This window comes from Amblyraja radiata, chromosome 5, assembly GCF_010909765.2.
Source record: "Amblyraja radiata isolate CabotCenter1 chromosome 5, sAmbRad1.1.pri, whole genome shotgun sequence".
Taxonomy (NCBI): domain Eukaryota; kingdom Metazoa; phylum Chordata; class Chondrichthyes; order Rajiformes; family Rajidae; genus Amblyraja; species Amblyraja radiata.
In genome coordinates, this window is record NC_045960.1 from 59,701,298 (window position 1) to 60,278,013 (window position 576,716).

The following is a 576,716-nucleotide window of genomic DNA, read 5'->3' on the forward strand; positions in this document are numbered from 1 at the left end:
AGAAGGATGAGAGGATGTCTTATTGAAACATATAAGATTATTAAGGGTTTGGACACGCTAGAGGCAGGAAACATGTTCCCGATGTTGGGGGGAGTCCAGAACCAGGGGCCATAGTTTAAGAATAAGGGATAAACTATTTAGAACGGAGATGAAAGAATACTTTTTCACACAGAGAGTTGTGAGTCTGTGGAATTCTCTGCCACCGAGCGCGGTGGAGGCCGGTTCTCTGGATGCTTTCAAGAGAGAGTTAGATAGAGCTCTTAAAGATAGCGGAGTCAAGGGATATTGGGAGAAGGCAGGACGGGGTACTGATTAGAGATGATCAGCCATGCTCACATTGAATGGCAGTGCCAGCTCGAAGGGCCAAATGGCCTCCTCCTGCACCTATTGTCTATTGTCTAACCCCCAATGATTCCCTCTCACTTCCTCTCTTCTTGACAATTGATTCTGACACTGACATTTCCCAACCCCCTACCCAGCCATGAGTCCCACATTAAAACCTCTTCCCTTTGCTGACATCCCCAAATGAATACCCCTCTGTTGGGTAAGGATGGGGCGATGGTAACACAATATTGCAGTTAAATTAGGTGGGAGCTCTGCATCTCTACCTTTGCTAGGTTCCTTGGCCTCCGTGAATCTACCTCCCCCACTCTCACTCTGTGCATCCATCCAACCCCTATTTTCTAGATTGGAAAAGTAATTTATTTTCTCCATCTTTTGGTAGGAATTGCATGATCTTTTCCTTGCAGTGTCTCTGAAGTTTGATCAGTTCCTTGTGCCTCGGTGACTAAAGGTGGACATTTATACACGGATGTGTCTCATCGAAACACTGCACAGTTTGATTATGACTCCCTTCAACTTAGAAAGTTTTATCTTGTTAATAAGATTCTCTACTCTGTAGTTTTCTTGATAATTGTTCTGCATTTGGTTGGCCTTGATCTTTATTTTAAAGAGGGTTGTCATGTTCTGTTTCTTATCAATTGTAGCCTCTGTTGTTCTACAAAGAGAATACTGTCCCTTTACAAAAAGACAAATGAAGAATGAGTCTAAATATTTTGACATGGCGAAAAAATTCTAGACACATGGACAGCTTGGCGCCTCACCCAACCAAAGCCCTCCGAGGGTTAAGGTTTCAGACCACAATTCCATATCTGCCAACATGCGGAAAGTGTTAGTGACTGGCAACTGCTTCTGAGCTCTCCTCAGCAATTCACACTTCATTCATTCAAATCCCAGAGTACAGCAGCAAGCAATTAATCAGATCAGCTGCTATACTCTTGCAACAAAGAATAATCTGATTGTGCCGTGGTAGTTGATTATACTTCAGAATGTTTGGATTGTGTTCAGACCAGATGAATTGTCTGTGGAGACTCTGTATTTGTCTGACCCTTTGAAAACTGCAGTCAATTCATAACTTCTTTCCACCATGTTAAAGAGGAAGAGTGGCATTTTTATCGCCTTGCTCAGATGTGATGTGGTTGGAGAAAAAAAGATTGACATTCTCTATGAATCCAGCTTGTAATATTTGAAGGCAACAGACAATGTATAAAATCTTTGAAGGTTTATGAAGAAACCTTCAAAAGGGTTAGCAGTTTATTTTATGTCTCTGCTCTTTTCATGACAGTAAGAACTCACTGACGCAGAGAGAATTTCACAAAAGTTATTTTTTAATTGTGAAAGTTATACCATGCTGTTGTAATGGCATCAATTTGGAGGAAAATCATATATAACAAAATCTTTGCAAAATGCAGCAGTGTAATACTAGATTTATCTCGGCTGCCTCCACGAAGTAACTACTGAATCCAGGATGTAAATACTACATATATTGTGCCCTAAAAATCATTTATGGGAATTAACTTGTTCTTTTACCCTGAATTTATCTTTATTTATTTATTTATTTATTTAAAAAATTTTATTTATTAGAAGTACAGTACATTACAATAGTACAAGCCAAATATATTTTATTACATTTATTGTACCACTTCATTTTTTAAACTTTAAAAAGAGAGAGAAATAAAGAAAGTAAAGAGAGTGAGAGAAAGTCGTGATATTGTGAAAGTGATCAAAAAGAAAGACCCATTGAGCAAAGAGTTAGGGAAAAAAGTTAAGAAATAGACCATGGAAAAGAAGAAAAAGAAAAAGAAACAAAAGCTCCATTATGAAGACCACGCAAAAAAGGATATACCAACTTCGTATTTTTCATCCCCCGTTACCAGATCCTGACACCATTTCTTTTTAATTTACCCTGAATTTGGAACATAGAATGGGACAGCAGAAGAACAGGTCCTTCGGCCCACAATGTCTGTGCCGAAGTTGATGCCAGGACCAACTCATATCTGCCTGTACATAATCCAAATCATTTAGTACCCTGAATATCCATGTGACTACCCGTCTCTTAAGTGCCACTATCTTATCTGCCTCCATCGCTCAGTTCAGTTTAGTTTATCGTCACGTGTACCAAGGTACAGTGAAAAGCTTTTGTTGCGGCTAACCAGCCAGCGGAAAGACAATACATGATCACAATCGAGCCATCCATGAGCCATCGTACAGATACATGATAAGGGAATAACGCTTAGTGCAAGATAAAGCCAGTAAAGTCCAATCAAAGATAGTCCGAGGGTCATTAAAGAGGTAGATAGTAGTTCAGCACTCTGTTGTGGTACGATGGTTCATTTGCCTGATAACAGCTGGGAAGAAACTGTTCCTGGAGGTATGTGATTTCACACTTCAATACCTTTAGCCCAATGGGAGAGGGGAGAAGAGGGAGTGGCCAGGGTGCGACTCATCGTTGATTATGCTGCTGGCCTCGCCGAGGCAGTGTGAGGTATAAATGGAGTCAATGGAAGAGAGGTTGATTTGTGTGATGGTCTGGGCTGTGTCCACAATTAGCTGCAATTTCTTGCGGTCTTGGATGGAGCTGTTCCCAAACCAATCGGTGATGCATCCGGATAAAATGCTTTCTATGGTGCACCTGTAGAAGTTGGTGAGGGTTGTTAGGGACATGCCAAACTTCCTAAGCCATTCTCAGGAGGTAGAGGCTTGGTGTGCTTTCTTAGTGATAGCTTGGTCCAGGAGAAGTCGTTGGTGTTATTTTCTCCTAGGAATTTGAAGTTTTCATCCATCTCAATATTTGGCGACATCAATGCAAACTGGGAGTCGATCACTATCTCCTTTGTCTTGCTGACATTGAGAGGAAGGTTGTTGGCTCGACACCAGGACACAAGGTTCTCAATTTCCTTCCTGTACTCTGACTCATCATTATTTGATATCCGGCCCACAATGGTGGTGTCATCTGCGAATTTGTAAATTGAATTCGATTTGCACAAGGCAGTCATGGATGCACAAGTAAAGAAGGGGTCGGAGTCTCAGAACAGAGTAGGGAGAATATACTTGCCAGCTTGTCCACATGGGTCCTGAGGATATCGCTGAGAACTTCATCCGGGTTAATTGCTTTCCACGGGTTCACTGTCAGGAAGGCAGACCTGACATCTGCTGTACTGATGAACTCCCCCTAGTCGCAACAGGGCCAGAGTCCCCCTAGTCCTTAACTTTCACCCCATCAGCCATCCCATGCAACACATAATCCTCCAACATTTTTGCCACCTCGAACGGGATCCCACCACATCTTCCCATCTCCACCCCTTTCCACCTTCTGCAGAGCCTGTTCCCCTCACAACTCCCTGGTTAACTCGTCCCTTCCCACCCAAACCACCCCCTCCCCAGGTACCTTCCCCTGCAACCGCAGGAGATGGAACACCTGTCCCTATACCTTCTCCCTCAACTCTGTCCAGGGACCCCGACAGTCCTTTCAGGTTAGGCTGAAGTTCATTTGTACCTCCTCCAGCTTCATCTACTATGTTCAAGATGTTGACTCTTATACATTGGCGAGACCAAACATAGACTGGGCGATCATTTCGCTGAACACCTTCGCTCAGTCTACCTGGACCTACCTGATCTCCCGGTTGCCAAACAATTTAATTCCCCTTCCAATTCCCACACTGACAGTATGAAGAAGCGTCTCGACCAGAAATGTCACCCATTCCTTCTTTCCAGAGATGCTGCCTGTCCCACTAACTTACTCCAGCTTTTTGGGTCTACCCACACTGACCCTTCTGTCCTAGGCCTCCTCCTGTCAGAGTGAAGCTAATGGCAAATTGGAGGAACAGCATCTCATATTTATCTTGGGTACCTTACAACCCAATGGTATGAATATCGATTTCTCTATCAAATAACTCCTGCAGTCCCTCTCTCTCTCCATCCCTCCCCCACATAAGTTGTACCAGGTTCCTGTTCTCACCTAGCAAGCCGCTAACAATGGCTTGTTTCCTTTATCATCGGTACTTTTTTGCATATCTTTCATTCATTTGTTCTCTTTCTCTCTACACCACTGTCTATATCTCTCGTTTCCCTTTCCCGTGACTTGTCTGAAGAGGGTCTTGACTAGGTTTGCCAACTGTCCCGTATTAGCCAGGACATCCCGTATATTGTGCTAAATTGGTTTGTCCCATACGGAATCGGCCTAGTCCTATATTTGACTGCTACTACTCGGGTCGAGGGGGCTGTCAGGTCGGAGCATCCGGCCCCTCCTCACCCATTCCGACCTAGTGCAGCCCATGGAGTGCAGCAGCAGCACCTCGCCCGTGGCCCCGTCGGTCAGCAGCCCGGCCAGCTGCCTGACCTTCGGACCTTCGCATACCGCAACGTCGCGCGCAAAGTCCAGCGCCCATGCCGAAACTCCTCAGCTGGCCCGCCGGCTGGGCTTTGTGTGCAGTCCAGCACCCGGGCCAACTCATCATTCACCCAGCCATGGCTGAGTCGGTCAACGAAATGCTGTCGGGAATTTGTCCCTTATTTTGACCGTTTGTTCCTTATTTGGGAGTGAGAAAGTTGGCAACCTTAGTCTCAACCCAAAATGTCACCCATTCCCTCTATCCAGAGATGCTACCTGTCACTCCAGCATTTTGTGTCTATCTTTGGTTTAAACCAGCATCTGCAGTTACCTTCCTACACATTTAGTCTGATATACTGATCATGGGTTCTGGCACATCCAAAGCTGCTCAGGGTGCTGGCATCATTTCACAGACCTTCTAACCAAAGCGAGCATAGAATGCATGAAACTCATCGTGAAGAGCCATGTTGCTGTCAGTTATACTGCCTGAAATCACTATGTAGCCCATTATGACACGCAAGCTTTGCCACAATGATGGGTGTCCATCTGGTTATCCTACCTTGGTCTGATTACCCAAATGGCAATTGGATGCAACAGGGTAGATGCTGAGATGTTGTCATTACTGTGAGAGTCTTGAACGAAGAGATATAGTCACAAGCTAGAAGGATGGTGATATATGTGGAACCAGCACAGAAGAAGCTTGAGATTAATCATGATTATATTGAATGGTGGGGTCGGCTAGATGGGCCAAGTGGCCTTCTCCTGATCCTATTTGCTTCAGTTCTTTTGTTCCCCAAATGTTGCCTGATCACATCGATTTTCCAGAATTCTCAGCTTCATTATAGATTTCGAGCACCTCTTGTGTTTTGTCTTATATTGTTTTCTCTATTTTCATGATTCGCTTCTTAATTATAATTCCGACAGACAGGATAACAAGCCTTTACCACCCTCTGATAAACACAAAAAGCTGAAGTAACTCAGTGGGTCAGACAGCATTTCTGGAGAAAAGGAATAGGTGACGTTTCGGGGCGAGACTCTTCCTATTCCTTTTCTCCAGAGATGCTGCCTGACCCACTGAGTTACTCCAGCCTTTTGTGTCTATCTTCAGTTTAAACCAGCATCTACACTTCCTTCCTACACTTTACCACCATCTCACAGCCAACAATATCATCAAATGTCATTCTCTCACTCCTGGTTATCATCCTATCACAAACCTTCATCCATTCCTCTCACTCTCTGCAACTTAAAATATGTTTGATTTCTAACTTCTCCCAAACCTGATGAAAGATCATTGACCAGAAACAACAATGATCCTTTTTCCCTTTCTGTGGATCCAGACTGACTTGCTGAGTCTTTCCAGCATTTTTTTATATTTCAGGCATTGAGAGCTATTGACAGAATAAATGCTGAATGCTTTTGATGGAGAATCCAATATTTAGCGAGTAGATGGCTCTTCAGGATTGAAGCGGAAGAACTTGATTAACACATGGAGTTGTAAAACCTCTGAATTTTCCAATTCACTGGACTGCCGCTGCTCAGAGACAAGGTTGGATTTAAGGGGAAATAGTGCATTGGCCAAAAGGTTAGACATTTATGGGCAGTCATGGTGGGGCAGCGGTAGAGTTGCTGCCTTACAGCAAATGCAGCGCCGGAGACCCGGGTTCGATCCCGATTACGGGTGCTGTCCATACGTTCTCCCTGTGTTTTCTCCGAGATCTTCGGTTTCCTCCCACAGGTTTGTAGGTTAATTGGCTTGGTAAATGTAAAACTTGTCCCTAGTGGGTGTAGGATAGTGTTAATGTGCGGGGATCGCTGGTCGGCGCGGACACGGTGGGCCAAAGGGCCTGTTTCCGTGCTTTATCTCTAAAGTATAGGATCAGCCACAATCTCATTGGATGGTGGACATGGTTCAAGTGGGTTACGTGGCAAACTTGCGTAACTTTTAAAAAGTTTATAATCTTACTAGAATGTTAACTAGAGCATTTAAGATTCACTGTGAAGCCATCACACATGGAATCCAGGCATATTGCTGTAACTTTTTGGAATGTTAATTAGTAAACAAGAGGGATGATTATTTATAATGCAAATATTTATGACATTGCAGTGGAACGATTTCTTCAGAATATCTAAACCACCATTTGATGTGTGTAAGGGTTGCTAATTATTTGACCTAGGAAGAAATTTGGTCTGAATTAAAATAAATGTCAAGTTCAAATTCAGAATTGTTAGCATTAAACATCCTGCAAACATTTATCATCTTAACTCTGAAGGACAATAATGGAGCTATTGCAACAGTGGGGAAAGGAACAGAAAAGAATGCACACATTTTATAGTTCCTTTAGTGATTTCAGGTTGTGCTCCAAACACTTTATAGTTATTCTCTCATGTTGATCCAATGAAGACAATTGTTAGATAAATATTTATCATGCATAGCGAGAAATTAGATAGCCAAATTCACAAATAGGGGGCTGCCAGAAACTATTTGAAAAAACTGCTAACAGATATTAGATAATGTTAGCAAAGACACGAGGCACCTCTCTTCTGCAAAATAATATCACGGGATTTTTTAGATCCACCCTAGACAGTGACTTGACCTTGGCTTGACATTCCATCTATGGAAATGATGCACTACAATGCTGAGAACTCTGATCCACGCTCTATATCTCGCACTTTGCTCTATCTATTGTACATGAGTTTTACTTGATTGTATTTATGTATAGTATTATCTGATCTGATTGGATTGCATGCATTCTTGATTAGAGCAGGTGTCAAGGGTCATGGGGAGAAGGCAGGAAAATGGGATTAGGAGGCAGAGATCAGCCATGATTGAATGGCGGTGTGGACTCGATGGGCTGAATGGCCTAATTCTCCTCCTACAACTTGTGAATGTGAAAACAAAGCTTTGCATTGTACCTAAACCATTGTAAACCTAAACCTAAACCATCTGAAAGCAACATCTCTGTCAGTGCTGCACTCCCTCAATATTGCACTGGAGTATCAGGCGAGTGTAATACTCAAGTTTCCGCACCAGCATCTTATTCGGGGGCAAGAGAGCTGGCAGCCGAGCCATGGGATCACTAAGTTAATTTCATGTCTTTGGAGAGGTTAAACAAACTTGGATTGTTTCCTTTGGAGTGTCAGAGATTTAAGGATGATAGAAGTATATAACATTATGAGTAACATAGATAGAGGACACAGTGAGAACATTTTTCCCCAGGGTCGAAATATCAAATACCTGGGAGTCTTGGCTTACAGTGAGAGGGGCAAAGTTTAAAGGAGATGTGCGGACCAGTTTTTTACACAGAGAAAGGTGGGTGTCCTGAACGTGCTGCCAGGGATAGGGGTGGAGGCAGATACAATAGCTTCATTTGAGAGGCTTTTAGAAAGGCACATGGATATGTTGGAAATGGAGCGATGTGGATCACGTGCAGGCAAACAATATTAATTTATCTTGGCATCATGTTTGGCATGGACTTTGTGCACCAAAGGCTCCAGTATTTTACTGTTCCGTGTTGCAGTTTTGGTACAATAGCTGAATGATTAATTCCAGAGAAACCATTGAGATGGTGGGAGGGAGTGTCTTTGTGAACACACAGCAAGATGTTGTTTGCTTGGGCACCTTCCTCTGGAAGATCCATAGAGCTCTATGGTGTATTCCAAGATGGCATGGAATTCAAGGCTTGCAAATCCCTGCATGGAATGTATGTAAACTATGTGGAATCATGGTCATAAGTGATAGGAGCAGAATTAGGCCATTCGGTCCATCGTCTACTCCGCCATTCAATCATGGCTGATCTATCTCTCCTTCGTAACCCCATTCTCCTGCTTTCTCCCCATAACCCCTGACACCCGTAATAATCAAGAATCTATCTATCTGCTTTAAAAATATCCAGTGAGTTGGCATCCACAGTGTTCTGTGTCAAAACATTCCGCAGAATCACCACTCTCTGACTAAAGAAATTCCTCCTCATCTCCTTAAAAGAACATCCTTTAATTCTGAGGCTATGACCTATAGTCTTAGACTCTTCCACTATGTGGAAACATCCTCTCCACATCCACTCTATTCAAGCCTTTCACTATTTGGTACGTTTCAAGAGGGTTCCCCTGATCCTTCTGAACTCCAGCGAGTACAAGCCCAATGCCGTCAAACGCTCGTCATATGTTAACCCACTCATTCCTGGGATCATTCTTGTAAACCTCCTCTGGACCCTCTTCAGAGACAACACATCCTTCCTCAGATATGATGCCCAAAATTTCTCACTATACTCCAAATGCGGCCTGACCAACGCCTTATAGAACCTCAGCATTACATCCCTGTTTTTGTATTCTAGCGCACTTGAAATAAATGCTAGCATTGCATTTGACTTCCTTACTATCGATTCAATTTGCAAATTAACTTTTTGGGATTCTTGCACCAGCACCTTTGCACCTCTGATTTCTGGATTCTCTCCCCATTTAGAAAATAGTCTACATCTTTATTCCTACTACCAAATTGCATGACCCCACACTTTGCTGCACTATATTCCATCTGCTACTTTTTTTGCCCACTCTCCCAACCTGTCAAAGTCCTTCTGCAGAGTCCCTGCTTTCTCTACACTACCTGTCTCTCCACCTATGTTCGTATCATCTTCAAACTTCCTTCCTCAAATTCGACCAAAACTGTACACCGAACTCCAGATGTGGTCTCACCAGGGCCCTGTACAACTGCAGAAGGACCTCTTTTCTCCTATACTCAAATGGCGTGTTATGAAGGCCAACATGCCATTAGCTTTCTTCACGGCCTGCTGTACCTACAAGGACACCCAGGTCTCATTGCCCTATTTCCTAATCTGACACCATTGAGATAATAATCTGCCTCCTTGTTCTTGCCGCCAAAGTGGTTAACCACACATTTATCTACATTATACTGCATCTGCCATGCATCTGCCCACTCACTCAACCTGTTCGTCACCCTGCAACCTCCTATTATCCTCTTCGCAGTTCACACTGCCACCCAGCTTTGTATCATCTACAAATTTGCTGGTGTTACTTTTAATTCCATCATCTAAATCATTAATATATATTGTAAATAGTTGCGGCCCCAGCACCGAGCCTTGCGGCACTCCACTCGCCACAGCCTGCCATTCTGACAGGGACCAATTTATTCCTACTCTTTGTTTCCTGTCTGCCAACCAATTCTCAATCCATGTCAATACCCTACTCCCAATACGATGTGCTCTAATTTTGTCCACTAATCTCCTGTGTAGGACCTTATTAAAGGCTTTCTGAAAGTCCAGATACACTTCATCCACTGGCTCTCCTTCATCCATTTTACTTGTCACATCCTCAAAAAATTCCAGGTTAGTCAAGTATGACTTGGACCAATCCTTTTACTGCTATACAAATGCACCGTTATTACTTCTTTAATAATTGACTCCATCATCTTCCCCACCACCAATGTCAGGCCCCAGCACCAACCCCTGCAAAACTCCACTAGTCACTGGTAGCCAACCAGAAAAAGCCCCCTTTATTACCACTCGTTGCCTTCTGCTATCCAGCCAACCTGCTATCCGTGCTAGTATCGGCCCATGGGCTCTCATCTTCCTTAGCAGTCTCACACGTGGCACCTTATCACAGGCTTTCTGAAAATCTAGGCAAACAACATCCTGGTTTCTGGATCATCCGATAAGTTCTACAGAGAGATATCAGCTCACCTAAAAAGAGTTAGCCAAATTTGGAACGAACCATGAATAATGAAGTTACTTTCTGTTAGTTACTTTCACACATTCTTCTGAATTGTAGCTCTTCTGACTTCTGCTTTTTCTGAAAATAGCTGATTCTGCACTCTGCGATGACCAGGCTACTGTCCAGAATTCTAACTTTTCCTATTCTTAGCCAGTCCTAATGCGATGTCACTTGAAGTTACCACAGGCCATGAATGGGTAGGCAATGTTCTTCATTGTTGATGTCCACCTCCAATATAATAAATGGTGCTGAAATTCAGTACTACAATTGCACCCATAGACAAATTTGTTCTTATGTAGGCAAAGCTAAAACCAAAGAGAACAAATTGTACTTTGTGAAACAATCCCTGGCATAGCTTCATCAGGCGAAAGCGTAAAATCAGGCCGAGAGCCATTATTTCGCCTGCCCACAGGCCTTGTCTCATCTGGGACTTGTCCACCTCTGGGGCAATAAAATACACAGGCATATATAATGTGGAAGCAAATGCCATCACATGTGTTTCTTATTAGGTGTGCCCTAGCCATGCTGGAAATTTGACATGGCAAGAAAGAGAGGGAACTTGAAAATGCTTGGTGCAATTGATTGCGGGGTATTCTACTGCTTCTGCTTACTGAAATATATTCCATAAAATATGGTCCACTTGGTTAATCCATAAAGTTGCCAGTCTGAAGAAGGGTCTCGACCAGAAACGGCACCCATTCCTTCTCTCCAGAGATGCTGCCTGTCCCGCTGAGTTACTCCAACATTATGTGTCTACCTTCGATTTAAACCAGCATCTGCAGTTCTCTCCTACACAAGTTACCAGTCACACTATGCTGTAGTAGGTGCGGTGAAGTTAATTAAAATCATGAACCTTCCAGTGGCGCTCCCTAGTCTCTGTGAATCGAAGAGTTGTGCTCTGGATCAACTATAGGGAGATTGTAAAAATGTGTTTTTTTAATTTACTTTGATGGCCGTTTGCCTGTAATGCAGTAAAGTGGTTATATATTGAAACCCCAAGAATAAGGTTCGAGGACAACTAGCAACCCAAGACCTGATGCCACCATGTTCCTTCTCCACGATGTGAGAACTTAACAATCAACCTCAAAACTTGAGGGCTGAATTGGTGGAGCGCCTCTCACACCTCTTATGAGAACACAGCAAATCCCCATTTATGTCAGCAGAAGTGTCAATGGGGCTGTTCAGCCAATCGGAAGAGGTGAAAATTATCCCTGCGATTGCCAATGGATGCCTGTGTGGAGCATTGCAAATTTGCTTTACCCTAGAGTATCAAACCGGGTCAAGAGAACAATGTTAAATTTATGCTACATTTCGTTGCAGCAGAAAATCCCATCTGAAATGTTTCTTGCAGCAGTGTACATAGGTGATAATTGGCAAACCCACTTACAATGCACAATAACATAGGGCTGGATTGAGCTATGATGCCGGATACATTTCTGCAGGGAACTGCTGCCTGTACACCTTCCAATATTAAATGCATTAATATTTTTGCATCTGTAAAGAGGACATTGGAGATACATTCGATGTATGTCAGAGTATCCAGTGTAAGTTCAGAATTATGGTGATCTGCAGGGGCAGATTCTTTAAGCTGATGCCAAGTCTGAAATAATAACCCAGAACTTCAAATATTCATTAGAAAGTTTTTAGGTTGGCATTTTGTTTCCTTCTCTTTTATGTGGGTTTAACTGACTTTTAAAGTTTTTCATTATTCGTAATTTCCATTTTGTTAATGAGTTGAATCCGTATAAACCTTTTTTTTAAATTGTCAGAATGACAAACAAATAAAAAAGCTTTTGACAGCAGCCACTCATTGGAGAGAAGGAATGGGTGACGTTTCGGGTCAAGACCCTTCTTCAGACCATGGAGCCATGGTGTTGAACTAGTTTGAAAGAGCTGTGACATTAACAAAGAGTGGGGCAGGGAACAAATGCAGGTGGCAGGTAAAGTTGCCTGGCGCAATTAAATGCAAAGCATCCATCTTCGCCAGCTTTATGAAAAGTATTCCTTAAAATAGAGACCTCTTGGTCAGTGCCCAAGCCTTCCAATAACACTATGTTGCAGCAAGTGCAGGAAAGTTGATTAGAGATTAAATGTTCTGGTTTTGTTTGAGCCTCTCCATAAATTTAAGTAATGTTCCTTGGACACTGCTATGCATGAGTATAAGGGCATTATGAAAAGCTGTATTTTTGATTTTCTTTGAAAACTTATTTTATTAAAGTACAGGAAATGGAAAATAATTTGCTGTTTATAATGTTAGGGACTGAGTTTTACTGCTCCTAAAACGTAGCACAATTCTACACATAAATTTGACACGAATTCCATATATCTATGACTAAAATAACCCGCAAATCATGCAAAGTGCAGATCAGAATGAATAATTGAAACAAGTTCAGTGATCTCCCAGTCTCATTGAATAAAGTTGTATTAAAAATGTACAAATGTGAGAGCTTTCTCCCTATTTTCCCATAGAATTGTAATGATCCAAGTCAGTTTTTAAGGAATTTGTTTCACAATTTATACCAAATATCTAGGAGTCAAAGAAAAAGTTTTGCCAATTAGAAAGTTAAGCGGCCTTTTCACGGGGCGACTTGACGCAAGAGTTAACCAGAGTTTAACATCGTGGGAACCTCGTGCGATAACAGTACGGCATTCGTGGACCACCGTGGACCACCGTAGCGCTAACGGCAGGTAATCGTGTATCTCGGTCAGCTCGGGAGAAAATTCAAGAAAGTTTGAATTTCTCCAAGATTGACTTGTACACTTGTGGTTGAGTATTGCAACATTATATGAACGTAGTGGCCAGTGCGATATCCGTAATAACTCTTGCGGGTACCGTGAGAACTCCTGCGAACGGTGAACCCGGAAGCTGGACAGAGGGGTCAGAAGGTGAGTAAAAATTGTCTTCTGTGGGATTGAATTTAAAAAATAAATAAAAATAAAGATTTGCATCCGCATATGGACATCAACTTATTCATGAGTTATGTTAATGAGATTCAAGAAAATAACTATAATCTTTAAAAGGGACTTTAAAAGGGACTTTACTGAAAGGTTACGCATTTTTATGGTCCGTGAGAAATTTCTCACATGTACTTCTTTGAGAGATACAGGTCGGAGTCCTCGGGTCCAGGGGTCCGGAACGGTACCAATCAATGTTGTACAGAGACCCGTGTAAGGAATGAACTGCACATGCTGGTTTAAACCGAAGACAGACACAAAAAGCTGGAGTAACTCAGCGAGTCAAGCAGCATCTCTGGAGAAAAAAAGCTGATGTTTCGGGACGAGACACATCTTCAGACTCAATTCCGATTAGGCTGTCTGAAGAAGGGCTCCGATTCGAATCGTCACCTATTCTTTTTCTCCAGAGATGCTGCCTGACCCGCTGACTTACTCCAGCGTTTTATGTTTTTCTTCCCAGATCTGACTTACCTGCTGAGTTACACCAACATTTTGTGTCCTTCTGTGCGTATTAACCAGCATTAACCAGCGTCTGCAGTTCCTTTAGACATTACCTAACTTCAGATTTTAGAGATATAGCGCGTGGGAACTCCTGCGAACGGTAAACCCGGAAGCTGGACAGAGGGGACAGAAGGTGAGTAAAACAGGTGGTCTCAATATCGACAAGGGAACATGTGTCCTTCGAGGACGTCCCACCTATTTGTCATTGTTGGATAATCTTTTTAACAGGAACACTTGCAGAGATGGCTCCCAGAAAATCTCAAAGAAAGGGGGTAAAGCGTGTCAGAGATGTTTTTGCCATGTTGCGCTATTCAGTTTCTATATTGTTTCAGTTTCTATATCTATATTGTTGCTCTATTCAGGTTCTCAGGGGGTCGGGACGGGACTGGAGTTGGGAGGGAAAGGTGGGGGAGTCGAGGGAGAGGAGGGGGAGACAGATGGGGGTGTCTTCCTTTAATGGCGGCGGGTGTCTGTCACTGAAACAGGCAGGTGAGATTTCACATCCACCTTGTGTGTGCCTCTCTCTCTCTCTCCCTCCCTCTTACACAGGCTGAGAGACTCTGCCTCTGTGAGTGTACGTCTCTTTCTCCCCCTCTCCCGCACACAGTAAGACCGAGGTACTGTGCTCAGTCCATCTGTGTCTCCCACATACACAGTAAAATATGTCTCCAAATGAGCCAATTCAACCAAGGGAGGATATATATAGAGTGTGAAAAAAAAAGTTACATCATTTGTGTCACGTGTAGTTCACGATGTTCATTCAAGATTTAACGCGAAAGCTCGGGAAACGGACAAGTCACTCGCACAAATAACAGAAATGCCGAGTACAGTGGGAACTCTTTATCTACACCCGTTATATCGTGCGAGACTCGTGCTGGACCACGACCTCTTCACTCTGGTGACATCTTGCGTCAACTAGCCCCGTGAAAAGGCCCCATTAGAAAGGAAACGTGTTACCTGAGGTGGTGCAATGCTATGGTTCATCAGAGTTTACTTTCAAATGTTTAGTTCTAAGATAAACAGTGTTATCTGGGGTGTTAATGGCTATTAAAATGCTGGCTTTAAGAGTTATTTCATATGAAATTGAATATTAAACCAAAAGGATTAATTTGGTTGAGTAACTGAGATAAAATTTGTTACCAAATTTTTAAAAAGGGTTTGAAAGCAGAATACCAAGACCCTGAATTTCCAAGGGAATGTGACACAATTATGGGCAAGTTAGGTAAGAACCTCAAATACCATCTGATTTTTACAGTCTGTCGTCACTGTAGCTTTAAGGCATAAGCTCCTCCCATTAAGCAAGACCCTCTTTGTCAAAGGAGCCATTGTTGAAGGAGGGAAGCTCGGTCCCTCATTGCAAGGTTGTATTTACTGAGTGGTAGTTATAGCAGGTATGTGGAAATTTATTTTTGTAAGTGGCATCAATATCCTCTGAAATAGCGTTTCAGTGCTGCCCCTTCAGTAAGGACCCACGATACACGTAGTAGAATTACCAAGTAGATCAATTTACTGAATCTCATCCTTGCCTTGGATCCACTTGGAGTCAGCAATGCAGCCTTTAGAGGGACACACATTGAAACCCAGAATGAGGGCCCATTTACTGTATGATTCCATTACTCTAAGAGTTACCAACATGTCTATGACATGTCAGTAACTCATAGAGTCATGGAATCGTACAGCAAACGGGCCCTCATTTTGGGTTGCAGCATTGGGCATCTTTTCAGTCTTACTCCAAACATAGAATACAAGAGCTAATTTGCATATGCGTGGTGAGAGTTACTGCCTTGGACATCAAAGCAACATTTAACTGAGTGGGGCCTCTAGGAGCCCTAATGAAGTGGTGAAGCAAATGTTGGAAATCTGAAATAAAACAAGTGCTGGAAATACTCAGCAGGTCAGGCAGCAATAAATATGACACCTAAAGTGCCCAAAGGTAACCTGCCATAGTGAAGAATTCTACAGCTAAATACTCCAAAAAAGATTATAAGGGAATGTACAAGGGAAATCTGGAAGGAACATTGTAAGTTTGAAGTCCTTGACTCGAACCCACAGTCACATATCATTCTGCTGCATCTTCAAATGGTCAAGAATGTTAATACAGAATTAATACAAAATGCCATTTTATTGATAATGAAATTCAAACTTAAATCAATGTTACAATCATGACAAAATGCCAGACAAGGAATTTTGTGGTTTGGTGATACATAAACCACTACCTTAGCTTTCTTCCCTTTTAAGACATAGCAAAGTGATTCATAATCAATGATGGCAATGGCTTGGAAACACAATGCATTTGTACAGTACACTCAGTACAAAGCAATTATTGAATAACAGCAATAAAAAAGCTTGTATTTTTATAAAAAGTTAAAAAAATTAAAACGCCGAAGTGCAAGTATACCATTGAAATCAAAACTGCAGAATGATGTCTGATTTACTTAAACAAAAATAATGAACAGATTAAAATGTGTGCTTTTTTCTCAACTATCTATGTAGCAATTGCGTTAGAAAGCTCAGATTTCCATTGTGTGTCTCACATCACAAACTATAGAATACCAAATATGAACTGCATGATAAACTGCTTAAGACAAAAAAAAGAGTATCATTGTTACAATCCCTGCCGTCAGTGGCACCCCAGATCTGCCGACTCGAGATACTGTGGGGGGGAGGAGTAAATTGCAGGTTTTTCTTTGTTGTCAGGGAGGGATTTCCTCATACAACAAGCTTATGATGTAGAGGAAATCCCGTTCTGTCATCCATTCGCGCTTTTTTTCCAGCACGTTGCTGATCTATTGAATCGCTGGATTTGAAAGTCAGGGCTCAAATTCAAGACCTTCAAAATCACGGATCGCAAGTTCATGCTAAAACAAAAGGTATGTAGGTCGTGTACTTAATATCTTATCTAGTTTTAGGTGTAATTTAATTTTAATCTGATGATGCGAAATAGGTTAATTAGGCCCCGATATCGGCAACATGATCATTATCTGTATTGTGTAATTGTCTATCCATGATCACTATTTTCATGCTAAATATCTGACTAAAAACTTCCACAGTACATACAGATAGGATTGTAAAACGGCCCTTGTCCTCAATCACAGCTTTTGAGTTAAGTCAATACAAAGCAATAGGGAACAAGATGTTAATTTCCTTGTATGAAAATGACCATAACTTTTTTAATACTGAAGAGATGAAAGTGAACTGGGTAAATATTAAAGGGTTTTTTTAATGCTTTATCTGATGGGATAAATTATAGGCTTGATTTTTTTAAATCTCAAAATGTTATAACATTCCTAAAAATAGTTTTGTGTGATTAAGAGTATCGAGAGTTGAAGATAACATGACTAAATCTGAGATGGATGAGGCTCACCTTGGACTTGTTTCAGTCATTTTAGTTTAAGCTCTACTGTGCCTTTCATTATTAAGAGTATTGTTTTCATAATGTTAGGTTAACAAATTGTAACATGGCTTTCACTGGAAACAAATCAGCATGAAACCTATAACCCAAGCTTATTTTTACCATCAGTTACATTAGTGGTATGATTGCCAAATACTAGAAACATTCAAAGCATACAGCTGTGCTCATCAATTATTGACATGAACTGCTCTACACAGCAAATATCTCAATCAGTGCTTCTGCCTCTATAACAGCAACCCCTGTTTCTATTCCTAGTTTCTGGAGGAAAGCAGATTAGCCTTTTCCGAAGACAAAACCAGATACACTTTAATCTGGGGTTTTGATTTTCCCATGCTAGGTTTTCATTTTGTATCTGATAATATTTCATTCCTACTCAATATTTTGTCAATAGAACAGTAGGATATTGCATTAAATGACAACATTATTTACCATCATCAAAGAAAAAGGAAAATGGAGAGATGAATATTCAGTGCCAATCCAAAATATTGGCATAGTAAGGAACTATGTAATATTCCAAGATATAGAATATTCATTGTAATTGCATGATCCTATTAGAGTTTATTGAAGCTTCCATCAATTATTTTTTGCTATTTTATTAAACTTGGACTTATCTGCTGCCACCATGTAAATCAATCAAGTATTTGGCAATCCTATGAAGTCTACTGTATATTTGAATCGCCTAAGGTGTCACATAACCCCATGATAAACCAGGGCCATAGATTATGGGTGAATAGCAGAAAGTTTAGAAGAAATTTGAAACATGTTCTTTTAATTGTTATTATGAAGGTCTGTGGTACAGTGCCTGAAAGGGTAGTGGAGGCAGAAACTCTCATCTTATGTTCATCATCCTGATGAACATTTGATAAGTAGCAGCCTACAGGACCACTGACGGAGACTGGAAAACAGGATACATCTAAATAGCTCTTATCACGGCTGCATAGTCCCCTTCTGCACATTAAATTACTCTGTAATTCTCTGCTAGTTCATGTTAACAGTTAGTACCAGAGAAAACTAACAGATCAGAAATCCTACCAAAATGTTCACACCTGGAGTGAAAATCCGCACTGAATGAAAAAAATCCATGTATACAATTTGCATGATATCACAAATGTCTAGTAATTGTTGCATCAACCTGGTGGATAGTGGATCTAGTTGGATGTGCTTTTGACTGTATAAAATCTTAAGCGTTGTTCCAAAATTGCTGCCTGCAGCCCTACAAATATCGCATCCTAACAAAGAATGTTTAAAAAAAATCATTTTATATAAAAACACATGTTTAAAAATCCACCTTAGCAATAAAAATTACATTAAACAAATAAAGTACCTCTTATTAAATAGGTAACAGCTTGCACTGGCAGTAAGATTTGATTAATTCAACCTTGAGTTGTGTAACCTGACACCTGCTTTTTTAAATGCTGCTGAAAACTATCGAACTCATTACCTGTACAGATATATAAATGTAGACTGGTGGTTTGCTTCAAGCTACCACTTGCAATAAATAATATCAATAAAGTTGTCCAGCTTTAATGTAAATAGAACCTTGGGTCCACAAAAGCATGCTTCACACAAGAAAATGTTACAGTTTAAAAAAAAAGCTTGCTATATCTAAATATTGAAAAATATTTGACATTTATTTATTACATAAAATAGTCTCAGAATAGAACGAAGCATTTGAAACTAAGGAAGCATTAGGATAAGATATTGCATTCATGTACCTCATGTATTTTGTGCTTTTTTAAAGTTACAAAGACTGAATACACATTTTTTTTGTGTAATCTTTCTAAGATTTATAGGCATGGCAATTTTAACATATCAAGTACCTGGGTTACTTTAATGTATGGCAGGTTCTGCACAAGCATATCAGTTGAATCAATACAGGTTCTACATTGGTATGATAATAAAAGGAAAGAACTTTCAAGCCTCAGGACATCCCTTAGTGCTTTATGGTCAATTAAGTACTTCTGAAGTGAAGTCATTATTTGGCTGTGTTATTCATTTCTACTTGAACACAAACTAATTTTGCTTAAAGATGTAACGCCAATAAATTCTAAGGTGGTTTTAGCTATATAAGTTAAAACTTTAAGTGTTAACCACATTTCAATAATAACAATTAATGGCCTAAAATTAGTTTCTGCTCATCGAGAATCTAGACATTGCCTGAGTGTAAAGTAGATTAATTACCTTAATGGTAGCCACTTTTCTGTCAAAATAATCATGCCACAAACCACAAGGTATTCCTGCTTAAAATATGATTCATTATTCATGATATCTACGGTCTGCTGTATGTTTTCAACTGCATTCACTTCAAATTTTCACTACGTGCAAGTGTTTCCTTCTCGTTATTACCAGAGCCGTTCATATTCAAATGGAAAAAGTCACAAACTTATGCCTATACAGATGTAGTTGTGTATGAAGTAGAGTGAGTGTACGAAACATCTTTCCATCTAATTATTGTTTCTTAAAAGAAACTTGAAATGGGCATCAAATCACCTTCACGATTATGCACCGTGAAGGAAAATAAGTAGAACATAAACAGTACTTTCTGCCTTTTGTTTTGTTTACATTGTGGACCTGATTGTTTAAAGGAAACATTAATTCTGAAATCGTGCCTTTTTGGCTGCTGGCATTGAATAGTAAGGTACGTTTTAAATTCACTGATTAAAGGGCTTTTGAAAATATTTAAGAGGCAATAATTTCATGATTTCAAGGTATTCCCCTAACTGCACCGATTCTGTTATAAAACACCAACGATCCTAATTAGATTAGCATATTGGATTATAAGCAAAATTCTGGAAAACATGAGTTAAATTTATAACAAAAGCCAAAAGAAAGCTCTCATCCTTAGATTGATAAACAGAGCTTTGGATATGTAAAGGTGTATAGCGCTGTTACACAGCAACATGTTTGGATATCCCTTTGACAATATTCTTCAAGTATCAATTGTGTGAGGATATTTCGACCAATATATACCTTTAAATAAAATATTGCTGTTTGATCCTCAAAGAAATGTTCTTTCAATAATAATACATAAATATACACTATATCAGTTTTAAGGGAACCTAACTAATGTGGAATGAGTGATTAACAAATAGTATTCCCAATGCTCCTTGCATGAACTGCAAAGAATATTCCTATATTCAATATTTAGTAACTAAATAATTTGAGGATTCTAATTTTAGGGGGGAATTGCCATTTAATTAAAGTAACCCATGAGTTTGAATATTAAAATAATATAAATTATTGCCATTGTTTCTCAAGTATGCAGACAACTACAGATACTATAGTATATTGACGGCAATGTTGACGTTACCATTTTAATGTCTGTAGGCCAGGATCAAGGAGCCATTCAATTAATAAGTAAACGATATTCAAATTAAAGAACATAGTGGATTAAAATAGCTCCAAGCCAGATGGGATACATCTCATTTGAAATTGAAAGACAATTTTGTTGTAAGTATATACAAAACCATTTCAAGAGAACAGAAACTCCTCTTGAAATCTGCAGTAAACTTTCAATTAACAGAAATGCTTACATAAATGGTTACTAAAAAAACTTCAGTCTATTTACATTTAAAGGGCATTCCTCAAGAAATGTATTAGAAAAAAGAACATTTCTGCCCTTTATGCACAGTTGCAACCAAATGCATACAACTCAAATTGTGAGCCAGTTTTGCTCCTAGACAACTTATAAAAAGACGCTAAAGTGGGTAGCTACATCTTCTAGGACTATTCATCTTCAAGCTTAGAGTCCTTTTTTCCCTTATTTTTAGCCACTTCTTTGCCACACACAACATTGCTTTAATGATTACTGCAATTTGCACTCTGCCACTTCTTAGATATTATGTGCAAGGCCCACCTTTGTGAAACAAAGTTTCCTTTGCTGTGCATTTAGGACTTTGCTTCATGTATTTGGACAAGGTGCTAAGTTCTCTCAGTGGAGGAGGTGGTTGGGGTTACTTAAAAATAGCCCAAGTCATGTGCATATGTTGAACTGTACAGAAATGTCCTGAAATACTGTACGAGTTCACTGAGCAGTCATACCATTAGATTTTCTTCCAGTTAAAAACTGTACAATAGGCACTGTTTAAATGATAATGTTCTTTTCCAAGCTGCTGTTATGTATTCTTATAGAATTAAAAGATCAGTATGGCCTCCAGACAGACTCATCGATCCTTCCAGTGGAAGACAACACAGTGGGAGAATTGCTATGGCTACCATCGGCATCAACACCATCATTTTGGTTGGGCAGATTCGGATTAAGCAGTGTACTGCCAGTTGATGCACTGGTACAAGGTGGCAGCATCCTGGAGGGCGAGCGTTCTCCCCCTGCCACCATGGAGAATTGATAGGATCCAGAAGAGGTGCCATAGTAGAGATAGGGTGCACTGCTGGTTTGGAAGTGTCCACTTTGGTTAGGGGATGAGCCAGGATAAGGCGGTGGCAAGTAGGTGTGATAGTGTGCAGCTGCGGACATACCTAGAGACATGCCAGTTGTAACTGGAGTTGGTGTGTAGGTGAAGGCGGCTGGGTAGTGCATTCGGGGGTTGGAGAAGCGGCTTTCTGTGAGCGAAGAAAGCCCAAACTGCCGAGGATCTGAGAAGGGACCAAGATCTGTTGCACCTGTAAGAGTAAAAAAGAGAAAATAAATATAGTATACTTGACAAAACATACGAACAGGTAGCAGTATTGTTCAGAAACATTTGCAAACCATCTTAGTATTGTTGTAATGCATTGTATCATTTACGCTGCTGACATTATGAGAAAAGAATCTGTGACCATTCCCTGTAATGACAACCAGATTTAACATTGTTGCTTTGGTATTGCTTACATTCCTGTAGTCCTGGAGTTTATTTCTGAACATTCTGCTTTCTCTTATCACCCTGGGGATAATATACAATTTATTGTACTGGTGTTAATGTGTTGGTTATGGGATTTATTGTGTTAATGATTTTTTTTCCGAACTTAAGAATTTTTAAAATACATTTATGATTATGTTACAACCTGTAAATCTGAGGATTACCACTTTATAAGTTTGCAATGATTAAATCAAATTTCCTAATCCTTCAGTGCAAGACTCACAATGGCATGCTTCTGCTGTCAGCAAAACATTCACCACAACATAGCCTATGACAAAAAAAGAACAACTGAGATTGGGACAAAATAATAAATGATTTGATGGCACTAATGTTTATGTGGCTCAGATCAAGATAATGCACAGTTCAAACATCAGACTCACTATTTATGATGCCACCTGATATGAATTTACTGCATTGGATTTGTTAATACCTCTACTAGCAATGTTACAAAATTTTGAGATTTTAAAAATCAAGTCTGTAATTTATCCCATCAGATAAAGCATAAAAATAAGTTTAATTTGACACCTAATTCACTTTCATATCTCAAGTATTTAAAAAGTTATGGCCATTTTCATACTGGGAAATGAGCATCTTGTTCCCTATTGATTTTCTATGGACATAACAAAAAAGTTGTGATCGTGAACAGTCAAAAGCCCATAACTTTCTTAAAAATTAAGAGAACTGAATGAAATTTTCAGTTATCATAGATTGAAGCATTCTGAAACAAATATAAAATAATCTTACTTGGATGACCTGAAATTAAAGCATATAATTAGTTAGTTACCTAATTGTAGCTAATTTCAGACTTCAATTACTAGATCTAAACATCTATCCATTTCTTAATAAATGATTAACATTTTTAAATAGCCTAAATGTCCAAATAATATTCACAAATAATTCACAATAAAACATGATTTTTAAATCTCATTTACATTAATTTATAGGCCAAATGGAAGGAATTCAGTGTTCAATTGCTGTAAATAAATGCCCATTTAAATCAGCTTTCCAGTGGGTCCCTGTGGAACGCGCTGGTTTAGAACGTTCACATTGCGGTAGATTTGTGCCCCAAATGCCCAGAAAAATACTGCGCGATATAGTGGGCCCAAATTGAGCTACTCGCAATATTAAACTTTGTATAAAGGGATCTTTAGAAGCCCTTTTTAATGTAAAAATATACAGCCCACCTTCTGCTATCTGCTTTATGAGACCCTGCGGTTGCTGGCGGTGCGGGTTTAGAGATTGATTTTTAAACTACTATAACTATTATTCAAGGCCTTTAAACCTAATAATAGCTTTTGCGACGGGGTCTTCCAGCGATTTTTCGTTAATAATTAACTAGGCTGAACATCTTCGATTTGAACAGCCTAGAGAAAATCGCGTTTTAAACCCGCCCCCTCTAAACGGCGCCAAAATCGCGCACACCCTCAGCGGCAGATTTTCAAAGACGCTTCAGGTAGGCTTTGTAACATACCTACCTCTACTGATGTTTGCTGTGCTTTATATCTGCATATTGATTCAATTTCAATACAAATACAGTATGTATGTTATTAATGACGTGAATCCATAAGTGACACAGCAGAGAAAAAGCAGATTGCTTTTGTTAAGTTTTATAATTGTCATCAATTTTAGTTGTTCTTATGCAAAGATATTATTGCTTCCACCACCATTTCTCGACTCAACGTTGACTTTTATCTGCACTAGAGGGTGCACAGTCGTGGAACCAAAGTGATAGGTGGAATATATAGCTTACTGTATCTAAAGCAGCACACAACTAAGACCTAACTAAAATTATCACACATAGAAGCTGGCAGATTTTGAGCACTGGGCATTAATAAGGCTCAAATTCTTGAGCAGCAACACAAAACTCAAAGGGAATATGTTTGATTAGATTCCAAGAGCATTCATGAATGTTCTTTGTGTACTGCTAAGGTCCCTTGTAAAAACAAAAAAACTTATTTTTTCCATTATTGTATCCTGCTAAAAATGAATCCAATGTTCCCATTTAAATCTATCCCCTGTGTCTTTATGTTACATACAAAATAAATCCATAGATTCCCAGGCTTATTGGATTATATGGATATTGATTCTGTATCAGTGAAATAGGATCAGTTAGAATTTCCAAGGTAAATTCTGTTGTCCTACTTATGAATATTTCTCTAATCAACCAAGGTGGGGGGGGGTTAGTGAGATACAACAAGGAACATGTGTCTGTATACTCTATTCAAGTGGGAGCTATAAATAACATCTATTAGGTAACAATATTTCAAAAGATTTTTTAATGAGAGTCTACTATCCTGTAGCTTTGAGACAAACAAAGTAAATACACAGTGTATGTGACCCCCCACTGTTCTAGTTAAAACATAAGTTGGGTAAACATCTTGGAACTATTTTCAACTATATTTTTTCTGGACGGGGTACAGTTACTTTTATACTGTCATTAATGTATGTGATTTGTTGAAACACATTCCTGAAGTGGCTTTAAAGGAAGTTTGCACATAAAACTGAATGGAATGCATTACTACTTATTAGCTTGTGCCTAAACAACAGCAGACATCTTAGGTATGAAATGCAATTCTTCGCTCAGTATGTCTGGTATGCCCATTCTCAGCATTCTTTCACTTAGGGGGTAGGGGTGTGGCCAGCCATGCTTACTGACTCTCCTCCTACATCCTGCTCTGTAACCAAATCTTCACTGAGATTAGGTGCCAGCAGCTTTAATTTATAAGCAATGAAAGAAGCCATTGAAACTACTGAAGTGAACATTAATATCATATGTGCTTTAACAGGAGCAGGGAAGGTGTGAGGGAGAAGAAACATATTGACAGCTCAAGTCAGACCTCTTGTCCTCCACACTACAATTTACCCTATTCTTTTTTACACTCAGTATGAGCTTTCCCCCCATGTTCTCTGCAACAAGAACCATATTTAATACTCAGTAAGGTTGCACGATTGCCAATGTCTTTCCAAACAGGATTAACTCAAGATGTAGAATTTACCGGTAAGTGTTTAGCAGCCCATCAACCAATTACCTCATTTTAACTTTCACACCCTATAAATTTAAACATGCCAAAACTACCAACACCACAAATCAATTTTAGCCACTTCTTTGCCCAAGACAGGTAATCGGACAGTCTGTTCTCTTTTCAAAGAAAAGAGGACTATTGAGAGAAATTGCCATGTCTCTTTAAATGCATTACAGCTTCGAACCTTTGTCAAAGTTTTCAATCAAAGGATGATTTGACTTGGACTGCTCAATTATCCTGCATGCAGTTTTATTGTGCAGTTGTACTTTGAATGTACTCCATTTTGCTAGTAATCTCCATATTATTTTCAAGGAAGCTTCTATGATTAACCCATTCAAGTTTAACCTAACTTGTTGTAAATGGATTGCCCAGTGCAGTTTTAAGGCTGGAGACAGTGGCTGGCTTTACCCGAGGAATGCGGCAGCAACAAATAAATAAAATCAAGGAGACAGCAAATGCCCAACTGTAGTCTTGCCATTCGTGTACCTTCGATCTTCCAGCATCTGCAGTTCCTTCTTGAACACTGTAGTCTTGCCATTGATTGTTTTCCCTTGAACGTTGAACTTCTGATTTAGCCAGGGGAGGTGTCCTGGAATTCTTAGTTCCCATTCCCTATTCAGTGCCCTCCATAATGTTTGGGACAAAGACCCATCATTTATTTATTTGCCTCTGTATTCCACAATTTGAGATTTGGAATAGAAAAAAATCACATGTGGTTAAAGTGCACATTGTCAGATTTTAATAAAGGCTATTTTTATACATTTTGGTTTCACCATGTAGAAATTACAGCAGTGTTTATACATAGTCCCCCCATTTCAGGGCACCATAATGTTTGGGACACAGCAATGTAATGTCAATGAAAGTAGTCATGTTTAGTATGTTGTTGCATATCCTTTGCATGCAATGACTGCTTGAAGTCTGCGATTCATGGACATCACCAGTTGTTGGGTGTCTTCTCTGGTGATGCTCTGCCAGGCTTGTATTGCAGCCATCTTTAGCTAATGCTTATTTGGGGGGCTAGTCCCCTTCAGTTTTCTCTTCAGCATATAAAAGGCATGCTCAATTGGGTTTAGATTGGGCGATTGACTTGGCCACTCATGCATCGACCATTAACACCTATCTCTTTGGAAAAACTCCTTTGTTGCATTAGCAGTATGTTTGGGATCATTGTCTTCCTGTAGAATGAACCGCCGGCCAATGAGTTTTGAGGCATTTGTTTGAACTTGAGCAGATAGGATGTGTCTATATACTTCAGAATTCATTATGCTACTACCATCAGCAGTTGTATTATCAATGAAGTGAGCCAGTACCTTCAGCAGCCAGACATGGTCAGGTCATAACACCCCCACCACCGTGTTTCACAGATGAGGTGGTATGCTTTGGATCTTGGGCAGTTCCTTCTCTCCTCCATACTTTGTTCTTGCCATCACTCTGATATGTTAATCTTCGTCTCATTTGTCCACAAGACCTTTTTCCAGAACTGTGGTTGCTCTTTTCAGTACTTCTTGGCAAACTGTAACCTGGCCATCCTATTTTTGCAGCTAACCAGTGGTTTGCATCTTGCAGTGTAGCCTCTGTATTTCTGTTCATGAAGTCTTCTGCGTACAGTGGTCATTGACAAATCCACACCTGACTCATGAAGAGTGTTTCTGATCTGTCCGACAGGTGTTTGGGGATTTTTCTTTATTATAGAGAGAATTCTTCTGCCATCAGCTGTGGAGGTCTTCCTTGGCCTGCCAATCCCTTTGCGATTAGTAAACTCACCAGTGCTCTCTTTCTTCTTAATTATGTTCCAAACAGTTGATTTTGGTAAGCCTGAGGTTTGGCTGATGTGTCTAACAGTTTTATTCTTGTTTCTCAGTCTCATAATGGCTTCTTTGATTTTAATTGGCACAACTTTGGTCCTCATGTTGATAAACAGCAATAAAAGTTTCCAAAGGTGATGGAAAGATTGGAGGAAAGACTAGGTGCTATGAGCTCTCTTATACCTGCATGAAGGAGGCAATTAAACACACCTGAGCAATTACAAACCTGTGAAGCCATGTGCCGCAAACATTATCGTGCCCTGAAATGGGGGGGGGGGGGGGGGGAAATATGTATAAACACTGTTGTCATTTCTACATGGGGAAACCAAAATATATTAAAATGGCCTTTATTAAAATCTGACAAAGGGCACTTTAACAGCATGTAATTTTTTTCAATTACAAATCTCAAATTGTGGAGTACAGAGGCAAATAAATAAATGATGGGTCTTTGTCCCAAACATTATGGAGGGCATTGTGTATTATTATAAGTGGCAAACTATCTGCCATGCAATAATTCCCCACATGATTGTTGCACCCCACACATATGGCCTCACACCAAAATTTGCTGGGTCTCGCTTGCATCTTTCTGGGGCCAGTACAGGTGATGATGTGTAGGAAGGAACTGTAGATGCTGGGTAATACCGAAGTTGGACACAAAGTGCTGGAGTAACTCAGCAGGTCAGGCAGCATCTCTGGAGAAAAAGGATGGGTGATGTTTTGGGTCAGAATCCTTCTTGAGACTCACAGAGTCCGAAGGGTTCTGGCCCAACACGTCACCCATCCTTTTTCTCCAGAGATGCGACTTGACCCGTTGAGTTACTCCAGCACTTTGTGTCCATCTTTTAGTTTTTTTGTTTTAGAAATACAGCGTGGAAACAGGTCATTCAGTCCACCGAGTCCACACCGACCAGCGATCCCCACTCATTAACACTACCCGGCACACACTAGGGACAATTTATACATTTGCACTGTCAATTAACCTACAAACCTATACGCTTTTGGAGTGTGGGAGGAAAACGAAGATCTCGAAGAAAACCCATGCTGGTCATGGGAAGAACTCCGTACAAACTTTGGCGCTGTAAGGCAGTGATCCTACCCTAAAGTAAATTGGTTCTTGGTCTGGCATGGCTTCTTGGTTTCACCTCTCCCATTTACCTGCAACATCCTACACCCCTCAACCCTCTGCGAATTCTGCAACTCTCTGAATTTGGCCTAGTCTGCATTCTCAATATTAATATGCATCTTTGAGATGTTTGTCTTTAGATGCCTTGGTTCAAAATCCTGGGATTTCCTCTTTAAACCTCTGAGCATTTGTCCCACTCTTATTTAAGATGGTCCTCAACACCTATCTCTTTGACCAATCTTTTGGTTACTTGTTCCAAAGACCATTACAAGAGCAGCATGTAATGGAGCCGACCAGAGAAAAGGCAATTCTGGATTTAGTGTTGTTTAATGAACCAAATCTGATAAGAGAACTCGAGGTAAAGGAACCGCATGGAGGTAGTGATCATAATATGATTAGTTTTAATCTAAAATTTGAGAAGGAGAAGGTTAAATCGGAAGTGTCAGTGATGCAGTTGAACAAAGGGGACTATGAAGGCATGAGAGGGGAGCTGGCCAAGGTAGACTGGAAAGGGATCCTAGCAGGAATGACGGTGGAACAGCAATGGCAGGAATTTCTGGGCATAATCCAGTAGACGCAGGATCATTTCATTCCAAAAAGAAAAAAAGATTCTAAGGGGAGTAGGAGGCAACCATGGCTGACAAGAGAAGGCAGGGATAGAATAAAACTAAAAGATAATATGTATAACACAGCAAAGAGAAGCCGGAAGCCATAGGATTGGAAACTTTCATAGGACAACAGAAGGAAACAAAACGGGCAATACGGGCTGAAAAGATGAAGTACGAGGGGAAGCTGGCCGGGAATATAAAGAAGGACAGTAAAAGCTTATTTAGATATGTTAAGGGAAAAAGAGTAGCAAAGTCAAATGTGGGTCCTTTGAAGGCAGACACGGGTGAAATTATTATGGGTAACAAGGAAATGGCAGAAGAGTTGAACAGGTACTTCAGATCTGTCTTCACTAAGGAAGACACAAACAATCTCCCAGATGTACTGGAGGACCGAGGATCTAAAGGGGTAGAGGAACTGAAAGAAATTTTCATTAGGCGAGAAATAGTATTGGGTAGGCAAATGGGACTGAAGGATGATAAATCCCCTGGGCCGTATGGTCTGCATCCCAGGGTCCTCAGGGAGGTGGCCCTACAAATAGTGGATGCATTGGTGTTCATTTTCCAATGTTCAATAGATTCAGGATCAGTTCCTGTGGATTGGAGGATAGCTAATGTTATCCCACTTTTCAAGAAAGGAGCGAGAGAGAGAAAACGGGGAATTACAGACCAGTTAGCCTGACTTCGGTGGTGGGAAAGATGCTGGCGTCAATTATTAAAGAGGTAATAACGGGGCATTTGGATAGCAGTAAAAGGATTAGTCCAAGTCAACATGGATTATGAAAGGGAAATCACGCTTGACTAATCTTCTGGAATTTTTTGAGGTGACATGTAAAATGGATGAAGGGGTGCCAGTGGATGTAGTGTATCTAGACTTTCAGAAAGCCTTTGATATGGTCCTGCACGGGAGACTGGTGACTAAAATTAGAGCACTTGGTATTGGGGGTAGGGTGTTGACATGGATAGAAAATTGGTTGGCGGACAGGAAGCAAAGAGTAGGAGTGAACGGGTCCTTTTCAGAATGGCAGGCAGTGGCGAGTGGAGTGCCGCAAGGCTCGGTGTTGGGGCCGCAACTGTTTACCATATATATTAATGATTTGGAAGAGGGAATTAGGAGCAACACTAGCAAGTTTGCAGATGACACAAAGCTGGGTGGCAGTGTGAACTGTGAAGAGGATGTTAGGAGGTTGCAGGGTGACCTGGACAGGTTGAGTGAGTGGGCAGATGCGTGGCAGATGCAGTATAATATAGATAAATGTGAGGTTATCCACTTTGGCGGCAAAAACAAGGGGGCAGATTATTATCTCAATGGGGTTAGGTTAGGTAAGGGGGAGGTGCAGCAAGACCTGGGTGTCCTTGTACACCGGTCACTGAAAGTTGGCGTGCAGGTACATCAGGCAGTGCAGAAAGCTAATGGAATGTTGGCCTTCATAACAAGAGGATTTCAGTATAGGAGTAAAGAGGTTCTTCTGCAGTTGTATAGGGTTCTGGTAAGACCACATCTGGAGTATTATGTACAGTTTTGGTCTCCTAATTTGAGGAAGGACATCCTTGTGATTGAGGCAATGCAGCGTAGGTTCACGAGATTGATCCCTGGGATGGCGGGACTGTCATATGAGGAAAGATTGAAAAGACTAAGCTTGTAATCACTGGAGTTAAGAAGGATGAGGGGATATCTTATAGAAACATTAAAAATTATAAAAGGACTGGACAAACTAGATGCAGGAAAAATGTTCCCAATGTTGGGCGAGTCCAGAACCAGGGGCCACAGTCTTAGAATAAAGTGGAGGCCATTTAAGACTGAGGTGAGAAAAAACTTTTTCACCCAGAGAGTTGTGAATTTGTGGAATTCTCTGCCACAGAGGGCAGTGGAGGCCAAATCACTGGATGGATTTAAGAGAGAGTTAGATAGAACTCTAGGGGCTAGTGGAATCAAGAGATATGGGGAGAAGGCAGGCACGGGTTATTGATTGGGGACGATCAGTCATGATCACAATGAATGGTGGTGCTGGCTCGAAGGGCCGAATGGCCTCCTCCTGCACCTATTTTCTATGTTTCTATGTTTCTATGTTCCAATATGTGCTTTTTTTAAATCAAATTGTCTTTGATATTTTTTCCATGAAGTATCTGGGAACATTTCATTTCATTGAACTAATATCACATTTATAAATGGAACCTGTTGTTGTTAAGTGCTTACTGAAAGATAGCAAACTTCACATGCAGCATGAGTAGAACTTGAGACACTCTTGGACTGGACAGTTCAATTAAAATTCACAGGGTGTACTACTACTGAGCTGCTGTGAAATTGGTCAAGTATGGAATACTTTAATCAGGATTATTTTGTTACGCTATAAAATGATTAGCGGTTACAGCAATATTAAAAAAATCGTTTGCAGTCATTTTAAAATTCACTCTTCAAAGTCCAAAGGGGAAAATAGGCTATGTGTTTAAGAAGCCCACACAAGTTGTACCACAGACTCACATGGCCAGTATATCATTGCCCAGGACCTATTTCTCAGATATGTTCTCTGAAATGATTCCAGTCAGTGCGTGAGTTGGGAACCCTTCAGAGGGAATAGAATGAATCGGAAAGGCATATGGAAACGTTTTCATTGAACTGTTTCCATGAAATTTTTAATGAGCCAAAGCCCTTAGATGTGGTTCAATTCCTTAAATTAGCAAAATAATAATGACAAATCCTCTTTCCCTTTCAATCTATATTCTGCTTTAAAAAAAAATAAAAGCTCTAATTGGTTGTGGCTCCAACACAGAAATACATTAAAACAAGACCTTTCTCCCAAAAATAGCAACAGTGCTTTATTCCTATTTCATTCCAAATCAATAGTCCGTTTTTTTTCCAGCCAGATTGTCTCGAGGCACAAAATGTAATTGGTCATCTGAAAGCAGGTGGGAGAGTTCAAAACTTAATCAGAAGGCTGGTCAATTAAAATTGCTGCTATAAATTATTTATTTTGCCATAATCTGAAGTTAAATGCCTCCATTAAACAACCATATATCATAGTGTGCCTTATAATAATAGAATTATAAACTATCAGAATCAAACAACAATGCAATTACCGATCTTTCTAACTGGTTAACTAATTTTATCTGCATTAATATTTTGGAGACTCTGAAGACAATTTTAACAGACAAAAGATGACAGATGGCTGTTTTCCTGGTAAATGGTGCAAACGCAGCTCTAACGTGCAACTTCACATACTTGTTTTTAGGCATTAGTCGAGACAACATTCCAACTTTCCAAGGAATGGAAGAGTTTTTCCAAAGTTAATTCCCTTTCTGTTGGTCATTATGCAGAGTAATACTGGCACAATAAGGAATAAAATAAAAGTCCACTCCACACTAGTCTGATCTGGTGGTTATGTGGCCAGGCCAGGTGGAGAAAAGCAACTGAAGGGAGAAATAAATACTTATTTTTCTTCGCTAAGGCAGAGAAAAATTACATTGGAAAAGTCTCAAGTTTTGTTTGCTGAAAAAGCAATTGTAGCTAAATTTCTATGAGTTCCTTTAAAAAGACGGGCTAATTTTAAAATGTTGTCGTTCTTGATTACTACAATTATTTTGAAGTCTTAAAGTCAGAATAATGTTACCATATGTGAAAATAATTTAATTACATTATTACTTTATAGTAAGTTAAAGGCACAAACTTCCGAGTTCAAAGTATACCCTTCATCTTTCCTTACCCTGTGCAGTGGGGGCAATCAGTTCTACAGTGTGTGAGAGAAAGTTGAGCTACACTTAGAGGTAGATGGTACTAGGCCACATTCTAAAGCATTAATAAATCATTAATCCATGAAATGGGAGGTGGGGGGGGAGGGAACCTTTTTGAGAAATGCCAGGTTAAACATTCATTTTATCTATTAGATGTATAAACATTTGGTTTTTGGCAAAAAAAACTTAATCTTCCCTGCTAAAATAGTTTTGGTCAATACGTATTCAGAAGTCTGTGCTTTGCCTATTGACTGGATTTTGATTTCTCAGCTGCAGCTGACTGCTGGTGGCTACCACTCCTACCTTTAAGAAATATTTAAACCTGTCTGTGTGTGGCCTTCTGATCGACCCAAACAAGAGATAAGCAGAGCAGCAGAAGTACAGATTAAAGAATTTCTGTCAAGATCCTCAATAGAAGCCAGCAGATGTAAAATTAAGCCTTAAAGCTTTTTTTGTGGGATTTGTAGGACCCGAAATGATGCTGAGCATTGGATCATTACCATTCTGTAATTTTTAATGGAGTGTTTGCTTTTCCAGCTTCCAAAGTTTCTGACTGGAGTCAGACTGGGCCAGAAGGCATGGGAGAGCATTGGCTATAGATCCCCGATCGGCCATTACCTCGACCTGGAGGCCAGCCAAATGGGGCACTGTCAGAGGACTGGGAGCCAGACTTGTTCCTGTTGTGGAGGCCTGTGATTAGTGGTGTGTCTCAGGGGTCATTGTTGTCTGCCATCCATGTCAAGGATTTGGATCAGAATATGCAAAGCATGATTAGCAATTTTGCAAATGACACTAAACGGTGAAGAAGGTTATCAAGAATTACAGGATCTTGATCAGCTGGGTAAGAGGAAGGAGCACTGGCAAATTGAGTTTAATTTGGTTATATACATGGTGTTACCTTTTGGGTACTCAAACCCAGGTGCTACTTTCACAGTGAATGGTGAGACCCCGGGGAGTGTTGTGGAACAAAGAGACCTTGGAGTACAAGTACACCGTTCTCCGAAAGTGACGTCACAAGCGGATGGGGTGTTGAGGTGGTTTAGGGCGTGCTGGTTTTTATCAGTAAGGACACTGAGTATACATTTGGGATATTATGTTGCGGTTATTATTAATAGTAATATTTAGTATATTACTAGACTAAGTGCAGACCTGTTGGGTCTGCTTCCCCCAATGCAATATTCCACCAGGCACCCGTTCCCCCAATGCAACCCATTCCCCCAATGCAATATTCCACCACTAATGCATAGCTCCAAACTGTGCAGGCGCAACGCATTTCCCCCCATCCCCCAGTACTCCCTCCCCCTCCTCTTCACCCTCCCTCTTCTTTCCCCGCACATCGTCCCCTCCCCAATCCCTCCCTCACCTCTCCCTCCCTATCCTTTCCACTACCCTCAGTCACTCCCTCCCTTCATAACTCCTCTCCCCTCCCTACCCACTTCTATCCCTCTATCCCCCACTCCTCACATCCCCCTATCCCCCCCCACTATCCCTCCTGACCTCCCCCACTGCCCTCCTCTCCCTCTATTCCCCACTCCCTACCTCCCTCACCCACTCCCTCTATTCCCCCTCCTCCCCCACTCTCCCTCCTCCCCTCCCTCACTTTCCCCCCTCCTTTCCTACCCCCTCCTCTCCCTCAAACCCCCCACTCTCCCTCCTCACCTACCCAGGATCTTTCCCCTACCCTCCCCCAATCCCTCCTTCACCTCTCCCTCCCTCTCCTTTCCCCTACCATCAGTCACTCCCTCCCTCCCTCCATATAAAGCAGCATCTGCCGTTCCTTCCTGCTGGTCATTCATTGTTAGCTGTGGTTTGGATCCCATTGACTTGACGATTGGACCAGTTTGCATCGTGCGTGCGTGCGTGTGTGTGTGTGTGTGTGTGTGTGTGTGTGTGTGTGTGTGTGTGTGTGTGTGTGTGTGTGTGTGTGTGTGTGTGTGTGTGCGCGTGCGCGTGCGTGCGCGCGTGTCTCAAACTCCGCGCAAACTGCTCGGCCACTCTGTAACCGACTCCCCCTCCCTCCCCCTGCCTACTCCGGCTCAGCCGCTGTTCGGCCCATCCCGGTACTGCCTGACTGCCCTCTGCTGCCACTCGGCTCGTCCCCGCCCTGCCCGCCTGCTGCTGCCCCTCGGCCCATCCCCGCCCCCGCCCCACTCACCCGCCCTGCCCACCCGCCTGCCTGCTCGCTGCTGCTGCTGCCAGGCCAGGCTGCGGGGGGGGGGGAGGAATGGAGTCGGTGTTCGTCACAGTGGGCACTATGAGTCTCGATGAGCTGGTGGAGAAGATCTCCTCCGAAAGGGCCGTGAGGGTGAGTTACCGCAGCGGCGGCGGCGGAGGAGACGGACGGTCGCAGCCATTCACCCGTGGGGATGGGTAGACGGGACCGCCATTGCCACAGAGGGCGGGCGGGGGAGAGGGGTGAGTGAGGGAGAGAGAGACGGGACCAGGGCTTCCACTGAACCCCCCCCCCCCGCGGCCACCGCCGCCGGTGGTGGGGGAGACGGTAGACAAGTTACTGTGAGGAGGGGAGGGAGGAGTTTGTGAATGAGGCGGGAGAGGTCGCGGTGCAGGAAGGGGCGTCGCCGTCCCGGCCACGGCATTGACTGACAGGAGACCAATCTCCAGGATGCTGACTGACAGGAGAAGAGACCAATCTGCGCATGTGCAGTTTTAAAGATTTTTAAACCTTAATAACTTTTAAAATATTCCATCAATTGGAACAAAACTTGTTGCATTTGCAGCACAGGGGAATGGTGAGTAAGGTGACAAAAATTCATAGCGTACTGTTTTTGCGCAAATAGAAAAACCACACAAACTGGAAGAGCACAAGATCAAAGTTTAAGTTATGTATAGATGTACAGTTTGGTCACTGTTAAAGGAAATATGCAATTAAACTGGAAAGAATACAGAAAGGATTTACGAAAATGTTGCCAGGGCTCAAGGCTTGAGTTATAGGGAGAAGCTGGGCATTCTAGGACTTTATTCCTTGGAATGTTGGAGACCAAATGATGGTCTTTTCGAGGTGTATAAAGTCGTGTGGAGCATAGACAGGATGAATGCACATAGATTTTTTTCCCAGGGGAATCAAGAACAAGAGGACTTAGGTTTAAGGTAGAGGAGAAAGATTTAACAAAAACCTGAGGGGCAGCTTTCTCACACTGAGCGTGGTATGGATGTGGAATGGGCTGCTAGAGGAAGTTATTGAGGCAGGTATAATAACAACATTTTAAATTCATTTGGACAGGTTTACATATAGAGGGATATGGGTCGAACATGGGCAAATCGGACTAGCTTAGAACGGCATCTTGGTCGACATAGATGAGTTAGGCCAAAGGGTCGGTTTCATGGCTGTATGACTGACTATTTTCATCAGGAAAATCAAGAATCATTTTTGTATGCAAGACAAACTTTAATTGTGTTTAGCTGCACAGTTTCAGGGTAGATTTGGAAAACCCCTTTGAAAATTCAACTCCAACATAACCATTTTTTTTACAATTGTAAGTTTTCAAATTATAATGCTGCATTTAGAGTTTACGATGTGATTTCCTCAACACTGTGATGCAGATTGGCACTAAACAAATGCCTAGTTGCATGCAATGAGACATAGACAACATTCAGGCAAGGGCCAATAACTGGCAGTAATATTTGTGTAATAATTTCTAGCAGAGATTCAAACTACCTATCCTTGGTATTTAAGAGCATTGCATTTACTAAGAAACCCATGATCAATATCCTAACAACCTAACTGGTCTGAAGAAGGGTCTCAACCCGAAACTTCACCTATTCCTTTTTTCCAGAGATTCTGTCTGACCTGCTGAGTTACTCCAGCTTTAAGTGTCTGTCGTCGTTTTAAACCAGCATCTGCAGTTCCTCAACACCCTAACTGGACCAGCTGGACAAAGGCTACCAGAGACTGGATATCGTGCCGTAGGTGGTTCAACTCCTGAGACCCAAGCCTTTCTGCCAAACACAAGCTGATGGAATGCTTGATGGGCATGATGGAATACTGTCACTTGCTGGGTCAAGCATTGCATTAATAACACACAAGAAGCTTGACACTGCCCATGGAAAAGTGGTTCACTTGAATGACATCTATCCACCACACTAAATATTTCTCTTCTCCACCACCAATGCATCGTAGCTCCAGTGTTGAGTCTTTGAAACCGACTGACGATACTTGCATAGGCTATTCAGTCTGCATCTTCCAAATCTAAGTCTAAAGAAGGGTCTCGACCCGAAACATCGCCCATTCCTTCTCTCCAGAGATGCTCCCTCACCCGCTGAGTTACTCCAGCATTTTGTGTCTCCCAAATCTGAGACGTCCACTACAAAGCAAAAGGGCAGCAGGCACACAGGAACATAAACATGCAGTCACCTCCAAGTCACACGCCATCCGACTTGGAAATACAATGCTGTTCCTTTAGCGATATTGAGTCTAAACCCTGAGGTCCTACCTAGTAGTTCTCTGGGAGTAACTTCAAAAGAATGACTTCAGTGATTCTGGAGGTTGTCTCATTACTACCTTCTCAAGGGCAATTCGGAATGCTAATCTTGTCAATGATACCCACACCCTTAAAATTAAAGAAATAAAATGTATTATAAATTTCATGCCACTTTTTTTTCTTACAATGTGTGAAGGGCAGAACACATGGTAATGTCTACAGAAATGAAAGGCCTGTAAGTATCTCAATTGAGTGTGTTGCAATTCGAAAGCAAAGCATCAGCATTGAAATATAATTGGCATTCAGTATTCTCTGTCTTGAACCATGACTGTTTTGTTGTTCAGTTAAAGCAAAATAAAACTTCCTGCTTTGTAGCACATTAAAAACTTTATTGTGGTTGCCCTTTGCCCAGGTATACTCGTTACAAAGAAAAATGGATTGCAGCAATAAAACTGGGTCTGACATACATTATACCCGAGGATGTAGTTTTCAATGGAAGCTACATTCAAGGATTATGAAAAGGAACATTCAACCTGCCTGAAGGCAAGTCAAATGTTGATGCAATAAATGCCATAACAATGTATGCCTCCTGTATACTGTTACCTATTAACATAACATGTCAAATTACACAGGCTGTTATTAACTGCTGATTATGTCTCAATGAAGCTGCCTCACTTCCACATATTTTCTCACACTTAAACAGCACCACATAAAAACAAAGATTTTAGTAGGGGCTTGGGGAATAAAGCCATCATAAAAACTAATGTTAAATCCAATTATATTATAAACCACTAATTTTATGTAATGAATTTAAAGAGATGCACAAGATAATTATAAATAACTGAAGTAAGGATCTCTTGGTTTATTTATCATTGAAGCTTAGGTTGCTGCCTTCAATCTATTGTTTTTATATACACACAACTGCGAGACAAACAGAGAGAGGGAGGGATCGCGATTTACTTTTGCACCGGTTTATTTCACTTGTGTTTGCTTAATTCAGTTTTGTTCTTTGCTTTTCTGCCTTAGGTCATAGTTACTCCAGAGTGAATGATCTGTGTATGTGGGATTTCTGTGGTTGCATTACCACTATTTTCCCACTTATCTGTAAATACGTGTCATATAAACTGAAAGGGTATCTGTAATAGTATTGAGTTACTCCCAATTTACATATGTTGGATTAGTAATTAATCGAATAAATTTGCTTATGTCACTATTTCTCAAATGGATCTAATTTATTCTGTGTAGAACAGAAGAGATTTGTGGCACTCAACAGGAGGCATATTAAAGATTCAAATCAAAATGCTGCATGCAATTTTATTCAAATATTTTAAAGATAGTACTGAGCCAAACAAATTAAATGTGTTCTAAATATAACATGCATTTCAAATACAACAGCTGTTGTGGATTAATTTTCTCATCTGCTTTTATTTCAATATAAAAAATGTAAAAATGCTTTTCATCTCATTCTCAAAACCAATTTTTAAAAAAAGCGAATCCTAAGAACAAATTGAAAGTTCTGATTCTTTCAACTCGTCTCATAAGTTGCAATAAACCTAATTACTCTCAAAAGACTTCTGAATAATCCTTTTATAAAAGCAGAAAGAAAGATAATTGTTTTGCCCCATTGAAAAATATTCTCCTGTTAAAAGAATGTTTATTTGGTTATGTCATAGAAAACATGATGAAAGAAAACATGAAAAATAATGTTTATTTTGTTATTTCATAGAAATGAAAAAAAAAAATAGAAACCATGATAAAATCTGTTGAATATTTTCACTGGAAGTGAGACTCACTTGCAGGTTTAACCTGGAAATTCTCGCACTCTGTCAAAGGTCTGTTATAGAATGAGTGCAATGGATTTAACTCCTACCACCATCATACCTAACTAAGAGAACAGAAGAACCACTTTCAGATCCTTCTGATGCCCTGCGCCTGAGAACTGAACCTTTGGTTGCTTGCATTTGTTACTCATCTGGATTTCTACACTTCTGCATGTGGACTGTGCAACCCATATCTGGCAAAGGCAGTGGACAATCTGATTTCGTGGATTTCCTTTTGCCACCCCAGAGCGGCTGATGATCCCTTGTCAATTACAGTCCTTCTCTGTGGGCAGTCTCTGGGTGTAGGCAAACTCTCTTCACACTCAGTATCTCTGGACTGGATAGCTCAAGAATCCCACTGTGCCTTGAATTATGACTTCAAGTCAACTTTCAGTGGGTTCACTCCTTAGCAGAGGATTATGGGCTTCTGAGATGACAGTAATCACGCACTTGAGATCTTAGAGGGCGCGATGGTGGCGCAGCGATAGAGTTGCTGCCTTTCAGCGCCAGAGACCCGGGTTCGATCCTGACTATGGATGCCGTCTTGTACCTTATCCCCTTGACAGCATCGGTTTTCCCCAGGTGGTCTGGTTTCCTCCCACATTCCAAAGACGTACATGTTTGTAGGTAAATTAGCTTCAGTAAAAATTGTAAATTGTTCCTATTGTGTAAGATAGTGCTGGTGTACAGGGATCGCTGGTCAGCGCGGACTCGGTGGGCCGAAGGGCCTGTTTACGTGCTGTATCTCTAAACTAAAACTAAAATCCTTCATTCTCAAATGTGCTTGCATTAAAAATGTTATTTAAATGTTGTAATTCAACAGTTGATGTCTATAATTGTGTCTATGTCTATGTCTATGTCTCCTCAGATTCTGGTGAACTTCTACCGCTGCACCATCGAGAGCATCCTTACCAACTGTATCACAGTATGGTATGGCAACTGCTCTGTCTCCGACCGGAAAGCACTGCAGAGGGTGGTGAAAATTGCCCAACGCATCACCGGTTCCTCGCTCCCCTCCATTGAGTCTGTCCAAAGCAAGCGTTGTCTGCAAAGGGCGCTCAGCATCGCCAAGGACTGCTCTCACCCCAACCATGGACTGTTTACCCTCCTAACATCCGGGAGGCACTACAGGTCTCTCCGTTGCCGGACCAGCAGGTCCAGGAACAGCTTCTTCCCTGCGGCTGTCACTCTACTCAACAACGTACCTCGGTGACTGCCAATCACCCTCCCCACCCCCCCGGACACCCCTCCCACAGGAAAAACACTATGACTGTATGCATGTAAATAGATTCATTTATTGAAATCATATTCTATGTAGCTCTTCCAGGGAGATGCTAACTGCATTTCTTTGTCTCTGTACTGTACACTGACAATGACAATTAAAGTTGAATCTGAATCTGAATAATATATCAAAAAATGTAACATTTTTGTTTAGATAGAAAGAGCAACCAATTATGAGATATGTCAAGAAATGTGGAATAAGAGCATTTAAATATTTTCTCATCCCACTCAGGACCTTCTCTTGGTCTTCAGAATCTGTAGTAAGCTGAATAGTGCTGTTAAATTTGCAAATAGTCCCCAAACATCTTAGTCCAGTTATAGGAGCACAATGCAGTATCACACATCACAATTGGTTAGGAATTAGAATGAAAAAGAGAAATTTAAAGTTTGATCTATTAAGAAACAGACATATTTATTAGGGAAGTTTGCCACTTGTTAGGGGTTTCCTGAATCATTAATTTCAAAGAAATACCAGTTTGATTATTCTGCACGTCCCTACATGCTGTTGATTATTTTAAAAGTCTGCTGAAAAAATATGTTATTAGTTTAGACATTTTATAAAATTACTATATTCTTGAAACAGTTGAATTCCTGCAATATGTTAAACAGCGGGTGATTTGTGCAATATGTGACCAAGGGGAAAAGTAATTGCTTTGCAGGAACTAACATCTACTTCATAAACAGGGAAAATACAGTTGCAAACGGAAAATGGTTTAGATTTTCGATTTCTGTTCCCTTGGAGCAAATTAACTCCTGCATGGTAATATCTTAACCATTACACTGTTAACAGCTCAGGGAACTCTCATCTCAATGAACTGATTATTTTCTAAATTTCTGGATAAACTAAGGAAGGTAGCTAAGGATGGTGTGGAGAAGTGAAAACAGAAGAGGTCTACAGGAATGTTTGGGGGTAATTGAAAAAGTAATTAGGAAGTATTTTATAAATATATTAAAGGTGAGAGGGGTAGCCAGTCCTATTAGCGCCCAAAGAGGCAATCTCTCTGTGGAACCAAAGAATGCATGTGAGGTGTTAAATTAATGATTCTCATTTGTTTTCACGAAGATGAATGAAATTTTAATGAGGAAATTCAGTGAGGGCATGGGAGAATCTGGAATAAATTACCAATAAGAACAAGGAGTTATGTGATGTTCTTATGGACATAAAACTCTCCTGGACCAAATGAGATGGATCTCAGGCTGCTGCGGGAAGCAAGAGGCGAGATTGCAAGAGCCCTGACAGAAAGTTTCAAATCTTCTTCAGTCACAAAAGAGGTGCCAGATGACTGAAGGACAACATATGTAGTACCTTTATTCAAGAAGGACAGTAGGAATAAACCAGATAATTATCAGCTGGTGAGCCTAATATTACCAGTAAATAAACCGTTGGAAAAAGTTCTAAGGTACAGGATTAATCTGCACTTGGAGGGATAGAGATTAACACAAGGCCATCAACAGAGCTTTATTAAGGGGAGATTCTATTCTCTCTGACTATTTTTATTTTATTTTGGAGAATATAAGTGTTGATGTAAATAGTTTAATTCATATATATGGATTTCGGTTAACCCCCTTGACAAAGTCCTATGTTAGATATTGATTGAAAAGTTAAGTTCCCATGAGATTCAGGGCAATTTGACCAATCAAATCCAAAGTTGGTCTGGTGATGGAAGTCAAAGAATGTTGTCCAAGAGCTGTTTTTCAAATTAAAAGCCTGTGACAGGGGCTCTGTGCTGAGACCCTTGCTGTATTCTTGTCTATATTAATGATCCGATGTAAATGTGATTAGTAAAGGATGTAAATTCGTTGCTGGCCATTGGTTCCAGAATGATATTGATAAGTTGGTAAGATAGGCAGAGAAATGCAGATGGAATTTAACTCTCAAAAATGTGAGGTGATGCAATTTGTGAGGATACATAAGGCTAAGGTATGCAGAAGAAATGTTAGAACTGTAGGAAGTACAGAAGGACATAGACACTTCGGTAATCAGAGAGACCTGAAGCATTTCTGAAAGCAGCAATATGGTTGAAAATAGAATATAAGAATACGTAGGTTATGGTCAACTTCATAAAATATTAACTGTGTAGGAAGGAACTGCAGATGCTTGTTTAAACCAAAGATAGACACAAAAAGCTGGAGTAACTCCGCGGGTCAGGCAGCATCTCTGGAGAAAAGTACATTTGTGACATCTCGGGACTGAGAGTCAGGGGAAAGGGAAATATATAAATGGTTATATAGAGAGATATAGAACAAATGAATGAATGATATGCAAAAAAGTAACAATGATAAAAATGTGGAGCCCACAATGGTCCATTGTTGGCTGTGGGTGAGGTGATAACGAGTTATACAGACAATGAAACTCAATAGGATGACAGTGAAACTAGTACGATGACTAGGTGGGGGAGGGACGGAGAGAGAGAGGGCATGCAAGGGTTACTTAGTCCACAGCTGGAGTATTGTGTGTAGCTCCGGTCACCATGCTTATAATGGATGGTGCCGTACTGCTGTACGGTAGAGCAGAGGAGGCTCTAACTGAGGTTTACAACATTTTCAGTGGGGTAGATGGGGTAGATACAAGGCAAGCTTGCCCTATTGTAGAGGTGGCCATAACCAGAGGGCATAAGATTAAGGTGTGCAATGGGAGATTTAGAGGAGATTTGAGAAGGATTTTTTTTTTACCCAGACAGTGGTTGAAATCTAGAACATTTTACCTGAAGGGGTGTTAGAGACAAGGCCTCTTACAAAGGCAGATGAGCACCCCAGCAAAGTTTACAGGCCGAGCGATGAAGATTAGTTAGGTGTAGATAAATACCAGGTGGCCGGCACTGACTGGGTGAGCTGAATGACTTGTTTCTGTGCGGTTGGTTTCTATGACTCTAAAAAAGCACTTAAGGTATAATCTGAAATAGTAACCACTGCTTTATTATGATTCTCAACAATTTTTGCATCTACTTAATCCTAATTTAGCAATTTTCTTTCACCTTCTTCCTCACACCCACCCACACCCCACCGCTCCTGCCACCAACTCCATCCAAAAAGGCCTTTGTTCCTTTGCTAAGATTAAATTCTTGGCGGTACTATTTTGCTTCACCCAAGCAGTCATTGTTCCTATTTTACATTGAGTTGGGTCTGACTATTCAATTACAGGTAACCCAATCCTGTCCTCATTCACTCTCCCCATGTGCGCTGTAAACAGGAAGTATGATCGGCAAGAAGAATGAGAAGTGACTTTTTTCTTCTCAACACAGGATGTCTTTAAATATTATTTGAATCATGACCAAAGAATTACTATACTAGAAGGCAGAGTTTCATGGAAACTGTTGCTTTTTGCACCGCTGGCTTTTCTTATATTTGCACAAAAAAATATATCATACATTTTCTTTAGTAATTTAACATTGAGCAAATACCTTTGTAATTGTAATAGTGTCCTGCAATAGAAATCATGTAGCTCATCATCTTAGAAACTTTGTAAATGTACCAGTTCCTTCAAGGAATTCTGCAAAACAGATACTTTTCTAAAAAGACCAGACTGAACTAGTCCCAAAAGATAGCAAAGACTAAATGTTAGTGCCTGAAAATGGGTGCAAGGATCAATTTGTCTTATTAACGTTCTGAGCCAGTGAAGGCAACATATGTGCTGCCTGTGCATTTGTGTAGCTGAAACAAAGGAGGACAAAGTTGGTTACCAAGATGTTACTGTGTGAGTTCCTCCAAGGTTATTTTCAACCACTTCATCAATGACCTTCCCTCCATCATAAAATTAGAAATGGAATGAGTCCATTGTATGTCCATTATAATCAGTTTAATTTATTACTCCCCCAAACAATGAAGGGATATGTGGCTGCATGCAGCAAAACTTGACATATTTAGGCATGTATTATTTAATCTACCCAAGTAGCAGACAATGCACAGCATTAACAAAAGTCCATCTCACCAACTTCCTTTAGCAGTCAATGACCTTATCATTACTGAGTACAAATCATACCACTGCTGACTGAACCAGCCTCATAAATAATAGGTGGGTTAGAGACCAGAATATTCTATTGAGAGTGCATTATCTTGACTCTCCAAAACCTTTCGATAAAGGTTTCTTCCTATAGACTGTAGTGAATCTCTGGAATTCTCTATCCCAGAGATTCATGGAAGCTAGATCATTAGAAGTATTTACAATGGAGGTAGACACATTTTTGGAAGATTGGGATATTAGAAGGCAATAGGGAGCTGGCACAGAAGGCTAATAAATGGCGGGGCAGGTTTGATGCATCAAGTGTCCAACTCATTCCTATTTTCATGTGTCCCACAATTGAATGGGCGTAACTTAAGAGAATTATGGAATACTGTCCACTTGTCCAAATTAATGCACTCAACAACATTCAAGGTCATCTAAGATAAAACAGCTCACTCACTTCACTGCCAAGCTAAATATTCACATCCTCCACAGAATGTTTTGGCTACAGTGCGTACCACTTGTCATCTACAAATGTACTGCAGCAGCTCATCAAAACTTCTTTAAGAAGTCCCTCCAAATCTGTATTCTCTCTACTTAGAGAAATAGCTCCTTAAATGCTCCTGTCATATCTGCTTCCATCACCATTCCTAGTATCGCTTTCCAGGTACCCACCACTGTCTGTGTTTAAAAAAACACATGTCCCGCACACCTCCTTTAAACGTTGCTCCTCTCTCCTTAAAGCGGTGTCCTCTAGTCTTTTATATTTCAATCTTGAGAAAAACAGTTCTGTCTACCCTATCTATACCTTTCATAAATTCAAATAATTCTATCGTCTTCTCATCCTCTGATGTTCCAGAGAAAACAATCCAAGTTTGTCAAACCTCTCCTTATAACCAATATTCTTTCATCCGTGCGGAATATACATAAACTCAGAATTTTCAGAGGGTTAAAGGGCTGTAGAATATTTTATTTATATGAAGAGGTAAGACCATAGAATGTTTTCAGAAATGAAACGAGATAATTTTGAAAACTGAAACAGAATCTCCCGGTTGCTAAACACTTTAGTTCTCCTTCCCATTCCCACACTGACGTTTCTGTTCTAGGCCTCCTCCATTGTCAGAGTGAGGCCAAACGCAAATTCGTGGAACAGCATCTCATATTTCGCTTGGGCAGCTTACAACCCAGGGGTATGAAGATTGATTTCTCTAACTTCAAATAACCTCTGTATTCCCTCTCTCTCCATCCCACTCCCACCCAAGTCACACCAGTTTTTCGTTCTCACCTAGCAAACAGCTAACAATGGCCTGTTTCCTTTATCATTGTTACTTTTCTACATATCTTTCATTCATTTGTTCTATAGCTCTCTACGCCATCTCTTGTTTCCCATCCCATGACTTTTAGTCTGAAGAAGGGTCTACCTGAAACGTCGCCCAGTCCTTCTCTCCAGAGATGCTGCCTGTTCCGCTGAGTTAAGGGCCTGTCCCACTGCGGGGACCTAATCTGCGAGTTTAGAAGAGTTTGCCCTCGACTCAAACTCACAGCATGGTCGACACGTGGTCCTAGGAGGTCCTATGAGGTCACTGGAACTCTCCTTCATGCTCGAGAGAAGTTCCCGAATACTTGCGGCCTGTTTGGTCGAGGAAGACTTTTCAGCATGTCGAAACATTTTCCGCGAGTATAAATTGGTCGGCTTGGTTCTTTTGAACTCGTAGTGCAGTGGTGTGGGGTTGCTATTTAGTTATAGGCAGTCGAGGGTAGCCGTAGGCAATCTCCTTCACTGACCGGGCATTTAAACCAGCATCTGCAGTTCCTTCCATGAATCATCAATGATGGTTATGCAAGATCTTTTTCGGGTAAGGATATGGTGAGTGCAGTTTTGCATTAGCTCAAGGGTTCCCAACCTGGGGTAAATTTCACCTACCCAGGGGATAAATTTGTTGAATCTGGATTTGTACATATTTTTTCTCATTAACTGACTGTGTTTGGTTATGGTATACCGGTATCTGTTCATCATTAGTGGTTCATAATAAGTGAAATAACATTGTTATGTGCTATTAATGTTGCCTGGGGTAAATGGGACGAAAAAGGTTGGGAACCCCTGCATTTTCTCATTCTTATGGAGGTCAGAAGATGGAAGAGTAGCCAGGAAATCATTGGAACAATTGAGTGGAGAAAAAAAGTGCACAGATCAACAGAATATAAAACACAGCAACAACGATGGTTTTATCGTGCAACTTAAAAGGTACGATTCAACAGAACATGAACACTTCATCAATGGTTTGCACATAATCAGCTCCATTTGATATGTGTTGGCACTGGCTGTGCTTGGGTACTCCAGAAATTGTCCTAGGTGTAATTTATCTCTTTAAGCTAAGGTTTCTATGTCTTCAATACAGACGCTCCCCATCTAATGTGAGGTTTGCATCCTGCAAACCCTTGCGTAAGTCAGATGTTACCTCAGTTGGAAACGGAAGTGCTACTGTGCACGTGTAAATTTATTATTCAATGTGGTGACCAGGGGGGGACTCTGTATCGGAGACCACGTGGGAGCATCCACGAGAACAGCTGAGTGGCTTGCGGAAATAGCCGCATGCAACGGCAGAAACGTACCAGGACTACTGAAACACAACTCAGAAATAAAGCAGTGGGTTTAATGAATTGCTTACGTAGGAGCTAATTTACGCAAGTCACCTATTACGTAAGTCGGGCAGTGCCAGTATATTATACTGGAGCAGTGGGAGACTCCTTGTTGCAAGTTATCCCCAGATTCACAAGATAGCTTTGTGGAAAATATGTTATCAACTAATCCTCTCAAGTTTCAAATAGTTTGGACGTAGATGCAGTGGAAAATAGGACTCAATAGGACTTTCATTGCTTTTCTCAGAATAAAATTAGGTATCATTCGAAGGAACTTCTAGGTTCCAAAAAACTCTAGTTCAATCTTAATCTTTGGTGCTGTCTGTGTGAAGTGTGCTTGTCCACCTTGTGACTGCATGAGTGTCCCCAGGTGCTCTGGTTTCCTTCCACTTCTTAAAACTTTGCAGGATGGTTGTTTCATTGGCACACAGTGTGGTGTAGGTAATAGGATCCATGGGAAATTAAGGGAATGTGGGAAGAACAAAATGACATTAATGTGTGATGGCTCACATGGACCCAGGAGGCCAAATGTTCTGGTTCTGTGCTGTATGATTTCATGATTTTAGAACTGTTTCAAATATTATCTTGATATTCAACTACAATCATCCGGAAAAGTGGTACCAAAACTGTAGTATAAAAAATAATGCACAAGATTCAGGAGCAAACACACTCAACAGTAAGAAGAGAATATAGAAACAAGTTATGTTAGATACGTTATCAAATACAATTTCAAACAAAAATACCAATGCTTTCTTCCTGCATAAATGCCAGCAATCACATCAAAGATCTTAATTCTCATTAACTCTTATCCTCTCCCCCTCCCACCTCCTTCAAATTTTTAAATAGAAAGGAGGTTTACTCCTGAGATTGTGTCTACCTGAAAGTCGTCTTGGCACATCAGGAGTGATTGCAGGAAGCCCTGTGGCACGGGCAGAGGAGAGAGGAGTTGTAGAATGAATGGAAGGTGAAGTTATTTGACTCAGATAAGGTGGATAGGACTGATCATATGACCATGGTGGTGACGACTGGGCCTGCCTGGGGTCTGCAAAAAGAGCAATCAGTCAGTCATAAAGTCATACAGACAGAAACAGGCCCTTCAGTTCAACTTGCCCATGCTGACTAAGATGCCCCATCGAAACTGGACCTACTTGCCTGCGATTGGCCCATATCCCTGTATGCCTTTCCTATCCATGTATCTGTCCAATCATTGCTTTTCTCTCCTTTAAGTAAATATAAAGCCTTTCGACCACATTCAAAGCAGTCAAACATCACTTCCCATCCTTACGAAATAGAACATCAGTATAAAAAGAATGCAAAGCAAGACATTAAACAATAACCTATATCTCTAACTCTCAAAATGCCATTGCTCAGGTGTACCTCTTTTGAAGATTCTCTTATTATTTATCAGTGTTAATTAAAATGTATTTTCCTGAATACATTCTGCAATAACAGAATTTTTTTTAATGCTTGTTTTCAACCTCAGGCTGCAATTGTCAGACATTCATTATAACCTTACGTTATAAAAACACCATGCACCCTTGGGTAATAAAATACCCAAAAGAAGAATTATCTACCACAATTTGACATGTAGTTAATAGATTCTACAAAGCAAAAACAAACATCTTTAGCTTTATCTTTAAAGTTCAAGTTGAAATAATTAATTTGATATTTGTTTAATGAAGAAATAAGTGAATAAACAAATCGAGATTTTTTTTCAGTGTTTCAGAAAAACAAGTTCAAGGAAGTCAAGCATTATTTTATTTATGTCAAATCTTTTATGTCAGTGGCTGAATCCTCATGCTGTAATGTACCATAGTTTGCTATAAAAGAATGACAGAAGTAGTGACAAAGGCCTTTCAACATTGAAACAGATAGGAACTCAATGTTCAAAGAGGACCCAAAAATATGATAGGAATAACCTTTGAATATTGGGGTCAGATAACAATGTGTATTATTGACTGTATAATGATATCCTCAGCAGTAATCAGTATCAAGTCATCCAGTCACCAAATAAATCATATACATTTCAATTAAACATTACATTCCCATCAGCTGATTTTTTTTTGCACCTGGTATTTTATACCAATGGAATAAAGAATTATAATTTCCATTGCAAGAAATTAATGGTTAATTTTCAGAATGGGGCTGTAACACAGGGAAAAAAAAACAGTGGAGCATTGTAAAAATACTTCTCAGTTTTGTTTATTGGTTATGAAAATATTGGAGAAAGACTTGGAAAAAGAGGCAGTCGAGCAGGTTTGGGTGGTTTCAAGTGGGAGGTCTTGAGATGAAACTTTCAGGAAAACATCCAGCTAGAACTGGCAACACTAAGGAAACAAACTAAAATGTGATAATTCTGTGCATTGCCAATTTCTTCCTCTTTCCCTTGTATTTTAATAGCTATTAATAGGTAGATTTAAAGTTACACAATGTGTGGTCCCAACTTCCAATTACTACAAGCCAATTTATTTGCAAAAACCTTTCCTTGCTCAATCAGTACCTTATACAATTCAAACATTTAAAAAGAGAGCTACTGAAAAGTCTGCAGTGATCCAAAGAATACCAAAGACAGCTGACTGTGGCCAGGTTTTCCAATGTATATTTTGGTTAGAGCATCTTTGTAAAGAAACTTTTTGGCTACAAAAGCAGCTCTGAATAGAATGCTCCTGGAATTCAACTATTCATTAGAGGCCCAGATCCATTGTCAGAGTGAGGCCACACGCAACTGGGAGAACAGCACTTCTTTTTTCATTCGAGTAGTTTACAATCCAACAATATAAACACTGAATTGTCCAATTTCAAGCAATATTCCCCCCTCCCCATCCCCCCTTTCTCTCTCATGCCCCTTCACTCTCACACCAGTGTAATCCCACCATCTCCCACCCCACTCCCCCATCACCCTTTTCCTGTCCCCTCCTTCGTACATTCCCAAGCCCCTCATTTTCATGTTCCTGCCCTTTCCTCTTCTCCCTACCCCTTTCCACCCACATCCCTCCCTCTGACTTTACATTTTACGTCTCCTCTGCTCTCCTTATCTGACATCCTCTTGTCTCGTTTTCACCTCTAATCTTTGTCACTTCCTCCATCCATATGCAAATCAACCTCCCCCTGCCCTATATCTACTCATCACTCGCCAGACTTTGTCTCTTTTCCTGCTTTCTTCCCCCCAGCTCCAATGAGTCTGAAGAAGGGTCCCAACCCAAAACGATGTCTGCAAATTCCTCCACTGAGATGCTGTCTGACCCACAGAGTTTACCCATTCCAGCACTTTGTGTTTTGTTCAAGATTGCAGCATCCGCAGTCTCTTATGTCTCTTTTCAATAGAAGGCATGGCTTGTTGGAGTACTATAACATTTTACTGTTAAGAAATAACACTTTAGATGTTAATGCCACCACAGTCAGCAGTCTGATATCACTGGTAGGTAGAAGTGTTTCACTCATTGGTTCGTTTAAATGAAAGCTATGCACAGACATTGGTTTCAAAAGCTCCTCTCAAACAAAGGAGTGGAAATATTTATTTTTTTAATTACTGTACCTCTGTTATTCTCTGAACCATAGGGCAGATCTTGATCTGCAGTTACACTGACAAGAATGTCATCGTTCCGTTTCAGTACATTTGACAATTAAATACTCGTGACCACTAAGTCCACCTGGTGTGGGAGGTAAATTGGGAGGAGAACTGTTTTGCTGGCTGTTTGCCATCTGATGTAAGTGATGGTGGCTGGACACTGGAATGGAATGCAAATGCTGAAAAGCATCAAGCAATACATTTTCCAGAACAAATTTTAATTTGTGAAAGAGCAACTTCTGAGAAAGGAAAGAAGCAAAGGACTTGTAAACTTTAAGTGGGTATTTTGGCTGGCACTATCAATTCAAGGGTGAATCAAATATACTGAATAATAGAAATGGAAAATGCTGGAAAAACCCAGCCGGTCAGGCAGCAGCTGACGAATCTCTGGAATTCTCTACCCTGGAGGATTTTGGGGACTAGATCATTGCAGGTATTTAAAGAGAAATTGCTTGAGTTTTTGAAAGATCAAGGAATTAAGAGTTACAGGGAACTGGCACAGAAGAGGAGATGCACAAGGGCAGTGTGGTTTTGTAACGTGGGAGGTCGTGTCTCACGAATCTTATTGACTTTTTAGAAAATGTGACCAAAAAAAGTTAATTTGGGCAGAGCTGTTGTATATATAGATTTCAGCAAGGCATTTGACAAGGTTCCGCCTGGTAGGCTGTTCTGGAAGGTTAGAACACATGGGGTCCAAAAGAGATGGCTGAATGGCTAGAAAATTGACTTGATGGAAGGAAGCAGAGGATGATCGCCAAAGGTTGTTTGTCTGCTGGAGGCCTGTAACTAGTGGTGTACCTCGGGGCTTGGTGCTGGCCCCTTTGCAGTTTGTCTTCCATATCAATGATTTGTCAATACTGAAGATGGTTGTCAAAAGCTACAGCAGGATCTTGATCAGATGGGCAAGTGGGCTGAGTAGTGGTTGATGGAATTTAATACAGAGAAACATGAGGTGTATTTTGGGAAGTCTAACCAGGGCAAGACCTACACAGTGAATGGTAGGGCTCTGGGAATGTTGTAGAGCAGGAGGATCGAGGAGTGCAAGTAAATAGTTCCTTGGAAGTCGTGTCACAGGTAGATAGGGTGGTATAAAAGGCTTTTGGCACATTGACCTTCATCAGTCAGAATATTGAGTTTGGAAATTGAGAGGTCAGTTGGAACAAGCTGCCAGCGGAAGTAGTTGAGGGTGGGACTATCCCATCGTTTAAGAAACAGTTGACTCTCTGACTAAAGAAACAGGTACATGGATAGGACAGGTTTGGAGGGTTATGGACCAAGCGCAGGCAAGTGGGACTAGGGTAGCTGGGACATTGTTGGCTGGTGTGGGCGAGTTGGGCTGAAGGGCCTGTTTCCACACTGTTTCACTATGACTCTATGACATGTTGAGCAAGCTCGCACTTTAATCCTTGAAGCACAAGAGGATGAGGGGTGATCTTATAGACGAGTACAAAATCATGAGAGAAATAGGTTGGGTAAATGCTCAGTCATAAGGCCATGTGCTAGGAACAGAATTAGGCCATTCGGCCCATCATTTATTCCCCATTCAATCATGCTTGATCATTTTCTCTCTCCCAACCCCATTCTCCTGCTTTCTCCCCATAACCCCTGACACCTGTACTAATCAAAAATCTCTATATCTCTGCCTTAAAAATATCCATTGCCACCACAGCCTTCTCCGGCAAAGAATTCCAGATTCACCACTCTCTGATTATAGGCTGTGGGCCGAGGAGCTTTATTCTGCAGTTTCGTGACCCAAGTCACCAAACTACATGAAATTTTCACATATTGTGTAAAACATTTATATAAATCACCCCTGAAACTCGATATGAAGAAGACTTGCACATTTTTATTAAATTAGAGAAAAACCTGAAAATTTTCGGGTAATTTTTAGTCCAATCAAAGCACGTTTAACATTGAGTTGTCTGCCAGTTGGCCAATCATGCGCTTTGCTTCAGGCTAGCACACAAAATGGCTGAGGGGGCTTCACAGATTCCTGTTTTACTGGAGATTCCGATTTGTTATTCTGTGGAATAAATGTCCTGGAAACTTGCAGCAGGTAATAGTATTTAGTGGGAAAAACATTAAAAAGGCTGAAGAAAGTGCTGCGAAGTGGATTAAAGTGCAAGAAAGCCTTGAAAGCAAAGTCCCTGCTGAGGTCCTGGAACACAAAGATTTAGACAGCCAGGGACCAACTCTAACTAAACGGTAAGATCTAAAGTCTGAATTTATGAAAATCTATCTGTTTGGAGTTTAATTAATTTAATTGCACCATTTTATAATGTGAATAAATTCATTCATTCATTCACTTACTTCATTCATTCATTTACTTCATTCATTCATGAAATTGAGGGCCTAAACTATATGTATCCATTACACAGTCAATTAAACATTGTCACTAATGCCAGCCTGTTGTAGAGTAATAAGTCTTTAACAGCTAATCTCGGAGCTGCCTGCGAAAACTTACCGGGAAAAAGTGCTCCAACCGCGGGACATAGGTACTCGCGGTAAAGTGAAGCCGCGGTCTCCATTAATAAGCGGCCGCTTCGCGAACGCGGAGCCGCTGATCATCTCCGCGGGCGGGCGGGGGGGGGAGGCTGTACATAGTGCCGTCCAAAGATAAGATCTTTGGTGCCGTCTGTGGCGGTCGTTTTCAGACCCCGACAACGGGAAAAACGGAGGGATATCGATCGCTATTTATAGGCTTCCATTGCAGTGAGAAATGGTCAGATATCCCTCCGTTTTTACCCCGTTGTCGGGGTTTGAAAATGACCGCCACAGATGGCACTATGTACAGCCTCCCCCCCCCTGCCCGCCCGCGGAGATGATCCGCGGCTCCGCGTTCGCGAAGCGGCCGCTTATTAATGGAGACCGCGGCTTCACTTTACTGCGAGTACCTATGTCCCGTGGTCGGAGCACTTTTTCCCGGTAAGTTTTCGCAGGCAGCTCCGAGATTAGCTGTTAAAGACTTATTACTCTACAACAGGCTGGCATTAGTGACAATGTTTAATTGACTGTCTTATGGATACATATAGTTTAGACAACTCAATGTTAAACGTGCTTTGATTGGACTAAAAATTACCCGAAAATTTTCAGGTTTTTCTCTAATTTAATAAAAATGTGCAAGTCTTCTTCATATCGAGTTTCAGGGGTGATTTATATAATTTTTTTTGCACAATATGTGAAAATTTCATGTAGTTTGGTGACTTGGGTCACGAAATCCCATTTCTAGACACATTTTTGACGCTCGGCCCACAGCCTACTAGAGAAATTCCTGCTCATCTCCTTCTCAAAGGAACATCCTTTAATTCTGCGGCTATGACCTTTAGTCCTAGACTCTCCCACTAGTGGAAACATTCTCTCCACATCCACTCTATCCAAGCATTTCACTATTTGGTAAGTTTCAATGAGGTCCTCCTTCATCCTTCTAAAGTCCTTTACACAAAGGGTGGTGGGTGTATGGAATGAGCTGCTGGAGGAGGTGGTTGAGGCAGGTAATATCGTAACGTTTCAGAAACATTTAGACAGGTACATGGGTAGGTTTAGAGGGATACGAGCCAAATTCAGGTGGGACTAGTGTAGATGGGGCATCTTGGTTGGCATGGGCAAGTTTGGACAAAGGGCCTGTTTCCATGCTGTATGAATCTATGTTTATGAGTGTGTAGGATATTGTGAATGTGCGGGAATTGCTGGTCGGTGTGGACTCGGTGGGCCGAAGGGCCTGTTTCTGCGCTGTATCTCTGAACTAAACTAAATAAATAAACAATGCCAGAACCAACTCTTATCTGCTTGCATTTAAATCATATCCCTTCATTCCCAGCATAACCATGTGCCTATCCATTAGTTATTAAATGCCACTATCATATCTGCCTCCACCGCTACCTCCCGCCATGTGCTCCTGGCATTTAACTCCCTTACCGTGTAAAACAAAACTTGACCCGCACTTGATCATGTTGAATGCCAAGAAGGTTTATGGGGTCAGGTAACCTATTCCTGATTGTATTTTGTTTGGTTATTGTAGTCACCCGTGAAAATCATTTTAATATTTTGGGTTAATGACCTTTCATCATGGCAAGGAAGAGTCTGAAATCCAAGATATTTTTAAATTGTAGAGAAGGGGGAGAGTGGAAGAAATGCCTGTGACAGGGTGGAAACCAAGAGAAGGCTATACAAGTGGTGGCAGTGCCAACTGGAACAAGGTGTTGAAGGCTTTTTAAATATAGCTTATCTGCTTGGAGCAAATTTAAACAAAAGATAAATTAGAGAAGAGAAAAAAAGTGTTGGATCTGTGTAGTACAATACCCCATAGATATTGAAAATCTGAAATAGTGTGACAAAGAAATATTAGGTGAGGCAGCATCTGTGAAAAAAGCAAACCTGAATAAATATTGCAGGTTGATTTAGAACAGACCAATTCTGAATGCCTGGTTGTTTGAAATTGTTGAATTCAGTATTGTATTGCAAGTTCAAATGTTTAGTTTAGTTTATTTTTGTCACGTGTACCAACGCACAGTGAAAATAGGTGAAATGCTGTTCTCTGAGTTTACATTGGGCTTCATTGGAACCCTGCAAGGACCAAAGGCTAAAAATCAGTGAGGGAGTGGGATGGAAAATTAAAATGCAGGCAACTGGAACTTAAAGGGTAAATGCTATCTGAATATACTTGCAGGTTGGAAATTTTAGCACTTTTTTATTAGTTGTTTTCATTCTAGTATACTAGCCATGCTGTGCTACATGAGACCGTGCAGCCATTATTCTTTTCACCTTTTGAAGTTGGTAGTCCAGTAGTGCACCTTGACAATGACCTTTGTTTATTACTCAATATTAGGCTAGAGCCTTGGAGAAGACAAAAGCCCAGCAAGCACTGGAATTGTTTTGTTGGAAGGAACATTAGATTATTTTGCCCAATATCTCAAAAAGCAGGTAACGTAATTTTAAAACAAAGTATTTTGGCATTAAGTTTGTTGTCCTGCAGCAAAACAACAAGCAGAGTTCTATTGGGTAACATGTGGGTGTGAGACAATTCAGTCCAAACAAGCAGGATCTTTATAATTACTATGCACAATATATGATAGGTAGAACAATGAGTTATCATAGCAGTTGTGGGGTTGGCAGGATAGTGCCTAGCCCGAGCATATAAATCACATTCTGCATCAATGCATATACTGTAACTCACATACTTCTTGCACCTGCTAAAGACACAGACATAAATATCTGGGCACTGGGGTTCATTGGATACCTATACTGTGGACCACCCCCCCTCCAAACTCTTCTCCTACCTGGTTCCCTCTGCCCAGCACAACCATTCTCCTCATCTGATTCCACTTGTCTTCTACTGGTCTCTGTCTCATCCCTCCTTCTCATTTCTATGTACAAGCTATCTTCCCTCTGCATTCCCAGTCCTGAGGTAGGGTCTTGACCTGAAACGTCGACCATCTTTTTGCTTCCACAGATGTTGATTGGGCTAATGCGTTTTTCCAGCAGTTTTTATGCTTCATATTCCAGCATCTGTAGTCCCTTGTGTTCCTGTCTCATTTGATGTAGGCTTTTCTGACATGGCAGATTCTATTTTCCGCTCCTGCTGGTTCCTGAACAGAATGGAATGCTAGGCCATTTCTTGGAGTTAAGGGTCAACCGCAATGTTTTGGCCAAATGGAAATTTGATTCTCCAAAGGACGTTGGTGGTTTTCGGGTCACCTTGACTGACATTATTATTTTATTGCAGATTTACTTAATTATTTCCATTTAAGTCCATGACCTGCTGTGTGGGATTCTGATCAATAGTTTCTACTTCTGGATACTCATCTGATATCTTAACCACAATGCTGCCACACTTGAATGTTGATGAGGGCATTCATGCACTTGAATCTAACATCTGTTTGATATATGCAGAGTGGCATAACATGACGTTAATCAATGAGTAGCACCAATTTGACATTTTAGAGCCTCGACTCTGGGTCCTTTCTTAACCATGCTCAGCTGTATGCAGTCATTAAGAGGAAAGCACATCACATCAGTGCTATTTTAAAGTGATTATTAACTACTTGCAGGCTAGTTCCTGTTTGTTTGCTACTGAGTATTGCCATTTTACCACCATTTTAAAAGCTTTCTGTAGTTATATAGGATGAATAAAGTCTTTTGGGAGTGGTGTAGCATGTGTCGATGAACTTGCATATATATTAGGTACAGGAAATGTGAAACAAAACATGATATAATCTGGAGGTAGAAATCAAAAAGAACCCTTAAATGTTCCATTTAAATCCTAAGATTGCTATCTTCTTTCCAATGATAATTATTATCTAATTGTAAGTAAAAATATGTTCTCATTAATGTTCCACTGTACTGTGGAAAAGATTTTCTGAAGTGAATGTTTTACCAGTTGTGCAATTTGATATTAACCCTTGTTTTGAACTAAACTGTGAAGTTATGTGATAAAGGAAACACATTGTAATTTACATCTTGGCACGTCAAATCCTAACAGACCTCAGACAGACTAGCTAGTGGCGTCTCTGTATTTTGCAAGAAAGAAATGGCTGCCAGCCCTGACTTAATTGTCAATTATCTCAATAAGCAGTGACATGTACTGAGTTTAATATCATTGTATTTATATCCACCTCTGAAATAGCAGTGGAATGCTGCCATGCATCACAAGATGCCTGTAAAGGAATGCATCCAGAATAATCCATCATTTGGGTTTGTTGCGTATGTGATGTCTGTTTCCCTTCTATGTTCTCATCCTAGTGTAGCACCTCCTACAATGTGGCATTCTCTCAGTTCTGCCATGGCCTGTTTTTTGTGCTACGTCTCTGGCTTGAGCCTTGATCTCACTATCTTATGACTCAGGCACTGGAATGCTATTGACTGAGCTCTGACTGACGTATGCACCACATGCAAAGTATGCTGCAAGACAGGGCATGCCATGTCAGACCTATAATGAGGAGGCAATTTATAGTTTGAATACAAACCTTATGGTAACACTCCTTGCATGTGTTTGGTCAAGCACATCGAGGGCAGATTGGTCATTGAATCGTTTTGGGAGTAGTGGAAGCTAAGGCCATCACTAATGAGGGGGTGAATGGGAACGATCACAATCAAACATTTATCTGAAAAGTGGCCCAAGTCTTTTAAACCAACACAAAGTAGGCCTTGCCTTCCAGAGATTTTGTGAATCTCTACACAGCACAATTTTGGACATGTCACGTTGAAACATGGGAATATGTGTTGTGTGAACACATAACATGGATAGTCCATAACAAAATTAAAATGCCTTCTCATTTGTATGTATCCCAAGTGTATTTAATGATCAGGATTTTGGTAAAATTCCGTGGCACAACACACAAATATATACACTCTATGATAAGATTTTCCAATCTAATGCTAGTTAAATATATGATCATATATTTTTTCACAAAAGATTAAATACACAAAAATAATGTATTTTCTTGAGCACTGGCCCTGGATATCTAATGGATTAGTGTACATATGGTTATGAGAAGTTATATAGATAGTGTTTTTGTCATTATCATTCAAGGAGCATCCACATACCTGCAATCTGAGATGCAGTCTGAGGGCTGAAAGGACCTGGTGTAGGATTAAGAGAAGGTCGTGGACTTTGTGTTGAAGCACCCACTCTCACTGCAGTTTGACGAAGGCGTTCCAATTCACTCAAACGTTCTGAGAATAATCCAACTTTGGGCTGGTCATCAGGTTTCTGTCTATGTCCTGTTCAGAATAGAAGAAAATTACAGTGTACACGTTTCCAATTATGCAATAAAATTAAAATGTACATTCTTTTCTATTAAAGTATTAATGTTGAGTCACAAAAGGGGTGTTCTCATCACATTCATGAGGCTGAATAGTGAAAGTAATTTATGATGGTGGAGAATCATCACAATATTTTTGTTGGTTTTCATGGTGCAACACCAACTTAATTGCCTGTTTATTAATAGAAACCATTCAACTCATTAAAAAGAGGGTAGTTCCAATAATATACAGTACATCCCTATATGCTTTGCAGAAATATTTTTAGATAAGCATGGATACTCTAGTCAAGTATAAAAATATTGGGGGGAGGTGGGGTGATCAAAGTTATGTTAAAGCTTGACTTTTAAGGAGGGCTCCAAGGGAGGAGTGGGAGCTGGACTATTTGATAATGGAAGTTTCAGAGAAGAGAACAGACACAGTTGAAGGCACAGAGGAACACAAAAAAATAAGAGCAGGAGTTTGCAACTAAACCCCTCCAGCCTGGCCTGCCATTCCTTATGTTCTAGGCAGGTCTGTCCAGTTTTATTGTACCAGTTTCACGTGCCTCTCAATTCCCAAATAAGGGGGTAAAGGGTGACAGTAAAAGGAGATGATGACTGAGACCAGCTATGTAATAAAGTGGAAGATGAATGTAACAAGTTCTAAGTAGCCTAAGTAGTCTAAGTTCTAAGTAGCCTAAGTTCTAAGTAGCCTAAGTTAAGTGATTCCCAAGTAATGGGATAAGTAATAAGTTTCACTAATTTCTGATTGTGTCTAAATTAACAACCAAATACATAAATAAATGAAATTACTATATTTTCTTTGTATAATAATTTGCAAACTTTCTTTTTATTTTCATGCCATGATTTTTTAGATAATGTGCAGAGAGCAATTTTTTGTCAGAGAGTAAAATTTGCATTATAATGGCAAGTTTGTTCTTGATTACTGCAATGACTAAAGCAATCCATTATGTAATCCGTTACACAGCAAATACATAAAAAGCTCAGAGTCCTGATTTCAATAAAACGTTGACATTTTAGTGAGGGAAACATAAACTTGAATCTTTTCAAAACATGCAAAGATTTCTTGGCAGATCTCAATCGAATCAATGTAATTCAACTTTGTTTCAGTGCTCTGGGGCATTTAAAATAAACTTATCTATCTTTGCCATGTTTGTAAAGTTGCATTTTGAATTGAAAACGTCAAATGGTTGTAAGATAAAATAAATTGGAAGCATTCGCAGGCATCTTTAATGACAGGGCTAGCTATTGCTATCGTTATTAACATTTGAAATGGTTTTGCATGCAAACAGTGCTGGTCACGCAAATCCTGTTCTTAAGCATGCCATACCATTCAGAAAAAACACAAACACAAGCAATAAAAACAGCAGTCTACAGGTGTATAAACTGTTTGATTTTACTATAAATACAATGGAAAGACTGAGAACAAAATAAAGCCAGTCACCTTGTGTAGTTTGGGCCTGCTTATCAAGACTGAACTGGCCACTTTTAATAAAAGAAAAGTAAATAGCTAACTGCAGAAAAAAAAACTTGCTTAAGATGTCTGATTTCCAATCGACAGATGACTGTGATTACCTATGAGAATGTGGGTAGAATTAAACAAAATTGTGATTTAATGTAGGATTGTTGTAAATGGTTGATTGATGGTTGATATGGACCTGCTGGGCCTGTTTCTATGCAGAATCTTTCTCTGATTCTATGTATCTATTTATACTAATCACCCAGTAATCCCATTTTACTCTATCCATATTCCCATCAACTACCCTCAAATTGCTAGTGGCAATATACATTAGCAAACTAACTGACAATCCTGCACAATTTTGGGATGTGGGAGGAAACTGAGCACAAGGGAAAACATATGTGGTCACATGGAGAACATGTAAATTCCATACATATAGTGCTCGAGGTCAGGATTGAACCTGTGGAGTATTCCTAAAAATTACAGTTTACTCGTACTGGAGCTATGGGGAAGCAGCTTTACTAGCTGGGCCACTATGCCACCAATATTCTTGAAGTTCCTTTAGATTAATAACTACATAAATTCCCGCTGCCCGGGTGAGGGACAAGATGGTTAATGTGCCGAAGACCCGCAGGACGTACTGCAAGAAATGCCGCAAGCACCAGCCGCATAAAGTGACCCAGTATAGGAAAGGAAAGGATTCATTATACGCCCAGGGTAAGCGGCGTTACGACAGGAAGCAGAGTGGTTATGGTGGACAGAATAAACCTATTTTCCGTAAAAAGGCCAAGACGACCAAGAAGATCGTGCTGAGGCTGGAGTGTGTGGAGCCCAACTGCCGCTCCAAGAGGATGCTGGCCATCAAACGGTGCAAGCACTTTGAGCTGGGAGGAGACAAGAAGAGAAAGGGCCAAGTCATCCAGTTCTAAATTGCATCTTCTGTTTTGTTGAGTTCACCGTCACAATAAAATTCCTGCCCGTTGAAAAAAAAAAAAAAAAGTAACCAGTTACCAGGGATCCAGTTTACAGAACCAGGGGTCACAGTTTACGAATAAGTGGTAGGCCATTTAGGACAGAGATGAGGATAAACGTTTTCACCCAGAGAGTTGTGAATCTGTGGAATTCTCTGCCACAGAAGGCAATGGAGGCCAATTCATTGGATGTTTTCAAGAGAGTTAGATTTAGCTCTTTGGGCTAAAGGAATCAAGGAATATGGGGGAAAAGCAGGAACGGGGTACTGATTTTAGATGATCGGGAATTATCATATTGAATGGCGGTGCTGGCTCAATGGGCCGAATGGCCTACTTCTGCACCTATTTTACTATGTTTCTATGTTTTCTATGTTATTTCCAGGAATCGTATCAAGGAATGATGGATACTATGATAGCTATTCACAAAGTGTGTTTTCTTTTAACTATGCATAAGAACCTGAACTCAATGATTGCATTGATTGTATTGCTTTCATAAAAAACTGAAATGGGTTTGAAAGGATTCGTGGACCAACCCTATCTACTCATTATATCACTGCATTATCGTATGTATTATTATGACTGTATGATTATATTAAAAACACAATTGCACTCTATAAATCATTAACAAATCAAAAAGATTTGATATGTTTCTTAATGTGGGGTTGATGCAGGTTTTGCATTTAGTTTATAACAGGTTAGTCATTCTAACCTGTTATTTATAACAAATAAATGTTACATTAAAAATTAGCTTCACAGGTGTAAAATATTATTCTAACGGTAATGGGAAGAGGTAAAACTTCTGTTTCAACATTGACTAAGCTAAGCAGCATATGACTAGATTTATTGACCAGTCAATAATTTATTTATTACATAAAAGTTACCAATAGAATTACTCTACAAAATTGAGAAAATCAGATTTGCATCAATAGAAATATAATTGTTTTAGTTCTGCTCTTCTTATTAATGAAAGGATGAAATAGCATTGAACAAATTACAAAGACGATTTACAAGGATGATAGCAGAAATATGAAGGGTGGGCATGCTGATGTGTACCTGTAGGAGAACCTAATAGTTATATAGAAGGTAGTCAGCAATAGGCTATTCAGATTTCATTATTCAAAGTGTATGAAGAATGCAGAAATTTCCATTTCTAGAGAAGTACTGGAGGGAGAATTGAATAGAACGTTGTTAGGTTATGATGGAGCAGCTTTACAACTACAAGGATTTGGATTCGATCCTGACCTGCCCTATCCCGATAATAAGGTTAAAAAGACATTTGAGATGCATTCACTTATTAGCCAAAACGTATAATATGTGATCAGTAAGTTTGTCTCAAATCATATACAACACAGGTTAGACTACTGCATACTTATTGCATAGAGGCCGGCCACAACATTACAATAAATATATGATTGCATTGAAGCGGGTTTGGAGCAGTAGTTGCTTAAATATCTTAAAGGATTATGAGCATGGTGTCTGAACTGGAACAATTGAAGCTGAGGAAGGTTAGTATTTAAGAAGGAACTGCAGATGCTGGAAAATCGAAGGTACACAAAAATGCTGGAGAAACTCAGCGGATGCAGCAACATCTATGGAGCGAAGGAAATAGGCAACGTTTTGGGCCGAAACGTTGCCTATTTCCTTCGCTCCATAGATGCTGCTGCACCCGCTGAGTTTCTCCAGCATTTATGTGTACCATCGAAGGTTAATATTTAATTTGATAAATGATTATTGAGCACAGCACTAACTTAGGCTTTAACCTGAAGTTCAGAACTCATTCTTGTTTATTTGACTCTTACCAATCCTGAAGAAGTGAATATTTAAATTGTTTTCATTCATACATTATTGAACGGGTGTGGGACTCAGAATAATTGTAGAAATTGGGGGTGGGGGGGCGGAGGGGTTCTGACTGTCACACTTATTGCATTGCCTGTCTCTATTTTTCTGTTCAACAAATTTAGAGCAAGATATCCAAAAAGATGTTATATTGTCTTCTTGAACCTCATCCTAAATATAACTTTTAAATAATTTAAACTTTGATTTTCACCAAGAAAACTCTGCCCGAAGCTGACTCGAAGGGCCGAATGGCCTACTCTTGCACCTATTGTCTATTGTCTAAACCTGCAATTTTTTTGTGTATGCGTAACTGAACAGTACAGAACAACCATTATTAATTCAATGTGACTTGCAGTCAAATTCAAATGTTTGATAGGTTATCATTTTTTATCAATTCAGCTGTACGTTTAACATGTGTAGCATACAAAGTGCTGTAGTAATTCAGCGGGTCAGCAGCATCTCTGCAGGACATGGATAATTACTTTTCTTCAGACTGACTTTGTATTCTAAGCAAAATTTGTGGTTCCTTATGTCTCCTGTGCACACTTAACATGAATTTATGACAATGTAGTACGTGATTGGCAATGCTAAGACTGCAGCACCTGCAATAGCCAGTAACCTCCTCCAGACTCTTCCCCTTGATAATATAAGTATCTCCAGAAAACAAATCGGACTAACTATGAATGGCATACTCCCATCAATTTAAATGTGTATGATTAATTATTTTCTGTCTGACTAAATAATTCTCCCAATGAATTCTCATAAGCACACGTTTGCAAACAAAAAAAAGTAAAATCAAATTCTACTAAAATTGGCATTAAAACACCTTTTAAAACTTTGCCTTTCCAGTTGCTTGAGGAGCCTGCAGCAATTGAGCACGAGTGAATGCTCATGGGAATGGATGAAGATTTTCATGATGTTGAAATGTGTGCAAAAGGCCAAAACAAGCAGCCTGATGACAACTATAGTGTAGACAAGCTACATAAATAAAGCTACTGCTTGAGCAGAGATGAGCTGAATAACCAGAGGCTATGGCCACTGTATTTGCATATAATATGCAATTTTGATTAAAACCAATCTGAAGGCAAAACAGCATTTAGAGCAAAACATTACTTCTCCCAAAAGTAGGCCTAATATTTGTATTTACTATTTAAATTCTGTTATTCCCATTAAAAAATTTCCATTGCATTTTGAGCTTTTGTGATTGCTTTTCCTTAGATTTGCAATCTACTGTATAACAAGCTAGATGTAAGAAGGGACGTATTCCTTGTCTCCGTTATCCAGGTCAACATTGCAGAGATGAGAAATTCAGCACCTTGAGAGATCAAGCCAATATGCTACTAATCCAAAGCACCCAAGCCTGTGTTCCAGCATACCTCTCAACAATTGATTTGTCATTTGTTACTTGCCACATGATAATGGAATATGAACATTTCTCTCAATCGACTCAGAGACTACATGCATCTTTGTGATTTCAAAGACAGTCATCTGGTCCTGATACAGGGTTTGACCCAAAGTGGTGACCATTCCTTTCCACCCCATTAAGTTCCTCCAGCAAAGTATTTGTAGCATGCTATCAATTCTAGCTAAGCCACACTTGTCACCAAGCAACTTAACCAGAAGCTCCAGTTAGTGTCTCTTTCAGTTGGGTATTAATTCTAAAAAGTTGGTCACTAAGTTTATTTGTACATAAAAGCCCCATTGTTGTATAGGTCGAAGGTTTATATTTTATGCAAATATTTTAGACATGAAGCGTAAGAATGGTTAGGATGGAATTAAGTAAATCTTCAGTCTCTACTACTATTATGTAGTTTCCAATCCTTACCTTACACTGCCCATAACACGATTGCTAAGAGCACACAAAAAAAACAAGTATCAATATTTTACCAACCATCAATGCGCTGGTATATAAATATAGGAGAATGTTTTAAAGAGCATCTCAGCGTGTCAGGAAGCATCTCTGGAGAAAAGAAATAGGTGACTTTTCGGGTCAAGACCCAAAACTTCACCAATTGGTCCAAAAACGGGTCTCGACCTGAAACATCACCTGTTCCTTTTCTCCAGGGATGCTGCCTGTCTCGGTGAGTTACTCCAGCATTTTGTGTCTATCTTTTGGTGTAAACCAGCATCTGCGGTTCCTTCCTACACATGTTTTAAAGAGCTTCTGAAAAAGATTTACCATCAATCACTTTGTGTTAGTGGTGTCCTAAACACAGCTACTTCATTTCTCAACAGTAAGTGTTATTTTAAGTACATGATTAAGCTACTTCCAGGGATGAGAAGAATGTCCGATCACAACTGGTTAAAAGATTAGATGAATATTCTTTGGAATTTAGAAGAATAAGGGTTGATTTAACTGAAACATGTAAGGTACTTAGAAGGAATGAGGTGCATGATACTTCTCATGGGCATGGAGATTCTCTGGAATTCTTTCTCCAACAGTGTTATGGAAGCTAGATTATTTAGGGTGTTTAATGTAAGGTACATTTTAGAGAAATCAGGGAACTGAAGACTATGGGGAACTGGCAGAGAAGAGATGAGGCTTAGAGCAGAACTGAGATGTTTTGCCTAAAACATGGCAGTTGCTTTGCCGGGTGTTAGAGAAGTCATATCAAGTAGTGAAGTATAGGACTTTTTATTCTTTTTTTTTTTTTTTAATATTTTATTTTATTAGAAGTAAGTACAGTCATATGGCACCAAAGTGCCTAATATATATTTTCATAATACATTTTATGTACAACTTCTTTTTTTTTTTTTTTGTTACACTGAAAAAAGATTAGAATAAGAAAAAGAAGTTAGATAGTAAAGGATAGAAAGATGTGAAATATATAGTGTGTGAAAAAAGAAAACGAGTAAATGAAGAGAGTTGAGAGAGAGAATAGAGAAAAGAAAAGAAAAAAAGAGGAGATCATTATTTATAGTCTTGACCAACCCTCGTCCAGTCCTGAAACAGTTATTTTTTATAATTGTGTTGCACCATATGATTCCAAAAAAACGACGAATGGAGACCAACTCGTTATGAATTGGTCTGATTTATCCATTAGGAGGAATCGCATTTCCTCAAGATGAGCGGTGTCCAACATACTTGCAATCCACATTTTAAGCGTTGGTATTGATGTACCCTTCCAAAATTTAAGAATTAATTTTTTTGCTATTATTAAACCATAGTTAAGGAATAGATTTTGAGATGTGTTCAATTTATTCCCATCTTCCATTACGCCAAATATAATCATTTCAGTATTAGGTTCCATTCTTGTCTTGAATAATTTTGTAAATATTTCAAAAATATCATTCCAAAATCTATAAAGTTTTATGCAGGAGACTAAGGAGTGTGTTATAGTTGCCTTTTGGGCTAGACATTTATCACAAGTGACTTTTTATTCTTAAATAGCTTAAATTGTTTAAATGTTGAGGGCAAGATTTAAATGTTTGGGACAAAAACAAAACATTCTGGCACTCATAATAAACCAGTTGGCATTGATGGGAAAACACAAAAGCCAAATAAGCATGAGTTATTTGAGTCTACATGCAAGGCACTGGGTTTTTTTTAATTGCTGAATGACATGCTGTATGTGTTCAATGCTTTAATTAGCTGTTTTACGTTTTAAGCCTCTGCAAAAGTTTGAGTTTTTAAAGTTACTTCATTGTGCAGTTGTATTTTCTGCACATAATCACTTTATTCGTTTTTTTGTTGGAAATACTTTAATTTTAACATGTTCCTATCACTTGTTACTAACTATTAATATTCTCCCATTAATATATAATTATTGTGTTGGATTTGCTGTTAACGTTGTACAAAGTCAACACCATTTAAGAAGTAGATAGCAACCACCCCTGCATAATTCTTAAGCACTTTCTACAGCTGACCTTCATAGAAACATAGAAAATAGGTGTAGGAGTAGGCCATTCGGCCCTTCAAGCCTGCACCGCCATTCAATATGATCATGGCTGATCATCGAACTCAGCATCCTGTACCTGCCTTCTCTCCATACCCCCTGATCCCTTTAGCCACAAGGGCCACATCTAACTCCCTCTTAAATATAGCCAATGAACTGGCCTCAACTACTTTCTGTGGCAGATAATTCCACAGATTCACCACTCTCTGTGTGAAATTTTTTTTTCTCATCTCGGTCTTAAAAGACTTCCCCCTTATCCTTAAACTGTGACCCCTTGTTCTGGACTTCCCCAACATCGGGAACAATCTTCTTGCATCTAGCCTGTCCAACCCCTTAAGAATTTTGTAAGTTTCTATAAGATCCCCCCTCAATCTTCTAAATTCCAGCGAGTACAAGCCGAGTCTATCCAGTCTTTCTTCATATGAAAGTCCTGACATCCCATTCAGTAATGTACAATTTAATTAAACATGTATTAGTGTTATTTCTATTTAACCCATTACAAATTTAAAGATAATTGCAGCTCATCAGTGGAGATGATGCATGTGTGCAAATGGAAAGGATATTTGTTGAATATGACTGCAAATTTTATGTGTCATGTAGAATTATGTTAAATTTATATTGCAGCATTCTAAATGGTACTACAATAGATGGTTAGTCTTGTTGTCACAGAGCAGACTGAATTAATCTGTCAGTAACACACAAACAATAGGGTTTTTTTAGGAAAAGTCAATAAGGAGTAAACGGCATGGCTGTAAGAACAATTATACACTGGAGAAATGACAGGCAGTGCCAAAAGCTCCTGTTTAATACATTGTTGCTCAGCCTTTGTGGTGTCTGGTGACAACAAAGAATACATGAAGTGGAGCTCTTCTTCGTCAATTATATTAATACGATTCATCCAAATTAACAATAGTTGATAAGTCATATTACCAAAGAAGCACAGTAAAATGAGAGTAATACAACCTACATCAGGGATATCCAACCATTTGGGCTTGGATGGCCACTTTTAGGTTGGAGCTGAATATTATGTGTCAATATTTTGTTGGCATTTCCATGCACATGATGTGTTAGCTCATAATATTGTATCTAGCTCTGATCAGAATTCTAGGTTCTTATTTTATTTGTGAAGGGTCAGAATTCACTAATATGAGCTCTTATATATGTTCAGCACTGTGCAGACATGCCCAGAAAGGTTGGAGTTTAGTCTCAGCGTGGCTCTTGTTTGTAGGCCCTTTTGAAGTAATTACCAGATTTGTTTTTTGATTAGCATGTTAACAGAAGTTATTTGAGATGGGATTTTAAGGTTAAACCTTCATTGGTGCCTGATAAATTTCTTCACGAAAAACAATTTTTATTTTTTTTAATGTAATGCAATTCCTATGAGAAATAAACAGTTGTTAAAAACAATCAGGGTCCAACTACTACAATGTCAACTTCATAAAGAGTGGTATGGGCCAAACACAGACAAATGGAATATGTCACATAAAACTAGGTCAGCATAGACGTTGTCTGAAGGGTCTGTTTCTGTCCTGTATGAATCTAATTTCCATTCCAAACCAGCTGATTCAATAACGCTGTTGGTACTCAGGCACGTGAAGTAACACCAAATTGTTTGCATGTCTCAGGGGTGTTTCATTCCCCTATTTGATGCAGAGGATCAGCTTCACGTCAGAGGTAGGTTCCCCCACCCCTACCGTTAAACACTCCTCCCATTTCTCAATAAACTGATTGTTACCTTGACCATCAATCTCCTGGCAGTTGCTCACAACCTCCACAACCATTCCACCCCCCTCCCCCCAGACCTGGATGACCTTACTCAACTCAAGGTCCTAATTACCCCCCCTGTACTCATCTGAAACCCTGGCTACCATTTCCAATCTCCATTTAGCTCAGACCCATTCATCCGCCTGAAAGCCCAGTGTGCATTGTCTCTCATGACATAAGAGGCCTTTCGGCCCATTAAATCTATGTTAGCTCTCAGAGCACACCCATAGATCTCATGACCTCATTTATTTTCTTACAACCTATTCTCTTTCAAATGCCCATCAATTGCATCGTGAGACCCAATCTGCCTTGCGTAATCCTGTGGGCTCATTTGCAATGATATTTTGAAGTGGTGGACCCTCTAAATATGTATTCATACGACCATTGTGCCAGGACTGTTTAACGTGCCTTACCAGGCTCCTAAAAATTTCCAGGCCAATTGCTCTTATTAGCAATTAAATGCTGTTTGGTGTGAAATATAATGTGGGGATCAGGCATCTGAAAAAGAAAACAGCTGTCCTTGATTATTAGTTCCAGACCTTTCCTGTTGCATCCTGTCATCACCTGCACCACGGTTACGAACTAGAGCACTGCTTTCACTCCACAATCTAAAAGGCATTGATTTGTTGTAATGTAACTTACTCATTACTACAATAAACCTTTGTGCATTACACTCTACTTAAATATGTGTTACAATTTGATCATGGCCTGTGAGTTTTGGGACTGAGGCATTTTTCACAAGGGCAGAAAAGTGTCGTAATACTGTGGTGAGCATGCAACCATTCTAAAATTCAAAATTGCTCTTGGGCAATGAAATGTATGACACTGAAATGGAGATTAGCATGGACCTTCATTGTGGTAGCATTAAAATACAACAGAAGAGAATGTTTCAGATGAAAATTCATTTAGTTCCTTCCTTGTTACAACTTGGGGCAAAATGGAACAATGAGAATGGGCTTGTGGTAAACTCGCATGACTGCACCGTATAATGCTTATGCCCTGTCGTTTCAGGTGGAGAGCAATATTATCACCAAACCAAGCAGGAATGAAGTGTAAGTTGGGGTAGGACTGGATTCCTGGTGATAGGAGCTTGCCATGGGGACTTGTAAGTTGTTGGATGGATAGTAAAACAATAGCCGTTGCGGGCAAAAGAAGCACAATGTCTTCTCACCCGTGGGGCTCGGAGAAACATTCCAGCCACAGGGAAAACTGTTCACTGTTCACTACAAATTACTGTCTCTTGTCTAGTTTCAAAACTAATTTCTGTCAGATTTCCCTGTGTTCAACATGATAGTTGCTCTGTGTGGCTCAGGGTTAAAATGCAATAACTTCATGAATATTTACATGAATATTCTTGGAGCCCAAAGACGCCTTCCAAAATTTGGAACTAAATAAACAGTGCATGTGATTGTGGAACAAATGAGGATGTAGATACTTTGCTTTTAGTTTAACTCATCACGTGCACATTTTTCCATTATTCTGTTATGGGAGAAGAGATTTAAGGACAGAGTTTGTAGGTTTATTTCCCTCTTGCTCACAACAGGATGATGATCATTTATTTTAACACCAGATTGGCAGAGTTCCCCAATAGCACCAGGACAAGCCTACTGGGAAAAACCATTGAAAAGTATATGGATTAGGATCTGAAGATAGACACAAAAAGCTGGAGTAACTCAGCAGGACAGGCAACATCTCTGGAGAGAAGGAATGGGTGATGTTTCGGGTCGAGTCCTTACTTGAGACTGGATTAGGATCTGCACAGCTGAAGTGAATCGGATTCCAACATGGTTCTTCAACCTCAGCCCCAGCCCTTGAAGTGTCCTCAAGCTTTATGTATCCATCATTATGAAATCACCAGATTGACAGCGTTTCATTCATAATTGATAGTAGCTTCTTCCTGCTTCCACTAAAGCACTACTTTATTTTCCTAGCATTTCCTCTGCAACATTATTCACCATTGCTAGAATTTTCACAACACTTTTCTGCCTGTAGTTCATTTTTAAACAAAACGCAGTATGTCTAATAGATAACATATACATACAGTGAAATCTTCATGGAGAAGAAAGTTGTTTTAGGTTGTTAGCATAAAACACAGGATTGAGTCCTATTTGTACTTGCCATCCACAACCTTCACACTGCATTGAATTGAACTGAGCCCTGTAAATCTGCTCCCAGTTCATCAAATATTGCCTCCGCTGATCAATTACAGAACATTAAATCACTCGGATGAGATCATAGCATATTTAAGATTGGATCAATTACTCAGGTACCGTAGATACAAACAGTGAATTTTTTTTGCCAACAATTGGCTACAGAAAATCAGAAGCTGGACAAGGAAAGTCTGTGGCAATTGAAATCAAGTCTTAGAAGTAGAATTCTAAAAGGTTATGCTCACATTCAAGTTCAAATTCAGTTCTGTTGTTATGCCTGGCATTTATGATAAAAGTGTGAAATCAATTCACGCAACTTCATCAGTGGCAGGCCTTGGTTCTTTTTACTGGGCCTAATCCAATCCCAGTACACGCTGCTCATTACATTATCTGTATGTCACTTCATACCAGCTTTTTAATTTCTCAAAAGACAACAAAAAGCAACTTCATACTAAGCATTTAATAACACATTGCAATACTGCTGCAATACCATCAATTATTCAGTCCTTATTCTGCCATGTGGTCTTCAGAGAATTCAACAGTCAGCCTCTCTGACTCTATGCAAAGCATTAGAATGTAATAGATCCCACAAACGGGATTATCTCCCTTTCTGTAGTGCTCCAGCACTATTAATAGTAAAATGGAAGCAGTTCCCTCTGAATGTCTTGCGTTGACTGGTCATTTTGTAAAGGCATTTACATTAACTATAATGAAACACTTCTATTATCTTGAATGCACTGCCAAAATAATGTGACCAGTTTTGAATTCATTACCATTCTGTGCACTTCATAATTGACCATATTGCTGCCAGTTTAGAATTAAACTGGCAACAATTTAGAATTACCAGGTCAGGTCGGGGGGGAGTTCCCCCTGCCACAGGTACCATGTAATCCCGTGTTACCTGCTCCATGGTCGGATAGTCGGCGACTAAACCGTCTCCCCCACCTGGTTTGTCAGGTGAGGAGGGGTCTGTGGACCCCCAGCAGGACCAAAAACAAGACCTGTCAAAGGGCGGATGAGCACCTAGCGACCCAACGGCCATCCACACTTCAGTAGAAGTTGCGATCACTGTCGTACATAGCATTGTAAGGCACCGTGCCCGTTGATGTTTTCAACGATGATGATGATGATTATAATTATAGGTAATCTACTATAATCGCAGCAGTTAGGTGAAATAACTATTTACCCAATTAAGCTGCTGTATGTGATACCTGCTCTGTTTCTTTATAACCCTGTCCTTTAATGTATTTATTGATTTCTCTAAGAAGTAATTTACAATTTTATTTTACATTTTTACAAAGATAAAAGCAACAATATTGCAATAATGCATTTCATAATGCCAGGATGTGCTGAACTAATTGACAGCCAGTTAACATTTTGAAATGTGGTTACAGGCACTTCCTGTGTTACATAAGCATTCCATAGCTGAGAACTGTCCTTACCCCGATTTCTCCTAAAGTCAGAAATATTCAATTTATTTTTACAATGATCCACATCATAACGCTCTGCACACCCTTTCCATAATTCTTTAATTTCATTGAATAATCACCCCTACAATATCCATAATTAAACTAATGGAGTAAGAGTGTTGAATAAGGATAAGAGTGTTGGGCAATCTGAACGCTCATAATCTTTTTCCCAGGGTGGCACATTGGCACAGCTTGCCTCACTGCCAGAGATCCGGATTCAATCCTGATCTTGGGTTGCTGTCTGTGTGTGGGTTTGTGCGTTCAACCTGTGATCATGTGGCTTTCCTCCGGGTGCTCTGGTTTCCTCTCACATCTCAAAGACTTGTGGGTTGGTAGTTTAATTGGTAGCTGTAAATTGCCCCTTGTGTGTAGGTGAGTGGTAGAATCTGGGGAGAGTTGATAATAATATGGAGAGAATAAAGTTGTGTTAGATTTGTGCAGGATTAGTCTAGATCAGTGTGGACTTGGTTTTCATGTAGTATCTCTCTCTCTAACTTTAATTATATATGGGCACATGATCTGCATTCAGTCATGATATGTATAACCATGTATTGGGAAATGAGTCTTGCCAGGTGACTGGTGTTTCAATGGAAGACCATTTTGTGAAAAGTGATCACAACTATAAATATTAAGATAGTTATGAATAAGGATAAATTTGGACGCTGTGGGAAGGTACGAACTTGGGATAATGCAGATTACAGCCTTATTAGCTAGGTAGAATAAAATGGGAGCCATTGTCATTGGAGTATGTCACATCTGACATGTGGGAGTTGTTTAAAGCCCAGTTGACTAGAGTTCAAGACCAGCATGTTCCAGTAAGGAGGAAAGATAAGGATGGCAAGGTAAGGAAATCTTGGACGACCAAAGAAGCTGTAAATTTGGCTAAAAAGATAAAGAAAGTATATATAAGGTTTCGAAAATTGAAATCATACAGAGCCTTTCAGGAATATAAAGGGGGTTGAATATAAAGGGAAAAATATTTAATTAATAGCAAGACCTTTAACAGCATTGATTTATAATTGGATGCTGCAGTTGAAGTCCACAGCTCCCTGAAAGTGACAACACAAATAGATTGCTTTCATCAGTTAGGGCATCGATATAAGAGTCAGGAATGTGTGACTTTTTCTAGAACGGAACAGAACCAGAAGCAACAATTGGCCCATTTCTGCAAAAGCTTTATGAATTTATTGATCATTATGGGCCAAAGAGCCTATCTATGCTGAATCTATGAAACATTTCATCATTATTGTTACTATCTTGAAAAATGCTTCAAATGTGTGGGGGAGAATTTCCATAAAGTAAGATACAGTATCTGTAGGTCAGGTCATTTGTAACCCAGGGAGCTCCTGTGTTGTTATAATGTTGGAAACATTGCAGCTAATTTGTGCAATGTTAGTTTTCCACAAATAACAACATAATAATAGCCAGACAAATTGTGTTTAGGAATATGGTTTAAGGAACTTCTTTGGTCTCTACAAAAGTATTTGCACAACAGAAACTGTTCTATGCCTATAATTAGGTTTTATTAAGCCACACTCCTCTTTATTACATGATTTTTTCTCATATATCCAGTTTCCCCTTAAATATATAAATAATAATTACCCCAAATGCAATGTGAGAATCATTACAATAAAATAGTTTATCCTGACATGTCATTTTCTGGAAATGACATAAAGAAGGATGGAGTATCTGTCACTATTACTGATACTAGTATTGTTTTGTTGGCCCATTAGTGGTTAAAATACTTTGGTGTTGGAGAGAAAATCCATTACTACAAAAATGGCATGCACACTAGAACAGCTTTCTAAAGCCATTAATCATTTTAACAAATATTGGGCAATAAATTCATAAAGCTTTTGCAGAAATGGGCCAATGGAAGATTGTTGCTTCTGGTTCTGTTCCGTTCTAGAAAAAGTCACACATTTTTTGTAAAACAAAGAGCCATGTGAACCAAAACAATTAGACAATAGACAATAGATGTTAGGTGCAGGAGTAGGCCATTTGGCCCTTCGAGCCAGCACCGCCATTCAATGTGATCATGGCTGATCATCCCCAATCAGTACCCCGTTGATGCCTTCTCCCCATATCCCCTGACTCCGCTATTTTTAAGAGCCCTATCTAGCTCTCTCTTGAAAGCATCCAGAGAACCTGCCTCCACCGCCCTCTGAGGCAGAGAATTCCAAGAGAATTGAAGGAAAACTACACACTGCTTAAGAATACTGCATGTTAACAATTTGCACAAAATCATTTAAGTACTCTGAAATAGATTGTTGAATGCAATGGATTCTGGGAAACATGAAATCATTTTGGTCAGCTTTTTTGGCTATGATCAACACATGCTGAAGTTTTTTAATCATATTTAAAAATATTTCTTATAAACTGTTATTCCTTGGAAAAATCTCAGGAAACTATTTTACAGCCCACAGCTGGTGGGCACAACAATGTCACTCTTGCTAAATGTACTATATTTCTTTACAACAAAGGAGCATGTCGTTCATAGGCCTTGGCAGAACACTTTGTGAGTAAACCATTGTTTCTTTTAATTTGGATTATTGCCCCTGTAGAAAAGCAAACGATCCAAATTCAGACTGCAGTGGAACAGAAAGATTGCCTGATATTGTTTTCAGTTTTTGATTGATTGATTCACTAATGCATCTGGGTGATCTGGACTTTTGAAAGTTGAGCTGTCACCATCATTCCTTCAGTTTGATGATGTGGCTGAAAGCAGGAAGCTTCTGTTGCAAGCACTTCCTCGTTAACAGAAAGCTGTTGCAGTCATTTCACTTGGTTGTTTTCCTTTAAAAAAATTTGCCATAATTTTGAAGGTTCAAGAAGGCTGTAGTTCAGTTGGGTTATTTCCAGTAACAGGAAACATTTGCAACAGAGAGCGACTGTACACTATTAAACCATTAACCAAACGTGTCATAATTTTTCATCGATATGTTACTTGCTAATATTTCAAACAAGATTTGGAACTACGTACTTTTTTCAAGATGTCTCTGCTCAAAGCAAAAATGATTCACAAAGAACATTTGTTTTTGGAATTAGAGAAGTACAAATACTTCTGAATAATTTCCACTAAAATGACTACACTGGGAACTGACAAAATGCAGTATTCCAATAAATTTTGGAATGCCTCATTTCACAAAACTTACCAATTCAAAATATCAAGAGTTAGTATGATTAAGCCTTGAAAGGTCAGGCATCTTCATGAGATACACTGCCAAATCAACCTCAATGTGGTTTCAGATCAGTCTGATGTACACATCTTTTAGAAAATCAGAAAACTTATGTCAGAGATAGTCTATTTGTTATATGTCCAGATATTTTAACCATGATAGAAACTAGTTTTGAGGCATTATATGCACAACATTCCCCTGAACCTAGTTGTTTGTGGGGAAAGACAAAAATGACCGAAGTGATCACTGCCACTTCCAAGTGAGATCCCACAGAATTGGAGTAAGGATGAAGGCTACTATTTGCCAACACATTCAGTTACCAAAATTAATCGTCTTTTGCAAGGAAAATTCAGATTACTATTCCATTGCCTTATGTAAAAGAGAACTACTCATCAGTATCAGATACAAATACTAAAATTCTACAGAGAATCTACTAGTCTCTATGAGGGGGAATCCTCAGTAAAACTTACTGAATAGTGAAAGGCCTGGATAGAGTGGGTGTAGAGAGGACGTTTGTGAGAGAGTCTAGGACCAGAGGCCATTGTCTCAAAATAAAAGAAGATGTGGAGGAATTCAGAGGGCGATGAATCTGTGGAATTCATTGCCACAGAAGGCTGTAGAGGCCAAGTCAATGGATATTTTTAAGGTGGAGATTGACAGATTCTTGATTAGGATGGGTGTCAGGGATTATGGGAAGAAGGCAGGGCAATGGGGTTGAGAGGAAAAGATAGACTAGCCATGATTGAATAGCAGAATAGAGCTGAATGGCCTAATTCTGCTCCTGTAGTTTATGAGACTATTCCTTCGTTTAACCGACAAAATCCCAAAGGAAACAATGTTAGCTTGTAACTGGTAGAAAACCTGTCAAATTAGTTTCCTCTCTTCAGTGGTAAAGACAACCTTTGCAAGACACCATTTATAGAAAACTTTTCATTCAGACTGTTCTATAAATACAATTTTATATATGAACTATGTGACTAAGGCTTTGGACATTATATTGGCAAGGAATATCTTTCTAAAGATTCAGCTATTAAATGTAGGATCACAGTCACATATGTATTCATGGCAAAGATAGTCTGATTCAAATATTATGTTACCAGGCCAATGATACACACATATCATAAATATTTATTTTCCAATTCTCCTCTCCTGGAGACATAGAAACATAGAAAATAGGTGCAGGAGTAGGCCATTCGGCCCTTCGAGCCTGCACCGCCATTCAATATGATCATGGCTGATCATCCAACTCAGTATCCTGTACCTGCCTTCTCTCCATACCCCCTGATCCCTTTAGCCACAAGGGCCACATCTAACTCTCTCTTAAATATACTGGCCTCAACTACCTTTTGTGGCAGAGAATTCCACAGATTCACCATTCTCTGTGTGGAAAATGTTTTTCTCATCTCGGTCCTAAAAGACTTACATAGATACATAGAAAATAGGTGCAGGAGTAGGCCATTCGGCCCTTCGAGCCTGCACCGCCATTCAATATGATCATGGCTGATCATCCAACTCAGTATCCCGTACCTGCCTTCTCTCCATACCCCCTGTTCCCTTTAGCCACAAGGGCCACATCTAACTCCCTCTTAAATATAGCCATTGAACTGGCCTCAACTACCCTCTGTGGCAGAGAGTTCCAGAGATTCACCACTCTCTGTGTGAAAAAGTTTCTTCTCATCTCGGTCCTAAAGGATTTCCCCCTTATCCTTAAGCTGTGACCCCTTGTCCTGGACTTCCCCAACATCGGGAACAATCTTCCTGCATCTAGCCTGTCCAACCCCATAAGACTTTTGTACGTTTCTATAAGATCCCCTCTCAATCTCCTAAATTCAAGCGAGTATAAGCCAAGTCTATCCAGTCTTTCTTCATATGAAAGTCCTGACATCCCAGGAATCAGTCTGGTGAACCTTCTCTGCACTCCCTCTATGGCTATAATGTCCTTCCTCAGATTTGGAGACCAAAACTGTACGCAATACTCCAGGTGTGGTCTCACCAAGACCCTGTACAACTGCAGTAGAACCTCCCTGCTCCTATACTCAAATCCTTTTGCTATGAAAGCTAACATACCATTCGCTTTCTTCACTGCCTGCTGCACCTGCATGCCTACTTTCAATGACTGGTGTACCATGACACCCAGGTCTCGCTGCATCTCCCCTTTTCCTAATCGGTCACCATTTAGATAATAGTCTGCTTTCCTGTTTTTGCCACCAAAGTGGATAACCTCACATTTATCCACATTATACTGCATCTGCCAAACATTTGCCCACTCACCCAGCCTATCCAAGTCACCTTGCAGTCTCCTAGCATCCTCCTCACAGCTAACACTGCCCCCCAGCTTAGTGTCATCCGCAAACTTGCAGATGTTGCCTTCAATTCCCTCATCCAGATCATTAATATAAATTGTAAATAGCTGGGGTCCCAGCACTGAGCCTTGCGGTACCCCACTAGTCACTGCCTGCCATTGTGAAAAGGACCCGTTTACTCCTACTCTTTGCTTCTTGTTTGCCAGCCAGTTCTCTATCCACATCAATACTGAACCCCCAATACCGTGTGCTTTAAGTTTGTATACTAATCTCTTATGTGGGACCTTGTCGAAAGCCTTCTGAAAGTCCAGATACAACACATCCACTGGTTCTCCCCTATCCACTCTACTAGTTACATCATCGAAAAATTCTATAAGATTCGTCAGACATGATTTACCTTTCGTAAATCCATGCTGACTTTGTCCAATGATTTCACCACTTTCCAAATGTGCTGCTATCCCATCTTTAATAACTGACTCTAGCAGTTTCCCCACTACCGATGTTAGACTAACTGGTCTGTAATTCCCCGTTTTCTCTCTCCCTCCCTTCTTAAAAAGTGGGGTTACGTTTGCTACCCTCCAATCCTCAGGAACTACTCCAGAATCTAAAGAGTTTTGAAAAATTATCACTAATGCATCCACTATTTCTGGAGCTACTTCCTTAAGTACTCTGGGATGCAGCTTATCTGGCCCTGGTGATTTATCGGCCTTTAATCCATTTAATTTACCCAACACCACTTCCCGACTAACCTGGATTTCACTCAGTTCCTCTATCTCCTTTGACCCGCGGTCCCCTGCTATTTCCGGCAGATTATATATGTCTTCCTTAGTGAAGACGGAACCAAAGTAGTTATTCAATTGGTCCGCCATATCCTTGTTCCCCATGATCAACTCACCTGTTTCTGACTGCAAGGGACCTACATTTGTTTTAACTAATCTCTTTCTCTTCACATATCTATAAAAACTTTTGCAGTCAGTTTTTATGTTCCCTGCCAGTTTTCTTTCATAATCTATTTTCCCTTTCCTAATTAAGGCCTTTGTCCTCTTCTGCTGGTCTCTGAATTTCTCCCAGTCCTCTGGTATGCTGCTTTTTCTGGCTAATTTGTACGCATCATCTTTTGCTTTGATACCATCCCTGATTTCCCTTGTTATCCACGGATGCACTACCTTCCCTGATTTATTCTTTTGCCAAACTGGGATGAACAATTTTTGTAGTTCATCCATGCAGTCTTTAAATACCTTCCATTGCATATCCACCGTCAACCCTTTTAGAACTAATTGCCAGTCAATCTTGGCCAATTCACGTCTCATACCCTCAAAGTTACCTTTCTTTAAGTTCAGAACCGTTGTTTCTAAATTAACAATGTCACTCTCCATCCTAATGAAGAACTCAACCATATTATGGTCACTCTTGCCCAAGGTGGCACGCACAACAAGACTGCTAACTAACCCTTCCTCATTACTCAATACCCAGTCTAGAATAGCCTGCTCTCTCGTTGGTTCCTCTACATGTTGGTTTAGATAACTATCCCGCATACATTCCAAGAAATCCTCTTCCTCAGCACCCCTGCCAATTTGATTCACCCAATCTATATGTAGATTGAAGTCACCCATTATAACTGTTTTGCCTTTGTTGCACGCATTTCTAATTTCCTGTTTGATGCCATCCCCAACTTCACTACTACTGCTAGGTGGCCTGTACACAACACCCACCAGCGTTTTCTGCCCCTTAGTGTTTCGCAGTTCTACCTATACCGATTCCACATCCTCCAAGCTAATGTCCTTCCTTTCCACTGCGTTAGTCTCCTCGCTAACCAGCAACGCTACTCCACCACCTTTTCCTTTCTCTCTATCCCTCCTGAATATTGAATATCCCTGGATGTTCAGCTCCCAGCCTTGGTCACCCTGGAGCCATGTCTCCGTGATCCCGACTATATCATAATCATTAATAGCTATCTGCACGTTCAACTCATCCACCTTATTACGAATGCTCCTCGCACTGAGACACAAAGCCTTCAGGCTTGTTTTTACAACGCTCTTACCCCTTATACAATTATGTTGAAAAGTGGCCCTTTTTGATTTTTGCCCTGGATTTGTCTGCCTGCCACTTTTACTTTTCACCTTGCTACCTATTGCTTCCGCCCGCATTTTACACCCCTCTGTTTCTCTGCTCACCCATTTAAGAACCCCACCACCTCTTATTCTCGGTTTATTCTTGTTTTCTTCTTTCCCCCCTACATGTTGGGTCTGAATGCTTTCCTTCTCTGCCTCCTGCCTCACACACTGTCTAATAGCTTTCTCTATTTGAGTCCCTCCCCCCAACCATTCTAGTTTAAAGTCTCCCCAGTAGCCTTTGCAGATCTCCCCGCCAGGATATCGGTCCCCCTCAGGTTCAAGTGCAACCCATCCTTTTTGTACAGGTCGCACCTTCCACAAAAGAGGTCCCAATGATCCAGACTTCCCCCTTATCCTTCCAGACATCAACTGATGCTTAATAGCAGTCACATTTACCAGGCCCATGTGTTGTTCATGTGTGGTTATAGTCAATGAACATTGCCAGGGTACTTATCATGAGGCTTTTATAATTAACTAGTCCAAGTGGGGCCCGTTGGGTCAGGTCCCCTCAACGCGCGGTTGCGGGGATGGGGGGGAGCGGCCTGCAGCGTCACACACACACTAACCACCCCACACACACACTAACCACCCCCCCCCCTCCACAAACACACACACTAACCACCCCCCTTGATATTATAATAATATTATTTATTAATTTGCTCCTTTTACCCGCTGAGTTTCTCCAGCATTTTTGTCGACCTTTGATTTTCCAGCATCTGCAGTTCCTTCTTAAACAAAAGTATAATTGGTAATAATTTGGGTGATGTGATCACCATAAAAATGAATATGTGGAGAAAAGCCCAAAACATTTGTTGGAAAATATGTATGAAAATGAGGCATCTTGGACGGTAGAGATAAGTTGGGCCGAGAGGGGGGGGGGGGGGGGGTTACTCTATGACTCTGACTCTGACTCTGTGATGACTATATAGCCTTAGGCAGAATAACATTCCACAGTTTAGTTTTGAGACAATTGTATGACCTTCTGATTTATTCACCAGGTGTACACCATGCAAATTGTAACCAAGGGCCTGATATTTCCCAAGTCTCGCAGCTAAATTTGTAAATTGCACAGATCCAGATTGATGTATCCTATACCAGGTGATGTTTCAAGAGTCTGCTCATTATCAGAGCTGGGAAAGCACCAGATTTGATTGCTGCTTTCTATTCATTAACAGCTCGGGATCAAAGCACAGCTGCCTTTTCAAATGCCTGCAGCCATTTACAAGGGCAATTGTTCTCTCTTGAGGTAGATCCCAAAATAATGTGAGAAACTGAGGATTTTAAACAAAATATAGTGGCACAGCTGACAGAGCTGCTGTCTCACAGCGCTGGAGACCCGGGTTCGATCCTGATCTCGGCCACTGACTTTGTGGAGTTTGCACGTTCTCCCTGTGACTACATGGGCTTCCTGCGGGTGCTCCAGTTTCTTTCCACATTCCAAAGGCATGCAGGTCAGTAGCTGAATTGACCCCTGTAATTTGTTCCCAGTTGGTTACGAGTAGAATCAAAGGGGAGTAAATGAGAATGTGGGAGAATAAAATGAAGGATCAGTGTAGATGGGTGGTTGTTGGATTGGCACGGACTTGATGGGCTGAATCACCTGTTGCTGTGCTGTATGACTCCAACTCTAAAAACACTGTATATGGAAGAAAAATAGTTACAGAAGCCTTGCTGCAAGTGTGCTTCCCCTGGTGCTTGCTGGATTGCAAAATGAATGGGAAACAGACAAGATAATAGTGAAAGTCCTATGTAAAATACCCATATTATTTGAAGGAAGGAAACCATTAGCCCAGTTATGTGGTGCAGCAACTGCTCTAATCTTTCCTGGCCATAAAAATTCGCAGTTACTCTCCAGCAAACATTTTAGTCAAATGGATAGAAAAGCAACATGGAAATCAATCTGTTCATGACAGGGCCATTGGGAAGAACAAATAAGCTTTGGAAATACCTAACAAATTGTAGGATAGAGAAAGATGTTGAGAAAGGTGTTGAGGACAAGAAGACTTTGGGCACAAGCTTATATATCCTTAGGGTTAACAGAAGATGTAGCTAAAATAATTGATGGAATGATAGAAGCAGCTAAGGCAAAGCTCACTGAGCTGGAGTAGCCCCCCCCCGCCCCCCACCCCTGTACCTGGGGATCTAAAACTGAATTTATAGTTACTGTTTAGTTTATTGTCACGTGTACCGAGGTACAGTGAAGAGCATTTGTTGTGTGCCAACCAGTCAGCGGAAAGATGATACATGATTATAATCGAGCATACCTGATTACAGCATAATTACGGCATTAAGCCCCTTGCCTCCAAACATCTGGACCTTGGCAGTTACTCTGCATTGAGTGCATTTGTGCTCATGCATCCTGTTCCTTGTATAGTGTACTTAGGGTGGATGTTTAACCACATGCTATAGAACGCAAAGAAGTGACAAACATATGCATCATCACTGTACTGACCTCTGTATTTGGTGCCACAGACCTGATTGTTGCTGCTCTCCTGTGAACAGGTTATCCCCACTAAGACTATTGAAGAAGGCTTACTATTTTTGTGGGGAATGGCCTGCACTCTCTGCCTACTCCCTTTCCTGGTGGTCACCTATCTACTATTGGTCTGTGCTTTAGGTTTTAATTTATCGTTTTAGTTTTAGAGATATAGCGTGGAAACAGGCCCTTCAGCCCACCAAATCCGCACCAACCAACGATCCCTGAACATTAACACTGCCCTATACACATTAGGGCCAATTTGACTTTGATACCAAGCCAATTAACCTACAAACCTGTACGTTTTTAGAGTGTGGGAAGAAACAGAAGATCTCGGAGAAAACCCACGCAGGTCACAGGGAGAACATGCAAACTCCGTACAGACAAGCCCCCGTAGTCAGGATCAAACCCGGGTCTCTGGCGCTGTAAGGCAGTAACTCTAGCGCTGCACCACCATGCCGCTTTATTCTAACTCCTGTCTGTGACGCTCTCATTCTTCCAGAGATCCTGAGATTATCCAGTTACAGCACCAGATTCCTCACATGGTCAGTCAAGAACTGTAGCTGGACATTCTTCCACAGGTGTAGTTCTCAAAGACACTAGATGTTTCCCTGATTTTCTGTATAATTCAGGAGCATACCAGTGCCCTAATTGTCATCCCTACTGCACTAAGACCAAGGAAACGTTTAAAGAAAAACAGACCTTACCTTGTTTTGCCTTCACCCACCACGTTGAAGACTTGTCCGCCGAAGCCTCAGTACTTGCCCTTGAACAACGCACTTGCACCTCAATACAGAGCCTCTTCCAAAATAGTCACTCCCAATGGACCACACTGCCAGTACCTGCCTTCATTCTATATACCACCTGGAGCAGTCACTCCGGGACACTAAATGCTGCTTTTTAAATCACTCACGCTCCTCCTCCTCTGCTGTTCATTTGGAAGCGATGCTAACAGCTGCTTTTTAAACCTCCCGTGTTGTTCCTTCTCTCAACTGCTAATTCACAAGTTGTTATAAAAAATATGAATTTCACATGCCATTTTGCTGGAAGAAACATCGAAACATAGAAAATAGGTGCAGGAGTAGGCCATTCGGCCCTTCGATATGATCATGGCTGATCATCCAACTCAGTATCCTGTACCTGCCTTCTCTCCATACCCCCTGATCCCTTTAGCCACAAGGGCCACATCTAACTCCCTCTTAAATATAGCCAATGAGCTGGCCTCAACTACCTTCTGTGGCAGAGAATTCCAGAGATTCACCACTCTCTGTGTGAAAAATGTTTTTCTCATCTCGGTCCTAAAAGACTTCCCCCTTATCCTTAAACTGTGACCCCTTGTTCTGGACTTCCCCAACATCGGGAACAATCTTCCTGCATCCAGCCTGTCCAACCCCTTAAGAATTTTGTACGTTTCTATAAGGTCCCCCCTCAATCTTCTAAATTCCAGCGAGTACAAGCCGAGTCTATCCAATCTTTCTTCATATGAAAGTCCTGCCATCCCAGGAATCAGTCTGGTGAACCTTCTCTGTACTCCCTCTATGGCAAGAATGTCTTTCCTCAGATAAGGAGACCAAAATTGTACACAATACTCCAGGTGTGGTCTCACCAAGGCCCTGTACAGCTGCAGTAGAATCTCCCTGCTCCTATACTCAAATCTTTTTGCTATGAATGCTAATCTACCATTCGTTTTCTTCACTGCCTGCTGCACCTGCATGCCTACTTTCAATGACTGGCGTACCATGGCACCCAGGTCTCGTTGCATCTCCCCTTTTCCTAATCGGCCACCATTCAGATAATAGTCTACTTTCCTGTTCTTGCCTCCAAAGTAGATAGGTAGGAGGAGCCATCTTGGGGAACGGCTGCTAGCCAGCAGCCGTCCATTTTAATTCGCTTTTTAAAAAAGTTTTTAGTGAGTCCTGTTTAGTGATGTTTGGAGATATGGACTTTTTAATGTGGGGGGTAGGGGTCAATTTTACTTCTAGGTCCCTACCTGGTCGGTGAGGCAGCTTTTTCTCCGGGCTGCCCGTCGACCCGTCCTCGTGGCCTACCAGCGGGCTTGGAGCGCCGTTTCCTGGCGGGGACCGCCCAGCACCTCGGCCTCGGTGGCGGCACAGCGCTGGAGCGCTATCGTGGAGCGGAGCGGGCGATGCCTTGCCTGGGTCGCCACGCTGGATCGACGCGCTGGAGCTCCGGTGAGCTGTGACCGCCGTGTTCAACACCTCCGGGCTGCGGAGCAGAGCGGGCGGCGCCGATTTCAACATCAGGAGCCTGGGAGCTCCAAACCGGCGCGGCCTTGTCGGCTTCGGAAGCCGCAGTCTCCAGCTAGGAAGCGGCTTCCTAGCTGGAGACTAGGAGCTGGCCCAGCCGCTGAGATGACTCTCCCGACGCCGGGGCAACACCACCCGGTGAGAACGGCCAGGAACATCGGGCCTCCGTAGAGGCAATTGCGGTGGCCTCAATAGGCCTGACTTTGGGGTGAACTTGGGGTTGGGGACTGGACATTGTGCCTTCCCCCACAGTGGTATCCATTGTTGGGGGGATGGTTTTTTGTCTGTATGGTAATCCTGTTAGTCTTTGTCCAAGATGGCTGCCGTGAAGGGAGAGTGGACGCTGGCGCGCTTTAGCTGCCGCTGCTCTCTCTTCACATTGTGTTTTTGATTTTTTGTTTTTGGACTGAATTCTGTTTTTAATTTGTGTTTCTGTGATGTCTTTATTATTTATTTTATTCTGATTATATGTTTATATTCCTGTTAATCTATGTAAGGTGTCCTTGAGATGTCTGAAAGGCGCCCAATAAATAAAATTTATTATTATTATTAAAGTAGATAACCTCACATTTATCCACATTATACTGCATCTGCCATGCCAGTTAAGAAGAAATTCTAAAATTCCTTTACTTTTAGCATCATGTCATTTTGGAGCAGGGAAGGGGAAATTTTGAAGCTTGTTGATTATCTATGCGATTTACATTAAAAATTATGGATGTGCTCTTTGTTTCAGAAATACTGTCAATGCGTGAAGCGTTCTTACCCAATGCACAGGTAAGTCAAAGGTTGCATAAACAAATATCTCATTTCCTGTCTGTCTATCTATTAAAGTAAAAAACATTTAACAGACAGAAAGAGAGAATTGAGCAATCCAGAGATTAATCTGCTGGGTTCTTTTGAACAAACTATCACAGGCCTTTAAACAAGGATGAATCAAAGCTCAAGGGAAAAAAGGTTCAAAGGTAAATACAGCAATTATAAGATTGAGAGGGTTTTTAATCTTTTAGCGTACAGTAGTCACTCGCTGTTAAGAAGTATTTCCAAGAGGGAGTGCCAGGGACTTTCACTTTAAAAATAGCACCTGTGCAGTACTAGTACTTACCTGGAAGCAGATAGTGGGGGGGGGGGGGGGGATAAAAGATCTGTTGTTGATGTGTGAAGTTAAAAAGATCACATGTCAACAGATGGAAAACTGATCTGGGGATTGTTACATTTTGAGTATAGCTCATTGGTATAGTAATTCAGGGAAAAGCACCGAGCAAGTTCATGACACTGACTGAAATGCCCAACACCTGCTGCTTTTTCTTAGAAAGACAATAACATTGAAAAACTACAGATATCACGCGGTACATGAAATAAGTTGAAAATAAAACTGAAAACACTCCACTAAAGAGGAAAATGAGACTCAACTGCTGTGGTGACACTCTACATTAATATCAGCCCACACAAGCAACAGCCATCAGCCAGAACATTTTTTTGGTGCACGATTTGAAATAATTACTAAGTGGAATATATGGGTAAACATTTCTCTCAATGAAAAAGCCAGAGAATACAAGTATCCAAGCTACCCGTTTTACCAGATATTGCCAATCTACAGACATAAATACAATCGTATCACAATTCTCAACAATCTAAATGGTGTCAAGTTGGGAAAAGGTGAAGTACAATGGGATCTGGGGGTACTTATTCATCAGTCAATGAAAGTAAGCATGCAGGAACAGCAGGCAGTGAAGAAAGCGAATGGCACATTGGCCTTCATAACAAGAGGAGTTGAGTACAGGAGCAAAGAGGTCCTTCTGCAGTTGTACAGGGCCCTAGTGAGACCACATCTGGAGTATTGTGTGTAGTTTTGGTCTCCAAATTTGAGGAAGGACATTCGTGCTGTTGAGGGAGTGCAGTGTAGGTTCACAAGGTTCATTCCCGGGATGGCGGGACTGTCATATGCTGAGAATGGTGCGGCTGGGCTTGTATACTCTGGAATTTAGAAGGATGAGGGGGAATCTTATTGAAACATATAAGATTATTAAAGGTATGGACACGCTAGAGGCAGGAAACATGTTCCCGATGTTGGGGGAGTCCAGAACCAGGGGCCACAGTTTAAGAATAAGGGGTAAGCCATTTAGAATGGAGACGAGAAAACACTTTTTCGCACAGAGAGTTGTGAGTCTGTGGAATTCTCTGACTCAGAGGGCGGTGGAGGCTGGCTCTCTGGATGCTTTCAAGAGAGAGCTAGATAGGGCTCTTAAAGATAGCGGAGTCATGGGATATGGGGAGAAGGCAGGAACGGGGTACTGATTGTGGATGATCAGCCATGATCACATTGAATGGCGGTGCTGGCCCGTAGGGCCGAATGGCCTACTACTGCACCTATTGTCTATTGTCTAATAAGATACGATGGTTTCTGCTCCTCTCTGCTAAAGATAAAGAAGTTAGTTATGTCTGGAACAAAGCTGGAATTCAGGACCGAAGGTCTGTTCTTCAAAAATGTCAGCACTGATTCTAACCCTAAATTCAGCCTCACACAGAAAGAATAGAATATCTGGTGAAGTGTGAGTTAGAGTCATAACAGCTTTCTAATCATCTTCCTCATATTAAAGTAGACCTGGCTTCATTTTTAAGCATGCAGATTGAAGCATGTGAAATGCCTTTACTCCAGGCAAGGCATAATACACTGAATTTGTTAGAAACCTATTTTCCCCATATTGAATGTAAATAATGCACCCCGCATATTTTCTGCCACTGTTCTCACTTGTGATGTTCACACCTCGTATCCTGAAGTGGCATATTTTGTCTCATTAGTATCGGTTCCCACTTCAAAGCAGATTGTCTAATGGAACATTTGCAAGTAATCAGTTTCTAAACTTCATTTAAATGGATCTAGAGCCAATTGCACTCTGCATCCTTGCCTATTACACAGGGGAGCTGCAAGGATTGTGAGCAATCATTCTTGTCTACTTATGGAAGTTGGCATTTAAAGTACAGGAAGATAGTGCTCTTTTGGTCTGAATTGCACTCTTCACAGAAAACACAGACACAACAAGTCAGGGAAACGGTTGCAGGCAAGATGAATGCTGCCAAGAGAATGCAAATGTAGAAGGTGGCAGACATGCTGACAAGGTATATCTATTTATGGCAAATAGCTGCTGTATATTTTCACTCCTCCATAGCTCATCCACAACTGCAGTAAATATTCTTCTGACTGTTCTAACATTCTCTGGCTTACTTTTTATCTTCCACCCCTCATTATCTTAGGATATGCCATGAGTTATCTTGCATTGTCCTGTTCTCCCATGTTAGTTCTACTGATTGGCCTGTAGCAAAGTCTTAGTTTTAAAATTCTTATTATGATTTTCAAATCCCATTATTGCTTAGGTTCTCACTATCTCTATTATATTTTGAGCCTCCAAGATTTCTGTGGTCGTCCAGTGTTGGCCGTGAACTTGATATGAGTGTTCCTAATTTTAACCCTTCTACTATTGGTGTTCAAGCTTTCACCTATCCAGGTGTAAGACCTCTGAGCCCTTCGATAAACCTCCCCACCTCCAGATAGACAGGGGAGGTTTAACGAAGGGGCTGATTAGAGAGAATCAGCATGGTTTTGTACATGGGCAATAATGTCCTACGAATCCAATTGAGATTTTTAGGAAGTAACTAAAAAGGCTGATGAGGGCAAAGCGATAGACGATGTCTATATGAACTTTAGTAAGGCATTTGATAAGGTTCCGCTTGGTAGGTAGGGGCAGGGGCAGAGGGGCTAGATTGCATGGGGTTCAGGGAGATCTAGCTGACTGGATAGAGAATTGGCTTCATGGAAGGAAGTAGAAGGTGACAGTAGAAGGTTGTGTTTCAGACTGGAGGCCTGTGACTCGTGGTGTGCCTCAGGGATCAATGCTGGGCCCTTTGCTGTTTGTATCAACAATTTGGATGACAATATATAAATCGTGATTAGCTAGTCTGAAGATGACATGAAAGTGGGTGGCATCGTAGATAATGACAGAAGGTAATCAAAAATTGCAGCAGATCTTGATTAGTTGGGCAGATGAGCTGAAAAATGGTTAATGGAGTTTAATACAAATAAGTGCGAGGTGTTGAACTTTGGGAAGTCAAACCAGGGCAGGACCTACGCAGTGAATGGCAGGGTGCAGGGGGGGGGGGGGGTCTAGGAATGCAGGACATAGTTCCTTGATGTCACAAGTCACTTGGCGTCATAATGTAGGTGGTGATCAAGAAGGCTTTTAGCGCATTGGCCTCCATCAGTCAAAATATTGAGTATAGAAGTTGGGAGGTTATGTTACACTTATACAAGACACTGTTGAGGCAATATTTGGAGTATTATGTACAGTTTTGATCATCCTTTTAAAGGAAAGATGTTGTTAAGACATAAAGGGTGTAAAGGAGATTTAAGAGGATATTGCCAGGATTCCAGGGTCTGAGCTATAGGGAGAGGGTTAGCAGGCTGGGACTTTATTCCCTGGAGTGCAGGAGGATGAGGAGTGATCTTATAGAGATGTATAATATCATGATGGGATTAGATAGTGTAAATGCACAGAGCCTTTTACCCAGAGTAGGAGAATCAAGAACCAGGGGCCATAGGTTTAAGGGGAGAAGGGAGAGATTTAATAGGAACCTGAGGGGCAATGTTTTTCCCCAAAAGGAGGTGGGTATAAAGAACAAGATGTGAAAGGAAGTAGTTGAGGCAGGTACTATCACAACATTTAAAAGCCAATTGGGCTGGTACATGGATAGGATAGTTTAGGATATGGGCCAAACACAGGGCGGTGGGACATTTTGGTTGGCATGGGCAAGTTGGACTGAAGGGTCTGTTTCCACACTATATGACTCTATGATCTGATTAACTCATCCCTCCATCCCTATCATTTGTCTTAATAACCTCGTACTGTCTTGTCAGCAAATGAAGCTATGAAATATCCAACACTATTTTACAGAGTTAAATGCAGCATTGGTGTACATAATACAAAACATTTCTTCATTATCTCTTACTCTTTGTTTATTACTAACTCAAGGCCTCTTTAAATGCTTTAAATTACTGTGGCTACTCTAACATGCATAAATGCAAGCTGCAACTCATTTCTTAAAATGTACTCAGACCTTACAATGCAAAGGACACTTGCAAAACACAGAGAATAGATTATAATTGGGTCAATGCATGTAATCCCTGAGTTTATAGCATACTTCCAGAATAGTACACATATAAATAGGGAACAGGCCCTTGGGATTGCAGGTGCGAGTGCTTGCTTGTCTGTAAGTAGGCATGAGGACAGCACACAGCAGGAAATGCTGAAGCTGAAGACCTCTCTCAAGCTTGAAGTTAATTCTGCTCTTATAGTCTCTTGTTCACCTGCTGGATCACACACAGGTATACATAACTCTTTGAAACCTTATACGCAGTATTTTGCAATACATTTGAGCACCTATGAAACCAGCATTGCATGTTTTTATCTGCTTTTGTCAGTTGGAAAGATAAATAGCAATGCCCTGGAGCACTCTGAAATCTCATTGTACCTTGTATATAGGACCACCCTAAAACCATAATACATTTCACAGCTGATATACCTTAAAAAAATATTGTCAATGGCCTTCACTTCATATTACTCAAGAGTATTTTGCATTTCTGTCTGGAAGTGTCCAATGTTCACACCTGTCTAATGCAGAAAGATTTTTCTTCATCACAGTTTACAGAGAAGCATGTGACATCCCCACTGAAATATACAGGTCCTAAACCCTAATCTCTTATGAGCGGTCTCGACCCAAAGCGTCGCCCATTCCTTCTCCCCAGAGATGCTGCCTGTCCCGCTGAGTTACTCCAGCTTTTTGTGTCTATTTCTGATAAGTGCTCTGTTTTCAGCATAGGGCCTGATCTTGCCCTCAGTGCCAGGTTATGATGAGAAGCTTGACATTGTTAATTTGCAATTTTGGATATTTCCTTTTTGTTTTTTATTTTAAGGGAGTGATGTCTTTTTTTTCCATTTCATCACTTTAGACATAATTCTTTTTATTTAATGCTTCCTCTTCAACTGAAAATCACTTTGCTATATACTCTTAAACCATTTTATCCAGGCTCTTTTCAATACTGGCTTTCATGCTGACATATAGGTGTACTCTACAGGGATTCACAAATATTAGCTTATACTCAGCCACAGCCTTTCCTTGGCAGTTAACCTGCATTCAGAAATGTATCATTGGTGGGATATTGTACCCATTACTAAGTTACTGAGTTAGTATCTAGTCCAGGAATAGAGTACAAATCACAATATAGCACCTGAGAAGATTAAATTCAAATAAAAAATTCAAATCTGGAATCTGGAATAAAACCTAAAATCTGGTGCATTAATCATGAAATCATGGGATTGTTATTAAAAACTCATCTTCAGACTTCTTTTGTATAATGGCTTATGAAACAATAGGCAGATTTTTCAAACACCACTAACCAGTAAAATTACCCTTGCAGTTTATTAATGATACTGTATTGCTCAATGTTTACAAATACAGAGGACTAGATGTTAAAAGTCCAAAGTGCCAAATATCAATTTACTCCCGATGGTGATGGGAGCATTCTGCACTCACCTATGCTCCTCCGATGTTGAGAAAGGCTAGGCAGACACGTCATTGGGGTTATCAAGTGGGCACCTACTTTCATTGACGTTTCGCTGATTCAGTTACATTATCAGTATAGGGCAAAAATCTAATTTGTAGAACAGTTAATATTAAAATAATTTTAAATATGTAAAGGTATTAAGGAGGAAGTGGATACTTCATTGTTTCCATCTTATCATCCCCTACAAGACAGGCCAATTTATAATTGCCTCATATGTTCAGATTTATAAGAATGACCTACGGTATCATAAATACTGTTAAATTAAACTTTGATAACTTGCAATGATGGTTTAGGATTTAGTAAAATTGTTAGAGCAAGTTATGTTCCTCTCTCCGATATTAGTTTACAAAATGTTTAAAACCATGATCATAAATTGGGCATAACAGGTGCGTTTGTTACCTTGTTCTACTTACTCCACCAACTGTCCGTGCTTTTCTTGCAAACCTTGATAATGAGTGCCAGCAATTGATTGCAAGAAAAAAAGTGTCACATGTACTTCAAGCACATTTCACAATTTGGGTTTTACTCAAGACACTCCAGAAATTGCCAAAATCAGCTAACTGAGCCTGTATGAATGGCTCAGAGATCGATATATCATAGCTCAACCTTTGAAACTATTACTGTAATACATTTTTTTTAAATTGCCATAAATATTAATTCTTGAAAAATTTGCCATAAAATATGAAACTCACCATTGAAGAAGTATTTGACCTCTAGTGACAATTATCTCAGAACAGACTGGAGTTAGTAATATTTGATCTATTCAATTATTGTCCACCTTTAGTATAAATTGAATTGAACTTGAAAAGATACCCTGATTTACTGAGGTATAAGGCACCTATTGTTTTGAAAATTATGTAAGGTGAGCTAATCTCTGATGTCCCATCTGAACACCAAGATGAAATATGGTGGAAAGGAACAGGATTTAACAATTCAATGCAAGATTTCACTTAATCTGAAGAATTTAAGAATTAAATCAAGGTTTAATTTAACAGTGTTTTTGATTTAGAAGAAAGATACAGCATTTTAATGGTAAATCCAGAAATATCTTGAGCCATTGATCTGACGTGATAAAATATTTTTATAATTTTGACTTTTGGTCAAGCGAAATTACTGTAATTGTTCGCATAAATCAGAAGAGTAATGAACATGAGCAAATTGCACTTACTTCTAGGTTCTCTGGGTCCATCCACTGTAACCTTGATAGCTCTGTGATAGGTAGCCACTTGGGGTGGGTTTGTGAATACTGTGATTGTCATTGTAAAACTTTTACCTGGAAAATATAGTAAATTGATTTTTACTTATGTGGTTATTATCCCCTATCCTCTCATCAATAATAATTCCACAAACTATTTTGTAGCATTATAATGAAGTAATGTTAAATAAACGATTACACTGGTTATTGCAATCCCAGTCAGTTTGTTTGAAAGATCTTTACTTGAAATATGAGATTTCTATATTAATGTCAATGAGCATCTGCTTTGCATGCAATTTAGTACAATACAATACAATACCGTTTATTGTCATTTGAACCTCAAATGAAGTTCAAACAAAATTTGGTTTCTGCAGTCATACAACAAGAAAAAAAACACCAAGACACACAATTAACACAATTTACACAAACATCCATCACAGTAAATCTACTCCTCACTGTGATGGAAGGCAAAGTCATTGTCTCTCCCCTGTTTTCCATTCTTCTCCCGATGTTAAAGCCCCCGGCGGGCGATGGCAAGTCCAGCGGCCGTTAAGGCCACGCCGGGCGATGTAAAGCCCTGCTCCGGGTCTTGATGTTGGAGCCCCCGGCGGGCGATGGCAAGTCCCGTGGCCGTTAAAGCCGCGCCGGGCGATGTAAGGCCCCGCTCCGGGTCGTTTTCAACCCCGCAATTCGGGCGGGAGAAGTTGCCGATGCGGGAGCTCCAAAAAGTGGTCTCCCACGAGGGATACGCGAGCTCCCGATGTCACAGGCCTACAGCTGGAGCCTCCGAAGCTCCGAAGTCTGGTTCTAGCCGCGCGCCACCACAGCTCATCACGCTCCGAATCCGATGGTGAGTCCGCAGGTTCCACGACTGGAGCCCCCAGGTCGTTCCGGTTGGATGCTGCTCCATGGTGCAAGGCCCCAACGACAACGGAGACCCGACAGGGAAAAGGTCGGGTCCCCCGTACAGGGAAGAGATTTTAAAGTTTCCCACACCCCCCACATATACACAGCTAAAAACAATATATAAACTATAACCAAACTATAGACTCAACATGACAAAACATTTTAAAAAGACAGATGGACTGCAGAGGCCGCTACTGCAAGGCGCCGCCATCTTGTTTTTGACGTTTAAGTTTAAGTAAATAAATTGTACTTGTATTGCAGCATTATCTTGTGCCATCATTTGTAAATTAACATCTGTTTTTGTTTGTTAACATAGCGACAATATAGATCTAATGTCGTGGTGGTATAACACTCCATTAATTCCATTGGACTTGGAAATATGACAAATTGTCTTTAAGATGAAGACATCTAAAGAGAAAAGCCATGATAAAATGTACTGCCATTTTTTAAACCTTGTGGTGAAATGCAAGAGCAAAATATAACAGCAAAAATATTAATTCACATGAATCCGAGGAAGTGTATCCATTTTCAGCATTTGCCAAATGCTATAAATTGCCAAAGTGCATTTAAAAAAAAAATCTAATTGTTGCCAGGATATGTATTCCGCTCAAAATGACAGCATTTATTGTCATCTCAAAATTTTTGGTTAATGGTACTGCATGGAACAGGCCCTTCGGCCCACTGAGTCCATTCCAACCATTAATTCACACTTAGTTCTATGTTATCCTACTTTTGCATCAAGTGGGCAAATCTTAGAGGCAATCTTACAGAGGCCAATTGACCTACAAACCCTGACATAATGAGATATGTGAGGAAACCATAGCACATGGAGAAAACCACGCGGTTACGGGGAGCATGTGAAAACTCCATACAGACAGCACCCAACGTCAGGATCGAACCCAGGTCTCTGGCTCTGTGAGGCAACTGCTCTACTAGCTGCGCAACAGTGAGTCAACCATTTTGGTGGGTCTGGAGTCCCTTGTAAGTGTGACAGATTTCACTCCCTGAAGAACGTCAGATTTTTACGATAATCTGGTAGTTTCATGGTTCCCATGACGCAGTTTAGACTGTTTATATAATTTTTTTTGGAAAAAATAGTGCTTTTCTTTAAATTCCATTACATAAATAACATGTATACTATGTACTCTTGTGTTGTTCATGCAAACAAAGAATTTCATTGCACCCTGGCGTACATGACAAAAAACTAATTTGAAACTGATGTCAGTACATATGGTGACCAGAAAATTTCTACTTCTAATTTTAGTCACTGTGCTTTTCTCAGTCAACAGCACTGAAGATGATGATCTTGTTATTAAAACATTTTGATTTGTTGGAGCTTGCAGGGGACAAATTGGCTGCTATGTTTTCTACTTTATGATAAGTCTATTTTACAAGTACGTCGTTAGCTGTAAAAGTGCTTTTTGGCATCTTGAAGCTATGCAAAGTACAATATCAGTACCACTTTATTTTATTTTCAAGTTGAGGAAACAAATAACTTAATACCAGAATTTGAAGACATGGCACAAAAAAAGTCATCTTTATTTTGTGTTGCTCAATATTGCACCAGATGTGAATTGAGTTCCACTTCCAATATTCAGTTTCAGTGACTTCAGCTGAGCTACGTTTTTGAAGCTGAGTACAAGACACAGCTACCATTATATTGCACATTTCATGCATGCAGCAAGAAGAATTTTCCAAATCATTGTATTTATATAGTAAAAGCAAAATACTTTGCAAACCGGAAATATGAATTAAGTACCAGTATATGCTGAAAATGTTCAACAGCAAGCAGAAAGATTTGACAGAGAGAATTAGTATTTCAATTCAGTGATCTCTCATCACAATAGCATAATTCAGGTCCTTTTTAAAAAAGCACATTATCACACACTCAAGAACCGTATCTGCACAGAATGCTCTAGCCATTCACAGCTAATGTAAAGAATAATGTGTCCTTTTTTAATGACATTCATCTTCAAAATGAATAATGTGCTGAAAATGCTATAAGAAGAGGAGGGCCAAAATGATCCTGATTTAAAATGCAAACATTGGAGGGATAACTTATCTAACAGTTTTTAATGTAAAATAAGTACAAATTAGGAAAAAATGAGTGTAAACCTCTTTTGAATTTAACAAGTGCTGTATAATGATCTACATTATGCAGTCAATGTTGAAAAATATTGTATTTGCTGCTGAACACATGGAAACTGCCCACAAAGATGCAGTGATTTATGTGGCATTGAGTTCATGTTTCCAAGACTGGGTGCTGTCAGGCATTAGCTTAAGGGGCATCCCTGGCAGCTAGTGATATAATCAGACAGGATTAAAAGTTAATCACCTTTAGTTATCACAGCAACAAACCAGAGAAGAAAACTGCAGAAGCAGGAAATTCAAGAATTAGTGACCAGAGGTGTAAGTTTTTTAAATGTCAAGGAAGCAGTCACTTTTAAGAGGCATTTCTAGAGTGTGGACGTTATTGGTTCCAAAGATGTCTACGTGAGGGACGTTTCATCATTTTGGTTAGGAAGTAGAAATTGCAGCAGAAGTGTGGAGTTGTTTAAAACGCTAAATGTCAATGTTTGAGAAAGTCAATCAAGCCATCCGCTTTGAATTGGAGGTGAATATATCCCACCACATTTAAAACATCAGCAAATAATGATGCCAGGGAAAGTCAGTAGTTTAATGGAAACGCAGCAAAACATGGACAAAATGAGCTGGGAAGGGAATTTTGGGGATAAACACGAGAAATTAGGCCAACAATGAAAACCTGTTTAAAATGGCATGGTTATGTATATGGTTCTGAAAGGACAGCTTTTATAGAGAGAAATACATCCATGAGGGGAGGTGTAAATAAAGTATTCACTGTTAAATGTAGATACTGTAAAGTCTAAGGGGACAATAGTCACCTTGATAATTAATGAGATATGACAGAATCTATCAAATATAACACTGAAGCTGTTATTAAATGGTTGCCTTACATCATAATAAACAAGGCCTAGTAATTCAATACTGTCTTAAATTAAATCCACTTTTTTTAGAAAGAAAACAGTAAATGCTGACAATGAATGCCTCAAGACAATTAAACTTTACTGAAATTTTCACTACAGGAGGTATGCAAAATCTGCCATTCATTTACAAAATGCATTAGAATGATTTCCACCTGCTCATGTAGTGGCATTGCGCCAATGTTATGTACAGTAGTGGATATTTTCCATATGTGCAGTATTTTATTTTTAAACGTGGTGAAAATCAGTACAAGTAAGCAAAGTTAAAAGTGTGGGAAGGAACTGTAGATAGACACAAAAAGCTGAAGTAACTCAGCGGGTACAGGCAGCATCTCTGGAGAGCAGGAATGGGTGACGTTTCAGGTCGAGACCCTTCTTCAGTCTGGGTTACTCCAGCATTTTGTGTCTATCTAAGCTACGTTAAGACAACGGGTGCTGGGTGAAGTCATCAAATGTGGATATTCAAACAGGCCCTAACAATCTTTCAGTTATCATGCAAAAAAACCCTACACAATGCACAGAGCAGGTGTCAAGTTAAATACATACAATCTCATAATTAACTATTTTAAAACACTATTCAATTAGCAGCATGCTGTCGACATTTCTCACTCAGATCAACGCAACCAACACAAAATTGTTTATCTGTGCTCACTTGTTGAGATCTTGGTCCGTGCAACTGTAATTGTGGTTCAGAAGTAATTCACTGGTTTCAAATCAGGTTGAGACAGGGTTAAACTTTGCATTTTTGAAACAATTTAAAAAAAAAATTTGGAATCCAAAGCACTGGACCAAGAATATATATATTGATCATTACTTTTCCACATAAGTGATACAATTGATCTTTTACATTCCACATCAAGGATAGGCAATAACTGATTATATTACTGTCTACAAATTTAGTACCTACTGTTAGCGTTCCCCCAAATAAGACTACTTCCAATAATTATTTTTCTAAATATTAATGTTTTATTCATTGTAGATAAATGGATGTGTGTAACTATAAATATAATTATTAAAATATATTTTATAATTCTACACAGTAGCTCCACAATTTGTAAAATGCTGCAGGGATATTAGAAAAAAGAGTGGTTTGTATCAGCAAAATCCTGCACCTTTTGAGCAGACATTCCCACATATGTAATAAGTTAGATATGGAATTGTTACTCATTTCCATAGCAGTTTGTGCAGTAATGCTTCAGGACAGGAAAAGGTGGGCGTTGTAAAGTGAGTCAATAAAACAGTCATCACTTTGCATCAGTACAGGGTTTTGTACAAACTAGTGAATGAATCAGAACAGACTGTTTCAAGCTGAATTACTGACTGTGCACTTGGCAGGTCCTAATGTCTATATCTTACTTAAAGGATTAGCATGCTGTAATAGGAAGCTTTCAAATTGTCTGTATTTTAAAGTTTAAATATTCTGCCTTCATGAATCTGTTACTTGAATATCCTTAATGGTTTCAGTTTTCAGATCACTTCATGATCATCCAAGGTAATCTCATTGTCTATTTTTGGGGGCTACTAGGTATGTGTTTAAAGGTTTTATCTTCTATTTGTGTCAGCTAATATCTGTCTACTGATTAGGACCAGTTAATATGTAACTCTGTTCTAAGTGAATAAGTGGTTTGAACACTCACTTCCTTATGTTCACACTGGTTGCAATCTGTTGGTGATTGCTCTCTGAATGTTCAGTTGAAATAGGATTCAATTAATGATCTTATCTCCTCATCTCCCTCTTCTTAAACTGAATCTCGCAAGACAAGTCTTGACTTAAAAATCTTTTGCAGCTCTTCCTGCCTTTGGCACACTCTGAGCTGGAAACAAACCTTCTGCTTCAAAGCAAAGCAGGGGTTTGTTCTGCAAAGAACATAAGAAAAAAGGGTCAAGTCTGTTTGGACATAATTACACTTCATCAAAAGAAGCTTTCTTCATCTCCCATGCGTGAAAAGCCTGCAAGCAGTTAGTCTTTTTTTTAAAGGAAAAAAAAAATACTTTTTGGGAAACTAGCCAAGAGAAAAGCAAAACAGTAAAACTGGGTACACCACTCCTTCATGATTTCTTTGAACTTTTTGAACATTTTTTCAGGTACATTCAGCTAATGTGTTTGGATTCTGTATTGACTTCGAGTCTTTAACGTATTACTTTTTTATTGAAGACATAAATTTAGCATAATTGGAGTTTTTCTCTTTTCCTCCCTCTTTTCAAGATTACTTTTAGAAATGTTTTAACTGCTTATTGTTTGTCTGTTGCAAACAAAAAGAAAAATAAATCACTGTAAAGAATTAAAGTGAAATGAAATCTGCGTGTACGTGTTTCAGGATGGGGTAATGCCCATAACGATTGTTGACACGTTCGCGCGTTAAGCAGGAGACGAGCATCTATAAAGATGTCTTATTTTATTACTTGCAGCTCTTCTCGCCGTATTTGCAACAAAAAAAAGAGATTACAGACCTAATTCAACTACAGACCTAAAGTGTGAACACAACAAAGGAACTGGTGAGCAAAGCAAAGCAAAATGGAATGGCCATAATACTGAGAAAGTGACAGGACAAACACATTACCTACCAGAAAGTGAATGAATCGGATGACAGGGAAGGCAGATGCATAAATGGGGCTGTTATTGTTTAAAATCGAATGCTGCTAACAATAATTTCTATTCCGGCATCAAGTCTAGATGTTATCACGTCCCCTTGCCTTAGCAATATCTCTCACACCGGCGCATATTGTTAAAAGTGATGGCAAGTTTAAATTAAGGTAAATTACTGTACCCCTTCCACTCCGGCCCACGAAGCGTAAATCGTTGAAACGAGCCACTTGGTTCTTCATGACCGCCGAGGCGTTGCGGAGCTCGGCCGAATAATTCTCATCATTGCCGGCCATGACCGTGACCACAGTGCCGTCAGCAACATCCCCCAGGGCGACAACCTGTCAGAGAGCAAGGCACACCTTCATTACCGTGGATTACCAGCTACTGGTCCCAGGCAGGCAGCTCGGGAGGCCAGGGCGGACGGGATGGGGTAACCTCAGCCATCAGTAGGGCAGCTCTGGTTTACATTACAGTTCTTAATGATGGATATTGTCCCTTTCTGATCGCTTCTTAAATGGAGGATTTGTTCCCTATTCTCTTAATGTTTTTTTAAAACTAAGAATAATTATTAACCTACACTGTGATGTACTTTGTTGCACAAAGAGCACGATTGTTGTTTGTTTGCAGGAATGTGCGAATGTGGTCTCAACTATTTATTTCACAATTTCTGTGACTCTTCATCATCATAGCAACGGGCAATTAGAGGCTTCGGATACATAATTAATTCGCAACTTTACAATCAGCTCTTTCGGAAGAAATGAACTGATCCCATGCTACCATCAATCTCCTGACACTGAAGTTTTCACAATTATGCTCATTGTTCAAAAATCGATAAATTTATGCAACAATTAATAAAGGCTTATATTTCACCACAAAGATTTACACACTGCCCTGTGCTCAGAAGTAGATTATTTAAAAAAAAAACATGAGCCGCATGCAACAGATAAAATGCTGCGCACTCACCAGTTTTATAGTCTTCATCGGTGTTAAAATATAATATGGAAGTTCAAAAAGTTGGCACTGTGTACTCAGCAAACTAAAACATTATAAATTTAAAATACAATGCTTTGATTAGTCAATTGCACATTAAAATCTGTCAGTATATACTTAAGTGCACTTCTATCTGCAGTAAATGTTAGCCTTCATTTATATTAAACAGCATTTTTATGGATCGGTATAAGTTTACAATGTTTTCTTCCGACCCTAGTGCTTAGTATAAAAATTCTTACCTTAAATGCCACAGGCAAGGTTTTGTTGCACCTCCAGTGTGACGGCAGGATAGAGCAGAGGAAATTGGGGCTGTCAGTTCGGACTAACTCTGCAGGGTGATCGGCAATGATATCCACCATGGTTCGGTTCTCATGAGGCCGGATCAGAGACCTGCTCAACGCCGCCGCCGTCGCGGCTGCTCCGACTCCGGGCCCTGGTTCCTGGTGAGGGACCATCCCGCTCACATCGCTCATTTTCCCCGTTGCTTGTAATGTGGTGGACGGTGGAGTAAAACGCCGGCTCGTAGTGGGATCTACGGGAATACGCATCACAACACTTTGATTAGGGGCTTACAGTAGCCACAAATTGTCAATGTGTCCAGTTAATATCCGTTATTGACACTCAGTTCAATTCTGTCCAGTTTCTTTATTTTTTTGGCTCCCCCTCTAAAATACAAAACAGCCTTTTTTTTCAGAAAAGTCGATTTTTCCTCCTCTGACTATATTCCGAATTTCAGTCTTTAGGGAGAAAATGTCAAATCCACGCTGTGGTCAAAGCGATCAAGAGGAGGGAAAAGCCACAGTTTCCAACTGGTGGTTTCACGGAGGTTGGGATTATAAAGCAAGTTTGTGGTCATGAAAAAAGTGAGCGGTGATGAGACATCAAAGAGCACGTGGTGACTGTAGGAGTCATCAACGAGTTTAAATATTCTGTATTCCCTTGCAAAATGCGAATTCGAGACGATCACATAGTACTTTTCCAGCAGCGCTACTTGCCCCAGATGTCTACAGAAATGTGTACAGTATTCTCCTTCAAACTGATGAGGCGGGTTTGGGGTAAAGTTTTCAGAGAGCGGCTGGAGATTACGCACTAAAACATTTCCGTGAATGAATGAAAGTTATAAAGCTTGCCCCAGAGTAAGGCTTCGCGAAAAAAACTCTATTAAAATAATTTACATATCCAATCGTAAAAAGTGCAAACGCCTACTTGTGATCCGAGCCTATCAAAGCCCGCTGATGCTTTATTCACTATTTATTTCCTCAAAGAGTGTTAGGAGGCAGACGACTTCTAGTTTCTGCCGCGGTTTAAAATAAATACAGCTGTCTTGCGAAGTTCACATCGACAATGCGTATTTAAATGTTTTCAGAATGTGTTAAACTCTCTGCTAAATTCCTAAATTGAGAGGAGCGCAGAGTAACCATGGGTTAACTTTACGAGAATAAGTTAAAAAACATGAATGGGTTGGAGGACTGGCCGGATTGACACAACTAACCGAGCCCCAGCCTGTTGCTGCATATTAGTGGTGAGCCTGACGATAACTTTCAAACGTACAAAAGCTTGAATTAGAGTGAGGAAGCAATTATTTATCAAGTCAGTAATCTGGCACTGGCAAACTCTTGTTAAATCAACTTCAAACGACATGCTTTTTCAGAAGTATTCATCAAAGGGACATGATCTATAGCATATAACGTAATGGCAAAACGTTGTATTGGATACATTTATTTGCCTTGTATTAGCTAATTAAATTGAATATTACTCTTTTATTCAGATAATTATACCAATACCGTTTATTTGAACCGTTCCTCAGTTTAACAAAGAGAACATATCCAAGCTACCTTCCATGTTTATTACATGATAACGAGCACCATAATTGACACAACTCCCGATAGGATAAAGCATCCTGTAGTTTCGATTGTAACTACTGATGATGAATAAGTAACATTTTACTAGGTACTCTCCCCAGAGCTTTTCCTTTCAAAATGAGCCTTCTAGTGACGTGCGGGCGGATTGCATGACTGTATAAATCAAACAAATTTCATGCATGTTCATCGGAAATTCAAGAATGCTGTTGCAGGTATGGTGTGAGAAACTCGTGGTCACTTTGGCAACATTGAGCAGCTCGTCACCACCTCCCCGCTCGCTCGGGAGCGCTCGAACGATGAAAGCGGAGACCGAGCCCAGCCAGCGCGTTCTTTGATTGACAGCCCAACTGTCCATTCACCGGACGAGACACTACAGCGCGGCGTCCACCAATCAGCGTCGAGGTGGGCGGGACGGACCCGCCCAAATGGAGCAGATTTACGTCAGCGCCATTGCGTCGTGACGCTACGCGCCGGTTGTTGTAGTCCCTTGCGTCGTGACGTTACGCGCCGGGTGTTGTCGTCAAGCTCACGCACAGCGACGTTGCTCCATCAATTGAACTACAGTTCCCAGGGTGCGCTGCGCTGCGCTGCGGGCCGCAGCTGCGCACAAGTGTGGGAAAGGTTATTTATTGGCGAGCGGGCGAGGATCTGTCAACTGTGGAGCAGGGATTCAAAAAGCGTGCGCGCACTGCCGTTAGATTACATGCCCGGCCGCCCCAGCGTTACCGGATAGTGTGCGCTTGCGGGGGGGGGTTCCTCATTAAAACGAAAGTGAGTAAAACATTGGTCATTCGTGGGTTTTGTGCCGCAGGCCTAAATTCCGAATTGTTACTCCAGGAGTGTCCTTGTGTCCACACAAACACACACACGTCTTGCCGTTCCCTTCACAGTCAACATGTAAGCTGGTTTCATATAGCGGAAAGAGTTGCTTGTTGTGCATGAGTTGGAAACTTTCAGCGAATGGACTTGCACCGTCCACACCTCCGCTCCTGTGACCCCACATGTGGACAGTCATGTCCAGAGCCCTATCACCCCGCTGCATCCCCAGCTCCCCGTCCCTTATCCCACCCCTCCCCGTGTTCCTCCACATGCACGGCCCACCCCTTGGTGCTATTCGTTTCAACTCCGTGTTGCTGCATCACGCACACATCGCCACTTCCCTGACTCCACTGTATTATTTGTCCTTACACACGAACAGACCACCCCTTCACAGGTTTCACAATATCCCGTGTTCCTTCGCATGCACCTTGTGGAGGATATGTGGTATTCCTGCTCCACAAGGTACAAGGTCCTTCCGCTACTCCTTGTGCTTCTGCACATGCACAGACTGTCCCGTCGCCTATATTATTGAGTCGCACGTTCCCACATTCCACTGCAGTGTGGGCTTCTTTACATTCACAGTTTTCCTGATGCTCCCGCTGTCGGGATTGCCTGCATCGCACGTTGCTCATGCAAAGCCCTTCCCTGATTGAGCTGCAGCTGCACCTTGTATTAATGAACCCCCTTTCCCCGAATGCAAGGTTCTTGTATTTCTGCAGAAGATATCCTTTCCTCTCATTTCCAGCGCATGTGTCAGGAAGCCTTGCCATCCCCATCCAGTGTTGCCTGTGTTTCTCTGCAAGTGCTCAGTGCATTGTGTTCAAGAGTGCTTCCCCATCTTTCCAAAAACTATTATCGTTCGTATGGTCAGTATACTTATGTGCAATGAAAGTTCTCCATTCTACTGCGGTCACTGATATCGAAGGTGCATGTACATGATGCACAATATAGTCCCATAGCATTTTGATTATTTCATTATTGTATATCTTACCTTTTCTGCAACTCTACATAAAAGTAATCAAGTAGCCGGCTCATAGTTAGTGATATCATTTAAACAGCCTGCAAAAACATTTTTTTTGCAGCCATATACTTAGTCAGTTGATTCAACGATACCAATGTGGATTAATCCTACAGCGGGAGCTCACTTTTTTATGCTGTACACACATATACAGTTGCAAGTCTATTACCTTTGTCCTTTGGTGCTATTAATTTCTTTCATTTTCTTTTAAGCCTGTTTTCCTCCACCACACTGCTAAATGCTACAGGAGGATTGAGCATTGAACCAGTATGCTATCATAGGAATTTGTTATTGGTGCTCTTTGCATTAACATCAATAACATTTTTATTATATTGTATCAATTTACAATGCTGCAACCATCAGTAAAGCATTTCAGGAGGGTGTAGACCGATGAAATGAGCCAGCATGGGGATTATAGTGTATGATGTTTATGTTACTGGGCCAGTGGAAAATGTTCTGGATTATTAATTTGATGACGAGTTCAAATTGAACCACGCCTGCTGTGGAATTTCAATTCCAGTAATTAACATAAAAACTGGAATTGAAAAGAAAACGAGCATAATTAACAGCAAACTGTTATACTGCTGTAAATGCTCGTCTGGTTCACCAAGACCCTCCAGGAAGAAAATCTGCTATCCTTCCTTTATCTGGCCTGCAAATGACTCTTGACCAACCAAATAGTTGATACAGGTACCTAATTGTTTCTTCAGTTCCTGGGCAGTTTGATATAGTCCGTAATTTTAAAAAAAGCAAAATGAAAAGTAGATATTTAGAACCTTGGAAGTAGAAATAGACATTTTCCCACAGGGACAAAGCGAGATATAGATACCTGAAAGGAACCTCCATAACTGGTGGAATCGATGTCCTTAATAAATTATAGAACCAATTTGATTTGAAATGAAATTGCTTTTGGACAGGAAAGCATTGTCAGCTACAGCTCAGTTGGTGTAACTGAGAGTTAGAAAGTTGCAATTAAAAGTTTTCAAAGATTTTGACATAACAAACAGTTCCTTATAGTACCAAAGATAGGCACAAAAAGCTGGAGTAACTCAGTGGGACAGGCAGCATCTCTGGAGAGAAGAAATGGGTGACATTTCGGGTCGCAACCCTTCTTTATAGTACCAATTGTGTGCTATGTTGTGCAGATAAGAGACTGCAGATGCTGCAATTCTGAGCAAAAAAACAAAAAGCTGGATCAACTCAACCGGCCAGGCAGCATCTGTGGAGGGAAATAGATGGTGTTTACGTTTGGGACCCTTAAGATTGGTGGAGTTGGGTAGAGAAAGCTGTGATGTTGCAGGTGGTCTTTTTGGCTGAAATGTAAAACTAGACTTTCATGTAAAACCATGCATCTTGTGGCACTATTTTGAAGAAGAGCAAAGGAGTTATCCCAATAGCCTAGTTGATATTTATCCCTCAATCAGTCTCTTAAACAGATTATCCTGTCCTATCCGGTTGCTGCGTGTAAATTGTGTGCTATATTTCCCCATGGCACAGTACACAGCAATTAATGGGCTTGTCCCACTTAGGCGATTTTTTTGGGCGACTACAGGCGACTGCAGCAAAATTTTCAACATGTTGAAAATTTTTCTGCGACAGTGGCTACAATTTTTGCTGTCGTAGGTTGACGTAGGTGTCGTAGGTTGCCGGCAAGTGTCGTAGGTGAATTCCATTAAAACTAGTCCCTGGCAGTCATCTAAAGAGTCGCCTAAGTGGGACAGGCCCATTACTTACTTACATTTTATTACAGACTCATGAAATTACATGGATGAAATTGTTATAAAAGATCTTCATCCATACTTAAATAATAATGCCACTAAGATATGCAGAATAAAAAGGATCTGATTTTAAAATGGCATAAAAATCAAATTATCATAGGATGGGAATATTTGGGACAAAGATGTTGTTTGAGTGAAGGACTGGTGTGATAGTTAATTATTTTTAGAAATATTTTCAAAGGAAAATATATGTTTTACTCTAGGACCATTCACAGAAAAGGTGAAGTGTGACAAATAAATATTCAATAATGAATCATATTCAAAAAGTTAAGGCGGTCAGAAGCTGATATGTACCTTGGAAGAATAAAAAAAAACCATCATCTGTAATATCTCGCCAAACAATTTAGAGCTAATTGAACATGGTTTGTTACCAAATATGATTTCCATGAATAAATCCTAGTGATTCACCTAATCCCAATTTCCGCTACACATTTCTGATTTATAATGGACAGTGCAGGAAATGGGTAAAGAGCTGCATTGGCGTGAATGTCTTGATTGATAGGGCATCTTTTGCGTTTATAAACTACTTGACAGTTTTATCATGTTTTAATCACAATTGCTTTTTGTCTATTTATTAGTAATGATGAAATGACTTTGCAATAACCCCAGGTTTTTTTTATGATAACCAAGCACTTTCAGCATGCAATTGGTTGCCACGATGGTCCATAATATCAATTCAATCAAACGGAGTAGATCTGCAAGTTCACCTCGGCATTTTCCCTACATAAATGCGATTGGAAATGCGAATTAAGTAGAGAAAGGGAAGAGAGTAGTACCAGAAATCCTCCATTGTATTCCTCTGCCCTATTTGTTTTTCTAATTTCTATTTCCTTATCTTAAACAATTATTAATTTAAAACCAATTTTGTCAAGCTATAGTGCTTTAACCACTATTTAACATTTAGACAGAGAGATTAATCTGTAAATTAATATGCTTTGCCTGCAGTTTTCCGTATTAAAAGGTGTTAATTCTACTTGATTCATCTTGTGTTATTTAATTCCGTGGGAACTCTCAATTTCCTTTACATTATACCCATTTTAAGAATCTCTAATAATTACATGTTTTCCTGCCAACTGTCGTTTGGGAAAATGTAATTTTAAGACCACTACAGCGTAGGAAGCAATAAAGTTTTTGCATTAAATACCAAATATGTGGATACATAAAATTGCTTGTATTTCATAAAATGAAAAAAAATCACAAGTTTATAACTACATTGAGAGTAGTTGACTTCATAGGTCGGGGCATTGAGTACAAAAGTCTGGATGTCATATTGCAGCTTTATATGTCATTGGTAAGGCCACATTTGGAATATTCTGGCCACCCCATTACAGGAAGCATGTAGAGGCTTTGGAAAGGGTGCACAAGAATTTATCAGAATGTTGCCTGGATTAGGGGGTATTAGCTACAGGGAGTGGTTGAACAGACTTGGATTGTTTTCTCTAGAATGCTGGAGGTTGCGGGGAGACCAGATAGAAGTATTTACATTCATGAAATGTATAGATAGGGTAGATAGTCAGAACCATTTTTCCAGTATGGCAAAATCAAATACTAGAGGGTGTAACTTTAAGATGTGAAGGAAAATGTTTCAAGATGTGCGGGACAATTTTCTTTATACAGAAGGTAGTAAGTGCCTGGAACGTGTGGTCAGGGTTGGTGGTTGAGGTATTTGGCATTAAATAATGGCATTTAAGAGTCCTTTGGACAGGCATATGGATATGCAGGGAATGGAGGGATGTGGATTATGCTCAAGTAGATAAGCGATGGTCTTGACATCATGTTTGGTACAGATATTGTAGGCCAAAGGGCCTGTTCTTGCGCTATACTGTTCTATGTTGATTCCAACTGTTCAGTGCAACAGAATCCAAATTACCCAAATTAGTTTTTATGATTAATAACAGTTTATTAAGAGTCAAGAGAGTTTAATTGTCATGTGCAATTGGGATTAGAACAATTCATTTCTTACTTTCTGCAGCTTTACAGGTACATTAAATGCAACAATACAATAAATAATCAGTTATACTAGTCAGTATACTATATCAGTCCACAATAGTACGTAGTGCAACCTTAGTATAAAGTCCATAGTAGTTTGATACTGTGCTAGGATTGTGGTTAGGGTTGCAGGGTGATAAACACAATTTGTGATCGACTGAAACTGAAAAAAAATGACCTGATAGATCAGTGATCATCTTCCAGTTAAACATGCAGGAAGCTTTGTGTGTCAGCTTTTTTGAGAGGAGACTGGGTGTTTTGTGTCTGAAAGGGGTGAAAATTACATTAAAATGTGATTTTGAAGGTCTATTTAATTGTTTTGAGATTACAAAGAGATAGGCAAGCTCTGTGTAAGAAAGAACTGCAGATGCTGGTTTAAATCGAAGGTAGACACAAAATGCTGGAGTAGCTTAGCGGGGTGAGGCAGCATTTCTGGAGAGAAAGAATGGGTGACATTTAGGGTCAAGACTCTTCTTCAGACTGATGTCAGGGGAGGGGGCGGGACAAAGATAGAATGTAGGCGTAGACAGTAAGACTAGTGGGAGAACTGGGAAGGGGAAGGGGATGGAGAGGGAAAGCAAGCGCTATCTGAAGTTAGAGAAGTCAATGTTCATACCACTGGGGTGTCAACTACCTAAGCAAAATATGAGGTGCTGTTCTTCTAATTTAAGCTGGGTCTCACTCTGACAATGGAGGAGTCCCAGGACAGAAAGGTCAGATTGGGAATGGGAAGGGGAGTTGAAGTGCTGAGCCACCGGGAGATCAGGTAGGTTCAGACGGACTGAGCGGTGGTGTTCAGCGAAACGATCGCCGAGCCTGCGCTTGGTCTCGCCGATGTAGAGAAGTTGACACCTGGGACAGCGGATACAGTAGATGAGGTTGGAGGAGGTGCAAGTGAACCTCTGCCTCACCTGGTCCTTGGATAGAATCGAGGGAGGAGGTAAAGGGACAGGTGTTGCATCTCCTGCGGTTGCAGGGGAAAGTACCCAGGGAGGGGATGGTTTTGGGTGGGAAGGGACGAGTTCACCAGGGAGTTTCGGAGGGAACGGTCTCTGCGGAAAGCAGAAAGGGGTGGAGATGGGAAGATGTGGCCAGTAGTGGGATCCCATAGGAGGTGGAGAAAATGTTGGAGGATTATATGCTGTATGCGACGGCTGATGGGGTGGAAGGTGAGGACAAGGGGGACTCTGTCCTTGTTACGAATGGGGGGGGGGGGGGGTAGTGGGAGTAAGAGCGAAGCTGCGGGATGTCGAGGAGACCCTAGTGAGAGCCTCATCCATAATGGAAGAGGTGGAACCCCCGTTTCCTAAAGAATGAGGACATTTCCAATGCCCTGGTATGGAACACCTCATCCTGGGTGCAGATGCCGCGTGGATGGAGGAATTGTGAGTAGGTGATAGAGTCTTTACAGGAAGCAGGGTGGGAAGAAGAGTAATCAAGATAGGCAAGCTCTGTTGAGAGTAGCAGTATGAAAAATCTAATATATAATTCCCAATTTAAGTTTTTTGGTTGAATGTTTTAAACTCATGAACATTCTTTTTCAGATTTGTTATTTTAGTTTACGCTTCATGCCAATGATTTTTATTAATGGAATCCTGGTGCCTTAATTGTTTTGTCCAACCCTCACAAACAGTTCTAGAATATTAAGATACTGTGGTACATCATAAAAACTTTGTGTTAATCAAGATCATGATATTGGATCAAACCACAGGAAGCTGCAGAAATTTCTATCACATGGTTTGCACTGTTGTTTGGAATGCAGCATTATAAAAAATAAGAATTAATTGATATATACTGCTGCATTTTGTTTTCTAACTTTTGTAGATTAAATTATACTTCCCTGGTCTGTTGCAACTTTCTTAAGTAGTTTTTATTGATATTTACTGCTAAATCAAAAGTTTCATCACATTTATCAAGAAAGTGATAGTGCACCGAAAACGCCACCATGTTTTGCAACAATTAAAGCTATGTATTGAGCATTTTTAGAACAAAGGTTTGTATGACTTGTGAATGTTCATGCAATCAGGCACGGCTTGTAGCTAAATGGATTTATTATATATGTAAAGGTTATGTCCATAGTTAAGCAGACTAGTTCTTTCTAATAAGTGTATATTCTTTAGATTTTAAAAAGTCAAATACTTTAGTTTGAGGATTCACACCAAAATGGTCTATCAAATCTACTGTTTGACTAAATTTTTGACTGCTTTCATGCGTAATGGGGAAGCAGGAAATCTTGTTCTGTTACATGGAAACGTGTCTGCAGCTGATGTGCATTAAAAAAAAATCTAAACTTGTTTGTTGAGAATTAGAACTGTAGCTGTGACTTTGATGACAATATAGGATTCTGATGTTGCCATGAATTTACAGCCTGATCAAGTAAATTTGATTGATTCATTAATTGGGAGATACAACATGAAAACAGGCCCATCGGCCTACCGAGTCCATGCTGACCACTGATCATCCATTCACACTATGCTATCGCACTTTTGCATCCACACACTAGAGTTAATTTACAGAGATACAATTCTGTATGTCTTTGGACCATGAGAGGAAACTTGAGCAGCCGGAGGAAATCCGTGCGGACACAGGGCGAACGTGCAAGCTCCAACGTTCAGGGTTGAACCAGGGTCTCTGGCACTGCGAGGCAATGGCTCCACCAGCTGTGCCGCCAAATTAGATGTGTCTTGCTTCTATTGCACAGAGAGATAGTCTGAGTCGTGTACAATACATTTAGGCATAGTTTTGAACAAGTTACTTTGTTTGTTCTTAGCATTCCCTAACAATGTCTTCTTGAGTATGGACAAAGGAGTGTGGTGGAGTACATGCCTCAATCAGCATCAATGGGGCATGTGATAATGGTTGAGAATTTCAGGTTCTTTCATGTTAATATTATGAACGATCTGATTTGGACAAACCACGAGGATGCGACATCCAATGCCTTTGCATCCTTAGGAGACTGAGAAAATTGAGCATGTCTCCAATAACTCTACAAATATCTACTGATGCACCATGAGAAAACATACTGCCGTGTTGCATCACAGCTTGGTTTGTGAACACCTCTCAAGATTACAAGAAATTGCATAGAATGTGTGTGAAATGTGTGTGAGTGATTGGTGGTGGTCGGAGGGGCCGTAGGCGCAGATTGGCAGCCACGCTTCCGTCAGTCTGCCCCAGGGCAGCTGTGGCTACAGAAGTAGCTTACCACCACCGAATGTGACTGAGGAGTGAATGAATAATGCGATGTAAAGCGCCTTGAGTATTAGAAAGGCGCTATATAAATCCCATCCATTATAGAGTTTTAGACAGCCCTATCCATCACACAGACTAGACTCCTCACCATGATGCCTCAGAAGAGTAGCCAACATAATCAAAAACCTGTCTCACCCTGATCATTCTTCCTCTTCCCTGCTCCCATCAAACAGAAGGTATAGAAGCTTAAAAGCACACCCCCCCCCCCCCCCCCCCCTCCCCCCAGACTCAGGAATAGCTTTTTCCTCTCTGTCATCAGGCTTCTGAACTGTCTTTCCATAAGCTCGGTGCTGTTTGATTCACCTCTACCCCATTATGGACATTGGACTTTGTCTATGAAACTTATGTGCTACAATGCTGAGAATTATATTCTATACCTGGTATCTTCCCCTTTACTATATCCATTTTACTTGAATTTGACGATTGTATTTTTGTATAGTATAATCTGATTGTATAGCTTACAAAACAAAGCAATTTGCTGGGTACCTTGGTGCATGTGACAACAATAAACATAAACCTAAACATAAACATAATATTAGGAAGGGGAATTCGTGATGAGCAGTTTTTGGCATAAATAGTGTTGGTAAACAAACTTCAAAAAAAAGTTATCGCTTTTACAGCCTAATTTGTATTTTGTTTACTGGCCTGAGAAATGTAACATACTTTTACATAAAACATTCATCCAAAAACCTTTAAAAGGACTAGCTGAAGTTGAGTGCTACAGGTTTGCTGTGCAGCTGCCTTGAGAACCCAAATTAAAAGGGCATTTTCTGTTTGAGATGCAGAGCTAAATGCGGTAGAAGGTCATTAATTAAGTAAATCAAATTAGTTTGGATGAATAAGTGAAAGATCTTGTTTGCAGGATGGGGGGGTAATTCATGATTTGATTTTTGTTTTGATGTTTCTTCCCTGCAGTGTTTGGTAAGTCTCCAGCTTTGGCTGGGTGATTTTCAGTTTTCTAGTACTGACTCGTGTTCCTTTCTCTTGAACGGAACCTTGCCAGTCAATGGAAAATATTTTCTGTTCATGCACTCAGCATGATTGCAAAAGTTGGAAAGAGGAGTATATCACATGGTCTAAGAGTAAGGATGTGGGTTTAAAGAGAACCTGCATTGATTTGTGTTTGGTACCTTCAGGGATTAAGCAGTGACATGAGAAAATAAACGTAAGAATTTTTTTAAAGTAATGTAAGCAAATCTGTGCTTTAATAAAGAAAGAATATAATTATTTTGAGGAAATTGTACATTTTGTTTTTAGAGTCACCATTTTTTCTTTCTAACTTGCTATTTTTCTTTGCTGATTAATCTTCTGTCCCTTTGTGGAATCATGGTTACAGTATTGTTTATTTCCATCTCTAAGCTAATTTTCATACAAGTCTGTGCTCTCTCACTCTCTCGGATAGGCTCGTGAAGGCGGCGTTTGCTAACCTGGCCTTCATCAGTCAGGGATTTGTGTATAGCCGTTGAGACATTATGTTACAGTTGTACAAGACATAGGTGAGGCAGTAATTTGAGTTTTGTGTTCAGTTTTGGTCAAATTGATACCAATATGCTGGAAAGAGTGCAGAGAAGATTTAAGAGGATGTTGCCAGGGCCAGTGGGCTTGAACTCTAAGGAGAGGTCAGGCAGGCAAGGACTTCATTCCTTGGAGTGCAGGAAGCCGAGGAGTGATCTTATGAATGTGTATAAAATTATGAGAGGAATAGATAGGGTTAATGCACAGAGTCTATTCTCAGTTGGGGGAATCAAGCACTAGAGGACATAGGTTTAAGGTGAGAGAGGAAAGATTAAAAAGTACATGAGGTGCAACGTTTTCATTCAGAGAGTGCTGGGCATATGGAATGTGTTGCCATAGCAGGTAGTTGAGGCAGGTACTATATAACAGCATTTAAAAGACACTTGGATAACGTACATGGAAAGGAAAGATTTAGAGGGATATGGTCTAGGTGCGGACATCTTGCTCAGATGCGGCTTCCTGGTTGGTAATGGGCATGTGGGCTGAAGGCCTGTTTCTGTGTGTGACTCACTAAATCTGATTTGCACTCTTTCACACTCATCCTCATTTTTTATGTCTTAATCTTTTACATTAAAAAGAGAATCTACCAATTGTATTTTCATACCTTTACTGGTAATATGATTTTAAATTTCAATTTTTAGAGATTCCCGCCAAACAAAGATAAGCTTCAAAACTTCAAAATCTTACATTTGTTAATCGGAAATATAGGTTTAAATTGAAATAGCGAGATTGATACTGCAAGGTAGATCAAATGAATTTCATTCTGGTGTTTAAATGAAAATATTTTGCCTAACATTTTAAATGTGACAAGGCAGACTGGGATGATAGTTTTGTGTCCATTAATGGAAAGTTATAAATTATACATGTGCCTGTAGTCTGGAAATTGTAGTTGCAATGATAAAACTGTCGATGTTCACTTTCATGACACAAGCTGAGATATCTGGAGTATTGACTTGCTGTTAAAACATGGAAATCCAAACGCAGCAAGTACTAATTAGGTTCCTTTTTTTAGATTACCTTCTGAAATCAGTAATCTGATGAAAACTTTGGGCTTTTATAATAATTCCTTTTTTTTTCAAATATACCTTTGAAATAAATGAGCGTTCACCTTTGAAGTGTGAGAGACATTTTTATAAACTGAAATTCTGTTTTCATCACTCCTGTATTGGATCCCACCCCCCTGCCAATCTAGTTGAAAGCCTGGATGACCTCGGGCTCATCCGGTAGTTTGGGCAAGATATAGATAGGAGCTCTTGAGTGGTGGTCACACCTAAGATGCAGACAGAGAATGGATGGATGAGAGTAGGAAAGAGAGAGTAGGAAAAGAGTTCAGGAATCCCCTGTGGCCATTCCCCTGCAAAACAGGTATCCCACTTTGGATATTGTTGAGGGGGATGACCGTTCAGGGGAGAGCAGCAGCAGCCAGGTCTGTGGCACCAGGCATGGGCTTGGAGGCACAGTGGGGTAGGGTGAAGTCAGGCAGAGCGATAGTGAAAGGAGACTTGATAATTAGGGGGAAAGACAGGAGATTCTGTGGCAACAAAATCGGGCTCTTTGTGGACATCTGCACAAATGACATAGTAGGACAAGGATGTGGTCCTGTGAAGCAAATATACGGAGTCTGGTGAAAGGTTAAAGTGCAGGACCTTCGGTGTAGTCATCTCTGGAATGCTACTGGTGCATGTGCTAGTGAGAGCAGCAATAGGATAGGATAGATGAATGCATGGTTGAGGAGTTGGTACAGGGGACATTAATTCATATTTTTGGACCAGTTGGGATCTTTTCTGGGGCAGAGGTGACCTGTACTAGAGGGACAGATTGCACCTGAACTGGAGGGGCACCAGCATCCATGCAGGGAGCTTGCCTGTGCTACTTGGGAGGGCTTAAACTTAAATGGTAGAGGAGTGGGAACCAGAACATCAGGTCAACAAAGAGAAGGGCTGATGAGAAAGTGAAGGTTACAATAAGTAGATCTCAAAGGAAGGACAGGCAGGGAGAGCTTCATGAATTTGGGAATATTGAAGGACTGGTGTGTTTACTTCAACCCAAGGAGCATTGTGGGTAAATCTGCTGAAGTTAGAGACTTAGACCTGGATCTTCTGCTGCTACAGTATAGATGCCCCCATATGTGGCAAAAGAAACCCCAAGGGGAAGCACCTTCCACCAATATACTTGTTTGCCTGGGTAATCCTGTTCCCCAACCAATGATTTCTCCTTCAACTCCACACACTTTCTCGTGATGTAGGTATGGAAACTAGCATAGGTATGCTGTCTATTTTTTGGATACATGGAAGAGTCTTTTCAACTCTTTTCTGGTCCATTGGTGACTGCACTGGTGCTCTTTTCTATTCTGATATAGAATTAAAGTGTCAATATTTTTATTGCAAACTTCCACTCTTTTGTATTCACAAGGTCCATTGAATTGAATCGAATTGAATTGAATTGAATCCTTTATTTGTCATTCAGACCTTTCGTTGCTGATTTATTTCCCCTGTTCGGGGATCTCTCTGTATCCATCTTAGTGGATACACTTGTGAAAAACATCCATTACACCCTAGAGTCCCACAGCTATCTTGACTATATCACCTCCCACCCTGCTGTCCGTCCCAGGCTGGCCTTCCCCTATCAAGAGATATTACCCCTGTCCTATCCATCTCTCCCACACCCTCTCTGCAACTTAAACATATTTTTCTTTTTGTCATAACTAGTAAAGGGTCGTTGACCTGAAATGTTAGTTTTTCTAATGGTTCAGATTCAGATTCAGATTCAACTTTAATTGTCATTGTCAGTGTGCAGTACAGAGACAACGAAATGCAGTTAGCATCTCCCTGGAAGAGCTACATAGAATATGATTTCAATAAATAAATCTATTTACATGCATACAGTCATAGTGTTTTTCCTGTGGGAGGAGTGTCCGGGGGGGGTGTGATTGGCAGTCACCGAGGTATATTGTTGAGTAGTGTGACAGCCGCGGGGAAGAAGCTGTTCCTGGACCTGCTGGTCTGGCAACGGAGAGACCTGTAGTGCCTCCCGGGTGGTAGGAGGGTAAACAGTCCATGGTTGGGGTGAGAGCAGTCCTTGGCGATGCTGAGCGCCCTTCGCAGACAACGCTTGCTTTGGACAGACTCAATGGAGGGGAGCGAGGAACCGGTGATGTGTTGGGCAGTTTTCACCACCCTCTGCAGTGCTTTCCGGTCGGAGACAGAGCAGTTGCCATACCATACTGTGATACAGTTGGTAAGGATGCTGCTTAACCTCCTGAATGTTTCCAGCCACATATGTTTACATTGAAAAGGGGAAGCTGGTGAGCATGGGAGGAAGACTAAGATGCAGTGCTACAGGGGAATTGGTTGAAGGGGAATGGGATTGATGAGATTGCTTTGCTGGGAGCTGGCATGGATTCAATGAACCAAATAGCTTCCTTCGGCATTGTAATAAGTATGGGGTAGAAGTTTCATTCTTAGAGTGAGTTATATTGCCAGTCATAGATTCATAGTCTTACAGTATGGAACCAGCCCCTTCAGGCCAACTCATCCATGACGACTAAAATGTCCCATCTTAGCTGGTTCTATTTGGTTGCATTTGTTCCATATCACTTTCAACTTTTCCTATCCACATATCTGTCCAAATGTCTTGTAAATGGTGCAATTGTACCATTTTTGATTCCCCTATACTGGGAAAAAGACTGTGCATTCACCCTGTCTATGCCCCTCAGATTTTATACACCTCTACATGATCATCCCGGTGTCGCTTGTGCGCCAAGGAATAAAGTCATAGTTTGCTCAACCTCTCCCTTTATATCAGTACCTCGAGAACTGGCAACATCCTCATACAGCATTTTTCACTCTTTCCACCTTAAAGTCATAATGGCTTACTGCCTGTTTCTTCACTATTTTTGTTCTTTAACTCCTATCGTTATTCGGAAAATGGGTGAAATATTTATCCTTGTGACATGATACCACTAATTGTCAGGAGACCTCTTTTCCTCTTTTCTGGATTGCATAAGTTGCTTAATTTGCAGTACGTTATGGAATTTTTTAATATGAATGATTCGGATGTTAGGTTATCTTAGCGATGAAAATACTGTTTATTGATTCTACCATTTGCCTCTGATCTTGGTCTGCAATGTAGATACTTAGAAGTTCAGCTGGCATCAACTAACTGGACACTCGGTGTACCTTAGAGTTTTAAAGTTTATTTTCGCTCTGCTTTGTTGTAGATAAAATGCCTGGTTCAATAAGAACCTGTTTTTAGATTTTTTGAACTGGGCAATGGTTCCTGGAATGTGAAGAAGTGTTTGAGTAACTTACAATTTCAAAGGAACTGAGGCACTATCAAAAATATTATTCACTGCCCAAATAGATCAATTATTAGAGAAAATATGCAAAATTGGTGCAGTAAATTATGATTTAATTGTGATTAATTTCAGGTGCTTCATTGTACAAATTCTGTACTTGTCTTCTGATGTAGACTTGCATTGGAAAATAATCAACGTTTCATGCTGGAAATATCTAATCCTCAAAAGGTTTTGTATTTTTAACAAATGTCTCTGGGAAAAAAAATGAAAATTTATAGTAACTGAGCCAACTTCCAAGGCCTGATCAATTTTGTTTTATGCAGAAGCTTCAGAATTGGTGATTTGTCTGTGATATAGTTGGTTATAATGCAGAATTGGTTGTTAAAATGGCCTTCACAGACTTCGTACATCTGAATTCATTTTACTTAGTATGGCAAACAGCTGTATTTCACTTCAGAGCAGCTAATACATTACCATATGGGTAAAGATTACAGTGTGATTCCAATTTCATGTTCAGCCTACTGCTTAGAATAAGTTGTCCAATGTGTTTCTGCTTTTAGGTTATATTTTAATGTCCGGAAGAAAGGAAATCAGGCAATTTCACATGGGAAGACTTTGATGTGCAAAGAAGTCAATTATCTAACTGCCAAATCTATTGTGGAATGGGGAAGTAATTTATTAAGAGCCTTCAAGAGTATCTGCTGGACCAAATGATGCACCTGTGTCATTTAAAGATGAAAAGTGCAACTTTCTAAATTAAAAAAAAAGTGGCTAACATCAAGTTAAAAATCATGAGAAAATAATTACTATGAATATAGCTTCATTGTCATGGGGTTGGGGTTCATTTCTGCTCATCCCTTGTTGTGGTGATACAAATACCAAGTATTCGTTCTATTTTGCATGTTATATCTCTGCAGTGTGATTTTAATATATAATATGATACATAAATAGCACTGCTGTATGGAACAATGTACAGCAAAAGCTATTATATATAAATGTAGGAAAGAACTGCAGACACTGGTTTAAATCGAAGGTAGACACAAAATGCTGGAGTAACTCAGCGGGACATGCAGCATCTCTGGAGAGAAGGAATGGGTGACGTTTCGGGTCAAGACCCTTCTTCAGTCTGACCCCAAATAAATTCAGTTTAGAATTCACAAGATACTTTATTCAGCAGTTCTAGGAATGTGGGTCATGTCTCTGCATGAACTCGCCTGAGTCAATTCTTGATTTCTTGATTAGTAAGGGTGTCAGGGGTTATGGAGTGAAGGCAGGAGAATGCGGTTGAGAGGGAAAGATACATCAGCCATGATTGAATGGCGGAGTAGACTTGATGGGCCGAATAACCTGATTCTGCTCCTAGAACTTATGAACGTATGAATAAGTATAGTCTCCTGATAGTAGAATGAGCCCATATCTTTAATTGGGTTGGATGATTCATTGAGTTCTTCAGTGGGTTTTCAAGAATATGAGAGTGAAAATAGCATTGTCTAGCTCACTGCATTGAACTGCTTATCAAAGGGGGTATTGGCTGTCCATTGAAAGAATATAAATTAAAATTGATTACTAAACCAGAGACCTGCATTAGATGCTTGTCCTTGAAACTTGGATGGTTCCTCTCAATCTGAATGTTTCAGTTCTAATGAAAAATAAAATTGGAACAGATCTTAAACTGTGCTGAACAGCTCTCCAACTATAACTGAATGGGATACAAATTATGGAAAATTTGGTGTCTGCTTGGGTAGTCCTTGTGTCAGAAGGAACTAATTGTTGAATAGTTTGTACATGATGCTTAGCGTATGGTTATAAAAATATTCTTCAGTTAAAAAAGTTGGCTCTCATTTGAGCTTGTTTAGAAAATAACTGGAGACTGACATGAGAAAAAATCTTCTACATAAGGTAGTTATCATTTGTACAATACGTTTTACCACTGTGCTGTACGAGTTAAAGCATTTCAATGCCTTTTTTGTGATGGTCGATAAAGCTAGATCCTGTTCCTTTAATTAATTTCTCATTTATGTTAAAGATGGAAGGATGTTGAGAATTATCTACAAATTTGCATAATGAAAAAATCTCAAAAGCAAAATGCTTTCCATTGCCATGTTTCAATTTTGAATTGAAAATGTTTGGTGGAGAGTTTTCCAGAACTCAATAAATAAACAACAGATGAGGGGATTTAATGTTAAAGACGCTGTCTGTGTACTTGGAGACACATTTATAGACTGTATTTTTCCAATTGCTGGAATAAATAAAGGAACCTTATGAAGATTTGCCAATGAATCTTTGATGGTTTGAAATTCTTATGCTGCCTTGCTAATGGGTCTAAAATGTGTTTGTCACTGTGACATTCCATGCTGATCATAGGCAGACTTTTATAATTTAAAAAAAATCAGATTTCCTTTTATGTTGAGAGACAGTATCTCTTTTGTGCATGTACATGTGTTAGATTTTAAACTGTAGAAATATTTTCTCTTTTAATTGAAGGAGTGACAGCCACATAGTTTTAATATTTTTAGTTCATTATTCTGTTAATAATGGTTTGTAGTAAATTTTATTTTGCTTGCTTATCAGAGATGTTATTTCCTCATAGCATGTTTAAGCACATTACTGGATTGTATTGAAGGGAAGTAAGGAATTCTGATTCTCACTTAGGATGGTAGGAATGAATTGATCTAAACAATGGACAAAAGATTATCTTTAGATCAAGAATCCATTGAAATTATTTAGGAATGACTGTTGATGGATTATACACCGTGTCCTGCTTTTGGTTCTTAATGTGCAGGAAAGAACTGCAGATGTTGGTTTAAGTCGAAGGTAGACACGAGAAGCTGGAGTAATCCAGAGGGACAGGCAGCATCTCTGGAGAGAAGAAATAGGTCACGTTTCGGGTCGAGATGTTTCTTCAGACTTCAGAATGAAGAAGGTTCTCGACCTGAAACGTCACCCATTCCTTTTCTCCAGAGATGCTGCCTGGCCTGCTGAGTTACTCCAGCTTTTAGTGTCTACCTTTTGGACCTTAATCTTGATTTGTTAAGTGCAAACTTTATATTTTTCAGGTGCTATAATTTTGAAGTTTTGGTTTAGTTGTACCCATGTTATTTTGCTGAAGAGGATATCCTGGCAATATGCTAACTAGCTTTATTTAGTTCATGAAATAATTAAGGCGGAAACTAGCATTTAAAAGGAGAAATGCATATTAAGAAAATATTAACGCTGAGAATTTCATCCTCCAATAACAGAACTAAACTAACAATAAGGTGACGTTGAGTATAATACAATGAATTTCGGAAGTGGCAGCATATTGTGTTGAAGCTACTAGTTGTTGCTTAACAGAAATTCATTTTTATGTTTTGGTTTTGAAAACGTGTGCAATTAAAACGTGTCCTGCTGAAGTGAGAATATGAATACATACTTTGCTTTTCTAAAAAAAAAGTTGCGTGGACAGTAGCTACTCATTATCTAGTACTGCCTATTCTACTATTCCCCAATGTTTCATGAAAACTGTGTATCTTGGGACACAATTGTTGCTGAAACTGGATGTTACCCAGGTAAATTTAGGTGATTGCAAGGTAATTTACTGGTAATTAAAAAAAACGTAATGTGTAGGTGATTGAGGTGTGGATTATGTGATTTTATTGTTCATCTTATATTAGTTTATAATTTGTGTTCACATTAAATCTGCCATAATTTCAGGCGCTAGATGTGCTAACTGTTTTTTTATTAATTACTGTTCGTAACCTTCAACAGTTTGAATTGTAACATCTAAATGAGAACTTGCGTGTTTACTGAATCACAGAAGACTTATACCACACTAAGGGGCCATTTGCACCTTGATTCCTTTCTGGCACTATGCAGCTTCTGTCTTCTCTGCCCTCGTCCCATATTCCTACACTTCTCTCCATTTTGGCCCTTTGTAAAGACACAATTTGCCTCCAAGCCCCCTTTGGCAGTCAAAGATCAAACCATTCACTGATTATTGCCATTTATGGTTCTGTTGACAGTCACGTTAAGGACATTAAAACAGGTCCTAGAACCTGCTCCTCTACTCAAGGTCATGGCTGAATGGATCTTTGTCCCAGTTCACAGTTCTGTCTGCCCATTTCCAGGCCAGAAGTCTAACTCAGCCATGAATATATCATGGTGCATAAGGGCGCATAGAGCAGGAAAAATATCACAGCCTTCTGAGAAAGCAAATTCTTCCTCATTATTGGGCTACCCTTAAGTTGAAAATACCTCCTCTGGTATTGGATTCTTCCACAATGGAAACATTGTCTCGCCTCATTACAGTGAAGATACTAGAATGGTAGAAGATTGACTGAATGGCATAAGGCAAAGAGGATGAGATGCTACAGAAGACGAGAGCCCATGGTGTCAGAGGAAAGATACTAGCATGGACGACAGGATGGCAGAAGGCAGAGAGTGGCAATAAAGGGGGCTTTTTCTGGTTGACTGCTATTCACTAGTGGTGTTCTGCACGGGTCCATGCTGGGACCGCTACTCTTCACGTTGTCTATCAATGAATTTGGATGAGGGAATTGAAGGCTTTGGGACCAAGTTAGCAGATGATACGAAGATGGGTGGAGGGGCAGGTAGTGTAGAGGGACTCTGCAGAAGGACTTGGACAGGTTGGAAGAGTGGGCTGAGAAGTGGCAGATGGAATACAGCGTAGCAAAATGTGAAGCCATGCATTTTGGTAGTGGAATAAAGGTATAGGCTAATTTCTAAATGGGGAGAGAATTCAGAAATCGGAGGTGCAAAGAGACCTGGGAGTGCTGTTGCTGGTTAATTAACCCAAAAGGACAATTTGCAAGTCGAATTGGTAGCAAGGAAGACAAATGCAGTGCTAGCATTTATTTCGAGAGGACTAGAATATAAAAACAGGGATTAATGCTGATGTGTTTAAGAAGGAACTGCAGATGCTGGAAAATCGAAGGTAGACAAAAATGCTGGAGAAACTCAGCGGGTGAGGCAGCATCTATGGAGCGAAGGAAATAGGCAACGTTTCGGGTCGAAACCCTTCTTCAGTGATGTGAGGGTGGGGGGTGGGGGGGGGGGGGAAGAAAGGAAGAGGTGGAGCCAGAGGGCCGAGGGAGAGCTGAGAAGGGGAGGAGAAAGTAAGGACTACCTCAAATTAGAGAAGTCAATGTTCAAACCACTGGGGTGCAAACTGCCCAAGCGAAATATGAGGTGCTACTCCTCCAATTTACGGTGGTCCTCACTCTGGCCATGGAGGAGACCCAGGACAGAAAGGTCAGATTCGGAATGGGAGGGGGAGTTGAAGTGCTGAGCCACCGGGAGATCAGGTTGGTTATTGCGAACTGAGCGGAGGAGTTCGGCGAAGCGATCACCAAGCCTATGCTTGGTCTCACTGATGTAGAGCAACTGACATCTAGAGCAGCGATGCAATTGATGAGATTGGAGGAGGTGCAGGTGAACCTCTGCTGCACCTGGAAAGACTGCTTGGGTCCTTGAATGGAGTCAAGGGGGTGGTTCGGGTGGGAAGGGACGAATTGACCAGGGAGTTACGGAGGGAGCGGTCTCTGCGGAAAGCAGACAGCGGAGGAGATGGGAAGATGTGGCAAGTGGTGGGATCACGTTGAAGGTGGCGAAAATGTCGGAGGATTATTTCTTGTATGTGATGGCTGGTAGGGTGGAAGGTGAGGACAAGGGGGACTCTGCCCTTGTTATGAGTGGGGGTATGGGGAGTGAGAGCAGAGTCACGGGGTATAGAAGAGACCCTGGTGAGAGCCTCATCTATGGCAGAAGAGGGGAACCCCCGTTCCCTGAAGAATGAGGACATCTCCGATGCCCTGGTGTGGAACACCTCATCCTGGGTGCAGATGCAGCATAGACGGAGGAATTGGGAGTAGGGGATGGAGTCCTTACAGGAAGCAGGGTGGGAAGAAGTGTAGTCCAGATAGCCATGGGAGTCAGTGGGTTTATAGTGGATGTCGGTCACTGGTCAGACCGCATTTGGAGTATTGTGAGCAGATTTGGGCCCCATATCCGAGGAAGAATGTGCTGGCGTTGGAGAGGGCCCAGAGGTGGTTTACGAGAATGATGCCAGGAGTGAATGGGTTAACATATGATGAGCATTTGATTCCAGTGGGGCTGTACTTGCTGGTGTTTAGAAGGATGAAGGGAAACCTCTTTGAAACTTACTGAATAGTGAATGGCCTGGATGGAGTGGATGTGGAGAGAATAGTGGGTAAATCTAGAACCTGAGGCCATAGCCTCAGAATAAAAGGACATACATTTAGAAAGGAGATGAGGAGGAATTTCTTTTGTCAGAGGGTGGTGAATCTGAGGAATTCATTGCCACAGAAGGCTGTGGATGCCGTCAATGGATATTATTAAGGAGGAATTGAGAGATTCTTGATTTATTAGTGATTGTTATATTTAATAAAGAATAATTTCATATATCAATCAAAATGATTATTGTCAGTTTTCAAAGCAACTCCCTTAAATGCCTTAAGAGACATTGATGTCTCAAAATATGTTTAGTTACAGTTACATGTAAATAGCTTTTTCAAAACTGGATTTTATTTGAAGTTAGTAATATTGATGGGAGCTTGTCTGTTTGTATAGGGTGTCCATAAGTTGGCCATTCATAACTTGGAGGGCCTGTGCTGAGTCTTTGATTCTAAATATCTGACTATTTTAATCATGGATTCCAGCATTTTTCCAATAATTTCTTACAAAATTATTTCCAGAAAATTTCGTAAGATCACAGTCAATGCATTAATTATTTTTGCAGATATTCTAAAGACCCTAATGTGCGGGCCATCTGGCCAGTGGACCGGCCAGTCTTTCATCCCATTGGTTTGCATCAAATCTCTTAAATACTGATTATTATTCTTTTATGTTACAGATTCACTTTAACATTCAGACTTTAGTTTAGTTTAGTTTATTGTCATGTGTACTGAGGTACAGTGAAAAACCTTTGTTGCGTGCTAACCAGTTAGCGGATAGACGTTCTAATGTTGCTTTGTGTTTTCTAATCTGAAGAAAGACACAATATATTCAAATTGTTGTTGTTCCTTGCTTCCCATTATCAATTCCTCTGTCTCATCCTCAAAAGGTCTAACTGCCATTTTATCTACTTCCTATGATGCAGAGTGCTGGAATAACTCAGCAGGCGAGGTAGCATCTCTGGAGAAAAGGCTAGGTGATGTTTTGGGTCAGGACCCTTCAGGCCTGAAACGTCACCTATCCATGTTCTCCAGAGATGCTGCCTCACCTGCTGAGTTACTCCAGCACTTTGTGTCTTTTTTGTAAACCCGCATCTGCGGTTCCTTGTTTCTACTTCAACCTGTGGTCTTATGCCTTTCAACAGTGGCAATAACCACACCCTCTCCTCTATTTTGAGACACTTCATGATTTTTAAATATATAATAAATATATAATAAATAAATCCCTCTGGATTCTTTTATTCTAAGGAAAATAACCTTACTCTCTCCAATCCATCCATGTTCCTCGTTTTGTTAAATCTCTACACAGTCTCTGCAGCTTTTCTTTATGATTGTTACCTGGAACTGGACACAACACTCCACCTGTGCCTGAACTAATATTTTATAATGGTATTTCATGACTACCTTGCTCTTATACTCAGTACCTCTATATATGAGACTCGGGATCCTGCAAGCTTTTTTAAAACTGTTTAGTCAATTTGCCCTACCCGTTTCAACAGTATATAGATGCAGCCACTTTAGGAAGCATACCTTCTAGTTTCTATTGATTTTGTGTTTTTTTAGATGAGCAGTAATGCAGCCAGTCCCATGTCAGCTGGAGGGAACACTGCGTCGAGCAGTGGGAAGGGATCGGCAAAGTCAAACAGCTTTGTTGCAGAACTTCAGACCATGATGTAAGTAAACAAACGTGTAAAGCATTTTCATGGTATTCAGCCCAAGTTCAGCCACACAAAGGAACATCAGTATACAACAAATAACATTAATTTTGATTTTGTCTGTCATTTTGTTGCATTGTTAGTCTGTCTCACAGATTAACATGCAAATACAGTATCTGCATTTTGCATATTTAATTATCAGTGTAAAACATTGATATTTATCCAAATAGAGCAAATTGGCATGTGATGTCTGGATCCTCAGAGTTTGTCTGCATGCAAACTTCATAGTTACCTTAAGCCAAATGTGATTAATTCATCAAGGTAAATTTGAGCAAAATCAGTAATTTCATTTTTGAAGAAACAGACCTGCAGATGCTGGTTAATAAATTGATGATCTTTGCTTTTGGAAGGTAATTGACAGAATATGTTCCAATGAAGCAGGTTATCATTAAATATGCCTCCAATAGAGCATATAAGGTTGAGCTATACTGATGAGTGAGCATTCTTCTGTATGAAGGTATAAGCTTCAATACAAGATGGGTGTTGAAAATTTAGATTTCCATTTCAATGTTTAATAGAGGTTAAATGTAATGTGAAAATATTTGAATCGAAGAAGGAAATGGAATGTAAAAATTGCAACAAATGAATCACTTGAAGATTGCGCACCTTACCCTTTATACATGATTGTAGTTTTAGTTGTTTAATGAAGGGGTTAATTTTAAAACAGCCACAATATTCGTTGAAAAGTACCAGTGTAAGAAATGATAAAATGAAACAAACAGAGACAGAATCACAGCATTTTGATGTTCTTTTTCTCAGTTTTGTTTCTATGCCAGCGGAAACTATCTTTTGGATTGTCTCTTTCTTTCCGAAGTCCCCTTTGCTTGAAAAACCCACCAAAATGCTGAAGTAATTCAGTGGGTCAGGCAGCATCTATGGAGGACATGGATAGATGACGTTTTGGGTCGGGACACTTCTTCAGACTGATTGCAGTAGCGAGAAATCTGGAAAAGAGATGGGGGGTGGGACAACGCCTGGCAAGTGATAGGTGGGCAGAGATGACAGGGATTTTGATAGGCAGATGTGTGGACAAAGGATAGAGATGAAAATAAGGTAAAAGGGTGTAAGATTGGAGAGAAGAAGAGTGAAATGTGAAGCCAGAGGAAGGCATAAGAGGTGGTATGGGATGGCTAGAAAGGGAAAGGACGCTAGATAGTGACAAAATGGGTGTGCACCTGGATCGAGCACACGCAAGAAGGGGAAAAGAGGGAAATTGTTACCTAAAATTAGAGAATTCAGCGTTCTTACCATTTGGTTGTAAACAACACAACCGGGATACGAGATCTGTTACTCCAGTTTACATGTGGCCACAGTCGAGCAATCAAGGAGGCCCAGGACAAAGGTTATAATGGGAAAGGGAAGGATAGTTAAAATGGTCAGCAATTGGGTGATCCAACAGGCGTATTGAGAATGCAAGTGTTCGGCACAATTGTTGCCTAGCATAGTCTTCATCTCGCTGATGTAAAGGAGGTCACATCAGGAGCCCTAAATGCAGTAGATGAAATTGGAGGAGTTGTACCGTCTCACCCGGAAGGGCTGCTGGGGTCCCTGGTAGGATCAAATGAATGTGGATGAAATGTAGGCGAATGATGTGTTTGATACAGAGACTGGTGGGGTGAAAGGTAAGGACCAGTAGAACACGATTCTTGTTCTGTCTGGGTGAAAGAGCAGAACAAGGACATTCCCCTGTCCTTGGATTTCTCCCCACAAGCCGCTCTATCCAACGCATAATTTTTTACACATTTCCCCCACCCTCAACATGATCTCACCACCAGTCACATCTTCCTATCCTCACCTCTTCTGCATTTTGGTAAGATCACCCCATCTACAATTCCTTGGTTCACTTATCCATTCTCATCTAAACCACCCTCTCTCCAGCTACTTTCCTCTGCAGCCACAGGTGATGTAACACATGTCACTACACCTCTTCCCTCACATCCAACCAGGGATGCCAGCAGGTCTTCCGGGTGAGGCAGAGGTTCACATGCACCTCCTCTCACCTTGTCTACAGCATCCGGTGTTCCCGATGTGGCCTTATTTACATCAAGCGAAGACTAGGCAATTGTTTCGCCAAATAATTGTGTTTGATCTTCCTAGGCCTGCTGACTGGTAACCATTTTACCTCCTATTCCCAATCTCATACTGACCTTCCTGCACTGGGCCGCCTCCATTGCCAGAGTGATGCAACAGGCAGATTGAGGAAACTGGAGGAAAACAGCACCCTATATTCTGCTTGTGAATCATTCAACCCATCAGTATGAACATTAAATTCTCCAATTTTAGTTAACTATTCCTACCTGACAATTCCACCCCCCCCCACCCAAGATGCGCATCCATCTCTTCCTCTATCTTGCTCCCCTGCCCCTTATCCCTGTCCTCTTCCACCTATATTTCTTCCTCTGGCTTCACTATTCACACCTCTTCTGTTAAACCCTTTTGTCTCCTCTTCATCTCTTGCCTTTGTCTACCTATATGCCTATCAAAATCCTCCTCACCTGTTTCCAACTATCAAATGTTGGCTTTGTCCTGTCCCCACCCCTCTTCCGGCTTTCTCTCATCTATTACAGTCTGAAGTAGGGTCCTGAACCAAATCCTGAACCAAACCATGAAGTAGGGTCCTGGACCAAATCATCACCTATCTATTTCCACCAGAGATGCTACTTGACTTGCTGATTTTGTTTTTTTGGTAAACCAGCATCTGCAGTTTCTTGTGTTTCCCCTTTACTTGTGACAGAATACTCTCGGTCTGAATATCAGGATTTTTCCTTTGATTATTCCATTGTAATTTTACACGTGCAGATGCCAAAGGTAATATTGGCTCACCATTTTTATTGAATCAGTTATAGTTTGCTCTGAATTACTAACATTTTGGCTCATAATGTTGTGACCTAAACTGAAGATTTATTTTCTGAAAGGTACATAAGTATCTAATTGACTGTTTTTTAAAGTTTGTCTTCACTTTTGATTTTATTTGACCATGACAACAGAGAGCATAGCAATGGCTCTATTATTTCACTGTACCGATGTAATCAACACCGGTGGCTCGAACTGGCACAGATGGACCTCATTGATTGTACATCCGATAATGGTGAAGCCGATATTGTACTGCACACAAAAAGAGGCTCATAACAGGCACGGAGGGATAAACCACCAAAATAAATCTCTGTTAAAATGAAAGATCAAAGTTAGTTTTGGCAGCTCAGTACTGTATTTGGGCTGACAGGTTTGTCAGTGCATTAACAAAAATAATGGTTTCCTGTTCTATTTGGTTACAACGTCTGCCTGATTTCTCATGCCTTCTTGGAGGTCTTTAATTGAGATCACTTGTACGCATGCATGACAGGAAAGAAAAAGGCTTATGGTAAGTTGAAATAGAGCAAGAGTGTTTGTAATGGATTAAAAACGTTTAACTATTGCAGATTTGATTTAAAAAAAACCTGCAAATACTGGTATTTAATTTTAAATACTGTTATTTTAATTTAAAATCAGAATTTTCTAAGAATTCAGTTGCTAGCAACAGATAAGCAATATATTGACTATCATAGCCTATACTTTAAATCATTAACTACATATGGAAATATACTTACATTATGTGGCATTAAGAATATTCTGTAAGAATTTGAAGGTTAATCTGCAGAATAAGCATCGGTGCACTTCAAAAATTAAATCTCTGCTTTGGCTGAAAGCATGTGAATATAGAAATGTATAATAGCATTGCTATGTGTAAATTATTGCAGTTTTCGACATGCAGTGCTTTAAAAAAATCAATATGGTACTTGCTTAAACCACATAAGAGTAACTCTTTTAATTATGGGATTTTCATAATGCTGGACTGACAGATGTCCAGACTAATGGAAGTTATGAGGTGTTGTTCCTCACAACCGACTTGGGTAGTCTATGGCATGAATGTTGAATTCTCCAATTTCAAGTAACTTGCACCCCCTCTAACCCTTTCTTTCTCCTCGTATCTACCATTGTCCTCTCCCACTCAGTTTTTACCATCTTATTCACATCCCCTTATCACCCTGGTTGTTTCTCTCCCCCTCCCCCCTCCTGCCCCGCCATACACTCCTCCCAGTGGATCCCACGTTCTCAACCCCCTCCCCCCCTTCTGTTTTCCCATTAACCATGTTCCTCCTCATTCAATTCAAATTTTCATGTTGCGATCAAATCCCGCAACCTGCTTCTTTTGTTCTCCACTTATCTCCAACCTGCTATTACCTTTCCCTTCCCCACGTGACATTTACTTGGCAATCAGCCATCCTCATCTGTACCCATCTATCACTTGTTAGCTCTGTCCTCCTTTCCCCTCCTCACCTCTTCATTCTGGCTACTTCCTCTCCACGCTTTTGGTCCATTTAAAGGGCCTCGACCCAAAATGCCGACTATCTATTTCACTCCACAAATGCAGTCTGACCCAATGTGTTCCTCGAGCTGCTCTCATTTTTTGCTACAAATCCCATCATCTGCAGTCTCTTGTGCCTCTGAATAATTTTAGTACAGGGTATTGTAAAGTATAATTATAGTATAATTGTAATGAACAGTTTCATGTTTTCATATTTATGCATTGCTATGGAGTTCACTGGAATTTTTTTGCCAAGTTATCCAGCACAGAGAAAAGTCCTCTTACCCAACTCGTTAATGTCAACCAAAGTTCCTTTCCTGGGATAATCCTACTTGACTGGATTTGGCCCATACCCCTCAATATTCTTCCTATCGATGAACATGGCCAAATATCATTTAAATGCTGTAATTGTACTGCCTATACCATTCCCTCTGGCTGTTTGTTCCTTATACCCACCAACATGTGGAAACATGCCCTTCGGCTCCCCTTTAAATCTTTCCCCTTTTACCTTAAACCTATGCCCTCCAGTTAGTAGTCTCCACTACTCTGAGAAATAAGACTGATCATCCACCTTTTCTATGCCCCATCTCTATCTCCCTTGCTCAAGGTAATCCCAGCCAGTTCTTATAACTATTAAGTCCTCGCAACATTCTTGTGAATCTTTCCTGCACCCTCTTTAGCTTAATCACATATTTCCTATTGAATGGCAACTAGAACTGCACACAGTATTCCAGGTGCTGTACATCTATACATCTTGTATAGCTGTAACATGACTGTTCAGACTGTTGCACTCAGAGTCTGGTCTGATTAAGGCAAGCATGCCATTTGCTACTTTGTCTCCACTTGTGGGGAACTATGCACTTTCAGCCCTTTGTCTCTCTCGTCCCAGGGTTCTGTCATTCATTGTATATCCTGTTCTGGTTCAACTGCCCAAAATGCAATACTTCATACTTGGCTTGAATTCCATCTGCTATTCTGTTGCCCACTTTCCCAGTTGATTGAGATCCTGGAAACACGAGGAACTGCAGATGCTGGATTCTTGAGGAAAATGATGCCCAGTAACTTAGTCAGTCATACAGCATCTGTGGAGAGGTGTGCTGTGATCTATCTGTGGAGATTACGTGGCTATATATATTTCCCTCTTCTGGCCATTAATATTGTTGAGGTATCAAGACCTGCTATAGATTTTCAAGTTCTTTTTGAGGATGATGAACATGTGGAGAACCTTAGTTATGTTGTATGTCTTATCCTGAGCAGTTTAAAAATTGGTGTCAGTTATTCACTGCTTCTGATTTGTTGCTTTACTCTTACCTTAAACTGTTCCGACATCCGGAATTATGGGTGTGCCGAGATTAATTAGCTGAAACATTACAGGTTAAAATTCATCACCGGAATACAAAACCTACACCAGAAACTGGTATTACAGATTTGAAGTGGAGACAATGTCTTCCTTATGGGCATAAACACTCTCATTATCTTATTCTAATAATATTAGTCAATATTTTTGTCAACTAACCGGATCAAAAGAACTAGTTATTTATTTGCATATCTTGGTCCTGGCTACCTCATAACAAATAATCCAAATTGTCTAATTTGCTAATAAATTAATTAAATTTGTTTCAACTGCATGTGTTGGTTGCAGCTCATTTTAACACAGCACACCTTGCAAAAATTTCTTACATGGAAATAAATTTGTTTTGAATTTACAACTTGGGTTCTAAAATAAAATAACTTTTACGACTAATTTACAAGCCATGTGCATATGAATCACCATTAAAATAATAACAATAATTAAACTAGAAAACAGTTGGTTAATCATGTAACTCCTTGTACCATACATTCTGTACTTCATATGCAACCATATGGAGGCATTGTAATTTTCAAATGTAGCAGATTGTTTTGAGAATGATTTAAAATGCGTTGAGTCAGTTATACAGCATGAAACAACGATCAAATGTTTTTGTCACAATGACATTTAGAAATTTAATCAGGTTATGGAGTCAAATAATAAATAAACCCTGTAGGATAGACACAATTTATTGGAATAACTCAGCGAGGCAGGCAGCATCTTTGGAGAGAAGGAATGGGTGACGTTTTGGGTTGAGACCCTTCTTCAGACTTCTCCAGCATTTTGTGTCTATCTTCGAATTAAACCAGCATCTGCAGTTCTTTCCTATACAAATCAACACTGTATTTGGATAGTGGGAGGGTGTGATCATTGCCCAGGTTAAATGTTAAATTTGAAAAATCTGTTGTCAGAAAAAAAGAGAAAGTGTTCTGAGAGGTTTGTGAAGGAGACCATGGGTTTTTTTCCACACTGTCCTGTTGTGATCTTTACACATGTCCTATATTTTTTTTTTAGCATCACGATTCTCTCCTCCAAGCAAATCCTTTCCTCCCTTTACTCAGTTTAGATTTATTGTTTGGTATCCTCTCAAATAATAACTTGATCTGAAGGTTGATTAAGAAATCATTTGTATGAATGTAATTGTTTCCATTCTTTAGTATGTGCAGATGTCTGCTTGCATTTTTAAACATAATATATAGCTAGGGGAATTTTCTTTGCATATTTTGATGTTTTATAACATAACATAAAATAACAATGAAACCACACTATCAAATATAAAGGATTAAATTCCTTTCAAATCACTCTGCGTAGCAATTAGTGCTAACCTTAGTAAGATGGTGCTCTCCCATTGTTCAAGATCTCTTCTAGTCTGCATGCGACAGGAAAGAAAAGACATGGGAAGTTGAAATGATTCTTCCCAGTTTCATGGATTATCAGCTATGACTCGTTTGGCACATTCTTGTGTCTGAGTTGCTCGATCTTGTGTCAAGTTCACTCCAGAAACTGAGTACAACAATATAGGCAGACATTCAAATGCACTGAGGGGTGACTATTGCTATACATATTAAAGCATGTACTCGCTTAGGCCAAGTCATTCAAAGGCACGGCATTTCCTTCCACTGTTATGCAGACGATACACAACTCTATCTCCCCCTGAAGCCCAACAACTGATCTAATCTATTCAGCCTTATCCATATAAAGTGTTGGATGGCCCAGAACTTCCTCCAACAAAATTAGAGTAAGTCTGAGGTCATCCTACTCGACCCCTCGGACGCAATCAAAACGATAGCAGACTTGGAAGCCTTACTCCATTACTCAATTGCCGTTGCCGTGATATTGGACTCCGCAATGAAATTTGACAAACAAGTCGATGCCGTGGTAAAAGCTAGCTTCTTCCAGCTTCGGACGATAGCTAAAATAAAACAATTCCTCCAATTTGACGACCTCGAAAAGATCATCCACTCATTTATCTCCCCCCGCCTTGATTACTACAACTCCCTTTACACTGGTATCAGCCAATCATCCCTGTTCCACCTGCAATTGGTCCAAAACGCTGCAGCAAGACTCCTGACGGGCACCCAAAAAGGGACCACATCATCCCGATTCTGGCCTCTCTCCACTGGCTCCCTGTGCGGTTCAAGCTCCTTCTTTATGTATACAGAGCCCTTAACGGGCTTGCCCCCACCTACATCAAAAATCTGCTTACCCACCATACCACCTCCAGGTCCCTCAGATCGGCCGACTTGGGGTTAGTGACCATCCCGCGGTCTAGGCATAAGCTCAGGGGCGACCGCGCTTTTGCGGTTGCAGCTCCTAGACTATGGAGCAGCATCCCTCTTCCCATCAGAACTGTCCCCTCCATCGACTCATTTAAGTCTAGACTTAAAACTTATTTCTACTCTCAAGCCTTTTTTGAGGTCCTCTGAGGGAGTGCTGTATGTATGTATCTATGTATGTATTGTTGATCTATGTACCACTGTTTGTAGCATGTTACTATCTGCACCAATGTAAAGCACTTTGGTCAACGAGAATTGTTTTTAAATGTGCTATAGAAATGAACTTGACTTGACTTGACTCTCAGTTGGGTACATAACATGGCATACCATTGTTTGGAAGAAAGGCAGGGAAATTGTCTTTGGTTCCCTGACCAGTTTTAATCCCTCTGTGAGCATCACTAAAACTGAAAGAAGACTGCTGTTGTAGGAACTTACTATACATAAGGTGGTATCAGTTTTTTCTATATTATTATAGCCACCAGAAGTTCAAAAGAAAGTAATGAACTTAAAGATGCCTTGAAAGAGTCTTTTAAAATGAATATTTCCCTTCCTTCCCATGAATGGAAAAGATAGCAGAGTGGCTAGGGTTAATGTGAGGGTGAATTTCAGAGGAACTAAGTAATCACCAAAGGTGCATCAAAATAGCAGGGAATGCCTCCAATGTCAGATAATTAATTCACACAGGAAAAATGAACAAAAGGAGTAATGGAAGAACAACATTTAGTTGAGAAACATTCTTGAGAAAATAATTATGCTTAAGGAAGTGGAATTTGATGGTTACTATCATATGATTGTTAAGATGAATGATATTGTTTAGAAACAGAACTTTGGAAATGTTGCCCCTTATATTCTTGTACAGTTGGCAAAATGATACATTTATTTTTAGAAATAATAAATTCAGTATTATTCCAAGTCTTGCAGTGAATCTCCAAAGCTGATATTTTTGGAATCTATGCTTGAAGAACACAATGTAATGCACAAGTTGTCATATTTTAAGATAGGAGCATTTGAGAACTAAAATTAATGTAATTGCTAATCAAAAGATAACCACAGCAAAATAGTGCATGAAGATATGCTGGGCTATTTTTGTTTTAGTATGGAGTTAGTATGTAAGAATTTGACACTTGAAGATAGATCATTTAGGAACCTGAAATTAATTGCTTAACATTAAGTTCCCCAAAAATATGTACAATAAAATGCAAAGGGAATGTTGTTAAACGTTCATTGCCAATCTAAAGACATTGTTTAAAATGTAATGGATGTTCTTGTGTTTAAAATATTTAAATGCAAGCTACTGTTCTTGCTATCCACTGTAAATTATAAAATCGAGAATCAATTTTAAATGTTCATGATCTTTGTAATTTTTATTAGTACTTTTTAAATGCATGATTTTAAGCTCTGTACCTGCTGTAAATCAGTCTTACAAATAGCAATAAGCAACTATTTTTTAATAATGCTACTGTGGCTGAATGGTTTCATTGAAATGAAGGTATTTGACACTCAAGTGCAATTGGGATGTCTTATCTTTGTTTAAAACCTTGCTTTCAGTCATTTGGAAGGGAACATGTTCCATATGAACTTGATTAAAAAATATGACCCACTAAATTTCTGATGTAGCATAGCTACAACATTTAGTCATAGCATGTCCACTTCATCCTATGGAAATGTGACAGTTTAACATTTAATTAACCATGCTGTTCTTTACATAATATCATTTTACATTCCAGCTTTGAAAAGTATACTGCAAAGAAACATTTAATTTAAAAACAAACAACTGTGAGTTGAATAGTTGACCTGTTGGCTAACCATTTTGAAATTTGGATTTGAGAAGTATTTCTAAGTGTTTTGTGTGTGTTTCAGAGTCTATTCAGAATAAGAGTATTGTGTGATAGTAACATCATCTCAAGACATTAACAATTATTGTGGCATAAAAGTTATTGTTAAAATGAAGGTATAGTGAAAATCTGAAGTCTGGTTTGATTGCAAATTTATGGTGTTTCTCTTTTGATCCTTTAATACATTTATGTTTATATAACTTGATCTCAGTTTAAATAGATTTATTGCCTGTCCTTTGTGAATGTTGATGGCTTGATCTGAGATAGTTATCTGCAGGAGGAAATCCATAGTAATGATTTGACCATGTACGTGTAAAATTAGAGTGAGAAACTTAATGAAATATAGAACCAAACATCCAATGTCATTTTGGGCCTCTCAATTTTATTTCATTGCAAGGAAATAACCTGCATGCTGGTTTATTTTTTAGTTCTTCCTCTTGTATTTAATTATTTTGTGAAAGAGTGATGTGCAGTAAAGTGAGCAAATAGAGAAAAAGCGAATTATTTCAAGTGAAAGCAATCATAATCATACTTTATTAGCCAAGTATGTTTTGCAACATACAAGGAATTTGATTTGCCATAGTCATACCTAATGAGTCCTGTTCTAGCCACATTAGGTAAATTAGGTGCGTGATTTGGTTCGTGAGACATATCAATCTGAAAGTTCCCTTTTTACATTTTCTGTCATCAGTTTATTTTCTTCTGATTACTTTTGTCATTTTTGTATTGTGAACATGTGTTGAATGAGGACACAACTAAATTTGGGTATGATCATGATTGCAACTCCTACTCCACTTCAGAGACTACATTCGCGCAGAAGAGTTACTCGGCTGAAGGCTATCTGGTTGATGAGGAAACCTCACCACAGCATGAGTCATTTCCTTAAGTATGGGATGGAGGGGGAAGAAGGACATTATTAGAGAACGGAGTAGGAGGTGAAGGACATTAACGTTCAAGTGATGCAAGAACATGCTGTCTGAGATGTTTTTAAACAGACATCCCCAAAAAGTGGACACTTTGAAGAATTCTAAAACATCAGGCAATGTATTAAAGCACCAGAAAATGTTTGTCTGGCCTTATCTGGTGTTCTCATTCTTCAGAAGTATAAAGAGAAAATGTGGTGAACAAAGAGTGCTCACTGACAGAACAGTACTAAATGTCAGTAGAAGAAATATTTTCACAATACAATTTCTCAAAATTAGACAGCAAATCCTTTTTGATATACTCTAAAAAAAGGCATAGCTGTGTAGAGACAACAGTTTCAGATTCTTGGTCGTAGGTTGTATACATGGAAGACTTTGAAGTTTACTAATCTTTGCTCCCTCACTTCTGTTAACTATGTCACCAGACTGGTTGCCTGTCACACAATCATGTATATGCAACAGTTTCCTTATATTAACTAGTGGGACGTCTGAAGTCTTTGAAGCTTGAATATTGTTTAAACTGTCCAAATAAGGTGGCGTGATTCAGGAAAGCACAAATGATATTTTCCAAAGTGAAATTTACATTTGATTGGTTTATTGGTAGTTTTTTTAAATTCGTTTGTATTTATAAGATATGGGTTCTGACAATGCTTCAGTATCTTGAGGAAGCGATGAGCTGCTGCTTTGACCTGCTACAGCAATTTTGGTGAAGGTACTTCCACAATGATATTAAATGGGGAGCACCATGATTATGGGTTACAAATGAACAGGATATTGTGTGCCTTGGAGGGGAACTTGGATGTGTGGAGTTTCCATGCCCTTGTTGTCCATTTGCCTTCAGGGTGACAGAAGTTAAGGAATGTGAGGTGCTGTCAAAGCTGCCTTGACAATTTACGGTAATTGAATATTCCACATTGTTGTTGGAGGGAGTGACCATTTAAAGTGATGGACGGACTGCCTATCAAGCAGGCCGTTATAACCAGGACAATGTTTAGTTTCTTGAGGGTATAAAGCTACTTTTAATCTGGCAAATGGAATGTTTACTATTACACTCCTGTCGTGCATTTTCTGGAAGTCAAAGGAGGTCAATTGAGAAGCTTGGCATGGAATACCAAGCTTATGACAGGTACTTGTTGCCACTGTATATAATTTGGCTGATAGTTAAATTTCTGATCATGGTAACGCCGAACCCTCCTGTACGTTGAATACACCAGGGCATGAGGTTAGTGATTTTGTGGAATACAAATTTGCTGCTACCTCATAGATATTCAGTTTTTGCACAGCTTCATCGGTAAGGATTTATTCCATTTGACATGCTGGGATCAGCACCAGTTACAAGCAGATACAAACAGTAGCAGGTACAAGTGTAACTCGTCTAATCCTGCCTCATTTATTAAGGAAACACAGTATTAGTCCAATGGGCCTTCTCTGAATTACTTGCAAGGCATTCATTGCCTTTTTTATACAGGGAGATTCATACCATATACAGTATTCCAAATGTAGTCTGGTGAGTGCTCAAACAACTGAAGCATTACCTCCTTACTTTTGTAGTTAATTTCCCAGAAATAAGTGATAACATTCTATTAGCTTTCCCAAATAAATGCTGTGATTGTGTGCTAGTTATTTGCAAATCAAACAAAGGATATATTTTACCAAATTCTGTTGCTAGGTACATTGTAACATCTTGGAATTGCAGTCATGAAATATACAAGAAAAACTGTAGTTTGTCATGATATATCTACACAACAATTAATGGGCTGTTGTTGAAAATAGCATTAGTTTTTATTTTCCCTTTTCAACAGTGAGTTACTATTACATGAAGATTTTTAAGGGTTTATTGTTAAACATTAGGTCCCATTGCATTGTGCGAATTCCAAAATAACACTATTATTGTTTAATGTATTTTATGTCCAGTGCATATTTTAGTTTCATTCATTTTTCACTCGTGCAAGTAAAAAGATATCGGCAATTTGCTAAAGCTGGAGTTTCTGTGATTAGTGAATCATCTTTTAATTCTTCAAACAAAAGTTTAGTTTTTTTTAAAGGATCTGACCAAAATAAGAACCAAAACCGTCAATAAAGTTTCTAAAACAATGAAGAGCTGTAATGGTCTGCAATGTCCCTGGAGAAAGCAGCATGGGTGAAATGCATAAGCTTGGTCTTTTTCCCTGTGTACCAAACAGCTGCACTATTGTCTCACCATGATGATTCAGAATCAGTTGAGGGTAACAGTTTGTAACTTAACAAATCTCCCTATCAAGTTCAGTTTGAAGGCCAAGTACTGAGTGTAGATTACTGAAGATAACTCGAGAGCTTTCACTGAAGATGAGTCAATTTGAGGTTGTGAAACTGTTCTTTATTAAAATGAAGAGGCATGAAATTTCAGATGCTAAAAGCATTGAATGTAATGAATCATTAATTGAGAGATTTTTTTTATACAACAGACTGTAAATATACAGCAAACCCTGTACATTAACTGGAATTTGTCTGTGTCGACAGTGACTGTTGTATTAAATTTGCTCAGACAGAAGAAAGTTAGAGCTGTTGGCTATGGATTAATTTGAGTTTTACTGTGAAATTTGAATGTAAAATGTAAAATTGATATTACTATTATGGCATTTTATCTCAATTTCATTAATCACCCATATATGCAATGTTAGATACTTTTCTCAATGTCCGATAATATTGTCCAGATGGACTGCAAATTATATAAATTTGCGTGTGTTAAAAAAATATGAAATGAAACTAGAAATGCACAACAGATCAATTGACTGCTGAGGGAAATGATTTGTCGTCTGGTGATGGGTTGAGATGAGTTTTAGGATCTTTCTCTTCAAAATGCTGACCACTATGTTATGCATTTCTAACATTATATTGTTAATTAAAATTGTGATTATATTTCATTGCCAATTTTGAATAGTTTAAAATATCAGATAAAGATATTTGATTTGATCATCTAATGTTAGTACCAATAGGATTTTTTTTACCAGCAGGTGAAGAATAAATGTAAAATAACTTCAATATTTGTAGAAAAAGTGAGTGGTATTGAGTGATTCTACTGAGTGCACTGCTTTTGTGACATTCAGTGGATAGGGTGGCTTATTTATGTCTTAGTCAATGAATATCCTTCTGTGAATATTACTGACACATTGTCTGATCATTTAACTTGCTGATATTTGTAGGCCCCTACTAAACACAATTTTGTTGCTGTGTTTTCTTAAAGCAATGGCTTACTTCAAAAGTATTTCATGGCCTTTGATTTGGAGAGATCCTAAGATTGAAAGGTGCAAACAAAATACAATTATGTGTCATTAAATTAGTTTAGATATACATAAATTTAATTGAAACAATTTTGTAACTAATATTTCAGAAGCAGCGCAGGATATTAGCCATTTGTCTTACTTTTATGCCTCTTGATATAATTAGTGGGACATACAGCCTTTAAGATTTTGCTGTCAACTCTCTTCTCTTAAAGTAGAAAGCCTCGTCTGGATAGCAGCTGTGGCATAGACTGAGAAATTGAGAGAAGGGGATAGTGTCTTTGCATGAGGCAGGGTGGGAGGAAGTGCAGTCTCGATAACTCAGTGTAGGTGGGTTTATAGTAATTCTCAGTCAATGTCATGTCAAAACAGTCATGTCAATTAATGTCTACTAGACATCCACCGACTCCCACAGCTATCTGGACTGCACCTCCTCTCACCCTGCCTCATGCAAAGATGCCGTCCCCTACTCTCATTTTCTCAGTCTTTGCCGCACTTGCGCTCACATTGAGGCTTTCCTAGATGTCCTCCATAGTAAACAATGTTTTGCCCTTGCTGTTTCAATCAAATCCCTCACCCGTGTTTCCTCTGTCCTGTAGTTCTGCTCTCGATCCCCCTCCGCCAGACAGAATAAGGATACAGTTCCCCTGGCCTTTTCACCCCACCACCATTGGCATAAATGTAAGGACTCGGCCAATACTATCCTTATTCCGTCTAGGAGGGGGGGGGGGGGGGACGTAGCAAGGATACATTCCCTGTCCTTGTTTTTTTCCCCACCAGCCTTCACATGCAACACATTATTTTCCAATATTTCTGCTGCCTTCAACATGATTCCACCACCAGCCACATCTTCCCAACCCGACCCCTTATTGCTTTCTGTAGAGATCACTCCCTCAACTCATTGGTTCACTCATTCCTTCCAACCCAAACGACCCCACCACAGGTATTTTCCTCTGCAATTGCAGCAATGTACCTTTTGTCCCTACGTCACGTCCCTCATATCCATGAGTGATCCCTGCAGCCGTTCCAAGTGAGGCATATATTCACAGTGCACTTCATCTACTGCATTCGATGCTCCTGATGTGTCCTCCTATACATCAGTGAATGCAAGTGTAGACGAGATGACCATTCACCGTGCTCAATCTGCCAACACCTGCTGGATCTTCTAGTTGCTAACTTTTTTAGGTCCCCTTCCCATTCCATCCTAAACTTTCTGTCCTGGGCATCCTCCATTGGCAGAAATAGGCCTCACGCATACTGGAGGACCAGCGCTTCATTCTGCTTGGGTAGCTTTCAATCCAGTGGTATGAACATTGAATTCTCCCATCTCAGGTAACAAACATGTCCTTTTTTTTTTACTCCTCCTTGTGCCACACCCATGTGCACACCCATTTCTCCCATTATTTTGATCCTTTTTCATTCCCCCTCATCCCTGGTTCCCTTCTACCTATATCCCTTCCTCCAGCTTCACATTTTACTCCTTACATTACACTTGATGTCTTCCTTCTTTCCTCTAGCCTTTGTCCACCCATCTGTTAATGAAAATCCCTCTCACCTATATCCATCCACCACTTGCCAGGCCTTGTCCCATCCTCAGCTCTTCGACTCACTCCCCCTTCTACAATCAGTCTGAAGAAGGGTCCCAATGAGAAATGTTGCCTCCCCACATCCTCCAGAAAGGCTGCCTGACTCTTGAGTTACTCCAGCACTTTGTTTTAACTTTATATCGCTTTTTTTAAACTCCACTATAGGAAATATACCTTTTCCTGTAGGTTCCAACCACCCCGTTATTAGATCATGTTAAATTAGTTAGATTGACACTTTTTACTATCAAACATTACATGGAAATACGTGATATCACCATAATTAGTCTGAAATTAGGAGCACTAACAAACTATTCCTGACTATTTTATACATTGTGATTGAAATGTTTTCTTATGGTTGATTATATGTAGAATTTCTTTGAAAATAAGTGTTGGGCATTGCCAATAGATACAGTGATTAAATACCTTTTTATAATCCAAAATTACAAATTCTGCCCGAGTGGCTTTTTCATCAAAAATGCAAGCTGGTGGCTTTGACAACAGCTGTGCTAGAAGTTTACTTTCTGGTTAATATGCCAATGTTCAGTTTGACTTCTTGTCTTAAAAGAAACATAATGAAAGTACAAATGTGTGTAGATCAAAGAGATTTTATCTCAAATATTTGTGAAAAAATTGCTCCTTTATTTTCACTTAAATATTAACGCATGTAGGTTAGGTCACATTGAGGGCAGTTACCTTTCAGCAGCTTTTGACTCGGTCATTGATGATTATAGCTTTGAATTCCAGCGCAGCCCTGTTGCTCTCACTGGCTGAGAACTTAAAATCTAACATTCAAAACAACCACAATATGCTTTCCCTTATCAGGGGGTCAATTATTTGGTTCGGATGTACATTTTCTTGACTCTTTCTCCTCCCGTCTAGGTGTTGCAGTTCTATCCCCTAACTTTTACTATGCCTATATAAAAAAACGTAACCATCTACACATCATGTCTGCACTTACGTATTTATTTCAGTTCTTAATGTTAGGTATTACTTTTAAGGGATTTAATTTAATTGGCATGAAGAAAATAACAGATTCCCTATGCTTGGATTGTTGATGTACCATTGCACCCTTAGAAAGTTGACCATATTTAAAGTTGCATCCAGGAGCAGTACTGAAGAAACTGTTTCCATTTACAAAGTTAATAAAATTGACTGCATGGTCCATTTCAAAGCAGATACAATGAGTCTCTTATACACTGTCAAACTTAAACAACAATAAGAGTTGATATAGCGTATACTATAAAATTCAGAAATGCAATAACAAAGTTACTATTTGTTTGCCTTAGGGACTGAAGCACACTCTTGCCGTCCCTTTAATGGTACACTAGTAAGGGATGAAATACGCTAACACTTCAAAGCTTAGACAGGCTGCAATGCTGCTCTGCAATTCTGTTTGAAACTTATGGGTGTTCTTTTGTACTCTGAAAGATAAAGTTACAATATTTGTTTAAGTTTTTTTACAGGTGCTACCACTGATTCAGCAGGAAGAAATTACTGAGCAACCTTTGCTATTCTAGTTTGTTGTAGGAGCTGAAAGCATTGCCGCTCTACCCCCACACACTAGATTATGTGCTCTGCAGCATTTACCTCTGATCAAATATCCTCTTCCCTAGAACATCGTAAACTAATAATTATGTTGGTACACCTTAACCTATAGTAATTTGAACTTTGGACTTTGAACAATCAGTTAAGGCCTGTCCCACTTTCACGACCTAATTCACGACCTCTGCCGAGTTTGCCCTTGACTCATACGCGCAGCATGGTCGTCTCGAGGTAGTAGGAGGTCGTAGGTAGGTCGTAGGTAGGTCGTGATGCCGGTCGTATGTAATCGTGGCATCAAGTAAGTCGGGGCGTTTTTCTAGACTGCTGAAAAATATCCACGAGTAAAAAAGGTGAATTAGGTCGTGAAAGTGGGACAGGCCCTTTACGATTTCAGCAGCAGATCGTCGTATCTATAAAGTAGTACAGAGAGCGAAGTGTTCACGTAAGTTGTACATTTACAACACGTGCATGAAGTAAATATTGTTTTCCGTGGAATGTCACGGATTACCACTGGAATTAGTCAGCAGTATGATGAACTTTAATGATGATTTGTGCTGTTGCCTCTTCCTGTGACAGATGACATTCCCACAATAATTATTATGATAAAGTATATTAAGCTAATAATTGTGGTGTAACATAAAGCATAGTTGCACCCATAACACTGGTTATCATAATGCATTATACCATCTGGCAATCCGTGCAGTTATAAATTACATGGACACAGCTATGTAAGGCACTCACTAAATATAAACTTTCAACTTTTGGAATGTGCCAACAACTGTAAAAGGAAAACATGCACAATCTCTACGGAATGACACAATTAACGTAACTGCTACATTTGGTTTATTCCAGTAAATGTTCCAGCTTTACATTACTTGATGTGTGCATATTGGAACTATAATGGGTAACTGAGGCTGTTCAGAAAAGAGAATAGAATTGCAGTATCAGTTTAAATAAACTAGGTTGTAGGTGCCTGGGTGTTTGCTGCAATTTCCCTCCCTAAATGCTCTTGGAAACTCTACCTGAAACGTCACACATTCCTTCTTCCCAGAGATGCTGCCTGTCCTGTACTCCAGCATTTTGTGTCTATCTTTTGCTCTTGGAATGGTCTTGTTGATCTACTTTTTTGCAGACCTTATGACTATTTTGCAGTGCTTTTGGGAGGGTGAACTCCAGAATTTAGACAGTGAGTTGAAAGAACGGTAATAGATAATAGACAATAGATAATAGGTGCAGGAGTAGGCCAATGTGATCATGGCTGATCATCCTCAATCAGTATCCCCTTCCTGCCTTCTCCCCATATCCCCTGACTCTGCTATCTTTAAGAGCCCTATCTCGCTCTCTCTCTTGAAAGTATCCAGAGAACCGGCCTCCACCGCCCTCTGAGTCAGAGAATTTGCACAGACTCACAACTCTCTGTGAGAAAAAGTGTTTCCTCGTCTCCGTTCTAAATAGCTTACCCCTTATTCTTAAACTGTGGCCTCTGGTTCTGGACTCCCCCAACATCGGGAACATGTTTCCTGCCTCTATCATGTCCAAACCCTTAATAATCTTATATGTTTCAATAAGATTCCCTCGCATCCTTCTAAACTCCAGAGTATACAAGCCCAGCCGCTCCATTCTCTCAGCATATGACAATCCCGCCATCCCGGGAATTAACCTTGTAAACCACCCAGCTTTGTGTCATCTGCAAATTTCCAAATGTTGCTTTGAATCCCTTCATCTAAATCATTAATGTATATTGTAAATATCTGCGGTCCCAGCACCGAGCCTTGCGGTACTCCACTAGTCACTGCCTGCCATTCTGAAAGGGACCCATTAATCCCTACTCTTTGTTTCCTGTCAGCCAACCAATTTTCTATCCATGTCAGCACTCTACCCCCAATACCATGTGCCCTAATTTTGCCCACTAATCTCCTATGTGGGACCTTATCAAATGCTTTCTGAAAGTCCAGGTACACTACATCCACTGGCTCTCCCTTGTCCATTTTCCTGGTTACATCCTCAAAAAATTCAAAAAGATTAGTCAAGCATGATTTCCCCATCGTAAATCCACGCTGACTCGGACCGATCCTGTTACTGCTTTCCAAATGTGCCGCTATTTCATCATTTAGTATTGACTCCAGCATCTTGCCCACCACCGTTAATTCCCTGTTTTCTCTCTCCCGCCTTTCTTAAAAAGTGGGCTAACATTAGCTACCCTCCAATCCACAGGAACTGATCATGAATTTATAAAACATTGGAAAATTATCACCAATGCATCCACAATTTCCAGAGCCACTTCCCTAAGTACCCTAGGATGCAGACCATCAGCCCCATGGGATTTATCAGCCTTCAATCCCATCAGTCTACCCAACACCATTTCCTGCCTAATGTGGATTTCCTTCAGTTCCTCTGTCACCCCAGATCTTCTGGCCACTAGTATATCAGGAAGATTGTTTGTGTCCTCCGTAGTGAAGACGGATCCAAAGTACCTGTTCAACTCATCTGCCATTTCCTTGTTCCCCATAATAAATTCACCCTTTTCAGTCTTTAAGGGTCCAACTTTGGTCTTAACTAATTTTTTCCTCTTCACATACCTAAAGAAGCTTTTACTATCCTCCTTTATATTCTTGGCTAGCTTACCTTCGTGCCTCATTTTTCCTCCTGTATTGCCTTTTTAATTATCTTCTGTTGCTCTTTAAACATTACCCAATCCTCTTGTTTCCCGCTCATCTTTGCTACATTGTACTTCTCTTTTATTTTTATACCGCCCCTTACGCCCCTTGGAATTGTTCTTCCTCTTTGGAATGAACTAAACCCGCACCTTCTGTATTATTCCTAGAAATACCTGCCATTGTTGTTCCCCTGTCATCCCTGCTCGCTTGGATATAGGGTGCAAGAAATCCAGTCAACTTTGGCCAGCTCCTCCCTCATGGCTCCATAGTCCCCTTTATTCAACTGTAACACTGACACCTCTGATTTACCCTTCTCCCTCTCCAATTGTAGATTAAACTTGACCATATTATGGTCACTACGTCCTATTGGCTCCTTAACCTCAAGTTCCTTTATCAAATCCGGTTCATTACATAACACTAAATCTCCAATACAAGCTGCTCTAAGAATCCATCACGGAGGCACTCCAGAAACTCCCTTTCTTGGGGTCCAATTCCAACCTGATTTTCCCAGTCTACCTGCATGTTGAAATCTCCCATAACAACCGTAGCATTACCTTTAATACATGCCAATTTTAACTCCTGATTCAACTTGCACCCTGTATCCAGGCTACTGTTTGGGGGCCTGTAGATAAGTCCCATTAGGGTCTTTTTACCCGTACAATTCCTTAGTTCTATCCATACTGACTCCATATCTCCTGTTTCAATGTCACCTCTTGCAAGGGACTGAATTTCATTCCTCACCAACAGAGCTACCTCACCCCCTCTGCCCACCAGTCTGTATTTTCGATAGGACGTATACCCTTGAATATTTAGTCCCCAGCCCTGGTCCTCTTGCAGCCAAGTCTCTGTAATTCCCACAACATCATACTTGCCAATTTCTAACTGAGCCTCAAGCTTGCCCACTTTATTTCTTATATATATATTTGCATGTCAGGATTACATACAGCATGGAGATTAACCTACAAGTGATGATACACCTTTGTCCTGGTCCAATTTATAGGTGGTACACTATGCCTTTTGGGGGGGGAGTAGAATATTGCTTGTCAGTTAGTTTTTTGTTGTTGATTTCTTGTGTTATTGGATTTGAATTCAGATAAGTTGGGAGTATTATTGAATTGAATTGAATTGAATTATGTTACATTCTTGACCTGTACCATGTTAATGGTGGAAGGATATTGTGGGCAGTGGGTGGGTAAAGTTAGTGGATGAGTCATTTGCCACAAAATGCCCAGTGTCTGTCTCGCTCTTGGAACCACAGTATTTATGTGGTTGTTCCAGTTAAGTTATTGGCCTAGGGTAACAGTCAGGATGTTGACTGGCAAGAGCAGATGACGCTGGATGTATTGAATATTAATGGCAGATAGTTGTACTTGTTCTGTTAGTTATGATAATTGCCTGGGAATTTTTGTGGCATGAGTTGCTTGCCAATTTTATGCCCGTGCCTGAATATTTCCAGGTCTTGTTGCATTCTCATTTCCGAACAAATGTTGGAAGGAAGACCTTGCTGAAAAACTGAGTGCCATGAGTAACCTTTGAAATTGAGTTTGATGAAGATGAAAGACTTTACTACTTCTTTGCTTTGTACCAGTTGCAGCAAAAATTGTTGCTCAAGGAAAGTCTGTTTTCTAATTTTGTATTGAAAAACGTTTTTTGACTTCCTAACATTTGATTACTCATTCCATCAATTTCTCTGTTCGATGATCTGCAGGGTCTCGGATTTATTGTCTATTTTGAATGTTGGCATTGTGTTAAATGTTGCTGTTTTTCTACGCTTCTTTTCTTTTTGCTCTCTAATGGATTCTAGATTTGTTTCCAGAACAGAAGATGAAAGTCAGCAAGTCAGATCAATTTTATTTAGATACTAGACCAAGTGCAGACCCGTTGGGTCTGTTCCCCCAAAGTGTGGTTGCGGGGGAGGGGGGGGGTGGCATGCGGCATCACTATCTATCCCCCCGCACACACGCTAACTATCCCCCTTGATATTATATTAATATTATTAATTTGCTCCTTTTACCCCATAACCGCCCTATCCATTGACGCATAGCCCCCAACTCGCAGGTGCGTCTAGAGAGGGGGGGGGGGAGGGGTAGAGAGTGAGGGCAGAGAGAGAATGCGGAGAGACAGAGAGAAATGGGGCAGAGACAGAAGGGCAAGAGAGAGGGAGAGGGGGTGGGGGGGGAGGAGGAGAGGGAGGGTGGGGTAGGAGGGGTGAGAGATGGGGAGAGGGGAGGAGAGAAGGAGAGAGGGGGGCTGAGAGGGGAGGAGAGGGAGAGAGGGGGGCTGAGAGGAGAGGAGAGGGAGAGAGGGGCACTCAGCTTTTCCCCCCCTCCCCCCTTTTTATCTGTAATATTTATTATGGTGTCACGTCAATAAAGATGAACACATGATTCTGATTTCATGGGATTAGCACCAATTGTAAATTCCCCTTTAAATTGTGTATTATACTCTTGGAAATGTGTCACTTTACTGTTGCAGGATCCAAATCCTAAAACTTCCTACTCAACTGAATTGCGGAAAAACCTTCAAAGACTGTAGCATATCAAGAATCTGGCTCAACATTTCAAGATGTACAATAATTGGTGGTCTTTCATGTGATATCCATATTCCATACATAAATCATAAAGGTTTAGAAGGATATGGACCAAACATGGATAAATGGGACTAGCATAGATGAGGCACTTTAGTCAGCATTGCCAAGTTGTGCCAATGAGCCTGTTTCCTTGTTGTATGATCATCTATCTGTACACTGTAGATGGCTCAATTGTAATCATGTATTGCCTTTCCGCTGATAGCATGCAACATAAGCTTTTCCAGTACACATGACAATAAACCAACCTCAAACTCTGTGACTAAGTATAAAATAGTTGTGATTGCTTTTGTCAGATTTTTAACAAATAAGGTTTGATTTTTTTAAATTACCTGTCTCTGCTCTTAATCATAATATCTAGGATGCATTTAATTTGCCTAATATAAATTACTAATTTGAAACCCATTTGATATCATGTCGTCTATGCAATCCTCTTATATGATTGTATCCATATGCTGCATGGGTGTGAAGAAAGTCCTGACAAAACGCAGTGATTAAATTAAATTACATGGATCTGATTGATATCTTTTTAAATAGGTTCACCGATAAATAACCTGTCTTTATTATGCTGATAAAATTACTTGCTGGTGTACTTAGTAGAATATATGCACTTGTATGCAGCACAAGTAAAGCCTCGTCTTATGTGAAGTCTGGAGCTATCTCAAATTATTAGTAAACAAATCGATCTAACTTGTAAATTGAAGGCTAAGCTTCAATCCTTAAAATAAAGGTGAACCGCCAAAAATAACTTGATAGCTTTCCTAGCCACATTCAGGAGTAGATGTTTAAGTATCTCCAAATTTCTGAAGCATTTCATTATGGAGCTAAAACAAGGCTTCAGGTTTCCCTCTGTATTGAGTCACAAACAACATTTTTTTTCTCAGCCGCTTTACCCATATTAGAATTCATGGACACTCAGTTTAAATTTTGTAAAACATTTACTGAGAGAATGTAATCCATTGAAGAATTTACTCTTTTAACTTTGAATATATTATAATCAAGTGTGCAGTCTTTAATTCTAGTAGGAGAAAAGTCAACAGATTAATTGACCACTTGAATGATTCTTTCAATCCATTTTGTTTCAATGAAGTAATCAGTCATGCTGACCTTTTGAGAAAAGATTAGCTCGTTTAGAGTTCAGCTGATATGGATAGAAGACAACAGAATCATAATTGTGGCCCAGAATGTATCACCTTTCTTAGGTTCCTTAGATTTGCTGCTTCTAATAATTCCCATCACTATACTGCTTGCAGATTGAGCAATTGTACTTTATAGTAAAAATTACAAAAGTAACAAAAGGATTTGGTATTTTAATACTGAATACCCTTTAAAAAATTTAAATATGTGTGCACACTACTTTCTGGGAATAGAAAGAGGAACTAATGAACCAAGAAAATGCAAACATTAATGTAAAATGTCAACGTAGAACTAAAGTATTGTTTATGTTAATGTCAATGATTGAAATTAAAGCTAATACAATGAAAAAATTGATGTATAATTGCAGCAATTCAGATTCTGATCCAGAGGTTAGACCTTAAAAATAAGCTACAAATCTGGAGATGCTTTCATTCAAATAGAAGAAGTTCAAATTGGATGTATTATTGTGAGAATTGCTTCATTTTTAACAAAGCATGCTTTTTGAGAAGCTAGTTAGTTTTCTACTGATATGAAAGTATATTAACAAACTGCCAGGATTTTGCTGGCAATTTAATCAAACTGTTGGCATTTCCTTCCTACCAACAAATATGCACACAAATGCTGAAGTTCTGAATTAGCTAGCTGCTCACAAGCAGACTGACCCCTCATGGATTGATGGCCATAAATCCGTGGCACTTCCTCATTGTTCACATTGGTGCATCAAGCTGAAATTTCTATGCCAGATTAGACCATCTCCAGGAAATGTCTGTCCATTCATTTGAATGAAGATGATTAGTTTGATGGACCAAAGTGTGCATGTTAGTGATTAGCTTGACCATCTGAATTCTTCATGCAGATTGTTGTCAATATAGTTGGTTCACATTTTCAATTGAATTTGCATTTATAAGTATTCAAATGTGTTTTTGGTGTTTTAATCTGTATTTGTCATACTTGATCATTTTTTGATGTTAATCAAAGTTCGGACAGCATGGTATTTGGCTGGGCTGGCTGTGAACGGCCAAGTGGGACAGGCCCTTAAGTTGTCTGTGCATGATGTGTGTGTGTGGGAGGGAAGGGGAGAAGGGAGGGAGGGAGGGAGAGAAAGGGGGAAGGAGAGAAGGAAGTGAGGGAAGTAAAGAAAGAAGGGAGGGAGGGAAGGAGAGAAAGAAGTGAGGAAGGGAAGAAGAGAAGGGAAAAGAGAGAGAAGAAGGAGGGAGGGAGGGAAGAAGGAAAGGGAGGGAGAGAAGAAGGAGAGAAGGGAGGGAGAGGGCCGGCGGCGGGAGCGGATGCCGGGGTCCGGGCGATCGCGTGTGAGCTGAGGCCGAGGTTTGTAAACGTTGCTCCAACCCCTGGCCCGGCCCTCCCTGTATTGTTCACCACGACTCCCCAGGGAGAGAGAGGGGTGGAGCCGGGGCTGTGTGCGTGAAGCACGGCGACTGGAGGGGCGGGAGCGCTGACCTGGGACCGTGAGGGAACGACCCACCTCCCCTTCTCCCCCTTCTCCATTCCCCCTCACACCCCCCTCCCCGTTTACCCCTTTCTTCCCCCTCCACCCCTTTACTCTCTCTCCACCCCTCTCTCCTCCTCCACCCGGGGTAGATCTTCCGACCCGAGAATAGATAACTCTGGCGCGGGACCCCCTTAGGCGGGGGGCCCAATTGGGAGCAATTGGTCCAATTGGCTTGAGGCCGGCCCTGGTGATCATGAACTGCAGTACACCCTAGTTACTGTAGTGGGTGGATAGTGTCTGCTATTGCTAATTGTCCACTATAACGGAGTAAGGTATTATCATTGTAATCGAAACAAAGAACTGCAGATGATGGTTAATGAACAAAAGGACACAAAGTACCGGAGTAACTTAGCGGGTCAGGCAGCACCTCTGGAGAACATGGATAGGTGACATCGGGACCCTCCTTCAGACTGATCCAGTCTGCTGAGTTACTCCAGCATTTTGTGTCAAATCACCTTAAAACTAGGCCCTTCGACGCTGGTCTGCACTGGTGAACCCTTCTTCACTGGCAACTACATGGTCTGGTGACATAGCTGTTGCTGCAGCTCATGTTGTAGCTCCCTGCCAACAGTGCTTTCTTCAGGCTGCCACTACCGACAAGACACACTAAGTCACTGTTAGGCTCCCTTCCCTCTCACCAGTTGCCTATTCTTCCTGTCGGCTGTCACTTTGTCTGCTCCACCACCTCCTCCTCCTGCTGCTGCTGTCCCTTTGTCCACTCTGACACTCCCACTTCTACCACCGACTCCTTCTCCTGTCACTTTATCCACTCTGCCACTCCCCCCTCCTCTACCGCTGTTGCCTCCTTCTGCCACGTAGTTACAACGGGAGATGGAGAATGAGGCGGTGGCGAATGGGGAGTGGACAAAGCAAGGGCCAATAGGAAGAAGCGACAGCTGGTGAGAGGGGAGGGATCCCCACAGTGACCGAGCTCATCTTGTTGGAGGCGGCGGCCTGACAAAGTGCTGTCACTCCTTCCCCTGGGGCTACAACGTGAGCCGCAACAACAGCTAAGTCAACCGGACCCAACGGTGGGTGAAGAAGGGCTCGCTGGTGCACCTTGTGAGCCGGTGTTGTAAGTTGCCGGGAGGAGGTATAAGCCGGGGGTGGCATGAGCAGGTCTGTCCGCTATAACCAAAATCTGTTATAAAGGGGTCCATTAAAACAAAGGTTTACTGTACTTTAGTAATTTACTAAGTTTCTTTAGTAATTTAGTACGTTTTAGTAATTACTTTAGTAATTTAGTAAGTTTCAACTAAAACTTCAAGAACAACTGCCTCAACAAATCCCACCATCTGTCGAAGAACACTGGAATCTATTGAAGAACGCTATCATCGCCTCCTGCAAGGAAACAATTGGGTTCAAGTCAAAAAAACATCAGGATTGGTTCGACAATAATGACAAACAACTCCAACAACTCATTGATGAAAAGAGAAAAGCTTTCATCACCGTACAAAATGACCAACAGTCGACTACCAAAAGGAAGTACTATCAGGAATGCAAGGCTGCTGTCCAGAAGAGCACCCTAAACCTGAAAAACCAATGGTGGAGGGAGAAAGCTCAGGAAATCCAACAACTAGCAGTCACCAATGACACTCGAGGCTTTTCAATGCCACCAAAACCATATTTGGTCCATCCACTCACGTTCAAGGTCCTCTCAAAAGCAAAGATGGGTCAGCCATCCTGAAGAGCAATGCTGACATCAATTCTAGATGGAGGGAACACTTTGAAGATCTTCTAAATCAAACTGCCTCATTTGACAGGAATGTGATTAACAACATTCCAAAGCAGCCTGTTGACGACTCCCTAAGCTGATTACCACCACTTGAAGAAGTCAAGGAAGCCATCAAAACCTTGAAAACAAGGCAGCTGGACTCGATAGAATACCAGCTGAGGTCTACAAAATTGGAGGTAACCTGCTCCATTACCAACTGCATCAACTTCTCATTAAGATATGGATAAATTAAGACGTACCAGGAGTCTTTAGAGATTCAGCAATCGTTACCATCTACAAAAGGAAAGGTGATCGATCTGACTGCGGAAACTATCGTGGAATTTCCCTATTAGCAACAGCAGGCAAGGTCCTCGCCCGCATCATGAACAACTGACTCAAGCTTTTAGCCGAGAAGATCCTTCCAGAGACACAAGCCGGTTTTAGACCATCACATGGAACAGCCGACATGATCTTCACCATGCATCAACTACAAGAAAATTGTCATGAACAACTTCAACCTTTGTACATGGCATTCATCGACCTCATTAAGGCCTTCGACTTGGTATCAACGGAACTCTTATGGGACGTCCTATCCACCTTTGGATGTCCTGCAAAGTACTCCACGATGACACGCTTGCCACATTCATGGCCAGGGACAGCAACTGTGAGCCGTTTTAAGTCAGATCAGGAGTGAACAAGGATGCGTGATTGCCCCAACACTGTTCACTCTTCACTGAGACAACCATCCACATCATCCAGGACGAACTACCCCAGGAATCGAAATAGTCTACAGAACAGATGGCAGACTTTTCAATCTTGCCTGTCTCAAGTCCAAAACTAAGACATTTATGAGCTCCCTTATCGGGTTCCAATACGCAGACATATGTGTTGCAGCTCTCTCAGAAAATCATCTGTAACAGATCCTGACTGTCTTCAACTTACCATCAACTCCAAGAAGACTCAGGTTATCTACCAATCGTCACCAACTGAGACAAATCAGAAAGAACCGTCAATTCAACTTGGTGAAACAACCCTGGAAAATGTGGATCACTTTCCGTACCTTGGAAGTCACCTCTCCTCCAATGTCGATCTTGATGACGAGATCCAACATTGTCTTAAGTGTGCTGGAACAGCTTTTGGACGTCATCGAACGAGAGTCTTTCAAAATCGTGACATCCGAACAGACACCAAAATGTTAGTGTACAAGGCAGTGGTGATTCCAACGCTCCTGTATGCATCAGAAACCTGGACAACATACCGACGCCATCTGAAAACACTTGGAAAGTTCCATCAACGATGTCTTCGAAACAGCTTAAATATCAGTTGGGAAGACAGAAGAACCAACGTCAGCGTGCTGAATGAAGCAAAAACATCTAGCATCGAAGCCTTCCTCATCAAGAACCAACTAAGATGGGTCGGTCATGTTGTTTGGATGGAAGACGAGCGTCTACCAAAGCAAACCTTCTACTCCCAGCTTAAAGAAGGCAAACGTAAAAGAGGCGGACAAAAGAAGAGATTCAAAGAAGCCTTAAAAGCCAGCATGAAGAAATGTGACATCGACAATGGGAAACCAATGCCTAGGACAGGAAACTCTGGCGAACCATCATCCAAGAAGGAATAGTGACCTTCAAAACCAAGAGATGCGCTGTTAGAAGAAAAGAGAAGAAAACGGAAAGAGAGGCAGCAACAACCAAAGCCCGATCTGCCATCTGGAATTACCTGTCCTGAATGCTGAAGAACTTTCAAAGCCAGGATTGGACTCATAAGCCACCTGAGAGTCCATAAAAACAACAGAATGTAGGCCATCATCCTCGACCTCATGGGATAGTCACGACGAGTAATTTACTTGTATCTTATGCAAGAACTAATAAAATACATATTTACATTTAATAATACAGGTATTGCAGCTAATTCCCTTTAATGTTTACAAATTGTATCTATTTTAGCATGCCACATTTGTTGTGATCAATATAAGTTAAATTATTTGAATATTTAGTTTAGTTTAGAGATACAGCGCGGAAATAAGCCCTTTGGCCCACCGGGTCTGCGTCGACCAGCGAGCCCCGCATATTAACACCATCCTACACCTACTAGGGACAATTTTTACATTTATCAAGCCAATCAACCTACAAACCTGTACTTTTTTGGAGTGTGGGAGGAAACCGAAGATCTCGGAGAAAACCCATGCAGGTCACGGGGAGAATGTACAAACTCTGTACAGGCAGAACCCGTAGTCGGGATCGAACCCCGGTCTCTGGCACTGCATTCGCTGTAAGGCAACAACTGTACCGCCCAAATGTTCTTGCTGAACTTTGAAATTAATGTCATGCATTAATTGAAATGTTTCTTGGCTATCATTGTTACAATTTACAAATGAAAGTAAGTTTAATAGAGGTATGGTTCAGAGAGTTGAAACAGAAGGAAATTGAAAATGCCTAGCATTGAGTCAGTGGACCAAAAGACCCCTTCCTTCACAAAACCTTTGATTTCCATGCGGAATCTGCCAGATTATTCTTTCTTTGAAATGCTTTGTCCTGCAAGTGCTGATTTACATTGAGTTATCAGTTGAATAACTATATTTTATAATTTTACCCGTGTATATTAGGCTTGCAAATGATTATTAGTTGGCATCTGGTCTAGAATATGAGATGGGCAACATATTCTAACTTAATCCATACTTGACATTCAGACAATTTCATCTGACCAAAGTTAACTGACTCGGCATGCATCGAGGATTGAGTTTGTCTTTGCCTGCACCATCTCTTCTGATGCAAATTTATTTGATTCTGTCAAATTAATTCCATTTTTTATAGATTCAAGTTTTAACATTGAGTACATGGAGGTGATCATATTTTAAAAAACAGTAACAATATATGATATATTATCTCATTTAAACATACAATTTTAAAATCAAATAAATATTCTACCTATCGACAGCAAGAACGTTACTAAAATGGAAGTCACTAAGATATTTAAGGAACTGATGATGAAAGTGAATCAGTCATCGTGTTGCCCTTGGACCAAATGACTGCTTTAATCTTAATTTTAGGAAAATACCTTAAACCTAACCCTTTTTATTAAATCATTGGCCAGCTGGATGAGGGTGAAAAAAGAAGCAAGTGGTTGTTTAAATCTTGTAAATGAACACTAGGATGAGTTCTTTAGGGAACGGGGATTCCCCTCTTCGACTATAGATGAGGCTCTCACCAGGGTCTCCTCTATATCCCGCAGCTCCATTCTCACTCCTTATCCTCCCACTCGTAACAAGGACAGAGTCCCCCTTGTCCTCACCTTCCACCCTACCAGCCGTCACATACAACAGATAATCCTCCGACATTTTCGCCACCTCCAATGGGATCCCACCACTGGCCACATCTTCCCATCTCCTTCCGTTTCGGCTTTCCGCTGAGACCGTTCCCTCCGTAACTTTCTGGTCAATTCGTTCCTTCCCACCCAATCCACCCCCTCCCCCGGTACTTTCCCTTGCAACCACAGGTAATGCTACACTTATCTCTTTACCTCCCCCCTCGACTCTATCCAAGGACCCAAGCAGCCTTTCCAGGTGAGGCAGAGGTTCACCTGTATCTCCTCCAACCTCATCTATTGCATCTGCTGCTCTAGGTGTCAGCTGCTCTACATCGGTGAGACCAAGCGTATGCTTGGCGATCGCTTTGCCCAACACCTCCGCTCGATTCGCAATAACCAACCCGATCTCCCGGTGGTTCAGCACTTCAACTCCCCCTCCCATTCTGAATCCGACCTTTCTGTCCTGGGCATCCTCCATGGCCAGAGTGAGTCCCACTGCAAATTGGAGGAGCGGCACCTCATATTTCGCTTGGGTAGTTTACACCCCAGCGGTATGAACATTGACTTCTCCAATTTCAGGTAATCCTTGCTTTCTCCCTCCTTCCCCTCCCCTTCCCAGCTCTCCCATAGCCTACTGTCTCCGCCTCTTCCTTTCTTCTCCTCCCCCCCACATCAGTCTGAAGAAGGGTCTCGACCCGAAACGTCGCCTATTCCTTCACACCATAGATGCTGCCTCACCCGCTGAGTTTCTCCAGCATTTTTGTCTACCTAGGATGTTATTCTTTTAAGGTCTGGAATTCAGGTCATTTTTACTAGTTTGAATGTGCAATCAATGATCAATTGTGAAAATATTGTAGAGAAACTTAGTGTCCACTGATATTAAAGTAATCTCAGTATCCTAATTCCATTGAACCTTAATGTGGAGTAGTGCAATCTCATTTAATATTTTCAGTGTACGTAAATATCAGTTAAGTGTGTAGCCATTTGATTACTGTTTGTGTTAACTACTTTTATCGTTTTAATATATTCAGCACTGTTGGAGGAAATTTAAAAAAATATGTTTGTTACTGATCATAATGCAACTTTAGTCATTAAAAAATAGAAAAGGAGTTTTGTTTTAATTCAGACATACAAAAGACCATCAAGTGATGTAATGTCTCTAAAAGATGTTACACACATTCCACTTTTAGCAAATTAGTCTCCTACTCTATGCCGTTGGCCCACAAGAATAGCTTAGATACTGCTGGCACTGTTTGTGTGGTCACTTTTGGTTGTATACATCATTTTACTAAGAGTATTTAATGCAAGACATAGAGGGGCTGCATGCCAAAAGTAAAAAAAATTGAGCTGTTAGTTACTAAATTTAGAGTCTTGTGGAATTATCAAAATTGTTAAATCATCTGTAATGAAGATGTTTATTGAGTCATGTCAAGACATGAAATTATAAGCTTGATTTTTGATATTATTTAGGATAATAGGCTCTATTCATGTTGTGGAGTCATATTTGGGCTTATTATGTTTTTCTCACCAGTATACTGAACCATTTGTAGTCGAGGATTTAAGATCAATAATATCAGATGGAATGAAAAACTCGTGCTTTATTATACGAAGCTGTTGCATTTACTCATGTTAAGGCAATGAATGATGATCCACACAAACATAGAAGTTGTTCGATTAATTCACCTGTGTCGAGTTGGAACATCCCAGCAAGAGTGGTGGCATAGGTGGGAATTAGAATGTGTAACCTTGCAACCATAGTGACAATTATCTAACATATCTGAAACTTGGCCAGATTCAGCATGTCTGGCTGAAATTGTGCGTACCTTGCATGTACACGAATGTTGTGTCAGCATTTGTTTGTGCATGAGCGTGACTTTCTACACTCGTGAGGTTTTAGTCAGCTATGTGGCACTTTGTGAATAAATAGTTTGACATTACTTCATTTCTTTGGACAAGTGTAAAATATCCAATTGATTAAGATGCATACCACCTGTGTAATATAACAAATAGATGTTTGCGGTTCCGATGGCTCTGCAAGTCATCCGCCTCGCCTGCAGCGGGTTCGTTGTTTCGACTTTTTTTGTTTTTTTTAGTATGTCCAAAAGTATGTTTTAGTGTTTCTCTGTATGTCTTGTGTGGGGGGTGGTGGTGGGGGAATAGGGGGAAACTGTTTTCAGGCACTTACCTCGACGGAGATGTGACTTTCTTCCTTGTCGCTTCTTCGCCTCACTCTTCGCGGCCTTACAGCTGGTTTGGTGCAGCCTTTCCTGAAGATGGGCCCAGAGCTTCAGCAGCGGCGCAAAGGGGACTTTAACATCGTGAAGCGGGGCAACCCCTTGCCGAGATTCGCCGGAGAAACGCTCAGGCCGCTGGCCTGCGGCCTACAACATCTTGAAGCCGCGGTCTCCGGTAAGGAGGTGGCCGATTTGGGAGCTCCGGGCCGTGGGGTGTGCTCGACCTGTCCCGACGTCGGTGTCCGACCATCCCGACCAGAGGGCTTGAACATCGGGCTGTCCATAGTAGCAACTATGGAGGGTCAGGGTCCCGACCATGGGTGAACAAGGGAGGAGGAGGAGGACTGTCTGAACTGTATTGCCTTCCACCACAGAAAAGAATGCTGTGGTGGATGCCTGTGTTGAAATGATATGTTGGCAGGCAGCATCTCTGGAGAGAACGAATGGGTGACGTTTCGGGTCGAGACCATTCTTCAGACTGGTTAGGGATAAGGGAAACGAGTGATATAGACGATGATGTGGAGAGATAAAGAACAATGAATGAAAGGGATGAGTTAACCAGGGAGTTGCAGGGGGAATGGTTTCAGCGGTAGGTGGAAAGGGGTGAAGATGGGAAAATGTGGCTAGTGGTGGGATCCCGTTGGAGGAGGCGGAAATTTCGGAGAATTATGTATTGTATGCGACGGCTGATGGGGTGGAAACTAAGGACTAGGGGGACTCTGTCTCTGTTGCAACTAGAGTGTAGTAGAGAGAAATTGAATGGTTCTGCGGTCGAGGAAGAAACGGAGGGCTTTGAGGCCTTCCTTGTGCGGGATGGAGGTGTAGAGTGAGTGAACGCCCTTAGTGAAGGTGATGAAGTGGGAGTTCGGAAAGCGGAAGTCATTAAAGAGACAAAGGGCATGTGAGATATCTCGGACATAGGTCGGGAGAGATTGGACCAGGGGGGATAGGGTGCAGTTGAGGTACGTGGAAATCATTTCCATGGGACAAGGCCAGGCTGAAACAATGGGTCTGCCAGGGCAGTTGTGTTTGTGGATTTTGGGGAGAAGGTAAAAACGGGCTGGGATATGATAAGGTTGGAGGCTGTGGAAGGCATACTGCTGGAAGTGATGAAATCAGTAATGGTGTTTGAGATTAAGGCCTGGTGCTCATCTGTGGGATCATGCAAGCGAAGTATGCCGAGATCCTTCCCGATCCACAACCATATGGCTGACTCTTAAATGTCCTCTGAAATGTTCAGTAAGCCTGTCAATACGCAACCTATTGGTTTGATCAGAAGCCTCCAGAAAATTATAGAATTTAGCAGGATCTGGGATATCCTTGAACTCCAGGGCATAAAAACCTGGGTGTGTGCTCACTTGCCAGGAGGTAGCATTGCACCAAGACACTTGAACATGCATGTGATCTCAGTGGTTTTGCAAATACATTCCTTTTAGGAGCTGAGGTTTTTTTTAGTTTAGTTTAGTAAGAGTTACAGCGAGGAAACAGACCCTTAGCCCACTGAGTCCGCACCAATCAACGATCAACGATCACTTGTACACTACAAGTGACATCATACACACTAGGAACGATTTACAGGAGCCAGAGAAAACACACATGGTCATAGGGAGAACTCACAATGCCCTCCATAATGTTTGGGACAAAGACCCATCATTTAATTATTTGCCTCTACTCCACAATTTGAGATTTGTAATAGAAAAAAAATCACATGTGGTTAAAGTGCACATTGTCTGATTTTAATAAAGGGTATTTTTATACATTTTGGTTTCACCATGTAGAAATTACAGCAGTGTTTATACATAGTCCCCCCATTTCAGGGCATCATAATGTTTGGGACACAACAATGTAATGTAAATGAAAGTAGTCATGTTTAGTATTTTGTGGCATATCATTTGCATGAAGTCTGCGATTCATGGACATTACCAGTTGCTGGGTGTCTTCTCTGGTGATGCTATGCCAGGCCTGTATTGCTGCCATCTTTAGCTTATGCTTGTTTCGGTGACTGGTCCCCTTCAGTTTTCTCTTCAGCATATAAAAGGTATGCTCAATTGCATTCAGATCGGGTGATTGATTTGGCCACTCAAGAGTTGACTATTTTTTAGCTTTGAAAAACTCCTTTGTTGCTTTAGCTGCATGTTTGGGATCTTTGTCTTGCTGTAGAATGAACCACCGGCCAATGAGTTTTGAGGCATTTGTTTGAACTTGAGCAGATAGAATGTGTCTATAGACTTCAGAATTCATTATGCTACTACCATCAGCAGCTGTATCATCAATGAAGATAAATGAGCCCGTACATTCAGCAGCCATACATGCCCAGGCCATAACACCCCCACCACCGTATTTCCCAGATGAGGTGGTATGTTTTGGAACTTGTCAGTTTCTTCTCTCCTCCATTCTTTGCTCTTGCCATCACTCGGATATAAGTTCATCTTTGTCTCATCTGTCCACAAGACCTTTTCCCAGAACTGTGGTTGCTCTTTTAAGTACTTCTTGGCAAACTGTAACCTGGCCATCCTATTTTTGTGGCTAACCAGTGGTTTGCATCTTGCAGTGTAGCCTCTGTATTTCTGTTCATGACGTCTTCTGCAAACAGTGGTCATTGACAAATCCCCACCTGACTCCTGAAGAGTGTTTCTGATCTGTCGGACAGCTATTTGGGGATTTTTCTTTATAAAAGAGAGAAATCTTCTGTGATCAGCTGTGGAGGTCTTCCTTGGCCTGCCAGTCCCTTTGTGATTAGTAAGCTCACCAGTGCTCTCTTTCTTCTTAATGATGTTCCAAACAGTTGCTTTTGGTAATCCTAAGGTTTGGCTGATGCCTCTACCCGTGTTACTCTTGTTTCCCAGTCTCATAATAGCTTCTTTGACTTTTATTGGCACAACTTTGGTCCTCATGTCGATAAACAGCAATAAACGTTTCCAAAGGTGATAGAAAGACTGGAGGAAATACAAGGTGCTGAGAGCCCTCTGATACCTGTATTAAGGAGGCATTTAAACACACCTGAGCAATTACAAACACCTGTGAAGCCATGTGTCCCAATCATTATGGTGCCCTGAAATGGGGGGGACTATGTATAAACACTGCTGTAATTTCTACATGGTGAAACCAAAATGTATAAAAATGTCCTTTATTAAAATCTGACAATGCGCACTTTAACCACATGTGATTTTTTTCTATTGTGGAGTACAGAGACAAATAAATAAATGATGGGTCTTTGTCCCAAACATTATGGAGGGCATTGTACGAACTTCATGCAGATACCGGTAGTCAGGATTGAACCCAAGTCTCTGACACTGTCAGGGAACAACTCTACCACTGCGTCACGGTGCAGTTGAGCTTGTGCCAGTTGGTCTGTAGCCTGTGGAAATGTTTCTTGGCCATGTCCTTCGATAATGTTTGCAGCTTTGCTGCCATGTCAAAACATATTGGGTCAGCAGTTCCACACCATGCATTTGAACCCGTTTCTCATGAAATTCACTGGTGAAGCACGTGCTTTGTGCAGCTTCTTAGTTATGGTAGAAAATCTGCCCAGTAAACTTAATAGAGGAGAAATAAGTCCATTCCTTTGACTGGAGAAGAAATTCTGGATGGGGGAAGTGTCAGAGTTAGGTTATTTACATCCTTTTGATTTCTGTTTTTAATGCTTTCATTTGCTTGAACACTTGTAAGTTTTGAATTTAAATAATAAATATTTAAAAAATAATAAATATTTGTTTTATTTTGCCTCACATTGGAAATACTTAGAAGCAGTGAAAGTCCTTGACTGTTTAGATGGCATATGTTCAGAGATGTGTGGCTTTGCTGGTCAGTTATTTTTCAGATGTTTTGTGAATGAAGCTTGTTTTGCACCCACCACTTGAAGGTATTACATCATGCAAGATCCTGCTGGTGCACAGGATCAGGAACATTCTTAGTTGGTTGATATGCTGGCAGCAAAAATGCAGGCAGACGGCGTGGGATTAATTCAGCATTAATCCCACACAACTACATCTAGTTGTTTCTAAAAAGTTGTCTTTATGGATTTCTGGGGACTTGCGTCACAACTGGGAAAACTGTCTTACATACTGGCTGAGTTGTAAAATATATTATTAACATGTTTAAATGTAGCAGCTGGTAAGCTGAGAGATAAACTAACTAGTTTACAATCAAATTTCCACCAAAATTACAGTCTATTATCTTAAAATCTTGGAATGCATTCTTGTATAGATGCACACACCAGGAGAAGCACAGAGTATTCCTAAAATTCAGTTGCCAATCTGATATACCAATCCCAACACCAATATGTCAGACACAAACTCTGCAGTCCATCACATCCAGGCATGAATTTGAAGAACCGACCATGACAGTAAGACAGTTTGACTAGTGTATAAAGGAATCTGAGTAAAGTTGAACTTGATGGATACTTGGGAGTTGAGAATAAACTGTTCGGTACCCGGACGTGGCGTCGAAGGACGAGAAGCCGAAGCAAAGAAGTGGAAGCCAAATAACCGAATAGAAACTAAGCCGAAACGCCAACTAACCGAAAGGGTGGGACACCTAAAAGCAAACTAATCGAAAGGGCGGGACGCCTAAAAGCCAACTAACCGAAATGCTGCGTCACCTAAAAGCAAACTCACCGAATGGCCGCTCTGTCGAAACGCCACCTACCCGAAAGGCTGCGTGGCCTACAAGCCAACAAACCAAATGCCGCTCAACAGAAAAGTCAAATAACGGACATGACGTTGCCGGGGGGGCGGGACTTGTCAGCGATTGGTCCAGACCCCCCGTGTCCATCACATCACTGGCCGGTGGAAACGGGAGGGTGGGGGTGGAGACGGGAGGGTGCCCACAAGCCATAGGTGACTGGGCAATCTGAACCCAAGCACCAAGCGGCCGAAGGTGCGCATCCCTCGGGACAGCCCCCACTCTCCCAGGTCCGCCCTCTGCCTCGTCTCCCCCGTGCAGCTGCACTGTGACGGGCTGTGGGTCGGGTGGAGCGGAGGTGTGGGACAGGCTGGTCCCTCCGCCCACCCAGAGTCACTGACCGCGATGCAACCCCCCCCCCCCCCCCGACCCCCGGACCTGACACCCACCCACCTCGGCCGCGGGGACAGACGGCTCGGGGCATAGTAAATCGCTTTTAAAACATGGGGACACACACATTCCCTGGCGGGCCGATGACAAGTGTGCATGACAACGAACAATTTTATCAGCACCTACCACCAATGAAATCATTATGAAACCAGCTGCCGCAAGCCCTTCCCACAGGACGGGGTTTTAACTCGGCATTAAAAATCAAAAAAGAGTTGCATTGATTTAAAAACAAAAACACCTCCGCTCCACCCGACCCACAGCCCGTCACAGTGCGGCCGCACGGGGGCGACGAGGCGGTGGACGGCCGTGGCCGTGGGAGAGTGGAGGCTGTCCCGAGGGATGCGCACCTTCGGCCGCTTGGTGCTTGGGTTCAGATTGTCCAGTCACCTATGGCTTGTGTGGGAAAATGACCCCCACCCTCCCGTCTCCACCGGCCAGTGATGTGATGGACGCGGGGGTCTGGACCAATCGCTGACAAGCCCCGCCCCCCGGCAACGTCATATCCGAAACGACAGAGCGGCCATTTGGTGAGTTTGCTTTTAGGTGACACAGCCTTTCGGTTTGTTGTCTTTTACGCGTCCCGCCCTTTTGGTTAGTTGGCGTTTCGGCTTCGTACGCTTTCGGTTATTTGCCGTTTCCATTCGGTTATTTGGCTTCCACATCTTTGCTTCAACTGCTCGTCCTTCGACGCCACGTCCGCACACGGACTGTTCAACCCACCACATTCATGCCCACAAGCTTACACTCATCCACACTATTTCCACCTTCCACCCCCTTGTCCGTGCATAAATAATTCGTAGTCATCAAATTGTCGTCTTAAATGATGTTGTGATCCAGCTTCAACCTCTTTCTCAGACGATGTTTTGCAGGGACACACCAAACTCTGGGTTTTTAAAAAAAGGACCTCTTTATATTCCCTCTGAATTAATTCAAAATCAATATTCTCTAGTTTTGTCTACCTCTGAAGTTAGAAAAAGTTTCCCGCACTCTATCCTTTCTAAGCTTCTCATCATTTTATACACTTCAATCATGTCCCCTCTTAATCTCCTCTGCTCCAGGGTTATCGAAACAAACTTCTCCAGGTTCTTCTCATGAAGACAATACTCCATCCCAGTCATTGTCCTAGTGAATCTCTTCACTTCTCAAGTGCGATCACATTATTCCTCTAATATGCCTGCTGCCTGACCTGCTGAGTTACTTCAGCACTTTGTGCCCTTTGGTACATTAACCAGTATCTGCAATTTTTGTTTTCTACTACTACTTTATGCAATGTTTTAAAGTAATTATTTTTCCCTTAATAAAATCAATGGAAATATTTATGCTAGAATTTAAAGGTGTACTGTATGTAAAACGTTTATCGCTAAAATAGAGGCTATACTTGGAATTATTATTATGATGCAATTGTTAAAATTGCAATTAATATACCTTAACTCTACTGAACAATCCTAGTCATCAACATCCTCCAAGGAATAATGGTTACTGCCATTAATTATTACCAATACGTTCTTCAAAATGCCATGGCCTGTTTCTAAAGACTAGACTTTTAAAAAAGAATGCTGATTTCAAGTACATTATGATATAAATTTAAAATAACATTATACCTGGTGTTCCACAAAGTTGTTATTTGCAGCTTGTGCAACAATTACAATGAACAAGTTTTGTATAATAGTGCATGTCGTTGTTTCACAGTTTAAACCAATTATTCCCAGGCTGTTGCAATCCTAAGTTTCTTTTGGACAAGTAATTTACCAGGATTGCGTAGTTTCTGTAGCTACCTAAAAAAATAATAACCTTGATTATGACAAAGAAAACTATACAGGGTTTGGTTATAAAGTTGCTCATGGGGTAATTGTTTAGTTTTCTTTTGAGTATAATATTTTGAGTTCAGTCTGAGTTCCTTTCAATGTACTTCATTTCAAATTTCAACCATTGTGATGGATAAAAGATATGTGATAAAGGATGCAAATGAAGCATTTGTTCTTGCTCCCATTGTATGGTCAGTGACTCATAATTTGTAATAGTTGTCATAAAAGGAAGTTTGAACTTCACAGTTTTCTAATTAAAGATGGCTCACGTACATGTTTGGCATGGTTTTTATTGTATGAGAAAACAGAACCTATTGACTGGTGTGTGACAAGGTTTTGAGAATTTAACATTTGAAATATGATTGCATCATCTACTAAATTTAGCAAAAAAAAGTAATGATATATCGCCTAAAACAAAGTACGATACTGTAGCAATATGTAGATCAGCGGTTGTGCCTCAGACTTTTTGAACCGCTGACAGGAAATAATTTAATAGACAGTTATGAATATATTGCTTTTATGTCATAAATTCTATATAATAATGGTCAATGTTTCTTCATCAATTAATATCAGCAAAATAATTGATTGCAAAGAAAATACTGCAAATCCTTACAATCTGAAGAAAAAAAACTGAAATTGCTGGATTACTCAGCAGTTGGGGAAAGGAGCAGTGGCAAGAGGTTCAAATTGATCTTTCATTTTATCAGAATAATAATTGCCTATTCATTTTGTTTCTGGGGGTTTTATAGAAATACTTTGTCTACAGTCATTCAGAGTCCCAAAGAAGGGAAGAGATTGAACTATTTTTTGCCTTCCATCACAGTGAGGAATGTGGAGGAGTCGCTGTGGTGGATGTTTATGTTAAAATGTATTTTGTGTGTCTTGTTGTTTTTTATTGGTATGATTATGTCAAATCAAATTCCTCATATGCTGCATAACATACTTGGCTAATAAAGTATGATTATGATTTTTGTGTATGAAGTGCTTTGAGATGACAGGGTACTTTGCAAAACACAATATAAATGGAAGGTACACAAAAATGCTGGAGAAACTCAGTGGGTGCAGCAGCATCTATGAAGCGAAGGAAATAGGCAACGTTTCGGGCCGAAACCCCCCCCCCCCCCCCCCCATCAGTCTGAAGAAGGGTTTCGGCCCGAAATGTTGCCTATTTCCTTCGCTCCATAGATGCTGCTGCACCCGCTGAGTTTCTCCAGCATTTTTGTGTACCTTCGATTTTCCAGCATCTGCAGTTCCTTCTTAAACACAATATAAATGGATAAGCTTTGTTATTCCTGACTGATGATACAAGAATACCGAGTAGCTTCAAGATTTCCGTCCAAGTGGAAATGTCTGGAAGTTGCTGTCAGCTATTCCTAGCATTGATCTGAAAAGTGCTCTGAAGTTTGATATCATGTGGGATTCAGGGAGAGAGCACAAATTTTAGCAATTCCCCTGCGGACGCGAATGGAATTGGCTGGAAAATCCTATGTGTAAGAAGGAACTGCAGATGCTGGTTTAAACCAAAGATAGACACAAAAAGCTGGAGTAACTCAGCGGGACAGGCAGCATCTCTGGAGAGAAGGAATGGGTGACCCTTCTTCAGACTATCCTATATCAGGTTGGATCCAGCAAAGCAATTGACTCCTTTCATTCAATGCAGAGGAATGATTGTGATGGATATTTGGGACATTGGTACATTTTTAGTAATTTGCCTATATTTGAATTGTTTAGGCTGTGTTTTTTGATTGATTTGGTTTAATTGCTTTTTTAATAGTCTGAATGCAGTTTGATACTTTTCACATGTCTTTGGAACTTTGTGGATTCTTGGTTTAGTCTGCTGTCAACACTTTCAAATTGTCTTGGTTATTGAAATTGAAATAATTGAAATAATTTAATTGCCACACAACCATATTACTTGTTCTCCTACTCTTAGCCTATCTTGTTGATATGATATCATTTACGTGAGGGTGTGTCCCTGCTCTGCCTGATGCATGCTTTTGAAGATGGATCTCCATTGAGAAGACAAGCTGATTCCAGGGGTGCATATTGAAGTATTTGCACATTTCTGTTCGAGGTCATTGGTGAGCATGTCACTGATGCTAATTCTGAGCCATTAGAGTGAGTCTTTTACAATATTAAAATCATGCACTGCACGTTGCAGCAGAGCTTGACTGGTCGATATATTTGCTTAAAGATAGGAAAGTAAATTTGAAACATTTAAATTCATAATCATAATTCAGTTACCTTCTAACTCCAAAAGTGCAAATTATTACTCAAAACGCTTGCAATTCTTAAAATTATTTAGAAAATTAAATTATTTTTTAAGGAGAAATGGGAATGCTTTATTTGTCATGTCATGGCTTATGTTATGGCTAAAATATTAGGTCCCAGCACCATGGTGCACATCCACATCATTTGATAATTTACTGTAGAAGTCTGCGCTTTTTAACATTATGTTACTCTTCAGTTTTAGTTTTTAATGTAAAATGTCTTTAAATGGCTTAATTACCAATTGAATGGAAGAATGTGGTAATCTGTACGTACTTGTGACACCATTTATATCACTAACTGTTAATTATCTTCAATGGATTCTTTTTAATATCTATTTCCTGTATGTTTATGCAATAAACTTATCAAACTTGAATCTTCAACTGTCATAAGACTTCCAGTTTTGGGGGAAAAAAGATTGAAAATTGTGCCAATGTTATTAGCACTTAAGTCAAATGATAGCAATGGTTATATTCAATTTTTTTCACTGATTGATCTTTTGAAGAAAGTTTGCAGTATGTCTTATATTCAAATATACTAACTATTACTAATATAACTGAATGCCATTCATATAAAAACTGATCAAATTACCCGAAACAACATTAGTCCATGCATTCTTATTTGGCCCAACTATACCTAGTGTATTTCTTGATTTATTGTTGCATAACTTTGTTTTTTTTGTTAATGCCAAATAGCATTGAGTGCCTTATGATGAAACTGAATAGAAGTGTTTGAAATTTGAAGAAGAGGGCTCTGAAAGCAACCCTACAATTTCTGAGAGTAGGGGGTGGAAAATAAAGAATATGACTTTGCTTAGCATGTGGTTGATGTAAAGTGAAGTATGTAATTTTCTGTAACAGTTTGGCTCTTTTGAAAGATACAGCTGCTTTAAATTGTATTGCAAAGAATGCAAGCCTTTAAAGCTGCTTGCTAAATGTTAACACCTATCAGCCTACACCAACCTTCATATTCATGTTTAAAAACTTTATTACCATTCGAGATTTAGAATACTCCTTAAGGGCTATGATTTATCTCTGGTTGTCATATAGTAGCAGACAGGAGATGTTTTACGAATAAAATTAAATGGAATGAGCTTGTAGAGAAACATTGCTGCTGTGTTTTAGCAGAAAGGAAACTAAAACTACATACATTTTGCATTGTTATAAGATGCCATTTGTTCTATTTTAAAACATTTAAAGCTTTGTTCTTGAAGTTCTCCAATGATTATCTTTCAATAGAAATGGTAAGAGCTTCGATGAATGACTATAGTCAATTATGTTTTCCCTGCACTCTGAATTATTAAATGGTGCAAGCCTCAGAAATAACGTATTATATATTCAATTTTATTTGTTGTAATACCAAGGATTAATTTTCCCAATAATTTGTTGAAAATGTTCATGCTCAAATTAGGGCATAACGTAAAATAAAATTTAAAGTTCAGATTAAAAACATAAGTTAGAAACTTAAGCAATCAAATGGAAATCGCTGAAACCTCAAGCTTTTCTGTTCATAAATCAGGTAGTAAAATAGCCATGACAATGTTGTAATAAATATGAAATATTTTCAAAGCTTTGAGAAAAATGTAACGTGGATGGTGATAAAAAGTAATTGGGTTAAAGTGTCTGAGCACAATCATATAGCATTAAATAATGCAACATGAAATGCCTGACCATGAACAGAAAATCTGTAAACCTACCTTGTAACCTACAAACACATGGTCCATATTTCAGGTCCATAGGTGTAAAATTTATTGAGTGTAGCAAATGCATTCAATTGTATTCTTGACCATAAAATATAGACATGAGATTTTTTAAAGAATAGTTCACTTGTGTCTGATCAAAAATGTTATCTGGTTGTTTTCTGCCAATGTTTTCTGTGGGGTGAAATGTTTTTCTATTTTTGATCAATGACATTGAAATGTCTCTTTAAATAAATTAACAGTTTATAAAAAAAGATGAATGATTAGGAAATCTTTTGTCGCCATCTGGCTTCTACCTTCCCACTCTCTTGCCTTTGCCTGATCCCCACCCCACAACACCCCAGTCGTTATAGTAGTTTATTGTTGGGGTTGTGTGGTAACGAGAGGATGTCTGGCTGGTTTTGTGGATGTCTACGGACGTAAACCTGTGGTCAAGTTTCAGTCATGATCTCCTATTTAAAAAAAGGAAGAATTTTTTTTTCCCCCGTTATTTTAAAAGTTTGAAAATAATCCTGAGAAAAAATCTGTTGCCATTGTACATTTAACACCAATTCCCTTACAAAAATAAAATTATTTGCTGATAATAAATCTTTTATTGAAAGAGGACAATTTATGTTTAAGCTCAAACATGTATAGTTAAGACAGTGACAAACTATATCATTCAAATTAGTATCAATGCAGTTTGTATTATGATGATTCCTAAACACTGTGCTCCTTGTTATATCTTTAATGATCGGATGGTTAGTTTAAGTTACATGACACTGCTTTTTTTAATTCTTGGCTTAGCAACTTTTAAATGTTGCAAGCTAAGTTCAGTCAGCCTAATTTACTTGGGTGTTTGATCTGAAAATGTTTGATTTGAAAATATTAGTTTTTTAAATTGGTTATATTCGCACTTTTATTTGATATGAATTTTACTAAATACATTTGTTATATTACTCAAATGGATGCCATAGAGCATATATTAGAATATTTGCTTTGGTACAATAAATAACATTCCCAGTCTGCAACAGGTCAATCAAAATGTTATTAGTGTTATATTAATCATCAAAAATCTGGTTAGGTCAAAGTTGGCTCCTAAATAATTATCATAACTAATCTGACAAATAGTGACAGCTAACATGTTCTCATTTTGTCAAATGAGTGTGGTTAGATATACAACTGAAATCTTATGCCTTTTCAAAAATGAAATATTAGTATTTGGAAGTTTTCTTGAGGCCTGCTTCCCACACTAATTGCTTAATTTCTGTAGATCCTTTAATTTCCCTGCATCCAGAAGGCATGTCACACTGGCCCAGTAGCCAAGTCCAGAATCGTTGCAGACCCCCGAGTGATATCATTGGGAGACATTGGTGAGCTTGTAAAAACATAGGCATCAAAATATCTCTGGCTGTCATTGACTGTCATCATTACCCCAACACTAACTTTGCTCTCTGTCAACAGTTTCAGACATTCAATATATTCAAAATCAAGAAAAATATTTTCTGAAATTAAATTGCTCAAAAGCACTTTGAATTAAAACAAATGTAGAATACCATATTCCTTTCTTCCCATTGCTTGTAATTCCTGTTTAAATTAATGGCATGCAGACGTTACAAGGAATTCCATGACGGAGACCCAGTAACAGTGAAGGGACATCAATATATTTTCAAATCAGCTTGGTGTGTGACTTGGAGCAGAACACACTGGTGGTGGTGTTTCCATATGCTTCATTGCCTCAACATTTTTGGTAGTTGAGGTCATGGGTTTGAGTGGAACTGTTGGAGTTGCCTTGGCAAAAAAAACTGCAATGAATTTTGTCAGTCGTACCCACTTTAGTCACGAAGCTCTACTGGGGGAGGAGAATGAATGTTTGAGGGTGGATGTTAGTCATGTGGGTTGCTTCTCCTGCATGACATTCAGCTTCTTGAGTGTTGGAACAGCAATCTTCTAGGCAAGTGTGAAGTATTTGATCATACTTCTGTCCTGTGCCTTTTAAATGGTGGCTAGATTTTGAGTTGTCAGGAAGTGAGTCACGCTGCAGAATGCCTAGTCTCTGTAGCCATAGTATTTATGGGGCTGATCTAGATGAATACTGTTCAATGACAATCCATAGAATTTTGATGGTTTGGGATGATGTGGTGATCTCTAAAATAATTTGCTTGACATGGTTTTGTTCAGCGATTGTCATTGTTTTGTGGCATGAATGGTACTTGCCAAGTCCATGCCAGAATGTTGTCTATGCTTTTTTGCTAGCATGTATGGGTTTGCTTTATCTGTTAAGGAGTTAAGTGGATTTGAATATTGTGCCACCATCTCCACTTTTAACTTCATGATGTGTAAAGGTCATTCCAAAAGCAAATGAAGGTAGCTGGACGCAGGACTCCTCTGGGGGGAATTCCTGCTATTGTCTTGGATTTGGGATGATTACATTTCATGAATTAAAACCATAGGTGAAAATAAACTGGAACAGACAACTGCTGTACAATGGGAAATAAAAATGTTGTAGTTTATGATACGACTAAGTGAGCTGGAATCGCTGAGACCGCGTAACAGTAAATAAAAATCCTGAGTTTGCGAAAAGATCATACCAGTAAGAAATTCACATGATTTTAAATGGAAAGAAATGTAAGTTAAAGCCCTGTCTCACTGTACGAGTTCATTCAAGAGCTCTCCCGAGTTTAAAAAAAAATCAAACTCGTGGAAGCACGTAGAATGTACGGAGCTCGGGGACGTCTCTTAACGGCTCGTAACGCTAACGGCAGGTACTCGGGAAACGCGGTAAGCTCGGAAAGACTCGTGAAGATTTTTCAACATGTAGAAAAATGTCCACGAGAGCCCCGAGTACCTACGAGCGGCCATTACCGTAAATCTCCGAGTTTGAATGAGGGCAAACTCGGCAGAACTCTTGAATGACATGGGACAGGGCTTTTACATTCACCCGCACTACAGTGATGTTCATTTGTACAAAGTATGACTTCTACTATTGGAGCGTGTTCCCCTTCATGCCAGTAGGGAGTTTAATGGTGAATTCACTCAGGAAATCACTTGTGAAGTTAGTTCAGGAATTCCATGCTCGTATTGGAATCCTGAAACACAGACACTTCTACAGGGAAATCCTGGCAGTTCAGTGTAGGTTAGGCTGTTTTGTCTTAAGTAAAACAATTAATTATGCAGCATAGTCATGTGTTTAATCTACAGTTTTCTCCTTACTCCTTAAGGAGAAAGAAGATTATCCAAAAGTAAGATCTATGCTTCATTAAATAATTGTTTGGGATATATAATGTGCCTAATACTGTTGCTGTCTTTCTTTTGTAAAGGTGCTGTAGTTGGTTTTATATAATTATTGTGAATCCAGACTCTCTTAAAAATATCCAGTTGAAACCTATTGCCCAGAGCCTGACTAGTTCAGTAAAATTGGCAATTAATGGTACTGTTAAGGGATTATTTGAGAGTAACTAATCTCAAAAGGCCTCAAGTGACTGTATCAGATGTAGCCAGTTCTTATGTACTTAGTCATTTCATTGCTCTGCAACCCAGAAAATATGTCCCAAATTGGAGATTACTAAGCTAGACCTATGCAGAAATTTAACATTATAGTAGTACAGTATCAATAAGTTTGTAAAAACAGAATATACTGCATTTACAGGAGTACTGGAGACATGAGCAACATTTGTACATCTGTACCTAGAGCAACATCGCTAGAACCACGAATGGATAAAATACCTGCTGTATTTCTGAAGTTTAACAATGATATTACAAGAATAACTGGTAGTTAAGAACTTTTGATTGTGAGTTTGTGAAAGATGCAAATTTATTGCAACTCTTTTTTCCTTTCAATTCACAAGTTTGGTGCAAATTGATTGAAAAACCTAGTTGATTACCATTTGTTAGTCTTCACTTAGTATTTTTATGGGTAATTGATGTTATAACTGTAAGGCTCATTTATTTGTCTGGAATTTGCAGTCACATGAACAATCTTTAACAGTATCTTCACTTTTTCAGAATTGTTCTGGTCTAAATAGGAAAAGTGGGTAAATGCCTGTTTTAGAATATATCAGATGGAGGGAAATACTATGTGATTGTCAACTATGGCCCTGAATAGACATATTTCCAAAATCATCCCCCATAACAAATTTAAGAGGCAATTTTACCTTGTAATTTATTAAGCTGTTTTACATGACTGCGAAAGTAAAGGTTTGAAAAGGTATCATAATGTTATATTTTTGTAAACTAACTTTGAAAATGAATGAAAGTCTTGAGAAATATTTTAAGTATGCAACTTCCTAAAATTAAATGAGAAATTAAAAATGTACTTATGGTTTTGTGATTTAAAAACTGAAAAGCCATTGGGTTTAAGTGCAGTAATTTAGGTATAGTATAATTGCAGTTTGAGGACTGGGATGAATTTGTGTTGATTAATACCTACATTGCATTTGAACAATTAAGATGGTGACATTCCTATAACAAAATATCGTATTGCATGCATATCTGTTAATTTTGTCAGCAGTTTGTTAATAAACATGCTTCTGTTTTTGATTAAAATGCAATTTCCATTCCCAAGTATTTCATAACCGTTGCCCAACTGATCGAATACGATAATTTGTTTCAAATTCAGTTGCATTTTTTTTTACTACATACGTTAGAGATATTGCAGATTGTTTCAAAGATTGGTGCCCTGAAAGTTTAAATACTGTAGGAGTTTTTGAGGTATCGTGCAAAGATTGATGGTTTTAGCTTGGTGTAGAGATTATATATAAAAACATTTTTTAATTGTTTAATGCAATGATCATATCATATTTTGGCATTATATTGAATACATGTGTACTATACAGCAATTCATTTCAAATTTATAATTTAAATGCATGATTTATAAATTGCGAATTTCAATCAAGTTTGACGGTGTATGACTGTCCAAGCGCTCTTCGGTGGTTCTAACTAAATAGTATTCACAGCTGTAAATCTGAATTATCTGTTATAAATATTTTAATAATGTGGTCCAGCTACTCTGCCGATGTTATGCCTCATGGTTTACAAAAACAATTTATTTTCTATTGATTTGGCACCTGTTTTCTCAGGGAACTATTTCCTAAATGTTCCTGTAATCTTCAATTTAGTGCAGTAATTTTAGTGACACTGTATGTATGCAGTTCTGTGATCTATTTACATTATGTTGAAGAAATAATTAGGATTCATATTTTAACTGCAAACATGAAATGCAGAAGTTTATAGATAGCATTTTATCTTGTTGGGATGTATGAGTGTGAAGTCGGAGAGCCAAAGAGGAAAAAGGCAAAACTTTGGTATCGTTTGCCACCACCGATTAGATGATTCAGTAAACTGTCTGTATCACTTCCTAAGATGTTTCTTAGTAATAGTAAACAATTTGTGTGCAGCATTTTACCACCTGTCTTTGTTTTATTGCAATCTTGTTTTGGGGATTAGATTTTCTTAATTAAAGATTTCCATTCCATGCAAAGCCACACATGAGGAATCAGTTTTAGCTGAGAACCCTGTTTTCCTTTTGGTTGTCTGTAGTGTTTATTGATGACAAATAACCAGATGAACTCATTAGCTTTTATTTGAAAAAATAAATTTACTGCTTGAAGCTTTACTAAAACTTACATCCTGCAACCTTTCCTGACCCACCCATCATCCCTGCACTAATCTCTGAAGCAGCAATAGCAAGAGGATCTCCCTGAAAATTGTACTCAACACTATAGATGACTTGGCTATGATTACACCTTTTATCTCTTTTCCCGTCAGTATTTTTAGTAAAATATTGTTCAGTTTCTATTCATAAGCTAATGTAGGAACCTTATCATTTTACTAGTCTTGCTACTTTACTGCAGCCCATTTTTTTGCTAGTAAGCTTTTGAGGTAGCCAAATTAGGATTTTCTCCTTTTTATATTAAAGTGACTTGTTAATACTACTATAAATACTATTCTGTCATGAAGCGGTGCAATGTATTTAAATGCAGACATTGTTTCTTAATTTAATCATATCAGTTTCACTGAAAACAAAGTTCAATTAAATTCGAAATACAGTTACATGTGTGAAAAACATGCCACATGTTCTAAAATTAAGTACACTTCCTTACAAATATTAGCAACCATGTTAGTGGTCAGAAAGTACAGTGACCCAGCTGATTGAGGTTGGCGGGGATATAGTTTTTAAGCAGTAAGAATGGGTTTGCCGCTACCCACAAATCCACAATGAAAATATCAAGAGACTTTGTATGCTTCCTGTACAAAACAATAATCAATATAATATGTTGCTGTATTTGAATTTGAATGAGGGTTAAAAGTAGGATGCTTTTCCTTTTTGTAATTAATTAGACTTAAAACAATAAAAATATAATTTACATATTTTACAGACCATCTCCATTTTGTTTGCTATATGCTGTATTCCATGAAAAGTCAAGCACCACAGGAATGTTGGGTTGAATAAGATAGGTTATTGAAAAATAGGCACAAATTTATTTCCATAATACACAGCTCACACCATGACTTTTGAAAGCACATTTCAATTTAATGAAAAGCAAAAAACACGTTCTTTGCATTTATAGACAACGTTTTGTAAGTTTGCATTCTGTATTACTTAAGGTTTATAAAACAAACTTTTGTATTCAAAGATAGCAAAGCAACAGGTTGTATAAACTTATACCGAACAGGAATATTTAGTAAAATTTAATATCTGGTCTAAGAAACTGTATAAGATGTGAACTCACCCCAGAAGAAGTTTTGCTGACATGATGCAACTGAGCTGAATAGGCTGTTAGATGCCATAGTCCTCCTTTTACATATACTTTACGCCTGTGGTTTTGGTGTCTCTCGAAGTCTTAAACTGAAAATATAACCATTGCAGAGGAAATCTAAGAGCTTGTGCTTAGGTGAGCTGCTTGATGTCATTTGCTGCTTTGGCCACAAAATAACATACAGCATGCAAAAAAAGACAAATAAACATTTGATGGACAATTATTTACTGTAAAGACTGTGGTTAGTAAACACTTACTGACAAAGTTGGTCTTGGTGTCTGGTAGTGACCTGCGGAGATTAACCATTTAGAACCAGAGGTTCGCTCGTCGTCCTGGAGAGAAAGTTGCACCGCACTTGTGGTTCTGTGGTTGTTTATGAGGCGAATGAAGCATTCACACAATCCAAAAAGCATAAGCTTTAAACTCTTCATGTGCTCTTACTGGAGAAACTGGATCACATGGCTTGTGACATCATGACATACAAGTAAAATGGGACAGCCTATCCTTGTGGGTTTTTGACAAAGGACTCGTGGTAGACTCTTCCTGGCATAAAGAAGGACCAGCTTTAATTTATATGACTCATGGGGATTTGGACAGCATTGCATACGCAGTGAAGAGAGGAAAAAAAGAACAAATTCATGCACAGATGAAGCATATGGGCAACAGGAATGACTCGTACTGTTCAGTTTAATCTTACTTGTACAATGTCATATCAGTAGAAAAATGAACTTGCTGACAAAGGGGTAGTGTAAAATTCTGAACATTGGTGATAACTTAGAGTAAAAATGTACTTAACCACTATTGAAATTTTCTGCTTTATATTTGTATCTCTGGATGTGATTTCCTTGAGTTCCTATTGCTGGCATCGTGATACTTTTCTGAAAGTAAATATCATTTAAATTGGGTCAAGTCAGCGGGAGAGTTGCCTGTTTGGCATTTTGCAACATAACTGGCTGCTATGGAATTGCAAACCTCTGGATTTTAATGCAAGACTTAGTGTAAATACTGTCATCAGTGTGATTTTAATACTGTATGTGAGCTATGATTTGATTAGATTAATGAAAGTTAAGTGTGGTGAATCGTGCTAATTTCATGTCTATGTAATTATGTTTTATTTTGTTTGACAAATGATCAGAAATTGAACTACGAATAAAAAGAGACCACATGTACAGATGCATGGGAGGAGTGGAGGCCTTGTGCAAAATGTATTAGCTTGCATCTCATTAGCAGTTTCTCAATACTTTGATACAGAATATATTTTGAATAAAAGGTAGGGTTCCTTTACTTAAAATAATACTATTTTGCATGAATAATTATTAAGTACTCCAGATAACATTAATTATTAATGTTGGTAATTGGCTTATTTTTGCATTATATTCTTTAGATTTGTTTATTTGAACAACAAGCTCTCACCATTGAGGCACATTAAAAGGTTAATAAAAGTACTCATTTTTACTTTTATTTAACCAATATGTTCTTCAAACTTGTAAAATTAAAGTTAACGAAGTGTCTGATGTAAAACAGCTAGGACTTATTCACAGTAGGGAGTTTTAAACCAATTCATAAAGAGGAAAAACAGTTTGAACTTTTCAACTAGAAAGACATTGAAAACAATATTTTCAGAAAACCTCTACTAGGGGTGGTAGGGCTGTTTGTGGTGTGTTTGGGGACAATATTATTGAACTAAGCAAGAATTAACACAATTATTCAAATTAGAAAGCACAAATTGAATGCCTCTAATGTAAGCATGCAGGTACAGCAGCCAGTGACGAAAGCGAATGGCATGTTGGCTTTCACAACAAGAAGAGTTCAGTATAGGAGCAAAGATGTCCTTCTGCAGTTGTGTTGGGCCCTAGTGAGACCACACCTGGAGTATTGTGTGCAGCTTTGGTCCCCTAATTTGAGGAAGGACATTCTTGCTATTGAGGAAGTGCAGCGTAGGTTTGGGACTGTCATATGCTGAGGGAATGGAGCGGCTGGGCTTGTATACTCTGGAGTTTAGAAGGATGAGAGGGATACTTTTTTAAACATATAAGATTATTAAGGGTTTGGACACGCTAGAGGCAGGAAACATGTTCCCAATGTTGGGGGAGTCCAGAACCAGGGGCCACATTTTAAGAATAAGGGGTAAGCCATTTAGAACGGAGACGAGGAAACACTTTTTCACACAGAGAGTTGTGAGTCTGTGGAATTCTCAGCCTCAGGGCGGTGGAGGCCGGTTCTCTGGATACTTTCAAGAGAGAGCCAGATAGGGCTCTTAAAGATTGCAGAGTCAGGGGATATGGGGAGAAGGCAGGAATGGGGTACTGATTGGGGATGATCAGCCATGATCACATGGAATGGCAGTGCTGGCTTGAAGGGCCTACTCCTGCACTTATAGCCTATTGTCTATAATGTATCAGGAAGCATTAAAATTTAATTCAGATTCTCTTTTCTTGAAGAGAGTTACATGATGGAAACTAGTGGAGTGCTAGAAGCAAGTTGGGTCATGGTTGTTGTGAATTATGTTAGTTGTGTCACACTGTTTCCAAATTCACGTTGTTTTGAGGTTTTTAAAAAAAAACAGCCATGTTGATTTGGTTTGGAGTGGAATTACCTCTGCAGATCTCTTTGGAAGAGTTTAAGGATACCTGATTGAGAAATTATAAAGAAGATTAAGCATTTATTTACTGGATGTAAATAAAGTACATTTTAATTTGTTCATATTTTAGAGGGGAAATCTTGCATTTATGTCATGTGCAATCTTGTGCAATTATACCTTGTGCAATCCAGCCAGTGAGTACCTTTGAAAATTGGTCAATTTTTGTTGTAGGAAACATGGATGACAATTTGTGCCTCCATTACGTTTTACAAGTGGGCACAATTAATTAGTAAAAAATTAATTAAGAACTCAAGATTGTAACATCAGGACTAGGAAAATCAATTTAAAAGAACGCACTTCATATAATCGCCCAGCATTAGCACAGTGATTATTCTATTAACTTGCAGGATCCCATGTTTAGACACAAAATGCTGGAGTAACTCAGTAGGCAGTATCTCTGGAGAGAAGGAATGGGTGACATTTTGGGTCGAGATCCTTCATCAGACCATCCTATTGTTAGATGCGTCAAGTTGTGTGTAGATTGTATGAGTTGAGTGGTATTTCTCATAGTTAAATGTGTTTTCTGTTAATAGTTTGTCAATATGGCTGGTTCCTATGATTCAATTCAGATTTGCTTTGAGTTGCAGAATACACCCTGCCTTCAAAGGGGAATATTTGTAGTGATAGTTTTAAATACACAAAGCATGTTTTGTATTGATTTGATGTGAAGTTCATTTCTTTTGGATTTTATCTTTAGATTTTTCTCAATTTGCAGAATAATTCTATGCAGCTACAAGAGTGCAATTAAAGTGGACTTAATTTCCCCCACTTCAGCAACAGGAAAGTATAGCTGGGTAAATAATTCTTGTGTTTGCAGATGGAGCAACAAAATGAGATCCTACAGGTTATTCTTTCAATGGTTTGACACACAAATCTTTTAGTGCTTAACATGAAAAATATCCACAAAATAAATGTTACAAACATAAGATTTTGCTTCATGGTTTCAAGATAATTTAAATTACATCATCCCTTTATTGCAACTGACAGAATTTCTGGTGCCATTGCTGCAACCAAGTACAAACGTGCTTTATAAGAGAAAAAAATACCCACATGATAATTTACTCATGTCGAAGTGATACAAATATTGGTTATTGTGGCACTATAAGTATATAGTGAGATTCCTATTACACACATAAACCAGACCGGCAGAGTGAACTTGTAAGGAGGTTTTATTAAGAGGCTGAATGTAAGCTGTGTGAATGTAAGCAAGGAGATGTATTTACTAAAATGATATTAATATAGAATTTGGAAGACATTTTGGCGAATATTTTGCTGGTTTGGACCATACAACGAAAGACGTTGGCAAGGTGCACAAGAGAAATGTTGTGGAATCTGGGGAATGTGTGGGCTGAGGTAGATAGTGAGGGGCGAGGCCATGAAGGGATTTAACCTTAGGATGTAAATTTGAGATTGGGGGCATTATGGATAGTGTGCATTGTCAGCCAGAGAGAACATGGGAGCATGGTGAGCAGGTATTGATGTCTATGGGATGAGAGCAGCAGAGTTTAGTATGTGATCCACAGTAAGCTGATGCAGGAAACTTGGTCGAGAGAGAGCATGGGAATAGTTATAAAGAATGTTATAAAGAATTTATAAAGAAAGTTATAAAGAATTTCGCCAGCAGGTGGGGTTTCCCTGGGCTAGAGATCAATGATTTTGTAAAAATTGGATAAAGATTTATGGTGAAGAAGACTTGGTAATAGAAGAGTAAGTTCCATTGCGTACGGTCTGGTTGGCCTTGGCAATGGAAGGCAAATCCGTGTTAAACTTGTAACTGAGTCTGAAGAAAACTGCTTAAGTCTTCCCAACTGGAGGTACTTGATGCACAGCCATGACGGGTTGGTGCATTGATTAGAGTTGCTGAGTGAGATGATGCACAGGGAGAAGTGATCACCATAAATGTTTGTATAAATTTAGTTCTTGGAGGAATTAATGTAACATAATTAAATGTCGGTAGATAAAAAGTGGGGAAAAATGTGATAGTTCAGTTAACAATCATTTGTTCTACTTTGTCCCTGTACCTAAATCATATATCTTTTCATTTGCCAGGCACAATGATATTATAGTTCTTTGTATCATGACACGTGGATTAGTGGTCAGTGGTCACAACCAGAACCATGAGCTGGATGCTCCAGATTGATAATATTATTAGTCATCTTCCCCTACATTCCTTAATGTGGATTGGTGATAATTCAATTTGGTAATATTACTGTGAAGTGCTTTACGGTGCTTTTCCATATGTCATTAATCAAGTTGCAAAAAAATGTTGATCTTTGTTGCTTACCTCCCTGCAAGTTAAAATCAAGTGATTCAACATGAGGATATGTTGTGCACCATTTTAACTGTAGCGTATTAAACATCTCAAAATGGTCATGTATATTTCAAAATCTATTCTATATACACATTCTCCACAATTCTAGAAAATGCATCCAATTTTCAAATGCTCAAATTTTATATCGTGGAGGGATGGCTGGTTCCAGAAACCTCCACATTCTCCATCCCAGCAAAAATGTATTTAGTACATCCACTCCTACAACCAGCATAGGTTCCTATATTTTTAAGTTATTGCAGCACAAAGGAAGGGCAAAATCTGAGGTGAGTGGGTATCTTTTCCTCTAAGCCCAACAAAACTGATTGCAGTTACCTTGTGTGGATCCCCTGACATCAGCAATGTAGAAAATGCCAGCTCCAACTTAAGAAACAAGGCCTTAAACTGTGGCAGGTCCTTCTGCCTATATGTTGTTTCATATTGAGCTTGAGGAAAGAGGGTGGTGGTGAGGAGAGAAACAGATAGGAGTAGAACAATCGTGCCCTCAAGTATTCAGTATATTTGCCTTTATCAGTCAGGGCATCGAGTATAAACATAGAAACATAGAAAATAGGTATGCAATGTTGCAGCTATATAAAAAAAACTTTGGTTTGGTGACGTTTGGACTATTGTGAGCAGATCTGGTCACCACATTAGTCAGAGTCATATAGAATGATATGAGCCCACTCATCCATGTTGACCAGGATGCACCAATTTTAATAGTCCCATTTACCCATGTAAGGTCCATATCTCTCTTAACCTTTCTTATCCATGTTCCAGTCCAAATGATTTGGCAGCTGTGGAGATGGTACAGAAAAGGTTCACCAGGATGTTGCCTGTATTTAATGTGTTAATATACATGACCGTCGCGGCTCAACGCGACCACGAGGTCAAACTTGTTTAAGAATGAACTGCAGATGCTGGAAAATCGAAGGTAGATAAAAATGCTGGAGAAACTCAGTGGGTGCGGCAGCATCTATGGAGCAAAGGAAATAGACAACGTTTCGGGCTGAAACGCTTCTTCAGACAAGGTTAGATGTATTTGTATTGTTTCATCTGGAGCTAATAACCAGCATGTGTGTTTCTTGGGTAGAGAATTGTAAAGAACTGCAACTCATGGAGGGAAGAACCAACCAGTGATTGAGTCCTTTTCCTGAGACTATATACCTATTGTTCTCACCTCTCAACAGATTATTCTCAACAATTTTAACCACCTTCAAGATTCCATCACTAAACGCATCATCTCCCTTCTCAGTATTTCACAGGCACCTTAGTGACTTGCTGTTCCACTTTCCATACCTGTAATGTATTCATACATATTCATGTATATGTTAATTAGATGGTGTTCAATATAAGTAGGGAATGTTGGGGAATAAATCTCTCTCTCGTGATCCAGGCAACCTGCGTGTAAGTTGTTATTCATTCTGCCGTCCTGAATATAACAAAATTGACGACGAGGATGGGATAGAGTTTGTGAACTCATCCCTTAAATACAGTGCAGGACTGTTTTGCAACATGCAGTATTGTTTAACATTTTAAACAGTAAATATGGAGTTGTGTCGCAGTTGTTTGCGAGCTGGACATGATAGGCCACAGATCCTTCTATGCAGGGGACTGTAGTTTAAATCAGCAGCTGGACAAATCGTCGAGAGTTTGTTAGGCTATCTCTATGTTGCGTCTACGTGGGAAGGTGCCGTCCTTGGGATTGTATAAGATTTTTTTTTGATTACTACACTATAAGGTGGTTAACAGTAAAATGCAGTGATCTGCCCTGGTGACTGATTTACTTGTAAAATAATTTGAACGAAGTTATAGAACTGATTATTTATGGATTGGAGTCTTATGAATGAGGCACAATTGCACTGTATATGGTATGTTAACGCACTCACAGTTTAGCTAAACAACAGTCACAAAGTGAACTCGATGATATATATGTATCAATGATTTATGTTTGCATGTGTTTATGAAAGTAAAGGAAGAGAATAAGAAACGCTTTCCATGATACAGGTTGTTCACCACATAAATAGAATTTGCTCTGTGCTGAAAAATTTAGGGCTACGTTGAAAATAACTGTACAATTTATGGACGTCCTTGGTTTTCTTTGTTCCTTTTTGCTTAATTGGGAAAAGATAAAGAAAAATCGTGTAAGAAGGTCTGGAAAAGTTGTGTTGAAATATTACAAAGGATGTGGCCAAGGAGAGACAGGAAACTGTTACCACTAATGTCACATTGGTATAATGCCTTATTTCATTTAGTTTAAGGACTTATGGTTGGCAATGTTTTTTTTTAATGTGGATGGTCTGATTAGCAAATTTGCAGATGACACAACATTTGGAGTTGTGGATAGTGAAGAAGGTTGTCAAAGGATACAGCAGGATAGAATTTAATTGAAAATTTGGGCAGAGAAATGACAGATTGTGTTAAATGCAAATAAGTGTGGGGTGTTGTCAAATGTTGGGATGTCCAATAGAGAAGCATTGATGTACTGAAGATCTTGGGGTGCAGGACCTTGCTCTCTGAAAGTGACAACTGGAAGTGAATAGAGTGGAAGTGAATAGATGGCATGCAGCATGCTTCCTTCATCGATCAGGTCATTTGAATATAAAAGTCATGAAGTCATTTTGCAGCTTTATAAAAAGGGGTTGGAGAGGGTGCAGAAGGGTGTTGCCCAGATTAGATTTGGATTATTTTTTGGTTGAGCATCAGAAGCTGAGGGATCACCTGATAGACATTTATAAAATTATAAGAGGTGCAGATAGGGTAGACAGTCAGAACCTTTTTCTCCAGGGTGGGGAAAGATTGAAGGGGGTGAACAATGCAATTTTATTTTAGTGGTAGGGGCCTGGAAAACACTGCCAGGGGCAGTGGTCAAAGCAGATATGATAGCAACATTTTAAAGGCATTTAGACAGGCATATGAACAAATAAGGAATCAAGAAATGTATCCCATGTGAAGGCAGATGAGATTAGTTTAGGAAGGCGCAGACGTGTTGGGCCAAACAGCCAGTTCCTCTATTGTGCGTGTCTATGTTCTAACAAGGTTTGGGATAATTTATTATTGAATATTCTGAAAGTGGCATATTTAACACTTCCATGGAAATTGCATTGAAATTGCTATCTTAGATAATGTTCTGGTTGGAAATTTGAGCACCATCGGATTCAAATAGAGGACAACAAACTAACCTAAAAGTTGTTTAATTTCTAAAAGATTGTAACTTCCGTTGCCTAGATTTTACATAAAACTTTATTTGTCCCTGTAATGCTTACACTCTGTGATGGAGATGGAGTGGGTTTGGGCAGAGATTTTATTAAGCAATTGTACGGGCTGCATCACTTGTGTGCTGACATGTGAGGCTAGAAATGTGTAATAGGTGGTATTGCTGAAATTGAATATTGGACAAGACGTGTACAATATATCTAATGCAACACCCTTTATTTTGAACTTGAGTCAACTGAGATAAAAATTAGCCACCTAGGGATAAAATTTAGCCACAAATTAACCACTGTTTGCACACATACTGACCAAAGAACTGGAAGTCTGTAACTTAATGGTTGGATCCTGTTTCTAGAATGCACTTCAGTGCATTACTGAGAGGACTGTTTGACATATCGTTCTTTAAATGTGATGTTAAACTCCATCTGCTTCATGAGTGGAACATAGAACCCATGCCACCCTCTGTAAAATAGCTTCACTGAGTATTGGCCAACAGTTATATTTTGATCAATGATTACCAGGTCATCTACTTTATTACAGCTTGGGGAACTTTGCCATAAATATTGGTGTTTTTTTTCTGTTGTGACAATGATAACACTTTAAAGGTATTTCATTATTTGTAAAGCACTTTTGGATGCTCTGAGGCAGTTAATGGCATGACACAAAGCCACGCACTGGGAGTATCCCGGCGAGCCATGTGCCGGTGTATCCCGGTGAGCAGGGGCCAAGCCCACCAGCAGGTCTTGCTCCCCCTCCGTAGATACTGAACTCAGCCCTGAGTCACCAGCGTCGACGGGAGCGAGGAGAGACCCATGGGCAACCGCCAAGGGCGAGGTAGCACAGCCGAGAGCGTAGGAGAGCCGTCAAGAGCGTACAGGGACTGTCTTGAGCATGGAGGGTCGTCGAGAGCCACCTGGCGGGGGGCCGCCAAGAACAATGGAGGGCCCCGGCAGGCGGCTGCCGAGAACAGAGCGGGGGACCCAGCATGGGGCTGCCTTGAACAAGGGGGGGACTCAGCAGGGGGGACTCAGCGGGGGGGGGACAGCCGAGAACGAAGACGGGACCCGCCGATAACAAAGGGGGGGACCCGGGAGAAGGGCGCCGAGAACAAAGGGGGGACCCGGTGGGGGACACCTGCTGTCACGGCGGCTGTAGGCAGCAAATAGGACTGTTCGGTGAACTATTGTAACTTTGTCAGCGCCAGAAACATGGCGACATTTGTGTACTGCCAAGGTATTGTCTGCTACATGATTTCACCGGATTGTATGCAAAACAAAGCATTTCACTGTACATGTTACAATAAAGTATCATTGAAATGAATCATTGGAGTTTTTCATTATATATTGGTTGTCCATTCCTGTTGTGTCTGGAATGAAAGCATTGCCTTTATTTAATTTCAAGAACCCATCATAGTATTTTAGTAGAATTGACTAGATAGGAGTCGGTCAGATCGCATACAATGGAGAAATTGCAAATATGAGCAGCTTTATACGGTACTTGCAAGATAATATGTTGAAGAATCTATTTTCCTTGGTATTATTTTAAAAGTTGGGCTTTATTTGTCTCTGCAATCTGACTAAAATCATCCAACTATCTTGTTTTAAAAAAAATTCATTGAGGACAGTCTTTGTGACGCTGCTTCGACATTTTATTAAGAACACAGGCATACACTAAAAAATATTTTGAGCAAATTGGGGGAATCCAACCAGAATTCTAGGTCATTAACACGATCTGCTTTCCCATCATCTAGACACCTGTTCTTGGTTCTTGGTTTCTTGGTCCTCCAAAATATTCCAAATGGAATTTAAACTAGAGGTGGTGGAGGGAGAAATTAAGCCAGAAAGGGTTATTGGGAAGAAATAACCTTTAGCTCCACTTATCTCTGTGTGCCAAGACTGATAGATCTTGCCAGCCGTTACATTAAATGTGTAGGAAGGAACTGCAGATGCTGGTTTAAAGCCTGTTTAAGACACAAATAGCTGGAGTAACTCAGCGGGTCAGACAGCATCTCTGGAGAAAATGAATAGGTTGCTTTTCGTTTCGGGTCGAGACCCATCTTCAGACATTAAATGTGCTTGTCTGCTTTTGTCATTGAAGACCAGCCGTCGAATTTATTAACCATGGAAGAGTATGTAGCTCATTATTCTACCTGTCATTATTCTAGATTACACTTCTAAATATTTAATTTCAAGGAAAGAACAAAGGTATTTGTTGTTCCATTTGTCAATATAACTTTAATCTGAGTGACTTTATCAATCGGCGCAAAACCAAATGTAACACAGGAGCCTGGGAATCTATTAGTATCACTAATTGTTTTCACATTAAAAAAAACCTAAGTTTGTAATTAGTCTTAATGCAAGGATAATATTGATCATATCCAGGCTGGATTTGATAAAGGCAGAATTAGAGTCACCATTAGATATTGATATAAAATTTATCCTGTACTTTGATGCAATGTCCTTGAGTAGCAGTTTATCATTGTATCTGAGGAACCAAGGATATAACTTTAAATCTAGAGATGATCATAAAAAAGCAAAAAAGCATTACAGAAATAACCAAAATAATGAAAATAATTAGACAATACTTATGGAGGGAGAAATATAATTAATTTTATTGGCATTGATCTGAAAAATTAAGTCTGCCTGATGTTGAATATTTCTAGGATCTTTTTGCTTCTATTTTAGTTAGAGATACCGCACGGAAACAGGCCACGTGGCCCCAACTTCACGTCGACCATTGATTACCTGTTCGCACTAGTTCTGTTATCCTATTTTCACAGCTACTCCCTACACACTCATAGCAATTTATAGAGGCCAATTAACCCATTCCCACATGTCTTTGGGATGTGAGAGGAACCAAAGCACCCAGAGGAAACCTATGAGGCCCCTGGGCGAAAACTCCACACAGACAGCACCCAAGGTAAGGATCAAACCCGGGTCTCTGCCGCTGTGAGATGTTTCATACTTAAGCAAGCAAGTTTATTTATATAGCACATTTCAGCAACAAGGCAATTCAAAGTGCTTTACACAAAGTATTAAAATGGAATCAAAAGCAATTAAAAACAGTCATTAAAAAGAATAGAAAATAAAAACAAGCTAAAATAGAATAAGCCAAATATAAAATACAAGAATAAAAGTTACAGTGCAGTGTAAGAAATGAATAATTATTTTATTTAATTAAAATTAAAAGCAGCTTCAAACAGAAAAGTCTTTAGCCCCAATTTAAAAGAACTGAGAGTTGGAGCGAACCTGCATTTTTCTGGAAGTTTGTTCCATATATATTGCGCATAAAAACTAAATGCTGCTTCTCCATGTTTAGTACTGACTCTGAGACAGAAAGCAGACCTGTCCAGGATGAACTTAGTGGTCTGGATGGTTCATAGTGTAGCAGAAGATCAGAAATGTATTTTGGCCCTAGACCATTCAGTGCTTTATAAACCAACAGTAATATTTTGAAATCAATTCTTTGACAGACTGGAAACCAGTGTAAAAACCTCAAAACTGGAGTGATGTGATCCACTTTCTTGGTCTTAGAGAGGACTTGAGCACCAGCGTTCTGAATCAGCTGCAGCTGTCTAATCAATTTTTTAGGGAGACCTGAAGACAGCATTACAGTAGTCCAGTCTACTGAAGATTAATGCATGGACAAGTTTTTCCAAATCCTGCTGAACCATAAGACCTTTAACCCTTGATATATTCTTAAGGTGATAGTAGGCTGACTTATTAATTGTCTTAAAGTGGCTGTTGAAATTCAGGTCTGAGTCCATGATTACACCAAGAGTTCTGGCTTTGTCCGTGGTTTTTAACATTGCCGATTGAAGCTGAGTACTGACTTAATCGTTCCTCTTTGGCTCCAAAAACAACTACCTCAGTTTTGTCTTTGTTTAATTGAAGAAAGTTTTGGCACATCCAATCGTTGATTTGTTCGATGCACTTACTCAGTATTCGGATTGGACCATAGTCCCCTGGTGATATGATTATGTAAATTTGTGTGTCGTCTGTATAATTATGGTAACTTATTTTGTTGTTTTCCATAATCTGAGCCAGTGGGAGCATGTAGATGTTAAGTAAGTAAGTAAGTTTATTGGCCCAGTATTCACATACAATGAATTTGCCTTAGTGCTCCGCCCACAAGTAACACCATGACATACAGTGACGGTTACGAATGTCTCAGAAAACACTAAACAATAATAATAAAACATTAATGATAAAACACCATTGATCAAGCATGTGAACCAACAAAATACCTGATCGAAGGAAGGCTACAGATTTTTGGCTGTTGAGTAGAGCAACTACTCGTGGATAAAAACTGTTTTTATGTCTGGCTGTGGCAGCTTTGACAGCCCGAAGTTGCCTTCCAGAGAGAAGTGATTCAAAGAGTTTGTGGCCAGGGTGAGAGGGGTCAGAGATGATCTTGCCCGCTCGCTTCCTGGCCCTTGCCCTTGTACAGTTCATCAATGGAGGAAAGGTTGAAGCCAATAATCTTCTCTGCTGATCGGACGATGCGCTGCAGCCTCCGGGTGTCGTGCTTGGTGGCTGAGCCAAACCAGACCATGATGGAGAAGGTGAGAACAGACTCTACGATGGCCGTGTAGAATTGGACCATCATTGCCTGTGGCAGATTGTGCTTCCTCAGCTGCCGTCGGAAGTACATCCTCTGTTGTGCCTTTTTGACTGTGGAGTCGATGGTAGACCCCCACTTAAAGTCCTTGGAGATGATGGTTCCCAGGAACTTAAAAGACTCCACAGATGTGACTGTGGTGTTATTGATGATGAGTGGGGTGAGGGGAGGGGGAGCTCTCCTAAAGACTACAATCAATTCCACTGTTTTAGGAGCATTGAGCTCCAGGTAGTTGCGATGGCACCAGGACGCCAGCTATGACAGCTTAAACAGAAGAGACCCCAGAATGGAGCCCTGGGGAACTCCACGTCATATTTGTCTGCTCTGATGTGTAATTACCTATAGACACAAAGTAGTCCCTGTTCTTTAAGTAGGATTCATCCAGTTTAGTGCTGTGCCAGAAAGTCCAACCCAGTTTTCCAATTGGTCTAGTAATATGGTGTGGTCGACCGTGCAAATGCAGCACTGATATCCAGTAATACGAAGACTGAAATTTTGCCACTGTCTGTTTTTAAGTGGATGTCATTGAAGACAACACGAGCAGTCTCAGTGCTGTGGTGACTGGAAGACATCAAAACATTTAAGAAGGAACTGCAGATGCTGGAAAATTGAAGGTAGACAAAAATGCTGGAGAAGCTACTCCATCGATGCTGCCTCACCCGCTGAGTTTCTCCAGCATTTTTGTCTGACATCAAAACAGTTGTTTAGTGACAAAAAGTTGTTAAGCTGGTGAAAAACAGCTTTTTCAATCTTTTTACTTAAAAATGGAAGGTTTGATATGGGCCTGTAATTGCACATTAGTGACGTATCTAGATTGTTCTTTTTTAAGAGTGGCTTGTTGACTGCAGTTTTCAGGGCCTTTGGGAAGACACCTGAGAGAAGAGACATGTTTACAATTTGTAGTAGATCTGAGGCCAAATAATTTGAAGCATTTTTGAAAAATCCTGTTGGCAGAATATCTAGGCATCAGGAGGAGGATTTCAGATGTTGTATAATGTCTTCCTGGTTTTTATGGTTGATTGCACTAAATTATATCATGGCATTTAAATTGGCTTTACGTGGACACACGAACGACACACATCTTGTACCTGATATGGAGGCATGTCTAATTTTCTGAATTTTGTCAGTGAAGAAGGCGGCAGATTCATTGCAGGCCCTGGTGGAAAGAAGTTCAGAGGCTACTGACAGGATGGTTTGTTAGCCTGTTGACAGTAGCAAACAAGGCACGTGCATTATTATTGCTTTTGGCGATGATGTCAGAGAAGAAGGACCGCCTTGCATTTCTCAGCTCCAAGCCATAAATGCGTGGCATTTCTCCATGGAGATCTTTTCTTACTGGAGACAGCCTTCACCTTAGTGGGTGCAATGGCATCAATAACATTTGTAATTTTGTAATTGAAATGATCTACAAGCTCATTGACTGAGACCCAAGAAGGGGCGGGTGTGGAAGGGAAAAGCTGAATAAATGTTTCACTGGTGTTTTCAGTGATATACCATTTAGTGGCTATCTCTTTTTGAACATTTGTGTGCATGAAGATAGTGCTGTCAAAGAAAACACAGGAATGAACAGAGAGAGCAACATCAGTCACCACAATCATGGAAATGTTCAGACCTTTGGAGATAATTAAGTCCAGAGTGTGCCCCTTGTGTGTGGGCTCCGTCACATGCTGAGTCAATCCGTAGTTATCAAGAACACAACACCGTTCTTTAGTTCCTATGTCCTGGGAGTTGTCAACATGAATGTTAAAATCACCAACAATAACTACACAATCAAAGTCAACACAGATTGTAGACTTAAGGGGCTGTCCCACTGCAGCGACCTAATCTGCAAGTTAAGAAGAGTGTCTTCGACCTTCAAACTCGAGGGCACTCGCCTGGAAAGCCTCGAGCTGGATCAACCGTCCGCGTTGAAAGCACGAGCTGAATCGACCACACACACACACACACACACACACACACACACACACACACACACACACACACACACACACACACACACACACACACTGGCACACACACACTGGCACACACACACTGGCACACACACACACACACTGGCACACACACACACACTGGCACAGACACACACACACACACACAGACACAGACACACACACACAGACACATACACAGAGTGGGGGCCAGGGAAAGCGGGGGAGCCCTGTCTGAAATTCATACCCGCAATGAAGAGGAAGGTAAAATGGCTGCACAGTGTACGGTAAGTCCTTTACAGAGCTCGGAGGGAGGAGAAGGGGGGAGAAGCAGTGGAGACAATTAGCCAATCAAAATGCCCGGTCAACAAAGGAGATTGCCTACGGCTGCTCTCGACTGCCTGTAACTAAATAGCGACCCCACTCCACTGCACTATGAGTTAAAAAGAACCATGCCGCCCAAATTTTACTCGCAGAAAAATTTTCAACATGCTGAAAATTTTTCCGCGACCTAGCGAGTATTCAGGAACTTCCCTCGAGCATGAAGGAGAGTTCCAGTGACCTCATAGGACTTCCTAGGACCACGTGTCGACCATGTTGCGTGCTTGAAGGTCGAAGACGCTCTTCTAAATTCGCATATCAGGTTGCCGCAGTGGAACAGCCCCTTTAGTCACCAAATGCTTTCAATTTGCTCTTCCCCATTTCTTGCACCCACTTTCAATTTGCTGAGTCCACAGTTTCTGCATTCCTTCTAACTCACTGGGTCCCAAGCTTTTTTATTTCTTTATTTCTATTGTACTTGCCATGTTCCTGGCTCCTGCACCCATTTTAACTTCACAGGTTCCCTGGAAAATGTATTCTATTGTGTAACATTGTGTAACATCTAAAATGAAGCACTTTAAAGCATTTTGGTGTATCAATAGGATTAATATTTAGTATTATATAAAATCTGTTAGTCCAGCACCACTAAATTCTTAAGTATGCCATACTAAAGCAGTTGTATTGTATTTACAAGCACCAATGCCCAGCTCCATCTTGCCAACTGATTATCACAAGTAACGATTTATATGTTGCCAACTGTAATTTCCCTGTTCAATGTTTATCGTATGGCATGTGAAACAATGGGCTTGATTAGGATGTCATTCGTTATCAAGGAGTATAATGTGCAAGAAACAGAACTTGAATCTTTGTTGACCTTTATCATCTCTCTCCAATGGCTCAAAACCTTTCATAAGTGATAAAACTTGTGAAATGCACTAACAGTCAATTCAACAGTCGTTTTATCCTTGTCACTCAATATTACATCACATTAAGTTTTTAAGTAAGAAAAATACCACTGAACATACTTATGTACGTAACATCCCAAGGCACTTCACAGCTAATTAGATAGGCAATAACATTATTATATGTCTTTCTGAATCAGTGTAACTGTCTGAAACTGCTCAAATATGTATTGCTACTGCAATTAAAGAAACATTAAAAGACATCAAATATCACAGAGAAAGAGGCCACTTGAATCTGTACAGGCTTTTTCAGCTGGTCCCATTGCCCTACACTTCACAGTATCCATACAAATTCCTGATTTTCCAAATATGTACCCAGCTTACTTTTGAATGCCATATTTGAATCTTCCTCCATTGCCCCAGCCGTGCATAGCAGACCTTAAACAATCGGTTTAGTTTAGAAAGAGATTTCCTCATATGGCTTTTGGTTTTGTCATCAGTTTCATTTAATTTGCCCTAATTCTTGATCTTTTTGGCAGTGGGAACAGTTGGTCTGTATCAACTTATCCTATAACTTTTCTGATTTCGATTGTCTTTTCAACTTTCTCTGTTCCATCTGCAACTTCTGCAGTCTGTGCAAATTAAATAATTAATCGAAAGAGTCATTTTAAATGGTTAAACTCCTGAAAAAGTTAATAGGGATAAAATTGAGTTGAAATGGAGCTCTTCTATTCAGATGAATTTAATTCGTCCCAGTTATTAGCTTATTTTTGTCATATCTGAAATAATTAACAAGAAATAAGAATTTTTTAAATGTCTCCTCTGAAAACAATGTTAATTTTTTAACCTTCCGCATATGTTACATATGCACTTCCAGTGATAATAAATGAATGGGAATGTAATCCTGTCAGACTAGAAAGGAGATTGGAGAGGGCCATTGAAGTTTATCACAATGTATCTACCTTTTCATAGATTTGAGAGTCTTGATTAAGCCTGATGCAGCAATGGAGCATGAGTAGGAGTTTTATGGCATACTTTATATTTTAACCTGGGGAAACAGGCTCTTGGAGCCTGGGTCAGGTTGAAAGTGGCACAGGATCCACAAACTCCTGCAGGACAATCATGATTTTAAGGCTGTCAAGAAGAAAAGCAGAAGTAAGATCACTTTCTTAAATTATTGCATTTGCAGAAATATTTTGATTCACAATTTAGTTATAAATTTATTTGTTGGAAGTATTTTCAAGTGTTTTAATAATTTAACATTCTTAATTATTTCCATCTCAATAATTGTTGATTGTGAGAATGTCAGGAATATTCAGAAATAGTGAAAAGCATGTAATAGCTTTGGGGGCCAGGCGATGTTAACAGTTAAAAATGTATTTATCTACTTTGTGGGCAGGCTTGGTCCAGCCACCCACAGAACTTAGTTATGATGCACGAAGCCCAAGTGCTGCTCAGGTCCTCACCAATCAGGTCGAGTACATTCTCGGCCAGCACGATATCCCTCAGGGATGCACATATGGTAAATTGAGGAGAATTGGTTGTAATATTATCTAATACTGCCTGAAGCTTATGAACTGTCAGCACTCGGCAGAGAGCAGGAGCAGTTCATTATCTACTGACAGTATTAGATAATAGTCCTGTAATTCAGCAGTGGTATTAATTTAGCACTTAAATACTAATTCACAGTACAACAATAACTCTTTCAGTTGTAGGCTTGCTATAGCGAGATTCAGCAGAGCCCAAGGCGCTACTGATCACCTACTGCACACTCTTTCTGATACTGCAGAATGTCCAAAGGAAAATGCCTTGAACCAAGGATTAGAGGTGGATCTGGAAAGATTTTGGAGTGAGGGTGTGTGGTCTGGCATTCGGATTCAAAACAAAGGTTGTGGTTGGGAGCTGGATAAGGGGGTGCCTGGAGATTGGTCTAGTTTCAGAGATTAAGTCAAGGAATTGGCTTGAGATAGTAAGACGTTGGCTTTAGTAGGGTTGAGAATGGGGAGTAGGTATATTTTTTTTTAAGTGACTTAACTGCCAGGTTTTCCTTGTTATTTGGGAGGGTAATTAAAATAGCAGTGCTCCAATGAGGAAGTGTTATGAAAGCTTGTTCTTTCCACTCTAACGAGGTGGTAACTCTTTGGAGGGATGGGGAATGACATACTAATTGATGTGGTAATAGTTTGCAATCAAAATACCTAGTCACATTCCCAGATTGATGTCAAACTGAAATTGATTACAATCATGTTTCTCTCTAGACGTGAACAATTTATGGCAAATCTGTCAAGAACGCAATTGTGATCTGGAGTACTGTCCACAATCTCTTTAAGGGAAGATGTTAATCCATTGAAAGCATTATGTGACTGGATTGTTTTTAAGAATACATGTTGGAGAGACTTGTATTCATTGAAGTTTAGGAGTGGGTGAGATTTGACTGATGCATTCAAGATCTGGTAGGTTTTGGCAGTATGGAAATACTGTCTTTAAAAGGCATTTGGACAGGTACACAGATAGGAATGGTTTAGAGGCATATGGACCAAACTCGGGCAGATGGGAGTAGTGTAGAAGGGCATCTTGGTTAGCATAGCAAAGTTGGGCCAAAGAGCCTGTTTCCATGCTGTGTAACAGTATGGATATGGGGAGGAGATTTCCTCGTGACTGAATATAAATTTGCTTTTTTTAAATAAGAGGTTACTCATTTATATATCTTGATTTCCTTAATTCTGAATAGTCCATCAATTTCTGTTTTCAGTGCAGATATGTCAGTAAAATAGGTTGTTATGAGAGATGATTTCTGAATGATAGTGTGAGGGATTTTAATTTGCATTAATAAAGTCCGTAAATGCCAGTAACAAAGGGTGCTGAAGGAATCCGTATAGCAGTAAGGATGCTGGATTAACCTCTGTAAATTTAGGCAGATATCCAATGTGCTGCACTTAGCAGGGCTGGCCTTAAGCCGATTCGACCGATTCCTCCCAATTGGGCCCCGCAAGTAAGGGGGCCCCACGCCAGAGTAATCTACTCTCGGCTCGGGTAGATCGACCCCGGGTGGAGGGGGGAGAGAGGGGCAGAGAGAGAGTAGAGGGGTGGAGGGGGAAGAAAGGGGTAGACGGGGAGTGGGGTGTGAGGGGGAGGTGGGTTGTTTGCTCACGGCAGCGCTCCCACCCTTCCAGTCGCCGTGCTTCACGCACGCAGCCACCGCTCCACCCCTCTCTCTCCCCGGGGAGACGCGGTGAACAATACATGGAGGGCCGGGCCGGGGGTTGGAGCAACGTTTACTAACCTCGGCCTCAGCTCACACCCATCCGCCTGGATCCCGGCATCCGCTCCCGCCGCCGGCCGTCCCCCTCCCTTCTCTCCTTCCCTTCTTCCCTCCCTCCCTTCTCTCCTTCCCTCCCTCCTTCCTCTCTTTTCCCTTCTCTCATTTGCTCCATCCGTTCTTTCTCTCCTTCCCTCCCTCCTTTCTCTACTTCCCTCCCTCCCTTCTGTCCTTCCTCCCTTCTCTCTCTCCCTCCCTCCCTTCTCTCTCTCCCTCCCTCCCTCCCTTCTCTCCTTCCCTCCCACACACACATCACGCACAGCCAACTAACACACACAACTAAATTAGGATAGGGTAGAAGCCCAAAGGGTAGGATGGGGCTGAAGCCCAACATTTAATGCCTGGACTGGTTTTTCACCAATCGTTATTGGTTTTCCAGGATCTATTTAATTAAATTACTTTTTATTTTCATTTCACAATCACTAAAACAAGTGATATTGTAATTATGTACTTTTCAGAGGTGATCTACACATTTTGTTTGTTACTTGCAGGCTTACATGCATGCAATTTTATATTAAAATGTAGCTTTAATCTGTTTGGTCCATTAAGTCGCAGGCACTTTTTAAGCGCACATTTCCATTACTTTCCATTCTACCATAGAGATATAAAGTCTATAATAGACATTAATTATATTTCTATGAATCTACAGATCTTGGCTGGGAACCTGGGGCTCACCAAACTTGTTCCCAATTGGGCCCCGCAACTCCTAAGGCCGGCCCTGGCACTTAGGACATGAATCTGCGGGAGCTCAATTCATCTCAGTCAAGAAGGTAGACAAAACCTTCAGCAAGATTTTGGTAATTGTAATTGTAAATAAAATGTTAGTGGTTTCTACGTGACATTACACTTGGAAATTTACAACTATCTTGTAAATTGTTCTTAAATCAGTCATCCAAAGTAGCTGGGAGCCTGTGGCATTAACGGGATGAGTATTTTGATTACAAGAATAAGACCTTTCTAATCTACATTCTTAAATGTGCTGTAACATCCAACTAGCATTCACTAACCAATATTTAATTTTCCTTTTAAATGCTATTGAATTTTCTGCACTGGTTATCTCACTTAGTTAGTATTGTTAGAATTCTCAAAAGAAAAAGATTTATATTTCACAAATGACTTAAACTGCAGTAGATCTTGATAAAATCCATGATGTTTACCATTGCAACTGCTTCAGCAGTTTACCATCATGCAGGGCTGCCAACTCTCACGCTTTGAGCGTGAGACTCACGCCCTCAAGCAAACTCTCACGCCCTCACACTCATCAGAAATTTCTCATGCTCAGTGGTGAGAAATTTTGTGATCAACGAAAATGTCAAAACACGGATAAATTGCATGGACCTCGGGTGCTGGAGAGCAGGGGCTGCGGGAGGGATGGGAGCAGAACCAGCAGCGGGAACAGATGCGGGGAGCCGGGCTGCGAGTGTTTGCGGCGCTGTCGAGTGTTTGCGGCGCTGCGAGTCGCTCGCTGCAGCTCTGGCCATGGGGCACTCCGGACAGTGCGAGTGTCCCGGGCCGCGGAGCCGTCGGAAGCGTTGCGCTGCTGCCACTGCCGCGAGAGTCTCTGCGCCGAAGACACAGACTCTCAAAGGGAGGTGGAGAGAGAGAGAGGGGGAGAAGACAGGGAGACCGTGGGGGGAGAGAGAGGGGAGAGAGGGGGCGTGAATGGAGAGAGAGAAGAGGGAGGTGGGGAGAGAGAGGTAGGGGAGAGAGAGGGGGAGAGTGAGGTGGGGGAAGAGAGAGGGGGTGGAGGGGGTGGAGAGGGAGGAAAGGGTAGGAGAGAATGGGAGAGAGGGGTGGTAAAAGAGAGAGGGGGAAAGAGGGAGAGATGGGGGCAAAGAGAAAGAGGAGAAAGAGATAGCCAGGGGGAGAGTGAAGTGGGGGAGAGAGATGAGAGAGAGAGAGAGAGAGAGAGAGAGGGGGGGGGGGAAGAGAGAGAGGTGAGAGACAGAGAGAGAGGGGAGAGTGTGTGGAGAGAGAGAGAGAGGGAGAGATAGAGAGGGAGGGAGAGAGAGAGGGGGAGAGAGGGGGGAAGAGAGGGAGAGAGAGAGAAGAGGGGGAGAGAGAGAAGAAAGGGGGGAGATGGGAGGGAGAGAGGGGGAAAAGGGAGAGGGGAGAGAGGGGAAGGGAGGGAGAGGGGGGAGAGAGAGGGGGGAGCGAGAAGAGAGGGAAGTGGAGAGAGTGAGAGGGGTGAGACGGGAGAGAGGGGAGAGGAGAGGGGGAGGGGAGAGAGGTGGGGGGAGAGAGAGGGGGAGAGAAAGAGGGGGAGCGAGAAGAGAGGGAAGTGGAGAGAGAGAGGGGTGAGACGGGAGAGAGGGGAGGGGAGAGAGGAGAGAGGGAGGGGAGAGAGAGGGAGAGTGAGGTGGGGGAAGAGAGAGGGAATAGAGAGGGGGTGGAGAGGGAGGAAAGGGTAGGAGAGAATGGGAGAGAGGGGTGGTAAAAGAGAGGGGGAAAGAGAGAGAGATGGGGGCAAAGAGAAAGAGGAGAAAGAGATAGCCAGGGGGAGAGTGAAGTGGGGGAGAGAGATGAGAGAGAGAGAGAGGGGGAAGAGAGAGAGGTGAGAGTAGAGACGGAGAGAGAGGGAGAGATAGAGAGGGAGGGAGAGAGAGAGAGAGGGGGGAAGAGAGGGAGGTGAGAGTAGAGACAGAGAGAGAGGGGAGAGTGTGTGGAGAGGGAGAGAGAGGGAGATAGAGAGGGAGGGAGAGAGAGAGAGGGGGAGAGAGGGGAGAAGAGAGGGAGAGAGAGAAGAGGGGGAGAGAGAGAAGAAAGAGGGGGTGAGATGGGAGGGAGAGAGGGGGAAGAGAGAGAGGGGAGAGAGAAGAGAGGGAAGTGGAGAGAGTGAGAGGGGTGAGACGGGAGAGAGGGGGAGGGGAGAGAGAGAGGGGTAGGGGAGAGAGGGGGGTTGAGAGGAGAGAGAGAGGGGGAGAGAGGGGGAGAGAGAGAGAGGGATGAGAGTGAGGTGGGAGGGAGAGAGAGAGAGGGGGGAGAGGGAAAGAGGCAGGACTGCCAACTCCCATGCATTGAACGTGAGAATCACGCATTTCACCAAATTCTCACGCTGATCACAAATTTCTCTCGCTCTGTGAGAAATTCTGTGATCAACGAAAATTTAAAAACTCATATCAACTGCATGGGCCGCGGGTGTTGGAAGCGGAAGCAGCGGCGGGGACAGATGCGGACGGGGAGCGGGGCTGGAGAGTGTTTTCCGGGCTGGCGAGTCGCTCCACTGCAGCTCCGGCCATGGAGCAGCCTCGGTGCAAGAGTCCTGGGCCATCGGAGACGTCGAAGCGTTGCGCCGCTGCCGTGAGAGTCTCTGTGCCGAATTCGCCCAGGTGACCGGCATGGATCAGGCTGCGGCTCGGTGCATCCTGGAGGACAACCAGTGGCTGCTGGAAGTAAGTACCAAGCACTGGGTAGATACGGTGGAAGATAGTGGACTTCAAATGGGGGTGGTTGGTGAACATCCTGCTTGCCTGCTAGATTTTCACTTACTGTAACTGCAGGAAAAATGTTCCCGATGTTGGGGGCGCTCAGAACCATGGGTCACAGTTTAAGAATAAAGGGGGGGGCCAGTTAGGACTGAGATGAGAAACTTTCTTCACGCAGAGAGTTGTGAATCTGTGGAATTCTCTGCCACAGAAGGCAGTGCAGGCCAATTCACTGGATTCACTGCACCTATTTTCTATGTTTCTATGCTTTAGTATATGGCACTAAAACTCGATCACTTGATTTTGAAGCATTCATGCATAGTGGAAGTATAATGTAGTCATAAAGTGATACAGTGTGAAAACAGGCCCTTCGGCGCAACTTGCCCACACCCGCCAACATGTCCCAGCTACGCCACCTGCTTTTGGTCCATACCTCCAAACCTGTCCTATCCATGTATCAGTCTAACTTTTTCTTAAATGTTGGGATGGTCCCTGCCTCAACTACCTCCTCTGGCAGCTTGTTCCATACACCCATCACCCTTTGTGTGGATAAAGTTACCCCTTAAAAAGTTACCTCTTAAAAATACTTCATACAAAAAACATTGAAATCATACTTCTACACTGTACTAAAACATGATTTTAATACATCAAATTTCAAAAGGTTCCTACCCTGGGAGGGGGGACACCCTTCTTCCACACTCTCCCCACTCGGTTGCTCCATTCCCTCACCGGGTACCCCCAAGGCCAGTGATCATTGATCGCACAGCCTCCCCCCTTTCAAAAACGCTCCAATCCAATTTAAAGCATATATATTGCATTCAAGTGTAAGTTAAAAGACTCGCTACAGTATGCACCATATTGCACAATTTCAAGCTGAAAAATGCAAATGTTCCGTACCAATGGGAGGGGGACACTCTCCCCCCCCTCTCCCCCAGGTCGCTATACTCCCTCGGGCTTGGTCTCTCGCAATTTCTCACTCCCAACTCTCACCCAATGTTGGCAGCCCTGCATCATGTGTTATCATTTCCATGAGCTATTGTACTGTTAAATTTCAACGTTTTTATCTCATGCCTTTGTATTTATTGCAATTTGCGATGTGCACCCCTTATTGCCTATTCGTTATTGCTGCTTTACTCTTTACAATCATTTTCATCTATAATGATGTTCTTATTCTCTTTAAACTAATCTTTTATCATACTCTGAAGGTGATCAACAGAGCTTGAGTATTTATGAAGATCCTAAAAATAACTTGGCTCTCCTGTTCCTTTGCAAAGTCTCAGAAAAAAACCATCAAAGAGGCCTGTTTATTTAGTGTAGACAAAAATGCTGGAGCAAATCAGCGGGTGAGGCAGCATCTATGGAGAGAAGGAATAGGTGACGTTTCGGGTCGAGACCCTTCTTCAAACTGATGTCGGGGGGGGGGGTGGGGGGGCGGGAAAAAGAAAGGAAGAGGTGGAGACTGTAGGCTTGTGGGAGAGCTGGGAAGGGGAGGGGAAGGAGGGAGAAAGCAAGGACTACCTGAAATTGGAGGTCAATGTTCATACCGCTGGGGTGTAAGCTGCCCAAGCTAAATATGAGGTGCTGTTCCTCCAATTCGCGCTGGGCCTCACTCTGGCCCTGGAGGACGCTCAGGACAGAAAGGTCGGATTCGGAATGGGAGGGGGAGTTGAAGTGCTGAGCCACCGGGAGATCAGGTTGGCTATCGCGAACTGAGCGGAGGTGTTGAGCGAAGCGATCGTCAAGCCTGTGCTTAGTCTCACCGATGTAGAGAAGTTTATTTAGTGTTCTTTGTTTTAATTTCCCATCTCTACTAGAAGTGTATGTTTCTACTATTTCATTTAATTAGATTGAAGCAAACACATTTCCTTGAATTTCACAGTAACTTACATTTTTCTAACAATTAGCCTTGATCATATTGAATGGCGGTGCAGGCTCGAAGGGCCGAATGGCCTACTCCTGCACCTAATTTCTATGTTTCTAATATATTCTAAAGTAATTTCACAATATCTGAAAAGTATGGATTTTGTTTGTTACTGGCATGGTTTGACAGTCATGATAGTTGTCATTGATACATTTTAATATGATGTAATTTCCAGACATGCTAATATTTTGACATTTCATTGCACCTGGATATGAAAAGTTGCTGTTGGTTTTGCACAGTAATAATGGAAAGGATCCACAGTTATTTCAAACTGAAATTTCTTTTATCCATGTTACTTTATCCATGTTAAAATGAAATATTCTGACTTGATAATCTCCTCAGGCTTTCAATATAATAAATAAAGGTTTAAAATAGTAGAGATTTACCATGGTGCTGGACTGAATACAGTTTATTCTCAAAGAATACAAGACTGTGTTGAATACTTGCATATTGAAGAAAACAAGTTTTTTAGACAGATCAACATTTGTTATCAACAGCAGTATGATTATCATGAGTCTATAAGCCCTATTTTGTGGTGTAGTTTGATTTGTCACCCTCTTGGCTCAGTCTTTTCATATACCAGAGTTGTAAAAGGTCATATTAAACATTCATTCTTTGTTTTGGAGAAGCAAAAGGAGAAATGCTTCTAAGAAACAATTTTCAAATTAAGCTTTACCGATTGAGACATTTTGCTCAGTAAAAATAACCTTTTGTTTAAGTATTCTAATTTTAGATTATTTATGTACAAGATATTTAAAACTATACAGAATAGAAACCTGTCCTTATACAAGCCTGTTTCATGATTTTGCCTAGTAAGTACTTTATTATGTTGTACGCTCTGAACGATGGCTATTGTGAGAAGTAATATTAATGCTTGTGACATCATTTCTCAAGTCACTTGAAACCATAGCAAGATATTTAAAACGCCATGTGATGAATAATTGACAATTTTCAGTAGCATTACTTGCAGATTAAGGCAGGAAGGTTGGAAAATGCTGCTCAGAACAATCAGACCTGCATGATGTTTTAATGGTACGTGCCCTGCAGAACTATGGAGCAAATTGAATTACTGAAACAACAAATAAGTTGTTTTCCATTGCACACAATGATCTCCATATCCTCCACTTTGCCTATTGACACTTTGCCTATATGTTCATTTTATCTTCCTTACCCCTTTACTTGGGTTTTGGCAATCTCAATTATGTGCTATAAAGTGATTGTTTATGCCCCACTTTGAAGACTTGAGCATACATTTTCAAGGGTCCCAAGCATATACACTGCCAAACGAGCACAAAGGTGCACAAGATAGTGTCTTCTAGATGAGATGCCTATGAAGCAAGTTTTGATCTACTCAGGTGAACATGACTATGGTGCTCTTTGGAAGGAAAACGTAGTGTTCATGAATCCTGAGCAATATTTAAAGGACAAAATATATCTCCTCACTTTTCCTGGGACCAGTTATTACTAAATTACTAAATCTGCTTTTACCAAACTCTTTTACACAATGCTTATGAAATCATAACTCTTGCCATAGAATATCTTCTCCATGTTGTCTCTAATTCTTGTAAACAGTTATCAATCTGTGATGTCTAACCATTGATTTACATTTTATTGGAAAGTTTCCATCATGACTGGTGAGTTGGTTGTCCTGCAAATATTGAGTTTAAAATAAATAATAAATCAAAGGGTGTAAACATGAAGCAAAATTCAGCAGGCTGAGCAACATGTGTAAACATGAAAAAGTTATATTTAAGGATGGAGACGCAAAGGGGCTGTCCCACTTGGGCGACCTAATCCGCGAGTTCTGGCGAGGTTGCCCTCGACTCATACTCGCAGCATGGTCGACATGAAGTCGTAGGATGTCTTTGTAACTCTCCTTCATGCTCGAGAGTAGTCCCCGTGTACTCGAGGCCTCTGCTAGTTGAAAAATGCCCACGAGTAAAAAAAGGTCACCATGGAAAAAATTTATACTTTTTTTACTCATAGATTTGGTCGTAGTAGGTCGGCATGTTGGTCGCAAGTAATCGAGAGTAGTCGAAGGTAGTCGTAGATAGTCTTCATCATAGTCGAAGGGAGGTCGAAGGAGATCGAAGGAGGTCATCCTCACTCCCCACTATTTGATGTCCAATTTTCCCGAAGTTAGTCGTAGCTAGTCGAAGCTAGTCTTCAACATGGTCGAAGAAGGTCTTCTACATAGTCGAAGGAGGTCTTCAACATGACATTTTTTAAAACTCTCCTAAACTCGCGAATTAGGTTGCCCAAGTGGGACAGCCCCTTAAGAATCGGCAGATGCCAGAATCTTGAGTGAAAATCAAAGTACTGGAGGAACTAAGCAGATTAGGCAACATCTGTGGAGGGAATTGTCAAGTGATGTTTTGTGTTGAGATGCTATATTCTGAAGAAGAATCTCAATCCCAAACATTGTCTGTGATTCCCTCCATAGATGCTGCATGACTTGCTGAGTTCCTCTAGCACTTTGTGTTTTGCTTTATAAGTAAGGGTGATCTGAACTATTAATCCCATTTCTCTTTCCACATATACAGCCTGACTGGGATTTTCTAGCATTTGATTAAAATCAAAAGCTTTCCCATTTTTGAACAAGGGTTTCACATTTGCATTCCACCTCCACACCTGCTCACAACCTCAAATGTTTTCTTCTTCCTTACTTTCTTTATGGTATGAACATAACATTCTCCAATTACTATCTCCCTCCCTACTCTTATACCCATACCTCCCAACCCATTTCTCCCACTATCCTGCCCTCTTTTCCCAGTCCCCTTCCACCTGCATTCCTTCCTCAGGTTTACATTTTGCAACTCCTGACCTGACACCCTTTTGCCTCTTTTTCATCTGTAGCTTTGCATTACTCCACTCGTCTTCACCTGTATCCACCTATTACTTGCTAGGCTTTGACTCGCCCCACCTCATTTCCACCTTTCTCCTCTTTCCTCACGTCACCTATTCATTCCCACCATTGATGCTGCCTCACTCTCCAGTACTGCTTTGCTCAAGATTCCAGGATCTGCATTTCCTTGTTTGGTAAATTTCCTTATCTGGGCTTAATGTTTTAACATATAGGTTATGGGTGCAGCTCTCAAATCCAGCATTTAATACCTGTCACAAAGTGCTTTCTTCAACAGCTGCAGTCATTGTGATGATGGTACTGCCCAAAGCTAAAGATGGGAAGTACTGGGATTTTGACCTATCTGATATATATTAAATCTAGATGGTGCATGAAACTCCACATCAGTACAATCTTGAATGTCAGAATGTGAATGGGGCAGAGAAATTTGGCTCCACCTAAGTCAATTGAACAAATATCAGAACCAGGTTCCAATGAGCTATTAATCAGCTTCAGATTAATTTTTGTCCCAATATATTTTGCCTGAGGGAAGGCAAAAGCTTGAATGTTGTGCTTGCAGAGAGACACTTCAAAATAAGTTCATTTATACAAAGTTGATGGAATACACAATGGTTTTAACATGAGGACGACAAGGGAGTCATTTGCATAGAAGGGTGATTAAATGAGTACTTGGAGATGAGAGGGTATGATATTAGTAATATTAAAAGTTTGGATTGTTTCAGCATAGAGCCATCATTCATTCAGCAGGCAAAGTAGCATTCACCTATGCTGTAAACTCCTGTCACTTTTTTTTTGTCATAGTGTTACTTTGTTACTTGCTGTGTATAAATATCTTAAAATATTTAACCTCTGTTTATGATATTTATGTATTCCTTCCTACTTTGACATCCCAACACCATTTTGAAAGGCATAATTCTGACACAGCGAGTAAGTTCTGATTTTAGTTAACCTCAAGTTTGTTTACTTGCTGTTTTGCACTGATTTTGGATTGGTCTCCTTAGTTTTCATGAAATGTTGTTTAGTTTAGAGATATAGCATGGAATCAGGCCCTTCGGCCCACTGAGTCCACGCCAACCAACAATCCCTGTACAATACTATCCTACACACTAGGGTGAATTTACAATTTTTACTGAAGTCAATTAACCTACAAACCTGCATGTCTTTGGAGTGTGGGAGGAAACTGGGGCACCTGGGGGAAAACCACGCAGTCGCAGGGAGACATACAAACTCCTTACAGACAGCACCCGTAGTCAGGATTGAACATGGGTCTCTGATGCTGTAAGAGAGCAACTCTACCTGTGCCTGTTGTAATCACTATTGTTAAGATGTAGTGGGTTTTTTTAATGCAGAAGTACGTGAAGGATTTTACCAATACCTGTTTCTTTTGATCTTAAGTTTTATTAAGGGCTTATTGATTGGAGTTATTTACAGGCAGCTATAATTACCCAAATTTCAATGGGTAGGTTTTAAGTTTTTGGATGGACGTGGGTGCCAGCATCTGTTGCCCATGCCTGCTTGTCCTGAACACTGGCATCATGTTCCAGGCTTGACTGAGAAAGGATGCAGATTTCCTTCTAAGAAGGGCATTTATGAACCAGTTGATTTTTTATTACAATCTAGAAGTTTCATAATCATCATAAATAATACATTCTTTCAATTCCACTTTTATTTGTTACTTGAATCTAAATTCTCCAGCTGTTCTGGAGGGACTTAAACTAGTGTTTTGCATCAATGACCCAGAACTCTGGATGCTATTCCAGTAACCTAACCACTAATCACTACTTTACCATTTGTATTGCTATATATATTGTTCAGTAATTACTATGGTAAAGATTGCTTGTATGAGCAATTTTCTTAAAGGTGAAGAGCAGACACAAGGTAAACATCCCAAACGCCAGCCTGTTTATGACTCGAGCTAAAAGATTCTCTAATGTAGTATAATATAATGGTGGCGGTCGAGTGCATGAGCTGGGTGTACAGTGAGGCCAAGAGTGGGGAGGTGGTGACTAAGTGACAAACAAAGAGGGAAGCAATGGACAAGGGTCCATGTATGTGTGTCTGACTTTGCTTCTCCTGGTTATGTGTCTCTGACCAGTCCATACACAGACAACTAGCACTTCAAAATTTTAAGTTTGGGACTTGGACACTGGACATTCCCAAGAAGTACCTTAAAGTGTTTCACTGCCATACAGTGCCCTCCATAATGTTTGCGACAAAGACCTATCATTTATTTATTTGCCTCTGTACTCCACAATTTGAGATTTGTAATAGAAAAAATCACATGTGGTTAAAGTGCACATTGTCAGAATTTAATAAAGGTAATTTGTATACATTTTGGTTTCACCATGTAGAAATTACTGCAGTGTTTATACATAGTCCCCCCATTTCAGGGCACCATGATGTTTGGGACAGCAATGTCATGTAAATGAAAGTAGTCATGTTTAGTATTTTGTTGCATATCCTTTGCATGCAGTGACTGCTTGAAATCTGCGATTCATGGACATCACCAGTTGCTGGGTGTCTTCTCTGGTGATGCTCTGCCAGGTCTGTATTATGCTTGTTTTGGGGGCTAGTCCCCTTCAGTTTTCTCTTCAGCATTTAAAAGATATGCTCAATTGAGTTCAGATCAGGTGATTCACTTGGCCACTCAAGAATTGACAATTTTTTAGCTTTGAAAGAACTCCTTTGTTGCTTTAGCAGTGTGTGTCATAATCGTCTTGCTGTAGAATGAATCGCCGGCCAATGTTTTGAGGCATTTGTTTGAATTTGAGCAGATAGGATTTGTCTATACATTTCAGAATTCATTATGAAGATAAGTGAGCCAGTACCTTCAGCAGCCATACATGCCCAGGCCATAACACACTCCACCACCATGTTTCACAGATGAGGTGATATGTATGAATGAATGAATTAATAAATAAGTTTATTGGCCAAGTATGTACACATACAAGGAATTCGCCTTGGTGCTCCGCTCGCAAGTAACAACACGACATCCAGTAACAATTAAGAATGACACATAAATCATTAAACATTAATAATAAAACATTACAGTTTAAACATGTGAATGAAATAAAATACCAGAGCAAAATGAGGCTACAGACTTTTGGTTATTGAGTAGAGCTACTACTCATGGGAAAAAAAGCTGTTTTTATGTCTGGCTGTGGCGCCATTGACAGTCTGGAGTCGCCTTCCAAAGGGAAGTGCTTCAAAAGAGTTTGTGGCCAGGGTGAGAGGGGTCAGAGATGATCTTGCCAGCTCGCTTCCTGGCCCTTGCAGTGTACAGTTCGTCAATGGGGGGAAGGTTGCAGCCAACAACCTTCTCAGCTGATCGGATGATTCGCTGCAGCCTCCGGATGTTGTGCTTGGTGGCTGAGCCAAACCAGACCATGAGGGAGAAGGTGAGAACATAGCTTTGGATCTTGGGCAGTTCCTTCTCTCCTCCATACTTTGCTCTTGCCATCACTCTATAAGTTCATCTCCGTCTCATCTGTCCACAAGACCTTTTTCTAAAACTGTGGTTGCTCTTTTAAGTACTTCTTGGCAAACTAACCTGACCATCCTATTTTTGCAACTAACCTGTGGTTTGCATCTTGCAGTGTAGCCTCTGTATTTCTGTTCATGAAGTCTTCTGCGGACAGTGGTCATTGATAAATCCACACCTGACTCCTGAAGAAGACTGTTTCTGATCTGTCGGACAGGTGTTTGGGGATTTTTCTTTATTATAAAGAGAATTCTTCTGTCATCAGCTGTGGAGATCTTCCTTGGCCTGGCAGTCCCTTTGCGATTAGTAAGCTCACCAGTGCTCTCTTTCTTCTTAATGATGTTCCAAACAGTTGATTTTGGTAAGCCTAACGTTTGGCTGATGTCTTTAACAGTTTTATTCTTGTTTCTCAGTCTCATAATGGCTTCTTTGACTTTCATTGGGACAACTTTGGTCCTCACGTTGATAAACAGCAATAAAAGTTTCCAAAGATGATGGCAAGACTGGAGGAAAGACAAGGTGCTAAGAGCTCTCTGATACCTGCATTAAGGAGGCATTTAAAACACACCTGAGCAATTACAAACTCCTGTGAAGTCATGTGTCCCAAACATTATGGTGCCCTGAAATGGGGGGGACTATGTATAAACACAGCTGTAATTTCAACACTAACGGACTGTTCCAGCTGCTACGGTCAGGCAAGCACCTCCGCCGTCATGCTGTGAAAGCAGAGAGGATGAGACTGAGTTTCTTCCCACAGGTAAACTCTTATCTCACCAGGGACTAATTTATTGTTGTTTAATTTTTTAATTTTTGTTTTCTAAAATGTAAATACTGGTTCTCATCTATTCATTTCTGTTCTGTTGTTTTTGCACAATCCGCAGGCATTGCCACTTTCATTTCACTGCACATCTTGTATGTGTATGTGACAAATAAAGTTGACTTGACTTGGTGAAACCAAAATGTATAAAAATACCCTTTAATAAAATCTGACAGTGCACTTTAACCACATGTGATTTTTTTTTCTATTACAAATCTCAAATTATGGAGTACAGAGGCAAATAAATAAATGATGTTTTTTTGTCCCAAACATTATAGAGGGCACTGTATCTTGGAGCTCACAAGCCTTGTTGTAATTGCTGAAGTAGTAGTTATGGGTGAATCAAGTGATAGCAATCCCACTCAGCTGGCGGTCGGAGGGGAGGTGATTAAAAAGGCGATGACATGGGCATGGAGGAATCATAACACAGTGGCAAGTAATGTTGTTTATTTTGATCAGGTTTATTGCAGAGCTGTGGGGAAAAAAATGATTCATTTGAGTTTCGAGCATGAAACTGGGAGATGGATGGGCACAAATTTGTGAATCAAGTAATATAGGTGTTGGTCAGTTTATTGGAGTTGAGATTGCAATCTATTTTTGAGATTGTGTGCTTACTGAAATGTGTAATTGGCTTATGTGCCCTTCTGGTGCTCTCTCTCAAATTATTTAGTTCTTTAACATTTGAACAGAATTGCTATTTGTTACATTTGGCATTTTGTTAGCAGCATCTGACCGTTAGATTATTTTAACTTTATTTTATCTCTCCCCGACTGATCATATTTTGTGTGTCTAATGAAATAGAAATGCATGAATTCTACATTACGCAAAAAATAATTTTGTTGTATCCCTTGTATATATTGCCCACATAGGTATATTTGTCAATACTTTAAGCTCAATAAAATATGACATTTATGAGCTGCCAGTTTTATTATAGCCATTTAAATTGATTCATTGTTATAACTATAAGGAAATAATCTTCAATTGTGAGGATTTAAGTGTAAAGTTTTTCCTGTGAACTGTTATTGGAGAAGGCTCAGCTTACATGTGATGTCAGCTATGATAGATGTACAGCCATTAGGTGCTTTAGGACAGAAATTGCACAAACTATTGATTTATGTTCAGACACAATTAAATGAGCTAGTTTTGTAGACATTCGTGGAACTACCTTTAGTGTAGTTTTCATCTGGTTCAGCCAGTGCATGAGGGAAGTAATGTGAAAATGAGTTTTGGGTGATTTAAACCTGCTGCCATAACTCTGTTTTAGGCCCCATTGAGCCTTTATTCAAGTTTAGAACAACTAAGTTCCAAAATGTTTTTGTTTTTTTTACAGTAACTGCTATTGCTATTAATTAATATTGGTTTCAGTTGATAAACCAACTGTTTTGTTACAATGACAGTGAGGGAGTGATTTTTCATTTCCGAGGTCTAACGAAGAGGCAAGGGATGAATATTGAGAATGTAGAGATTTTCTGACGCATCACTTTTTCCAGAGTTTAAGCTGCAGTTGCAGAAATTATTAATTTTATAAATCTTTGTTCTTTCCAGACTGCTCATTGAACCAGTCTGGATAGTTGGGGCGACACGTGACCTAAAATAAGAGTTCAAATAAATATTTGCTGTGTGAGTTAATTATTTAGCGATTATATTTGTTACGAGGTGACGGGAGACCAGCGATTCTCGCTGCATGCCAAAGGTTTCTTTCAAAACTTCAAAACCAAACTAACAAAATTGTAATTAAGCTCCAAAAATGTGTGGAAGATTTAAATTTTTAGCGTCCAAATTTATCCCGATAATTCTGAATCGTTTGTTATCACTTCTTCCTTGAAAGTGGGTTTTAGAGCAAGTCTGGATGCATTTTCACAGAACATCAGCACACTTGTTTCTGGATGTTGGGAGGTTATTAAGGCTAGGTTTTTAGCCAAACAATTGGCACGATTATTTATAGGCACTGGGTTTAGAGCTCGACAGGTGTTCTTAAAAAGTATCGCCATTTATTTACGGGCAAATTTATTTTCAGTTTTTAGTTATCACGCTTTTAAATAATCTTGCAAAAAAAATCTAGTTTTATTAAAATTTGAGATATTTTAGTGTGCGGTTAAATACAAACTGGTCAACCATTTTTGACCAATTGTAACCTATTCCTTTTCTCCAGTGATGCTGCTTGACCCGCTTAGTTACTCCAGCATTTTGTGCTTCACTTATTGTTATTCGCTTATTGTTATTCACTTATTTCTATCGAATAATGCAAGAATTTGCATTGGGAAATTGCATTTTGAAGCCACGTTTCACGATAGTTTTCTCTAGTTGTTATTTAAATTGGTTGTGAAATCCGGAATAATCGACCTGCATCACGATGTTGTTTTCGTCCCGAGTCTTTAGGGCCAAGTGCTGTTTGGTCGCTCCTTCGCGCACTCCGAAACACTGCCCTGTATTCCCAAAAGTCGGAATCGCGGAGATCGGCGGCGAGGAGCAGAGCGGTCGGCTCTCGTTTTCGAGCTTCACCGCGGGCTGGCTGGGATCGAGCTAGGTGTCGGAACCAACGCTCCGTGCCCAGTCCTTGCCGCTGAGTCTCTGCTCTCCGCGGGAAAGTGTCGGCTCAAGATGTTAGTTCTCTAACGGGTGCAGCTAGTTCTCTAACGAATCCAAAAGGCAACCACATTATTATCTGTGTAAATGTTTAAAGTATAAAGTATGTGTTGTGTAGGTTAACACCCCCTCCCTTAAAATAAATCTGCATTTTACTAATTAGTGCGATGAATTAAAAGCAGTCTGTTACTTTTGCGCAAATTTGGCCGTATTGACCCGAATTGGGCTGCAATTTTTTGAATAGTCTGAAGAAGGGTTCCGACCCAAAACGTCGTATGTCAATTTCCCCCCACAGATGTTGCCTGACCCGCTGAGTTGCTCCAGTACTTTTTTTGCCGCATCTGCTGTCTCATATGTGCACATTTTTCAAACCCATCGTGGTGTGTACTTCGTTGCACTGTAAATAAAGTATAATCTGCAGATTCTAAATGCATAATAATCGTTTATAATCGTTTCTATCAACGTAAGATTGAAACATAGAGTGAATAGCAAGGCTACTAATATCACGGTGATAATCTCTAACTGGATATAATGAATCTAGTGAGTGGGCTGTTGAGAATGGACAAATAGTTTTAAAGTACACATTTGCAGCTTTCTCCTTTGGTGTTTGTACGCGCATTTACATTCTAAAATCGGCATAAAATAAAGTAACCAAGGGAATCTGTTATCTGAAGCTTAAGGGGATTTTATCTTTCAGGCCAGAGTTCTTGGCTCGGCAGGCCATGAAGGTTAAAACTTATTCACGAAAGATGATGGGCAGGAAGTCTGAAGAAGGGTTTCGGCCCGAAAACGTTGCCTATTTCCTTCGCTCCATAGATGCTGCTGCTCCAGCATTTTTGTGTACCTCACGAAAGATGATGTTCACTGCATTTTAAAATGCAATGCTTAGCCTTGAACATATTTCCTTAACTTTTCTCTGTTTTTTTTTGTCATGGGTGCCACGTTTTTCGAATGGTCCCTGAATATCTTGCAATGATCATTGCTGCGTGGATCTCTGATCGTGATTTCTATTTTTGTATACCAAACCTGCAGAGAGAGTTAGATAGAGCTCTAGGGGCTAATGGAATCAAGGGATAAGGGGAGAAGGCAGGCACGGGTTATTGATTGGGGACGATCAGCCATAATCACAATGAATGGCGGTGCTGGCTCGAAGAGCCGAATGGCCTCCTCCTGCACCTATTTTCTATGTTTCTATGTTATCTGAATCCACTTACAATAAAATATTTTTCAGGCTAAAAATTAAAAAAACAGCCACTAATAGTTTTTTTTTTAAAGAAAGTAACAAAATTCACTTATTGTTCTTTAGTTCGGTTGTAATTCAGTTCCAGGATAAACAAATTGATCAGGAAATCTTATACAACACTTAGCTACTTTATAGTATGTGACAGCACAGACTATGTATATTGCAAAACTTAACCCAGTACAAAGCCTCCATCACAAGATGCCCTGTCATCAGAGGCAGAAAATCTCTGTGGATAATGGTGTGAAATCTGTAATTGCTTGATGAAGGTACAAAATATAATTCCAGAAATTAAATGAGCAAAAATGCACTGCAGTTTCAAAAATAGGACACTGGCTTCAAACAAAGCAAATGAGCATATCAAGTAAATTCTAATATTTAAGATTGAAACTATTTTCATGCACCACCTTGCATGTCAGATTATGATATTGGCAGAGACATGGAATTTGAAATGGTAATCCACATATCTAAAATTAATTTTTTTTTTTTAAAGCAAGAGTGGTTGTTAGCTGTAATTGTGGCTTACTACGCCTTTAAAAAGTCAATTACACTTCATACAACAAATTGTATCATTGTCAATGTTTGCCTGTGTTTGATTTTGATCTTTCCTGCTGCTAGTGATGTACTTTCTCTTTGCAAGACTACATATAAGTGGCTGAATTCTAACCCTCATATCAATCTTACGAATATAGCATGGCATTTAAGTGTTGTATTGCTTCTGCTGGTGTCAATCCATAACATTTATTTGTGGATTTAGTGGGCTCTTTTAAAATGCGCGCGTTGATTCCAAACACTAAAGCAGAGATCTGAACTTCTCACACTGTGAAATGTGGGCACAAGATAGCCATCAGAGACGAACAAGGTAATGTTACGATTTTCTATGTGTTATTGCAACACCGTATCAAAATTATGGCACTGAAAAATAGGAGTATTGAGTGCTGTCTTGCAATGTGTAGCATTTTGATAATTTTTTCTACTTGAATTATTTGTCCGTTTGATAACTGCTTTCTGGACTCTGCAGTTTTTTGGCTGACTTGAAAAATATTGATTATTTGGTGAGCATAGTTTTATCTGTTGCCTCTAGTTGAAAATTGCAAACCTTGTTGATGTATCTTGTTTCTGAAACCTGGCCCATAAGTTGCATAATAATCTTTTGTATTGGTTGTTGAATAGGAAGAGGATATTAAATTTTGTTTGTAGGTGACTAGGTTCTCAATTTTCGTTTGCAAAAGATAATTATAATTTAAGATCTTAAGAATTGAAGTGCCATACAGTGGCGCTACTTAGAGTTATACACTAAAAAGAATACTTGTGGAATCATTGTTTTGAATTTCATTTAATTAAGATGTGACATGAAAACCCATTTGCTACCTCAGTCAAAAGTCAAGGGTGTTTATTTGTCATATGCATCGAAAAGAACCCGAACGATCATCAAGAATGGTGCGGGGTTTCGACCTGAAACGTTAATAAATCAATTTCTACCTCACTGACTCTCTCCTCCCTGCACAAAATGTTACTTTATCTGATGAGTTCCTCTCGTAGATTCTTACTCCATAAATTTGCCAGAATCTACTCAGATCAGCAGGCTAAAACTACTTCCTAGAGAGGATGGAAAATATATTTCGACAGACCCTCAATGAGTCGGAAGATTTTGGGTTCAAGTCTATCTCCATAGACTTAACTGTATAATATTGATTCAACTTGTAGAGTCAAGATAGGTGGGTGGAGATTAGCTTTGAGTTAAATTAATGTTGAAGGCCTCCTGAATGGCTATCTCCTGATTATGCTGAATTAATGCACTGAGAATGTGCTGTACTTTCAAATGGGCAATCTTATAGATAAGATATTAATCAAGGACTCTTCTGCACTCTCATGTTGATGTAAAGGATTCATCCCATGACACTATTTTAAAGAAGGGCTTGGCAGTTCTCATAACCAATGTCCATCCTACAATCTAAGCCCCAAAATACCAAAATAAGACATTATTTTGCTGCTTATTAAACCTCATTATTTGCAAATTGCAATCTGGCATTGCAGCAGTAACTCTATTTTAAAGTTGTTGGTTGTAAAATGCAATGAGATACTCTAAAGTCATGAAAGGCAATATATGAAACTAGGTTTATTTTGCTCTTCCTTTTCTCCTGTCAGCTGCCTTAGAAAATCCGAGGAGATTTATAGTAGGCTGGCAGCTTGAATGCATCAGATGCGCATATTGGTAATTTAGTGGAACAAGTACAGGACTTGATTAAAAATAAAAATAATCTTCCTGTGTTCTTACAGTCATTGAGCACAATTCTTCTTGTTCGTGGTTCAGCCAACCAATTTAAAAGAAAACCATTTCATTAATTTATGTAATTTTGGCATTGGTGGTATTTGTTACCCATTTGTGATCATCTTTGAGGGTGGCAGTGATTTATTTTTAAAATGCTACAGCCTGTACAGTGAAGGGTTTCACTCGTATGACAATTTGGTGGGGACATGAATCCAGTAATAATAATATTGATAAAATGAGATTTAAGAATTATGGTAATTGAGGCAGGTACAATAACAGCATTTAAAAGACGTTTGGACAGGTACTTGGATAGAAAAAGTTTAAAGGGTGTGGATCAAATGTGGGCAAACTGGCTAGCTTAGAGGATTGGGTTGGCATGGAGGATTGGGTCAAAGGGCCTGTTTCCGTGTTATACGCTCTGATTCTGTGACCCCATGCATACATTTGACTTTACTCTTGCAGTAGATACCAGCCAATTATATACTTGTGAAGGAGTTTGGAGCCATTTTCGTCCTGTCATATTCACCTGTAAGTGTCTTAGCACAGTGTGTAGATTGCAGTTTTAGTTATGCCACTAATTATCAGTCTGGAAAGCAAAAAGCATGCCCAAGATTTTACACAATGGTAAATGGTAATGTCAACATCCTTCTGAGGGAGCTTGAACTGTTATTAAGCAATTTAAATGTAGTAATAGGTGTAGGCCATTCAGAATCTGAAGCTTGTTCTACCATTAGAAGTAAATTCTGGCTGATCTGTTTCTCATTTCTATTTATTTAAGTTAATATTTGGATTATTATACTGGAATTGTACCGCTGCTGGCAACCCAAATACCACCGACCTTGGTTGTGTGGCAAATAAATTATATCAATCAATCAATATCCCCCAAAAACTTTCCATCCTACACACCCGACAGGTCCGAGGTAGTATTTGCCAGTCTGCATTTGCATGGATCAAAATGGGCAGTGAATCGTTCCACAAATTTATCACATGTAAAACCTATAAGCTAGTTTGAACAGATATCTTCTCAAGTTAGAGTTTGATCTCTAGAAAACAACATATATTGTTTTTCCAATGGACTGAGCTATTCTGCATGTTATTTTATTATTGAAGTATATTAATGTGGATGTCTTTTCTTAGGAAATCTATATTGCTGATGTTACCTCTGAGTTACACATCAGAAGCAGCATTTTTCCTCAAATTTCAGTTTGAGGAAAATTTAGCAAGTTAACCAGAGAAATTTGATAAAACCACCGGGCGAGATTACTCAATTCACTTGATGAAAGTGACTTTAGTTTAACGTATGTTTAAGAAGGAAATGCAGATGCTGGATAATCGAAGGTAGACAAAAATGCTGGAGAAACTCAGCGGGTGAGGTAGCATCTATGGAGCAAAGAAAATAGGCAATGTTTCGGGTCGAGACCCTTCAGACTGATTGAGGGCGGGGGGGAGGGAAGAAGAAAGGAAGAGGAGGAGACAGTGGGCTGAGGGAGAGCTGCGAAAGGGAGGAGAAAGCAGGGACTACCTGAAATTGGAGAAGTCAATGTTCATACTGTTGGGGTGTAGACTGCCCAAGCGAAATATGAGATGCTGCTCCTCCAATTTATGGTGGGCCTCACTCTGGCCATGGAGGAGGCCCAGGACAGAAAGGTCGGATTCGGAATGGGAGGGGGGGTTGAAGTGCTGAGCCACCGGGAGATCAGGTTGGTTATTGCGTACCGAGCAGAGGTGTTGGGCAAAGCGATCGCCAAGCCTACACTTGGTCTCACCGATGTAGAGCAGCTGACACCTAGAGCAACGGATGTAATAGATGAGGTTGGAGGAGGTACAGGTGAACCTCTGCCGCACCTGGAAAGACTGCTTGGGTCCTTGAATGGAGTCAAGGGGTGAGGTAAAGCGACAAGTGTAGCATTTCCTGCGTTGCAAGGGAAAGTGCCAGGAGAGGGGGTGGTTTGGGTGGGAAGGGATGAATTGACCAGGGAGTTACGGAGGGAGTGGTCTCTGCGGAAAGCAGACAGGGGAGGAGATGGGAAGATGTGGCCAGTGGTGGGATCCCGTTGGAGGTGGCAAAAATGTCGGAGGATTATTTGTTGTAAGTGACTGCTGGGAGGGTGGAAGGTGAGGACAAGGGGGACTCTGCCCTTGTAACGAGTGGGTGGATGGGGAGTGAGAGCAGAGTGACAGGGTCTAGAAGAGACCCTGGTGAGAGCCTCATCTATAGTAGAAGAGGGGAACCCCCGTTCCCTGAAGAATGAGGACATCTCTGATGCCCAGGTGTGGAACACCTCATCCTGGGTGCAGATGCGACGTAGCTGGAGGAATTGGGAGTTGGGCTTAAGATATGCTTTGTTGACTTCGATTTGTCTATTATTTCCATGCTTTGCAACCCAAGTAATGTTTATAGTAAATTTATATACTTCTACCCTTGCAGCATCATAACTTAAGGGTATTATGAGATGCTGTTATGGATTGTTACTGGAATTTAAGGCATTAGTTATTCTATATTATGCTGTTAAAGGGCCTGTCCGACGCGCATGCGACTCCATGCGGCAAGCACGACCTAAAGGGCCTGACCCACGAGCATGCGACTCCATGCGGCAAGCCCGACCTAGCGCGGTCGCTTGAGCCGTATGGCTCGTGGGGCCGGTCCCACTTCGGTCGCCGGAGCCGTATGGAGTTGTGCGGTCCCGACATCGCGCGGGGCTCCGAAAAACTGACCTTGTTCAAAAATTCCGCGCGGCAACGGCCTGCCAGCCCGCAGCAGCCTCGACGCCGTAAGCACCTCCTCGACGCCGTACGTAACGAGCGAACTTCCCGCGCACTTCGCTCGAACTTCATGTCACTCACTCAACCTCCGCGCGAACCCCGCTTCTGGTTTGGTCGCGCTTGCCGCATGCAGTCGCATGCTCATGGGACAGGCCCTTTAGCTTGTAGCCTATAAGGACAGTTTGATTGTAATCACGTATAGTATTTTGGCTGATTGGATAGCACGCAACAAATAGCTTTTCACTGTACCCCGCTACACGTGACAATAATAAACTAAACTAAACTAATTGTTACTTTAATAATAATAATAATAATAATAATACATTTTATTTATGGGCGCCTTTCAAGAGTCTCAAGGACACCTTACAAAAATTGAGCATGTAGAGGAAAAACATGTAAGGGGAATGAAATAAATAATAGAGACATGACTCGTACACAAAGTAAAGACAGAATTCAATACAAAACACAGTATGAGGCAATTAATGCACAGATGAAAAGGGACGGGGACGTGGGGCTAAGGATAGGCAGAGGTGAAGAGATGGGTCTTGAGGCGGGACTGGAAGATGGTGAGGGACACGGAATTGCGGATCAGTTGGGGGAGGGAGTTCCAGAGCCTGGGAGCTGCCCTGGAGAAGGCTCTGTCCCCAAAACTGCGGAGGTTGGACTTGTGGATGGAGAGGAGACCGGCTGATGTGGATCTGAGGGACCGTGAGGGTTGGTAGGGGGAGAGGAGGTCAATGGGGGGGCCAGATGGTGGAGGGCTTTGTAGGTGAGGATCAGGATTTTGTAGGTGATCCGGTGGGAGATGGGAAGCCAGTGAAGTTGTTTGAGGACTGGAGTGGTGTGATGCCAGGATTTGGTATGGGTGATGAGTCGGGCGGCTGCGTTCTGGACCAGTTGGAGTCGGTTGATGTAGGTGGAGCTGATGCCAAGGAGAAGTGAGTTGCAATAGTCCAGTCGGGAGGAGATGAAGGCATGGATGAGTCTTTCAGCAGCGGGCGGTGTGAGAGAGGGTCTGAGTTTGGCGATGTTGCGGAGATGAAAGAAGGAGGTTTTAATGACATGGCGGATGTGAGGCTCAAGGGAGAGGGTGGAATTAAAGATCACGCCAAGGTTGCGGGCCTGGGGAGATGGGGAGACAGTGGTGCCGTCGATGGTGAGACAGTGGTGCCGTCGATGGTGAGAGTGGGGTTATTGATTTTGCTGAGTGTGGCTTTGGAGCCTATGAGGAGGAATTCTGTCTTATCGCTGTTGAGTTTGAGGAAATTATGTTGCATCCAGGTTTTTATAGCTGACAAACAGGAGTTGATATGGGAGAGGGGGGGGGTTGTGGGGGGATTTGGTGCCAAGGTAAATCTGGGTGTCATCAGCGTAACAGTGGAAGTCCAGATTGAAGTGGCGGAGTATCTGACCAAGGGGGAGGATGTAGATGATGAAGAGGAGGGGGCCGAGAACGGAGCCTTGGGAAACGCCTTGAGTGACTGCGGCTGTAGCAGAGGTGTGGTTGTGGAGAGAGATGAAGTGGGATCTGTTGGAAAGGTAGGAACGGAGCCAGCTGAGTGTAGAGCCTTCAATGCCGAGGTCTTTGAGTCTGGTGAGCAGGATGTTATGGTTCACTGTATCGAAGGCTGCGCTCAGGTCGAGGAGGATGAGGATGTTGAGGGAACCAGTGTCAGCAGAGGTGAGGAGGTCGTTGAGGACTTTGAGGAGAGCAGTTTCTGTGCTATGGAGGGGGCGAAAGCCAGATTGGGTTCAAGTAGGTTATACGCAAGGAGGTGGGAATGAAGTTGCGACGCAACGATACGCTCTAGGGTTTTTGAAAGAAAGGGGAGGTTTGAGATTGGGCGGTAGTTAATGAGAGAGGAGGGATCAAGACCAGGTTTCTTTAAGATTGGTGTAACGGCAGCAGTTTTGAAAGCGGAGGGGACAATTCCTTGGGACAATGAGGAGTTGAAGAGATTAGTGAGGTAGGGGCAGAGAACGGGGAGGCAGGACTTCAGCAGGGGAGTGGGGAGAGGGTCGAGGGAGCAGGTAGTGGGTTTGGAAGAGCTGATGAGTTTGGAGATTTCAATAGGGGTGACCAGGTCAAACTGGGAGAGGAAGCAGTGTGGAGGAGGGGTAAGGAGGTCAGTGGAGATGTTGAAAGGAGGGGCCTTGGTAGGTGGTGGAGTAGATGCTGGGGAGTCGGGTACAGGGGATAAAGATTGATAGATGGTGCTGATTTTATCAGCGAAAAAGTGGAGGAATGAGTTGCAGAGAACCGGAGTAGAGGTAAAGAGAGTGTTGGCTCGAGGCTTGAGGAGGTTGCCCACTGTGGAGAAGAGGGTTCTGTGGTTTAGGCAGGGATCGGTGAATATGGAGGAGAGGTAGGCAGATTTTGCAGCAATGAGAGCATCTTTGTAGTCAGTGAGGTGGAGTTTGTAAGCTTCAAGGTGGACTGTGAGAGATGATTTCTTTATGTCGTTCGAGTTGGCGACCAGTCTGTTTCAGTTTACGAAGTGCAGGTGTGTACTTTAAGTATGTAAACTAAGTGTTTGGGCCATTCATTAAAACCTCCTTCTTTCACCTCCGCAACATCGCCAAACTCAGACCCTCTCTCACACCTCCCGCTGCTGAAAGACTCATCAATGCCTTCATCTCCTCCCGACTGGACTATTGCAACTCACTTCTCCTTGGCATCAGCTCCACCTACATCAACCGACTCCAACTGGTCCAGAACGCAGCCGCCCGACTCATCACCCACACCAAATCCTGGCATCACATCACTCCAGTCCTCAAACAACTCCACTGGCTTCCCATCTCCCACCGGATCACCTACAAAATCCTGATCCTCACCTACAAAGCCCTCCACCATCTGGCCCCCCCATATCTCACTGACCTCCTCTCCCCCTACCAACCCTCACGGTCCCTCAGATCCACATCAGCCGGTCTCCTCTCCATCCACAAGTCCAACCTCCGCAGTTTTGGGGACAGAGCCTTCTCCAGGGCAGCTCCCAGGCTCTGGAACTCCCTCCCCCAACTGATCCGCAATTCCGTGTCCCTCATCATCTTCCAGTCCCGCCTCAAGACCCATCTCTTCACCTCTGCCTATCCTTAGCCCCACGTCCCCCTCCCTATTCATCTGTGCATTAATTGCCTCATATTGTGTTTTGAATTGTATTCTGTCTTTACTTTGTGTACTAGTCATGTCTCTACTATTTATTTCATTCCCCTTACATGTTTTTCCTCTACCTGCTAAATTTTTGTAAGGTGTCCTTGAGACTCTTGGAAGGCGCCCATAAATAAAATTTATTATTATTATTATTATTATTCAAGAGCCAAATGTACATTTTCATATCTGCCAAGCGTAATTGGAAGTCACATAGTCCGTTCCTTGCTTTTTGTTTCTTGTTTTCTCTCCAGGTGTTTGCACCTTCCTCTTCCTTTTTAATAATTTACCTACTCTTCATGGGAACACACTTTACACTGTTGAATTAATTATAATAAGTTTTAAATGTCTCTTAAAATTTGAATATATAATCAATCTTTCGATTCTTCTCTCCTCCCTTCTGGAAATGAAGAATTATTGTGTTGCAAGATTTCGTATGGACCAAGGAAAATTCTTATTTTTCATTGAGAGAATATGATGATGGCAGGTTTTTCAATCATGGGGCCATCGTGAATGAGGTCAAGTTAAATTATGTTCCTACGTTAAGTTGAAAAGTGCAAAACCATTTTCATTCTTCTTGTACCAAAATTTGTTTAATTGACTTTTGCATTCCCTATTTCATAATGTAAATGAGTCTATGAACTGAACTTGACTCTTTCCTGTTCAGCTCATTACCAAGCAGCGTATTTGGGAATAAAATTATGAACCTGGCTTTGAATAACCATTTTCATATTCTCAGAATGTCCCAAATTCTTGTTTATTTGTGCTCAACATATTAATTAGCAATTTATTCCTTTTCAATAGTGTTTGATGGATTAATATTGACTGTACTCGCAAAGCTACCCAGTTTTCTATGCAAAACGTCTGCAAATTTGCTAGTGCTACTTTTAATAGTAAGATTAAATGAGAACTTACCAGTTTGAAGTTTGATCTTTATTTTATGAGGGGTTACGATGAGGGATTACGTGAAGAGCCCGCCAGCACGCATGCGCGTCAATCTTCAAAGCAGCGGTGTGAAGTCACAGACAGGAAACATTGACCTGAGAATAGAAAGATTCGAGAAACTAGAACTACCAGCTGAGTTTTATGAGGAGGGGTTGGGAGCGGAGGGCATGTTATCCCTCATCGTAACTCCTCATAAAATAAAGATCAAACTTCAAACTGGTAAATTCTCGTTTAATCTTACTATTTTACTTCAGAGTCACGTGAGTGACTACGTGAAGATTTTAAAGCTCTGTGACTTCATGCCGTGGAACGAGTCCATGAGTCACACATCAATTGACCAAGGATGAGTAAACATAATCATGCATTCAGACATGTCATAGATGTAGACGTGCTGATGCTCTTCTATGAACCAATAATCTCAATAGTAACCCCTGTCATCCAGGAGGAACTTAGACAGAACTAAATGAGTTGGCAAATACCCCCGGACTGGCAATGGGTTTGTACAATATATAGAAAGATCGTTCGTTTGGCCACCCTGGAGACTCTGGGATGTGGTACCGCAGAACGTCCATACCCCTACCGCTGAACTGTTACAGCCGTGGTGGAGTAAGATTCTAAAGTCAGTCACTCCTGCATAAGCCAGAACCCGTTTAACCTGTAATGGCCTATACTGATACCTTCTGTGAGGTTTATGTAACTGACAACATCCGTGCCCCTAAGGCTCTAAGTGAACTAACGTATAGTAGTAGATGACCACACATAACCAAAGGTCCATGGGGTATGGCCAAACTGTAGTTACAGACCTGATGCGCCTGGTCTACTCTGTTTGACCAAGCCACAACATAAATAGTTATTTGTCTGCAGCTGTAACCATGCTGACCAGTCACGCTATGCAATGACTGGACCCTATGCGCTGAACCAGTGCCATGAGCATAACCACTTTAAGTGAGTTTGACCAAGGACAGGGATGAACCCGGGGCCCACTGGTAAGCGGCGTCAGCACAATGTTAACATCCCATATCTCTGTGTGCTTAACCTGGGAGGTTTGAGTTGAAGATACCCTTCATGAATCTGGATATCAGAGGGTGAGACCAAACAGGGTGTGTCCTGCTTATAGCAGAATATGATGAGAAGGCACATTTGGCACAGATAATGGTACTATAACTAATTATGTCAAAACCCCATTCGAAAATGAACTCCCAGTCGTCAGTATCCGTGCCGTATATATGTCTCCGAATAAAATTATCATGCATAAGACGGTTTCCCCAGTCACGGCTGAGCCAGCAACTCTATGTTAGTATTAACCATATAAGGTTTTTATATGATTCCCAACATTAGCGGGAACCATGCCTGCATATATCTATAAAATATATATCTACTGGTGATAGAGCCTGGATGCAACATCTCGATCTAGTGTTCCATAAATCATCAAGTCATTAAAATACTAGTGATTCTTCATCTATTCTGATTTTGACATAAATTTAACATGATGCTACACTCGTGCCAAAAGAGGTTAGATAAAACATTCCTGGCTACCTAGACTTGATTGCACCCAAGTGATTAACCTATGACACCACCAAAGCGTACGAGTTTGGACTTGAACATGCTGATTATGCATATACGCACAACCCTTAACCCATAGCATGCACCTAGTGTCTAAAGGTACCCAATACCATAGAACTGAAGAATAGGTAATTCATGCAAGTCCCATCACCTCCGTGAGTAGAGATGGTATTAGTAATTTCTCATCTTAAGCCCTCGCATCTGTTTGTAATATAACTGATGATTTGCTGATGAAATTATGTGGAGCAATGATGAATACTGTTCGTCCACCATAGTGACTTTCATGGAGGTAAATAACGAGACCTACTTACCAGCGTCTCTAACTCCAGGTCCCTTACCTTACTGGAGTTCTAGCGAAATTTCATTCGCAGACTCTGTCCATGTTGTCATTCCCATAAGGTCGCTGATGCTGCTGGCCAACTTCTCTTCTAGTGGCTAGTCCGTCACCGACAGAGCAGCAATTGTACAGGCAAAGTACCATTTTCTCTCATGCTACCATCGTGCATTATGCATTAAGCATGGGACACCGGCAGTCATATTCCGTTCCTGTTTGGAGTCAATCCATACTAACCTTTTAGAGTGGAAGTAATTTACCTGAATCCGTTGTCACCATCCGCCTCCTTAACTTGTCTGTGCATGCCTCTGTATCCACCATGTTTTGCGACTCCATCTCCCATGGTCTTATAATATATATGGCTCCATCTTCATCCTTTATACATCCGATTAGGAGGACTTATGCGGTGAACCAGATGTGTCTCAGGCATGTGTGCATGTATTTTTGCACCATCTCCATCACTGCGCTCAACCCAGTGGGAGGAATGGCAACCCTGAACCAGGCGTTGCTTCAGGCACATGTGCATACTCCTGTAGCACTCTCTCTACCACTCCGTCCTTTGAGTGGGAGGAACTTGCAACCCTGAACCAGTAGCTGCTGTCTGACATGCCTTTAGATGGAGCGTTCTTTGACTGCAATGAATCGCAATCTCACCTAACAATCTCACCTGCCTTGGCACTCACTCTGAGTTGGGTTTGTCTGGTTGCTTCCTTCAGCAGCCATCAGGACTAGCTGTGCAAATCGATGCTCTGTTGGTATCTTCATTCCGCAAACAGGCTGCATGTGCTAGTGACTCCGAATCCTGCTCCTTTCCGATGCTGTCTACAGAGAAGGACTGGAGCGCCTCTGGCCCCCGTATGTCAGACATAGTGGGAGAAATGTTCAAGAAGGAACTGCAGATGCTGGAAGATCGAAGGTACACAAAAATGCTGGAGAAACTCAGCGGGTGCAGCAGCATCTATGGAGCGAAGGAAATAGGCGACGTTTCGGGCCGAAACCCTTCTTCAGACTGATGGGGGGTGGGGGGGGAGAAGGAAGGAAAAAGGGAGGAGGAGGAATCCGAGGGCGGGGGGATGGGAGGAGACAGCTCGAGGGTTAAGGAAGGGGAGGAGACAGCAAGGGCTAGCAAAATTGGGAGAATTCAATGTTCATGCCATCCGGACGCAAGCAACCCAGGCGGAATATGAGGTGCTGATCCTCCAATTTCCGGTGTTGCTCACTCTGGCAATGGAGGAGACCCAGGACAGAGAGGTCGGATTGGGAGGGGGAGGGGGAGTTGAAGTGCTGAGCCACCGGGAGTGGGAGAAATGCTGGACACAAACCTGCCAGTTATTTGTCATGGCCGAAGCCGTTTACCTGAATGAAGATGCCCATCCCAGTTAACAAGAGATTTGATTACTTAATTGATATTGGTAATTTGGGGAAGAATCTACCACAGTCCCCTAATGAGCGTAATTACCATGACGCCACCCTGTATAGCTCGCACAGGTGACGATCGTTAAGCTCAACAAGGCTTTCCAAGCCAGTGATTAAGACTGTCATGGCAGGTCCAATTCTACTACACAATTTGTTGGTGTAAGTGAAAATGAATCCTCTCTTGGTATAATAATGACTTAGTGCAATTTCCCAAATTCCGTTCTAGATTAGGAGGGCAGAACTGTCGAGTTGCGAATAGTATATTTTACCTGAAGGCCAGCTTGGCCCGGAGCTTTCTCCGACCACAGAATCAGTCCCTGGCAAACAACTGCCATAGGAGACGTAAGGGTGATGAAGTCATAAGTAACATGACCCCCCCCCCCCAGGTATACTGGAATCCTAAAGTAGAATGTGCTCTAGACACACTTCCAGGATTGCACTTCTCTCCACTGAGGGGAGATTAGAAAAGCAGCCCTGAAAACAGGTGCTGCCGCAGGTCCCCCGAGGACATGCAGCTGATATGGCCCTGTCCGTGGACCATATCAGGTGGTGTAGAAGTCCAGCAATAACGGAGGTAAACCTCGTGGCCGCCTCGTCCAGCCCAAGCCTCTCTGTCTCTGCAACGTTGCCTCCTATGAGCTGCCAAGGCCGTGGTCGGTGACCGTACCGCCAGCGAGTCGGGTAGTACCCCGACGGCCCTCTACCGCGAACCGTGCCGGCATAACCTGCGGTCAACAACCCTGCCGGCCAAATGAAACCTCAAGAATCGCTGACCGCTCTGTTAGCTAGTCGGGATGCGGATCCGAAGGCCACCGCTACACACTCTCCTGTAGCCAGCATGACCCTCGGTCTAAGCACCGCGCGGCCCGAACTGAATTCCTCGGGAGTCGCTGACCGCAATGTCAGCGACTCGAGCAGCACCCCCGACGGCCATCGGCTGCCCGCATATCGCGGTCCGCAGCCGGCATCCCCGCGGTCTAATAACCCCGCGGCCCGAATTAAAAAAACCCTCGGGAGTCGCTGACCCTACTGTCAGCAAGTCAGGAACGTGGTCCCGACGGCCACCAGCTACCCGCATACCGCGGTCCGGAGCCAGCACCACCCGCGGTGAAAAAGAACCCCGTGGCCCGAAATTAAAATAGCTCGGGAGTCGCTGACCGCACTGTCAGCGACTCGAACAGCAAACCCGACAGACCCGCTACCCGCATACCGCGGTCCGTAGCCGGCATCCCCACAGTGTAATTAGTTACCCCGCGTTCCGACCGGGTTACTGAATGCAATATCCCACAGGAAACTCTGCGAGAAGAGTTTCCTGGAACAAAGGACAACCTAAGAAGTAAGTTTAAAACTTACCTGTAGGCTTTCGCGCCTGTCGAACCGGTCGCTGCGCCATGCGTTAGACGTAATGACGCGCATGCGTGCTGGCGGGCTCTTCACGTAGTCACTCACGTGACCGAAGTAAAATCCCATCATCTAAGTCATTGATATATATTGTAAATAGTTGCGGCACCAACACCGAGCCTTGCGACACTCCACTCATCAGAATGGCAGGCAGTGGCGAGCGGAGTGCTGCAAGGCTTGGTGCTGGGGCCGCAACTATTTATAATATATATTAATGATTTAGATGATGGGATTAAAAGTAACACTAGCAGATTTGCAGATGACACAAAGCTGGGTGGCAGGGGGAACTGCGAAGAGGATGCTATGAGGTTGCAGGGTGACTTGGACAGGTTGAGTGAGTGGGCAGATGCATGGCAGATGCAGTATGTAGATAAATGTGAGGTTATCCACTTTGGCGGCAAGAACAAGGAGGCAGATTATTATCTCAATGGTGTCAGATTAGGAAAAAGGGAAGTGCATCGAGACCTGGGTGTCCTTGTACACCAGTCACTGAAAGTAAACATGCAGGTACAGCAGGCAGTGAAGAAAGCTAATGGCATGTTGGCCTTCATAACAAGAGGATTTGAGTATAGGAGTAAAGAGGTCCTTCTGCAGTTGTACAGGGCCCTGGTGAGACCACATCTGAAGTATTGTGTGCAGTTTGATCTCCTAATTTGAGGAAGGACATCCTTGCTATTGAGGTAGTGCAGCGTAGGTTCACGAGGTTAATCCCCGGGATGGTGGGACTGTCATATGAAGAAAGATTGGGAAGACCGGGCTTGTATTGGTTCAGTAGGCGGCGCGACTCTCGTCAGCAGCGGCCTCTGCAGTCCGTCTGCGTTTTTATTATTTTATGTCTATGTTTTTATGTAGTTTTTGTTATTTTTGTTGGGGTATGTGTGTGGGGGGGTGGGGGTGGTGTGGGGGGGTTGGGGGTAACTTTTAAATCTCTCCCTGCACGGGAGACCCGACCTTTTCTTTGTCGGGTCTCCGTTGTCGTTGGGGCTGCAACGAGGAGCGGCCTCCAACAGGAAGACCGGGGGCTGTGGTGCCGACTACTCACCTCACCGTCGCGGAGCTGGCCGAGTCCAGAGGGGGTGGAGCTGTGGTGGACGCTGCTGCGACCCGACCCCCGGAGATTCGGTGGCTGCAACTGCGGGTTTGGCGGACGGTAACACCGGGAGCCCGCGGGTCCCTGGAGTGAGACCGCTTTTCGGGGCTTCCGCAACGGCGACTTCTCCCGCCCGAGTTGCGGGGTTGAAGAGCACCTGGAGCGGGGCCTTACAGCACCGCCCCGCGCGGCTTGGAATGGCGGCGGGTCTCTGCGAGCGCACGCCGGGGGCTCTAACACCAAGACCCGGTGTGCGACCCTGCATCACCCGGCGTGGCTTTAATGGCCACGGGACAATCGCCATCGCCCGCCGGGGGCTTTGACTTTGACTTTGACTCTGACATCGGGGGGGAGAGTGCAGTGGAGAGAGAAGTTTTTTTGGCCTTCCATCACAGCAATGTGATGGATGTTTATGTAAATTATGTGGTGTCTTGGGTCTATTTGTTTGTAATGTATGGCTGCAGAAACGGCATTTTGTTTGGACCTCAAGGGGTCCAAATGACAATAAATTGAATTGTATTGTATTGTATTGTATTCACTGGAATTTATGTGGGTGAGAGTGGATCTAATGGGCCACTTAGGTGACTTTTTAGGCTACTGCAGGAGACTATGCAGTCACCACATGGTCGCCACATGTTCGTGGGTGGTTGCCGGGAGTCGCCTTCATGGTCGTGAGGAGTTCCCGCATTCTGAGAACTAGTCGCGGCCTCATTATGGTCGCCGTGAATTTTTCAACATGTTGAAAAATTAGCGGTGACTAGAATGAAGCCTCCATGGAGAGTAGCGAGAATTCTCGAGCCTTAGGTGGGTCGCCAGGAGGTCCTAATGGGTTGCCAGGAGGTTGAAGGTTCTCGGACGTTCTCGTAGGTTGTAGCCGGTGCTGACCGGTGAATTTCATTGGCTCATTGGGAACAAAAAGGTAAGCGGTAGTTTTCAAAACCGAGGATAACCAACCGGTAATGTTAAATGTCCGCCGAGCTTCACAGCCGTGTATCTCGGGCTTCTTAAAAGTTGTCTCCACTCCTTCTCCCCCCACTTCCCCTCCCCTCTCCCCCCCTCTTTTAAAGGACTTACCGTACATTGTACTTTAGCCGTCATTTTACTGCGCCAACCTTCCTGTTCATCGCGGTGTGTGTCTGATTCACCTTGGCTTTGCACCGTGTGAATTTTTTAGACAGGGCTCCCCTGGCTTTCCCTGGTCCCTTTCTGCATAACGGGCTGGTGATGGAAACGATGAGTTTGTGTGTGTGTGTTCCACTCTGACAGTCGCTGTTCCAGTTGCCGGTTTTTCAGGCGACTGCCGGCAGTCTGCTAAAAAATCGCCTAAGTGGGACAGGCCCATTAGAGAAACGTATAAAATTATAAAAGGACTGGACAAGCTAGATGCAGGAAAAATGTTCCCAATGTTGGGGGAGTCCAGAACCAGGGGCAACAGTCTAAGAATAAAGGGGAGGCCATTTAATACAGAGATGAGAAAAAACTTTTGGACCCAGAGAGTTGTGAATTTGTGGAATTCTCTGCCACAGAAGGCCATAGAGGCCAATTCACTTGATGAATTTAAAAGAGAGTTAGAGCTCCAGGGGCTAGCGGAATCAAGGGATATGGGGAGAAGGCAGGCATGGGTTATTGATTGTGGATGATCAGCCATGATCACAATGAATGGCGGTGCAGGCTCGATGGGACAAATGGCCTCCTGCACCTATTTTCTATGTTTCTATGTATGAGGAAACATTTGTATCAGCAAGAACAGGCATTTGGGACCAGAATTTAATGCCCTTTCTAAAGATGATTTCTGATATTGCATCACTTCCCCCAGTTAGCATCGGAGTGTCTGCCGAATTATATTTTCAAATCATGATCAAAAACTTTTGAAGCTACACTGCATAAGAATTTTACATGCAGAACAGGATTTTGTACAGCTACATAAATGTAACTGTTCTTTCTACATAGATATGTTTAACATATCTATGGTATATTTCTGTAACAATATTTAATTTATCCTTAATTTGTTTTCTGTTTTTTTTAAATGTTTGTATATTAACTCTCATAATAGGATCTATTTCCAAAATCTGTTTGAAGATTATTGAAACTTTTGTTGATTGCCTGTCATTTCCCAGAGCCTGGGGATATCCTGTTTGTGTGAGTGGTGGTGTAGATTTAAAATATGTAGACGTGATTATTACTAGTAGTATGAATAATTGTACTAGCCGGCTGGTCTGTGGTCAGGCCCTGTCTAGAGACGTGGAACCGTTCACACAGAAGTTACAGAATTCCAGAAGTTGTGCTTTATTCCAAAAGCAACACTATGATGATTTTTAGACTGCAATATGAATGTCATTGTTAAAAAATAATATTTATTATTTAATACATGGGTAAAATCACATGGTTTTTGTACAACTAATGTTTCTTTTTGTCAGAAAAGCAATGTTTTGTCCAGAGGAAATAATGGTGATTAACTGATGGAGTAGAGAGAATGTTGCACACAACAAATCAGCTAGGTAACTGGACAAATGATTTTTTGTTGATAGATGTCCTTATCATTAGACAGAATGAAGGCATGGCAATGTTAGAGGTACTTTGTTATACATTAGAGGACAGTTATTACATTGTCATCAATCAAAAAATATTGTTTTCATTTGTTTTAATCATCAGTAATTTAATGCAGTTTCCTGCAATTGAGTTGGCAGGCTGCATAACATTGCATATTTTCAGTTATTATAATTGAAATTTTCTTTGGCCAGATATATTCATGGATTCCGACGAAGATTGCAGATGCTTCAAATTTGAAATAGAAACAGAAAATGCTGGAAAACTCAGCAGGTCGGGTAGCATCTGAGGAAAAAACTGTTTTTTGAGTCGAAGACCCATTGTCCCATTGACCCATATGGGAAAATTCTGGTGAAGATATTTCCTTTGTGCTATTTGATAAGGAGTTCCTAAATTTTGTCAGTGAAAGAATGGTGATGTATTTGCAAGTCCATATAGTGTGTAACCTAAGGATATACCTTGAAGGAGAAGGTATCCATCTGATGGGAACCAAGTCAAACATTCTACTGAACTCTTCTTCCTCAAAAGATATCCTTCTTGCCCACCCTTCGGACATTTAATTTAATTATTTGTGAAGCTTTCAAATGAGTGCCAAATCCTGGTATAAAAATATATCACATGCTTTTGGCTGTTAAGGTTCTTGGAGAATCAGCAGTTCATTTGAACTGTCATATCCTTAAAGTTAAGGAAGTTGATTTGCCTTCACTTTTCTCATTGTTCTTGTCATGATCTTGCATTTGTTAAACAAACTTAAGTTGCCACGGGCCCCACGTAATGGGCGATTAAAGACAGTATTCAAGTACAGGTATTTTTAGGAACTTTGAAATGAAAACTTTTCTTGTGTTTAGGTATTCTTCCTAGTACAGGTGCACAACCTTTTATCCGAAAGCCTTGGGACCAGACACTTCTCGGATTTCGGAATTTTTCGGATTTCGGAATGGAAGATTTTTAGCGTAGATTAGGTAGGTAGCGCGGGCGGCTTGAAAAGTCTGGAGCGGCTGCCTCCGGAGACCGGGGAATCATTGTAAATCATTGCTTAAATGTTAGTCAGTTAGTTTGGAGGGATTTTATGTGGTGGGGGGGGTGAAGGGGGAAACTTTAATTCTTAGTCCCTTACCTGGTCGGAGAGGCGGGGAGCGGGCAATGCCTTACCGGGTCGCCGTGCAGTAAGCTCCGGAGCGCTGTGGCCGCCGACTCCCAACATCGCGGAGCTGGGGCTGCGGGCGTCCGGCCGCGGGCGGCGCCGGTTGTAGCTCCGACCCCGGCAACTCTACCCCTGGCTGCGCAGGCGCTCCAAATCCAGCGCGGCCCGCGGCCGGACGCCCGCAGCCCCAGCTCCGCGATGTTGGGAGTCGGCGGCCACAGCGCTGGGATACCAGCGGGGAGCGGGCAATGCCTTACCGGTTCGCCGTGCGGTAAGCTCCGGAGCGCTGTGGCCGCCGACTCCCAACATCGCGGAGCTGGGGCTGCGGGCGTCCGGCCGCGGGCCGCGCTGGATTTGGAGCGCCGCGCAGCCAGGGGTAGAGTTGCCGGGGTCGGGGCTACAACCGGCGCCGCCCGCGGCCGGACGCCCGCAGCCTTTGCTCCGCGATGTTGGGAGTCGGCGGCCACAGCGCTCCGGAGCTTACTGCACGGCGACCCGGTAAGGCATTGCCCGCTCCCCGCCTCTCCGACCAGGTAGGGGACTAAGAATTAAAGTTTCCCCCTTCACATAAAAGCCCTCCAAACTAACTGACTAACATTTAAGTCTGAAGAAGGGTTTCGGCCCGAAACGTCGCCTATTTCCTTCGCTCCATAGATGCTGCTGCACCCGCTGAGTTTCTCCAGCAATTTTGTGTACCTTCGATCTTCCAGCATCTGCAGTTCCTTTTTGAACATTTAAGCAATGATTTACAGATGTTTAAGTGTCTCCCCAGTCTCCGGGGAGGAGGCAGCCGCTACAGTAGTACAGACCTGGGTTGACCGTGGGTCATTTCGGGTCAAGTTTGGCGCCAAACGCGAGCTTTGGTGTGCAGACGACATCCTGGAAAAAATGTCCGGTTTTCGGAGCTTTTCGGTTTCCGGAACTCCGGATAAAAAGTTGTGCACCTGTAACACCACTTCCATTATCTCTTCAAGTGAAGTTAATTCCTATATTAGTTCTATGATAGTAAATAGGATAGGCTCTGGTTATCTTGGATAAGATGTTTAGAGTGCAATATTGGTATATTGTACTTTGGAATTCATACAATACAGAATTGGAACAATGGTTTTAACTGAGAGCAATTAAAACCAATAACCAATTATACATTTACAGGAATTCATGTTATAAAGGCCAGATCAGTGAAATATTCACTGAATTTCAATTAATTTCTAATTTATATGCATTGTTGTGTCTAAATATTGAACCCAATATAAATGCAATTAATTCAGATAATGGTGTAGAAGGATTTTGGCCACAAAAAAAGCATAATCTGATATTACCAGAAAAAACCCAAAGTATTGATCTGTGCTCGATGTGCTTGGTATATTATAATATTCAGTCCCTGTGAATTTTAGTGATGATGGTTTTAAATGTACAATATGATATTTGTATGTCTTGTACCCAAGTTTTAGGGCCGGAAAAAAAACTACGTATCATTTTGTTAAACAAGAAAAGTCTGCACTTAAACCAGAATCAAAGAGAAAACATTCAATTTGAAAATAGTTTTAAAAATCATTCACAAATTATCTAACTCTGTGGTATTCTGAAACCACATAAGAAATCCCTCGCCTGAAGGGTTAGAAAGGTTCAGATTTACAAACCAAACCAATGTGGTCTTATCATTGGCTGGCTTAGAGATCTTTGGCTGGAGCAAGTCTCACAAGTGTCAGTCTTGGGGTTACCCACTTCTGGAACTATTGGTGGTATTTGGTAGAGGGGTCAAAATTACACTATTTATATGTCAATTTCTGAAAAATAAAACTTAACCTCAAGCTTCAAAGAACCTGAAAGAAAAATAGTTGATGGGGGAGGTGGACTTTTTTTGGTGGGGGAGTGCAGTGGAAGTGGGATGAGAAACCTTGAGCACATCTAGATTTTAGATGGTATTTATTGGCGACTTCAATAATGCATCTAAAACGGAGTCAATTTTATCTTTGTACAAATGTTTACCTTTCTACAAATTTGAAAACTCGTTTCTGTACAGTCAGCTAAGTGCATTAAACTCTATGGGCTTGCACACTGCCGTCAAAGATTGTAATTTCAGTAGGCAAGTGTACTTTGCCATAGATTAATCTGGCAGTAGAAATGTGACACTCTATTCTCCTTTTTTGAACATCACCCATTGTTCAGTCGGGGACACTGAGCTAGTTATGTCTTCATAAAAGCTGCAATACAATGAGCTGAAATGATTCACTTCAAATTTTCTGTTTGGTTCAACCCAAAGCAAGCCAAGCCTATTGACTTTCACTGCAGCCATTAGTAGCATTATTAAAATATAGAACTCTGAATCAAAATTACAGCCCTCAATTCAACTTGGTTGTCTTTACCAGTATCAACAAAGCTTGAACACCTCTTCAGCCAATTTCAAATTATGAATTGAATTGTGCTGAATTAATAATCCACAATAATAATATCAGTAATATCCTAACCCTGGAAGAATACATTTTCTGTGAGTTGAAGATGTCTGTTACATTATAAACTGGTTTGTATGGTTTGCTAGTTTATAACTTTATAAGTCAAGTGAAGTAAACAGTACCTGAGCCTATAATAAGTTTGCAGTGATTATTATTATTATTATTATTATTATTATTATTATTTGAGGGAGGGACTAAGTACTTTTTGGTATTATTTATTCATCTCTATTTCTTCAACTTAATATTAGCCCTTCATGCACATAGTGAAAATTATGTTTGCAAAGTTGTCAAATTGTAAAATAAACGTTTCTTCTAAGCTATGTCGTTATGGTAGGTGTGTTGCAAAACCTACCTTCAACAGCGCTGCAGATCTGTCGCTGCCCGTGTGCGCGATTTTGGCGCCTTTGAGAGGGGGGCGGGTTTAAAACGCGATTTTCTCTCGGCTGTTCAAATCGAGGTTGTTCAGCCTACTTAGTTGCTGACGAAAAATCGCTGCGAGGTTCGTTCGCTGCAGGTATTTTTAAACTTAATTGGTTAATTTAATTGTTATAGTAAGTTAAAAATCATCCTCTAAACCCACGACCGCTGACAACGGGACGGATCTCATGCAGGGGACGACGGAAGGTAGGTTGTTTATTTTTACATTAAAAAGCGCTTCTTAAGATCCCTTTATACAAAATATTATGTTGCGAGTAGCTAATTTGGGGGCCCATTAAATCCCGCAGTATTTTTCTGGGCATATGGGGTACAAATTCACCGCAATGGGAACGTTCCAAACCAGCGCGTTCCACAAAGTTCCACAGGATCCCACTCGAAAGCTGATTTAAATGGCCATTAATTTACAGCAATTGAAAACTAAATCCCTTCCATTTGGCCTATAAATTAATGTAAATGAGATTTAAAAATCATGTTTTATTGGGAATTCTTTGTGAATGTTATCTAGACTCTTAGGCTATTTAAAAAGGTTAATCTTTTCTTAAGAAATGGATAGATGTTTAGATCTAGTAATTGAAGTTTTAAATTAGCTACAATTGGGTAACTAACTAATTATATGCTTTAATTTCAGATCCAAGTAAGATTGTTTAATATTTGTTTCAGAATGCTTCAATCTATAATAACTGAAAATTTCTTTCAGTTCTCTTTATTTTTAATAAAGTTATGGCCATTTCACTGTCCTCGCTCACAGCTTTTGTGTTAAGTCAATTGAAAATCAATAGGGAACAAGATGCAAATTTCCAAGTATGAAAATGGCCATAACGTTTTTAATACTGAAGATATGAAAGTGAATTAGGTGTCAAATTAAACTTATTTTTGTGCTTTATCTGATGGGATAAATTGCAGACTTGATTTTTTAAATCTCAAAATTTTGTGACATTGCTAATTATGGTACCAATTTTTTCAATATATTTTATTGAATGCAATAAAATATATTGAATTCCAAAGCTTCGGCACCACCCTCGATAGCATTTAGCCGCTGTGTATAGGGTAATGCAAATTCTGAACTAGGATGTAAAAATATTAATTGATCTATGTGGTGATACAATAAAGAAACTAACCTATGGTGCCCTGTACAGAAACTTAAGGATCTGAATATTTGTTGGAGCGGCAACTTTTTTTGTAATGTTGTTTATATGATTCCACTTGGCGCTAATGGTTTTCTTCTAAGTATTGACAAATAGGGATCCCTGTACCATATGCACATGCCCAATTTAAAGGGAAATGACACCCCCATGTTTGTATTGTACATATATTGTACATAAACAGCATGATTTTAGCCTTGGGTCAACAGCAGAGCTCCATTCTCAATTATGAGTTTTTTGTGCCAGAAGTCATAAAATATTATCCAATACAGATTGTAATTCACAGTAACATTGACATGATTAATTTTGTAGACACAGCTCTGTGATTTTGCATTTTGCCCGCTGGCATAAGAAAGAGAGAGTGCTATGAAGTTGTATCTGTTCTCCATGTGGTTTGGGGCTTTAACTGTGGCATTTATGTGTCAGATACAGAGATAAATGCGTAGTTCATCTCTCACAAGGTTAATTGGAGCTCAGAACTTTGCACTCCTCATTTCAGTATTGTCACAAGCAATATTTAATTAGTGTGAGGAGTAATATTTTTTCAAATCCGTTCATTTGAATTACATAGCAACTGAAAAAATGTTGATCAGTGCAATATACAGCTCTTCATGAGGAAAAAATGCATGGGAAAATGGGAAAGGGAAGTTTAGGTGTATACTCAAAAGGTATAGTTGCGAATACCATCTGAGGCATAAAATGTATTCCTTTTTAAAAGGGTAAGTCCTTGCTCCCAGTAGGGGGAGGAGATTAACAATAGGATATCAGTCTTTTCAACATCATAGAATTTCCTCCTTGGTGCCCTTTGTAAGCATCCACTGGAAAGCAATGCTCTTTGCCTATTTCAAACTCCAAATACATACTTGAATGTTCATTTATTTTTATGTTGATTGGTGCCCCTTTTAAATGTAAGAACGTTTGTAAAGTTGTGACATGGAATTAGAGAATCCTAAATTACTTAAATATGTTCAAGCGCTGCCTTGTATTTGTCAAGAGTCAAGAAAGTTTTATTGTCCCATATAGGACAATGAAATTCTTGCTTGCTGAAGCACTACAGAATATGTAAACATAATACAAAATGGGAGATAAAAGTTCAGTGTGTCTATAGACCATGACCGTATATATGCAATAAATAAACAGATAAAGTGCAATAGTAATAATATACTGTTATTGTTCAGAGCTTATTTGATGTCGTGTTTAATAGCCTGATGGCTGTGGGGAAGAAGCTGTTCCTGAACCTGGATGTTACAGATTTCAGGCTCCTGTACTTTCTTCCCGATGGCAACGGAGAGATGAGTGTGTGACCAGGATGGTGTGGGTCTTTGATGATATTGGCAGTCTTTTTGAGGAAGCAACTGCGATACTTCCCTTTGATGGCGGGGAGGTCAGAGCCGATGATGGACTGAGCAGTGGTTACAACTGCAATCTTTTCCGCTCCTGGTCGTTCAAGTTGCCGAACCAAGCCAAGCCACGATGCAGCCAGTCAGTTTGCTCTCTACTGTGCACCTGTAGAGGTTCGAGAGAGTCCTCCTTGACATACCGACTCTCCGTAATCTTCTCAGGAAGTAGCGGTGCTGTTGTGCCTTCTTTATAATTGCATAAGTGTGCTGGGACCAGGAAAGATCTTGGGAAATATGCACGCCCAGGAATTTGAAGTTTTTGACCCTTTCCACGATATAAACGGGTATGTGGGTCCCTATCCTGCCCCTTCCAAAGTCCACAATCAGTTCCTTGGTTTTGCTGGTGTTGAGAGCCAGGTTGTTGTGCTGGCAAACAAAGACGTCCTCTTTGTTTGGGAAAATGCTCCAAATATATCTTCTAAGTGAAATAAAATGTGTGTAGATAAAAGTATAATAGCTGGCTGGAAAGAGTATATTCTAAGAATTGTTTATGTTCAGTCAATAGTTATAATTTGTGGCTAGTATGGATTGTAAATTTCAAATTCTTTGCCTTTTGCAATATAAATTATGGTTATCAACTGTGCAGGATGGCCTGTGTGGTGGACTGAAATCTAATTGTGTATAGCAAGTGCACAGTATTGCAAGTAAAGCATATTCCATGATTTATAGCATATAAAAGAATTGTAAGGATTTAAGAAAGATGCCTCCAGCCGACTTTTTGAATTTGCAATGTTCTTGATATAGAAGGGTCAGGAATAAGCAGCAAGTTTCCAGAACTATGCTGCTTTGTTCTAATTGGCTTTTCTTATGTTACTGCACACTTAACTGCAGAAAATAACCCACAACTTATTTTAAATGTTAAACAATGACAAAACATAATCACTTAATAGAACAAATTGGGTGGCACAGAGGTGCAGCAGTTGAACTGCTGCCATACAATGCCAGAGACCTGGGTTTGATCCAGACTACGGGTGCTGTCTGTATGGAGTTTGTACTTTCTCCCTGTGACCGTGTGGGTTTTCTCCGGGTGCTCCAGTTTCCTTTTACATATCAAAAAATTGCACGTTTGTAGGTTAATTGGCTTCGGAAAATTGGAAGATAGAACTAGTGTACAGATGATTGCTGGTTGATGGGGACTCTGTGGGCCTAAAGGATACTCTAAACTGAACTAAACTAAAAGCAAATCTTCTAACTATAATAACTTGAACATTTGCTGACCTGAGTAGTACATGAGGAAAAAAAAACATGAATGATGTACTCTAGCTCTTCAGTCAGGGGTTGAAGAATAAAACCAGTATTTAAAAGTGAATTCCAGTGAAAACCATAACAATGATTTAAACTTATTAATATCCAAAAGAGTTGCGCATTTACAATATTCTTTTCCAATGGTTGTAGATACAATTGCCTTAGTATAAAATTATAAAGAATGTGTTTGAATATGTGGTTAGTTACCAATAACAATATGTTACCCATAAAATATTGTTTGCTCCCTTGCCTGGGAAATTGTTCAACATGTTTTGTGAAGAATGATTTAAAAGCAGTTATGAATAATTTTCTCATGCAAGTTTTTCATTTTGTTCAATGAAACGATGAAAGACAATGCTGAACAGTGGATCATCTTAATATAATTTTAGAAGCGTAGGGAAGATTCATTCTTTAGAAACTTTGCTGGAAGGAACTAGAAACAGACCATGCCTGAGGTAAAGTTTGTTTTCAATTTTGTCTGTGGGTAATTTTACAGCAAGAAACTTATTTATTGTTCACATTTCAAATGCTGCTGTTTCCACAACATTGTAAAAGTAGCATGATCATGATGAAAGATTGCTAAATTAATATTTCTGAACTCAAATTGGTATGATATGAAAAAGGTGCTACAGAATGTCAAGGTGAATTTTATGGTTTCAAGGTCTCAATAAGAATGGTTTGATTCCTATCATAAGAATTCGTGTATTTTGGAAATCACCTTTGGTAAAATGTGTGCGCGTTAGGGAGACATTGCATATTGAGGACAATATATTTCAAGTGCACTGGTCTTTGTAGCCCAACCGTATTGTACTCCCAACAGTGTTGTACCCCGTCTTTGTTCCCAAACAGTTTCCTTTAATTCCAATGGTGTAATTTTGTTTTGTTCCCAGCAATGCTCCCCTCCATTCACCAATACATGTTCAGGGATGTGTCGGAATGAACTGCAGATGCTGGTTTACACTGAAGATAGGCACAAAATGCTGGAATAACTCAGTGGGACAGGTAGCATGGATGACTTTTCGGTTCGAGTCTTCTTCGGACTGAGAGTCAAGGGAGAGGGAGACATAGAAATATGGAAGGGTAAAACACAAATCAAAGGGGACGATGATCAAGGGAATGTAGAATGGTACATTGTTAGCTGAGGGGAAGTTGACAACGAGGCATACAATCATTAATATTCAATCAAGAGGACAATGAAAAGAGTCGGAGAACTAGGATGGGGAAGGGACAGAGAGAGAGGGAAAGCAAGGGTTACTTGTAGTTAGAGAAATAAATATTCATACCGAAGATAAGCACAAAATGCTGGACTAACACAGAGGAACGGGCAGCATCTCTGGAGAGAGGAATGGGTGACATTTAGGTTCGAGACCCTTCTTCAGACTGAGAGTCAGCGGAGAGGGAGTCTAGAGATATGGAATGGTAAGGTGTGAAAAGGACAGATCAAAGCAGATGGTGATAAGAAAATGTACAATGGTTCATTCACACCGTTGGGTTGTAAGCTGCCCAAGTGAAATAAGATACAATACGATGCGATAGAACTTTATTTATCCCAGAAGGGAAATTGATCTGCCAACAGTCATGAAATACAAAATACATGAAACATGAAATTAAAGCGACGAGTGGAAAGGATTGGGGATGTACAAAGATTGGTGGGGGGGTGGGGGGGGGGGGGGGGGGGGGCAGCCGACCCCACGATAGAATGGGGAGGAGTTGTACAGTTTGATAGCCACAGGGAAAAAGGATCTCCTGTGACGTTCTGTCCTGCATCTTGGTGGAACCAGTCTGTTGCTGAAGGTACTCCTCAGGTTGACCAGTGTGTCATAGCGGGGGTGAGCTGTATTGACCAAGATGCTCTGCAGTTTGAGGAACACCCTCCCCTCCAAGACCAGCTCCCGTGAATCCAACTCTCCCCCAGGACAGAGCCAGCATTCCTGATGAGCTTGTTAATCCTGTTGCCGTCCATGGCCTTCGCCCTGCTGGCAGAGGTACTCGCAGATATCTTTAACCTCTCACTACTCTGAGGTCCTCACCTGATTCAAGAAGTCCACTTCACCCCAATGCCAAAGAAAAATAACATAGCGTGCCTTAATGAACACCGTCCAGTGGCTTTGACATCACCATCATGAAGTGCTTTGATACATTGGTGAAGGCATGCTCCCTAGCTGGCCACGATCCACTGCAGTTTGCTTACCGTCACAACAGGTCCACAGCAGACACCTTCTCCCTAGCCCTAAACCTATCTTTGAAACACCTAAACAACAAGGATTCCAGCGTTAAACCCCAATTTATTGATTGTTACTCCACCTTCAACATTATCCCAATCAAACTTGTCTCTAAACTCTTGGACCTAAGAATCAGCAGCCTCCTCTGCCATTGGATCCTCGATTTTCTCACCACAGACCATAATCAGTGTGGATAGGTGTCAATACCCCCTCCACAATAATTCTGAACACTGGTTCCCCTCAAGGATGTATTCAGTCCTTGACTATACTCCTTATAGAAACATAGAAAGTAGGTGCGAGAGTAGACCACCAGGTCCGTCGAGCCCGCACCGCCATTCGCTCATGGCTGAACACTAAACAGACACACTTACCCACAAACAGTAGACACAAGACACAGAACACAAGACACTACCCTCCCCTTTATACCGCTATCACCCCTCTCCACCCCAAGAACCTCGTGATCTCCTGGGGGAGGCAAAAAACCGGATAAAAACCCAGGTCCAATTCGGGAAAAAAATCCGGGAAATTCCTCTCCGACCCCAATCCAGGCGATCGACACTTGTCCAGGAGATCACTCAGGTCTTACTATACTAACCATACCTAGGTCCATATCCCTGCCCTCTCCCCGTAGCCCCTTATCCCCTTGGCAGCTAAAAAAACATCTATTTTAGTCTTAAATATATTTAAAGTTTCTGCTTCCACTGCTCCCTGGGGCAGTGAATTCCATAAATTAACCACCCTCTGGGTGAAGAAGTTCTTCCTCATCTCAGTTTTAAAAGAGCCCCCCCTTATTCTGCAACTATGTCCCCTAGTTCTAGTTTCCCCGATCATTGGGAACATCCTCGGTGCATCCACCCGATCAAGGCCCCTCACGATCTTATATGTTTCAATGAGATCGCCTCTCATTCTTCTAAACTCCAAAGAGTAGAGTTCCAGCCTACTTAACCTTTCCTCATATGTCAATCCCCTCATTGCAGGAATTAATCTTGTAAACCTTCGCTGCACTGCCTCCAGGGCTAGTACATCCTTTCTTAAGTATGGACCCCAGAACTGTACACAGTATTCCAAATGTGGTCTCACTAATACTGTGTACAGCTGCAGCAAGACCTCCGTGTTTTTATACTCAATCCCCCTAGCAATAAAGGCCAAAACTCCATTGGCCTTCCTGATTGCTTGCTGCACCTGCATACTAACTTTTAGTGATTCATGTACTAATACCCCTAGATCCCTTTGCGTTGCATTACAATGCAGCTCCTCCTCATTTAGAAAATAACTTGCCCTATCATTTATTTTCCCAAAGTGAATGACTTCACATTTATTAGTATTAAATTTCATCTGCCAAGTTGTTGCCCACTCACCTAGCTTATCTATATCCTTTTGCAGACTCTTCCTATCCTCCTCATCCCCTACTTTTCCTCCCATTTTTGTATCGTCCGCAAATTTTGATATATTACACTTGGTTCCCTCCTCCAAATCATTTATATAAATTGTGAACAACTGAGGTCCCAGCACCGACCCTTGTGGAACCCCGCTAGTTACCGGTTGCCATCCCGAGTATGAACCATTTATCCCCACTCTCTGCTTCCTATTTGTTAGCCAATCCTCTACCCATGCTAATATATTACCCCCAATCCCATAATTTTTTATTTTTAGCAATAGTCTCTTATGTGGCACCTTGTCAAAAGCCTTTTGGAAGTCCAAGTATACCACATCCACCGGTTCCCCTTTATCCACCCGGGTTGTTACTTCCTCAAAGAATTCGAGCAGATTCGTTAAACAGGACTTCCCCTTCACAAAACCATGCTGGTTCTGTCCGATGAAGTCATGTTTATCCAAGTGCCCCGTTAGTGTTTCTTTAATAATTGTCTCTAACATTTTACCCACCACCGATGTTAGACTAACCGGTCTATAGTTACCCGCCTTCTGTTTACTTCCTTTTTTAAATATAGGTGTTACATTGGCCATTTTCCAATCCACTGGGACCGTTCCTGCCTCCAGGGAGTTTTGGAAAATTATCACCAATGCATCCACAATCCCCACCGCTATCTCCCTCAAGACCCTTGGATGTAATCCATCAGGCCCAGGGGATTTATCCTCCTTCAGTCTCATTAATTTCCCTAATACCACCTCCTTGGTGATCTTAATAGTATTTAGCTCCTCCATTCCTACCGCCCCCTTGTTTATCCAGCGTTGGAATATTTTTTGTGTCTTCTATGGTGAAGACTGATACAAAATACTCGTTTAATGCCTTTGCCATTTCCATGTTCCCCACCAACAACTCTCCAGTCTCACCCTCCAATGGACCAACGTTCACCTTAGCCACCCTTTTTCTTTTTATATAGCTATAAAAACTCTTACTATTAGTTTTTATGTTGTTCGCTAAATTCCTTTCATAGTCTATTTTCCCCGTCTTAATTAATCTCTTAGTTATTTTTTGCTGACCTTTAAATGCTTCCCAATCCTCTACCCTCCCACTATCTCTGGCTACCTTATATGCCCTTGCCTTCAGCCGAATACTATCCTTTATAGTTTTATCAGTATGCTTTCAATTGTGCATTTATAGATGTTTGTAAAAGTAATTGGAGACATGCTGTTTTTCCTCGGCCTCCTAAGGAAGTAGAGATGTTGCTATGTCTTCTTCACTGCTGCATTTACTTTGTTGGCCCACAACTGATCATTGGTTCTATTAATACCAAGGAACTTGGTTCATTTCAACATTGGCACCATTGATGCTGAGTGAGACATATACTCCACCAGGCTTCCTTAAGTCGGTAGCTAGCTCTTTTGCCCAGTCATGAGTGTACAGTCATGTACAGCCAAATTTGGTTCATACTCCATTTACAGTTTTGCTGGTGACATCAATGTGTATCATGAACAATGATGAGACGGAGTACAGGAAGGTGATAGGATCGTCGTAACATGTTGTCAAGACAATCACTTTTCCCTCAATATCAGCAAGGCAAAAGAGCTAGCTACCGACTTAAGGAAGCCTGGTGGAGTATATGTCTCACTCAGCATCAATGGTGCCAATGTTGAAATGAACCAAGTTCCTTGGTATTAATAGAACCAATGATCAGTTGTGGGCCAACAAAGTAAATGCAGCAGTGAAGAAGACATAGCAACATCTCTACTTCCTTAGGAGGCCGAGGAAAAACAGCATGTCTCCAATTACTTTTACAAACATCTATAAATGCACAATTGAAAGCATACTGATAGTGCAAAAACCAAGTACATTGAGCAACCACAGTGGTGTAAAGTCTGTAATGATTTGGTATTGTTCAGATGGTTGGGTAGGTTTGAGGTGAGAGTTGTACAGGGTAGTTCAAGATCCTGATGGTTGATGGAAATAAGCTGTTCTTAAACCTAAAAGTTACAGTTCTCACCATTTTGTACCATCTTCCTGATGGTAGTTGTGAGATGAAAGCATGGCCAGGGTGGTGTGGGTCCCTGATATTAGCTGCTGTCTTAAGTTTTTGTTGCTCAGGATTCCAGCATCTGTAGTGCTCCTTAAATTCCTTTGCTCCAACCAAGCTTTTGCTAATCATTCCTCAACTCCTTTGAATTGGCATCCATTTTGACTAATTATACCTCAGTGAAGAAGCTTTCATGTTTCTCTATTAAATTTTCTATCTCAGTGTAGGTTATTGATGCCTGCTCCTGAACTATCCATTGGTGATTTATGACCATCTGGTCAAATGTTAGGGTATTTTACTAAAATTCTAGTATCTGTATAGAAGTTCCAACATATTTGATAGGAAGCATGTTTTACGTAGATTACCGATAGATTTATTTTTAAGAACAGTGTTTCATAATCTCGCATGACTTCATTTGATCCTCTATCAAGCTGTGGTTGAAAATAAATGTGGCAATATTTTTTATTTTATAGACATATAATGATGTGACAACATCATTTTAATGTATTATATCCACCTTATATCAATTGCAATATGATTGAAAACTTGGGGGGGAGAGGGAGGAAGTATTATTTAGCTAATCTTAAAATTGTTACTTCTGAGTTTTTTTTGATCTTTGGGTATTTTACTTTCCTGCATTTATAAACTATTATGGACACCAGAAAAAAAAGTTTTTTCATACATAATTATGAAGTTATTGCCAACATTTCTTCTGTGGGTCATACTCATGGTGAATCATATAGTTTCCCTCATGTCTAGAAGTGTGAGCTGCATTTGAACATTCCTGCTTGACTCACCCTGCATTTAAGCTTTTATGTACTTTTCCAAAATGTTTTTCCGTAGATGTGCAATTATATATAATGGAATCAGTATGTACATACCTTACAATAACCCATTTTTGAGCACTCTGCATTAGTAGACCCAGACAGACAGCGATATTTAAAATTCAGACTAATAAGAGAAGCAAAGTATCAAAAATAGAAAAAAAACTTCCAAGATGGATTTAAAGGGTGTATGTCCTTTAATGTGTGCAGATAAGGAAGTGGTTGATGAAGGGTTGTGTTGGATGTGCAGCATGTACTTATGATTTTGTTTATTCATTTTGAAGAACTGAATTTTGCGTTCTCAGAGCATCCTGTTCTGAACTGTCCAAATCAGTACTTTATTTTTCATAAAGAATGCCTGTGGCACCTATGCGACAACATCAGCCCTGTTCATCGTGACTCATCTAAAATCCTTGTACAGTTGTCACATTCAAACTTGATTTGACCAATTTTGTCCTCGGCACTTTTAAACTCTGCCACCGGTTGATAGTTGTTGAGGCGTGTCACCTTAAGGGCCTGTCCCATTTGGGCGACAGGCCGGTAGTGACGGACGCGCGACTGTCGCGTGAAAATCGTCCAGCAGTACGACAGTCGCGAACCAAGTGCTCTTGAGTGCCCTGCTTCTTTTGGGAGCCATTTGCGATGTCGTTCGTACTTAGTCCGATCTTCGTGGCAAGGATTTTCCCAATGAAAAAATTTCAAAACTACGCACGCTATATAACTGGGTGGTCATGTGGTGCGGCTCTCAAATGACGCGCACATGGTGCGCCGGGCGGGCGGTGCATGGTTACGGACGTTGACACACGGTGACGCATAATAAATTAGCATAGGCAATGTTCGTGCGTCACCACGCACTACACGTACGTTGTCAGTACGTCAGCGTACACCATCAGTACGTCAGCGTGCGCAAGGGATACGTCACGCAGGTGGCGCGTGAGGATTTTGAGCATTCCAAAATCCTGGGGCGCTGCACGTTACCGTGCGTCACTGCATACGCCACCACGCCTCACGACGCGCCAACCAATTTTTAGGATGTCGCGTAAATGACGTGCAAATGACGCCCAAGTGAGACAGGCCCTTTACTCTTCCTGGGCACTGATATTAATGATGCCCTTTTAAAGCCAGAGGGAAACTCAGACCTTAGTAATTCTGAAGAAGTGTCTTGACCCAAAAAGTCACCCATTACTTCTATCCAGAGATGCTGCCTGTCCCGCTGAGTTACTCCAGCATTTTGTGTCTATCTTCGGTTTAAACCAGTATCTGCAGTTACTTCCTACAAATTCCTTCTGTCCTTAGTAATTAGAGTTTGAAGATGTCCACAAAATCTCCAACCAGTTGGTTTATGCAGGTTTTAAGAACGCGACCAGGTACACCATCAGGTCCAGCCGCTTTCTGAGGATTTACCCTCATGATGGATCTTCTGATGCCCTGCCACAATGGAGCCATAACTTGATATTCATTTAAAATATTGCAATGTCTGCTTGAAGAATTTAACACTGGCATGATGTTTAACAAAATTAAATTGACAAGAGATTCTTTTAAACAAATGAGAATGAACAAGTGCATTTTCTGCTTGATCGTGGCAAATAATCTAAGCCCATTTGTACAGCTACTTTTTTTAAGTATGGGTTCATTTAATATATCATAGATTTTTAAATAAATTACAAGATTCTTTGCCAATGTTTAGCAAGTACAGAAAAAAAGCTTGGCGCACAATGGTTTAAAAGCAACATTTCATTAAGATTTTTTTTCCAAGCACAGCATCTCTGATTCTTGATGCTTTTTGTTAGGTTCCCAAAAGATTTGATGCTTCTCAGCACATTAAGAGATTTTGTGATTGAAACTCTGGACAACTGACAGCCACGTGAAATAGATATGTTACACTGTGATCTCTAAACTGCAATTAATTCAAACATATCAAAGAGCAGCCAAAGCTTTACACTATTCAAACAGTACTGAAATATAATTGATACAAACTGTTACACATAGGAAGAAATCCATTTTTGTTTGTTAAAGTTTAGGTCAAGCTATTGGTCATTGACCACCCAAGCATTTTGTAGCTACTGTCCAACTATAGATCCCACAACAATGGCAAGATTTTTTTCTGACCGCACACAGAGATCACACAATTTAGAAGAAAAATATACCAATTTACTTGGCCTTGTACATGCTGTATTGTTTTCAAAACGTGCTGTTTCCTGACCTCCCGTGCAGAGCCTTCTCACGCAGACCAAGTTGAGCGGGATTCAACTATCTTTTGGGTACCTGCAGAATCATGCTGGCTCTGTACTTTAACATGCTCAAAGATAGACACAAAGTGCTGGAGTAACTCAGCGGGCCAGGCAGCATCTCTGGTAAGAAGGAATGGGTGACATTTCTTCAGACACCCTTCTTCAGACTGACAGATATGGGAGAGGGAGCAATGGAAGGGTAGGTGTGAAAACGACAGTTCAAAGCAGACGATGATCAAGGAAATGTACAATAGTTCATTGTTAGCTATGGGGAAGGTGACAACAAGGCATACAATCAGTAAAATTAATTAGGAGGCCACCTTCCCGTCCGCTAACAATGAACCATTCTACATTCTACAGCCCCCGCCGGGGGCTTTGACTTTGACATCGGGAGAAGAATGGAGAGCAGGGGAGAGACAAGACTTTGCCTTCCATCACAGTGAGGAGGAGATTCACTGTGATGGATGTTTGTGTAAATTGTGTTGGTGTGTGTCTTGGTTCTTTTCTTGTATGGCTGCAGAAACCAAATTTCGTTTGAACCTCATGTGAGGTTCAAATGACAAATAAATGGTATTGTATTGTATTTCCTTGATAATCGTCTGCTTTGATCTGTTGTTTTCATAACTTACCCAGACATATCTCCAGTCTCCCTCCCCCCTGACTGTCAGTCTGAAGAAGGGTGTCGAACCTAAACATCACCCATTCCTTCTCGCACGGTTCACGTATTGTATACATTTATTACCTGAATAAAGTCTAATTTTAAATTTAAAAAAAATATATTTCTCTCCAGAGATGTTCCTCTAGAATTGTGTGTCTGTCTTTGATGTAAGCCAGCATCTGCAGTTCCTTTAACGTGGTCAGTTTTTAACGTGGTCAGGTGACCATGTTAGCTGGATATTCCAGAAGTGAACATAAAGTGGGTTTCACCCAGTGAAGGAGTAATTAAGTTTCTGATTTCCCATTTGACATTGGGTCAATGGTAGAGTCTGATGGAAACAAGAGGCTGCAGATGCTGGAATCTTGAGTGATGGAGGAAAGTGGTAGAGGAAATCAGTGGATCAAGCAGCATCTTGGGAGGGAATGGACAGGTGACCTCTGCACCTTGATATGGTATGACATTTGGAAAAGGGAGTGAAAAGGAAAAATTGAATTGACCGGTGAATATGTTCAAAGGCTTGGCTTGGTTGGCAATGGCAATGGGTGATATTAGACATGCGGAATGGGTGAGAAACATCAACAAGGCTCAGATTGTTTTTTTGGATGCGGATGTTAGATTTGATTCAGCTTTGGGCCAAGGTGCAATAGTCACAATATGCCTTCAGATCAGGCAGGCAAGGAAAAAAAGTGGGTCTGAAGAAAGGTTTCGGCCCGAAAGGTTGCCATTTCCTTCGCTCCATAGATGCTGCCTCACCCACTGAGTTTCTCCAGCATTTTTGTCTTCCTTTGATTTTCCAGCATCTGCAGTTCCTTCTTAAACAAGGAAAAAAAGTATTCAGGTTTAGTTACTTTTAAACTCTGCATCCTCCTTAATCATCCTTGGTCAGGTTTGGATTGGTCATGCTTGGGTTTTAACTTTATCGATACCAATACCAATAACCAAATAGGCCATTATTCCAGTATACTTTCAGACATTTAGAGGTTTTAATGTAATTGTTCTTAAATGCTCTCAATTAAAGTTTTAACGATGAATGAAACAATTCAAGACATTCAATAATCGTGTCACAGTTTGATTTTCCCATTTAAAAACCTTGAAACAAAAGTTTAAATCTTTTTTATTTTGAACAGTAAATCACAAAGATTTAAAATATATTTCAAGACAGAATTCATTTGATAAGCATGTTGGGTACTTTGTTTTAAAAAAAATGCTGATTAAGTGGATCAGGTGACAGTTTCATTTTAAATTTACAAACTTTTGATAACAAGGTACATAAGATTTCTAGTTAAAAGTAAAATATTTGTTCCTAGGAACTTGAAGATTTTGACCATCTCGATCCACATCTCGACACACCCCAATCTACATTGTTGAAATAGGGAATGTCAAAATTTATTCCTAGGAATAAATATCACTGGCAATTTGTCCTGGACTAGCCACACTGAAGCAATTGCCAAACAAGCACACCGATGCCTCTGCTTCCTTAGAAGGCTTAGGAAGTTCGACATGTCCCCAAACCTCACTAACTTCTACAGATGTGCTGTAGAAAGCATTTTATCAAGATGTATCCCAGCCTGGTTTGGGAACAGCTCTATCGAGGACTGCAAGAAATTGCAGAGAGTTGTGGACGTAGCCTAGACCATTACACAAACCAGCCATCCTTCCATCATCTTCATATTCATTGCAGAAGTTTAAAAGAACACATCTCCATATTCAGGGACAGTTTCTACCAAGCTATTATCAAGCAATTATCATTATCAATGCAGCCCTGAGCTCTCATCTACCTCTTGGAGGCCTTTGAACTATCTTCCAACGGACATTATCGGACTTCAATGTTATTTCCTTACACTAAATGTCGTACCCTTTATCCTTTATCTGTGCACTGTGGACACTTTGATTGTTTTCATACTGTCTTCTTTGACTGTATAGCATGCAAACAAAAGCTTTTTCACTGTCCCTCAGTACATGTGACAATAATAAACTGAAACAATGCTAAGATGGAATTGTAACGCAGAAATCCCATTGTAGGTGTCAATGAAGTTGAAATTGTCTGATCTAGTGTCAGTTTGTTGTCAATGAAACTTGTTGCTCATATTTGCATAATATTCAAGTGGTTTTAATTATGTTTTAAGACACAGTAACTGTTTATCAAAAATCTTTTGCCTCAAGTATGTTCTTGCACAAATATTTGAAAACACAAAGGATTTTAAAACCAAATATTTTAAACTGTTCTGAATGATTATTTCAGTTTCTACTGAAATAAAAGGTACAGTAAACCCTTGTTTTAGCAGACCCATTTATAATGCATTTTGGTTATAGTGGACGGACCTACTGACGCTATCCTTGGCTCGCAAGGTGGAACAGCTAGGCTTTCTTCACCAGCTGCCACAATTCTGGTTGGAGCGGCTCTTGTTGCGGCTCACGTTGTAGCCACTGGCCGGCCGCTGCCAACGACGACTCATTCGGTCACCATGGTGCTCCCTCCACCCTCACCACCTGGCGCTTCTTCCTGTCGGCCGTCGCTTTGTCCGCTTGGCCTCTTTTCCCCCCCCCCGCCCCTCCATCGCTGCCTCCTTCTCCTTCCCTCCAGAGTTGCCGACATACTCCACCTTGCGGGGGAGGAGGAGGTAGCGGTGGAGAGAGAGCAGTGGAATGGACAAAGCAATGCGAGAAGGAGGCGGCTGTAGAGGGGGGAGTGGCGGAGTGGACAAAGCAGGAGGAGGTGGCAATGGAGCAGGGAGCAGGCAAAGCGATGACCGACAGGATGAAGCGGCGGCAGATGAGAGAAGAGGGAGGCCTATGATAACCGAGGACATTCCGTCTGACAGTGGCCTAAAAAAGACTCTGCCGGCCAGGGGTTACAGCGTGCGCTGCAACAACAGCCGCATTAACCAAATGGTGTGGCAGTTGATGAAGAATGGCTTACTGGTGCAGACCAGCAGCATTGGAGCCTAGTTTTAAGGTGAAATTACACAAAGTGCTGGAGTTGCTCAGCAGAATCAGTCTGAAGAAGAGTCCCGACCCGAAATATCACCTATCCATGTTTCCCAGTATGTTGCCTGACCTGCTGAGCTACTCCAGCACTTTGTATCGTTTTGTGTATTAACCAAGCTCCGAGACCTGAGCCTCGACATCCCTTTGCATTTGGGGTCTTAACTTCCTAATTGGCAGACCTCAATTAGTGCAGATCGGTAACAACGCTTCCTCCTCACTGACCATCAACACAGCTGCACCTCAAGGCTGCGTGCTTTGTCCCCTGCTCTACTCTCTTTACACCCGTGACAGTGTGGCTAAGCACAGCTCCAATACCATCTATACATTTGCATTCAGCACCATTGATGTTGGCTGAATCAAGGGTGGTGATAAGTCAGCGTACAGGTGAGAGATGGTTGTGCAATGCCTCAAAAACACTCGCTCAATATAGACAAAACCTAGGAAGTAATCATTGACATCTGAATGGAGAAGTCGAGAGACTATGTGCCAATTATCATTGGTGGGTCGGTAGTGGAGATAGTTAGCAGCATCAAAATCCTGGGCGAACACTGTTACTTTTCATAATTTTGTAAAGTTTACCTGTAGTTTATGTAGAATTTATGTGTAATATATGGTTCGGAGCTATATCGATGTGCCTACACAGCTGCAAGCAAGATTTATGTTGTATCTTTCCCTCATCGTACTGTGACAATAAATTTTACTTGACAACTGGTTGGAACCTTTCTCCTGATAGTGCGAAGTCCTGCAAGACTAAAAGTTAAGTGGAATGGATGTCTGTGGTGGATCAATGGATGATTAGGTTTTCACCAGGAGCTGGGTGTGTATAACCGTTAAAAGGTGCCATTCAGAAACCAGTGCTTTGTAAAAAGGAAAAGACCGCCCTCTTCCTCAAAGTTCATATAGTTTGTTACATCTGAAAATACAACCCTTGTGAATATGTATCATGTACCACAATACACTGATTATTTGTAACTTCATCTTTGCTTGTATACTTGGGGATGTAGTCTCAATGGAAAGATAGTTAATTGGTCATGAGGCTTGATTTGTATCTGGCCAGACCTGGTCATGAAATGCAGACGAAAGTGCAGGGGAAGTACAATTAAATATGTACATTGAATTCCCCTTAATTCCCCATGTTTTTTGTTATCCCTCCCCTCAGAAATATATTCACACTTTCATCCTGGGTAATGTGAACTCATAAGTGATAGGAGCAGAATTAGGCCATTCAGCCCATCAAGTCTACTCTGCCAATCAATCATGGCTGATCTAACTCTCCCTCTTAACCCCATCCTCCTGCCTTCTCCCCCTAACCTCTGACAACCTGAATTGTATCTCTTCAAGACATGTCTTCTCCCTGTTCAAGATCTCCCCTAAAGTTAAAGAAAACTGCCGGTGAAACTTTTTTTTACTCAAGATTCCAGCATCTGAAGTTTTGTGTGTCCTGTAAAGTTAACTTCTGTAGATCTCCATAAACATTAATTTTACCTGGCAGCATTTATTACTTTTATTTGCAGCCCTCTAGTATCAGTGTTCTTTTGCTTTTGAAATGTTTCCTTTTGAGATTAATGTTTTATACAACTGGAGCATCACTTCCTGCCATTTGAATTCCAAATCTTCGTGTCTCCAGTACTGCTGACGGAGCCTTTTCTTGCCATGGTTTTTTGATGACATGACAGAGATTATAGCAAAGACTGCTTATTCCATATGCCAGCACTTGAAACTTTGTGTAAATTTACTGCACAGAAGGCTGATTGAAATAGTACTTCAGCGAAACAGTGAACAACTTTGTATTGTCAGTTGGTTTATTTTACATGAAGTTCATCAATAAACATTGTGTACTCTTGGAGAAACAATCAATTTTTAGATGTTCTTCAGTTTTGAAAAGTAATACACACCACTTATTGGTTACCTAAATACATGAGCCCTTCCCTAGCTAAGCATTCCAAAACTAAATTCCAGCAAATCTACAAAATACAAATGTTCTTGTTTTTATGGGTACACTTCTAAACATGATTTTATGAGGGACCCACCTCCCCCATTCCTCAGCCCACAGAGCTGTGAGTCAAGGTTACATTTACTTGGAATGGGGTAATATCTTTCCTTTTGATGTGGGAATGGGAAGCTCCCATAGGTCTATCATTATTAAGTTTACCCCTGTTGTGCAAATGTGAATAACCTCCAGATTTAAAAGTAACTGTCAGCCATTCAAAGGAAAATAGTGTTATTGTTGATGATATGTGTTCATATACCAAAATGTAATCATCAATCATAAGTTTAAAAAAGGATGTAGATTGAAATTCCTAGGATATTGACCCTGAGGTTCGTGGGAAATTGCTCTGTCGGGCACTTGGTAGAATGGAACCTACAACCTCTAGCCTGAAACCAAAGATCCTGTGCCAAACGTTGCATTGTGTTGATGACTTGACTGGATGGTGTATCTCTCCTGCAGTCATTTTCTGATGGCATCTGCTTTCATGAACAAATGGCAACCCAGCTCCTCCCCAACAGAGATCTGAATAACCATCTTGGATCCAGAGATAAAAATATTATTTCCACCTAAGGGATTGTTGTAGCATTTTTAAAAGTGGTATAGGATCCCATAGAAAGTATTGCTTTTGGGATCAGGGAGCATCTATTTAGCACCTTATGTGGTGTAAGTTCCACTGGGGCTTTTTGAGCATAAAATGGATGGAATTTTGTAGATTGGTTGTGAACACTCCCTGACGTGGTGGGTGTCAAAGATATGGTCTCTTAAAGTGTCATTGAACCTAATGGAATTGTGATATATTTGTATAATAATTTGGTTCACTGACAAACCATTCTTTGTTGCTCTTATTCAATTAGTACAGAGTCATCATGGTGCATTATGTTGGCCAATAGGCATAAATCTAACGACTATCATGACATCAGCAAGAAATATATGAAGTTCCAGCTTTAACCAATTTTGCAACAACGCCTAAGTGGCAATACTGTATATTAGATGCTAATCATACAAATTTTCAACAATTTATTCTACAGATTATTCATTAGTTTTTACAATGGTATCTAGTGGTGGCACAGTATCAAACTGTAAGTATGAAATGAACAATACAATGGGGATATGTGATGCAGTAACAATGTTGCAAAGTGTAGATATTTTGTCTGGGCCCAATCTTGAAGACCAATGTTGAATAATTTATGTTAACTACATAAGTGAAGTCATTGAGTTTAGACTTAAGCAAAACTCCTATGCATAACGTTCTCATGAAGACTTCATGCAAAATTTAGATATTTCTTGTGAAGAATTGTCTTTGCTGTCTTACTCTCCATTTGCTATATCCGGAGAGTTTATTTATGATAGATTTGATTCCCATGCAAATGTTGATTTTTCAACACCAAATTGGCCTCAAATCTACTATATACAGAGACTAGAGAAACTTGCTTAAGTCTCAATTTGTTCTCAACAGTATTTTCATTTTGTGAGGATGTTTTTAAAAGTTACACTATTTGCTGCCAAGATAGCTCAAGGCTGAATGCCCCTCCTTTATGCTAAAGCCAAACTCTTTGACTCATTCTACCATCAGGTTTCCAGGCATCCAGCTGGATGATAATTTTGCAAATGGGTGAGGTCTTGTGTTTATAAATAGTCATTGACTTTAATGCCTTTTACCAAAAACATCCAAATTGTGAAGATCAAAGATGTAGCTGCTTCTTTTGCTGGTACCCAAACATTATTTTCTCAGCTGAGTGTCTGATCTGCCCACAAACCCACCATCATCTGTGAATCTGCAGCAAACTTTTGGTTTGCCTAATACTGAACTCAATTTCACACTTATACATCAAGAGCTTTAAACATACACAGGATATAAAAGAAAAGGCATATGGCCTCTTAAGGGCCTGTCCCACTGCGGCGACCTAAGGTCGGCATGTTATTTGTAGGTAATCGAGGGTAGTCGAATGTAATCGAAGGTAGTCGTAGATAGTCTTCAACATGGTCGAAGGAGATCGAAGGAGGTCGTCTTCACTCTCCACTATTCGGTGTCCAATTTTCCCGTAGCTAGTCGAAGCTAGTCTTCAACATAGTCGAAGGAGGTCTTCTACATAGTCGAAGGAGGCCTTCAACATGACATTTTTTCAAACTCTTCTAAACTCTTCTAAACTCGCCAATTAGGTTGCCCCAGTGGGACAGGCCCTTAAAGGGCCTGTCCTATTGCAGCGACCTAATTGGCAAGTTTAGAAGAGTTAGCCCTCGATTCATACTCGCAGCACGGTCGACACGAGGTCCTAGGAGGTCTTTGTAACTCTCCTTCATGCTCGAGAGTGGTCCCCGCGTACTCGAGGCCTCAGCTAGGTCGTGGCGTATTTTTCAACATGCTGAAAAATGCCCGCGAGTAAAAAAAGGTCGCCATGGAAATATTTTTTACTCGTAGGTTTAGTCGAAGTAGGTCGTAGGTTGGCATGTTATTCATAGGTAATCGAGGGTAGTTGAAGGTAATCAAGGGTAGTCGAAGGTAGTCATAGATAGTCTTCAACATAGTCGAAGGGAGGTTGAAGGAGGTCTTCTACATGACACTTTTTCAAACTCTCCTTAACTCGCCAATTAGGTCGCCGCAGTGGGACAGCCCCTTAAGTCTGCTCAGGAGTCAAGAGTGTTTTATTGTCATATGTCCCGGATGGGACAATGAAATTCTTACTTGCTGCAGCACAACAGAATATGTGAATATGTAAACATAGTACATAATGGGGGAAGAGAAAAAAAGTTCAATAAATAACAAATATAATGCAGTAATAATATAGTCTTTTGCAGTTCAGAGCTCAGAGCTTATTTGTTGTTGTGTTTAATAGCCTGATGGCTGTAGGGAAGAAATTGTTCCTGAACCTGGAAGTTACAGTTTTCAGGCTCCTGTACCTTCTTCCCAATGGCAATGGTGAAAGGAGTGTGTGGCCAGGATTATGTGGGTCTTTGATGATTTTGGCTGCCTTTTTGAGGCAGCGACTACGATAGATCCCTTCGATGGTGGGGATGTCAAAGCCGGTGATGGACTGGGCAATGGTCTCAACTTTTTGAAGCCTTTTCCGCTCCTGGACGTTCAAGTTGCCGAACCAGGCCACGATGCAACCAGTCAGAATGCTCTCTACCGTGCACCTATAGAGGTTTAGAAGAATCCTTTTTGACATGCCGAATCTCCCTTCAATAAGATAAAAAATGATGGGTGTGCAGACCCAAGGCTTGAAAAGCTTGAAGTGTGCGCTGATAATGGTAAACTAGTAAGTATCAGTAAGATACTATCTTGGATCGGTGGGAACTTTCCTCTCTTTTGGACTTTGAGTTACATTGAACTTAACTGTAGTACATATAGTAAAATAAATTCTGTTTTACACTGGGATGAAGGATTCCTCATATATCATGCGCTTTCTGAGGCCATAGGACTTAAAGTCCAGGTTTCTTTATGTAGGCCATTGCATATTGTCCCTGTATGAAACAATGGTAATATTTATTTTTTCTTTCTTTGGGGGCATTCACGTTGTTTATGTTCAACACCTTAAACACCATGTAGGATATGATCAAAATCATTACTGTTTGTGGGGAAGTTGAATTGAATGTTAAGCTTCAGAATATTTAGAAAATACTCTTTCTCAGCCACTTTTCCCTGTTCCTATGCTCAATCAGTGGCAGTGGTGCTTATCTTATGACCCAATGGCCATTTGCAGTCCTATCATCCCTTCGCTTTTGGCCAATTTTGTTGCTTCATGCCAATTATTGTTTTGTGGTTGCACTGAGATTGTGCATTTTTCTTTCATATAGCAAATAAAATGCACGGTCGAAATTTGAAATATTCAACTTAACTATTAGGGTTAAACTTTCCTTTTCCTTCTACTATTGAGAAGCACTTGGTTTCACGTTAATATACTACAACAGAAATAGGAACATTTTATTTGGAGAATCGAACCCATGCTCTAGCGTTCAATGGAGTGGCTGGGATTACATGCATTGACCAATCAAATAAGATTTGCTTAAGGCGATGCATTTTACAAGAATATAATAAAATTAAACAAGTGTGATGTCAGCATTTTCAATTTTATATGCAGTGTTAGCAAAACAAAATGTTTCCTTGGTGTCTGAAGAAGTTGTCTCAGTCTGAATGCTATTGAATAAACTAATGTTACAATATTTACATTTAAGATGCTGATGTATTTAAAAAAAGATTGATTTGCAAGACTGGCTGCCATTGTTTTATAATAAGTTGGTAAAAGTGTGTCGTACGTAGATCTTATAAATCTGATTCCTGATGTGAAGATTGGTTGGGAGCATTTTGTGTAAGAGCTTCTAAAGAAGTCGAAATAGAAGAAGCCAGTTGTGGTTTTCAGAGTCACTATGATGCTGATTTCCCCAGATGCTATGTCTGCTTTGTGAATAATAGAAAAATGCAGAATCTAGCTCCAAATGATCTGTTTTGGTATCACCTGATTCAATCTTAATTCACTTAAATATTTGGTGCAGCATTTTTGTTCCCAATTTCCATATCCTCTTAAAACTGCTGAAGCATGCATTTGCTATTTGTGTTTGCAATATACACTTTTTACAATTTGCGGTTTTAGAAATTGGATAGAACTAAACATCATTCTTGAAAGCTTAATTTCAAACAGCTGTGCAGTGGTGTACTTACTGACATGAAAATATTTATAGTTCTGAAAATACACACAGGTCAGTCAGCATTTGCACAAAGGGAAAACATCTTGAGTATAACTCCTTCTTAAAATTATGCAGTGAGAAACTCAAATATATTTCAAATTTTTTCTATTTAAATGGGTTTCTTCAATATTTAAAATGTGAATTCTGACATTTTTCTGTGTTTATTTTGGATGTTGGCCAGTTCATTATTATTGAGTATTGAATACATTAATGGATTAATAGAGGTAAGTTTCAAATATCTTAATCTATAATGACTTAACCAACTTTTTGCTACTGATCTGGTGATTGTCTTAATATGTTTAATCAAGGGACTTATAAGCAGTCTTCCATAAAGCACATTGCATTACATCAGAGATTACATCAGAGAGAGAGAGAGAGAGTCGCAGTCTATAATGCTAGATTATCAATGTTCAGAGCTAATAATGGGACGACGGATGGCACAATGGGCTAAGTGTTCGGCTGGCAACCGGAAGGTAGCCGGTTCGAATCCCGCTTGGAGTGCATACTGTCGTTGTGTCCTTGGGCAAGACACTTCACCCACCTTTGCCTGTGTGTGAATGTGTGTGAATGTGTGTGAGTGACTGGTGGTGGTCGGAGGGGCCGTAGGCGCAGATTCGCAGCCACGCTTCCGTCAGTCTGCCCCAGGGCAGCTGTGGCTACAGAAGTAGCTTACCACCCCCGAGTGTGACTGAGGAGTGAATGAATAATGCGATGTAAAGCGCCTTGAGTATTAGAAAGGCGCTATATAAATCCCATCCATTATTATTATTATTAATAATAGAATGCAACCTTCCCCTGTTATTATTAGTAACTATATAGGAACTCTTTAAAATGGATCTATCCAAATGAAATTTCCATCTACAATGTTTTGACCATTGTCTCTATTTGGCTTTTACTTTTCAAAGTGACTTTGTCAAAGATGCCTCTGAAAATTTAATAATGTCAGAAATAAAATAACTAGCTTTATTTAGAATGTTAATACCACAACATTTAAGATATTTTATTTGATGTAGAAAGTTATGGAAGAGCAAACCAAAAACACTGTCATGTCAAGAATCCATTTTTCTGGCCTGAGTTTTCTACACCATAAGTAACGTGATATGCAGAAACAACTAATTATTCTAAATTATCATTGCAATTAGCATTGTTTCGGTTGATTTGCAGCTAATTAATACGACTGCAAAGGGCTGTACAATAGCTGGTGGTTGTTTCACTTGGCAGATTATTGCTATGCCAGTGTTATAAATCACAACTTAATTTGTTTATTGTATTTTGAGTTATTTGGATTATATGTTTTATTGAATACCTGAATAAATTCAGGTTGCAAAATTTTGGTTTGTGTGGGTTTTGCATCAAAGAAAGTAAGCTTGGAATTGGCACTTATTGATGCTCTTAAGCCTATGTTGATATAATTTATCCCTCCCAAGCAGTTAAATGAAATATATATTTTCCACTTTATAGATTCATGCTGTACATTGATATTCAATTATTTTCATGCAACTACTTTAAAGGTTGAAAATGATAAAATCATTTAAAGGATTGTTTCTGGGCACTTTTATTTCTTGTGGTCATATCAGAACAAGAAAACCACATCTTCAAATTTGAGCTGTGTTGTTAAGAAGTGAAATTGTGTAGTATTTTTCTTGCATCCAGGGCATATTCCTGCAAATTTCAATTGGGCCAACTTCCAAAGGTGGTGGATATATGGCCAATTGAAATTGTCGGTTCCAAGTGTGGTATCTTTCTGTAAGCGTGGCTTCATGGAGTTGAAGTTCAGATCAACCTTGATGTAATGAAATGATCTGCCTGGTTTAATTATTTTACTGTTTTGGCTTAACACAGCCAAGTAGCAGTCAAATGTCGATCACACAAACAAGGTTTAGACTGGAACACGTATAGACTGGCACAGGTATGGCAGGTTTTCTTCCCTATAGAATGTTGGTGAATCCCACTTCTATAAAATATTGACTGCTTCACTGTCATTTTTACCAATATCACCATCATTTCCAGATATCTTCTCAAATTGTCATAAGTTTACATTCCTTACTACCTCCCACCACCCCTATGGAATAAACAAAATCCATCCTTGAACTGCATCAGATTGCTTGTTAATCTCTTCTACTTGAACAATATTTTAATGAGCACATTTAGAGTCAGTTGGGATAGGGCAATTGTCATTCGGTGGAACAAAAAGAAAACCCCTCTTTTTCAGGATATACAAGGTTTTGAATTATACTTGTGTCTTTTTTAACTTCTTTGGCTAAATTAACGATAACCCATCCCAGCAAGATATTTCCATTTTGCAAAGGTTTGTATTTGTAACAATAATTTATACATTGACATCAAGGTGAACATTTGTTCCTCTTTTAGTAAAATCCATAATGTTGCAAACATGTAACAGTTTAAAAAAATAAATTTATGCCATATGTTTTTGCAAAATTTATTGTGTTGTTGCTTATTCGCTAAACAGTATTCAGTTTGTTACAACAGTTTGTGAACAGTCTTCACTTGATCTGCATTTATGCATAATTCTTTAATAACAATTATTAATCTTGCTGGATTTGATTATGGTGAGCCATGATAAATTTTTACAAATAAAATGTTTCCAATAGATTACTTCAGTAATACTGAAGAGAATGTAGTATATTGATAGTGAATGCTTAACAAATATTCAGGATCCCCTCATGGCATGTATAAGATAAAAGTAATTTAGTTTCATCTTTTGCTGTGAGTATCCCAGGTGCCTGAGATCTGTGGCTTAGGATGTGGTTTTCATAAGCTTCAATAGTTATAGGCACGGGAAGCAAACACAGCGTTCAAAATGAAAGAGATTTTTTGTGTCCTTAGCACCTCTCCTCTGAGTTCATGTCTCTGCTGGTCACAAGGTTGTTTTGGCTTGCCTCTTCGTGACAAGGCAGCTAGTGCTGTTCCGGAGTTGTGGTCTCGCATGTTGGACACTTTTACAAAATTTGTAGACCTAGTCGTGAGAAAAGCAGAAATTCATTTTCTTGTTTTGTTTCGTGTGAAGTTTGGCTTCAATGGAATGTCTGATGCCATGTCTCAAACACAAAATAATTGTGAAATAATAAAATTATCAAAACATGCAGCGTCCTTTAATTCTGATGAAAAATTACTTTTACAATTAATTAAGCGTGTTGAATTCCATGTAGTTTGTTCTCCCTGCCCCTAAATTTCTTTAAACTTTGCACTCTTCGCACTCTTCACACTTTAAACTTCGCAAGCTCCTAATCTTTCCAGCTTGGGGACCATCAAGATGCACATTTGGACTAGATCTGACAAGGAGGAATGAGCCAGAGTAGAAAAGTTAAACAGAAGCAAGGTAATTTCTAGGGAAGTACCAAGCAGAAAATAAGTTTAGGATAAAATTTAAGGATTCATTACGATAAAGAAATTGGAAAATTGTCTTTTCGGTAGACAGAAGTGCAAGATGTAGTTAGTATGGTATCAGTAGAGTCCAGGAGAAATATATCAACCAAAATAATACAAACTAGTCATAGATGAGCAAAGAAATAAAGGTAAAATTCCAAGTCAGAAAAAATGATCCGTAAAGTTTAGGGGGAGGATGTAAAAAGAAAACAAAAACATTTAATAAGGCTTGAAAGAAATTGAAATGCAATTTTCAAGAGATAAAAAAAACAATGAAAAGTCAGATTATGGAAAGTAGCACCAAGCAATGCCTATAATAAATTCAAAGGTAATGATGGCAAAATGGAACAAATATTAAATAATTCTTTTCTCAGAAAAGATTTTTAAAAAAGAGAGGTCGACGAAAAATGCCGGAGAAACTCAGTGGGTGAGGCAGCGTCTATGGAGAGGAATAGGTGACTTTTCAGGTCAAGACCCTTCTTCAGACTAATGTCGGGGGGGTGGGGGGGGGGGGGGGGTGCGCGGAAATGAAGTGGCGGAGGCAGTAGGGTGTGGGAGAGCTGGGAAGGGGAGGGGAGGAAGGAAGGAGAAAGCAAGGACTACCTGAAATTGGAGAAGTCAATGGAAAAGTATTTGGGTGGTGATTTTCTTTTTTCCTTGAATGAAAAGTATTTCTTGCTATATTTAAGTTTGATAACCTGTTGTGTAACTGAAAATAGCTTTTTATTTCACATCCCTGCTAATCTTGAAATCTAGCCATGTTGGTCATGACCTGTCTTTGGCATGCATTTCCAATGTTTTGTATTTATTGAATGGGATGTTGGATGTTGCAAGAGTTAATCACGTGGAAGAATTCTTGTACAGCAATTGCAGTGGATTTATTCCTCGTGTTCGAAGGTTAATTAGATAGAAACTTGCGAGAGAAAATTGGTGTTATTTGGGAAAAGCTGGGTAAAACAGATAGACAGGATGGCACTTGCAGAGAACCAAATCAGGGGGTTGAATTGCTTCTTAACCAATTCTAATCAAACATAAGAGAATAATCCTCCTTGTCCAGAAGGACTGCATCTGCTCATTGTAAAGGAAGTTTGGGATGTGGTAACAGAGGGAATAGTGCCAGGGATTCAATGGAAAACTTGTGGGATTCCGGTTTATAAAAATAGAGAACAAATCTTAAACTATATACTTATTTGCTTAATGTCAGTGGGAAGGAAGATAGTAGATTTTTTGATCTTCGATGTAATATAAAAAACATTTGCACCAATTACTATAGGTTCTTAATTCTCTTTCCAAATCGAGTGTTTTCAATGTAAGGAAGTGGAATATTATAATATTTTGAATGCAACAATGGGCATGAGGAATTTCCTCCTATTGAATGCACCAGTTATTATGCCATCTTTTTACTGAAACTGCTGATTTAATACAGGTTAGTGTCAAGAGCCTGTGTACTCATTTGCAACTAAATTCAAATAGCCAAAGTTGATCTTGTAAACTAAATAATCCTGAGAGAATTTTGTTTCTTGAAGTCACAAAAATGGTGCTGGAAATGGCCAGCAGATCAGGCCGCAGTTGTTGAAGGAGAAACAAAGTAAACACTTGTTTGATGAAGGATTACCTGAAAGATTAACTATTTTTCTCCTCCGCTGCCACTTCCAGCATTTTCTTTTTATTTCATACAGTATTTCCAGCATGTGCAATATTTATTTCTAATTAGATTCTTCATAGTTGATCTGCCCTCAGACACAGATCCAGAGAGAAAATGTGGTGTTTATAGTTTGAGTAAAGTTTGTTGATTTTACAGGACACAAAACTAATCTTATTCTCTGAATAATAGTTGATAAATGGTTTCCTTGTTCATGAAGTGCAGGATGTTTGTGCATGCACCAGTGTTTATGATGCTACATTGAGAATATCAGCCCTCTTTCCAATAATGTATTCTGCAGAGCATGATGCTCTCTGCGCTGCACCCTTTTTAAACTATTGGGCTAAATTGAGCTCTGATATATGCAGCAGTTCAGCAGGGAACTGCTTTACCCAGCCCAGATTACCCCTCCCCTGATGAACTGCAACCAGCAAGTCAGAAACACAGTTACAACTCAGATCTGCCATTTTATTACCAGTGAGTTCATATCCTATTGAACTGAAGGATCAAATGCATTTCTCATATGGTGCCTCAGCCTCACAACATGCAATGGGCTGTTAGTTTTAAATACCAAGTTGCATTCATTTGTTTTTCTTTATTTCACTTTAGATTAACAGAACATAGAACAGTTCATCATACAAAAAGGCCCTTTTGCCCACAATGTCTGTGCCAAACATGCCGTTAAAGTAATCTCTGCTTGAACATGATCCATATCCCTGCATTCTGCACTCTAGCATTTTCCTTTTTGTTCTACTTTTTGTACTTGTGTCTGACTTGATTATATTCTTGTATACTTTATATACACGACAATAATAAACTCATGTACCTATCTAAAAGCCTCTTAAATCCCACTATTGTATATGCCTCTACTACCATCCCTGGCAGCACGATCCAGGCACCTATCATTCCGTCTTTAAAATAAACTTGACAGTTCACCCTGGGGAGAAATGGTTTAGACTGTCTACCCTAACTATACCTTTCATAATTTTATATACATTTATCAGGTCTCCACTCAGCCTCCATTCCAGAGAGTAATCCAAGTTTGTCCAACCTTGCCTTTGTAGGTAATACCCATTATAGATGATGCGTTTCATTATTTAAAAGTGTTAAATTGGTTTAACTAAATGTGCTATTTATTTGCATTATTTAAAATAATTTGAGACTCTAAACTGTTTGTATTGTTATCAGAGATATTCAAAAAACAATTCAAAATGCTTTGATGATTATTTATTGTTAAAGGTCATCAGAGCTGCAGTGTGGCCTGAGGTTCTGCTACCTGAGAACTGATTGCAACTTGTTCCTTGTGTGAATTGCGTGTGGTGGGGACCTCCAGTACAATGGAAACATGTGACTGCAGGGTTGAAAACAAGGATTGAAAGGGGTCAAACAAGGGGACCATCATGGGGTTGGATTTCAGCCTGCTCTGCACCATGGGAATGAACTCGCATCCACAAAGATAAGGGGCTGTGTTTATATCTGTATCGAGACATATGTATATACATATCTGTATCATCTATTTCTGAATTACAGGATGCAAAATTAATGCTTTGAATCTTTAGTGGCAGAGATGATAAATTTTCTTTCAGGTACTAACTATTTCTAGTGTTAAAATAATAGAAATACATTTTGGTAATAACTTAACATTTTAAAAGTTTGATTGAAATGCTGTTGTGAAATATACTGTAAGTAGAGTTTGTAACCAATGCCTTTGTTGCAATAATTGTACAATTCTATAAATTCCTACATTGTTTAAATTCTTGCCACCTAACCCAATAAAAAATAACGCAGTTAATTTAATTTGTTAAAAAAATTCCAGTTCTTGATGCTCGTGGAAAGAAACTCGTAGGGGTTAAGCTTTAAAGTTTGATAGAGATTTTGAGAAGAACCAGGAAATTATTATGTCTGTATTTATTGTGTTATTAGCATAAAATAAATAAGTTGATTCTCTTGATTCTGGGAATCAGTTTTCTCAAAAAGGAAGTAGCTGGATGTGCGTGAGAATAACTTTGGGTAAATAAGGTAATGGACCATTTTTGACCAAAGTACAGACAAATGACTTAGCAAATGGAGAGGAAGAAGCTTCAGACAGTTCTGTAATTGACAAAAAAATCCCTGTTTCTGTGTTGTCATGTTTGACTTACCCAAATTGTCTGGTTTATGCTCAGTTTTTCCCCCCTCACTTCCTCATTATGTTTCACATTTTTATGAATCAGTGGTGGTGACCAGCTGCAATTAGAAGAGTTGAAAATGGGACCGTGGCAATGGTTTATTATGTTTTATTTTTGAGACAGAGATGGATAAGAGATTGTGGTTATTGCTGTGCAGGACTAACCCTTTGCTGGCGAGTTTCCATCTCCCTCTGATGGTCAGATGATTTTAGACAGGACATTTTTCCACCAGTATGCTTAATTTGGAAAACAAGATGAATATTAGACTGTTCTGAATGTATACACTTTGCCCCTGTTCTTTCTAAATAGAAGTTTAAATTGAATTTTGTCCGCTGTACAGTATATTTTAACCTGTACTTTATTATATACAATTAAAATGCAAATTTCTAATGCCTGTCCTAATCAGTGCTTTTCTGCTTTCCCATCACAACCACAAAATAGACATAAAATGCTGAAGTAATTCAGCAAGACAGGCAGCATCTCTCGATAAAAGGAATGGGCAACGTTTTGGGTCGAGACCCTTCTTCAGTCTGAAAGGGTCTAAAATGGTTGTCTAAAAAGGTGAAATGATCCAGTCATTAAACGGACAGTTGAGTTCCTTCCTCTGTAATCTGTTGCTAATCTTCACCATAGTCTATAGACACCCAAGTTATAGAACTAAAGTAAAGACCTAACTTTGTCTTGGTGTTTCTATGTTACATTCTAACTGTAAGAAGTAGACTCTTTTGAAAGTGAGATCTTCACTGAACTTTGTTGATTGGCACAGATATTGGGAAGAAAGGAGGTTTGCAATTCCCACAACTAGTAGTTAATTTATTTTGGTTATTCTACTGTTGCTTCAAGTGCAATAGGTTATTTGTCTGTTGGAGAGTAAGTGTACCTAAGTTCACATTTTCTTTATGGAATATTTAAATTAAATAAAAGGTTTCAGCATTATTTAATTTTTCGTGGTAGTTGTACTCCTACTACTAAAGTGTAGTATTTATCATAATCTTTAAAAAGTTATGGGAGTGTCGTGTGAAAAGACAGTGCCATAAAAATGAATTTTAGTGATTCTTGTCATGACAATCCACTTGTTTACTGAGACTTTCTTGAACTTTGGAACAATATCAAAAGGAATTCTACACAGTAGTTACAGGGTTCAGAACATGATTGCTTCTTGTAGGTAGGTATGATGTTGACAACTTTTTGCTGGAGCATTACTGGTTTGATGGTAATAATTAAAGTAGAGCATCTGGCAGTGTTTAGTTCTTCAGTTTGTGCTTTGAATCAAAGTCATTTGATATGGTACAGCTTGAGAAACCATTTCAAGCTTGCTTTCTTTTAGAAATATTAAATTAAATGATGGAAAAAAAGTAGATTCCCGTTCTCATTAGAACAGTAGTCCAGTTTATAATATGAGTGGCTTTATCAAATGTGATTAATGCTGATCGGTTTGCAAGGAACCTCAGTAATCCTCACAGAATTGCCAGCATTCCACATGGAACAATCAAAAAGTCTGAGGTTCTTGCGTAGTGTGGAAACCATGGATATTTTGTCAGGTCTTCACCTCTGTTAGTCCTGCTACACTCTAATTTTGGACTTGTCATGGAACGTAGTGGTGGAATGCCAATTTCCGGCAGTTTCCAAGCAACTGCTTTGGGTAATCTACCCAAACTGATGCAAGTTCAGCATCTCTTTTTTCAATGAGGATGAATGGCTGCCAGGGAGGGAAGTCTGTTACAAGTAATTTACATATATATTTGAAATCATTCGATTAACAAATATATTTTATAATATTTAAGATTTTAGATTTTAATTTGTAATAGTTTTCTTTCTGAATGTCAGAGTTTTAACAGCAAGTAAATCAGTCTGATTTAGTCAGAGTCATGGAAACTGGCCCTTCAACTCAACTCATCCCTGCTGACCAAGTTGTCCAACTGAACCAGTCATATTTGCCAGTTGTTGCCTCAATTAATGCAAACCTTTCGTATTAAAGTATATTTTAAATGTTGTCATGATAATCACCTCTACTATTTCCTCTGGCAGCGCACTCTATACACATACCACCCTCGGTGTAAAAATGTTCTCCTTCGAGTCCTTATAAATCATTCCCCTTTCACCTTAAACCTATGCCCGCTAGGTTTAGACTCCTCTACCTGGGGACAAGACTGCAGCTATTTGCCATATCAATGGCCTACATGAATTTATAAACCTCTAAGCTTACCTTTTAGACTCCTGCACTCTGGGGGAAACAGCCCTTTATGTAGCCTTTCCTTATAACTTAAACCCTTCAGATTCAGTAACATCTTTGTAAATCTTTTTTTGCATCCTTTCCAGTTTAATTACATCCTTCCAATGCCAGGTTGACCAGAATTTGTACTCAAATGTGGCCTTGCCAGCATCTTCTATTGCTGTAATATAACAGCACAACTCTTATACACAATACCCTGACTGGTAAGCACTGGCAAGCATGCTAAACACCTTTTTCACAGCCCTGTCTACCCGTGCTGTCATTTTCATGGAACTATGTAGCTGCACCCAAGGTCCCTTTGCTCCACAACACTCCCTGGGCCCTACCATTTAATCAGGGTATAAAGTGTAGAGTTGGGACGTTATGTTACAATTATACAAGATGTTGGTGAGACTGCATATGAAGCATTGTGTTGAGTTTTGGTTACCCTGATCTCGCAAGGATGTCATTAAGCTGGAAAGGGTGCGGATAAGATTTATAAGGATGTTGCCAGGACTCGAGGGCCTGAGCTACAGCAGGAAGTTGGGCAGTCTAGGACTTTATTCCTTGGAGTGCAGGATGCTGAGGGGTGATCTTGTAGAGATGTATAATATCTGAGGGTTATAAGGTGAATGCACAAAGTCTTTTATCCAGGGTAGGAAATTAAGAACCAGAGGACAGGTTTAAGGTGAGAGGAGAAAGATTTAATAGAAACCTGAGGGGAAATTATTTCACTATATATTTAAAAGACACTTGAACAGGTACATGGATAGAAAAGGTGGATATGCGCCAAACACGACTAAATGGGACTAGCTTAGATGGGGTATCTTGGTCGGCATGGACAAGTTTAGCTGAAGGGTCTGTTTCTGTGCTGTACGACTTTGACTCTCTAATAGTCTATTTACTGTGTAAGCCCTATCCTGGTTTGTCTTACAAAACACATTAATCAAAATCCTGTTATAACCACCTTCACTGTCCATTTTCCTCTATCAATTTTAGTGTTATCCACAAACTCAGCACTGATTACTGTGGAACACCACTTGTAACAGATCACCAGTGAAAAAAACCCTCTGCTAATGCAACCTGTTTCCTACCTTTAAGACAAGGTCTCGACCCAAGGCGTCGCCCGTTCCTTCTCTCCAGGGATGCTGCCTGTCCTGCAGAGTTGCTCCAGCTTTTTGTGTCTATCTTCGGTTTGAACCAGCATCTGCAGTTCCTTCCTACACTTTAATTCTTAATCCACTCCCACTCGGACCTCTGTCGGAGGCCTTCTGCAACTGTTGGAATGAGCCCCAATATAAATGATTAAAAGGTCCTGGATGATGCGGACAGTAGCTCTTCTGAAACATCGGAGGTTGAGAGGAAAATGGTAGAAGTATATAAAATCATGGGAGGCACAAAAAAGAGTCGACAGTAACAATGGTTTCCGTGGGTGGAAATGTCAAAGACGAGGGCTAGCTATAAGGCGAGAAGGGTAAACTATCAAGGAGATATGCGGGGCCAGGTGTCCACACAGAGTGGTGAGTGCCTGGAGGGCAGTGGTGGAGGCAGATAAAATAATGCCATTTAACGTGACATGGTGACTTGTGGTAGAGTTACTGCCTTGCAGCGCCAGAGACCTGGGTTCGATCCCGACTATGGGTGCTTGTCTGTACTGAGTTTGTACGTTCTCCCCGTGACCTGCGTGGGGTTTCTCCGAGATGTTCGGTTTCCTCCCGCACTCCAAAGACATACAGGTTGGTAGGCTAATTGGCTTGGTAAATGTAAAATTGTCCATAGTGTGTGTAGGGTAATGTTAATGTGCTGGGATCGCTGGTTGGCATGGACTTTGTGGTCCGAAGGGCCTGTTTCCGCTCTGTATCACTAAACTAAACTAAACAATGTTGTATCCAATTAGCTAGCTCGATCTGGATCCCATGTGATTCCAGATCACTCCACTATCTTGTCATAGGCCGTGCTAAATAGCATGTACAACATTTTACCACATTACCCCTGCAATGTTCTTGGTTACCATTTCAATAAAATCAAATTCATTTGTCACGATTTTCCACGCATAAAGCCATGTTGACTATCCCTATCCAGGCCTTACTTGGCCAAATGCATATAGATCCTCTCTCTCAGAATTTTCCCCAATAACGCTTATTGGAGAAAATTCTAATATGTGCCTCTATTTGAGAAAGTTAGACCCTGGGGACCACAGGAAGGTGAGCCTCAGTGGTGGGAAGGTTATTATAACGCGCACATTAGCCACCCTCATTAGTCTTCCAACACTTCACCTCTGGCTGTCGATGAAACAAATATCTCAGCCAGATGCCCTGCAATTTCTTCCCTTGCATCTTTCAATACCCAAGAATACACGTGATCAGGGATCAGAGATTTATCTATCTTTATGCATTGTAAGACTTCCGGCACTTCTTTTGTATGTGGCCTCTCCAAGACATCACTATTATTTTCCCTGAGTTTCCTCACATCGATGTCTTTCTCCATGGTAAATAAAGATGAAAAATATTAAATTAACCCTTCGACCATCAACTGTGACTCCACATTTAGACACCTTTAGTGATGTTTTAAGGAGCACTTTTCTCTCCCTAGTTACTCATTTGCCTTTAATATACGTATAATTTCTAGATTCTCCTATAGCTGACCTAAAAAAGATACCTTGTATCACCTTTTTGCTCTCATGATTTCTCTCTTAAGTATACTCCTACATGCCCCACTGAGCATACCCTCTTGAGTATACTCAAACACTCCGTATCAAGGATTTACTTGATCCCAGCTGCCTGAGCGGATCTCGACCCGAAACGTTAGCTATTCCTTTTTACCAGAGATACGGCCTGACCCCGCTGAGTTACTCCAGCCTTTTATGTCTGTATTGTCTGTCTCTCGTTTAAACCAGCTTCTGTAGTGCCTCCCTTCATATTTTGCCTATCCCTACATATGCCGTAAGAGTCAAGAATATTTAATTGTTATATGTACTGACAACGGAACAATGAAATTCTTTCTTGTTGTTGCTAAATGCAATAACACAGAAAATGTAATTATTTCAAAACTACATTAAATTAATAACCATAATAGTAGGTAACCATAAATAGTGCAGAAAAAAAGTCCATAGTGCAATCCAGGATGCTATCCATTACAGGTAATAGTTGCTGAGTTGTCATGTTCAACAGCCTGATGGCTTCTAGGAAGAAGCTGTTCTTGAACCTGGAGTTCATGCTTTTCATATTCCTGTACCACCTTCCTGATGGTAGGAGCTAACTGAGAACATGACCAGGGTGGTCTGGAGTCTTTGACATTGGTTGCCTTTTAAAGACAGTGCGCTTTGTTGTGGAAAGGTTGGTACCCAATTGGGACTGGGCAGTGGCTAACACACTCTGCAGTCTCTTTCGTTCCTGGGTGTTCAAGCTTCTGAACTAGGCTGTGCTGCAACCAGTGATATACTCCTTTTTCTTGGCTAGGGCCTCAACATCTCTTGTCATCTAAAGTTCTCTACAACTGGCATCCTTGCCCTTTATTCTAACAGGAACGGGGTTTGTGCTTGCAGTTGGAAGACCCAGTGCTCGCAGGGATACACAAATCAGGTCAGAGCTAATTTTGTTATGGAGCTTTCTACTGGTTCATTCATTTCAGTTTATTTAAGACAGTAATTAGAGGACCTATGAGCACGTGTTTTCTAGAAAATTCAAGAGCAATTAATATACCTTCCCATGGTAGGGCACATGTTTCCTTCTCTTCAATAGGATTTGTATATGTTATTCATTTATATGAACCTTTATCTTTCACTCGACAACATGTTTGAAGCTACCAACATAGGTTTATATTCCTATGCATGCAATGAAACAATCCTATCCAATGTCAGCATAAATATATCCAGTGGCTGTGTTTGTATTGCGGGTGTATTATCTTTCTTCAATTTCAACTTTAAATGACACAAATGACGCATTTAGTCACACTACACCATTTGAACATATGTCATCCATTGTCTGGCCGAGTGGGACTTCCCAAACATGGTTTCACTTTTGCTTCATACTTCATCTCAGCAAATGACCAGCTGTGTTTTTAGTCTTGATCTCCCATCTTCGGTTTGCTCTATGGTAGCATCATGCAAAGAGAGAAGCAGATTCCACGTGTGGTGATATTGCCCATCTCTCTCACCCTCTGTCTCCACTACTGCTCTCTCGCCACCTCCTGTGTTCTATAAATATATGTATGACATCGGGAAGAAGAATAACAAAAAGAGAAATACTTGTAAGATGAATAAATTACAATGTGAGCAGGAGAATAGTTTAATTGGAAAGTTTTACCAAATCATTGATAGACCAAATTTTGTTCTGCTCTACTGTGTCATTCATTGATTCACATTTGAATGAGCTGACAATGCCAGTGAAACATTGACAAGCTCAAAGCTACAATTTTTCTGCTCATGCCAAAAATTCACTACTTATTGTATCCCCGTCACCCACTGCTGACTGATTTAAGATGTGTGCTGTTAGTAATCTTAATATTCCAAGACTGTTTTCGTCCATCTCCCGTCCACCACAGGATTTGCCCATTTGTAGCCCTGCAATGTTGTCTGTCTTTACGTCTTTGGAGCTGGAACATTTATTCATGCATGTTACCTCCAAGTGAATCTGCTTCATAAATCTCAGCTTGCATTAAACCCTCCTTGCCTGTCTCTGCTATGCTACCAAATTCCATATTATCCTTATTACTCCATTTAAAGTCCCATTTGATCTAGAAATAATTTTGGAAATACAAAAGTGGATTCACAGAGATTGAATTGCTTAGTTCAGAGTTGATTTAATTGGATTACAGGAACTGATCTTTGTCAGTCAGTAATGATGATGCTGCAGGAAATGCTGCCTCACAGCTCCAGCAACCTGGTTTGTTCTTACCTCAGATGCTGTCGGGAATTTGCAAGTTCTCCATGTGAGTGCGGATTTTCCTTCCATTCACTAACGACATGCTGCTTGGTGGGTTAATTTGCAACTAGTTTAGTTTTAGTTTAGGAAGGAACTGTAGATGCTGGTTTAAACTAAAGATAGACACAAAATGCTGGAGTAACTCAGTGGGACAGGCAGCATCTCTGGAAAAAGTCTGAAGAAGGGTCTCGACTCGAAACGTCACCCATTGCTTCTATCCAGAGATGCTGCCTGTCCCATTGAGTTACTCCAGGATTTTGTGTCTATCGTGGTTTTTGTTTAGTTTATTGTCACGTGTATCGAGGGACAGTGAAAAGCTTTGTTCTGTGCTAACCAGTCAGTGGAAATTACCCTTACGTTATACATTTCCCATGGTGTATGTGGTGGTAGGAGAATCAGGATGGAGTTTAAAGGCATGGGGAGCGAATAGTTACAGGAAAATAACTTGAAATGGATTGATGGAATTGTACACCCAGCATACACACAATGAGCCAACTAGCCTTCTATGTTGAGACAAGGTATGAGAAATATTGGAAATTATGTAAATAAGCCTACCTTATAAAACATTAAAGAACAGTGTTGTAGTTACCCAAATATTTTTTAATCTGACATTGCATGGAAACTCATCGGTTTCAGTGAGAATCTTAAATGCGCAAGCAATCAGGTTTAGGATCTTTTTGAAGTGTAGATATTTGTACTGGAGATGTTCTTTACAGTACAAAACTATTGCATTGGGGTTGGAATCCTTGATAATGTCATAAAAACACATAATTCAGCCATTTTGGGAGAAGTGGTTAAATTCAGAATATAATTAAGCTAGGTACGGCTGCTCAATTGAAAATTTGTGTAATATTAATCATTTATTTCAACAACTGAGCTGCAACTTTACATCCTACATTGTACTTAACAATCATACTTTCGATACTGAGCATTAATGCATTCAATGCACTTTGAGGGTTATCTCACAGGAAAAAAATATATAATTATTTCAATGAAGACATTTGGAAATATAGCAGTAAAAATAACCAAATTTAACTAAAGGATGAAAATAGCTTTATGGAAGGAATCTTTGGTGTTAGGGTGGACAGATGTTACATGGGTTTGGTGGAGGTATTAATGGGGTAAGTACTGGAAACAATAGGGGTGGTGGTATCACTGGTGAGTGCTTAATACACATTTAAAACAAGGTTTTACTTTAAATTTTGAAGCTTGGCCAAAAGCATTTGATTCTATTGCAGTTTCTCAATTCATGGCTTCATCATGCAATAGAGACTGATGGAAGAAAATTTGAACATTATCTTAAGTTCTCCTAGTGTATGTTTAAAAATACTTAGTTTGGAAATGCTAAGCAATTTGAAAAGATTGGAACAAACATGTTGAGGTTTTGTCTGATAATATGCGAGCCGATGGGTGTGGAAAATTTGAGCTGCTCGTGATAAAAACTGCAGGAATGGTAAATTCAGTCACTACACCCCCACCAATGAGGCCTTAAAGCCGACCTCAACTGGAGAACCAGCTAATATCCCCCTACCAGTACTCTCCTCCACCTAACGGAGCTGGTCCTTACTCTCACCAACTTATCCTTCGACTACTCCCACTTACTCCAAATCCAAGGCGTAGCCATGAGCACTCGTTTGGGCTCCAGCTATACCTGCTTCTTTGTAGGGTATGTTGAATAATCTCTGTTCCAGGCGTACACTAGCCCTATCCCCAATCTCCGTTACATTGACAACTGCTTTGGGACTACCTCCTGCACCTGTGCAGCACTCATGGACTTCATTAAATTCATTACCAATTTCCATCCTGCACTTAAATTCATTTGGACCATCTCCAAAATTTCCCTTCCGTTTCTTGATATCACTGTCTCTATCATAGGAGATAGACTATCAATTATAAACCTATTGTAAACCTACTGACGCCCACAGCTATCTAGACCACACTTCTTCCCACCCTGCCTCCTGCAAATTTTCTGTCCCCTACTCCCAATTCCTCTGTCTGTGCTGTCGCTGCACCCAAGATGAGATGTTCCATATCAGAACATCTGAGATGTCCTCATTCTTTCCCCTCTTCCATCATAGATGAGGCCCTCATACGGGTCTCCTTGGTATCCCGCAGCTCCGCTCTTGTTCCCCCCCCCCATCTAGTTGCAACAAGAACAGAGGCCCCCAGTCCTCGCCTTGCAACCACAGGCGATGCAACACCTGCCCCTATACATCCTCCCTCGACTCCGTCCAAGGACCCCGGCAGTACTTCCAGGTGAGGCAGAGGTTGACTTGCACCTCCTCCAACCTCATCTACTCTATCCGCTGTTCAAGGTGTGGATATATCAGCGAGACCAAGTGCAGGCTCAGTGATCGATTCGCTGAATACCTCCTCTCAGTCCACAAGGCCTACGCAATCTCCCGGTTGTTAAACACTTTAACTCCCCTTCGCATTCCCATACTGACCTTTCTGCCTGGGCCTCCTCCACTGTCAGAGTGAGGCCCAAAGCAAATTGAAGGAACAGCACCTCATATTTCACTTGGCCAGCTTACAACCCAGCGGAATGAATATTGATTGCTCTAACATCAAGTAACCCTTGCTTTCCCTCTCTGTCCCTCCCCCACCATAGTTCTCCAACTAGTTTCACTGTCTCCTGATTAGTTTGACTGTTTGTGTGCCTCGTTGTCAACTTCCCCTCAACCAACAGTCTGAAGAAGGGTCTTGACCAGCAATGTCACCCATTCCTTCTCTCCAGAGATGCTGCCTGTCCCGCTGAGTTACTCCAGCATTTTATGTCTATCTTCGGAATATTACCCAAGATTTATTCTATCAGTCATTTCCGTTGATGTCAATTGAGCTGATCGTATGAATGTGGTATAACTGGCAGCTGATATTGTATAGAGTTTAGCCATAAGGCCCAAGTTTGAATTTCTCCCATGGGATCGTTATTAGAGATTGTCTACAATAAAGCTGACTGTCCATGAATTACCACATATTTTCGAAGCAGATATCAGAAAGGGTAATTTGTGAAAACAGATGTTTAGTAGTGTGGTTGGGAATCGTGCCTTTTCAGAAAAATTGCTTATTGCCTTAAAGCCAACACTCAGTTCAGCAAAAAGAAACAGAAGCACAAAAAGAAAAAGAAGCCTAAAGCTGAAAAGACCAAAATTTACTAAAATGGGACATGACTGTAAACAAATTAGTTTGGACTCTCATCAAAAACAAAAACATATTGTGAAAAGATATTGTGACAATATATTTTTGAAATTAGATTTGTAAAACCAGGTGCACCCCATGATGAATGGGGTACACTTCTCTGCATTTGCTATATTGAACATTAAATACCCTGCACAGGATAGAAGCAAGCCTTTTGGCTCCAGGTGAGCTTCCAGCTATCTTTTGATCTAATTCTTTTAGCAATATCCTCCTTTGTCCTTGCTCCTTCATTTATCTAGTTTTTTCTTGAATCATCTCCAAAATCTGGCTTATTTGCACTGTTTGATATCTTGGTGACTGTTTTATATTGAAGGCTTCAAGTTTGCTTTTTCCTACATTTTGTGTCTTCAGTAATTTTAATTCTTCATTTCATTATCCCATAGCCTTTTCTTCCAGCTTTTTCATTCTTCCATGATGTTGCATTTCTGGAATGCACTCCAATGTCTCATGATGTCAAGTTAATATCCCAATCATGTTCTATCTCGCTGAGTTGTGATCGAAGTTTAGCCTAATTTATCTGCTTTCCATTTTTCCAGGAATAAAGACATGCTTAGTTATAATTATGACACTGCATGATAGGTATATTTACTCTCCAAGATCCTTTTGTCCTCTACCCAATTAGATACTTATTTTCCAATGATATGTGACCTTACTTTGCTTCCAATTGTTCTGAGAATATGATTATTATTTTCTGGGCTGAAATTCATTTCAGGCGATGCCTATTCCACAAGCTTATGAATGTGAAGTGCTGTGATATTGACTGTGTCATCCAGCTCTTCCTCACCCAATTTGGAGTCATGCACAAAGTTAGAAATTGATTTTTTAATTTGATTTTTTGGGTTTTTTTGAGGGCGGCACGGTGGCGCAACGGTAGTGTTGCTGCCTTACACCGCTTACAGCACCAGAGACCTAGGTTTGATCCTGGAGACGGGTGCTGTCTGTACGATGTTTGTATGTTCTCCCCCACATCTGCGTGGGTTTTCTCAGAGAACTTCAGTTTCCTCTCACACTCCAAAGACGTACAGGTTTGCAGGTTAATTGGCTTGGTATAAATGTAAAAATTGTCCCTAGTGTAGGATAGTGCTATTGTGCAGGGATCGCTGGTTGGTGTGCGAACTTGGCGGGCCGAAAGGCCTGTTTCTGCACTGTATCTCTAAACTGAACTAAACCAACCCAAATTAATATAGGCTGTGATTTCCCACAGTACCCCACTCTGATTGTTCTCTGCACTATTCCCTGGATATACTTTATCTGCTTATCATCTGACACTACACATCTTTCAAACAAGTTATTAAACACATAGTTATGCCTCTGCTAGCTCCTACCAAGATTCTTTTAAAATATACACATCTGGAGCGAGGGATTTTATCCTGAGCTTTTTCTATTTTTTCCACTCTTAATTTCAAATGGAGTTTTTGATGACGTATCTACTTGTAATTGCTGAAGCAAAATAAATATTGAATATTTCTGCCTGTTATTTTTTTGCTACCTGTGATCTTATCCTGAGAACTCCTTATTGGCCTTTTTCCATCTCTACATCAATTTTTTATTTGTGTTTGAAAAATGTTTTACAATTTTGTTTTCTGTTTCTTCATTATTCAATTTCTGGGTTCTTTTTTGCCTTACAAATGGATTCATTAACTTCTGCCTTCATCTTCAGGACTTCTCTATTTTATGCTCTATCCTGCTATCTGTCTAGCTTTTCCTACCTTTAATTTTACCCTTATGTTTTGCTGTATCCATTGCATTTAATTTAAATATTCAGTTTTTCCTTGATTTTTTCAGTTATGACTTCAGCACTTACATTATGACTGCTATCATCCTATATCCACTTTTATTTGCAAAGCCTAGCCTAAAATTGTTACCATAGTCATCCAACTTTCCTGATATTTTTGAATTTCTCTCAAAGGTAGTTACACAAGTTGCAACGTATATATCATTATAGTATTGCCAACTACTATCAGTAAATGGATATTTCACATGGATGCAAGGTGCTTCGAAGGATAGATCAGTACAGAGATTTAATATTCCCATGGGATTTTTTAAGGGTGGATTGAGGGAATGGTGGGGTGGGAAGCTGCCAGAAAGTTCAAGGATAAAATTAGTTGCTACATTCCTAAGTACTAAACAGAGGAGCTTTTATTCTACTCTGACAATTTTTTTGCAAAATTCCTTGGAACTAGAACTGTTCACTGTTCTGCAATAAGCTTTGGCCAAAAGCAGTAAAAAGAGGACCACACAACACAAACCACACTTACATACTGCACAGCTTAAAGTGATTAGGATTTTTTTAAACAACGTTTCAGTAAACAGTCAATAATATCTTGTTTGTAACCTTTATATGTCTGTTGCCTCTCATGCAGTGTACATAGATTTAGCTAGTCAGAATGAAATATTTTGTGTGCCATTTTTACCTTGACATCTGTGTAATTTGTCAAATAAATAATTTCTTCTGGTGGGATTTCAGATGCTTTGGAAGGCAAATGGCTGATTTTTTTGCCAACGTCTAATTATTCTTTTTTTTAAAACAAACTTTCTTCCATGACCTCTGCATACCTTACAACTAATAAAGTCGTTTTGAACTGTGAGCACTGTTGTGAGTAAAATGTGGCAACCAGTTTGCGCACAGAAAGTTCCCGCATTTAATAACATGATAATGGTCACATAGTTTGTTGCGATGCTGGTTGAGGAAAAAATATCGGCTGGGACATGAGGCCTCATACGCCTCCTCTTCTTGAATGATGCCATAGGTTCTCTTAAATGCACATCAGAAATTATGTGGGAACCATTTGAAGATTGTGCCTCTGACATGCAGTGAATGTCAGTCTACATTTTTATGGTCAAGTCTCATGGAGTGTTGAGTTTAGTTGATTGTCACGTGTACCGAGGTACAGTGAAAAGGTGTGAACCCACAAGTTGCGCCTTAAAGCACTGGGTATACATGGGTAAACTGGGTATACATTGACACACTTAAATGAACCAATTAATTGTGTTTGAATAATCATCAGACAAGATAAATGTTATGTCAACAGCTTCAAATAATAATTCAGTGATGCAATTAAATCAAAAAAGAAACATGGTATGAAATAAACAATTCCATGCGTGGAATTGGAAAAACGTGTGAGTTATAATAGTCCCATCATTAGATTATTTTCCTCTATAATGCCAATCATTGTTTCTTCTCTCAACCATATGAATAATTTTTTCTGAACCAAGAATATGCAATGAAGAGAAAAGCATAATGTTTTTTTTTTATCATCTGACCTTTTTTTCCTGTGTATATTATTCCCACAAGATAAACTAGAGATTTAAAATCACCAATAAAACCATCTAGGACAATGAGTGCTCGTTTAGTCCCTTGTTAAGCAATTTGTAGGGGAAATTTGAAGTTGTGGGAGGTATCAAAACAAATATAGATAGTTTTGCCCCTCAAAATAAGGGCTTAGAATTGCTAGGAAGTTAATATGTTAGAAACCTTAAATTCTGACACAACCTGTCAAAACTGCTCATCTCTACTTGGAATGGGGACTTGACAAGTGTCAGACAATCAAATTCAATCAAAAACAGGAGGCATGTTAGTTGTTGAAATCTTTTAAGGTGGCCAAATGCCATTATTTCCATTTTAATCCAAGTTGGCTGGATTTTTTTGGCTTTGGGAAATGGGTAAAATGAAATGTGAAAGTCTGGAACTCTTGGGTAAATTCAGCTTTTCAGCAGTATTTTTTGCCAGTTCCCTCAGGACGCCAGTTCCCTCAAGAAGCTAACCTGAAAATACTCCACCTCTTTCTAGGATCTCTCACTAATTCTCCCATCAGGTATCCCCACCTCCTAAATTTCCAACAATCACTGGTCTAATTTCCAACAATCACTGGTCTACATCCATTACCCTCCCCACCAATTCTGGTTCTCTCTCATGGTTGGATTTCTCTTAAACCCTGTGCAATCTTGAGCTTTTGGATTTTTGTATGTATTATTACTGTCCCAATCTCTCTTGCTAAATGTGTCTGATATTGAACTGTGGCAAGCCTGTCATTCAGCTGCTCTCTTGATGTAATATATTTTTCAAAGCACATGGTTGCCATTGAATATTACCACAGTTTTGTTCTGCTTATATTTGTTCAAAATATAGTTTCAAGTATAAAGGCCAATTATTAGTAGGTCTTAAGCACCAAACTTTAGACTTAGCAAGAAAAGGGATGTTTAAAAAAAAAATTGTTCAATGAACAGAGGCTTAAAACATGAGTCCTTTAAATTTACATTAAGATTGTCTGCTCTCCTAGTGACATGAGACATGTGACTCAGTGGAAGTGGATTTGCATCTCTTGCTTCAGTGCTAACCTCCTTTAGCTTTCGAAGGTAGACAAAATTGCTGGAAAAACTCAGCAGATGAGGCAGCATCTATGGAACTAAGGAAATAGGCAACGTTTTGGGTCGAGACCCTTCTTCAGACTGATGTGAGGGTGGGGGGGAAGAAGAAAGGAAGAGGTGGAGCCAGTGGGCTGAGGGAGAGCTGAGAAGGGGAGGAGAAAGTAGGGACTACCTGAAATTAGAGAAGTCAATGTTCACACCGCTGGGGTGCAAACTGCCCAAGCGAAATATGAGATGCTGCTCCTCCAATTTCCAGTGGTCCTCACTCTGGTCATGGAGGAGGCCCAGGACAGAAAGGTCAGATTAAGATGGGAGGGGGAGTTGAAGTGCTGAGCCACTGGGAGAACAGGTTGGTTATTGCGAACCGAGCTGAGGTGTTCGGCGAAGCGATCACCAAGCCTACGCTTGGTCTCACCGATGTTGAGCAGCTGACATCTAGGGCAGCGGATGCAATAGATGAGGTTGGAGGAGGTGCAGGTGAACCTCTTTCAACTCAACTTTGTTCATCGTCCACACCACTTTGCATTAATGCAAAGGTAATGCACCTGTATCCTTATCTGTTTGACAAAAGCCCAGTGCCGAAATTAGCTAAATTAGTTTTTCTGAAATTTACTTTGCAGACTTAACATAGTTTGGTTTGTTGAAACTCATAGCAAGTTGGCCAACAAGTATTTTGATAGCATTGTTCTTATTCACATGATATTAACAGCATATAAACAGGGCCATGTGGTGCTCCAAAAGAGGCTTCCTCCACCCTTATTTGTCAAACCTATCGACAAAACTTTCCAATACTTCCTCCTTTATGTCCATTGAGCTTTTCCTTAACTACTAAATGTGATAGCATGTACCATTTGCCAATCTTTCTGGATAAAGAGGTTTCTTCTAAATTCTTTACTGAATATAACAGCCTTGTGTTTATGATCCTTAGTTTAAGATTTCTCAGTGGAAATTGTTGTGATGATTTTATGTATTGTAAGCCCAAATTATGCACAGGCAAGTCATAATTGAACTATTTTTCAATTATTAAATGTGCTAATGCCATCTCTACATCCAGAACACCAGATTTCACGATCTATTTTCACTTTTAGTTGGAAATTTATCCTTTATTAATGTGTTGCATGTGGGCAAAACATGGAAAATTTTCAATTAATCCTGTGCAATTTTCTGAATGATAAATCAAGATAGATTTAAGGGTCTTACATTAATTTAGCTTCCGTGCTTCATAAGACTTTGCCATGGTTTCAGCAAGTCCCATAGCGTTATCAGCCATCTGTACTTCACCATATTAACTTTCAAAACTAGCTCTGTCTGAACTTGTGAAACAAGCGAGTATAAGAATTATTTGGGAGAATTTTTTTAATTTTGTTTTCTCGGGTAAAACTTATTACTAGGACTTATAAAATTGTTATTCTTTCCAAAAACTTGAAATGCCAAGCACCCAAGTTTAATTTGCTTTGGATGATTGATTTTAGTCAATTGCTGCAGTGATATTCCGGACTAAATTCAGACCCGAAAATCAAAAGCAACTATTAGCAGTATTGATACTAGTAAAGAATGTAAAGTCTGGTCATCAGTTGGTAGATTAGAGAATAATTGTAGCTATTTACCTTGCATAATTTTTCTGGTAATCATTATTCACATAAATATGAATACATTTGTTAAAATTGTTAACATCATATTTGTTAATTTAAAAACAGCTTTAGCAAAATAAGCCTCTAAAAAAATAATGATTTACAGTTGGGTTTTACAACTTTAAATTTAACCCATTAAAAACACCTTAAAATAGACCTCCACAAAAATGCTGTTTACTACTTGACTATGTTCACTGCCCTGTGTTTGATTTATGAACCAATATTAAAAATACTTTCCATTTTTGAGGTTTCTGTATTTTGAACAATTTTGTTTTGATTTTTCTCTCCACTGAAATAATTCTGGGGAATAGATTTGTTCAGGATCATTGGGCAATTTAAAGAGAAAAGATGAAACTTTCAAGGCATGCTTTAATCTGTAAATGAATATCTTGCCTATTACATATGTTTTATTAAGTTTTGAATGGAATATTCAGGGATAAAAAAAAAACTGAAGTCACCAACTCATTTGATCTACTGTTCAAATGGAATCAGTGATACGTCACACTTAAGTATATGGAGGTCATACTATTTTGTTTCATATTAAACTAAATTATGTATATCACAAAAATAGTCCTACTTGTTATGACTTGGTGATAAAAAAGAATCATCCAATTACAAAAATTCTTTTAAAATCATTCATTCTTCGTGTATCTGTTATCATGGGTGACTTTAATCTATATATAAATTGGGCCAACCAAATTGGTAGCAATGCTGAGGAGGAGAATTTCCTGGAATGTATACGGGATGGTTTTTAAAACCAATATGTAGAAGAACCAACTAGAGGACAGGACATCCTAGACTGGGTAGTGTGTAATTACTAATGAGGAAGGATTAGTTAGTGATCTTGTTGTGCAAAGCCCCTTGGGCAACAGTGACCATAATATGGTGGAATTCTGCATTAGGATGGAAAGCGACATGGTTAATTCAGAGACTTTGAAGGTATGAGATGGGAATTGGCTAGGATAGATACTTAAATGGTTGATGGTGGAGATGCAATGGCAAAGATTTAAAGACCGCATGGATGTATTCCAAAAATTGTTCATCCCTGTCTGGCGAAAAAATAAAACAGGGAAGGTGTCTCAACCGTGGCTAACGACGGAAATTAAGGATAGTGTTAAATCCAAGGAAAAGGCATATAAATTGGCCAGAGGAAGCAGCAAACTGGAGGACTGGGAGAAATTTAGAACAACAGAGGAGGACAAAGGGGTTAGACAATAGGTGCAGGAGTAGGCCAATCGGCCCTTCGACCCAGCACCGCAATTCAATGTGATCATGGCTGATCATCCACAATCAGTACCCCGTTTCTGCCTTCTCCCCGTGTACCCTGACTCCGCTATCCTTAAGAGCTCTATCTAACTCTCACTTGAAAGCATACAGAGAATTTTCCTCCACTGCCTTTTGAGAGAGAATTCCACAGATTCACAACACTCTGTGTGAAAAAGTTTTTCCTCATCTCTGTTCTAAATGGCTTACCCCTTATTCTTAAACTGTGGCCCCTGGTTCCGGACTTCCCCAACATCGGAACATGTTTCCTGCCTCTAGCATGTCCAAACCCTTCATAATCTTATATGTTTCAATAAGATTCCCTCTCATCCTTCTAAATTCCAGAGTATACAAGGCCAGCCGCTCCATTCTATCAACATATGACAGTCCCGCCATCCCGGGAATTAACCTTTTGAACCTACGCTGCACTCCCTCAATAGTAAGAATGTCCTTCCTCAAATTTGGAGACCAAAACTGCACACAATACTCCAGGTGTAGTCTCACTAGGGCCCTGTACAACTACAGAAGTTCAAGTTCAAGTGAGTTTATTGTCATGTGTCCCAGATAGGACAATGAAATATAGAAGGCATTTACTACAAAACAGATAAATGTGTCCATATACCGTAATATAAATATTTCCACACATGAATAAATAAACTGATAAAGTGCAAATAACAGATAATTGGTTATTAATAATCAGAGTTTTGTCCGAGCCAGGTTTAATAGCCTGATTTCTGTGGGGAAGCAGCTATTCCTGAACCTGGTTGTTGCAGTCTTCAGGCTCCTGTACCTTCTACCTGAAGGTAGCAGGGAGATGAGTGTGTGGCCAGGATGGTGTGGGTCTTTGATGATACTGCCAGCCTTTTTGAGGCAGCGACTGCGATAAATCCCCTCGATAGAAAGAAGGTCAGAGCCGATGATGGACTGGGCAGCGTTTACTACTTTTTGTAGTCTTTTCCTCTCCAGGTTGCTCAAGTTGCCGAACCAAGCCACGATGCAACCGGTCAGCAAGCTCTCTACTGTGCACCTGTAGAAGTTAGAGAGAGTCCTCCTTGACAAACCGACTCTCCGTAATCTTCTCAGGATGTAGAGGCGCTGATGAGCTTTCTTGATAATTGCATTAGTGTTTTCAAACCAGGAAAGATCTTCAGAGATGTGCACGCCCAGGAATTTGAAGCTCTTGACCTTTTCAACCATCGACCCGTTGATATAAACGGGGCTGTGGGTCCCCATCCTACTCCTTCCAAAGTCCACAATCAGTTCCTTGGTTTTGCTGGTGTTGAGGGCCAGGTTATTGTGTTGGCACCATATGGACAGTTGCTCGATCTCTCTTCTATACTCTGACTCATCCCCATCAGTGATATGTCCCACAACAGTGGTGTCGTCAGCGAACAAAGAAGGACCTCTTTGCTCCTATACTCAACTCCTCTTGTTATGAAGGCCAACATGTCTTTTGTTTTCTTCACTGCCTGCTGTGCCTGCATGCTTACTTTCAGTGAGTGATGAACAAGGACCCCTAGATCTCGTTGTACTCCCCCTTTTCCCAACTTGACACCATTCAGATAATAATCTCCCTTCCTGTTTTTGCCCCCAAAGTGGATAACCTCACATTTATCCACATTAAACTGCATCTGCCCTGCATCTGCCCACTCACCCAACCTGTCCAAGTCACCCTGCATCCTAATAGCATCCTCCTCACAGTTCACACAGCCACCCAGCTTTGTGTTATCTGCAAATTTGCTAATGTTACTTTTAATCCCGTTATCTAAATCATTAATGTATAATGGAAATAGCTGCGGTCCCAGCACCGAGCCTTGCGATACCCCACTAATCACTGCCTGCCATTCTGAAAGGGACCTGTTAATCCCTACTCTTTGTTTTGTGTCTGAATTGGGCCATTCTGCCCATCAAGTCTATTTCACCATTCAATCATGGCTGGTCTCTCTCTTCCTCCTAACCCAGCGTTTCTGAACCTTTTTACCCTTGCGGAACCCTTGAAATAATTTTCATGTCTCAGGGAACCCCTGAGTTGGGGGTTGCCGGGCACGCCACCATTTTGAGATCGCCATTGTGACTCGCGTCACAACAGCGATCTCTGGCGTCACAACAGGGACACGTCAGCCACGCCTGCGCAGTTGGGGGAGGATTGCCGAGCCGGGATCGCCATTTTAACATCCAGCATTGTGTATAGGTGAGTGCTACTGGGGGAATATTTTGTTGGGGGAGGGGGACCCAATGGGTCCACGCTTGGTCTAGTTCAGGGGTGTCAAACTCATTTTAGGTTACGGGCCTGATTGGGCAAAATGCAACTTCATGCGGGCCGGATCAGTTGTGCATGCGTGAACGCACGCGCACGTGCTCTCACAGTTTTCGTTGCCTTTGTTTTTACAACCTGCTCTCATGTGTCTCAGTCTCTGCTGTAACTACAAAGTGTCGCACGAGCAGCGACTCAGGGGGAGCCCGGACGCCCCGGCACCGGGGACATCTGCTGCCCGATCCGGCACCGGGGACAGCTACAACCCGCTCTGGCTTTGGGGAAATCATCCCGTGGGCCGGATTGGACCCCGCAACCGGCCCGCGGACTGGTAGTTTGACCACCCTGGTATAGTTTATCACTATTTCTCTCAGAACCCCGAGCAGCCTCTCGCTGGACCCTAGCGTTCCGGGGAACCCCGGTTGAGAAACGCTGTCCTAACCCTTTCCTACTGCCTTCTCCCATAATCCTTGACACCCGTACTAATCAAGAATCTATCTATGCCTTAAAAACATCTATTGACTTGGCCTCCACAGCCTTCTGTGGCAAGGAATTCCACAGATTCACCACCCTCTGACTGAAGAAATTCCTCCTCATCTCTTTCCTAAAGAACGTCCTTGAATTCTGAGGCTATAACCTCTAGTCCTAGACTCTCCCACGAGTGGAAACATCATATGCAATATATGCAATGAGATTCGATGCAATAGAAAGGGGAATGATAAACTAATTTGCAGCAGAGAGCGACTAATTGGTGAGAGATAGCTGGGTAATGAGAAAAATTAAGAAATGGTAAACATGTTAAAATAAAACACTAGGATGCTTGAAAATGTAAGTAAAAAGAAAATAATGGAAATGCTTAGCAAGTTAGGCAGAGAAACAAAGACAATATTTCACATTAATGCCGTTGCATCATAACTGGGACGTCATAAATCTGGGGGGGAAAACCCCCCAGATCTCTGTCTACCTGACAGTTGCTGCATGACCTGTTAATTTGCAACCTTTCTGTTTTTGTTTCAATTAGATTGATTTCAAATTGAGCCTTCACGAATAAAGATTGTGTAAGTTCTGATGGACAGGAGACATGCTGATAGTTATTTGGTGGCATACTCTTTAGGTCTCAACCCGAAAAGTCACCTGTTCCTTCTCTCCAGAGATGCTGCCTATCTCGCTGAGTTCCTCCAGCTTTTTGTGTCTATTTTTGGTTTATACCAGCATTTGCAGTTCCTTCCTACACTCTAGGTTAGTCTGATTGAACGCCCCAGCTATTATGTGCAAGGCCTTGGGATACTGTTTCAAGACGATTGATAACAGTGTACAGTTCTTTTTCCAAGCTTAGCATTAGCACAGATGGGATATAGACTGTTTTTGTGATAGCTGAAGTGAATTTGTGTGGCAGTTCGTAGGGACAACACTTCACAGCAAGATATTTCAGACATATTGTTTTCACTATCTTACCACGCCCTCGTAAGCATTGTGTTCTGTTGATTTGGATGATGATAGATGATTTATTTTGCAAGAAGATGATCTGTGGAAAAATACTTGCTTTACTCCAGTAAATTTTGCTTGCGTCTTCATTTTGTACTGTCCAGCTCCATCTTTATATCAGTTTTGTGAAAAGTCAAACTTTTGAAGCGCTAAAATTATGTTTAAACTGAAATCCTTAAAAGTAGAACAAAAATTAATTTAGGCTTTTCCCCTAAATTTATGGCTTTATCATATTGCTAAATGCATTTTTAAAAACATTTTGGCCCACATTGCTTTGAGAGACTGATCAGTAATATACAAGCCAGTACAGTATTTCAAACCTTCTTCCAAACCAGTAGTATCACTTACTGAAAGCCTATTGCCTTTATTAAACAGACAACATGGCTCCACATTTGATAAATAAAGCTCTGCAGACTGAAATGTTCCAGAACGATATACAGTAAATCATTTGTCTGCCTTGTACCCACCCAGAAATAATACAATTTTCCTTTTCAACCAGCAGCCAATGCAATTCAATAGCTCAGTATTTATGGTAACAAAGCACAATTCAAACAAATAGAAAAAAGGCATCAAAAAAATAAGGATGTTGTATTTAGTTGTGTTCATTTACCCATCTTTTTGTATTATCTACTCTTTTCCTATGGAAATGGTCATGCAATAAGCCTTCCCTGCAATGCCTGTTGTGACACAAGTGTACATCTTTATATCTTCTCTTTTAACAGTGGCCCAAAATGGTTTGGACACATACTGCCCAGTTTTAAATATGAAATTTTCTTAAGAGGAATTGAAAGCTCAAGATCATATCTGAGTGTGGAATGAGTTTTATCCAATTTGCTCCATCCCTTGCATTCATTTCGGAAAGATCAGATGACTCGGCTGTGCTTCTTCCTGCATACAGAGAGAAACCAAATAGTACAGCACCGGTTAAGTGGATGGCGAAGAGCTTCCGTACCTCCCTTTGCAACTGGATCTTTGATATCCTCATCGGTTGACCTTGATCAATGTGAAATGGTAACAATCCTCACTGACTACTAACACGGATGCACCTCAAGGCTGCATGTTTAGTCCCCTGCTCTACACTCTTTACATCCATGAATGTGTAGCTCCAGTGCCATCTACAATTTTGCCGATGATACCACTGCTGTTGGCTGAATTACGAGTGGTGGTGAGTCAGCATGCAGGAGAGAGGAAACTCAGCAAACTCACTAATCGTCCACTAAATATTATGCTTCGGCATTCTTGCTGATAAATCAATATCCCTGTTAATACTACTTGGCATAACTCCTTGTTCTTATAAAACATCCAGTTCATCATGAGCAGTAGCATGGGAAATCTGTTAGCATATTTGTTTAATAAAAATACATTTTCCAGTTCTTTGGAATAATTGCACCATATTACATGTTGAGTAATATAAAATAGTTTCTCAACCTATATGTTTAACTTATATAAAGTTATGGCTTTATGGTATACGTAGCTACAAAATGTAGCTTTTGTTCACTATTCCAACCACAAGTTATAAGGAGAAGACCAAATTTCCTTCATTAATTTTTCCATATATGCACTTATCGTTAACAAAGTTCAGATGTAATTTGGAATTGAATGTTGTTTACCTTATTGAGCAACTGTAAATTTGAATAATGCTGATTTCCTGTTTCAGTATATTGTGTTACATTCGAAAAATGTTTTTTCATTCAGATTGAATTATGCACATTCCAGTATGAATCAAATAAATAAAAAAGCTATTTGATTTTTCAATGAGAACATGTGCTGAAGCTTCTTAAAGTAGAAAGGAAGGAAAGAAGCATAGTTTGGACATGATGTGCATCCCAGCCCTTATCCCAGAATTGCTGATGTAGACTAACTTAGGAATTGGTGCCAGGATAATGCATTTGTGGAATTTCCATAATTCCTTCATGTTTTTGGCAAGGATCTCCTCACTCAAGAATGAGTGGATGGAAGATGAGACAACACGTTGCATATGACTCGAGCTACGATTTGATCTGATCAGGATACTGATCGGTTCAAGGAAAGACACAAAATGCTGTAGTAACTCAGTGAGTCAGGAAACATCTCTGGAGAAAAGGAAATGGATGACATTTCGAGTCAAGACCCTTCTACTGACTGAGAGTCAGGGGAAAGGGAAACTAGAGGTATGAAAAGGCACAGAACAAATCAGAGATGGCACCGGTGGCCCAGGAAAGGTGGAGCATGTATCCGATAGTACGACTGATCATAAAATGCATATTTTGTGTCTCACAGAGTGGAGTTACCAATTCAATATCAATATTTAAACTTTATTTCAGACTCAAGGTCCAGACAAGGGACAACATTACATAAAAATACATTGCATTTAAAAACATCATAAAATACATATAAAATCTTAGTATATCACTTATAAAAGCATCATAAATTACATATTAAAAAAAAACTGCAATACATGATTTAAAATCCAGAATAAAAAAGAAAAATCAGTCCTACACCGAGACAGCGATACCAGTGTCTCCACAACTGGGATTCGTAGCGTGTAGTGCTAAACCTTATGTTTGACAAGGCAACGATAATTACATTTTTAGAGTCATTTATCCTGCAAATGAATTTATACATATGATTTTTTAGGATAGCTTCTAAAGTACTGACTCCTGCAGCTACAAACATGTTACTAGTACTACACCATCTAGGTTTCTCATGGCATCATTATAGGCCATCTGTAGTCTCTGCAAACTTGTCTTTCTGTAGTTCAACCACAGGTGCGCAGTATAGAGTGGTGTGCAATATGCTCTAAACAGCGACATCTTCACCACATCTGTACACGCACCAAACTTACGCAAGAGAATATTCGCCTGTACATACAGCATACGTCGTTGCTTATAAATATCCTCATCATCTGTCATTTGTTCTGTAATAAAATGCCCAAGATATTTTACCTTATTACAGACACTAAGATTATTGTCAGACAATTAAAAATCAGGAAATTTTAGACATTTATCCTCTTTGGTTCTACAGATCATGACAGCACTCTTACAAGCATTATATTTAATATCATGTTCCACACCATACACAGAACATATAGTAAGGAGCTGCTGGAGACCAGCGCTAGATGGACTAAAGGCCACAATATCATCTGCATACATAATATGGTTCACTAAAATATTACCAATCATGCGCCAAGTATGACAGGCTTTCAATTGTTTGGACAGATCATCAATATAAAGATTAAAAGGGACTGGGGACAACATTCCCTCTTATCTAACACCTGAGACCCTATTGCCCCATTTTAATTGCATAGTCTAGTGGGCATACCAGTAAGCCAGAATTCTCACAATGTATTTAGGCACCCCTCTTTGACTCATTTTAACAAACAGCTTTCTGTGATTAACACGATCAAAGGCTTTGGAAGCACCAATAAAGCACATAAGAATTGAAGAGTTTTTATTTCGATATTTGTTTACAATCTCCTTTAGGGCATATATGCACGTCAGTGCCATGTTTAGCTTTAAAACCAAACTGGTTATCTGTGGAGATAACTAACTCATTTACTCTATCCAGCAGAACTCTTTCTAAGACTTTTGACAATATGCTGGCTAAAGCTATGGGCCTGTCATTATTTAGGCTGCCTACTTTACCAGCTTTGTCCTTAATGGCCGGCACTAACAGAACAGACACCATTGAGCCTGGTAACAAGCCATGAATCATAAAGCTAGTGAAACAAATAGCAAGGAGAGATGCTATCCACATACACACATACTTAAGATGTTCAGCAGAAATATGATCCAAGCCACTTGCTTTGTTGTTGGACAGCTTGTTTATTTATTTAGCGAATGCAAAGTCCTTTAGCCAAGCAGTTGCCTCTTGATCTGCTGTATGAAGGGTGACAAGTCCTCCTTTGAGTCTTTGCTGAGGACATGCTTCAATGATGTGTTGCATTGTTTGCTGCTCTCCACAAGCACACCGTGGGGTTGGACTGCTGCCCCATTTGTGAAGGCTGGCCAAGCAGGGGCCATGTCCAGTCCTGAATCTATTCAGCGTCGTCCACTGCTTCCTTGGGAGATTGGTGCCAGGGTGTAGGGTGGGGTCTGACACCAGATGTTTATTTGGGACGTCCTTGGACTCCCATTCCTTTTTCCAAGCTGATTGGATGGTGAAATCAGCTGGTGGTGGGTTCTTCCAAATTGGTCGTCTAGATGGAAGTCGAGCAGTGGGTGGGTTGAAGATGTCCATGTGAATTGGCAGGTGAGGGGAGTTTTTGGTCTTTTGGAGCATCCTTTGAGTGAGGACTACTCGCCGGATGTGTGGAGGGGCTATGTTGGATAGGACAGGGAGCCAGGGGAGTGATGTTGAGCGGATTGTTCCTGTGATGATCCTCATTGTTGAGTTCAATTGGGTGTCCACATGGTGTGTGTGGGATGACCTGGACCAAACAGGGGCACAATATTCGGCTGAAGAAAATGCAAGGGCTAGTGCTGAAATGCACAGTGTGGGGGCTGCTGCCCACCACTTTGAGCCTGCAAGCTTACTGAGGAGATTGTTTCTTAACTTCACCTTAGCTGCTGTTCTTTTGAGATGTTCCTTGAAGGATAGGGTCCTGTCAAGGGTCACTCCGAGGTAGGTTGGAGTGGGGGCATACTTCAGTTTGGTCCTGCTCAGATAGATGTTTAGTTCTCTTGTGGCTTCTGCATTATGGAGGTGGAACACACTGGAGACCGTTTTTGCTGGGCTTGGTTTTAGGCGCCAGGTTTTGCAGTACTCGTCCAGTTTAGCAAGGTCTTCATTGAGCACCTGTTCCAATGTACCAAAATCTGGTGCTTGGAAGGCCAAACAGATGTCATCTGCATAGATGAATTTGCGGGATTTGGTGGTGGGTAGGTCATTTGTGTAAAGGTTGAACAAGGTTGGGGCTAAAACTGACCCTTGCGGGAGCCCATTCTTCTGCGTTCTCCATGCACTCTTGTTCTGACCAAGGTGAACTCTGAACCTGCGGTTGGAGAGCAGAGATTTGATGGTTTCTGATGCCCAGGCAGGGAGTGCTTTGGTGAGTTTTAGGAGGAGGCCTTTATGCCACACAGTGTCATAGGCTGCGGTGAGATCAAGGAACACTGCCCCGGTCTTCAGTTTGTTCTCGAAGCCGTTTTCAATGCTGTGGTTAGGGCCAGAACTTGTTCTCCTATGCTGCGGTCCTTGCGGAAACCTGCCTGATCCACACTAAGAATTTCTTCTACTCCTGGAGATATACGTTGTAGTATAAGGCGTTCTAAGATTTTGAGTGGGACGCAGAGTAGAGAGATTGGGCGGTAGCTTGCTGGTAGTTTTTCGTCTTTGCCAGGTTTTGGTATAGCAATGACTTTTGCTGTCCGCCATATCTTTGGGATGGAGTTAGTCTGTATGGCCCTAGTGTAGAGTTGGGTCAGCCAGGTTAGAGCTCGGGGGCCCAGGTGTTTCATGAACTCTGGAGAGATGTTATCATAACCTGCTGCCTTTCCACATTTCAGGCCCTGCAGGACCTTCTCCAGTTCAGCCACCTCGAAGGGCTCAGGGTTTCTTTCCTTTCCAGGTGTTCGTCGAAGTGTCCTTAGCTCTGTTACGACAGCTCTTCTGGTGGACTTGTCTTGGGATGCTTTTGCAATATTCAGTAGGTGGGATGCAACCTGGTTGGGTGTGACAGAAGGTCGGCTTTGGGTAGGGGGTTTCTGTGCAGCTCCTAGGCGGCGGATGAGGCTCCAGCATTTTCTGCTAGAGTGGGTGAAGTTTAGCTCTGTTACTGTCTCCTCCCATTTCCTTTGCCGAGCTGAAGATAGTGATTCAATTAGATGTTCTGCTATCTCAGGGTCCCCTGATGTTTTGTAGGTTTGTAGGAGGGCAGCGCTTTCTCCATCCAGGCATGGGACGTAGAGGGGACGGTAGCCTCTTGGAATTGTTTTGTGGGCGGCTTTATAGATGGCGCTGCAGAAACGGTTGTATGCTTCATCTACAGTGATGGTGTGGAGTGGGATGGTAACAACACTCTGGTCTAGAGTTTCACTGTATTTCTTCCAGTTGGCTTTGCGGAAATTCCAGCGCATCTTTCTTGGACTGTTTATGACTGGGAGGTGTAGTCCGATGTGTATGAGTGAGGGGCGGTGTTGACCGTGTGGGAAATCTTCCAGGATGAGGGTCTGTGCAGGGTAATGGGTTCCATTCAAAGAGCTGACCCAGCACAGGTCAGGACAGCTTGTTCATGGCATGATACACCTCATGTGACATAATCACCATTGAGTCATTACTCTCAATATTGTCTACCCTATACAAATCACCTTGGACACAGTTGAATAAAGTACTATTATGTTGTCGCCATAACTCCGTGATATTAGCTGTTCCGGAGATTCAATCTACAGTGCATGGTAGAGATGTTTTGCAATATCAAAGGTATTAATATCAATCAAAGGTATTAATCTCTGAATGTCTTTCATGCCAGATGAAAGTTAGCGCGGAGGTGCAGGGGAAAAGGGATATTGTTGCAACTCCAGGCAAATGAAAGTCACACATGAGGAATGTTTGTTATCTGAATCCTAGGGTAGTATCCTTTCTAGCGCTGTCAATGAATCGCCATTAATACGAACGCATGATTTATCTGGTCGCAAATTAATGGGTTAATTAGACATAATGCATATGTCATCTTTATCGGTGGAACAATTACACTTATTTGTTGCAGCTTGACAAGCCCAATAGTGCAATAACACAATTAAATGATAATCAATAATACAACAAATTGATAACACTATTACTAGGTAACTATAATAATTCAAAATCGAAGTCCGCAGTACACCAAAAACTCAGTGCAGTGAAAATCATGGTTGCTGAGGTTATGCTTAGTGTTGCGCATGTTATGGTTCCTGGAAAATAAGCTGTTTTTGAATCTGATCATCAGATGACTCCTGTACCATCTTTCTGATAGCAGTAGCAAAATGAGAGCATGGCCAAGGTGGTGTGGGTCTTTGAAGTTGGCTGCATTTCTGGCAGCAACTCTGAAAGATCCCTTTGACGGTGAGCAGGTCAGTAATGTTTACCACTCTCTGTATCCTCCTTTATTCCTGGGCATTGTTATCAAACCAGGTAATTATGCAATCAATGTGCTCTCAACTACACTTCTGTGGAAGTTTGATAGAGTATTCAGTAGCATACTGTATATCCTCACTGTTCTCAGAAAGTAGAGACGTTGATTAGCTTTCTATGTGACTGCGTCAATGTGCTGGGTGCAGGACATATGAGATATGCATGACCAGGAACTTGCTGCTGTTGACGCTCTCCACTGTCGTCCCGTCGATGAAGACGGGTCCGCTAGACGGTATTTAGCCTTGGCCCATTTCCAAATCTCAGATATCCAATCTCCAATCTTGTATATTCAGCCCCACCCTTACGTTACTTGGCCTCACCACTTCCCCACTCTCTCCGGGCTCCTTGATAATCATCGCTGGCAAAATGTACTGAAAGCATTATTGTGCAAAGTTAACACTGAGCATTACCTAACTATTTGATAGTGGAATTCCTGGGCACTAATGGTGAAGCAAAAGATATTGAAGATGCAAGGGAGGGCAGGATCAAAGAAATGTGGAGTTCTGAGTTAAAAAACTTGAGGAATTTGCAGGGACAGACAATTCCCCAGAAGGGTTTCAACACAATGTAGACTTTAAATGATAACTTTTTTCTAGGTAAAATGGTTTCAATTGAGCTATTCATAAATGCTGGTATTCTATTACAGCAAACTGGCTCAGGGTGGTGGTGGAGAGAAACAAACTGCTGCACTTAGGGGGAAGGGGAAGAAACAAACTGCTGTACCTCGATGCAAGTGAGGGTAGGTTTGATTTCAGTAAGGAGGTGAGGAACAGCATTTATAAAGCTATTGGTGAAGAAAAGTTGATTGAAAATAATGGAATTGACAACAAGGGAAAATGGAAAGAAAGAAGTATTCAGATCGAGATAAATTATATCGCACTGTCACACAAAGGTTAATTTGAGGGGGAAAAGGGAAAATGATTCCAAAAAATTCTGGAGGTAGTGTTGTGTTATATATGTATTCAGGATTCAAAATTAACTTGAGAAGGAATGAATGTCCGTTATGGAGAGTTATAATATAGAAGTTATACTTGAGATGAAACTGGAATGTTACTCTTCGTAATTTTGTTGTACCTGTGACCAAATATAAGATCCATCGCTATTGCAGCAAAGCATTGAATGTTCCTAAAAAAGATACAATGTGCTGGAGTAACTCAATGGTTCAGGCAACATCTCTGGAAACATGGGAGGGGGGGAGACATTTTGGATTCGGGACCCCTCTTCGGATTTATTGTCGGTTGGGGGAGAAAGCTGGAAGAGCGGTGGGGGCAGGAGAAAGCCTGGCAAGGGATAGATCTATACAGGTGAAGGTGTTTGATTGCCCTCATCATGTGGTCAGAGGAGGTGCCTGGTTCACTTGGAAGGGCTGCTGCGGTCCCATGATGGATGGTAAGAGGGGAGGTGTAGGGGCAAGTGTTATATCTCCTGCTGTGGCAGGGGAAAGTACCTGGAGAGGTGGTTTTTTGGGTAGGAAGGGATGAGTGACCCAAAGAGTTGAGGAGGGAGAGCTCTCTCTGGAAAGCAGAAAAGGGTGGAGATGGGATTATGTGCCTGGTGGTGCAGGAATAGGCCATTCGGCCCTTCGAGCCAGCACCGCCATTCAATGTGATCTTGGCTGATCATCCCCAATCACGTTTGAGGCTGCAGAAATGTTGGAGAATGATGTGTTGAATGCGGAGGTGGATTTGGTGAATTGTAAGGACCATATGATCTTCATCCTTGTGACATCTAACTCATCTCAACCAAACTATTTATGACTTCCAGGGATACTGCTGAGTTACTCCAGTACTTTGTGCATTTTTTTTGTAAACTGGCAAGTGCAATCCCATGTGTCTATAGATGTTCTTGCACGGGAAGATATTCTGCTCATCCCATTTTCCCTGTACACCTGCAACTTATTCTTGCTCAACTTCCACATTGATTCTTTTGACGCACTACATCAAGGGGTAACCTGCCAGCACCTGGTTTCTTTGTGGGTACCCAGAGGAAACCTACACTGTCATATGGTAACCATGCTTATTCCACACTGGTGGCAATGTGTTAGGATCAAAACCAGGTCCCTGGAAGGCCAAATGGCTTCCTTTTCAATCAATCAATGTTTATCAATATGCATGCAAAGTTTATTGTTAATAAATTGTTGATGTCCTGTACATGAACATACAAAATTCAGGCAGATAATTAAGGGTGAAAATTGGCATATTTTCCATTGGACTTTATAATATCCAGTTTGATGATGTCTTCCTGATCAGCAAAGGCTTTTGAAAACAGTATGTTAGTCCTCAAGCTGAATTAAAGAAACTTCTTAGAAATCTGCTGTTCTTTAATAATTTTCTATGAAATATATATGGTATTGGATCAAATATTATATTCTAGTGAAAGCCTGTACTTTGTATTTCATTTTTCAGCTTCACTCAAGAATGTTATCACAAGATTCTGATAGATTATTATTTAGTTCATTCATATTAAAATGCTTCATTTTGAAAAATGCCAGAAATAAAATATTAATTTAAACAATTTAATGTTTATTTACTGTAAATGAAGAGATTTTTAGTTTTGAGATGAGTATGACTGTGAGCATGGGAACTCAAGGAACTGCAAATGGTGGAAACATGAGTAAAATGCAAAGTGCTGGAGTAAATCAGCAAGTTAGATAGCACCAGTAGAGGAAATGGTGGACAATGTTGGGACCCTTGTTCAGTGATTGTAATGGGGGGAGAAAGCTAGAAAGGAGATGGGGACAGGTCAAAGCAGGAGATATAACACTTGTCCCTACACCTCCTCTCTTACCATCCATCCCCTTTCATATCACACTTTTCTTTTCACCTCTAGTCTTTGTTACTATCTCCACCCTTCTGCTAATCACCCTCCTCATCTGTATCTTCCTATCATCTGCCTTTTTTTGTCCACCCCTACCTCTTTACCAGCTTCCTGTTGTAGGATAACCAACTGTTGTAGGGTAACCAATAGTGAGGGCTAACAATTAATGAATAGGGATGTGGATTGTGCTGATGTGGTGGCAGGAAACCGCAGACAAAACCCAAACAGGACTCGTTGATTATGGGTGTACCTATCATTGTAACAGAAATTTTGATCTATTGTTAACGAATTTAGACTTGTGGATAATCATCTCATTCTGTTTGCGACCTAATTAAATCTTTCTGAGTTCCATTCTGTAAGTAAGACTTGTTGTATTGTTAATCAAGTCACTGCAAAATCTCGTTACTGTTAAGTTTCCGAGTAATATTTGTAGGGTACGTAGAACAATCCATGTTCTAGGTGTGCACTGGCCCTATCCCCAAACTATATCTCCATTACATTGATAACTGCATCGGTGCTACCTCCTGCACCCATGCAGAACTCATGGACTTCATCAACCACCACCAATTTCCATCCTGCACTCAAATTCAGACTGCTCAATCCCCTTTCTTGATCTCACAGTCTCCATCACAGGAAGTAGACTATTGACTGACGTCTATTACAAACCCACTGACTCACACAACAATCTCAACCTTACTTCTTCCCACCCTGCTTCCTACAAAGACTCTATACCCGACTCCCAATTCCTCCGTCTGCGCCGCATCTGCGCCCAAGATGCGGTGTTCCATACCAGGACATCCGAGATGTCCTAATTCTTTAGGAAACGGGGGTTCTACTCTCCCATCATAGATGAGGCCCTCACTCATGCCTCCTCGGTACCCCACAGTTCTGCCCTTGCTCCCCCTCCCCCAGTCGCAAAGAGACAGAGTCCTCCTAGTCCTTACCTTTTACCCCATCAGCGATCGCATACAACGCATAATCCTCGAAAGTTTTTGCCACCTCCAAAGGCATCCCAACACTTGTCACGTCTTTCGATCTCCTCCCCTTTCCACCTTCCGCAGAGTCTGTTCCCTCCGCAACTCCCTGGTCAACTCATCCCTTCCCACCCAAACCACCTCCTCACCACGTACCTTCCCCTGCAACCGCAGAAGTTGCAGCACCTGTCCTTATACCTCCTCCCTCAATTCTGTCTAAGGACCCCGACAGTCCTTTCAGGTTAGGCAGAGGTTCACTTGCACCTCCTCCAACCTCATTTACTGTATTCTCTGTTCAAGATGTGGACTCGTACATCGGCTAGACCAAACGTAGACTGGGCGATCATTTCGCTGAATACCTTCGCTCAGTCCACCTGAACCTACCTGATCTCCTGGTTGCTAAACACTTTAATTCCCCGTCCCATTCCCACACAGACCTTTCAGTCCTGGGTCTCCACCATTGTCAGAGTGAGGCTAAACGCAAATGGAGGAACAACATCTCATGTTTTGCTTGGGCAGCTTACAGCCCAGTGGTATGAGTGTTGATATCTCTAACTTCAGGTAGCTCCAGCATTCCCTCTCTATCCCTCCCCCACCCAAGTCACACTAACTTCTCGTTTTCGCCCAACAAACAGCTAACTATGGCCCGTTTCCTTTATCATCATTACTTTTTTGTATATCTTTAATTAATTGTTCTTTATTTCTCTACATCATCGTCTATATCTTTCGTTTCCCTTATCCCTAACTAGTCTGAAGAAGGGTCTCAACCCGAAACGTCACCCATTCCTTCTCTCTAGAGATGCTTCCTGTCCCGCTGGGTTACCAGCTTTTTGTGTCTATCTTCTGAGTAATCTTGTCATCTGAGAATTTAAAAATGTACCAGTCACACTTGACATGTCAGCTTTGACAGGCCTCCTGGTGCGCAAGAGTACCGGTTTAATAAATTGCCCGTTACTTCGAACACCAACTCCGCGTGTCTTTTCCATTTTACTCCTACACTCCCCTGTAATCCATCGGTCTGAAGAAAGTTAAAGGGGACCAAGACCTTGTTCCTCTGTTCCTGCATGGATGCTGCCTCACTGCTGAGTTCCTCCAATACTTTGTCCTTTTTGCTAAAGGTTCCAGCAACTGTAGTCCAGGAACAAAGTACTGGAGGAACTCAGCAATCAGGCAGCATGTGTAGGTAGAAACTGCAGATGCTGGTTTAAACTGAAGATAGACACAAAATGCTGGAGTAACTTAGCGGGACAGGCAGCATCTCAGGCAGCATCCATGGAGGAAAATAAACAGACACTAGTAAGGTTGCAATAAAAGTATCCAACTTTTATAGAGACACCTTGCTCAGCAACCTTACAAAACACTGGTTAGATTGCATTTGCACTATTGTGTATTAGTTACCACGCTATAAGAAGGATGTGATTGCATTGCACTAGTGCAGAGGAGATTCACTGGGACATTGCCCGAATTGGAGATCTTTAGTTATGGAGAGAGATTGGATAGGCTTGTTTTTTCCCTTAGGTTGGAGCCTGAAGGTGACCTAATAGAAGCTTATAGGAAGCATAGGTAGGGTAGATATTCAAATGGTAGGGGAATTTGTTTAAGTTGAAAGAAAGCAGATTTAAGTGGAAAGTATTTTATGCAGAGAATGGTAGATATCTGGAACTCTCTACCAGATTTGGTGGAATCAGACACGATCACTATGTATTAGAGACATTAAGACAGGAATTAGGCTCTAAAAGATACAGACCTAATGCAGGAAAATGGCATTAGTATAGAATGGCAAATAGGTTAGTGCGTTCTTAGTGGGCCGAAGACCTGGTTCTGTGCTGGTTCTCTGATTCCATTAAGATACTTTCTGGGATTTGTCAGTGACCTCCGTGGGGTGACATCTCGACTTTGATATACTGCTTTAATCAGTGTTTCTAATATCTAGTACTGAGCAGGATAAGTAATCATACGAGAAATTGAAATAAAAGAGACTAGTCTAAATATTAGCAATTAATATTGCAAAGGTGGAAACAGAATCTACAATAGGTTTTAAGAAGTTGCACAATGCAGGAATTTAATTTCAGAACGGAACCAAGTAAACACTTCCTTTGGTGTAACTTCAGACCTAGTGGGTTATCTGTTTACAGTTCGATGATTCTATCGATTTTATCAGACTTGCATATCGAAGTAAAAATTGCCTTCTAAAGATTGTAGTTGTTGAAGAGTTCATTAACTGGTAAATGAGATAGTCATGGGTAAAGTGATAAGTAAAGTTTTTTTCAATGGGCCACATAAAATAAGGGAGTACTTGCAACTGCCAGTAAAAAATCTGTCCTGACTAGCACACACCTTCAGTTTAGGCCTGTGTTTCCAATGGCCGAAAATAATCATTTGATGTAAAGGAAGTGGCTGTGGCTGGTGAGCAAGTTTGGTTTCTTCCTCTTTCTCAGCATCTGCTGTGATGACATGGTCATTGCTTTGCGTGGGAAATAATTTAGCAGACAGCCTAAGGGAAAGCTGTGAGGAGGAAATGTTAATATAGAAACCTGTCACAATTTAAGTGGGTTTCACAAAAAAGCCACAGTAGAAGTGCGCCATCAACTGTTACATCACCATGTGGTCATTTGGATGGAATGGTGTTCTAACTGATATTAATTTGCTAAGGCAAGTGAATATTAATGGCACAACGTGGTGAATCCACTGCTGAAAATATTTTACAAAATATTGGTTTCCCGACTGATGTGTAAGCTACTTAAAGACTTGTGAAAATAACTTTGGGCTGCTTTGAATATTAGCAATGATTATTGACCAATGCAGATTTTTACATCCTGTTCGTCGTTTAGCCAAATTCGTGTTATTGGCTTATGAAGTCAATAAATTTCCAACTTGCTTTATTAAGGTTTCAAATTGGTCACAATCAGCAGTATTTAAATTCAAACCCAGTGCTTAATTGTCAGCTAATAGGCACTGCTGCCAAGTCAGTGTGTGAAGGTATAATATTAGGCAGTAGTGGAGCATTCTATTTCACAAAGTTGCCATCACCAGGTAAAACCAGAGGTAAAAGAGGCCTTAACCTTGACTGCTATTCATTTGAGTAATAGGAGTTTGGAGGTTTTATGAAAGCAAAATATGAATTCTGAAGGTTTTATTCTAAAATGTATGATTTGAACTCCTTTCCCATTCATACAAACATATTTGAGCTTGATTCTGCAATATTAATTAATCGTTACATAAAAGCAGATTTTAGCCATGTGGAATAAGAAGTATTAATGGAGTGTGTTTTTCCAGAAGCAATATGTTAAGTTATTTCTTCTTCTTTGCTTTGTAGGTATGCTCTTGGGGATGCCCGACGACCTCTCCAGGAGACTGCAGTTTTGATTGAAGATATTGTGCATTCTCAATTGATTAACTTGGTAAGGATTACCAGAATTTACAATATTGGGACGTGCACATTAGATTTTGCATACCTTAAACATAGCAAAGCAAGCTTTTCAGCACACTCATGATTTGTGTTGCAGGTTTTTGTTCACAAATCTTACAAAACTATTTGAAAGAAATCCAAATAGCGAGATATAGGCTAATGCAGTGAGTGTTCCATGAGTTGAAATTTGGCTAAACATTAGAGAAAGAACCAGTTTAAGAGTTAAATTGGCAGCAAGTCATTTGGTATATATATATGAGCTAGGACCATTTTTCCATTTTAACCATACATGCATCTCAACAGCTGGAAATGCAGTGTTTAAAAGTACCAGCGTTATCAAATTAGGATATAGTGTGGTCATCTTTTTTTAAAGATTATTCAAATAATGAAGTAATGTTAAGTTATATTTTAGGATGGTTTTCCAATATAATTTGTTTCTAGTTAAATGGATCTTAAAAAACCCCAAAAACTATCATTCGTAAAGAGTAACCACATATTGTCGTCTTAAACAAAGTTCACCAATTGTTTACAAATTCAGATACACATTGTTATTTCCCTTTCATGCACTCATTTTAGATCTTAGCTTGATGAACTATTGATATTCACTTCGTTCTTTTGATCATAATTTAACTTTTGATTTAGAAAAAATGAGTTCAAGCCCTGTGCTAGAAATGAAGGTGAGCTACATGTGCCCTGGCAATATTTATAATTCAGGCAAACAACTTAAAAAACATATTTGTGATTTATGTCATTGCTATTGCTAGAACCTTGCTATTTGCAAACTAATAGGGACATTGGTCTGTACAAACACAAGATTGCTCTGTAGACAGAAATTTGCTGACAATGAAGATTCACTTTATAAATGCAATTTCTTTGCTTTGTTAAAATGAATAAATAAATATGGTTTATTGAAGAATAAACATTTTCTTCAAAGTTTTATGACTGAGCTACTGGAAACAAAACTGGCAACCGACGACATCTATCTGAAGCCCTTTTTTTGCAGGATGTAGTGCCCAAACGTGCAAGTTGTATTTTGAACATAGAACAGTCCTGTACAGGATGGGCACTTTGTCCCATGATGTCTGTGCTGACCAAATAAATGGAAGTATTAAGTGCACAACTAAGTTGTGACAAACCTATAAAATATTGGTTCAGCTGTGACTGCAGCATTTAACCCAGTTCTGATTACTGCACTTCGGGTCTCAGAAAGATTGTAGTAAAGTGTCTAAAGAAGGGTCCTAACTGGAAATGTCAACTGTCCATTTCCCTCCACAAAAGCTGCCCGACCCACTAATTTCCTCCAACAGTTTGTTTTTTTTTGCACAAGATTCCAGCATTTGCAGTCTCTTGTGTCTTCATTTGCTGGAAAGATAAACAAATTTTTCCAGGGTAGGTTTTTGGGGGAAGACTGGAGAAGCTGAGAATATTCATACTGTGGAGAGAAGGTTGAGAATGCACATGATGGAGGTATCCAAAGTCATGACGCATTCACACACTGTCGAAGAAATGTTCTCATTTGTTTAAGGGTCTAGAGCCACAGGCAATGGATTTGGAATTATTAGCAAACAATTGAAAATATGTGTAAAATCTTCTTTACCCAGTAAGTGGTTTACTTTTGTTCCACAACTTTTGCCCACTCTCACATACTCTCAGTTCCCTTTTTGCTCTGTGTTGTTCCCTCTTAATGTGCTGTAATTTTTTCTATTATCCTTTCTTTCCCCTCTTTCTCTCCATCCCTTGCACACACACATTCACTCCCTCTCACTGCCGTTCTCTCTACGCGTCCAGTCTCTCATGCATGCCCACGCAAAACATCTCTCTCAACACCATGCCCCAATCTCTAAAGAGCCTGCTGCCTTTGTAGTTATTGATATTACAGAAAATTGTCATAACTGAATAATTGGTTATGAAATGGTTGATTGAATTTGTTTATTCTTGTGTTATTGACCAGTATTAACAATATCAGACTTTGACTTGAAATGTTGTCACTTGCTTCAGTTTAACGTGTATTTGCTGCCATGTTAGAATGAATTATTGATCAAAGATTCTGACTGTTGTTTACCTGCAATCTATTCGTAGGTACAAGTACTGAATCCTGGTCAAATTTTGTCTTGTTTCAGTTATTTTTGTGTTTTTATCTTTATGCAAACTTGTTTTCTTTTGCTTTTATTCCTCTTTTTACCTTTTTTTTACTTTCCACCTCCAGCTGTACTTTCACTGCTTGATGTATTTATTGGCATTTTGTCTTGGCTTTGGATCACAGAAAGTAAAACTTTTCTGCCTGACCACTGGTGCCAGGTACATTTTTTCTCTTCAGCCACAAACAGTCAGCAATAAAAATTATTTCACAAGTGAGTCAGGTGAGAATTACTTGGGCATGGCAGGTGACTGGGTTCACTTTGCCCTTCAAATGTTCCTTGTGCATATCAGTTGCCTCACCTGATCAGCTTCATAAAGTCATAGTTTCACAGCATGGAAATAGACACTTTGGCCAACTGTGTTTTTGACCATCACCGACTTTAGCTATATGAATCATTCTTGCTTATGTTAATTTTGTATCCCTCTATGCCTCCACCACCTCCTCTAGCAGTTCATTTGATTGCCTCTCGCTGTCCAATTCCTCCTCATAACTAAAGCCCTCCAAATCAAGCAACATGCTTATACATCTTTTCTTCATCCTCTCTAGCTTAATCACATCTTTCCTGCAGTATGGCATCCAGAGCTGCACACAATCCACCAAGTATGGTGTATCAAACATATTATACAAAAACAGGATTTTATTATTTTAATCAAGTGGATGTTTTGATCCACTTTCATATTTTGGGGATAATTTGAGCTCAACATGTGCACATCTTTCAGTCCTCAGAGCTTCAACTTGCTTGAAGGAAGCAGGTAATGAAATTCAGCATCAGGTTTTGCAAGGCCTTTGCAAAAGAGGTGGTGATTTTACAGACATTTATTGGTGCTCAGTGAGATCTAAACAAGTTAAATTAATAGATAAAGTCATGAATGTTAAGTATAAGATGAATCACGTTGAACCAACAACAGTTATATGGTGATGATCGATCAGCAGAGTGATTGACTTTTTATTGCCTGTTCTTGCCCTGTGACAGATTCTGGTCTTACGCCCGCCGCATCTTATTGATTCGTATATATTTGGAATATTTATATATTCAGAATCGAGGTATCGAGGAATTAATTAAAGTTGTTTTACTTTATTGAATTGCATCCAGGATTACTTTGTGACTTATTTGTGTCAGTGGAGAATTGACAGAACTGCTATTTTGCCCATGGGTTTGATTATTGAGATAGGATATAAATCCAGGTATTGAAAACAGAAAACCAACTATTTTGGTTAAATTATGATCACCAAAAGAGGCAAAGGGGGAGGAAATCATCAAGAATGATCAAATAAAAAATTAGTTAGTTACCACGAGAGCAAATACGCACAAAACCCTTCATAATCAGTGTATGTTTTGGTTTAATAGGGTGCCAAATGAACAGCAGAAAATTGGATCAATCAGATAAAATAGATAATCAGTTTAATCATTTTTATGTTATCCAATGATTACAGGAAAGCTTGATTCTAAGATGATCTTTTCCCAAATGTACTTTATTTTTGGATACAAGTTAAGGATATCAATAGTAGATTAATAAGGATGTCTTTGCTTGCTCTGCAGATTATCTGATTATCTGTTCAATGTTTTTTTTGGCACATATGTTGATGTTCATCTGATGGTTTTAGAATTCAAATTTTGGTTGGAAATCAGCTGGAATCAAATATCCAATTTATTATCACCATTATTGACCCTCCAACCAACTTAAAAATATGTCTAAACTTGTTGCTCAACATGCTGGTTTAGATTTCATTCTCATATGTTACTGCAGAACATTTATCAAATGTTCTAAATCTCTAAAGGAACATTGCAACAATGAAAATACTTTATGGTAAAATATAAGCCTGTTTGGTAAGGAAAACATATTTGCATAAAATAGGAAGGGAAATGTTTAATTAAATAAACCGTTTTCATTATCCATCAAGAATTTTAGTAAATACATGTGGAAAATACATCAACAGCTTAATCTAAAACAAATAATTGATTCTATCGTTTTTAATAATAGGAGAGGGCTCGGTTGGATGAAAAAATCCGTCAGATGAATACGTCAAATGCAATCAAATGAATTGTTTCAGTGCTGAACTCGTTGCTCGCATCAACTTTTCCACTGTCACGGACTATCTCTGACACCTCTTTACCTTCCTCTACCTCTCCGTCTTCATCATAGGGTACAGACTATCAACTAATGTCTATTATAAACCCACTGATTCCCACAATACCCCTCACAATACCTCCAACCACCCTGCATTTTGCAAAGATGCCAACGTCTGCTCTAAATTTCTCTGTCTTCGCTGCAGCTGCTCCCAAGATGAAGCTTTTCTCTCCAGAACAAGTGGACAGAAATGGAAAGGATATTGATATCCTCTATCGACAGTAAACATGTTTTCCTCCCTGCTTATGTAGATGGACCCCTCACCCGTACATTCTCTAGTTTTCGCTCTCCCCCAGATTGAATAAGAAAGAGTTTCCCTGATCCTTACCTTCCACCCCACTGACCTCCACATCCAACACATCATTCTCCAACATTTCCGCCACCTCCACCATGATCCCACCAGATTGCCGTGCACTCTCTACAATTCATTGGATCACTCTTCCATTCCCACCCAAACCACCCCCTGCCCAGATACTTTCCCCTGCAACCTTAGCAGATGTAACTGCACCTCCCTCTTTGCATCCATCCAGGCATTCCAGTAGCCCTTCCAAGTGAAACAGAGTTTCACATGTACCTCCTCTAACCTCGTCTGCTTCATTCGATGCTCCCGATATGGCCTCCTTTACATCGGTGAGACCAAGCACAGTCTAGGTGACCATTTCACCAAATACCTGCGCTCGGCCCACCTAGATCTGCTGGATCTCTCCCTGGTTGCTAACTATTTTAACTCCCCTTCCCATTTTCATACTGATCTTTCTCTCCTGGCAGCCACCATTGTCAGAGTGAGGCCACACATGAACTGAAGGAACAGCACCTCTTATTCCACCTGGGTAACTTCAACCCAATGGTATAAACATTGAATTCTCCAATTGTCAGTAACTCCCCAACCAACCCACCCACTTTTCCCCCCTTCCCCCTCTTTATGTGCCCCACCCGTATGTGCAGCCATTTTTCCCACTATCCTAACCCCCCCCCCCCCCCCTTTCCCTTTCTCCACCAACCCTGGCCCTTTCCACCCATATCCCTTCTTCTGGCTTCATTTTTCATTCCTCTTCTCTTATCTTTCAGCCTATTGTCTTATTTTCATCCCTGGTTTTTTTCCCCACCCATCTGTCCACCCATCACTTGCCATGCTTTGTCCTACCCCCATCCATTTTGCGGCTTTCTCCCACCTACATATAGTCTGAAAGACAGTCCCTTTTTGAAACGCCACCCACCCATGTCTTCCTGGGATGCTGCCTGACCTGCTGAGTCATTCCATCACTTTGTATGCTTTTAAAAATGTTTAATATAATGTGAAGGTAACAAGAATTATTAAACTGCGTTGTCAAAGTGAAGAGCACACATAAATCGAGATCACAATCTTAAATTTATCAGTTAATAACGTGACTTTTTTTTATCACACTGTAAATTGTGGATTCTTTCTGTATGAGGTTCCCTACGTGAATTAACTTTGTGTTACCAAAGGCATACCAGACTAAATGTCCATATTCAGGAAGAGCAAAATCCTCAGAGAAGAATTTGAGAAAGATCCATTTGGGAAACTCAAAAATAGAACAAAATTGGAGGCTATGTTGAAGCATTATGGGCACCAAGGGTCAATGTTATGAAGCAGAAAATCTGTCAATCTCTTGATTCATGCTGAAAGTGGCATAGGATTGATAAGGACTGAAAACTGGAATCGCGATTCAAAGATTGACACAGTAGAAATTGGTTCAATTCATGGGGAACTGGGGCAAATATTGGATGAGTGGGAATGGTATCACCATGGTGATGGCAGTGTCCCAGTGATATTAAAGAATGCAAATAACCTGGTGGGAGAAAAGATGTCAGCTCAGATATTTGTTAAGTAGAATCGGTTATGGTAGAGCTAAGGAACAGCAAGGGACAGAAAACATTGGTGGGAGTTATATATACTGTAGGTCCTCAAATAATAGTGATACAGGGTAGTACGTCAAAAATTAGAACTGCATGGAACAAGGATAATACAATAATAATGGAATGTAATCTTCATAAAGATTGAGGGTACCAATTGAGCAGTAATACTGTGGAGGATGAATTCCTATGTTGTCGAAGAGATGTTTTTCTAGATCTATACGTGCAGGAGCCAATGAGGGAAAAGACGACCTTAGAACTAATATTATGTATTGATAAAGCTTCAATTGATCTAGCAGTTAAGAGGCTTTTCGGGAACAGTGACCATAAATATAAAAGCATTTTATACGACTTTTCAAAGTACTTTAATTCAGTCTGAAATGTGGGTCTTAAATTCATAGAGAGCAAACTACAGAAGATTGGACACCAATTGACTGTGATAGATTGCAAAATGACATCAAAGTGTTGACTAGTAAACAAGCAACATCTAACATTTAAAAAAAAGCTTACATATAAATGTAAATTACATCCTTGGGTTTTGAAGGACCTGGCAATGGAAATGGTGGATTCAATATGTTCATCTTTTAAAATACTAAAGACTCCAGTTCAGTTACCACAGATTTTAGCCCCTCTGCTTAAAAAGAAAGGAAAGAAAATAAGGATCAATAGGCCTGTTGTCCAATTTCAATTTATGGAAAATGCCAGAATCTATTGGGGAAGTGGTAACGAGCCACTTTGAAAATAATAACGGAATTTATGAAAGAGAAATCATGTTTGATAAATTTTGAGATTGTAGCTAGATTAATAGAAAAGAGGGAATTAGGTACCCTGTAGAAACAAAGAACTGCAGATGCTGGTTAACAAAGGGAAGACATAAAATGCTGGAGGCAAGGCAGCATCCCTGCAGTACATGTACACATGATTTTCTTAAGAATGAAGAAGGATCCCGACCCGAAATGTCACCTATCCATGTTCTCCAGGGATGCTCGCTGACCTGCTGAGTTTTGTGTCTTTTTGGTAGTACCTCCGGCATTTTGTGTCTTTTTGGTAGTACCCTATATTTGGAGTAGCAGGAGGCTTTTATTAAAGATCTGTTGACTCTCTCCACCACCTTCTCCTCAATGAAGACAGGTCCTTGGATCCTTGGGTTACCTCTCCTTGTCAACAATTGGTTCCTTGGTCTTGCTGCATTTAGAGCTAGGTTGGTGTTAAGAACCATTCGTCAGATTTTAAATTTCCCTCCTGTATTCTGACATTATTATTTGCCCAATAATGGTGGGATTGTCGGCAAATTTAAAGATTGAGTTTGAACTGTGTCCTGCTACACAGCCATGGGTATATAGTGAATAGAGTAGGTGACTGAGCACCTAGTCTTAAGGTGCTTCTCTATTGATGCATATTGTGGAGGAAGTTGCCAATTCATACTGTTTGTTGTGTGCCGAAGAGGATGTCGATGATCTAGTTACCCAGTTCTTTGAATTTGATGTGAAGTTTGAAGGGGATGCTGGTGTTGAAAGCTAACCTGTAGTGAATAAATAGCAACCTGATGAATGTGTTCTTACTGTCTAAGTGGTCCGGTGGAGGAAGTTGTCAGAAGTGGGGCATTGCAGTGATCAGTTCTGGGGACCAAGTTGCACAAAAGGATCAAGTCTAATATATTCAAGTTTATTGTTGATACAAAACTTGGCAACAATCTATATTACTAAAAGTCTGATCTTGACCACTTCCTGTTGTTCTGTATATTGATTTTAGAAAAAACGCTGCCACTTATGGCTGTGATTTTTGGCCATCTTACTCAGAGTCCCCCTCCGCTGCGCAGGACAAGAGGATTTTTCCCATCGATGAAAAATAAAAGAGTTATTAGTGTTTTAAAAATGTTGAGATTCTCTCTCCTGTCAGTCACACCATGAAGGCCATGCCCATTCTGGTGGGAGGACCATAAAACCCAGAAGTGTGGGCGTGGCTCAGTCTCTGCAAGATGGAGGAGGGAGAGGCCACGACTCGCTGTCTTTAGTGGCCTTGCACCCTGCTTGAAGTGGTATGAAACTGCACTTGTATTTGGTGGTCTTGCACCCTGCTTGAAGTGGCAAGAAACTGCACTTGAATTTGGTGGCCTTGCACCCTGCTTGAAATGGAATTTCAAAGAATAGCCGTGAGCCAACTGCCAGCCCACCAGCCGTAGACTTTCAGAAAGCATTTGATAAGGTCCCACATAGGAGATTATTGAGCAAAATTAGGGCACATGGTATTGGGGGTAGAGTGCTGACATGGCTAGAGAAGTGGTTGGCAGACAGGAAACAAAGAGTAGGGATTAACGGGTCCCTTTCAGAATGGTAGGCAGTGACTAGTGGGGTACCGCAAGGCTCGGTGCTGGGACCACAGCTATTTACAATATACATCAATGATTTGGTTGAAGGGATTCAAAGTAACATTAGCAAATTTGCAGATGACACAAAGCTGGGTGGCAGTGTGAACTGTGAGGAGGATGCTATGAGAATGCAGGGTGACTTGGACAGGTTGGGGGAGTGTGCGGATGCATGGCAGTTGAAGTTTAATGCGGATAAATGTGAGGTTATCCACTTTGGTAGCAAAAACAGGAAGGCTGATTACTATCTAAATGGCGTCAAGTTGGGAAAAGGGGAAGTACAATGGGATCTGGGGGTCCTTGTACATCAGTCTATGAAAATAAGCATGCAGATATAGCAGGCAGTGAAGAAAGCGAATGGCATGTTGGCCTTTATAACACGAGGAATCGAATATAGGAGCAAAGAGGTCCTTCTGCAGTTGTACAGAGCCCTAGTGAGACTACACCTGGAGTATTGTGTGCAGTTTTGGTCCCCTAATTTGAGGAAGGACATTCTTGCTATTGAGGGAGTGCAGCGTAGGTTTACAAGGTTAATTCCTGGGATGGCGGGACTGTCATATGCTGAGAGAATGGAGCAGCTGGGCTTGTACACTCTGGAGTTTAGAAGGATGAGAGGCAATCTCATTGAAACATATAAGATTGTTAAGGGCTTGGACACACTAGAGGCAGGAATATTGTTCCCGTCTGTGGAATTCTCTGCCTCGGAGGGCGGTGGAGGCAGTTTCTCTGGATGCTTTCAAGAGATTGGGGATGATCAGCCATGATCACATTGAATGGCGGTGCTGGCTCGAAGGGCCGAATGGCCTACTCCTGCACCTATTGTCTATTGTCTATTGAGTGAGCTGCCAGCACAACAGGCTTGAGTGACTGAGCTGCCAGCCCAAGAATCCATTCGGCCCACAATGTCCATACGAACCCTCTGGAAACTAGTCTCTTCAGCCCACAACACCCATACTAGCACTCCAGAACCCCCCCCCCCCCCCCCCCCTCTCCCCCACTGGCCACCAATATTGGAATTGGTGGAGAGGTGGAATATTGCGTTGGGGGACCAGCCCTCCCGTGATGCTGGGACCCAACGGGTACCATTTAGTCTAGTATAGACTATAAGGCAGTTGCTTGATGAAGTACATGCAGAGATGATGTTTCTCCTTAACGTCGGGGGAGGGGGGGTGGGGGGGGGTTAGATTCGGGAGTTACAGTCTCAAAATAAAGTGTAAGATATTCAGGACATGTTTTTTCCACCACAGAGTGCAATGTATCTTTAGAATTCTGTGCCTAAGAAAGTTTTGGAAACTCAATCGCTGAGGATATTCAATACAGATTGTTGCTCTTTTGGGTATTAAGAGAATGAGAGATGTGTGGATCAGTGCAGGAAACTGGCAGTGAGATAAATGGTGAGCCATGGTCTTAGTGAGTGGTAGAGCAGTCATGAGGGGCTGAATGGCTTATTCCTGCTATTTCTTAAGTTCTTACTAATAATGAACCCTTGAGTTGGGGAAAAAAGTATTTTAAAAATAGTTTTTCACTTGCACTGACATCTAGTGTTGACTTGATTGTTTCCTCTTTGGCTTTGCACTGGCTAAATGAACCATTATTATTTCATAAATTAATTGATGTTATCCCCTAACTTATTTTGTGTTGAATAACAATGACTTGAATATATTTTATCGTCTGGTTTGACATTACGGCAATTATAGATATTGTGCAGGATTAAATATTAACTTTCAGGATGTACGTTTTCTTGTTGGATTTTTTATTTTATCATTTGGAAACCTAAAAACATTACTGCAAAAAACTAACAAATGCAACAATTTAGCTGAAGATAAGATTGTCCATAAGAAATAATTCTGGATAAGATATCCTCATGAAGATGAGCAGTATTGGTGATTGGCAGTTGAGTTTTTTTATTTTCTTTCTTACAATTTATTCTGATTTATGGATGTTTTGTGCAATTGAATTGATATCTCTAATAACTTAGTTGTGATAGTTGCAAGCTACTTACTAGCAAAGCAATGGGCAACTTGCTTTCTTTAAACTGATAACCAGTGAAAAGTCAATGACATGAAATGGAGGTTTGGTACATACTAAGAGTAAACAGTACTTATTCCAAAGGGGTGGGAGAGATTCGGACACCAATTTATGAGATATGGGTGATTTGTGTGAAATACTTACGTAGCCAACTGATGAGAGCAGGATATTGCGGAGGGACAATACAGACATATAAAACACCATATTAATTTATTACTATTATTATTGAGTTTTTAAAAATCGAATTGGTTATCAGGAATAATTTGGAGATTCCCTGTGCAGCATAATCAAAATTATTCACCAAGCATTCTTTCACGAATTCTAACTCTTCCTAGTGGTGGTCTGTTGGAGAAGCTAGGAATTATGTTTTCACATATCTTGTTCCTCAAATTGCAACCATTATGAAGAACAATACAAGGCCATTATAACCAACCACACAATGCCAACCCATACTGGCTTATCAGATACCAGGAAATCATTGCAGTGATTGGATATATGAAGTTGTCAAATTTGACGATGTAGAACCACCTACATTCCAACACATAGATGAAGGATAATCTGTGTGAATGATGTGCAGGGTTTATACTGGTTCTCTTCTTGCAATCTTGGCAGTCTTCATTCTTGTGCAGTGAAACAGAAAGTGCACTGATTGGCTTAAAATTGAAGATGGATTACTTATCATAACCATCAATCTGCACAATGCTTCTTTTTTACTACATATTATGGGTGGGTTATTTCTTATGCAGGCTTGAAACACTCTTAGAATTTTGTCAAGGGCTTTTTACTTTCTTTTTAAATGGTTCCAAATTTTGTATTGAGGAAATAGCTACGGCATTCATACTTTATGCAGGCTCGTTTCCTCCTTGATGCTTATCCATAAATCCGTTATAGTAAGGACAAGTGATTTTAAAATACCTGGCTTGTGCTTGAAGATACAATTATTGAAAATGTGCCTTAAGGAAGACTGTGTTGGCGCCAGTACTACAGAATTGAAAAAAAAAATGACTATAGTCTTTTAATGTGGATTTTCTAAACAAGAGTTCTTTTGATATTGGTTAGGAGTGAAAGCAGCTCACGATATTCAGCATTATTTCACTGCCTCAGTCGTTCCTGTGATTAAACAACCAGGAAATGCAACTGATCAAAAACAAGTAATACTAAAAATATTCAGCATGTGGAGAACAAAATAAAGTCTGAAGAAGGGTCCTATTACGTCTGTCCATTCCTTGAATAGATGCTGCCTGACCCTGCTGAGTTCCTGCAACACTTTTGTTTTGCTCAAGATTCCAGCATTTACAGTTTCTTGTGTCTCTGAAATAATGTAAATGTTTAGTCCAATAAACTTTCATGAAAACTGTGTGCGTATTCGAGCCTGTATGGATTTAGAAGCCCTCGGCCATTGCCAGCCAGGTCCTGTGATCTAACACATGTCTGAGCAGCATGCATGCTTTCAGAAGGAAGTTGGCATGATCATCAGTTTGAGAAATCTTTCTCCATCTTAATATCTTTTCTCTATTCGCCCGTCACTCTTTCGGCTCTAAACAATTGCAATCTCTCACGCACTGGAATTACCTGGGACTTTCTACAAGAGGTCAAGACTGTGGGTGATCCTGAGAATATCCCAATAATTAGGTAAGGCTGACAATGCTGCACTCATGCATTCTTAAAGGTAGGAGCTTTGCTGCATCTGGCCACTGAACACTTGGGTTTCAATCTTAGCCCACAATTGGTCAGTGGCCAGATGCAGGCAGAAGAAAGAATAACGGGGTTGGGACAAGCCGTTCATTATGTTGGCTGATTTTCCGAAGCAGCGTGATGTAGATGGAGTCACTGGTGGGAGGTTTGATCTGTGTGATGGACTGGGGTACATGTACAAGCTGGGCGCTAAGCTGTTTCCACCTTGCTCTTTAGTCCCTCTCCAAGATAAGCAAGGGATCTTCCTCATGTCAAGTTGATGCATGGAAATTAAAATGTTCTATTCTCTGAATTGGGGTTTTTTTGTGGTCTGTCTTTTGTAGGGAGAGCCAAAGGGATGAGTAATTGCAAAGGTCATGAATCTATAGTTGCAAAGGTCATGAATCTCTCTCCACAACCACACCTCTGCTACAGCCGCAGTCACTCAAGGCGTTCCCCAAGGCTCCGTACTCGGCCCCCTCCTCTTCATCATCTACATCCTCCCCCTTGGTTAGATACTCCGCCACTTCAATCTGGACTTCCACTGTTACGCTGATGACACCCAGATTTACCTTGGCACCAAATCCCCCCACAACCCCCCCCCCCCCCTCTCCCATATCAACTCCTGTTTGTCAGCTATAAAAACCTGGATGCAACATAATTTCCTCAAACTCAACAGCGATAAGACAGAATTCCTCCTCATAGGCTCCAAAGCCACACTCAGCAAAATCATAACCCCACTCTCACTATCGACGGCACCACTGTCTCCCCATCTCCCCAGGCCCGCAACCTTGGTGTGATCTTTGATTCCACCCTCTCCCTTGAGCCTCACATCCGCCATGTCATTAAAACCTCCTTCTTTCATCTCCGCAACATCGCCAAACTCAGACCCTCTCTCACACCGCCCGCTGCTGAAAGACTCATCCATGCCTTCATCTCCTCCCGACTGGACTATTGCAACTCACTTCTCCTTGGCATCAGCTCCACCTACATCAACCGACTCCAACTGGTCCAGAACGCAGCTGCCCGACTCATCACCCATACCAAATCCTGGCATCACATCACTCCAGTCCTCAAACAACTTCACTGGCTTCCCATCTCCCACCGGATCACCTACAAAATCCTGATCCTCACCTACAAAGCCCTCCACCATCTGGCCCCCCCATATCTCATTGACCTCCTCTCCCCCTACCAACCCTCACGGTCCCTCAGATCCACATCAGCCGGTCTCCTCTCCATCCACAAGTCCAACCTCCGCAGTTTTGGGGTCAGAGCCTTCTCCAGGGCAGCTCCCAGGCTCTGGAACTCCCTCCCCCAACTGATCCGCAATTCCGTGTCCCTCACCATCTTCCAGTCCCGCCTCAAGACCCATCTCTTCACCTCTGCATATCCTTAGCCCCACGTCCCCGTCCCTTTTCATCTGTGCATTAATTGCCTCATACTGTGTTTTGTATTGAATTCTGTCTTTACTTTGTGTACTAGTCATGTCTCTACTATTTATTTCATTCCCCTTACATGTTTTTCCTCTACATGCTCAATTTTTGTAAGGTGTCCTTGAGACTCTTGAAAGGCACCCATAAATAAAATTTATTATTATTATTATTATAGTGATTCCAAATCCACAATATGTGTGATGGCAGGTGCATAAGCAAGAAATAAAAACAGAATAAATATTTTTTCTAGTCATGCTGCAACCCTTGGTACCTGATATTTAATTCAACAGTTACAGATAAACTTTGATTGTCAGGACTGATCGGACTTCCAACCAAAAATATGAATACATTTTCCCTCCCAACCAAGGCCGTCTGTTCTACTGGGTATTTCCTGAGTATTCTCATGTTTCAGATATCGAGCAATTACTTTATCCTGCATTTCACAGCATGCTCTTTTGTTCTCCCACTCTCTCTCCTTCCCTCTCTCTTCTCTTTTTCTTTTTTGATTTTCACAATGCATTTGCTGTTAATCTAGCTACATGCTACATTCTAGCCAGTTACATTCATTGTTAACATGATAACACCAAATGCATTGCCAAAATCAAAAAGAAAAATTGCAGATGCTGGAAAGCTGAAATAAAAATAAAAGAACCTGGTAGAATTAAGTAGGTCAGGCCCCATCACTGATAAGAGAAATAGAGTCTACTAGACCAAGTGCAGACCCGTTGGGTCTGCTCCCCCAACGCAAGATTCCACCACTCGCCCGTTCCCTCAACGCAATATTGCATGACTCATGCATAGCCCCCAACTGCGCAGGCGCGGCCCATTTCTCCTCATCCCCAGCACTCCCTCCTCCTCATCTTCACCCTCCCTCTTTAATCCCTAGAGAGGGAAGGGGGTGTAGAGAGGGAGGGGATGGGGTAGAGAGGTAATGGAGGAGGTAGAGAGAGAGAGAGAGGGAGGGGGAGGGGGTGGAGAGGGGCAGAGAGGGAGGGAGGTATAGAGAGGGATGGGGTAGAGGGAGAGGGAGGGGGCAGAGTGGGGGGGAGGGAGGTTAGAGAGGGAGGGGGATAGAGAAGCAGGGGGGCAGAGAGGGTGGAAGTGAGGGTAGAAAGGGAGGGGGTGAGAGGGAGTGTAGACGTAACCACCTCAATCTACCTCAATCCCCCCCCCCCCCCCCACTCTCCCTCCTCACATCCCCAGGATCTTTCCCCTCTCAACCGCACTCCCCACCCCAACTCTCTCCTCCACCCCATCTCCCTCCTCCTCATTTTCCTCATCCTCCTCCCCTCAATCCCATTCCCTGCCCCAGATCGTAGAGCAGCGCAAGGGCCTGGAACCTGTCCTGGTTGTCGTACTCGGCCCGGCCCTGGCTGTAAATTCCAGCCATCAGCTTGGCCTCCGCCTGGGCTCCAGTCCAGGCCCCGACCATCTCCGGGGTCGTCCCTGACTCCGAACCCAGGCTCGTCCTTGGTTCCAGCGGTGGCTTCTTTCTCGGCCCAGGTCACGGCCCCATCCCAAGCCCTGGGCTTGGCCCTCACTCCAGCTCCAGCACCAGGCTCGGCTCCAGCCCAGGTCCAGTCCCCAGGCTCGGCCGCCGCCGCCACTCCTCGTTCACCGCGAGCGCTGGAGTGCCCCTCCCTCCCGGAGTGTCCCGTCCTGCCTTGCGAGTAAACATAGAAACATAGAAAATAGGTGCAGGAGTAGGCCATTCGGCCCTTCGAGCCTGCACCGCCATCCAATATGATCATGGCTGATCATCCAACTCAGTATCCTGTACCTGCCTTCTCTCCATACCCCCTGATCCCTTTAGCCACAAGGGCCACATCTAACTCCCTCTTAAATATAGCCAGTGAACTGGCCTCAACTACCTTCTGTGGCAGAGAATTCCAGAGATTCACCACTTTTTGTGTGAAAAATGTTTTTCTCATCTCGGTCCTAAAAGCTTTCCCCCTTATCCTTAAACTGTGACCCCTTGCGGTGGACTTCCCCAACATTGGGAACAATCTTCCTGCATCTAGCCTATCCAACCCCTTAAGAATTTTGTAAGTTTCTATAAGATCCCCCCTCAATCTTCTAAATTCTAGCGAGTACAAGCTGAGTCTATCCAGTCTTTCTTCATATGAAAGTCCTGACATCCCAAGGATCAGTCTGGTGAACCTTCTCTGTACTCTCTCTATGAGTACATTGTGATGCCACTTGGATTTTATTTCCGAAATGGGTGAGTTTTTGGGGCTGCTTTAAAAATGTCAAGGATTAATAACTTTGGAAATATAGGTGGGAATGCGACGGGAAGATGTTTATCGCCACGAAGGGAAAAAATGTGAGTAGGATGTGTGAAAATGGGAAGGCTGTGGCATAGCGTTTGGAAGAAGATAGGAAAAAAACGAGATTGACACATCGTGGGCACAAACAAGCCAAAGACTTTTAGTTGTATAGAGATGTTTCACATCAATGACCCTTCACCAGAACCAAATGTGTTGTATCATTTCGACAACCTTGCTCTATGTCCTGTCACATTCTCTTTGCTCTCTCCCACCAGCAGTCCCCAGCACTCTGCTGCTAAAAACCCTTGTTTTCTCACTTTTCCAGTTCTAAGATCATTGACCTGAAAAGTTAACAATGCTTCTCTCTCTTCATGGATGCTGCCTAACCTGCTGAGCATTTCTGGCACTTTGTTCTTATTCCAGTTTTATAGCATCTGCAGTTTTTAATTTCCTTTTCACTCACTGTACATTAAACTGTATTAGCAAACATAAATAACTTGTATTTTGCACACTCACCATAATTAAATAATTACTTCAATAATAATATACTTATGAACCAACTAAGCTGGCAGCAATAATAATGGAGTTTTGGCTTTCTGTGGTTGGTTACGTTTGCTTACTACAGTCAGAATATGTAGTGTGGTTTTGAGAAAATGGGCTACAGCTCATTTCTTTTCTGAAGTCTGAATCATGCCTGATATTCTACCTGTCTGTCTGCTGTGAATGCACTTAATGCAATTTCAGATAAAATTTTAACTGCATACATTTCTTCACTTCCTTTTGCTGGGAGGGAAAAACTGAGGTTTTTGAGTGATCCATGTGCTGTCAAATTATTTTTTTACTTGCTGGAGGGTGCAGGGTGATGCCTGTTTCTGAGTGGCAAAACCTGTTAGATTGGAAATTAGCAAATTGTAGTAATTGATACATTTCGAGTCAGTTGTTTGTTGCTAGAATTAAAATAGGCAAGTAGGCAATCTCAACATCGATACTTGGTGGTAAAGGAAAAATGAAATTGACTGTCATAGAAAGAGAATTGTGCTAAATTTCAGTGGTTCTTATAATGTTGAAAAGAACGACAATGCATCGGAATGTTTTTCCACTACCTTCGCATTGAGTGTCTCATCCATTGTTAATCTGGTCCCAAAACTGAATGAAATCCAATTTAATTAAGAATTAGGTGAAATTTACATCAGACAGCTGATTCACATGAAAATCTTTGCATCCAGATAGCAAATTGAAAACCTATCCCTTCTTATCTTCTGAGCCAAAAATCCGACACTGCTACCGAATTGTACAGTTAAATTAACATTAAAAATGCACTTGACATAACTCTTCCCACTTCATTTGTTTGTGTTAGCCCTGGTATATCTAACAGTGGTTTAGACTTTGCTATAAATACAAGTTGCAACAAAAAAAATCGCATAGTAAATTAAAAACAAATAGTTGCAGGAGTAGGTCATTTGGCCCTTCGAACCAGCACCGCCATTCAATGTGATCATGGCTGATCATCCACAATCAGTACTTTGTTCCTGCCTTCTCCCCATATCCCTTCGCTATTTTTAAGAGCTCTGTCTAGCTCTCTCTTGAAAGCATCCAAGAGAGCCAGCCTCCACCGCCCTCTGAGGCAGAGAATTCCACAGACTCACAACTTTCTGCGCGAAAAAGTTTTTCCTCATCTCCGTTCTAAATGGCTTACCCCTTATTCTTAAACTGTGTCTCCTGGTTCTGGACTCTCCCAACATTGGGAACATGTTTCCTGCCTCTAGCGTGTCCAAACCCTTAATAATCTTATATGTTTCAATTAGATCTCCTCTCGTCCTTCTAAACTCCAGAGTATACATGCCTAGCGCTCCATTCTATCAACATATGACAGTCCCGCCATCCCGGGAATTAACCTTGTAAACCTACGCTGCACTCCCTCAATAGCAAGAATGTCCTTCCTCAAATTAGGAGACCAGAACTACACACAATACTCCAGGTGTGGTCTCACTAGGGCCCTGTACAACTGCAGAAGGACCTCTTTGCTCCTACATTCAACTCCTCTTGTTATGAAGGCCAACATGCCATTTGCTTTCTTCACTGCCTGCCATACCTGCATGCTTACTTTCATTGACTGATGAACAAGGACCCCCAGATCCCGTTGTACTCTCCCTTTTCCCAACTTGACTCCATTTAGATATTAATCTGCCTTCCTGTTTTTCCCACCAAAGTGGATAACCTCACACTTATCCACATTAAACTGCATCTGCCATGCATCTGTCCAGTCACCCAACCTGTCCAAGTCACCCTGCATCCTCATAGCATCCTCCTCACAGTTCACACTGCCACCCAGCTTTCTGTAATCTGCAAATTTGCTAATGTTACTTTGAATCCCTTCATCTAAATCATTAATGTATATTGTAAATAGCTGCGGTCCCAGCACCGAGCCTTGCAATACTCCACTAGTCACTACCTGCCATTCTGAAAGGGACCCTTTAATCCCTACTCTTTGTTTCCTCTGCCAACCAATTTTCTATCCACGTCAGCACCCTACCCCCAATACCATATGCTCTAATTTTGCCCACTAATCTCCTATGTGGGACCTTATCAAATGCTTTCGGAAAGTCGAGGTGCACTACATTTACCGGCTCTCCCTTGTCCAATTTCCTAGTTACATCCTCAAAAAATTCCAGAAAATTAATCAACCATGACTTCCCCTTCATAAATCCATGGTGACTCGGACCGATCCTGTTACTGCTATCCAAATGTGCCGCTATTTCATCTATTATAATTGACTCCAGCATCTTACCCACCACCGATGTCAGGCGAATTGGTCTATAATTCCTTGTTTTCTCTCTCCCACCTTTCTTAAAAAGTGGGATAACATAAGCTACCCTCCAATCCACAGGAACCGATCCTCAATCTGTAGAACATTGGAAAATGATCACCATTGCATCTACAATTTCTAGAGCCACTTCCTTAAGTACCCTGGGATGCAGAACATCAGGCCCTGGGGATTTATCTGCCTTTAGTCCCATCAGTCTACCTAACACCATTTCCTGTTGAATGTGAATTTCCTTCAGTTCCTCTGTCACGCTAGATCCTCTGGCCACTAGTACATCAGGGAGATTGTTTATGTCCTCCTTAGTGAAGACGGATCCAAATTACCTGTTCAACTCGTCTGCTATTTCCATGTTCCCCATAATAAATTCACCTTTTTTAATCTTCAAGTCCAACTTGGTCTTAACTATTTTTTTCCTCTTCACATACCTAAAGCAGCTTTTATTATCCTCCTTTATATTCTTGAGTACTAATAACGAAGCCTTCACTGCATTCTATACATCAGGAGAGTATAAGAGTTGATATTTCATTTGATAATTAGAATATACTTAGAAGCGCATGATGATATAAGCCAAAGTCATCATGGTTTTGTGTAGGGGAGATGGTGCCTGATGAATCTGTTGGAATTCTTCGAGGAAGTTAATAGACAAAGGAGAGTCAGTGGATGTTGTTTACCTGGATTTTCAGAAGGTCTTTCATAAGGTGCCGCACAGGAAGCTGCTAAAGAAGATGAGAGCTCATGGTATTAGAGGGAGTGTACTAGCATGCATAGAAGGCTGGCTGAATGGCAGTGGGAATAAGAGGGGCCTTTTCTGGTTAGCTGCCAGTGACTAGTGGTTTACCACAGGGGTACGTGCTGTAGCTGCTACTCTTCACATTGTATATCAATGATTTTGATGAGAGGATTGAAGGCTTTGTGGTCAGGTGGAGGGGCAGATGGTGTAGCGATAGCAGGGACTCTGCAGAAGCACTTGGACAGGTTGGAAGAGTGCGCAAAGAAGTGGCAGATGGAAAACAGTGTAGTAAAGTGAGCAGCCATGGATTTTAGTTGGAGGAATAAAGGCATAAACTATTTTCTTAATAGGGAGAGGATTCAGAAATTTGAGGTACAAAGGGACATGGGAATGCTGGTGCAGGATTCCCACAGGTTAATTTGCAAGTTGAATAGGTAGTAAGAAAGACAAATGCAATGTTAGCATTTATTTCAAGAGGGCTAGAATATAAAACGGATGTAATGCTGAAGCTTTATAAAGTACTGGGCAGACTGCATTTGGAGAATTGTGAACAGTTTTGGGCCCAATATCTGAGGAAGGATGTGCTGAGCATATCCAGAGGAGGTTTCCGAAAATGATCCCGGGGATGATTGGGTTAATGATTAGGTTGATGAGCATTTGATGGCACTGGGCCTGTACTCACTGGAGTTTAAAAGGATGAGGGGAGAGCTCATTGAAACTTACCGAATAGTGAAAGGCCTGGATAGAATGGACGTGGAGAGGATGTTTCCACGAGTGGGAGAGTTTAGAACCAGAGAATAGCTTCAGAATAATAGGATGTACTGTACCTTTAGAAAGGAGATGAGGGGGAATTTCTTTACTCAGATGGTGGTGAATCTGTGGAATTCATTGCCACAGATGGCTGTGAAGGCCAAGTAATTCGGTATTTTTAAGGTAGATATTGACATGATTAGAAAGGGTTATGGGAAAAAGGTCTGGAGAATGAGGTTGAGAGGGAACATTTGAATGGCGGAATGGTCTACTTCTATCACGTGACATGAATCAGTAAGTTTTTAATATTTCTTGACTGTGCAGCTACATATAATGTAGGATTTAATGTAAATTCTTATTCAAGAAATCACCTTGAAGGAATAATCGAAACGCGCCCAAGACCACTTATCCTTAAATAGTCACAAAATGCGTGGCAGGCAGCATCTCTGGAGAGACTTATCCTTATGTCACTACTTATCTTACCATTATTTTTGATGCTCAACCATTATTACAAACTGTTCTCGATAACTGTTTAATCTGACTGAAATCCTGATGTTCAGTGCAATTCTAATTCATTTGGGTGTCAAATTAAAAAAAGTTGTATAAAGTTTTGAAGATAATGTGGGGTATATTTATAATTTAAAAAATACTCTAATTTGGAGAAATTAATTATCATTTGAAACATTGTAAGTGCTCTATTGTTATATTCTTCTTGGGAGTCACAGGATATTTGGAAAATCAGGTAAAATTATTCGAAGCTGGTGAGGAAGTTAATCAAACGTGTTATAAACATCTAATTGAGGTAAAACAATCTGAAAATGGAATTGAATCTTAATTTGGCAGGATTTTTTTAATGTCACTTCAAGCCTGTTTTTCTTGTTTTATATAGAATACAGATTAAAAAGGATTTCCAGGCATTCATTTTGTAATTGGGACATAACTGTTTGCCAAATAATCATATATTATTGAGAGTTCCAGAAACATCTTGCCCACAACTATTTTGATGATAAAAAAAAGAATGTTGGACAAAATATATTTTTGCTTTCTTACCGACATTCAACCCAGATGCAGAACTAGTGATTGAAATGATTAATTTGTGTTCTAAGCAATGAGTGGATTTCAAGATATGAATCTTTCTTATAAAATGGACTGATTGATAAGACGGAAGAAAACTCTTTATGGAGACTTTAAGTCATAATAATGCACATGTTGAATGCAATTTACATGACATTCAGCTTTCAGAGTAACTATCAAACATTTTAGAGTAACTACCAAAAATCAACTTGAGAAACTACAATGTGGGTCTGTGTGTGTGGGATTTTAAATGATTTAAAAATTGTTAATGATGTCCAAATATAGAATATCGATAAAAAAAATAGCATTAACACGACATTCACACTCTCTGAATAATCAAGAGTTGACCTGCCCATAAATTGTTTCCCTGTGTGCATTGCCTGTATTAACAATTTCTTTACATTAAAAGGTTTTCTCCTTGGTCACAAATAATGCTTAATTACAGTCGATGCAACCTCAGGATATTCTACTGTACTGTAGTCCATTTCGTCACTCAAGCCCTCAATTCTACTCTGTTGTGCATCAGTTCTACTGCATTTGTTCCATATTCAGCAGGAAAGTTTTCATGTACCTGAGTGAGGCCTGCTCACTAGAAACTGAAATTCAGCACAAAGCACTTTTAGAACACAGGAGTGTACATCACAAGAACAGGCCCTTCTGCCCACAATTCCTGCTGTACATGATGCTAAGACCATCACTTATCTACCTGCATGGTACAAATATCTCTTCATTCCCTGCATATCCATATGTCTATCCAAATATCTTTTAAATGCCTCTAATGTATTTGTTTCAACCACCACCACCACATGTTCCAGGCACTCACCACCCTCTGTGTAAAAATAAACCTGCCCCACATATCTCTTTTAAACTTTGCCCCTCTAACTTTAAAACTATACCCTCTAATATAAAATTCCATCCTGGGAAAAAGGTTCTGACTGTCCAGCGTGTCTACGCACCTCATAATTTTATATCATTCTATCAGATCTCCCCACAACTTCCGGTGTCCCAGAGAAAACAATGCAAGTCTGTCCAACCTCTAACTTCGTTAACTTATGTAAAAAAAAAAACCACTACTACTTTTAGTACTTTTTTCAGTGATTAGTCATAGGTTCTTTTCTGTGATTTGGTATTTTTTGCTACCAGCATCCAAGATGAAGTTTCATTTTACATATATTTTAAATACACTAAAAATACAGAGCTAGCTTAACAAACAAGCTTAAACTGTTACTTTTGTTCAAGCTTTCTCTCTATCAACAGCGCTGTTTACTTTTGGAAATGAGAAGAAACTTCCAGTACTAAATGTGTGTGACATTGATATCACCCTCGCTTAGACCGACCGAGGGAAAGGATGTGATTTGTGCTTTGAGGACTGAGTATTTGTATTTTTCATGACTGAGGAAAAAAATGTTCTTTGTTTTCGTTCAGATTCTGGAACATAAGTTTTCGCATTTGGGCAGATATTTTTTTAACCCCAAATCACCATCTGCCCGCACTTATAATGCTCTGGTGCAGTATTATGCTGAGTGCTGGTACAGTTAGTCCACTCTCAGAATGGTTTTGATTGCCTGCATGTCTCTGTCTGCCCACACTGATAGGCTATTAAACATTTTTTCTAATATTTTGGAAAATTGTGGGAGTAAGGAAACAGGTCTATAGTTTGTAAAATGATGCTTGTTCCCAGTTTTGTATTTGGTATTATTTTTGCTATTTTCATTTGAATTGGGAAAGTACCGGTTTGGAAGGATAAATTACAGATGAATGTTAAAGGTTTGGAGATCCCCTCAATGACCATCTTAACTAGCGACATGTCAATGTCGTTGAAATCGGTAGACTTTTTATTTTTACATGTTTTGACAATATCCAACAGTTCTTTTTCTTCTACTGCCGTAAGAAACATAGAGCAGGGATTTCTCTCCACTAAATTCTCAGGAGTTTCTCCAGATGTCCCTGAATCGGGGATTTGTTTAGCCAGGTCTGGTCCAATATTTACAAAAAAATTATTAAAACTATTAGCTATATCTTCCATATTGTAATTTTCCTTATCCTTATCAATAAAATACTTCGGGTAATTTGTTCTCCCGGACCATTTCTGATAATGCTATTAAGTATGCTCCATATTCTTTTTATATTGTCTTTATTGTCATCTAATTTCTTCTTATAATAATCTTTCTTGCTTTCTCTTATGATGTAAGTTAATTTATTTTTATACTTTTTATATTTATTTTCTGTATCTTTAGTTCTCTCTCTTATAAAATCTCTGTATAGGGCGTTTTTTTTTTTACAAGCATTTTGTAATCCCTTTGTAATCCATGGACATTTAGTATATTTTGATTTTCTATTATATTCTTTAATTGGACAATTTTTATCATATAATGACTTAAATATTGCAATAAATGTTTCATAAGCACTATCAATGTCTCTTTTTTGGTATATTATATCCCAGTTTTGTGCCAATAGATCCTTTTTTAGTGCATTGATAGCTTCCTCCGATCTCACTCGTCTATATTCTATTAATTTGTTTGGTTTGTTGTTCCTGTGGATATTATCATAAACTATAAAAACTGGCAGATGGTCACTTATATCATTAATTAATAATCCACTTACTATTTTATTTTCCACATCATTATTAAATATATTGTTTGCAGATGATACAAATATTTTTTGTTCTGGGGAAAATTTAAAACAGCTATTGGATAAAATAATAAAAGAAATGGGTAAATTGAAAATATGGTTTGATAGGAATAAAATTTCATTAAATCTGAGTAAAACTAAAATAATGTTATTTGGTAATTGTAGAATAAATACACTAGTAAGTATAAAGATAAATGGGGTGGAAGTTGAAAGAGTGCATGAAAATAAATTTCTTGGGGTTATAATTGACGATAAAATAAGCTGGAAATCACATATTAAACATGTAAAATTAAAATTGTCAAAAAGTATCTCTGTATTATACAAAGCCAAGCAAGCTCTGGATTACAAATCACTCCGTATTCTTTATTGTTCATTGATTTTACCCTACTTAAATTATTGTGCAGAAGTCTGGGGTAATAACTATAAAAATTCGATATACTCATTAACCATGATGCAAAAAAGAGCAATTCGTATTATCCATAATGCTAAGTATCTGGGTCATACGAATCCATTATTTTTAGAGTCAAAATTATTAAAATTAGAAGATTTGGTTACATTCAAAACAGCTCAGATAATGTTTAGGGCCAAAAATAAAAATTTACCTGGAAACATTCAAAAATTATTTAACGAGCGTGTGGGGGGTTACAATTTAAGAGGAATATTTAACTTTAAGAAACAAAAAGTCCGTACGACTAGAAAAACCTTTTGTATTTCGGTTTGTGGAGTAGGAGTGTGGAATAAATTGAACGGGGAATTGAAGCAATGCACAAACATGAATCATTTTAAAATGATATATAAAAAAATAATTCTCAAGGGGTACAGGGATGGAGGGGATGGTTGACAAGTGGGGGTTAGTGTTTATCTATTGCTTTACTATTGTTTACTTATGTTTGGGTACTTCAGTTATGAAGTTTGTATGTACATAATAGTTGTATGTATATATATGTCTAGGTATTATGGGAAATTGCCTAGGGTAGTATTATTATTAGTAATGAATTGATTTTTAAATATGGTAGAAGTGTTGGGGAAAAGGGGTGAGATTTAATAAGTTATTCTTCTTCTCACTCCTTTTCGAGCTTGTACAGACACAGAGTTGGACATTGGAACTTTGATTTTGTTCTTCTCATTGCTTTGTAAATATTGATTGTAATGTCCAATTGTTTGATAATTTCGATTTTGTTAATATTAATGTCGTTAATGTCTTTACTTGTTCGGAATAAATAAATATAAAAAAAATTTAAAAAAAAGTTGTCATTATAATGGTGAAATTTAAGCCAATATCTTGGATAGCTCAAAGAGAATATGTCTGGGTTGAAATCGGGGTTTGCGGTGATATAGTTATCTCATGATCCATTAATGAGAACAGTTAGAGAAAACACAAAGGAGTCTTAAAAGCTGTGAAATGCTGAACTTTAGGAAATGTCCAGCAAGTTAGCTTGTGCTGTAAACAAGTGAGACACAAAATGCTGGAGTAACTCGGCAGATCAGGCAGCGTCTCTGGAGAAAAGGAATAGGTGACCTTATGGGTCAGAACCATTCTTCCCTTTTCTTTCTCAGATCTGATGAAGCGTATCTGGTTTGAAAAGTTAACTCTGTTTCTGTTTCTATTTCCACCAATGCTGCCTGACCTGATCATTTTCAGTTTTATTTCAGAACTCCAACATCTGCATTTTCTTTATGGATTTTCATTTTCCATTTCTCCCTTTTGTTTGAATGGGAGACTGATGTGACTGGGGTAGGCTCGGGACCAGACTTCCAAACTTGAGTCTTGGAAAGCCTGTGGAAGCCTCTGATTTTCCCACCCTGCCTGACTCCATGAGGTATCCAGTGGAGTAGCATGAGCAGCTCCAGCTTGCAGTGACAGGACAGAAATGTTGCCATTGGCTTAAACCAGGCCAGCATTGATAACTGAGATACCGGGAATGTCTCTACAAAATCAGATGTCAAGTTGGATGATCAGCCTTAATATTTTCTGTCCTGGTTTCAATATAAATGTTTCAGTGCTTAACTATTCACTATTGAAAGGTATGAACCTGAATGTTTGCTCATTTTCTCTCTTCACAGTTGCTGCCTGACCTGCTGGGTGTCCCTAGCATTTTATTTCAAGTTTGCATCAATTTTTGCTTTTCAGTTACTAATTATAGAAAAATACTCCAATAATCTCAAGGTCCCTGTTTTGGGAAAGGGACACAGGATCCAGGGCCCCAGTGTCAGAAAGGGAGCACATGATCAGAGGCTCCAATGTAGGAAAGGGAGCACGGTAACAGGGGCCCCATTGTGGGAAAGGAAGCATGGGAACTGGGACCCTGGTTAGGGAATAAGAGTAGTGGGAACTGGGCCCCTAGTTTGGGAAAGGGACAATGGGAACTTTGTCCCTGATATGGGAAAGGGAGCACTGGAATGGGCGCCCCAGTGTGGTAACGAGCACAGGAACAGGGGCCCTGTGTGGGTAATGGAGCAGCGGAACAGGAGCCCTCTGTAGAAAGGGAGCACGGGAACAAGCCCCTGCTGCAAAAGGGAGTACAGAAACTGGGGTCCAATTGAGGGAAATGGATCACAGAAACCAGGACACTGGGAAAGTGAGCGTAGGAATTTGAGCCATGTGAGGGAAAGGGGGTGTGGTAATAGGCACCGAGTTTACCAGATAATGAATATTGATTTACAGATATAGTGAATCATCATAGTTTAATTGTAATTAGTGATTGAAACCCCCAACAAATGATGCTGGAAATTTGAAATAGCCAGGAAATACTGGAAACGACCAGCAAGTTGGACAGCGATGATGCATGTCTCAATCCCCACATCTGGTTTTATTCCCTGGATTCTGGAGACCTTCCTCCAGAGCCATGTTTCCATTTGCCTATCTTATTCTTCTGTCCCTGTGCACACCAGAATACAGCACATGCAGAAATCCAGGTCTGATGATCTTTGAGGGTCTGTTTTCAAACTGCTTTCTTTGCTTCAGCCTTTCTCTTCCTTGTATAATTGATTCCAGTTTCTCACCATAATCGTTTCTCCCTGCACATGTGCCGTGCCCATTCCCACTGCAAAATGGGGACAACACTGCAGCCCCCCACGGGATGGACTGGGATTACATTTTCCAACTCGCATGTGTCAAAGCAATCTCAGAGTTTGTTTCCATCTGATCCAGTTTGTTTCCATCTGATCCAGTCTGCTCAATGTTTTTAATATTCTTAATGAGATGAAACACAAGTTACGAGTGTAATTGTGACCTGTTTAACACATAAATCTTAGTTCTTGGAACTTGATCTTTATTGTACTACAAGCATTGGCTAAGGAAGTAGTTGTATATTAAAAAGAAAGTCCTAAAACCCACAGGATAAATCTTTGCTTTTTGCATTGGAGGTATTATGTTCAAGGACACCCAGACCTCAAATCCAGCAGACAGGAAATATATCTCCGGCCACAATAAAACCACCTGTCATGTTGGTAAAGCTTTGTCCAGGAATATTCCTGAGGTAATAAATGGCAGTTTGAGAACCCCAATCCCAGAGAACCAAAGATTCTCTGGGCTCCTGCTCTTACCTTGCCAATTGCTGCTGGTAAATTCAGAAGCACTGAAAATTTCCTTAGCCTAATAGAGGTGTTTCTCCAATCAAACCCCCGGCATCCTTCACCCATTGTAACAGTCTTGTTTCACACCACGCCCTCCCCCAACTCCAGTCTCTGCTACCAAGCCTTAAAGAGCTTTGATCTTCCCATTCCCAGCTTTCTGAGTCCACACCCATCCCTCTTCACTGCTTTCCGATCTTGTACCCGCAACTCTTTGCCAACTCTAGTATATATTTAATGGTAGAGTTGCTGCCTTACAGCGCCAGAGACCCAGGTTCGATCCTGACTATGAGGGTGTCTATATGGAGTTTGTACGTTCCCCCTGTGACCGCGTGGGTTTTCTCCGGCTGCTCGGGTTTCCTCTCCCAGTCCAAATGCGTACAGGTTTGGAGGTTAATTGTCTTCTGTAAAATTGTAAATTGTCGCTAGTGTGTAGGATAGTGCTGGTGTATGGGATGATCAGTGATTGGCGAGGACTCGTGGGCTGAAGGGCCTGTTTCCACTCTGTATCTCTAAAATCTAAAGACTTAGCTTGGATGGCCTTTGATATGGATTCCATAACCTAAATTCAATTATTTCTTCTTCTTGTTGTGGATTGTGTGCACGCTAGGTAAATACATCATTGAATAATAATTATTTTGAAGTTCTCACTGTGGTCTTCAGGGTGTAATGCACTGTAAACCAGTGGCTAGCAGTGCGGTACTCTCAGGGTCAAGTCGAAGCAGCATTTGCTGTTTATCAGCCTTTACAATGTTTAAAGCAAGATCCTGAGTTGTTATATCTTCTGGAGGTTTGTAGATATTTGGTAACCATTAATGTCAATAATGTTAGATTTAAAACTTTAGTATTTGCTCCATTGCAAATAAATTTATATTTTATTAATGAATAAATGAATACTTTATAGTCATATGTGACAAGTCACAGTGAAATGCTTTGTTCTGCATACCCAAGGTGTGCAATACTCGCCACATAAAGGGCGGCGACAGAGTTGCAAAGTATCCCACGCCAGGTCCTCCTTTGTTTCCCTCTCAGGAAGGTTGATCTGAAATCTTTTACAGTGACCATCCTTGCCACACAAATGGGTGCCTGTGTGGTTATCCATGTAGCTTGCTCTGAAATTGCTTCTTGCCATCTTTCATATCTTTGTGAGCATCGTTAATTTCTTAGTGTGGCTCTTGTAGCATCTGACAAACAGGTGGTGCTCAGTTTAATTTTCCTCCTTATGCAGGGGCGGAAATGGCTATCAACCCATTGGGGGGGGGGGGGATGACAATTTCTTGGTGTCGCATGCAGACGCACACACACGGCTTCAGAGGCTTCGGCTGTGCGACGGTAACATTGGGAGCTGACCTGGTTGGTGACCGACTCCGAACTCCAGCAACAGCAGCTTCGTCCGCCCCAAATCGTGGGGCTTGAATCGGCCCGTTCGTGGGCCCTTCCATCGCCCGGCGGGGGCTTCAACATCGGGAGCCTCAATTGCCTCGACACAGCAATTTGCTGCAGGGCGGTGGAAGATCCCGCGGCCGATTTTAAGCCGCGCCGGGCTGGGCGATGAAAGGCCCCGCGAACGGGTTGATTCAAACTCCGCTCTATGATCTTTGCTCCACCAGGACGTCTCCTCTAATTACCGCGCTCTATCCCCAGTCGCACCTCCCTACTTCTGCCTCTGACCAACACCTCCCACCTCCAATCATCGTGCTCAGTCATCATGTCATGCCCCCCACCCCCCCCACTGCCTGCTGACCGACGTCTCTCTCGTCCAATCGGCGCCTTCGATCATCAGTCCCACCACCACTGTAAGATTTTTTTAGATTTTTTCACAGAATTTCAAAATCCGGATTACAAAACATGGGGGGGATTGTCCCCCACCTCTCAAAACATGGAGGGGACGTGTCCTCCTGTTTCCCCCACTCCCCTCCCCCCCGAGATTTCCGCCCATGTCCTTATGCAATACATGCTGAATTTACTATGATATTGCTAAATCCATTTATCTAGAAAGACACTTTTGATATAGCTCTTGGTTAATCCTATATGTCTCACTTGGCTAAGGCTGCATCCACAGAGTATTTAAGTTTCTAATTACCTATATAAAGTATACATCTGTTTCCGTTTTAATTGAATAATCCAAACAAGAAGTAGCTAAAAATATGTTCTGCACCATATGGGAGATATTTTTACTTTCTTACAAGTTATGGTTAACATCTTTCTTTAATTATGAAAACTGATCTCTTCTTCCAGAATATTTAAATACAGGTAAGTGAAGAAGATAAAATTAAGATGGAAATGTTCAGTTTAGTTTATTGTCACATGTACCGATGTACAGCGAACAACTTTTGTTGCGTGCTAACCAGTCAGCAGATAGACAATACATGATTATAATCGATCTATTTGCAGTGTATTGATACATGTTAGGGGAATAACGTTTAGTGCAAGGTAAAGCCAGCAAAGTCAATTTAAGGATAGTCTGAACCCCCATTCCCTAAAGAATGAGGAGGATGGAACACCTCATCTTGGGCGCAGATGCGGTGTAGATGGAGGAATTGGGAGTAGGGGATAAAGTCTTTACAGGAAGCAGGGTGGGAAGAAGTGTAGTCTAGATAGCTGTGGGAGTTAATGGTTTATAATAGATGTCAGTCGATAGAAGGGAGGTTGGTTTGTGTGATGATCTGGGCTGCGTCCACAATTCGCTGCAATTTCTTGCAGTCTTGGATGGTGCTATTCCCAAACCAAGCCGTGATGCATCCTGATAAAATGCTTTCTATGGTGCATCTTAGAAGTTGGTGTGAGTTGTAGGGGACATGCAAAACTTCCTAAGCCTTCTAAGGAAGTAGAGGCGTTGTGCTTTCTTGGTTGATGCTTCAATATAGGTGGTCCAGGAGAAGTTGTTGGCGATATTAACTCCTAGGAATTTGCAGTTTTCAACCATCTCTACTTCGGCACCATCAATGCAAACTGGGTTATGTGTACCACTTTGTTTCCTGAAGTCGATCACGATCTCCTTTGTCTTGCTGGCATTGACATGAAATGTTATTGCCTTTTTTTGTGCATTTTACATTGTAAACACTTGGGTAATGTTTAAAGTGTGTGATCGAACACATTGGGTGATTCTTGAACAAACAAATAAAAATATTTACAAATTGTTGAGGGTCGGTTATGTAGGGGAGGAAAAGGGATATTGTTCTGTCCTAAACTTCACTAAAATCTCAGGATTTGACACACAAATGGTAATGTTTTGCCATGTATCTGGAGAGGATTGGAAGTGAGTTGTGTAAATTTATTCAAATCATATTTGGGAAACTGCATTTAGTTTTGTGCAACAAGTTTCAAGGGCTAGTTAGGGTTCAAAGTGTAAGGCATTAAAGGGTTAACATCTGTTAGCTATGTGAATAATGTTTGCTTATATACATTTGAAATTGAAATCTGATAGCAGTTTGAATAAAGTTTACTTATATTCCTCTCAAATTGGAATTTGAATTGAGATTTTAAAATGATTAAGGGATTTGATATGGTAGATACAGAGGAACTATTTCCTCTGCAGAGGGAATCCAGAACTTGAGGGCATAATCTTAAAATTACCACAAAGCCATTTAGGAATAAAATCAGGAAGCATTTTACCCTCACTAAGGGCACCATAAATTTAGAAAACTCTTTCCAAAATTGTTTTTTTTATGACCAAGATTAGTGCATTTAAAACTCTCTGAGGATATACAGCAAAGGTGGGTATGTGGAATTGTGATACAAGTCAAACGTGAGCTAACTGAATGGCAAAATATGCTATAGAGGTTGAATGGCTTGTGCTCTTCCAAAAACATTCTCCAGTAACCAAAAAAAAAATCATTAAAAATTTATAAATAGATACCACTGTATTTTATTCAGGAAGAACAATACGGCTAAAAATTGCTGGACAGCCAAGTCTGCACCTTATCATGTAGATGAAACAAAAAATAATTATTGGTTCAAATAAACTTGTAAAAATCCAATGCAGTCGAACAAAGGTTTAACTCACAATTATGTCCATTGCAACCTCAGTATCTGACTGGAAATTCGATACCTGATTTTCTATTGGGATTTTCATGAACACTTGAAACAAGGAATTGTAAATAGGGAGGAAGATGTAAGGAGGCTTAAGGAGATATGGACAAGCTAAATGAGTGGGTGTGAGAATGGTAAACTTGCTCTAATGACTTCCTCAAATAATGCAAAATCTGTTTCGGTTTATTAATTTCACGTGTGCCAAGGTACAGTGAAAAGCTTTATTTTGCATGCATTCTGAACAGATCAGATGGACAATAGGTGCAGGAGTAGCCCATTCAGCCCGAGCCAGCACCGCCATTCTATGTGATCATGGCTGATCATCCACAATTCCTGCCTTTCACCCCATATCCCCTGACTCCAATATCTTTAAGAGCTCTATCTAACTCTCTCTTGAAAGCATCCAAAGAACCGGCTTCCACCGCCTTCGGAGGCAGAGAATTCCACAGACTCACAACTTTCTGTGTGAAAAGGTTTTACTTCCTCTCTGTTCTAAATGGCTCACCCCCTATTCTTAAACTGTGGCCCCTGGTTATGGACTCCCCCAACATCGGGAATATAGAAACATAGAAATTAGGTGCAGGAGCAGGCCATTCGGCCCTTCGAGCCTGCACCGCCATTCAATATGATCATGGCTGATCATCCAACTCAGTATCCCGTACCTGCCTTCTCTCCATACCCTCTGATCCCCATTAGCCACAAGGGCCACACCTAACTCCCTCTTAAATATAGCCAATGAACTGGCCTCGACTACCCTCTGTGGCAGAGAGTTCCAGAGATTCACCACTCTCTGTGTGAAAAAAGTTCTTCTCATCTCGGTTTTAAAGGATTTCCCCCTTATCCTTAAGCTGTGACCCCTTGTCCTGGACTTCCCCAACATCGGGAGCAATCTTCCTGCATCTAGCCTGCCCAACCCCTTAAGAATTTTATAAGTTTCTATAAGATCCCCTCTCAATCTCCTAAATTCTAGAGAGTATAAACCAAGTCTATCCAGTCTTTCTTCATAAGACAGTCCTGACATCCCAGGAATCAGTCTGGTGAACCTTCTCTGCACTCCCTCTATGGTAATAATGTCCTTCCTCAGATTTGGAGACCAAAACTGTACGCAATACTCCAGGTGTGGTCTCACCAAGACCCTGTACAACTGCAGTAGAACCTCCCTGCTCCTATACTCAAATCCTTTTGCTATAAAAGCTAACATACCATTCGCTTTCTTCACTGCCTGCTGCACCTGCATGCCCACTTTCAATGACTGGTGTACCATGACACCCAGGTCTCGCTGCATCTCCACTTTTCCTAGTCGGCCACCATTTAGATAATAGTCTGCTTTCCTGTTTTTGCCACCAAAATGGATAACCTCACATTTATCCACATTATACTGCATCTGCCAAACATTTGCCCACTCACCCAGCCTATCCAAGTCACCTTGCAGTCTCCTAGCATCCTCCTCACAGCTAACACTACCCCCCAGCTTAGTGTCATCCGCAAACTTGGAGATATTGCCTTCAATTCCCTCATCCAGATCATTAATATATATTGTAAATAGCTGGGGTCCCAGCACTGAGCCTTGCGGTACCCCACTAGTCACTGCCTGCCATTGTGAAAAGGACCCGTTTACTCCTACTCTTTGCTTCCTGTTTGCCAGCCAGTTCTCTATCCACATCAATACTGAACCCCCAATGCCGTGTGCTTTAAGTTTGTATACTAATCTCTTATGTGGGACCTTGTCGAAAGCCTTCTGGAAGTCCAGATACACCACATCCACTGGTTCTCCCCTATCCACGCTACTAGTTACATCCTCGAAAAATTCTATAAGATTCGTCAGACATGATTTACCTTTCGTAAATCCATGCTGACTTTGTCCAATGATTTCACCACTTTCCAAATGTGCTGCTATCCCATCTTTAATAACTGACTCTAGCAGTTTCCCCACTACCGATGTTAGACTAACTGGTCTGTAATTCCCCGTTTTCTCTCTCCCTCCCTTCTTAAAAAGTGGGGTTACGTTTGCTACCCGCCAATCCTCAGGAACTACTCCAGAATCTAAAGAGTTTTGAAAGATTATTACTAATGCATCCACTATTTCTGGAGCTACTTCCTTAAGTACTCTGGGATGCAGCCTATCTGGCCCTGGGGATTTATCGGCCTTTAATCCATTCAATTTACCCAACGCCACTTCCCGGCTAACCTGGATTTCACTCAATTCCTCCAACTCCTTTGACCCACGGTCCCCTGCTATTCCCGGCAGATTATTTATGTCTTCCTTAGTGAAGACGGAACCAAAGTAGTTATTCAATTGGTCCGCCATATCCTTGTTCCCCATGATCAACTCACCTGTTTCTGACTGCAAGGGACCTACATTTGTTTTAACTAATCTCTTTCTTTTCACATATCTATAAAAACTTTTGCAGTCAGTTTTTATGTTCCCTGCCAGTTTTCTTTCATAATCTATTTTTCCTTTCCTAATTAAGCCCTTTGTCCTCCTCTGCTGGTCTCTGAATTTCTCCCAGTCCTCCGGTATGCTGCTTTTTCTGGCTAATTTGTACGCATCATCCTTCGCTTTGATACTATCCCTGATTTCCCTTGTTATCCACGGATGTACTACCTTCCCTGATTTATTCTTTTGCCAAACTGGGATGAACAATTTTTGTAGTTCATCCATGCAGTCTTTAAATGTCTTCCATTGCATATCCACCGTCAACCCTTTTAGAATTAATTGCCCGTCAATCTTGGCCAATTCACGTCTCATACCCTCAAAGTTACCTTTCTTTAAGTTCAGAACCATTGTTTCTGAATTAACAATGTCACTCTCCATCCTAATGAAGAACTCAACCATATTATGGTCACATTTGCCCAAGGGGGCACGTACAACAAGACTGCTAACTAACCCTTCCTCATTACTCAATACCCAGTCTAAAATAGCCTGCTCTCTCGTTGGTTCCTCTACATGTTGATTTAGATAACTATCCCGCATACATTCCAAGAAATCCTCTTCCTCAGCACCCCTGCCAATTTGATTCACCCAATCTATATGTAGATTGAAGTCACCCATTATAACGGTTTTGCCTTTGTCGCACGCATTTCTAATTTCCTGTTTGATACCATCTCCAACTTCACTACTACTGTTAGGTGGCCTGTACACAACACCCACCAGCGTTTTCTGCCCCTTAGTGTTTCGCAGCTCTACCCATACCGATTCCACATCCTCCAAACTAATGTCCTTCCTTTCCATTGCGTTAATCTCCTCTCTAATCAGCAACGCTACCCCACCTCCTTTTCCTTTCTCTCTATCCCTCCTGAATATTGAATTCACCACGGAGGTCCGCTGGACTGGAGGGCGGCATCTTCAGCCTGGATCGATCGCCTCAGCGCAAAGGGAGAACAAGGAGGGAAGAGATGGAGACAAAGACGTTGCCTCCATCACAGTGAGGATGTGCTTGGTGAACTCACTGTGGTGGATGTTTAATTTGTGTTTATTGTATGTTTTGTTATTATTGATTCTGTGTATGACTGCAGGCAATATAATTTCGTTCAGACCGAAAGGTCTGAATGACAATAAAGGATCTATCTATCTATCTGAATATCCCTGGATGTTCAGCTCCCAGCTTTGGTCACCCTGGAGCCATGTCTCCGTGATCCCAACTATATCATAGTCATTAATAGCTATCTGCACATTCAACTCATCCACCTTATTACGAATGCTCCTTGCATTGAGACACAAAGCCTTCAGGCTTGTTTTTACAACACTCTTACCCCTTATACAATTATGTTGAAAAGTGGTCCTTTTTGATTTTTGCCCTGGTTTTGTCTGCCTGCCACTTTTACTTTTCACCTTGCTACCTATTGCTTCTACCCTCATTTTACACCCCTCTGTCTCTACGCTCACACATTTAAGAAACCCTTTCCCTTTAACTCCATCCTCCACTATCCCATTCGACACCCCACCCCCATTATTCAGTTTAAAACCACTCGTGTAGCAGTGGCAAACCTGCCTGCCAGAATGCTGGTCCCACACCTGTTAAGATGCAATCCGTCCCTTTTGTACAGTTCCCCTTACCCCATAACAGATCCCAGTGATCTAAGAATCTAAATCCCTGCCCCGTGCACCAGTTCCTCAGCCACACGTTCAGGTCCCGTATCTCCTTGTTCCTGCTCTCGCCAGCACGAGGAACTGGAAGCAAACCGGACATAACAACCCTGGAGGTCCTGCTTTTCAGCATTTTTCCGAGCTCTCTAAAGTCACGCTGCAGAATATTCATCCCCTTCTTTCCAACATCGTTTGTGCCGACATGCACTACCACTTCCGGATGTTCACCATCGCCCTTGAGGATTTTCTGCACTCTGTCCGTGACATCCTGGATCCTGGCACCAGGAAGGCAGCACACCATCCTCGCATCCCGTCTGTTGCCGCAGAAACCCTGTCCGTACCTCTCACAATAGAGTCTCCCACTACAATGGCGTTGCCTGCCTTAGGCCTTTTTGGTTCTGGTTCAACAGCCCTATTCGCATCGCAAGCCAGTCCGCCGCTCAGTGTAAACACGTCTTCTGTCTCGACAGCTTCTAAGTGGGTGAACCTATTCACAAGAGGTACAACACCCGGGGACGTTGGCATTCCATGCTTCCCTCCCTTTCTCACTGTCTCCCACCTTCTCTCTTCCAGTACCTTAGGTGTAACAATCGTACTGTAGGACTTGTCGAGGAACGACTCCGTTTCTCGGACGAACCGGAGGTCATCCACTTGCTTCTCCAGTTCCCCAACACGGCCCTTCAGGAGCTCTACCTGGATGCACTTATCGCATTTGTAGCAGCCAGAGGCACCAGCGGTGTCCTTGACCTCCCACATTTCTATACTGCAAGCATCACACTGAATCAGCTTGCCTGACATCTCCTTCTTTCGTCTCTACCTCTCAAGCGTATTGCGTGGTCTCCTCTCCTTAGCAGCCTCCTCGCCGAAGACTCTCGAGCCAAAGACTCACACTTTTCTCACAGGGCACTTCCCTCACTGCCGCTCCCCAAGAGTAGTCTTGCTTAAATTGACTGATAAATTGCCTGATTTACCAATTTACAAACCAAATTCCTCAGTTTTCAACTGTTTTCCCGGCACTGACTCACTTCTCTCCTCCCACTTGGGCTAGAGCCAATCAGTCGTATCTCTTGCTAAGCTCCTGCTGCTGTTGCTCCCAAAGCTACAGCAGTTCTGAGTAAAGTCTGCCTGTCCTTGGCCTCTACTTTAACTTTTCCCGGCACTGACTCACTTCTCTCCTCCCACTTGGGCTAGAGCCAATCAGTCGTATCTCTTGCTAAACTCCTGCTGTTGTTGCTCCCAAAACTACAGCAGTTCTGAGTAAAGTCTGCCTGTCCTTGGCCTCTACTTTAACTGTTTTCCCGGCACTGACTCACTTCTCTCCTCCCACTTGGGCTAGAGCCAATCAGTCGTATCTCTTGCTAATCTCCTGCTGCTGTTGCTCCCAAACTACAGCAGTTCTGAGTCAGGAACATGTTGCCTGCCTCTAGCGTGTCCATACCATACATAAATACAATAAAGTCAAACTCAAGTACAGTAGATAGAGCAAAGGCGAAGATAAAAATGTGCAGAAGATAGACACAAAATGCTGGAGTAAGACGGCGAGTCAGGCAGCAACTCTGGAGAAAAGGAATAGGTGACATTTCGGATCGGAACCCCTCTTCAGACTGCTGTATACAGAGTGCAGAATATAGTTCTCAGCATTGTAGTGCATTGTAGCACATTTATCTTATTTCCATTTATTTTATCTCCAGTCTAATTTCCAGTCTCACAAATTTGAAAAATAAATTCTTGTTTATTCAAAAAGCAACCAGCTTTGATTTCCCAGGTGCTGGGCCCGTTACTGTTTGTAATCTACTTCAATGATGTGGATGAGAACATACAGGGCAAGATTATCAAGCTTGCTGATGATACAAAAGTTAATGGTTTGTGAAAAATTGCAGCAGGATCGATTGGCCAGGTGGGCTGAGGAATGGGTGGTGGAATTTAATACAGAGAAGTGTGAGGTGTTGCATTTTGGAATGTCTAACAAGGGCAGGACCTACACAGTGAATGGTAGGCCTCTGGGTAGTGTTGTAGAGCAGAGGGATCCAGGAGTGCAGGTGCATAGTTCCTTGAAGGTTGAGTCGCAGGTAGATAAGGTGGTCAAAAAGGCTTTTGGCACATTGGCCTTTATCAGTCAGAGTATCGAGTATAAAAGTTGTGCGGCTATTTGCAGTTATATAAGACGTTGGTGAGACCACATTTAGAATATTGTGTTCAGTTCTGGGCACCGTGTTATAGGAAAGATACTGTAAAAGCTTGAAAGGGTTGAGAAGATTTATGAGGATATTGCCAGGATTAGAGGGTCTGAGCAAAAGGGAGAGGTTGAGTAGGCTGGATCTCTGTTCCTTGGAGCGCAGGAGGATGGGTGATCTTATAGAGTAGGTATGTTGCAAAGCCTACCTGAAACGTCGCTGAAAATCTGTCGTTGCGGGTGTGCGCGATTTTGGCGCCGTTTAGAGGGGGCGGGTTTAAAACGCGATTTTCTCTAGGCTGTTCAAATCGAAGATGTTCAGCCTAGTTAATTATTAACGAAAAATCGCTGAAAGACCCCGTCGCAAAAGCTATTATTAGTTTTAAAGGCCTCGTATAATAGTTATAGTAGTTTAAAAATCAATCTCTAAACCCGCGACCACCAGCAACCGCAGGGTCTCATAAAGCAAATAACATGAAGGTATGCTGTATATTTTTACATTAAAAAGGGCTTCTAAAGATCCCTTTATACAAAGTTTAATATTGCGAGTAGCTCATTTTGGGCCCATTATATCCCGCAGTATTTTTCTGGGCATTTGGGGGCACAAATCTACCGCAATGTGAACGTTCTAAACCAGCGCGTTCACAGGGAACCCACTGGAAAGCTGATTTAAATGGGCATTTATTTACAGCAATTGAACACTAAATTCCTTCCATTTGGTCTATAAATTAATGTAAATGAGATTTAAAATCATGTTTTATTGTGAATTATTTGTGAATATTATTTGGACATTTAGGCTATTTAAAAATGTTAATCATTTATTAAGAAATGGATAGATGTTTAGATCTAGTAATTGAAGTCTGAAATTAGCTACAATTAGGTAACTAACTAATTATATGCTTTAATTTCAGGTCATCCAAGTAAGATTATTTTATATTTGTTTCAGAATGCTTCAATCTATGATAACTGAAAATTTCATTCAGTTCTCTTAATTTTTAAGAAAGTTATGGGCTTTTGACTGTTCACGATCACAGCTTTTTTGTTATGTCCATAGAAAATCAATAGGGAACAAGATGCTCATTTCCCAGTATGAAAATGGCCATAACATTTTAAATACTTGAGATATGAAAGTGAATTAGGTGTCAAATTAAACTTATTTTTATGCTTTATCTGATGGGATAAATTGCAGACTTGATTTTTAAAATCTCAAAATTTTGTAACATTGCTATATAGAGGTGTATAAAATCATGAGAGGAATAAATCAGGTAGATGTACAGAATCTCTTGCCCAGAGTGGGGGAATTAAGGACATAGGTTCAAGGTGAAGGGGAAAAGATTTAATAAGGATCTGATGGGCAACATTTTCACATAAAAGGTGGTGGGTGTATGGAACAAGTTGCCAGAGGAGGTAGTTGAGGCTGGGACTATCCCAACGTTTAAGAAACAGTTAGACACATACATGGATAGCACAAGTTTGGAGCGATATGGACCAAATGCAGGCAGGTGGGACTAGTGTAGCTGGGACATGTTGGCCAGTGTGGGCAAGTTGGGCCAAAGGGCCTGTTTCCACACTGTATCACTCTATGACCCTATGACTAAAGTGCTGGAGTAACTCAGTGGGACAGGCAGCAACTCTGGAGAGAAGGAATGGGTGATGTTTCGGGTCGAGACCCTTCTTCAGACTTCTTCAGATTTTCTGGCCTTGGAATCATTCTATGCCACTACCACTGATCTGTGAATTGCCTCAGTTTTGCTGCTCTCACAAGCATCCTATTCAAGGAAGGAAGACTTTTCCTTCAGACTGGGCAAAGCAGGCAGAATATTTTCTGCCACTGCAGACTTCCGTAAAGTGCAGGCATTCATAGTCTGCACTCCTGCTTTAATATTGCTACTGGGATCATCCTGGTAACTGCCCAGCTTTCGTCCTGGATCAGTTCCGTGCACAACAACATGTTTCCTGTGGGTAATGGTCAGATGTCAAGGTTTCTCTTAGAAACACTGTCCCTTCCCTCTTCTTAGCATTGAAGCAATGGCATTCTTCAATAGCTTGGAATGTGTTTATAATATTGTATAAATAGTTCCCTATTTGGATTTTTGTACCAGTGATTGCATCATATATTCCATTTCCTGTGTTGGAGGTGCTAATCACAAACATTGTTAGAAATGAGAAGAAACATAAGATATTCTTGTTTGTGATCAAACAAGCCCTCTATGGAAAATATAAAAGATAGGATATAATGCTGTGGTTTTATAAGGCGCTAGCAAAGCCACATTTGGAATATTGTTTAAGGGGGAACTGCAGATGCTGGAAATTCAATGATAGACAAAAAGGCTGGAGAAACTCAGCGGGTTTGGAGCGAAGGAAATATTTCCTTTGTTTCTCCAGCATTTTTGTCTACCTTTGGAATATTGTGAGCAGTTTTGTGCCCTATATCTGAGGAAAGATGTGCCTGTGTTGGAGTGGGTCCAGAGGGGGTTTACGAGAATTATCCAGAGAGATGATTGGCTTATCATACATGCTCTGAGCCTGCACTCACGGGAATTTAGACGGATGAGGTGGGAATCTCATTGAAATTTACCGAATAATGAAAGGCCAAGATGGGGTGGATGTGGAGAGGATGTTTTCAGTCGTGGGAGAGTCGAGGACCAGAAGGCTCAGCCTCAGAATATAAGGAAATACCTTTAGAATGGAGATGAGGAGGAATTTCTTTAGCCAGAGAGTGGTGAATCTGGAATTCATTGCCACAGACGGCTGTGGAGGCCAAGTAATGGATATTTTAAAAGCGAAGATTTGATAGGTTCTTGATTAGTAAGGGCGTCAAAGGTTATGGGGAGAAGGCTGGAGAATGCGGTTGAGGGAAAAATAGATCAGCAATCATCGACTGGCGGGGCAGACTTAATTCTGTCGAATGGCTTAATTCTGTCCTTGCATCTTATGATCTTTTGATGATAGCAACATTGCAGGATACTGATGGTAAAATGGAGCTGAGAATAGTGTCAAGTGCATTATTTCCATTAACTCGTTTGTTGTGCTGGGTGAACATATGGTTCAATTTGAATATTTCTGTTTCTAGTTACGTTTTTTTTCTTTCTTGTACTTTTTACCACCGATAAAGTAAATGCTTGTAACAATTAAGAAGATTTGTTACAAAGGGTTCTACAGTGTGGCACAGAAGGTTTAAATATTGGATCAAACATTGTTTGGAGATTGAGTCCAGATAAAGCAGTTGTTTATTTCAGTAAACAGCCTGTGACAAGAATTATAGAAAAATAGTCCACTTAAAATTCAACTGTTTTTGCAACAAAGGTTTGAATTATCCAGTAATTTTCATGAAATTGTGCATGCAAAATATATCACAGACTATTTGTAGTGGGATGAAAATGTAATTTACAGATAAATTGAATGACATTTCTTGCAGTTGTCAGGAGCTAAATTGCTATGGATGTGTTTCTGATATTTGGAATATATACTTCTAAGAAACACAAATTACCTTTGATAGAATACTTTTCTATCAAAGCATCGAGAGTATCAACACTTTCCGATTTCTCAAAGAGCAATCAAAATGTTGTGATTGAGGAATGAAAGAGCTAATTAAAGTGAGAGAAATTTACCTGCAATTACATTTGCAGGATATAAATTAAAAAAAGAAATTAATTACATTTCCTGCATGACATTGAAAAGTTTCTTAAGGTTTGAAGAAATTCAGTTAATGCATGCTGATGGCATATGTAACGGCTGCTATTACAGTGTCCCATTTCCAGGGAAAACCTCAATAATACCCAATATTCAGGTTCAACAGCACAAAGAAAAGCTAGTTTCATAGGCACTTAAAATATAATAATAATAATAATGCATTTTATTTATGGGCGCCTTTCAGGACTCTCAAGGACACCTTACAATTAAAATAAGCATGAAACAAAAACAACATATACAGCAACAATACACAATTCGGAGAGAGAGCAGCGCCAGCCAATCGCGCCAGCGTTCACTCTCACCTCCAGCAGCCATGTTTTCCGATGTGAGAGATACGTGAGAGATAGGTAGATTCTACATCCAAGCGTTAATGTTTCTTCTCTGCTTTCTTTGCCAATTAAGTCTTGATTGGGAAGGTTTGGAGAATTGGCCACAAATGTCTTCATTTTGTTCCTGCCATTTTTCCTGTTGGTGAGACAAACCAAAAATAATGCCAATTTATTTTTATGGTTTTGTATTCAAGGGTCTTTGAGATAGGAGTCTTAACTCTTTGCAGTTTAATCATGTCAAACAAATGTGAATGCTGTAAACACAAATGTTTCTGATAAAAGAGTTAAGGTTAGACATCTAGCACTCATGACCAAAGCTGAATGAAAGTAAGGATATACTGATTGTACTTAACATTGGTAGGTTAATTTCCCATGTCCCTCCTGGGGGCGATTGGAGGGGGAGGGGGAGGGTGAGGGTGGTGTGGGGGATTGTTGAGAAGAATGTTGTGTAGTCGTCATCCTTGATAGCCTCATGGCTGAAATAAATTATTTTGGATGTGGAACTCTCAACGCCCTGTGCATCCACTGTGGTCCTTCGACTCGTGAACTATGCTGAAGGTGATGGAAAATAAGGCCCTGCCCACTGACTGTCTTTTTGGCAACTCGTGCTGTAAGGCCTTTTAACGGTAAAAAGAAAATTATGGTAAAAATAAAAGGATTATTTTACTAAAATTCAACCAAACTAATGCATGTGCACGTATATTTACAACACATGTATGGTCGTGTAATTAGAAATATGAAAATGTACGTACACGGGCTGTCACGGTGGCGCAGCTGTAGAGTTACTACCTTACAGCGAATGCAACACCGGAGACCCGGGTTCGATCCCGACTACGGGTGCTGTCTGTACGGAGTTTGTACGTTCTCCCCGTAACCTGCGTGGGTTTTCTCCGAGTTCTTCGGTTTACTCCCACACTCTAAAGACGTACCGGTTGGAAGGTTATTTGGCTTGGTAAATGTAAAACTTGTCCCCAGTGGGTGTAGGATAATGTTAATGTGCGGGGATTGCTGGTCGGTGGGCCGAAGGGCCTGTTTCCGCACTATCTCTAAACGAAACGAAACCTAGTTCTTGCACTGAAAGCCTATGACTCATTTGTATGAATGGGGTCTTGCTCCATGCCACTGTCTGGGCTTGTTTAAAGCCATTGACATCAAAGATGGCAGGTGTCCAGGTGTCAACTTCTCTACATCGGTGAGACCAAGCACAGGCTCGGTGATCGTTTCGCTGAACACCCCGGCTCAGTCCGTCTTAACCTATCTGATCTCCCAGCATGTTTACTCAGCAGCTTGAGGTACAGGTATGATCTCCAACATATAATCCTCCAATATTTTCGCCACCTCCAATGGTATCCCACTACTGGCCACATCTTCCCATCTCCACCCCTTTCTGCTTTCCGCAGAGACCGTTCCCTCTGTAACTTCCTGGTCAACTGGTCCCTTCCCACCCAAACCACCCCTTCCCCAGGTACTTTCCCCTGCAACCGCAGGAGATGCAACACCTGTCCCTTTACATCCCCCTTCGACTCTGTCCAAGGACCCAAACAGTCTTTGCAGGTGAGGCAGATGTTCACTTGCACCTCCTCCAACCTCATCTACTGTATCCGCTGTTCCAGGTGTCAACTTCTGTACATCGGCGAGACCAAGCGCAGGCTCGGCGATCGTTTCGCTGAACACCCCCCTGCTCAGTCCGTCTTAACCTATCTGACCTCCGGCCTAGCACTCTGGCCTAGCACTTCAACTCCCCCTCCCACTCCCACTATGACCGTTCTGTCCTGGGCCTCCTCCATTGTCAGAGTGAGGCCCAGCACAAATTGGAGGATCAGCACCTCATATTTTGCTTGAGTAGTTTACACCCCAGCGGTATGAACATTGACTTCTCTAACTTCAAATAGCCCTAGCTTTCACTCTCCTTCTCTTTCCCCTTCTCACTTCTCCCACCAGTCTTACTGTCTCCGCCTACATTCTATCTTTGTCCCGCCCCCTCCCTTGACATCAGTCTGAAGAAGGGTCTCGACCCGAAACGTCACCCATTCCTTCTCTCCATAGATGCTGCCTCACCCCGCTGAGTTACTCCACCATTTTGTGTCCACCTTCGATTTCACCAGCATCTGCAGTACTTTCTTACACATGTATGATCTCCAGTCTGTTTCTGACATGGAAGTCTGTAATGCATGACTCTCCATGGATTCTCCATCCAGCCCTCAGCACGAAACAAAGTGTTCATTTAGATTTGAATGGAATTTCAGTTATCCGAGTACTATTTGAGTATTTAAAGTAAAGAAATAGCTTCACTTTACTCTCCATTTTTGGCGAAAGGGTAGGAAAAGGGTTGAGGGAGGATGCTTGAATGAGACTGAAGCAAGGATAAGTATCTATTACAGCAGAATTCATATTACGTTTATAAACGCTAATAAAGGTGAGTATTTTGAAAGTTTGAAATTCAAATACTAAGTCAACAAAAGCAGGAAAAGCTGGCAAACTCAGTCAGTGGAAGGGAGAAACAGTCACATTTCTGTCCTTTCATCAGAACTAGAAAAGTAAAGAAATAACCATGTTAGATTGCAGAAAGGAGGAGTGGACAGAACAATAATAATAAGGTGGGGGCCAACATTTTAAATAAGGCAGTTGAAGACAGAAAATTAAAAAGCAACAAATTAAAACAGAGGCACAGCTACAACTGTGGAGAAATTGGAGAAAGTGAGTGCCCAAAATTATTCAATTCAATATTAAGTCTTGATGGCTTCAAATTATCCAGAAAGAAAATGAGGCGCTGTTTCTCAGGTTTACATCATTGTTGGAACTATGTACAGGACCAAAGACCCAGAGGTCAGTATGGGAGTGGAGCAAAGAATTAAAGTGAGATGTGATTGGAAACTTGGACTCGCTCTTGCATTGGACACGGACACTTGCTCTGGCTGGAAGGAAAGGAGAACAGATTTGCTGAAATGGAGGAGATGGAGCTCAGAGCCCATTCAATTATGACCAAGGGAGAGTCACGGTTAAGGAAGAAAAAAACCCTCATAAAGGCACATGCTGATCAAAGTGGAAATGACAGATGGACAAATTGAGTGAATGGGTTTTGTACTTGGAAGAAGCAGAATGGGAGGAAGTAGTTAAACTAGCTCTGGAATTTATGGGCTTATGGACATTGAAAAGTAATCTATTGCCCGACATGGTGATAGAGATGTCAAGAAATGGAAGGGTCAGATATAAGCCATGTGGAAAGGAGAGTGGGTAGAAATTTACCATCAAAGTAACTCTTTTTAAGTTCTGTTGAATTAGAGAAGCAGCACCAATGCAAAAGGGTTCAGGGAAGCATCCTAAATATAATGAAACAAGGACAAGTTGCTTAAGCTGCAGAGAACTGTATCATTGTAGTTATCTTATTTGACCAAGATAGCGATTCAGTAACTGGAATTTGTGTCAAATTAATGCCTTAATATGGATTTAAAATCCATGTTGATACTACTGCACCATGAATTTGTTGTGATTATAAAAGCATGCTAATGTCCTTCATGGAGGGATATCTGTCATCCTTACCCAGATTGGCTTGAATGTTATACAAGAGCTACAAAGGTTAGTTTGATGCTTAACTGCCTTCTGAAATGGCCCAGGAAGCTACTCAGTTCAATTAGGGATGATCAATAAATGCCAGTGATGCCAACATCCTATGAATGAATAATAAAAATTCAATGAGGTAGAACTTTGGAGTCTAGTTACCCAAGAGTAATGTTTTTTTTTACTGTGTTAGCTTCCCCTCAACCACTCTTACCTAAATTGTAATACAATGTATGAAACCAATAATGTTTTCTGGCCAGTTGGGATGCAGTATTTGGAACAGAATACTGCATGTAGTCAACTCAGCTTCTTCCCCCCCCCCCCCATAATTTGAAACAATTATTAAAATACATCCAGTTTATTTTTGTTTCCTGAGCCTGACCAGTATTACACAAACACAACAGTAAAGCAAAAACTCAGCTGGCCATCATTTCCTGCATCTGTTTCCAAGTATTGGGTTCGGCATTCCAATTTGTTTTTTTGTAAGCAGGTGCAAAATATTTGCCAAGAAAACAAGAGCACTGCTGTTTTTGTTTTAAGTTAAGAAAACTGTTTAGTGCCTGCAAATTTTGTCCTTGCTGATCGAGCATGAATAGCAAACAAGATGTGTGGTTTGAGCAAATTTGTGAAACAACGACATTTTTCTTCTTCCACTTGATTAATGTGTTTTCATTGTATGGCTAGTTGAAAGACTCCAGAAGTCATCTTAGTTTGTTGCAGTCCTTGTGGCTTGCATGGTATCTGCATTTCTGAAGCAATAAATGGGCGATTCAGTGGACAGATGGCCTTTTGTGGTTAAGACAGTTTTCACTCTGCTGACTGAGCGGTCCCATGATTTTGTTTTGTTACTGATAAGTTTTATTAACTGTATTTCATTAAATTTGTGATTTTTTTTCACAGAAAGTCTAGGCTTTTAATCAGTGATGTGTACTGTCCTCGTTGACAGTCCTCTCAGTTTTAATCTGTGTTGTCGGACATTAAATGAAGTACAAAACAGTGCAGCGCTTGTTACAAATGTCACTTTTAAATTGCCATACTGCTTGCAGGTCCATGGCAATGTAAATAGCATCATCTTCACCTCTTGCTTTTCTAAGACTTTGTTGAGGGCATGTGTTATCATGCTAGTGGCACACTATTCACAGTACAAGAACTTAGTAAATTGAATTTACAAACAGTGCAACAAATAAATTTACCATTGAAGAAAGACACAAAAAGCTGGAGTAACTCAGCGAGTCAGGCAGCATCTCTGGAGAGATGCTGCCTGTGTAAGGTGACGTTTCGGGTCGAGACCTTTCTTCAGACTAAGCAGTGTAAACCAGCACCTGCAGTTCCTTCCTACATTGTTCAGATCAGTTTCTGCTTAAATGGTAGTTTGTTTCTTATTGCCCTTTCTCTTATTACACTCAACGATTTACAGAGTCAGATCAATCCAAATCAATAAGCAATGGTAGGTCTATTGATATATCCTGGGTGCCCTACTACTCATTCACCATGGTGCCAGTGTAACGGATACATTTGTATTGTTTCAGAGTACCTAACTTTTTGACAAGCCAAAGGCACAAACATATGACCTTGCTGAATCAAAAATCTAATGATAGTAACTTGACCAAAATGAACATGACAGCATCATATTTTTGCTGTGTTACTCAAAACAGTAACACAGCAAAAATAAGATGCTGTCATTTTGATTTTAATCATTTTGGTCAAGTTACTATCATTGGATTTTTGATTTTTGAAAGGAAATAAGCATCGGCATAGATCTTGCACGGCTTACTTTGATATGTAGGTGTTAACATTACATGGAACTAAGAGTAGATAGGCTTGGGACAAGAGCTGCCACAGAATGATCTAGAACCAGATGGTCTTCTAACGTCACTCTTCAAATTTGACCTTGTAAGATTTTCTACTTTTTATTAAGTGTTGCTTGTATTCTGGAATAAATAATGCTAAATTTTGTACGAGCAGAGATTGTTATTATCATGAGGAACCTGTGGTATGTAACATAGAAACATAGAAATTAGATGCAGGAGTAGGCCATTCGGCCCTTCGAGCCTGCACCGCCATTCAATATGATCATGGCTGATCATCCTGGCTGCTTGGCTTTTGGCCATATTCCAGTGATTCCAGTCTTCAAGTGAATCTAAGATAGACACAAAATGCTGGAGTAACTCAGCGGGACAGGCAGCATCTCTGGAGAGAAGGAATGGGTGACGTTTTGGGTCGAGACCCTTCTTCAGACTGGTTAGGGACTGGTCAAGTGGATCTGCTCTCCTCTGCGTGCCTGAATCTTCTGCTTTGCTAATGCTCAGGTTTTATTTTGCATCAATTCCTTTTCATCCATCATTCTGCCTTATTGGGGTACAATGACTCGGTTCACCAATAATAGAACAATAAGATATCAGGGCCTGGAAATGGAACCTCTTTTAAAGCTTAAATCCAGCATAATGGTCAAATTCACCCATTTTTGAGTGTGTGTTTTCATTTCTGGCAGAGGGCCCACCCTCAGAAACATTTAGTATTCCTGTTGTAATCTTCCATAATGTAAATTAGTTATTTGTCCGCTTTTTTTCCACCAAGTGATGAACAAGCACAACAAAAATTATCTCAAAATGTCACAACCTTCAATGTTTGTAATTCACTGACAATAAAATTGAGCTCACCACCCTGAAAGTTGTGAACCCACTCTGATTTAAAGAACCATTACTGACATAGGGTTGTTACACATTAATTACCCACTGTCCCCTCTGTTAATTTTATTTAATTTCACACTTCTACCACCTGCAGGATAGGGTGTGGTCATAATCCACTCTTTCACTGGCCCCATTCAGACAGTGAACAGGCTTCAATGCTGTCTTTGGGGAGTGTGCATGTTCACTCTATGACTGCTTGGGTTTCCTCCCACATACCTTTATGAGTGGATTAGTCAGTGAATCAATTGCTCGGGTAGGTTAATGGCAGAATATGAAGAAGTTTGAGGAAGAACTTCTTTGGTCAGAGGGTGGTGAATCTGTGGAATTCTTTGCCGCAGTAAGCCAAATCAATAGATATTTTTAAGGCAGATATAGATAGATTCTTGATAAGTATGGATGTCAGGGGTTATAGGGAGAAGGCAGGAGAATGTGGTTAGGAGGGAGAGATCGATCAGCCATGATTAAATGGCAGAGTAGACTTGAAGGGCCGAATGGCCTACTTCTGCTCCTATCACATGAAGTTGATGAGAATGTGGGAGAAACGGTTGCAGGGAAATGGGGGATTGGGGATATGGGTGTTTTTGAGAGCCAGGGTAGACTGGATGGGTCAAAATTACCTCCTCTCATGTCATAAGAAAATAAGGATTTGGAAGTCTTGAGAAAACTTGAATTGGTTTAATATTTTGATTGATAAAGCCTGTAATCATTTTAAATATGAAATTAATCTATTTATAGTGTTGTCTGACAGGGTGACTCTCTTGGAGTGGTGCCAAAAATATTGATTTGCCAATTTCTCCCTTCAAAGTTCGGAGAAAACGCTTTTTGCAGATGTACAAATTCAATTTATTTTATGGGTGAACCAGACTGTCGTACTGAGTAGGTTATACTTTTCCTTCTAAACTTTGAGCAAATATTTAAAACTGATGGCACTTGTCATAGTGACAGAAAGCAGGGGGAAAAAACAAGTCTGGAGTCCTCTGCTATAGTTCATGAAATGCTCTGTCATCATAATGCTTTGCTGGTCTTGTTATCAGTTGTCAGAGTGTTAGAACATTCTCTTCTGTTGCTTCACGATATTCTTTCTGTTTCTTGTCAAGTAATTTGCAGGAAATCTTATAACTATTAAAACTCTGATCTTGGATGTGGATATTTGTGTGTTTGTGTGTGTGTGTGTGTGAGATGTTTGTCTGATTCACATCTCCTCGACAACGCGACGCTCTAACAATGAAATCATTACAAATTCCAATAAAGATTTATCCATGATGTCAAAAATCGCCTCATCTGAAAATATAAAACTGTGTGGGTGTGTGTCATTTCATGTGTGATTCACATCTCCTCGAAAACCCGACGCGGTAACGGTGACATTTTTACATATTCCGGTAGAGATTTACCTCATGATTACGAAAATCCACTCATCTGAAAATTTCGCTAATTATTTCCCGACTTTTCTAGTAAAATTGTTCATCAATCTGACATATTTTTCAAATCTAACTGCTGAAGCGAGCTAATTACGTCACAATGCCTTTTCTCGTGGCCCAGCCGCCTGCCCCCCCCGCACACGGCTCTAGATTAAAGCAGCTGCTGTCAACGCGCAGGGGCACCATTTTCCACGAGTTACGTAACCACCCTCTCCCCCCGTTCTTCAAAAGACGCAGAAAGAACGAGTAAGTGGGCTCTATCCTATCCTGCTCCTCCCCCCGCTGCTACCCTCCCCCTCCCCCTCCCCCCCCCCCCCGTCCACTCACTCCCGCCTGCTCCCTCCCCCCCCCCGCTTCGGGTTTCCTGAGAGATGCAGAGAGTCGGACGCTGTACACTCTCCCTCTCCCCCGCCCTCTCCCTCGCCCCCCCCCCCCCCTCCCCCCTCCCTCGGTTCTCCGCTTTTCGCAGCCCACTCACTCGCCCGGTTCCTCTTATCCCCCCCCCCCCTCTCACCCCCTCCACCCTCCCTTCTCCTCCCTCCCCCTCTCTCCCGCCCCTCTCCCCTATCCTCTCTCCCCCCCTCTACTCTCTCTCCCTCCCTCATCTCTCTCCCCTCCCTCCCTCATCTCTCTCCCCCTCCCTCCCTCATCTCTCTCCCCCTCCCTCCCTCATCTCTCTCCCCTTCCCTCATCTCTTTCCCCCTCCCTCATCTCTCTCCACCTCCTCGCTATCCCCCATTCTCCCCATCCCCCTCCCACCCTCTGCCCCCCCCCCCCACCCTCTTCCCCCCCCCACCCTCTTCCCCCCCACCACCCTCTGCCCCCCCCCCCCACCACCCTCTGCCCCCCCCTTCCACCCTCTGACCCAAACTTATGAATAAGGGGGGTGGGGTGTCGAATGGGATAGTGGAGGATGGAGTTAAAGGGAAAGGGTTTCTTAAATGTGTGAGCGTAGAGACAGAGGGGGTGTAAAATGAGGGTAGAAGCAATAGGTAGCAAGGTGAAAAGTAAAAGTGGCAGGCCGGCAAATCCAGGGCAAAAATCAAAAAGGGCCACTTTTCAGCATAATAGTGTAAGGGGTAAGAGTGTTGTAAAAACAAGCCTGAAGGCTTTGTGTCTCAATGCAAGGAGCATTCGTAATAAGGTGGATGAGTTGAATGTGCAGATAGCTATTAATGACTATGATATAGTTGGGATCACGGAGACATGGCTCCAGGGTGACCAAGGCTGGGAGCTGAACATCCAGGGATATTCAATATTCAGGAGGGATAGACAGAAAGGGAAAGGAGGTGGGGTAGCGTTGCTGGTTCGAGAGCAGATTAATGCAATAGAAAGGAAGGACATTAGCTTTGCGGATGTGGAATCGATATGGGTAGAGCTGCGAAACACTAAGGGGCAGAAAACGCTAGTGGGAGTTGTGTACAGGCCACCTAACAGTAGTAGTGGAGTTGGGGATGGCATCAAACAGGAAATTAGAAATGCGTGCAACAAAGGTAAAACAGTTATAATGGGTGACTTCAATCTACATATAGATTGGGTGAATCAAATTGGCAAGGGTGCTGAGGAAGAGGATTTCTTGGAATGTATGCGGGATAGTTTTCTAAAGCAACATGCAGAGGAACCAACGAAAGAGCAGGCTATTCTAGACTGGGTATTGAGTAATGAGGAAGGGTTAGTTAGCAGTCTTGTCGTGCGTGGCCCCTTGGGCAAGAGTGACCATAATATGGTTGAGTTCTTCATTAGGATGGAGAGTGACATTGTTAATTCAGAAACAAGGGTCCTGAACTTAAAGAAAGGTAACTTTGAGGGTATGAGACGTGAATTGGCCAAGATAGACTGGCGATTGATTCTTAATGGGTTGACGGTGGATATGCAATAGAAGGCATTTAAAGACTGCATGGATGAACTACAACAATTGTTCATCCCAGTTTGGCAAAAAAATAAATCAGGGAAGGTAGTGCATCCGTGGATAACAAGGGAAATCAGGGATAGTATCAAAACAAATGATGAAGCGTACAAATTAGCCAGAAAAAGCAGCCTACCAGAGGACTGGGAGAAATTCAGAGACCAGCAGAGGAGGACAAAGGGCTTAATTAGGAAAGGGAAAATAGATTATGAAAGAAAACTGGCAGGGAACATAAAAACTGACTGCAAAAGCTTTTATAGATATGTGAAGAGAAAAAGATTAGTTAAAACAAATGTAGGTCCCTTGCAGTCAGAAACGGGTGAATTGATCATGGGGAACAAGGACATGGCAGACCAATTGAATAACTACTTTGGTTCTGTCTTCACTAAGGAAGACATAAATAATCTGCCGGAAATAGCAGGGGACCGGGGGTCAAATGAGATGGAGGAACTGAGTGAAATCCAGGTTAGCCGGGAAGTGGTGTTAGGTAAATTGAATGGATTAAAGGCCGATAAATTCCCAGGGCCAGATAGGCTGCATCCCAGAGTACTTAAGGAAGTAGCCCCAGAAATAGTGGATGCATTAGTGATAATTTTTCAAAACTCTTTAGATTCTGGAGTAGCTCCTGAGGATTGGAGGGTAGCTAATGTAACACCACTATTTAAAAAGGGAGGGAGCGAGAAAACGGGGAACTACAGACCAGTTAGTCTAACGTCGGTAGTGGGGAAACTGCTAGAATCAGTTATTAAAGATGGGATAGCAGCACATTTGGAAAGTGGTGAAATCATTGGACAAAGTCAGCATGGATTTATGAAGGGTAAATCATGTCTGACGAATCTTATAGAATTTTTCGAGGATGTAACTAGTAGAGTGGATAAGGGAGAACCAGTGGATGTGTTATATCTGGACTTTCAGAAGGCTTTCGACAAGGTCCCACATAAGAGATTAGTATACAAACTTAAAGCACACGGTATTGGGGGTTCAGTATTGATGTGGATAGAGAACTGGCTGGCAGACAGGAAGCAAAGAGTAGGAGTAAACGGGTCCTTTTCACAATGGCAGGCAGTGACTAGTGGGGTACCGCAAGGCTCAGTTCTGGGACCCCAGCTATTTACGATATATATTAATGATTTGGACGAGGGAATTGAATGCAACATCTCCAAGTTTGCGGATGACACGAAGCTGGGGGGCAGTGTTAGCTGTGAGGAGGATGCTAGGAGGCTGCAAGGTGACTTGGATAGGCTGGGTGAGTGGGCAAATGCATGGCAGATGCAGTATAATGTGGGTAAATGTGAGGTTATCCACTTTGGTGGCAAAAACAGGAAAGTAGATTATTATCTGAATGGTGGCCGATTAGGAAAGGGGGCGATGCAACGAGACCTGGGTGTCATGGCACACCAGTCATTAAAAGTAGGCATGCAGGTGCAGCAGGCAGTGAAGAAGGCGAATGGTATGTTAGCATTCATAGCAAAAGGATTTGAGTATAGGAGCAGGGAGGTTCTACTGCAGTTGTACAGGGCCTTGGTGAGACCACACCTGGAGTATTGCGTACAGTTTTGGTCTCCTAATCTGAGGAAAGACATTCTTGCCATAGAGGGAGTACAGAGAAGGTTCACCAGACTGATTCCTGGGATGTCAGGACTTTCATATGAAGAAAGACTGGATAGACTCGGTTTGTACTCGCTAGAATTTAGAAGATTGAGGGGGGATCTTATAGAAACTTACAAAATTCTTAAGGGGTTGGACAGGCTAGATGCAGGAAGATTGTTCCCGATGTTGGGGAAGTCCAGAACAAGGGGTCACAGTTTAAGGATAAGGGGGAAATCTTTTAGGACCGAGATGAGGAAAACTTTTTTCACACAGAGAGTGGTGAATCTCTGGAATTCTCTCCCGCAGAAGGTAGTTGAGGCCAGTTCATTGGCTATATTTAAGAGGGAGTTAGATGTGGCCCTTGTGGCTAAAGGGATCAGGGGGTATGGAGAGAAGGCAGGTACAGGATACTGAGTTGGATGATCAGCCATGATCATATTGAATGGCGGTGCAGGCTCGAAGGGCCGAATGGCCTACTCCTGCACCTATTTTCTATGTTTCTATGTCTATGTTTCTATGGTATGAGCTACATGCAAATTATGGGAAGAATGTGCAGATTAAGGAGATAACCCTGAGGCTGAAGGAATGGAAGGGGAAAGAGGGAATCTCACAACTCTGTGGAAATGGAAACAGAATTAACACTTCATCACAAAGGCCTTTTCACCAGGCCTGGATAAAACAGATCAAGATGATTGCAGAGACAGTTGGGTCTTGGAGCTGGGGTGGGGGAGAATGTGAAACACTGCAAATTCTGGAAAACTGGAAAAAAAAAAGCAAAAAATGCTGGAGATACTGAACAGATCACGTGGCAAATGTGGAGAGACTTTTCACTGACCTGAAACGTTAGTTTTATTTTACTCCCCATCGATTTTGCCCTACTTACTAAGTGTCTACAGCATCAGTTATTACTTCAGATTTCCAACATCTGCAAGTTTGGGGATTTCAATTACCTACATGTGCTGCCAAACATAAGAGAGCAGATCCTAAATTAACCTGTTTATGTGGACCACAGGAAAGATGGGGAATATATTAAGGAAGCAGAGTCGCCTTAGTGATTAAAGATGAAATTATTTAAATGGACACTATAATGAAAGGTAAGCATCTGGGGAGACAATGAATTGAATTAAGAAGCTGAAAAGTGCTTTAGTTGGAATTTTGTGCAAGTTCTCAGGAAGTAATGCAAAAAGGCAGAAATTAGCTGGACATGTAGCAACGGTAGAATGGTTTCAATTTTAATTATGATTTGGAATGAGACAAACAAAGACCACACATTTCTGGAGTTTGTTTAGATTTTTAGCAATAATAATTTAAAGAACCAACAAAGGTGAGAATATGTAGGGCACAAAATGCTGAACGAACTCAGCAGGTCAGACAGCTTCTTTGGAGGACCTGCATACGTGACGTTTTGGGTTGGAACCCTTCTTCAGACTGATTGTGGTGGGAGAGGGAAAGCTGAAAAGAGGTGGAGGCAGGACATAGGTCTGATGTTATTGAGCTGTATTAAATTATGAGAGGAATAGATCGGGTAGATGCACAGACTCTCTTGCCCAGAGTTGGGGAATCGAGGACCAGAGGATATAGGTTCAAGGTGAAGAGGCAAAGATTTAATAGGAATCTGAAGGGTAACTTTTTCGCTCGAAGGGTGGTGGGTCGATAGAACAAGCTGCCAGGGGAGGTAGTTGAGGCTGGGACTATCCCAACTTTTAAGAAACGGCTAGACAGGTACATGGATAGTTCAAGTTTGGAGGGATATGGACCAAGCACTGGCAGGTGGGACTAATGTAGCTGGGACACGTTGGCCGGTGTGGGCAAGTTGGGCCAAAGGGCCTGTTTCCACACTGTACCACACCGTGACTAAAGCTGGCAAGAAATAGATGGATACAGGTGAGCGGGGTTATTGATTGGCAGATGGGTGGATAAAGGCTGGAGATGAAAAGGAGACAAAAAGGATGTCAAGGAAGCAAAAAGGTGCTGATAAGGAGAGAAGTGGTTTGAAACAGCTGTGAAATGTAAAGCCGGGGGGGGGGGGGGGCGGGAATAAAGGTGGATGGGGAGTGGGGAAAGGGAAGCAGGATTGTGAGTGAAAGGAGGGGGGAGGAAAATAATGTGTTGGGATGTTACCAAAAATTGAAGAATTCAATGTTCAAACCATTAGGTTGCAAGCTAAGGGGAAGAATGTATTTAGTACTGAGCCAAATATAATCAATCATTCAAAATATGAATATTTATCTAATGTCAGTCACATTAGAATTGAGATCCATGTATTATTGGAGAGGAAAACATGTGGCTTAACCATGAGAATTCAAAATTTCAGTTAGCTGACTGAGGTTGTTCGGAAAAATCTACGAAAATCTTGTCGTGCACCTCCAGAGACCAATTAATAAGTTACTATTAAAGTTCTTGAAGGCAAATTAATGATCCAGTTAACAATATGCTGAGTGGTAAATCCAGAGAGCAGGTAACACCATTAGCCTGATTTCCTGAAATTATCTTTATTTGGCCAGATTTGTATTTTATTTAGATTATATTGATGACAACATAACGGAGAGATTTTGCAATTAGCTGACTGTAAGGTTCTTTAGGATACTGGTTCCAGATGCAGCAGAAGCTCGCTAATCCTCCCTTTATAAAACAGCGTGAGGAGTTCCCAGAAATGCCAAAACCCAATTTCCTGAGGTGCAATGCCCTGATTTGCACTCATGTAAAGTTGCCAACTTTTTGTCAAAAAATTTAATTCAAACATGATCCCGCCATGGAAAAGTTGTTTTATAAATCCATACTGTAATAAAACTTCAAATTTGCTTTGTTAAAGTGGATTAACTCCAAATGGAATATCTGTCCTATTGAGTGGGACCAAATGTTTCTGTTTACATCAGAAGTTCGTGATTTCACTCCTCCACAACACTTGCCGATTGTTTTTATTCACACGTGAAGAATTCTTCTGTGGGTTGGAAACCAGGGTGAATCAGTTTGGCTTTGCACGCCAGTGCTAAATGTGTGCAGACGTATCAATCACTGGTTATACATCCTCAATGCATTTAGTCCTACTGAAGTTAATGGAACAAAGTATATGGAAAGGACGACAATCAATGATATTGGCACAATTTTGCTGGCCATCAAAGGCAAATTTCTTCCACATTTTTTTTTCTTGAGCATCCCCAACCACAACAGAAAGCTGACCAGGACCTATGATAGACTAAACAATCATTTTTGCTTACAGCCCTTTTAAAGGATTGATTCTACCAATTAGATGCAACTCCATTCTTAACTTGCTTCTTTTTAACAAGATGTTTGGGGACATTTGGTAATAATTGCATAATGTCCCATTCCATTTGTACCGCGGCAAATGAAACAGTCCATGTCTGCAAGGAGCCGAATCTAAACCATTAAGGCATGGGCTAATTCATGGCAAGTGGCATTCATGATACAAAAATGTCTAGCAGTTACCATCCCCAACAAAATAATATTTAACCACCGACCAGGACATTCAATGTCAAAACCTTTGCTAAGATTTTCACCATTTTCCAGGAAGATGAACATTGACTAGAAACTGAACAGAACAGCCACATAAATGCTGTGGTAACAAGAACAGATTAAAGGCTGGGTATCCTGCAATGTGTGAGTTATCTCCCAATCCCTCAGGGCCTTTTATAATCAAGTAGTGTGATGGAATACACTCCACTTGATTGGATGTCAAGCACTATGCAGCCTGCTTGACTGGCACCTCTTCAACCACCTTAAACATTACTTCCCTCCACTGCTGCGCTTCATTTGCTTGCTGATGTTGCTCTGATAGTTCCTCTCATATCTGTGACTTCTACCACTAAGAAGGACAAGTACATCAGTAACACCACCGCAAGCAGATTCAGTTTAATTTTACACCATCTTGACTTTAGAAATACATTGCTCTGCCTTCACTCTCAATGGGAATAAATTCTGCCCAACAGCCTTATGGATGTCCCTTTAACAGGAGGACAACAGCAATTCAATAATAGAAAGACAATGTTTACCAAAATCAAAATCAACAATTTTTCCATCTAGAACTTATACAGCAGTTTCATTTTATATTATAAAATATAAGTAGAATTAGAAATTAAAAGCATAATATTCAACTCTAGTCCCTCCAATTGCTCAACTACCCTAAATTCAACTACAGCCTTCAGAACAGACTGAGCCATTCTGACCGACATCCACTATAAAACCACTGACTCCCATGGCTGTCTAGACTACTCTTCTTCCCACCCTGCTTCTGTAAGGACTCCATCCCCTACTCCCAATTCCTCCGTCTACGCCGCATCTGCTCCCAGGATGAGGTGTTTCACCCCAGGGCATCGGAAATGTCCTCATTCTTCAGGGAACGGGGGTTCCCCTCCCCTACTGTAGATGAGGCTCACACCAGGGTCGCTTCCGTACCCCGTAACACTGCTCTCTCTCCCCATCCCCACACTCGCAACAAGGTCAGTCCCCCAGTCCTCACCTTTCACCCCACTAGCTGTCACATACAACAAATAGTCTTCCGTCAGTTTCGCCACCTCCAACATCACCCCACCAATCGCCACATCTTCCCATCTCCCCCCGTCTGCTTTCTGCTGAGACCGCTCCCTCCGTAACTCCCTTGTCAATTCTTCCCTTTCCTCCCGCACCACCCCCTCCCCGGGCACGTTCCCTTGCAACCGCAAGAGATGCAACACTTGTCCCTTTACCTCCCCCCTCGACTTCATTCAAGGACCCAAGCAGTCGTTCCAGGTGCGACAGAGGTTCACCTGCATCTCCTCCAAACTCATCTATTGCATCCGCTGCTATAGATGTCAGCTGATCTACATCGGTGAGACCTAGCGTAGGCTTGGCGATCGTTTCGCCGAACACCTCCGCTCGGTCCGCATTAACTAACCTGACCTCCCGGTGGCTCAGCACTTCAACTCCCACTCCCATTCCGTATCCGACCTCTGTCCTGGGCCTCCTCCATGGCCAGAGTGAGCACCACCGGAAATTGGAGGAACAGCACCTCATATTCCGCTTGGGCAGTCTGCACCCTAGTGGTATAAACATTGAATTCTCCCAATTCTGTTAGCCCTTGTTGTCTCCTCCCCTTCCTAGCTCTCCCTCAGCCCTCGGGCTCTTCCTCCTCATTTTTCCTTTCTTCTCCCCGCTCCCCCCCATCAGTCTGAAGAAGGGTTTTGTCCCGAAACGTTGCCTATTTCCTTCGCTCCATAGATGCTGCTGCACCCGCCCGCTGAGTTTCCCCAGCACTTTTGTATACCTGAGAATGATTATAGAGGACAAGACCCAGCTTCAAGATACACCATTTAGCTTGGTTGGGAGTGGTCAAGTTAACTGACCGTGGTCATCAATAAGAATTGCGCTGGAAGGCAGTACTTAAAGTGTGGTGACAACCTATATACCCCTCTGCATGTTGCAGTCTACCTCATTGGGGGGGGGGGTGTATTTGGGCTTGCATCAAGACCATTTGGACATCCACTACAGCATTCCAAGGTTGGAAGATGCTGGTTGACCTGCAAATCTAGATAAAAGGTCCCCACTTTGGCTTTCAGGCTTATGGCTGACTTTGCAACATGTCTACTGAGCCAGCAGATGAGGTATCCTTATACCCTGACTTGGCTGCTGTTCCCCTATGCCCAGTGAATCACTGCATTCTGGCCCCAGGTTCTGAACTACATGCAATGCCAGTTTTCAAGCTAATGATAATGAATGTGGCAGTAGGTTTAAGCTCTTTGTCTCCTTGCTGGTGTTCTACTGGTTAACATTGTTCCAGTTCTTGCGTATTTGAAAGAATAAAAGGGCAAATTTTGTGGTGCAGGGAGATGAAAAAAGTAGGAACTTTATATACTTGCAGCATCTGTAGTTTATAAATCAGAAGAATGTTAATGAGGAAGAGGTGAACCTTGAAAAGGAACACAAAATATGACCGATATCAGCATAAGCTTTGATATCAATAAAATCATGTATATAAAAAAATCAATAAAGTAAATTTCTGTGTTTGCCCATTGTTCATTCTCTTCAATAAATCTGTGCAGTCTTTCATAATGTTCCACTCAAAAGCATTTGCTCTCAAAATTTGCCTTTCCATACCCATTCCTTAATAATTTGTACTCTGACTTAATGCTCCCTTTCATAACGTGAACATTAATTGCTTTAAAAAAAAAACTTATTAAAATTGCATTGTTTTAGGTCACAGTATTGATTCCAAGTTAACGCCTGTGCAGACGTTTCACAAATCCAAGCATATCTCCTTTATTTACAATAGAGATACTTGCGTTCATGTCCAAAGCTAGGTTTAAATGGGTTGCACTGTGGAATGCCAGTAGAATCTGTTGCTTCACAGTTCCAGGGACCCGGGTTTACTTCTGATCTCAGCTATACTGTGTGTGCAGGATTTGCATTTTCTCTTCATGAACACATGGGTGTCCCCATGAGCGTTCCACACACTCTGTAAAGGCATGCTGGTGCATTAAGTGGCGACCGATAATCATCCCTTTTTGCAGGTTAATGACAAAAATAATCAAAGGGCAGTTGATAGGCCTGTGAGAAAGATGATAAGTTGCAGGCATATAGGGAAATGGGATTGCTCCCTTGGGAGCTGGTGTGGGCCCAATGGGCCAAGCAGCCGCCTACTGTGTCATTATAAATATAAGATAAGAAATGCAAGTCTTCACGCAAAGGACAATGGAAAAGAGGATGCAATTAGAAGGCATCTAGTTTTAAGTGCCAGAGGTCTTAATTTATAACCACATGATAGTGAATTTATTTATTTTTCTAGGTAACCAAATCTACACATTTCTCTCTCTCTATCTGTCCAGTGAAAATATTTACAAAACTGTACAATGTTCATTGTCAACTTGATCATATGTCAATGACCTGCAGAGTTAATTTTGCATGTAGAAATTCCCCCTCCCTGCTTGAATGTATCAAGTATTTTCTGCTTTTAATTTAAATTTCCAGTTTCCGTAGTATTTGATTTAAAGATCCATTTTCTGTTTGGGTTGCAGGTTACAAAGGAGCTTGGCCTGTTTTTCTGAAGGAAGCATATATTCAAATCTAACATGCTGCAAGCTAGTATTGAAACAATCACACATTCATCAACAGAATCAAATCACGTTCTGTATTTCTTTATAATATATTTTACATTTTGGTCCATGTCGAAAACCACAGGAAAGGAAACTGGTTTAAAAAAAAATATTACCTGCTGATTTGCATGGATTTTCAAATAATACGTTAAGAAAAGGCACATAGAAGTTGTAAAAAACTAGTTTAAATTATTCTTAATGCTTTAGAATATTATTATCCTAAATGGTTATTAATTTATTCAAATGCACCTAGCTTGCAATTAGCCACTGTTTCGGAAAGCAAATGAACATTAAGCATGATATAAATTTCAGTTTTAAATACAGTGCAGTTATCTTGAACGTGTAGAGACCAAAAATCCAGAATCTTTCCTGCTCATTCTTGTTCTAACTTGGGATATGCAAATAATTGGATGGACTTTGGATACAGTGCATTCAGAAAGTATTCAGACCCCTTCACTTTTTCCATATTTTGTTATGTTACAGCCTTAGTCCAAAATAGATTAAATTATTTTTTTTTAATCATCAATCTCCACACAATACCCCATAATAAAAAAGCGAAAACAGGTTTAGACATTTTTGCAAAGTAATGAATAAGAAGTAACTGAAATATCATATTAACATAAGTATCCAGATCCTTTACTCAGTACTTTGTTGAGGCACCTTTGGCAGCGATTACAGCCTCAAGTCTTCTTGGGTATGACGCTACAATCTTGGCACACCTGTATTTGGGTAATTTCTCCCATTCTTCTCTGCAGATCCTTTCAAGCTCTGTCAGGTTGGATGGGGAGCGTCGATGCACAGCTATTTTCAGGTCCCTCCAGAGATGTTCGATCGGGTTCAAATCCGGGCTCCGGCTGGGCCACTCAAGGACATTCACAGACTTGTCACAAAGCCACTTTTGCGTTTTATTGGCTGTGTGCTTAGTGGCGTTGTCCTGTTGGAAGATGAACCTCTGCCCCAGTCTGAGGTCCAGAACGCTCTGGAGCAGGTTTTCATCACGGTTCTCTATGTACTTTGCTGTGTTCATCTTTCCCTCGATCCTGACTAGTCTCCCAGTTCCTGCCGCTGAAAAACATCCCCACAGCATGATGCTGCCACCACCATGCTTCGCCATGATGAGAGGTGCCTTGTTTCATCCAGACATGATGCTTGGTATTCAGGCCAAAGAGTTCAATCTTGGTTTCATCAGACCAGAGAATCTTGTTTCTCATGGTCTGAGAGTCGTTTAGGTGCCTTTTGGCAAACTCCAAGCGGGCTATCATGTGCCTTTTACTGAGGAGTGGCTTCCGTCTGGCCACTCTACCATAAAGGCCTGATTGGTGGAGTGCTGCAGATATAGTTGTCCTTCTGAAAGGTTCTCCCATCTCCACAGAGGAACTCTGGAGCTCTGTCAGAGTGACCATCGGGTTCTTGGTCACCTCCCTGGCCAAGGCCCTCCTCCCCCGATTGCTCAGTTCAGCCGGGTGGCCAGATCTATGAAGAGTCCCGGTGGTTCCAAAGTTCTTCCATTTAAGAATGACGGAGGCCACTGTGCTCTTCGGGACCTGCTATGCTGCAGAAATTGTTTTATACCCTTCCCCAGATCTGTGTCTCGACACAATCCTGTCTCGGAGGTCTACGGACAATTCCTTCGTCTTCATGGCTTGGTTTTTGCTCTGACATGCACTGTCAACTGTGGGACCTAATACAGACAGGTGTGTGCCTTTCCAAATCATGTCCAATCAATTTAATTTGCCACTGGTGCACTCCAATCAAGGTGTAGAAACATCTCAAGGATAATCAATGGAAACAGGATGAACCTAAGCACAATTTTGAGTGTCATAGCAAAGGGTCTGAATACTTATGTAAATGTGATATTTCAGTTATTTCTTTTTAATTTGCAAAAATTTCTAAACACCTGTTTTCGCTACTTCATTCTGGGGTATTGTGTGTAGATTGATGTTTAAAAAAAAAATAATCCATTTTAAAATAAGGCTGTAACGTAACAAAATGTGGAAATAGTGAAGGAGCCTGAATACTTTCTTAATGCACTATATGTTGGGATTATGGTAGGCTGTGGGGCATACCTTCCATTTGTCCTAAATTGGGCTGGTGACCTAGATCTTGTACTTTGGTCATATTCTACATTCCCAACCCATAAAGAATCCAATGTTTGTTCAGCTGGAAATGGAAGTGGTTCTTCCTGAAGAGGAACAAGATTTAGAAGATACAGTTCCTATTTTAGAGAACGAATTACATATCTTTAAAATATTTCAGAAAAATGTTTACAAAGGGATCCTGATAACAGACTTCCCCCAAACTACTCCTCCCATCAACTGGCCATTACTTGAGACATCTTTGTGAACTTTTATCTGTCAGTGAAGAAGTCATAGGATTTGTCTCCAAGCAATATATTCAAACATATTAAATCGTTGTCTTTACTATTTGTTAAACGTTGTCTTTTAGAACCTGGCAATTGTATTTGCTAATATAGTACCAAAAAGTAGAGAATTAATTCACTGCAAAACATTTATGAAACTTCTGGGTCAGAAACCTTTACGTTTAGACTTGACTTGGAGAATGATCTTTTGGATTATGCTCACGAAGTGAGGATGATTGTTGGATATGTCATCTTTTGGCTAAAAGTTTAAATTGTCTGCTCCCAAAAGTAACTTTAAAAGATTCCCTGGCACTATTTTAAAGAGCTTGGGAATTATCCCATATCCGACAATATTCGACGAATGTTTACCTTTTAATCGGTTTAAAAGAAATTTGCTCATGGGATTTCACTGTGCTGTAAATGAGCAAGGCTTTTTCAATATAACACTTGGCTGGATGAACAGCAGTTTAAGGCATCTAGAGATGTCCGGGAAAGTTGGTACTAAACATGATGTATATCAGAGAGCCAATAAGACAAATCAAATTGGAAGGAAGCAAAATCGCATTCTAATTTAAATACCAATTATCTAATCTAATCTAATCCTAAATACCAATGCATGGGATGAAAAGTAGTTGAGATCAGCAAATTGATCCAACCTTCATCGAAATCCGAGTCTGACATATTGAACTGTATAGATTTACAAGTGAAAAGTTTTTCATTTATTCTAATGTCTATTAGGAACTGTGCCACAAATGACAAAATATTGCATTATTGATGATGATCCTAATATTTGCTAAATCTTGCAGTTGGTTTATTTTACAATTAGTTGACTTTCCTGCAATGGCTGACTTAAATATACTCTGAAGTGAATAATTTTGGCTATGTTCCTATCTGTGCAGGATTGTGAGTATTGAGCCTGTAATTTCTCACATTCAATGCAGTTACACGTTCCTCTTGCTCCGCTTCTCCCTCGTGTAATAGAACATTCTGCTCTATTTTCTTTATGAATACCCTGTTTTATTTGCACTGTAACTGTCTATCCTGAAAAACTGGGAACACATCCAGATTTAAAACCAGTGAGAGTTTCAAAATAAATTTTAAATTAACAGTCCTCTTTGTAAGTGGCCCTTCTTAGTGTTTAATTAACCCTTTCCAAGCTACAGCAGCCATTTGTATGTAAAAGCTATTGTAAACTAGAAATCCTCATCATACATCATGGAACTGTGTGTTTTCAGTGTCCTTTCCTCCTAGTTCACCACAATTTACCAGCCCTCTTCAATTATTTGCATGCTCTTCCTCTTTTCCCTCAACCAACTCTTCCCCTTCCTCCCCCTCAATTCCCTTCCTCTACTTTTTTTTAATTGAACTTGCCTCCCATTCCCACCTCCCTACAATGCTTACCTTCTTTACCGCACTCCGCCACCCTTCAGTTCTCAGTAATGCTAAACTGAATAGCACTCACCATGTTCTGCAACAAAACTCTAACTTTGGATAATTTATACTTGTGTAACTTCAAATAGTCTTTCATGTACATAAACTTGAACATGCATAACACTAAGACTGTGTCATACTGACCAAGTGAGACTTACACATATTTTACAAAAATAGATTATTTTGTACTATTTTGGGACTTTATTCATCTAATCAATAAGTATTTGTTTCTTAATGTGTTGTAAACAACCTGACATTCAACTATGTAGGGAATGTTTGTTGCCATTTTATTTCTGTTTTCTTGTCTGTTGATACCTTCCTGAGATATTTTTAAGTTTCAGATTGCAGTTTAATTGTTAATTTGGATCACTCAGTTCTTTTGTCATTATTGCTCTCTCGAGCATTTTTATTTGGATTGGTTCTAGTTCTGTCGGTCTTAGCTGGCCTTTCTTCAGCAATATAACTGTGTCGTGTCTTTCAAGCCTCTGCCTTTGTTTACTTCCTCCTGATTTACAGTTTCCGAACATGTTCTGTTTTTAGTCTCTTTGTAAATCATTGCTCACTTTCTTTTCTACTTGACTCCTTTCCCTTATTGTCTCAGACTTGTAGGTTGCCTTGTTCTTCATTCTACTTGCCCCACCCCCAGCTTTGCTCCTGCATAAAATATCTTTGGATTTGAAAAGAAACACAAAATTGTAACTCTCTCTACTCCAAGCACTGTTGGCAGCCAAAAGTCTGGCAATAATTGTTCATAGACTGTGTTAGAGAATCCAAGAAGCACGCCAGCCCTGACCTTTTGGCTAACTAGTTTGCATTCTCTTCGAAGATTAAAATCACAGATTCATGGAGGCTGATCATCCATGAGGAGGTTTAAAAAAAAATTGAAATATATGCCTTGCAAGAAAATGATATTATTAAATTATCTCATACAATGGAAATACCTTTGCTGATGTTTGAATAGAAATAGTTTTGATTAATAAAAATGTCTGTCTGAAAAATGAAAACCTTATATAAACTGATGGTTTGAAATGGCAGTGTTGAATAGATTTTTTCTTTAAACTGGTGGGGGAACTCAGCAGGTCAGGCAGCATCTGTGGAAGGCAATAGTCTGACGACAGAATTGAAATGTCCATTCTCTTAACAAATAACCCACTCAGTTCCTCCAGCAGTTTGCTGCTCAAGATTCCAACATCTGCAGTCTCTTGTATCTCTTTGAATAGATTAACTTGTTAAATCACGGAACACCCGTTTCTACTCAGAGAAGAAGAAGAATGCAATGAAGCCTGTCATTAAAATACTAAAAATGGTTTATAGATGGAGCAGTACATTAAGATGCTACAAGCATTGATACTTTCTTGAAAAAGAACCATTTTTTTCAACCTACTGGATTTTGAATATCTTTGCTTCATTTGTTAATTTTTGATGCACTGTTGAAAAATAATCTGCATATAGCTTGTTATTTTAAGTATGACAAATCCTATCGTCACACAAGAGAATCTATGGATAAATTTAGTGCAAACAGTATTGAATAAACATACTACATGGGAATGTTACAACCAGCAGCAGTTAAAAAAAATGTCATGGTTTATTGACCAGATCTTCTGCAAAGCGTATTTGCCAAAAAAGGAAAGATGTCCTGCTGCTATGACTTTTAGAAACTGTTACTTCTGTTGTTGATTTTGTTCACTACTGTATAGGATAGAGTCAAATGCTGTGAAGTATTTATTTTGAACTAGATTTTTAATCATTCAGAGGTGATTATTTGTTCCCTACAATGTTCTATTCACAAACTTCTGCATGGATGCAGCCAGCCCAGGAGATGAATTAGTAATATTGCTTTTCAGGTGTGGCACTGAGAGAAGAGTTGTAGATTTTCTGTACTTGTCAGATAAAATTTCATAAAATGTAAATCTCACACTGAGGCTTTTTGGCACACTGTGCCCAAGCCAGTGAAATTGTTCATAAAAAGGTCTTTCAGCTATGTTGACCTTAAAGAAAGTTAATTTAAGGCCAGACATTTGGCTTTGGTTGCTAGCATTACTTTCCATGGAACCAAATTGGTGGGGAGAAAAATTATCAGCTGATATTAAAGCAACTGTTTTGTGCTAGTGACTATGCACAGATTTCTACCTCAGATATGCAAAGCAAAATAATTTATGCTTTCTTTTCACACTGTTCAGCTTCATCTGCCCATTACTAGTGACGTCAATTATCTTTCATAAGAATGTTTTAATGTTTGTTTTTTCTGCATTACATATAGTTTCTGTTTGTTTCTTTTAGTTGCACCAGGCTGCTGAAATTTCACAGGTCAGAGGAGCTCGAGTCATAGCTGCAGAAGATCTTTTGTTTTTAATGCGGAAAGACAAGGTATGTTAAGTGCCTTAACTGATCCATTGCTCAAACCAGGTTATACATTGAACCAGATTAGTAGTCATACTTTGAAATATTTCTTTTAAGCTTGATTTCGATCATTTAGGGGTGATGAGTGTGAATCGTATAATGTTTTGTTCAAAAATGTATGTATGAATATGGTTATTTAGTTCATTTTTCAAATCTGAGTATTTGTTCCTGATCATGGCACCCACCTGCCCTCTAATTGAAGGAAGGAACTGCGGATGCTGGTTTAAACTGAAGATAGACACAAAATGCTGGAGTCACTCGGGGGATAGGCAGCATCTCTGGATAGAAGGAATGGGTGGCGTCTCTGGTCGAGACCCTTTTTCAGACGACGTTTCGTTTGAAAAAGGGTCTCGACCAGAGACGCCACCCATTCCTTCTATCCAGTGATGCTGCCTGTCCCGCTGAGTTACTCCAGCATTTTGTGTCTATCCTCCAGTTGAGTAGTGTTGACCATATCCAATTTAGTATACCACTCATTGTCCTAATTTTATCACATGCGAAAATCATCTTATTGAGTTAATTCCCTTCTTTCACGGTAGTTTATTGGGTAAAATCATTTCCCAAGAACCTCAAACTCTGTTAACATTAAACTCCTATTACAATCTTGTCTGAGTGAATTGAAATGGCTTGCAATTGGTCTCGGCAACTGTGAACAAGCAATGAATAAAACAGACAGACATCTGACAATCCCTCGCTCCCCTGCTGCTGTGAAATGACCCCTTGTGTGAATATTGCAAGGCAGAATTGTGGACAGCTGGAAGTCTGTCCTAAACAAGTAGCCTCCTGAACATTGTTGTTTAGGCATACACAGGATGAATTATTATCTGAGGGGAGGGAATTCAGAAAATCAACCAATAGCTTTCTTTCCACCTTCAAATGTGAAGAAACTACATTGAAAATAAAAATCTTAAAGTATTGCTTTGATGAGTGTTTGTTGTGACAGGACTTTTGTAAAAATATATTTTAAAAGGTGTATATTTTGTAAATTAAATTCCCTTCAGATGCAACTGAGCCAACCTTTGCAGCCATGAGAGGAATACAATTTTTTGCATATTTGCACTGAGTGTTTTGGGATTTGAAACCTTTTGTTCTAATCTAATGTGTTTCCAATTCAACTACAAAAAATATTTAAAGGAGAGCGTAAATGTGGGCAGAGCAATTTTATCTTTGAAATATTTCCCAGTGTCTCTATGCATAAAAGCCAGCCTTGTTAATATTGTGTTTACTACCTTGAGGGGGAAAAAAGTATTTAAATTTGTTGTACATCTGAGACCTTACATTTAGGGTCTCTATTCTACTAGATGTCATCATATTATTACTGATGGGCATTGTGGCAGCTTAATATGTCTAAGCTGTGTTCTTTTCTGTGAGGTTTGCAACTTCAAAAGAGTCTGGAAGCCCTTCCAGAACTACTCGATTCAGGGAAAGCAAGCGACCAGATGGAATGAAAGAGTAAAAGATCATCAAGAAGACTTGATAGGAATTTAATGTTTGCAACTTTTGTCAAACAAGCTGTAAGAAGTTTTTCTATAGGGAAGATCCTAATGGGCAGATCATTGGCTCTCCATGCAGGTGGTTACTGCCAGAACTGGATGTAACTCCGTTACTAATCAGATAATGGGCAGTCAGTCATTCTCCCAGCAATTGTTGAATTGTTGACCTGCTCATTACCTGCTTGCTAGTGAAGCTAATCCTTTGTTAATTCCCACAGCGAAGTTGGAAGACGTATCTCCCAATGCTTACATCTGCAGATAGCCTATCCTCCAGTGGTACAGACTCAGCCAATAATTTTTCTGACACACTTGGACCTTTTTTTTTTAACAAAATGGTTGCCAGAGAGAGGTAACAATTGTCAGGGATCATTTTGCCCTTTTCAAGCTGATATGTGCCGCCAGGAATACAGCACGAGGCAACGGACTTTTAAGACACTTAAATGCGCTAGCGATCTGATAACCGCCCAATGGACATGACTCACTCAGTGTAGCTGACCCCCCACGTGCAAAGGGAGGCTTTCACTATGCTAGAAGCTAGGAGAGCAGCCGGTAAAACTGAAGTGTTGTGGCATGTGAATCCCCTCCTTTAGAATACTTCTGGGCAATATACAATAGCTGGAGAAAAAGATAGAAGACCTAAGAGCAAGACCACTGAATCACGGTGGTATGAGGAACTGGTGTATACTCTGTTACGCAGAAATATGGCCCACCTCCAACTCTTCGGACAGGGGGTTCCATCCCAAGGACTTTTCCATCCACCTCATGGACCAGATGGTGGCGTCAGGAAAGGAAAGAGCCACAGTATTTGCTTCATGATAAACTCGTTGTAGTGCTCGGATATGGCACTTATCCCATTTCTGATCTAACCTCCACTTTGTTCTCGTATTCACTTGGACTATCTTTGACACCTCTCTCCTCTTTCTTGATCTCTCTGTTTCCATCACAGGGGACAGACTATTGACTGACATCCACTACAAACCCACCAACGCCCAATGTTATCTGGACTATACCTACTCTCACCCTGCCTCTTGCAAAGACCCTATTCCTACTTTCAATTTCTCTGTCTCCGCCACATCGGCTCCACAGATGAGGCTTTCCGTTCACGGACGTCCGAGATATATTCTTTATTTAGTAAACATGATTTCCCCCCTGCTGTCATAGACGGATCCCCCACCTGCGACTTCACGTTATCCCGTGGTTCCGTTCTCACTCCCCCAAGTCAGAGTTTCCCTGGTCCATGGATTTCACCCCACCAGCCTCCGCATCCATCACATCCAGGGCAGCATGGTGGCGCAACGGTAGAGTTGCTGCCTTACCGCACTTCCAGCGCTGGAGACCTGGGTTCGATCCCGACTAAGGGTGCTGTCTGTGCATACTTTGGACGTTCTCCCCGTGACCGCGTCTCGGTTTTCTCTGAGATCTTCGGTTTCCTTCCACACTCCAAAGATGTACAGGTTTGTAGGTTAATTTGCTTGGGTTTGTATACTTGGAATAAGTGTAAATTGTCTCTGGTGTGTAGGCTTGTGCTAATGTGCAGAGTTTGCTGGTTGGTCTGGACTCGGTGGGCCAAACGGCTTGTTTCCACGCTGTTTCTCTAAACTAAACTAAACATCATTCTCTGATGTTTCTGCCACCTCCAACATGATCCCACCAGCAATCACATCCTCCCATCCACTCCCCTTTCCGCCTTCCGCAGAGAGCACTCCCTCCGCAACTCATTGGTCTCCTCATCCTTTCCCACCCAAACCACCCCCTCCCAGGTAACTTCCCCTGCAACCATAGAGTCGTAGAGTGATACACTATGGTGACAGGCCCTTCGGCCAAACTCGCCCACACCGGCCAACAATGTCCCAGCTACACTAGTCCCACTTGCCTGCGTTTGGTCTATATCCCTCCAAGCCTGTCCTATTCATGTACCTGTCTAACTATTTCTTAAACAATGGGATAGTCTCAGCCTCAACTACCTCCTCTGACAGCTTGTTTCATACACCCATCTCCCTTTGTGTGAAAAAGTTACCCCTTGGATTCCTATTAAATCTTTTCCCCTTCACTTTGAACCTATGTCCTCTGGTCCTCGATTCCCCTACTCTGGGCAAAAGACTCTGTGCATCTACCCGATCTATTTCTCTCATGATTTTGGATACCTCTATAAGATCTCCCCTCATCTTCCTGCGCTCGATGGAATAGAGACCCAGCCTAATTAACCTCTCCCTATAGCTCACACCCTCTAGTCCTGGCAGCATCCTCGTAAATCTTTTCTGAACACTTTCAAGCTTGACAATATCTTTCCTATAACATGATGCCCAGAACTGAACACAAATGCGGTCTCACCAACATCTTATACAACTGTACCAACGTCTTATACAATGCACTCCCAACTTCTATACTCAATATTCTGACTGATGAAGGCCAAAGTGCCAAAAGCCTTTTTGACTACCTTATTCTCCTGCGACTCGACCTTCAAAGATCCATGCACCTGTACTCCAAGATCTCTCTGCTCTGCAACACCACCCAGAGGCTTACCATTCACTGTGTAGGTCCTGCCCTTGTTTGACGTCCCAAAATGCAACACCTCACACTTCTCTGTATTAAATTCCATCAACCACTCCTCCGCCCACCTGGCCAATCGATCCAGATCCTGCTGCAATCATTCACAACTATCTGCAAAACCACTAACTTGTATCATCAGCAAACTTGCTAATCTTGCCCTGTATGTTCTTATCCAAATCATTGATGTTGATGATAGACAGTAACGGGCCCAGCACCGAATCCTGAGGCACGCTACTAGTCACTGGCATCCAGTCTGAGAAATAACCCTCCACCATTACCCTCAGCTTCCTTCCATGGAGCCAATTTGCAATCCATTCAGCTATCTCTCCTTGGATCCCATGCGATCTAACCTTCCAGAGCAGCCTACCATGCAGAACATTGTCGAATGCCTTACTGAAGTCCATGTACACAACATGCAAGGGTGCTGAGGAAGAGGATTTCTTGGAATGTATGCGGGATAGTTTTCTAAACCAACATGTAGAGGAACCAACGAGAGAGCAGGCTATTCTAGACTGGGTATTGAGTAATGAGGAAGGGTTAGTTAGCAGTCTTGTTGTGCATGGCCCCTTGGGCAAGAGTGACCATAATATGGTTGAGTTCTTCATTAGGATGGAGAGTGACATTGTTAATTCAGAAACAAGGGTCCTGAACTTAAAGAAAGGTAACTTTGAGGGTATGAGAAGTGAATTGGCCAAGATAGACTGGCAATTGATTCTTAAAGGGTTGACGGTGGATATGCAATGGAAGGCATTTAAAGACTGCATGGATGAACTACAACAATTGTTCATCCCAGTTTGGCTAAATAATAAATCAGGGAAGGTAGTGCATCCGTGGATAACAAGGGAAATCAGGGATAGCATCAAAACAAAAGATGAAGCATACAAATTAGCCAGAAAAAGCAGCCTACCAGAGGACTGGGAGAAATTCAGAGTCCAGCAGAGGAGGACAAAGGGCTTAATTAGGAAAGGGAAAATAGATTATGAAAGAAAACTGGCAGGGAACATAAAAACTGACTGCAAAAGCTTTTATAGATATGTGAAGAGAAAAAGATTAGTTAAAACAAATGTAGGTCCCTTGCAGTCAGAAACAGGTGAATTGATCATGGGGAACAAAGACATGGCAGACCAATTGAATAACTACTTTGGTTCTGTCTTCACTAAGGAAGACATAAATAATCTGCCGGAAATAGCAGGGGACCAGGGGTCAAATGAGATGGAGGAACTGAGTGAAATCCAGGTTAGCTGGGAAGTGGTGTTAGGTAAATTGAATGGATTAAAGGCCGATAAATCCCCAGGGCTAGATAGGCTGCATCCCAGAGTACTTATGGAAGTAGCTGCAGAAATAGTGGATGCATTAGTGATAATTTTTCAAAACTCTTTAGATTCTGGAGTAGTTCCTGAGGATTGGAGGGTAGCTAATGTAACCCCACTTTTTAAAAAGGGAGGGAGAGAGAAAACGGGAAATTACAGACCAGTTAGTCTAACATCGGTAGTGGGGAAACTGCTAGAGTCAGTTATTAAAGATGGGATAGCAGCACATTTGGAAAGTGGTGAAATCATTGGACAAAGTCAGCATGGATTTATGAAAGGTAAATCATGTCTGACGAATCTTATAGAATTTTTCGAGGATGTAACTAGTAGAGTGGATAAGGGAGAACCAGTGGATGTGTTATATCTGGACTTTCAGAAGGCTTTCGACAAGATCCCACATAAGAGATTAGTATACAAACTTAAAGCACATGGTATTGGTGGTTCAGTATTGATGTGGATAGAGAACTGGCTGGCAGACAGGAAGCAAAGAGTAGGAGTAAACGGGTCCTTTTCACAATGGCAGGCAGTGACTAGTGGGGTACCGCAAGGCTCAGTGCTGAGACCCCAGCTATTTACAATATATATTTATCGTACCTGTACTTGTGCATATGACAATAAACTCAAATTGGCTTCACTTGACTTAGATGGAGGGAGACCTTGGGAAGAAATGGAGGTCCTTGACTCAGTCTGGGACTCATTCTTATGTTCCTACCATTTGCAGATGATTTCAATGCAATTACTGTTTGTGCATGTCTTGCACTGTAAATTATTGACAGTATTTGCCCAACACTATGCAGCATTGTCCTACTAAATGGATGGCTAGATCACTTAGTAAATAATAGAGAATCAGGTGTGAGGGTTAACAGAAAAGGCCTTGAGTAATTGTTTATTTTGTTTTATTTTCATTTGTCTATTCAGAGGAATCTGCTTATCTCCCCTCAGTGCCTCTACACAGCACAGAAGTTCACCACATATCATGGGAGTTTGGCATTTGGGAGTCTCAATTGTAAACATGAGCAGAATGTGTGTGTTGTTGAGCTAAAAAGCACTGAAGCAATTTATTCTTCCTGGTTTATTTTATCAAATTGGCACAAAAACACAAATTTAAACTTAGCACAGCAGATTCAGATTCAGATTCAACTTTAATTGTCATTGTCAGTGTACAGTACAGAGACAACGAAATGCAGTTAGCATCTCCCTGAAAGAGCGACATAGAATATGATTTCAATAAATAAATCTATTTACATGCATACAGTCATAGTGTTTTTCCTGTGGGAGGAGTGTCCGGGGGGGGGGGGGGTCATCGAGGTACATTGATGAGTAGTGCCGCAGGGAAGAAGCTGTTCCTGGACCTGCTGGTCCGGCAACGGAGAGGCCTGTAGCGCCTCCCGGATGGTAGGAGGGTAAACAGTCCATGGTTGGGATGAGAGCAGTCCTTGGCGATGCTGAGCGCCCTTCGCAGACAACGCTTGCTTTGGACAGACTCAATGAAGGGGAGCGAGGAACCGGTGATGCGTTGGGCAATTTTTACCACCCTCTGCAGTGCTTTCCGGTCAGAGACAGAGCAGTTGCCATACCATACTGTGATACAGTTGGTAAGGATGCTCTCGATGGTGCAGCGGTCGAAGTTCACCAGAATCTGAGGAGACAGATGGACCTTCTTCAGTCTCCTCAGGAAGAAGAGACACTGGTGAGCCTTCTTGACCAGAGTTGAGATATTGTGGGTCCAAGAGAGGTCATCGGAGATGTTGACCCCCAGGAACCTGAAGCTGGAAACACGTTCCACCTCCGTCCCGTTGATGTGGATGGGGATGTGCGTGCTGCCCCTAGACTTCCTGAAGTCTACAATGAGCTCCTTGGTCTTCTTGGAGTTAAGGGCCAGGTTGTTGTCAGCGCACCGTGCTGCTAGGAGCTGGACCTCCTCCCTATAGGCCGACTCATCTTTGTTGCTGATGAGGCCAATCACCGTTGTATCATCTGCATACTTGATGATGGTGTTAGTACCATGTACAGGTGTGCAGTCGTAGGTGAAGAGGGAGTAGAGGAGGGGGCTCAGCACACAGCCCTGTGGAACGCCGGTGTTCAGGGTGAGGGTTGAAGAGGTGTGCTTGTCTAACCTAACAGACTGGGGTCTGTTGGTTAGAAAGTCCAGTATCCAGTTGCAGAGGGAGGGGTCGATGACCAGGTTACCGAGTTTGGTGATCAGTTTAGAGGGTATAATGGTGTTGAATGCTGAGCTGTAATCGATGAACAGCATTCTTACGTAAGTGTCTCTGTTGTCGAGGTGGGAGAGGGCAGAGTGAAGTGCCGTTGAGATGGCATCCTCCGTACTCCTGTTCTTGCGGTAGACAAACTGATAGGGATCCAATGTGGGGGGTAGGCAGCCTTTGAGGTGTGCCAGGACCAGCCTCTCGAAGCACTTGGTGATGATGGGAGTAAGTGCAACTGGGCGGAAGTCGTTGAGACTTGCCGCAGTGGAGTGTTTTGGCACCGGCGCGATGTAGGGGGTCTGTGCATTTATGTAAATAAAGCATGGTGCACGGACTCCACCATCATCGAGAGTCACTGCTCAGCTAACCTTGAGTTCCTCTTGGTTAGATGCAGACCGTTCTATCTGCCCAGAGAGTTTACCTCCACTGTTGTGACTGCAGCCTATATCCCTCCTGATGCTAATGCCAAGCTTGCAATGAAAGAGCTGCATACTGCCATTAGCAAACAACAGACTCACAACCCCGAGGCAGCCTTCATTGTTGCGGGTGACTTCAATCACTCCAACCTGAAGACTGTACTCTCCAAATTCCAACAACATGTCTCCTTCGCCACTAGAGTAGACAAGACACTGGACAAAGTCTACACTAACATGGCTGAAGCTTACAAAGCCGTCCCCCTCCCCCACCTTGGTCAGTCTGATCACCTCTCATTGTTCCTGCTCCCTAAGTACTCCCCACTCATCAGACGGGTTAAACCCACTGTGAGGACAGTTAAAGTCTGGTCAGAGGAAGCGGACTCCACACTTCAGCAGTGTTTTGGAAACACTGACTGGAAGGCGTTTGCAGCCCAGGCCACCCTTGACTCCCACACGGGACATTGATTCCTACACATCCTCTGTTCTGGACTTTATGAACTCCACCATCAATAGTGTCACCTTCCTCAAACGGGTGACCATATTCCCGAATCTGAAGCCATGGATGAACAGCGAGGTCAGGCTACTGCTGAAAGCACGGGACACCGCTTTCAGGTCAGGCGATACTCGAGCCTACAGTTCATCCAGGGCTAACCTGAGAGGGGCATCAAGAAGGCCAAGCACTGCCATAAGCTCAGGATTGAGGAGCATTTGGTTAGTCTGCAAGTACTAATGCCAAATGATCATCCCAAGCACATTGTGAAGACTTTTTTTCTGTAGAAAATATTCACTTTATTCTACAGCAAATTGTAACAACAATCAGAAAAATGTCAGATTATTACTCAATAGTTATTAGTTTTAGTGATACGGCATGGAAACAGGGCTTTTGGCCCACCGTGACGACCAATGATCACCCGTACAGTAGTTTTATCCTGTACACTAGAGACAATTTACAGAAGCTAATTAACCTACAAACCTGCACATCTTTGAAATGCAGGAGGAAACCGGAGCACCCGGAGAAAACCCATGTGGTCACAGGGAAAGCATACAAACTCTGTACAGACAGCACGTGTAGTCAGAATTGAACCCAGGTCTATTCTATGCCGCCCAGGTCTATGCAACTCTATGCCGCCCTTTTAATTGATTTAATAAGTAGATGTATCTGAAGAATTTTAAACAATAAAAGTAAAATAGGGATTCAAGGGTTATTCACTTTAAATTCATGAACTGCTTAGATTCCCTTCTCAATATTAAGTTTGAGGTCTTATTTTTATTAGTCAACTGCTTTGGCTTTTACATATTTCATTAAGTGCAGGAACAACTCAACAGGACAGGTAGCATCTCTGGAGAAGGTGTTCTAGCAGTCTGTAAACCAGCATCTGCAGTTCTTTGTATCTACTCTTGGCTTACCTCAGTCTTCTTATCTTCGCCTTCAGTTTCCACGATGCTGAAAGATGAACAAAGGTGATGAAGTGACTGGCGATGGCATTATGTTGACATCTGGAAATGTTATTATTTCTGAAAAGAGTCTTGCACTCTTGTCATTGTTCCATCTCAATTCACTCTCACTCTCCTCACAGCACCAATCACGGGGATGTGCATTCACTATTTTAACTCCTGCTCATTCGCGATGCAGACACCAAAAACATCTTCCAGGAGAAACAATGATTTACTTGTTCTGCTCTATCTCAGGAAAACAAAACCCAAACTGGGTGACATCTTTGCAGAATGCCACAATTCAGTCTGCAGGCTTACACTGAAATTTCTGTTGGATGTATAGAAACATTTTAGCATGAAATGAAGTATATTTACAGAAAAATTGTAGCATGAAAAGACGTAACTCAATCTCTCCAGTTCGTGACACCTCTATGAAAGGGTAATTAATCCCCTCCACCCACTCCCCACTTACCTTCTCAATCCGATGTGTTCCTGCATAAAAACAATGTTTTCTTCCTGCCACTTTTGATTCTTTTGCCACTTCTTGACACTTCCAACTGTTGTCTATCTATTTTATCTCGACCCTGCACAATTACTAACTTCACTTTCTGCCTGTCACGTCAGTTCTCTACCCACTATGACTTCTCTGCCAGAACAAAACTCAAGAAACACCATCTTGACACATCACAACTTTCAGGATTCAATTACATCTTCAGATAATCCATGTTATTCCAGTCTAGTATCCAACATTTAGTTATTTTCTCTCTACTATTCTAGTAATTTCAGACTTCATTTGTCTCTTCCTATTGATATTTTCTCCCTATCACATATATTGTTCTGTACCTGCAGAACATTAAAACATTAAAACCCATCATCTTTCAGTGTGCATCACCACTACATGTGTCGTGTCATTCAATCCCTCTTCCTCCCCATCCAGCATTTTGTTCTTTCTACCCCTACTGTCTTGGACTGAAATGTAAAACTAGTTTCATCTTTACTTTTCTTGGTTTTTTTTATATCTGAACTTGAAGCATTGTCCATTTCTCTCACAGCAGATTCTGCCTGACCAGCTAAATATTTTCAGCAATTTCTGTTTTTAATTTTGCCTTTCCAGAACTTAAGCAGCCAGATATTGAGGATATCAGTGATACCTGGGCACCCAGATATATCCCCTTGTGATTAACAGTACAATGGTTTTTTGTGGACAAAGCTTTTTCTGGGGTCTCAGATAATAATGTTTAGAATAGAATCACCTGAGGCAGTCTTTGGAGAGAAAATTGATGCTGAGGAATCCTCACAAGGTAAGTGCGAGTTTTTCTCAGGTTAGCAGCAAGAACGGGCTGCTCAGCACAAACTATAAGATCCAGGCCATTAGCTGTGATTTACACAGAGAATGTGGGAAATGAAAGTTTAACAGGCAGATGCTTGAGGTGACACTTCATTGTGAACAAACTCTCTTATTCACATTTATTTATCTCTATTTGCAGAGAAAATTACGGCGATTGATAAGGTATATGAGTTTCCGGGATTTCAAATCCAAAATTATTAAAGGTGTTGAAGATGAAGATGTTATTGAAGCAGGTATTTTTTTCTTAAATAAATGATTATATCTAGATTAAATAAATAATATGCATTCTTGATTTCAGCTGTTTGAAGGTAATCATGTTGGCAGGTCAGCTCTGACCTGCAGTTTTTGCAGACATAACTGAGTGGACGTTTCGGACTGCTGAGCGCAGGTTGAAGTTCAGTCTTTACTCCAGTTGATAGTTGATCATAAAACACTTGCCTGGGGCAGACATCCACAGATTTCCAAGCTCTAAGTTTGAGAAATTCTGCCCACTGAGTCTGAACAAGTTTAGACAATTGGAAGCAATGGCTGGCCACAGAATGGCAGGTAGATGTTTTGTATGAGATTTAATTACATTAATTTAAATGTGTTCAATTATATTTATATACATTTCAACTTTTTAATTATATTTTTATAATAAGCGATGTACTCAAGCTTGAGGTTTTGTTTATGTCTGTGAATGTCAAAGACATTTAAAAAGACTAAATGCCTGTGACAGCTAAGTTAACCATTGAATGTGGGGACTTGACCTCTCCAGCCGTAGAAGCCTTTGTGGGAGAGCAACCGGCCACATGTCGGGAGAGCTCCTGCACTAGACTGGGCCATGCTGATCAGCTCAGAGCCAATATTCCAACAGAATACAATGCACAGATCCATACTGGAAAAATAGGCATGGCTGAGCCAGAAACTGGTGAGCTTAGGTAGTTCACTGATCAGCTGAAGGTACAGTGCCCTCCATAATGTTTGAGACAAAGACCCATCATTTATTTATTTGCTTCTGTACTCCACAATTTGAGATTTTGTAATAGAAAAATTCACATGTGTTTAAAGTGCACATTGTCAGATTTTAATAAAGGCCATTTTTATACGGTATGGTTTCACCATGTAGAAGTTACAGCAGTGTTTATACATAATCCCCCCATTTCAGTGCATCATAATGTTTGGGACACATGGCTTCACAGATCTTTGTAATTGCTCAGGTGTGTTTAATTGCCTCCTTCTTGCTGGTATAAGAGAGCTCTCAGCACGTAGTCTTTCCTCCAGTCTTTCCATCACATTAGGAAACTTTTATTGCTGTTTATCAACATGAGGACCATTGTGCCAATGAAAATCAAAGAAGCCATTATGATACTGAAAAACAAGAATAAAACTGTTAGAAACAGCAGCCAAACCTTGCTTACCAGAATTAACTGTTTGGAACATCATTAAGAAGGAAGAGAGCCCTGGTGAGCTTCCTAATCGCAAAGAGACTAGCAGGCCAAGGAAGATCCGATGACAGAAGAATTCTGATGACAGAAGAATTCTCTCTATTATAAAGAAAAATCCCCAAACACCTATCGGACAGATCAGAAACACTCTTCAGGAGTCAGGTGTGGATTTGTCAATGACCACTGTCCGCTGAAGGCTTCATAAGCAGAAATACAGAGGCTACACTGCAAGATACAAACCACTGGTTAGCCGCAAAAATAGGATGGCCAGGTTACAGTTTGCCAGGAAGTAGTTAAAAGAGCAACCACAGTTCTGCAAAAAGTTCTTGCGGACAGATGAGACAAAGATTAACTTAGACAATAGACAGTAGGTGCAGGAATGGGCCATTTGGCCCTTCGGGCCAGCACCGCCATTCAATGTGATCATGGCTGATCATTCACAATCAGTACCACGTTCTTGCCTTCTTGCCATATCTCCTGACTCCGCTACCTTTAAGAGCCCTATCTAGCTCTCTCTTGAAAGTATCCAGAGAGCCGCCCTCCACCACCCTCCGAGGCAGAGATATCACACATCAGAGTGATGGCAAGAGCAAAGTATGGAGGAGAGAAGGAACTGCCCAAGATCTAAAGCTATGCCACCTCATCTGTGAAACACGGTGGTGGGGGTGTTATGGCCTTGGGCATGTATAGCTGCTGAAGGTGCTGGCTCACTTATCTTCACTGATGATACAAGTGCTGATGGTAGTAACATAATGAATTCTGAAGTGTATAGACGCATGCTATCTGCTCAAGTTCAAACAAATGTCTAAAATCCCACTGGCCGGCAGTTCGTTCTACAGCATGACATTGATCCCAGACAAAGGTACACAAAAATGCTGGAGAAACTCAGCGGGTGCAGCAGCATCTATGGAGCGAAGGAAATAGGCGACGTTTCGGGCCGAAACCCTTCTTCAGATCCCAGACATACTACTAAAGCAACAAAAGAGTTTTTCAAAGTTAAAAAAATGGTTAATTCTTGAGTGGCCAGGTCAATCACCCGATCTGAACCCAATTGAGCATGCCTTTTATATGATGAAGAGAAAACTGAAGGGGATTAACTCCCAAAACAAGCATAAGCTAAAGATGGTTGCAATACAGGCCTGGCAGAGCATCACCAGAGAAGACACCCAGCAACTGGTGATGTCCATGAATTGCAGACTTCAAGCAGTCATTGCATGCAAAGGATATGCAACAAAATACTAAACATGACTACTTTCATTTACATGACATTGCTGTGTCCCAAACATCATGGTGCCCTGAAATGGGGGGACTATGTATAAACACTGCTGTAATTTCTACATGGTGAAACCAAAATGTATAAAAATGGCCTTTATTAAAATCTGACAATGTGCACTTTAACCACATGTGATTTTTTTTCTATTACAAATCTCAAATTGTGGAGTACAGAGGCAAATAAATAAATGATGGGTCTTTGTCCCTAACATTATGGAGGGCAATGTACTACTCTCATGCACCTGGAAGAAAGAAGACATTAAGTTTATTGTAAGGGACCATTCAAAGGTGAAGGTCACCAAAGCTTCTTTAAAATAGCAGGGTGGGGAATATTTATCTAATTCATCATGCATCATTTGTTTCAGATTTGCACAAAGTTAGATTTATGTGCCTGATATTAACTTAAGGTAATCATAACCAGAATTGAAAATATACATTTCATACTTGAACCATAGTAATTTACAAAGGAGCCCTTGTCAGTCATACCTCACACATGGGTTTATGAGTCTCTTGTGCCCCTTTGGAATTATTTTTCAGTGATACTGTGAGTGCCTCAACTTCCTCCCTCCTACCGCACTCGTTTATTTACCCATTTGTTGATAGTTGATTCTACTGGAGTACCCTAAAACTCCCTTTTCATGACAGTGCATTTAGTTTTCATTAATGGTCTCCTCATTATCCCAGTGCTGCTTCGCTGTCCTGTTTTTTTTTCTTTCTTTCTCGTTACTCTCCGTTCTGTTTTCTCTTTGGTCTTATGTGAATGATGGGGTTTGAAAAAGCAAGCACTAATGATTCTGATTTTTACTGGAATAAACCAGCACTGGTATCTGGTTACAGGCCAACACTTTGTACAGTTTTGTCAAGTAACTTCAAACAAAATGACAAGATAATGAAATGTATTTATTTAATGTCAAAATTAGAGGAATGAATAGAATACACAAAATATACTCAAAAATGTATTGAATTAGGAAAAAAATAAGAATAAAGTAGAAATATTGTGGCTGGAAATTAGTTGAACAGTCAAGAACTGATGAACCGCAGACTTGAAGTAATAAGGAAGGAAACTGAAGCCGCGCATGTTCCTGCTCCTTTTAAATGACATTGCGTGGAGCGAATCATTATGTCTTTCATTTTAGCTCACATGAGCATCCTGGAGTTGTTTTTGGACCGTGGATGTAAGATTTGGACATCCCCTGGAAATTTTGCTCCATGTACCAACCATCTGATCAGCAAGAATGCCTGCTTGAAGCAAGCGTATCCCCTGGGCCATCCATAAGCCTAAATAATGTAACATTCAATCAATGGGTAATTTTCAAGGCATCGAAGAAGGCGTAGGACCACATTTTTTAATATTTATAGTTTTCGTTAACTTTTATGCATTGCAGCAGGAGACACTCTTCAATAGTTCTTCACTTGCTGCAGAGTGCTATGGGATTTGGAATCATAGCATAATTCAGCGTGAAAGCAGGCCCTTCAATGTGCCATTTTTGTTTTGGCCATCAAGCACTCATCTATGCTAATCCAACTTTTAAGTACTCGACTATAGGCTTTTATACTATAGCGTTTCAAGTGCTCACCAAAATATTTCTTAAATGTGGATTTACCTGTCTCCATCTCCCATTCAGGTAGTGCATTCCAGGTTTCAGCCATCCTTTAGGTTAAAAACAATTCTTCCCCAAATCCTCATTAAATCTTGTTCCCCTTAACTTGTGATAAACGTCTCTGCTAAGAAGTGAACTGTAATTTGCAAGGTCTTGATTTATCATATGAAAATCAACCCTCCGCCAGTTTATGGCTTTAATTTATATTCTAATTTCTACTCTTTAACAACAGTTTTAAAAAAAAGGTTATGGTCACTACCTTCATGATGTTCCTCATTGACACGCCCTCGACCAGCCCAGCTGCATTTCTGAAGGTTAATGCAATGGGTGATTCTCTTTGGAAGTGGTGCAGAATAGCACAGGATAAAAGTAAAACATTATGAATAAAAGTTAGATTGTCTTGAGTTCTGCACTTCTGACAACATGTGTTTCCAGGGTGGTTTAATTAAATTCTTTAAGGTGAGAAATTAAATAAAATGGGGTAGATGAAAACCATTTTATCTGATGGTGTCGTCTGGAAGGGGGGGATGTCTTAAAATAAGAGCTAGAGCCTTCACAGATTATTTCGGGAAACAGTTCTTCACACAAACAGTCAAAGCAATTTGGAACTTGCTGCCCTAAAGAGATGCTTCATTTTCGCCTGTTGAAAATATCACAACCAATATTATTAGATTTTTCTTAGCCACAGGTTATGGAATTTAGGTGTGTAGAGTTAAGTTACAGTTAACTCAAAAACTTATTGTAAACTGGTGTAAATGGTGAATTGCCCATTTCTGTTTCAATATTTATTTTAGTTGTCCTGGCTTGAAAAATCAAGTCTCAAGTGACAGGGAACCACTATGAAAATCTTCATGTGATGGGTGATCTCTACAGTGAAGAGAGAATTATAATCCATCCTCAAAATGGAAATGACTCCATCCTGGGAATTTTAGGAGACCTCCAGTGAGACATGGATGCTGCCAGAAATTTTAGGCTAAATAGTTTAATTCATTTTTTCGCATGAATAGTTATATTTTGCATAGTTGGGTTTAAGGATCCTCGGCCTTTGCAGCATTAAGCATGAATACAAACATATGGGAACAGAGATATGGGAATTGGTGAAGCATTCAACCAGTCATCCATGCCTGACTCATCCAGAATCCCTTCCCTGTTGTTCAGCTGCATGGGATTCCATTTGCCTGGTTCTATTCCCATATGTTTGTATTAATTCACTATTTCTCAAGTAATTGGCTCATTTACCATTCGACACAGTTATTTGCAGATCTCCCATAATTGCCGCCCAAAGCGTAAACTTGCTTCAGAGTTTGTCCCACCCTTACCCTAAATCTCTGGCGGCTCTCGCATGATAATCGCAGGTGAGTTGGCTTTTCAGCAGCAAGAGTAAGGACAGGAAGCTATTCCTATCATCTAGCTATTCTTTAAACTATTTGATAAGGATCCAGACAAATGTCTTGTCTCTGTCCACTGCCCTAGCTCACAGAAAGTTTGTTTCATAGAAACTAGTGTTGTCTTCCACTGCACCATTTCGAAGTTTACTCCAATATTAATTGCTGTCTTTGTAAAACATTTAGGAGTAATTGTGAATTAACAGAAAAATACACCACTCTGGTTTGAGAACTAATCTCTGTCTCTTAATTCTTTGCTTCAACTTGCATTTGATGTATTATTTGAGGTTAATTTTTTAAATGGCTGCAATAATCTCTCTAGTTCTCAGGTATTGAATTTCCAGGCTGAAGGGACAAATTTATCCCTTTTTTTCCACGTGTAATGTCTGTGCTACTGGATATACATATAGCTCTTTAATGTGGCTTTTGCTATTCAAGCTGCAGCCCAGCCAGAAAACGACCTGGTTTGATCTTTACTTGCTCTGACTGTGTCTAATGACCATTAGTTTTGATACTGCTCACTATTGGTTATACATGTTTAACATGGAGTCTTACAAACTCCTAGATCCTTTTTACCTTTGCCTTTGGCTCCTTCAATAATGTTCATGCATTGTACATGTTGCCTATAATTTTCTTCCAGTGTGTGGAACTTTCTATTTCTCAGCATTAGATTTCAACTTCTATAGTTTTTCCACTGACATTTCTTGTCCATCTTGGTCTACAGTTTTTGAGCTGACTTCTGATTATATTGCCCCATTTGCTTTGGTATGACCTACAAAGTTTTCCACTTAACCTGGGTTCAGACTTGTAATCTGCAGTGGAAATAATGGTGGTCTTAATTTTCACAGAATGGATGTCAGTTGAGTGGATCTGAAGTTCCTTGTTTTGTCACCTTTTTTAGAATTAGGTTACAATATTAAATCTATTAACCATGTTCACATACATTCCTGCATCTGGTGGATCCTTCAAAATGATATCTAGTATTTTGCACACCTCTTGCCTCATCTTTCCCTGCTATCTAGGGTTAATAAAAAATCTTGAACATTCCTCTCCTGAACATCTGTACTCGTGTTATTCTTAGATTCAATCTGCTTGTATCTACGTGCTTTACCTTGCTATTTACCCTTGTAATAGTGAATTCATTGTTTCTTTTTAATGCTGTGTTTTGCCTCAGCTGCAAAGTTGTTTGTTCTCTCGCCCCTCCTCCCAAATTTTCTCATTTTTTATAGAGCACTTTGAAATTGTGTATTTTTCCTGTTGAACTCGGTACCTGCAAGTTTGTATGTGCTAACATTTATCACACTTTTAATTTATTTTGTCTGAGAATGTTTGGAAATATATTTACAATGCATGCCATGCAATGTGCATTCCATTGAGGTGCTGAAAAATCTCAAATTTACTTGCCTATTTAATCTAACTCATTGTTGATTTCTGAATTGTTTTTATTTTGTTAGGGTTCTTCTCATTTGATTGAAATAGTGAAATCTTGGATTACCGAAACCCTTGATCGATCAATCTTGATCTCACGCTTTCATGCTCCCCTTTGCTGTCTCTGCTACTTTTCTGCCAGTTCCTCATCACACTGAGTGATTGCCTCCTCTTTCCACCTGAGACGCCAGATTTGAACTCTCAATTTGATCAAGAATTAGAGCAGTAAAGATTTTGAATACGAAGGGAAGCTTTGGGATTGAACAGAGCTGGAAGCAACAGCGGTCTTTACTGCTGTTTCGGAGCTTAGAAGATCCTGTTCATCCCTGCTCCATATTTAGTTGAGTATTTTACATTTTTAGTAGTGGCCTATGTTCAATAACTGCCATTAAATCATTTGTTCACCATATTTCAGTATCAGTTTTGTTTGGGACAGGTCAGTTTTGCGACAGGGGGCTCGAATTGGTAGTAATCTCTTTATCTCCATTTGAAAGGGGCTTAAGAATTTTTGGAGGTCCACGCTTTTCTTGCCATCTCTGGGGGCAACAGACTGTCTGTCGCAGGTTTTAGTGTCACAATTGACTTTGTAAAATACCCATGTCAGCACAGAATTTTAATGTCAATCATTACTTATAAATACATTTTTTAAAGTTCCTTTAAACTGAATAAGGTTTGTTTCTGAAATATTATGCATGTAGATGAATATTAACTTTTCTCTCCATGTAGTCTGACCTCGGAGTGCCCGTTACCATAGTGTGTAGAAAGTGTTAAAAAAAAAAACGTTCCTCTCGTGGGCCTTCAATCCATCATCTGGAGCATAAAATATAATCAAATTACAAAATATTTTAAACTTTAGCAAGAATTGGTTTTCATTGCTGTTGAAAGATATAAATAGTGCTGAATGGTTTTATTACTTTAAATTCTTTCTTCTCCCTTTGGTAATTGAAATTTTTGCTGCGCCATAGTCTCTCTTTACAAATCTTTGTTTTAAGAGATGGGTGGGAACGTCATTAAAAATATATTCTTGATTTACAGAAGTCTGTGTAGCAGGTGAAAGTATGTTCCAAGCTCATCTGTGCTGCAGATGTTCAGGAATTTACATTAGTAATTTTTCTTCCTTCCTCTTATTCGCCCACACATAGACAAATCCAGCAGCAGTATAAACAAGCGGCAGAAACTCTACCAAGAATTCCTCAGTTCCATTGACCAAACAGGGGAGCTGCTGGGCTTGCTTGAGGAGGATGATACTGATGAAGTCAAACAGGAGCGGCTGGAGGTGGGTGGAGCGCAGGGATTCATTGTGCCAGAATTAGTCTGTTCACATTGATAAATTCTGATGTTTTGAAAATGCACCAACATCTGTTTTTCTAACATTTTATCTGAGTGGAGTGATTACATTACGAATCGAGCTAAGCATACGTTTTCCCTGGCATCTTGCTTCCATGCTGCATTTTTTTTAAACAACCATGCAATAATATTTTACTGAGTTTTCCAGCAGGGTTTGCACCTTAATAAAAGCTTTCTGAAGTTGAAGCCATGTTCACAGAATAAATTGTTTCCCTGACATTTAAAGGTCAAACTGCTGGATGACCCAGGATGTTGGGAAAATAAATATCCAAATATGCTTCTTGCATATGTATGTCTTTGAAAGTAGGAGTTTCCTGTCTTAGCCACTGATCATCATTTTAAAATGTGTCTTCTTTAGACCTCTTTAAATGGCTATGCCCTTAAATTGTTCATGTCTGAAGATGTGTTGTGGGAATATTAGGAGTCATTGTTCCAATGGTGTTAATGTATTCCGTTAGCAGGAATAAATAGCTCCTCTGTAATGTACTTGGATTCTGATTACTATGGGTTTATAAACGCTGCTGGCATATTGTCTGTTCCCAGACTATGTGCTGCATCAAATAGTTCAACCTCTCTTATCCACCTCTCAATTATCCATACACACAGTCATAATACATTTAGTACAGGTCAAAAGCTGGGTATTCTGCAACGAGTAATTCACATCTTGACACCCCAAAGGCTTTAGCACACAGCATACAGCACTCAGCATGAATGTTTTGGAATATTTGCCAATGCCTGCATAAGTGCAGCTCCAACAATGTTCAAATAGTTCAACACCATCCAAGACAAAGCAGCCTGCATCCACCACTTGAAGCATTCTTTCTTTCCATCATCAGGATTAGTGGGTAGCATTTATACCATCCACAAAATGCACAGCGGTTACTCACCTATACTACTCCAACAGCACCTCCCAAATCACTGACTTCAATCACCAAGAAAAATGGTCAGAAACATTCCCCCCTCCATATCCCCCTGCAAGTGACACACCACCCCGAGTTGGAAATGTGCTTCATCATTGCTGGGTCTAAAACCTGAATCTCTCTATCTAACAGCATTGTGGTGGTATCTTCAATGGGGAATTACAGCAGCTCAGTAAGATGACCTACCACCACTTAGCTTAGTTTAATTCAGTCTAGAGCTACAGCACAGAAACAGGCCCTTCAGCCCACTGAGTCCACACCGAGCAGCAATCCCAACGCTTACACTATCCTACACACACTGGGGACAATTTACAATGATACCAAGTCAATTAACCAACAAACCTGTAAGTTTTTGGAGTATGGGAGGAAACTAGAGCAGCCGGAGAAACCCCACATAGTTCACGGGGAGAACTTACAAATACCATACAGACAGCACCTGTAGTGGGGATCGAACCCGCGTCTCTAGTTCTGTAAGGAAGCAACTCTACTGCTGTGCCCGGTGCCACCCTCTCATAGGAATTGACAATAAATATTGGCTTTACGAATTATGCCAGATCTTGAAAAACAGATAAACAAAATAATGATGAGATTTGTCACAAAGGTATGGCAATATAGAGATTGTATTACAAAGGGAATGTGTTGTTCCATCACTGACAATGAAAAATTCACATTGAGGAAATAAATAAATATAAAGAGTGAAACTTATATCTTTCACTGGAATTATATTTAACCTTTTCTTGGGAGAAAGTTAAATGTTTTGTAATGGATTTGTATTATTTTGTATAACGTATCTGGAGTTTAACAAATACTACGTCACTTTTGTTGAAGTAATTGTTATGTTTATTTAATTGGCATTTTATAACTTGATATTACAAATAAGTACGTTTAAGAAAGGGACAAAAAGGACAATATTTATTGAATGCTGATCCCTTTTGCGTGTTCTTATCGTGTGAATTCAATTCATTCACAGTTAAAATGTGACAGTTACAAGATTAGAAAATACCTTTAAATAGGCAATTTGGTTTCAATATCATTATGAATTAGATTATTTGAATAATTTATCCTTTTTGAGCTACAGCAGTAATTTAGCAGTTTTAATATAATGCTGCGTTTATTATCCCAGAGAGCTGAACGCCAAACTCGAACGATGGATTCATCTCAATATGCAGAGTACTGTGAGAGCCGACAGCTTAGCTTTGGTAAGTACATTCCAATCTTAGTAAGCAGGCTTGGAGATTATAGATTCCTAATGCTGCACTACTCACACATTTTATGTGATGTATAAAGTGCTGCTTCTGTTTGTGCCTTCTTCACATTGGATAGAATGCATATATGTATGTTGGGTGTGAGGTGTGATGTGATGGAGGACAGGCTTTCTATTAAGCCCTACTTCATTATGCATTCTACTACCATCTCCTTGAAGATCCTACTGCTTGGTAAGGTTTTGGTGATTCCTCTGTTTTGGCCTCCATTTATTGATGATGCCCCTTCTGTGAAATTAAATTATTTTTCTACACTCTGACAGGAACAAAAAACTGCTGGAGGAACTCATGAGTTGAGCAGCATCTGCGGACAAAGTCAGCTGTGGGGTGAGGGAGGGGGTGGGGGGGGGGGGGAATTGGCAATGTTTCATGCATTCCAGCCTCTTATTTTTCTGTGCCTGTGTTTTATCTAAAATGTTGCAGCATTATCTTATATATGAGTTATCTTAATGCTGAATTACATTAATAATTGGTTTGATTTAAATATGCAACAGTGGAGGTAATGTATGATACTATTCCATTTTGTTTTAATGACAACGTTTGCAATATTTGGTTGGAACTTGTTGTGTAAAATAATGGTTTAGATCCAAAATGTTTACTATTATGCTGGGTGAAGTCTGATAGCAACTTCCAAAGTGGTTACAAATTAATTAAGCACTGAGAGTTATCTGTTGGTGCCATTTGGATCCTCCATAGGGAATAGTAATTTAGCTGCCTTTACTATAATCAGCAAAAAAGCTGTATATAACAAGAAATTCAACATTTATGAACCATTCTTGCTTGAGAAAACTTAGAAAATGTTGCACTTTGTAGCATGAAGGCCAGGTTTTAAAGGTATATTAAATTATAATTATTACTTAACAGTGTCCTAGTCCTAAAATAAACTAATTGTATATGTTGTATGTAGTATCATTTTGCCAGGAAAATATTAATAAATTACAGACCTATTTGGAGTAACCTTTTTAAAAAGTTTATGTTGTTTCATTCTGTGTAATATTTTAAGGAAAAACATACCAGAATGCAGAATATAATGTTATAGCATTATAATTTTATAGTCACAGAGTAAAAGTCCAAGGTCAGCAATGAGGTAGGTTGGAAGAACCCCAGTATTAGGAGGAACATTCAGCAGGGAAGAAGCTGTTCCTCAATTTGGTAGTATGTGATTTCTAATTTTTAGTCATACAACGTAGGAACATGCCCCATCTACACTAGTCCCATTTGACTGTATTTGGCCCATATCCCTCTAAATCTGGTGTATGTTTTTTATGTACCTGCCCAAATGTTTTTAGTGATAGTACCGGCGTCAACTACCTCCTCTGGCAGCTCGTTTCATATATCTGCCACCCTTGTGTAAAAAATGTTGCCCTTCGGGTTCCTATTAAATCTTTCTCCCCTCACCTTAAACCTATGCCCTCAGGTTTTTTCGATTCCCCTACTCTGGGTAAAAGACTGTGTGTACATTTACCCTATCTATTCTTCTCATGATCTTATACACCTCTTTAAGATTAACCCTCGCCTGCCTGACCTCCAAGAAATAAAGTCCCAGCCTGCCCAACCTCTCTCTATAGCTCAAGTCATCGAGTTCTAGCAACATCCTTTTAAAAGTTCTCCGCAACCTTTCCAGCTTAATAATAATAATAATGGATGGGATTTATATAGCGCCTTTCTAATACTCAAGGCGCTTTACATCGCATTATTCATTCACTCCTCAGTCACACTCGGTGGTGGCAAGCTACTTCTGTAGCCACAGCTGCCCTGGGGCAGACTGACGGAAGCGTGGCTGCCAATCTGCGCCTACGGCCCCTCCGACCACCACCAATCACTCACACACATTCACACACATTCACACACAGGCAAAGGTGGGTGAAGTGTCTTGCCCAAGGACACAACGACAGCTTACCAACATCTTTCCTATAACAGGGTGACCAAAACTGAACATAGTACTCCAAATGCGGTCTCATTAATGTCTTGTACAACTGTAACATGACTTTCCAACTGCTATACTCAATACTCTGGTTGATGAATGTCAATGTGCCAAAAACCTTTGACCACCCCGTCTGTCTATGATGTCATTTACAAGGAACTATTTACCTGCATTCCTCGATCCCACTGCTCTACAACACTCTGCAGAGCCCTGTCAGTCACTGTGTTGGTCCTGCCCTGATTAGGCTTCCTAAAATATAACACATCTCTGTATTACATTCCATTAACCATTCCTCAGCCACCTGCCTAATCAAGGCCATGCTGCAATTTTTGAAAACCATCTGCACTCTACAATACCACCCATGTTACCCATCAAATTTCAACTGCAAACTTGCTAATCATGCCTTGTACGTTCTTATCCAAATCATCGATATAGATGATAAATAACAATGGGCCCAGCACCAAACCTGAGGGACAGGCTTCCAATCTGAAAAAAACAACCTTCTGCTTCCTTTCATGAAGCCAATTTTCTATCCAGTCAGCTATTTCTCCTTGAATCTCATGTAATCTAACCGACCAGAGCAGCCTACCATCTGTGTCTTCTGCCTGACAGGAAAGGGGAGAAGATGGAATCACCAGGGTGAAACAGGTCTATGATAATATTGGCTGCTTTACCAAGGAACGTAAAGTGTAATGGAGTTGATAGTGGAGTGTTGGTCGTGTGATGGACTGGGCCACATCCATAATTCTCTGCAATTTCTTGTGGTCTTGAGCCAGGCACGTGCCGTGAGTAATTACTCAAGGTAGGCAGTCAGTCGGCTTTTACAAAAAAATCTTAAACCGCGCATGCGCAAATTGTTCTCTCCGTAAAAATAAAAAATAAAAACAAGTAACAATTCAATTTGCCCAAGGCTTCTAAATCTTCTTCATTTTTTAATTACTGAATGGGTGGGGGACGGAGGACTCCTCTTCCAGGGAGGGAAGCAGCGGGTGACTGCGAGCGGTTGCTAGGACCCGACAGCAGAACCGGCTGCCACTTCAGCGCCTTCTGCCGGCCCGCTCACCTCTGGCAGTGCTCTCATGTCAGCCGCTTCCCGCAAATCCTTAAATTCCGACAGCCGAGTCACAGTTTAAGGATAAAGGGAATATCTTTTAGGACTGAGATGAGAAAAACATTTTTTACACAGAGTGGTGAATCTCTGGAATTCTCTGCCACAGAATGTAGTTGAGGCCAGTTCATTGGCTATATTTAAGAGGGAGTTAGATGTGGCCCTTGTGGCTAAAGGGATCATGCGGTATGGAGAGAAGGCAGGCACATGATACTGAGTTAGATGATCAGCCATTATCATATTGAATGGCGGTGCAGGCTCGAAGGGCCGAATGGCCTACTCCTGCTCCTATTTTCTATGTTTCTATGTTTCTAACCTGAATTGGTCCCTTGAGCGCGCTGTCGAAATTTAAGGATTTACGGGAAGCGGCTGACATGAGTGAGGCCGGCGAGAGGTTTTCAGGTGGAGAGCATCGCCAGAGGTGCGCAGGGGCCGGCAGAGGGGCTGTCCAGCCCCGGCGGCCACTCGCAGCCACCCGAGCTAATTCACTCCCCGGCCACAATGCGGTGGCTCCGTGCCCGGAGTGTCGCAAGTGGGTTACTGGCCCTGATCCCCTCCTTCACAACGCTCCTGCCCTCCCCGCAACTTTACCCCGGGCCAGACTCGCCAAACACTGTGAAAGGAGCTCCCCCCCCACCCCAGGAAATACGGTATTTAAAAACATATAGCACCAAGAAATGTACTTACCACATTATTGGTACATTCTTCTCTCTCTGTTTCTTAAGATACTCTTAAAATAATGCCAATCCAAGAAACTTGCGCTGCGCATGCGCAGTAGGCTGCTGCGCCTGCGCAGTACAGCAAAGGCAGAATTCCAGCTGCCTTCAGCCCCGCTTGTCATTGACGGCTTGAAGCAGCATCTACGGCACATGGGCTGCACAGACTTTCGCGTGTTGCAAGTGCTGCGGTTGAGGCACGGAGAATTATGCCTACCTAAGAGATCGATCTCTTAGATAGGCATAATTCTCCCATGCCTTTACTATTTATAATAAATAATTACCATTTCATAATTTTAGTCAGGGTAGGCAGTGCCTACCTTGCCTACCATGGCGGCACGTGCCTGTCTTGAGCAGAGCTGTTCCCAAACCAAGCTGTGATGTATCAAGATGGTATGCCTTTTGTGGTGCATCTGTAGGATTTGGTAAAAGTAATGGGAAACATGCTGAACTTTCTTAGTCTTCTTAAGGAAGTAGAGGCTTTGGGGTGCTTTCTTGGCCTTAGCTTCAATATGGTTGGTCCAGGATAAGTTGCTGGTGATATTTACGCCGAGGAAATTTACTTTGGCACCATTGATGCTGATTGGCGCATGTACTCCACTCGCTTCCTGAATTCGAAATGTGTGTCTAAATTTGTCTTCTGTGCTCACAGTGGGTGAGGTTTTCCAACCAACATTTAATTATGTACGATTTTCTGGAATGACAATTATATTTCAGTGTAATTTAACAGAAAATAATCATGATTCTAGTATATTAAATCAAGATTGAAAGAGTTAACTGTAGTCAGTAATACTGTGTCGGCTCTGGACATTTGGCAACTTGAGTACAGTGGCTGATCACAAACAACTTCAGCACAAAAGGAATCTTTGCTCAACTAGCAGTGCATCTCGCTTTTAAAACTTCCTGCCATGATGTCCATTCATTTCAGGCCAATTTGGCCACAGCTCCACATTCCAAAGCTAAATACTATTCACGTAATTAATGCTTATCGACATTTATGACTTAGTTACTGGAAGTGCTTGTGAACTAGTACAATAACAAGTTGTAAATTAGAAAGCTTGCTCACTACCTCGAGATGTTGATAATAGATGACTAAGAGCTCAGGTTATAGGTCAATAACGATGAAGCAGGCAATTAAATCATGACACAGTGGCACATGATTCCAATATAAAGCAGAATATTGTCATCGTTTAAACAGACTTTTTTTCATATAATTCAATGAATTTTACAAAATTTCACTTTTGAATTATCTTGAGAGGATTTTTTTGAATATCTGAAATCATGACAAATTAAACTGTAAAGCCACATGGGCACTGATGTAAAGTGGTTTGTTGCTCCTTTTTCTGTGTACCATTTCCCCAACAAATGCTACAAAATAATATATTGAACTGTAAAACTGAGTGCTTTTTTAGGAAATTAAATGGTTGGTTGACTGTATTTTAAACTAAAACTCCACGAAATGTCTTTATCCCTTCCTGCCTTTGATGTGCAGCTGCTCTGACAGTCTTGGTCTGGGATTCATTCTCAGCAAAAAATATATATGTCTGATGCTGATCAGAAAAAAAAAATGGAATACACCAGAGACAAGTAGTTTAAAAATTGGCTCAAATGAGTTACATTAAATTTCATTGTATTCTCCATTAATCATCAGTTACTGAGATTTCCTTTATCTTCTATATCATGGATGATTAATTCAAATTAAGTGAAGCAAACAGATTTGCCAACGTTAGATTTAATTATAGACTGACACAACAGACAAGTTGACATCATGTGAGATTACTCAGATTTGTAAATAAAACTGGGTTATTTTTAAAATGAACGACATCAAGAGTGGATGACTTGCAAAACATCATTTCAACTCTTTTGATGTGGCATTTCTTAATTTATACTTTTGAAAAATCTAGTTGTGATCTAACGTGCGGATAGCTCAATAGTCTGCACCAAATATATTCCAGTAAAGGCCTTTTCTTATAGGTTAATTTCTGTCAACAATTCTGTCCATCAGTTCCTCTTAAACCATCATTGCTGCTTGAAAATCTAAAACCTGGATCCTGTTATTTAAGTGGGGATATGCAGCCAGGTGGTGGTAGGATCTGTGGATGAAAAACTCTACAGTAAATATTTCCCAGGCTTCTGGCAATTTTTTTTCCTTTTTCAATTTCATCACTTGCTTATGGGGCAGAGCACCTGATAAGTGGACATGAGGTAACAGGGAATGGTAGGAGTGAGATGTTTACAATTATGACGTTGTCAGGTCTGGATGAGAAGCATTTATCCTCCAGACCTACAATGAGTTTTGTAAATGTACTCCAGCCATTTTTATAATCTTTCATCTGCTGATATTCACAAACAGTAGGAATACTACCAATAGTGCAATCATGGTATTTCTTTTAATTGATTGAATAATGCAGCATGCAAACAGGTCCTTTGCCCACTGAATCCACAATGACCATCAATCACTTGTTCACACTAGTTCTATGTTTTCCCACATTTATATCCGCTCCTTTCATATTAAGGGGAATTTACAAGGGCCTATTAACCTATAAACCGCACGTTATGTGATAGGAAACTGGAGCACCCGGAGAAAACCCACACGGTCAACATTTGGAACCTTTGTGGGCCGAAGGGCCTGTATCCGCGCTGTATCTCTAGACTAAACTGAGACATTCTTTCCTGAAGTAATTTAGGGTGGTTTATAGGCATGACTTGCTCAGTGTTAATCCCACTAACTTGCTGACTGGAAAAGATTGCTCCCACAATAGCCAACCCCACAACAATAGTGCTGCCTCAGAAATATCTTACAAAACTCAACTTTGAGTACCGTGAAACATGGCTACCCCGGTTTATGCCCACTTTTCCTGTGAATCCATTTGAATGTCTCCTACTCTCCTAATTCGTCCTTTCCTTGCTGCAACCACTGTACGATTGATCATGGCATCTACTTCCAGTTTTGCTTATCTAAACTTTGCTTATCTGTAGTTGAGAGAGTTAGATATAGCTCTTATGGCCGGTTCTCACGGTGCGACCTGACGCAAGATGTCACCAGAGTGAAGTGGTCGTGGTCCAGCACGAGTTACGCACGATATAACGGGGGGTAGATAAAGAGTTCCCACGGTACTCGGCAATTCTGTCATTTGTGCGAGCGACTTGTCCGTCTCCCGATCTTTCCCGTTAATCGTGAATGAACATCGTGGACTGTAGTGTAGTTAATCACGTGGCACAAATGATGTCACTTTTTTTCACACACTATATAAATATCCTCCGTTCGTAGAATTGGCTCATTTGCAGACATGCCTATACAAAGTTGGTTCGAGTACAGGCTGGTTGTTATTTTCATTGACGTGCTGTATGCATTAGCGCAACATGTGCATCGAAAACGTTTGCGTGAAGGCAGAAGGGTGAGATTAATTAAAAAGAGAATTAAGAGGAAGTCTCACTGGGTTAAGCCCATGTTTCAACGGAGACCTCAATTTGGACAATATGAGCAACTGCTTAATGTGCTGTGTGAAGAGGATAAAAGTGCATTCAAAAACTTTGTCAGAATTTCACCCGAGCTCTTTAATGAGTTAAAGAATAATTTGGGACCTCTACTGAAGAAGACTGACACTGTAATGAGAAAGGCACTGGAACCAGGGTTGCGCATAGCAATCACCCTCCGCTACTTGGCCTCAGTCGATTCTTATAAAAATCTATCTTACAACTTTCTTGTCGCCACCAACAGCATCTGTGGTATTGTCCGAGAAACCTGTGAGGCAATCATCCAATTTTATTCAGCTGAAGTGATGGAATGCCCCAGTACACCAGATGCGTGGAAGAGAGTTGCACTGGGGTTTGAAAACAGGTGGAACTTTGCTCACACATGTGGGGCTTTGGATGGCAAGCATGTGGCAATTCGTAAACCACCCGGAGGTGGCTCAAATTATTTCAATTACAAGAAATTCCACTCAATTGTACTCATGGCGGTGGTTGATTATAACTACAACTTCCTGTATGTGGATGTGGGCACACCTGGAAGTGTTGGTGATGGCCGGATTTGGAAAGAAACCTGGCTTGGAAAGAAAATGGAAGGTGGAACAGCAGGCATGCCTGATCCAGAACTTCTGTCAGGAGAAGACAGCCCGGACATCCCATATGCGATGGTTGCTGATGAAGCCTTTGCACTACGGCCCTGGATTATGAAGCCATATCCACAGAGGAATCTAACTAGGGAACAGAGGATCTTCAATTACAGGCTGTCAAGGGCCAGGAGGGTAGTAGAAAATTATTTTGGCATCTTGGCAAACAGATTTAGATGCTTGCTCAAGACAATGGAGCAGAGGCCCAAGAATGTGGAGAGTATATGCAGCATGTGTTCTGCACAACCTGATCTGAATGAGAGGTGCAGCTGCTGGATCAGCAACATCGATCCAGGACGGTGACATAGTGGACAGTGACACAGGGGAAGTAACACTAGGTGCTTGGAGAAGTGGTGCGAACAAGTTGAAAATGGTCTCACTGCAGCGTTTGAAAGGTAACTCGGGCACATCCAATGTGAAAGAGCAAAGAGACCATCTCTGCGCTTACTACAATTCACAATTGGGGAGTGTGCCGTGGCAGGACAGCTATATTGATGGGTAGCCGACCACAGGAACACTACTGCATGTTATAAGCTGACTTCCTAGTGTTGTCCTCTGAAAAGTGCTTCCTATAAGATGTTCGTCCGCAAAACCTGCCGTTTAGAACATTGCATTGTCCCTTTAAATGCCTGAGTTCACGCTGGTAGCGGAGGTTGATGGATATAATGTGTTTTAAATAATCTCGCGTGCCTCATTTGTTGTATTTCGTGTTTGCGAGGCCCTTTTACAGACAAATGTTTTGTGTGATGCATCTCCTCTCAATATGTGACAGAATTCGTCTTCTTATATTGTCAAATAGGAATAAAGACTTTGTATCACATTTACCGTGCTGATTGTCTTATTTCATTTTCTACCAAGAGGTGAAGAACACGTTTAAATAGCTGAACATTTCAGTGTCCTGCACACTCAAAAATGTAAATGAGTGAAAATGTGATTATATCACCTCCATTAAGGTATTTTGTGTTTCAGCATGAGAGGGATTATAACATTAGAGACATTCATCTTGTAGTGATGTATTAATGACGATTTGCAGACATCAAGCTGATAGTAAAAAATAAATTTATTTAGCAGTGAGGTAAACAAGCAATGACAATCAAAATGCTGAGGTAAAAGCTTTATCACACTTCAGGATATTATAAAATGTGGAGCCACCAACAGAAAAAAAAAATGCACAAGAGTAAAGGATCACCCTCCCCCTGCTCCAAGGAGCCCACAGGCAGTGGTATCTCTGGCATCTCCTCTTGCCTCTCCACCTGTCTCTCTTGCTGAGTCTCCTCCTCATTTACCTGCATGGCTAAAAACTTTCTGACTTTCTTTGACCCCTTTCTTTGCGCTTTTCTGAGAGACATCTCTGCAAGTCTTACTGTGAAAAAGATTCTCAAACAATGACAATTAGGTGGGACGTCCTCGATGGACACATGGTCCATTGGCGATATTGAGACCACCTTTTTTACTCACCTTATGTCCCCTCTGTCAAGCTTCCGGGTTTACCGTTCGCAGGAGTTCCCACGGTACCCGCAAGAGTCATTACGGATATCGCACGGATATCGCACTGGCATCTGCGTTCATACAATGTTGCAACGCTCACCAAAAAGTGCTCAAGTCACTCTTGGAGAAATTCAAAAAATTTTGAATTTTCTCCTGACCTTACAAAGTTACACGACTACCTGCCGTTAGCGCCACGGAGGTCCTCGGTGGTCCACGAATGCCGTACTGTTATCGCAGGAGGTTCCCACGATGTTAAACTCTTGTTAAGTCTTGCGTCAGGTCGCACCGTGAGAATCGAATCGAAGAATATGGGGGGGAAAGCAGGAATGGGGTACTGATTTTGATTATCAGCCATGATCATTTTGAATGATGATGCTGGCTCGAAGGGCTGAATGGCCTACTCTTGCACCCATTTTCTGTTTCTATGAAACACCAAACAGACAGCACCTGAGCTCAGGATCTGTAAGGCAGTAGTTCTACCACTGTGCCATCCATTAATAATTCATTGACTTTCTGCCAAAGGTGGACAAAGAGCAACAGTGAAAAATTGAACCAGTATTTTTTTAATTGCCTGTCATTTACTGTGGATTTTTAACTGTCATTTACTGCGGATTATTAATCAAACACCTTGTTTTCAGAGTCCTGCGCAAATTAGGAATTCATTTCCCACTGCAGCATGAAATCCAGAATAAATAGCAAGATTTAGTATTGGTGATTATACATACCAGATAATTGTAAAACATATCTAATGCACTGGAGTTCCTTAGGACAAGGAACCTGACATCCTTACCCACTCTAGTGCCTATGGAATTCCAGGCCCATCAGTGGTTAATTACTCTTGAAAATAGCCTGGTCAGTCATACAGTTCAAGGCAGAAATGGATGTGCAATGAAGACCAACATTTGTGCACAAATGTAAAGAAAAGGCTTGCAAACATTTACCATTATGTCATGAGCTAAATTATGGTAGTCGAGGTGTTGGCAATAGAGGAAGGTTGTGAAGTGGTATTCCAGATCGTCACTTTCTGTCTGTGTTCTCCATGGAAACTGTAAACCCAAAAAACCCAAACCCAAATATCCATAAACACACAATCTCTCACATCCCCTTTTTTTTGTAACTGTCCATCACATTATTTGCCTAGTCTTAATGCCAAAATAAAAATACTACTAAATAAATATTCCAACCGAATTAAAAGATGAAATTGAGCCACTTATGAGATTGTGACATTGGCCATAAGCTTTTTATACTTGTGCACTTCCTTTGTGTACATTCTCCATGTGCCTTTGCCTGTCTTGGTGCAACATTACACAGTGGCTTGTCGGAAACCTTTGACATTCTGTGGAAGAGAATGTTGGAAGACTGAAATAATTTCTGATGCTAGAGGCCCAGCTGCCTTCTAGAAAAGCAATAGGATTCCTGACTAACATATCTTTGCTGGAAACATTGCCTGAGGGATGGGGTTCAACACCTCAGTAATCCTGGTGATCCTTTGGAAGGCAGATTATCGAAGTCCTGTGACAACCAACAACCCCCTTTGACAACCTGACTGACAACCCCTGGAGGTTTTTGTCAGTCTCCCTACCTGCTTCCACTACCTGCAACCTCCGGCAACCACCTGCAACTTCCGGGAACCGCACGTAAAGAGGTTCCCCTTGGGTGGGGCACAAAGTCTCCAGAGGTTTCCGTTCAGTCCCAGGGGCATAAGCTTCCAATGTGATATTGGTTAGCTACTGTAGTAGAAGTGGTGATACCTAGCAAGTTCCCTTCTGCTTTCTGATTGGGTGAGGAAAACGATATAAACAAATTGGACGCTTACACCTTCTACAGCTTTTGATTTAGAAGGGATTGTATATCATTTCTCAATTTTGGACGACACAGTGGCGCAGCTGTCGTTGCTGCCTTGCAGCGCCGGAGACCCAGTTTCGAGCTGGGTGCTGTGTCTGTACGGAGGTTGTACGTTCTCCCCGTGGCTGCATGGGTTTTTCCCAAGACCTTCAGTTTCCTCCCACGCTCCAAAGATGTACAGGTTTGTAGGTTAATTGGCTTGGTGTATGTGTAAATTGTCCCTAGTGTGTAGAGGATAGTGTTGATGTGTGGGGATCGCTGGTCGGCGCAGACTCGGTGGGCCAAATGGGCCTGTTTCTGCATTGTATCTCTAGACTAAATTAATGATGAAATTATGCAATAATCTGTCAACACACAGTTAGAACACTGTCTGTAGCATTGGGTACATGTTGTACAAAACCATTGAACCATGACAGATGTGTACAGTGCTGTTTAAATATTGGTGATCTCAGCATTGGGCATTCTTCCCCTCCCCTTTTAACCAGGTAGCTCCAGCTACTCCCCACCCATATATAGTCCTCATGCCCCCCTCCTCTCTGAACACCCACCATCTCCCCTCACCAGACATCGCCTCGACCTCCATCTACTCACCTGCCCTCCTCCGACCCCAACCTCCACCCTTGTCGTGCCTTCACCATCCCCCCTGACCTCCCCCTTTCTGATACGGAATGGTCTGTCCTCACCAGAGATCTCACCTTCATTCAACTCCGCCCCCACCTCAACAAGTTCCAGGTCCGCCACGCTGTAGAGCTTTTCTTCCGTCACCTCCGCCTCCGTGCCTTTTTCTATGGGAAGGAGTCCTCACCACCCAGTGATGACCCCTTCTCCCGTATCCATCGGACCCCCTCCTCTTCGACTCCCCCGGATGGCCCTCTACCCTCTTTAGACCTTTTTATTTCCAACTGCCGGCGGGACATCAACCATCTCAACTTTTCCACTCCTCTTACCTACACTAACCTCCCCCTGAATGTACAACCCTCTGCTCACTCTGCAGCAACCTCCACTTGATAATCAAACCCGCCGACAAGGGAGGTGCCGTGGTAGTCTGGCGCGCTGACGTCGACCGAGCTGAGACCAGGCAACAACTCTCAGACACCTCCTCCTACTTATCCTTGGATCATGATCCCACAGACAAGCACCAGACCTTAATATCACATACCGTTTTTGATTTCATTACTTCCGGCTCTCTGTCCTCCAAAGTCTCCAACCTAATCATTCCCCAGCCCCGCTCAGCCTGATTTTATCTTCTCCCCAAAATCCACAAACAGAACTGCCTTGGCAGACCCATTGTTTCTGCTTGTCATGTCCCACTGAATTAATTTCCACATACCTCGACTCCATCCTATTCCCCCTGGTCCAATCTCTCCCAACCTATGTCCAAGACACCTCACATGCCCTTCGTCTCTTCAATGACTTCCGTTTTCCAAGCCCCCACTACCTCATCTTTACTATTTCCCCACTCTCCTGACATCAGTCTGAAGAAGGGTCTCGACACAAAACGTCAGCCATTCCTTCTCTCCAGAGATGCTCCCTGCCCCGCTGAGTTATTCCAGCATTTTGTGTCGACCATCAGGAATGGGCATCTACTGTTATGAGATGTATGAGGACATATCGACCGGTGTTATCAGATTCTGGTGATTTTAATTAAATTAATTACAATTACTAACAATTTTAACGGATATTTTTTATTTACTTATCAGTTGTGCATTTAAAGTCCATCCAAATTTGCCCTTGAGAACTTTGCAGTGTCCTGCCACCCTGAACCGCTGCATTAATAGAGGTACTCCCACAATTCTTTAGACTTTAGAGATACAGTGTGGAAATAGGCCCTTCGGTCTATCGAGTCCACACTAACCAGTGATCACCCTGTTCAACAACCTACATAAACTAGGGACATTTGTTACAACTTACCAATTCTGCTGTTGCGCTGCTGATCTGGGATTCAAACCCAGTATTATTGAAGGATGTGTTTCCAAATCAGGATATGTTTCTTACGATGGCATTCTAATGTACCTGCGCCTCTTCTATATGGTGTCAAAAGTCGCAGTCTTTGGCAGTGCTGTCGGACTAGCATAGTTGAGTAACTGTAATGCATTTCAAAGGTACACACAATTGCTGGGGAAACTCAGCGGGTGCAACTCAGCGGATGCATTTCAAAGCTTGTTGAGTATTGTCGAAGCTGCAACTGGAGCATATTCCACAGCCTTCTGATATGCCTTGTGGAAATGTAATGAAGATTCAGGAAGTGAGTCATTCACCACAGGATACTCCATGGCTGACTTGCTTTTAAAGCCACTGCATTTATGTGGCTGGTCCAATTGAGTTTCTGGTCTATGGTGATCTTCAGGATGCTGATCAGTGGTGATGAGCATCCTGAATTCCTGGTTACATTCTTTCTTGTCAGAGTTGGTCATGTTTTAGCACTTATGAGACATGTATGTTACTTGTTATTGATCAGCTCATTGCATAATTCTTCTTGCATTGAGGTAGTGTCTATCTCACTTTTATAGAAGTTACAAAGGGAAATGAAGAAGAAAACTGAGTGGTGGACTATTTTCACAAGCTGAAAGTCTGTGATTCAAAGTGATCTATTTAAAGTTGTCATTGTGGGCACAGAGGTTCAGAGATATTTTATGCAATGATGCTTTGTTGCTCATTGGAATACTTTTTCACAATCAGTGTTCCTTTTACGTGGGGGATAGGGGGAAGAAGGGGTAAACTGTTTTTGTTAGTCACTACCTGGTCGAGGATGCGTCTTTCCTCCAAGCCGCATCTTCGCCCCCTCCTCGCGGCCTACCCTCTGGATTGGCGCGGCCTTTCCTGCCGGGGACCGGCCAGTGCTTCAGCTTCAGCAGCGGCGCAGCACTGAGGTACCATCGCGGAGCGGGCGATGCCTTACTGAGGTCGCCGTGTGGAGCTCCGGAGTGCTGGGAGTGCCGATTTTGACACCGTGGAGCTGTGGTCTGCGGAGCTTCCAGCCGCGGGCGGCGCTGACCTTAACATCGCGGAGTCCTGGGATACCTTTGCCGAGGGTCGTCGGTGTTGAATCTCCGCCCAGCTCGGGAGCCGCAGTCTCCAGTGGGAGGTGGCCGATTCGGAAGCTCCAGGTCGCTCAGGGTGTTCTTCCAATCCGGCGTCGGAGTTTCGATCATCCCGGCGAGAGGGCCTGAGCATCGGGCCGCCGTAGCGGCGACTGCGGAAGGCTCGAGGCCCAACCATGGGGAACAGGGAGAAAGGACGAACTTTGTTGCCTTCCCTCACAGTGGGAAACGCTGATTCCACTGTGTGGGGATGTTCATGTTAAATTCTATCGTGTGTTGTGTTCTTTTTATTCGTATGGCTGCATGGCAACCCAAATTGTACCAATTGGTGCAGTGACAATAAATGTAAACTTGAACCTCATGGTACAAAATATTATATTTGCAGGGAAACCTGGAATAACTGGGATTATATATACTTTCAGCTAAGAGCTAGTTTGGAAATGGTGACATGAATGGCCCCCTTTGGGCTTGAAGGCTTTTATGATTCTAACATGACAAATACGTAATTGAGATTTATTTTGTAATTAATATATTATGTTAATAAACTCCTTTATTTAACAGGGGCAAACAATACAACAATGATCTTTGTTGAGCACTTACGTTTTGACTTGAGTAGATTACTCTAAGAACAATTAGTTGGCTATATCAGATGGATTAAACCAATCATAAGCTAGAATGGTAGTGGTGACCCCGTTAATAACATATCATCCATGTTGACGATTTTGAGCACTTTAGTTGAGAGATACAGCGTGGAAACAGGCACTTCGGCCTACCGAGTCCTCACCGACCAGCGATACCCACACAGTAACACTATCCTACACTAGGGACAATTTTTACATTTATACCAAGCCAACTAACTTACAAACCTGTACGTCTTTGGAGTGTGGGAGGAAACGAAAGTTCTCGGAGAAAACCCACATGGTTATGGGGAGAATGTACAAACTCCGTACAGACGGCAGCATCAAACCCGAATCTCTGCTGCTGTAAGGCAGCAACTCTACCACTGCCCAAAAAAATGTCCAAACTCTGCTTATGAAACTTATCTGTCTTTGCATGTTATTAAACAGAGAATCTGTGGACAGCTGTTATTAAACATTAGAGGCAGAGATTGACTGAGATTATGTTTTTTTTTAAATTATGTTCTAGTTTTACTGTCCACCACCTATACAGTGCAAATTATGATAATGTGTTTAATTACTGTAAATGAAGGGTTTGGTAGCATATTCTTCCAGCCAGTAACTTTGATCGAATATGATTATAGATAATACAGATTTTTCTTGTAATATGTTATGCAGAGTAATGTAAAGCTAATCATAAAATATTTATTTAAAATTGCTTGTTAAAGTTCATTTTCCATACCATCTACCCCATTTAAAACCCTTCACTGAGGAAAACAATTCTATGATTCTTGTTATGGTCAACTTAAATTTGAAGTGAAATGCAATTTTCAGTAATCACAGGTTTGCAATTAACTCCAGTAGAAGTGAGAAGAAAGGCAAAACTGCACTCTATCAATTGCAGAATCTTGACATCCTATTCAGCTTGGACATGTGGGCCGGAGGGCCTGCTCCTATGCTATGTTTTATATATTACTCCATTAGTTTTCAATGAAAGCAACATTTTATACAGTGGAGTAGGCAATTGCTGTGCACACATTGGCCCTAAGTATTCAACACAGCTGATGTATGGAAAATGGAAATAAGAGTTCCATCATAACAGTACAAACCAGAGAAAGCAACTGGTGCTTGTTTTCTGAAATTAAACTGCCACTCGATTTCAGCCAAAGGACACTTTTAATTAATCAAAATAATGGTAACTTTGAAAACTATTTCTTCATTGCTATGTAGTATAGCACAGAAACAGGCCCTTCAGCCCAACTTGTTCATGCTGACCGAGATGTCCCATCCGAGCTCGACCCAACAACTTGGCAGATGAAATTTAATACTAATAAATGTGAAGTCATTCACTTTGGGAAAAAAGATGATAGGGCAAGTTATTTTCTAAATGAGGAGGAGCTGCGTTGTAATGCAACGCAAAGGGATCTAGGGGTATTAGTACATGAATCACTAAAAGTTAGTATGCAGGTGCAGCAAGCAATCAGGAAGGCCAATGGAGTTTTGGCCTTTATTGCTAGGGGGATTGAGTATAAAAACACGGAGGTCTTGCTGCAGCTGTACACAGTATTAGTGAGACCACATTTGGAATACTGTGTACAGTTCTGGGGTCCATACTTAAGAAAGGATGTACTAGCCCTGGAGGCAGTGCAGCGAAGGTTTACAAGATTAATTCCTGCAATGAGGGGATTGACATATGAGGAAAGGTTAAGTAGGCTGGAACTCTACTCTTTGGAGTTTAGAAGAATGAGAGGCGATCTCATTGAAACATATAAGATCGTGAGGGGCCTTGATCGGGTGGATGCACCGAGGATGTTCCCAATGATCGGGGAAACTAGAACTAGGGGACATAGTTGCAGAATAAGGGGGGGCTCTTTTAAAACTGAGATGAGGAAGAACTTCTTCACCCAGAGGGTGGTTAATTTATGGAATTCACTGCCCCAGGGAGCAGTGGAAGCAGAAACGTTAAATATATTTAAGTCTAAAATAGATGGTTTTTTAGCTGCCAAGGGGATAAGGGGCTACGGGGAGAGGGCAGGGATATGGACCTAGGTATGGTTAGTATAGTAAGACCTGAGTGATCTCCTGGACAAGTGTCGATCGCCTGGATTGGGGTCGGAGAGGAATTTCCCGGATTTTATTCCCGAATTGGACCTGGGTTTTTATCCGTTTTTTTGCCTCCCCCAGGAGATCACGCGGTTCTTGGGGTGGAGAGGGGTGATAGCGGTATAAAGGGGAGGGTAGTGTCTTGTGTTCTGTGTCTTGTGTCTACTGTTTGTGGGTAAGTGTGTCTGTTTAGTGTTCAGCCATGAGCGAATGGCGGTGCGGGCTCGACGGACCTGGTGGTCTACTCTCGCACCTACTTTCTATGTTTCTATGTTTCTATGACCCATTTGATCATGTTTGGTCCATATCATATTTTAAATGTTGTTATTGTATCTCCCTCAACTACTTCCTCTGGAAGTGTAGGAAGGAACTACAGATGCAGGTTTAAATCGAAGATGGACACCAAAATCTGGAGTAACTGAAGAAGAGTCTTGACCTGAAACATCACCTTTTCCTTTTCACCAGAGATGCTGTCTGAACTGCTGAGTTGCTCCTGCTTTTTGTGTCCATCAACTTCCTTTGGACACTCATTTTATACCCACCAAATTCTGTGTCAAAAATGTCCCCCGCGGGTTCCTATCAAATCTTTCCTCTCATCTTAAACTTATGCCGTCTCGTTATTAATTCCCCTACCCTGGCAAAAAGACTCTGCATTCATTCTATTTGCCTCATGCAAATAAAGGCCGAACCTGCTCAAGATCGACGGGTGGCGCCGCGTGCCAGCAGCCTCGCCTGCAGCTGTTCGTCCTTTCCACATTTTTTTTGTTTTTAGTATGTCTAAAAGTGTGTTTTAGTATTGGGGGATGGGGCCTGGAATTGGCGGAATGTTTTTTAGTCACTTACCTCGGTGGAATGCGACTATTCTCCTAGTTGTATTTCACCCTCCCTTACGGCATAACAACTTGGATTGGTGCGGCCTTTCCCGGAGTCGGGTCCAGAGCTTCAGCAGCGGGCGCAGCGCGGACTTTCCATCGCGGAGCCGGGTGAACCCTTGTCAGGGGTCGCTAGAAGAAGTGCTCCGATCGCTGGCCTACGGCCTACGACATCCTGAAGCCGCGGTCTGCGGAGCTTCTAGCCGCGGGCGCAGCGTGGACTCTAAGAGCTCCGACCGCCGGCCTGCGGCCTATAACATTCTGAAGCCGTGGTTTGCGGAGCTTCTAGCCACGGGCGCAGCATGGACTTTAAGAGCACCAACCGCCAGCCTGTGGCCTATAACATTGCTAAGCCGCGGTCTGCAGAGCATCTAGCCGCGGGCGCGGTGTGGACTTTAAATGCTCCGACCGTCGGCCTTCGGCCTATAACATCGTGAAGCCCCGGTCTCCAGTAGGAAGCGGCCGATTCGGGACCTCCAAGCCGCGGAGTGTCCGTCTGTCCCGACATCTGAGTTTCGAGCATCCCAACAAGAGGGCCTGTACATCGGGCCATCGGTAGCGGCGACTCCGGATGGTTCATGGCCCGGACCACGGATGAACAAAGGAGGAGGACTGACAAAGTTATTGCCTTCCACCACAGTGAAGAATGTTGATTCCACTGTGGTGGATGTTCATGTTATATTCTATTGTGTATTGTTCTCTTTTGTTTGTGTGGCTGCATGGTAGGTCAAATTTCACTGTACCGTAATTGGTGCATGTGGCAATAAATGTGAACGAACTTGAACTTATGATTTTATACACCTCTATAAAATCACCCCTCAGCCTCCTGTGCTTCAATGAATAAAGGCCTAACCTGCCCAACCTCTCCCTCTAATTCAGGCCCTCAAATCGACTATTGGGAAACTATATCCAATGCCACTTTTGGTGAACTATGTACTTGTACTCCTAGTTCCTCATAAATCCTGCACACTTTCCATCTTAATGGCATCTTTCCTACAGCTAAGTTACCAAAACTGCACACAATACTTCAAGTGTAACCTAATCAAGTCTTGTATAACTGTAGCATTACGTCCCAATTTCTACGCTCAATTCCCTGACTGATGGCAAGCGAGTCAAAAGCCTTCTTCAATGTTTGGGGAAGTTTTGTGGAATTATGAACGTACTCCTAGATCCCTCTTCTCTGCAACACTGCTCAGGGCCCTACCATTCAGCATAGGAAGGAACTGAAGATGCTAGTTTTTTACTGAAGATACAAAGTGCTGGAACAACTTCAGCGGATCAGGCAGCATCTCTGGAAAAAGATCAGGTGGCGTATTGGGTCGGAACCCTTCTTCATGCTGAAAATGGAAGGGGTGAACTACTACCTCCAGATCCCCCCCCGCCTTCTACTTTCAGTCTAAAAAAGGGTAATGATTCGAAACGTCACCTGTTCCATTACTCCATGGATGCTGCCTGACCCGCTGAGATGCACCAGCACCTTGTTCCTACCATTCAGTGATTTGACGTCTCAAAATTCAACACCTCCCATTTTCGGAATTAAATTCCATTTGTCATTCCTTGATCAACTTGCCCACCTGAACAAGATCCTGCTGTAAATTGTGATAACCATCTATGACATCACCTATTTCTGCAAATGTACTAATCATATCAAGTACATTTTCATCCATATAGTCATTTCATGGTAGGCTGACATCGCTGATGTTGTGGCACCATAAACAACCATGCTAAGAGCATGCTTTATGTGTATGCTGCTAGAAAATAAGGAGTAATGTTTTTCTTCCCACATAAATTAATATTCAACTTATTTTTCTTGCAATCAACAGCCAAGAAGTCAAGCAAGTTTAAAGACTGGTTAGACTGCAGCAGCATGGAGGTCAAGCCTAACCCAATTGCTTTGGAGATCATGGCATACTTAGCTTATGAAACAGTGGCACAGGTAATGTGCAATTTAATAATTTTATAATAGTAGCTGAAATAAATTTTAAGTGTAGTTTTTGTAGTATCGTCTCTGCATTTTATCATCTCTGTATTAGGTCTGGTATGTGCGGTGGCTGTGGTGATGATTTAATAACTCTGAGGTCATGCATTTTAATGGTCAGGTGTGAAAATAATTTTGTTGGTCCATTATCATTGAAATCTGTATGTTGCTAATTAGGAGTGGGGGGGGGGGGGCGCGCAAGAAGAAGAATGTCACTGCAGCAATCTGTCCAAATTATGCTTGGAGTGGTTGGAAAGGTTTAACTTTTTAATGTATTTTATGCATTAGAGGGTATGGGTTATGGTAGGTCCAGTGTCTGTGCATTTCCATGATTATAGCCTGTTATGCTGTTAACAGCAAAAAATCTGAAGCACATAAAAATTATTGCTAAACTCATGAGATTGGCAAGATTGTTTGGTTAGGTGATTCATGTGATGCTAAGTTAACATTTCTATTAAAATCCCATAATTTGCTCTTTTCGATATATTATTTTTAAGCTGGTGGACCTAGCCCTTTTAGTGAAGCAAGATATGGCCGCTAAAACTGGGGACCCATTTAATAACATCAGGTCTGGGACATTTGCGCAACACAACACTCTATTGCCTGAGGTAGGTACTTCTAACCAACCCAGTCTCTCTCTCTTAAGTGGAAGGGAATTTACCATCTAGATACTCTCCCATGGAGAAACTAAACTTTCATTTATCTCTTTTTAGCTGTGTTATGGTGCAATTGTGTTTGCTCCAATTTTGATTGTGGCCCAAAACTGCATATTCCTGCTTGTTGCAGTCGGATACCACAAGGGACGTTATAATAAGCAAGTTTGGTATTCTGAAAAACGCAACGAATCATGAGATTTGTCAAAGGTCATTTGAAGGGGAAAAAAGCGAACGGGGGTGCCAGGTGGCGGGAGAGCGGGGTGTGGAGGGATTGCGGGGTGTGGCGGGAGAGCGGGGTGTGGTGGGAGAGCGGGGTGTGGAGGGAGCGGGGTGTGGCGGGAGAGCGGGGTGTGGCGGGAGAGCGGGGTGTGGCGGGAGAGCTGGGTGTGACGGGAGAGCGGGGTGTGGCGGGAGAGCGGGGTGTGGCGGGAGAGCTGGGTGTGACGGGAGAACGGGGTGTGGCGGGAGAGCGGGGTGTGGCGGGAGAGCGGGGTGTGGCGGGAGAGCTGGGTGTGACGGGAGAGCGGGGTGTGACGGGAGAGCGGGGTGTGGCGGGAGAGCGGGGTGTGACGGGAGAGCGGGGTGTGGCGGGAGAGCTGGGTGTGAAGGGAGAGCGGGGTGTGATGGGAGAGCAGGGTGTGGCGAGAGAGCGGGAGAGCGGGGTGTGGCGGGAGAGCTGGGTGTGACGGGAGAGCGGGGTGTGGCGGGAGAGCGGGAGAGCGGGGTGTGGCGGGACATGAATGCAATCACCTCCTACAAGGCGAAATCAGGAGGCAGCACACATGTCAGCGAAACATCACTCCCTGACCAGCTCAATGCGTTTTACGTACGCTTTGATAGGGAGAACACTGATGTGCTTTCTCGAGCCCCCATTCGCTGTGATGGTATTTCGGTCACGATCAGAGGTCGACGTCAGAAAATCCTTCAGAGGGGTGAACCCTCAGAAAGCGCCTGGTCCTGACGGAACTGGGTCTCTGCACATCCCTCTGCATGACCACCAGGGGCGCCGAACGATTGGCAGCCCCGCCAACAGTCTGTTTTATTTTTTTATTTTTAGTTTGTGTTAAAAGTCAGTGTACATGTTTTCCGATTTGTTTTATGTGGGGGGAGGGGAAGGGGGAAACTTTTTTTTTCAGTTTCTTACCTTGCTGGAGATGCAAAATTTTTGGATCGCAATCTCCGGTCGCTCTGCGGCCTACCATCGATAGAGCTGGAGGCCTCCTCGGACTGACCTTGGGACCCACCGCGGGGCATGGACTTGCATCGGAGTCGATCCCTTGCCTCCGGACTTTACATCGAGAGCTCGCAGTCTTGAGAGAGAGGCCGTGGATGTCGGGAGCTCCAACGTCGCGGAACGTTCGACCAGCCCTGATGCGCGGTTCGTCCGGCGCAGGGGAGTTGACATCGCCCGATGCAGGAGCTGATCATCTCGACGCGAAGGGCCTGCATCCGGCTACGGGAGTCAAGATCGTCTCGTCAACGGTGGGCTCGAGGCTAAGGGAAGATATTTGAACTTTTTTTCGCCTTCCATCACAGTGAAGAATGTGGAGGAGTCACTGTGATGGATGTTTATGTTAAAATGTGTTTTGTGTGTTCTGTTGCTTTTTATTTGTATGACTGACTTGGCAAATGAAATTCCTCATATGTTGCAAAACATACCTGGCTAATAAAGTATTATTGTGATTAATTGAATTGGATCCTTGACGTCCTCATCCACAGTCTGTTCGAATTGGCAGAAATACCTCTTCCTTATTAATAATCAGTACGGGAGCACCTCAAGGCTGTTTGCTCGGCCCACTGCTCTACTCGCTCTATACTCATTATGACTGTGTAGCCAGACGAATTGGTGATGAGTCAGAGTATAGAAGTGAGATTGACCGATTGACCAAATAGTGCCAACGCAACAACCTTGCTCTCAATATCAGCAAAGCCAATGAACTGATTGTGGACTTTGGAAGAAGAAGAATGGCTATTATAGTCATCAGGCTATTATACACTACAACCTCAAATAAGCTCTGAACTACGATAGACATTATTATTGTACTACTATTGTATGCTTTTTGTGTGTGTGTATGCATATATGTATATTTGTATGTGTGTGTGTATATATCTGTGTGTGTGTGTATATATATATATATAGAATGTGTGAGTATGTATATATACATTTTTTTCTCTCGTTTATTATATTGTTTACAGTGTACTATGTTTACATATTCTGTTGTGCTGCAGCAAGTAAGAATTTCATTGTTCTATCTGGGACATATGACATCAACCACTCTTGACTCTTCTTGCTTGACAATTATACTCTTATTTGTAAGTCAGGATAGTTTACGGTTTGGAGTTGAGCCTGCAGGTGGTAGTGTTTCTGATTACGTGAAGCCCTTGTCCTCTGTTTTAATATTGCAAAAGGAGTAGCCTGATGAGAATCTACAAATAATTTTGCCGACTATACACATAGGTGACTATTGTGCACCTGTGGTGGAGGATGGTAGTGTTTAGGGTGTTTCATAGATGCTAATTAAACAGGTTGCTTTGTCCTGGAAATCACACCAAAGGGTACAAGGTGCTGGAGCAACTCAGTAGGTCAGGCAGCATCTCTGTCTGAAGTCAGCAGTCTGAAGAAGGGCCTTGACCCGAAACGTCACTTCTCATGTTCTCCAGGGATGTTACCTGACCCGCTAAGTTACTCGAGCAATTTGGGTCTTTTTGTGTGTATTAAACAGCATCTGTAGTTCTTTGTTTCTACATTTTGTCCTCAAAATTGTTGGCTTTATTTAAGCTTTCCGAAACTGCACAAATTCAGTCTGAAGAAAGGTCTCGACTCGAAACGTCACCCATTCCTTCTCTCCAGAGATGCTGCCTGTCCCGCTGAGTTATTCCAGCATTTTGTGCCTGTCCAAATTCAGACAAGTTAAGGGCCTGTCCCACTTGGGCGTCATTAGCACGCCATTTACGCGACATCCTAAAAATTGGTTGGCGCGTCGTGACGCACGCATGGCGCTTGGTGATGAGTGGTGGTGTATGCAGTGAAGCGTGGTAATGTGCAGCGCCCCAGGATTTTGCAATGCTCAAAATCCTCGTAGCCACCTGCGTGGTGTATCCCTTGCGCACGCTGATGTACTGATGGCGTACGCTGACGTACTGACAGCGAACGTGTAGCGTGTGGTGACGCATGGTGATGCATGAACATTGCCTATGCTAATTTATTATGCATCGCCGTGCGTCAATGTATGTAACCATACGCCGCCCATACGCCGTTGGTGCGCCGCACTACATGACCACCCGGGTATAAAGCGCGCGTAGTTTTGAAAATTTTTCACTGGGTAAATCCTTACCACGGAGATCGGACTAAGTACGAACGACATCGCAAATGGCTCACAAAAGAAGCAGGGCCCTCAAGAGCACTTGCCGCGCGACTGTCGTACTGCTGGACGATTTTTGCGCGACAGTCACTACCGGTCTGTTGTGTAAATGACGCGCAAATGACGCCCAAGTGGGACAGGCCCTTTACACTCCTCATGTGCCCCTTGTGCTTTATAGATACAACTGGGGCTTCAAGAAGTACATTGCTTGCCATTAGATTCCCAGCCTTTGACCTGTTCTTGTTGCCAAAATATTATATTGTCATCTACTTTAAATTTTTGTCATTGATGACGCTCAGGATGTTAATGATGAGGTATTTGGCGATATTAATACCGTTGCATAACAAGGATAAGTTGTTGGAGATTGTCAGTGTCATAGGAGCATCAAGTCTATGCCATTCAATCATGGCTGATCTATCTCTTCTTCCTAACCCCCTTCTCCTGCCTTCTCCCCATAACCTCTGACACCCGTACTAATCAAGAAGTGTGTGGCGCTTTTGCATTTAAAATGCAACTTGTCTATCAGTTTGTGCATGAATGCTGAACATTTGTGACTGAATGCTGCCTAGGCTTTTGCTGCACACAACTTTATTGCTGAAGATTTCAGGCTCACAACACAATTATTTTGTAACCTTTTAGATGCAACTTCATGTTCAATCTGTCAACTTGAAGAGCAATCTTGATTCCCCTGAAAATACACCTCCATCCACTCCGACTACCCCGGCATCAACAGTGCCACATGTGTCTAAAGCATATTCAGGAAATCTGGGCAATGGAAGCATGGGCCAAGATTCCAGCAATTCCAAGGCAAAAACTCGCAAGCGAAAAAAGGTGAGTGGATTTTTTGTTTTATGAAATAGGACTCTAATAGAGACACAGAATATTGGAGCAAAACAGGCCATTCAGCCCTTTTATCTGTTCTGCCATTCAATAAGATTTCAGATGATCATCTATTCCAATATCATATTCCCACTAGTGGTCCATATCCCTTGATGCCCTTTGTATCTAAAAATCTATCTGTCTCCTTTAAAAAATATTCATCAACTTGGCTTCTATAGCACCTTATGATAGCAAATTTGACAGGTTCACCTCCCTCTGAATGAAGACATTTTATTTTATCTGTCATAAATCTCTTGCCATCTAACCGGAGACTGTGGTTCCTTGCTGTAGACACTCATCCAGAAGAAACGTTGACACCACAGCCAGTCTGGCCAGCCCAGTCAGAATTTTGATAGTTTCAATTAGATCACCCCTCTCATTTTTCTAAGCTCTATTGAATAAGAGTGTAGTTGAATAGTGGTCTGGTGAATCTTCACTGTATATATCCTTCTATAAGAAAGCAAGCCAAAATATCACACTGTTCTCCATGTGCGATATCACCAAAGAATTGTATAACTGCACCAAAATATCCTAGTTTGCGTAGTCAAATCCTCTTGCTATGAAACCTTATGCTCTCTTAACTGTTTGCTGCACCAACACAATTGCTCTGAGTGACAGGTATACAAGGACACCCAAGAATGCATTACCATTTCCCAATCTAACATCCTTTAAGTTATGTATCACCTCTCTGATTTTCACTTTTTGAAGTCACTTCACATTTATTTGTGTTAAATTGCATCTGCAATGTTTTTGCCCTATCACTCAATCTATCTAAGTTGCCTTGAAACCTTTTTGCATGCATCCTCTAATTAATAATCCCGTATTTATTGTTGCTGCAAAATTCAAAATATTATACTTGGACCCGATCCAATACCTGACAGCCAAGATCTGATCCCGATAACTGCCCCTTCTCCCACTGCCATCCAAAAGAGATTCACACTACTCTGTGTTCAAGAAGGAACTGCAGATGCTGGAAGATCGAAGGTACACAAAAATGCTGGAGAAACTCAGCGGGTGCAGCAGCATCTATGGAGCGAAGGAAATAGGCGACGTTTCGGGCCGAAACCCTTCTTCAGACTGATGGGGGGTGGGGGGGAGAAGGAAGGAAAAAGGGAGGAGGAGGAGCCCGAGGGCGAGGGGATGGGAGGAGACAGCTCGAGGGTTAAGGAAGGGGAGGAGACAGCAAGGGCTAGCAAAACTGGGAGAATTCAACGTTCATGCCATCCGGACGCAAGCAACCCAGTCAGCTGATTTACATCGGGGAGACTAAGCGGAGGTTGGGCGATCGTTTCGCCGAACACCTCCGCTCAGTCCGCAATAACCTACCTGAACTCCCGGTGGCTCAGCACTTCAACTCCCCCTCCCATTCCCAATCCGACCTCTCTGTCCTGGGTCTCCTCCATTGCCAGAGTGAGCAACACCGGAAATTGGAGGAACAGCACCTCATATTCCGCCTGGGTTGCTTGCGTCCGGATGGCATGAACGTTGAATTCTCCCAGTTTTGCTAGCCCTTGCTGTCTCCTCCCCTTCCTTAACCCTCGAGCTGTCTCCTCCCATCCCCCCGCCCTCGGGTTCCTCCTCCTCCCTTTTTCCTTCCTTCTCCCCCCCACCCCCCATCAGTCTGAAGAAGGGTTTCGGCCCGAAACGTCGCCTATTTCCTTCGCTCCATAGATGCTGCTGCACCCGCTGAGTTTCTCCAGCATTTTTGTGTACCTTCACACTACTCCGTTACCTCATCCTTTGTAATAGCTTTAGCCTTTTTTTCCACTTAAGTGAGATTAACTGTTCTGTAATTTCTTGTTTATTCACTCCCTCTTTTGTTAAATAAGGGGTTACAGTTGCCACTAAGCAAAGCTACAGGAATTATTATATTATCTATTTTGTTCCAGAATATGACATTTCCATGACTTTAGTACTTTGGGATGTAAATGATCAGGCCTTGGGGATTTAATGGATTTCAAAGGCATTAATTTATCCACCACTAATTATTTTAACGAATACTCATTTCCTTTCATTCTACATTTTCATTGGATTCTTGGCTTCATAAGATTTGTGGAAAGCTGGAGATCCAAGTGACTGCAGATGCTGGAAATTGCTGGATAAACTCAGTAGGTTGAACAGCATCTATGGCGGGGAAAGTAATTGTCAACGTTCTGTGAGTCAGTGTCCCAGACACTGTCACACAGATGCTGCTCAATCTGCTGAGGAGTTCATCCAGTGATTTGTTTTGTTCTGCATTTCTGTAAGTTATTTGTATCATTTTCTCTGAAGGCAGAACTGATGTTCACCAAACCATGATGCTGCGTTGTACAGAACATATTAATAAAAATGTATGTTGAGCTTATAGGACTTGATATTACAATCCCTACTATAATTGGCATCTTCTTAATATCTTGAGTGGGGGTAGGGGTAAAGACTTCATTGGGGTCATCAGATAGGCACCCTCCTTCCTTGGTGTTTCATAGATAGGCCCACGACACCTCCAGGGGGCTCAACAGCAACTCCTGGCATCCCAGCTGCACTCCCCACTGTTTTACTCCTCTTGCTGGTCATTTTGCAGCCCAGTTGGAGTTCCTCTTCAGCCACAGCCAGTTGCTGCTTCGCTCGGCAGCCTCTGACAGCGACCTGACGGCTTGCCGGAAGGCCTGTCCTCGAATTCCCATTCCCTTCAGGAGTCTGGTTGTTGACTAGTATTATATTTATATTGACTTATCAGAGCATTTTTGAAGTAACAATATAAAGAAAAGATTTAGGGATAACTGACTCAAATAATGCAATTTGAAATTCATATGTTCATTGTAGTTTCAGACGATTGTCTAAGGATTAGTTGTGGAATAAGGAATATTGAACTTCGCTTTCTCAAAATAATTTAAAGCTCCACCTTCAAAATGTGCATCAACTGTGAAACAGATGTGGAAATATGTAATTACTGAAAGTCAATTTTAGAATTTGTGATGTAGTTTGTGTATCAAGTTTAATTAAAACTTGAAATGGAATTTTTAATTGAGTAGACAATGATTGTGGTGTAATGTAAGGGATTAGCATGATTTGGATGGATGTGTGGATTCACTTTCTCATCAGTCGATGTCTTTACATATATAGAAGAGAGACACAAAACGCTGGAGTAACTCAGCGGGATAGGCAGTATCTCTGGAGAGAAGGAATGGGTGACTTTTCGGATCAAGACACTTCTGCAGACCCGTAACGTCACCCACCAGATTCACCGAATTAAATCAATTTTTCTGATGTCACTTTTTGTGTTCTGGCAGAGAGAATGAGCTGAGGGATGATGTTCAGTTCTGAAGAGTATGGCATTTCTTGGTCTTTCAGTCATGCTCTGAGTAATACAGGCGTGTGCTTCTAGAACTCATCTTGCCTTTGGGGTTTAATTGTCTGTTCTTTGCAGAAGTTAGGCAATGTATCCTATTCAAACAGAGTTAAAGTTCCCTAAAGCTAATTGCTAGATGAAAACTGTATGGTAGATTTTCCATTTTATTATTTATAAATAATAAATTATTCCATGTTATTTATTATTGTACAAAATATACATTCTATCTACATAGTATATAAAATATTTAACATATCTCTCTAGTATCAATGTTCTGATTTGCTGAATTAGCCTTGACTTTAACGAATTGCAGACTGGGAATAGTATAAATAATAACATGTAGGGTGGAGGAGGTGGAATGGTCACAGCAGGCTAAAACATATAGGCATTCCAGATCCCAGCTCTGCCTGTACACCCAGCCGACACACTGCACTAAGCTCTGGCTACATATCCGCCTACTATCCTAACCCCAACTCTGACTATTCACCAACCACACTCCGTACCCTGACTCCGACTCCACACTCATCCACACTCCAGATCCTGGCTCCAAATATACAACCACCACGCTTCATCCCCTGTGTCCGCCAGGAAAAATTCCAGAAACAATTTGAGGGCAAACATCTTGGGTCAAAAAAAATGTTTTCAACTTAAAACAAAAGGCACTAACAACGGTATGAAGGTGGAAATGTCTAGATGGATAGGGTAAATAAATAAGCTGTCAGTAAATGAGCAGTGTCAAATATTTGAACAACTCGTTAATAATGCACAGCAGAAATTTATTCCAACAATTAGGAGGAATTCCATGAAAGACAGAAATCATCAATGGTTGATCATCAATGGTTGATCATCAATGGTTGATAAAGGAAGTCAATGATAATATTAAAATATGAAGTACTACATATAACATAGCAAAGGCTAGCAGTAGACCAGACTGGTATTTTATTCAGGAACCAGAAGTAAAGGACTAAAAAGAGTCAAGAGTGTTATTGTCATATGTCCTAGATAGAACAAAGAAACTCTTACTTGCAACAGCAGCACATAATATGTAAACATATTACACTGTAAACAATATAAGAAATGATCAAATAAGTTCAGTGTGTGTATTTTGTACGTTGTACGGATTTTGTACGTTCTTCCCATGACCACATGGGTTTTCACCGAGATCTTCGGTTTCCTCCCACCCTCCAAAGACAGAGAGGCCTGTCCCATATTCACGACCTCTGCCGAGTTTGCCCTTGACTCATACTCGCAGCATGGTCGTCACAAGGTTGTAGGTAGGTCGTGATGCTAGTCATAGGTACTCGTGGCATCAAGTAGGTCAGGGCGTTTTTATAGCTTGATGAAAAATGTGCACGAGTAAAAAAGGTCGTGAATTAGGTCGTGAAAGTGGGACAGACCCTTTACAGGTTTGTAGGTTAATTGGCTTGGTATAAATGTAAATTGTCCTAGTATTTGTACGATAGTGTTAATGTGCGGGGATCGCTGGTCAGTGTGGACTCGGTGGGCCAGAGGGCCTGTTTCTGCACTGTATCTCTAAACTAAACTAAATTCTGTCTGGCCCGCTGAGTTACTCCAGATTTTTGTGTCAACTACTTCAAGGAATGACCGGTTTGACCTTTCAAGAAGGCTAAATGGGTTTGAGTCAATGGAATTGAAAAGATTGGGGTCATTTTACTGAAACATAGAAACATAGAAAATAGGTGCAGGAGTAGACCATTCGGCCCTTCGAGCCTGCACCGCCATTCAATATGATCATGTCTGATCATCCAACTCAGTATCCTGTACCTGCCTTCTCTCCATACCCCCTGATCCCTTTAGCCACAAGGGCCACATCTAACTCCCTCTTAAATATAGCCAATGAACTGGCCTCAACTACCTTCTTTGGCAGAGAATTCCAGTGATTCACCACTCTCTGTGTGAAAATGTTTTTCTCATCTCGGTCCTAAAAAATTTCCCCTTATCCTTAAACTGTGGCCCCTTGTTCTGGACTTCCCCAACATCGGGAACAATCTTCCTGCATCTAGCCTGTCCAACCCCTTAAGAATTTTGTAAGTTTCTATAAGATCTCCCCTCAATCTTCTAAATTCTAGCGAGTACAAGCCGAGTCTATCCAGTCTTTCGTCATATGAAAGTCCTGACATCCCAGGAATCAGTCTGGTGAACCTTCTCTGTACTCCCTCTATGGCAAGAATGTATTTTCTCAGATTAGGAGACCAAAACTGTACGCAATACTCCAGATGTGGTCTCACCAAGACCCTGTGCAACTGCAGTAGAACCTCCCTGCTCCTATACTCAAATCCTTTTGCTAACATACCATTCACTTTCTTCACTGCCTGCTGCACCTGCATGCCTACTTTCAATGACTGGTGTACCATGACACCCAAGTCTCGTTGCATCTCCTCTTTTCCTAATCGGCCACCATTCAGATAATAGTCTACTTTCCTGTTTTTGCCACCAAAGTGGATAACCTCACATTTATCCACATTATACTGCATCTGCCATGCCTGCCATTGTGAAAAGGACCCGTTTACTCCTACTCTTTGCTTCCTGTCTGCCAGTCAGTTCTCTATCCACATCAATACTGAACCCCCAATACCTGATGAGATGATAAACATATGAGATCCTAAAGGGCCTGTCCCACTTGTGCGTCATTTGCGCATCACGCAGATGGCGCGCGAAGATTTTGTGAATCCATAAATCCTGGGGCGCCTTGCGCGACCCAGCCTACGCCACCACGCGCCACAACGCGTGCGTCGTGACACATAAATGATGTTGCGTAAATAACGCGCAAATGACCGTCAACTGGGACAGGCCCCTAAGGAGACATGACCAGTTGTAGAAAAGGCGTGGCTGGTCATTTAGAATAGATGCACAGTTATTTCCTCTCACTGAGTGCAGTGAATCTAGAATTCACTACCACAGAGCCTTGTGGACTGGATGTAGGTAGTATTTTGAAGGATTTGAGGATTGAGGTTTATGAGTATCTGGCATAGTGGAGGAGTTGAGATCAAGCAAGCTTGTGGAGTGTACATCTGCTCCTATCCGTTTGTGTTCTGTGTTCTGTATCTGCTAAGAATAAATATTAGTGAATTTTCCCACCAATATTCCTAAATCGAGTGTGCGATTATACTAAGATCAACTCTGACAGAAAGATGAACATCTCTACCAATGCAAACTATTCAGACTAATCAACTTAACTATTATCATTATTGCTACCAAAGGTGATGAAATATTTCCTCTTTCAGAAACCATTAGACATTGCCAGTTTACCCAGCTGTTAAAGTGGAATAATTGATTGCTGCAATAAAGCTATATTGAGCTCACTAACCACAACAGGTTTGATTTTCTCATATCTGTTGATATTTGTACGCTACTTCCACCTTTAACTCATAAACTGATACATTGACTTGGCATTTGCCATCTCTGGCAAAGGATTAAGATAGGTTAAGATTCCAACTAATAGGATTGCTGCAAATAAGAAAGTTGCTTCCACCAAAAACAACCTGATATAGCTATTAAATCTAACAAATTTTGCAAGTCAACGGTGGTCACTTTTTACCCCTAAATTTCCTTGTTGAGATATTGTGTACCAGGAAATAAGAGTATTTAACTCGTGTAATAGGTCATCCTTGTTTGTTATCTTTGCCACTCAAAGCAATCTACCCCTTTTCTAAATCCATTTGCTTATCTGTACCCCACAGACACCCTAAAATCACATACCATTATACCTTCAAAAAGCCTCATCTTTGCATTCCATACAGAACTTTAATATGTTTCCCAACAATTACCTGACTGCCGCCTTTTGATGTTCTTGTCTCCATCAAAACTTTATTCTGGAGTCTCCAATCTTCACATCCCAGAACTGCAACTCAGAGTAACCACTTGAGCTCAGACCAAGCTGACTACACCCTGTAGAACTAAAATCATATCTGGCTTCTGTTTAGCACTAATAACCATATCTGCCTTGCGTCCTTCATTGCCAATGTTTAGGTTCAGATTTATTATTGCCACGTATACTGAGGTGCAGTGTAAAGCTTTTTTTTGCATTCTATCTGTTCAAATCTATACATAAATACAATCAAGGAAACTTGAGTACAATTTGAAGAGCAAAGGGAAAGATACCAAGTACAAAATATAGTTCCCAGTATAGTAGTACACCAGTTCCAGGGACAACATCCAGTATCCACACTGGGGTAAAGGTGAAATGTACAGTACCCAAGCTCATGGAAGGACTGTTCAGAAGCCTGATAACAGAGGTGAACAAGCTTTTCCCGTGTCTGGTGGTGCAGGCTTTCAATCTTCTGTATCTTCTGCCCAATGGGAGCAGGAAGAGGAATGAATGACCATGGTAGAGCAGGTCTTTGATTGGGTTGGCTGTTTTTCTGAAGCAGCATGAAGTGCAGATGCACTCATTGATGGGGAGTCTGGTCCGTGTGATGCACAGAGTTCCTTCCATAACTCTGCAATTTCCTGCCATCTTCAGCAGAGCTGTTCTCAAGCCAAACTGTGATGCAATCCATCAGTCAATTTTCTGTTGTGCATCTGTCAAAGTTTGTCCGAGTCATTGGAAACATGCTGAATTTCCTCAGTCTCCTGAGGAAGTAGATATGTTGGTGTGCCTTCTTGGCTGTCGTATCAGTGTGGTTGGTCCACGATAGATCATTGGTAATATTTAGGCCAAGGATCTTTAAGATCTCAACAATTTTCACTATGACAGCATTGATTCTGATTGGGGCATGTACATTACCACACTTCCTTGAGGCGTAACTAGTTCCTTTAATTTGCCGATATTGAGGGCGAGGTTGTTTATCTGAGACAATTTAAATACATTCTCTATCTCCTCCTTGTATTCCATCTTGTCATTGGTTGTAATCCAGAACACCTCAACGGGTCTTCTGCAGACTTGTAAATGAAGTTCTTCAATTTTCTTTACCTCTCCAAACTCATCGACCATGTTGTTACCTTCGATCACCACAGTCTTTTACACAGCTCCTAATTTGAATCTCACCAACCAAGTTTACATCACTTCTATACCACCAAAAAATCTCGTCCAGAGTTCCAGATTACATCCTCATTGTACTATCCCACTTTATCCTTGTAGGTAGATCTTCAAATAAAACTCTAAGATTTTGCTGCTGACTGTAAATTATAGGTAATTATTCCCCCCCCCCCCACCCCCCTCCCCCCCACCCCCCTCCCCCCCCCCCCCCCCCCCCCCCCCCACACACACACACACACACACTTTGAATGATATTTTCCCTTATAACTTCCATTATAATTCCCTTATTTTCTAACCAATTCTACTTTCAGTTTAAGAGGAAAAATGTCTATTATTCTCAACATTTTCATTGTGCTGCTCTGTTCTTCAATGATCAGTGTTTGTGCCTCCACTGTATTCACTGGTACTTAATCGAATTGTGTTGAAGTTCAAGGTTACAGAAGATGTTTAAAATATCTGTTAAGCAATTAGTCAACTAATTTAAATCCATTGTAAATTAGTTGCCTAATTGCATAACAGATGGAAAGTTATTTAAATTGAAACAATGTGAAATTAAATTTAAAACTGCATTACATATTTTTAAATTATTATTGGAGGTATCTAACATGAGACTTTTTGATAGCTAATGAATTATATCCATTTTCTTGCAAAATGTTATACATAATATATGCCATTTAATATAATATTGACTTTTGCCCCATCAGAAATGCTTCTCCCCTGTGCAACTTTCTAAAACCTTGCAAGAACAACACAAACTTTGCCAATTCTGAGAACTGAGGCTGACTCTGGATTTTACTTGTACCACAGACTGATCTTTCAGACTGAGAGTTTAAAATCCAGGTTTAAATCAGCTTTAGAAAAGACCATGCCAGTAAGAGGTGCTTAGCACTTGTGTTTCTTGCCATTTGTTCTTTGGTTTACTGATCAACATGACACCTAACCTGCTTTTGTATGTGTGGATATTAACCTCGGCAGTTATTTTGTTTGTAGGCTATATGCTTGATTTAGCTTGGCGCATGCGCTATTGTGCACTCAAGCAAGCTTCATGGCCCTTTAAAAGTTACTAGACTGCATCAAACCAGCACAGTTAATTGTACTGCCGGAAAAAAATGTAAACTGATATATGGTTCGTTGGATTCAGTGACAAGAATTTGGTCCTTGACTCAACTTGCTCAAGGAAATTTCATGTTACTTAGTGCAATGGATCCAATAAAATGAGTCTCTGGATTCATTGTCATTTGTTCAATGTAACATGTTCAGCATACTGGAAGCATTCAGTGTGTTTCAATGGAGAATTAACTTATTCAGTGTTGTACAGTAAGTGATCTTAATGTATCCTGACAACCGATTCACAAAATATTATTATAGTTCTGTAATATGATTCAAAATGTAACTATTAGGTTATAATTTGAGTTATATATAGAAATGCACATAATCAGTCAAAAAAAATTTATAATGGAAAATAAAATTATCTTCATATAATCCATTGGGGAGGAGCTGTAAAATCGGGTCATATTTCAATGAGGTTACATTCAGCAGACCAGTTTCATGTCATTTACATTTTTGAATTTGTAAATATCGTTTTAACTGAACAACGAAAGCATATTGTGCTTTTACATTGCAATGTAAGCTTATGAGCTTTGGCCATAATTTTGAATAAATCAGTAGTGTGTATATTTTGTTCAATTGTGTTTATTAATACGTTAGTACCAGTTTTGTTTCGCACTTCACAGAAGCTAAAATTATCCTTAAATATATTATTCTATGGTACTTGGTGGTGTTTATACTTTGATCTGTTTTTTCTACCTGCTCTTGTCTTGCCTCGGCTTTACCAATCTTTCTTCACTGACTTTCAACTTGTGTCACTCGGTTATCGTAAGTTGTTTTCACTAATGCTGAAAACCAGTAAAAAGAGCACACTTAAGCCTATGTTCTCCAGAGATAGTTCAATGGTACTTTACTGTCATGTGTAGCTAAGTACACAATTTAAACTACCAAGATGTTAATGTTTAATGCCCAATACTTAACATAAGGTTTGAGACAATACAGTCTTTGGCCTAGTAAAGTTGAGTAATGTGAATTGTGAGGAAGTGTGATCGATGCTTGAGGAATGCTCCTGTGAAATGTGGGAGATCAGAGAGCAATCAAGTGTCCCTGATGGCAATATCTGCAGCAGCAGCAGCAGCATTCATCTACAGCTACTCTCAGACTGCAAGAATCTACCGAGCGACAGTTGGAATTGCTGAAGAACATACAGGAGGCAAAGAGTGTTGCAAATTGGAGTGTCGTGGACGTGGTCATAGCAAAGATTCAAATGGATGGGTGAGTGTCAGGAGGGGCAGGCATGTAGGGGAGGAGTCTACTGTGGCTGCTCCTTTCTCAAACAAGCATACTCTTCTGGATATGGTGGGGGAAAGGGAGCAGGATAGTGGGAGAAATGGGTGTGCACTGGGTGGTGGTGGGTGGTGGGGGACATAGGAAATAGATGGGTGAGAAAAGGAGTTGGCTGCTGCCTAGAATGTTCATGCCATTGGGTTGTGGCAAGCAGAATATGAGGTGCTTTTCCTCCAGTTTGCATGTTGCCTCACTCTGGCAATTGAGAATGCCCAGGACAGAAGGTTTGGTAAGGGAAGGGGTGTTAAAAGGTTAGCAACCGGGAGATCCAACATGCCTTGGTGGACCAAGAGTAAGTGTTCAACAAAATGGTCTCCTCATGGTCAAACCCTGTCCCCTTACACCTATATCTCTCACCATGGCTTTACATTTCACTGCTCTCCAAGCATTGCACTTTTTGTTTCATTTTCATCTTTAGCCTTTGCCGACCCACCTGCCAATCAAATCCTGTCACGTATCCATTATCACTCGCTAGGCTTTGAGCCACCCCACCTCTTTTCTCAGCTTCCCCCCCCCCCCCCCCCATTTCAATCAACCTGAGCCAAGGTCCTGACCAGAAATGTCACCTATCCATAACCTCAAGAGATATTGCCTGACCTGTTAATTTACTCCAGCACTTTATTTTGCTCAATATTCCAGCATTTGAAATTCCTTGTGTCTTCATTTATGTCCAATTTGTTCCCATCCACCACAAACAACAGAGGTCCCAGCACAGATCCATGCAGAACGCCACTGGTCACAGACACCAGCCTGAATAACACCCTTCCACCACAACCCTTTGCCTTGCGTTTGTAAGTCGTTTCATACAGCATAGCCACTGTGATTCCTGTACATCTTAGTCTTCTGGATCAGCCTACCATGCAAGAATTTATCAAATGTATTACTAAAATCCATGTAGGGAAGAATTTAAAAAGGGAATCGAGGGCTAAAAGGAGCCTTCCCCAGTTGGATTAAGTAAAGCCCCAAGGCATTTTATACAGTACATACAAAAACAAGAAGGTAACCAGGGAGGGAATAGCACTCGAAGGCATAGGAAAATACAGTATTTATGTCTGGAGCCAGAGGAAGTGGGGGAAGTACTAAATGAGCACCAGGAGAAGGACATGGAGGACAGTGAGATTGTGCTGATATTCTAGGGCATGTTGTTATCAAGGAGGAGAAGGTGTTGGGTCTCTTGAAGAACATTAAAAATGAATAAATCCCCTGAGTCCTACAGGATCTATCCCAGGTTATTGAGAAAGGCAAGAGAGGAGATTGCTGGGGCCATGACAGATGTCTTGGATTCCTCTTTCCTCTGAGTTTCTCTCAGAGGACTGGAGTGTGGCAAATATTGTTCCATCATTTAAGAAGGGCAATAGGGATAATCAAGCAATTAATAGGCTGATGAGCCTTCAGTGATGGAGAAATTATTGGAAAAGATTCTTTAGTATATGATGTATTCCTGCCTGGAAAAGTATATATTAAGGATAATGAGTATGGAATTGTGTGGTGGACATCATGTCTTATGAACTTGATTGTATTTTTTAAGGAGGGTGAAGGAGATGATTGGCTGGGAAGTGGATGTTATACACATGGACTTTGGTAAAGCATTTAACAAGACAGTAATTGTAGACTAGGGCACATGTAAGGCACATAGAATCAATAGTGACTTGGTAGATTGAATTCAAAATTGGCTTGGCCAGAGAAGTCAGAGTTGTGGAATGGTGTTATTCTGACTTGAAACCTTTAATCAAACTTTAAGAGTCTGAAGAATGGTTTCGGCCCGAAACGTTGCCTATTTCCTTCGCTCCATAGATGCTGCTGCACCCGCTGAGTTTCTCCAGCTTTTTTGTGAACCTTTAATCAATGATGTTTCACAGGGATCAGTGCTGGGATCTCTGTTGTTTGTAATATGTATAAATCCGGAAGTGGCGGCGCTGTTAACAGCTGCGGCTCGCCTGCAGTCCGTCTGTCTTTACTTTTTTCTGTTGTTTTTTTTGTCTTGTTTTGGTTAAGTTTTAGTTTGTTGGGTTGTGTTGGGGGGGGGTGAAACATGTTTTTTGTCTCTTCCTTCAGGGGAATGCGACTTTTTCGCGTTGTATCCCCCTTCTCTGCCTCCGTCTGCGCTGAGGCCTAATGGCGGAGCTGGCGGCCTCCAGCCTGCGACTGACCCCGAGGCTCCGGAAGCAGAGCCAGCCAGGACTTACCAACGAGGGGTTGGCCGTCTTCGGGGCTGAGGCAGCGGTGGCCCGACTTGCTGGTGCGGCGTTCTGGCTTTCGGCGGCGGCCTGGAGCTGATGCAGCGGGGCTCGGAGCTGAGACTACGGGACCCGGAGCTGGGGCAGCGGCCTGGAGCGGAGACTGCGGGACCCGGAGCTGGGGCGGCGGCCTGGAGCTGGGGTGGCTGCCCGGAGCTGGGGCGGCGGCCCGGAGCCGGGAACTGCGGGACCCGGAGCTGGGGCAGCGGCCTGGAGCTGGGGCGGCGGCCCAGTTCGGAGACTGCGGGACCCGGAGCTGGGGCGGCGGCCCGGAGCGGAGACTGCGGGACCCGGAGCTGGGGCGGCGGCCCGGAGCGGAGACTGCGGGACCCGGAGCAGGGGCGGCGGCCCGGAGCGGAGACTGCGGGACCCGGAGCTGGGGCGGCGGCCCGGAGCGGAGACTGCGGGACCCGGAGCAGGGGCGGCGGCCCGGAGCGGAGACTGCGGGACCAGGAGCTGGGGCGGCGGCCTGGAGCTGGGGCGGCTGCCCGGAGCTGATGCTGTGGCGGGCCGACTCGGAGCGGAGATGGTGTTCCGGATTTCGTCGGCGGCGACATCACCACGGAGGTCCGCTGGACTGGAGGGCGGCATCTCAGGCCTGGATCGATTGCCTCAGCGCAGTGGGAGAACAAGGAGGGAAGAGATGGAGACTAAGACTTTGCCTCCATCACAGTGAGGATGTGCTTGGTGAACTCACTGTGGTGGATGTTTAATTTGTGTTTATTGTATGTTTTGTTTTTATTGGTTCTGTGTATGATTGCAGGCAACATAATTTCGTTCAGACCGAAAGGTCTAAATGACAATAAAGGAATCAAATTCAAATTCAAATTCAAATGACATGGACAAAAATGTTGGTGAACTGATTCATGTTTTCAGATGACACAAAAATAGGCAGAGTTGTGGATACTGCGAAAGGATATCAAAAGATACTTTAGGATATTTATCAGTTGGCAATATGAGCAGAGAAATCTAATCTGGAAAGTTTAAGGTATTGTACTTTGGGAGATCAAATGTAAGAGGAAAGTAGACAGTGAATTGCAGAACACTTAAGAACATTGATGTGCAGAGGGATGTTGTGGTGCAAGTCGGACGTTCCCTGAAATCAGTGAGAAAGAGTAGTAAGGAATGCGAATGGGATACTTGCCTTCAGCGATCAGGGCAATATGTGAGCTGGATAGGGCACTATGTAAAAGTTTGGCTAGGCCACATTTGTAGTATTGTGTACAGTTCAGGCTGCCATGTCACAGAAAGAACATGGAGGCTTTGGAGAGGATGCAAAAGAGCTTCAAAAGGATGTTGCATGGTTTGGAGTGTATTAACCCTAAGAGGAGGTTGGACAAACTTGGATTGCTTTTTCTGGAGCTTTAAGTCTGAGGTAGATTTGATAAAAGTACATAAAATTATGAAAGTCATTATTGTCAGTCAAAGTCTTGTAGATAGTCTAAATATTTTTTTCAAGATGGAAATGTCAAATATTGCAGGGCATAGAGTAACGAGAGAGTGGGAAAGTTCAGACGAGATTTGGGAGGCAACTTTTTTTACATAGCAAGTGGCAGTTGCCTGGAACCTGTTGCAAGGGGAAGTAGTGAATCAGACATGATAGCAATATTTAAGAGGCATTTAGACAGACACATGAATAGGCAGGGAAAGAAGGATGAAAAAAACATCAATACTTCGAACAGTACAGCACAGGAACAGGTCCTTCGGCCCACAATGTCTGTGCCAGACATGATGCCAAGTACCTTTAACAGTTTTTTAAAAATTGTCTGAAGTAATTTCTCATGATCAGGAACAATCAATTATAGCTTGAGGACCTAATCAAATTTGACCCGTGGCAAATCTTGGCTGAAATGGAACACACCTAGAAACATAGAAACATAGAAAGTAGGTGCGAGAGTAGACCACCAGGTCCGTCGAGCCCGCACCGCCATTCGCTCATGGCTGAACACTAAACAGACACACTTACCCACAAACAGTAGACACAAGACACAGAACACAAGACACTACCCTCCCCTTTATACCGCTATCACCCCTCTCCACCCCAAAAACCTCGTGATCTCCTGGGGGAGGCAAAAAAACGGATAAAAACCCAGGTCCAATTCGGGAAAAAAATCCGGGAATAGAGATTAAGATGTTGTCAAGTCCATGAATGTGCCATTAATAATTTTGGGCTGCGGTCTTTTGGTGAAACCTGAAAATGATCCTCCAAACTGAAAAGGTTTATTTATACCATTTGTGCACTATTCATATTCTGACAAATCTATCTATTTTCGGATGACATGGAAATGACTGAATTTAAGATTTAATGTGAACACATCATTATCCCTTGACTAATATTATGCTCGGAAAAGTTTAGCTTTTATCTACTGCCTCTAATAACCTCATGATACCTAAAAACATTGAAGGACTTTGAAATGTAGTAACTGTAATATGTAGGGAACGAGGCACCACGAAGTAGAATCACATAAACAATGATTACGACCAGATTATTTATTTGTGGTGATGCTGGTTCAGGGGTTGAAACATTGGTTGAAACACTATTTATTGTCCTATTGCTCTTCAAAATAATGAAGTGTAATCTTCATTTTGGAAATGGTTCTCTGTTTAAATTTTGATCCAAAAACTCTTTAAAGGCTCATTAATACTGCTCAGCAGTTGCAGCTAACTTTGTACTTAAGTTTTTTGGGGGCAGAATTTGATGTTCTTGCTGCTAAGAAACAAAAGTGCTCTTTTACATCTATCACATGCATAGAATGTAGGTGAAGTTTCCATTACATGCAAAGGTCACTGCACATTCAATTCTTGACTTGGCTTGAACAACTCTATAGGGACCTTTCTGTGTTGTATAACGCAATGCCACACGACTCATTGCCACACGAATCATTGCTAGCTGGAGAAGTTGATGGGTCAGCAAACATATCTATAAACATGGTAGGCCTTTTTTTGTTGGTCACTGAATTTCAATGATACTGACAATGCCAGGATTTAACATCCATCGCTGATTTCTCCTAAAAAGTCAAAAGTAGTTAAGCGTTAACCAATGCGGCAGTAATTAAGCGTTAACCAGTGGTGCAGTGAATAGAGCTGTTGCCCATCGCTCCAAAAACCTCAGCTCAATGCTGATCACTGGTGGTGTCTGCGGTGGAATTTGTACTTTCTTCTATGACCCTGTGGGTTTCCTTCAGGTGCTCTACTTTTTCCCCACATCCCAAAAATGTGTGGAATGGTAGGATCATTGGCTGTTGTACATTGCCCTTAGTGTGCAGACAAGTGGTAACATTTGGAGAGGGGTTCATAGGAATATAAGGAAAATAAAATGGGTTGGGATGGGATTGGCATGGTGGGCTGAAGAATCTGTTTTCATGATCTGGAATTCCATGATCCTAGAAGAACTGTTAGTGGGCCTGGAGTCAGATGCAGGTCATCTTGTGTAAGGAAAACAAACTTTTTTCTTGAAAGACACCAATGAGCCAGATGGATTTTTGCTTGGAAGTTTCACTGTTCCTATTTCTGAGACAAGCTTCGTAATTTCCAGATTTTGTTAATGACTGTAATTTAAATAACTAGACAGTTCAACCCTTAGTTCCTAAATTAATAGTCCAGAACATTGGCAGTCAATCTAGGATCGTAGCCATTGCACCACCATGCCCTTAATGTAAGCCCCTAAACTGATGCGCTGTGGCAGCACATCACAATTCACAAATGTTTTATATTTGATTGTGAGAAAAAAAAATGAAATATGCTTCTCATTGGTTTATGTAACTTTATCTAGAATTATATAACCATAATTTTACAGAGGTCATATGACATCATTACTTTAAATGAAATTTAAATATCTTCTGTGGATAATTAAATTTGAGCACTTTCATTTAAAAAAAGATATTTTACTTTTCACTTTTTCAGGGTGAGCCATTGGTCGTGTTGGAAATGATAGCAAACCTAAACTTAACTAGAATATTCTCGGAATGTACAAAGTTTACTGGAAAGAATCAGACCCACTTTCATTGGTTCTGTGTGCCGGAAAGCTAAATCGATCAATATAATTTGAGCAATTGTAGAAGAGTAATTATGTGTGTTGTTCTACCCCCAAGATGGTTAGAGAGCATTAGCGTGGCTTTTTTTAATCCAGCAGTGACAATTAAACAGAACTGCATAAGAAAATAGTCTGGAAATGGTAATCAACCAGCACATTCTCTTTAAAGCTAGTACCAAGGCAAGGTTTCTTTTTGTGAGCCAGGCTTGTCACAGAAGGTGCATTGATCTACTCTTTGTGTCATATTCATAGGAAAAGGGAAAAAAATGTTAGGCCTAAGTGTATATCATTTGTGATGCTTAATATAAACATCTCTTTGAGGAGAAACTTTGGAATGTTAATCTTTAAAGGAAAAGCTTCTGTTATTTTCCCATCAATGTAAAATGTATTGCATTACTGAGAGGGGAAAAAACTGGGCTAATAATGCTTTTGATTTATGGATCATGTATTTCTGCAAGTAACTAAGAGGAAGACCATTTGTATGGTTTATTTTTAATTTGTGTGACCAGACATTTTTCTCGGGAACAGCTGTTAAATTGTGCATAATGAAAAATCTAGAAACGTGTGTAGAAACATTGGAAATGCATTCATGAGGTTTTCTTCTATTCAGAGAGAATACATTTACTATTTCATTGCAAATTATTGAGAAATATTATTTCATGGCCACATTTACATTACTGCTATGGAAATTAATGAGACAAATTCGTATGCTAACAACTAAAGTACACTTATTCAGCCATCTTACTCACATATAACCTTTTTTTTTAAGTTGTACAATATTAGATGAATAATATTAATTAAGCAGACAATTATATCTGTGACAAAATACTCTTGAACTGAAAAATGGCAGGGTAGATTAATTTTAGAAGGAAACTATTGTAGTAACCAGAATTGTTAAGAGTAGTAACCAGAATTGCTATATTTAAGTTCAAGTTCAAGTTCAAGTGAGTTTATTGTCATGTGTCCCTGTATAGGACAATGACATTCTTGCGGAGTTAGATGTGGCCCTTGTGGCTAAAGGGATCAGGGGGTATGGAGAGAAGGCAGGTACAGGATACTGAGGTGGATGATCAGCCATGATCATATTGAATGGCAGTGCAGGCTCGAAGGGCCGAATGGCCTACTCCTACACCTATTTTCTGTATTTCTATACTTCTATAATGGGCCAAGCTTTTCCATTTACAAATGTTGGTGTCATTAAAATTGTAAATACAAGATTCTGACGATGTTGATTCAATTTTGTTTAAGATACCCAAGGTCCTCACCAAATATTATATTCTTTGTGTGCAACCCTACACATTTAGTATTGATGTGCCGCACAGCATTGCAGGCATCACTGTCCAATTTATTTAATTTTCAATACAACACATGAATGCACTTTTCAGCAAAGATCAACAGCTAGAAATCGTGAAATAATCAACAACCTCAAATGTTAATGATGTTTTCTATCTCAGAATTCTGTCTCTGCAGTGTTTTTTTAGTTTTATATCAGGCTCGGGAACCCTGCTGCCCATCCCTTTAGCTAATCTTGTAGCAATGACGCCAGTTGTAGCATTCCTGTGAGTGCTTCAACTGGCACTGGATAAACAACATACTATTTTCCTAGTTGGCATCGTTAAGTAAGACTTCACATAAATTGAGGAATTAATCCCACTGCTGATGATCATTGGTTTTGCTTTACCCTGCAAATGTATTACAAATACAGATAATTTTATATAAGTCTAAATTTGCCAATAATTTCCAATTAAATAAAGTACAAAGAAGTGCAGTAGTTAAACACTACAACTTTCTTCTCATTTTGTAACTAAAGGTTAGGCATTAAAGTGTTATTGTATCATATAAAAATGAAGAAACCAGAAAATTAATTTGATGCCTTTTTTAGGGTTTTTTTACGATCCATTCCTCCATCTATGTAAGAATTTATTGAGACTTGAATATATTCAATTTAATAAGCTAATCTTGTTCATACTTCTATACTGTAGGTCTTTTATCTGAAGCTGTCGTGGTGTTTTTGATTTAGTTTAGAATTTATGATTCTATGTTACAGAGTGCTGCAGCTTGTGGTCTGGAGACTCACAGTGATGCCATCCAGCCCAGCCACATCAGAGAGGTGATCCGACGGTACAGCCACAAAATTGGCCCTCTTTGTCCATTCACAGTACGTAATAACAGTGCTATAAAAAGATATATTTATATGCAGGAGTGTCTTTAGTTTTAAGTGGTCAAAGTTCGAAGTATTGAAATTGTTGTGAGCAATTTGTGGCAGCTGCAATTTTCTTGGGGGAAAAAAAGTTAATGAAAATCTCTTAGGATTTAAATATTCTCTCTTTCTTGGCAGTTAAAGCATTACTAAATACTCTTTTCCATTGCAGTTCATGTGTTTTATATTATTTTAGAATCAGCATATAGCTGCTGCTACAAATCCTTTGTTGAGTGTTAATGTATTGCATGGACGTTTATTGCAGATTAACTGAATGAGCGGACCAAGTATCAAGGAAAAGTTATGCACTTTTTGTATATGCTCACTTTACATTTGGCTGAAAGCTCAACCATGATTTTGTGCCAGAACTTGATTGTACTTTCAGTTTATTATGAAAATGAAGAGTTGATCAGCTGAATTGGGCATATTTTTAACTTTCTGAACTATCAGTTGCCTTCTGACTTTGGTTGGAGGATCTCAAGGGCCTGTCCCACTTGGCGATTTTTTAGGCGACTGCCGGCATCATTGACTGACTTATCAGGTCACCAAAAAATGTGCGGCTTGACGCGGCAGTGACACGGCGTGATGGCGTATGACGCAGTGACGTGCGGTGAGGTCAATGGCTGGGGAGGCACTGGCTAGTATCAGAGGCCCGGCCCTCCCTGTATTGATCACATGTATGGAGCTCTGGCAGGGAGGGATAGAGAGAGAGAGAAGGGAGAGAGAGAGAGAGAGAGAGAAGGGAGAGAGTGAGAGAGAGGGAGAGAGAGAGAGGAGAAGGGAGAGAGAGAGGAGAAGGGAGAGAGAAGAGAAGGGAGAGAGAGAGAGAGAGAGAGAGAAGGGAGAGAGAAGAGAAGGGAGAGAGAGAGAGAAGGGAGGGAGAGAGAGAAGGGAGGGGAAGAGAGAGAATGGAGGGAGAGAGAAGGGAGGGAGAGAGAGGTGAGGGAGATAGAGAGGGGGGCAAAGAGAGAGAATGGGGGGGGGGAGAGAGAGAATGGGTAGAGAGAGAGAATGGGGAGAGAGAGAGAATGGGGAGAGAGAGAGAAGGGAGAGAGGAACGATGGCACTTTATAACCCACAGCCGTCCCATTCTGACCGCAGGCCAGCTTGCAGTCTTCTAAGTTGGAGTTTGTTGGCTGGGTCATTAAAAAATGGAATGTTATTGTATTCAATGAAGTTCAAATTAACCATATAGAAAGATAAGAATAGGAGATGTATCACAGATTATAATTACTGAGCTTGCATTTTGAAAATGTCTTCAGTTATTCCAACATCAAAAGAGACTTTTCTGGAACAAAAGGCAAATCAAATATACTACTTAAAATATTAAATATTAACGTAAAATATACATTAAGTAGTATTTTCACCACCAATTTTCATTCTGCACTCAAATTTACTTGGACCATCTCCGACATCTCCCTCCCCTTTCTTGATCTCACAGTCTCCATCACAGGAAATAGACTATTGACTGACGTTTATTACAAACCCACTGACTCCCACAACTATCTCAACTACACTTCTTCCCACGCTGCTTCCTGCAAAGACTCTATCCCCTACTCCCAATTCCTCCGTCTACGCCGCATCTGCGCCCAAGATGAGGTGTTCCATACCGGGACGGTGCCATACTTGGTCGGTGGGGGCGCTGCAAGTCGGCTGCCCTGCCAGCAGCGTGTTCGTTATTTCGGCTTTTTTGTGTTTTTTGTGTGTGTCTAATGTTAGTTTGGGTGTCTCTTGGTGTGTCTTGAGTGGGGGGTGGTGGGGAGCGTACAGGGGGGAACCACTTTCGGTCGCTTCCTTAACGAAGAGGCGACTTTTTGCATGTCGCCTCCCTCACGGCCTAACACCATGGATTGGAGCGGCCTTTCCCAGAGTCGGGCCCAGAGCATCGGCAGCAGGCGCAGCGTGGACTTTCCATCGCAGAGCGGCCGAGCCCTTGCCGGAGGTCGCCAGAGAGGAGTGCTCCGATCACTGGCTTGGTGTCGTTGACATCATGGGACTGTGATCTGCGGAGCTTCTAGCCATGGATGGGGCGTGGACTTACCATCCGGAGTCTGGGATCCCTCGCAGGAGAAGAGCGCCGGCCTGGGACCTATAACATCCTGAAGCCGCGGTCTCCGATAGGAAAGTGCCGAGTCGGGACCTCCAAGCCGCGGAGTGTGTTTGTCCGTCCTGACGTCGGAGTTTGGATCATCCTGACGAGAGGGCCTGTCTATCCGGCCGTCCACAGCGGCGACTACGGAGGGTTTATGGCCCCGACCACGGGTGAACAAGGAGGAGGACTGGCTGAACTTTGTTGCCTTCCACCACAGTGAAGAATGCTGTGGTGGATGTTTGTGTTAAATCTTATTGTGTATTGTTTGTTCTTTTTAAGTGTATCGCTGCTGGCAAATTAATTTCACTGCACCTTCGGGTGCATGTGATGAATAAAATTGACTGACTTTGACTTTGACATCCAAGATGCCCTCATTTATTAAGAATGGATGTTCCCTCTTCCATCATAGATGAGGCCTCACTCGTATCTCCTCGCCACACCATCAGCCGTCGCATACAACACATAATCCTTCGAAATTTTCACCATCTCCAACGGGATCCCACCACTAGCTACATTTTCCCATCTCCACCTCTTTCCGCCTTCCGCAGAGACTGTTACCTCCACAACTCCCTGGTTAACTCACCCCTTCCCACCCAAACCACCCCATCCCCAGGTACCTTCCCCTGCAACCGCCGAAGATGCAACACCTGTCCCTATACCTCCTCCCTCCACTCTGTCCAGGGACCCCGACAGTCCTTTCAGGTTACGCAGAGGTTCACTTGCACCTCCTCCAACCTCATCTACTGTATCCGTTGTTCAAGATGTGGCGAGACCAAACGTAGACTGGGTGATTGCTTCGCGGAACACCTTCGCTCAGCCAGCCTGAACCTACCTGATCTCCCAGTTGCCAGACACTTTAATTCTCCTTCCCATTCCTACACAAACCTTTCTGTCCTAGGTCTCCTCCATGGTCAGAGTGAGACTAAATGCAAATTGGAGGAACAGCATCTCATAATTCGCTTGGGCAGATTACAATCTGGTGGTATGAATTATGATTTCTCTCACATCAGGTAGCCCCGGCCAAAGATCCTATAGCGGGCAAAGATAGGCTACTCCTGCGAAATGCAATGGGCTGACGTGTAGTACGCTACGGAGGGGATCCTGGGCATTTTTCCCCGCCCATTTTAGTAACCGGAGCCTACCCGACCCGACCTGACTCGCAGTGTAATCAACGTTGCGGGGGAACAGTTTGTGTGTGTGATATAATAATAATAATACATTTTATTTGTATAGCGCTTTTCAAGGACTCAAAGTCGCTTAAAGTCGATATAAGGTTAGATTCATAATTCTGTCAGTTCATACTTCTGTTAATTCTTGTCAAGAATAAAATTTGACTCTGGTAATTGTCTTTTTTAATGTTTTTTAAATCATTTCTTTTTAAATGGCTCATAAGCTGTGTTTGAGTTGATTTTGTAGTAACCAGAACCTACCCAACCCGACCCGACCCGACCCGACCCGACCCGACCCGACTCGCAGGGTAATCAACGTTGCAGGGGAACAGTTTTTGTGCGTGATATAGGGTTAGATTCATAATTCTGTTAGTTCATACTTCTGTTAATTCTTGTTAAAGAATAAAATGTTTATAAACACACATACATGAATGTGATATAGGTGTATATAATCATATAACACACACAATTATATTTCTTCTGATTTTTATATCCAATGATGAACTTTATTTCAGACTAGACAAGGAACATTAAATAATAAACATTGTAAACCTCCCCGCAACTTCACACACACTAGGCCCTATCCCACCCCTCAACTCTCTCCCCCCCCCTCTCCCCCGGCACTCCCTCGCCTCTCCCCCCCCCCCCCCCCCCCTCCTATGCTGTAGTCCCTTAACCCACCAGCCCACAACCCCACATCTCTCCCCATGCTCTCTGCACCCCGGCCCCTACCCCACCTCTCTCTCCCAAAGATCTTTTTGCAGTGCTCCGCTATAAGATCTTTACACTCTCCCTCCCCCGGCCCTACCCAACCCTCCTGCGCCACCACTACCCCACTTGCACTACTCCCCTCCTCTCTCCCCGCTGCCCCGGGCCGCGCACCTCCCTCTCCCCGTCCAAGTCAGAAGATACGGGAGCGGAGGCGGAAGCAAAGATCCGATCTTTGGCCGGAAGCAAGATGGCGAAGCAAGATGGCGGAGGCTGGTTGCTAAAATGGGTCCTATAATCACCCATGAATCTGCCCATGACCGTAGTACGTGTTTTGCATAGGAGTAGGCCATCTTGCTCTGCTATAAGATCTTTGGCCCCGGCATTCCCCCTCTCTCTATCCCTCCCCCACCCAAATCGCACTAGCATCTTGTTTTCACCCTATACACAGCTAACAATGACCTGTTTCGTTTATCATCGTTACTTTTTTGCATATCTTTTATTCATTGTTCTTTATCTCTCCACATCATTGTCTATATCTCTCGTTTCCCTTATCCCTAACCAGTGTGAAGAAGGGTCTTGACAAGAAAAGGCACACATTCCTTCGCTCCAGACATGCTGCCTGTCCCGCTGAGTTACTCCAGCTTTTTGTGTCTATCTTCGGTTTAAACCAGCATCTGCAGTTCCTTCCTACAAATTTAATACATTTACTAACAATTCCATTCCAAAATGGAAACGGTTATAAAAAATTTAGACTGCATTGGTTCTTGTTTGTAAATAGAGAAAACTTATGAACCACAATTTGTATGTCAAAATGATTCAGAATTGCAAAGTTTACATTCCAATAAGGCTTCCAAAAGGTTGCATTATTTAAACCATGCTTTAAAGTAATGAATATTGCATTTTTATTATTTCCTCTTAAATGTTTATTAACAAAGAAATTACAATAAAATTAGAATAGGTGACGGCATACCTTGGCTTCCAACTTCCTGCCAGTCTGGCCTTATGAAGGGTCAGGATATTTGCTAATGCAAATCCTTTTGAACATTAAACTTTGAGCAGGTGTTCATGCCCTTTTGTCAGACTGCGGATTACATTACAACAGGCGGTTTGACCCTCACCTGTGTGCACTAGAGCCAGCTGTGTTGAGCAAACTTAATGTCCCACTTTCCGGGCTCATTCAATCTCTCTGGAATTGATTGCTATTGGAGCATAAATTCATGAACAAATGGCTGGGCCATATTTCTGCCTGTATTTATTTATGGTGCATGTCATACCACTGCTTGGTCTAACAGATGGTGCACCAGGGCCACTTTATCACCCTTAGAGTGCATGTCTTTTGTAAAACAGTAAATACCAGAAATGCTCAGTAAGTCAGACAGCATCTACAGAGAAAGAGAAAAAAATTAATATTTCAGGTCAATAATTGCTCATCAGAACAAAAAAAGAAAATCAAATTGGAGAGAAGGATGGAGAGAACAAACAGATAAGGTAAATACCAAAAGAGATTGCGATTGATTGGCACAGGGACTTTGATGAGCAAATTGTTGGGCTCCATTTCTGCCAGTGTTTGTACCTGGTGCACGCTACACACTGCTTGCCAAACAAATGGTCTGACATGCTGCAAATTAAAAAGGCTTTTTTTAAAAAATATAGTTGAATTTGATCATTTTCATTGCAACAGATAATTTATCCTGAGCATTAGATTTGAATTTTTTAATATTCCAGTTGGAGCATTGGCAGCTGAAAAGCTGGCAACAAATTGGTATCAATTTTAAACTGGCATTTGAAAAGGTTTGAAGAAACTTCCTGCCTGACTTGCTGCCTTAAGGGCAGATAACCATCAGTTCAAATGGCTGACCAGAAGTGCAATGACTGCAGAGACCCTAACCAACATTTTTGTTTTGAGTGGCCAAGTTCACTGTTCAACATTTAAAAGGGAACATTCAGAACAAGAGATGGACTAGACTAATCGGCCTCTTTATCCTAATTCACCACTCATAACATCATGTGAGACTTGGCCTCCAGATGACCTTCCTGCTCTCTTCCCATTGCCATTGACTCGGTTACAGTTCAAGTGAACTTCAGTCCACTCCTTGGATATATTCACTGGCTCTGATTTCGCAACTCTTTGGGATAAAGCATGCCACATAATCCTGGCCCTTGAGAGAAGAAATTCCTCCCTGCCATCATCTTAAAAGGCTGACCCATCATATTCGCTCTCCTTGTGTCCTCGATATAGCCACTAAGAAAAACCTTTGCTCTATATTCACTTGGTCAAATTTCCCCTCAGTTTTCTAATCTCCAAAGAGTATCAGCCCAACCTCCTCATCTTCTCTTCATACATCAATTTAATGAACCTTCTCTGCACTGCCTCATAGATCCTTTCTCACATTTTCCCACATATTCTCTTTGCAACTTCCTGCCCACGCAGGGAACAGCGAAACAAAATTGTTATTGTTTGGATTGAATAATGCAGAGTAGAATGCGGTTGCAAATGTAATCTGAGTCATTTATTTGTAAAGTTCATCTGAAGTCTTATGTTAATCATGATATCATTGTCTGGATTAAAAACATTGTATGCTTTTGTTTCATATCTTTGCTGACTCCAAAATCATCCCCCCTGTAACTGAAAGAAGAGCAATAACTGCAGTCATGGTGATGTGAGCATACCATCTAAAATTGTCACATCTCTGCACTGGTAACACCATGAGAATGGGGCTGTGGCGCTAGGTAGAAAGGAAGGCAAAAGTCGGTTGAAAGGGGATGAAGTGACTTTATTTTGCAAAGTTGTTTGTTGGTTATGGTTTAAGAAAAAAATTAAATGCTCTAGAATGGTACCGATTATGATTTTAATTAAGCAATTATGTTCATATTGTATAAAATAAAGTTCACCCCAAGTGTCCTGTAGGTGGTGGAATGACTGGGAATGTTGCTAGATTAGGCTATAGGTAAAATTAATGGGGATACAGTATATTCTCTGTTTGCCAGCCTAGACTTGATGGGCCTCCATTCTTATTTCATGTAAATGTGGAAAAACTGAAATGTTGGAAATCGTCAAAAAATCAGGCAGCAACTGTGGAGAGTGAAACAGAAGTAATATTTTGAATCAGAGATGGAAAAGTAAAGAAACAGCACACTTTAAATCACGATAGTGAGGGTGGAGGGAATAAATACAACTTCAGTGTTAGTGTTCCTCAAAGTTTATGATAACTAAATAGCTTTATATTCATCATTGACTTTTATATCCAAAAAAACAAACATTTTGCAGCAAATCCATGAGTTGTTCAGTGTGAATTCTTAAACTGTATAGATATGTATTCGTATAAATATTTAGACGTATATATCTACATAAATATATATATGTGTGAATATATATATATACATGTACCAATGTTTAGAATATATTTTTATTGGTTAAAATATAGCTGATAATAACACTGACATTTTACACTAATAGATTGCATTCTTGATTTTATTTGAATTTCTTCTCCTCCCCCCCATCTTTAATCTCAAAGAATAATACAATCTGTTTCTAAGTACAATATTTGCAGATATGGTAATCAGATGAACACATTGACCATATCTTCCATTTCCCCAAAACCAATAACTGGCTGCTTGACCGTTTGATTTTGCCTGACCTTTGACACAGTCTTTCGGTGAGAGCCCAACCTGCTGCACACTGCACAGCACAGGATGTCCTGGCCCAGGCAGCCAGCTGACCTCTGGACCATGTTTGAAGCTCATGAGGCCTCGCCCCTCCAGACTGGGTTATCAAAGTTGTCAATATGATCGGAGCTATTGAATGTTTGTGAATATGATAACGTTCACATGAACAAAAAATACTTGGGGATAAGTTGCAAAAGTAAAAATATTATAAAAAGACACAATATTAAATGCTTCTTTAACATTCAAAATATTAAGAGAAACATATTCAACTTTAAAAATCAACTCCAAACATTGAAAGTAACCAATAAATAATGACCTGTCTTCCCTGCCTTTCTTTTGGCAGCTATATTCACCCACTTGTTTGAGTAAGAAATGCTCTGCTGCAGCATGTTCAAGCTGGTCGGCTTTGCTTCAGCAAGCAGCAAGGGAGCTGAGTTCAGTTCTGATAAAAGGCCATGGGTCTTTATCTTTTCCTGGCCTGCCGAGTATTTTGAGAACCTTTTTTCCGATGCAAGATGACATAAGATTGAAAGGAGCTTTGCAGAATGTACCACCCAAGGGGGTAAGAACTGCAGCAAAGAGGCAGCAAGTGGTAGAGAGGAAATAACAAGTGAAGCAGTGAGGAACAGCAAAGAGGTCTTGAGTAAAGCAAAAATAATCAATATAGCGGCATTAATAGAATTAAATATTTTCAGTGTTTCTTCTTCTTGCATTTGAGGCAGCAGAAGTCTGCAGCAGGGTGATGCCATCCGGTTCGACATCCGTCGGTGCCGCCCTAAAAAGCCGTGCTACGGGTTGGCGCAAAGCTGCGGCACTGCTGCTAACTCTGTTTGTTGTCGTTCGCCTGACTGAGGTCAGTTGACAGGGAGGATAACATGAGCCCTTTATCAGTATCTGGCAATGAACAGTTAAAATAAATTGTGCTGTGCATATAAATCCAGCTAACTCAAGAAAGAAGTTATGGACCATTGTTGAACATGGAGGTTTTTATTATCTTACTCGACCAAGTGGGACCCGTTGGGCCCTGTTTCCCCAACGCAGTATTCCACCACTCACCCATAGCTCCCAACTGCGCAGGTGCGGCTGACGGGTTCTTGTCGTGACACCAGAGATCCCCGTTGTGACGCGAGTCACGGCAACCCTCCCCCAACTGCGCCGCGCCCATCCCTCTTCCTACCCCTATCCTCGTCCATTCCCCCTATCCCCCAGCACTCCCTCCCCCTCCTCTTCACCCTTCCTCTGCTGTCTCACAGCTCCAGGGAAACGTGCTTCAAACCTGACCATGTAGTCTGGGGCTGGCTACATGGTCCCTGTATGTTTCTTCTGATGCTCTGTTTCCCATCCATTCCTAAAGACATGCAGACTTGTAGGTAAATTGGTCACTTAAATGTAGCATGTGAGTGTTGTAAGCTGGGAGGTCCTTGATGAGAATGTGGGGAGAATAAAATAGGATTTGTGTTAATGGGTGCTTGATGGTCAGCAACGACTAGGTGCGCTGAAGGGCTGTTTCTGTGCTGCATGATTCCGTGACTCACATCTGCATTTTAATGTTTTAGGCCAATAAATTTATCTTTCTGTTTGTAATTCACACTCTATTTGAGACGTAATTGACGCTTCAAGCTTGATTTATTGGTGGGTGGCGCGACTCTCGTCAGCAGCGGCCTCTGCAGTCCGTCTGTGTTTTATTATTTTTGGTCTCGTTTTTATGTAGTTTTTGTTATTTTTTTTGTTGGGGTATGTGTGTGGGGCGGGGGGGGTGGGGGTGGTGCGGGGGGGAGGGGGTAACTTTAAAATCTTTCCCCTGCACGGGAGACCCGACCTTTTCTTTGTCGGGTCTCCGTTGTCGTTGGGGCTGCAACGTGGAGCGGCCTCCAACAGGAACGACCTGGGGTTCCAGCTGCGGAGCTGCCGACTACTCACCGTCACGGGGCTGGCCGAGCCCGGAGCGGGTGGAGCTGTGGTGGAGCGCTGCTGCGGCCCGACCCCCGGAGATTCGGAGGCTGCAACTGCGGGTTTGGCGGACGGTGGCACCGGGAGCCCGCGGGTCCCTGCTGGGTGACCGCTTTTCGGGGCTTCCGCAACGGCGACTTCTCCCGCCCAAGTTGCGGGGTTGAAGATTACCTGAGCGGGGCCTTACGCCATCGCCCCGCGCGGCTTGGAATGGCCGCGGGACTCTGCGAGCGCACGCCGGGTGCTCTAACACCAAGACCCGGTGCGCGACCTTGCATCACCCGGTGTGGCTTTAATGGCCGCGGGACAATCGCCATCGCCAGCCGGGGGCTTTGACTTTGACTCTGACTCTGACATGGGGGGGAGAGTGCAGTGGAGAGATAAGTTTTTTTTGCCTTCCATCACAACGATGTGATGGATGTTTGTGTAAACTGTGTTGTGTCTCGGGTCTTTTTGTTTTGTAATGTATGGCTGCAGAAACGACATTTCGTTTGGACCTCAAGGGGTCCAAATGACAATAAATTGAATTGTATTGTATTGTATTTGGCATTCTAAAAGCAGAATTAGTGCAATCTGTGGATACGCTGAAAGCACCATGGAAGAAATGCAGAGGCAGGAATGCAGAGTTTATACAGTTTTATAGAAACTCTATTTTCAATCATCATATTACAAATTCTAAGGAGACATGGTAAACTATTTAGATGGGCTTTCATATGAACAGGGATGATAATTTCATTGGAAAGGTAACGGATTTAAAGCTCACAAGTTAATGGACAACAATTTAGTAAGTGCCACATAAGACATTATTACAATGAATTAAGGGTGGTGGAAGTGGAGGTAATGTCTGAGTATTTCTATAAGCCTAAATAAAGGATATTTTTTCATGTTGGGAGCTGTAACTAGTTCATACCACAAGGATCAGTGCATGGACTTTAGCTATTATGACCTATATTAATGTCTTACATGTGCGGACTGAGTACAATTTTTCGAAATTGGTCAACAACATAATGTTTATATGAGAAAGCAAGTGGTGAGAGGAAAAGAAACTGACCGACAGGTTAAATGACTAGCCGAGAACATGGGAAATGGAATACAAAATGCAAAAATAGTGTTAACCACTGACTCTGAAAAGTTTAAAAAGCAGAAAATCTGAAATGATGAGAGCCTGGGAAATGTTGGTGTTTAAAACAATCTTGTGAAACATTGATAATTAAGGATAGGGATTAAAAGTAATTGGTAGAATGACTGAAGGGATGATGAGAAATGGTTTTGGCCATTGGATGATTGGGGTCTGAAAATCTTTTCCAGAAAGGAAATGAATGCAGAAAACCCCTCTCTACATTTACGTTTAGGTTTATTATTGTCACGTGTATAGTGATAAAGCTTTGTATTGTACTAGACCAAGTGCAGACCCGTTGGGGTCTGCTCCCCAACACAAGATTCCATCACTCACCCGTTCCCCCAACGCAATATTGCATCACTCACGCCTAGCCCCCAACTGTGTCCTGTTCTGCCTTGCGCGTGCATTGTGACGTCATTCAGGTGCGCTGGAGTGCCCTTCCCTCCCGGAGTGTCCCGTCCTACCCAAAGATCCTATAGCAGAGCAAGATGGCTTACTCTCACGCAAACGCGTAGTACGGTCATGGGCAGATTCATGGGTGATTATAGGACCCATTTTAGCAACCAGCCTCCTCCATCTTGTTCCGCCATCTTGCTCCGCCATCTTGTTCCGCCATCTTGCTTCCGGCCAAAGATCGGATCTTTGCTTCCGCCTCCGCTCCCGTATCTTCGCTTTGGTCTTTGACGGGCGAGGAGAGGGGAGAGGGGGTGTGCGGCCCGGGGCAGCGGGGAGAGGGGGTCCGGGGCAGCGGGGAGAGGGAGGTGTGCGGCCCGGGGCAGCGGGGAGAGGGGGTGTGCGGCCCGGGGAGAGCGAGTTTGCGGCCCGGGGCAGCGGGGTGAGGGGGTGTGCGGCCCGGGGCAGCGGGGAGAGGGAGGTGTGCGGCCCGGGGCAGCGGGGAGAGGGGGTGCGCGGCCCGGGGCAGCGGGGTGAGGGGCATAGGGGGGGAGACATTGTAGTGTGGGGGAGGCGAGGGAGTGCCTGGGGGGGGGGGGAGTTGAGGGGTGGGATGGGGCCTAGTGTGTGTGTGAAGTTGCGGGGAGGTTTACAATGTTTCTTATTTAATGTCCCTTGTCTAGTCTGAAATAAAGTTCATCATTGGATATAAAAATCAGAAGAAATATAATTGTGTGTGTTATATGATTACATACATTTATATCACATTCATGTATGTGTGTTTATAAACATTTTATTCTTGACAAGAATTAACAGAAGTATGAACTAACAGAATTATGAATCTAACCCTATATCACTTATACAAACTGTTGCCCCGCAACATTGATTACACTGCGAGTCGGGTCAGGTAGGCTCCGGTTACTAAAATGGGCGGGGAAAAATGCCCAGGATCCCCTCCGTAGCGTACTACACGTCAGCCCATTGCATTTCGCAGGAGTAAGCTATCTTGCTCCGCTATAGGATCTTTGGTCCTACCCTGCGAATGCATTGTGACGTCACTCTGGGGTTTTTTCCGAAAAAGGTGAGTTTACGGGCTGTTTTTAAAACTTTAAACGATTGAAATCTTCGGAAATATAGGTGGGAGTGCGAGGGGAAGATGTTTATCGCCTCGACAGGAAAAATGTGAGTAGTATGTGTGTCTAGCGTTTGGAAGAAAATAGGAATTAACCAGATATTCTCACACGTACACGCACGCGCACACATACACGCACGCGCACACACACACGCGCACACACACACACACACACACACACACACACACACACACACACACATACACACACACACACACACACACACACAGCCACACACACAGCTACACATATACACACACACAAACAAGACGAAGAGTTTTAGTATTTTAGTGATGCTACCCAATCAGATCAAACAACACTACACATAAATACAATCAGGTCAAACTCAAGTACAATAGTTAGAGCAAAATTGAAGATACAGAGTGCAGAATATAGTTCTCAGCATTGTTGCGCATCAGATGAGTTGACAAAGTTCAATGTCCACAATGGGGTACAGGTGAATCCGACGTACCCTAGTTTACTATCAGAAGACTGATAACAAGGGAAGAAGCTGTTTCTCAGTCTGCTGGTGCGTGCTTTCAAGGTTCTGTGCCTTCTGGATGGGATGCTGGACGGGAGTAGGGAGCAGAAGGAATGACTGAGGTGGGATAATTTTTGATATTGTTCGCTGCCTTCCAAGGCAGTGTGAAGTGTAGATCGAGTCAATGGTGGTGAGTCTGGTCAGTGTGCTCGATTGACCGACATCTACAACTCTGCAATTTCTTGTGGCCTTGGGCAGAGCTGTTCCCAAACTGAGCTGTGATGGAACCCGATAGTATGTGTTCTATGGTACATCTGTAGAAGTTTGTAAAAGTCATTTGAAACATGCCGAATTTCTTCAATCTCCTCAGGAAGTAGAGGCATTGGTGTGCTTTCTTGGCTGTCGCATCAATGTGGTTGATCCATGACAAATGATTGGTAATATTAACGCCAATGAACTTGAAGCTCTCAACCATATCTACTTCTGCACCATTGTTGCTGATTGGGGCATGTACTCCATCCACCATGCATCCTGAATTCGATCACTAGCTCCTTTGTCTTGCTGACATTGAGGGAGAGGTCGTTGTCCAGACACCTTGTTACGAAGTTCTTTATTTCCCTTCAGTTATCCGTCTCGTCATTGTTTGTGATCCGGCCTTTCACAGTGGTGTCAGCTGCAAACTTGTAGATGGAGTTAGAAGCGCGCTTGGCCACACAGTCATGAGGGTATAGGGAGTATAGTAGGGGACTGAGAACGCATCCTTGCAGACACCAGGGTTGAGAATCATTGTGGAGGTGTAGTCACCTATCCTCCCTGATTGTGTTCTGTGGTTTAGAAAATCAAGAAAGCAGTGGCCGTGCTCTGTGCTGGAGGTTGTGCTCTCAGTGGAAGGCTGTGTCGAAGGTTACGCTAAAACAAAGAGACAAGCAGCCAGCTATTGGTTTTGGGGAAATGGAAGATGTGGCCAATGTGTTAAACTACTTACCATATCTGCAACGATTGTACAAATAATGTAATTGAAGTTTTCTATTTTAGTATCTGAAGGCCTTGTGGAAACACCTGCAACCCATTCCAAGAATATTGTTGAAATCGAGACAGGGCATTAGCTCAAAGTCGCAGTACTTTTCATTTGATTTTTTTGGTTTTCTTTTTGTTATGGCAGCTCCATTCTGGGAAGCCTTTGCGAAATTGTAATGGAAATTCTTTTGTTGAATCATTTGGGTTTCAAGAAAATTAAAATTGTAATTCCTCATTATTGTCCTTTTCACAAGCAATGTCAGTGATGCCTATTCTTGCACAATGCCTTGAGGCATTAAATGTGTGAGATAGTCATTGCCTTCAGTAGTGAAGCCCTCTTCAAAGATGAAAGACACCACTCCTTAGTAGCTGCAGGAGTAAAGGAAAGATCACCTTGAACAAGGAAGTTATAAACTAAATCTGTTGTTTCTTTTACCTCTTGGTAATCATCAAAAAGAAAGTTCTGCAATTCAAGTCCATACTTGCCTTAATTGAAGGGATTACATTTGGTCTACATTAAGCTTTCACTGTCTGTACTAAATGTCAGTTGACAATGATTTTTTTGTGTCAGATTCTTTCCAAAGATTCTGCCTGAGCTGCTGAATGTTTCCAATATTTTTAGTAATGATATTTCTGAGCAGAATACGAATTGTGTATTATCTGCACCTGACTTCGATTGAACTGCCCTCTGGAAAGTTGGCAGAATAAATACCTTGTTAGAACTACTAGACCATCTGGTATTAGTAACTGAGCACACTTTTTTTGACCCAAATCCAACCATTCATTGAAAACTGATTCCTGACGGAAGGGGAAATTTTTTTTTAAATAAAAAAAAAAGTTCCCAATGCTAAAAATCTGACGCAAAAATTCTGGAAATAGTCAGTAGGCTTGGCCGCAGTTGTGGGAAGAGAAACAGAATCAACATTTCAGGTTGGCGACCCTTCATCAGAACAGTCAAAATAATATTGTGTCTGAAGAAGGGTTTCGGCCCGAAACGTCGCCTATTTCCTTCGCTCCATAGATGCTGCTGCACCCGCTGAGTTTCCCCAGCAATTTTGTGTACCCAAAATAATATCTCCTCTTTCAGTCATTTATCTGTGACACGCAGCATGGTAGGGTTTGAGCTCAGGATGAAACTAGATTGAAGGGATAAATCACTCATATAGTTTCAAGTTAACTGACACAAAACTGGTCCTAATATATTTTAATTTGATGTTATTACTAACTGTGAGTTAACAGATCTGAAAGGCAGCAAATGTACTGATACAGAAGGTGCTAGTAGTTGAATTAGATCTATTCTCCTGCTCTTCAATGCCCTGTATACAGTGCATTCAGAAAATATTCAGACTGCTTCACTTTTTCCACATTTTGCCTTATTTTAAAATGGATTAAATTCTTTTTTTATCCTGTTTCCATTGATTATCCTTGAGATATTTCTACAACTTGATTGGCGTCCACCAGTGGTAAATTAAATTGATTGAACATAATTTGGAAAGGCACAAACCTGTCTACAAAGGTCCCACAGTTGACACTGCATGTCAGAGCAAAAACTTAGCCATGAAGACGAAGGAATTGTCCGTAGACCTCCAAGACAGGATTTTGTCGAGGCACAGATTTGGGGAAGTGTATAAAACCATTGCAGGTCCCGAAGAGCACAGTGGCCTCCGTCATTCTTAAATAGAAGAACTTTGGAACCACCAGGACTCTTCACAGAGCTGGCCGCCCGGCCAAACTGAGGAATCGTTGGAGAAGGGCCTTGGTCAGGGAGGTGACCAAGAACCTGATGGTCACTCTGACAGAGCTCCAGAGTTCCTCTGTGGAGATGGGAGAACCTTCCAGAAGGACAACTATATCTGCAGTACTCCACCAATCAGGCCTTTATGGAAGAGTGGCTAGATAGAAGCCATTCCTCAGTAAAAGGCACATGACAGCCCGCTTGGAGTTTGCCAAAAGGCATGAAAAACAAGATTCTCTGGTCTGATGAAACCAAGATTGAACTCTTTGGCCTGAATGCCAAGCGTCTGGAGGAAACCAGGCACTCCTCATCACCTGGCCAATACCATACCTACGGTGAAGCATTGTGATGACAGCATTACGCTGTGGGGATGTTTTTCAGCGGCAGGAACTGGGAGACTAGTCAGGATCGAGGCAAAGATGAACGGAGCAAAGTACAGAGAGATCCTTGATGAAAACCTGCTCCAGATAGTTCTGGACATCCGACTGGGACGGAGGTTCACCTTCCAACAGGACAATGACCCTAAGCACACAGCTAGACGACGCAGGAGTGGCTTCGTGACAAGTCTGTGAATGTCCTTGAGTGGCCCAGCCAGAGCCCGGACTTGAACCCGATCGAACATCTCTGGAGGGACCTGAAAATAGCTGTGCATCGACACTCCCCATCCAATCTGACAGAGCTTGAAAGGATCTTCAGAGAAGAATGGGAGAAATTGCCCAAATACAGGCGTGCCAAGCTTGTAGCATCATACGCAAGAAGACTTGAGGCTGTAATCGCTGCCAAAGGTGCCTCAACAAAGTACTGAGTAAGTGGTCTGAATACTTATGTAAATGTGATATTTCAGTTATTTATTTTTCATTACTTTGCAAAAATTTCTAAACACCCGTTTTCACTTTTTTATTATGGGATATTGTGTGTCGATTGATGATTTAAAAAAAATCAATTTAATCCATTTTAGAATAAGGCTGTAATGTAACAAAATATGGAAAAGGTGAAGGGGTCTGAATATTTTCTGAATGCACTGTATTTAGTCATTTCAAGTACATATCTAATTCATTATTGTAAGTTGCTCTGAAATCTGCTACCACAATTCTTTCAGTCTTGTGAGACTTGCTGCATAAATATATGCTTTGTTATCACCTGCTACATTTTGAAATTATCGTAGATCTATGTCCTCTGATTATTGATACCTCTGTTACAGGAAATAGTTTCTCCTTATTTAGTCTTTCAAAAATGCTTAATCTTCCTTCAACATTTCCTTCTCTAAGAAGAACAATAATAGTTCCTCAATTTCTCAATATATTGAAAATTCTCACCATTGATAACATCTCTGCAAATTGCACAAACCATTTATATGCCTGCATTCTCCATTTATCCAAAGCTTTGCTGCTCTAACTTGACATGAACCAAAGGTCTTTAATGCTAATTGTTTTCCCCTTTCCACAAATTCTGCTTGACCTGCTGTGTATGTCCATCATTTTCTGATTTCAGCATCTACAGTTTCTAATTTTCATTTATCTTTTGTTCTTTGCTCATAAGATCCCCAGGATGAAGAAATGTTTCAAGCCATCATGTTGAGGGATTCTCTCAAGCATATAACCTGACATTATAAGCATTATTAGCAGGGTTGCATGATAAAAACAACGAAGCTCAGCACTAGGCATAACATGCAAGCTTGGAATCCACTATCTAATCATACAAAATGGTCAGTATGATTCTACTGATGTACTGCACTGTCTTTAAGCTTAATATTTAGTTCAGAAGTCAGCGCAATCATTTAAACTGAGCTCCAAATATGTATTGCAGTAGATTGACATTGTATTATTCATAGTGATTCTCCGATCATCTATGTGCCATGAATGTTAAAAAGGGGAGCTTTAAGAATTACTCATTTTGTAACTTTTGAGAACAACCTATGCAAAAGTGAAAGTTGACGTGGCTTTAGAACACAAATGGGTATTCTTCCTGCCATGTGAACTTCATTTGGAACACGTACACATATATCCATCATCGTAAAATGTTTACAGTTATTGTTTGAAAGTAATACATATGGAGCTTTCCCTCCACAAATCCTACCAGCTTGCATGTAAAAATGTGTCATTTTTTATCTTCATTATTGCTTAAAATATTTGTATTTTATGGAAAAGAAATTGAATAATATTCAAGTAGCAGTGGGAAGTCAGGTTGAAAGAATAAAAGTGATCTCTCTTCTATTATAGATTTATGGAAGCTGACATTTTCTTACATGAAGAATTTATTGTCAGGATCCATCTGGAAATGTTTACTTCAGGTCCATGTAATTTTTCTGTGGATTTTGTTAGCTGCAAACTCTTTTGTATAGTCCATTACTTAAATTTGATAAGTATACCTAGTTGACATGTTGCCAATAGGTGCATGGTTTGACTGATCACTGCCAATGTTCTTTACCTGCGATTCACCGATGATATAGCTTCAGATCTCCCTCTTCAAACTGGAACTATTGCGTTTTGCTGACAGCTCTTTAAATCGTTATATTTTATAAATTATTTCAAGGTGAGCTTTGAGTACATCTGTCTGTTTCACTGGAGGACGAAATATGGAGGTCCATTTTGCAGCTTTTGCTCATTTCACTCAATACTCGAAGTCTGTACAAACTTGGATGTAAATCACATTGGCTTCTGTTTTCTTCCATGTTTTATAGCCATGAAAGCAAATTAACCATGACTGCAAATGAGCTTTGCCAAACTGTATTTGTCAATCAGCCAGTGTCTGACTTGCTTCACCCTACATGAAAATATTTTGCAAGAAGTTAAATATAAATCCACTTTTATTTGAGTCAGAAAAGACTTAAATAAATCATTGGACATCAAATACTACCTTTATTTAATCTCCATATTTTCATTATCTGGCCTCTTTGAAGTGTTATGCTACACTTATCATAGTTGCAAGTAATTGTCAGACCCCCTGTAGGTATTAGTTTCAGGACAAGTGATGAAGACTTAGCAAGAATGACCTGATCTATGAGTTTTAGAATCACAGAGCTAAGCAGCACGGAAACAAGCCCTTCGGCCCACCTTGTTGGCATATTGGGCTGGACCTATTTGTGTGCATTTGATCAATTGCCCTCTCAGTTGTGTACAGTTAAGTATATAAAGCATGATTGAACATATCATTTAATATGTAAGTGCAATATGCATTTCCTGCACCAAATCCCGTTATTTGCATTACCGTGATCTAGGCATTGTAAACTGAACAGAAGAGTGAGTCCTGTCCAGTAGTTGTTGCTTCTTGATGTGAACGAAGAGTGACTAATGTTTGTGAATGAGGAATTACGGTATTAGACTACGGTAAATGCTCCCCATGTGCATGTAGGAGCTTGTGGAGGGGAAAACATCTCTTTTGGATTATCTCATGTTTATTTTGTAAGATGCCCATGACCACTTTTGCTAAGAGTTACAATTGCAATTTAATTTTGATGTAACAACAAACTGCATGCATCTGTACTGAGTGTTCAAGAAGGAACTGCAGATGCTGGAACATCGAAGGTACACAAAAATGCACCCGCTGTGTTTCTCCAGCATTTTTGTGTGCATCTGTACTGATGTACTTTTTGGTTTGAAGCTGGTACATGCAGCATGTTGTATCGGACTTAAGAGAGCAGCCTATGGAAGGAAGGGAGAATGAAAATTGAAAGCTCTGCATAAACCAATGAATAGTGGGGAAATGCTAGTCCCTTGGTTCTGAGACCCTTTACATTTCTTCCTCAAGCTTCTTTGGAGAGCATGATTTGTCAAATTACATCTATTGCTAATTGTCATGCATTGGTTAGCTTGATAAAAGTTGCCAAATTAATGACAGATTTTCAGATTAAAAGTAGAAGAAACAGACTCTCCAGGGTTAAAATCAAAAATATGTTACCATTAACTTGGCCATATTAACATTTTCTCCACCCTAAATAAAAATAAACTACAGTTGCCTCTTGATTGGTCATGTACCTATTTCCTACTCTTGCTGGACAGGCTCAAAAACATTTATTTGGACTAAAAATACTACTCCACTATTTCACTCCGGAGGCAATTATATCTTTCCTCTTTTCCTTTAAGTTCTCACACACATAATTAACAAGATTAGAGTTACAGAGTCCTACGGTATAGAAACAGTGCTGAACGAGATGCCAAGCTGGTCCCATTTTCCTGCATTTGGCCCATATCCTTCTAAACATTTCCTGTCCAAAGAATCCAAAAGATTATTGTTGTAATAGGGAGGACATGGAAACAAGGCAAAAAAAGATTCACATCGTGGGATATGTTTTGCAAACTTTTCATCTGACAGTAAATTAGTATACTTTTATTTTCTAATAATACTTTAACTTATTCACTGAATCAGTCAAGTTTTTGAACATTCAGATACAATATTGTTTCTTTAAATTACTTTTTATGAAATGTAGAAAAGCATGCAAAAAGCAACTCCCAGCTCCACCCTGATCTGGTGAAGGTAGGACGACAAGCTTGCTAAACAAAGGAAACAGTTTGTGTAGATAAAGCTATGTGATTGCACAATCATTGGATCAGATCAAAGATAGGTAGTCCTGTCACATCAAATCATGAAAGGTGGTATTAGATTAGCAGCTAAAAGGAAGAAGTGGCTTCATAAATATCTCCATCACCAATGATCAAAGCAAGCGATTGCAGATACTAGGAAAAAAGTGGCAGTGCTATTTCAGATTCCAGGGGGTATGGAGAGAAGGCAGGTATGGGATACTGAGTTGGATGATCAGCCATGATCATATTGAATGGCGGTGCAGGCTCGAAGGGCCGAATGGCCTACTCCTGCACCTATTTTCTTTGTTTCTATGTTTCAGATATAATATTGCATGTATGAAATGATGGTAATTACCGATATTAAGTGCATTCAATCATTATTTTCTCTTGCAATATAGGATTCAGCACACTCGGTGTATGCTCAGTGCACTCTCATCAGTCCTATCCCCCCACTTGTAGAATGATATAAATTGGAAGGAGGCCATTCAGCCCATAAAGCCAGTGCTAACTTCTGGTAGAACACTCTAACTGGGCTCACTCTACAATTCTTTCCTTATCTGCTTCTATTTTCCTTCAAGTTTTCTACTTTGAATATCACTACTGAATCTGCTTCCAACAACTTTTTAGACACTTTATTGAATATCAAAATGATTTCTCCTGTCATCTCTATTTATTTAGTACTATTTCTAAATTTGAAAGTAAAATCCTGGAATTTGGTTTAGATTTTTTAAGTCCTGTCATAATGTTTATTCCAGTCAGAGACTAGCAGTAACGAGTACATGAGTTTAGTTTAGTTTGAGTTGAGTTTAGTTTATTGTCATGTGTACTGAGGTACAGTGAAAAGCTTTTGTTGCGTGCTAACCAGTCATACATGATTACAATGTACATCCACAGTGTACAGATACATGATAAAGGGAATCATGTTTAGTGCAAGATAAAGCCAGTAAAGTCTGAGCAAAGATAGTCCGAGGGTCTTAAATGAGGTGGATAGTAGTTCAATACTGCTCTCTAGCTGTCGACAGGATGGTTCAGTTACCTGATAACAGCTGGGAAGAAACTGTTCTTGAATCTGGAGGTGTACGTTTTCACACTTCTATATCTTTTGCCCAATGGGAGAGGGGGGAAGAGAGAGTGGCCAGAGTGTGATTCGTCCTTGCCAAGGCAGCGTGAGGTATAAATGGAGTCAATGGAATGGAAGTTTGTTAGTGTGATGGGCTGAGCTGCGTCCACAATGCTGTGATGCATCCCGACATAATGCATCTGCAGAAGATTTCAGATCTGTTGAAGATTTCACGATTTTCAGAATTGCTGAATTAAATCATGTGCTATTTTGGGAAGGGCATTTCTTTCATTGAAGCCCTTGCTTACAGTATTTCAGTCAAGGTGATTCCATTTATTTTAGTCAGGCATGTAATCACATTTCTTTGTCCCCAAAGATTTCACCGTTTGATTTTTAGCAATCTGTACACACTCTTTATACTCTGCATGTCCATTGTACCCTGACATTCACAAAGGACATGACTTTACTGATGCATTATGTCAGGTTTGAATTGAACCGCTGGTATCGCTCCATTTAATTGCCCGCAAGTCCTGGACTTGAGAGCATGTGTGACCAAAGATGCAAGTATTGAACCTACCATTATTCCACACATGTTGCAAGATCTGCAAACCCATTGATTTCAGAACAGATTTGGGAACTCCAAGGAAGAAAGTTAATGACAAGACAACTTTTATTTATGATTTGCAATTTATTTCCTGAAATTTTAAATAACATATTGCAACTAAAATTAATTTTCAGTTATATTTTAATGTCTCTAAATATCAGTAACATTTAACATTATTTACAAAGTTGGCAAAAACAAGTTCCATAGTTTCAAGATCCACATATCAGTTCCATAGACAAAGTCCAATGTGCTCAGTGGGATAGAGATGATTTGGGCCGTACCCTAGCTTATGGAAGAACCGATCAAATGTTTGACAACAGAAGACATGAAGCTGTACCTGTGTCTGATGGTCTGCACTTTCAAGCTTCTGTACCATCTGTCAGACAAGAACAGGGAGAAGAAGGAATGACCGGGATGGGACATGTCTTTGATTATGTTTGCTGCTTTTTCGAGGCAGTGCGAAGTGTACGGAAGTCTAGTCTGTGTGATATGGTATAATTATAAAGAGTGCAAAAGGTTTAATGGCCAAGAAGAAAAAAAAGTGAATGTCGAAAATCTGAAATGAAGGCTTTAATGTTTAATTTTCTGATACAAGTTTGCAAAATCAAGTCATAGGTAGGTTTTATTAAAATGAGCTGAGTTCCCTCAGTTGAATGGCTGGGACGTTCTTCCCAGTGCTCGGAAACACTTCACAGCATCTGTTTTACCTCTCAAAGTGGTGCTTTGCACTGATGCTCTGCAGCACAGCAGAGAATAAATTACTTTTGTAGAGTCATAACACAACCTCAGAACAAATCACTTTTAAGTGCAGTCACAATTGTTATGTAAGTATCATATGGCAGCAATTTGTGCCTCACATGAAGACCACATAGAAAGCAACTTAGATATATGACCAATGGGTCTGTTCTTGGTGGTGTTGATAGTGAACTGTTTTCCAAGGCGCAGGGAGAATTTGCTGTGTGTTATTTAGTTGTGTTGTGGGACTTTTTAGAAGCCTTATGAATAAGCAGAAGGTGTCTTGGTATCACCTCATCTAAAAGGCAGTTCATCTTAATATTTCACTGGTGTAAGGACAGATTATGTTCTAAATTTGCAAATAAAATATGTAGTAACCTTTTATTGTTGCATAGTATTTAACTGGATGCCAGCCTAATATTGAAGTGACTGCTTTCATTGTTTAGGAGGAGACAGATGTTAGAAGTATAGGGCTATATTTAAACTTCATCAACAAACACCTAACTATAAATGTTAGGCTTGATAACAGCGATTAAAATACTTCAATTTGCATGAACTAATGAGGCTATTATTCCATTCCATCATAATCATAAACATCTCTACTAAATTCCTCTTATTTATTCTGAAGAAAACCAATTTAAATTTTAAGCTTGTTGCATTTATTTTTCCTCATACCAAGCTACATCCTGGTGAAAGTTGGCTGTGTCCATTTTATTATAATCAATATCCCTCCCATAATGCAGAAAACTGATTACATGCAGCGCACAAGCTTTGGTCTAGTATAAGTATCATTTGGTATGTATGGCTGGTGCCCGTGCAGGAGCTTTAGCAAAATTATTTCCTCAATAATGAACCATAATATCGCAAGTGTAATTCAATTTTCACACAAATCCACAGACGGACTTTCCAGGGCACCATCAGTATCAACAATTGTAATGCACCCAAAAGTAGATCGACAGCTAACCAAACAAATGGTGGAAATTAAATCTGCAGATTATTTTTAAAATGTCCCAAACAAACCAGCGTAAAGAATTTTATGCAACTGTTGTTTTCTTTTTTGGTCGGAGCGACATTGATATCTCTTTCTGAAACGAGTTGATAACTTGAGAACACATGACACTATTGGCTGTCGGATCTTAACAGAATAGTCTATGGAGTCCATTTCTCAGGACTTAACTGAAGGCAAAATGGCTAAGTGGGAGTTCTGTGGCAAACAGAAACTTCCTGAGAATAATGTGGTGAACACCATAGTGCATATGTAATTACAAGCAAATCATTTGACCCCTCATTTTGCAGAGATTTCTACTTTTCTGATGACATACATGTGATTTTGCATCATAACATTCAACTCCTTTATCCACAAATAACCTGTTTGTCTAAAATCCAGATAACTATTCAAGACCGGGGAGTTTTGTACCTTATTTTGAAAAATGGTGTTCATAATTTAAAAGCTGGATTTAAAATCCCTATTGTAGATATATTCACAACAGAGATTCTATTTGTCCAAAAAAAACACGTTAAATTTTAAATTACTGCACATGATTTACAGTTAGTGGATAGACGATATTTTGGACTACCATCTTTAAGTGAACAGGTCTTTTATTTTTAAATATTTTGTAATTCTTTCTCTTGCAACTGCGGAGAACATCACAAATCTGTTCAAAGATAAACATTGTTCCTTTTCATTTACTTTTTCCACCCCCTTTCCTACTCAGTTGGCTCTAAATAGGACTTGAAAAACAGAGGACAGCTGAGGCAAACCATTTTCTTCCTTCCTTGTTGCCGAATCTGGAAAAAATTCCTGGCTTCCTGTCATGAATAACTTTCTTTGACATGCTGGGTCTTTTGGACAATATTAAAAAGGGAGTGAAAGGTGTTTGTACTTCCTGTCTTGCTAATAAAGCAGTTAATATAGCTGGACTTGCTTTCCTTTGGGATATTCAGGGTTCAGCCCTGAAGTTGAGTAAATGGAATATTGTTTTCCTTGATAATCTTAGCTGTATATGTTGAGAAAAATACTGTTGCTTAATGTTTATGTAGCTGACTTAATGAGGTAGATTGAATCAATAACCACTGCCCCTTGTTATCAATGTATTTCATTTACAAAAGCTGCTTCCCTTCTATTCACTTTTATAGCAATCTTTAATTTAACTGTTGCAAATCTCAACTGTGGAAATATTGCTTGCTAATTGGTAAATAATAATATAACATTTCTTGAAGTTTAACTGCCCAAGATGTTGTTTTAAGAAAGATGTTGAGTCGTTTCAAGTAATGTGTCAGTGTACCTTTTAAAGTAACTGGCAATGGATTTCACATGGGTTAATTCAATGCGTTTATATTACAGCCCAAGATCCTTTGAATCTATTTCAAAACATCACGGCTTTATTTTTTAAGAATTTGAGGATCGTAATCTTAAGATAACATTAAAAAAAAAAAATTGTTGGTGTGGCCATTACTACAATCTGATTATGAAGTTGACTTAATAGAAATATCTATTACTCCTAACAACATGCAAAAAAATTGTTTTGGGGTATTTTATTAAAGTCTCAATTTTACACATTTTAAAATAAAAGGGCATATCTAATGGATATCAAATATGTTGATGTAACTTGTTCTTTTTTTAAAGCTAGTTTCCACATCTGCTTATAATTATTTTACGTTCTCCAAAAGTAAACAGTTAATTCCAGAAAATTAGACGTGTTAATACCCCAGAACATCACAGTCTTTGAGCTGTTGGAGCTACTATAGCCTGAACTAAATTACTTTCTTTCTTCTACCAGGAAGGAAATTTTTGTTGCGATATGCCTCTATTACTTCCCCTGCAACATCCGCATATTATAAACTTACCGAGACAGATTTTGGACTCCCAACCCTTTTCTAATTAAATGGAGTATCATTTCACTTGTGTGTGTGTGTTGCCCATAAACTGCCATAGGAAATATTAGTCATCTCTTAGTGCTTTAAAAACAATTTCATTTGCATTGCAGCAATCCTCTCATTGCTGGATTTGCTAGATCAAAGATAAACTCAGTGCTGAGCAAACCAAAACAAGACGTTAATTTTCTTCCTCTCAACTGATGTGGCAGTTAGCTCTGTACACTTTCTCTCGTGGAGCAAAAGTTCTCAGTGAGCCGTCTCTTCCTTGTGCATGCAGAGGTTTTTTTTTTACATAAATAGATACATCTAAGTATATGCACACACTTTCATATAGGATCTTGTTTATGGGTTCCAGGTTATTTGGAATAGAATGAAAGCTGATGGTACATCCTGCCTTTCCTTTTGTACTCTGCCAGCGAGCATGTCAGCCAGCAATTTCCCTTCTTAGGGGCAGGGCTCCCTCCACTGTTCTTAAATAAAGACTCAAGTGTCATTGGATTAAATCTGAGCTGCTTTATGTCATGAACATTTGAATAAATTGATTTTTTTTAATGCTTTATCTCTCATAAGCTGACACGCAAGCCTTACGTATTTCACTGAACATAATACAAATTAGTGCTCAGACATAGTACATTACATATATAGGCCTATAAATTACTGTACATTAATAATAATGTATGGTGATGGTATGTAAACTATAATCAGGATCTCGGAACCTTTTGGTGTTATTCGACATGTCTTCGTGTGATCTACCTTTTTTATTTAAATTATATTCCTTTTTTTACTTTTATATTAGGTAACAGTTTAGCTTAGAGATACAGTGCGGAAACAGACCCTTCGGCCCACCCAGTCCATGCGGACCAGCGGTCCCCGCGCACTAACACTATGCTACACACACTTGGACAATTTACAATTTTACCACACCAATTAGCCTACAATCCTGTACATCTTTGGAGTGTGGGAGCTCCCTGACTAAACCCACGTAGGTCACGGGGAGAACGGACAAACTCCATACAGACAGCACCCTGTGAGGATCGAACCCGGGTCTCTGCCGCTGTAAGGCAGCAACTCTACCGCTGTGCCACAATGCCGCCTCTGGAGTGGTCATTTAGCTCATTATCTATGCTTTTGCCAACTCTCAAACAATCCAAATGAGATCTACATTGCTCATTTCCAATATCTGGTGAGTTTTCCACCTTCAAGATCTCTTTTCAGCACTCTTGGCCAGTGCTTCAAATCACAAAAACTTGCCATAATGTTACTTTTCATCATATTAGTCTGCTTAATGTGTGAATTACCCTAAAACTGTCCTCTGGTTGCTGAGACTCCCTGTTCCTAGAATTTTTTTTTTCTTATTTAGCTTAACCAGACTGTGATTTTTGAATTATTTCTCCATATTTCCCTTTGAAGATTTTTTTAGAAGATTAAAGATTTTTTTCTCACTTTCCACGTGACTGAAGTCACTCATTCCTAATATCATCTAGAAAATCTCTTCTGTATCCTCTGTTTTGGAGAATTTCGTAAAGGTAATGTACAAAATGTAACTGCTCCAGCTGAGACATTTAATGGTATATTTATACCTAACTTAACCAAAAGTCTGTATTTTTAAGTATCTTAAAACTGAATATGCACACCATATTTTTATTCCTGAATCCCATGTGAATTCATAATACTTACTTATTTGGCACGTCATCATTCTTGTAAAATGCATCTGAAGACAATTCTCACTCTGTTTTCATTAGTCACATAACCACCCATTTCACTATTCCATGTTCAATGGATGTTTGTTATTGGAATACACAAACATAAAATAGCGAACAATTCAACACAGGAACAAGCTGAAAGGCCCTTTAGCAAGAGATGTCTGAAACCTACCATGATGCCAATCTAACCAATTCCATCTGTCTGCCCATAGTCCATCGCTCTTTACTCCTGACCTGTTCATGTCTCTATCCAAATGCCTCTCAAATGCTGCTATGATACGACTTCCCCTGGCATCGCATTTCCAGGCACTTAACATTTTCTGTATTTTTTTTTAATTTGTCTCGCAAATCATCTTTAGGCTTTATTCCTCTCACTTCAAATCTACGCCCTCGGGATTTGAAGTGAGATGAATAAAGCCAAAAGGAGATTTGAGAGACAAACTACCTTTCCTATTTATGCCCTTCATAGTTTTATATACTTCTATCAGGGCAACCCTCAGCCTCTGATGCTTCAGAGAAAACAATCCGTCTTTCATCATCAGTATTCACTGATAACTGTGTTATTTTCTAGCAACCTTACAGCTGTATCCTTTCCATTAACTTGTGCTCCATAGTTTTCAACCAGTAATATAATTTTATTGTTTCTTTGTTCTATTTTAATAGATCTCTGAACCTTCAGCTAACTCTTTCCTTACTACGTTTATTTGATTAATATTTTCACTCTCGAGTTTTATTCTGCCCTAAAGCCAGGAACATTGAGAACCTCCATCAGTCCAGATCTCTGTTATTGCTAATGTGATGACACCATATTCATTTAACACACGAGTATCCCAAATTTTAATTTTATTTGTGTTATTTCACCCTGTCTGATCATTCCTACTTTGGAAATATTTTTAATTCTACACTAATTATCTCTGTCCTTTGTGAAACGTTTTCCTTCTCTAAGTGCTTCATCCTGATGTCCAAACATTTACCAAGTTAATGGAAATTCATCCTAAAGCACGAGTTACTTTCTTGAGTACTTTGACTGTTAAATGCACACACCATGGTTTTTGCTTCCCCAGAAATAATTATGTTTCATGAATCTTAACCCCTCCTTCCCGCTACATTTATCTGGACATGTTCATTTATTCTATCCTGTTAACCTCATTTTCACTTCTGTGGGATTTGGAGCAATCCAATGATTACTGCCATGTAGGTCTTGCTTTTTGACAGCTTTTTTTTTTAAAGTAAAATTTTCAAAATACTATGTTGTCAAACAAGTAGATTTTAATTTCAATTAATACCTTGAGAAGGCTGGTGAATTTCAAAAAAATAGATACCAACAAGCAACGTTAAACATGTTCCTTAATTTCTTGTCTCACGTAACTTCCAGTTCAGTAAAAACTTGAGCAAAGATATCCTGCAAACAACAAAACCAATGAGAGATACAGTGCCCTCCATAATGTTTGGGACAAAGACCCATCATTTCTTTTTTTGCCTCTGTACTCCACAATTTGAGATTTGTAATAGAAAAATTCACATGTGGTTAAAGTGCAGATTGTCAGATTTTAATGAATGCCATTTTTATACATTTTGGTTTCACCATTGGGAAATGACAGCAGTGTTTATACATAGTCCCCCCATTTCAGGTCATCATAATGTTTGGGACACATGGCTTCATAGGTGTTTGTAATTGCTCAGGTGTGTTTAATTGCCTCCTTAATGCTGATATAAGAGAGCTCTCAGCACCTAATCTTTCCTCCAGTCTTTCCATCACTTTTGGAAACTTTTATTGCTGTTTATCAACATGAGGACCAAAGTTATGCCAATGAAAGTCAAAGAAGCCAGTATGAGACTGAGAAACAAGAATAAAACTGTTAGAGACATCAGTCAAACCTTAGGCTTACCAAAATCAACTGTTTGGAACATCATTAAGAAGAAAGAGAGCACTGGTGAGCTTACTAATCGCAAAGGGACTGGCAGGTCAAGGAAGATCTCCACAGCTGATGACAGAAGAATTCTCTATAATAAAGAAAAATCCCCAAAAGCCTGTCCGACAGATCAGAAACACTCTTCAGGAGTCAGGTGTGGATTTATAAATGACTACTGTCTGCAGAAGACTTCATGAACAGAAATACAGAGGCTACACTGCAAGATGCAAACCACTAGTTAGCCGCAAAAATAAAATGGCCAGGTTACAGTTTGCCAAGAAATACTTAAAAGAGCAACCACTGGAAAAAGGTCTTGTGGACAGATGAGACGAAGATTAACTTATATCAGAGTGATGGCAAGAGCAAAGTATGGAGGAGAGAAGGAACTGCCCAAGATCCAAAGCATACCACCTCATCTGTGAAACACAGTGGTGGGGGTGTTATGGCCTGGGCATGTATGGCTGCTGAAGGTACTGGCTCACTTATATTCATTGATGACACAACTACTTATGGTAGTAGCATAGTGAATTCTGAAGTGTATAGACACATCCTATCTGCTCAAGTTCAAACAATGCCTTAAAACTAATTGGCCGGCAGTTCATTCTTCAGCAAAACAATGATCCCAAACATACTGCTAAAGCAACAAAGGAGTTTTTCAAAGCTAAAAAAAAGTCAATTCTGAAGTGGCCAAGTTAATCACCCAATCTGAACCCAATTGAGCATGACCTTTATATGGTGAAGTGTTGTTTTGCGGCTGTCCAAATAACTGAAGCCTTACACCATGATAAAGGGTTGTTGCGCTGGTAGAGGCGGAAGAGTGCCACTAGACACAGACGGAAGTGCACTAGTACGGTCTGGATAATACGGAGGAGGAACTGGCTCGTTCACAAGCAGGATATGTTGTCTGTTATCCCTGTAGGTGCCGCCATCGGCACTGACAATAGACGAGCGTGGCTCAGAAGCAATTCCAGAAATCACACCAATACAGTCATGGCCTTTGTCAGTCTGTAAATGGACCACCTGCCCCTTGGTCAATGGTGGCAGTGGCCTTCTTGTTTCGTCAAACCATTGTTTTTGAATGTCACGCTTCTGTTGCAACCTGGATTGAACCACCTCAGATGGAATCACCTGTGGGATGAATGCCTGATCCGCTACAGGCACTGTGGCACGGGTCTGCCTCAACAATAAACGTGGAGCGGGTGAACCCAAAATGGGGTCACGGGAGATGTTGCATAAGTTGAGCAGATCCAGGAATACATCTAATTTAGCTCAATGTGACCATTCCATGAGCTGTTTGGCACTTTTGACAGCTCGTTCAGCCAGCCCATTGGACTGTGGATGTTTTGGGCTGCTGGTAATGTGGCGAAAATTCCAACATCCAGCAAACTGAAGTATTGGCTGGTGAATTGACTGCCGTTGTCAGTTAGCAGTCTGCCCGGAGATCCCTGGACTGAAAAATGGCGAGATAACTTTGAAATCACTCCGCTGGAAGCGGGGCTACTAAGAAAATCAATGTCAAACCATCCTGAATACGAATCAACGAATACCAGGAACTGCTTGCCATGCCAATCAAATATGTCAACTGCCAATGTAGTCTATGGGAGTGCAGGTACCGGATATGAAAGAAGTGGTTGCTTTTGTTGGTGAGGTGCCAAGCTGTTGCACACTGCATAGGATGCCACATTCTCGGTGATGTAGTCGGCCATGCCAGGCCAGTAAAACATGCTTTTTGCCCGTAGGACAGTAGCTTCAGCACCTGGGTGCCCTGCATGGACAGCGTTAAAATACTGGTTGTGCAGCGATGCAGGAACCACAGCCTTGTGTCCTTTTAAAACAATGCCATCGTGCAGCACTAGCTCATCATGGACGGCAAAGAAAGGCCGGACTGGCAGCGGAACCTTGTAGTGTTTGTCTGGCCAGCGCGCTTAATGACGGAGGTAAGTGACCGTAGGGTACTGTCAGCAGCTGTGTGGGCAACCAAATCCTCCATACAGGACGAGGGGATAAAAGACACAGCCATTACAATAAATTCATCATCCGGCGAGGGCGGATTCTCGCAGGTCTTCCGGGGTGCGCGAGAGAGAGTGTCAGCCAGGTGCATATCCTTACTGTGTTTGTGGATCAGAACAATGTCATATTTTTGAAGTTACAGCAACATCTGCTGATCAGAGGTTGGTGGTAAGTTTCAATCGTGACCGTGTGACCAAAGATGAAATCGTTGAATTTCTTGCAGGCAAAAACAACCGCTAACAGCTCTTTCTCAATTTGGGCATATCGTTGTTCTATGTCACTCATGGCGCGCGAGGCATAGGCAACAGGCTTATTGCCGTTGCCATCATTTTGAAGACATGCTGCGCTTAGTCCGTGTTGTGAGGCATCACAAGTCACTGTAACCGGTAGTTTAGGATCAAAGTAAGCCAGAGTAGGAGCACTAGACATCTGCTGCTTAAGAGTGTCGAAGGCTTTCGTTGCTCGTGCCAAGTCCAAGCAGAGTCTTTGTGTGTAAGCTGGCGCAATGGGGCTGATATTTCACTGAAACCCGGAATGAATTTTCTCAAATAGTTAACCATGCCAAGGAATCTCTGCAAACTTAGCACGTCTGTGGGTGCTAGGAGCTCGTTGATAGCACTGGTTTTCGCTGGATCAGTTTATAGGCTGTCTTTGGTAAATATATGGCCTATGTATTTCACCTCATTCAATCTGAATTTGCATTTTTGAGGGTTCAGCTTGAGATGGATGACCTTGGCACGATCCAAGACCTTTGTCAGATAGGCATTGTGTTCTTCGACCATTCTTCCAGCAATGAGGATGTCATCCACTATGATGGAGCATGGGTAGCCTGCTAACAATTGCTCCATACCTTGTTGAAATACTTCACTAGCAGAACTTATTCCAAAGGGCATGCGAATAAATTTATAATGCCCAAACGGAGTGCTGAAAGTGGTCAACTTGGAGGAGTTATGTTCCAGCGAAATCTGCCAGAATGAACTCTTGGCATCTAGCAGCGTGAATACAGTTGCCTCGGCCATCTGCGCAGCAATCTCATCCACAGCGCATGGGATGGCGGGGTCGTTTAATTGCTGTGTTTAAGTCCTTGGGGTTGATACAAATCTGTATCTCGTCTTTGTTCTTCTTGGTAGCCACGACCATGGTGGAGACCCAGTCCGAGGGGTCAGTTTCAGGAGTAATCACACCTAGAGACACCATTCTGTTAAGTTCACTTTAAACACAGTCCCACATAGCGTGGGGAATCTTATGAGCCGGATGAGCAACTGGAATTGCCTCAGGGTCAATGGTAATCGTGTACCTGACAGACAACCTGCCCAGCTTATCGTCAAACAAAACCTTGTATTGTGTTAGGATTTAATGGTTAAAGTCACAGTCTGTAGTCAGAGGACAGACAGAAGGGTTGAAAGTAATCTGACCCATGTCTAGACATGCGGTGGCACCGAGCAGAGATGTTACATTTTCACGGACCACATTGAAATCTAGGTTGTGGACACGTGTTAAGACAGCAGCGTAACTCAACTTGACCAATATGGTGCACTGACTTCCAGCGAATGAAACAAGGGATGCTGCCATTGGCGAAACAGTCCGTTTTTCCTTGGCTTTTGGAACACAGCCAGGCAAATTACATTGCAGCGAGCACCCGAATCCACTTTCAGATAAAGAGTTTTGCCATTAATGAGCAAAGCGACCTTGGGATCCAGTTGTTTATGCATTAAATCGGACATAGCATGTACATCGACATCAACACCTTCGCCAGCAGCCTGTAAATCCATGGGAGCTGGTTGTGAGAAATCTGAGATGGTGTTTTCACGGCCAAGCGAATTAACAGATTGTCTTGTTCGAACTCTATTGTTACGTGAACGACAGCACTTAAGAAAATGGTTTCTTTTGTTGCAGATTCTACATAACTTTCCATATGCAGGGCAACGGTCACGAACAGTGGCATGTGAACCCCCACAGTTAAAGCAATTGTCAATTAGTCTTAACTTGGTATCAGGCACGTGAGAAAAATGAGGAGAGATTTGATAAGACATACCGGCAACATTAACTTCACGAGCATTAGCGTGCTCCAGAACTTTGATGTGAGCATCAGTCATTTCAGCAATGCGACAGCGGTTTGCAGCAGTCTCTCGGGTAAGGTCAGCACCCCGCAGTAGCTCGTCGCGTAATTTATCATTGCGGATGCCATGGATCAAACGATCACGGATAAGGCTGTCACATATATCTCTGAAATCGCGCCGACTTGCTTCAGTGCACTAACGTATAACTCCACAGGTTCTCCCTGTCTCTGGCACCGTGAAAAAAACAGATGCCGCTCAATACTTAAATTAGTCCGTAACTCACATAATTGTCGGAATTTGTGCAGTAGGCAGTCAGGGTCTCGAATGGATTCAGCAGGAGCAATCTGGACACCAACCTCGTCAAGTCTAGCCGGTTCATAGTGAAATCTTCTGGCACGACGAGCAGCTTCTGTGCCTGCCAAATTAAGAGGGATTGAGGCTCGAACTCCAGGGTCAGCAGTAGGATGAGCCGCACCAATGTAGATTGAGAAATCTTCTTCAAATACATGCCATCGTTCTGCGAGATCCTCATCAAATACCAAGACATCTGGTTTTCTGAGCGCAGAAGCCATTGCAAAACAGTTGAAAAACAATAAACTAAAATAGAAGCAATAGAATTATGGAAGGAGTGAGTTCGTACACTGACACATTGTTGTGTTGCGGCTGTCCAAATAACTGAAGCCTTAAGCGGCCTTTTCACGGGGCGACTTGACGCAAGAGTTAACCGGAGTTTAACATCGTGGGAACCTCGTGCGATAACAGTACGGCATTCGTGGACCACCGTGGACCACCGTAGCGCTAACGGCAGGTCATCGTGTAACTTGGTCACTCGGGAGAAAATTCAAGAAAGTTTGAATTTCTCCAAGATTGACTTGTACACTTGTGGTTGAGTATTGCAACATTATATGAACGTAGTGGCCAGTGCGATATCCGTAATAACTCTTGCGGGTACCGTGGGAACTCCTGCGAACGGTGAACCCGGAAGCTGGACAGAGGGGACAGAAGGTGAGTAAAAATTATCTTCTGTGGGATTGAATTTAAAAAATAAATAAAAATAAAGATTTGCATCCGCATATGGACATCAACTTATTCATGAGTTATGTTAATGAGATTCAAGAAAAACATAGAAACATAGAAACATAGAAATTAGGTGCAGGAGTAGGCCATTCGGCCCTTCGAGCCTGCACCGCCATTCAATATGATCATGGCTGATCATCCAACTCAGTATCCCGTACCTGCCTTCTCTCCATACCCTCTGATCCCCTTAGCCACAAGGGCCACATCTAACTCCCTCTTAAATATAGCCAATGAACTGGCCTCGACTACCCTCTGTGGCAGGGAGTTCCAGAGATTCACCACTCTCTGTGTGAAAATGAACGTTATATGAACGTAGTGGCCAGTGCGATATCCGTAATAACTCTTGCGGGTACCGTGGGAACTCCTGCGAACGGTGAACCCGGAAGCTGGACAGAGGGGACAGAAGGTAACCAGAAAATAACCAGAACATTAACCAGAAAATAACTATAATCTTTAAAAGGGACTTTAAAAGGGACTTTACTGAAAGGTTACGCATTTTTATGGTCCGTGAGAAATTTTTCACATGTACTTCTTTGAGAGATACAAGTCGGAGTCCTCGGGTCCAGGGGTCCGGAACGCTACCAATCAATGTTGTACAGAGACCCGTGTAAGGAGTGAACTGCACATGCTGGTTTAAACCGAAGACAGACACAAAAAGCTGGAGTAACTCAGCGAGTCAAGCAGCATCTCTGGAGAAAAAAAGCTGATGTTTCGGGACGAGACACATCTTCAGACTCAATTCCGATTAGGCTGTCTGAAGAAGGGCTCCGATTCGAATCGTCACCTATTCTTTTTCTCCAGAGATGCTGCCTGACCCGCTGACTTACTCCAGCTTTTTATGTTTTTCTTCCCAGATCTGACTTACCTGCTGAGTTACACCAACATTTTGTGTCCTTCTGTGCGTATTAACCAGCATTAACCAGCGTCTGCAGTTCCTTTAGACATTACCTAACTTCAGATTTTAGAGATATAGCGCGTGGGAACTCCTGCGAACGGTAAACCCGGAAGCTGGACAGAGGGGACAGAAGGTGAGTAAAAAACGTGGTCTCAATATCGACAAGGGAACATGTGTCCTTCGAGGACGTCCCACCTAATTGTCATTGTTGGATAATCTTTTTAACAGGAACACTTGCAGAGATGGCTCCCAGAAAATCTCAAAGAAAGGGGGTAAAGCGTGTCAGAGATGTTTTTGCCATGTTGCTCTATTCAGTTTCTATATTGTTTCAGTTTCTATATCTATATTGTTGCTCTATTCAGTTTCCCAGGGGGTCGGGACGGGACTGGAGTTGGGAGGGAAAGGTGGGGGAGTCGAGGGAGAGGAGGGGGAGACAGATGGGGGTGTCTTCATTTACTGGCGGCGGGTCTGTCACTGAAACAGGCAGGTGAGATTTCACATCCACCTTGTGTGTGCCTCTCTCTCTCTCTCCCTCCCTCTTACACAGGCTGAGAGACTCTGCCTCTGTGAGTGTACGTCTCTTTCTCCCCCTCTCCCACACACAGTAAGACCGAGGTACTGTGCTCAGTCCATCTGTGTCTCCCACATACACAGTAAAATATGTCTCCAAATGAGCCAATTCAACCAAGGGAGGATATATATAGTGTGTGAAAAAAAAAGTTACATCATTTGTGTCACGTGTAGTTCACGATGTTCATTCAAGATTTAACGTGAAAGCTCGGGAAACGGACAAGTCACTCGCACAAATAACAGAAATGCCGAGTACCGTGGGAACTCTTTCTCTACCCCCGTTATATCGTGCGAGACTCGTGCTGGACCACGACCACTTCACTCTGGTGACATCTTGCGTCAACTCGCCCCGTGAAAAAGCCCCATTACACCATGATAAAGATCCAAAGACTTTATTAATGACATAGCAGAGGTAACTTCACGCTAGCATGTTTTTCTAATAATGCGGGAACCAGGCAGGGAGAGTTACAGTAAAGCTTGTGGGAGTAACTACAAAAGCATGACTCATAACATGAGTGACACTGATCTACATGAAGAGAAAACTGAAGGGAACCAGCCCCCCAAAACAAGCATAAGCTAAAGATGGCTGCAACACAGGCCTGGCAGAGCATCACCAGAGAAGACACCCAGCAATTGGTGATGTCCATGAATCACAGACTTCAAGCAGTCATTGCATGCAAAGGCTATGCAACAAAATACTAAACATGACTACTTTAATTTACATGACATTGCTGTGTCCCAAACATTATGTTGCCCTGAAATGGGAGGGACTATGTATAAACGCTGCTGTAATTCTACATGGTGAAACCAAATTTATAAAATGGCCTTTATTAAAATGGGACAATGTGCACTTTAACCACATGTGATTTTTTCTATTACAAATCTCATTCCAAATTGTGGAGTACAGATGCAAATAAATAAATGATGGGTCTTTGTCCCAAACATTATGGAGGGCACTGTAGACTGTAAGCCTCCAGTCTAACATCAGCATTCAAATCACGTTAGCCTTTGATGGCAGATGTGCAGTTTAGGACTCTAAATTTCGTTTGAACCTTGTATGTTTGAATGACAATAAATGGCATTCTAAACAATTAGGATATTGTCTCTTTGATGTTGTATAAGCAGAGTAATTATTGATGAATTAAGTTTACTGTAAATCTTGATTAAAAACCTTTTTTAAATCTCGTGTGGCGTTAAGCCATGTTGAACAGAAAGGTTTCAATGTAGGTGATTGGTGTGTGCTGATTACGTCAGATGCATTGAAAAAAAAAATCCCATTTGTGTTGCAGTTGGTGAGAAATTGAAGAAACTAATCAGTGTTTCTGCTCCGGTTAACTGTTCTGGAATATGCTGGAGTATGTGGTTATGTGGTCTGGATGCAAGGCCAGTGTGGTATGTGATGCTTTCTGCAGTTAACGACCCAACCATCACAGTCCCCCCATGAATATGAAAAACGACGTAATGGTTGTGGCAACAGATTACTGTCATGTTGATAAAGTCACAATAAGATTCAGATTCAGATTCAGATTCAATTTTAATTGTCATTGTCAGTGTACAGTACAGAGACAACGAAATGCATTTAGCATCTCCCTGGAAGAGCGACATAGCAAATGATTTAAATAAATAATAATAAGTGATAATAAGTGTCCGGGGGGTGGGGGGGTGATTGGCAGTCACCGAGGTACGTTGTTGAGTAGAGTGACAGCCGCCGGGAAGAAGCTGTTCCTGGACCTGCTGGTTCGGCAACGGAGAGACCTGTAGCGCCTCCCGGATGGTAGGAGGGTAAACAGTCCATGGTTGGGGTGAGAGCAGTCCTTGGCGATGCTGAGCGCCCTCCGCAGATAACGCTTGCTTTGGACAGACTCAATGGAGGGGAGCGAGGAACCGGTGATGCGTTGGGCAATTTTCACCACCCTCTGCAATGCCTTCCGGTCGGAGACAGAGCAGTTGCCATACCATACTGTGATGCAGTTGGTAAGGATGCTCTCGATGGTGCAGCGGTAGAAGTTCACCAGGATCTGAGGAGACAGATGGACCTTCTTCAGTCTCCTCAGGAAGAAGAGACGCTGGTGAGCCTTCTTGATCAGAGTTGAGGTATTGTGGGTCCAAGAGAGGTCATCGGAGATGTTGACTCCCAGGAACCTGAAGCTAGAAACACGTTCCACCTCCGTCCCGTTAATGTGGATGGGGGTGTGCGTGCCGCCCCTGGACTTCCTGAAGTCTACAATGAGCTCCTTGGTCTTCTTGGAGTTAAGGGCCAGGTTGTTGTCAGCGCACCATGCTGCTAAGTGCTGGACCTCCTCCCTGTAGGCCGACTCATCGTTGTTGCTGATGAGGCCAATCACCGTTGTATCATCTGCATACTTGATGATGGTGTTAGTACCATGTACAGGTGTGCAGTCATAGGTGAAGAGGGAGTAGAGGAGGGGGCTCAGCACACAGCCCTGTGGAACGCCGGTGTTCAGGGTGAGGGTTGAAGAGGTGTGCTTGTCTAACCTAACAGACTGGGGTCTGTTGGTTAGAAAGTCCAGTATCCAGTTGCAGAGGGAGGGGTCGATGCCCAGGTTACCGAGTTTGGTGATCAGTTTTGATGGTATAATGGTGTTGAATGCTGAGCTGTAATCGATGAACAGCATTCTTACGTAAGTGTCTCTGTTGTCGAGGTGGGAGAGGGCGGAGTGAAGTGCCGTTGAGATGGCATCCTCCGTACTCCTGTTCTTGCGGTAGGCAAACTGATAGGGATCCAGTGTGGGGGGTAGGCAGCTTTTGAGGTGTGCCAGGACCAGCCTCTCGAAGCACTTGGTGATGATGGGGGTAAGTGCAACTGGGCGGAAGTCGTTGAGGCTTGCCGCAGTGGAGTGTTTTGGCACTGGCACGATGGAGGTGGATTTAAGGCACGTGGGGACAACTGCTTGGGCAAGTGACAGGTTGAAGATGTCAGTCCAGACGTCTGTCAGCTGCGCAGCACAGGCCCTGAGCACGCGCCCGGGGATGCCGTCAGGGCCAGCAGCTTTACGTGCATTAGTCCTACTCAGTGCCACGAATACGTCGTAGGGGGTGAGTGTGAGGGGTTGGTGATCGGCAGGTAGCACAGCCTTGATGGCTGTCTCTAGATTGTCCCTGTCGAAGCGGCCATAGAAGTGGTTAAGCTCCTCAAGGAAGGAGGCGTCGCTGGATGTGGGGGTGGTGTTGGAGGGTCTGTAGTCCGTGATGGCCTGGATGCCTTGCCACATGCGTCGGGGGTCGGAGTTGTTGTTGAAGTGCTCCTCAATCCTGAGCTTATGGCAGTGCTTGGCCTTCTTGATGCCCCTCTTCAGGTTAGCCCTGGCTGAACTGTAGGCTCGAGCATCGCCTGACCTGAAAGCGGTGTCCCGTGCTTTCAGCAGTAGCCTGACCTCGCTGTTCATCCATGGCAATAAAAGCAATAAAAGCAATAAAAGCAATAAAAGCATACATTTATGCTGCCAAGAGGTAAATGTAATCACTTGGAGGAAGGAGAGTGAGGATTGGTGTAGAGATGAGGAATAAAAAATACCATGATCTAAACCTGGTTTAAGATGAAGTTTAATATGATCAATTATATTATTTTCTTTTTCTAAATGTTTAAGTCCTACTTATCTGAATAGTTAATCGTGGCGCATAGCTACTGACAAAGGCTGATTGCAAGATTGAAAGCAGAAGGACAGTATTCATTTGAACAACAAATTCATGGGAAATAGTCACCATTATGAATGGTTAAAATAAGGGATGCGTCTCTGATTATGATTTCCGTAATTGGCCTGATTTACATGTGGTTCTACTATGTCTTTGTGAATGACACCTTACTTTGACATGAGGAATGGCTGGTATTGTTTAAATTTATCAACACATTTTCCCTCGCAGTGCAAGTTGGAGTGTTAAATTTTGTAGCATTACCTTTACCATTCATTAGCCTTGGCTACAAACAAAGCAGTGCAAATTCTGGAATGTTTGCTTGGAAGTATAAAAATAGAAGACAGATTCAAAACTGTAAACGTTAATTTTAAAAAACAAATTCAAAAAGTAATTGTGGAATAAAATTTCAATTAGCGCAAATTAAATCTTTGGTCATTTATGGTAGCTTAAAACAATTGAATGCTCAATTGGATCAGTTTGAATGTTAGTTATACTGGAAAGCAGTATGATGAGATCTAAAGAGAACAGGGGAATGAATGCATGCTGACAGACCACAGTTCATCAAGGAAAGGAAGTTTGTGGTGGTAATAGTAAAATCATAGCGATGGAGAAAGACATAGTGGCAGCAAAGCTACTTTTTATGTATGTGGAAAACAGCACTTTATTTCAGGCCTCAGGGCAGAAGCGAGTTAGAAGCACACCTGCAGTATACTATTGGGCTAAAGTATGGTACCGATTGTGCACATGGAGATTTGCCAATGAAACAAATGAGGTGCAGCTTCATTATTCACAGCTTTCATTGGAAAGCAAGCTAAGTGCAATTTTCCAATAATTTTTAACTTCAACTATGGAAGTAGAACATCCAAACAGTTAATATTGATATAATTAAATGAAAAAATGAGGTAAATAGAAACTTTTGGCTTGAAATGCTCGGCTTAGATTGTTAGTCTAGAGATTGTTCTTGTGTACCAGCATCCACAGCTAATAAAGTATTCAGTGCTATTGGAAAGCTGATTTGACTTTGAACTTGATCTGTACGCTGTCAGAAATTGGTCTAATAGAATAACTGAATGAGCTCAGGGTGGTCCAGACTTTCATTTTTGCCTATTTTTGCAAGGCATCCTCACTTGCCTAACTCTTATTTATCTGTGCTTCACACGTGATTAGTCTATTCCACATAAAATATAGATTCCCTCTGTTTAATGCAGTGTTGACGTTTAATATTTTTGGTGACTGACTTATTCCATTTATATTTCTAATATTGTCACTGTGAAAAACTTCAAAATAAGGATCCCCCCCACAAACTGTACACTTATCTATGTGTGTATGCCCTTTTGATATTAGACTTGTTGGTATTTATGAATCTTTGGAATCACTGTACAATGTTATTGCTCTAACATTTCTCTGATTGTTCAAAGGTTCAAAGGTTTCTTTATTAGTCACATACACCTAGATGTAGTGAAATTCTTGTTGCCAATGCAGCACATAAAAAAGAATACAAACATGACAACAATAAAGAACTTTAACTTAAAAAACATCCCCCCACAATGGTTTCCATTATGAGGGAAGGCACTAAGTCCAGTCCCATCCCCATGTCCACCCATAGATTGTTGTTCGTAGTTTAGACTTCAAGGAAACTGCAGAAATCCTTGAATCTTTACCTCAGTCTGCCTGGTAATTTGTTCTTGGGACAAAGCTTGAAACAGATTGCAAATGGCTGGACCTGACTAACATAGCTGACTTAGTGTAACTGGAGTTTCAATGCTGGGGTCGTTGACTTCAGAGAGAACAGTGATTGTGATTCATTGGACCTTCCAATGAATTGGGAAGATTTTTCCTAGAAAACATTGGTGGTATTTTTGTCTGCCCTATATATTTGGTAACGGTAGTCTAGGTCTGAGAACTGTGTAGGAGATTAGGGATTATTGTTTTATGACAAAGCCTTGATCTTCAGATGCCCTTTTATTCAAAGATTTTGCTGGTGCATCAAAGGTTGAGTTCATCATTGATGTGATAAAAAGAAACTGCCGATGATGTGTCCCTCTTGAAATCACACCGTCCCTAGCCAACAATTGGCCTATCAGAGAACCTCTCTGCCATCTGTTGCCAGCCCCGATTTGGCCTGGTCTTTTCCTGCTTCCAGTGTCCCGTCCCCCCCCCCCCCCCCCTACAATCAATAGGTCTGTGTCCCAACCTGAAAAGTCACCTATCCATTTTCTTCAAAGATGGTGCCTGACCTGCTGAGTGATGATAGATACAGAATGCTGGAGCAACTCAGCGACACAGGCAGCATCTCTGGAGAGAAGGAATGGGTGATGTTTAGGGTCGAGAGCCTTCATCATTGATGTCTGTTTTCAGTGAGAGATAAGGGTTTTTTTTGGCAAGATTTCAAATGACACTTTGTTGTCACAGGGCAAATTGGAAAAGGACCTTTGTTGTGCAGATGTTGAGTCTAAGGCCCATCCTCTGATATGTTTAGTTAGTCACCAAAGGTGAAAGCTGTGACACTGGCACAGACATTAAATGGTTTTGATGTGATCTGCAAAGGACCAATAACTGCTTTTTTTAATTTCTCATCTTATTACTCAGAGACTTTGCATGGCTTTATAAATGTGGGTGTCCACTAATTGGGTGTTTGAACTGCCATGTGTAGATAATGTATCACCAAGGCTCTTCAATCAGAATGATCAGGAAGAGTTTAAATAAGAAAAGTAATAACAAATATAAATAATCTTTGCATCATTGAACATGAAGCAAAATAAGGATCGATACATAATTGAGATTAAGGGAAGGAGTCGAAATGAAAAAAAAGTGCTAGTTTTTTGTTATAAAACTGCCACATTAATTTCCAAGAGAATTTGACTCTGCTATGCTAACGTTTTTAGTACGATGAAAGTTGTTCAGCAGTAAATGTCCCTTATTATGCCATTACAAACTTCCCACACACTATTATTCAGCATTCCTTGGTGCAGGACCAGTGGGTAATTATTCAAAGTGATTGCCACAATGATTTTGATTTGGAATTTATTTCAAAGATTGCAATGATGCTTTCTGTGTAAGATCATGACAGCTCACATTGCGTCTTCTGCAATTTTCCAACGACAACATGTGCGCAGATACCTAGGATTGTTTCAGATTGGTAATATAATGGCAAGTGTTAATAACAGTACAGGTAAATTGTTCCTTATTAACCTAATTGCATTAATAGAGAAAGAAGGGCGAGAAGTGCCAAAATAAAATGATTTTGTAAAAAAACTTGCCCGATTTTAAATTTGCAATTGCCCAACGAGTAATGCAAATAGTGCAGGATATTTGGTGCTAAGGTAAAAGTTCAGCCATGATCTTCTTTAACGGCTGAGCAGACCCGAGAGGCTGAATGGCCTACTCCTGTTTCAATTCATATGTTCTTAGATCTAATGGCTTTATTCTACCCATTATTTCAGCTTTTCCCAATAATAAATGAAAATTACTGATGTGAAACAGAAATGGACCATCAGCAAATAGAGCTAGGGTGCCAGTTAGATGTCCCAAGTAGGAAAATTCATTACTCGCCAAATACTTCCATGTACTTGGCTGTCTATGCATTTTCCCATCTCAAATGCCTCCCAATCATCGAGCACTGGAAAGACTGCCAGGGTGTGGGTGTTTCAGTGCAGTTGCTCAGTAATGTCAGCTGAACTGTTCCCCACAGAGGAGATATAGGTCTTGATGGGAAATTGAAAATACATTTACAGATATCTTTGATCAAAGAGAACATTTAACCATTTGGTGGTACTGTCAACGCAGAATATGTGGTTAATTTTACTCATTTAAAAATATTGTGACATACGTTTTGAAAGGAGTGAACTAAAACTAAAGTTTCTATAATAACCTTTATGCTATATCTATTATTTTAATAATGCAGGTAAACTGATTGCATTAGAGAAACCCAAAGTATGCCTTGTATATAGCATAGGGTTTAGTATGATTATTCGGTGCTTGTGTTGCTCTTACTGTATGCATTTGGCTTATCCTAGCTCTGCTTTAGTCCGATATCCTGACATGTTCAGTTCCCTTCTTGTAATCATAGACCTTCCTGGTGGTTCTTGATACCACTGATGGCAGATGTCTTATTCTTTATTAACATAACATATGAATTAAACAGGGGAGTGTAAAATTGCTGGCCATTGCATCACAAATTTGCTTTGTTGCATTTGAAATTGTAGCTCTGTAAATTAGGTACAGATTACTTAAATATTATTTGGCCATGTGTTTTGCTGATTTTCTTAACTCTGGTAACTGGTTAATGAATGAAGTAATCAGTAAGCCTATCAAAAATCTGTAATTTATTATCAGATTAAAAACTTTTTTTTACAATAGTAGCCCAAATCAAACACACATTATTCCTTGCGCAAATCATGATACCATTGCAGTAGATTATTTTCATACATACATTTCCAATTCGTTTTTTTTTTTTTTTTTGCTTTCAGATTTCATGTATTTTTTTCACATACCAGTTCTCTAATTAGTGTTGTGATCCTTATGATTTATGCATTTGTCTTACTAACTTGATTGAGTTTTTTGAGGAGGGGACAAAGAAGATCGTTGAAGGTAGGGCAGTGGATGTTGCACACATGAATTTCAGTAAGGCTTTTGATAAGGTTCCTCATGGTAGATTGATCCAGAAGATTAAGATGTACGGGGTCCACACTGACTTAGTCGAAGGATTTAGAACTGTGTTATTCACAGAAGACAGAGGGTTGAAGTGGAAGGATGATATTCCAGTTGGAAGTCTGTGACCAGTGGAATTCCGGAGGGATCTGTTGTGGGACCTCTGCTGTTTGTGATATCCATAAATGACTTGGACGTAAATGTAGATGGGTTGATGAGTAAGTTTGCTGGTGACATCAAAATTGGAAGAGTTGCAGATAGTGAAGAGGGCTGTCAAAAGATAAAGTGGGATATAGATCAACTGCAGAAATGGGCAGAAAAATGGCAGATGGAAGCGTGAGGTGTTGCACTTTAAAAGGTTGAATATAAGGAGGAAGTATACAGTTAATGGCAAGACCCTTAACAGCATTGTTTCCATGTATTAATACATATTACTGTGGTAGTTTTATTTCTAAATGCAGTCATTTGTTTGTGTGAAACACTGCAATTGGCATAGCATAGAGAGATTTCTAATAGAATTTAATATTTTGATTCTGTAATTTGTAAATTTACACCATGAATATGAAATAACGATAAAATAACTTTGTTGGCGACAACAGAATAGCTTAATTGTGTAGTTCATCCGTTCATGTCTTAGAAGCAGAATTAGGTCACTTAGCCAATCGAGTCTGCTCCGACAGAGATGGCTGATCTACTTTTCTCTCCCAAACCCATTCTCCAGCTTTCTCCCCCTAACCTTTGACACTGTTACTAATCAAGTGATTCGTAACTCATTTGTTGACATTGCCTTGTGTGTTTCAACTTGTTTTTTGTGGTAGTGGACACCAGTGGCAGGTCCAATATTTAATGTCTGGCTTTTGTTGATCTTCAAAAGCCATTATTAATTTCAAATTATGATATAATGTGACTCTGCAGATGAGTGTATATTTCTCTTAAAATGTGCTTATCTCCTGCAGATTGACTTTATGATTAGTATTTTCCAGATCATTTAAAATAACCTGAATATTTACATAGCGTGAGAGACACCAATAGCACAGCAGCTGTAAAGGACTCCATGCAGTCCATCTGGTGCAGTGAGAAGCTCTCAACTTGAATGGCATAGTTGGTCGAGGCAGGGGTTACCCATGTCTCTAGAGAACAGAGCACGCAGCAGTCCCTTATTTTTCTAAGGTAGATGAATCTTGCTTTGCTCATTCAATTTGTTCTCAATAGCTTGTACATTTGCCAACAATATGCTGGGAGAGGGGGGAATTGAAACCACGCCTCGTCTCCCCTGCAGTTCAGCTTGTTTCCCATGTTTTCTGAGATTATGGTGTCGGCCACTCTATCAGGTGCGATCCGTCAGTCATTATGGTAGTTGGGCCTTTGGCCTGCTCAGGCCTCAACACCAGCATATGGCGTCAAGTGCGGAGGTTTGATCCGGTTTCGCATCTCCGCAGTGATTCCTGGTGGCCTGATCGGGTCGGCGTCTATCCAGTGTGGGGTCCGCTCGGGTCAGTGTCTCCACGAGGTCGAAGCTTCTGAGGATGTGCTTTGGGCGCAGACTTCACAAGCCAGAGTAGGCCTCGCTGGTCAGCTACGGCAAGATCTTCAGTCCAGAGGGTCGTAGAATTGTCAGGTCTCTAGGAATATCAAAGAAAACATTTGAATATTTAAAAATGATGCTAAACCTACTGGTAGAAATATGGGCCAGTCCACTAACTCTAAAAGCAGTCATGTAGAATGTCATTCGTTTCCACAGACCAGCACTGAACAACTTTCCGTACCGGATCTTCCCACTTCAGTTTTTGTTTGTCGGCAGGGAGTAGAACCACAGCTGGATGATCATATTTCCAGAAATGTGACCGGTGACTGGTAGGCGCTTTTTATGGATGTGTAGCAGTGGTCGAGCTCAGCTACACAACCATTAAAAATGCATAGTGCTCAATAAAAATACAGCACTTTGGTAAATCTGATCATCTCCCTGTTTAGAAGCAGAAACTAAAGCGAGTGGGTCCAGTACAGAAAGTCGTGCAGGTTGGTCTGAGGATGAAGGTACACAAAATTGCTGGGGAAACTCAGCGGGTGCAGCAGCATCTATGGAGCGAAGGAAATAGGCGACGTTTCGGGCCGAAACCCTTCTTCAGACTGATGGGGGGTGGGGAAAGAAAGAAGGAAAAAGGGAGGAGGAGGAGGAGCCCGAGGGCGGGCGGATGGGAGGGTGGGAGGAGACAGCTAGAGGGTGAAGGAAGGGGGGGAGACAGCACGGGCTAGCCAAATTGGGAGAATTCAATGTTGATGCCATAAGGACGCAAGGACCCCAGACGGAATATGAGGTGCTGTTCCTCCAATTTCCGCTGTTGCTCACTCTGGCAATGGAGGAGACCCAGGACAGAGAGGTCGGATTGGGAATGGGAGGGGGAGTTGAAGTGCTGAGCCACCGGGAGGTCAGGTAGGTTATTGCGGACTGAGCGGAGGTGTTCGGCGAAACGGTCGCCCAACCTACGCTTGGTCTCACCGATGTAAATCAGCTGACATCTAGAGCAGCGGATGCAGTAGATGAGGTTGGAGGAGATACAGGTGAACCTTTGTCGCACCTGGAACGACTGCTTGGGACCTTGAATGGAGTCGAGGGGGGAGGTGAAGGGACAGGTGTTGCATTTCTTGCGGTTGCAACGGAAAGTGCCCGGGGAGGGGGTGGTGCAGGAGGGAAGGGAAGAATTGACGAGGGAGTTGCGGAGGGTCTGAGGATGACATCCTTCATGACATTCTTGATTAGTACAGGTGTCAGAGGTTATGGGGAGAAGGTAGGAGAATGGGGTTAGGAAGGAGAGATAGATCAGCCATGAATGAAGGGTGGAGTAAACTTTATGGGCCGATGGCCTAATTATATTCCTTATGACTGCATTGAGTCAGTCGACTGGTCCATATTTCAGGATTCCACAGCTAACCTAAATGAATATGCCACTGCTGTCACAGACTTCATCAGCAAGTGTGTAGAGGATTATATGTCAAAGACGACGATACATGTGGTACCCAACCAGAAACTATGAACGAATCACGACGACCTCTCACAGATGAAGTTTAAGCCTGCAGCATTCAAATCAAATGATCCCAAGTGGTACAAGAAATCAATCCACGGTCCATTAAGGATGCCAAGAGGAAATTCGGACCATGCTAGAGATCGGAGGCAGTGACATGGATACCCACTAGATTGCAGCACGATTTGCACCTACAACATGCTACAAACCGAAGGCAGAAAGTATGGCTGGAACCAATAGGCAATAGGTGCAGGAGTAGGCCATTCAGCCCTTCGAGCCATTCAATGTGATCATGGCTGATCACCCACAATCAGTACCCCATTCCTGCCTTTGCCCCATATCCCTTGACTTCACTATCTTTAAGAGCTCTATCTAACTCTCTCTTGAAAGCATCCAGAGAACTGGTCTCCACCACTCTCTGAGGCAGAGAATTACTCGAATTGCTCTTCCACAAATTCAATTCATTTTATGTCCACTTTGAACAGAAGGTCGGTGGAAAAACATAGCACGCCGCACTAGTCCCAACGGTTATTGTGGCAGACATACGATTGGCCTTCCTGAGAATGAATCTGTGGAAAGCAACTGGCCTGGAGTCCCTGGCTGTGTCCTCAGGATCAGTGTGGATCAGCTGGCAGAGGTATTCATTGATATCTTTAAGCTCTCACTACTCCATTCTGAGGACCCACCTGCTCCAAGAAGACCATCACCATTTCAGAGCCAAAGAAAAGTAATGTAGCATGCCTTACTAACTACCGTCCTGTGGCTCTGACATGCATTACCATGAAGTGCTTTGAGAGACTGGTGATGACGCATATTAACTCCAGCCTTCCAACCAGCCTTGATCCACTGCAGTTTACTTACAGCCGGAAAAGGTCCACAACAGACATCATCCCCCCGCCCCCAAAACTAATTTCTGGGACACCTAGACAATGACCCCTATTTATTGACTATAACTCTGCATTCAACACTATAATCTCAGGACAAAGAATCAGCACCACTTCTGCCACTGTATCCAGTGGCGGAAATCCCGGGTAGGAGGGGTGGGGGCCAGGGGGGACACGTGGGGGTGGGACTGCTGATCGAGGGCGCCGATTGGACGAGAGAGACGTCGGTCAGCAGGCAATGGGGGCGGGACATGATGATTCAGTGCGATGATTGGAGGGGGGGAGGTGTCGGTCAGAGGCGGAAGTAGGGGGGTGGGACTCAGGATAGTGTGCGGTGATAGGAGGAGAGAGATGTGCCCAGGTCATAGGGTCACAACGGCAGCCCTGGACACGGACCTGTGCCTCATCCTCAGCCAAGATCGATCCCAGCCAGCTCTCCGGTGCTACAATCGCTGCCGAACTGCCACTGGACCATCCCCATCCCCCCCCCCCCCCCCAACGCCCGGGGGTGGCCAGAGACGTCGGGAGTCAGACGGGCGCGGTGCCCCCAGGCCCACAGCCAGCGCAGAGAAGTAGCACTAAACCCAGCTGAACTCTGCCTCTCCCGCCGGGTTAACCTACAGCCCTGCCTGGACTTAAGGGAAATATGGCCCAGGCTTACAGCCAGTGCGGAGAAGCAGCGCTGGATTGAGCTGTAATTACCACTCACAGGGCCCACGGCAGAAGCCTTCGGAGCCTCGCGCACGCGTGTGTGTGTGTGAATGTGCACATGCGTGCGCTGCCGCCAAGAAATTGTGTCCCCCGGTCCCCTCCATATTTTGATAACGATTTCCGTCACTGACTGGATCCACGAGTTTCTGAACAACAGACCACATTGATGCGACAGCAAAGAACATACACCAACACCTCTACTTCTCTAAAGAAATTTGGCACGTCTTCAATAGCTCTTATAAACTTCTACAGATGCACCACAGAAAGCATACTGTCGGGTTGCATCACAGCTTGGTTTGGGAACAGTTCTGCCTAAGACAGTAAGACATTACAGAACATTGTAGATGTAGCCCAGTCCACAACACAGACCAGACTTCCCACCATTGATTTTGTCTACACATTACACAGCCCTAGAAAAGCAAACAACATAATCAAACACTTGTCCCACTCCAGACATTCCTCCTACTACCTGATCCCGTCTGGCAGACAGTACAGAAGCTTAAGTTTAGAAACAGCTTATTTCCCTCATAACAGGTTTCTGAACAGACTTTCCATAAACTGGTGTACTGTCCAATTCAACTCTACCCCATTGCGGGCATTGGACCTTGTCATTGGAACTGATGTGCTACAGTGCTGAGAACTATATTCTGCACTCGGTATCTTTCCCTTTTGCTTTACCCATTATGCTTGAGATTGACTTGATTATAATATAGTATTATCTGACGTGTGCAGACAAAACGTCGAAGGACGAGAAGACGAAGCCAAGAAGTGGAAGCCAGGATACCGAACGGACACGACGCCGAAAGGATACGAACCCGAACGGACACGATGCAGAAAGGATACAAAACCGAATGGACACCATGCCGAAAGAATATGAAACTGAACGGACACCACGCCGCAAAGACAAGACGCAGAACGGACATGACGTTCGAAAAGCCGCCGAACGGACATGACGTCTCCGGGGACGGGATTTGTCCTAGACTTTGTCAGCGATTGGTCCAGACCCCCGCGTCCATCACATCACTGGCTGGAGGGGGGTGGAGGGGGAGGGAGCTTGAGCTTGCGTTTGTAAAATGGTGACAGTGCCTCCAAGCTGCGGCGGGGGTCTGGATCAGTCGTTAACCTTTGTCGATGACTGACAAGGTATCGTACCAATCCCGTCCCTGGAGACGTACAAGGTACAACAATTTAACTATTTCAAAATGTAACAAGGCACAACAATTCTTGCAGCAAATATAGATTTTTTTAAAGTGTTTTGGCCATGTGCGTTTGGCGTCAGATTATTTTTCGACTTAAAATCTGACGGGGAACGAACATGACGTCGAAAAGCCTCTGTGGCAATCACAGCAGCTTGGATGCACTGCCACCATTTTGCAAACGCAAGCTCAAGCTCCCCCCACCCTCCCTCCCGTCACATCACTGCCTCTGTGGCAATCACAGCAGCTTGGAGTCACTGCCACCATTCTACAAACACAAGCTCAGGCTTTTCGACGTAATGTACTTTCGGTATCTTGGGTTCTACTTCTTGGCTTCGGCTTCTTGTCCTTTATCTGATATGATTGGATAGCATATAAAACAAAGCTTTCCAAGTATTTCTAATTTTAGTTAAATAATCACTAATTCTATACAATTAAACTTAGAATGATAGTAGAGCTAATAGGACTTGATGTTTCAATCCCTGTAATAAGTCGGCACTCTTGCTATTTGCAGTGGGATTGGAGTGGTGAAAGGTAGGGTAGGTACGTCATCGGGGTCATCAGGTGGGCACCCTCCTTCTTTGATGTTTCATTGATAAGCCCACAACATCTCCAGAGGGCTCAACGGTCATACTTGGCATCCCAGTTACACCCCCTCAATTCCATACCCCCCTGTCTTCATCTTGCAGCCCAATTGTTGTCTCTCCTTTTGATTCAAATCCAATTGCTGCTTTTTTCTGCAGAATTTGATAATGATTCGATTGCTTGTTGGAGGGAGCGACCCCTCACCCCCATTTTCTTTAATAGCCTGGTCATAGATGTAGCAACAAATCCCCTGCATCCCACTTCGACAGGGAAAATCTTGGTCTTCCAGCCATTCTGGGAAGCTTCAGTTGCCAGTTCAGAGTACTTGGTCTTTTTCCTCTGATAAGCTTCTTCAACACCATCTTCCCATGGAACTGTCAATTCCATAACGTATGCCAACTTGGCTGTTGTGGACCACAGGACCATGTCTGGCCGGAGTGTTGTAGCCACAACGTCTGGGGGAAAGACAAGCTTTTTTTCTAATCCCGAGCAGACTGCAGAATGCTTGCATCCATTTATGTTATCTGGTGCTCTGGAGGTTGGCCTGCTGGTACAAATGTTGCGGACATTTCCTGCCGATGTTTATGTGGAAGCATTTGTGATCTTATGCCTCCGTTCCAGGTTTGATGCCAGCTGTCTGAGAACTTAGTTATGCCGCCAACTGTAAAGCCCTTGGCCGAGGCTCATAGTGCATCCTGTTAAAATGTGCCTTAGTGATGCAGGTGCTTGGCAAAGGGAGCAAGCGGGGTCTTCTCCGAACCACTGCTTCAGGTTCTGGGGTGATGGTAGAACATCACAAGTGGCTCTGATGACAAAACTTAGCCGAGTTCCTTCCATTTGCCAGATGTCACGCCAGCTGAGTTTCATCTTTTCCAGGCTCTCCCAGTTAGTCCATTGGCCCTGCTTGGCCATTGAGACAGCCTTGGCATGTCTCTCTGCCTCCTCCCGTCTTCCCACCTCCTGCACCACGAGCCGTCTCTTCTGCACTGATGTTGCCTTGTGCCATTGAGGAGCTTTTGGGATGAGCCCGAGCCCGGCTCTCCCGTGTTGGACACCACGCCGCAAAGACAAGACGCAGAACGGACATCATGTTTGAAAAGCCGCCGAACGGACATGACGTCTCCAGGGACGGGAGTTGTCCTAGACTTTGTCAGCGATTGGTCCAGACCCCCGCGTCCATCACATCACTGGATAGGGGGGGGGGGGGGGAAGCTTCAGCTTGCGTTTGTAAAATGGTGGCAGTGACTCCAGAGGCAGTGATGTGATGGACGTAGCGGGGGTCTGGATCTGAAATCTGACGGGGAACGAACATGACGTCGAAAAGCCTCTGTGGCAATCACAGCAGCTTGCAGTCACTACCACCATTTTGCAATCGCAAGCTCAAGCTCCCCCCATGCTCCCGTCTCCCCCCGGCCAGTGATGCACATCACTGCCTCTGTGGTAATCACAGCAGCTTGAAGTCACTGCCACCATTATACAAACGCAAGCTCAGGCTTTTCGGCGTGATGTACTTTCGGTATCTTGGCTTCTACTTCTTGGCTTCGGCTTCTCGTCCTTCAACGTCCTGTCCGGGTACCATTATCTGATATGATTGGATAGCATATAAAACAAAGCTTTACAAGTATTTCTAATTTTGGTTAAATAATCACTAATTCTATACAATTAAACTTAGAATGATAGTTTATAAGCAGAAAAGCCATCTACATGTTTGGGCTGCTATCCCACCAGTTAACTGAGGATGTTCAAATTGACTTCCTTTGAACCAGAATGACAGGTTTTCTTTTTGCATGGCAGACTACATTAAATAGTATTCTCTTAATTGCATTTGTTGCATTCAACTGGTTGCCCATGTACTCTGGACAAAGCTATTAATTGTCAGCTCCTATGCTCCAAACCTGAATCCTATCTCAAGTCTTTTTTTCATCACTTCGTTAGTTTGTTTGTTTGGTTGTCAGTCACATCTCCTCCAAAACCCGACGGGTTACGGAGAAATGTTTACATATTCTGGTAGAGATTCACCTCATGAATTCAAAAATCTCTTAATCTGAAAATTTGGTTAATTATTTCCCGAGGTTTTTTACTAAAATTGTTTTAAAATATAACTGAATCTGAAGCGAGCTGATGACGTCACAATGCCTTTGCTCCTTGCGACCAGCTACGCAGACTTTTCAATGCGCAGCAAGTTACGTGAATTGAGCACGTGATCAAGTCGTCCAGCGTGCTCCGCTGGGCTTCTTGAAGTTCAACAACATGGCGGCGGCGGTCGTTATTGCAGAAAGAATGAGCAAGTTCTTAAGATCCCAAGGTCACCGGAGGTCACCGGCTTGCTTTCGAAGAACTCGCCCGGTCTTGCCACTCACAAGACCTTTAAAAAAACCCATGCTGTCTTCTTGCTTGCGCTGCCGGGTGCGAGTAATTATTGCGTTCAAGAACCAGCCCTAACCTCTAACGACGCGCCCCCCAACCCTCAAACTCTCCCTTCCCTCCCTCTTCCCCCCCCCTGCTCCCTCTCTGCCCCCCTCCCTCTCTGTGTCTCTCTGTCCCCCTCTCTGCCTCTCTGTCCCCCTCTCTGCCTCTGTGTCCCTCTCTGTGTCCCTCTCTGTGCCCCTCTCTGTCTAACCCTCTCCCCACTACCCTCCTCCGCACCTCCTCTCTCCCCACTCCTCTCTCCCCTCTACTCTCGCTCTCCCCCCCCCCCGCACCCCCCTGTGTGTGTGGAGAGGGGTTAGTGTGGGTGTGACGCCACAGCCCCCTCCCACCCCCCCCCCCCCCCCCCCACCTGCAACCGTAAGTGGGACAGGGGCTTATTAAGTTACTTACCAAAGTGGAATGTGAAGTGCTGTTCCTTCAGCATGGGTATGGAAGGTGGAGTTAAAATGGTTAGCAACCGCAGATCCGGAAGCCCTTGAGAAACCAAGTGCAAATGTTCGGCAAACGGCCGTCGTGTCTATGCTTGGTCTCGCTGATGTGTAGGAGCCCACCTCAGGAACACTAAATACAGTAGATGAGGTTAGAGGAGGTGCCTATCAAATAACCCCCTTGCCTGTGTTCACCCATTACCAGCCATGAGCTGTGCTGCCCATTCAGCGTTCTTTCCCACCCCTCCTACAATCAGTCTGAAGAAGGATTCCAACCTAAATCGTCACCTATCCATGTTCTCCAGAGATGCTGCGTGACCCAATATGCTATTCCAGCACTTTGTGTCTATCTTTGGTATCAAACCAGCATCTGCCGTTCCAAACGTAGATTAACCCCACTTCCACCTATCCCGTCTTTCCCTCTCCCCACTACACTTTAATATATACAGTATAACCAAACTATTCATTTTGAGGCAGTTCCTTAAATGTCAAAGTATTTTTGGTCTTTTTGAACCTATTGTCATTTCCTTGAATACAACCTGTTTTCTCTCTCAACAGAGTGCATACCGCATAACAGGAATGACATTTTTAACCTGCTGAAAAAAGGAAGGAAAAAGAAGCTTCTTGTTACTGAAACATCTGCAAGAAAACAAGGTTCTGTCATTACACCGCATACGTGTGTGTCGTGTGAGCAGTTGTGACAATTAACTGACCTGCACCCCGCCATTAATCCTGTTTACTTGATGGAATGTTTTGGTTAATAGAAGCCAGATGGTTGGCGTGCATGTAAGTGGAGAGGAACACAGATCAGCAGCAGTCTTCGACATCCATTTGTGTCATATTGAATAAACGGAATGAAATCTTTTTTGCCCAAGTAAAGAGTAATTTTCTGCATTTGTGCTCATGGCACATAGAAATCCTCACCCATGACAAAAGTTGTAAACCCAAAAGATTGCTTCTGTTCTAACATAGTCAAGGTGTGTGTTATTGGGTAACAAAACTGTAAAATTGCCCACAATTTGCCAACAGAAGAAAAAAAATGACAGATTTATTTCAATGGAGTGACTGACTGAAAAGGTTATAATTTTGATTGGCAATACAATCTTTCTACAATAATGCAAAGTTAATGTAATTCTGCCATAGTTAAGTGACCTATTGATTTCATGGAAGTATAATTGTCAAATGTTTGCATTTTTAAACAACATCTAACACACTTAATTTAGCTTACTTGCATGTATAGACAATGAAAATTTGAAAGGTTTAGGTTGCTAACTCCAGGGTGTTGAAAATAGGAATTCAATGTCTCATTGTCACCAAATGTTTGTGAATTCATGACTATTCTACAACCACTATTAAATGCCTGTATGGGGAAGTCAAACATTTTGAATAAACATTAGTAATTCCAACTGATTTACTTGCATCTAATGTTTTATGAACAATCCTATGAGCAGGAAGAGTATTGTAATGTTTTTGAACATCTGCATCTGGACCTCCTTTAAACATAAAGTCATAGTCATACAGTGTGGAAACAGACTTTTTAGGCCCAACTTCCCCCACACCGACCAATATGCCCCTTCCCTACTAGTCCTACCTCCTAACAACTATCCTATCCATATACCTGTCCAAATTTTTTTAAACATTGTGATAGTACCTGCCTCAACTACCTCCTCTGGCTGCTCAATCTATATACCTACCAACTTTGTGTGTAAAAAAAAGTTGCCCCTCAGATTCCTATTAAATCTTTCCTCCATGTCCTCTGGTTCTTCATTCCCCTACACTGCATACAATACCCCATCCACCCCACTGCATTTACCCCATCTATTCCTCTCATGATCTTATACACTTCTATAAGATCACACCTCATCCTCCTCTGCTCTAAGGGATGGAGTCCTAGCCTGCTCAATTCCCCCCTGTAAGCTCAGGCCCTCAAGTCCTGGCAACATCCTTGTAAACTTCTCTGCACCCTTTCCATCTTAACAAAATCTTTTCACCAATGTCTTCTTCACCTGTAACATGACCTCCTAACTTCTATACTCAATACTCTGACTGATGAAGGCTAATGTGCCAAAAGTTTTCTTGACCAGCCTATCTACCCGTGACACCAATTTCAAGGAACTATGTACCTGAATTCCTACATCCCTCTGTTCTACAACACTCCCCAGAGCCCTGTCGTTCTCTGTGTAAGCCTTGTCCTGGTTACACTTCTCAAAATATAAACACCTCGCACTTCTCTGCATTAAATTCCATCAAACATTCTTCAGCCCACCTGCCCTCACTACAATACCACCCACTTTGGTGCCATGTTGGTACTGAAAGTTTCACAAATAAAGCTCTTCTCAACTCAATGACAACAGATTTTGCAGCAGCATTGGTATACTCTATGTCTCATTATAGGAGTGTAACAGCAAGTCACAAGAAATTACTTATTAAGGAAACCATCAAAATATGGAACTTTGTGCAAATCAGTGACTTACCATATTATTTGATGTGACAAGTTTGATGACACAAAGATGGTGGTAGAACCACGAGGCTCCAAAATGTGATAATAAACACTGAACAAAAATTGACTTTCAAAAGATTCTGCCTAAACGTCTAACCCTGTTACTAACATGGTATTTATTTTGTTATTAACATGTTAATAATAACAGTCAATCATTCCTTTTCTTAGTTGTTGTAGCAGTAATAGAAGTTTCACATCCAAACTTTGGGAAGATAGTTAAAGATTCCTCCTCTGGCACACATTTGACTTGGGGCAGATGTACTAGTTAAAGCTCATAATAATCCGAATTCCTCCATCTCTAGAGCTTCATGTCGTCATTCCGCACACCTGATTTTCATACTAAGTCCTATTGATGGTTGTTTTATTGATAAATTAATGGCATGGATTTAAGAGATTAAGTTGCAGTTTCAAAATTTCCACAGGAGAAACTTTGAAAGAGAATGGACGAAAACAGTGATAGAGTTTGAGGAAATCAACAGATTGTTAGATATCACTAAATGTTTTGGATATTAAGAAAATCAAGGGATACGGTGTTAGTGTGAGATCGTGACGTAAAAGGCCAATTATGATTTTCCTTCACAGAGCAGACAAGTGGCCTACTCGTGTTTGTGTTTCTTTTGTTCTTAAGAAGATATAATGGCAAAGGTGTGCCAAATGAAAATCCAGTCACATATTTTGAAAAATGAGACAATATAACAAAGGGTGCAATTCTTATGGAAAGCTGAAGCAAAGATGTGAGTGTATATCTGTATAAATCCTTGAAGCTTGCTGTTCAGCTTAAACACAGTGGAAATCATCAGGGATCCTAGGTTTTAATTATTTTAAAAAACATTACAAGTGTCCAATATAGACACATTGGATTGTCACCTTGTCGTGGTGGAGAAGCTTGTGTGGACCTGAGATCCTGAGAGCTATGTTCCTGGTAGGGCCACCCATGGCGGTATGGTCAAGGGGGAGGTCTCTGACAAAGAGCAATCCAACCAAGACCTCAACGGTGGAACAGGCGAAGGACGATGGCTGACCTTAGTGGAGCGTCGCAACGGCTGGGAAGGTGGATGAAGGCTGCAGCAGAAAAGGGTCTCCGGTCGTCTTGGACTCCATGCCACTGGATCCTGACCCAGATATGTCATGAACTGTGCGGTGGCTGTCTGTGCACCTGTCTACCCACGTTAAGCAAAGTCACGCACAGGCGTCCTCCATATAGGGAATAACACCCTGGTCAGCCATGACCGAAGGGAGCCTAAGAATAGACACAAAATGATGGAGTACGTCTGCGGATCAGGCAGCATCTCAGGAGAAAAAGACGATGTGAATATTTTGGGTTCAGAGGATTGAAAACAGAGGTGGGGGTGGGAATAAATTGCAGACAAGAAAAGGCCAGAACAAATCAGGGTTGGCAACAGATAACATCAGGTAGGGTGGGGCCCATAATATGCCCATAAGCGAGTTTGGTATTCTGACTGCGCATGCCCAGGTCAAAGGTCACTGCATAAACATTTTATGGAAGCAGTGGAGCTATGTTCTTATAGGCCTTCATTTCATCTGTTTTTTCCAGCTTTGATTCTTTTAGGTAAGAAAATGCTGCTTTCAAACTATGAATAAGTTATATTTATTATTCCTTTGTTAAAAGCTAAGATTATTTTGTCATTTTTATTGCTTTATGCTTTGGTGAGTGAACGAGATCGTGCTCGTCCGTGGTCATGGTCGGGCCTGGGTCTCCGGTGCTGTGAACGCTGTTGAGTTTCTGTTGGGCCATCCCCATCCACTCCCGGGTGTCCCGTCCCTGTCCTGAGGCGGGCGGAGGAGTCGGGCCGGGCTTGCAGTCGGCGCGGGGAAGGAGGCGCTGGCTCCGACTCCCGGGTGGGCTGTTCCCCGCTGGGCCAAGGACTGCCTGCTGCGCCTCTCTCCTTGTCCAGTGACTGTCGGTTGGCCCCCTCGGTGCCAGCGGGGGCTGGAGTTGGCGCTTGGGCTGGAGTTGGTGCTTCTTCATCGAGCTGGCTGAGGGCCTGGGGCTGCTGGTGTCGCCGGTCCGGGGGGGGGGGGGAAACGACGGTTCGGCAGCGCTTGCGTCGCCGGGGACCTGTGTTTGATCCTGGCTGCGGATGTGTGCGCTCTCGGACTCGCATCTGCCCCCTCTCTCTCGCTGTTATACCCCGCTCTCCCACTACCTGTTCCTTTTGGGGGGGATGGGGGGGGATAAGAGTTTTACACATAAATTATGAATAAAGATAAGAATTTATACAGTTTCTTCAGCCAGCGCTTCGTTCGCTTTTTCTTTATGGTGAACGACCTTTGACAAATCCCATGATTCCTTGCATTTTTCGGAATACCGAACTCGCTTACAGTTGACTGGCTTAAGTGTGATAATGACAGGGATACAAGGATGCGAACAGTTGATTTGGTAGAACGACAAAGGTGGGAGAGAGGGTAGGGGAGGGAATGCAGGAGTCACTTGATACAGGATTTAATTGTGCCCAATTCTGGTTACTGCACTTTAGGAAGAATTTGAAAGATTTCAAGGCGGCCGAGAAAATGATTTATGAAACAAGTTCCTAATAAATGTGCAGAGTCAGGGATTGCTCTTCCTCGCGAAGAGGTAGCCAAGGAATGTTAAAATAGGCATATTACAAGAATGAGGGGGTCTAGACAGTAGATATATTGTCATTAAAGGAAGGTCCTGAATCATAGACCACAGATTTGTAATGAAGCAAGTGGTTCCTTTCTGGAATGTCTTACCTGACAGGATGTTGAAGGTAGATTCACTTGGAACAATTTAAAGAGAATTGGTCTCCAGTAGCAGCAGCAAGGCCTTAAATGAACCAGCAAAAAAGAGATGTGTTAAAAAAAAAAAGAATTTTTAAATAAATAACACTTCATAATTGGGAAAGAAAAATTATAGGAAATATAAATCTTTAATTTGCTTTTCGTTATCTTTCTTCTTCACAGCCATACAATTCCCACAAACAAATGAGCTCCAACAAGCTGCAATCTGAGCTCGATATATATGACACGGGATCCAAAAGCACATTCCCCAGTGTAAATGCTGCACTATCTCAGCAAGTTCCTGCTGTGCTATTGGATTCCATGCACAGTCTTGCTGCGGTGGTGCAGAATAGCTGGGAAATCAGAGTTTGGCCAGTGGGTTTAAGACTTCCACATTTGTGTGGGAGTCCTGGAACTTGGCAGTACTTTCATTGAGAAATCCTGGCAGTTCCATCTGGAATTGCCAGCAAAAGCCAGACCGATATTTTTGCCAGAAGTAAATGTTTTCCCATTAGCTATTTTGTGAAACGATCTGTAGTGTTGGAATTAAATCATCCACTCAAATCCAAATGGGACTGCTTCAGCAAGCACCTCAATATTAGTTTAGTGGCTTTTATCCTGACTTGTTTAGCATGATCAATTGGTTTATTAAATTTTCCGAGTATCAGGATTTATTACAGACTAGCCCTCTCTCTCTAACTGAATATTCTAAGGTCATATCAGGCTGCCAAGTTTGCATATGACTTCCTCCCACACCAGTTCTCCAGCCTTGAGTGTGCCTGTACCCACAGTTACTGTCACAGATGGGCCTTCCTGGAAGTGAACCTGCGCAAAGCAACTGGCCCAGATGGAGTCTAGTTAGTCGAGAAAGCACACTACCGTGCTTCTACTCCCTCAGAGGACTAAGAGGTTTGGCATGTCTCCAAGGACTCTTACCTAACAGCCTCTACAGAGGCACATCCTCTCGGGAGATGCATCACAGCTTGATTTGACACCAGTTCTGCCCAAAACGCAATAAATTGCAGAGACTTATGGAGTTTGCCCAGTCTATCACACAAACCAGCCTCCCTCCCTATGGTCCCCATCAACTCCATCTATGCATTAGGTTGCCTCAGGAAAGCAAGAGTCGTGTTTAATTATAATATTTATTGGCAACTGAACAATGAGATTCTTTTATCAAGTGTTGGTCTTGTGTCCTTGTAATAATAAAGACCTCATACCTTGACAGGTTATACACCGTTTATTTAGAATAAACAACTACAAGCTCTTACTTGAGAGTTAACTTCATACTGAAGAGTGCAGTAGCTCGCGATGCTAATAATCTAGTGGGCGTAACTACAAAACCATGACTCATAACATGAGCCACTGATCTACATCAAGGAACACTTTTATCTTGGTCAATCCCTCTTCTCTCCCATTAGGCAGAAGATACAAAAGCTTGAAGGAAGTACCATCAGATTCTTGAACTGCTTCATGCAGACGACTGAACAGTCCAGCCATAAATTAAGGTGTAGTCTCAATCTTCCAACCTACCTCTTTACAGAACTTGCACTTTAAAAAAAAATGCATTTTCTCCATAACTAAATCTGTAACACTATTCTCCATTGTGGTATTTTTCTCTTTGCACTTGTGTATGACTTTATTATACTCATGTATCATATGATTTGACTGGATAGCACACAAACAAAGCTATTCACTGCATCCTGGTGAACCTGACGATAATAAACCAATACCAAGTCCAAGTGGAGATCCACCGGTAGAGCTTAAATGGCCTAGGCATGGGTTAACTGGCTTATTACATGTTCCTTCTGCTATTTGGCCACCATGTGCCTACAGGGAGATTCAAACACTCTGTCTTCTGGATGCCTTTCCATCAATTTGAGCGTCTTGGGCTAGGAATCCCCATAAAATGTAGTTTATGACATAAAGCATAACAAGGAACAAAAGCATTAACAAATGAATTCTAAATGGATGCTTAACATTTTTAATAGTTAACGGTAGAAGACTATTCGGCAGAATCTGCTGAAATTAACCTAACTAAAATTCTAGTACTTCCATCCCAACATTCACTAATGTAGGATAAAGCTGAATATCTTCTACGAGAGTATGAGATTAATGCTTTTCACAACATTTATAAACATCCACAGTGATCTTCAAAAGAAAACATAGTTGTAAATGTCGATTTAATGCTGAAGGAACAATACATTTAATAGGAAAGAACAGGCAATTCAGTGCTACATTATATTAACCCTATCTGACATTATATTCATCTCATCTGGCATCCTTTTCATAAGTGAGAGGAGCAGAATTAGGCCAGTCGGCCCATCAAGTCTACACTGCCAATCAATCATGCCTGATCTATCTTCCCCTCTTAACCCAATTTCCTGCCTTCTTCCCATAACCCCTGACATCTGTACTAATCAAGAATTTATTTACCTCTGCCTTAAAAATATTTGTTGACTTGGCCTCCACAGCCTTCTGTGACAAAGAAGTCCACAGATTCACCCACCCGCTGTCTAATGGGCCTGTCCCACTTAGGCAACTGCAGGAGACTATGCAGTCGCCACAAGTTCGCGGGTGGTTGCCGGATAGTCGCCTTCATGGTCGTGAGGAGTTCCCGCATTCTGGGAACTAGTCGCGGCCTCATTATGGTCGCCATGAATTTTTCAACATGTTGAAAAATTAGTGGCGACTAGAATGAAGCCGCCATGGAGAGTAGCGAGAATTCTTGTGCCATAGGTGGGTCGCCAGGAGGTCCTAGTGGGTTTCCAGGAGGTCGAAGGTTCTCCTAGGTTGTAGCCGGTGCTGACCGGTGAATTTCATTGGCTATTGGGGAAAAAAAAGTAAGCAGTAGTTTTCAGAACCAAGGATAACCGACTGGTAATGTTAATGTCCACCAAGCTTCATAGCCGTGTATCTCTGGCTTCTTAAACGTTGCCTCCACTCCTTCTACCCCCCCCCCCCTCCTCTTTTAAAGGACAATGAACACTGTGCTTTAGGCCATCTTAATTACAGCGCCAACCTTCCTGTTCTTCGCGGTGTGTCTGTATCAGCTTGGCTTTGCAACGTGTGAATTTCACTCAGACAGCGCTCCCCCAGATTGCCCTGTCCTCCGCCTGCATAACGGGCTGGTGAAGGAAGCGATGTGTGTGTGTGTGTGTGTGTTCCACACTGACAGTCGCCGTTCCAGTTGCCGGTTTTTCAGGCGACTGCCGGCAACTTGACAGTCACCTGAAGAATCGCCTAAGTGGGACAGGCCCATAAAGAAATTCCTTCTCATCTCCTTCCTAAAGGAATGGTCTTTTATTCTGAGGCTATGACCTCTGGTCTTAGTCTCTCCCACTAATGGAAACATCCTCTCCACATCCATTCTAACCAGGCCCATCCTTTTTTCTCCTTTTCTTCTCTCACTTTTGTCCATCCATCCGCCAATTAAACCCCTTCACCTGTACCTACTATCACTTGCCAGACTTTGTTCTGCCCCCACCTCTTCTCCAGCCTTCTTTCTCCTACCACAATCAGTCTGAAGAAGGGTCCTGACCCAAAACATTACCAGTCCAGTCCCCCAGAGACTGCCTGACTCGTTGAATTACTCCAGCACATTGGGTTTTTTTAATTCTTACATTCACATTGCCTTTCTCTCATGAAATGTTAGGCACTGTACATTTATTCAGATGATTTTTAAGCTAACATTACAAATGCATCACAAAATCACCTTTTTGGCATAGGTCTTTGGGTTAACCTGAAGATTTATTAAAATTATTATAAGAACTGAAGTAATGCTAAAGATGAAATTACAGTTAATTTTTCACAGGAGGTTTAAATGTTTTGTTTTACACCATAGTGTTTGCTAATGCACTTCCACCAGCAAACAGAGATCCCATAAACATTTAATGATTTCCTATTAGGATCACCCAGCACACTGCATATAAACACCCCTCAACATTTCTTTTGAAGTCAACATTTTACAAACATGACTATATGAACATTAAAATTAAGAACAGAGGAGTGATAGGGGCATGGAAAACCTAAGACAACCTCCCTTAAGGCCAGCATTATTCCCTAACGTTTTCACTCTCTCCATTATTGCATGTTGTTTGTGCGTCATTAATTTTCTCTACTCTATATTATTCTGTTTGTCTTCATTAAGTGTTGCGTCCGATTTAATCTTCTTAACCCTAAACTTTACCTGGCGATCACACACATTTTTCCAAGACCTCTGAGCTGTGACTGCCTCCAGGATGAAAGTGTCCAATCAACACTCAACATCCCCAGCGCTATGACATTGAGAACAAATCCTTGTGATCACAAAACCTAGCTGCAGGTGTGATTGACCAGGATGATCATGCTCTCCACACACTTCCAACTTGCTTGAGTGTTGCAACAGTCTTAATATTTTAACTATTGCCAGTAACTAATTGAATCAATGGTATGAAACTTTCAAGGGGTGTCAAGGGTTATGGGGAGAAGGCAGGTGAATGGGGTTAGGAGGAAGAGATAGATCAGCCATGAATGAATGGCGGAGTAGACTTGATGGGCCAAATGGCCTAATTCTGCTCCTATCACATCACATCATAAGATCATGTGATAGGAGTATAATTAGGCCATTCTGCCCATCAAGTCTACTCCTCCATTCAATCATGGCTGATCTATCTCCCTCCTAACACCATTCTCTTGCCTTCTCCCCATAACCTCTGACACCCATACTAATCCACAATCTATCTATTTCTGTTTTAAATATATCCACTGACTTTGCCTCCACAGCCTTTTGTGGCAAATAATTCCACAGATTCACCACCCTCTGACTAAAGTAATTCCTCCTCATCTCCTTCCTAAAAGGACGTCCTTTAATTCTGAGGCTATGACCTCTGGACCTAGACTTTCCCACTCGTGGAAACATCCTCACCACATCCACTCTATCCAAGCCATTCACTATTCTGTACCTTTCAATGAGGTCCCCATCCCCAACCCCCCCCCCCCCCCCCTCATTCTTCTAAACTCCAGCGAATATAGGCCCAGCGCGATCAAACTCTCATCATATGTTAAACTACTCATTCCTGGGATAATTCTTGTAAACCTCCTCTGGACCCTTCCTCAGATATGATGCCCAATATTGCGCATCCTTCCTCAGATATGGTGCCCAATATTGCTCACAATATTCCAAATGCGGCCTGACAAGCGCCTTATAAGTGCCTCAGCATTACATCCCTGTTTTTATATGTAAGCCCTCTCGAAATAAATGCTAGCATTGCGTTTACTTTCTTTAGTACTGACTCGACTTGCAGATCCTGCACCAGCATTCCCTAGTCCTCTGCACCTCTGATTTCTGGATTATCTCACCATTTAGAAAATAGTGTACACCTTTATTCCTACTACCAAAATGCATTCTACACTATATTCCATCTGCCACTTCTATGCCCATTCTCCCAACCTATCCAAATTCATCTGCAAAGTCCTTGCTTTCTTTAAGGGCCGGTCCCACTTTCACAACCTAATTCACGACCTCTGCCGAGTTTGCCATTGACTCATTTTCGCAGCATGGTCGTCACGAGGTCGTAGCAGGTCGTGATGCTAGTCGTAGGTACTTGTGGCATCAAGTAGGTTGCGGCGTTTTTTCCAGCCTGATGAACAATGTCCACGAGCAAAAAAGGTCGTGTATTAGGTCATGAAAGTGGGACCCGGGCTTAATACTACCTGCACCTCCACCTATTTTCGTATCATCCGCAAACTTGGCCATAAAGTCTTCAATTCGCTCATCCAAATCATTAATATACAACGTGAAGAGTAACGGCCCTGTCAAACTTAGTTTCTTAAAAAGCAGATAGCAACAACCATTGAAGATATACCATGGCAATCTTTAATTGATTCGTCAGACGGGAGTGGCAAAAGATCTACAATGAGCACAAACATTGCTCAGTGCTTCTCGGGCTCCCACTCACAGAACAAAGGATAGTTGGCACAAGTATACATTTTTGTTTATCAGTAAAACACTCCTACCAAGTCTGAATATGGCATGACTGAAAGATTCTGTAGCCTTCCACAATATAGGAAAGCTGGGTCAAAATCAGCTAATCCAATAACAAGTTATTACTTATCTCTGGGGCGTCAGCTATTTTTTTCAATCTTGGATTCTTTATGGCCTTGTTATTACTGCAGGCTGCCATCTTAATGTCTTTATTGAAAAGACAACCTGTCCTCCATATTGTGTTCCATATAATTTACAATGGCATTCAGACTTGGCACCGAGCCATTCTTTTGTTCTACAAGTCCATGCTTTTGTAGAAGAACGACTTCATTTTAGATTTGACTACTAGATTTGACTATTAGCTCTTTCAGCCCCAGCACCGACCGCTGCGGAACACTGCTGGTCACTGGCAGCCAACCAGAAAAAGCCCCCTTTATTGCCGCTCGTTGTCTTCTGCCATCCAGCCAACTATCCATGCTAGTATCTGCCCTTTGAATCCGTGAACTCTCATCTTCCTTAGCAGCCTCCCATGTGGCACCTTATCAAAGGCTTTCTGAAAATCAAGGTATACAACATCTACTGACTCTCCTTTGTCTGTTCTGCTATTTACTTAAAAAAATCCAGCAAATTTGTCAGGCAAGAAGTCCACTTCACAAAGCCTTGCTGACTTCGGCCTAATTTATCATGAAGTGCTATGTAATCTGTAACCTCATCCTTATAATGCACTCTAAAATTGTACCAACCACCGGTCAGATATAGTTCCCATTATTCTGCTTTGCTCCCTTCTTGTGCAGCGTGGTAATATTGGCAATTTTCCAATCATCTGGAACCACTCCTGATTCTAATGATTCTTGAAATATCACTATCAATGTCTCACAATCTCTAAAGCCACCTCTTTCAGAATCCGAGGGTGCAGCCCATCTGGTCCAGGTGACTTATCCACCTTCAGACCTTTCAGCTTCCCAAGCACCTTCTCCCTAGTAATAGCCTCTCCACTAACTTCCACCCCCTGACTCTCTTGAATTTCAGGCACGTTGATGGTATCTTATGACTTTATACTTTCTTAAATCCTCTCGCAATGAAGGCCAACATGCCATTAGCTTTCTTCACTGCCTGCTGTACCTGCATGCTTATTTTCAGTGACTGATGTACAAGCACACCCAGGTCTCGTTGCACCTCCCTGTTCTTGCCACTGAAGTAGATAACCTCACATTTATCCACATAACACTGCATCTACCATGCCCACTCATCCAACCTATCCAAGTCACCCTGCAGCCTCATAGCATCCTCCTCGCAGCTCACACTGCCACCCAGCTTTGTGTCATCTGCAAATTTAGAGATGTTACATTTAATTCCCTCGTCTAAATCGTTAATATATACTGTAAACAACTGGGGTCCCAGCACCGAGCCTTGTGGCACCCCACTAGTTACTGCCTGCCATTCTGAAAATAACCTGTTAATTCCTACTCTTTGCTTCCTGCCTGCCAACTAGTTCCCTACCCCCAATACCATGTGCTCTAATTTTGCACACTAATCTCTTGTGTAGGACCTTATCAAAGGCTTTTTGAAAGTCAAGATACATGAGTCATGAAATAGATTCAGGGATGCCCTGAAATGCCTTGGAAAGATTGAGGATACTAACAGGAATAAGGCCAGATTATTCATAACATGCCTTTCTTATCCTCTAATTCATCGCTGTTCCTCCACGTTAAATTTGCTCTATTAGTTGGATAGTCCCCAAAATTCTTCCACCTAATAAATCTTCAAAAGTAATAACAAAAAATCAGAAATATTGCAGATGCAGAAAATATAAAATCAAAAGAAGGAAATGTTGAACTCGCCAGTTCAGGCCACATCTATGGGAAGAGAAACAGATCTAACATGTCAGATCGGACACCATTTGTCAGAACTAAAAAGGCGACAAAATAATCTAGTAATGCAGAAGGGAGGGTGGAGTATTTCACGGTTCTTCCATTGCCACTAGGTTTAACACTAACTCTTTATCCAACAGAGCTGTGGGAGGTGCCTTTACATGAAGACTGCAGCAGGTTAAAAGCAACTCGTTGCCACCTTTTTCAAGTGCAATCAGAGCTGGGCTTTAAATCTCAGTGATGCTTACATGAACGCAGAATATTTTAATTCAACCATGTAAAGAGATCCTGGTGACATGATCAAGAAACACCAACTATTAATGATCTAATCATTCATTTAATTTGTATTTCTTGGAGCTTGCCATGCCCAGATTTGACTTGGCAATCGGTTCACCGAACACTTGTGCTAGGTCTGCCAAGGCCTATTGGATCTCATGGTTGTTAACCATTTTATCTCCTCTCTCCATTCCCATACTGACCTTTCTGGCCTGGGTGGGCCTCCATTGCCAGAGTGAGGCCACACATTAAATGGAAGAACAGCATCTCAGATTCTGCTTGGGTAGCTTACACCCAATGGTATGAACATTGAATTCTCCAATCTGCTCCCCCTCCCTTTCCACCCATATTCCTTCCTCTAGCTTCACAATTTCCAACTCTTCAATCTTTATGTCTCGCACTTTCTGACATCTCATCTCTGCCCTTTGTCCAACCATCTGCCTATCGAAAAAAAAACCCTCACCTTATCAACCTATGATCTGCCAGACTTTGTTCTGCCTTCCTCACTTCTAGCTTTCTTCCCCACCCCCCATTCCCTCACAATCAGCCTGAAGAAAGGTCCTGACCCAAAACACTTTCTATCCATGTTCTCCAGAGATACTGCTTCACCGTCTGAGTTACTCCAGCACTCTGTATCTTTTTTTGTAAATCAGAATCTGCAGTTCAGTTCCTCGTTTCTACATGCCTATCATAAAATGGTTCAGGGGTATTCCAAGACTTGAAAGACTGGCAAGAATTATTTGTCCCTGACCTCACTCTGATTTAAAATAAAAGCTTTACACGATCTCACCTTGACTTAGTTTATAATTCCAATTCTGTTACACACGTTTCTAATGTCACAGTGACATGGCATGCCATTTCTGAATGAATTTGGGATTGTCTGTGGTTTCGAGCACTATTAGTTTCTGTTTAGCATGCAACTTTAATACTCCATGTTTTTTAAGTAAAGCTTCCTTTGTTGTCTGTCTTCCTCCTTGCACAATGACTTTCATGATATATTTAGATTAAGCTTGATAACATCGGCACTGCACTTGCTTGTACTAGTCTGCAGAGTACTTAATATAACTTGACAGTCAAGAGCACAACAGGAGCTGTGTAGTGTGACTGCATCACATAACATTTAACTACTGGAACTAAAAGTAAGTTCATAAACATTCTGTAGGAAATTGGCACCATTTGCCTACCTTGGGTTACCTAAGAGAATATAAACTGCCAAAGATTTTTTTTAAATTTCTACTTATTAAAAGCTTCAGTATCACTTATTTCTGGCCTCGATACAAACTACTCTGTTTTCTCACAGTTATAAATAGATTTGCAGAAAATAAATCATATAGTGTAGAAGAATGTAGCATTTGGATATGTATTGCCGACGAAGCAATTAACTTAAAAAGGGAGTAAATAGACTTTGCAGCGGGACTGCAAATGAATGTTATGTAGATCCTTGCTTCAACAAAAAGTGCAAATGCTTTCAAAGTCGGCCAAATATTAAAAGTATTTGAAACTAAAAAATAGGTTTTCCTCAATTTTAAACTTTTGCAATAAAACAAAGATTTATAGTTACTTCATATCTGAAAGCAAAATTTAATTGACATTTGTTTCAGTGTCTTCATCACAACCATCACAGCACATCTGGGGAAAACATAGTGAAATCACAAGGCAGCAAAGAGTCAATGGGAGGTACACAAAATTGCTGGGGAAACTCAGCGGGTGCAGCAGCATCTATGGAGCGAAGGAAATAGGCTTCGCTCCATAGATGCTGCTGCACCCGCTGAGTTTCCCCAGCAATTTTGTGTACCTTCGATATTCCAGCATCTACAGTTCCCTTTTGAACAAAGAGTCAATGGGATTGTGTTCAATCCCTTTACTCGTTTAATCTGAGAATGGCCAGTTGAAAGAGAAAAATTGAGCTGATTTCCATTGTAATTTCAGTTTGCTTCTGATTTGCCCCTGAGCCCAGAGGTGGGACAGTGCTGTGCTGGTAGGGGGGACAGGTCAGATTAATTCACATCCAGTCCTTTGGATTTACACCCGGGCTGGCTGGTGAAAGGTGGGAATACTTTACATAAACAGATCTTCCAAGGAAATAAAAATAATGGCCTACATGTCTGAATGCAAATCTACACCCAAGATTATAAAGTTACACATAAAAACATAAGAATAGAAGCTGGAGTAGGGAATATAATTCCTAGTGCCTGTTCCATCATTCAATAAGATCATGTCTGATCTTTTACCTCAACAGCACGTTACACTTTCAGTTGATGAACTCTTTGTTCTTGATTACTGTATTTTCTTAAAGTTGATCAATGTCTCTACTCAACAAACTCAGAGGCTGAGCCTTCACAATATTCTTGAGGTGAGAATTTCAAATATTTACGATCCTGTCTGTGAGGAGAGTTTTCTTAACCCTGTTCTGAATTTGAGATTAAGGATTGGCTCTTGACACCCCATCCAGGAGAAACATCAACTCTGCATCTATCGTGTTAAGCCCAATAGTATTCTGTGTATTTTCATGAGAACTCCATATTTTTCTAAACCTGAGAGGTTACAGTTTTAGTACGTTTAATCTCTCTTCATGCCAGGAATTAATTTGGTGAACCCTCATTACATTCCCTTTACCACAAGTATATCCTTCCTTCGGTATACCTATATAAAATACTGCACATATAGTCACACTTGGACTCGATCTAAGTGGAGCAAGATGCCTCTGCACCTGTACTCAAATCATCTAGTGCTAAGAATCATCTAGTGCTAAGAACATACCAGTAAACCTTTGAATGATGCACAAGGACACAATCAGCTCGCCCTGAACATGGCTTTCATGAATGACAGTCAGAATTGCTGTAACCTTGCAGAGATTTACAAAATCTTGAAGGGCATAGATTAGTGTAGTTACAATCCCTGCTATCAGTGGCGCTCCAGATCTGCCGACTGCTGTGTGCGGGACTCGAGAGGCTGTGGGGGGGGTGAGTAAATTGCAGGTTTTTCATTGTTGTCAGGGAGGGATTTCCTCTTACAACAAGCTTATGATGTAGAGGAAATCCCGTTCTGTCATCCGTTCGCGTTTTTTTTTCAACACATTGCTGGTCTATTGAATCGCTGGATTTGAAAGTCGGGGCTCAAATTCAAGGCCTTCAAAATCACGGATCGCAAGTTCAGGCTAAAACATAAGGTATGTAGGACGTTTATTTAATATCTTATCTAGTATTAGGTATAATTAAATTTTAATCTGACGATGCAAAATAAGTTAATTCATCCCAATATCGGCAACATGATCATAATCCGTATTGTGTAATTGTCTATCCGTGATCACTATTTTCATGCTAAATATCTGACTAAAAACTTCCACAATACATACAGATCGGATTGTTAAACATGGCAGCATCCATGACTGATCTGTATGTGTGTCTGTGTAAACTGTCCTTGTCCTCGATCACAGCTTTTGAGTTAAGTTAATACAAAGCAATAGGGAACAAGATGCTAATTTCCTAGTATGAGAATGACCATAACTTTTTTAATACGGAAGATATGAAAGTGAATTAGGTAAATATTAAGGGTTTTTTTATGCTTTATCTGATGAGATAAATTACAGGCTTATTTTTTTTATATCTCAACATTTGGTAACATTCCTACATAGATAAGGAAATAGCCGCAGTCTTTTCCCCAGGGTAGTGGAGTCTAAAATTAGAGAGCATAGGTTTAAGTTGAGATGGGAAATGTTTAAAAAGAACCTGAGGGACAACTTTTTCACACAAATGTTGGTGGGTTTATGGAATGAGGTATCAGATGAGGTGTTAGAGGTACAATTCGAGGTGGTAGAGGTACAATGACAACATATAAAAGACAGATACATGGATATAAAAGGTTTAGAGGGATATTGTCCAGATGCAAACAAGTGGAATTAGCTTAGTTAGGCAACCTAGTTGGCATAGACGAGTTGAGCTGAGGGCCTGTTTCCATGCTGTATAGTTATGACGATACCACAGTTCAGTAATTGATGGTGGGGATGGACAGCTATGGGCAGTAGTGATGCATATCTCAGCCTGTATTGCTCTAGGGGGCACAGCCTGGGTAATGGGGATCCACGATGATAGATGGCGCCTTCTTGAAGCAGTGCCTCATGTACATGTTTTCGATTAGGGGAAGGGCTATGTCCATGATGCAGGGGACAGTGGCCACCACTCTCTGCAGCCACACGCATTCCAGTTCAAACCAGGCCATGATGCAACAAATTAAAAATCATCTTCCACAGTACACCTGTGGAATTTAGATCATTCGGTGACATACCTTAGGCAGCTTAGAAAGTAGAGGCACTGGCATACTTCTTTATGCTTGTATCTACGTGCTGAGTCCAGGACAGGTTATCCAAGGCCCAGGAATTTGAAGCTGCTAACATTTACACAAACTAGCCAGCCATTTAGCACAAAACACACTCCTGGAGGAACTGAGCAGGTCAGGCAGCGTCTGGATGTAAATGGACGCAAATCATTTCCATCAGGACCCTTCCTCAGATTGAAAAACAATCCCCATCCTAAATGTCATCTATCCATTTCCATCCACAAATGCCAACTGACCCACTGAGTTTCGCCAGCAGTTTGTGTTTTGTTCAAGATTCCAGCATTTAGTGTTTTGTGCAGCCTTCCATTTAGCATTTACTGGACTGTACAGGTATTAATCATCAATGATGAAAGCAGTTACCAAAATCATGAATAAATGAATCACAATTGATAACAAATGGTATTACTAATGGTAAACCATGCCCATGATCAATCCAAATGAAGAAAGGGAGGCCAGGTTAACACTGACAACCTTGAGTCTCATCTAGAGCAGTGGGAAACTAGGGCTTCAGAATCTGGCAGGTCCCAAGATATTCAAACAGGTCACAATAACAACATCAACACAACTCTTCTGAATAGAGAAAGGCTTTATCCATCATATAACATTATACATCCAAAATTGACAACGTTTTTAACGTTAAATTAATTATGCATAGTTTCTTTGTGTATCTGACAAGCTATTTAAAAGTCTGGTTCAGATTATTCTTGTTACGTGGGTGTATACAACTTTCAAAACCAACCATGTGACCAACTTTTTTGTGCATATATATTACAACTTTTAGAAAGGGAACTCCAGAAAGTCCTTCTGTACAGAAAAACTAATGACCCATTCGTTTCTTTGCAAGTTCTTTTGTCTACGAAGTTATCATAAATAAAGCAGTGATCCTCTACTATTTTAGTGAGTGAATGAGATAAAGTTGCTGGAACAATTGCTGGAACATATTGTAACCACATTATTCCGTGACCTCAGGCCATTTTGTTCTTCATGATGTTGGCTTCCTAACCACCTTCTGGCCATTTATGCACCTTCTGCCGATTTCAGTGTTCAGATCTCCATCCTGTTTTGTCTGTTTCACCAGGCTTATGTGCCAGTTATAAAACCAGATCTAATCCCTATGTTCAACGAATCAACTTTTTGACAAACATTAACACATATTGAATGGCTGCCTCAATCTTGACTTAAATTTAAAGGTTTACTATTAGCTCTTTTCCCCTTGCTGGTTGCTTCAAATCTAATACTTTTTTTGATTTTCTGCTCACTTCTCCAACTATTTCCAAACCTCAAGGAATCCCTGCACCTGCTCTCTACCCTAATGTACGCTTGCATTTTTGGTAGATTTAATCCAAGGTGATAAAGTTTATTTCAGGCCCCAGATAAAGATATATCTGTGTATGCATGGCAGTCACTCTGGATAGACAAATACTAAAATGAACATTATAAATCCTTGTTGGTGCCGGTCTTTGTCTGGAGTTGTTTGTGTCTGAAGAAGGGTCTCAACCCAAAACGCCACCAATTCCTTCTCTCCAGAGATGCTTCACCACCCGCTGAATTACTCCAGCATTTTGTGGCTGCACAATTTATTTATTGGGTTTGTTTCACTTGGCTGCTCATTATCTCAGTCATTTCCTTTTTTGTAATCTTTCACTACATTTGGTATCCTTTTGCAAACTGCTGCTTCTTATTTAAGCAAATTATGGGAGATTCAGCCAAATAACATCTGCCCTGCAGATGGAAGAATGACCAGGCCTGATATTGGATTTCATGCCTCAGGCCCATCAACTATATCATTCTGCTGGCCATTCCCATTTGAATTTTTGTGCTGCATTGCTGCTGAATGGAGGCCAACCAGCAGAGAGAAAGATGATATGTGATAGGATTGGTGAAAGCATGTTGGTTGGTAGAATCTCATACTATTGATATGGAGATAGAACACTCCTGCACTTCCTGGCTCTATATTCTTTACATGACACAGTTGACCACAATCACTATCAGATGGCATGGAGTTTTGGTTTTCTTGAATGGAGTTCACTCACTGCCAATTGCATTCAGGGTGAACTAATTTGATAAAGAGATCTCAAATGGGCATCATGCCCAATAGTTGCAGATTCAAGGGATTCAAGCCCTCAGAGCCTCCTTTGATGCCAATGCAAATATATAATACAAGACTAAGTGGGACCCGTTGGGTCCCAGCATCACACAGGAGGGCTGGTCATCCAACGCAATATTCCACCTCTCCACCAATTCTAATATTGATGGCCAGTTGGGGGGGAGGGGGGCTTTCTGGAGCGCTAGTATGGGTGTTGTGGGCTGAAGGGACTGGTTTCCAGAGGGCTAGTATGCATATTGTGCGCCAAATGGATTATTGGGCTGGCGTCTCAGTCAATCAAGCCTGTTGTGCTGGCAACTCACTCACTCACGGCTGGTGGGCTGGTAGTTGACTATGGCTAATCCTTGAAATTCTATTTCAAGCAGGGTAAAAGGCCACCAAATTCAAGTGCAGTTTCATACCATTTGAAGTAGGGTGCAAAGCCACTAAAGACAGCGAGTCGTGACCTCTCCCTCCTCTATCTTGCAGAGACTGAGCCACACCCACACTTCCGGGTTTTATAACCCCTCCCACCCCCCCCCCCCCCCCCACCGTAAAAGGTGTGGCTTTCATGGTGTGATTGACAGGAGAGAGATTCTCAACATTTTTTAAACTAATAACACTTTTCATTGATGGGAAGAATTCTCTGCATCTGCTCAGCGGAGGGGGACTGAGTAAGATGGCCAAAAATCACAGCCGTAAGTGGTAGCGTTTTATCTAAAATCAATATACAGTGCAAACAGGAAGTAAGTGCAGTTACAGTAGTGCCTTTTAACTTCAAGCCAAAGCACCCAAGCCACCATTTGCAGTAAGTAGTGCATTTCAACTTCATGCCACCAATTCCAGTAAGTGGTGCCTTTCAACTTCAAGTCAAAGCAACCAAGTCACCATTTGCAGTAAGTAGTGCCGTTCAACTTCATGCTACCATTTGCAGTAAGTAGTGCCTTTCAACTTCATGCCACCATTTGCAGTAAGTAGTACCTTTCAACTTCAAGCCATAATTTGCAGTAAGTAGTGCCTTTCAACTTCAAGCCAATGCACCCACACCCCCATTTGCAGTAAGTAATGCATTTTAACTTCAATCCATTGCACCCAAGCCACCATCTGCAATAAGTAGTGCCTTTCAACTTCAAGCCACACCCAAGCCACCATTTGCAGTAAGTAGTGCCTTTCAACTTCAAGCCACACCCAAGCAACCATTTGCAGTAAGAGGTGCCTTTCAACTTCAAGTCAAAGCAGCCAAGCCTCCATTCGCAGTAATAGTGCCTTTCAACTTCAAGCCAAAGCTCCCAAGCCTCCATTTGCAGTAAGTAGTGCCTTTCAACTTCAAGTCAAAGCTCCCAAGCCACTATTTGCAGTAAGTAGTGCCTTTCAACTTCATGCCACCATTTGCAGTAAGTGGTGTCTTTCAACTTCGCCACACCCAAGCCACCATTTGTAGTAAGTAGTGCCTTTCAACTTCAAACCAAAGCAACCAAGCCACCATTTGCAGTAAGTAGTGCCTTTCAACTTCAAGCCAAAGCAACCAAGCCACCATTTGCAGTAATAGTGCCTTTCAACCTCAAGCCAAAGCTCCCAAGCCACCATTTGCGGTAAGTAGTGTCTTTCAACTTCAAACCAAAGCAACCAAGCCACCATTTGCAGTAAGTAGTGCCTTTCAACTTCAAGCCAAAGCAACCAATCCACCATTTGCAGTAAGTAGTGCCTTTCAACTTCATGCCACCATTTGCAGTAAGTGGTGTCTTTCAACTTCAAGCCACACCCAAGCCACCATTTGCAGTAAGTAGTGCCTTTCAATTTCAAGCCAAAGCAACCAAGCCACCATTTGCAGTAAGAAGTGCCTGTCAACTTCAAGCCAAAGCAACCAAGCCACCATTTGCAGTAATAGTGCCTTTCAACTTCAAGCCAAAGCTCCCAAGCCACCATTTGCAGTAAGTAGTGCCTTTCAACTTCAAGCCACAATTTGCAGTAAGTAAGTAGTGCCTTTCAACTTCAAGCCAATGCACCCACGCCCACATTTGCAGTAAGTAATGCATTTTAACTTCATGCCACCATTTGCAGTAAGTAGCACCTTTCAATTTCAAGACACACCCAAGCCAAGCCAACCAGGGGAGGGAGGGGGTGCTTTCTGGAGCGCTAGTATGAACCATTTTAGAACCAATAGACATTTTTTTGCAAGCTTTAGAACCAATAGAGACACTTTTTGCAAGCTTTAGAACCAATAGACATTTTTCTGCAAGCTTTAGAACCAATAGACATATTTTTGCAAGCTTTAGAACCAATAGAGACATTTTTTGCAAGCTTTAGAACCAATAGACATTTTTTTGCAAGCTTTAGAACCAATAAACACTTTTTTTTGCAAGCTTTAGAACCAATAAACACTTTTTTTTGCAAGCTTTAGAACCAATAGAGACACTTTTTGCAAGCTTTAGAACCACTAAGGGCACTTACATTTGAGTAGACATGTGTTCAGTGTTATTCACAGCTCAGAGAAACGTGACCCTCTGCCTTCCTCCATCTTGAAGAGACTGTGTGGCACACCACTTCCTGGTTTTAAAGTCCCTCCCCCCTGCCGCCAGCGGGGGCAGCAGAGAGAATGGGGAATTTTGTAAAAACATTAATATCTCTGTCATTTTTAATCGACGGGATAAATTCTCGGCACACATGCGGCGGAGAGGGGCTCTGAGCAAGGTGGCCAAAAATGACGGCGGTAGGTGGTGGCGTTCTCTCGGAAATCGCAGCACAGATGGCCAAAACCGGTCAAGAACAGACTTTTAGTAATATAGAAGATAGATAGATGAGGGGGATACCTCATTGAAACTTACCAAATAATCCTGGATAGAGTGAATTTGGAGAGGATGTTTCCACTAGTGGGAGAGTCTAGAACCAGAGGACATGGCCTCAGAATAAAAGGGTGTACCTTTAGATAGGAGGCAGTCACGGTGGCGCAGCGGTAGAGTTGCTGCCTTACAGTGAATGCAACGCCAGAGATCCGGGTTCGATCCCGATTATGGGTGCTGTCTGTCTGTACGGAGTTTGTACGTTCTCCCCGTGACCTGCGTGGGTTTCCTCCGAGATCTTCGGTTTCCTCCCACATTCAAAAGTAAATGCAAAAATTGTCCCTTTTGGGTGTAGGATAGTATTATTATGCGGGGATCGCTGGTCGGCACGGACCCAGTGGGCCGAAGGTCCTGTTTCTGTGCTGTATCTCTAAGCTAAAAAAGGAGATGAGAAGGAATTTATTTAGTCAGGGGGTGGAGAATCTGTGGAATTCATTGCCACAGAAGGCTGTGGAGACCAAGTCAATGGATATTTTTAAGGCGGAGATTGACAGATTCTTGATTAGTATGGAAGTCAGGGGTTATGGAACAAAGGCAGGAGAATGGGATTGAGAGGGAAAGATAGATCAGCCATGATTGAATGGTGGAGTAGACCAGATAGGCTGAATAGACTAATTCTGTTCCTAGAACTTATGAACTCCACAGTACAGGTCAATCAGTCCCAATTCCAATTAGCATTATTTGTTGCCCTGTTGATTTATTTCATTCACACCTATCTAATTTTCTTTTGAAGCCATCAATTGTTTCTATTTCCACCATTATCACAATCATCAAGTTCCAAGTTATTACCACTAGCAACAATAATAAGTCTTCATTATCCCAGCCATTTCCCAAACGCCTACTTTCCAGTAAAAAAAATAAGACACACAGTGCTGGAGCAGGTCAGGCAGCATCTCTGGAGAACTTGGACAGGTGACTTTTCAGTCTGGGACCCTTCTTCAGGCTTCTCCAGAGATGCTGCCTCACCTGCTAAGTTAGATCCACAAAACGGGGAAACATCCACCCTGTATCTAGTCTGAAGAAGGGTTTCGACCCAAAACATCACCTATCTATGTTCTCCAGAGATGCTCTCTGATCCGCTGAGTTACTCCAGCACTTTGCGTCTTTTTTTATGTTAACCAGCATCTGCAGGCCTGTGTTTCTTAAATTCCAGTCCCCTTGTTCTTGTACCATCAGCTGATGGAACAGCCTTTCCCTGAGTACCTTATCTAAACCGCTCCTAATTTGAAACACATCCATTAAATCGTCCTTTTCAAATATGGTAAGAGGAGTTCTAGATGTTAAAATCTGCCATTTTCCGCAATACGCTTTTAAAATAGGAGCTACGTCATCAGATTTACAACATTTCAAAGTCCAGCATTTATTGCTTTGTTTCAGATTTCTAGCGATTGTGGTTTCTCCTCAGGCTTACAGGGGTTATTCCTGCATCTATCTCTTACCTTGTTGTTTATCCTGTTTGGCAGTGGTAGTTTACAACCCGTCCTTCACACACTGTTTACACAAAGTCTTGGCTGGGATATGAATTTATGAATGCTAAATGTGTGTATTAGCTTTGCCTCTCTCTGGCCATATTTCCTACTTTTGTTTTCACAGCGAGTGGTGAGGGTCTGGAACGAGTTGCCAAGGAATAGAGGGATGTAGCATGTACTGCTGGTGGCCGATTAGGAATGGTGGCCGATTAGGAAAGGGGGAGATGCAACGAGACCTGGGTGTCATGGTACACCAGTCATTAAAAGTAGGCATGCAGGTGCAGCAGGCGGTGAAGAAGGCGAATGGTATGTTAGCATTCATAGCAAAAGGATTTGAGTATAGGAGCAGGGAGGTTCTACTGCAGTTGTACAGGGTCTTAGTGAGACCACACCTGGAGTATTGCGTACAGTTTTGGTCTCCTAATCTGAGGAAAGACATTCTTGCCATAGAGGGAGTACAGAGAAGGTTCACCAGACTGATTCCTGGGATGTCAGGACTTTCATATGAAGAAAGACTGGATAAACTCGGTTTGTACTCGCTAGAATTTAGAAGATTGAGGGGGGATCTTATAGAAACGTACAAAATTCTTAAGGGGTTGGACAGGCTAGATGCAGGAAGATTGTTCCCGATGTTGGGGAAGTCCAGAACAAGGGGTCATAGTTTAAGGATAAAGGGGAAATCTTTTAGGACCGAGATGAGGAAAACTTTTTCACACAGAGAGTGGTAAATCTGTGGAATTCTCTCCCGCAGAAGGTAGTTGAGGCCAGTTCATTGGCTATATTTAAGAGGGAGTTAGATGTGGCCCTTGTGGCTAAAGGGATCAAGGGGTATGGAGAGAAGGCAGGTACAGGATACTGAGTTGGATGATCAGCCATGATCATATTGAATGGCGGTGCAGGCTCGAAGGGCCGAATGGCCTACTCCTGCACCTATTTTCTATGTTTCTATGTACAGGCAGATGAGACCAGTTTAACTTGACATAATGTTCGGCATAAACATCGTGTGACGATGGGTCCATTCCTGTGCAGTGCTGTTCTATGAAACAGGGATGACACTCTAGGTTGTGATAAACTGCATTGGGATAGTTTAATGCTGTGAAAGGTGTATTCATTACACAAGGCTTTTCTCACCAGTGGAACTGCTTTACCTACCACGCTACTAAATTGTTCTGTAAGTGAATGCTCTCACAATATGTAGCTTCTCTCAAGGGCCGCAGAATGTTTTTGAAAGTGGGGGGGCTGAGCGGTCACTGATCACTAGCCTCGGGGGTACCCGATGAGGGAGCAGAGCGACTGAGCGGGGGGAGGGTGTCGGAGGGTGGCACAATTATTATTTTTTGTTGTTGCTCGACCTCCAAAACCTGGGGGATAATACAGGTCATTCCCCAACTCAAAAAGTGGGGGGATATATCTGCCCCCGCCCCCCCACCCCCTCTCTCTCTCTCTCGGGACCGACTCTCTCTCTCTCGCGCGGGGCCGACTCTCTCTCTCTCACTCTCCCTCCCTTTCGGGGCCGAGCCTCTCTCTCGGGGCCCAACCTCGCTCCCTTCCGCTCGGCGGCTAATCACAGCGCTTCGTTCACTGCCCCGACTGTGAACCGCGCTGTGATTGGCCGTTGAGTGGATGGGTGGGAGCATTTTGGGGGGGCAATCAGGTTCTGCTACGGCTGGTCGTGGATTTTGCCGCGATCACTGTGCGCGTGTTCTGAGATTCTGGGTGACGGAGGGCCTCAGAAGAAGAGAAAAATGCGCTTGCGGGCCGTATAATTTTGGGTTATGAAGCATGTCTCGCCAAAAAAGCGGAGCCCCCCCCAGCACCCCCCCCCCCCCCCCACCTCCCCCGCCTCCCCCCCCCCCCCCACCTCCCCCGCCTCCCCCCCCCCCCCCCCCCCCCGGTTCTGCAGCACATGTCTCTAACTGACTTTGTTAGTAGAAATTTAAATCAATCTCTGCATGTGTCATCAGTGCATATAATTTGATTATGTGGCTTGCTGGTGTTTTGCACAAAATCCACTTCCAATCTATCCAGCAGTCTTAAACATAAACTAAAATCCCAAAATCACAAAGTGATTTTTTTCTATAAATTTGCTTATTTGTTGAAATAAAGTTCTTTGACAAACGACAGCTGAAATATATTACGTTTTTACAGCATTATATCCATTGATTTTTGTTCATCTCACTTGACTGCATTCGGTAGCGTGTGCAGAACAGAGAACACCAAGATGTGCTCTCCCACACCAGAGATTAATTACTGATTCTTTTTAACAGGAATGTTTCCATTACTGATAAATGCAAAACTGCTGCATCATGAGTATCTTCTAATGCAATTTTCACTTTTAAGTCCTTTCAAATGAAGTGCAAGATTAAATAGATATCACTTGAATCCTTCCTTTGCTTTTAAATTATTAAATTGGGAAATCCTACCATAATCTCAGATAAAGTTCCATTTTGTTTTGCTGACAAGACGATGCACCCAACGACCAATGTATACTAGTGAAAGCAAATGTAACATTGTCCCTGTCATCAGATCCTGATTCCAGCAGTACACTCATTCAAACCCATTGGGATTTTCCATTTGTCAGATGAGTCCGATTAGAACATCAAATTGGTAAATGATTCCTTCACTGGTTTGTGAAGCATCGTGGAAATACTGCTTCAGCATTTTTTGGATTACATCATATTTTTGCGCATCATCAACGCTGTCTGTTTCACTGACAACAAACAGATTAGTAAATGGAAAAATAAACCAAAGGTTCTCCTTAACTAAAATACAATAATTGAAAAAAAGAAACAGCAGGAATCATTCATCCAATTGCATCCATTACACACAGTTAATTTGGTGTCAAAGGCTTTTAATCATGGCTCCTACACACAATTCTAAATCATAATGCATTGAAGAAAGCAAGGAACTTACAAATAATCCTTGTGGAATACCAATGCACACAGACTTCAATTCACTAACTCCCATTTGTATAATGTTTTGCTTTCTTTCACTGCATAATTTTTCAACCCTAAAATCATCTTCTCTTCGTTCCTCAGTGTTTTAACTTTCCACACAAGAAACAGCAGATGCTGCTTTACAAAAATAGACACAGTGCTGGAATAGCTCATTGGATCAGGCAGCATCTCTGGAGAACATGGATAGGTGACCTTTTAGGTTTGGGACCTTTCTTCAGATCTTTTTTTGGGCCCCGACCTGAAAAGTAATCTACCAATGTTCTTCAGATACACTGCCCAACCTGCTGAGTTAATTCAGCACTTATTTTGTAAAACCAGCATCTGCAGTTCTTTGAGTATTCAGCAACGTGAGGTGTTGTACAGAGTGCTTGGACCCTTGATATTCACAATCAAGCAGATGTCATATTTCTAAGTTTTCAACAATGCAAAACATAGAAAATAGGTGCAGGAGGAGGCCATTCGGCTCTTCGAGCCAGCACCGCCATTCATTGTGATCATGGCTGATCGTCCCCTATCAATAACGCGTGCCTGCCTTCTCCCCATATCCCTTGACGCCAACTTTCAGTGACCGGTGTACAAGGACGCCCAGGTCTCGCTGCACCTCCCTCTTACCTAACCTAATCCCATTGAGATAATAATCTGCCCCCTTGTTTTTGCCACCAAAGTGGATAACCTCACATTTATCTATATTATACTGCATCTGCCCACTCACTCAACCTGCCCATGTCACCCTGCAACCTCCTAACATCCTTTTCACAGTTCACACTGCCACCCAGCTTTGTGTCATCCGCAAACTTGCTAATGTTGCTCCTAATTCCCTCTTCCAAATCATTAATATATATGGTAAACAGTTGCGGCCCCAACACCAAGCCTTGCGGCACTCCACTCGCCACTGCCTGCCATTCTGAAAAGGACCCATTCACTCCTACTCTTTGCTTCCTGTCTGCCAACCAATTTTCTATCCATGTCAACATCCTACCCCCAATACCATGTGCCCTAATTTTAGTCACCAGTCTCCCGTGCTGGACCTTATCAAAGGCTTTCTGAAAGTCTAGATACACTACATCCACTGGCACCCCTTCATCCATTTTACTTGTCACATCCTCAAAAAATTCCAGAAGATTAGTCAAGCATGATTTCCCTTTCATAAATCCATGTTGACTTGGACTAATCCTTTTACTGCTATCCAAATGCCCCATTATTACCTCTTTAATAATTGACTCCAGCATCTTTCCCACCACCGAAGTCAGGCTAACTGGTCTGTAATTCCCCGTTTTCCCTCTCGCTCCTTTCTTGAAAAGTGGGATAACATTAGCTATCCTCCAATCCACAGGAACTGATTCTGAATCTATTGAACATTGGAAAATGATCACCAATGCGTCCACTGTGGTATTGTGAGTTAACTGGAAGTGGCAAACTAATTTTCAAGGTAATTTGCACAACTTGAGTGATTGGACAAACATATGGCAGATGCATTATAATCTGGATAAATAAAAAAATGCATTTTGACAGAAAAAACAACCCAGCAGATTATTACTTGAATCGCAAAAGATCGAGAAACGTTAACATCAAAAGGGACCTTTATCCAGTCATTGAAGGCAAACATGCAGGCAGTGCATGTAATTGATAAGGCAAATGGTACATTGGCCATAATTGCAGGAAAGTGCAGGAAGTTGAAACCAAGATTACAGCAGAGTTGTAGAGTAGAGAGATCTAGGAATGCAAAGAGTAGGATTAAACGGGTCCTTTTCAGAATGGCAGGCAGTGACTAGTGGGGTACCGCAAGATTCAGTGCTGGGACCCAGCTATTTACAATATATATTAATGATATATTAATGATAATGATATATTAATGACACAAAGCTGGGGGGCAGTGTTAGCTGTGAGGAGGATGCTAGGAGGCTGCAAGGTGACTTGGATAGGCTGGGAGAGTGGGCAAATGCATGGCAGATGCAGTATAATGTGGATAAATGTGAGGTTATCCACTTTGGTAGCAAAAACAGGAAAGTAGATTACTATCTAAATGGCGTCAAGTTGGGAAAAGGGAAAGTACAACAGGATCTGGGGATCCTTGTACATCAGTCTATGAAAGTAAGCATGCAGGTACAGCAGGCAGTGAAGAAAGCGAATGGCATATTGGCCTTTATAACAAGAGGAATCGAATATAGGAGCAAAGAGGTCCTTCTGCAGTTGTACAGAGCCCTAGTGAGACCACAGCTGGAGTATTGTGTGCAGTTTTGGTCCCCTAATTTGAGGAAGGACATTCTTGCTATTGAGAGAGTGCAGCGTAGGTTTACAAGGTTAATTCTCGGGATGGCGGGACTGTCATATGCTGAGAGAATGGAGCAGCTGGGCTTGTACACTCTGCAGTTTCGAAGGATGAGAGGGAATCTCATATAAGATTGTTAAGGGGATCTCATATAAGATTGTTAAGGGCTTGAACACACTAGAGGCAGGAAACATGTTCCCAATGTTGGGGAAGTCCAGAACCAGGGACCACAGTTTAAGAATAAGGAGTAAGCCATTTAGAACAGAGACGAGGAAACAGTTTTTCTCACAGAGAGTGATGAGTGTGTGGAATTCTCTGCCTCAGAGGGTGGTGGAGGCCGGTTCTCTGGATGCTTTCAAGAGAGAGCTAGATAGGGCTCTTAAAAATAGCGGTGTCAGGGGATATGGAGAGAAGGCAGGAACGGGGTACTGATTGGGGATGATCAGCCACGATCACATTAAATGGCGATGCTGGCTCGAAGGGCCGAATGGCCTACTCCTGCACCTCTTGTCTATTGTCTAAACTAATCTAAACACAATGCTGTTTAATTACCACTAACATATAATGAAATAATATTTCAAGCAATTAATGATTCAAACACTTCACAACTATGAATAAACAGGCCAACACACATCTTTTCATGACCATATGTCCTACAAACAGTTATGCAGGGACACGTCATGAGTGTAATAACAGATCGACTCAGTCAGGTAAAACATTGAAACTTCAAGACAGCAACAAATTTAATGGTATTTGATAGCCAAGGAATTGGGAGGTCTGTAAAACCATGAGAGATAGAAACCTGAAAGGTCATAGAATGAAAAGCATCTTGAATATGCGATGTGCAGAAATCTGAGGTATTTAAGTAAATTTTCAGATGGCGGATTACCTGGGAGAAAGGCTCTCTTTGAAATTTACTTTGAGCACTGTTGGAATTATGTATGGAACTGCCGAGAGTGAGGAAGTCAGCGTGAACAGAAAGTTCAAGTGGTGAACCACAAATAGCTTAGGGTCTAAAATGCATGCAAAATGGCACAGCAGTCACCTGGATACTATTTGATCTAAAGTGTACACTGAGTCATAAATGCAGTAAGTTAGATTGGTTGTAGAACAGAGGGCCTTGAGCAAGGGAAATGTTTTACAAGATCTGCCTAGGAAATGGAAGAACCACCCACACAGCATTCGTTGAAAGGATTTTAGGAGGTGACCCAAGTAGGAACTGAACAAAGGATATTCTATATATCCCGTAAAGGTACTGTTGTAACTGGGCCTATGTAAATTTCCACAGCAATTATTTTTTTAATCTGAAGGAATGAGTGGAATTACGAGTGGAATTTATTTTTCCAGCTGTTCTCATGTTTAGCAAAGGTGACAAACGAGGTGGCAGAAAGGACTGATCAGCCCATTGGTCAAGTGTAAAATGGAGCCAGATTCAGGTCCAGGGAGATTGAGATTTTGTGGTGAAAAGCATGTGATTAAGGGTAAATAACTTGGCGATAGAAGAGATGGTTGGAGACTGGAAGAGGAGGAAGACCATCAGGATAAAGAAAGAATAGATCAATAAAATAGGTACAAATTGAAACAAATGATTCCTACACAGATGATCAAGACGCCACAGACTGCACGGCAATACATGGTAAGCACGTGTACAAGCGGTTCAAAAAAACATGAAATCCATCTTAGTCTGGTAGACAGCAATTTGATGATTCAACTGCAGTCATGGTTCAAAGAGAAACACAGTTCACATGTTCGTTTTTCAGCCTCTGAACTACATTTCAGCTACTTTTAACTGTGTCTTTTAAAAAAATAGAAAATCAGCATCAGTCTGATGGGTATCTCTGCTACATAAATGGATTGTTACATCAGATCATTTGGATTGTTTGCTACCAGTTATGGATATTTGCTAATTATGTCTGGTGACTTTCAGACCGAGACCATTATCCCTCATACATCTATGACTCTACCTAACATTGGTGTCTGCATTCAGTGTGTAGGTTACCAGACACTCCTTTATTTTTAGTTACACCCAGTTTAGTAGAATGTAATGTTCTTGTCATTTGCCCCAGGCTTACCAAGATACTGCATCTTAAATGATGGGTGAATAACTTATGTCTCCAGAGAAAGAGAGAATCAAAAGGTTAATAGTTATATAGAAAATGGTGATGTGTAGGATAGCAGGTTGACCAGGGACATGGTTGCAGTTGGTTCAGACTATGGTTTGGTACCTTTTCCTTTACCTTGCAACATTTATGCAGTCATTTCTTGCGGATTCCACGTCATATTTTGTTGGGTTTTTGAACTACTTTCATGGATTCCACAGACATCTCTACCATCCAATGTTGGTTGTCTACAATCAGAGAGCCAACCTGTATGACTGAAACTGAGGCAAGTCAAAGTCTATTATTGAAAACTAATACAAAAATCTTGGCCATAAGATTTACTGCGGAATTGTTTTTTGCAAGGTCAGAAAACAGTCTACTGGAGGACTGCCAGACTGATAAAATGTTAAGTTTGTGTCTTTCTAAATCACATTATCAATAAGACAGGTAGAACTTGCTTTCATACTCTCAAAGCATCCTCCAAAGTACTTCACAGCCAAAGAAATATTTATATGCTGAAGTCACTGGTTATTTTAAGGAAATAGCAATTTAAACATTGCAGACATTAAGGAAATGTAGGTTGACACTCCTTCAGTTTAACAATGGTCTGCCCAGCCAGTTATTTTGCCTCGTATCCAGAGGGGGTTTAAACAACCACTTACGGACTCAGAGCTAACACTATACATTTAGGAAAGAACTGCAGATGCTGGTTTAACTCAGCTGCCTGATCCGCTGAGTTACTCCAGCATTTTGTGTCCAACACTATAGATTGTCAGCCTTGGCTTAGTTTTAGATCTGAGTCCGTAAGTGGTTGTTTAAACCCCACTTTGGATATGAGGCAAGATAACTGGCCGGGCAGATCATTGTTAAACTGAGGGAGAGTCAACCTACATTTTCTTAATGTTTGCAATGTTCAAATTGCTATTTCCCGAAAATATCCAGTGACCAGCATATAAAAATGTATTTGGATGTAAAGTACTTTGGAGAATGCTTTGAGACTATGAAAACAAGTTCTACCTGTCTTATTGATAGATTGGATTTGTGTGCGAATATCTTAATTTTAATATCCCATTTTGTTCCATGTCCCACTTCTGAAAAGGATTTCTCCACTGCAGTTTGCTTACCATCATCACAGGTCCACTGCAGATGCTATCTCCCCAGCCCTTCCAAGGTGTTTGGGGGGATAAATACGTTTTTAACCATTTGAAATGAATGCATTTTGGAAGAAATTGTCACTACATTTTTTTAATATCATCCATGGGTGAGTCTTGACTTGCTGATTATTACGGAAATCTCTGGCTTTTACTTCAGTCTTCCAGTACCTGCAGTTTCTGCTTTTAAATATTTTGATGTCCTATTTCTTTTTGTTCCGTGAACTTTTACTCTAAGTCAGCTCATATACAGGTTTCCAAGACCCACCTACATGAGTTTCTGACATATAGTATCCAAATTCTGTTATCCGAGATACAGCTCAGTAAGGCATGTACACCTTGCACGTACACACTTCCTTGTGCCCGGGACCCCACCCTGTGCCACAACTGTGGTTCCAGTGATGAATAGAAAAACCTTCCAGCTTGGAATATTTACTTTTATTTATATAGCTGTATTTTGTAGCAAAATCAGTGGTCTAGTATTTCCTTGGCTCTGTGCCCAATTCTTCAGAAATGTGGTGGAAACAGGTTTACAGCGGTGGGAACTCTGAGGATATTCTGGGCCGGTATCGTGTAATTTGCAGGAGTCGATCCAGTTAACCGGGTTTATTATTTCTGCAGAGATCGCTCACAAAAAACTGCTGCTGCTTCAGTGTGACTCATTATCACCCTCCCGCACCCCCCCCCCCCCCCCCCCCCGCCAACCCATTAACTCCTAGTCCTGACATATCTGAAGATTCTATGTGCTAAGATCTTGTCTTATACTGATGAAGCTCAGCAGCCCCCAAGCCAGTACATCTGGATACATACAAGAGCTTGTGCACCATCTGCTCAGCCCAGTAACTGATTGATGCAGATAGTGCACAAATCATAAGAGGCGAGCCCTGCGTTCCGGACATTTGATTTTGGAATTCACAAATCTCGACCCAAAAATCAGAGTGAGTGTGGGGCGAGAATAAATAAATAAACACAAAATGCAAAAGATGCAACAAATCTTGTCAATCTGTATTTTTAGTCACTTAGTACTGGGGGGCAATAAGATTTGGATGGGATGTCATTGCATCAATTTTGTTGGCAGTCACTGTCGAGTCCCTCCTTTGCAACACCCTCTCCAGTCCAAGGACGAGTGAACAGATATCTCCGAGAGCAGTCTGCGACACTCGTCACCTGCAAGGCATTTTCTCTGCCGCACTACATTGTGCACGGCAGCTGCTTCAAGTAATTCCGCAGCCTTTACTCCAATTCCTCTAAAGTCACTGCACTTTAACCCATTACCACCCTGAACTCCATTTACACCACCTTTCCCCTATGAACCCTGATCCTTGAACCTCATCCCTTTCCCCTGATGTACCCACTTCCTAAATCCTTTCCTAATCTATTTGTCTCTAATGTATCTCAACTGATATTAATGTCAGCTGCTGCCATCATTGATAATGCAGCTTAATATGAAAGAAAAACTTCTCATGGGAAGGTATCTCTGTTGCTAATATGGGATTCAATGGGAAAAGGGGTTTGTGTGATACTGTTTTGTACCAATGTAACCCTTCCATAATGCAAGGATCACCTGTAATTACATAGACAAAAACATAACCCCCTCCCTCCCTCCCCCACACACTCCTCCCCAATCACCACTTCACAGCCACTTACAGCCTGACTCCAGTCTGCAAACACTGGGCCCTCGTCCACAACCCACGCCCTCCATGCTGCGCATCTCCATCACTAACAATAGCAATTGAGGAGGTGGAAAAGCTATTCAGGAGACAGAAAAGCCAGAAATCTCCAGGACCAGACAATGTTTCCTCCTCTACCCTCAAGCTCTGTGTCGAACAACTGGCACCAGTCTACACAGACATTTTCAATCATTCCCTGCAAACCTGCACTGTCCCTACCTGCTTCAAAGTCTCCACTATTGTTCCCCGACCCAAAAAACCAAGGATTACTGGTCTTAATGACTACACATCTGTCGCACTGACCTCTGTAATCATGAAGACCCTTGAAAAACTTGTGCTGGCCCACCTGGAAAATATCACAAACCCGCTGCTGGACCCCCTGCAGTTTGCATACCGGGCAAATAGATCAGTGGATGACGCAGTCAACCTAGGCCTGCATTTCATCCTCCAGCACCTAGACTGCTAGGATTTTAGCTCTGCAGTCAACACCATTGTGCCACAGCTATTACACTCCAAACTCTCCCAGTTGACTGTACCTGAACCCTCTGTCAGTGGATCATCAACTTCCTGACAGACAGGAGGCAGCATGTGAGGCTGGGAAAGCACACCTCGGACCCGCAGACCCTCAGCATAGGAGCACCGCAAGGCTGCGTACTCTCTCCTCTCCTTTACTCTCTCTACACCAACGACTGCACCTCCACAGACACCTCTATCAAGCTTCTCAAGTTGGCGGATGACACAACCTGATTGGACTGATCCAGGATGGCGAGGAAACTGCCTACAGACAGGAAGTGACACAGCTGGCGTCCTGGTGCCATCGCAACAACCTGGAGCTCATTGCTCTTAAAGACAGTGGAATTGATTGTAGACTTTAGGAGAACTCCCCCCACTCACCATCAACAACACCACAGTCACAACTGTGGAGTCATTTAAGTTCCTTGGAATCATCATCTCCAGGGACGTTAAATGGGAGGTCACAGTCAAAAAGGCCCAACAGAGGATGTACTTCCTGTGGCAGCTGAGAAAACACAATCTGCCACAGGCAATGATGATCCAGTTTTATACTGCCATCAAAGAGTCTGTTCTCACCTTCTCCATCATGGTCTGGTTTGTCTCAGCCACCAAGCACGACACCTGGAGGCTGCAGCGCATTGTCCGATCTGCCGAGAAGGTTATTGGCTGCAGCCTTCCCCCCATCGACAAACTGTACACTGCAAGGGCCAAGAAGCGAGCGGGTAAGATTATCTCTGACCCCTCTCACCCTGGCCCCAAACTCTTTGAAGCTCTTCCCGTCTGAAAGGCGACTCCAGACCGTCAAAGCCGCCACAACCATACATTAAAAACAGCTTTTTTCCCCACAAGCAGTAGATCTACTCAACAGTAGCTCTGTAGCCTCCTTTTGCTCTGGTATTTTATTTCATCCTTCACATGTTTAAATTATAATGTCTTACTTTTAATTTTCTACTGTGTATCGTGTTGTTACTTGCGAGCAAAGCACCAAGGCAAATACATATTTGGCTAATAAAATGTATTCAATTCAATTCAATTCGATTAACACAATAAAGTTGCAGTTAACAGTTTCCACATAATTATTGGCTTTCATGGAATATCTGCTTTAATTCCAGAATGCCTTACAACTAAAAGCAGTATTTAACTTAATCACTATAAATTGGCAGTGCTGATAATGCTTTGGACTGAGCACTACATTTCCTAATTGGCCAATTTAGTGCACACACTGTGCCAGGACTATATTTCACCCTACCAATATGACCCTGCATGGAGTTTGTTTTCTCAGTGGTCACTAATTAAACATTAACTTAGTTAATCCAGTATTATTTGTAGCTTCTGTGATAGGAGGAATGACAAAGAAATCAAGTGCTACCACAGCCTTATACTGGCTACGATAGCTGGAAGACAGCCATTTTACGTATGGAACCTTTCTCTCACTGTGGTTCGGGCACCGACATCAAAGTTATTGACACTTATTCTAGTGGCGCTGATTGAAATCCAGCAGAGGGAAACACAGCTTCTTGGTCCGCGGAGAGAATAAGTGCACAATGGAAATGGGCCGAGTGCAAATGCCATGTGTCGGCACTCTCAATGGGCTGTCACTATGTTCCACAATACGGGGAGGTAAATGTGATTCCTCAAAAAAGGCCACATAGGCAGAAGATTGGGTACAAGCCAAGGAGGATCTGACAACAGTGAAAACCACCTCTCGATATATTGACAATAAATTATTTGGTTCGTGACTATGTGCTAACCCAACACGACAAGTGTCAGAGATAGACACAAAATGCTGGAGTAACTCTGGAGCAGCAGCTCTGGAGAGAAGGAATGGGTGTTCCAATTCCTGCAAGTGCAACAAGATTATTGCTTTAGATTTTGACCCTAGACCATGTCGGCAGCAACGGATTAGCGAGGTCCATGAACAGGAAATATTGAATTTAGTGCAGCTGCAGGACCTAGTTGTTTCAAGATATGTCAAGGCTTGAGTTACAGCAGGCTTGCCATCTCCCGTTCAGCATTGCTACGTACTGTTTGACTGTCAGCGGCAGAGGGAAGGAGCGAAGTGAACATAACATTCTCCCATTTTCTATGATCATTATCTTCCAATGGGGCTCATGTTGTCGACCTCCCTGTGGTGAGCCCTGTCAACTGACCTCAGTCAGGCAAACGGAAACAAACAGAGACAGCAACAGCACCGCAGCTTGGCGTCAACCCGGAGCATGCGCCCTTTTTAGGGCGGGCACCTGCGGATGTCGATCCGGATGGCATCACCTTGCTGCAGACTTCTGCTGCCTCAAACGCAAGGAGAAGATCGGAGGGACGGAGGGATATACTTTGTGCCAAAGGTGCCAAGAGGCCATCCAGGGTCGCAAGGAGCAGGCGATGACAGGAAATGGCCTTCAGCTATCTACAGACATTCACACACCTCACACAAAAGAGTACTGCTGGAAGAAATATCATGAGCTCACAAGATGCTTGCAGATTTCACACTCAGATGGTGTAATCCAATGTTAAGGTTATAGCTTTTGTTATACGGCTGAAATTGCAGAAGCATGGACATCCTTGAGCTTTAAGATTCAGCCCTCAGTGCATCAGGCCCCTGAAACATGACAGGCAATGTGGATTGGCTAAGAGCAAGAGAGTCATGCAATCATCCCAACTTTTGACTTCACATTCAGCAAACGATGCCCTGGGATTTGTGCAGAGCTCCAAGTCCTAAAGGGGAGCCCAATGTCTGAATCTCAGGGAAGCTACCAATGTTGCCCAATCCGCACATTCTTCAGGCTGAAGGGAGAATAAGCTCCTGAGCCCAAGCCAACAGCACCTGTCAACGAGCATCATGTTCAAGTCAGGTCAACAATTTATCCCTAATAAATTCACTGGGTTCTAGCCTCGCTCTGGGTCAGGATCATTTTCTTAGTGAAACCACGTGTGAACAATATTTTTGAGAATCCTAAATGTACAGTCCTAAATTGACACAAGTACTGGAGTTCTTTTAAGGATTTGGCTGGTAGAATCGGTAAAGGAGAATCAGTAAATTTTTAATAAGACTTTATTAAAAGTCCGACTGAAGAGGTTAGTGTTCAAAATTAAAACACATAGAATTGGGGGTAATAAACTGGCTTGGACATTAGTTGACAGACATAGAACAGCGAGTAGGATCAGTGGAACTTTTTAGGGACGCAGGTAGTGATTAATGGCCTGCTGCCGTTGATTAGTGGCTGCTGGCATGGATCAGTGTTCAAGCTCCAGCTATTCATAAAAATGTATATTTTTACATCAGTGATTTGGATATGTGAACCCAGTGTAATAATTTGCCAACTCCATGAAGCTGGGTTGGATTATGAGCTGGGAGGTTGCAAAGGGGTTTCAAGGGATCTTGAATGGAATGGGAAAGTATGTTGCAGATGCAGTGTAAAGTCAGATGGGCGGAATAATATTTAAATGTAACAGATTGGCGATGTTGATTTACGAAGAGACCTTGATAACCCTGTAGACCAGTCAATGAAAGCAAATATGTCGGTGAAGCAAGCAGTTAGAGAAACAAATACTACACTGGACTTCATCGCAAGTGATTTTGAGAACAAGAGGGAGGATGTAGAATTACAACTATATACTAGACTAAGTGGGACCCGTTGGGTCCCAGCATCACACAGGAGGGCTGGTCATCCAACGCAATATTCCACCTCTCCACCAATTCTAATATTGGTGGCCAGTTGGGGGGGGGGGGGGGGGCTTTCTGGAGCGCTAGTATGGGTGTTGTGGGCTGAAGGGACTGGTTTCCAGAGGGCTAGCATGCAAATTGTGCGCCAAATGGATTCTTGGGCTGGCGTCTCAGTCAATCAAGCCTGTTGTGCTGGCAACTCACTCACTCATGGCTGGTGGGCTGGTAGTTGACTCACGGCTAATCCTAGAAATTCTATTTCAAGCAGGGTAAAAGGCCACCAAATTCAAGTGCAGTTTCATACCATTTGAAGTAGGGTGCAAAGCCACTAAAGACCGCGAGTCGTGACCTCTCCCTCCTCCATCTTGCAGAGACTGAGCCACACCCACATTTCCGGGTTTTATAACCCCTCCCCCCCCCCCCCCCCCACCGGAAAAGGTGTGGCTTTCATGGAGTGATTGACAGGAGAGAGATTCTCAACATTTAAAAAAAAACTAATAACACTTTTATTTTTCATTGATGGGAAGAATTCTCTGCATCTGCTCAGCGGAGGGGGACTGAGTAAGATGGCCAAAAATCACAGCCGTAAGTGGTAGCGTTTTATCCCTAAAATCAATATACAGTGCAAACAGGAAGTAAGTGCATTTACAGTAGTGCCTTTAACTTCAAACCAAAGCACCCAAGCCACCATTTGCAGTAAGTAGTGCATTTCAACTTCATGCCACCATTTGCAGTAAGTGGTGCCTTTCAACATCAAGCCAATGCACCCACGCCACCATTTGCAGTAAGTAGTGGCTTTCAACTTCAAACCACACCCAAGCCACCATTAGCAGTAAGAGGTGCCTTTCAACTTCGTCAAAGCAACCAAGCCACCATTTGCAGTAAGTAGCGCCTTTCAACTTCATGCTACCATTAGCAGTAAATAGTGCCTTTCAACTACAAGCCAATGCACCCACGCCACCATTTGCAGTAAGTAATGCCTTTTAACTTCAAGCCATTGCATCCAAGCCACCATTTGCAGTAAGTAGTGGCTTTCAACTTCAAGCCACACCCAAGCCACCATTAGCAGTAAGAGGTGCCTTTCAACTTCAAGTCAAAGCAACCAAGCCACCATTTGCAGTAAGTAGTGCCTTTTCTACTTCAAGCCAAAGCTCCCAAGCCACCATTTGCAGTAAGTAGTGCCTTTCAACTTCAAGCCAAAGCAAACAAGCCACCATTTGCAGTAAGTAGTGCCTTTCAACTTCATGCTACCATTAGCAGTAAATAGTGTCTTTCAACTTCAAGCCAATGCACCCAAGCCACCATTTGCAGTAAGTAGTGCCTTTCTACTTCAAGCCACCATTTGCAGTAAGTAGTGCCTGTCAACCTCATGCCACCATTTGCAGTAAGTAGTGCCTTTCAACTTCAAGCCAAAGCACCCAAGCCACCATTTGCAGTAAGTAGTGCCTTTTCTACTTCAAGCCAAAGCTCTCAAGCCACCATTTGCAGTAAGTAGTGCTTTTCAACTTCAAGCCAAAGCCACAAGCCACCATTTGCAGTAAGTAGTGCCTTTCAACTTCAAGCCAATGCTCCCAAGCCACCATTTGCAGTGCCTTTCAACTTCAAGCCAAAGCTCCCAAGCCACCACTTGCAGTAAGCAGTGCCTTTCAACTTCATGCCACCATTTGCAGTAAGTAGTGCCTTTCAACTTAATGCCACCATTTGCAGTAAGTAGTACCTTTCAACTTCAAGCCACAATTTGCAGTAAGTAGTGCCTTTCAACTACAAGCCAATGCACCCACGCCCCCATTTGCAGTAAGTAATGCATTTTAACTTCAAGCCATTGCACCCAAGCCACCATCTGCAGTAAGTAGTGCCATTCAACTTCAAGCCACACCCAAGTCACACCCAAGCCACCATTTGCAGTAAGTAGTGCCTTTCAACTTCAAGCCACACCCAAGCCACCATTTGCAGTAAGTAGTGCCTTTCAACTTCAAGTCAAAGCTCCCAAGCCACCATTTGCAGTAAGTAGTGCCTTTCAACTTCGTCAAAGCTCCCAAGCCACCATTTGCAGTAAGTAGTGCCTTTCAACTTCATGCCACCATTTGCAATAAGTAATGCCTTTCAACTTCAAGCCATTGCACCCAATCCATCATTTGCAGTAAGTAGTGCCTTTCAACTTCAAGCCAAAGCAACCAAGCCATAATTTGCAGTAAGTAGTGCCTTTCAACTTCAAGCCAAAGCAACCAAGCCACCATTTGCAGTAATAGTGCCTTTCAACTTCAAGCCAAAGCTCCCAAGCCACAATTTGCAGTAAGTAGTGCCTTTCAACTTCAAGCCAAAGCAACCAATCCACCACTTGCAGTAAGTAGTGCCTTTCAACTTCATGCCACCATTTGCAGTAAGTGGTGTCTTTCAACTTCAAGCCACACCCAAGCCACCATTTGCAGTAAGAAGTGCCTTTCAACTTCATGCCACCATTTACAGTAAGTAGTGCCTTTCAATTTCAAGACACACCCAAGCCAAGCCAACCAGGGGAGGGGGGGGGGGCGCTTTCTGGAGCGCTAGTATGAACCATTTTAGAACCAATAGACTTTTTTTTGCAAGCTTTAGAACCAATAGAGACACTTTTTGAAAGCTTTAGAACCAATAGACATTTTTTGCAAGCTTTAGAACCAATAGACATTTCTTTGCACGCTTTAGAATCAATAAACATTTTTTTGCAAGCTTTAGAACCAATAGACATTTTTTTTGCAAGCTTTAGAACCAATAGACATTTTTTGCAAACTTTAGAAGCAATAAACACTTTTGCAAGCTTTAGAAGCAATAGAGACACTTTTTGCAAGCTTTAGAACAAATAGAGACATTTTTTGCTAGCTTTAGAACCAATAGACATTTTTTTGCAAGCTTTAGAACCAATAGACATTTTTTTGCAAGCTTTAGAACCAATAGACATATTTTTGCCAGCTTTAGAACCAATAGACATATTTTTTGCAAGCTTTAGAACCAATAGACATTTTTTTGCAAGCTTTAGAACCAATAGACATTTTTTTGCAAGCTTTAGAACCAATAGACATATTTTTGCCAGCTTTAGAACCAATAGACATATTTTTTGCAAGCTTTAGAACCAATAGAGACACTTTTTGCAAGCTTTAGAACCAATAGACATTTTTTGCCACCTTTAGAACCAATAGACTTTTTTTGCAAGCTTTAGAACCAATAGACATTTTTTTGCAAGCTTTTGAACCAATAGACATTTTTTGCAAGCTTTAGAACCAATAGAGACACTTTTTGCAAGCTTTAGAACCAATAGACATTTTTTTGCAAACTTTAGAACCAATAAACACTTTATTTTGCAAGCTTTAGAATCAATAGAGACACTTTTTGTAAGCTTTAGAACCACTAAGGGCACTTACATTTGAGTAGACATGTGTTCAGTGCTATTCACAGCTCAGAGAAACGTGACCCTCTGCCTTCCTCCATCTTGAAGAGACTGTGTGGCACACCACTTCCTGGTTTTATAGTCCCTCCCCCCTGCCGCCAGCGGGGGCAGCAGAGAGAATGGGGGATTTTGTAAAAACATTAATATCTCTGTCATATTTAATCGACGGGAAAAATCCTCGGCACACATGCGGCGCAGCGGGGCTCTGAGCAAGGTGGCCAAAAATGACGGCCGTAGGTGGCGGCGTTCTCTCGGAAATCGCAGCACAGATGGCCAAAACCGGTCAAGAACAGACTTATAATAATATAGATAGATAGATGGCCTTGGTGAGACTTCACCTGGCATACTGTGTGCAGTTATGTTCTCCATACCCAAGAAAGGTTATATGTAACCTTCTAGCTTTATCTATCTCCAATATGGGGAAATGTTGTCTGCAGTCTATCTCACCAATATCCCTCATAATTCTATATACTTCAAACATGTCCCCTCTTCCCCTCCACTGCTTCTGCTTCTGGTCAAAAAGACCCAGCTGCTTCAGTCTCTCCTCATCGCTGACCTGCCACATCCCAGGCAACATCCTGATGGAAAGAGTGCAGACAAGATTTACAAGGATATTGTCAGGACTCAAGGGTCTGAGCTAGGGAGAGGTTGGGCATGCTTGGACTTTACTCTTTGGGTGGCAGAAAGCTGAGTGGCGAGCCTAGAGAGGTGTATAAGATCATAAGGGGAATAGATAAGATGAAATGCACATATTTTGCCAGAGGTAAGCGAATCACAAACATGAGTGCATATGTTTAAGGTCAGAGGGGAAAGATTTAATAGGAACCTAAGAGGCAACTTTTTCTGCAGGGAGTGGTGGATATGTGGAACAAGCCCCAGGAGGAAATAGTTGAGGCAGGTACAATAACAATATTTAAAAGACATTTGGACATCTACATGAATAGGAAAGGATTTAATGGGATATGGACCAATAGCGGGCAAATGGTACTAGCTTAGATGGGCATGGACTTGTTGTGCTGAAGGGCCTGTTCCATTCTGTATGCCTCTATGGTGAATCTCCTCGGCACCCAGTCCAGAGCTATTACATCCTTCCTATATTTTGGTAACCAGAACCATGCAGTACACCAGCTCGTTGCATTCTAGAAAGTGTCGTTTTTTCCAAAACTAACACTGTAAAAAGCATTATGCACAAAATCTTTTTTGGCAAAAAACTCCTGCAGCAAAACACTTAGCAATCAACTGTATAGAAATATGTTTCTGGCAAGGCAAATGAAGTAGGCAAGCAATGGAAAAATCAACATCCATTACTAATTAATACATGAAAAACTAATGGATGAAAGCTGAATGTCATAACGCTTTGGATCCACTGACCAATTAAGAGAATTTAGAAATAGTTTCTTAACATTAAGTTATGTACTTTCGCACAGAAGCTAACCTTTGATACAAATTGATATTGATCAACATTACTAAGCACATTGCTATAGAGCTATTTGAATAGTTATCTGTATGCTCCCAGGCAATGTTTGAAACCAACAGCTTTTTCCTGCTTCTTCACTGGTAATAAATAAATGTCAGGATGAAGATTCCTGTGAGATAATTCTCTAACATGCATTTTTGAAACTCAAATATTGGAAATTACCTTCCTGTACTTTACACTCCACTGCTCTCAGCACTTTTTTATTTCCGATTATATATGAACATTTTCCTAAGAGAAGTAACATTTACAGTAATATGGCCCAATGTTTGATCCAGTTCCTGATATTATTAGTTATTGTTTGGCTCTATATACTGTCTACATTTATTTACGAACTTGAAACATAAATAATTTATGTTATAATTAAAATCTGGACAAAGGTTGTATATGGTAGATACACAAATGGTGGAACAATGTCCCGGCCCGAAATGTTACCGATCCATGCTCTACAGAGATGTTGCCTAACCCCAGAGTTACTCCAGCACCTTTTATCTTTTCATCTGACAATGAGCATTGATGGAGTAGTGGTAGAAACATAAATGCCATCATCCTCAAAGGACAACCCATTCTTCTATAGAGCAGCTCTCAATCTTCCACAAAGGCACGTCAGCAATCTTGTAGTCTGCAGGACAGGTTGCAGGAGTGCTGCAAAATAACATCCGTCTGAGTCTTCCTGTCCTCTATCACGGAGGTCTTGGAGGACAGCAAGCGGGAGAGTCCGGACCAACCACTGACCTTAGAGGAGCTGACTGGCTCCATCCGTTCCTTTGCATCGAGTAAAACTCCCGGAAGTGACGTCTTACCGGCCGAGTTGTATTCGGCTCTGTGGGACTGGGTGGGCCCGGACCTGCTGGAAGTGTACAACGACATGCTTCTACCCGGCAGCATGTCAGACTCCATGAGGAAGGGCAGCATCACCCTAATCTACAAGCAGAAGGGGGAGATGAAGGATGTAAGGAATTGGAGACCCATCACATTGTTAAATGTTGATTACAAGATCCTGTCTAAGGCCATCGCCAACCGGGTCAAGTCGGCTCAGGGACGGGCGATCCACCCGGACCAAACCTGTGCCGTACCTGGCAGGAAAATCTCAGACAGCCTAGCGCTGCTGAGAGATACCATCGCCTACGTGCAGGACAGACGGGTGGATGCCTGCCTAGTCAGCTTGGACCAGGAGAAGGCCTTCAACAGGATATCGCACACGTACATGAGAGACGTGCTCTCCAAAATGGGTTTTGGTGAGGGAAATTGGATCAAACTGCTCTACACCGATATCTGTAGTGCAGTCCAAATCAATGGGTGGGAATCAGACAGCTTCCCCGTCAGGTCTGGAGTCAGGCAAGGTTGCCCTCTCTCCCCTGTCTTGTTTGTCTGTTGTATTGAACCTTTTGCCGAGTCCATCAGGCAGGATGCGAGCATAAGAGGAGTGACATTGCCAGCAGACTCAAGTCAAAACCTCCCTGTACATGGACAATGTCACCGTCTTCTGCTCGGATCCAGTGTCGATCCGCAGACTGATCAGCATCTGCGACCAGTTTGAGTCGGCCACGGGAGCCAGGGTGAACCGCAGGAAGAGTGAGGCCATGCTCTATGGCAACTGGCCCGACCGATCTTCTGTCCCTTCACCATTAAGCCTGACTGCTTGAAGGTGCTGTGGATCTGGTTCGGGGGGTGGGGCTGAGTGACAAGAATTGGCTGGAGCGGATAGCCAGGGTGGGGAAGAAGCTGGAGCTGTGGAAGCAATGCTCCGTCTCCATAACGCGGAAACATTTGGTCATCAGGTGTGAGGCGCTCTCGGGGCTGCTGTACTTGGCGCAAGTGTGGCCTGTCCATCCCTCCTACGCCACAGGGATCACCCGGGCCATCTTCCAGTTCATCTGGGGGTCGAGGATAGACCGGGTGCGACGGGCCACAATGTACAAGTCAACAGACAACGGGGGTAAAAGCGTGCCCAACGTCGCCCTCACCCTGATGGCCAACTTCGTGTGTGACTGCATCAGGCGGAGCGTTGAACCAAGGCACGTGGGCACCAAGTGTCACTACCTGCTGAGGTCCTACCTGTCCCCGGTGTTGCGAAGGATGGGCCTGGTGTAGATGCCACGCAATGTGCCAGTCAGCTGGACATTGCCGCACCATCTGTCCATTGTGGAAAGGTTCTTGCGGACCAGTATCTTTGACCACAAGTCCATCGGGCAGTGGTCAGCACGGAACGTCCTGCAGACACTGCAGGGAAAGGACTCCATGGATCCGGTGGCATGGTTCCCAGAGCAGACTGCCCAGCTTGTCTGGCAAAATGCCTCATCGCCAGAACTTACCAACAAGCACCAAGCTCTGGCTTGGCTGGCGGTGAGGGGAGCCCTCCCACTCAGCTCCTTCCTGTACCGTCGGAACCTCACTAACAGAGCCTGCTGCCCTCGGGACGGCTGCCATGGAGAGGAGATTCTTTGGATTTGCAAAGAGAGTCTGGAGAGGTCTGCAAGGGTCCCTGTCACGGTTTATTCCAAACAGCTCCGTCACAGAGGACTCTGTGATTTACAGACTGTTCCCAGGGACACATTCAGAGACTGACATCGAGTGCTGCTGGAGGGTCATCAACATGGTGAAAGACGCTCTTTGGTCTGCCTGAGTGTTGTTCGCCACCCAGCGGAGCGAGATGTCCGTCAGGGAATGTTGTCGACTGGCCCGCTGCAGACTGCAGGAGTACGTGCTAAGGGACGCACTGAAGCTTGCTGCAGTCAACGCCAAGGCTCGGTGGGGGAGGACCACAGTCTAGGGTCCTTCCACTGCTGGACATGGGGGGCAGGGTCTGGTGGAGACGCCCCTCAAAATAAGGGAAGGGATTCCACGCCAGTGGGCCACATGAGTGGCAAGGGTGGGGGACAAATTGGTGAAATTTGAGCAATGTGTATAGACTATATTGAACAATTTGTATAGCCTTCGAAAATGTCGGATGAATTTTTTGCACGGTTCATGTATTGTATGTATTTATTACCTGAATAAAGTCTCTTTTGAAATTAAAAAATAAAAATAAAAATAACAGACAAAAGAGCTTTCACTGCAGTTCTTGCTTGGGCAACTCACAATGGTGTAGCAATGGAAGCTAAGACAGCAGCCAGCAGACCCCACACCTTGTTTTAATCTGCAAGTCTTAATGTGGAGCTGGCCACCAATTATAACCAAAAGGTATAGACTCCAGAGTCTTTATTAAGTATCTTTATTAAGTAATTTTGTAGTAACAAAGTTGGAAATTGCTCTTCCACATGCATCCACAACATGCATGCTTTCAGGCACACTAAGTCTCTGCAGCAGATAGGGCTCTGAATCAACAGATGCAACAAGTATCTTTACGGAATTGCCTATCAGACCTCAACTTCAAGACTGTTTGTCAATAACATTTATTTGTCTTAACTACAATGAAAACTTGCTTTGTACAAACTGACAGTTGTGTAAGATAGACACAAAATGCTGGAGTAACTCAGCGGGACAGGCAGCATCTCTGGTGAGAAGGAATGGTTGACGTTTCAGGTCGAGACCCTTCTTCAGTCTGATGTCAGGGGAGATGGAGGTTCATAGTTAAGGAAGTGTATAGATAAGAAAGTGTAAGGTGTGAAAACAGGACAATGGGAATGGAGATCAATGAAAATGTAAAATAGATCATTGTTCGTTGCGAGAAGGTAAAAACAAAACAAACAGAAATAAAATGTAGTTGGAGACAGTAAGACTGGTCTGAGAACTGGGAAGAGGGAGAGATGGAGAGCGAGGGAAAGCAAGGGTTACTTGAAATGGTGTAAACTCCTTTTCAAGAACATTTCAAAAGTACTGCATTGACTGTAAAGTGCTTACAATGTTCTGAAATCATGAATTCAAATGTTATTCCTCTCTTTGTAATAATCAATGGCAATGTATAATCCTCTGTGGAATGGGCCTCCCATGATCCACAACTACGAATGATAAGACATCATGCAACATAAATTGATTTGAGTAATTTTAGCCATCAATATTGCATTAGCCAACCTGCTGATGGGCTGCAAGTGATTTAAGCCGGGTAGCCACCAAGGAATCCTACTAGTCTGTTCAAGCTGGCTTTATGAAGTGGTACTTGCATTCTACTGACTGCAGTTATTGACAAATACCATAATGCAATGAAGTGTGTGATAGTAGATGGGTTATGCATGCAACCTATAATGTAGTTACCTCATCACCACTAACCACGCCCCATCATATTAGTATAACTGTAGTATCCTCCCTTTGTTCCTCCCACTAGGTCCCAGTACGCCTGAAGGCTGGATGCAGTCAGTGCTGGGACGTGTGTGCCATGTGTGTGCCATGTGCTATAATAAACTACCAGTAAAGGTCACAGTGTGTCACCTATCAATACTTTACATGGTGTCAGAAGTGGGATACGAACCCACGCCTACGAACCCACCCATGTTTAAATTGTAAGGGGAAGGAGACCCCGACCTGCAGCAGCTTGCTGCTGTCATCAAGCGCGGGTGGCCCACCAAATGGAATTCGTTGCCTGCTAGCGTCCACCCCTATTTTTTGGTCCGCGATGAGTTGGTCCTCCGGGACGGCATTATTATCAAAGGACACAAAGTGGTCGTCCCTGCCTCGCTGCATGGCTTGTATTTTGACGCCGCCCACATGGGGCATCCCGGGGCAGATGCCACTATCTCGCATGCCCAGGAACAGTACTACTGGCCGGCCATGGCTAAGTACATCCAGGCCAGGGTGGATTCCTGTCCGGACTGTAACTCTCTTGCCCCGCATCAGCAAAGACAGCCGCTTTTGCAGCAGCCTGCCCCTGACATGCCCTGGTCTTCTCTGGCTGCCGATATTTTCGACTGGCGTGGGAAGCAATACCTTGTGCTAGTAGACTCTTACTCAAATTGCTTCGAGGTGGACCTCCTCCCTGCCATCACCTCCGAGATGGTGATCAGCAAACTTCGCCGTCACTTTGCCACGTTTGGTTCCCCTGTCCGGCTGCAGACAGACAACGGACGCCAGTTCACCAGCGCCGAATTTCGTGCGTTTGCTGCAAAGTGGAACTTTAATCATTTCACCAGCAGCCCGGAGTACCCGCAGAGCAATGGTCTAGCTGAACGGGCGGTCCGCAGCGCTAAGCACCTGCTTGAACAAACCTGCCTCTCGAACGGGGATTTCTATCAGGGTCTCCTGAACCTTCGGAACATTTCCAGAGACAGTACCATGGGATCCCCTGCCCAGCGACTCATGTCCCGTGTTGTCCGCCCTCCGATGCCTATTGCCCAGCAGTCCCTGATGCCCAAAGTCCTGCAGCCTGCTGATGTCCAGCAACGTATTGCCCAGAAGCACGAAATCCAGCGCCGCTCGCATGACAAATCCTGCCGCCCTCTTTCGCCACTGATGCCTGGACAGGTCGTCCGTTTGCAGACGCCCACCGGCTACTCCCGACTTGCCACCGTCGTCGGGTTTGACAGCGCGCCACGGTCCTACCTCGTGGATTTTGAAGGGACTGTATACCGACGCAGCCGCCAGCACCTGTTGGCGGTTAACGAGCCCAAACCACCTCCAGCGATTCCGTATACCCCTCCGTCGCGTGTCGAGCCTTCCTCCACTAACGTACCCTCTGCTCCCTGCATGCCACGGTCGGTCCTCTTGCCTCGGGTACCCCCCCCTGCTCCTCCCGGTTTTGCTCCTCAGGCTCTGTTGTCCCCTGCAAGGTTTTCTCTTTCTCCCACTTCTGCTCATTCTACCCCTTCTGTTTCACCTGGCTCACCTGTGCCTCTCCGTTCCCCCTCCAATCTGGGTTCTCCGCCCACCTTCTCTCCCCGTCCTGTTTCTGTTCCTGTCCCTCCTCCTCTTTTTTCGGGTGGGGAGGGTGAAGGTGCTGTGCGCACTCGCTCGGGTCGGATTGTAAAACCTCCGGCTCGCTACGGAGAGTATGCTTAGCTTTGCAGGTTCTGTATAACAAACCTGCCATTGTTGTAACTTGTTTAAATTGTAAGGGGAAGGATGTAGATGGGTTATGCATGCAACCTATAATGTAGTTACCTCATCACCACTAACCACGCCCCATCATATTAGTATAACTGTAGTATCCTCCCTTTGTTCCTCCCACTAGGTCCCAGTACGCCTGAAGGCTGGATGCAGTCAGTGCTGGGACGTGTGTGCCATGTGCTATAATAAACTACCAGTAAAGGTTACAGTGTGTCAGCTATCACTTCTTTACAGTAAACATGATAAAAGTGATTGTCGCAATCACAGAATTGCAGATATACAGACATTAATACAGGAATTATATCGCTATAGGAATTATATTGCTGTCCAAAAAATATTTCACATCCAAAATGTCTAACAATGGTTGCCATATAAGCAAATGTAAGGGAGAAAGAAGTGTATCCCTGGGCCAAATATTGCAAATTTTTAACATCAAAACTATTAAAACTATTCAAACTTTTATTAATCACTAGACCAAGTGGGACCCGTTCGGTCCTGTCCCCTCAAAACGCAGTGGCGGTGGGAGCGGCCTGCGGTGTCACACACACACACTAACCACCCCTCACACACACACACTAACCACCCCTCACACACACACACACTACCCCCCCCCCCCACTGATATTATATTAATATTATTCATTTGCTCATTTTACCGCATAGAGAGGGAGGGGGACGGGGTAGAAATGGAGGGGGAGGGGGTAGAGGCAGCACCTACCCAGGTCATAGAGCAGCAGCTTCCCCACCAGGCGCCGGGTTGCGGACCTGAGCGAGGCCGCGGGCGGGCGTCGAGCCAAGGACCCCGAGAGAGGCGGCGGGCAGGCGTCGAGTAGAGGGAGGCTGCGGGAGGATGTGGACTCGAGGGAGGCCACGGGCGGGCAGGCGGGCGTCCATGAGTTTCGACGCGCTGGTGGAGAAGATCTCCTCCGAGAGGTCCGTGAGGGTGAGTTACGGCAGCAGTGGCGGCAGCGGAGGAGATGGACGGTCGCAGCCATGCACCCAGGGGGGCGGATAGACAGGACCGCCATTGCCGCAGAGGGCGGGTGGGGAGAGGGGTGAGTGAGACGGGACCAGGACCTCCACTGACAGTAGGACGGAGGAACTTGGGGCAGTCAATGGAAGTGTCTTGAGAGCAGTCAGTGTTACCGTCGAAGAAGTACTGAAGGTACTGTCATGTATGAAGGTAGACAAATCTCCAGGGCCTGATCAGATATATCCGAGGACATTGTGGGAAACTAGAGAGGAAATTGCGGGAGCCCTGGTTAAAATTTATGTCGGCCTTAAATACAGGAGAGGTGCCGGAAGACTGGAGGGTAGCAAATGTTGTGCCTGTTTTCAAGAAGGGCAGCAGGGAAAATGCTGGGAACTATAGGCTGGTGAGCTTAATATCTGTAATTGGAAAGTTACTAGAGAGTATTTTGAGGGATAGGTTATACAGGTATTTGGACGGGCAAGGGCTGATTAGGGATAGTCAGCATGGTTTTGTACGTGGGAGGTCGTGTCTCACAAATCTGATTGAGTTTTTTGAAGCCATGACCAAATAGGTTGATGAGGGCAGAGCTGTAGATGTTGTGTACATGGACTTCAGTAAAGCATTCAACAAGGTTCCGCATGGTAGGCTGCACTGGAAGGCTAGATCGCATGGGATCGGAGGAGAGATAGCTGAATGGATAGCAAATTGGCTCCATGGAAGGAAGCAGAGGGTGAAGGTGGAAGGTTGCTTCTCAGACCGGAGGCCTGTGACTAGTGGTGTGCCACAGAGTTCGGTGCTTAGCCTGTTACTGTTTGTCATCTACATCAATGATTTGGATGAGAACATACAGGGCAAAATTAGCAAGTTTGCTGATGATACAAAAGAAAGTGGCTTTGCAGATAGTGAAGATGGTTGTGAAAGATTGCAGCAGGATCTGGATCGATTGGCCAGGTGGGCTGAGGAATCTAATACAGAGAAGTGCGAGGTGTTGCATTTTGCGGCGTCGAACAAGGACAGGACCTACACAGTAAATGGTAGGCCTCTGGAGAGTGTTGTAGAGCAGAGGGATCTAGGAGTACAAGTGCACGGTTCCTTGAAGGTCGAGTCGCAGGTAGATAAGGTGGTCAAAAAGGCTTTTGGCACATTGGCCTTCATTAGTCACAGTATTGAGTATAGAAGTTGGGAGGTCATGTTGCAGTTGTATATGATGTTGGTGAGACCACATTTAGAATATTGTGTTCAGTTCTGGGCATCATGTTATAGGAAAGATATTGTCAAGCTTGGAAGTGTTGTAGGTGTATGGAACAAGCTGCCAGAGGAGGTAGTTGAGGCTGGGACTATTCCATCATTTAGGAAACAGTTAGACAGACAGATAGGGCAGGTTTGGAGGGATATGGACCAAGCACAGGCAGGTGGGACTAGTGTAGCTGGGACATGTTGGCCAGTGTGGGCAAGTTGGACCGAAGGGCCTGTTTCCACACTGTATCACTCTATGACTCTAGCAGGTAGTATTGAGAAAGCAGGGAAGTTGCAGAAGGTCTTGGATAGCTTGAGAGAGTGGGCAAAGAAATGGCAAATGGAATACCATGCAGTAAAATATACAGTCATGCACTTTGGTAGAAGGAATAAAGGCATAGACTATTTTCTAAATGGTGGGAGGATTCAGAAATCGGAGGTCCAAAGGGACTTAGGAATACTGGTGCAAAAGGTTAATTTGCATGTTAAGTCAATTGGCAAATGCAATCCTAGCATTATTTTGAGGAGACTGGAATATAAAAGCAAGAATATAATGCTGAGGCTTTAGCGGTGCTAGTCAGGCCACATTTGGAATATTGAAACCCGTTTTGGGCCCCATATCTGAGGAAGTATGTGCTGGCGTTGGAGAGGTCCAGAGGAGTTTACAAGAATGATCACAGGATGATGGGGTTAACAGACGAGGAATGTTTGAAGGCTCTGAGCCTGTACTTGCTGGAGTTTAGAAGGATGAGGGGATATCTCATTGAAACCTATCGGCTAATGAAAGCCTAGAGTGTGGAAGCAGAAAGGATGTTTCCAGTAGAAGCAGAGGGCACAGCCTTAAAATAAAAATAATTCATTGCCACAGACAGGTGTGGAGGTCAAGACATTGAGTATTTTTAAAGCAGAGATTTATAGGTTCTTAATTAGTAAGGGCGCGAAAGGTTACAGGGCGAAGGCGGAAGAATAGGGTTGAGAAGGACAAATAGATCAGCCATGATCTAATGGTGGAGTAGACTCAATGGGCTGAATGGCCTAATTCTGCGACTATGTCTTATGGTCTATTAAGACTTTCATTTATCTACCTAAAAAAAATCACACAAAAGTCAAGATTAATCTCATTGGATCAGCCACTATTCATGAAAAGATATGCTCTATATACAATATTCCGAGGTCACTGTGATATTTGTCTGCAATTGATCTGTAAATAAATCTTTAATCAACGTCAATTTAAATGACAACTGATACCACCTAACATATCACTAAATGTTTTATTCTTATAGATTGCTGGCCAGCTTGTTTCTTGAATAGAGCATTTATACAATTGCTCTTGTGACCTTCCAGGGCTCTTAGAAAAATATTCCCAGAATTGATACATTTCATATTGTCTTCGAAAGACAAATCAATGGACATAAATCTGGTCAATCATAAGCTCATTTATAAATAGGAAAATGCACCACTAGCACTTTTACCATGAGTTTAGCAATAAAGTCTAAATATGTGGATAATTGACCTCAAAATGCTTTATTTTACCCATCAACTGTGAACAGCCATATTATAAGTACCATGAATCATTAAGTGACATTGTAATGAATAAAGTCAAAACACTGATGGACTCTGATGGATCACAAATTGTCTTTCTAATATCTCTGGCAATGGCATACAAATATGCAGCAAGACTGAGGTAACAGTCCTTCATTGTTACAAATGCAAATTCCACTTCTGGTAAAGCCAATGGGTTCTGAATGACTTAGCCATCATGGAAAAAGTATAAAAGTAGGTTCATTAATGTGTAATGCACACAAAAATTAGATCATTACTTTTTGTGTGTATGTATATTTATACGATCTATATATATTGTATTTGTGAGTATGTGTAAAGATACACACACTCTGAGCTTTTTATTCGCTCTCGTTTATTATATTGTTTACCGTGTACTGTGTTTACATGTTCAGTTGTGCTGCTGCAAGTAAGAATTTCATTGTTTTATCTATCACAAATGACAATAAAACTCTCTTGACTCGTATCAAGAAGGTGAATAACCTTGCAGATTTTGAAACAGGGCAGAAAACTGAATTTTGGTCAGAATGACACTGATCAAAAGTATCCAACTGTGAGAAAAAAGGCTACTGCGTGTCCCAACAACTTGTTTCCTTATTAAAGATTATTTCCAATCCAGTGCAAACTATTATTTCCATTTATATGGTGCAGTTAATGTCATAAAGCATTCCTTTAAAGGAGCAATGTCAAATAAAAATTTGACAAGAACGCAAATACATGGTCTGATGCTCATGGTCTCAGTCATTGGGGTAGGTTTTAAAGGACTTAAAGATGCAAAGAACGATGCAGAGAGTTTGAGAGGAAGTCTCAAGAGGTTGGTAAATCCATGATCTTCAGAACTAAACCTTCTATGACTAACTCAATTCACACATAGTTTAGATATTTCACTGTAAAAGAGACACATACATTATAACATTAGCTATGAAGAGCTATGAACAAATCCCACATGAAATATTTAGGAAGAACCATGGTGACTGGGAAGGATACTGAACAAGATATGTTAACAGAACATTCTTATGTCATAAACACAAAGCATTGCGTAACCAAAATCTGTATTATCAATTGTAAATTAAAGTGATAAATTCCATTTAATGACCTTTAAATGGTTGCCTGCCAAATGGTCCAAGTTTTTTTTTGGAAAGTCTTACTGCTACTGTAACTTTAGGACAGAACATTTGAAATTGAAATACCAGATTAAATTAAAACCTAAATAATTATGCATTTTACTCTGCTCTTTCCTGCCGTTCTGCACTTCTTTCTCATTTTATCACGTGTTTTTTATTTATTTTTTATTTTTCTAACATAGTTGAGATGATAGTCAAATCAATTAGATTGGTTATCCCATATTGTAAAGTAAGACAAAGCTGTAAGTAAAATCAATCTATTCACAAGAATTAAATGCTGTGACATGATTTAAAATGCAAAAGATAGACACAAAAAAGCTGGAGTAACTCAGCGGGACAGGAAGTATCTCTGGGGAGAAGGAATGGGTGACATTTCGGGTCAAACCCCTTCTTCAGACCAGTCTGAATTCTCTCCAAAGATGCTGCCTGTCCCGTTGAGTTACTCCAGCTTTTTGTGTGCCTTCAGTTTAAACCAGCATCTGCAATCCCTTCCTACACATTTAAAAAGCTAAACTGCATATTAGAAAGCAACATCAATGTGAATAAATAATAGATGTTGGAGTAGCAGAGTCATTTTAACTTTGATAATGATGTCAAATAGATAACACTGGATCAATTGCTCTTCAAACGCACTACCCATTTCCACCCCAAAGTAATATTCAGATTAGACATATCAATTATTCTTTACACATCTCAGTGTAGTTTCATCAATCTGCCCAGTCAGAGAGCTTCATTTTTTCTTTATCAGCTCATGTGTGCTATAGATGCCCTGTACCGGGGGAGCAGAAGAACATTTGGGACAAGTCCGTTAAAAACCTGCAAACTCTTTGTCAGCCACTGTCCCTTCGTTACAGGGCCACAGGGCACAAAAACATATACTACAATGAGAAAACTATTTTGACCTCAAAGTCTAATACTATTGCAGAATATTAAATCTATGTTAAAAGGATGACATTGTGTCACAGCAGTTAGCACTGTCAGCACACAACTCCAGGCACCAGCTTTCCTGATCCTGATCTGCAGTGCTGTTTGTGTGAAGTTTGAATGTTCTCCCTATGATTGGTGGTTTCATCCGGTAATCCACTAGTAGGTTTAATGGCCGGTGTGATTTACCCCTTAACGCAAATAGGTGGCAAAAAGAATCATGCCTTGGGCATGAGAGAGAGAGAATGTTGCAGGGAAATAAGTAAGGAGAAAGTGATTCTTGTGGAATTGCTCTGCTGGAAACTGACAAAGACCAGTGGGCCAAATGGCCTCTTTTAAATTGGAATATGCAATAAATTATTTCCAGTTGGTAAAAACCAATTTAGCTCAAATATTACAATCAACTATGGTTGTGGTGCAAACCTCACTGATCTACTCAGTATTATCTCAAACGATATTCAACCAATTACTTTGCCTCTATATTTTACACAATTGTGTACTCTGAAATTTGCTCTCCAAACTACTGTAGGGTAGGAGGGCAGAGGGCAGGACTGCATAATAAATGGTAAAACCTCAGAGAGTGTTGCAGAACAGAGAGAACTGGAGTACAGGCACATGATTCCCTGAAAGTGACGAGTCAGATGGACAGTGTAGTGAAGAAGACCTTGCCATGTTTGCCGTCATTGGGAAGGGTGTTGAGTACCAAAGTTGGAATATCATGATCCAGATGTACAAGTCGTTGGTGAGATCACACTTGAAGCATTGTGTATAGTTCTGGACACCCTGGTGTAGGAAAGATTTATTTTCTTTGAAGCATAGGAGGTTGAGGGGTGTGATGTGTACAAAATCATGAGGGGCATGGATAATGCGAACATCCGCTGTCATTTCTAGGGTGGAAGATTATAAATCTAGAGGGCATAGACATATAATGGGAGGAGAGAGATTTAAAAGGATCATCAGGGGCATCTTTTTCATTTAGAAGACAATCTGTATTGGGAATGAGCTGTCAGAGGAAGCTATAGAAGTGCATACAAATGTGATTTAAAAAAAAACCCATTTATATAGATATATGGATAGGATGGATTTAAAGGGCTATAGGTCAAATCCAGGCAAATGGGACTAGGCAAGTATACCAATTTGGTAATGATGGGCAAGGTGGGCCAAAGGTCCATTCCTGCGCTGACAAGCTCTTTGGTATTAGGTAATTGTGAATATTTAATTCATAGCGCTGAGCTATGAACATTTGACTTCACAAATGTGAAATCCGAATTCTTCAGAATTAATTTTGGATATTTTAACAAAATTTGATAATTTCTTGGTCTCTTCAGACCATCTCTGTCTTTACCCACCCTAAATTATATTTTGCTTTCAGTCCACGATTTAAATCTAATTTATACTCCAGAATTTAAACTCAATGGTTTAGCTATCACTTGAGGGGATTATAAAAATGAGTGTTGGGCACGATGCCCAGGATAATGGATTTCCCCACTTTCTGTGTGTCTGTTGGCCCAGGCAGGCTCCCCACTGGGAAGTGAGTTAAGTTCAATGGTTTAACATGGTTTCCCAAGGCTTGGGAAATTGAGACACCAAAGTAATTTCAAATGCTTCCAGTCTCATTAACATAGTTAAAATGCCTGCACAAATCCTGGATGGATTGGCTGTTTGCCCTTCAACCTGCCACACTGAAACCTGAAGTTGCCGAGTTTAAGCCAGCTTCCGTACCTAAAGTTAATTTCACCAAAGTTAATAATGCATAAGCTGCTGGACATTAACATTTCTCCCCGTATATTTCAGAGTGGTTTTTATCAAAATGTTGGTTGATGAACCTCAATGTTTCTTCGGCTGCTCACATCTGCTACAAAGCTCAATAGGAAGGCACTGAGACGCATCGGAAGGAGGATTAGCACGTTTCTGTTCAAACAATCTGCAAAACCTGCTCACAGGGTAGAGAATAGCAATCATTGTTTCTTCATTGGTCAACACTTTAACATTCATTGAAGAATATAAAGCAAGGAAGAAAGAAATCAAGCGGGCGATTAGAAGGGCCAAAATGGGCCATGAAATGACTTTGGCAAATTCGATTTTGTTTTTAAATCCCAGAGTTTTTTATACCTACATTAAAAACACAGGGTAACCAGGGAGAAAGTAGGACCACTCAAGCACAAAGCAAGGAATTTATGCTTGGAGTCAGGGACTGTAGACAAAGTACTAAACAAGTACTTTACATTTGTTTTCACCAAGGAGAAAGACACGGAGGACAGTGAGATCAGTGTGGAGAATACTAATATGCAAGGGCAGTTTGACATGAAGGAGTAGGTTGTGTTGTGGTTCTTGAAGAGCATAAGTTCCCATAGGGCCAGATGAGAACTATCTCAGGTTATTGAGAGAGGCTTTTAAAGAAAATTGTAGGAGCCATAAGAAAGGTTTTTTCATCGTCCCTAGCCACAGGCGAGATCACAGAGTACTGGAGAGTAACAATGTACTACCTTTGTTTAGGAAGGGAAGTAGAGAGAACCCAGAGAATTAAATGCTTGTGAGCCTCACTTCAGTGTAGGGAAGTTATTGGAGAGGATTATTCAGGGTATAATTTACTACCATTTGGAAGAGAATGGGCCAATTAGGGACAATCAGCATGGCTTGGTTGTGGCAGGTTACGTCTTATCAACTTGATAGGTTTTATTTGGAGGTGCCAAAGGTGATTAAAGAGGGTTGGGCAGTGGAGGTTGTCTACATGGATTTTAGTAAGATATTTAGTAAAGTTCCTCAGGGTAGGCTGATCCACAAGATTAAAATGCATGGGATTAACAGTAAATAAGTCGTATAAATTCAAAACTGGCTAATTGATAGAAGACAGAGGGTTGTGGTGGAACATTATTCAGACAGGAGGTCTGTGACCAGTGGAGTTCTGCAGGGATATGTGCTGGGACTGTTGTTTGTGATATACAGCGCACACACACACACACACACACACACACACACACACACACACACACACACACACACACACACACACACACACACACACACACACACACACACACTTATATTACTAAAAGTCTGATCTTGACCATTTCTTGTTGTTCTGTATATTGATTTTAGAAAAAAAACGCTGCCACTTACAGCAATGATTTTTGGCCATCTTACTCACAGTCTCGCTCTGCTGCGCAGGACAAGAGGATTTTCCCATCGATGAAAAATAAAAGAGTTATGAGTGTTTAAAAAATGTTGAGATTCTCTCTCCTGAAGGCAACGCCCCTTCGGAGGGACTATAAAACCCGGAAGTGTTGAGTGCCTCAGTCAGACTCTGCAAGATGGGGGAGCGAGAGGGTTGCATCTCTCAGTCTGAGCTGTGAATAACACTGAACACATGTCTACTATACTGTGAATGGTTTTACTGACCTGTCAATGCCCTTAATGTGGTTTGAAAATATAGTTTGGAAATGCTAAAGCTGTGTTGCCTTTGGTTTGGAAATGCTAAAGCTGTGTTGCCTTTGGTTTGGAAATGCTAAAGCTGTGTTGCCTTTGGTTTAGAAATGCTAAAGCTGTGCTGCCTACTTAAAGTTGCCTTGCCTAATTAAAGTTGCCTTGTCTTCTATATAATTAAAAGTCTAATCTTGACCATTATCCTGTTTGCGCTTTATATTGATTTTAGACAAAACACTACCACGTACGGCTGCGATTTTTGGCCACCTAACTCAGAATCCCCCTCCGCTCATCAGGTGCCGAGGAATTTTCCCATCGATGAAAAATGAAAGAGTTATTAGTGTTTAACCAATGTTGAGATTCTCTCTCCTGTCAATCATGTCATAAAGGGCATGCCCCTTCTGGTGGGAGGGGGAAGGGACTATAAAACCCAGAAGTGTGGGCATGGCTCAGTCTCTGCAAGATGGAGGAGGGAGAGGTCATGACTCGCTGTCGTTAGTGGCCTTGCACCCTGCTTGAAATGGTATGAAACTGTACTTGAATTTGGTTGCCTTGCACCCTGCTTAAAGTGGTAAGAAACTGCACTTGAATTTGGTGTCCTTGCACCCTGCTTAAAATGGAATTTCAAGCAATAGCCGTGAGTCAACTACCAGCCCACCAGCTGGGAGTGAGCTGCCAGCACAACAGGCTTGAGTGACTGAGCCGCCAGCCCAAGAATCCATTTAGCCCACAATGTCCATACTAGCCCTCTGGAACCAGTCCCTTCAGCCCACAACACCCATACTAGCGCTCCAGAAAGCCCACGCCCCCCCCAACTGGCCACCAATATTGAAATTGGTGGAGAGGTGGAATATTGCATTGGGAGACCAGCCCTCCCGTGTGATGCTGGGACCCAACGGGTCCCACTTAGTCTAGTATATCAGGGCTCTCACTTAACTTTTTTCCCCTGTTGCCAGCCGGGCAACCTCGGCAGCTTTTTAGGTTGCCAAATTACAGTTTAGGTGGTCATTTAAGATGGCTTGCATGACGTGTGCGATAATGTGCTCGGACGAAGTGCGTAGTTACCAGTCGGAATTGTGGTCAATGAAGCATTCACATATTATTTCTGCTTCAAATAAAGTCGCAAACTAAACATATTCACCAATCAAGACATGATATATACCACAATGACGCATCAAAATTACAATACAGTATCTCATCTCTTTTTACACGTTGCAATGAATGCAATTTTTATTATCTCTTTCCACTTCCAAACAAAAATCTGGTTGGACTATTCAGCGCATGATCAACCTCGGTGAGACCAAGCTCAGGCTTGGCGATCACTTTGCCTAACACCTCCACTCAGTTTCCAATAACCAACCTGATCTCCCGGTGGCTCAGCACTTCAACTCCCCCTCCTATTCCGAATCCGACCTTTCTGTCCTGGGCCTCCTCCATGGCCAGAGTGAGGCCCACCGCAAATTGGAGGAGCAGCACTTCATATTTTGCTTGGGTAGTTTACACCCCAGCGGTATGAACATTGGCTTCTCCAATTTCAGGTAGTCCTTGCTTTCTCCCTCCTTCCCCTCCCATTCCCAGCTCTCCCACAGCCTACTGTCTCCGCCTCTTCCTTTCTTATTCCTGCCCCCCACCCCTCTCGACATCAGTCTGAAGAAGGTCTCGACCCGAAACGTCGCCTATTCCTTCGCTCCATAGATGCTGCCTCACCCACTGATTTTCTTCAGCTTTGTCTACCAACGGGATCCCACCACTGGCCACATCTTCCCATCTCCTCCCCTGTCGGCTTTCTGCAGAGACCGCTCCCTCCATAATTCCCTGGTCAATTCGTCCCTTCTCACCCAAACCACCCCCTACCCTGGCACTTTCCCTTGCAACTGCAGAAAATGCTACACCTGTCACTTTATCTCCCCCCTCGACTCCATTCAAGGACCCAAGCAGTCTTTCCAGGTGTGGCAGAGGTTCACCTGCACCTCCTCCAACCTCATCTATTGCATCCGCTGCTCTAGGTGTCAGCTGTCCTACATCGGTGAGACCAAGCGTAGGCATGGCGATCGCTTCGCCCAACACCTCCGCTCGGTTCGCAATAACCAACCTGATCTCCCGATGGTTCAGCACTTCAACTCCCCCTCCCATTCCGAATCCAACCTTTCTGTCCTGGGCCTCCTCCATGGCCAGAGTGAGACCACCGTAAATTGGAGGAGCAGCACCTCATATTTCGAACAATAAAGAGACTTGCCCTTACATCGTACCTAGACAGATACATACACGTTTTTCATGACAGAGAAAAAAAAAGTAGACCCCACTATTCCATCGTAATAGAAACATAGAAACATAAAAACAAAAAATAGGTGCAGGAGGCTATTTGGCCCTTCGAGCCTGCATCACCATTCATTTTGATCATGGCTGATCATCCACAATCAGTAAGCTATGCCTGCCTTCTCCCCATATCCCTTGATTCTGCTAGGCCCGAGAGCTATCTAACTCTCTTTTAAATTCATCCAGTGAATTGGCCTCCACTGCCTACTGTGGCAGAAAATTCCACAAATTCACAACTCTTTGGGTGAAAAAGTTTTTTCTCATCTCAGTTTTAAATGGCCTCCCTTTTATTCTTAGACTGTAGTCCCTGGTCCTGGACTCCCCCAACATTAGGAACATTTTTCCTGCATCGAGCTTGTCCAGTCATTTTATAATTTTATATGTTTCTATATGATTCCCTCTCATCCATCTAAATTCCAGTGAATACAAGCCCAGTCTTTCCAATCTTTCTTCATATGACAGTCCCGCCATCCTGGGGATTAACCTTGTGAACCTACACCGCATTGCCTCAATAGCAAGGATGTCCTTCCTCAAATTAGGAGACCAAAACTGCACACAATACTCCAGATGTGGTCTCACAAGGGCCCTGTACAATTGCAGAAGGACCTTTTTACTCCTATACTTAAATCCTCTGGTTATGAAAGCCAAAATGCCATTAGCTTTCTTCAATGCCTGCTGTACCTGCAGGTTTACTTTCAGTGACTGGTGTACAAGGACACCCAGGCCTCGTTGCACTTCCTTTTTCCTAATCTGGCACAATCAAGATAATAAACTGCCTCCTTGTTCTTACTGCCAAAGTGGATAACCTCACATTTATCTACATTATACTTCATCTGCCATGCATCTGTCCACTCACTCAACCTGTCCAAGTCACCCTGCAACCTCTTGGCATCCTCTTCACAGTTTACACTGCCACCCACTTTGAGTCATCTGCAAATTTGCTAGTGTTACTTTTAATCCCATCGTCTAAATTATTAATATATATTGTAGAGTTGTAACTTAACTTCTCTGCTTCATTCTCTCTCGTTTCCCTTTTTACGCCTTTCCTTGAAACCTATCTCTTTAACCAATACTTTGATTATCTGCTACAATATCTTAGTATGTGGCATGGAGTTTGCTACCAAATTGCTGTAAAATAGCACTACTATGAGCTGTTTTCTCTATATGGAAATCATTGTTACTGTGAAGATCAACTCAAAGCCCTGTGCATCCACCAATGATATAGGCAATCTCACACCTCAGGAAAAAAGCCTATGATAGGCACAAAATGCTGGAGTAACGGGACAGGCAGCATCTCTGGACAGAAGGAATCGGTGATATTTCAGGTCGAGACCAGACTAATCAGGGGAAAGGGAAATGGGAGCTATAGACAGTAATGTAGAGAGATATGGAACAAACAGGCCATTGTTAGCTGTTTGCTAGGTGAGAACGAGAACCTGATGTGACTTGGGGGGGGGGGGGGGGGAGGGGGGGGAGGGATGGGGGGGGAGGGAATGGAGGGGTTACTTGGAGTTAGATAAATCAATATTCATACCACTGGGTTGCAAACTGCCCAGGAGGAAATGAGATGCTGTTCCTCCAAATTTTGTTTAGCCTCTGACAATGGAGGAGGAAAAAGCCTATGTTTAGTTCAGGGAAAGCTCATGAAATGTTTCCTCAGGCTCTGCAAATCAATTAGCTAATGAAGCAAAGATATTGTCCGGGTGGTCACCCAAGAATCCAAAAAAATGCAATTAATCTTAAATCTACCCATATAACTGGAATGGCATTCATCTGTCGTTGATTGTGCTGCTCCTTTTGAAGGAAAGTTTATACCTACTGTCTGCGTGTATGAGGTCAAGGACTCACCACTGAGAACAAAGAGGGACCCGGTCTGGGGGTCACCGAGAACAAAGGGACCATTGGGGACTACATTGAACACTTTGTAACTTTGTTGGCACCGTATACGTTTGCATTATTTGGGTATAGTATGCAAAACAGAATTTCACTGTGACATATCACGTTTATTTAGTTTAGTTTAGAGATACAGCACGGAAACAGGCCCCTTGGCCCACCAAATCCACACCGACCAGTGATCCCCGCACATTAACACTACCCTACACACAGACTAGGGACAATTTCACGTGTAAACCTACAAACCTGTATGACTGGATTGTGGGAGGAAACCGAAGATCTTGGAAAAAACCAACGCAGGTCACGGGGAGAACGCTCCGTACAGATAAGCCCCCTTAGTCAGGATTGAACCCAGATGTCAACCGCTATGCCACCGTGCTGCCCTAGGTGATACTAAAGTATCAATCAATCAATGAGCTGCTTGAGAAGGAGACAGGTTTTCAGAAAATAAATTCTTCATGACGTTTATTCTTCTCACCTTCCACTGTAACTTAGAGTTCTTCATATTCACTGCCACCTCTGTCCATCCACACTGGGAATAAACATTGTTCCAAGAATAACATTCCTATTGGATTCCTATGTAATTCTAGAAAGATAACTTAAAATCCTACTTACTTTACCAGTGCTCCTTCTAAACTACTTGAGGAGTCTTCATATTTTGTCAGCTATGAATCCCGCCTGCCTCTGGGTCCACAACCTTAAATGGATCTACTTAGTGATACCATAACTAGTGTAGCACTCTACACACAATGAATTATTTTCAGGCAAGAAAATGATCAGGGCCTTTGAAAGATATTTATTTTGTAAGGATATTTTCAAAACAAAATTTGTTCTAATCTCACTTTTTTTATTTTCGCAAATATTATAGTAACATAGATTTCTTCCTAAAATAACATTAAATAACTATACAGGTTCTAAAATATAACAAAGGAGGTAACTGGAAGAGTCTTCATATCTCCAAACTAATCCAGTGTGGTTTTGTGGAAACTAACAGACCCAGGGTATAATTTCTTGCAAGGCAGAGTGGAAAGGGTTAAAATGACCCCTTGACACCACCCCTCCCCTACCTTGAATAAAATACGCCACCATGCCCCATATTCCTAAATCAGCTGCTTTAACAGAAGCCATCTGCTGACTAATTGTGAACACGGTTCATTGGTCAATGGGGAATAATCACCAAGACTAAATAACAATCTTATTTTGAGCAAGAATGAGAAAACACTGGAACATGTCATTACCCAAAAGTTAAGAAATAGATGGTTTGACCTTCAATCCTACCTCAAACAGTTTCCTTTTAGTTCTCCTTCGCCTGTTTTAATAGGTTCAAATAAATAACATCACAAAGTCCATCAACTAAACATTAGGATCAAAGAACTTTCCTTATCCTGTGGTCTGACAATCCTTGTAATTCTGATCTCTATTAACCAATTTCCCAGAAGTTGTGTATGTTGGCTGGAGGCTTGTTTTCACTTCAAATTACTAAATATAGCTTACTTTTAATCTATTAATGATGAAAAACTACCAAAGTTGCCGCAGCTATCAGCTTAAATAAGGAAATAGTCTCTAGTCAATATTGTTATCAAGGCATGTTCTAAAAGAGTAATTTTGTAGCAGCAGGTTATGTTAACTAATATGGTTAACTAATAAACCAAAAATAATGAGTAAAAAAAGTGTACAAAGTCTAGATGAATGATTCATTCAAGATTTTTGTATTGGATAGATAATAAAGAACTGGATTTGTTTCCATTTTATATGTTTACTAATTTTACTAAAAGTTTAAACAATTCTCTGCAAGACGTAGATGTACTATTTGTCATCAGAGGGAATTTGGTCCGTTTTATTCTGATAAATACCGATCCTTACTTTGCAAACACTTTAAAGTTATCAATATTCAGGCAACTGCTTCCTGTTATGGATCCATTTGGATTCAGTTCACTTCTCATTTTAATGATTTGTCCCTTAAAGAGGCTATTGATTATCTGCATCAAGCGAGACTACAATGCAATAACATTATCTTCAAACACATGCACTCCTATTATATTTTGATCAGTAGATAAGGACCTGTCTGCATGGTCAAGCATTCTAACCACTAACACTAGCGTGAACTCCATACCCACAAGTAACATCCGATCATCTTGAATCCTATTTCTTGGCCTACTTTACCCACTCGTTGAACTGCCCAAGTTTTGTTCCCTAGCGATTGCCACTACTACTGATGTTCCACAGCAAAAACAGCTAAATTATTGAAAACTGCCTCAATTTAAATCTTATTGGTGGTTAACTGGAAAAATACTAGCACCATATCAAGGATTTACAGAACACATCAAGCTTCAAAATATGGTGCGGAATTTTTTTAACATTAAATAATACATGATCAACAACAGCATGTTGGAAATTAAACTTCTGGTCTCAAAATTTGTCCACTACAAGTGGGTTAAGTATTTTAGATTACATAGTCTGTGATTTCCGAGAGCTAATTCATCTTCTAAGCGGAGTAACTGGACTCAGACCCATTGATTTGGGGATCTCCTAGGATTATAAGATGGTATCCATGACGCGCATGTCCATTTATTTGATGTGGAGTACAGCAAAGAATGTAATGGTTTATCCAGTGACATTATCAATATGCAGTGCTTCCAGATGATGGTGTCAATCTGCATGCATATTTAATTTGTTGTTACCTTCTCCCAACTAACAATGATCTATTCTACATTTTCCTTGATTTCCATTCCCCTTGTCCTGTTTTCACACTTTACACTTCCTTACCTATACACTTCCTTATCTATGTACCGCCCACTCCCCTGATATCAGTCTGAAGAAGGGTCTCGACCCAAAACGTCACCCATTCCTTCTCTCCAGAGATGCTGCCTGTCCCGCTGAGTTACTCCAGCATTTTGTGCCTATCTTCGATTTCAAAGGTTTCAAAGGTCTTTTATTGTCATGAGTACCAATTAAGGTACAGTGATATGTGAATTTAAACCAGCATCTGCAGTTCCTTCCTATGCATATTCTCTGCCATTTTATTCCTCACGCATCAGGCTTTACTCTCTCAATCTCCTGCAGCAGAATGTTAGGTCAATGGCTGGAGTTCCACTCACCTTCATGAGAACTGCTTAAATAGATAACCAACTACTTACAGGGTCTCGTGTGTATTGCACTACTTCCATGCATTGTTGGTGGTTTTATATATGTCAAAGGTTTCAGTTACCTGCAGTTTTCTGGCCAGTGTTGACATTGGTTTGGTAATGTAAAAGTCATGACACCAATACATTGGGAGAATGAAAGATCTACAGTAAGTCCTATTTGTCAGAAAGAAATCAGAGAGCCAGTAGAAAGCTTTGAATGGATTATAGGCATCCCTGTGATGCATGGTTCAATTGTCTGCAGCTCCATTGGTCTACGTAACTCACAGCAAATTAATCATCCAATATGGGAGTGATCCACTTTGGCTTCCAAATGGGTCCCTTCCATCGCAGAGGCCAACTCTTAACCAATTCAATTCACTCCAAGTGATATAAAAAATTGAGAGCATTGATATTGTGAAAACTACAGGAGCTAGCCGTGGAACTAGTTGCATCTCCACAGAGAGAGAACAAGGAGGGAAGAGACAGAGACTTTAAGACTTTTGCCTCCATCGCAGTGAGGAGGTGCCTGGTGAACTCACTGTGGTGGATGTTAATTTGTGTTTATTGTATGTTTTGTTATTTATTATTATATGTATGACTGCAGGCAACGAAATTTCGTTCAGACCGAAAGGTCTGAATGACAATAAAGGAATCTAATCTAATCTAACCAGTTCTATTGCAATACAATGTTTGCATTTATCTGGCATAATGAACTATCCAGATTGTTCCACCTATGAAAACAGCAAAAAACAAAATGACCAATTTCCACACAATTAAACTGTCCTCAATCATCAACAAAGTAATTTTGGGTGTCATCAACAGTGCTATAAAAATGGGCATTTACACAGCAATGGAAAAAAATGAAAATATTGGAAATATTGGAAACACACTGCATGTCAGGCATCATCTCTGAAAAGAGAACGAAGAATTGTTATTTTAGGTTGAAGATTCTTCATCACACCCTTCTGTATCAAGGCACCATTGTAAAATTGAAGTCAATTGGCATCAAGGAAAAGTACTTCTAAGAATGGAATCGTAGCTTGCACATTAGATGACAGTTATGGCCATTGGAACTCTAGGATATTGCTGTTGGAGTTTGTTACCTACTTTAGCTATAACCTTTCTTTGTAAGGTCAGAAATGTGACTGTTAGCTGATGAAAGCACAATTTTTAAATCCATTTGCAATTCTACAGCAATTGAAGCAGGACGATCTGCACAACACAACTGTCAGCCCATAACCTTCTCCAACAAGAGAGAGCCCAACCGTCCACCCGTGTCATTCAATAGCATTGCCAAGTTCACCATCATCATGTAAATAAAGTGGCTACAAAGAGCAGATTGGAGGCTGGACATCCTGTAGCAATGGATTTGGACAGGTACACAGGTAGAAAAGGATTAGAGGGATATGGGCCTAGCATGGGCACATGAAACTAGTGTGGATGGGACATATTGGTCAGCAAGTTGGGCTAAAAGGTCTAATTCTGTCCGTATGACTCTTTTCTACGTAGGCCCCCTTCGGTCATGACTGCCCATTGGTGATGCATCCTAGTTGTTGGCTGCTTGCTCCAAACCTCGGCTGGAGCCGCGTCGCTTGTGGCTGAAGAGACTAATGCGGGAGTGACAGTCTCTGTGGCAAAGGTCACATTTGTGTGTGGTCTCTGGTTTGCTGCGCTCCTGTCTACGTGCCCACTTGTCTGCCGCTGCATTCAACAGTTTCTCTTCCCCCGCTTTGAGATGTTGGTTCAGGGTACCTCTCCACCTCGTGCGGTCAGCTGCAACGCTCTCCCAGGACTCCACATCGATGTCGAGCGCACTCATATCTCTCTTGATGACATCCTTGTAACGTAGCTGGGGCGGCCAATGGTTCTACTCCCAGATGTCAGCTCTCCATAGAGGGTGCCTTTTGGAATACGGCCATCCTCCATGTGGTGGACATGGCCCAGCCACCGCAGTCTGCGCTGCCTGAGTAGAGTGTACATACTGTGAAGGCCAGCGCGAGACAGGATCTCGGCGTTGGACACTCTGCCTTTTCAGGATATGACCAGGATACGGCGGATGCTTCACAGGTGGAAGGTGTTGAGTCTTCTCTCCTGCCTGGCATATGTAATCCATGTCTCACTGCCGTACAGCAGCGTGCTGTTGACACAGGCGTTGTAGATTGTGTTTCATTTTTTGACTTCCAAAGTATTTCAAACATTTATAAAATATAGACCAGGAATGTAACGGATATTCTCTACATGCCTCAGTGTGTGCAGCTCCAACTGCCTACAAAACGCATACTAATTACTCACCTAGATTTTTCTAACCACAGCTCTCGCACACAAGATCATTTCCACCAGGTGATAATTTCAGGAACAACAATTCCTACCTGTTCCTCTTTAAATAGAGCAGCACCTCCCTTCTAAAATATGGCAGCATTCATTCATTGTAACTGTGACCAAATCCTAGAACTCTCTCTACAGCAGAACTGTGAGAATACTTACACCAGAAGGGCTGTAGTGACCTTGAAGGTGGCTCACTACCATCCTCAAGGTCAGCTGGGATGGACAACAAATCAGAGCAGCAATTTCATTCCATAAATGAATACATTGTTACAATAATACTCTTTTGAGTCAATGCCCCAGCTGTTCCTGGAATGGTGTAGATCATTTGTTGATCTTCCTAGAAGCCCTTTTCACTGTCTGAGGTTCCTGTTACAGCACTCGGTGGCTGGGTGGTTGCCACTTGTGTAGGTGGATTTGGTACTGCACTGGAAGTTACATCATTCGTCCTCAGACATGGCATCACGGTTGGCCATCAGCTCCATGTCAGAGAGTACGTTCCAAGTCCTGTGCAGGACCCAATGCCAAGTTGTTGTTGGACTTTGCCATGCTGCTGGACATTGGCCCAGGCAATGAATGCACCAGACATTTCACTTTGCTTACCCATCAATATTCCTCTGCAGCCCGGCTCATTACAATGCTCATCCAAGTCCACCCCGACAAAACTAGAACGTCACCACACCCCCATCCCTCCTTTCCCACAACGCAAATTACAAAACATGCACCCAACATCGCAACAGAAGCCAGTCTTGTTTCCATGAAATTCTTCAACATACTGCTTAATATCGAGCAGTTGTTTAATCCACTGAGATCTGTGAAGGAACTAGTGGAGTAAAAAATACTCAAGAGTGGCTCCATTATTCAAGAATGGAAGAACACAAAAGGCAGGTAACTATGAGCCTCTTAACATTTGTTGTTAGCCAAAAAGCCAGTGTCCATAATCATGGAAAAAATAACCTGTCATGAAGTGAACATTGTTTTATAAAAGATAAATTTGATAAATTTGAACTCTGCGGATGTACCAGTTGATTGTGTGGAACCCATTGATATATTGTATCTGGATTTTCAGAAAGCATTTGATAAGGTGCCACGTGCACAAATGAGAGCACTTGCTATTGGGGGACATGCATTAATGTGGACTGCTGCACAGAAAACAGTCAGAATCAAAGAGTTGTTTTAAAGTGGCAAGGGTAGAGTCCCGAGGATCAGTTCTTGAGCCCTTGATTATTTATTATTTATACAACTGCTGTGGAGGATTGAAGCAATGGCAACGGAGCCACACCAATGCCTCTACTTCCGTAGAAAGTTTAGTAAGTTCAGCAACTTCTCACCAACTTCTACACATGCACCATAGAAAGCATTTTATCGGGATGCATCACAGCATGGTTTGGGAACAGCCCCATCCAAGACAACAAGAAATTGCAGAGAATTGTGGATACAACCCGGACCAATGAAACAATCCAACTTCCCTTCCATTGACTCCATCTACATTTCACGCTGCTTTGGCAAGGCCATCAGTATAATCAAGAAACCATTTCATCCTGGACACCCTCTTCTCCCCTCTCCCATCAGGCAAGAAGTAATGTAGTTTGACATTCAGATTCAGGGACAGTTTTTCCCCCAGCTGTTATCAGGCAACTGAGCCATCCTATCACCGACTGATCCACCATCCATCTCAATGGAGACTTTGAGATGATCTTTAATCGGACTTCATCCTGCTCTAAACATTATTCCTTTTATCCTGTATCTGTGCACTGTCAACTGCAAGATTGTAATCATGTATTTTCTTTCCGTTGACTGGACAGCATGCAACAAAAAAACTTCTCACTGTGCCACGTGACAATAAACTAAACAAAGCAAAGAGTAAGGTATCCAAGTTTGCTGATGGCACAAAAATAAGTGGTAACGAATGCTGCGCTGAGAATATTAGAACTTTGCTGCAGGTTATCAATAAAGAGAGCGAGTGTGAAAACATGGCAAAGGGAAGTTAAGGTGAGAAAGTGTGAAGTCAATGCAGTTTGGCAAGAGGAATCTAAATGTAGACACATAAATGGAGAGAGATTGCAGAGGTCATAAGAGCCGAATTAGGTCATTTGGCCCGTCAGGACTACTCAGCCATTCAATCATGGCTGATCTATCTATCCCTCCTAAACCCATTCTCCTGTCTACTCCCCATAATCCCTGACACCTGTATTAATCTAGAATCTATCTTTCTCTGCCTTAAAAATATCCACTGACGGCCTCCACAGCCTTCTGTGGCAAAGAATTCCACACATTCACCACCCTCTGACTAAAGAAATTCCTTCTCATCTTCCTAAAAGAATGTCCGTTAATTCTAAGGCTATAACCTCCAGTCTTAAGGGCCTGTCCCACTTAGGCGATTTTTTTTGGCGACTGCCAGCGACTGTCACAGTCATAGCAGGCCGCCGATAAAGCAGCGACTGGACCCCCCCTACGACAATGTCTACGACAAGCTACGACAACCTACCACCTAGTCGACGTCAAGCTACGGAAAGCTACCGACAACCGGCGACCCATTAGGATGTGCATCTAAGACCACACCTCCGACAACCTACGACCACACAGGCGACAACCTACGACAACCAAAGTCCACCCGCGACAAGCTAGGACAAGCAACGACCCGGTCGGCGACAAATTAAGATAACTGAAGACAATTCTGTCGCCGGTACCTGTCGCCGGTTGACGTAGGCTGACGTAGGTAGTCGCCAATGGAATTAAAAGTCAGCACCTGGCGACAACCAACGTCACCTGGCGACAACCTGCATCATCCTGGCGACAACCTACGACAGCATCTACGACAGGAAAAGACAAGCTACGTCAAGCCCACAGTCGCCGAAAAGTTTTGAAATTTTCAAAATCCAGCGGCGACCAGAAAAACGTTACAACTCTTTAGGCGACTTGAGGAGACTACTCACGATCATACAGGCATCATCCCGCGACCATGTGGCGACAGCCTAGTCGCCTGCAGTCGGCAAAAAAATTGCCTAAGTGGGACACGGGCTTTAGACTCTCCCAGAGGAGCTAAGTACAGAGGGATCTAGGTGTTTTTGTGCACAAATTGCAAAAAGATTGTAGGCAGATGTATTTAAAAGGCAAATAGTGTATTGGCATTTATAGCAAAGGGGTTGGACATTTGTTACCATTGTACAGTTGCGGGTGAAGCTACAACTGGGCCATCATACCATGTTTTAGTCTCATTTAAGAAAGGATATTACTGGCATTGGAGGCAGTTCAGCTGTTATTAGTCAACTGAATCATCTGACTACAACTAGCGAGCAATCCTGAACTACCATCTACCTCATTCGAGACCATCAGACTATCTTTGATTGGACTTTACTGGCTTTATCTTGCACTAAATGTAATTCCCTTATCATGTATCTGTACACTGTGAATGGCTCGATTATAATCATGAAATGTCTTTCCATTGACTGGTTAGCACACAATAAAAGCTTTTCACTGTACCTCGGTACAATCCAATTCTGGGATGAAAGGATTGCCCTATCACAGTTGGGTAAAAAAATAGATCTATATTCTTAGCAATTTAGAAGTGTGAGGGCTGATGGAGGACAGGATATATGATGAGATATTTCCACCAATGGGATAATTTCAAACAGGAGGACAGTGTTACAAGAGCAGAGAGTTGATTATTTGAAATTGAAGTCCTGAATTGAGAGCTGAAACTTTTTGCGGAGTGTATTGGATCTTTTGAATCCTCTACCCCGGAAAACCATGGATGCAGATCATTGGAAGTATTTAAAGAGGCTGTAGAGGCCTAGCTTACTTATGAGTAAAACTGCATCATGATGAATGGCCAACACAGCACCAGGGTTCCAGCCCTTGTGTATACTACATCAACTCTCTGGTCAGAGCTAGCTCACCAGCTGGGGATGGAAGAGAGTGGCAGGACATCATGAAGCAGATGGCACCACTCAACCCCGAGTTGGAGTGAACGCGATAGATAGATAGATAGATAGATAGATAGATAGATAGATAGATAGATAGATAGATAGATAGATAGATAGATAGATAGATAGATAGATAGAGGATTAGGTGTAACTAAATGTTGGGTGGCACAGCTGGTAGGGCTGCTGCTTCACAGCGCTAGAGACCTGGGTTCAATCCTGACTGGATGCTGCCTGTGCGGAATGTTCTATGTTGTCCCTGTGATCGTGTGGGTTTCCTCCGGATGCTCTGGTTTCTTCCCACATCCCAAAGATGTGCTGCTTTGAAAGTTAATTGGCTTCTGTAAATTTCCCCTAGTGTGTAGGGAGTGGATGAGATAGTGAGATAAATGTAGAACTAGTGTGAATAGGTGAACAATGGTTGGCATGGATTTGGTGGGCCAAAGGACCTGTTGAATCTCTGAACTAAACAGATAGAGTATTGAAAGATCAGAACATCAAGAGCTTTGGGGAAGTAGCATAGAAGAGAATATGAGGCATGGGGCAGATAGTTACAGTTGTATTGAATAGCAGAACAGACTAGAAAACCTGAGCACACTGTTCCTGCTCCTATTATGTTCTGATGATGATGCAGAATCAAGTGATGGTGCATTTTCATCATCACTGACTTCCTGCTGGAGAAGGTTGCAGATCCTGCATATTTGAAAATGGACACAAGTAAGGAATTGTGATGTCGGGGCAAGGAAGGGTGAAAGCAAGAGGGACATATTTTTAAGCATTTGTGGATTCCCAGGGAGAAGAAAGGTCGAAGAAGAGTTGAAAGAGTGTGGAAAGAGGAGGAAGAGGTGTGAACAATATCACTGACTTAAAAGGCTTCAGCCCAGCTGCTGGCCACAGCTTCAGCAATAGCTTTTCTTGTAATGGCCAACACCATCTCTGCCCTGGAGGTTGTTGAGGGAGTTATTGTGAAATATGTTGTGGTGATGTGGCTGATATGGTTCTCAATAGATGACAATGTGGGCAAACTGAGAACGCAAGTATGAGGCTTGCAGCAGAGCTAACAATGTCCTGACGTGTTTGGTCAATGAATAACGGAGTGTGATGAATGTGAAGTGGCTGTGGCTAGTGGCACAATCAATGTGATGTGACATTTTATACGATGAGATTAATGAACAATTTCCAACCCCATATCAGGTTCCTTGAGATAACTCTCCTGGCTTTAACCTTCAGGAAGATAGTTTCCCTACGGTTCCTCATAATATATCTAGATCCCTGAGGATGAAGAACTTCTCACCCCACTTTACATACGCAGGAAGCTAGAAACCTTCTTTTATCTGTGCTGTGCAATTTTCCATTCTTTCCCATGTCAGGTTCACTTGCACAAGGACTTCAGCTACCTTCTGCATGTCCCCTTCATGCAGGTTTGATTTAAGTTGTGTAAATTAATGTAGCCTCTGCTGATCCCCACAGTCCACAAACAATGAGGGGAGCACCGATCATAAAAGAAAGTCTCAAGAAGACAGAAGCAAGCAGCTGCCACTGACAGGTGACACTGCCAGTACTGCACTCAATGGGCAGTGAATATAGCACATTGAACAGTACAGCAAGGGTGGCACGGTGATGCAGCGGTAGAGTTGCTGCCGCACAGCGCCAGAGTCCCAGGTTCAATCCTGACTACGGGTGCTGTCTGTACTTAGTTTGTACGTTATCCCCATGACCTGCGTGGGTTTTCTCCGGAATCTCCGGTTTCTTCCCACATTTCAAAAACGTACAGGTTTGTAGATTAATTGGCTTGGTATACTTATAAATTGTCCCTAGTGTGTGCAGGAAAGCGATTGTCTGCGCGGATCGCTGGTCGACACGGACTTGGTGGGCTCAAGGGTCTGTTTCCGTGCTGTATTTCTAAACTAAACCAAGCACAAGAACAGGCCCTTCTGCCCATGATCTCTGTGCTGAATATGATGCCAAAACAAACTCCGCATAGCCATATGCCTATCCAAAAATCTCTAATTCCATTATCGTATCCGCCTCAACCACCACCACTGGCAGGGTGGTCCAAGCACTCACCACGCTCTGTGTCAAACATATACTTGCCCCGCATATCTCCTGGGAAAGGTTCTGACTGTCTAACCCTATCTATGCCTCTCATTATACTTATATACTTCTATCAGGCTTCCCCACAATTTCCAGCATTCCAGAGAAAACAATCCAAGTCTGTCCAACCTCTCCCTGTAGCTAATACCACTCAATCCAAGCATCATTCTGAAGAAGGATCTCCACTCAAAACGTCACCTATTCCCTTTCTCCTGAGATGGTGCATGTTGAGTTATTCCATCTTTTTGTAGATTATCCCCCTTCCCACCCTCTCACCTGTATCCATCAATCACATGCCAGATTTTATTTGACATGCAACTCTCATTTCTAGCTATCTTCCCCTGACTTCAATCAGTCTCAAGAATGATCCCAATTCAAAATGTAATCTGTCCATTCCCTCTAATTTGCTGCCTGGTCTGCTGCCTTCCTCCACACTTTGTTAATTGTTTAATTTGTGTGTTAGTGTGTAAGGCACGTGTGCATGTGCACACTTGTCTCTTTGTTAGTCCTTATGTAGTTCTAATGAGAATTAAAATGAAAGGTATGCTGATAGGAGGGACAACGTTAAAAAATACAAAACATAGGGAGGAAAGCATTTCAATCGAAGCATATTAAAACTGTAAACCTAAGATAATCCAAGATGAAAAGAAACAATTAGAGAAGCAAAAGATGAAAGAGTTGAAGGTGGAACACAAAACAAAACAATTAGAGTTCAATCCAATTAAGGGAGAAACAAAAGCATTAAAACATAAAAGAAACTAAGATCAAAAACAAATCCAAAGAAGATAAAAAGCTTGATAAACTTAGAAAGGAATAACTATAATAGATTTAAAAAAGAAATACAGGGAGGTGACTTTAGTTTGGACAAATAAAATGATAATAGGCTCAGAACAAGTTTGGTAAACTCACTGTTTTCTTGACTGTCCTCTCAACTGCCATTATTTTCAAAAGAGCCTAACGTTAGGCAGTCAAACTGCTTGAATGCTGCCGGCAATATTCTTTTCATAAGGATGTTGGGGCACTTTGACTTAAATGGGACAGGAACTGCTGAGTTTAGGTACAATATTGCCACATGTACTGAGGTACAGTGAAAAGCTTTGTTTTGCAAGCTATCCATATACAGATCATTTATACTGTACTTAGATACCATCAGTTCAAACTCAAGTACAATAGGTAAAGCAAAGGGGAAAAAAACAAAGTGCAGAATATAGTTCTCAGCATTGCAGCGCATCAGTTCCTTAGACAAAGTCCAAAGTCCTCAAGAGGTGAATTAAACGGTACCCTGGCATATAGAAGGCATGTTCAAAAGCCCGATAGAGGAGGGGAAGAAACTGTTCCTGATTCTGGAGGTGCGCACTTTCAATCTTCTACACCTTCTGCCGGATGGGAGCAGGGAGCTGGAATAACCGAGATAGAATGTGTTTGTTGGCTGCTTTTCTGAGGCAACATGAAGTGCAGATGGAGTCAATGGTGGGGAGTCTGGTGTGTGTGATGGACTGAACTACATTCACAACTCTCTGCAATTTCTTGCAGTCTTGGGCAGAGCTGTTCCCAAACCAAACTGTGATCCAACCTGAGAGTACACTTTCTATGTTGCAACTGTAGAAGTTTGTAAGAGTCACTGGAGACATGTCGAATTTCCCCTTCGAGGCATTGGTATGCCTTCTTGGCTTTCGCTAAAACTATTTGTGCACTCAAGAAGACTTTTGTATCAAAGATTTAGAAAGTACAATAAAGTAACATTGCACACACTATCCTGAGTGTGGTCTCACCAACAACTTGTACAGCTGCATCATGATGACACAACCTTTGGACTCAATACTCTTCGCAATGAAGGCAAGCGGGCCAAATGCCTTCTTCACCACAGAGTTCATTTGCTTTACCAAGCCCCTCGATTGAAATACAGTTTAAACCACCAATCTTTATTTTCTCTTTACCAGGCATCTACCTGTTCTATCTGCCAATCTTTCTCTCTTTGACTACAGTATTTGACCCCTGCCTCTCAACATCCTCCTTTCTGCCCTGGGACACTTCCCCCTGCCAATCTAGTTTAAATCGTGAATCTCCCTCCCAAATACACGTTCCCCTCCAGTTCAGATGCAACTTGCCCCACTTGTACAGCTCAACTATGCCCCAGAAATGATCAAAAAACCTTAACCCCTGCCTCCTGTAATAGCTCCTCAGCCACTCGTTCACCTGTCCTATCTTCCTATCACTGGTCTCACCAGCACATGGCACTGGAGTATTCCAGAGATTACCACCGCCAAGGTTCTGTTTTTAACCTCTGCTAACTCAGTATATTTTTTCTGCATCCCTTTTCCCACCAGTCCCATAGGTACCAATCTGCACAACAACCTCTGGCGTTTCACCACTCCCTTCAGAATGTTCTGCAGCCATTCTGAGACATCCTGGCACCCTGGAGGCAACATACCATTCTGGAGTCACATTTGCAGGGAAAGTATCTCCTGTCTATAGAATTCCTTAACACTATAGCCCTGCCTAACCTCATCCTACCACACTGTGCCCCAGAGCCAGATCTGATGCCACAGACCTTGCTGTTGTTCCTGCTTTCTTCTGTAGAGTCATCTCCCCCAGCAGTATCCTGAAAGGGTATTTTCAAAGGGAATAGTCCCCATGAGATTCCTAAACTCTCTCCCTTCTCCCTTTACCCTTCCTACTGGATTGCTGGCATTTCATCACAATTCAGCCCACTTCTATATGCATTTCCGCACCCCTATTTATATCACATCAGGACTTGATGCAAGCAGAGATTTTATCTTCTTGGGTCCTTTTATGGATCAAAATGATGGTGGATCAGCCCAGGCAGAAACAGAACTCAAAAAAGTACAATGTTATTATCATTCTCTGAATAACCAGGGTCCAAGAGAAATCATCTCCGTCTTCTGTCCATGTTTGATTTTACAAGATAGACTAATAGTGTTACCAAATTAAGCTTTTTAAAAAAAAAATACACCCACGATACTTGATAACATACAGAGAGGAAGTTGTGGAGCCTCGTCTCTGCACTTTTTTTTAAAGAGAATTTAAAATGTCTACCACAACGCCTCCAAATACTAAAAAGAACAGCAGATGCAGCAAAATTGAAACTGAACCAGAAAACCTCAGCAATAACCGTGCAGAGAACTGGCAAATGCGGGCTGCTTTAATTTAGAATCCAATAAGTTAATTTGTTCTCATCCTCCAAAGATGATGCTTTACTTGCTGAGCATTTGCAGAATTTTCTTTATCAGTCTCACTCTTCATATCTTTGTTCACCCAGAATTCTGGAGCCATTGTTGGGTGCTTGTGCCTGCCACAGTCAGTGCCTAGCTTTTTGGCCCCAGTTTCCACTTTCCAGAGCTAGCCTCCTCACTTCCTGGCTTGCAGTTTCCTGCTGCCTTTTCAGCTTTTTGAAACATACGTTTGCTTTTTTCCAGTGTTGATTGTTCTTTCCCTTAGCCTTAGGTGCTCCCAGTCCAGCTGCACTATTGACATCCTATTGGCAACGATCAAAGGAAAACTAACATTTTATTTCTACATAAATACTATTTATATCATCATTATTTGCACTGTAACTATGTTAAGAGGTTTGACTTATTTGGCTTACTAGTCAAATACCCAAGAGACAGGAGCAAGAGAGGTGAAGGGATGCTGGTATGGAGCAGAGGGAAGAGTTGAAGACAAGGCTGAAGAAGGGAGACATCACAGTGATACTGGGACTGTAAGTTGCAGAGGGGAAAAGAGTTAGAGATACAGTGCCCTCCATAATGTTTGGGACACAAATGTTAGAGACAGCCAAACCTTAGGCTTACCAAAATCAACTGTTCGCATCATCATTAAGAAGAAAGAGAGCACTGGTGAACTTACTAAACGCAAAGGGACTGGCAAACCAAGGAAGACCTCCACAGCTGATGACAGAAGAATTCTTTCTATAATAAAGAAAATCCCCAAACACCAGTCCGACAGATCAAAAACACTCTTCAGGTGTCAGGTGTGGATTTGTCAATGACCACTGTCTGCAGAAAACGTCATGAACAGAAATATAGAGGCTACACTGCAAGATGCAAATCACTGGTTAGCTGCAAAAATAGGATGGCCAGGTTACAGTTTGCCAATAAGTACTTAAATGAGTAACCACAGTTCTGGAAAAAGACCTTGTGGAGAGATGAGATGAAGATTAGCAAAGTAAAGTATGGAGGAGAGAAGGAACTACCCAAGATCCAAAGCATACCACCACATCTGTGAAACACGGTGGTGGGGGTGTTATGGCCTGGGCATGTGTGGCTCCTGAAGGTACTGGCTCACTTATATCTTCATTAATGATACAACTGCTGATGGTAGTAGCATAGTGAATTCTGAAGTGTATAGACACATCTTATCTGCTCAAGTTCAAACAAATGCCTCAAAACCCATTGGCCGGTGGTTCATTCTACAGCAAGACAATCATCCCAAACATACTGTTAAAGCAACAAAGGAGTTTTTCAAAGTTAAAAAATGGTAAATTCTTGAGTGACCAAGTCAATCACCTGATCTGAACCCAATTGAGCATGCCTTTTATATGCTGAAGAGAAAACTGAAAGGGATTGGGCCCCAAAACAAGCATGGTGGCCGACTAGGAAAAGGGGAGATGCAGCGAGACCTGGGTGTCATGGTACACCAGTCATTGAAAGTAGGCATGCAGGTGCAGCAGGCAGTGAAGAAAGCGAATGGTATGTTAGCTTTCATAGCAAAAGGATTTGAGTATAGGAGCAGGGAGGTTCTACTGCAGTTGTACAGGGTCTTGGTGAGACCACACCTGGAGTATTGCGTACTGTTTTGGTCTCCAAATCTGAGGAAGGACATTATTGCCATAGAGGGAGTGCAGAGAAGGTTCACCAGACTGATTCCTGGGATGTCAGGACTGTCTTATGAAGAAAGACTGGATAGACTTGGTTTATACTCGCTAGAATTTAGGAGATTGAGAGGGGATCTTATAGAAACTTATAAAATTCTTAAGGGGTTGGACAGGCTAGATGCAGGAAGATTACTCCCGATGTTGGGGAAGTCCAGGATAAGGGGTCACAGCTTAAGGATAAGGGGGAAATCCTTTAAAACCGAGATGAGAAGAACTTTTTTCACACAGAGAGTGGTGAATCTCTGGAACTCTCTGCCACAGAGGGTAGTCGAGGCCAGTTCATTGGCTATATTTAAGAGGGAGTTAGATGTGTCCCTTGTGGCTAAGGGGATCAGAGGGTATGGAGAGAAGGCAGGTACGGGATACTGAGTTGGATGTTCAGCCATGATCATATTGAATGGCGGTGCAGGCTCGAAGGGCCGAATGGCCTACTCCTGCACCTAATTTCTATGTTTCTATGTTTCTATAAGCTAAAGATGGCTGCAATACAGGCCTGGCAGAGCATCACCAGAGAAGACACCCAGCAACTGGTGATGTCCATGAATCGCAGACTTCAAGCAGTGATTGCACGCAAAGGCTATGCAACAAAATACTAAACATGACTACTTTCATTTACGTGACATGGCTGTGTCCCAAACATTATGATGCCCTGAAATGGGGGGACTATGTATAAACACTGCTGTAATTACTACATGGTGAAACCAAAATGTATAAAAATGGCCTTTATTGAAATCTGACAATGTGCACTTTAACCACATGTGATGTTTTCTATTTACAAATCTCAAATTGTGGAGTACAGAGGCAAATAAATAAATGATGGGTCTTCGTCTCAAACATTATGGAGGGCACTGTCGCACAGAAAGACTTGAAATGTCTGACGCCAGGCTTAGAGGAGAAGGAATGAAGTAACAAGAGAAACAATTTGCGGGAGAGACAAGCCAAAAAGTGGCAGCTGGACTTGAGAACAACAGAGTAAAAATCACATGCCATGGCAGCACTAGAGGTGGAGGGGTGTACATTTAATGAAGGACCAGCAGAAAGAAGAAAAATGGAGCAGGAACTGGAGGAAGAGCACCATAAGATGGCAAAACCACACCAAAGCTGCACATGAAGAGAAGATGATAATTTTACCAAGGCGAATTCCACATGGACGTGCCTGGCCAATTTCTCAATGTCAAACTGAAATGGTTGCAAGCTTAGATAAATAATGGCAATCATTTAAATGAATATTTAATGATTCGTAATAAATAGTCATTCCACTGAAAAATTATAACCTAATCCCTCAATTGCCTACTCCTCCCAATGTAGAATTTAACCTTCTGTTGACTGAACTAAAATATCATCTGTATCTTCATTTGATTCCTCCACTGATCCTTCCTCCACTCCTCAAAACCCACATTGCCCATCCCAGCATTTGCCCCAGTCCCAGATGATGCATTTTCCTTCATCCCTTTGGGCTACAGGCATAGCTTAATTTTACAGCAGTGGACACCAAAATAGTTTGTTGACACCAAGCAATGACCAAATGTTGTAGCGATCAGATACAGTGCAATTTCAAGACCAGTATATTCTTAATTGGTAAGGAAGTAGAAAATGTTATAAGCGAGAGATTTATATATGTTGTTGCATAAAATGCAAAATGGTATCATGTAAAAATAACAATGTACACTGAAGAATAACAAGCAATTAGGAAGGGAAACCAGGAAGAAGGTGAGGAGAAATGTCTTTACTCAGGGAGAGTAAATATTTGACATCTCTACAGCAAGATTATTGAAATGTAACTGGTATTTTAGGATCAATAGTGATATGGACGAGGAAGAAGTTTGGGACTCGCTGAGGTTGGGTGGAGTGGTAGACTTGAGATAGCTCTTCAACCATAATGTTATTAAATGGCCACAGCAGGCTGGAGGGGCAGGATATCATACTCCTTGTTTGTTGATTTTAGCTCTGCATTCAACACCATTGTGCCACAGCTACTACACTCCAAACTTTCCAAGTTGACTGTGCCTGAACCCCTCTGTCGGTAGATCACCAGCTTTCTGACAGACAGGAAGCAGCATGTGAGGCTGGGAAAGCACATCTCGGACCCGCAGACCCTCAGCATAGGAGCACAAGACTGCGCACACTCTCCTCTCTTCTACTTTCTCTACACCAATGACTGCACCACCACTGACTCCTCTATCAAGCTTCTCAAGTTTGCGGATGACACGACCCTGATTGGACTGATCCAGGATGGGGAGGAATCTGCCTACAGACAGGAAGTGACACAGATGGCGTCCTGGTGCCATCGCAACAACCTGGAGCTCAATGCTCTGAAGACAGTGGAATTGATTGTAGACTTTAGGACAGCTCCCCCTCCCCTCACCTCATCACAATCAACAACACCACAGTCACATCAGTGGAGTCTTTTAAGTTCCTGGGAACCATCATCTCCAAGGACCTTAAATGGGGGGCCACCATCGACTCCACAGTCAAAAAGGCACAACAGAGGATGTACTTCCTGCAGCAGCTGAGGAAGCACAATCTGCCACAGGCAATGATGGTCCAATTCTATACGGCCATCGTAGAGTCTGTCCTCAACTTCTCCATCATGGTCTGGCTTGGCTCAGCCACCAAGCACGACATCCGGAGGCTGCAGCGAATTGTCCGATCAGCTGAGAAGGTTACTGGCTGCAACCTTCCCTCCATTGACGAACTGTAGACTGCAAGGGCCAGGAAGCGAGCGGGTAAGATCATCTCTGACCCATCTCACCCTGGCCACAAACTCTTTGAATTATTTCCCTCTAAAAGGCGTCTACGGACTGTCAAAGCTGACACAGCCAGACATAAAAACAGCTTTTTCACGAGTAGTAGCTCCACTCAATAACCAAAAATCTGTAGCCTCCTTTTGCTCTGGTATTTTATTTAACTCACATGTTTAAACGATAATGTTTTATTATTAATGTTTAGTGTTTTATGTGTCATTCCTAACTGTCACTGTATGTCATGTTGTCACTTGCGGGCAGAGCATCAAGCAAATTCCTTATATGTGAATACTTGGCCAATAAATGTATTCATTAATTTATTCATTCATTTCCAGTGTTCCTGCATTGCCGCACTACAGTACTAAAGCATCAGCCTTGATTATGTGCTCAAGTTCTTCAGTTTTCAGACTCAGATGTACTTCCGCTGAGCCAAGCTGACACATGTAGAAATGGATACACATTAGGGAAAAAGTGACAGATGTATCAAATATACCATGAAAAAGGACATAGCAAAGGCATAGGCTGAACACCAAGAAATAATGTGTCTGAGAAAATAACATAAAACAAGGGGAAGCAGGATAAACTGATTGAGGAAAACTGAAGAATAAATTAAAAACAGATTTAAACTAATAGGAATAATCTGTCTGTCTAAACTAATAGAAATAAGGTTAATCCATTGTTGTGGTTATGACAGTGGGTTAGAACTTGTCAGTGATTTACAGTAAATATGCAAAAGACAGAAGCAGCCAACTCAGTTTCACTGAAACAAATTTCCGAAGCAGATGACAATTCTTATCCTCTGCTCTTTATATACTGCACATTTATCACCAGCAACTAAGGACAGGAGTGTTATCAATCTATTCTGCTGTGCAAGATAACGTCTGGAGTTTATCTATATCACTCCTGGCTAATTAAAGTTGTGAATTAAGTGTAACTTTTGCCTTGTGCTTATACTCGTATCTGTGGGCTGCACGGTGGCGCAGCGGTAGATTTGCTGCCTTATTGCACCAGAGACCCGGGTTCGATTCTGACTACGGGTGCTGTCTGTATGGAAGTTTGAATGTTCTTCCTGTGACCTGCGTGGGTTTTCTCCAAGATCTTCGGTTTCCTCCCACACTCCAAAGACGTACACGTTTGTAGGCTAATTAGCTTGGTATAATTGTAAATTGTCCCTGATGTGTACGATAGTGTTTGCGTGTGCCGATCACAGGTCCGTGCAGACTCTGTGGGCCAAAGGACTTGTTTCCGTGCTGTATCTCTACACTAAACTCATCTAAACTGTGATCAATGGTTGACAGCTCAGGGCCTAGTGCAAGGTTTTAGGCAAATATTCCAGATTGACAAGAGTGAAGGAGAGCTACAGGTGCCCACTTTCAACACAGGCACTTCTCACCTTTTCAGGTGAATGTAAAATTTTCACTACCTGAAGTAGTACAGAGGAGATTTCCCAATGGTCTAGATAAATAATCAATCCCGAATCAACATTATTAAAAAATATCTGGTCTTTTCTCACAGCTGATTTGTGAAGATTTGTGAATTTGTCCAAAGTTAGCTGCCATTTTTGACAGCATTTGGATATTGGGCCACTTCAAAAGTATTTCACTTAATGCATTGCGATTTTGAACACCTTGAGTCATAAAATACGATATGTTTAAAAAATACTCTGTTCAAAGATCATGAGTGGGAGAAGGAACAAGCATGCAGCAACTGAAAGAAAGATAAGACAAAAACTGTATTATTTAACTCACCACAAGCCACAAAATTATCTTTGTTTTTTTGTTGCACTTCCTGTACTTGTTACATCTTTTTTATCTGACACATATCCCATCACACATTTTTGATAATACCAGTGTTGTTCTAAAAATTGGCAGCCCCTAGTATATTCTAAGCAGTTCCACAGAAATTGTGCTTGTTTCTAAAACAACGACTTTCTTATTTTGTACATATAAGCAAGTGAAATCCCTCAATTTCAAGAATATCTAAAATAATGTTTTGTTCCAATGAATTTGTTGGCAATAATGTATGTAATCCAAGGAACTACTCAGATGTTCGCATACTTGTCCAAATGTTTGGTTCAAATGTTACCGCATTATTATTGCTAAGTTCCATGTTTCCATCTGTGCTTATATTCAGGATTTTAATATATAAAGGAAAGATTGTCTCTTTCAACCATCACTGCAAGCAATAGATAATGTTCGGATAGCTTGTTTATGCTATTGCAGGATGATATGATCTTGCATCACACAGTTTGAAATTCATTTCTAAACAAGTCTGAGGAAGTGCAGAGTTAATTCTTAAGATAATGATAATGATCCAACAAATGTGTAGCCTAATTCTAGGATACCTCTGGATCATTAACAGTGTACGCAATTTCTTAAATCTACTAGCAAGGGATACCCCAGATAAGTCTGGGAGCTGGTTTGCAATGGTTCTTATCACAGGATAATGTACAGTTGTAAAGCAATATTGAAAAGCGGGAAGAAACACTAGAACATCAGATTAATGTGCTAAGTCAGAGACTCAAACTAAATTATTTAGACAGATAATCTAACGCTGTACTGAGGGTGTTCGACAACATCAGAGATGTTGGGTTTTGGATGTGACAAAAAAAGGCCTGGACTAATGTTATAGGTGGACGTAAAAGGTTTCAAGGCACTATTATAAACGAGCAGAGGATTGTTATCCCTGTTAGCCTAGCCATGAACTATTGCTCAATTAACATCACTAAACAGATTATCTGGTTACTATTAATGCTGTTTGAGTACATTTGCTGTGCTAAATTTAGACGCCCCATTTCCTATAGTTCAACAGCAAAACACTTCGAAAAGCACTTCCTTGATTGTAAGATCCTTGAGTTGTCCTGAAATGAATGTAAAATGTGCTAAACAAATGCATGATTCTTCCTTTTCTTAAAGGGCCTGTCCCACATAAGCGATTTTTTAGGCGACTGCCGGCGACTGTCGGCGACTGTCACAGTCGTAGCAGATGGCCGAAAAAACGGACCCCCCTTATGACAATGTCCACGACAAGCTACAACAACCTACCAACTTGTCGACGTCAAGCTACCGACAACCAGCGACCCATTAGGACGTCCACCTATGACCACACCTACGACAACCTACGACCACACAGGCGACAACTGAAGTCAACCTACGTCCACCCACGACAAGCTACGACCTTGTCAGTGACAAATGAAGACAATTCAGTCACCGGTACCTGTCGCCGGTTGACGTAGGTAGTCGCCAATGAAATTCACCGAATTCAGCACCCGGCGACAACCAACGTCACCTGACGCCAACCTACGACAGCACCTACGTCAGGAGAAGTCAAGCTACGCTCATTGGTGTCAACCCACTATCGCCGACTGTGGCCGAAATTTTTTTAACATGTTGAAAAACCAGCGGCGACCAGAAAGACGCTACGACTCTTTGGGCGACTGAGGAGACAGCCTAGTCGCCTGTAGTCGCCTAAAAAATAGCCTAAGTGGGACAACCCCTTAAGAATAAATACAATGTGGCAGAAGCTGTTTATTTTAATTCCACGCCTCAGTGCCCCTGTCACTTTGTGATGATGTTTAATCTCATTTAATTCTTCGGACACTGGGTGCAGAAGGTTCACCAAGACATTATAAGTTCTGCATGCTACACTATGTGATTATAATTCTTCTATAATTTGCTTTCATATAATAATAATAATAATAATAATAATAATAATAATAATAATAATAATAATAATAATAATAATAATAATAATAATAATATATTTTATTGTCATTGCACATAAGCGCAACGAGATTTGGTATGCAGCTTCCATCCAATGTCATAACATAAATAACTATTAAAATGTAGTTTAATCTGCACTGCTCCAAAGCCTCTACATCCTTCTTATAGTGCAAGTGTGTGCACATGTAGATTTGATAGAGGAGAGAGAGGAGAGAGGGAGATAAAAAAAAGAGAGAGAATAGAGAGAGAAAATAAAGAGACAAGAGACTGAAAAAGGGAGAGAGTGAGAGAGAAATAAGGGAGGGAAAAGGAAGAAAAAGAGAGATTAAAAGAGACTAATTGATATTGGAAGTTACTTGTTTAATAATGAACATTTCCTCTGAGGTTTAAGGACTATAATTTAATCTAATCCTACTTTTGTTTTATTATTTTTATAGTTTTGCAGCAATATATCAATTTGTAAGTAAATACAAACCATAAAGTACAGCAATTACTTCTTTCTATGGAGAGCAGGATACGATGCATTTGTAGATGCTATGTTTGCTGATAACTAACTGAACTGATTAGTAATGTGATCTCTGAAGGACAATTGGTGGTCTAACAGCACACCCAGTTATTCCGCATCCCAAGGTTAAAGTTGGAACCGGCAATAAGTGCATTTCTTTGTCAAAACATTACGATGAACCAATCAAACTGATTTCTTCAACAAAAAGGAAGCAACATATGTATATTAGTTTATGTCTAGACTGAGTTATACATTTAAGACTTTTCTGACTGAATATTCATTAAATATTGGGCCCGATATCTATTTCCAAGAAACAGGGATTTACACATTAAAATTGAATAACATTTCTGAGAAACTCTGCAATATTCAGTGAATTGAACCTGGTCTTCATCTATCCTTTTTCATTGTAGAGCTTCCCCACATGACAACTACTGTACTATCATAAACAAAATCTCTTTACACTGTGATTTTTAATTTTAATGGGCTGAAAAACAAGAGCTCCCATTATCTGGGAAAGAATAAAGTTTTCCCAATCCTGCTTCCCTGAAACTGTGTTATTTAAAGTACCAACACATAAACTGCAATATTTGTCCTCAATTACTGTTCCAACCTCAGATACAGCCTCACGCACAAGCCAGGACTGCTTTGCCTGTGTTGGTTAGACTATAGAACAATACAGCACAGTAGCAGGCCCTTCGGCCCATCATGTCTGCACCAACCATTATGCCAATCTAACTAATCCATTCTGTATCCCTGTCTGTTAATGTTTTTTGTATAAATTCCTTTTAAACATTGTTATAATACGTTTCAACCAAATCACCTGATCGTACTTTCCTAGCGTTTACCACCCTGTGTAAAAACGTCGTAAAAACTGTGAAAATCCAAGTTTGTCTAACCTTTCCTTATAACTAATGCACTCCAGTCCAGGCAGTCCCCAGGTGAATTGCAAGCTGCACTTCCTATAGTGCAGCAATCAGAACTGCACATAATACACCAAACGCAGCCTACCCAAAATGTTATACTTCTTTATACAAAATGATTTGCCAAATATTATACTTAATACCAAGACCAATGAAGGCACGTATGCAGAGGCAGGTACAACTACAATATTGAAAAGACTCCAGTGCAACTTATCCGTGCCAATCAGATAGCATCTAAACTGCCTGCTTTTAACCCATTTCTTCAACCTTGACATCTCGTCAACTGTTCTCAACTGTTTTTAGTGAGTAAAAGATCATCAAAGTTAAGGAATTGAGGCTTAGAAGTTGTGATGTCTTAGTCTATATATGAATTACCAAAGAGGAGGCATTGGCAATATTAAAGCTCATTAAGATGGATTAAAAACCCAAAGCCTGACCAAGTGCATTATCAGACCTAGTGCCAAGCTAGGGAAGAAAACACTGAGGTCCTTGCAAAGATATTTGCATCATCGTTAACCAAAAGTGAAGGTCCAGAAGACTGGAGAGGGTGGTTAGTGTTGCACCATTATTTAAGACAGGTGCCAAGCACAAGCCAGAGAACTACAGGCCAGTAAACCTGACATCAGTAATGGTAACGTTGTTGGGAGAGATTGTGTAGGATCTGTCAGCATTTGAATTGGTAATGTCCGTTAGAAGTAAGCAAGGCTTTGTGCATGGGTAATCGTGTCTCGCGAATCTCATGTCTTTTGAAGAGGTTACCAAGAGGATTAATGAGGGCAGGGCCGTGGACATTGTATATATGGACTTCAGCAAGACAAGATCCTACATGGTCGACCTCCCCACAAGGATTTTGACCCTGTAGTTTAGGTGCAACCCAATTTCTTGTGCAGGTTTCAGGAAGAGTGCACAAATAGCCGTGACAGAATTACACTGGGAAACCCAATAATGCTCTTCTTTCACAAGAAGTGACCCACTGTGTTAATAGTAAAAAGTAATAATTTCAAGCTCTGAGTTTCCAGTTGTGTTTAGCACCGCTGGTAATAATATAGCCCTTGGGGTATTGAAAGGAGAGAATCAGCACTGGATTTCTGATTACCAGTGGTAGACAAAAGTGCTGGAGAAACTCAGCGGGTGCAGCAGCATCTATGGAGCGAAGGAAATAGGCAACGTTTCGGGCCGAAACACTTCTTCAGATTACCAGTGGTGACAGCCACAAAGGTCACAAATATCACTTTCAGGAGGATTTGGGCTTGTCTGTTGTATTCCTCCCTAACACCACGGTTCAATAGACTGGTTAAAAAAAGGTTAGGTAGGTGACACGCTAGAGGGTTCATGACACATGTGTAACTATTGCTAAAAAGTTCACCATTTTTAAAGAGGTAAATAGACAATTTGTTGCATAAACAAGTTTCATATATTTGCAAAATGGTCCAAAGAACACTGTATATGCCATGGAGCTGGACAACACAATGTGTTAAATTTCAAACATCACCCATTCCTTCTCTCTAGAGATGCTGCCTGACCCGTTGAGTTACTCCAGCATTTTGTGTCTACCTTCGGGTTAAATTTGAGATCTTGTACTATTTCAATATAATAGCGACATTACTTTACAAAATTTGCTTACAAAGAAAACCACAGTCTAATCCCAGAAGTGCATGACATGATAAAATAATCATTGCAAACGACATCCTAGATTATTGTAATGCAGTTATTTTCTCAAATCAAGCAAATTCTGTGCTGCAGCTACATTTCATTGTGCTGAGTGGATTATTGCTGATGTCAAGGAGTTTTAGCCATCTTATCTGATTTATGTGATATATTAGAATACTTTTTTACTGAAACTAAAAAGGGCAGCCATTAGTGGAAAGGAGATTCTCCTACTGATAAGACAAGTGGAAGGCTATATTATTGATTATGTACTCAAAGAGACAGGATCACTTTTTATTAGACAGCCAAGGCTGTATTTCAAAACTATCATAAACCCAATCTGCATTGCATAGTATTCAATCCTCCAACAAATTGTGAAGATCATTTTTAGTTTTGATTTTGCAAAAATAATAGTAACCAAATTAAAGCTACACATATTTTGTGACAATCTAACAATATAGGATTGGTATTAGGATGGTAATGCACACAAAATCAAACTTGTTCTTTCTCTTGGTTTGGAAGATGATGAAAAAACGTAAAAAGCATTATATAATGCAATTTGTTATGTTCCATACAGTGAAGACAGATGTGGGTGGTAATTCTACAGCTACAATTTACATTGGCTGAACCCTCAATACAGAAGCAAACATTGTTTTAAAGGTGGCCATGTGCTTTACATTGTTTTCACTTCTGGTGCCTGCAAAATTTTACATGCAAACTTTTGCGCTTGTTAAAGTTTTAATCCCATCTATGTTTTTAGAAATGTATTTATTATCTTATTTTACACTGGAGGAGGCCAATTATCCCTTTGAGTCCATGTAGGCAACCAGTACAGCAATCACATTAGTCCCAACCCCCGTTCCTTATTGATCAGTTACTAATAATTTATTTTCTCTCACACATGCCCATAATTACCCCATTTTTGCCATTAATCGGCACTAAATTGAATTTACAGCAGCGAGTTAACCTACCATCATATCTCTGAAATGAGGGAAAAAACTGGGGGAAACCCACACAATCACAGAGAATATACAAAATCTGCACAGATACCACGTGAAGTCAGGAAAAGTACCTAGATTATTGGAACTATGAGCAACAGCACTAACTGCTGCAACAAACAACCTGCTGGAGGAACTCTGTGGGTCAAGCAGCATCTGTGATGGAAAGGAATGGTCAATGTTTTGGGTAAAAAACATACATTAGGACTACTCCACTGCAAAATATCTTCAAGACATGCTGACTTTGAAGAAGTTTTCTTCCTCTACATTCCTTTTCACTTACAGTTGCAGCTCAACCCATTGAGTTCATCCAGCAGATTGTTTGTTGCTCTAGAATCTAGCAACTGCAGTCTCATGTGAATCTCCAGCACTAATTGTTGCATCACTATGCCACATGCTTGTTTCATTAAGTCCTCTTCTTCAGCATTAGCTTAGAAGTTTATCACATAGCATCATGTTTACATTATTGAATTTTATTGGAAAGGCAATCTTTAAATGTGGTTGAGTACTTAATCAATCTATGAATTGTTTTGCTGCTTGTCTCTACGTACAGTAGGCTAGCAACACCGCTAGGTATGTAGGCATGCATGGTGGCAATTGCTGGTGTGTCAAAGTATGACTGCATGAAAGGAAAATGTGATTCTTACTGTGGTTCATCTTGATGATTATGGGAGATGCAAATTGTATGTCACATCTGGGCGTGCCATATCATCAATTCTTCAATGAATAGGTTGGCAGAATTATTGATGGTACAATTGTAACCTCTCTAATTTAATGCCACAATGGGGAAGTCAGGCAAATCTAGTTTACTCTGAAGACTAGTTAGACAAGACAACGGTGAGGCTGCAGTTGAAGTGTTGTGTAACATTATAATCATCTTTCTATAAGAACGATGCGATTAAGCTGGATGCATTAAGGGTGCAAAGATTTACAAGGATGTTACGAGGAATTGAGGATCTGTATAATAGGGAAAGGTTGGGCACGCTACGACTCTATTCCTTGGAGTGCAGAAGGCAGAGTGATCTTATAGAGGTGTATAAAATCATGAGCGGAATAGATAGGGTGATTGCACACAGTCCTTTTTCCCAGGGTAGTGGAATCAAGAACTGGACGATACAAGTTTAACGCGAGCAGCAAAAGATTTAATGGGACACTTTTTCCACACTGGGTATATGTGTGGGTATATGGAATGGGTTGCCAGAGGATGCCAATAAGAACATTTAAAATACATTTGGTCAGATACATTGACAGGAAAGGTTTAGAGGGATATGGGGGAAATGTGGGTAATTGGGACTGACTTGGATTGGGCATATTTGTCGGCATGGACAAGTTGTACTGAAGAGCCTGTTTCCATGCTATATGGCTCTGCCTAATATATGCTCAAATTCTATCCTCTTGAATTCTCCAAATTTTAGTAATTAACTCAAGTGCTCAGGCACTAAGGTCTGGAATTCCTTCATTAAACCTCTGCACTTCTTTTTCCTATTCTGAGATACTTGAATGCAAAAGTGGAGGATTTGGTTTATCCTCCTCGGGCATCTTTTCAAATGCCTTGATGTTGAATTCAACTGTGAGACACTTTGTGATGCTTTATTGTATAAAATGAACTCGATAAATGCATGTCAATGTTGCTGTTTGTTACTCACTTTGTCAGTTATAAATGCTGAGAAAAACATATTTTGCACTGCAGTTTTGGTGTGCCCTAAGGTTGAACCTAATTTCCTGATTAGTTTAGTCGTGGTACTACTGAAAGGTTTTGTAATTAGCCGATCTCAGTGTTTGTGAAGTATGTAGCCATATTGAAATGTTAGTGGCTGCCTAGTGACTGATGTGAAGAATGCCAAAGTCCAGAGGGTCCATACTGATGGAGGTCTACAGCCTCTATCCCCATCAATTGAATTTATGAACTCGGCAATTCTGATCAATTGTAAAACTACAAGATATAAGTTATTAGGCAACTCCCTAAGGCTACTGATACACTTTATGGTATTTCATCAACAAAGATTTCAACGGACCATTTACCAGATACCTTTGCCAGATGTGTGCTGTTAAAGGGAAGAAAAATTAGAAAAAGAGGAAGCTTAGTCTTTCTCCTGTCAGTTTGACTTATTACTGTGCTATCCTACTAGTTCCAAAAGAAATTCTCTGGGAACAGGATGTTGGATAATGAGAGGAATTTTATCTGTGTACACTTGAATGCCTGTCTTTTCCTTTCATCAGACCAAAAAAAATCTTTAAAGACTATCATCAGCATAAGTTTCTAAAATGTGTTTGAAGTTACTAGACCAACTGAAGACCCGTTGGGTCTGCTCACCCAACACACCCGTTCCCTACCCATAGCCCCCACGGGAGGTGTGGTCCTCCAACTCAAGCCGTTCCCGAACGTAAAATTCCAGAACTCCCCTTGCCTTCCTCAGCAGTGATCTTTAAAAAAAATTCCAATTGCACTAGCCCTGCGTGTTGCAATAGCAAATTGCCCTCCCCCCTTTAGTCGAGCCATTGTGACATCATCATTTAAAGCTGGTCAGTTTGAAATTCAATGACGTCATCATTTGAAGCTGGTCGGTTTGAAATTCAAGGTAATTAATCAGTAATAAGTCGAGAAATAAAGCATAAAATGTTGTGAAAGTGATCAATGCCTCGAGGGGAATAATGTGAATCAGAATATGTAAAAATCTTGTGAAAGTTGGCATTTTTAAAGCTTTAATCGCGAATAGCATGTCAATATAGGATGAAATCTTCATTGAGGCTGGTCTCTGCTTGCTGAGCCATTGTGATGTCATCATTAGAAGCTGGTGGTTTTAATTTCAAAGTCTTTTCACTTTTTTAGAATTTAATCAGTAATAAGTCGAGAAATAAAGCATGAAATGTTCAGATAAGGTGTTCCCGGCCTCGACGGGAAAAATGTCACCCAGAATATGTAAATATATTATCGTTACCGCGTAGTTTTTTCGCAAAGATGCAAAGACAACCACATATACACACTCATATACACACTAACAAGATCAAAATGTTATAGACAATAGACAATAGGTGCAGGAGTAGGCCATTCAGCCCTTCGAGCCAGCACCGCCATTCAAAGTGATCATGGCTGATCATCCCCAATCAGTATCCCGTTCCTGCCTTCTCCCCATATCCCCCGACTCACTATTTTTAAGAGCCCGTTCTAGCTCTTTCTTGAAAGCATCCAGAGAACCTGCCTCCACCGCCATCTGAGGCAGAGAATTCCACAGACTTTAATAAGTATATGATTGCAATGAGATGACAAAAGAGATTCATGTTAAAATGAAAATGTGTAATTGTGATCATCTTCCAACATATATTAGTGGTGCCAATTTAAGGCTTTCTGTAAGCTAGTTTTGATGTTAATTTATTTTAAAGGCCTAGATTTACTATTTTGCTCATGGTTAATGTGGACAGCAGGTTATTTTAAAAGATACATTTGTGTAATGCAGTTAATGTTCCTGTGAAGCTGTGCTTTATGAATGGGTCTGTTGGCCCTGTTACCATCATCAATAACTTATAAAATAAATGGGAAACAAATAATATTTCCCCTAATGTTTTTTTGTACAAAGGATAGAGAGGTTGTGTTCATCTTAGAATCTAAGATCTGTATTCTCTTTAGACTTCAAACAACTGCAAACTTTGTACAAGGCAGGATATGAATGAAAAGTCAATTTGTAGGGTGATCATCATGCAAGCATATCTGTTTTTTCGTTCTATTTTGTTTCGGCACTAAAAAGAATCAGTTCAAATAATACAAATATAATACATGTGCTAGACTCATTACTTGGTTAACTACTTTTGAAAATGGAAGTGACCACTTAAATGTGTGAAAAATAAGAATACAATTATGAGTACATTTGTATAAAGTTGGAATCTGTCCATATTGGGAGTGAAGGATATGCCCTGCTAAAGATGCTGAATTTGTCCTGCTGTTGTGCATTGCTTTTATCTGGATTATTTTGTCCACAATCACACTCCTTAATTGCTCCATTAACTCATTGACTAGATTACCTTGTTGCAGTTTATTCCCATGGTCACCCTGGTTTTACCCCATCAGAGATGTCTCCCTTTTCAATGCAGCTCTACGAGGTTATGTTGTTGTCGTTTCAGTTCTGTTGAAGAATCCCCGTTCTGAGATGTCGACACTGTTCTCTCCCACTGAGGCAGTCTGGCGGGCTGAGTATTTCCCACATTTTCCAGTTTTGTTTTGGATTTGCAGCATCTGCGCTTAAAAAAAAAATTTCACTTGAGTTTTGAGAGGGGATGGAAAGGACAATATATTTTTCTGGGAAAGAGTTTCAATCAACACCTTATTGAAGATCAGATGGGACACAGAATTGACAGATGGGTAAACAAGGCAAAAGAGGCAGATGGGAATCCTGTCAGGCAGAAATATTCTTTGTTCTACCCATTTTAAATATAGTTGCATCAACCTGAGAGAGCCAACAGTGCTCTCTGGTGGAACTTGTTGATAGTAATACCCCTCACCAGGGGTTCTACTGAAAGGCCTTCAACCTGAAACATTAATGGCTATCTAATCTGTTTTGTATTTCCAGCATAATCTATTTTTATACTAAAGCAGACAGGATATTGGTTTAATATGTCATCAATAAGACACCTTCTTCAGTAATACAGTACTCCCTTAGATTTGTAGCTTGTGGAAACCATTTACTCCCAGGAAACCTTGGAGTGGAGGGATGATTGAAGGGATGGTTTTCATTGAGAACTGCATATTTCTTGGGGAACCTGGTACCATCTTCAAGACTCTGGAGTGAAGATCAAATCCACAGAGCTATAAATAAGGTAATCATGTTTTGCAGTTCAACACAAAATTAGGACGCATGTTTGAGTTTAGTTTATTGACACGTGCACCGAGGTACAGTGAAAAGCTTTTGTTGCAAGTCTGCAGAAAGCCAATACATGATTACAACTGAGCCATCCACAGTGTTAAAAGAGTGGAGCGATTGGAATGCGTGATTGTAGATCCACTTCTGTGACTAGCACACAGAGTTGCCTGGGTTGGGAGTTGAGCAAGTCTGAAGAAGAGTCCTAGACCTGAAACATTGCCTATTCATGTCCTCGAGGGATACTACCTGACCCACTGAGTTACTCCAGCACTTTGTACAGCATTTCCAAAATGCAAGAGTTCCAATAACCATCCAGGCTCGCATGCACAAGATTAAGGTATCTGCAGTTCCTTCTGTTTCCATTCTTCAGTTGGTAATGACAGCTTTGTATAAAATATATCCCTTTCTATTACCCTTAATAATCAAGTTTTGGACACGGCAGTGTTGGATTCACATTTCTATCCATCCAGCTTCCTGTAGATATCAGGAGAAGCAATCTGTCTTTTTCATTTGTGCTAAAAAATTGTGAGAATATTGATGAATGGTGGCACTCAACACTTGGATAGCATTGGCTGCCCGTGTGTTGTGTTAGTTGAAGCTGGACATTGTGTACATGCAGTGGAGGAGTCCAGGCAGGATCAGAGGTTGAGGAGCGAGGGAATAGGATGGCAATTGAAGATTCATGAAAGTGTCAGAGAAGATTGGATGTCAGTGATCTGGGGAAGAGTTGAGGATTTGCGAGTAACTGCAATTTTTCCCACTGCAGATCATTTCAAAGTTACAGATAAGGAAATCATGTTTTTCAGTTCAACACAAAATTAGAACGCATGTTTGAGTTTAGTTTATTGTCACATGCACCGAGGTACAGTGAAAAGCTTTTGTTGCATGCTAACCAGTCAGCAGAAAGCCAATACATGATTACAATTGAGCCATCCACAGTGTTAAAAGAGTGGAGCGATTGTAATGCGTGATTGCAGACACTGCCTGTTTGACTGAGACAAAATTAATTTTAACTATAATTTATTTTTACCATTTTTATGTTGATAGTACAATTAACATTGTCTAATGGTAAAAATATATTAGTAGCCTATATTTATAATAGCTTAGCTCCATCATTGAATATCTTTGCTTTATCACTTTGTTTAATTTGTGTGTCAAATAAAAGGAAACTGAATTAAACACGTGAAATCATATGCTCCCCATTTATATACACAATGAGGTAACTAATTACCAGTCGAAATATATCCAGGGTTAATTCTTGCTCCAGTCTAAACCACTATAGCACTCACTTAGAATAAACCCATTAATAATTACCTTCCTGCTGTGGTTTGGAAGGCGATCAGAATATTTGACTGATTACCATGTGTTGGATGCTATTCAGCCTTGAAGACTTACAGTTGTAAAATGACAGGAATTCTGCGATTAACATTTTGGGGCCTACTTAACATTTTGTGTATTATCACAGAACAGCATTCTGTGGCAAATGTTTCTTTGTTAAATTTTACAATGGTGCGATTTAAATAAAATGTATTTTTCCTTTTATTTTTCAACCAACAAACTATTCTGGAATTGTCCCTGTTTTAAATTTAGTGAACATGAGAGCCTGGATGGT

At 41.4% G+C, this 576,716-nt stretch overlaps 3 protein-coding genes and 1 long non-coding RNA gene across 6 annotated transcripts; 3 read left to right on the top strand and 1 right to left on the bottom strand.

The window, feature by feature from the left end:
* Positions 1-17,071: 17,071 nt before the first annotated feature.
* On the bottom strand, positions 17,072-173,681 carry runx2 (RUNX family transcription factor 2). 2 transcript variants are annotated; one of them, XM_033021333.1, is made up of 8 exons: positions 173,563-173,681; positions 173,279-173,394; positions 99,270-99,562; positions 98,222-98,378; positions 91,519-91,623; positions 57,633-57,809; positions 47,400-47,564; positions 17,072-21,881 (listed from the first exon to the last, which is right to left on the bottom strand). In XM_033021333.1, the coding sequence occupies exons 2-8, from the start codon at positions 173,334-173,336 to the stop codon at positions 21,403-21,405; spliced, it is 1,434 nt and encodes a 477-aa protein (XP_032877224.1). In that variant the 5' UTR covers positions 173,337-173,394; positions 173,563-173,681; the 3' UTR covers positions 17,072-21,402. The 2 variants fall into 2 exon arrangements, with proteins under 2 accessions (XP_032877224.1, XP_032877223.1); XM_033021332.1 differs by lacking the exons at positions 173,279-173,394; positions 173,563-173,681 and adding an exon at positions 100,866-101,170.
* On the top strand, positions 59,890-60,291 carry LOC116973354 (60S ribosomal protein L36a-like). The gene has a single exon (XM_033021337.1). The coding sequence runs from the start codon at positions 59,918-59,920 to the stop codon at positions 60,236-60,238; it is 321 nt and encodes a 106-aa protein (XP_032877228.1). The 5' UTR covers positions 59,890-59,917; the 3' UTR covers positions 60,239-60,291.
* Positions 101,505-482,020, top strand: supt3h (SPT3 homolog, SAGA and STAGA complex component). Of its 2 annotated transcripts, none has more exons than XM_033021335.1 (12): positions 101,505-101,663; positions 123,312-123,421; positions 295,927-296,011; positions 362,144-362,230; positions 373,164-373,257; positions 381,280-381,413; positions 383,528-383,603; positions 403,319-403,431; positions 403,971-404,081; positions 408,131-408,322; positions 427,409-427,519; positions 481,169-482,020. In XM_033021335.1, exons 2-12 carry the CDS (start codon positions 123,312-123,314, stop codon positions 481,208-481,210), a joined length of 1,155 nt encoding a protein of 384 aa, XP_032877226.1. In that variant the 5' UTR covers positions 101,505-101,663; the 3' UTR covers positions 481,211-482,020. The 2 variants fall into 2 exon arrangements, with proteins under 2 accessions (XP_032877226.1, XP_032877227.1); XM_033021336.1 differs by lacking the exon at positions 101,505-101,663 and adding an exon at positions 101,674-101,789.
* On the top strand, positions 246,465-249,948 carry LOC116973355. Its single transcript, XR_004412043.1, has 3 exons — positions 246,465-246,498; positions 247,619-247,623; positions 249,937-249,948. It is a non-coding gene; the product is annotated as an uncharacterized LOC116973355 (long non-coding RNA).
* Positions 482,021-576,716: the final 94,696 nt, after the last annotated feature.

Bases quoted from the DNA above. Each gene is read 5' to 3' on its own strand.
- LOC116973354 (XM_033021337.1), top strand. From the start codon at position 59,918: ATGGTTAATGTGCCGAAGACCCGCAGGACGTACTGCAAGAAATGCCGC.
- runx2 (XM_033021332.1), bottom strand. From the start codon at position 100,929: ATGCTTTATCCTATCGGGAGTTGTGTCAATTATGGTGCTCGTTATCAT. The intron at 99,563-100,865 runs GTAGCTTGGATA...GTATTCCCGTAG, and splicing joins TCATGTAATAAACATGGAAG to ATCCCACTACGAGCCGGCGT. The intron at 91,624-98,221 runs GTACAGTAATTT...TATATTTTCCAG, and splicing joins CGTGGGCCGGAGTGGAAGGG to GTAAAAGTTTTACAATGACA.
- supt3h (XM_033021335.1), top strand. From the start codon at position 123,312: ATGAGCAGTAATGCAGCCAGTCCCATGTCAGCTGGAGGGAACACTGCG. The intron at 373,258-381,279 runs GTATTTTTTTCT...GCCCACACATAG, and splicing joins TGAAGATGTTATTGAAGCAG to ACAAATCCAGCAGCAGTATA. The intron at 404,082-408,130 runs GTAGGTACTTCT...GTAACCTTTTAG, and splicing joins ACAACACTCTATTGCCTGAG to ATGCAACTTCATGTTCAATC.